Genomic DNA, 576,716 nt, shown 5'->3' with positions numbered 1-576,716 from the left:
GATGGGTGTGCAGGTCGCAGATTATATATACACTCCATCATTCCAATCTCTCTGAGCGTTTGGTTTCCTCCTTCTACATTATGCCAGGAAAAATCTGGCATTTTACCTTCACTGTGTATAGGCTATAGTTGAGTTCAAGTAGCCAAGAAAATCATTAGACACACTTCTAACTGTAAGAATCTTTAGTAACTGATATGATGACCCATATCAATACATTTGGTCTGATCCAGTGTCTTATATTCCATTTTCTTTATTCTAATAACCTTAAAATCCACTATTATTTCAGTTTCTACCAACTAAAATTCACAACATTTTGCTATTACTTTGCTATTATCTCCTTTCACATCAGACCTTGCACTTGTCCCCTTGGAGCAAACTGAGATCTGACTTGAGTTAGCTCAGAGATGATAAGAAGTAGTTGCAGTGGGTCTTAATGTTATTATAGGGTCTTTATACAAATCTCCTCAGACACAGAAAGGTAAGTTGCTCTGAAGAGTCTCAGCTCTTCCCAAATCAAACTAGATGGCTCCTATTCCAAGTCTCAGAGTCCTTCTTACCAACCAACGCTCTAACTTTCACATACAAGATTTTTAAGTCTATGAATTCAACTTAGGTTGACATTCTGCAACCCACAAAATTAAATTTTGGGTCAAGGTCAGCCTTGCAGCTGTAAGAAATAAATGATTCTTTAAGAGCCACTATAGAAGTGCTCCTATTCTCTGTGACTTGAGCTAAGAGTTAATGATCTGAGTTTGTCATTTTTTGTATAAGCATCATTGCTACCATAATGGTCATTTGGTTCCCTTAGGGCTTCAGAAGGCATTTCATCACAATCAGCTGTAGGTGATTAAACATACTGTCACAGCGTATAATGGAACTGCTTCCATTTCCCCTTGGTAAAGAGATCACTACTGTGTTCAAAGCTAAGGACATGTCAAACGAACCTCAGAATCCCATTTTGAGGGGCTGTTTCTTAGGACCACTTCTCATCCCAAGAATCATATTAGTAAAAACAGAATCATACTAGGTATTTCACCAGAGAGAATTTAATACACTGAATGCGTTAAACAGATGTTTAAGAACTGAAAAGCACACATGCAACACAGAAGTAACACAGAGATAACTGCCGAAAGCAGTTACAACCCCCTGGAGCTGGGGAGAGAAGGAGAAGAGTTTGGGATCACCCAAATTTAGACTTTTGGAGGAAGGAGTCTACAGAATTGGAACCCAGATCTTTGACAAGAGAACATCATCCAGGTGCTGCCAATACCTCTGAGGGGTCAGTTAGCTCTGCCAGTGTGTAAAAGTGAGGGAGGGACTAGAAGCAGCTGCCATTACCTGGGATGAACAGCTGGGATGAACAGCTGTTGTCGGGTAACATTGTCAGGAATAAGAAAACAAACGAAGGAGAGGTCCCTTCTCTCCTCCGGCCTTCCAATCTCCCTCTAGTGGTTCATACTGGTATAACTACCAGCTGGCAACGACCACGTGGTTTTGCAGAATACCAGCCCCAACACGACGGAGCAAAGCATGCTATTGAAACCGAGGCCAGAGCTGGATGGGCCAAAAAGTATGTATCGCTGAATATGTTGGCATATGCACACAACACACACACACACCTGCACACACATATCGTAAGGTTTGATGAGCACTATTTTAGCATTAAAAATAATCTTTTTCTCATTACAACAGCAACACATACTGCTTTCCTTTAACTAGAAAATACAAATAAGCTCAAAGAAGAAAAAAAGATCCATCCTACTGCTGAAAAGATAATCATTGTTAACACCTTCCTTTAGATCTTCCAGATCTTGTTCTCAATGTATGGATGTACATTTTTTTTTCATGGAATCACACTGTACATAGAGATTCTTAAACTGCTTTAAAAAACAATGTATGATAAAAAAAATTGCTCATATCAATACACATTTACTTATTTACAACACTGGAGTCCAAACTGTTCCTGGGAAGTGGTGTTGGGAGGTACTTCAGGAGCCTGGGCAGGGGGCCTTAATGGGAGGTTCCTGAGTCCTACCTTGCACCCTTAACCGCTGCAATTCTATTTTTGTTTTATATATTGGATTTCTATGTTAAGATTTTTATAAGGAAAAATAATTCCACTGCCAAAATATTAGAAAACGACTGACTCACTGTGGGACTATTATCTTTTTCTGCTTTCATGATTATAATAACAAAGGATAAATCTGTGTCTAAATTTTTGTCCAAGGCCCTAGTAACATGGCCATCATGTTTTTTACCCTATTTGACAATACCTCAACATTATTTTTATCTGTATTTCTTATATTGTCAATGAGATGGACAAGGTTCTATCTATTTCATGGTCACTTGTGTCTGTGGTAATCTTTCTTTGCAAATTCGAAATTATAAAAGCATGGCCCTAAATCCTTACTTTCTCCTTAAAAACAGTCCATGCCTCTTCCACACCCCTAAATTCAAGGAAGCTCTGATTTTAAATATCCACTACTCATCCAGAACCCATCTTCCTGCCCTCCATTCTTGGTAATGATTCAAATCCTTCTCCACTGACAACATAGGAGCTTTCATTCTGGGGCTCCCTCATCTTTCTGTTACCCTACCCCAAACATGTCTATATCTAAAGCTACCTTTATTGCTGCCTGGGCTCAGAAAATAAAGGCTTTTTGATCTTGAAAGCAACTTCTCTACCTAAGCACTTGGTCCCACCCCTGCTTGTCCTCTCTGCAACCTAGTATGGTGTCTGGCAAACAGCTGATGCTCAAAAAGTTTTCTGAATGAATAACAGATCTTCCTTCATCAATTCTCTCCCCTTGATCTCTTTAGTAGGTCCAGTTTCTTTCACTCTTTTGGCCCCATTTCCCTCAGCCTATTTGGGTGATCAAATCACTTCCTGTGTGTGACGGTCAGTTTTATGTGTCAACACAGCTAGGCTAGAGTACCCAGTTATTCAATCAAACACTAGCCCAGGGGTCGTTGTGATGGTATTCTATAGATGTGATTATCAGCTGCAGTCAGTCAACTTTATGTAAAGGAGATTATCCTGGGTAATCTGGGGAAGACTGATTCAACCCCTTTAAAAGGCCTTAAGAACAGAACTGTGGTTTCCCTGAGGACAAAAAGGAGAAGAAATTCCATCTGAAGACTGCAACTTCAGCTCCTGCCTGTTTCCAGACTACCTTTCCTGATAGGTTGCCCTACGAATTTCAGACTTGACTGTCTAACCCCCACAGTTGTGTAAGCCGATTTCTTTTCAAAAGTCCTTTACACACACACACACACACACACACACACACGCATAGATATACAATATATAATCTGCTACTGGTCCTATTTGACTGATGGAACCCTGATACACTACCCTTAAATTTGGAACAAAACAAAACAATACCCAGCTTGATCCTACATCTCTGTTATCACATAAATGCTATCTTCCTGTCTCATTTAAGCTTCTAAAGACATTATGTTCATCATCTCCACTTCCTCTCTTTGCAATTACTCTTGGAGCTACAGTCCCATTTATTCAGCTGGCAAATTGGACATATTCTGTGAACAGCCCATGGGCAATCTCAAACTCATTATACCAAAAGTTATCTTATTATCCCTGCTACCTACCTAAATTTGTTCTGGTTTTGGATGCCACATCTCAAACTCAAGGCAAAAGTCTGGAAGTCATATTAGACATTTAAATACCTAAATACTGGACATCTAAATAAGTCATAATGTCCACCTTCAGTGCCTGTGTCTGAATTCAGGCCTTTGTCATCTCTTGCCTCAGCTTTTGCAATAGAGCCCCTTACCTCCCTACCTCCAGTCTCATCTCCTTCAAATCTCTTCTCCAGAGTGCTCGTCCTCTGACGCAAGGTGACCAAAACTGCCTAGCCTAAGACTCAATGACTCCTTTGTCATCTGCAGCAAGGGAATTACAATCCAGACCACCATCACAAGGAGCGTTTACAAAACAAGGATTAGAGCTCTACTCAGGCCTGACTAATAAGAATTTTCAAAATGGAGCCTGAAAATTTTCTATTTTAAAAAACTATCCAGGTAATTATGACCAGCCAGGGTTGGGAGCCAGCAGTCTTTAGGGTAAAAGCCAATTCTGCCTTCAGTAAGCTCACATACCACTGGAGAAAGAGACATATATACAAACTAATACAATACAGCAAGATAAATTCTGTGAGTCTGTGGTAGGCTGAATAATGCTTCCCCCACCCCTCACCAATATCTACATCCTAATCCCCCAAATCTGTGAATTTAGCTTACACTGCAAAATAGATTTTGTAGATGTGACTAAGTTAAAGATTCTGAAATGAGGAGATTATCCTGGGTTATGTTGGTGGGCTCAGCGTAATCACTAGTGTCCTTTCGAGACAGAAGCAGGCAGAAGAGTAAGAGAGAAAGAGGGTGGAGACAGATTGGAAGATGCTATGCTACTGACTTTGAAAATGGAAGATGGAGACATGAGCAAGGAATGCAGGTGGCAGTTCTAGAAGCTGGAAAAAAGAAGAAAATGAATTCTCCACTACAGCCTCCAGAAGGATCCAGCCCTGCCAACTTTAGTCCATTGAAATCCATTTTGGACTTCTGACCTCCAGAAATGTAATATAATAACTGTCTTAAGTGACGATGTTTGTAGTAATCTGTTATAGCAGCAACAGGAAGCTGATACAGAGGCCAACAAAGGACACTTTATGGTAGTACTTAAAGGGGTCTCTCTATCAAGCTATGGAGTGGGGACAGGATGCTCAAGAAGAATTACCTAGGTGATAACACCAGAGCTGAGATTGTGTTTCAGAGAAATGGTCCAGGTAGAGAAATTAGTATGTACAGAGTGACACACAGCATGTAAAGTGTTTCAACACATTATAGTGGGGGTCTTAAGGTGGCATCAGGGTGGCTAAATATAAATGAACTATTAGAAAGATATTAATGAGGTGAAGATCAGCAAAGTTTGGAATAAATGTCGTCTTGTTCTGGACACTGATATAAGATAGGGTTGATGGAGAGTCAGACAGCCTCCAAGTTTCTGCGATGTGATCGAGGTTTTGCTGCTCCTCAAGGTAGAGCCTTCCCTAACTCAAACACTTCTGCGTTACAAATATACACTTTATATAGGTCTCTTTATTTTATTTCTTCCTTTTCCCCTAATGTCTGAGGTGGAGATGGGGCTATATGCACTAAGTTAACTGTGGGCCTCACTTTACACATCTGTAAAATGCCTTGCAGTAGTTTCAAAATTGGTTGTGCCTCCGAATCTCGTGGGGAAGCAATGCAGATTCCCCGCCTAATTCTGCGATTCTGATTTAGTACCGGGATGGGGCTTCCCTGCCCTCTCCCCTTCTCCCAAGTGATTCTGATACCCGGCCAGGCACTGGTAACAAGGGGCTGGATGACAACCGGGGTCCTTCAGGTCTACGGTATTCGGTCTACGATTCCGTGAAGGACCCACCCTGCCCCACCCCTTGCCCTCTTCCCGCCCCACCCCTTGCCCTCTTCCCGCCCCTTGCCTTCTTCCCGCCCCTGACGTCGTCTCCTCCGTGGGTTGCTCCACTTGCTCTCGCCTAGCTCCGCCTTCTCCAGCCCCTCCCCTGCCTTCCAAGATGGCTGCCCTGCTACCGGGCCCGGAGCCGTGGAACCGCGTGAGGATCCCCAAGGCAGGGAGCCGCAGCGAAGTGACAGTACAGGACCCCAGCGCGGCGCTGGGTGAGTGAGGCGCCTGGCGAGCAGGGGTAGGCCTTTCCGGGCCGGGGCCGGCGCACGTGCGCGGGGGCGGGACTTCCGGAGCCCGCAGGACGCTGGGAAGAGCCGCGGCCGAGCATGGCCTGGGCTCCGGTGTTTGCTAAGGAAGCTTTTAGGGCACCGGGCTTCACGGTCCTCTTCGCCCACCGTGCCGAACGCAGGGCCTGGCTGAGCGCCTAAGGCCCGAGACCCAGCCCCGAGCCCACAGGGCGTGAAGGAAAAGTGCTGCCTGGGAACCCTTCGTTAACTCAGGCCCCCCAGAGCCGTGGTTACTCCTCAGTCTTTTCCAGCTTCTGCCTCTGAGGGACTGCGGGCCGTCACTTTTACCGCATTCTGCACTTACGCCGCAGTCTTTCTGGGTTCCCCATTCCTTAAATGTAGAATGGGGTTAGTTTTCCCAACCCATCACCGGATTGTGGGGACGATCTGATGATGTCATGTAGGAGGGCGTGCTCTTAAACTAAAGTGTTCTATCAGTGTATGATGGCATTACCATTATTAGGCAGTTATTAGGCAGTAGGGCAGTACGAGCTTGGCCTGGATTTGCATCCTGGCTCTTATTCTGCTGCAGCTAGGGTGAGGGATAGAGGTGTCGTTATTGAAGCTTTCAGGTCCTCAGTTCATTTTCAAATGAAGATAAAAATAATACTTGCCTCGTAAAGCTATTTTGATGAAAGAGTTAATATTATAGGTAAAGCATTTGGAACAGTTCCTGATACGGTAAATAAACAAATAATAGCTATTATTTTTAATATTAAATACTTGTAAGCTATCTAATCATCGCATCTCCCTCCCCATACATCCATCCTGCACAGTTTACACATTAATCTTTCCCCTTCCTCTATTCAAAAATTCCTTAACAGGATTCCTATTAGGGGTGGAAATTCACCAACTCTCTCCCCACCCCTAAGGCAACCCTTTCTGGCCTTAAATAGTTGGGGCAATAAGAAAGTTCGCCACATTACACAAAAATCTGCCTTTGTATTAGTTCTCCTTAGGATGCTAGTGCTACCCTCAGAGCCACAGAGAACACATCAATTCCATCTTCTACTTCATAGCTTTTTAGACTAGGAAGCTGATACCTTGTTTTGCTAAGCACCCTGTGTTGAGTCTGATGTTCATTATATAATTTCCAGTTGTTACAGTGGTTTCTCTTTTTGAGTGTATTCTTAAAGTGGTACCCAAATACAGTACCTTTGTCTTTTAAGAGTATGAATTTATCTATTCTGTCATGCTTATGTGCAGAGCAAAATGGGATTTAGAGAAGTATACAACATGTGTCCCACCTTCAAGGTCCTTAAGGTGTTAAGTGTACACCAAATGGTTGGCTGCAAAGTATTCATATGAAAGATTATTAAAATCATGATAAATGGGAAGTAAAAATATACATTACATTGTAGTTTAACAGATGTAATCTTAGATGTTCTCTTAATGATTTCCTGGACTTGATATCATGTCATCATTTTCCAACTTTTTACATATGTAGAATCATTATGTTGTTATAGGTGAAGCTGATTATGTTAATTTATTCTTCATTTCTTTAAACAAGTGAGGAGATGCTGCTTTTTTTCAGTGTATTTTTTTCTATAATATACTTTATATAGAAATGCACGTTGTCTTATTAAACATCTCTGCTTTAGACCTTTGCATTGCAGCTGTAATTAAAGAATGCTGTCTCGTTACACTGTCACTGAAGAGCCAAATCTTAGATGCAGAAACAGATGTGTTATGTGCAGTCCTTTACAGCAATCACAACAGAATGGGCCGCCACAAGCCCCATTTGGCCCTCAAACAGGTAAGGAGGAAGTGCCCTGTGTTTAAGACTCAACTTGATGAAGATGGCAATTGCACTGCCACTTAATAATTTGTTATTTATGGAAATCATGGTAAATTGTCATTTGTAAGTCTTCAGCCCACAGTTAATGTGCACACTTTCATTTTTTTATTTTTCTGAAAGCATTTCAAGAACAGCTTATTATAGAAAGGAACTATGATTCTTTCCCAGTCTTGTTTCTAGTAGGTAGGTAATTTTTATGAAAAGTTTTCTTCATTATATGTAAGCTATAATAAATGACTGTACCTTTGCTTAGTTTAAAGATTGAGTGATTTGATCAAGACAAAGTGGTGGATTAAGAACCAGTTTTCCTAAGCATAATCAAAATCCCAAAACCATTAAAAAAACAGAGTTGTGATTTACTTATTCTGGAGTATGTATTCTAACTGGAAATATATTAGAGTAAATGAGTATTTAATAAGTTGTGGTGTAACGTGGTTTTGTTTAAGGGTTGGAGTTTAAGACAAAATTGGGCTCTCCAGCTCAGGGACTACGCCACAGAGTAGAGCCTCTTAAGCTGAGTTCCTTATATACTCATTCATGAATTTTATTAATTCTCCATATATTTTTGAAACTTCATGTGCCAGGCACTATGCTTCGTGCTGGGTAAACAGGGGTGAAAAAGACAGACATAACCTCTACCTCACAGATTCATGTTCTCTGGTTAATTTTCCACTCCCATTACTTAAGGCAAAAACAATGAAGATTTTTTCATCAAAGAAAGATTTGGGATCATTGTGTTTTCTTAAGTTTCTTCTCTGGGACAGCTTTTATCTCCTTCTGAGTCTTTTTACTCCAAAACCAAACTTGTCACCTCAGATTGAATTTACAGATTTCTCCTCCTGGCTTCCAAGTTGTGAATAATTATCCAGTCAGAACAATCTGGTGTTCTGTTTCTCTGCTTCTTCCCTTAGGTAGCTCTTCCATCTGGTCAACTATCAGTCAAAACTTTCTCTGCATCTAGTCCCTTCTTTTAGTTCCGGCTGCCATCTCTTTTTTCAGGCCTTGTCAACTTTTAGTTGTCTTGCAATCCTGACTGATCTTTCCTCCTCCAGTCTTTTCTCCATGCTGGCATATTCATGTGTACCAAAGCCAGGTTAATCATCCTGAAACACAGCTTTGGTTATTACTGGTCCTCCACTGCCTCCTGAATAAAGACTAAACCTCTGAGCTTAGCTAACAAGACCTTTTGTGATCCTGCTCTTCAGCTTTCCTTAGCTCAGGCTTCTCTCTGGTCTTTATCTTCATACACTTTCTATTCCAAGGAACCTGAACTCTTCATGAATCCTACTCACCACACTCGTTCCTTCCTGAGCCTTGCTCACCTGGTCCTGTATGTTCAGAAAGCCCAGTCCCTCCATTGCTTTCTTCCTGTCTGTGGCACTTACAGGCTGTTGAAATTTAGTACTTAACAATTTACTATCTTGTTTTAATAGTTTCACTATTAGAAATCATGTTGCTTCAGAAAAATTATCATCTTGAGAATAATCTTATTCTTACCTTGGTCCCCTTTATAGCATTAAGCACATCCTGACATATAGTAAATTCTTAGTCATAAACTGATTTGAGAAGTTTACTTGGCTGGATAAATTTCAAAATTTTAACCGGAAGCAATACGCTTTGGGCTGCAGGTTTCTTTACCCTTAAAAAAAAGGCATTCTGTGGTATTCAGTGTATTTCTGTACTTCGAAATTTTGCATCTCTTTGTTCTCCTGGTCACATCAGCGGCCTTGTCTGTATAATATACATATGAATTTGAGCTGCTCTTCCCTTTCAGGTTGAACAGTGTTTAAAACGTTTGAAGAACATGAATTTGGAAGGTTCAATTCAAGATCTCTCTGAGTCATTTTCTTCTAAGTAAGTGGTCCATCTGCTTTGCAGTGGGCTTTGTGGTGGGCTGGGAACTCAGTGACTTGCTGTGACCTTGCTTTAGACTTTCCTTTGATTATTACTGGAATATAAACAATTATACCTCAGCTGTACAAACTTTGTTTTAATAAAGGGCCCCTGGTATTTGTGGTAATCTTCTCTTGGCCTTTAGGAGAGAATAGCATGACACTGAAATCAGGGTCATGATAAGTTATATTGAAACATCAGTGTCAGTCAACTTCAGTGAGTCATTAAGCATCACTACCTCAAATTGAGCTTAAAGCAAGTCTGCACTTGAAAACTGCTATATAAGTACTTTATATTTAAGAATGAAAGTAATGTACTTTTCTGTTTTTGTCAAGTGAAAATCAGCCTGTAGCTACCAGAGCATGTGTCATCCCCAGCCAACCAGTGGTGGAATTCGTGTTGATGAAGATTTTAGGAGCCTGCAAGTTGCTGCTACGCCTTTTGGACTGTTGCTGCAAGACATTTCTGTATCCTTGAGTTAAGTGAAAGATCTTCTCAACTGGAATTTTCTGGATATATTTAATAGTATTTCTCTTTGAAAGCTGGAGAGTCTGTAAGAGTTATAAGTTAAGGGAATTTTTAAAATTTTGCTTTTTTGGCTTTTCTCAGTAATTGCCTGATACAGCCATTGCCTGAGACTTCTGTATCTACTAGTCTGTTTTATCCTAAGGGCACTGACAGAAATTCTTAACCTTAGAAGCTAAATTTATTATGAGACCTCAGCAGAGTGTATATTACTTTAAGTTTCCATGACTTAAATACAACATGTTTTAAGGTTGTATAATTCCCTCAAGAAAATTCTTTCTAGTTTCAGTCTGTTTCTTTCATAAATGTAGCTCAAAAAATCTAAATTCCTTTGGTTCTGTTTTCCAACTTTAACTTGATACTCCAGCTTGACTGTGAAACATCTAGGTTTGCAAGAATTCATTATTTTAAACCTTGTGATGGTTGGGCTGGTGAGCAGGTTATGGTACGTATGTACGTACCTTTGAAATGCTTCATTTCTTTTTCATCTCTTTAACTCAGCCTAGGTTTCTCATTACTAGTTTTCATGTTTGCTTTCCCATGGGGTGCTGAAGGTGCAGGAATTCTGTTTCTTCATTTCATCAGAGTTTATCTGTGGTGGATTGGGAAGCTAAGTGTTGATGGTTATGTCAAAAGACTAGGCTTTGAATCTGAAGCCATGAATTAACCTCATCACTAAACAATTAAGCAAGTGAATTGCTAGGATTAGCAACTGGAATTAACAAAAGAAAAAATGGTTACTGTAATCGTTCAGCAGGTGGGTCATTTAAAATGAAGCTGTTCCCAGGCAGTCTGTATCATTTGATTCTGCCACTCGGTTTCTAATTTTTTTTAAAAACCAATGTTGTGTTAATTTTTTTGTAAGTTTTTAAATTTTTTATTAATTTTCTTGGAGGGGAGGTAATTAGGTATGTTTGTTTCTTTAGAATGGAGGTACTGGGGATTGAACCCCACTACATGCTAAGCCTGCTGCGCTCTATTGGGAGCTATATCCTCCCCCCCCCCCCACCCCCCGGCAGTGACCTTCTTTATGTGGTCTAGATTCCTTTCTTCCACCTGAAAAACACCTGCTTTTTGAGACATAGTTGAAGTAAAGATCACTGGTAATACTAGTTGCAGACCTTCCCTTTCACCTCACAATATATTATGAAACTTATTTGATGGATAATTGGACTCAAAAATCTGCCTAAATTTATAAGGAGAACTATTTTTGTCCATTTTAAACAATGGGGGTGATTAGCTCTTATTTGAATGAAGAGAAAAAGAGAATCCTCTTGTTTTGATATCGTAACCTGGGTATCTCAAGTACTATTTCCAATCATCTTGTTTTTTATTCTGCTTATTTTTAGAACTAATAATGTTAGAATTACTAATCATATTATTTTAAAGTGTCAAGCATTCATTATTCTTTTCTATAATGAAAATAGCTTGAATTTTTGCTGATTACAATAATACATGCTTAAGAAAATTTTAAAAACAAAAAATGTGAAGAACCTGAAATTTGTCTAAAATCTCACCATCAAGATAAGACCACACTTAAGATTTTGATGTACATCCTGTGAGATGTATCTCCATGTAGTACTTCATTTGGCTTTATATACATAACATTTTATACTTGGATTTTTCTGTTCGGGCTGGACTAATCTTGGCTCTTTGAAAGTATGTACTAAAAACGGGCAGATTGACAGACATTATTTTCAGCCTTGAATCTGTTATGGTTATTATGTCATCTGTAAATTATAACTACTGGCTAATCGATGAGGTCCTGTTTCTTCTTTCTCTAGGGTTCTCTATAAAGATGTTTTAAAAAGACTGATTTCTTTATATGAGCCATTGTTTGGATTACTTCAGGAGGTCTCCAGGATTCAACCATTGCCTTACTTCAAAGGTTTCACCTTTCCTTCTGATATTGCTGAATTTTTAGGAGAGCCCTATTTTGAAGTCTTTAAGAAAAAAATGCCTATAGCTTTTGCAGCTAAAGGAGTAACTAAATTGCTAAATAAACTGTTTTTAACAAAAGAGCAATCACAAAGGTCCAGTGAGGAAACTTTACTTAGAATTTCCAAAAAATCTAAACAAATGAAGATCGATATACAGAATAATGTGGATCTTGGACAGCCAGTAAAGAAAAAGAAAATCTTAAAAGGTAATTTGCTTTGATATGGTACATACTCTAAAAAAAACAAACCAAAAAAACCTGCTGAAATTACAGTATAGTTACACATTGTATAGGAAGAAATTCAGCATCTCGCTAATTAATTTTAACTCACATTAATTATCTTTAGAGAGGCATGATAATACCTGCGTTTTTAAACTTAAGCATTTAGTTATTTGTTTCTGTTGCTTCATAGTTCTTGGCTTGCTTAATTCCCTTTATTTCTTTTGTAGTAGTTTGGCAATGTTTTCTTGCACGTAAGAATTTGTTGATTTGAAAAGAGTTGCCTAAGTTTTTATATCTGTGATCTTCCCATCTCCACAGAAGAATCATCAGAATTTGATGTGAGGGCTTTCTGCAAACAGCTGAAACATAAAACTATTCAGGTTTGTTTGACTTACTTTAATACAGCTTATGACTTCTGCTAATTTGTAGAGTAGATGCCACTTACCAAGGGCAGAGACTGAATCTTACTTCTACTTTTGACCCCAGCCCTAAGCATAGTGCCATCTTAGTTCTCAACCTAAGCTTCTGAATGAATAGAGGCACTCCCAAGGGGTTTGAGTGCCTCTAGTTAATTCAGTTAGTAGAATGCCTTCAGAAACATTTTACTAAGAGTTTTGCTTTATGCTAGAATTTTAAAATGATCCTAGGATCCATCATAGGAGTGGACTGTACTGCTTTAAAGTATGAGTTTTGCAGTCAGACAGAAATGGTTTGAGTCCTGGGTTTGGTTTCTCCTAGCTGTGTGACCTTATGTAAGTTTCTTGACCTTCCCTACCTCTATTTTCTAATAATAGTATGTACCTCATAGAGTTGTGCCAGTTTTAGTGCATGTATAGTGTTCAGCACAGAGTCTGGAGTATGGTAAGCACCTAACTGATGTTAGATGTTGTTAGCTATTTTCATCATTATCACTATCCTCATCCTTTGTCATGAGGCTTCTATTTCTTTCTTCCTGTCAGAGTTCAAGCTTTAACATGATTCCTCTTCTTGCCCAGTGTCTGTAAATTCTGTTTGTTTGGACCTAGCACAAATAACATCAGTGTCACCCTCTTTCATCACTAACTTCTTGACTTCTTTTATCCTCTCTTCTCAAAATTGTTTTCTTCCGGTTTCCTACATGGGTTATTTCTTCCATTCTATTCAAGAATCCTTAATCATTTATAGTAAGTCAGAGTACTTTCCTGAAGGTTTACCCGGATTCCAGCTTGCATTTACATTTTGTCCAGTTCATGAGTTCCAGAGGGAGACGACATCATCATCACCATCATCATCATCACCACCATCATCATCCCTATACTGCATTTACTCTTGCCAGGCATTGTTCAAAACAGTTTGTATGTATTAACTCATATAATCCTTGCAAAAGCCCTGTGAGTTACATACTGTTATTCTTGTTTCCATATTTCAGATGAAAAAATTGAGGCATAGAAAGGACAAGAAATTTGCTCAGGCCACACAGCAGATACAGGGCAGAGCTGGGATCTGAACACAGGCAGTTTGGTTTCACAGTCTTTGTTCTTTTTTGTTACACTAGTCCCCCAAATAGTTCTGTCAGCTCTCTCTTAAGAACTGTGGCTCTCTGTGACCCTTGAGATTTCTGCAGTCCATCCACCTGATCCTAGGTGAGCTGGTCCCAGCATCCCTCTTATTCATGACCAATCACTACCACATTTTTAGCGTTTAGCACCAGTATGCTAAAGTTTTAGTCAAACTTCTTTTATTGAGCTCCAACACAAAGTATTGATAGGTCTCCACCTTTCATATTTCCTACTACTTTTTAATATTTTTTGAGAGAGATATTTGGAAGAAGGTAAGTTTTGAATGGAGTATAGAAGAAGACCTAAAGGTGGCACATTTTAATAAACAGTAAAAGTTGATAAAATTCAAACTTGACTTTATACAGAAAGATGAGGTTGAAGAGACAAAGGTGCCACATCAAAAGATGACTGAATTGGAAATGTTGCTCAATTAAGCATTTTTAATATACATTCAGCAATCATCCCCATCTTCACACGTTTTCAGTAACATTTATGACCCATCATTGAGGACGGTGACTCAGGATATAGAAATAAATGAAAAACAAGCTGTGGTAGCCCAGTATAGAGGAAAAGGACTCTTCAGTTTTTGGGTTTTTTTCCCCTACCAGATAGGTTTTGACCAGTACTTAATCATGTGGACTTTTATTCTTATGTGTAGGTTAAATAAATAGACAGGTATGGAAATACTTATATTGCTACCTGTGTACAACTGAATTCAGCTACAGATGGGATCTACTGTAGCAGAGGGGGGAGGAAACCTTGTGTTAGGAGCAGAGAATAAAAAATTTAAGACAAAAGGAAAGCATAGTGAGCTGGAAAAAAACTTGTTTCCTTCTTTTAAAAAGACGTATTTTCAAATTTTGATAGTCTATGAGTCAGCTTTTCTCTGTTGTCATATATTTGTAAGTCTTTAACAAATCCAATATATTTTTATCACCTTTCCACATTTCAGACTAACTTTGAGTTTAAATGTTCTCAATCCAAATTAAAGGCAACCAAACATTCTTGGAAAGCAATAGGAACTCCCTGTGTGAAAAGTTTTGTGCAAAGATTCCAAGAAGCTGAGACCTTCATAGAACTTTCTAAAGAAATCCAAATGGCGATTCAGTGGTGTAGGAGCAAAAAACTCAAGGCTCAGACCACCTTTCTGGGTAGTAAACTTCTTAAAAGCAACCGGCTTAAACATGTGGAAGCTCAAGGCTATAGGTAAGTATATTACAAAAATTACATTCCTTTACTTTTTTTGTTACCATTTAGGGCACAAGTACATATATTCAAGTTAGCTGCCTTTAAAATGGGATGTCCAGTAAGCTGGGGGCTAAAATTAGGATCTGCTCAAACAAATTCTGTTTACTGCTTTTGTTGGGCAAATCTATATATATCATTGGGAGGAAGAAAGTAAACTTGGTTAATTGGATTATTCACTTATACCCTTCACCATTCCATCCTTTCATTCAGAAAGTGTTAGGAGTGTCTGTGGTATGCTAAGCCTGGGGATAAGCCAGATTTAATCCTCAGGGAGCTCTAGCTCCACCTCTAGCAGGAGAGACGGTCAGTCTGCCCACAGCTTCAGCGGGATGACGGTGTGGGAGCAGAAGTGCCTGCCTCCTACAAGGGTGCACCCCAGCCTCTGGGGTCAGGGTCAGGTAGGTTTTGTTCACAGGAGCTAGATTCTCCATGAATTGATTTCTTCCTTTTCCTGTGATTCTTACATTCTTAGAACTGCTGAAGGATGGTTATCTTTGGCTGTGAGGCAGTAATACTTGAAACAATACATGAAGTTAAATACTTTAGGGTTCTATGTTTTTATTGAAAAAATAATAGATGCTCATGTTTAACAATTTGAGACACAAATGGCTTCAAAAATCCTTATCCCCCTTCACAGAGGCAATCACTCTGAGCAGCTTTTTATGTATCTCTGGGCATCCACCATTATTTCTTATGTATAGTTACAGACATGTATCTGTTCAGGACTTTACAGTGGTTCCCATGGATGAATCACTTAGTCTAAAATTTGTTAAATTTTCTTTAAAAATTTATGGAAAAGGTATTTGTCTTAGTAAAAAAATATGATACATTGTGAGAGCTCTGTTTTGATTAAGAGCTGTGGGAGAAGTTAAGTATTCCTAAGGGATGAACTGCTGGAAGGGTTTATTTACACTGGGCTTCACCTAAAGGTCTGTAGCCATTTAAAAGGGATCTATTCTAGGGTGGAAACTCAGCCTGAGATTGAGCTGTTTGTTCAGGATTGCATTTAAAGTCAGGGTAGATGAAGCAGAGATAATTAAAAGTTAATGCAGAGGGTGACAAACTGGTAGTTATTTGATTAAAACATTATTCTATACTCCACAAAAACAGAGCTGCCCTGTTTTGCTGTTTCAGTAATATGTTATACGTGTAGTACATTTTATGTTGATTTAATATCCACAATAACTCTGTGAGGTAGGTAGTAGTATTCACATTGTATAGATGAGGAAATAGAGGATTTTGCTCAGGGTGATAGAATTGGAGATCTAGAACTCAATTCAGATCCTCTGATTCTTCTATTTTCATTACTTCTATTTCTGTTTCAGTTGAGAAGTACACCTACCCTCTCCTCACTTAAAAATCACCATTTATAGTAAGACTAAATGGTTTGGAAACAGAGATCATGCATTACTACATTAAAATGGGCTTCCTCAAACTTCTCTATTTGTTTAAAAAGGAAGAGGAGAGGTTAGGAAGTAGAGAGACTCATGCTAATCTTTTGAAATCTGACTATCCCAAAGAGTGAGGCAGTTAGGGAGGTACCTTGTGGCAGTACACCCTGTTCAGAAACAAAACACCTAAAATAATCAGCCATTTGAGCTCTGAATTCCCAGACTTGAAGATGAAATATGAATCACAATTAGGGTAGCTCAAGGCTGTCATTCTGTCTTTGCCAGAAGCTCTGTTTTCTCATTCCTCTTCACTTTTACTCCCTTTTTCTTGACTATTTCCTGCTATAATACGAAGCTGTTAATCCACAAATGGGTTGACGCATCCTTGTAAATTTCCCATTTGTGATACATCTTTCCCCCAGTTCTCCTATTAAAGTATGAACATATTAGCCATTATCAAGGCAAAGCTCTGGCACTGAAATATGGAGATCACCATTCAGCTACCTCGCTAGTTACAGGAGCTACTTTATTTTGGTAACATAATGGGGACACATTTGCCAACAATCTGAATCAGAGGGAAGTTGTGCTCTGAAAACACAGATCTGATTTGAAACTCCTATTCCCTTATTCCTTATGATTCTGGAGTTGTACACAGGCAAAAATATAAATTGTATATTTTTCAGTTGGAAGTTGGCAAAAAGGAGACAGAAGTTTTTGAGAATGTCTTTCTGCATCTTAATCTCCAATTTTCCCTCTCTGTCTTTAAGTTTGCCAAAGAAACTTGAGTGCCTAAAAACGTCTGTTTGCAACTGCCTTCTTCATGGCTCAGGTAGCAAAACTTCAAAGCATCATCTGAGACGAAGAAGATCACAGAATAAATTTTCAATGAGACGAAGGAAACCACAGAGAAAACTGCAGTCGACTCTTTTAAAGGAAGTCCAGCAGCCACCTCAAGGGACTCAGAGTGCTACACACACCAATAAAGGGAGACTCTCACACCCTGCAGTTCGCAGAACTGATCTCTTTCCTAACAATAAGCAACTCTTGCGTAGAAGAGTTTCAAATCCTGTCATACAAACTAAGGAGAAACAAATACATGAAAATGTTATAGGAAGCAATGAAAATGAAACTGATTCTTGGACAATGATGCAAATAAACAAACATAATACAACAGGAACCATTAAGGAGACACACGACATTGATGATATTTTTGCTTTGATGGGAGTTTAGATGCTCATATGTAAGACTTAAGTAATTAACTAACTGGTCCAGTGTTTTGCTGTTTTAAGTAGAACAGCTGAGATCTGGAAAGATCTGGAAGTACCACTTGGACTCAGAGCTGCTTTAGTGCAACATTGTACAGCAGTTCATTTCAGTTCAATAAACATTTATCATAGTTTTGTGTCATTTAATCGACAAATATTTGACTATTAAATAGTTTTTGACTCAATTAAGACCTGAATAATTTGGTTTGCAAAACCTATTCTATGCCTTAGGTAAATGGGGAGTAGCAATGAAGCACCTAAAAGGTCATTTTAGCCTTAATGGCTCCACTGGAGGTAAGTACACCTCTGAACACCCAAGGTTTGTAGATTTTAATGGTTGTAGTTTTCTGTATACTAGAATTGATCATCAAAGTTTTGCCACTAATTGTATTACTAGGGAGTGGTCACAGCCATTATTTCACTTCATTTGTTCGCCTTATCTCATTGGAGGGCATATTAAAATGCTTTTGGAGTTCTCCAAAAGTGTGGTGAGACCTCCCATGTGTCACTTCAAATCCTCTTGGCCTCTTACTTAAGCCACTACTATGGCAACCAGTTTCAAGTAGGATTGGACCTTGCCTTCTGGCCTTCTGTTCCAGAGACCTCTCCCTGCCTCCTGGCTTCTGACAAGCTACAGGAACCACGTGGGTACAGCCTGGAAGAGGTATGGGGCTGCCCTCTAACTCCCTTCAAAGACAATCCAGAGGCACATTTCAAAGGACTCCTCAGGTCCCTCAAGACCAAGCCCCATCACCCTATGTGGTATGTGACTCAGTGCATTTGACTGGCTTTCCATCTGTTTCATTTCTCTGTCACTCCTGTTCCCCAATAAACTACTGCATGCAAGCTTTTATTCTGAGCTCTCCTTTTAGAACCAGAAACAAGGCTAAGACAAGCAATAAAGGAACACTAACAGAAAGATGACTTCTAAGATAATTCTATTGTTACTATATATTTTACTTTGTGAATTCCTACATAGTCTTTTTTTTAAAGCTTAAAACATTGCTAGTTAGAATAGACCAGCATGTCAATTCTAAAACTGAAAATATATTCAGAACTGAATTTTCTAAAAAAAAAAGCTACAAAGCTGTTTTACAACCTTAATTTTTTCTCCAGTGCTATTGCTATGACCTTTTAACAGCAAAGCCACTTACAAGAATAGGTCAGTAGCATCTTCATAAAAATACTTTCCATTAACATTCATTCAGAGTAAGGCTTTTATCTTTCCATTCTGAATCTTAATGTATCAATTCTAAATTGCCCCATCAACTTTTTTTTCTCTTACCCTTTGCAAATCACTTTTCTCACCTAAAACTAGTTTTTTTTTTGTCTTTGACTACATAAGATATTATTTCCTCCACATGTTTTCTGTGATAAATCCACCTGTGCATCTTGCTGTATACCTGGGTTGGTTTTGCTTTACAGATATGTAGAATATACTGATGTCTTTTTCACATTTTAATTTTCATAGCTTCTAAGGTAAGAGTTAACAAAAGAAATCCAGAGAACTCAAGTAATCTGCCCAATTTCCAACATACAGTAAATATTAGAACTGGAACTTGAATTCTAGTCTTCTGATTCTGAATCCTGTGGTCACCTGAAGGTGAAATGACTGGCGTTTCCAGCATGGACTGACTGAAATTTATCAAGAATAATTTTTCCCATATTTAAATAAGGACTCTGAAAAAAGATAAATTATAGCCATACATAGGAGAATTTATCTTCAACCTACCTATCAGTGCTTAACAGAAAAGTAGCCCTCTTTTTACCTAGTCCATTGTAACATTAAAAAAATACACTTAATAGACATTCTCTTTAAAAGACAAAAACCCAATACATGGCAAACCCTTGTTTACGCAGTAGTAAATAGGTCTTCATTTTATGGACTTCCACGTGCTCTTGTCAGTTTGTTAAAATAGGAAAAACTGCTAGCATCCGTCCTAATGAACAACACAGTTCAATCATTTATAAACATTTTCCACCCAGGCAGAAGTTCATTCTTGGCTTTGGGAAGATGCAGGTTTTTAGGCTGAAGTGATCCTTCCGCAAGTTACACATACACAACATTTAAAACAATGTTGAAATTTTAGTTTAACTTCAGCTGGCATAGAGAATTCTGAATCTTCAGCTAACTTGGAAGCCATTAGTCTTAAGATTTCCTGTTATATTTGCTATAAAGCATCTCAACAGATGGATTCCAGAATAGGTCACAGCACTGTGAAAAGAAAAGAAAAACCATTTCCTTCCTTACTTCAGAGGTAGTAACAGATCTGAATTCATCTAATTTAAAATCTGCTTACCAAACTCTTGTGAGTTCCATGTATGAAACAGAATGTCTTAATTTGTTTTACTTTTCCTCTCTTCTCCCAGCTTCTTGTGGTATTCTAAATCTGGTGATCCACATTATATGATCTATTTCCTTCATGATTCTACAAATTTCACCATATCTACCATTTTGCTTTTTATTTTCCAGACTAAACTTTTTTTTTTAAATTGTGGTGTAACTGACATATGACATTAGTTTCAGGGCCACAACAGAATGATTCAGTATTTCTATATATCGTGAAATGATCATGACAGTGGGCCTAGCTGTATCCGTCACCGTACATAGTTAACAGATTTTTTTTTTCTTGTGATGAAGACATTTAAGACCTACTCTCTTAGCAACTTTCAAATATGCAATATAAGTTAAACTCAGATTTTTGACTGGGCCAAGGGTCAGAGTCCCTAACCTCTCATCGTTCAAGGGTCAGCTGTACAATACCACATCGTCTTTACCCATTCATCCACTGAGGAACACTTAGGTTGTTTCCGTATTTGGCTATTGAAAATAATGCTTTAATGAACATAGGGGTGCATGTATCTTTTCAAATTAATGTCTTTACTTTCTTTGAATATGTATGCAGGAGTAGAATTCCTAGATCATATGTAACAATTCTATTTTTAGTTTTTTGAGGAACCTCCATACAGTTTCCATAGTGGCTACATCAATTTACATTCCCACCAACAGAGCATGAGGATTCTTGCTAACATTTTGTCTTTTTGATGTCAGCCATTCTAACAGGTATGAGGTGATAAATAACTGTGGTTTTGCATCTGCATTTCCATGATGATTAGTGATGGTGAGGATCTTCTCATGTACCTGTTAGCCATCTGTATGTCTTCTTTGGAAAAATGTCTATTCAGATCCTCTGCCCATTTTTTAATCCAATTTTTTTTGCTATTGAGTTGTATGAGTTTATATATTTTGGATATTAACCCCTTATCAGATACATGACTTACAAATATTTTCTCCCATTCAGTAGGTTGACTTCATTTTATTGATGATTTCTTTTGCTGTGCAGAAGCTTTTAGTTTGATATCGTCTACTTACTTATTTTTGCTTTTGTTGCCTTTGCTTTTGGAGTCAGATTCAAAAACTCATCACCAAGACATGTCAAGGAGCTTACTATCTGTTTTCTTCTACGAGTTTTATAGTTTCGGGTCTTACACTCAAGTTTTAATCCATTTTGAGTTAATTTTTGTGTATAGTGTAAGATACTAGTCTAGTTTCATTCTTTGGCATGTGGCTGTCCAATCTTCCTAGCACCATTATTGAAGAGATTATCCTTTCCCCACTGATATTCTTGGAGACTTTGCTGTAAATTAATTGCTCACATATGCCTGGGTTTATTTCAGAGCTCTCTCTTCTGTTCCACTGGCTTATGTGTCTGTTTTTATGCCAATACCATACTGTTTTGTAATATAGTTTGAAATCAGTAAATGTGATGTTTCCAGCTTTGTTCTTTCTCAAGATTGCTTTTACTATTCAGGATCTTCTGTGGTTCCATACAAATTTTAGGGCTATTTGTTCCATTTCTGTGAAAAAGGCCATTGGGATATCTTCTATTTTGCTTTTTATTTCCCAGACTAAAATTCTGATCTCTTTAATTTGTTCTTTGTGTGACAAAGATTCAATCACCTTGATAATTTAGACCTTTTTTCCTGACTTTTTAAAAAAAATCATCACCATTATTGTGTCTGTTATTGATCTGTCTTACTGTATCCATCCATATACCCATTCACACATTTGTCAGCATGGACATGAACACATGTCTTGGGATACATGGGCTTTTGTGGATACACTATGACTTTTATGAATAAAGGTATATAAAACAGGTGAAATATTTTCTGCTGTACTGCTAATTCTTTTTGGAAAAGTACAGCATTTTAGACTTTTTGACCAAAGCTGCCTACTTGAGAACAGCCCATAATGATTCTGTTATAACTGAAGTTATACAAATACGGCTTAAAGGAGAGACACAAGTTGGACAGTCCACACACTATGGCACCTTTAACTCATCTGCAACATTTCGGTCAATTCATATGATTTTCTTTGTCTTCAGAGTCAGTTCTTAGTTGCTTGAAATTTCACTACATAGAAATATATAGAAGCAATTATATTGTGTCTAATTATATACTTCTTCCATACCATTTATAAAAATAGACTGATCCCAGTGTCAATCTTTAGGGGCCTTTCACCAATTACACTTCTCTACTCAGCTGAGGCAGAGTTTAGACACGAAGGATAACAGTTAACTTTTGCCAACAGACTTAAAGGCCAAATCTCGCTGGACTACAATGTCTACCCACATTTCCACCTTTCTCCTACCAAGATCATAAAGGAAGAGAAGGAAATAAAACCTAACTTATTTTACATTATTGTGTGAGTCGGCCAAACTCCCTTTGGAGGGATGGACTGGGACTTGATCAAGCAAATAAAAGCAAGGAGTATAAATAACTCTACTTTCTGAATTGGGTTTTGAAAGCTACAGAGTACAGTGTGAAAACTTCCTGTATGTGGTCACTGTGGTATAGTGAACGTTGGAGTTCATGAAAGCAAGCAGCCTCTTGTGTCTCAGTTCTTAAGACTTTGAGTGCTGTGTGGCTTCTGCAGTTACATAGTGAGTATGGTGGTGCCGTGATTCCAAGGTCATGCATCAGAAAATGCTGGTATATCTAAAGAAGGGAATGCCTGTAAGAAGTACCAAGAATCTGACAGTTTGGGCTGTTGGCCTGACTCTGCCATTTACCAATGGACTGACCTTTGGGAAGGAAGGAAACTAACATTCAGTATGTAGTTAACGTGTGTACATCAGTCACAATGTATTTAATTTAATCATTCTAACCATCACATTTTTACTAAGTAAGTGAGAAAATAGACTCAGAAAATGAAATAAGTTGCTTTAAAATCTCTAGCCAAGAACAAGAGGAACCATGCAAAATCATGGCTATCTGACCCTGTGGTCCATGCTCTTTCTATTTCAGCAAATACCTCTCTGCAACTCACTTCACTTTTCCAAATTGTAATTGTATCTGTGAAACAGCGATGTTTACTTGTGGATCAATTAAGTGTTTTGAATGATTCAGTGACATAACCTCCCCCAAGACCATCTGTTTTCAGATAGCTCTAGTTGTTCTTACTGTCAAGCCACAATCCAGCCTGAATGGTCTGATAGCATACTGTTCACAGCACTGTGGGACTACTATTTGATCATCCTCCTGTTTTGGACACTATAATTCTATTAATGTAGCTTAAGAAAACATTGTCAATTTTTCTCCAGTCTCCATTAAACTTAGCTTACAGTCAACTACAACTTTTTATTTTTAATAAATGCTGCTGTTAGGCCATAATTTGCCCATCTTACGTTTGTTTTGCCTTTTTAGCTGAATCAGTCTCACTTCCTTCTTATTAGACATTTAAAAAAGTTACTTTTCTATGACAATGCTCAGGGCTCTAAGAAGAACTAGGATTTCTGTTGTATATATGGGACACAAATAGGATAAACACTTGAATGTAAGTCAAAGGAGAAAAGCATTTTGTAGGAATGAATGAAGACAGATTTGGACAGGCATTTTCATAATTACAAACGATTTAACTAGGATCTGAATTGGTAGAACCTAGAATGACTGCTTAGAGGACAGTTTCATATACAATTGTTACTTGGTTTCATTATTTTCTCATAAAAACTACCACAGTGCCTTCCACAAAGAAGTTAGAGTAAGAAAATCACAGAGGAATGGCATTTCTGCTACAGTATAGGTTATTTACTGTACCCAAAGTATACACTGAAAGTAAACTCATGTTCCATTGCTAAACCACATCTAGTATCTCAAAAATTGCTGGTTCAGGAAATAACCATTCTGTCTGCTACCAATGCTTGATTCTAACTTACATGAAGAATTTCATCTTTACATACAGTCTTTTTAAAGGAAAATTCTTATTCCTCACAGCCTGAATGACCTTTCTACAATAAAGAAGAGTCGTTTTCCTTTGGAACTGAGAAAGGGATGGTAGTATTTTTATTGTGGCTGTTGTTTAGCTTATTTAAAATGTAAAAAGTTTTCACTTCCGCTGTGGTCTAGGGTTGAATTAGGCTGAGGGAGAAAGAGAATGAAGATACCACAAAGAAGACTCAGCAAGAATCTGCAGAAGGAAGAGAGAATAGAGGGAAGAAAAAAATAAAAGTGTTGATGGGTTGAACCAATAAATCATGCTAAATGCATAGTCTTCCAAACTCCTCTAATTCTAATACTCCTCAGTATTAGAAACAGATTTAATAATAAAGGTTGTTAGTACAAAAAGTTATCAAGACAATTCAAATCTTACCTTACAGGAAACAACTGAGGAAAACATCCTTGTGTTTTAGTGTCAACAAATTTCTGGATCTCAAGCACTTGTTTTAAAAGATGTCCCTTGGAAGATTTGTCAATTTTTGTTAATACCATCTGTAAGAAAAACATTTGAGCATTAGGAATATAGCTGACCCTTGAATAACATGGGTTCAAATTGCACAGGTCCACTTTTATGTGGATTTTTTTCTCAACAGTAAATACTTGAATATTACATGATCTATGGTTGATTAAATCCGTGGATGTGGAATTGTCAACATGGAGGAATTACTGATATGGAAGAAACCTGTATAGGGAGGGCTGACTACAAATTACACTTGGATTTTCAAATGCAAGGAGGGTTGGCACCCCAACCCTCACATTGTTCAAGGGTCAACTGTTATTTCATAATATTTAGCTTTACACATTTTAGTTACAAATTTTCAATTACTAGGTGACCCACACAAGTTTCTTAATCTCTTAGTACTTGTTTCCTCGTCTATAAAATAAAAGCAATACTTCCTAAAGGAGTTACTGTGAAGATTAAAGGAGTTAATGGATGCAATATATGAAGTATACACTGTGTGTCTGGTGTGTTTGCTGTTTCCAGTACTTTAACTGCACAGGGCCTTGGATTCAAGACCAGTGAAATGCACCCTGGAGCCATATTTGCGATTGCCATACACCAAATGTTTCATATAATCACTATATCTTGTAGTCTAAGATATGTGAGTATTATTAGGTTGATCCATATAAAACTGATAACTTATAATTATTTTAATTTACAAAATGATTGTTTTATATGTAAAATCTAAAGGAAAAATTAGAAGCCAGGCTATTTGTGGGCTGTACCCACTAGTTTTATTCCAAATTATGTATAGTTTTATTCCAAGTAAGTATAAATTCCAATATATGAGGCTTAATATTAAATATTTACCTTGAATAATTTACTTATTCAAAGACAATTACATACTAGAGGAAAAGTAAAATCTTGGTGTATCTATCAAAGGTTTTCTGTAGGAAATTTCTTTAAAATTAAATTTCCTGACTAATCAATTATGCTTTTTAGTTATAAAATATATTAAAGAAAGAAGGAGTGAGAAGCAGAATTCTTTCCTCATAAAGGCAAATATGCTGATTTTTAAAAGGAGACGTAATTCCTCTGTCACAACCTCTTTTCCAAAAACGAAAGTAATATTTCCTTAAAGTTAAAACGAAGGAAAATATATGATATCTATGATATTAAATTAGGAGTACTATTACTTAATCAAACCAGTCTGGCAATATCCGGGCATTTTTTACTATGCATTGTAGACAATGTATATCAATCCTCTGGCTCTTCACCCCATAAGTTATCTCTAATGTGTCACAGAGCTTTTGCCAAACTCAAGAATTCCATAACCCTAAGAATACAAAAAAGTTTCTGACTGGTAACATGGCTTAATTTGCATTAAAGTCCACTGTTACATTTTAGTGGTTTTCTGACGTTTTTCTGAAGCCAAATTTTAGTCAATGGGTTCTTTTCCTTAGAAAGAAACTTTAAGATATTTTATCTGGAAAACTCACAAAGCAAAATAAACATGGACACCAACCTATGAATCTATTCTATTCCAGGGCAAACAACAGAAAGAACACTGGTAACATATTCTCGTAAGAAATTTTGTTTTCTTTATGAATATAAACTTCCTACTTATGTGTACTAAAGCCTGCTACATTCTTGTGATGTTCTTAAATTCCAAATTAGCAAATTTTTCAGTTGCAGTTTTATTTAGATTCTGTTAAGTACTATCTGTGAAGCTGCTGTTACAGAGCTACTAATGAGTTCCAGCAAATACTCATATTGCCATTAAAACAACAACAAAGAAAAGCACTTAGGAATACTAAATGAACAATTTAGAAAAACTCTTACTTTGACTATAATATTGAACACTTAAAGCTAGAAGAAGGAAAAGAGCACCAAAGAACTTATTTTAATATTAATGGATGATAATTCAGAAGATTATTCGAAATGTACTCTTTTATCTCTTGAGGAGGCAAGACCTACTCACTCATTAAAAAGATACACACACAGAACTACTATTTCTAACCGCAACCATGATTCAAAAGAAATACTTACCACATATGGTAATGCAAATTCTTCACACATTTCTATGGCAATATTGTCCATTTTTTGAATTCCAACAACACTATCCACTAACAAAAATGTTCTCATCAAACTGTAAGAATGCAGAAATGAAGATTAACAGCAATACAAAATATATTCATTCATTTCTCCACCCCCAACCCTCACTATACTAACAAATTTCTATTGAATAATTATCAATTCAAAATTTTAAAAAATTTCTTTAGGCAGAAGTAACTCTCAATTCACCAGGAAGTCCATCCTACAGTCCAATGGGTCTCAATGCTGTTTATGTTCAATAACTAAATTCATTAAATATGAATTTATTTCCATAGCATATATTGAACACAAAATATTCTGACTAGAACTGGAAACAAAGATGAATGAGTTCCTTCCTCTTAAGAGCTTGAACTCTACTGGAAGGAAAAAACAGGAACCCAATTAACTATAATTTATCATAAAAATGTCTAAATTTTCAAATGTTACTTTAAAACTAACATAACAGAAACCAGACACATTGTATTTTGTATTTTCTTGTGTAAATATTTTATCTTAGTTTCTATGTAAAGTACAATAAGCAAGATACTTTAACTACTTTTTCACACTTCAGAAGTTTAACATTAATTTTCCTATATATTGTACAATGCTTGAAACATAGAACTGCTACTTGACCACCTATGGGGACAAAAAGGTAATATTTACAGAGGATGTGACGTCAGAAGCACTTTAAGGATGATTAGAATTTACTGGTTTATTTAAATCTGGCAAATACCAGATCGACCAACCATTTTCATTTTCAAAATTAGCAGCTAAGAGTTGGGTAAAAGAAAAATAAACTCTGCTCAAGTACTATTTATAGTCTCAATTTAGGAAAACACTTAAATTTAAGTTTAAGCTAATTTATAGGAAAAAACTAAGTAAGCAGTATATACTTTGTTCCTAAATATTGTATTGTAGAATATTATGAGAATAAAGTGGACTTTCTAAAAATGTCATTTGATAAACTGAAATGTTCACCATGTGCGGAAGCTCTATTAATGAAAACATGCTTTGGGGTTAAATGTAACTAACTAAAAAAAAAAAATTTCTTACTTCTTTCGTTCTTTTAGATAGGTTTCTACCATCTTGACAAAATCTTCAGGTGCTCTATAGCCATAACCTGGCATGTCCACCAATGTAAAATATTTTCCAACTTTGAAAAAATTCATTTTCTTTGTGTGCCCCTGATAAAATGAATAAAAAAATAAAAGCTTTTGTACAATATGTCCTTTATTTATTTCATGATTCAATCAACAATTATTTTCAAAAGCATAAAAGTATTCTGTATATAATCCTAATTATGCTGATGATGATACAGGAAAAGGAGTAGAAGGAATGTGACTGGAGGTAAGTTTAGATGATTCTAATTCTTCTCTCCAATCATTCTTTAAAGAGACTCTATATTACTTAAGAAGAACTTTAGATTCCATATTAGAAACATGAAGGCAAAGTATTTTCAAGACTTTCCTATTTGACTGGCTCCCTCTTAGTGAAAAAACTATCCCATTCTAAATGGTATGACTGCATTAGTCAATATTCTCTGATGAATACTGTATCTCCACTTTAAAGAGAAATTAATTATAGCACAGATAGGTTCAAGTAAATGCTTACTGTCAGTCATACTAGTTCTCAAAAAATCTAGATGCAAAGCCTGATAGTTTATTATATGACTAGACTACTGCTTCTCTAAAATCAAGATATTTTGCATGTTTTATTAGATGGGTTTAGTGCTTTCATTAAGCCATTTAAAAAGCACGTACAACACTAAAAAATATCTGGGCAACTAAAACTGATGTAAAGATGATAAATAGTGGTTTACTCATGTGGTTTTGTGTCCACAGACATTTATTAATCAGGAAAGAAAAGATTAAGACAAATAATTTTAAATGTCAATTGTTTAGAACTTAGAACAAATATTTTCAGAGAAAAGATTTTATAAATGGTGCTTAGATTTCCAGTGAGCTTATGTGTCTATTTATAGGAAAATGATTTTAGAGTTACAGATTAGGAATGTCAAGAACACATTTCCTTCACAGACTTCTCACAGAAGGGGACAATCCTACCTATAAGTGAGAGTTTAGCTGAATTATTTGGTGAGGCAGGGCAGGGGGGAGTAAAGACAGGAGGGTTAACAAATGACTGCAATCATCAGTGCTGGAGCCAGGGAATCAACCACATGAAGAAGTGGGGAGCAAGAGACTAGTGAAGCCTCAGGAAAGGGTTCTAAGAAAACGGGGGCAGTAAGCATTGGGTGAGGGGGAGCATTCTGCCAAGGACAGAAGGTAAGGGGAGCTGGGGTGACTTCTGAGGAGAGGGTATGTTAAACATTGGTAGAGTCTGCATTATTGAGAAGGAAGGAGAGGAAATGAGAAAATGACAGCTACTCTAGCAGACTGGCTGGGATAACAAGGCACATAATCTGGCCCTGGGTAAACTGGGAAGAGCCTGATTGTTGTGTAAGAGTTTGCAAGGTACAAAAGATTATAGGAGAAGAAAAATACACTTTAAAGCTGTTTCCTCTAAAATCAGCGTAGAACTAGATGACTATTCTCACAGAAGCAAATATAGAATGACGACAGAACAATTCTTTGGAAAAGATTTGGACCAAGGAAGATTTCCTTAAATACTGGCAAGACTACTAAAATAAATCCAGACACACTTCCTCTTCTTTGGAGAAATACATAGGCATTGACGAAATGTTTTACTTCAGTAGTTGTTAGAAAGAAATCACTTTTCTAGGAACCCAACAATTATGACTTCTTGTACCTCCCAATATTTATTACTCATCTTAATCAATTCAGAGACAATTTAGGCATTTCAAGCTTAAACATACCGGTTTTTTGGAGACTCTGACTTCAACCTCTGGGGCAAGTGAAAATAAAGCTTTTATGAGAGAGGATTTTCCAACATTGCTTCTGCCTATAAAACATACCTTATACAAGGAAAAAGAAGATAAATGAGTACTAGTTTACATATGTATGTGTGTGTATGTATAGATATATGTTGTATTAGCTGCAAAAATCTATTAACACTATTCAGTCTTGCCTAAGCATAAAACGTAGATTGTGGTTAGTCAAACCTCAAATTCTAACATACAGCTACTATCTAATAAATGATTTCAACGTGGCAGGCACTGTTTTAAGCACTTAACATATGTTTTCTTATTTGCTTTTTACAATATCTCTATGAGGAAGATAATATTGTCCTCATTTTACAGATGATAAAACTAGAGGCTAACTATAGAGGTTAAATAATTAAACTGTATTTGCTTACTGAGTTACAATAATGATATGCGTCCATACAAAGCTAGAAAATCTCTCTTGTTTGGTGACAAGAAATAGGTGATAGCAAAATCCCAGTCCAAGCCTGCACGACCAGCAGGCGGTTGTCTCACCTCAGGGCAGAGGAGGTCCGGGGCGTGGTCGAGACTCACGGCGGAGCTGAGGTACTCGATGCGGTTCCGGACGGTGGCCGTGAAGACGCCGTCGGACTTCGCGATATCCTCCAGGCTCGGGTCGAAGGTCTTAAGGTGAAAGTCCGGTCTCGAGCCCGGGACGAGATGCCGCTCGAGTTCTTGAAGCGGGAACACAAGCTTCGTCAGCTGCTTGCTTGGCAGCCGTAGAACCTCCGCGAAGGCCTGGGACGTGTTGTAAGCTCGTCTTCCGCGCCCCAGCGCAGTCCTTGTCGCAAAGAGCTGGCCCAGCCCAGACCGCAGGCGGCGAGCTGCCATGTTCCTTTCCCAGAAGCCCTGCAGAGGGACCTCATTCCCAGGGTCTGGGATGCACGTGCGTGAACCCGCTCCCGCTACGCCTGCTGGTAATTGTAGTCTCCGCTGGCCTCGCTGGTTCCCTCCCGCTCTTTGTGTAGCTGGTGCTGGAGGCAGGTGTTGGTTTGCAGGGGAAAAACCTCTCGGATGCCTTTCACACTCTGGGCCTGACAGCGGTGCCTTTGCCTTGTCTGTTGCTGTGGGGAAGCTGTTTAACGGCTTTCAGAGGTGAAAAGACATAGCTGGCTGTGTGGCCCTTGAGACTCAAGTGAAGGAGATAACGTGTGACGCTCTGGTGGATTTTAGGCCCATTTACCCTTCACAGATTCTGGTTGTCTCACGGATCCACTGATGGTGATGTACAAATCACTAGGAAAAACACTTTCGCGAAAATGAAAAGGGCTGGTGAGAAATGTAGTTGAAAAAGCATCTGGTTCTCAAGGGACAGACTGTTCATATTTCATTAGGCCATCTCTGTAGCTGCAGGAAATGCCTTTAAATTTTAGAGTTTTCTTACAGAGTAAAAGCAAAAACAGTTTGCACAGGTGTTCCAGAGTTATTTCACTAAAGTTACATGATAACATCTTATTTCAAAAGTTTCTTGTCAAAGCAATTCAAACCAATCTGTGCCAGAATGGGAGATACAGGGATCATGATAAAATGAATATTTGAAAGATATTCCCGTTTAAAAGATGGTAAGTCTTCTAAAACATCAGCAGCAAACAGCATAGCAATGTTAACTCATGGTCTCTGTGACTAATCAGGACAATTCTTGAATTAATGTCACACAAAAGTTAATAAACAGGACCCAAGGACTTTGAGAGTAGCCTGACCTACTGCTGGCCAGCTGATTTTTTCAAATTGATCTTCACATTAGGCTTTGAGACTTTCCTCCATGCCCTAGTCTCACTCCCCCACAAGAAAACACTATTGTAAACATCCAGACATTTTTAATACATATATTACCGTGTTTGTATTTTAACTCAAATTACTATTCTATAGCCTTTGAAAATTTAAAAACATATTTGGAAGTCTTTCTATATCAATACATACCAATCTACATGATTGTTTTTAATGGAGGCATATTATTCCATTTATTTCCCCAATGTCCTATTGAGCACTACTTAGGTTTTGTTATTACAAACAATGCTACGGTGAGCACTCATGTATCTTTGCACACTTGTGGAAGGATAACTTTCTGAAAGAGAACATGATAGGTGCATAAGGTATGTGCACTTCTATTTTTCATATGACTGTAGAAAAACTATCCTCTGAAGAAATTGCAACAAATTGCTCTCTAATAACAAAGTATTACAGCACCAAAACAGTCATTATAAAAGTAGGGAGTTATTATGTTGTATAATCTTGCCAATCTAATAGACAAAAAGTTTTATTTTGTTTTGTTTATATTTTCCTGATTATTAAGGAGGATAAACATATTTTAACATCTTGTTTGACCACTTGTATTTTTTTGGCAAACATCATGTTTTCTATTAGGTTATTCATCTTTAAAAATTGATTTATCATAACTGTTTATTAAGAACATTGACCTCTCATCTGTCATGTTTTAAAAATATTTTTCCCAACTTATTTACTCTTTGAATTTTTAGTTGTACTTTTAGCTGTATAGATTTTTAATTTGTAGGTGGCCAAACTGAACAATCTTTTATGTATTCTAAGCTTTGTGTTATGTTTAGAAAAAAATTTAAGATTATAAACATATTAACCTATCTTTTCTTTCAGTAGTTTATTTTTTACAGTTAAATATTTAATATATCTGGAATTTGTTTTAATGAAAAGAGTCTGCTGGGAATTCAGCTTAATTTTTTTCCAAATGGTTAGCAGTTATCTAACCATTGTCATAACAATAGTTATTCGATAATCCATCTTCTCCTCACTGGTTGATAATACTACTTACATCATAATAAATTTCTATATATATGCAGGCCCATTTGCAGACAACTCCAAACTTTGAAAGTGCTCTCATATGTGCCATTTCATTTGCAAACCTTGTGGTCCCAGGTATGGAAATAAACCAGAACATGAAGACCTTTGCCACTTCTTACAGAGGTTTTGAAGGTGTTCAGGGATTAACGGACATCACAGTACTCATTTTGTAATTCTGCATGAGACATTCATAGTTGTGAGGCCTATTAGTCAGAGGGAAAAAGCTGGAAATGGGAGGAATTAGCTTAGGGGAAGTAATTCCATTGTGGAGCTGTGATGGAAGTCATAGGGTATACAGGGAATGGTCAAAGTCCAGGAAAATCAGGCCAAATCAGTACTGAAGAGGATCTGGTCTGGTGGATCAGATGTTGCAATAGTACTTTCTGTGTTGTTCTGGCAATATCAGGATTCTGATCGTGGGCAGTATCTTGGTTCCAGGTGGTCTGTCTGGTGAAGTAGTACCCTAGCCAGTGGCTTTGGATTGGCAGTCAGGATCAAGCCTCCTGGCTAGGCAGGGTGTCAGGGATGAGAGTCAGAACAGGATTTAAATCCTAGTGGGGAAAGGGAATATGGATTAGGAAACCAAGCAGCTACTTTGTCGTGCAGATTGCACAGACGTGACAAGGATGTGAAAGACAGGGCTTGAATTCATCTCAGGGTATCTTAGCACTCCTCCCAGAGAAGTGTGGAAAACCTGCCATTGGTCTAGTTCCACAGCGCTGAGGTCAGGACATACTTACTAAACTGTGGTAGCCCAGGGAGGCTAAATGAGGACTGTATTCAAGTACTGCACTGTTCTGTACTCCTTCCTGTGTAATACCGTAGTGTACATTACCTGACACTGAGAGTGATAAGGTGACCCCTTCTTGATTCCATCTTTTGTTCATTCATCAGATATTTAATGACTGCCAATTATAGTCTAAGCACTGTACTGAGAACTGGAGATATAACAGTGAGTAAATGAAACAGAAAAAAGCGTCTGTTCTCGTGCTATTGTCTTGAGACAATGAATAAGATAAATAAAATACAGGCTATGTTAGATAATGACAAATGCTTAGGAAAAAGCTAAAGCTGGGTAGGGAGATGTGTCTGTGGAGAGAGGTGAATGGATATCCCCATTTTAGTGTAATCTTCACTGAGAAGGTGACATCTGACCATAGACATGAAGGAAGTAAGGGAATAACTATGCAATGACCTAGGGGAAGTATTCCAGATGAATTGCAAAGACTCAGAGGCAGGAGTGTTTATGGCTTGTTTGAAGAACAGCAAGGAGACCAGTGTGGCCAGGATGGAGTGAAAAGGATGGATGCTGGCAGTGACTCCAGCTTTTCCTATCAAACTTTGGCTTGGATATAGACATCTGAAGTGAATGTATGCATGTGTTGTTTTTAGCTGTTTGGCATCCTTGTGTAGAGAGGAACCATCGGCTTCCACCCTGTGTGGCTCTGGTGGGGCTATCAATAACAGAACTCCACTCTTCTGATCACAGCAGGTGGGATTTGGCCATACATTATGTGTATTATGAAACATGGTTATATAAATAATGTGCAAGTGATCCCAACCAAGCCAGTCACTGTATTAAAGTTGGGCAGGCAGCTGGCTCTGCCACTGAGCCTCGTGTCACGATGCTGGGAAGTGAGGCCAGCACTCATGGCTGTTTTTCACTACCGTGTGAAGGATGCCTACAATGCTTTAAAGAGAGAATGAAGCTAACATGAAAGAACAACAGTACTGAGAGATGGGGATGGGGATGGCATGACTCCTCATGACCTATGTTGAATATCATGTCCTCTGTCCCTCTGCTCTCCAATCACACAAGTCAATACACTTCTCTCCTTGTTTTTACTGAAACTGATTTGACTGAAGCTGATTAATACAGCATTTTAAGATGCCATGTAGTTCCTTCTGTGTGTCCAGAGACATCACACTACCATGCAGGATAGCTGGAATGTCCTGTGTAGATTTCAGCCCTACCATGGAGGAGTCAGAATAAAGCTGTAAGGCTGAGAGTGCCTGTGGTGCCGGTTAATCGGGTGATCTGTTACCCTCCCTTAATGTACCAGCTGGTCTTCAGGAGGTTCAAGAATGTCCCTTCCACTCAGGACATTTCCTCATCCAGTGGGTATTCGTGATCTTTGGTAAAGGTCAGTAATCTGCTTATGTTGTGGAAACTAGCAGAGATTAGGATGTATTCCTGGTCATCCTCCTGAGACAAAGTACTTTCTGTTTGACAGCTTAGGAGGTTGTTTACCGTAAAGTGAACACATTTCACTACTTAATGTGACTTAGGAAGGTATTACATACTTCACCCACATTCCTGAGAATCAGCTTTTAGTGCTAAAACAGATCTGACCTAAATCTGTAGTTGTACTCTGTCATGTTTATCTAGTGAGAATGGAAGGAACGTAGGTAGAACAGTTGGTGGAGTCTTACCATTAGGACAGGATCATCTCAGTTATTCCTTCAGTGATGTCTGTCTGTATAACGAAAGGCCATTGGACCAGACTGATCTCAGTCTATGTCCAAGTCCTCTGAGTGTTAAGTGTTAGGGAATCCATCTAAGACACGAAGAAGGCAAACACCGTAGGCAGAATTGGAGATATCAGAGTCAGCAAGCACAGCATACACATAGATTAACTCTTATCTTGGGCTAGAAATGGCAAAGCCCTGGCTGAAGGAAGGGCAGAGATTCTAGGAAAACTTCTAAGTGCAGAGAGAGGTAATGGAGTGGGTCTCAGTGTCCACTTTACAGAAGGCCTTTCCCCACCATACTTCTCCCCTTGTTTTAAACAATAGTAATTAACATTTATTGGGTGCCTGCTCTGCCAGGAGTTGATCTGGGAGCCAGGAGTCAGCTAGAAAAACCTGGCTGCAATCCAATTGGGATCTCAAACTCTTGTATTAGGAAGAGGCATTAGATGAATGAGAGTAATGTGGGAGAGCTCTCCACATGTAACTTACGTTGCTTGAATTGTAATAACTACTGTCTGAGTGAATGCTTTAAATTAAAAGTACATTTAATTATATTTCTGTCAATTTTTCTGTGCAGCAGCTGATTAAAAAATTAAATTTAAAAAAACAAATTTATGGCACACACATGTATGATTTGTCTACCTAGTTTTCTAATTAGATTATAAATGGTTATTCGTAAAATGTATTATTTGACCATCATTCAAGTAACAATAGAGACGTACTTCCTGTGATCCTCTTCTTTGGGAGCTCATCAGACCACTCAGTTTCACTTTATATTTCATTAATGTCACTTTAGAGGAGATCTCTAACTTCAGAGAGATGTTTTTCCTTCAGAGAAGATTTCTGAGCTTGCTTTTTAGGTTATGCTTGCTGTACTAACAGGTTTTTCTAAAGAGATCTGGAGATTAAATATAAGACAGTACTCATGTGTAGGAGGTGAGTTCTTAGAATGTTTTGGGTTGAAGGAGGAGGAGTGTAGAGCTTGACTTCCTTCAAGGTTATTTTTCTCAATAGAGAGAAAAACAGTTGTTTTATGGAATCAGTTTTTTTCACTTATAATTGCATATTTGATCTCTTTGCCATTCTAGTGCCATTGAAATATTTTAGAACACTCTTCAACTTGTGTTTTTATATTATTCAGCTTTAATTTTTGTTGTTGTTGGAAAAAAGCATTTTGCTGTTTTCACAAATAATTTACTAACCTTTTAATTCTTATTACCTATTAGGCAAGGTTATTTTGATGGGCAGGTTTACACCATAGTATGCCTCTCATTTATATCTGTGTTGCCTTATTGGAAGTGAATGATGTACTCTCTGGTACCCTGAATAGATGAGATGGCATTCCACAGGCAGAGATGTTGAGATAGATTCAGATTGTTTAATTCACTGACAGGTAAATTGTGTCTGGGGTCCCCAAGACTGCTCCCCAAATTTGGTGATTCACTAGGAGGACTCACAGGACTCAGCACATGGTTGTACTCGAAGCTATGACTTATCGCAGTGAAAGGATACAAAGCAAAACTGGTGAAGGGAAAGGCTCTCAAGGTCAAGTCTGGAGAAAACCAGTCACAAAGGTCTACAAGTCCTCTCCCAGGGGAGCTGCAGAGGGTGCACTTAATCCTGCCAGCAGTGAGCTATCACAACACGTGTGAAACGTCTAGTAAGAATGTTCACCTGAGTCTAAGACTCCAGTGTTTTCTCCAGGGCTGGTCGTGTAGACAGTGACTATGTGACTGACTGTGGTCACTGAAATCTCAGACTCTCAGAAAGAAAGCAGGTGTTCAGCATAAACTGCGCTGTTGGTCTGAACAGTTTCCATACAGCGAGCCACTGTTATCCTTTAGGGAGCATTTTCTAATCAAGTTCTCAGACGCCAGCCAAGGGCCAATCTTGTAAGCAAGCCTTTTTAATGGAGTCGTAGGCCTGCTATGTTAGCTCTTCTGTATGTAGATTAAAAGGTAAAAAGTTTTAAAATGAGGTGTTTCTCATCTGCAATTTTTGTGGGGTCGTATCCTTGCAGAAAAGATATATTCCAGGTTCTGATTTAAATACAAATGATTTTTCTGGAAATTTTTTAGAAAGGTGGGACAAATCTGCTCTAGTCATTGTATTGAAACGTGGCAAGACTAGAATTCTTTATGTTGAATGAAGTTACAATCAACATTGCTGTGTCATCTACCTGTCGTGAAGAATAGGGCCTCTAAAGAGCTGTGCAATGAACACCAGTGATTGAATTGGAATGAACAGCAGATCCTAGGGTGGTTAAGTGAATCCTGGGATATTTCACTGGAGGTGAGTGCAGTTAGGTTCTGGAATATTCCTTCCAATCTCCTTACTCATCCTCCTCCATGAGCTGGACAATCAATTACGAAAGGTTTTTTCTGCTTACCTTTAGAAAGGATGCTTGGGATAAGGTACAAGGCAGTTACCTGATAGGTAGGATCTCGTGGGTGAGGGCACAGAAGGAGTGGTTGAGCCCAGAACATAATGCAGGATGGTCTCCATGCTTGCGGGTCTCCCTCTACTGCCTAAACTACTACAAGCTAGGTCTTAGTTCACTCTTCTTCCCCTGTATCTTGTATTTGCCAGCGTAACTGATTTTACTGTGATAATATGAGCTGACAAACTTATATTATGAACCCACAAGCTAAAAAAAAAAAAAGAGAGATAAAAGTTTAAAAAAACATTCTAGAAGTAATCACAGTGAACAGATCCAGTGGATAAAGAATTTAGAATAAAAACAGTAAATACTCTTAGAGAGATAAGGGAGAGCATGGGAAACAAGAAAACAGGAAGCTTTAAAGAACTGATTGGAGATACTGGATATAAATTTATTATTATTGAAGTAAAAATCTCAGTGGATGGTGTTAATAATTGAATAGCAGAATGAAGAATGCAAAAAAAAATAGTGAGCTAGATGATCAAGTTATAGAATATTCTGGGAAAGCACTGGGAAAGAGTTCTAAGATGAACCATTAAAAAAAAGAAGAGCTGTTGGGTAAGGGTACAAGAGGAAATGTTAATATCAACATTATTGGTGTCACTGTAAAATAAGTGGAGGAAAGTTAGTATTTTAAAAAATAATTATTGAAAAATTTCTAGAATGTAAGATGTAAAACCTCAGTTTGAAAGGGCTCATGCAACAGAATAAATGAAAGAAACCCTACTACACCTAATTATACTAAATTAACATGTTAGAGCACCAAGTACAAAAAGCAAATATTGAAAGTTTCCAGAGGATAAATGCAGGTCAACTATCAAGTAGTAAGAGTCAGATTAAACGTTCTGAGTAGCAGCACTGAATGCTAGAGAAGAAAGGAGCACTGCTTTTGAAAGCGGTGACGGAGTCTGTGGAGCCGCCCTAGGAGCCGCAGCTGTCCTAGCCTCCGACCCCCTCCTCTTCCACTTTCCCTTGCAAACAGTAAAGGCCATTCTTACTTAGGAAAAAAGAATAATGGAATAAGGTAGCATTTTTAAAGCACTGAAGAATTGAGGAAAATGAACATCAAGCTCAGTATATTTTAGAGTTGACTAAATAAGTAATGACACCCAAAAGCACAGTCTAATAATCCAGAACTAAAACTCTAGTCCAGGCTAGTGCTGCTCAAGTGCCAGTCCAACAATAGTTTGTTATCACTTGGATGAGACAAGAAGCATATGCAGAAATGTAAAGGAATATACTCTTTTTTTTGAGAAAATTTTGCTAGGGGAAAAAAAGTCACCTGCACTGAACTGTGTGCTGAGTAAAACAGATGGTTTACATTCTGGCACCAAGTTCCCTTTTTTTTTTTTAATATCAAAACTGATATCAAACAGTTTGTAAACTAGTGCTGGTTCATGGACCACATTTGGAGCAGCCTGCTTGCAGTTGATACCATTATAGCGTGGGTGTGGGGGTCCTATGGCAAAAGGACCACAGAAATGTGAACAGGAGTTTGGGTATTTGTCTTGGCTTTGTGGTGGAGAGAAGATTTAGATATTGATAAACTTCATAACTTCACAGGAAAAAATAAGCATAAAGATGAATCTTATTTAGTTGGGCTCTTCACTATAAAAATAAAAATAAGATGTAGCTCTTTTAAAATAGAATAAGCAAATTGTATTCTTCTAAGGGGAATATTACAAAAGGATAAGTAAATAAAATTTAAAAGTATGGTAAATAGATAACCTGAAATAAGATGGCTGAAATAAGATCAAACTTCACAGCAATTATAATACATGTAAATAGTTTAAACCATAAAATGATAGAATTCTCATATTGGTAAAAAACAAAACAAAAACAAATACAATGAACATGCAAGGTTCAAATCCATTAGATAATTCCAAATGTTGTCTTTGAGACAAAGTTTAAAATAAAATATGTAGCTTTTTAACTTCTTTTAAACTTTTGGAAGCAGACAGATGGTGGGGAGCGGGTGCAAGCCAGGAGGCAGCTGAGGTGATTAATATCCTGAATATAAGGAATTGAAGTACATCAACAATAAATATAGTTAACCCACGTAGAAAGAGAAAAGGCTGGCAAAACATATGAGTGGTCAGTTTACTGAGGGGGGAAACTGAATTGTATAGAAAAAAGAAGAGGATGTGTGACAACTATATAAAGGCTTATGAATTATACATGTTTTATAACTCAAACATAGATGGACCATCAAGAGAAGACCCAGACTTACAATAAGAGGAATTGAATTTGGCCATCTTTGATATTTTGCCAACATTTGGTCTTTTACAAATCATGAGTTTACATTTAAAATTTTTTGGTTTTGAAGTTCTATTTGTTAAGGTAGGAGAATAAAACACATTTCATTTAATACTTTGTCACCTTGCTTTGCAACTTTAAAATATTTGGGCATGTGATACGTGGGCCCCTGTCTGTACTCTCACCTGGGCCCCACAAATAATAGGAGTGGGCCTGACCAAGGAGGAAGAATAATAAAACAAAATCATAGCAGGCCTTCGTACCTATTGTGGAAGACCACACAAGCATAGCAGTGGTTAAACAGTGTATTAATTAAGTACCACAAACCTAACTTTTGTCTTATAAATGTATTGTCTTATAGTTCTGGAGGTCAGAAACCTGAAATGGCTTTAACTGGGCTAAAATCAAGGTGTCAGTAAGGTTATGTTTCTTCTAGAAGCTCTAGGGGAAAGTCTGCTTCTTTGCCTTTTCCAGCTTCTAGGGGCAGCCCGCATTCCTCGGCTCTTGTCTCCTCTCTCCATCTCCAAAGCCAGCAGGGTAGCATCTTCCGTCTCTCTCTCTCTCACTCTGACTTGCCTCCCTCCCTTTTTCTCTTATAAGGATCCTTGTGATTGTATTGGACCCAACCAGATAATCCAAAATAATTTCCCCATTTTAAACTCCTTAACTTAATCACATTTGCAAAGTCCTTTTTGCCATATAAGGAAATTCATTCACAAATTCTCGGGGTTAGGATGTGAACTTGTTTGGGGGGAACATTGTTCTGTCTACCTCAAATGGTGCAGGGGAGTGGGAAGGCAGGTGGAAACCGAAGCACTTGGAGGAGTATTTTCACTTTTTATTTTATATAATTTTGTGCTACTGTTTAGTTTTTACCAAGAAGATATTTTATAATAATAACCATTAAAATATATTTTGATCCCTCTCTCATTTTTTGTTCCTTTATATAGAAAGTATATTTTAGATCATGCATCTCTTTGCCTTGTAGAAGCATTATTTCGAATGACCCCTTAAAGTCATTGTGTTGAATTCCATTTAATAGAGGTACAAATTGATATATATTGAGCATAACTGAATAACTTAATATTTGTACTTCCAATCTTGTGGAAGAAGAATAACAATGGATTAAGAAACTATAAATAAGATTTTTTAAAAGATGCTTTCCAGCATGTCCCTTGCCCTAAACTTGCATTCCCACTGCCTTTGGTTCTCGGGTTCTCACGTTGAAGAATTAGGGTTTTTAGATCAACTTGTGGTGCAAACTCATCCCTGGCTGACTCTCCCCAAGGTGGGTGCAGCACCAGCAGGAGCTCAGTCACAACTGCTTTAGGACTAACTTGTTAGAACCAGGGTTTATCACTTCTTATAGGTTTGACTGCTTTATCATGTTCATCCAAGTAAAATATAGAAACACTAAACCAAAAAGATCTTATCGACTTCCTTTTTTCAATACAGAGCATTCAACATCTGAACATTTTCAACAGTCTCAGACTCTTTTTTCCCCTAAAGGTGAGATGATCATAACAGTATTCTTTAGAAAAATCCCACTGTCAAATCACATTAAACCACTCCAAAATTATTGGTCGCATATGAAATAAGAAGAATTAAAACATACAAGAAAGAAAGATCACTAGTAGGAAAACAGTCACAGAAGCATAATTTAGACAGATGTTAATAACAGCATTTACAATGTCAAGGAAAAGTATCTTAATGTAGGACTTCTGACTTAGAATTCTTAAACTTGATGTATGGACTATCTGAGCTTTTATGTTTCACTCACATAATCAATGCTACAAATGACCAAAATAAACCAAAATTTTAATAGAGCAGACTTGCAGAAAGTTGTGATAAAATGGAGCAGCTACCAAATGTAAGGGTTCTTCAGCTTCTGGTATCTGTTTATCTTTCTACTGTTACTTACAGGTTAAATTAAAAAAAAAAACAAAACACCACACACACAGCATGCTTTTGAATTAAGAACTTTATTCACTTTTTTTTTTCGGTCTAATCCAATACAGTGGAGATTAGTGGAATGGTCAAATTTAGGAAATACTTTAAAGGAGGAACCCAAAAGACTTGCTGATTGATTGGGAGAGATAAGGAAAAGTGAAAAATCAAAGGATGGGATTTCTGTATCAGGTAATGACAGACAGAAATTCAGACCAATCTTCCCACTGAAGACAAGTAGGAAAACTAGGGATAATAATAATAATAAATCTGTTGGAAGATATCAGAGAACTGGAAAGGTGATGAAGAATTACCTGGTCAAGATCCAGGAAAAGAAAGAAAAATAAACTGGTGAGGCTGGCACTTGTACCTACTTGAGCCTTGGGGATATTTGTTGATCAAGAAGAGCTGGCTGAAAGGTAGAGTAGTGCTTTGACAGCTTCTTGGGGCAGAAGAGGTGGGGAGGCGGGGAGAAAATAAAAGCATTCCTCACATAGACTGCAACTCAGTTTTCAGGCACCTGGTGGCCTAGGAAATCTGTCCTTATCATTGGATTAGGATAATGCCAGATTGCTAACTCTCACAGATTCCTGCCAGGAATAAATGAAAATCTTCTCTGGAGAAAGATAAATCATACAGGGCCTCAAATTATTTCTACAGTTTGGAAAACAAAACACAGTGCTTGGCACATGAGGACACCCAATGTCACAGAAAGTACCAACAGAAACAACAGATAATGGAGATTTACTCACAGCCACTCTAAATACTGGAATTCTCAGACAGAGACTTTAAAATATCCTTTTTATGTTCAAGGAGACAAAAGGCAAAAACAAAAGTTTTGATGGAAAACTAGAAATTATAAAAATGACAGCAGATTTGAAAAAGAATCAAATTAACATTCTAGAACAGGAAAAAAAAAAATACAGTAACCAAAAACTAAGCTGCAGAACTGAAGTTTGAGCCCAGGAAGATCAACTTTAGCGGCCATAGTCTTAACAGCTGCTCTCAAAACTAGGAAGAAAACTGTTAACATTCTTAAACTTCCAAATTTAACTGGAGTTTAACCAACTTAAACTACTTTCCAGTTAATCATTGAAAACATGTCATCTTATAAAAGATAGGCAGTATGGTCAAATATATAGTTCGGGAACACAAAATTTAAGCCACTGATACAATAAAATCATGATCAACAGAACATTTGTCATTCTGAAAAAGTTCCATTGAAAACAATGAAATTGCAGACAGATATCAGCTTCTATGAATGATATCATTTTCATGTTTCATATTCTTTTACTAGAAAGTTACACAGAAATGATTTATTAATATTCTCTAAAACATTTAAGGTGATCCCATTTGACTCAGTCTGGAATATTTATTTTTAAAAGTTCCTGTCCCTTCTTGACTCTAGTCATTAGGGCATTTTGGAGATCAAATAATACCTGTATCTTTTCAGTACTTTGCCTGGATATTGGTTTTTAGCCAAGGTACATGACTTGACTTTTTATTCTTTTCAATTCAGTTCTGTATTCTTGTGGACTTCCCATTCCCAGTTGTCACTCATAGATGAAAATAACATAACTTCCTTTAAAGTTTTTGTTATTCTGTGAGAATTGCTGATTATACCCGAAGTTGCCAAAATCATCACCAAAGATTCACTGAAGGGTACGTAAGGGGAAATGAGGAGGCACAAACATTCATTGAAGGGCAAGTCAGGAGTTTGGAGGGAGGGGGAAATGGGTGGGGGGACTCCTAGCTGTCCCTCCCCTTTCTAATGCCACAGGGGATGGATCTTCCACTGGCTGGCACTCCCCCCCTCCCCCCATGTCCAGTTTCTCTTTGGGAAGTGGACTAAGGGGAGGTGGGAAGAAAGTGTAGTGTGGGTGGGCACCAGGAGGGGTATGGACACTGGGGTAGAGGTTGGGGGTCCCTCCTTTCACATGCATCTTAATGCAGACCTCCTTCAAGGTTAAGTTTTCAATAAGATTTCTATTAATTATCTCGGTTTCTTGGGAATAAAAGACAATTGGGATAGTACTGCACTTGATATCAGAATTAGTTTATTTTCCAAAGTAAATTCATGTGGCAGACACTGTGAGGTACTTATCTGATCCCCTTCAGTGAAGGACTTTGCTGCTATGGTGTTGACAATGTTGTTGGCAGGTCAGAAATCAGCCCCTCCATGTATTGCCTCCCCCAAAGTCATGCTCCTTCCCTGAGCTGAGGACTGATAGATGCAGGAGCATAAAGACAGACTATTTCAGCCCCAAAGAGAACAATTCCAAAGGGCAGTTCAAGCTCCATGGGGTTAGCTGAGCCTGTTGTGAGCCTACCTTAAAATCTGACTTCTCCCTCTGCCCACACCAGTTTCTGTCCCTTCATTTTCACGAGGGATGATCCAAGGTTACCCTAAATTCCATTTCAGGGTTTACTTCTCAGGGTACCCAACCTTTGAGAATTTATTTCAGACTTCCCTGGAATGAGGCTTCTATCTATCCATTCAAACATTCAATTATGTATTCTGTGTTCATTAAGCCATCCTGGCATCTCAGAAGATTCATTATTCTTTTTTTCAATAATATTTCTTAAGGTTATAATAGCTATACTATTAGGTAGTCGTTTGTCATACTTAACTGATTTATGATGTTAACTAGTATACATAAATACATGTGTAATGTTTAGCATTTTAACACATTTTGTGATCAAAATCTCAGTGTAGCTGTTAACTGATTTGCTTAAACTTACTGAATAAGTTTATAAAATATTAGCTTTGGTTTTACCAAACTATCTCCAGGGGGCAGCAGAGAGTGCGTTTACTGCAAATAGTGATGCGAGACAGAGCACTTTCTTTTTCTCTTTCTTCTTCTCTGTCTCTTTCTTCAAAACAAACTATGAAGTAGTAAGAATGCCCAAACAGAAGAAAGAATGGGTGAAAATGTGAATAGATTTAGGAGGGGTGAAGACTATGGGAAATATCAAGACAGAGAGTCAAAACAGAGAGTTAAAAAATAGGTAGTCAAGTAATTTGCCACATAACTGAGAGATAGACTTTGGAGTAAGATTTTTTGGGCTAGAATCCTGTCTGCATCACTTATTAGCTATGTGACCGGACAATTTACATAACCTCTCTGGCTTTAGTTTCCTCAACTGTAAAATGAGGATAATAATGATATTTACTTTATAGGGTGTTGAGAGGATTAAATGAGACCATATTTATAAAATGCTTAGAACAGGGCCCTGACTATTTATTAAGGACATGACCAGTGAGGTCTAGAGTGGATAAAAATATTAAATTACTAATTTCTCTGGTCTGGTTTTGTTTATTTGATACTGCATACATTGTATTTTCAAATATCTATTTTAAAATTTTCTTTTTGCACAATTTGTGAATTTATATTGAAAAATAATGATTAACTCTTATCTGATATGCGTTTTGTCTGACACTTGAAGGAGAATTATGGAGGCATAGCATCGACTGCAGAGTAGAAGTGAAAATTTTCAAGGTAAATTTCAATAATATAGTAGAATGTGAAAAAATAGAAATATACATTTTCTGAGGCTCTTTTGTGTTGCTCATCAGGGCATTTAATGATTGCGCATGGAAGAAGATCCAGGATTTTAGATGAGTCTTCAGAGCTCAGGTCAGTGAAGACTGCAGAGAGGTGAATTAGAGAATAGGGAAATGAGACATGGGCAGGAGAGCGGCCATATTATGCAATCATACGTTGAATCAGAGTGCGTTTGTGGTATTTCATTAGCCTCAGATCTCTAACGACTGTGCCATGAGGGCAGGGGGGGAAGTAAAAAATGGAGCGTTGTGGAGTTTGAGTTCTCTGAAACTCTTCACGCTGTGGGACATCGGTCTTTCACCTCTGTGAAACAGTTTCATCAGCACTTTGGTAGCAGTAGGGCAGGGTAAATTGAGGGACTTGGGACTAAATGTTTAGTAGTGTGTATGTGAGTTTGTGTGTGTGTGTGCACACATGCATAAGGAAGAGTAAGACAGGCCACATATTTAAGTCAGAGAGCTTACAGAGAATAAAAATGATAAGGCATGTAGGTATTGACCCATTTCTGTAAGTATACACATCCCAAAAATTCAGCTGAGGAAGGAAGGGTTCGCATTTCGGTTACAGACAGTCAAGACTCAAATCCAGGACGTGAAAGAACAGGTAATGGAGAACAAGGGGTCAAAAATAAAAGGCCATTAGACTCTGTGCAGTAAATACTCAAGATCCATGCAAAACCTTTATAAAATGGGGAGGGGTCCCAAGGGCAAGACGACAATGCCAACTTAATTGGTTTCAGTTGTGGCTGAGCAAGAAACTGACATTGGAGAGGAAGATACATACCTGACTGGAAGAAATTTACTTCAAAAGCATGTATAGGTAGATAAATCATTTTTTGAGTAAATGAACAGTGCAAATTTGGGGGCATTATGTCTTAAAGCAGCTCCATTTTACTAAAACTTACTAAGCCTTTTTCTTTTGGCTACCACAACATTAACCAGCATAACATTGTTCTGTTTGTCTCTTGTGTACACTTATTTGGTAGTACTGAAGAGGAGTTGGAAGACTGGTGGAGTAAAAGGTTTGAGTTTCTAGTTTGAACTGCGCCTTTCTCTTGATCTTGTTTTCCTCTTTTGCTCTGCTTTTTGGGTTCCTGGGCCCAAGGGACACACTCAACTCCTCTGGTTTGAAATTTCAGGCAACAGCTTTCATAGACACACTCCCATGCACTCATCTCGGGTCAGATCACAATCTACAATCAGCAGTTTAAGAGTCAAGTGAGTGGTGTCAAAGGAGAATCTGGGTCCTTCAGATTTTTCAGAGACATGCATATACTAGACAAGCACATTTTTCTTTTATTATATTGACTTTCATGACATATCTTTGGTGGATGGTTATACTAACAAGCTCTTGGTCTCTTTATTGTTCTTCCATATACTTGCTCTCCATAAAAGGTGAAGGTGGGAGTTGGGAGGTTGGGGAAGTGGGGTTTTGGATGGAGGGGAAAATGAAGTGAGAAGAGAAAGTCTCATTCTGCCAAATCTACTCTGAAGAGTCTATGGTTTTTGACACCACTCACTTAACTCTTAAACTGCTGACTGTAGATTGTGGTCTGACCCGAGATGAGTGCATGGGAGTGTGTCTATGAAAGCTGTTGCCTGAAATGTCAAACCAGAGGAGTTGAGTAGAAAGAACTCAGGGCTATCAAATATGAAACGTGAGTTTTACTCTCAGCTGTGTCACCAAGTCACTTTGGGACCTCAGGCAGATCATGTAAGCCTTCTCTGCTTTAGTTTTGGCTGTGTCATCAGTCATTAAAATAAATGATCATCAAGAATTTTTGATAACATGACAAAATGTTCATGTCAATATAATATTAAACGGAAAAAATAGGTTATAGACTCGATTAAGGAACTTGCCTAGTATCATCAGACTAGTAACTGCCTAATAGAGATTCAATCCAAGGTCTCTTCAAGTGGTCTGTGCCCTCAAGTACCTGACTTCACTGTCTTAATCAAACTGATTCACTGGAAGGAAAGCTTGAGAAGAGGAAGAGGGAAAATATATATAGTTTACTATTTGGCAAGAGGCAAGATGGAACTGCTAACTTAAAGAAAAAAAAATGCATGTTGTTTACTTTTTTTCCTGTTTGCAATGTTTTCTTCCCTTTCCTAGAGAATTTTGCTTTGGGGTAGGAAATTCTTAGCATGTAGAAGAGTTTTTTTCCCCCTCAAACATAATCTAAATGTATATGAACAGTCACATTAAGGCAGTTGGTTTTTTGTTTTTTTTGGTAAGTTTAAACTCCAGATGTGTGGCAACTAAAGATGAGTGTTTATTTGTAATTTGTTTTAAGTGACCATTCTAGATCTTCAAACATGAAGGTGAATGGAAATAAATACCGAATTGGGATAGACAGAATAATGCCCCTTCCCAGGATGTCCATGCCCTAACCTCTGAAACTTGTAAATATATAACTTACATGGGAAAAGGGACTTTGCAGATGTGATTAAGTTAAGGATTTTGAGATGGAGATATTATCCTGGATTATCTGGATTTTCCAGTGTAATCACAAAAGTCTCTACAGGAGGGAGGCAGCAAGGTTACCATCAGAGGAGATGTGAAAAAGGAACAGGGTGAAGATGATGCAGCCACGAGACACAGAATTCAAGTAGCCCCTAGAAGCTGGAAAAGGCAGTAACAGATTATCTCCACTTGTCCAGAAAGAACACAGCCCTGCAAATACCTTGATTTTAGGCCTGTGAGATCTTGTTTGGACTTCAGACCTCTCAAACCATAAGATAATAAATCTGTGTTGTTTTAAGCCCCTCAGTTTGTAGTAATTTATTACAATAGGAATAGGAAAGTAATGCACTTACGATGCTTCTAGATTTGTGTGCTGACTCCCATGATAGACAGTAATCACACAAGAATTTTCAGGGGAAAATCTTTCATTCCAAACTTGATTCCTAAGGCCCTATACTTCCTCAACCTGGAGAAAATTTCTAAAAGTTATCATGACTGAGAAATTTATGGGGATTGGCCAAATATAGATAAATATCCTGTTTTGCTTTTTAAACCAAGTTTAGACAAATCGGTTTATCTTACGCACGTTCTATGCCCTACTGTAAAGTTTATCTGTGTACAGCAGAAGTGAGAGGAGGACCAATGAACTGAAAGATAACTCAATCAATCTGCTTCCTCCGTCAGTGCTTCAGTGCTTCATACAGGAAATCTACTGCTGTGTCAAGTTCCAGAGAAGAGTTTCTTCTTTTCCAAGTTACTAATCGGGCTGAAACACATAGAGTTGAAGGAAGGGGCAGGAGGAAGGGAGTGTTATGCTGCCAATGGGTTAAGAGGATCCAGCACAGAGAAGTCGACCAGAGAGCTTCACCATGTCCACAGTCCCTTTTACACCTGTGTGGAGGAACAGTACTGAGTGAAGGGCAGAAAAGAAGAACACAGAAATGCCCTGCACTTGGATAGCTTCTGATCTACAGCTACTACTGCTTCTGACTCTCTTCTTAGTTGCTGGTAAGTTTGAATTCTCTTTGGGAGGGTGACAGGAGAATGACCGGTGAGAAACCTGGTCTCAGCTTGCCCTGAGCTGTCTTTGCCTTTCTCAGGGAGCGATGCACGAGAAACGCAGTCGGAGATGTGGGGGAGGGGATTTCCTCCTAGACTTATTTCACTTTATTATTCTTATTTCCTCCTTGGCTTGCTTATTTTTCTTTGTATCCTACTACACTATACCCATTTCTATAATTGGCCCCACTGCCCACTTCCTTATTCCCCTACCCCCTTTTTCAAGCGAGGCAGAATAAATTAATTTCTAGCAGCAATACAAGTTATCTGATGAAAACGGGGTTATCTTCATCTCCCCTTCTTAGAAAACTTGAATAATAATCCCAGCCCATTGATATCCATATTGTTAACAGTATAAATTAGGAAGGTTTATTGCTTTCTTATCACTTTTGATGACCAAACGCTTTTTAAAATTTAATTCATTCAGAAGTTGGCTGGTGCGTCTGTGATGGATGCCTGTATTTCTCTTTAACATGTGTGGGCTGTCAGACACGTTCTGAGTTAGAAGACCCAATCTTCAATATCTAGGTTCCTGCAGGAGTCTTGGCGAACTTGGGGCTATTGTGGGGGTGTCCTGATTTCACTGTAGAGGGCTGGTAGGAGTTGATGTGGGAGGGAGTTTTCAGGTTTCACTTTTAGTAGATGGGAGCAGCTGCAGGGAAACATTTGATTTCAAATTTTATAGATTGGTAATTGGAAGAAGAAAAGGTATCTTTTTCTCATACAAATGCTTTTAAAATATTGTCTGTCTTGCAGCAAAACATCTGTTTTTCCACATGTTAATCTTACTGGTGAGCACACATAAAGTAACTATACTGCGCTACTGTACTTTTCTACGGAGAATTTTCACATACTTTTCTCCTTTGATCTGCTCAGCAACCCAGTGAAGTAGGCATAGAAGACATTTCTCCATTTTACAAAGATAGAACCCGAAGCATAGAGAGGTGAAATGATTTGTCCAAAGTATACACTACTAGTATACGACAGAGTCACACCCAGTAATAATGTACATCTGTAAGTATCACTAAACAACTGAATAGGCAATTTCCCTCAATATTTAGCCATTATGCTTTTCACTAACAAGCACCACTAACCCAATACTCAATCATAAACTGAATGAAGTATTTACTCACTTAAAAAAGTGCAAATGGTCTTAATCTTTCAATAATTGAGATCTTGTAGAAAGTTCCTACAGAAACTTGTGCAGGACCCAACTTGGCAGGGAATGTCAGCTAGGCAGGGAGCCATTTGTGTCAAATTCCACTATGACTTTGGGGTAAAGGAAAAAATGATCAAGATTAAAACATAATCAGTAATTTTGAATTTAATGGTTTAAAGGTTTGAATTTTAAAACTATTTCTAATCACAACTATGCAGGAGATGCTACAAATATCAAATCTCTGAAGTTTATACTTAGGTAATGATAATGTTATTGCAATTTTAGGATAAAGATATAAAAATGTAAATTATTTCATGTGCAATGATTTGTCATGATAAATTCAGCATGATATAATTCAGAAAAATGAAACTGCTTGGGGCATGAGTTTATGCCTTTATTACTAATACTGCTTTGTTATTAATACTGCCAAAGAGAAATAACTCCCTTATACAAGATAAATTCACAAAGAAGAAAGAGAGCTAGTGACTTCAATGTAAAACATATTATTTTAAAAATCCATTTTTAATTTACTTATTTGTTTATAACTTCAATAAGTGTGGTAACTGGTAGACAAGATTTATTAAGAAAATACCTGAGAGGAAAAAATAAAAACAACCTTAATCATCCACTGGAGAGTAAAGCTCTCCAGCCCTGTGTCTGGTCCCTTTCGCTCATACTCCCTTCGCCTCAAGACACTTTTTTCTCCTTATTTTATTCTATTGTATTCTAGATTTTTCTCTTGTGTTCAAATTATATTTTGATATCCCTATCAAAATGATTCTATTTTTTATAAAAGTTACTGATACTGAGACTGTGAGTTACTGGAAAGGAATCCTCCACTTTTTTTTTTTTCCCTTCTTTAGGCTAATTTTCACCACTTATCATTGTCTTCCACTAGGGGGCAGGCAGTAATCAGAAGAGATAAAAATCAGGCAGGGCTGTTTGGTAGCTTCAGCAGGTTTGCAACAGATGGAAAAAGAGATTAAAAGCAATTGTGAAAAAGAAGGGTTTGTTCTTATTAATTTTAGTCCTTTCTTCCTTTCCTGATTTGTGATAGGTGTGAATTTACACATATAATTTTGGGGTGTGTTTTCCTCCAAGCATCCATGATTAAGCAATTAACAAATGAATTAAAAGTCTTTATTAAGAATTCTGAGTGCGTATGGTGTGTGTGTGTGTGTGTGCGCGTGTGAATAGTACTTAAAAATTATTAGCAATCTAAATTGGAGAGATCAAACTAAGATGAAACACATTGAAAACATTTTAAATCAGTTACTTTTGAAACTGTCTATGAATCTAGTAAAAATCCAAAGATGGGAGAAATTATGGTGGGTTGGAGTTGTTGAAGGCTTTATGGAGGAGATGGGTCTTGAGCTGGGCCTTGAATGATAGGTTTGGATAGATGGGGAAAGGCAGAGACATAAATTGGGAGGAGGGGATGTGCAGCATGATGAAGGGCAAGGTTATTTAGGGAGAGAAGGAACTCTAGCTTGATGGAACAGAGATGTGTGTCATATGAGCACAGAAAATAAGGCTGAATTTCAGGGGTTCTTGATTGTTAAACAGAGGAACTTGGATACTGTGCAGTAGGCAATGAGGAGTCATCTGTTGTTTTCTGAACAGGAAAATAATATAATAAAGCAATCTTGGTAAAGATTTATTTTGAAGTAGGGAGTCAAGAGCTCCTAGCCTTGGGTTTCCATTTTAGGAAGGCCTATGATAACATTAAAAGACACTGGCGCCTGAAAGGGGAAGTTTCTTTGCAGAGGAAGTTGTTAAAATCAGTAGAGAGGGCAAATAACTAGGAGGAAAATTCCTATGAGTACTTGGAAGTAGAGGACAATCCAGGATTTGTGAACTATTCATGGAGTGGTGGATCCCATAAACGGAGTACACAGAGATAAAAATAATAGAATAAGCTCTAAGGGTTTTTCAATTTGGATCCTAGGAGTGATAGTTATCTCTTCGTCTCTATAACAGAGAGCAAGATCTGAGAAGAGATGGGAAGGGAGACAATCTGGGGTATAAATGGAGTGTTTCACCTTAAATAAGAGAACAGAAACTCTTCCAAAATTGAGTAGGGTGAGAAGTTGGAGATAGGGATGCTAACAGGTTGAAGATAGAGTTAAGGAGATGGGAAAAAATGAGAGCGTTTCATAGTAGGTAAATTCCCTCCCCAAAAGATAGTGAGTATTTTGCTTAATGGTGCTAGTTAATAAAATAACTCAGTTGTCATTTGGTTTTCTGTTGTACCTGAAAAATCAATCTGTCAGTGAGTAAAATGCAGTAACAATTAATATACTCCTGCCTCTTTCCTCTTGTTGTCATCAACATTTATAATTACTGAGTGGGATTAGGGATCAGATCCGTGGTTATGAAATGACTTAGGACTGTGTGATGCTAATTGCTCCTAAGAATCAAGCCCATAACCATCACTTTTTTATAGTTATAAACTTTAAAATTAGAGTTTTGAGCAGAGAATGTTTATTAGGGAAGTCTCTGGGAAGAAATACCTGGAAAGAAGTCCACCTGCAATCTCAGCCACGACACCCTCATCTGACCCCATGGGGGACTCTGGGGTTAGAACGACCCCAGAGAGGCTCTGCATTGAAACCAAAGGGGTGGGCCTCTACACCTCGAAATCAGTCAGTGGATGTGGGCTGCCCTGGGGAAGGTCTGACTTTGGGTGAAAGAGACGAGGTGACCTCTGAAGACGTGGAGCACTGACGGCTGTCTGCTGAGAGTGCTCCCAGCAGCAGGAGCAAAACGTCGTTCCTCGAATAGGATGCTGGGTGCATATCCCACATCCACCATAACTACCATTTCCAATGCTCGTCATTCTTTTCTGAATTTCTGAATTTCTGTCTGGTATTATTTCCCTTCAACCTAAATAATTTCTGTTACCATCACTTCTAGTGTAGGTCTGCTGGGGAAGAGTTCTCTTAGTTTCCTTTTATCTGTATATGCTCCATTCTTGCATATTTATTCTTGCATACTTTTGCTGGATATAGAGTTCTGGGTTTTTCTTTCAGCACTTTAAAAATGTTGTTTCACCATTTCTGATGAGAAGCTCACAGATACTCAAATCATTGTTCCCCTGACTATAATGTGTCATTTTTCTCTAGCTGCTTAAAGGTTTTTTTCTCTTTATTGTTGGTTTTCACCACATATCATGTGTCTATGTATGGTTATTTTTATATTTATCCTGCTTGAGTATTACTGAGATTCTTAAATCTGTAAATGTATGCTTTTCGGCAAATTTGGGGAAAATTTTAATCACTATTTTCTTCAAATGTTTTTATCTGCCAACTTTCTATGTTAGAAGTTCTGCTACTTCATTGCAGGTCCCTATGGCTATTATGGGCTTTTTTTCCTGTCTTTTATGTTCTCTCTGCTCTTCAAATTGGATGATTTCTATTGATATATTTTAAGTTTGTTATTTCTATTCTTCTGTTACAGTCATCCAGGCCATATTTTATTTCAGGTATTGTATTTTCTAATTTTAGAATTTCCATTTATTTTGTAACTTTTTTTTCTGTTGAGATTTTCCTGTCTTTTCATTCATTGTGAGCTTATTTTCTTTTATATCACCAAGCATAGTTTAATATCTACTTTATGGTCCTTATCTGATAATTGCAATATCTAGGTCAATTTGAGGTTGGTCTCCCTGTAATATTTTCTTTTCTCCTATGAATGGGCCACATTTTCCTGATTCTCGATAGTTTGAGTAATTTTATTTATATTGTGAATATTACATCTTAGATACTTTGCATTTTGTTATATTTGTTGATTTTTTTTCCCCAGAAAACATTTAACTTTGTGGAACTCAAACTAAAAACTATCTCTTGGACAGTGTTTTAAATCTCAGTGCTTCTACCTTTAGCTGGTTGGCTTCAAGTGTGCCCAGCCATGAGGGGCTTGGGATCAGCCAGCGGTATGAGTACAGTTTATACACACAATTTAGAGCTCTAGCTCTCTGCCTCTCTCAATTTCAAGAGACCAAGGTTGCCCTGAAATCTATTTGTTCTTCAGAAAACCACTAGTTTTCTAACAGGGAGCTTCAGCTGTCCAGTGTCATGCCAGTTGCAGTCTTTCCTGAGACAAGAAGTGGTAAATATGGGAACCCACGCCTCCAAACCTGAGCCATTTCCTTCTTTCAAGGATTGATACCCCTCAAGAATCTTCTTGCTTTTTACACTGTTCAGTGGCTTCAGATAGGTTTGTTTTTTTTTAATTCTGTCTAGAATCTGTGGTTACATGTGGAACCTTACTTGTCCATCAATGAAGTGGAATTTTCTTCAAGTCTATGTCTTTTTAATATCATTGTGTTTTTACCAACTGATATTGACTTGATTAGTTGTATTTTCTCAGATATTGAAATTGAATATATTATATTATTAAATACTCTTTTTCTTTCTGAATTGCATCTATGCATTGAATGTTTTGGTGCTTTTCATTTTTCTCAATAAAATATCACTCTCCTTTCTCCAGTATTCTAGATTCCTATATATCCTTCTGTATTGGGTTTAAGGGTCTGTCATGAGACTTAGTTCTAACCACTAGCTATGTCATCTTTAAGAAACTACTTGCCCCATTTAAACACTAATTTCCTCATTTGTGAAATAAAGGCGTTGCATCACATTCTTGAGAAGTTTAGAGTTTTCAGACAAGAAGGATTTTACAAACCTTCAAATTAAATTCTTTTATTTTATACATGGGCAAATAAAGCCCAGAAATGTTTAAGGAATTACCAAAGATTCCACCTAACTTTTTAGTGGATGAGCTGAGCTTAGAAATCCTCCATAACACCAAAAATAGAGGAGAAAAGAGATGTGGCAAGTTATATGTGGGAAACTCTATGATTTCTAGATGAGATATACTTGAAATAACATCAAGAATTTGAGCAGAGAGAAACAGCAGCTTAAGGGTTGTGATTCTTGTTTAGGAAAAATAAGTCAAAGCTAACATGTGAGCTAGTTTTCTGTCCGTCAATAAGCAAGGGGGTGTCTGCCATGTGTTGGACACTCTGCTTCATGCTGCAGACACTTGAAAAAGACAGACATAGATCCTGCTGTCCTAGAGCTTAGAATCTGGTAGGAAAAATAGATATTAAATAAATCATTGCAAATAAATAATATAATAATTGTCAAGAGAAATGTAGGGTGACACAGAAATGTGCAATTGGGAAGGCTGATCTGATCTGAGGATCAGGGAAGGCTTCCCTGTGGAAGTGATGTTTAAGTTGAAAATCAGCAGAAAACAGCTAGGCAAAGAGAGTTGAGTAGACAAACATTCCAGGCAGTCAAACAGCCCGTGTGAAGGACAGAGGGAGCTAAACTGTGACTGAAGTGGTAAAACAAGGAGAAATCAACAGTACAGAGGTCCAGCTGAAGTTCTGAGGGTAGGGGAGAATGGTAAGGGAAGGTATAAATAAAAAGAGGGGCAGGCAAGACTTCAGGGCACACCTTCATTAAGGTGCCAGAGGAGACAGTTTGGCTTACAGAGAAGGCAGAGGAGGAGACAGGCGGGGAAGCAGAAGGTAGTAGCAGAGGTGAAGGAAGGGGTTTTAGAAGGAGAGGAAAGTGGTTAATAACATCAAGATATGCCAAGCAACCCAGGAACACAAGCACTGCAGAAAGGCCAGAAGTTTGACTGGAAAGGGGCTGGTGACCTTCAAATTTGTGGTTTGAACAGAAGGGTGTAATAACCACAAGATTGCTGACATCAAGGAGAGAATGAGCGGGGAGGAAACTGAGGCTGTTGGCTCAGACCACTCATTCTAGAAGTTTGGCAGCAAAGAAAGGAGAAAGGATCAGAGCTAGAAGGAAAAAGCAGCATCTATTTTTTTTTTTCTATCAACATAAGGGAAGCCCCAGTGTGTTCAAAGGGTGTCATTTGAGAATATTCAGTGATTTGGTTAAGATATTTTTCGCAATAGGGTGTGTGCATAAGTAGTTTAAAACTGCTTAGTGATTTCTTTTCTTTGTTCTTGCCATTTTGTTACTTTACCATGAAATACTATGCCATCTTTCCCCAAGGTTTCTCTACTGCATACTACGGAAATATCCAGTTATATGATTTATGTTGTGGTATTGACAAATTTTTGAAAAATGTTCAAGTAGTAGATAGTGATAGATTCAAAATCATTAAATCTAGTTGTTCTTATTCTCCAAAAAATCATTCTATCCGCCCTTCATTGGCTCCTTCCTAGACGTTCCCCCTAGGGGAAATGGGTTGGTCTAAGCCAGTAATGTTAAGCCAGTTGCTGGAGTCACCTGCAGAGCCTAAAATATTATAGATACAGTGGTGCTATCTCAAGCCTACTTTTTTTTAAAGAGGTACAGTCAGTTTACAATGTTGTGTCAATTTCTGGTATACAGCGCAATGCTTCAGTCATACATGAATATACATATATTTATTTTCATATTCTTTTTCACCATAAGCTATTACAAGATATTGAATATAGTTCCCTGTGCTATACAGTATAAACTTGTTTATCTATTTTATATATATTGGTCAGTATCTACAGATCTTGAATTCCCAGTTTATCCCTTCCCACCCACTTCCCCTCTGGTAACCATAAGTTTGTTTTCTATGTCTGTGAGTCTGTTTCTGTTTTGTAAATAAGTTCATTTGTCTTTTTTTTAAGATTCCACATACAAGTGATATCATATGGTATTTATCTTTCTCTTTCTGGCTTACTTCACTTAGAATGACATTCTCCAGGGACATTCATGTTGCTGCAAATGGCATTATTTTATCATTTTTATGGCTGAGTAGTATTCCATTCTATAAATATACCACATCTTCTTTATCCAGTCATCTGTCGATGGATATTTAGGCTGTCTCCATGTCTTGGCTATTGTAAATAGTGCTGCTATGAACATTGGGGTGCAGCTGTCTTTCTAAATTAAGGTTCCCTCTTGGATATGTGCCCAGGAGTGGGATTGTTGGATCATATGATAAGTCTATTTTTAGTCTTTTGAGGAGTTTCCATACTGTTTTCCACAATGGCTGCACCAAACTGCATTCCCACCAGCAGTGTAGTAGGGTTCCCTTTTCTCCACACCCTCTCCAGCATTAATCATTTGTGGACTTTTGAATGATGGCCATTCTGACTGGTGTGAGGTGACTGAAGCCTACTTAATCAGCCCTTTCAGGATCTAGAGTCTGGGCATGTGGACTTTCACAAATCTCTGCAGGTGCTTCTGATGGGAGCCAGGATTAAGAACACTGTCCTGGGTCTTTCTTCATCACCCAGACTATCCGTTAACCCAAATCTACAGGCTGTTGTAGATCTGCAGATGGCTGCTCACCTCTAGATTTACCCATCATCCAATGCGGACTTTAACTTCTCCAAAGGATAAGGTTTGAAGGCAGAGACCTTGCCTTATTCATCCTACCATCCCCAGAGCTCTGCACAGCTTCCTGATGCTGAGTGGTTATACTCAGAAAATGTTTGTCAACCTATCCTTCCTCAAAATGTCTCTTGTACCTGTAACCACTCTTGCCCTTCCTGCTTCTCTCTAGAGGCCAGCATCAGTCTTTTCAAAAGCAAACCTCCACTTTGCTTTTGTCTCATCTCCTCCCACCACCTCTAGGATCCTGCTTTACCAGTTAGTCTACTTCATTCTGGTTAACTTCAAACTATCCCTCTTTCTGTCTACAAATATGCTGTGTTCTCCTTTCTTCTTTTCTTTTTTAAATTTAAGTATAGTTGATTTACAATGTTATGTTAGTTTCTAATGTATAGCATAGTAATTCATCTGTACATATATATATATGGATGTTACAAGCTACTGAATATAGTTCTCTGTGCTATACAATAGGACCTTGTTGTTTCTCCTCTTCTTAAATACCCTGTCAGTCCTCATAGTTCTAGATACTGCCCCATCTCTCTCTTTCAGGATTGACATGAAAAGATAAAACCACTGTCTCATTCTCCCATACTTTCAAAGTGAAAATTCCTGAAAGAACAAGTCTATATTTGTTGACAATTGCTTCTGGTTGGCCCCTTGCAATCTGTTCTGCTCCTCCCCCTGTGCTAACACTACTCTCTTACAGCTCCTGAACGACTCTGATGACCTTCTTGTTAGCAAATCTTAAAGCTTCTTAGTTCTTACTCTAAAACTTTTCACACATGATTTGATCTTGGCTATGCTTGTCTTGAAATCTCCTCTTTCCCTGGCTTTAAGATGCTGCATTTACTTTTCTTCATTTTTGCTAACTCCACTTCCTCCAACAGAGCCCTAATTTAAAATGTTTTCAAGACTCTAGTTTTGGCTTCTCTAATTTCCACGTCAGAGACAGCAATTTGGCAGCCCATGGACTGGATCTGGCTTACAGATGCTTTTACTCAGCTCACACAATATTTTTTAAAGTTTGAATTAGTTGCCAATATTTTTAAATTGGGAGATTTTACTCAAAACCACTGACTTAGTGTCTAGGGTTGCTGTGAGGATTAAGTTTAATAATGTATATAAAGCACTTAACACTATATCTTAATTTTACAAGTATTTAAAACATGATACTTTATCATTTTGCAGTTTCCTTTCATAGATATTATTTCATAACTTATTTAACTAGTCCCTGCAGATCAACTTTTTTGTTGTCTCTAGTTTTTTTTTTTTCCCCCTTGGAATTAAAAACTATGCTGGGATTAATATCCTAGTACACAGGGCATACCTTGGAGGTATTGTGGGTTTGATTCCAGACCACCACAATAAAGTGAACATCTCAACACAATGAGTCACACAAACTTTTTGGTTTCCCACTGTATGCAAAAGTTGTATCTACACTATGCTGTAGTCTATTAGTGTGCAATAGCATTCTGTCTAAAAACCAATGTACATATCTTAATTAAACAATATTTTATTATTAAAACATGCTAACCATCATTTGACAATGCAGGGCTGCCACAAACCTTCAATTTGTAAAAATCACAATAAAGTGAAGTACAATAGGAGGGATGCCTGTATCTTTGCATATTTGATATGCATATATATTCATTATCTGTCTACTGAGCACAGTGACCCTTGTGATTACTGATACACATTTGTACAAGATCTACCATGAGCCAGGGAACAAATCTGTCTTCATTAAATAGTTTTGGATATGTGATGGTAATTGCCTCAAAAAAAATCTGCCCAACACTATGGCTTTTATTAGTACTGTGTCCTAACAAACTGATACAGAATTTGTGATTATCCTTAAAAAAAAAATTAGTCCAGCAATATGGTTTTTCTTAGCACTATGTCCTAACCAACTGATAGAGGCTTTGTGATTATATTGCTCTGGAAATTAGGATCAAGTTTATTATTTACCATAATTTTTGCTTTCTAAATTTTGTCCATCCACTGAATTCATTATTGAATTCCTGTGTTTTGGACCCTGTTACTTTTCTTAAACATTTCTTACTTTTCTTTTTTATAAACCATCTCTGTGTTGAATTTTTATCACTATGTTGTATCTGAAGAGTATAATTGTAATTACTAGCTAAGTCACCATTTAACATATTACTTAATGTAAACTTTTGTTGGCCTGTTTATAAGTTTTGCCTATTTTTTGCAATTGGATTGTCTGTCTCTTTTTTTCATATTGGTTTATATCTTTTCAGTATATCTGGGGGAGGAAGTTAGCCTTTTGTTTATCAGAATGTGAATATTTCACAGGTTTTTATTTGTTAACAGTTTATGGATTTTTTTTTTTTTGGCTAGTCTTTCTACAGCTAAATTTCCCAAATTTTCCTTTATGGTTTTGTATATTTGTATATTGTATCAGGGTTAGAAAGGTTTCTTCACTACAGGTGACAACTGTCCCAGTTTGCCTGGGGCTTTCCTGGTTTTAACCTTGAATGTCCTGTGTCCCAGGAACTCCCTCAGTTTCTGACAAACTGAGATGTTAGTTATCCCACCCATTTAAGAAAAAAAATTACAGAGGTCTTCTTTCAGTACTTTAGTTAATTAATGTTTAAATCTTTGATTCATTTCATTTTATTTTTGTGTGAGAAGTGAGATAGGAATCCACTTTTATTTATTTATTTATTTCCAAATGGCTAGCTAGTTCTCCTAATACCATTTATCAGTGATATAAATAATCATCCTTCCCTTTATGAATTTGAATGACCACTGTTATCAGATACTAAATTCCTATATGTGTAGATAAAGCAGCTGAGGTTCAGAGAATAATTGGTAGAAGATTACAGAGGCAATAAATGGAAGAGCCAAAATGTTAGTTGATTTCTTACTCTAACTTTGGTGTTTTTTTTCCATTTTTGTCTCTGCAAAAACTTTAGGTTCCACCCAATATTGTGTTTAATGAATATGTAATTAGGTGTTTGCTACTAAATTAATGTCTTTAAAAATATAAATTACTTTCAGAAATTAAAGTATAAGAACATGAAATATATGTCATGATACCAAGATCAATTGTTGACATTATTATGTTTTAACAAAGTACTAATTGTGTTTCTTTGTACTTATTTCAGTGTTTCTTTTATAGTGATGTTATATAATATATATTGCAGAGTGTATGATATACACACATTTCAAAGAACAATTATATAGTGAATATCTATGTAAATTAAGATGTAGACTATTGCCATTTCCTTCCCAATGATAGCCCATGAACTTTGAACTTTGTAAGGTAGCCATTACTTTGGGGGATAATCGTTCTCTTTAGGATATAATCATTCCTGCTTTTCTTTACATTTTACCACATAGAAATGTATCCCTAAAAATAAAATTTATTTTGCGTTTTTTGTATTGTGCATAAATGGAACATACTACATATATTACTATGCATATTATTTTATAATTACTTTCATTTACTCAATATTACGTTCGAGATTTATCCACATTTAAATTTGCAGTTGTAGTTCATTAATATAAATAATTTTTATACTAAAATTTCAGGTGTTTGCAAAATATTTTTTCCCTGCAAAAACTCTGGTCCAGAAATAACAAACATGATTTAAAATAAGAAATCTCTCATTTTTCATTTCAGTTTCTTACCTTTTTTGGAAGTAAGGATCACAATAATTGAAATATTAAGCTATGAGACATTTGAAAGAGAAAGTTTTAATTTTAAAAAAACATGTTGCATTTTATATTGCCAAAATGGCAAACATTTATTATTTTTTTTCTGTTCTCTTTCCATAGGAAAATACATTTGTCTCAGGAAAAAAAATCTTGAAATCATCATGGAAGACTACATTAACAGCAAAAGCTGAAACTCTTTTTTAGCCCTAGTCTTCCTTCAGATCCTAGTATGTTCCCTTTAGTGTCTCCAGACACATGTTCACATGTTCTCTGCACATAAAATACTTTTATTTGGAATGTTGTCTCTCTCACTCTCTTTCTTATTATTAGCTTCTTGTGCACTGGGTCTTGTGTTAATTACCTATTGCTGCATAATAAATTACACTCAAATATTTATTTTGTCACAGTGACTCAAGAATGAGAGAGAGCACACCAGTACAGAAGTCAGTCTTTTTATAACTTAATCTTGGCAGTGACATTTCATCACTTCTGCCATATTCTATTTGTTAGAAGTGCGTTAGTCCAGCCCAAACTTGAGACGAAGGGATTTTACATGGACAAGTAGGAGGAAGGGCGAACAGTAGGAACCGTCCTAGAGGCTCCCCACTACCTCAATACTAGGATAACTTAATCAGTGTACATTTTATATACTTTTCATTTATTGCTATTACAACTTCACATAGTTATTCGATTATCTGGTTAATGTGTATTGTACCCATGAGATGGAAAGCTCCACAATAAATAGGCATTTATAATAGCTATTATAGTTGAATAAATAAATACTAATGCAGCTTTCGACTTCCCTCCACTAGTCTAAAAGCTCTAATATATGTAATAGGTGGTCACTCATTGAAAACTACTAGTGGGAGACTAATTATCCTCTTAGAAGGCAGAAAAAATTCCATTTCCTTTACTTCCAAAGTTTATCATAAAATTACTCCATTAGTTTTCAGGCAGCTTTAGCAGAGAAAAAGATCACATGACTCTCTAATTCTAACCATTCCTGTTTGCTATTTAGAAAGTAACAAAATCTGGGGAAAAATCGGTGATGCTTTCAATTATTCCTACAGGGTGGTAGTAACTTTCAATTATATATCAGAAATAAAATTGTAAATTAGGCTCATTTCCCCCAAAGTTACAAAGTTCTGCATTAGAGGCAGAATTATAATTAGACTATTTGGATAACAATTCATCTTATCTTTAGGACCTCTAAAAAAGGAGAAAAATTAATGTTTGAATCCATTTATAACTCTAAAAACTGTCAGGAAATCCATTCATAACCATAAAACTGTTGGGAAATAATACTTTAATGTCTAGCTTGCATGCACAATTTGCAGTTTTATAAAACACAGTACAAACATAATAACTAAAATGTTAAGGTTGGTCTTTTACGCTTTCTGGAGCCAGAAAGTGATAGTAAACTTTTCTGTATTGTATTGACCTTACCATACTGGTGATTAGAAAAAGTTATGTGCTCAGTGTAGCTAGTTAAAGTTGTTCTGGCAATGTAATTTGAATTTCCAGGTCTTTGTGTTATTAAGATCTCAGTCTCAGAGCTGCATTTATTTTAAATGAAACCTTGAATCTTTAGGAGAGATTATTGCTTTACTCTTACTGAGTTTAAGACCTTAGATTGTAATGTTCTTTGGATACCCTTCATGAGTAATTTCTAACTTTTTAAGTAAAAATGATACTCTGTTTTGTAGAGGGGAGAACTAGAGTATATAAATCTATTTAATTATTTAAAATGATTCAGGAAAGAAGAATGTAGAATAAGGTCATCTTATTAGAGAACAGCCAAATAATTTAGGCTATGGTTTTTCCCCAATTATAGGATTCTTTTTTTTTTTTTTTTTAATAAAGGTGCTGGGGAATTGAACCCAGGACTTCATGCATGCTAAGCATGTGCTCTACCACTGAGCTATACCCACCCCCCCCAACTCCAAATTTTAAAATTCTTTTAGTTGAAAATTCATTTTGTCAGACTCCTTACTGCCTTGTTTCTATTCTCCCCAAACCCTGCAAATGAATAAAAGGGCAGAAAATCTTTAACTTTCTATTTCCCATCTCCGTACATTAGAAATAATAAATAAATCTAAGCACTATATTAGCTATTTAATTACAGCATAATCCATGTTCTTCTTTGGTTAACAACAGTTACTGAATCGGGGTTTTCTTGAGAATGGTGAAACATCAGAAATACCTATCTGTAACGTTTTTAGTCAGTGGAGCCCAGCAGAGAACAGGGTTTTACAATAGATGAAAGGTGTCTAACAGCACAAGAAAACCATGTGCTGTTTCTGAGAGCCTTTTTTCACTCACTGGAGGAAGCCTTTGGAGTATGGGTTTGCACAGTCATGCCTATATAGTGTCAACTGCGTGGGTGGTACATGCTTGCTCAGGCATATGACAATGACGATTTGGGAAAGGAAACTTAAAGCGAGTGTTCAAAGTGAGTAAGAAGTTTCATTAGTAGTCAGATCACAAAACAATCTTACTTCTACTGATGATTTTGACTTGGAAAAGTTTTTTTAAAAAAACATTTTCAGTGTCAAGGGCTTTTCATTTGTGTTTTGTGTTTATTTGTGTAGATGCGTGTTCTAAAGTTATGGGTGTTAAAACCTGATGTTTGCTTATCTTTAATTAAATCTGGGGATAATTTATGTATAACTAACGGCATCCATTTAACAGATACAATCTGATGAGTTTTGACAATTGTATATACCTGTGGTCATCACCACAAAAAAGAAACAAAACATTTTCACCATTCCTGAAGTACTCCTCCATGTGTTTGTAGTCCATCCTTGCCTTCATTCCCACCATCTGCAGGCAACCACGGATCTGCTGTTTGTCACCATAGATGAGTTAGCATTTTATATTAGTAGTACTCATGTGTAGTATGTAATATGTATTCTTTTGTGTCTATCTTATCTCACTCAAGGAAATGATTTTGAGATTCATCAGTGCTGTGTGTTCCTTTTCATTGCTGAATAGTATTCCACTGTATTAATTTATCTATGTATCTGTTAATTGGCATTTGGGTTGCTTCTAGTTTTTGGTTATTGTACATAAAGTTGCTAGGAACATTCATGCGCATATCTTTGTGGGGACATATGTTTTTATTTCTCTTGGTTAAATACCTAGGATTGGGAAAGGCCAGGTTATAAGCAGGCATATGTTTGAGTTTTGAAAAAAACTGCCAGAAATTTTCTAGTGTAGTTATATTCTTTTACATTCCCATTGGTAATGTATAAGAGTTCCAATTGCTTCACATTCTTGCCAGTATACATACTATCAATATTTTTCACTTTAGCCATGCTTATAGGTGTGTAATTATTATCTTACTGTAATTTAAATCTGTATTTCCTCTATGATTAGTAATATTGAACATCTTTTTGTGTATTTATTGGGTACTTGAATATCTTTTTTTTTTGGTGAAGTATATGTCCAAGTCATTTGCCTGTTTTTTTAAATAATGATTTTTAAAATTATTGAACTGTAGAAGTTCTTCACATATTCTATGTAGTAGTCTTATGTTATATAAGTGTTTTGTAAATATTGTCATCTAGTCTGTGGTTTACATTTTTATTTTCTTAATGATATTTTTCAAAGAGAAAAAGTTAAAATTTTGATAATGTCCAGTTCATCAAATTTTGTTTCACGGTTTGTTCCTTTTGTATTCTAAGAAATCTTTGTATATGCCAAAGTCACAGAGATTGTCATCTCCTACGGTTTCTTCTAGAAGAATTATAGTCATAGCTTTTTACATTTAAGTCAATAATCCAATTCAAGGTAATTTTTCTGTATGGTATTCAGTAATGGTTGACTTTTTTTCCTTCTGTTCTATATGGATATCCAGTTGTCCCATCATCAGTGGTTAAAACTGACTTTTCCCTTTAAATTGCTTTAACAGCTATGTTGATAGTCAGTAGACCGCAAATGTATGAGTCTATTTATAGACTCTCTGTTCTGCTCTATTGAAGTTTGTGTCTATCCTTGAGCCAATGCCAGACTGCCTTGATTACTGTAGCTTCAGAGTAAAGCTTGAAATTAGGTAGTATAAGTCTTTCAATCTAACTCATTTGTTAAACATTGCTTTGGCTATTTTAGGTTTGCATGCTCACATAAATTTCAGAATTAGCTTTCCAATTTTCATAGAAAAGACAACTAGATTTTAGTTAAGACTATATTGAATCTGGAGACCAATTTGAGGAGAACTGATCTCTTAACAATACTGAGTCCATCCAAGAACAAGGAATTTATCTCCATCTAAATAAGTATTCTTTAATTTATGTCAGTAATGTTTTGTAGTTTTCAGTTTAGGCACAAAGCCTTGTGCATCTTCTGTTAAATTTATCCCTAAGACTTTTTGTCCTTTTCATTATTATAAATAGAATTAATTTTTAAAATTTTATTTTCTAATTATGTGTTGCTAGTATATAAGAATATAGCTGCTTTAAAATACTATTACTATTTTTATACTATGACTTTGCTAAATTCAATTAATTATAGGAGTTGTTTTATAGATTTCTAACAATCATGTCATCTGCAAATAGAGACAGTTTTATGTTTTTGTTTCTGATCTATATGTCTTTTGTCCCCCATGCTTTATTGCAATGGTTAGAACCTGTAGTACAAAATTGAAAAGAAGTACTAAGAGCAAAAATTCTTGCTTTGTTCTTGATTTTAGAGGGGAAATATTTCATTATTAAGTATGATATTAGCTGTAGGATTTTCATAGATGCTATTTAACAATTTCATCAAGTTTACTAGAGTTTTAAAAATCATGAATGAGTGTTGAGTTTCTCAAACTCTTTTTCTTTATCTGCTAAAATGGTCGTATGTTTTTTTTCTCCTTTGTTCTGTTAATGTGGTCATTTCACTGATTTCTGAGTATTCAATCCACCTGCATTCTTGGGAGAAACCTTATATGATCATGTTGTATTAAAAGTACTAGATTTGATTTGCTAATATTTTGTAAACATTTTTTGTGTTCTATGTTTATAAGGGTTACTGGTCTGTTTGTTCTTATTTGTAATGTGTTTACCTAGTTTGGGTGTACAGTTAATTCTACTCTTATAAAATGAGTAGGCTCTCATTGCCTCTTTTCTGAAGGGTTTTGTGTGTAGAACTGATGCTACTGCTTTCTTAAATATTTGCTTAAATTTGTCATTGTAGCAGATTTATTGGGAAGATTTTTATCAACAAATTCAATTTCTTTAATAAATAAAGGCTCTTCAGATTATCTGTGTAATCCCAAACTCACTTTGAAAGCTGTCTTTCAATGAATTTGTCCATTTCAATCTGAGTTATTGAATTTGATTGGCATAAAGTGGATAATATTTGCTTACTATTCTTTTCATGAATGTAGTATTTATGTTAATGCCTCCTGCAGAGATTAGAGATTTTTGTTCTCTTTTTTTTTCTTGATAAATCTAGCTATTGGATTATAAATGTTGAAGAACTCTTCAAAGAACAAACTTTTGATTTTGCTAATTTTTGTCTTGCTTGTTTTCTGTTTTGTTGATTTCTGCTCTTACTTTTATTATTTCCTTCTTTCTCTTTTCTTGTTAGCTTCTTTAGGTGTATTTTAGATATTTCTTTTTTTGTGATTAGTATTTAAAGCTGTTAATTTTTCTGTAAGCATTGCTTTAGCTGCAATCACAAATTTTGGTATGTTGTATTTTTAATATCATTCAGCTCAAAATCTTTTCTAATTTTTTATGGTTTTCTTCTTTGACCAAAAGCTTTATTAGAAAGATGTTACTTGAAGTTTTCTTAATATTTTATTGTTATTGGTTTCCAATTTAATTCAGTTTTAGTTGAATGACATTTTTTGTATGATTTCAGTTTTTAGAAGTTTTTTTGAGATTTACTTTATGACCCATAATCTGACTAAACTTGGTGAATATACTAGATAAGCACTTGCAAAATGTGTATTCTACAGATGTTGGGTAGAGTATTCAGTGTAGTTGATAGCTATACGGGCAATTATTTATTTCTACATAATAGATTACTGCAAAACTTAGCAGCAGCTAGGGAATATGTATTTTAAAAGATAAAATGCATCATGAGTTGACACTGATACTTTTGATTCAAATTTAGGACTCAGGGTTATTACTTGAATTTATTGGTATCTTTTCTCTCACACTGAAAAGTTGAATGACACCAACGTAATGACTCCTTTGATTTATTCCCAAAACACATATACAATAGTTTGAGAATAACAATACCAAATACTACCATCAATAATATGGTCATTGAAAATAGTTTAAGATTTTTTTAATAATTATTTTTGTCATTTAGTTATATTTCACTAGAGACATAAAGTCAAATTCCTGTGTTTTGAAAGTCATTTAGCTTATTCTTAGAATAACTTCTCTGTGTGGGGTTATGCAACTACTTTACATGCAGTTAGATTTATTTGTTTCATTTGTTTTATAGTTTAGTGTTTACAAATAATTTGATTATGTTTTACAATTATGTACAATAGTTACATGCTTCCAAAGTCAAGTCTATAAAATGAGGTATATTCAGAGGCATCTTATTTCTATTTCTGTCTCCATTTTATCCTTTTAGTTTTGAAATAAAGAATACACACACACACACACACACACACACACACACACACGTACTCCTCTCATCATGTCTTAGATACATGGTATCATATTATGTAAAGATATCCCTTATTCTCTATTAGAGTTTCATTGTACTTCATTGTGTGGATGTACCATAGTTTAGACAACTAGTTCCCTGTAGGTAGCTATTTGGGTTATTTCTGAAAGTCTTGCTATTACAGTGCTGTAATGACTAGTCTTCTGTATATATATATTCTTTCATACTGTTGCATGCGTATCTTTGGGATAGATTCTCAGAAGTGACATTGCTGGGTCAAAAGGAAAATGCATATGTAACTTTGCTACTTATTGTCAAATTTTCCATTATGTAAGTTGTAACATTTTGCATTCCCACCAGCAGTATATTGGCATGCCTATCTCTCCACAGCTTTGAAAACAGAGTATGTTGTCGAACTTTAAATTTTGATAATCTTACAGGTGAGAAATGGTATTTCTGCATAATTTGAATTTTCATTTCTTTTACCGTGTATGATGTTGAGCTTCTTTCTAAATGAATTAGAGACATTTGTACTTCTTTTTCTATAAACTAACTGCCCGTATCTTTAGTCCAGTTCGCTGTAGGTTTGTGTTGACCTTTATTTTATTTTTAACCCAGCTTGAGCAGCCACATGCCAGAGAGCTGTGCAAACCACTCTATTATGCACTAAGAACGCAGAATGAACAACATAAATGAAAATCCCTGCCCTCCAGGAGCTTACAATTTAGTGAGGGAGTGATGGGTTTGGTCCATGAATCTTGGTCTCAAATCTTCCTCCTTAGCTTAACTATTCCGTTAAGATCTGGAATTCATAATGCTGTGTCCATATGCCATTATAATCCTGATTCTATGGACCTGCCTTCTGATGTACTCTTTCAGACTTTTGTCTCTCAGTGTTTCTACAGAAACATGGCTTGGATTTGCTTTTCCAACTCTCTCAATTGACGTTAATTTGGGTAGGGTATTAATCTTAGTGTATTTTTAAGGATCCAACTCTTGGTTTCTACTCACTGCAGTTAGACCTACTTGCACAAGAATAACTGTGCAATTGGAGCAGCTTATAAGCTGGGTGGACTTGCCGAATTGATTCATTACTTTGAGTCTATATTTCTTTATCTGTAAAATGAGGATGATAATACTTGTCAATATGGAGAGATTAAAATGAATAACATGTGCAAATTATCTAAAATTTGTTCCTAATGTAAGTGTTCAAAAATTATTTTAAAACAGTGTTTTATTAAAGAAAATCATAGCCAAGAGGGGTAGTATATTCAAAATTTCTCCAGAAAGACACTGTGCATTGAATTTTACCCTAAAATGTTTCTCTCTACTGGTCAGATATATCCACCATAGATGCGCTGGAAGTGTATCATTTCCTTTTGAACTCTTTTAGGAGTTTGGTGCCTTCCTCAGTTAGAGCCTGCCAATATCCAGTCTCAATTCAAATCACATATCCAGTTTTTCTCACATAATGGCAATACTGAATTATGTGTATTTCTTTGAAAATCCCATATGGCTTTATGCCTTCTTCTAAACACCATTCTTTTTGTGTGCAATTTTCTTTTAACTTTTATTTTTCTAAAACTCTTCATCTTCTAAGATCCAGCTCAAATATCATCTATTGTAGGAAGTCTTTCCTAATCTCTTATCCCGGCTCTCTTAGAATTAAACATCTCTTCTTTTAAACTTCTGGACATTATGTATGCATCTATCATCACATTAAAAACTTTATGTTATAATTATTTACACAGTTTCTCTCCTGGACCTTAGGCTCATAGAGAGAGGAAGATACTGTTTACTATGATGTTTCTATGCTAAGTGAGTACTTTGCCAGGAGTTGCTGCTCTAAAAATGCTTTTTAGAAATTCTCACTTAGAGCCTGCCTTAAAAAATTTGAACCCACTAGACAGTTGTCTATGTGATGTGATTTCAACAATGTTCAGGAAACTCCATTTTTGTTCTTCACCAGCATCCAATCAACACATCAGCACTGAACTTCTACTTCCTTACTGGTGCCTGAAATGTCTATAACAGATAGTAAAACACTTCTTCATAAGTGGAGATAGACTAAAGGCATATAAGCCTGGGAGAAGAAATTCTTTGACTTGAATATAAAGACAGGAGGGTGGTGAGGCCTAAAGTAGGGGTATGCCAAACAGGTGGGAAGATCAGATCAAAAGTTTATAGTGGAATGAATTTTTCTGAGACTTTTGCTTGCCAGTCAAAATTTATGCTTTTATTGGCAACTGCAACCCCAAAATGGCCCCCAAAAATGTGAAATAATATGATTTTGATTAGGAGTCAGAAATACTAATGTGTATTCCTCTCTTCCCGTATGTCTTTTCAGAATGCATAAGTGCAAGAATGGAAGGTTCTGTTACATCAAACAACACAATGCAGCAGATGGTCAAGGAAAATTGCAGTTTGGGTAATGCTCATCTTTTAATGATAATTCTAATATAAAAGTGCTTGATGACTGTATTGTTTTTATATTTTAGGATCTTGAATTGTCTTAAATGTATTTATAGACTGTATTATCTAAAATTGCCTAAATGAAATATTGCTTATGTTTTAAAATGTTGGTGAATTTTTCATTTTGATATTATTTCTGTGCTTATTTAATACCTATTTCAAGAATGTGATCATAAAGTAAACCAATGGCATATCCAAATTTTTTAAATTCAAATTTTTAAACATGGATTTTTACTCTAGAGAACTTTAAAAAAAAGGTCTTATCAGTTGTTAGTAGTTTATTCTGTATTCCCCACCCAGCCTTACTGTCTCCCAAATTTTTGTTTTCCATTATAGTTAACTTTGTCTTTATATTTTAAAATATTATTTTTGTTATATATTTTACATTGAGCACTTAATGGAAAAATAATTCCAATGATTTCAAAATGCATTCTTGGACTCATTAAACATACTTTCTAATTACACTCAATAATTCACTATCTAGAAAAATTATATTCCATATAAACTACAGACTAAAATAAATAAAATGACTATATAAATCTCAGGGGTAGGGACAATGCATGGGTGTAGTGGGTTGAATGGTGCCCCCCATCCCAAGATATGTTCATCTGCATACTATGAATGTGGCTGTATTTGGAAAAAGGGTCTTTGAATACGTAATCAAGCTAAGGCTTTCAGATGAGATCATCCTGGGTTAGAGTGGGCCCTAAATCTAATGACAAGTATTCTTAGAAAAGGAAAGGAGAAGACACAAGGGAAAAGGCCATGTGAAGATGGAGGCAGAGGTTGAAATGTGTATACCTCTACCAGCCAAGGAACACCAACGATTGCTGGCAGCCACCAAAGCCTGGAAGAAAAGAGGAAGGGGCTTTCTTTCCGAGGGGCTTTGGAAGGAATATAGCCCAGCTAACACTTTGATTTCAAACTTCTGGCTTCCAGAAATATAAGAAAATAAATGTATGTTGTTTTCAACTAACAAGGAACTAATTTTCAAAATATACAAACAGCTCATACAGCTTAATATCAAAAAACAAACAATCCAATAAAAAAAATGGGCAGAAGACCTAAACAGACATTTCTCCAAAGAAGACACACAGAAGTCAACAGGCACATGAAAAGATGCTCAACATCACAAATTATTAGAGAAATGCAGATAAAAACTACAGAGAGGTATCACCTCACACCAGTCAGAATGGCCATCATTAAAAAACCTACAAATAATAAGTGCTGGAGAAGGTGTGGAGAAAAGGGAACCCTCCTAACACTGTTGGTGGAAATGTATATTGGTGCAGTCACTATGGAAAACAGTATGGAGGTTCCTCAAAAAACTAAAAATAGATATACTATATGATCCAGTAATCCTACTCCTGTGGACGTATCCAGACAAAAGTATAATTCAAAAAGAAGGAAAGAGTTGCAACATGTTAAAAATAGAATAAAATTTTATTTAATTTGAGGAAGAACTTGGGGTTGTCACTGGAGATTCAGTTTGTTTTTAAAAGGGAAAGTAAGCAGAAGGAAATAGAATACTTAGTAGATGTTTATTGTTTTTATTTATAATTGTGGTAAATGCAAGAAATTATAACAAACAAAATACCATAAAATCAAGAGTTAGCAAACTGTGGCCTGTGGGCAAAATCCAGCCAGCTGCATATTTCTGTAAATAAAATTTTATTGGACAAAGCCAGGCACATTAGTTTATGTGTTATATATGGCTGCTTCCTTCCTGCTACAGCTGGAGTTGAATGCTTTCAACAGAGACTATATGGACCACAAAGCCTCAAATGTTCACTCTTTGGTCCTTTGGCGAAGCTGTATTGTATGCTATGATAGAGCTATGTCTAGAACATCTAAGACATAGCCTGATCTCAGTAATTCCTCTAAGATTAATTCTGACTTCTCTGTTTCTGGAATAGATCCTTGAGCCCATTATGAGTTAAATTTAATAGAATCTCATTGTTTGCTTTCCTTCCTGCCCAAAGCTGCCTAGAAAAGCTAAAATATTTCAGAGGCCTATTTACTGATCATTTCTAAGACCTTTATTGAGTCTTTTTGTTTATTTTATAATATGGTAGAATTGGAATTAGAATTGATGGAAAATTAGAATGGGGAGCAAGAAGTATATTTTTTACAAGCAAAGAGCTCACAAATGCTTATTGAATGATGGTCTTATAAACCCAGAGGAAGAACTTTTTTAGGCCCTTAAATCAAGAAGCATTTAAAAATTTTTTAATGTTTAAAAAATAACACTACAAACAGAAGTTTTTAAGAAACCAAATTTAAGTAGATTAGGACTATTTTGACTATCAGAATCTCCACTGAACTCAAGGAAAGGAATGCACGTAGGTCTCAGGAACTATGGAATTGGGAACTTGAGCTAGGTGAGGTCTGTCCTCTCTCTCTCTGCTTCTGCTTCATTCTTCCCAAGGTTCCTATTAGTCAGGGTTCCTCAGAGGAAGAGAACAGGATGTATGTGTTGAACATACATCCTGTAGAGAGAAATACAGAGACAGAGAGAGACAGGAAGAGAAACTGATTTACTTTAAGGAAGTGGCTCATGTGACTGTGGAGGCTTGGCAAGTCCAAAATCTGCAGGGTAGGCCAGCAGGCTGGAGATCCAGGGAAGAGTTGCAGTTTAAGTCTGAAGGAAGACTGCTGGCAGAATTCCCTTTCCTGAGAGGTCAGTCTTTCTCTATTAAAGCCTAAAATTGATTGGATGGGGCCCACCCACATTATGGGGGGTAATTTGCTCTACTCATAGACTACTGATTAAAAATACCTTCACAGATCTAGAATAATGTTTGATCAACTATTTGGGTATGATGGATTAGCCAAGTTGACACATAAAATTAACCATCACAGTAAGGTAAAATAGGGAAGAAAAGGAACAAACTATTCTTCTCAGTTCTGGTTTCAAAATTCTTGAGAAAGTACTCTGATTTGTCCAGCTGGGTGAGATGCCCACCACTGGTCCAAACAATTTTAATCAGGAGGTGGCATTTGGAGAGAAAGACTGTAATCAGCCCAGCTCATGTGAGGTGCCCATGATGGACCAACCCATTATGGCTAGGAAAAGGGTGGAGGCAGGCTTACCTTGTACAAAATAGTTTTAAGTATAAAAAGAGGTGTCTCAGAAATGGGGAATCATTGATTAATAGCCTATAAATGTAACTTTCAAATGTTAACATGCTTTTCCATATGATGGTGGAACAACTTCTAATTTGTTTTACAAGGATTTTTGCGTAATTTTAATTATGGTTAACTGATTTTCTGTTATGTTGTATACAAGTTTTGTGGAGAAATAATGGTTTTCACTACATTTAAATACCTAAAATTGTTTTCATCTACTTTTCTCTAAATATTTCCTAGCTTCAATAATTACTTCATCTACAGCAAGAAAGCAGAGCACTGTAACACCTCCTTCAGAAGGTAATGTGGCTTTTTGTTTTGTTTTGTTTTGTTTTGTTTATTGAGGCCAGTACTTAAGTACAGAATGTTGAGCTTCCTTAAAAACATAGTTGAAGGTCTGGACCAAGTGCCAGCCTTGTGTGAAGTTGAAGAATGTGGTGATCTGAGCGCTGTGGGATGAGGGAGCCTGAACCACCCACCTCTCCTCCCCTAAAGCAGTTTGATTCCATTGGAAGATTATGGAACTTTCTCTGCCAGGCACTGTGCTGGGCTTTGTGGGGGACATACAGATGAGCAAGATGAGCAAGACTATCAGGGAGCGCAGTGATGTGCGGAACCCAGACAGGAGCACGGCGATCACATAAGCAGAGGAGATCAGCACTCACATCAAGTGGACCAGGAGGGCAGCGAGGGAGCAGTTCAGCACCAAGGCTTAGAAAAGGCCTCACAGAGGATGCAGCCTGTGAACTGGGTCTTAAAGGAAGAGTGAATAGAAAAAGAGCATTGTGTAGGGTGCCCCAAAGAGTGAAAACAATGTGAGAAATGACATGGAAATGGAAGTGGAAATGTGCTTGATATTTTTTTTTTCCTGGAGTGTGAGGGCAATGTAGTAGGTGATAAGATTGCAAAGTGAGTCAATTTGAAAAAAGAAGGCTTTCAAAGCCAATAGGAAGACATTTAAACTTATTCTTCACCCAGTGAAAGATCTCTGAAGGGTTTTAGAGTTTAGAGAATCACAGCGTATTACAGAATGGTGTACTGGCTGCAACATAAGGTATGAACTGAAAGGACAAGAACTTTGAGACAGTGACAGAAGTTAGGAGGCTTTTGCAGTAATCCTGGTGCAGGGCGACAGGGACTTAAACTAGGGTTTGGTTGTGAGATAAGAAAGGAAATCCCTCAAAGCCAACTGGAATTTGTCTGTGTGCTTAAGGTTAGATGAGACTGGAAGATATTTTATAGACAAAGGATGGGGAAGAGATGGGATATGTCTGCCAGTGTGGGAGCAACGATGCCAATCTACCCGCTACCTTAGTGAAGTAAGAGGTGAAATCACCTGATCTGATCACAGGAGCGCATGGAGAATATATTTGTAGGCAGGTGTCAGACCCACTGAGTGTGAGGGCAGTACTGGCCATTGGTAAATTATCACAACAGCTATGAACAAAGAAAGAAGAGAATGAAGAAAGGGTGAAATAATATCAATAACATTAGAACTATCATTATAGGTGAAGGGTGATTGACTAAAGGTCATAGAGAGAAGGAAGGTGAAAGAACATAGAACATCTGCAGTGCTTGAAATCCTCACCATTGGAGTCACTTTTTTGGATACTGTGCTCCTGTTTAAATGCATGTTTATTCGATTAGCTTGTACTTTCCTTAAAAACAAACAAAAAAACAGAGTCAGATTTTGAGGACAAATATTAGGCAAAACATTAATGCCTTTGACTGCCTATAAGCTCAAGTTCAAAATCCCAAGAACTGCAGAAAAGCATTCAACACTGAATCCCTCACCAGTCTCTTATCTTTCTGGTTTTATCTTCAGCATCTTTCCCTGATGCACATTCAGCATGTTTCCCTGATGCACATATACTTCCTACACCCAACCTCTGGCAGTTCTCTAACAAGCCATGTGCCTGCCTGTGTCTAAGCCTTTGGCAAGTTGGAGGTTCCCTCTGTGAGGGGATGCCACTTGGAGTGGTGGAAAGAGCATGAATTTAACTGCCCTCTTAGATTTCCTTTGAAATCCTCCCTCTTTCTTTATCTAGTAATATGATCTTTATTGGGCTATAAAATGCAAATTGAATACATCACAGAGCAGGCAACAGAGCAGAGCAGAGATATTAAGTGAAAAGTTTAGAAAAAATAAGCTTCATCCATATAAAAATTTTGCCCCACCCCAGCTGGTTCTGTTCATGTTAATCTGATGAAATCACCGACACTCACCTTTGTACAGGTAAGTTGCAACAAATACACCTAATCACCTCTCAGCAAACGCCTATCAATCAGGGACACGTGTCAGTTTATGGAAAAGAGCGAGCTTTTAAGTGGAAGATGCTTTCTATTCTTAATTTTTACTTTAAAATATGGAAAAATAGGTCAATGCTGTATTTAATCCTGATAATGATATTGAATGTATGGAAACAAAATCTGTGAGCAAAGTTCACAGCAAACTATGTGGGAGTACATATGTGACTGAATAGGAAGGAAAGGAAACTCATTCAAAGGTTGATAATATCACATTTGCAATAAAATCCTTTGAACAGAAAATTTATAGAGGAAAACACTTATTTTCCCTTTGTTTTATATTTATATACTATGTTACTTTTTTAACAGAAAAAATACATCTAAGCATCTCTTACCATTAGGCATCATCATTTTTTATTTTTGTGGGATGGTCCAACTAATGAAATTACGGATTGTTTTAAAATCTGTTGATGTCACTGACTTTGTAATTCTTCAAATAAAAATTAAACAAAAAGCCTTCCAGCTTGTTCAACCTGAATGCCATCTTAGTTATTTTTAATCAAAGTACTGTATCTTTCCACATTTATATTTGTCTGAAAAGCCACCCTTATGGATAGGTATTTAGTTCTGATGTTACTGATTTTTTCACTTTCATCAAAACTTAGGAGGAGATAAACCACATCACTAATTATTCCGTTTTCCCCCGTGAGGAGTATGAATTATATGATAAATCTAATAGTCCCTGTGGCCAAAAGAGTAGATTCAGAACACTGTCTTTTAATTTAGATTCCGTTTTCTCATCTGTTTGTTTCATAGATATCAAGATTCCTGAATTAATTTCATAATGCCTTAAAAAATTTGTCACACATATAATAAATGTTGTTTCTCTAATGATACATAATACAAGAGAAAGATGGTTAATCTTTGGATGGGTTTAATACTTTATATATATATATTTCATGAATGTTAATTTCTTATATAATTCTAATATTTCTGGAATAAGATCATCAGGAAAGTAATGTTCTAGTACAACTTCATGGAATATGCTGTGAATAAGTTTTAACACATGAATTTCTTTATCAAGCTTTTCTCTTATAATTCTGTTTGTGTGTATGTGTGTGTCCAGTCAACACTACACGATCTGTACCAGTGGATACAAAGCCTGTGCTCTCTTGCCCTCCTGTGCTGTGTACAGCTGTGCTGTTAACAACGTGGGAAGTAGTCCTCAGAGACAAGCCCCCCTGCAACAGAGTCTACAGGGGTGATACAAATGAGACAAAGGGAAACTGCACCGATGAGAGAATAATAACCTGGGGCTCCAGACCTGACAAGATTCCTGCCCTTCAGATTAACCCAGTGGCCATCACTCACGATGGGTATTACAAGTGTGAAATGGTAACACTTAATGGGAATTTCTATCATGGATATCACCTCCAAGTCTTAGGTAAGAAACACTATATATTGTGGTGTTTCAGATAACCAGATTTGGGACTGAAGCAAATCTCTCTCTAAATTTCACGTCCCATGTGTTAAGACTGAAGCATTTTCCCTACATTTCTGCAGTGCCCCCTGAGGTGACCCTGGTTCAAAGCAAGGATGGAACTGCAGTGTGCAAGGCAGCTGCAGGGAAGCCAGCTGCACAGATCTCCTGGACCCCAGAGAGGGCTTGTACCACTGTTCAAGAACCCTGGGGCAATGGCACAGTGACTGTCCAGAGTACCTGCCACTGGGAGGGCCACCATGTACAGAATGTGTCCTGCTCTGTCTCCCACTTGACTGGCAACAAGAGTCTGACCATACAGTTGAATCAAGGTTAGTAATTGTTCTAGTTTTGTGTTTGATTTTTCCATTCTTTCAGAGGAGTTAACCTTAAGAAGGAAAAAGGAATGTGCAGAAAAATTTCATTCAAGAATGTCCTTTCCACCCTCTACTTTATCTCCCTCTCCTCTTCAAAATAAAGAGATTTGTCTAGAAGAATAATAGAGAAATTTGTTGTAAAAAGCCATACTAAAGAATGGCTTTCTGATTCTGCTTTTAATGTTCCCTTCTGTATTACTAAATTGGCATGTGTAATATACTTTAAAATAAATAATTATGGCTTTAACTGCAAGATAAAATGTACTCTTAAACAAATAATTATAATTTTATTAGGGTAATAAAATCACTCATAAGTTACCTTCATGAATTTTTAGTCTGGTAGAATTTTCTCCTCCAGGCTCTTCTGGTGAAATTTCTTAATGTCTTATAGTAGCATCTATGGTTCATTATTTAGCTTCTCTACTCTCTGCTCCCATCCTATTCTTATGCCTTATTATTAAAAATGTTATTTTAATCAACATAACTCACATACTTTGAATTCTATGTAGTTCTATAAGGTTATAATGAAAAATGTTAGCCTACTCTGCCTCCCCACCCCTACCTCTCCATTCATACAAAAATCTCCAGATGAAAGTACTTTTGAATATTCAAGTGTTTCTTCTAGTAATTGACTCAGTTTTTATAAACAACAAGGTTATGGTGCTATTTCTGAATATAGGGAATTTAGATATAATAGACCCACTTCCTCTTATGGTAGATGAGGATTTAACTTTACCTTCTTCCCTCCCCTCATCCTTCATATGCAGTAAAACAGCAATTTTTCATTAAATTAGATAGCTAGTGTTTACATTATTTTGAAAGGGTATGTTTTGTTAAGTGCTGAATCAAGAAGTAAACTCACTTTCATTTTTGAAAACTTTTTTGTTTTTCTTGGTCTTAATTGCTTTAATTTTTTGTTTTCTTATAATGCATGTACCTATTGTTAATTATCATTAACTCACTAAAAAAACTTAGAAAATGACTCTTAATACTGCTTTCCACATGGTCAGATTTTTTAGGAAATCTGTCAGTTCTCTTTTTTTCTTGATGACATTCTTCCTCCAGTTTTACACGCCCCTGCTCTTATCTGGCCTGGCTGGTCACAAGACCTGCTGCACAGCTATTGTCCTGGATGTCTTCTTTCCTCCCATCCTCTGCTTGATGCAAACCTATTTAATCTGAGTTCCTTCTGCCTTCCCGACATTTGTTTTAATCTTTCTTCCACATACAAGGCTTTCCTTAACTCTTTGGCTATCCATTCACTTCCAAGTGAGCACCAAGTAGCTGATTGGAAGCTATGTTATCTATGAGTGGACTTGTCAACTAGTAGGCTTCCATAGGGTGAAAATGAGGTGATTTTTTTTAAAATTGGGGATTCCTTATTTCCTTATGTATCTGAAGGTTCTTTTCACTGAGGTTGTTCAGGCTCTGCAAAAAAATAACCCTCCAGTCTTGCTTTGGAAGGATAATCCTGACTGTCAGTGTTCTGGGAGCAGGGAGGAGAGGGGTGTGTGTGTGTGTGAGTGTGTGGTCTGACGCTTTGTCTCCACCATTCATTATGTCTGGATCCTTGACTCTGGGAGTTTCTCCGGTTCACCTTTATTTGGGCCATACTTTCTGTTTTCTGCTGGCGGGGTGAGGTGTAGTGACCTGGCTGCACAATAAGGGAGGACACTTGGCAACTTATCAGTTCTTAATCAAGACTTTCAGGGAAGCTTCCAACTTTTAGCCCCACACTTCACTCCCCAGATTCCCTCTTCTCTATGTTTGGTCCTTCCTGCTCTAGAGTCTTCACTAAGGATTACACTTATTTCACTCTAAATTTTTTTTAAAATTTCTTTCTTTCTTTTTAAAAAATTTTTCTTTGTTTTATTTATTTTGTGTATGGGGAGGTAATTAGGTTTATTCATTTACTTTTATTTTTGGAGGAGGTATTGGGGATTGAACCCAGGATCTCATGCATGCTAAGCGAGCACTCTATCACTTGAGCTATCCTCTCCCCTCTATTTCAGTCTGAATTATTTGCCATTCTTCTGTCCATTTTCCACCTAAAAACAAGTTGAAATCTTTCATTTGCTCTTGTCTTTCTTCATGTTATCTTTGTCTTTGAAAACCTATACTTAAAAAAATTAATCTACTGATATTTTAGTGTTAAGAAAGGAGAAGAGAAAAACCCGTATGTTTAAGCCACCATTTTCTAATATCCATTCTTCAAGTTATATATACATATTTTAAAGAGTTTAGCAGCATTTACTGAGAAGAGTAATCGCGCCCTGGTTATGTATGAACTCCGACCACCCAGAATTACGATGTGACTTCGTATTTATAGAATCTCAGAATTGAAGGGACTCTCTCGTCCACTCCCACCCAGGGCAGGTATGTCTTCCTTGCAGGGTGCACCTTCACCTCTGCTAGTGCACTTTGAATGAAAGCCCATTAGTTTGAAAGAGAGAGTTTCAAAACTATGTTGTCATTTTTAACTGTAAAAACTTTCTTTTTAACTGTTTCTTTTTCAAATAAAAGTCAATATTTGAAAACAAAATACTGAAGGAAGGTGGAGGGACTGGATGCAGCTTCCACTCACCTCTGTCTGCTGCCCTGCCCACATTCGCAAAACACCAGGAGTACAGTCTTAAAACTTCTCAGAGTTGGCAGTTCCTTTGTTGACTTGTCCTCTTGTCAGATTGAGCTTTATATTGCTGCCAGCAGTTAATGAATCATTTAAAGTTGCTGCCGTGCCTTCATTCCAGTTTCGATGCCCTGGAAGAAAGGTGATTTCAGAATGAGGGTTATTTTTCCAACTACCTTCCTTACAACTCCCTATTTATTTCTGAATATTGGAGATGAGACACACTCTATTACTGTAACAGAAGAGATCTAAATTTCACCTCTCTCCTACAGGAATTCCCCATGTGAATCCTTAAAAAAATGAAATCCTGACATAAGATGATGTCTTGCTAAAAACTTGAGCCTGAAATCTTAAAGCAATTTTATTATAACAATTATTTGAACTATTAATCAGTCAAAAGTTTTAAAAATAAAATCGCAGAAATTAATTTCATGTACTGAGACATTCTTCAGCCATATAAATATACATACGTATACATATATATGTATATGTATAATTTTAAAATAGACTTTGTCTTTTAGGGTTGTTCTAGGATGACAGCAATATTGAGTGGAAGGTAACCCGTGCCCCTACGCATGCTCAGCCTCCCCATCTATCTTCACCCTTTACAGTGCAGTGGTACATTTGTTAAAGTCAATGAGCCTACCTTAATATACATCATTTTCACTCAAAGTCCATAGTTCACAGTAGGGTTCACTCTAGGTGCACATTCTATGAGTTCTGACAAACGTATAAATGACATGTATTCACCATGAGCAGTTTCGCTGCTTTAAAAATCCTCTGTGCTCCACCTATTCATCCCTCCTTCCGCCCTAACCTTTAATGATCCCTGAACTTTTTACTCCATGGTTTTCTTTTTTCCAGAATGTCATGTTTGGAATCACACAGTATTTAGCCTTTTCAAGATTGGCTTCTTTCACTTAGTCATCTGCTTTTATATTTCCTCCCTAATTTCATGGCTTGATACTCATTTCCTTCTAGTGCTGAATAATTTTTATTAAATCATGTATTTTTGTGTATATATTTACAGGTACCAGAATAGAACACCTAAGAATTTTATATATCACCTCCCCTGTGTTTATTGTCTTGGTCATCGTGGGATCCATTTGGCTTTTGAAAATCCATGGCTGCAGGTACTGACTGATGTTTTTTTTCTCTTCTCCTCTCTATTGGGTTAGAAAGGAATCAGAAATATGGAACTGACTGACTTGGCAAAACTAAGATGTTAACATCAATTCTCTCATAATCAAGAAGCATGTCCTCATAAAAACCAACAACATAATGCCATTTGCAGCAACATGGATGTTCCTAGAGAATGTCATTCTAAGTGAAGTAAGCCAGAAAGAGAAAGAAAAATACCATATAAGATCGCTCATATACAGAATCAAAAAAACAAAAACAAAAATAAAAGCATAAATACAGAACAGAAACAGACTCATAGACATAGAATACAAACTTGTGGTTGCCAAGGGGGCAGGGAGTGGGAAGGGACAGACTGGGATTTCAAAATGTAGAATAGATAAACAAGATTATACTGTATAGCACAGGGAAATATATACAAGATCTTATGGCAGCTCACAGAGAAAACAATGTGACAATGAATATATGTATGTCCACGTATAACTGAAAAATTGTGCTCTACACTGGAATTTGACACAACATTGTAAAATGATTATATATATAAAAAAAAAGAAGCATGTCCTGAAAATAATAGGCTTGGACTACTCTCAATGACAAGGGGGATTTTTCTAGGTTACTTAGACATGCAAGCATAGTGAGTTAGGCCATTTAGGACAGGATCTTGGGAGAGAGAGTGTATGCTTTTTTCTACTTGGGAAAAGAATTATAATAATTCACTTCATGTACCAAAGATGGTGTCATATATATTCTATTACATCCAGATTCTTTGCATAATTTCACTTCCCTTTCCAAAATCCAGAATGATCTTATTTGGATTTATTAACTACAAGCAGTATTCTTTACTCATTTCTGATAGTTCATTTCTGATTTATTATGGCTTCTATAAAAATGAACCACAATTGTCAATAGTATATTGGTTTGTCTTTCCATTCTCAATCTGATTAATAATGTTTTGACATTCACTCCAGCTTATTTTTATTTTTGCAGAAAATGTAAATTAAAAAAAACAGAACCTACTCCAGTTGTTGAAGAGGTAAGATAAGATTAAAAAGAATATTTGCAAACTTTTAAGCCATGTAGTCTGAAAACCTAGTCACATAATTTGTAACTTGCATCAATATTAGCATTTTAGTTGAAAAGTAAAAATTTCTAATTTTATAATGCAAATAGTCAGGTGTTCTTATTTTGTTAATTATCTACCAAGTACTATTTATGTACACTCCAAATCTATGTTTTTATTTCAAGAGCTGCATCCTACAAAAGATGTGTTTGCCTCATTTGGACTATAATCTTTGGAAAAACCATCTCTCATTCTTGACTTCCCTTTTTCCAATACTGTCATCATTTCCCTCTCAATTAAGCTTAAAACCTATCCAGCACTATAATCTCTTATAACCTGTAGCTAATTAAGTCTTTGACCCTCTCCTCTGAAATACTTCTCATATCATTTCATTCTTCTCCACTCCTACTTTCAGACAGCCTTTATGATCTCACACTGAGACTTAAAATAATTTTTGATAACATATTAGAAAAATCTCACTCTTACGTTCATGTAAGCCCAGAGACCACTATTTGTAGACACTAAAGCCACAGGCACTTGTTAGAAAAACACAGGTAGTTAAGGATTACTGGGTTTATTTAAATTGATTTTAACTTTGGATTCTTTCTTAGGATGAAATGCAGCCCTATGCCAGCTACACAGAGAAGAACAATCCCCTGTATGATACTACAAACAGGGTGAAGACGTCTCAGGTGTCACAAAGTTAAGTTGATGGGATGAGTCTCCATACTTTATATGCTCCGGGAATCCAGCACCAGGACAAATGAATCAAGATGCAGTACAGATACTGTTTTGATTTTCTTAGAGTTCTGGAATGGAAGGCCTATTTTGAAATTGGCTTTTCAAAGATTCTTAGAAGACAGAGACATTCTAGAGGATTTGCATTTGTATCCTTATACAATTGAAATTTTAGAATTTTAGCTGTCACAAGCTTGTTCTCTGAAGAACTGATAATATTACAAAGAAAGCATCTGCTCATGATAAAATATACAAATTGTTCAGTACAGTAGATGAGGAAAACTGAGTTTCCTCAAATAACTCTACAGAGGGAACAATTACCAAGAATTTTTATGTAATCTTATAGAAAATGTCTATGTGTGTGTGTCATATGTATATGTGCAAGTATATGTGTACATTTATATGTTTATTTACATATACATATCTTTGTCAAGACACAAATGGGAACATACTATAATTGTGTTCTGTACTTATAGAAAGCTAATAATGTAACATATCTTGTAGATCTTTTATATCAATCCAAGCAGAGCTACCTCATTCTTCTTAATGGTTACATAAAATTCCATTGTATGTCTGGTTAATTAAATTAACCCTGGTGATAGACATTTAGATGAAGTTTTGTTAATTCTGCTAGTATAAACAATACTACATAGAATGTTTCTTGTGCTTATATCTCTCTGTGTTTGTTTGAGTATATTTGTAAGATAATTTCCTTGAGTGAAATTGCCAGGTCAAAGGGTTTGTGCATTTTTATTATTTTTATTATTGACTGATACGTCAAATTGCATCAATTTACGTTCTCTGCCCAACCCTATTTGAATGCACCTTTCCTGTTATTTTAATATTTGTAAGATTCCAACCTCCTGTTAGCTAATATAAGATTATAATAAGAATTTCACTATTTAATAAAACTGAATTTATATTTTTCTGTCATGTTTTATGTGTGTGTGTGAGAGAGAGGACACACATATGAGGACATTAGCCTCTTCTGAGATTATTGTATCTCATTAGAAGTATTGATATCTAATGCCTAATAGTTTTGCAGATGTGATAAACAGGAAGTGTGTATTTTTATGGTGTACACTTTATTGTGATGTATTTATCAAGTAACAAATGTTTATTGGCTATATAACCAGCTAAATATGCATTATGGAGGACTTTGGATATCTATAAAATATGGTCTTTGTGCTAAGGGAATAGCCATGGGATGACATGACCCTTTCTTCCATTTTTCTATGGAATAAAATATTGGGAATGTGTATATTAATCATTTTTAATATTATGAAAAATATAATTTAATTATGAACAATTATGAAAAATAAGTCTATTTACTCCAAAGCAGGAAAAATGATACTGAAAATTAAAATGTTTCAACATGGTAGAAATTAAAACAAAAATTCATTCATTCTTTAATTGTGTCATTTGAAACATCTAAGACAGCTATTTTGTTTTCTTAATAGGTTGGTCTCCCTGAAGACATTTTGGTTACACTAGGCTTTATTCTTAAAAGGACTTTTAGTCTATTTTGCATGTAAAACTAATATAATAACACTTGGGACATGATATTTTGACCAAACCATTTTGATTGGCCAAAAAACCAGTCCATTAAGTTTCTGCATATAAATATTACCAAGTGGTGTGCCCAATAGACATCATAACCCTGTTTTTGCCATTTTCTTAATTCTTCATCCATCCTCTCATTGGGATGAGTTTCACTCTTAGTTAGGTTCAATAATATCTGTTTAAATATTTTACATCTTAACTTGATAATGTCAAAACAACCATGTCAAATGACACCATAGTGAAGATTTCAAGATAATTTATAAATGTCAAATTACACTGTAGAGGAACTAAATGTATTAAAATTTTCCATTACAGGGGTGTTAAACATAGTTGAATATCAGAATCATGTAGGGAAATAAAAAAAATTATATAAATTTCCCAAATCTACTTTAGACCTGCTGAATCAGAATATCTAAAGATTGGATCAGGTGTGTCAGGTAATCCAGGAAGCAGAGGGTGAGATGGGGTTAGTCGAGATAAAGGTTAATTGGACGAGAGAGGTTTCACCTTTGAAAGATTAAAAGGGTTGGAAGCAGGATAGAGGAGGGCAAGTCTTTAGACCATGATGCTGATCTGAATGAAACTTGTGAAAGCAAAGAGGCGAGGAAGTAGGATAGAAGAGGGGGAGCCTCAGATCACAATACAGAACCGTCAAAGTCATGGCCAAACCATTGAGAAGCCCTGGAGCAAAGATTGCTTGTAAAAAGAATCTCCTATGGGCAGATGGTCAAAAATCTGATACCCCTTCATGCTTAGTCACTGGTTGGGAAGAGAGTATGGCTTCAGCTCAAAAGCTGAAATGAAGCCTGAGGTGTTAACAACTGATGACCATCAGCTAATTGCACTCCTTGGAACTGAATGGTATGTTATCTTTTGATGGGAAATCTGAATAGCTCCCTCCTTGGCTGCCCAGTCTATCCTTTCACTGGTTAGTATTTGCCTGGCGTGTTGTCTATCTTTTTATTTTTAACTTTCCTGTGACATTTTATTTTAGGCACACCTTTTATAAAGAAACTATAGCTTTTTTAGAAAGAAGATACAGCTGTTTTTTTGTAACTCATTTGAGAATTTTAACTTTTTTTAAAACATTTTTTATTGAGTTATAGTCATTTTACAATGTTGTGTCAAATTCCAATGTAGAGCACAATTTTTCAATTATACATGAACATATGTATATTCATTGTCACATTTTTTTTTTGCTGTGAGCTACCACAAGATTTTGTATGTATTTCCCTGTGCTATACAGTATAATCTTGTTTATCTATTCTACATATGCCTGTCAGTATCTACAAATTTTGAAATCCCAGTCTGTCCCTTCCCACCCCCCACCCCCTTGGCAACCACAAGTTTGTATTCTATGTTTATGAGTCTGTTTCTGTTTTGTATTTATGTTCATTTTTTTTTTTAGATTCCACGTATGAGTGATCTCATATGGTATTTTTCTTTCTCTTCCTGGCTTACTTCACTTAGAATGACATTCTCCAGGAAAATTCATATTGCTGCAAATGGCGTTATGGGAAAATTGGACAGCAGCATGTAAATCAATGAAGCTAGAACACTCCCTTACACCATACACAAAAATCAACTCACAATGGATCAAAGACTTAAACATTAAGACAAGATACAATAAACCTCCTAGAAGAAAATATAGGCAAAACATTATCTCACATACCTCTCAAAAATGTTCTCCTAGGGCAGTCTACCCAAGCAATAGAAATAAAAGAAAGAATAAACAAATGGGACCTAATTAAACTTGCAAGATTCTGCACAGCAAAGGAAACCATAAGTAAAACAAAACAACAACCTACAGAACGGGAGAAAATTTTTGCAAATGATGAAACCGACAAAGGCTTGATCTCCAGAATATATAAGCAGCTCATATGACTTAATAAGAAAAAAACAAACCACTCAATCCAAAAATGGGCAGAAGACCTCAACAAGCAATTCTCCAAGGAAGAAATACAAATGATCAACAGGCACATGAAAAAATGCTCAATATCACTAATTATCAGAGAAATGTAAATCAAAACTAGGATGAGGTATCACCTCACACCAGCCAGAATGGCCATCATTCAAAGGTCCACAAATGATTAATGCTGGAGAGGGTGTGGAGAAAGGGGAACCCTCCTACACTGCTGGTGGGAATGCAGTCTGGTGCAGCCACTATGGAAAACAGTATGGAGATTCCTCAGAAGACTAGGAATAGACTTACCACATGACCCAGGAATCCCACTCCTGGGCTTATATCCAGAAGGAACCCTACTTCAGGATGACACCTGCACCCCAAAGTTCATAGCAGCACTATTTACAATAGCCAAGACATGGAAACAGCCTAAATGTCCATCAATGGATAACTGGATAAAGAAGATGTGGTATATTTATACAATGGAATAGTATTCAGCCATAAAAATGACAGCATAACGCCATTTGCAGCAACATGGATGGATGTTCCTGGAAAAAAAAATAAGAATTTTAAATTTAATGACCGTTTAAGCCATTCATATTTGTTGTGATTACTTATGTATTTGGTCATGTTTCTACAATCTTACATTACATGTCTCATTTACTATGTTTTCTCCCCCAACTGTTTTATTTTTTCTTTTACTCTGCTTTTCTATATTGGTGACTTACTGTAGCCAAGACATGGAAACAATCTAAGTGTCCATTGATGGATGCATGGATAAAGAAAATGTGGTAAATACATACAATGGAATATAATTCAGCCATAAAAAATGAAAAACTTCCATTTGTGACAACATGGATGGAATTTGAGGGCATTATGCTGAGTGAAATAATTCAGACAAAGAAAGACAAATAGCATATGAACTGAATTATGTAAAATCTCAAAAAAAAAAAAACAACAAAGAAAAACATTCCAAACCAAGCTCACAGATACAGAGACTATATTGGTGGTTGCCAGAGGTGGGGGTAGGGGGGCAGGTGAAAGGGGTGGAGTCCAAAGGTACAAACTTCTAGTTATAAAATAAATAAATCATGGGGATATAATGTATAGCATGGTGACTATAGTTAATAATACAGTATTGTACATTCAAAAGTTGCTAAGAGAATAAATCTTAAAAGTTCTCTTCATAAGAAAAACATTTTGTAACTGTGTGTGGTGGTGAGTGTTAACTAGACTTATTGTGATGATCATTTTACAATATATACAAATAAAAAATCATTATGTTGTACACCTGAGACTAATACAATGTTATATGAGTTATTTATACATCAACAAAAATGAAAAGGCAACCTATGAAATGGAAGAAAACATTTGCAAACCATATCAGTTAAGAAGTCAATATCCAAAATATATAAGGAACTCATGCAACTCAGTAACAAAAAACCAAACCAAACCAAACCAAACCAAACCAAAATACACCCAACACACACACACACACACACAAACTCTGAAAAACTTAAAACCAAAACCAAATACTCCAATTTAAAAATGGGCAAAGGACATGAGTAGACATTTTTCCAAAGAAGACATACAGATCGCCAATGAGTACATAAAAAGGTGCTCAACATCACTAATCATCAAGGAGATGCAAATCAAAATCATGATGAGATATCATTTCGTACCTACTAGGATGGCCATTATCAATAAAAAATGAGGTAACAAATGCTGGCAAGGATGTGGTGAAAAGAGAACCCCTGTACACTGCTGGCAGGGATGTAAACTAGTACAACCACTATGGAAAACAGTATGGCAAGTCCTCAAAAAATTAAAACTAGGACTATCACATGATTCAGTAATCTTACTTCTAAGTAAATATCCAAGGGATATGAAACCATTATCTTGCAGAGATAGCTGTACTTTCATTTTTTATTGAGGCATTATTCACAATAGCCAAGATACGGAAAAAATCCTGAGTGTGTTGATGGATGAATGGATCAAGAAAATGTGGTGGGTTATTACTGAGCCTTAAGAAAGAAAATCCTATCATTTGTGACAACATGGATGAACCTGGAAGGCATTATGCTCAGTGATATAAGCCAGAGAGAGAAAGACAAATGTTGCATGACATGTGGAATCTAAAGGGGAAAGGTTAAATTCATAGAGACAGAGTAGAATAGTGATTATCTGGGGTTCGGATGTGGGGAAAATTGGGAAATGCTGGTCAAAGGGTACATGCCTTCAGTTATAAGATGAAAAAGTTCTGGGGTCTAATGTACAGCATGGCTACTACAGTTAATAATACAGTATTTTATACTTGAAATTTTCCCATTTCAAAAAAAGATACTATGTGAGGTGATGGATTTGTTAAAAAACAAACTTTTCCAGTGGCTGGTGTCAGAAACAACAATCACCAACTTCCAAATACTATATTAAATCTCTATTAGAGGCACTAAAGAACATTTTTGAAAGGATGTGAATTTCCCTAAAACTTTGGTGTAGTGATGACATACAGAATATCCTAATTACTTGGAAGTATCCCTTATGGATGGATGATATATATAATAATATCTCAAATTATTTTATTCCATCCATGTGTTTTAGCTTCTGAAATTAGGCCAGCAAAGTCTGTAAGTTTGTAACCAACTTCCTTTTTATTACCCTAAATTAACTAACTTCAAGATTCAAGATACAGACTTGACTTTCAAATTTTTTTTTTTACTGAAATAAAGTCAGTTACAATATGTCAATTTCTGGTGCACAGCACAATGTTCCAGTCATGCATATACATATATTTGTTTTCATATTTTGTCTCATTAAAGGTTATTACAAGATATTGAATACAGTCCCCTGTGCTATACAGAATAAACTTTTTAAAATCTATTTTTATATATAGTGGCTAACATTTGCAAATCTCAAACTCCCAAATTTATCCCTTCCCATCCTTTCCCCGGTAACCATAAGACTGTTTACTTTGTCTGCAAGTCTGTTTCTGTTTTGTAGATGTGTTCATTAGTATCCTCCTTTTTTTCTGTTTTTTAGATTCCACATATAATTGATATCATAGGGTATCTGTCTTTCTCTTTCTGGCTTACTTCACTTAGAATGACATTCTCCAGGGACATTCATGTTGCTGCAAATGGAATTATTTTATTCTATTTTATGGCTGAGTAGTATTCCATTATATAAATATACCACAATTTCTTTTTCCAGTCATTTGTCGATGGACATTTAGGTTGTATCCATGTCTTGGCTATTGTAAATAGTGCTGCTATGAACAATGCATGTATCTTTTCCAATTAGAGTTAATTGAGAAAATTATAGATTCTCAAGCAAGTGTGAGAAATCACACAGAGATCCCTGTGCACCATTTCCAATTTACCTAATGATAACATTATGCTAAATTATACTATAATATCATAACCAGGGTATTGATGGTAACAAAATTCACCAAATTAAAAAAAAAACCCTTCTTTCATCTTCAAATGTGTAGAGGAATTATTTATCTGGTGACAAGAATCTGATCCTGATGTATTTTCTTAAGAAATTTTCATTAATCATCCCTTTGGGTAACCAAGCTGAAACCAGTGTTAGAACAAGCCCAAAGGGAAGGATTATTGTCTGTTTAAGAAAATGTAAGAATCTATAAGTGGAAACTTCTGCCTACCAGTCTACTCCCTCAGCCTTCACTGTCCCCTTCCACATAAAAAACCCTGTTAACATTGCACTGAATCTGTAGTTTTCTTCCCTTGTCCCCTGCCACCCTTTATTTTGTGGCAGAAGACAGCATATTCTTAAAATGTCTTAGCCAGAAACAAGTAGAAGAAAGAAGAAATAAAGTAGAAATTATGAGGTAGAAATGCTAACACTGTCAGCAGGATGTGGTAGCGTGAGGTGAGGGCACGGGCAGGTCAGGCAGAGGCAGGGAAGACCTGGAGTGGCCCACAAAAGGACTGAGCTTGTGCAGTGGGCAGTGGTGCCCCCTGTTAGTTTGCAGCAGGGATGACATTCCACTAGGGTCATGTTCAGAAAGAGCAAGGGGTCAGCTGTGCTGGAGCCAGGCTGGAGGTGCCAGAGAAATGCCAGGTGCCATTTAGATCAGGAAGAGCCAGCATCATCTTGGTACCTGGTCTTCTCCAGATCTGTGGAAGACAGAAGTCCGGGGCTTGTGCATAAGATGTCCTCAACAGATCAAAGTAAAATTTCCGCAACTGGGCTTTAATTCCTGGTTGCAGACTGAGCCCTCGCCCCAGCCCAAGCCTTTAACTCGGGTGCGGGTCATGTGGGTGGAGAATTATTTGTATTATGGTCTTTTTAAGTGTTTTACTTTTCACTACTCTCTGTCTCAGTGTTTTCTGTATTAAAGCACACACTTCTAGAGGAAGAGATCATGTTTGGCTTCTCTCATAAACCACATAAGTTACCAAACAAATACAGATAGACACACACACACAATACAATGCAAGGGAAGGAAAACTACCCATGAACAGATCTCGGTTTCTATCCTGACTTTATAGCTCTATTATTAACTGGGTGAGGGTAAGTAACTTAACCTCTCTGACTTTCTACTTCCTTATTTATAAAAAACGAATATAATGATACATGCCTTGTAAGAATCAGGTTCACATTATCTGTGATACAGCTCAGTTTATTACAATTTTATCGGAATAGTGGATCAAATGCACATGCTTCTCTGGAGAGAAATAAATGTATAAAAGCGCAAACCAGGAAGTCCAGTCATTATTACCTCAACTCTTCAAACAGGAAATGCTTCTTCTTAAATTGTTCATGAGCCAGAGATACAGTGGAGGAGAGAGTAGGGGATTTCTCACCTGTGCTTATGGAGGAGGGCAGGAGAAGTGAAAGACCACAGCTAGGTACATGGTATGGTGGAAGGAAAACAGAGAGGTAAGGACAGGAAAAGAAAATAGAAGGGAACTCCCTTCAGAAGATGTCTTCAGCTTTTGGCAGACTATTCACAGTTTTTCTCCCTTCCATAGCTGGTAAGTCTGTCGGGAAAGGTGGGAGAGAGGGTGAAGTGTGTTGGGATGAAGCAGAGGAAGCCATGATGAGAAAGATCCCTTAGGTTGTTTTCCACCAGAATTTTTCATGTCTTTTAAAATGCTCAGTTTTATTCTTCTCTTTCCAGTTTCCTTGGCTAACAATTTTAGAATAATCCTTGCCTGGGGGCCTAATTGTTCTGTATTTCTAACAAATTTCCAGATGTTGCTGTTGCTGCTGGTCTGTAGATCACACGTTGAGGAACAAGGCTTTAAAGAAATCTTGTGTTTTTGAAAAGAGACACTTGTCATAATTCTTAGACTGCATCTTTGTGCCATTTGCAAAAGAAAAAAAGGAGTCTAAGAACAAGTTTACACATAAATGTAAATCTCCTAATAAGTAGGTATATGCTATTTAAGCCACGTTAGGGGATATATTTTTTTAAGCATTCTGGAGGCAGCGTGATGTAGAAAAGTCATGGTTGTTCCCTGTGCTCCCTCTTGCTGACAGTGGAGGCTTTGGGTTTGAATGTCTGCTCTGTTCTTTGGGGTAGATTCCTCATCCGTATAGTGGGGATAGCCATTTCCCTTGACAGACAGTTTGTGAGTACTCAGTCTAGAAGTGCCTCCCACATGGTGGATGCTCAATAAAGATTCGTTTTCTAATCTCTTTCCTATCTTTTGAAGAATCTCTTCATTTATAAATAACTACCATTTTTACATTCAAGATAACTTAAATTTTTCAGCTGTTTATTAATTCTGAGTGTATTCTGACAATGCATTTTAATTATTAGGTTGTATTGCTGCACATAATTAAAACTAATAATACTTCACTTATCTTAAAAAGTGTTTAAGTGCTTTTGCACTAAACTAGAGTGATCTTTTCAGTTATTTTGGATTATCAAGGAAGTTTTCAAAGAAAAATAGTAGGCTTGAGATCAAAATATCTGACTTTGAGACTTAGAGCTGTCACTCACTAAGATTACCAGGGTTCTTGGAAGTGTGCTTTGTGTTTTACCCATCTTTGTGTAATTCATGGCACCTGTCACAATGCTGCAAATACACTACTGATATTTGTTGACCACTTATTACATGCCAGACACTTTTCTAAGTACTCTACATGCATTAATTCATTTAGTCATAATAATTCTAAGAGGAATATTATTCCTATTTAACAGAAATGAAACTGAAGAACAGAGGGGCTAACGGATATATTTTACTTATCTTAGGTGCTGATTTTTTTTTTCACATTTTAACATCTCCAAAATGTATCAGTCAGACGTCTATCAGTCAGAGCCCCAGCAGTAAACAAACAACACACTTTAAGTACCTGAGGAGAGTTTAATAAAAGGGTAAACACTTTACAAAAGTGTGGTTTCCCTAACCAATAAGAGATAATGCAGGACTCTGTGGCTTAGAACCTCTGAAAACCATTCTACTCCTTGGCCTGAAGTTGCAAGATGAAGGAACCTGAAGAAAGCAGTGTTTCTGAGAGTGCTGCCCAGAGGACTACGGCTATAGTGGTGAAATGCAGGCAAACCATGACACCCCACAGGCAAGAGATGATATTGAACTCCAGAATATCCTAATTACTTAGAGGTATCCCTTATGGACAGATCATATATACTACACACACACACACACACATATATATATCAATTATTTTATTTCATCCATTTATTTCAGCTTCTGAAATTAGGTCAGTAAGGTCTGTAAGTTTGCAAACAACTTCTTTTTATTATCCTAAATTAACTAACTTGAAAATTCAAGATACAGACAAGTGTTGATTATTTTTTTAAAGTATTACAAATCATATTAGGAAACATTCCTGAGGTTCTTTTGTATAACATCATAATGTCCATTTTTTAAAAGAAAAAAACTCTAAATAATTTTAAGCAGCACATTGGTCAAAAATTCTTTTGATCAGAATGCTAACATTTGATGTTTTATTTACAGACTCCTTTTCAAGATGCTTTTGTGAAACATTTAGGCAAAATTTTACTAGAAATTCTTAAATTCTTTAGAGAAAAGTAAAACACCTGAATTTTTCCAGATTCCTTTGCTACTTTGAGCAAAAAACATTATTAGCATCAATAATACACTATAGATTAACCTGACCTGTCAATAAGGAATGCAGCTATTAAGGAATTACTTGTCCTTGTGTTTAAAAGTCTTGAGTCTCCAGTGTATTCTCCCCTTGGAGTCTGTGCACGTCTCTCTTTCTTTCTGGACATACTGACTATTATGAGATCCATTGTTTCCTGGAAGTTTACTGGATGCAAGTTATCTATTAGTTAATTAAAATGGACTGTCCACTAAAAGTATATTTAATGAAATGGGAAATTCATAGGCAACAAAACTTACGATCCTGCTATGCTACCTATAGTATCCTAGTATTTAATACTTACGGCAGATTGGCAAAAATGACCACTACAAAACAGTAGCAACAGCAGCAACAAATAGCCGTCATTATTTGAATGTTTATTATTCTGCCAGAAGCTGTAACATATGCCTCACAGATCACTTGAACTATCATTTTCTTATTAACAATGATGTAACTAAATATTGGGAGTAATTGATCATTTATGTGAAAAGAATTTATGTTTTATATGCATATATTTTTTGATATGTCAAGGTACAGCAGTAATTTTTGTGGGGGGAAATGACATATCATAATAAAAAGCAGGTTTCTCTTTAAAAGTTTAAATAGCTTTTTATTCACAATTGCTTTGCTAACTGGAGTTGTTAAATGAAGAATAACAAGTACTAAGTTGGATTAATTACTTTTTTCTGTATTTTCCTGCTCCGTAACATTTTTGACAAACAAGAAGATAAAAGAAGAGTAATATTTAGAAATAGACTCGTAGACATAGAATACAAACTTGTGGTTGCCAAGGGGCGGAGGGTGGGAAGGGATAGTCTGGGATTTCAAAATTGTAGAACAGATAAACAAGATTATACCGTACAGCACAGGGAAATATATACAAGATTTTATGGTAGCTCATGGAGGAAAAAATGTGACAATGAATATACATATATTCATGTGTGACTGAAAAATTGTGCTTTACACTGGAATTTGATACAACATTGTAAAATGATTATAAATCAATAAAAAAAAAGTTAAAAAAAAGAAGAGTAATATTTGAGCTTTTAAGTTTGTTTTACCTTAGCTCTAGTTGAAATGTGGTCCAAAAAACCCTTGCAAGAAGTCCTCAAGGTTGTTTGTGTTTTCATAATAATACTAACATGTCATTTGCTTTTTGCATTTAAATTCTCTCAAGTGCATGTTAGTTTTCTAGATGCTACACAGCATATGTTGATATTATTGCTTTGATGGCTTATGGAGTAAGTACTTTTGTATTTGTATGTATGTGTTTCTACATTTTTCTAAGGCAAGTTCTCTAGGATCCTCAACAATTTTTAAGAGTATAAAGGGATCCTGAGACCAAAAAGTCTAAGAATTGCTGTTTTAGCTGATAAGAAACAGATATTAGGACACATTTAAGATTGAATTAGTTTTAAGTTTGGTAAATATCCCTTTAGAAAATTATATGAAGTTATAAAGTACTATCAAATATAAAAAGAACTAATAAATTATACCATTTAGTTTTATTGAATTGGTTATAAATTACTGAGCTCCTTGCCGTGGATTTTTTTTTTTTTTTTTGAGTTATAACAATCAATATTCATGCAATTCCTGGTGGTTAAGACTCAGACGTTCCTCTATCTTTCGCTGGTTTTGTCTTGTTTTATAAATAAATACGTATATTTTTATTGACCGCTGTTTAAAATCAACACAAGCAGAACCCTAGTTTTTGTTGATTATTAATATACACAGCCTTCAACCTTAAAAACCTGCCTTGTGGACAAACGCCGTGTGGTTAAGCCAACCAGCCTGTTGCGGTGTTTTGTGATAGCCGTCCTCACAGACAGTACACTGGGATAGTTGGTCTAACCTGCCTAAGTATGGGTCATGTTTGATGTAAATACTCTTCATTTTTAGCCACAATAAACATTTGAACTATTCCACTTACCCTACTTACGTTTTTATCTTCCCAAATTGAGATGTTTACTGTATCTTTCTCTGAGTTGCTTTTTTTTTTTTTCAAGTCTCTGGCTGTTTTTCAAGATACCTTTCTAAGACAATTCTGCTAAATATGTTATAAATTAGCATTAACATTTATTGTGGGAATATTTATGAGTGGTGGTCCCTTGGGTATATATTTTTCTCTTTCATTTTTAAAAAACTAATGACATTTTATTTGGGTGAAGATAAAACATGCTTATTATAAGACATTCGGGCAATACAGAAAAATTTAACTGCTTCAAATTCTACCACTCAAAACAACTACTGTTAATATTAGCTGAACACTTTTATATAAATATATGTAAAAAGAAGGAAAGACAAACTATTTCACAAAATTCTTTTATATAAACATGTTACTCTAAATAAAAATATTGCATTTATTGTTACTTTACTTTGAGCTGGTAAAAGAAACAGAAGTAATTATTGAATGTGTGATAAAAATGACTCTACCACATACAAAAGTGAACATTAATATGAACTACGGTCTGTGAGTGAAAACACTGCATCAACATTGGTGCATTGATTGCAACAAATGTACCACTCTGGTGGGGATGTTGATGGGGGAGGCTATGCATGTGTGGGGGTAGGGGGTATACAAGAACTCTTTGTACTTTGTCAATTTTTCTGTGAATCTCAAACTGCTCTTAAAAAATAAGTTTATATATTAAAAAATGAGCTTTTCAGAAGCATTATTTTCCGGTGTACCATAATGACATATAAGGCAATCAATAAACCAAAAAACCAAACCAAAAGCACAGCATGCCAAGTAGACAAAGCAAATCTGCTCAAGTGTCTATTCCAATGAGTTTGGACTATTGAAAACAAAATGCCTTTACCAGATGAGACACTAATTTCTAAAGGAGTTCTCTATGTTAAAAAAAGACTGTGAACAATATTGAGAGGATGATGTAACTGTACATTTAAAAAACTATTTTCACCATCACACAGTGTCTATTGACTCCATGCTATGAAAGATAAAGAACAACTTTATGCTTCTTCAAACTGCCTTTCCTCCCATTTTCTGACTTGTTGGTTATGTATTATTTTTATATTTTGAAGATTTAAAATATTTGTGTTTATACATAATTTTCTTAAGTATTTAGTCTTAACTATGTATTTAAATAGAATAATTGTTCATCACCAATCATGACTTTCAATTTTTATTTATATCTTGTTTGGTGGGACATCAATCTCTCGTGCTTTTTCTGTATGTTTTACAACTAGAGAAGTGTGAGAGGAAAGAAGAAGGATTAAAAGATGAGAGCTTGTATCTGCTTTTAAATCCTTTCGTGTCTTCTTTGGTTCTGATCTTCAGGTAAGGTGAAATGGAACCCACTGTAGCTCACCCTAGTCTAGAATATGTCTATCTTTCTGTCATGCCTTCATTGAATGAGTGGTAGGATCTATCATCTGACAGTGTAATCATGGGGTTATTAGCAGGGCTAGTTTTCATTCTGAGTGAGAAAAAAAAGAAGGAAGAAATCCTCTCAGGAACAAAGTAAAACAAAACAAAGTTTTATTCATTATCACAACCATTTAGAGACTAATGATTAAATAATATATTGCTAAAATGTTAGAGCAGATGTAAAAACTGTAGCATTTAACATAACCAACGGCCTTGCTTGTGGTTCAGATGAAAAATAAGCAAAGAACAGTTTATTCTAAGTCACAATGCTTATGATGACCACAATTGACCACACTGTGAAAACCTAATACTTGGCTGGTGTGTATATATTGTATGTGTTTTCATGTGTTTAATGCTATTACATAAAATGTTTGTGTTAGTGGTGGAAAGGTTTGCAATAAGAATCAACCTGAACAGGAAATTCATGTGAGTAACTATTTCAGTATGAAATATGCACTTTAGAGAGGTAGGTAAAGAGGATGATGAGAAAGGCTACCCAGAGAACTGGGGGAGAAGTGCAGTGAGGCAAGCTGTAGAGGGTGATGGAGAACCTGGAGCCCCATGCATGTCCAAGCAGAAGCAGCTTAAGTCATGCTTGATGAAAAACTGTAAAGTCTCAAAAGTGGCTTTGAAAGTGAGCAGATTTAGGCATATAAGAAATAGGTCTTTTCCAATGCAAATAAAAATGTCTAACTTTTGAAAACAAAGTCAATATGTAGGATATAACATATTGATATAACATATGCAGGATATAATTATTATAAACATACACAAATTGACAGAATTGAAAGGAGAAATAGGCAACTCTACAATGATAGCTGAAGACTTTAACAGACCTAGTAGACATATATGGAACACTTCACCCCCCAAACAGCAGAATACCCATTTTTCATGAGTGTACGTAGGACATTCCAGGATAGACTATGTGTTAGGCAACAAAACAAGTCCCAATAAATTTAAAAAAGATTGAAATCATATGAAGTACTTTCTCTGACCATCATGGAATGAAACTAGAAAATTCACAAATATATGGAAATTAAACATAATTTTTAAACACAATGAGACAGAAAAGAAATCACAAAATACTATAAAATACATTGAGATGAATAAAAATAAAAACATAACATACCAAACTTATGGAATATAGTTAAAGCAGTGCTCAGAAGGAAATTTACCACTGTAAACCCCTATATTTAAAAAGAAAAAAAATCTCAAATCAATAACCTAACTGTACACTTTAGGGAACAAGAGAAGAAGAGCAATGTAAACCCAAAGAAGGAAATTATAAAGATTAGAATGGAGATAAACAAAATAAAGAATAGGAAACAATAGACAATAAACCCAAAAGGAATTTTTTAAAAAAAATCAATAAAGTTGGACAGTTGACTAAAAATTGAGAAAGAAAAAACTCAAATTACTAAAATCAGAAATAAAAATAAGGATATTACTACCAACCTTACAGAAATAAAAAGTAGTATCATTTATAGAATACTATGGACAATCATATACCAATAAATTTGATAACCTATATGAAATTGATAAAACCTTAGAAACTCACATATTACCAAAACTGACTCAAAAAGAAACAGAAAATCTGAACAAACCTGTAACAAGTAAAGAGATTGAATCAGTAATATAAAGCCTATCAACAAAGACAAGCCCAGGACCAGATGGCTTCACTGTTAAATTCTATTAAACATTTAAAGAGGAATTAATGCCAATCCTTCTCAAATTTTTTCAATAAATAGAAAAAAAGGAAACACTTATCAATTCATTCTATGAGGTCAGCATTACCCTGACATCAAAGTCAGACAAAGACATCACAAATAAAGAAAATTACAGACCAATATCACTTATGAATATAGATGCAAAAATTCTCATCAAAATAGTAGCAAACTGAGGGGGAGGGTATAGCTCAGTGGTAAAATGTGTGCTTAGTATGGACAAGATCCTGGGTTCAATCCCTCGTGCCTCCATTATATATATATATATGTATGTATAAATAAATAAACTAATTACCTCATCCTCTAAATTTTTTTAAAAAATGGACAGGCAAAATACTAGCAAACTGAATCCAGTAGCATATTAAAAGAATTATATACCATGTTCAACTGGGATTTATCCTAGGAATGCAAGGTTGGTTCAACATATAAAAATTAATCAATGTAATTCATCACTTTAATAGATTGAAGGGAAAAAATTTACACGATCATCTGAATTTATGCAAAAAAAAGCATATGACAAAATGCAACACTCTTTCTTGATAAGAACATTCAACAACCTAGGAATGAAAGGAAAATTCTGTAACATAATGAGAATTTATAAAAGCTCCATAGCTAACATCATATTTGGTGATGAAAAACTGGAAGCTTTATTTTTAAGCTCAAGAAGAAGACAAGAATACCCCTTTTGCTACTTCTACTCAACATACCAGAAGTTCTAGCTAGGGTAATTAAATGATTTAAATTAAAAGAAATGAAAGGTGTCCAAATTGGAGAGGAAGACATAAAACTATCTGCTCACATATGACAAGATGTTATTATATGTAGAAAATCCTAAACATAACACCCCCAAATACAATTAAGGCTAATAAACAAATTCAGCAAAGTTGCAGGAAACAAAATCAACATGCAAACATAAGTTGTATCTCCATATGTGAGCAATGAACAATCTGAAAAGGAAACTAAGAAAACAATTTCATTGACAGTAGCATCAACAAGAATAAAATACTGAGTTATAAACTTAATCAAAGAGTTGCAAGAGTTACACTGAAAACTGTAAAGCTGCTGAAAGCAATTTAAAAATGATCTAACAAAATGAAAAGACATCCTTTATTCATGGATAAGAGACTTAATATTATTAAAATGGCAATACTCCTCAAAGAGATCTACATATTTAATGAAATCTGTACCAAAAGTCTCAATTACCTTTTTTTAAGAAATGGAAAACCCTCAAATTCATATGGAATTGCAACAGACCCCAAACAATATTGAGAGATAAGAATAAAGTTGGAGAAGTGACATTCTCAATTTTAAAACTTTCTACAAATCTACAGTAATTAAAACAGTTTGGAACTGGCAAAAGATAGACACATAGACCAATAGAAAGAACTGAGAGTCCAGAAATAAAATCATACTCCTATGGCCCGCTGGTTTTCAACTAATTGCAAAGACCATTCACTGGGTAGTAAGAAAGTCTCTTCAGCAAGTAGTTCTGGGACAACTGGATCACTGCATGCAAAAGAATAAAGTTGGATTCTTCCACGTCATATTCAAAAATTAACACAAAATAGATGAAAAACTTAAGAATGAGCATTAAAACTATGAAACTCTTAGAAGAAAACATCTTTAATACCTTTAGATTTGACAATAAGTTTTAGATATGACATCAAGAACACAAGCATCCAAAGAAAATATAGAGAAATCAGACTTCATCAAAATTGTATACAAAGTTTTATGCCAAAATACACTATCAAAAGAGTGAAAAACAACCCATAAAATGTGAAAAATATTTGCAAATCATACATCTGTTAAGGTTTGAGTATCCAGAATATATAAAATTTTTTTACTACTCAAAAACAAACAACCTAATTTAAAATTTGTAAAAGACTTGAACAGGCACTTTCCCAAGGAGGTTATACAAATAGCCAACATGCACATGGTAAGATGGCCAATGTCATCAGAAACTAGGGAAATGAAAATCAAAACCACAGTAAGATACCACTTTACATTAACTAGTGTACTGCTACTACTACTGAAATGGAAAACATGTGTAGGCAAGGTTGTGGAGGACTTGGAAATCTCATATATTGCTAGCAGAAATGTGTAGTGGTTCAGTCACTGTGAACAATAATTTGGGAGTCTTCAATAAGTGAAACATAGACAGGGAGATCAAGAGGTACAAGAGGAGGATGCTGAGTTCATGGTTCAGTGACCATAAACACATCAGAAACACAACTACATGTGGAACTCTTGCTGAAATCATCATGGAGACTGATAGAAAGGCTCTTCTACAACCAATACTGTAAAGAAAAATCCACATGGAGTTGGTTACGAAAGATCAGGTCAGGACCCAATCCCTATCAGGGGACACAGAAGAGGAGGGGGATATCATAGGCTCAGTGGTCCTCCCTAGGGAGCAAGGAGTTTGAGCTACATATTAGGCAGCCTAGCCTTGGGGTCAGACACCAGGAAGGTGAGTCCTCTTAGGTGGTTTGAAAATCAGTGGGATTTACTAGAGGACTGTAAGAAACCAAGACTACACTCTCGAAAAGCGTGAGTACATGCTTGTTTACTCCCAGCTTGCCAAAATAGCCCCAGGGGACACCCCAGCCCACACTGGGTACCTGCTCCAGCTCCCCTTTTCTGGCACTGCTCTCCACTAGGGTTAAGGCTGCCATTACCAAGAAGAGTGTGCACTCTTAGAGGGAATAGAACCAGATCAGACCCGATCCTGCCTCAGGCAAGTGCAGAGGCAGCCTTTGCCAGCAGGCATGTCCCTGCCCACATTTAGGAGGAGCTAAACTAGTTCCAGGGCAGATATTGATATTGCTGGCAAGTGCAAAATCATCTCAGGAGCAAGGCACCATACCTTTTGTCCTGACCCAACCTCTAACCAAGGTGCGCACAATAGGGGAAAAGTAAAACCAGCACAGACATGCATCCCCGACATGCATCTTGGACTAAGTATGATGGCCATAGTTGCCCATAAGCTTCAGATGTGAAAAACTGCCCCTTGCCGTTTGCTTACCCCATAATCTTGGTATACTCATTGCTCTCTGCCAAGATATACATCCCTCACTCTCATGTCTAAAGGTCAATCTGGTAGAAGTTACTATCTATGCCATTCTAAAAATAGAGATTATTGCTTTCCCCAGGAGGCAACTACCTCATACAGGTTCACCCCTAAAGCCCCTGGGGAGAGGACCTCCCACTCTCCAGTGCCTTCTCCTACTTTTCACTTCCAGTTTGCCACCACAGCCTCCAACCCCGCATCTCTGACCATGATCACCACAACTCCCCCTCCCCCTTGGTCACAAATACCACTAACCATTGCATATATCTCACTGAACTATCAGTTCATACCCTTCAACAATGTAATTGCTGGACTTGCCACCTTGAACCAAGGAATACACCAAGATATTATTGTCATAAAAAGTATAACTCATACTTTCAATACACTTTATAATTCAACCAGGATATTGTTGGAAATCTTGTAGACCTGTTTTCTTGGCTAATACCATATAATGGGAAATTTATTTACAGACTGGCCTACAAGGACTCATACTTCTACTTGTTCTCCATTTTACTCTCATAATAAAATATTTTTAAGCTGTTTAGGGCATCTTAGGCATGACTCACTAGAAGTCTTCTTTTATTTGGGCCAAATACACCATACAAAACTGATGTGAAGATCAATGGGTCAATTTTAATACATTTTAAAATTTTTCAAAAGTGCTGTCTAGACCCAATTTTGAAGCCCTAACTGGAGGATGGTGAGTCCCCTTCTTGAGCAGCTGATTAAGTCCACACCCCAACCACTTTCCTTATCTGGGCTGTCAGACTCCAGGCTACTGCATACACACCTTCGTCGCCACAAGGCCAAGTACTAGACCACTAGGAAGAAGTCCATAGACAATTATGTACAGGAGCTTGGAATATTATTCAAATTAGTCAATCCCAGACCTCTGGAAACCCAACCCCGTCTATCTTGTGATACATAAGTTTCTCTCTACTGTTTCAGCTTAGTGTTACTCTGTCTACAAGTGCAATCCCTGTGAGACCCTATATGGCAGCCTTCTCTTTTTTGGAGCTGTAAGAAACATAGAGTTCTGCCTATCATCCATTCAAGTGTCCTTGTGCTGTGTCCCAACATCAAAAGAATCTTTAAATCTCCTAAAACAGGAAGAAAGAATCTGTTCCTTGCTTCTCCCTTAGCTTCTACTGGTTTGTTGAAAATCTTTGGTGTTTGCTGGCTTGTAGAAGCACCACCTTGATCTTTGTCATCATCTTTACATGGTGTTCTCCCTGTATGCATATCTGTGCCCCATATTCCTCTTTTTACAGTGGCATCAGTCATTAGATTAGGACCCAACCTACTCTAGTTGGGTCCATCTTAATTACATCTGCAACAACCCTATTTCCAAATAAGGCCACATTCTGAGGTACTGGGGGTTAGAACATCAACATATGAATTTTGAGGAAACACAATTCAACCTATAACAGGAAGTATTTATTAAAGCCACACATATGTTTATCCTAGGATCCATCTATTTTATTACTTGGTATACACCCAAGAAAATGAATGCATAAGTAGACCAAAAGATACGTACAGAACAAAAGTGTTCATAGAAGCTTTACTTATGTTAGTCCCAAACTGGAATAATCTAAATCTATAGAGGAATGAAAGAAATAAGTTATGGCATATTCATTAAAAAAATTCTACATGGTATTAAAACATGAACCATGTAACAATTTTATTTATATGCAGTTCAAAAACAGGCAAAATGGTGACAGAAATCAGAGTAGCACTATCTTTGAGGAAGGGATATTGAAAGAGAAGGAGCATGAAGGAAATTTCTTGAATGATGAAAATGGTCTTATCTTGGTTATGGAGGTGATTATCTAAGTGTGTACATGTATAAAAAGTCATCAATCTGTAAACTTCAGATTTGTGCATTTTGCCATATATAACTCCTAATTCCTAAAATGGTAATTCTTAAAAGAATTGCTATATAATTTATCTCATCACCTCAGTACTGTGGGGAAAACCAATGAATAGTAAGCATTGGCTGTTTTGATTTATCACTCAGCAAAACTCACAGATGTTTCTTGTCAGTGGCTAATCGGCCAAAAGCATACAGAACAGAAATGAACCTAAAGCAAAATGGCAAAGAAAACTGACACACAACCCTCTTGAACCGAGTGTAAACAAGGTGACCAAAGGAGTCACTGATTTACAGTGGATTAGCATTAAAGTAGAAAACCAGCCACCCCAAATGCATACATTGTAGAGGACTTCAACTTAGAGGTTACTGATCTTGATTATTGTAATATCTGGTAAGTCTGATTCTTTGACATTTTTAGCAAAAAGTAAAGCTATCTTTCAACAGTGATGAAGATGCTCTCGATCCATTCATAAGATGTTTTGTGATTTGTTCTAGTAGCAATGTTAAATTTGTGCATTTTCCAGCACAAATTTACTTAATCCCAGTGGTGCACTGACTAGTTGACCAGCTGAGTCCATAGTAATAAGGGGGCCCTGGAATGGAGTGAAACTAAACTTCTGTGACTAGACAAACATGGTGTTCTCCTTCAGTTTTTTGGTTTGTACTTTTAGTGTGTCTCTTGAATTCTTAGTTTTGGGTGTTAATATTTAGAGATGTGTAATTTTCTCTCCTTTGATATTTCTAATATTTCCAGCCCTAAGGTTAAGAAGGAAACCCTACATTTCTATTTAAGGTTATAAAATTTTTAAAATAGAGGCATGAAATTTATGGATACAATTTGTTTCAGAAAATAAAGATCAGGGAGCATAAGAATATATAAAATACAAATAATTAATCTAAGTCAATGATTTCAATCTCCCACCAGAACTCTTTATACGAACGGAATCTTATCCAAAAGTACAAGCAGGTAGAACAAATGAGTGAAGCGACTCTAATTAGAGCGTACTTGGGTAGCAATAAACAAACCTTTGAATACTTTCTGTCTTTTCTTGCAATGATCCAAATGGTATTTCACAATATTCTGAGGAACAGTGGATTCCATACTTCCATACTCTAGTTAAAGGAGAAAAGAACCAGCTCTTAGGAGAAAGAAAGTGGGAATCTAGGGCCAGGAAAAGCTGAAAGGAATTGGAAGGGAGGAAGGAACATGTAGGACGAACTCAAGAGAAAGTGAGCAGCAGATTTTGACTCATGTAAAGTAATAGAGAAATATTTCAATGTGGCAGGAAATAGATGGCAGGGAATGGATGGCAAAAAAAAAAAGTGCAGTTGAGGAGAGTTTAGTTAAATTTTCAGCATGTTTTTCCATGTAATGATGGAACAACTTCTAATTTCTGTTTTACAAGGATTTTGGGGGTAATTTTAACTATGGTTAACTGATTTTCTGTCATGTTGTGTGTGGGGAAATAATGCCTTCCACTCCATTTAAGTGCCTAAAATTGATTTCATTTACTTTTCATTATTTTCTATAGCTTCAATAATTAGTTCCTGTATGGACAGAAACCAGAGCACTCTAACATATCCAGAAGGTAACATGCTTGCTTTTCTTTTCTTTTTTTTGAGGCCAGTACTTAAGTATGGAAGGTTGAGCTTCCTTAAAAACATAGTTGAAGGTCTGGACCAAGTGCCAGCCTTGTGTGAAGTTGAAGAATGTGGTGATCTGAACGCTGTGGGATGAGGGAGCCTGAACCACCCACCTCTCCTCCCCTAAAGCAGTTTGATTCCATTGGAAGATTATGGAACTTTCTCTGCCAGGCACTGTGCTGGGCTTTGTGGGGGACATACAGATGAGCAAGATGAGCAAGACTATCAGGGAGCGCAGTGATGTGCGGAACCCAGACAGGAGCACGGCGATCACATAAGCAGAGGAGATCAGCACTCACATCAAGTGGACCAGGAGGGCAGCAAGGGAGCAGTTCAGCACCAAGGCTTAGAAAAGGCCTCACAGAGGATGCAGCCTGTGAACTGGGTCTTAAAGGAAGAGTGAATAGAAAAAGAGCATTGTGTAGGGTGCCCCAAAGAGTGAAAACAATGTGAGAAATGACATGGAAATGGAAGTGGAAATGTGCTTGATATTTTTTTTTTCCTGGAGTGTGAGGGCAATGTAGTAGGTGATAAGATTGCAAAGTGAGTCAATTTGAAAAAAGAAGGCTTTCAAAGCCAATAGGAAGACATTTAAACTTATTCTTCACCCAGTGAAAGATCTCTGAAGGGTTTTAGAGTTTAGAGAATCACAGCGTATTACAGAATGGTGTACTGGCTGCAACATAAGGTATGAACTGAAAGGACAAGAACTTTGAGACAGTGACAGAAGTTAGGAGGCTTTTGCAGTAATCCTGGTGCAGGGCGACAGGGACTTAAACTAGGGTTTGGTTGTGAGATAAGAAAGGAAATCCCTCAAAGCCAACTGGAATTTGTCTGTGTGCTTAAGGTTAGATGAGACTGGAAGATATTTTATAGACAAAGGATGGGGAAGAGATGGGATATGTCTGCCAGTGTGGGAGCAACGATGCCAATCTACCCGCTACCTTAGTGAAGTAAGAGGTGAAATCACCTGATCTGATCACAGGAGCACATGGAGAATATATTTGTAGGCAGGTGTCAGACCCACTGAGTGTGAGGGCAGTACTGGCCATTGGTAAATTATCACAACAGCTATGAACAAAGAAAGAAGAGAATAAAGAAAGGGTGAAATAATATCAATAACATTAGAACTATCATTATAGGTGAAGGGTGATTGACTAAAGGTCATAGAGAGAAGGAAGGTGAAAGAACATAGAACATCTGCAGTGCTTGAAATCCTCACCATTGGAGTCACTTTTTTGGATACTGTGCTCCTGTTTAAATGCATGTTTATTCGATTAGCTTGTACTTTCCTTAAAAACAAACAAAAAAACAGAGTCAGATCTTGAGGACAAATATTAGGCAAAACATTAATGCCTTTGACTGCCTATAAGCTCAAGTTCAAAATCCCAAGAACTGCAGAAAAGCATTCAACACTGAATCCCTCACCAGTCTCTTATCTTTCTGGTTTTATCTTCAGCATCTTTCCCTGATGCACATTCAGCATGTTTCACTGATGCACATATACTTCCTACACCCAACCTCTGGCAGTTCTCTAACAAGCCACGTGCCTGCCTGTGTCTAAGCCTTTGGCAAGTTGGAGGTTCCCTCTGTGAGGGGATGCCACTTGGAGTGGTGGAAAGAGCATGAATTTAACTGCCCTCTTAGATTTCCTTTGAAATCCTCCTTCTTTCTTTATCTAGTAATATGATCTTTATTGGGCTATAAAATGCAAATTGAATACATCACAGAGCAGGCAACAGAGCAGAGCAGAGATATTAAGTGAAAAGTTTAGAAAAAATAAGCTTCATCCATATAAAAATTTTGCCCCACCCCAGCTGGTTCTGTTCATGTTAATCTGATGAAATCACCGACACTCACCTTTGTACAGGTAAGTTGCAACAAATACACCTAATCACCTCTCAGCAAACGCCTATCAATCAGGGACACGTGTCAGTTTATGGAAAAGAGCGAGCTTTTAAGTGGAAGATGCTTTCTATTCTTAATTTTTACTTTAAAATATGGAAAAATAGGTCAATGCTGTATTTAATCCTGATAATGATATTGAATGTATGGAAACAAAATCTGTGAGCAAAGTTCACAGCAAACTATGTGGGAGTACATATGTGACTGAATAGGAAGGAAAGGAAACTCATTCAAAGGTTGATAATATCACATTTGCAATAAAATCCTTTGAACAGAAAATTTATAGAGGAAAACATTTGTTTTCCCTTTGTTTTATATTTATATACTATGTTACTTTTTTAACAGAAAAAATACATCTAAGCATCTCTTACCATTAGGCATCATCATTTTTTATTTCTGTGGGATGGTCCAACTAATGAAATTACGGATTGTTTTAAAATCTGTTGATGTCACAGACTTTGTAATTCTTCAAATAAAAATTAAACAAAAAGCCTTCCAGCTTGTTCAACCTGAATGCCATCTTAGTTATTTTTAATCAAAGTACTGTATCTTTCCACATTTATATTTGTCTGAAAAGCCACCCTTATGGATAGGTATTTAGTTCTGATGTTACTGATTTTTTCACTTTCATCAAAACTTAGGAGGAGATAAACCACATCACTAATTATTCCATTTTCCCCCGTGAGGAGTATGAATTATATGATAAATCTAATAGTCCCTGTGGCCAAAAGAGTAGATTCAGAACACTGTCTTTTAATTTAGATTCCGTTTTCTCATCTGTTTGTTTCATAGATATCAAGATTCCTGAATTAATTTCATAATGTCTTAAAAATTTGTCACACATATAATAAATGTTGTTTCTCTAATGATACATAATACAAGAGAAAGATGTTAATCTTTGGATGGGTTTAATACTTTATATGTATTTCATGAATGTTAATTTCTTATATAATTCTAATATTTCTGGAATAAGATCATCAGGAAAGTAATGTTCTAGTACAACTTCATGGAATATGCTGTGAATAAGTTTTAACACATGAATTTCTTTATCAAGCTTTTCTCTTATAATTCTCTGTTTGTGTGTATGTGTGTGTCCAGTCAACACTACACGATCTGTACCAGTGGATACAAAGCCTGTGCTCTCTTGCCCTCCTGTGCTGTGTACAGCTGTGCTGTTAACAACGTGGGAAGTAGTCCTCAGAGACAAGCCCCCCTGCAACAGAGTCTACAGGGGTGATACAAATGAGACAAAGGGAAACTGCACCGATGAGAGAATAACAACCTGGGGCTCCAGACCTGACAAGATTCCTGCCCTTCAGATTGACCCAGTGGCCATCACTCACGATGGGTATTACAAGTGTGAAATGGTAACACCTAATGGGAATTTCTATCATGGATATCACCTCCAAGTCTTAGGTAAGAAACACTATATATTGTGGTATTTCAGATAACCAGATTTGGGACTGAAGCAAATCTCTCTCTAAATTTCACGTCCCATGTGTTAAGACTGAAGCATTTTCCCTACATTTCTGCAGTGCCCCCTGAGGTGACCCTGGTTCAAAGCAAGGATGGAACTGCAGTGTGCAAGGCAGCTGCAGGGAAGCCAGCTGCACAGATCTCCTGGACCCCAGAGAGGGCTTGTACCACTGTTCAAGAACCCTGGGGCAATGGCACAGTGACTGTCCAGAGTACCTGCCACTGGGAGGGCCACCATGTACAGAATGTGTCCTGCTCTGTCTCCCACTTGACTGGCAACAAGAGTCTGACCATACAGTTGAATCAAGGTAAGCACCTGTTTCTTTAGAGTAGGAACTTGATGCTCAGCCTTTCCTTCCCAGAATATTATGAATAACCAGCAGAAAGTAAGAAAACTTGTTCTCCTAATTTAAAGATAGTCTCTAAAACTTACCTTGGTTAATCATTAGTATGCTAGAGAAATTATTTGTACTTCTCTATTAAATAAAAGGAATTAATAACTTCTTACTATATTCTCTAAATGCCTTTATTCTCTCAGCTGTAAAAATATTATTTCCTAACTAGTGATTCAGACTTTTACTTATTATTGGTATAAAATATTGATACATTATATAATTTAAAAATACTTCTTCAGTAATTAGCCAATAATAATAATTATTCCCATTGATTTTTTGTTTCTTGTAGTAGTCACCAGTTTATTTGCTACTCTGAGTAAGAGGCAAGTTTTCCTTCCTCCTCTACTTTGTCATCTGAAACTAATTCATCAATTCATTGCTTGGACATTTACTGAGTATTATTATGTGTTTAAGGCTACAAAGTCCATGTCTTCATATTGTTCCAGGGAGTATTATTTGTTGTTGATTAGGAGCAAAGCCTTTGGCAATACATGGCTTCTCATTAATCAGCTGTGTGACTTGGAACAATATTTAATTTCTCTGTCTCATGGTTTCTTTTTCAACTGAGATATAATTGATATGTAACATTATGTTAGTTTCAGGTATAGAACATAATGATTTGATATTTGTACATATTGTGAACTGATTACCAAAATAGGTCTGGTTAATGTATCATGATTTCTTCATCTGTTAAATGGGATGATAGTACTCACTTCACAGAATTATTGTGTTAATTAAACAAGTCATATATATACTTAATATCTCTCACCAGGGTTTTTACAGTGTTCTTGTAACAGGTCTTCTGGTCTCTAGCTTACCTCCTTCCAGTTCCCTGTGGCCAGTGACTTCCAAAATGAACAACATGCTGCTCCCCTGCTTAAATGTCCCTCATGGCATCTCTTTGCCTCATGGAAAGCTAAACCCCTTTGACCTGCTGCTCTCCTTGTCTCATGTCTTGCTATTCTCCAGCCTGTACCCCATGCACGTGGGCCTCTTCGGGCTCCTCAAAAGGGTTATCCTCTTTTATTCCTCTCCTCTCTTTTACATGCAATTTCACCTCTTCATCGTCTATTTCTTTCCCCATACACTCTCCTTCCATTCCACTTGATCAATTCCTATTGCAGTTTTAAGCCTTAGTTTGATATAATTACCCTGGGATAATTTTCTCTCGCCATGTAGTTTGGTTAGCTGTTCCTTCTCTGTGCTCAAATAATGTCGCATGCATTCCTCTGACTGAGTACTTCCATAGCCCTACAGTTGACTGCCCACTTCTCTGACTCCCAGTACAGGGCAGGTTCCTTGAGAACAGGAACCACATCATTCATTTCTACATTCCCAGAGTCTGACACAATGCCTGACACACACAAACAACTGCAGAACTAAGTTCAGATCATCACAGACTTCATCTCTATATATCCCACTCTATGCTCCAAATATAATTAAAGTTGACTCATCTTTAAATCTTTGCTCAAATTGTTTCTTTCTCTTAAGAAGTCTTATTTTTCATCTCTTTACCTATTTAATCCTGTTACTGGCAGGGCTCAGTTCAAATCCCACTTTACTCTGACCTCCCAGTTAGAGTTGATTAAGCTTGCTTATTCCTTAGATGATTTACAATCTGCAATGTTCCCTTAGTTCTGTTTACTCTCTTGTAAGTTATCTTTTCATTTGTCTTGGTCTGCTTCTCCAACTGGATTGTGACTTTTTTGAGGGCTGTGACGTGTCTTCTTTGTCTTTTTGACAGTGCCTAGGAGACTGTATGACATTCTTCTAGTTTAGTATCTAAGTAGGCTGTTTAGCAGGATGATAGGACCTTTTGAGCCAAGAGTCAGACTAGTGCTTAGAGTTCACCCAGTCTTTTGGCTGCTATTTTCATAGGAGAAAAGACTTCAGAATGATGTTCCTAATTAGTCCCATTATATCTTTGCAACAATTCTTGGGGCCATTTCACAGATGAATAAATGAAAGTAGGGAGACATAAAATACCCTACTAAAGGGGTTATAGCAGATCAGTGACAGAACCACTTCAGTGTGGAAAGTATTATCAAATGGTGCGTAAAATATTAAGAATAACGCCCCCAAAGACTATCATTTACACAGGAAATTAGAAAGTACATTTCCTTTTTTTCTTATAAAATTGGGAAGTTTCAGCAACGCTTACTGTGCATTTATTCATTCAGAAAATATTTATTAAAAATCTACCATATACAAAAACACAGACCATTCTTAAACTCTGTCATGAAAGAATGATACATTAGCAGCATTTGAATCTAGAAGGTGTTTTGATTATGACAGTCTGTGAACTTTTAGGATTATTTTAAAAGGCTCTTTTAAACTATTGACTCTAATTTGTTCATTAGAAGAATTTCTGAAATGATTCTTCAACCCTGTCTGTGTTATCTATGTTTAAAGGTGCCAGAACCCTGGGATTTCCAGTGTCATACTTTCTGATCATTCTCTGTGTGAAATTCTCTTTTTTCCTGGTTATCCTGGTCATCCTGGGATTCATCTACTTCCAGAGAACCAATGATTGCAGGTAGGAAATAAAGACTGAAAAATATAGACTCACTAGAAAGAAAACAGCATTATAAGACCTTGAGCTTACAATGTCCTGGGAAAAGCTTGACCCACCTTTTGGCACGTTTGTCTGTTCCTCAGTTCCTTCTTTGACATGAAAGCTTTGTTAACAACTGAGAGCCTGGGCAGAGGTGCCTGCAGCACTGGGGAAGAGTGTCTGCTTCACCTGTCCTAGACTACCCTCTGCGAATTCTGTGGGGAAACCAAGTTTAACTGGGATTCCTTAAGGTTTGCTCCCCCGTTTCTATGCTTCTGAAGGCTTGTATTAATTCCTGCTTAAATATATATATATATATATATTTTTTTTTTTTTTTTCCTAGAGCATGAAAATCAGAAAATCTGGAAGTCAATTTAGACTTAATGAGATATCACAAAAAAGCAGCCAGTTGAGATCAGCCTTCTGGTTCAACATCTAGCTCAACTGCTCCTGCTCCTGCTCCTGCTCCTGCTATTTGAGATCTTTGTATTTAGAATCCATGTGATAGGTGTCATGCCTGTTTCAAACTCTCAGCATACAGACGTATATACATACACACACACACACACACGTGCAAAAGCTTGCCACCTGCCATCATAAATGCCTATGATGACTCATCCACTTTCCCCTTTGCCCTAGTGAGTCCTTATTTACAAAGGAGAAACAACCCTGCTTCTCAGCCTAAAGAGGAAGATGGATCAGCAAAAGGCAAATAACAATGCTGTGCAGTTCTTCTACACCCCTTGAGTTCTTTGGATGGTGCTTTCATCCTACCTACTGTTTCCTCTACCCACTGGAGATGCTAATTAGTGTTGCATTGGCAGGAGTCACTATGCACTGCCTCCAAGTTAGCCCATAGCTGACCTCCCACCCCTTTCTCGATTGCTAGCAATCACTGAGGTAGTTGTATTGCATGTTTGGCCTGATCATTAAATAAATGGTCAGGAGTCATTTTTAGCAGTACCTACATTTTTGAAGAAATTATAAGTTGATCCCAAATAAGGAGATATTAGAGTCACTGGAGAGAGTGCTGAACGCTAGCTCACTTTTTAGAGCTCCAGTGTCTCAATTCTATTTCTTGTCTGCATTATACAGTGGATTAATGGTGGTAAGAGTAAGAGTGATTGGTGAAACCCTGACTCTTCTAGGGTCACTGTAAACTGGAATGCTATCTTCATGGATACTTATGGTAATCCTATAGTAAAAAGTGTCCTTTTATTTAAAGGAAAAATGTATTGTGTAAAGTGGCAGGTGATTTGGGCTATTACTTTTATTTTAAGCAAAACTTTATGAGAGAAAATGAATGCATATAATCTGGAGAATACTAATATAAACAGGATAGTCTAATTGTTGAAACAAACAATCCCCAAATCTCAGTGTATTTATACCACAAAAGCTTAATTCTTGCTCACTTTACATTCCAATGCAGGTTGGTGGGGCTAAGGCAGGGGGCAAGAGGAGTTCTACTCTAAGCTAGTATTTTATCCTACGGCTCTGCCCTTCTCAGAGTATTCTCCACTCAGCTGGTATATGGGAAAGAAATAGGAAAAGAGAAAGAAGGAGAGAGAAGGAGGATTTTATGTGGGACTGTTTTACGAACCACGCCTGGAGTAGTAATCACTTCTGCTCACATTCCATTGGCTAGTACTTGTCACATGGCCACACTAACTTCTATGGAAGTTGAAAAATGTAGTGTAGCTGCCCTGGAAGAAATAGTCAGGTTTTGGATACATATATATCCATCTTTCTACAGTAAATAATAGGACAAATGCTAAGATTAATACCTATTCATTAGTAAGTGACATGAGTCAAGAAATAAATTAGTAAATAATGTCACATATAACTTACATAAACTCCTTTCTCTCTTTCTTTTTTTTAATCATAATTTCCTCATGTTTAAGACAGGGCATAAAATGGAAAAAAGTCTAGTACCACAATTCTATCATGGACTCAAAAATACTATGGCACAGTTGCTAGTTACCTAGTTCAATGCTCATTTTCCCCTTTCTCCTTGTAGTAAATGACTGTATTCATGATTCTAAATTTTCACCTCTCCCTCTATCCATGTAATTTGTCAATGACTTTAGAGTTCTTTCCATAAGGAGAGTGCATATTTCTCCCCCTCTCACCATGTAATTTGTGTTAGCCAATCAAATGAGGCAGAAGTGGCAGTATACCCGTTTTGAGCCTGGGTCTCAAGAGGTCTCATATGTTTCTATTGCTACTCCATAAGAACATGCCTGAGCTAGTCTGCTGAAGGATGAGGGACATATAGGAAGTAGCTGAGTCACCCCAGTCTCCTCCCCCACTTCCCTGTTGAGGCCAGTCTAGACAGTCCAATCCAATGATCATCAGCCATCTCCCAGACATGTGAGAAAGCTCAGTTAAGATCAGAAGAGCTGCCTACCTGACCTCTGTCACAGAGGTTTTTGTGGTTGTTTGTTACACAACATTACCGTGGCATTAGGTTTCTGATACACTGTTTAATAATATAATTCCAACTTTATTTAGTGTGGGAACATACTTAGCTAAAAGACATTTCTCAGTTTCCCTTGCAACACAGTATGGCCACCCACAAAATTTTCAGAAATTAAGTGTAAGCACACATCTTGTGTGTTTTTAGGAAGGCTCTTTATGGATAAAGAAGAGCTCCTCTTCTGCTTTTCCTTCTTATCTCCTGGACTACAATATTGGTGTGATAACTAGAAGTCTAGCAGCCACCTTAGGTCACAGGTAACACTGAGGACTGAAGCCACTCACTAAGGTGGTGGAAAAGAAAGATTGAAGGATCCTGGGCCCCAATGACCATGAAGTTACCATTCCAAACTTAGACTACCTAGCTATAAACTTCTTTTGTGTGAAAGAGAATAAACTATTCTGTTTGTGGCACTGTTCTTTTGGGTTTTACTCTATATGCAGTTGAACTTAATCTGACTGATACAAATACCTAGTTTGCCAATCACAAGGTTTGCTGCCAAGCCTGTAACATGAGTTATGCTCTATTCATGTGCATTTTCATGGTCTATTTTGTTCTTCCCCTAGAGATTATGAAGCAAGTTATGTTCTACTGATGTGCATCATCATGGTCTACTTTCATTCTTCCCTTAGAGTAATGAAACAGATGTAACCTCAGAAGATAGTAATCACAGGTATTCCAGCCATCACTATGACAGTTCCAGAAGAATTGCTGGTTATGTAAACTTACAAGATGCTACGGCCTTGTGATAGGGAAGGGCATAGGAATCTGGGGATGTTCAAAGATGATCTAATAGTCAGCCAATCCCTATATATGTGAGGACATGTCTGCATTACAGGATTGGGAAGATACAGATATAGTTGTGGACTCTTACAGAGGAAGTGAGCAGGAGAAACAGAGGAACTGATATCCGTGGGATTTTATTGTGTTAATTCTTTTTCTACAGAAAAGACTCCATCATTCTCTGAATAGATTTATCCAAGTTCATGCTTCTTGTCTGTTCCATTCTTAATGCCATGATTTTCTGCTGATATGAGCCTGGAAAACCAAAAAGCTATAGCTACTCCCTCTCAACCTCCTACCCCTGCATAAATTTTTTTTTCTTTTCTGAACACATATGTGTGTGTATGTATATGTGTGTGTGTGTATGTGTGTGTGTACATGCACAACAAATTAATTGTGGTCCTAAATTGAGGGAAGTTGGGAACAACTTTTATCAAAACACAATTGAGAGCCACTAGATGGTGCTTCAACTTAATTCTTTTAACATTTCCAAGCAGGCTAAAATCTAACCTCAGACGGTAATCCTACATTTTTTTCCTTTAGTTTTCCCATACAACTGTCCTTCCACTTACTAATTCTTTAGGTCTTCTTGGGTAGTTTTGAAACAATTACAGAAGAAAGGGAAAATAGTTTCAGTTAAAATTAAGGAGAAAAAAATGTTTTTCAAACTTGAATTGCATTATTCCTGTCACTTAATTTTAGTTGAAACATTTTGCTTATGAAACAAGATAGGGGTAGGTATTAATAGTCTTATTTCAGGGAAAGGGGAAATGTGAGGATCTCTTAGCGGTAAGCCAAGATTACTACTCACTTATTTCTTAAACTGGAGACCTGAGATCACTTGATCACTAACAAATATATAGCTGCTTGTTAGTGTTAATGGAAGCAGATGGTCAGAGCTACAAATAAAATTAGTTGGCCTTTTCTACTTCCTGGGTCCAACCCCGTATCTCCTCCCCTATCATCTTTAAGAGGCAAACATGGTATTCAAAAGCTAGAAGGAAGCTACATCCAAAGTAGGCCAACTTCCTCATTTTTACAAAAGAGGAAACTAAGACTCTCAGAGTAAAGTGACCATTGAGTGTTACTTAGAAGCCAGCAGGAGTTGTGGACTTGCTTTGCCTTCTGATGAAAGCACTCACAAAGTGGACTTTACAGTTTGTTTTGTTTGGATCGAAAGGGTTCAAGAGAGAATTTATGGGAGTTTTCCAAAGGATCACAAGATGAATAAGTGAAACAACACATAAAACATTCATGAGATTAACTACTATCTTCAGGGAAAGACTGAGTATTACTGTTGTTAAATAACTGAGTGTCACCACATGCCAAGGACCTCACAAGCCAAGTACATCACATCTAAACTGAGAAACAAGTGCAATGGAGAGATTTTTTAAATTGCTTGTTTAAATCTTACTTTAGTGTTTCCTACACTCTGGATACAAGAAAAGAGGCATGAGAAGAAAATTTGTCTTTTTAGGGAAATGCATCAACAGTTTAGACAGGGAACGTAGGGCTCAGGTTGTAGAATGCCTTGGGAATTAAAATAATCAGCATAATTTTAAAAAGTGTTCTTTCTGAGCTCCAGTGACAGGAATTTTGGAAGTTCTTGAGGAATCAGGTAAAAGAAGAAATAGAATAAGCCTTAGCTACAACAAGAGAATTGATTGGTCATAAATTCTTTATGATGGGATAACTAAAGAATTTTAGAATTCAAGATGCCTCTCTGTTAATATTTAGTTAAAATCTATTACATACAATAGCCTTCATGTGATTAACGGTGCTTTAGAAATGAAGAAAGAGGGAACTCTGCACACAAAAGAACAGAACTGGGAGAAACAGGACAAAGAGGGCAGAAGTTGGCAGGACTGGTGCTGAGATGCCAAGGATGACCAAGAATTTGGTTGGGATTTGAAGTTTAAGGGGACAGATGATAGGAAGCCAGCAGAGGAGGGCAAGCACTCCATGAGGAATTTTCAAAATGCTGAGGAGGGTAGTGCATGTAAAAAATAAAATTATTTTATTTGAACATTAAAGGAGAAGACTTTTTTCAGAAGTTTGGGACTCCTATGGACCATTGGGAATTGCACAGATGATTAGGAGAAGAAGCTCACAGTCCACCTATAGAGTTTTTACTTGAACTCTGAACACTTAAGTATATTATATCCCGATAGTTAAGGAGAAGAACTCCATAATCTCTGAAGGTCCTGGCTAGATCTAGAATCTAACATTCTCCTGCCTTCTTCCCTGTGACTAGCAGCTTGTAATTTTCCAGACTAGAAGAAACAGGGAATCAAACAGGAATACTCAGAAATTCTCAAATTATCCTTTTCTTAGGAAACAGCAGACTCTCTCCATTACTAAACAGCCACAACAGGCCAGAAAGATGGTTCAGCATATGTGCCCAATGACTCTGTGTAACCAGGCTCAGTGAGAGTCAGGGCCCACAGTGCTCAGATGGGAAACAGCACTCTCTGGTATTTGTCTCTGTTGAATATGTGTTCACCTGTACTTCATGGGCAGAAAACTAAACGTTTCCTTGTCAGTGCTGGCCTATATATCTGCATTGAGAGCTGTATTTCTGTCCATTGCCAGCTTCCTACATATTCCCAGACAGAGTTTAAACCTGAAGTGGTATCAAAGGGCCAGAGGGCCCCCCAGTTTACATTGTAGGGGGCAGAATGGAATGCATGCCAGCAGAGGACAGTGTATCTCTCTGAATTCCTAGAGGTTGGCATGGTGCCTGGCATTTCTGTGGGTTAGATGGGTGGATGGACAGATGATGGAAAAAGCACAGTCCTGGAAGCACTAGGGCTAGGATCTCAAGGGGTTATTTAAATTGCTCATGGCAAGGCTGTGTATGGCACTCATTTTGACATATTCTGATAAGTTCATTCCTTTACTCATCAAATATTCACTAATTACTCAGCATGTGTCAGCCATAACACCAAACTCTACAAATAAATCAGTAAAATGTGAATCAAATAGTAATAAAATAAGATCCTTGAAGAGTTCACAGCAAGGAAGATAGACATACAAGCAGATCATTAAAATCTAGTATTGATGTATATATACACAGGCACAGATATACAGGTAGAGGTATATACCCAGTGCTATAGCAATCAAAGAAAGGAATACTCAAAACTGAAGGTGTGGCTTGTAGTTAAGGAAAAGCATTAACTAAATTAGGAGGCTTTCAGCATCAAGAAACAGAAAGTCAGGCTCTGACAGTTAATAAGGACATTTACTGTCTTACATAAGAAGGCATCTAGAAGTAGGGCCAACATCAAGTCTGGTTGTTTCAATGGCTCTACAAAGCCTTGAAGGACTAGGATTTTATCCTTTCTCTGCTCTGCCATCATCAGTGCGTGATTCATCCTCAAGCTGGTAGTGAGTAGATGGCAGCCACCCCAAGGCCACAGCCAGACACAGCATGTCCAGAGGAAGAGGGCTGACCATTTCTTCCCCCAACCCCATCTTACTAGTGAAGACCAAAAGCCTCCATATACTTCCTCTCTCATCTGATTGGTCAAAGCCACAGATCCAGTCTCTGGCAGAGGGGTTCAGACTACGCTTACACTGATTGGGACTTCCTGCAGCAAGGCTAAAGCCTGTGCCTTTCACCAGGCACTTGTCCTGGTGGGAGAGGAATGAGTGAAGACCTGGACAAAACCGGGGTCTTTGTTAGGAAAGTAGAACCTGAGAATGCATGTGAAGTGTTGATGAAGGAGATGATAACGGTCAAACTGAGTTCTAAAAGATGCATGGGATTGCTGCAGGTGGACAAAGGCAGGGAAGAACGGGCAGCACGGGTAAAGGCAGGGAGCTGTGACAGGGTGTGCCTCTTTCAGGGCAGTGGGGATATGGCCTGTATCATCTCCTCACACACGTCCCACATTTCATGAAGTCATCTGGGGACAGAAGATTGCTATTCTATTGAGAATGCCAGGAGAGTTTTGCAGATCCAGCAAATCTTGATGAATTTATAATGTTTTCTGAACAGAGTGTCCAAATCTTCTGACTGATTCACCCAACACTGATTTTAAGATCAAACCAGGAGCCAAGAACATTGGTTATACATAGTGGAGAACCAGAGAGAGGCAGGGGACCTCAGGTTGGAGCACAGAGGGTCTGCTGGATGATGTCACTCTGTTTCTGAGCTGGTAAAACTGGCAAAGTTGAGACACTTCTTATTCTGGTGTCCCCTCATGAAATATGAAGATAATTCTTGCTTTTAACACAGTTGAAGAGAGGATTTTGAGGATAATCTGTCTATATTTATAAATATCCTTGGGTAAGGTGCTTTAGAAACACAAAATCATGTTATTCATTCTACCTGCTTTTAAATGACCCTCATGCACACATTGTTATGTAGAAAAAATTTAGCAATGTGTCCTTCCCTAAAACTTCTCTTCTACCTAAGACACAGAGACCCCACACATGGACACCTCAGACACAGATTCCCATTTCCAGTTATATCCTCTCTATTCTAAATCTCCCACACATTGAGGAGAGAGCTCCTCAGAGGTATGGTAATCACAAGAAGAAGGAAATGATCATCTCTCCACAGGCAGCCATGGGACTAATCAAGAGAAACTGCAAATTTAACAGGAGGAAGAGAAAAAAATACATATGCTCAAAATCAGAAAAAAAAATTTAAAGAAGATAACACTATAAAAAGAAGAAATGTGAAGTTCCATCAAATGTTAAGATTCTTATGGGAGGAGAAATGGACCATGTTCCAAATTGCTATTATGACTGCCTGTTATTAAGAATGTGACTCTCCTGGGAAAACAGTTGTATATGATTATGAGATTAATTCTTTATCTTGCTCCTTAACATGATGAAAATGCACATTTTCCTCAGCTTCTCTTCTATGTTATCTTTATGAAAACAGAGAGCAAGAGACCTATTGAGCAGGATGATTTATGGTTAACACATGGTTTTACTCTGCTTTGAAGGGCACTGTGTCTACTGTGCAGCTTCCTGGGGTTCCATGGGGGCCACAGAAACTGGAGAGGAAGCAGCTCTTTGCCCTTGTGGGTGCTGTGTGGATGGATCATGACTGGAAAGACAAAGTTTGTATGTTGCTGCTGACTCTTGGAATGGATGTGAGCATCTCTATAGATTTGAATGATGCTCTGTGGGAGATGGCAGACAACCAGATTGTGTAGTTTGTGTCTGAATACAAGAATTTACAGTTTGTTTACAGTTCATGCACTTCTAATTTAAGGCTTCTGACCAGAGGACAACATCTGCTACATAATATCTTTAAAAAAAAAAAAAAACAAACAAAACAAAAAACCTCTCCCACAGACTTTCCCATATTCCATGTAGTGGAAAATCACAATGTAACACGTTTACAAGATATTGAAAACCAAGGAGCAGCCCAAGATGTCAGCTCCAAGAAACTACAGTAAATGCCTTGGGACTAGAAAGAATGATTAAACAACCAGCATTCCAGCAAGAAGCATCTGTCTTTTGTCATTCTCCCCAGATCAACATAAAATGTGCAGAGGAAGGCAGCCATTTCAGTGGGGGCGAAGGAGGTCAGCTGTTTGTAACATTTTCCACCATTCCCTTACAACTAAAACCCAAATCCTATTACTTTCCAACTGCCTATCAAAGGAGGGTGTTTGCTGATGCAGCCCAAGGAGGCCTAATCGCTATCCATCGTTCCCCGTGGCAGCCCCTGCATCCTGGAAGATGATTAAATGGCAGAGCCTGCAGAGGAGCTGGATGTGAAACCTTATCCCTATGCCAAACTCCTCTTGGATATTTAATTTTTTTCTTTTTAGTTTTTTTTTTTTTTTTTTTTCAGATTTCTACCCAAAACATGCTTTCTTTGGCAGCCTCCCCAGAGGACTGTGAAGTCCTTATACATAAACTATCCATGCCCTTACCTCTGCAGGATGGTAAAACAGACTTAAGACTTGCAAATTGTAACTGTTGTCCGGCAAGGGCTGCTGGCCAGCGGGAACCAGCAGATACCCTGGCAGAGCACACACAGACCTGGAGGGTTTCGGAACAGTTACCTGCAGGCTGTCATCAAGCCTGAGGGTGAGGCTATCTATGCTCATCCAATGACTCTAAGTCTTCACTTAACTTCTCGTAGTTGGTAGTCTTCTTTTAGTTAATGGCTACTTTTCAAGGAAATTAGGAAGTGTCGAATTTATCACTATATTTTTTATTTATGGGTAAAAGATTAGGATAGTTCCACCCTACCTTTTCAATCTGGTCTTCCACTACGTTTACTTCCCTTATTCCAATCCGCATACCCACTATACAGCTTTCCCAGAAATTTCTCCCCAGCCATTCCTGGCTGCATTTCTGCCTGGCTTATGCTCGTTCTCCTTTACTCCCATCCCTGACTTTCAAAAGGCTGCCCTCTTTCCAATGCTACTGCATCCGTGAAATCTTTCCAGGTGCCTTGTTCTGAGCTAGGCATTGCTCCACCAAAGTACTTCTTTTTACAGGACTTTGTAGACTGGCTTTTATGGCATTTGTGCATATATGTCTCCAACACTAAACTGTGAGGCCCATGAGGGCAGATGTCAGGTCTTAATTATTTTTATATCTTCTCAACTGCCTAGCACAGTGTCTTAAACATACTGAGTACTCAATAAATGCGTGCTGAATTTGAATTTAAAAACTCAAAGTAGTAAAGTCTGATAAAGGTATGATATTAAAGGGATACATTTGACTAAATGAATAAAAGAAGCTTTATATGACAAAGATAAAGACATAGAATGGAGAAAATATTTGCAGTGTATATAAGACAAAATATTATTACCCTGAATACACTGGCTCCAAAAAATCAAAAGAAAAAGACAAAAAGTCCTAAAGAAATATGGACAGAGGATATGAATAGCTATTTTACGAGACAGGAAATATAAATATCTAATAAACATGTGAATTGATATTCAAGCTAAGTAAGAATCAGGGAAGTGCCAATTACTAAAAAATCCAAGATACTATTTTTCTTTCACATATTAGACTAGTGAAGTTAATAATTTTGATAGAATCAACTATGAGAGTTATAGGGAACAAGCAGTTTCTGATGGGAGTGTAAGTCAGCACAGTCATTTCAGAGAGCAGTTTGCAAGTATAACCCAATAATTCTAGTTTTCAGTATCTAGTCAAAGAATACTGCTCATGTGCACAAGTGTTGCCAATGGATGTAACTAGTGTTCCTGGTTCTTGTCCCATCCCAGAAAGAATTCAGAGACAAGATGTAGTGGTTAAAAAAGTAAAGTGAGGATTTATTAAAGGACAGATAGTACGCTCTCAAGGGGAGAGTGGGCAGGCTGGTGAGCAGCTGCCCTGAGTTTCTTTGGCAAGTTGATTACATGGGGTATAAAAGTGAATGAACAGAATATTCACTGGGGAAGGAAGGGATTTTTGTCCTTATTTAGTCTGGATCGGAAGTGTCATGGCATCGGTGCATGATGGGTACTTCTAATCTGCAAGGCTAATTTTATTGAAATGAAGGCATAATGAGCAAAAGGTTACATTTGGACACTGGAAATTCCTGTCTTTTCTCACCTTTTTTTGTTGGTTTCCAGGCCACTCATCACCCCAAAAGTTGTGACCCCTTATCAGCCCAAAGGTTCCTGCTTTTCTTTCTCTGCCCAGGGACCCCTGGTGCTTACATGATGTATGGTTTCTTGCATTTGGCTTATGCCCCTCCTTTCTGCCCAATTCCTACCATTTAGTCTGCGTCCCCCTTTCTCTGCTCTTATTTAGCTATCTGCTTGCTCTAACACAAGGAGGTAAATATTACAACATGGTTGTAATAACAAAAATGGGAAACAAACCTCACTATCCCTCTTTAGGGGAACGTAATGCTGTGTAGCAGCTGAAAATAATGAAGCTGCCTCCACAGAAAGGTCCTCTCTATCTAAAAAGTCACCCCTGTCTCTATCCTTTTATCCCATTTTCTTTTTCTGCATTCCCATCACTTCATGTTATATCACGTTTGTTTGACTGTTATCTTTCTCCATCTCTAACATGTAAGACGAATGAGAATAAAGACTTAATCTGCTTTTCCAGCACCATATATGTGGCCCCTGGCACACAATAGGGGCTCAATAAATGGTTATTGAATTAATAGTGTGGAGATATATAGATCAATATGGGAATATCTTCAAGGCATACTGAATAAGAAGGAAAAAGGCAAGTTACAGAATAATACACACAGGATGATATAATTTATGTAGATTAAGTACAAAATGAATTTTTTTTTCCTTTTTGCAATGTCCTTCTAAAAATTCTTCTCTCTCCTCATCCCTTCCTATGACAAGCTTGGCCATCCCAGGCTCATTACTCAGAAGAAAGATATATTTGAACAGAAGATGGAAATGTCACACACATGTTTCTTCCTAAGGCTGGTTTTCCAAAGTGTAAATGCTCTTAGTGGAACACAGAGAATTCTGAGTCTTCTCCTCTCACCTTATCCCACAACCCGGAAAACAAGAAAAAACAATAACAACAACAAAATCCCACCTTGAGCTGAGGAGAAGGGCAAATGAGGCAAGTGATGAGAGAATAGATTTGTTTAGAGGAACTGTCTCTCCCAGGCAGAGCTAAGGAGGTGAAAGGCCAGAGGGAGTTTACACAGAAGAGACCTTGGATGCCACTGTAGGAATTCTCTTGCTTTAATAGGCACTATAGGTAAACTGACCCTTACAGTACCAATCTTGATGTGGCAAAGGCAGTCTCAATTCTAAAGAGCCAGGTGGATGGGAAAAAGGATTTTCTCCACAAATGCCTAGGGGACAGATGACTTGGAGGACCAGATCCTTCCCTTACTATACCAAATTTAAATGCAGCCATGATGGAAGAGAGGACGGAAGGGGCTGATGGACTGAAGTAATTTTTTTCATGCTATTAGAATGAGTATGAGTGAGTCCTCTAAACGTAAGTGATTTTTCTTCGCAACTCAAGGTAGAGTCTGAGCTTTACAGCTGTACCTACATATTCCAACAGATACATAGGAAAATGTCTGGAAGATTACAAGCATGCACAGAGGACTGTGAGTAGCAGTGAAGGGAGGCTTTAACTTCATCTGTAATGTTTGGATTTTGTACCCACAATGTATCCATGTATTCTGTGTAATTAAAAATAAGAATTTCTGAAAGATAAAAAGTAAGACAATCTAATGTATTTTCTTGCCAAAAGATAGGGCAAAATTTAGAGGATTTGCTAAGGCCATGCAGAGGGGCTGAGTTTGGAGTTGACAGGCTACTAAAGATGAGCCCAGGAAGGCTGAGGTGAAGCAGGTAAAATTCAACCTACAGGAAGTTGTGATTCTGCATTTTTATTTGTTCCTCATATGAGTGATTTCTCTGGCCTCCCCACATATCTGTGAACCAGCTTAAAAATACCAGAATTCATGAGAATTTGTAACTCAAGTTATTAATCAAAGGCATATGAAGAAAAAGATGAAACATACAATCCAAGTTCTGTCATGGATATGTCTTTTTAATTATTGGGGAAACAGTGTAAAAATCTGATATTTATGACTGTTTCATACTTTTATAGCTGTTTTCAACTCCAAGTACTTGAAGTTGGGTGTAAATAAAATTTCATTTTCTAAGAGTCCTCGCTTTAACCAGTATGGCTTTAAAATTAATTCTGTTTTTTACTTCTTGATGCCTCTGTTTTTTGAAGTACATGAAAGGTTTGAAATAATTTCTAGTAAGTTAATAACCCTGTAATTATAAAGCTACTGAACAAAAAGAACATTTCATTTATAAATCACCAGTGTTTGAGGATCCCAAACTTCTGGCTCACTGATGCATACCTATGATGGTTTATTTTAAGTAGATTGTGCCATTTAACATTTTTCTTTCCATATCATAACTCAGTTTCTCCCTGACAATTAAGTTGTGTCCTTGACAGATTCAATTGACCAGAATGAGGTAATCTCTCTTGGGCAGCTCCTATTGGCAGCAGCCTTTTGTTGTATCTGATGCCCTTGTGATTTCCATTGCTACCATGATGCAGTATGCATACAGCAGATGTTTTAAGCACGAAAGAGTTTATTAAGGAATACTGGGTAGCTCATGGAATCTCTGTAGCTGGAAAACCAGTAATGGGAAATGGCAGGAACAAATCAATCTAATGAGGAAGGGCACTTCTGCCACACCTGCTGGTTTATGGTGGATGTCGTACCACTGGGTATCAGACACTTCCTCGTCTCTCTCATTGTTTGCCTGTTTGCGTCACTAGCTCTTGATTCAAGGTCTTAGATGTACAAGTGTACCTGACAAATCATGAGTGGGGCATTTATCCAACAGTTGCCAGAGGAACTGGCAAAGTAGGTATCTTGCATTTTCTGAGTCCAAAGTAGAAGGAAATGTTTGCCTCTCACCAAGATCCAGAGGGTGGAGAATTTGCAACATAAGAGGGAATTTTAAAAGACAAGGAGTCTCAAAAACCTAATAAATGTTTACCACAGGGATTAAAGTGGAGCTTTTTTTGCATTTACTTACCTTGAGAAGTTTGTAAACATAGGTTCTCTGAATACTGGGTTTTAAACGCCTACTTGAGTGTATTAGTTTTCTACTGCTGCATAACGAATTACCCCCCAAACTTAGCAGTTTAAAATAGAAAGAAGCATTTATTATTTTAAACAGTTTCTATGGGTCAGGAATTCAAGGTCAGCTTAGCTGGTGGTTCTAGCTTGGGATCTCTCATGAGCTTACAGTCAAGATGTCAGCTGGGGCTGCAATCATTTGAAGGCTTGACTGGAGCTGGAGGATCCACTTCCAAGAGGGCTCACATTCATGCTGACAGTTGATGCCTGGGGTTGGCAGAAGGCCTCTGTCCCTCTCCATATAGATCTCTCTGTAGGGCTGTTTGAGAGTTCTCATGATATGGAAGTTGTTAATGATCCAAGAGAGAGCAAAGCAGAAGCTGCAATGTCTCCTATGACATTTATGCATAATATTCTACTGGTTACACAGGTCAATCCTATTTAGTGTAGGAAAGGATGGCATAAGGGCATGAACACCAGGAGAAAAGGATCATTGGTGACTGCAATCACACCAAGCATAATAGAAATTTGATAATTATCTGGTTAATTTCATAGTCAAAGTGGAAAGTCAAATAGATCCACTGTTCATGTGACTCTGAGATATGTAGACACAAATTTGGAATGAGGTTATAATTACATGATGTGAAGGCCAAAAACTTTGCTGAATCTACTAAATTATGATGATTAAACAAACTCCAGAAACTGAAAGTGTCTCACAAAATAGATTCAAGAATTTTTTTCATCTGAAGCCAGTTTGGAATTTCTTCATCAAAAGATACTTCCTGTTACTCTTCCAAAGCTGTCAGAATAAAATGATAAATTAGAAATGTAAGGGGATTTGTTCTTCTTGGTGCGTTATGTGGCTGGAGTTCTACCTGCTTAAAAAGATTTAAAATTATTTAGAAGTATTAGATTCTTGTTACTTAGTATTATGAGCAGTCATGCAGTTCTGGACACTAATGGTAAAACATAAAGACCATTATCTTTCATGCTAGCATAAGTCTTAGCCTTTTTCATGTTTTGCCTCTCCTGAATTTGACTCATTCTCTTTTCACCCTACTGCTCTCACAAGATCGCTTGAGAAATGGGGAGAATTTTAACAGGTTTTTTCCCCCTTTGGCCCTAAGTGAAATTATTTGTATATATATCTCAGGGTTTAAATAAGTATCACTGCATTTAACGTGATAAGAAAGAAAGAAAGAAAAAAAAAAAAACACTTCTCAATAACCAATTTCTCAAGGGTAGAAAGAATGGGTTGCCATCCTGATGAAGGAAGTGGATTTGTAATATAGTTGTGGAAGGGCTGGGGAATTTACTGAGCTTAAGGGTACCTCAAGCATTTCTGCACTGCAAATGGGCTATAAACTCCAAGTGTCCCTTGCTAGAAGAACACAGTAGAAGGTCCCATGAAGTCTGATGATGGCTGCAGAATACAAGGAGACCTCCTTGAATAAAAGAAGGAGCATTTGGCCGGAATCTGTGTCAGCTGTGTGCTGGAACCAGCTCTTACCAGCTTGTGTGATTGATATTTGTGAACTGGTTATTAAATGATTGGTTGCCTGAAGTAAGCCATGGTGGGAGTACTTGCACCATGCTGCAAATCAGGGCTCCCTCTCCATTCCCTTGCCAAAGAACCAGTTGTCATGGACTGAATTGTATCCCTCTAAAATTCACATGTTGAAGCCCTAAACCCCTGAACCTCAGAATGTGACTGTATTTGGAGATAGGACGTTTAAAAAGGTGATTAAGTTAAAGTGAGGCTATTATGATGGGCTCTACAATCTAATCTAAGCTAAGCTAATCTAAGGTGTCCTTAAAATAAGCGAGAACAGGACACACACAGAGATATCAGAGCGTACACACACAGAAGAAAGACCATCTCAGGACACAGTGGAAAGACGGACATTTGTAAGATAAGGAACCACGTCTCAGAATAAACCAAATCTGTCTTTAGAGCTGCAGAAAAATAAATTTCTGTTGCTGAAGCCATCCAGTCTATGGGATTTTGTTTTGGCATCCCTAACAAACTAATTCACCAGTTTACCAGGACCTGTAGGAGGTTCACAATGGAGAAGGCCTGGAAAGGTAGCACTGTGATTAAGAGTTTACAACAATGAGTGATGGTGGTGGTGGGAAAAGCTGAGCTTCACTTCGAGGTAAACTGGTTGAGTCAAGTGAAGGCAATACTCACAGGACAGAGAAAACTGGTCCAGGGAGATATTCAGGGGCTTGAGCCATGGAAATTTATCTAAAAAATAAGAAAGGTGACTACAGACCAGAATGGTATACTCTGCAGCCTAGAGGAGGAATTTAAGCTTAAATGAGGAAAAGGGGGCAGAAGCCAATACTTATAGAGGCACCTGCTTTACATACCTCAGTCATTTCAACAATCTGCCAAGGCAGGTAACTATTAATGACTTTATATATTTTACAATCAACAACATTGAAGCTCAAATTATTAAGTGGTGGAGAGCCAGAGTTCTAACTCAGGGTTTTCCTACAATACTGTTACTTCCTCAACCTTCCAGAAAATTGGGAAGGGAAGAGGAAGAAGTATAATTGTCTTAGTATCAGAAATCTTAAGAAGGAGCAGGAAATGGTCTGCCAAGTTAGTGAAGAAAGACATAAGGTTCAAGGGAGGAATATCTGAGCAGATGGAAACTTCCTCACCAAGAGAAGAAGGTATGCAGACCTGAGAAATGGGTTTCGTACCAAGTTTTTTCTCTAGAGCCAGGAAAGTATGTGCATGAATAGGAGAAATGCAGTCCTATAGGGGACAAAAGTGTCTTTGTAAATTAGACCTGAGTCATCCATATAGTTGACAAGTCTATGGCTCTTGTTAAAGGGCCCAAAAGTAACCGGTAAGGAATCTTCTTTGGCTTGAGAGTGGCTAAAGGGGGAAGTGCACTCCTTTTCAATTTGACTTCACTCCCATTACCTTTTTTTGAACCTCTAGTTCTTTAAACTGGTATTCTCTGTGCAGGGAGAAGGGGCATTTAGGATTGAGACATTTGCTTTCCAACAAGATTATATGCTCCTGGAGGACAGGAACTTGGTCTTTTTTTTTTTTTTTTTTTTGGTATGTTTCTTGACAGCATGACATATTGGATGAACAAACACTGCTTTTCAAATAAATGTGTTGAACAGACATCTAAAGTGTCTGCTAAAAATAAAACTGGCTTCAGGTTCTGTAGTTCTACCTCTGTGGTCTCACTGCACAAACATATGTTTTAGATCTCAGGCTATTCAAGACATGTGTTCTGATCTATTATTTAAAACAAACTGAAATGGAAAATGCAACCAAAAAGCTTAAAGAATTTGCCTAAGGACTAAAAATGGAACATATGAAGGCTGTAAAATGGCCCATTTAAGTACTCAGGAATAATCAGGAATTATTCATTCAGGCTCTGTGGCTCACGCCCCTGTAAGTGGCCTTTTTCCCTCCTGCTATGTAACTTACCCTGCAGAAGATCTGTATTACTGTCTATTTAAGGGAAGCCTTTTATATCTATTTTTCCAAGAGTAGCTACAACAATTTTGAAGTTTGTGACACAGGTTAATCCATTCCTATCTTTTGCCCAGGTAAAGAAAAGTATTATCAAGTGAAATAAGACGGCTGTTGAAATGCAACGTTCACGTGTCTCCTGGCAAGTCAAGATGTGAAAGGTCCAAATAAAAGGAAGACTTTGAATCAGCTTCTGTTCCAGAGAAGTCCTCAAGATAGTTGTGCCCGCTCATTCAAAACATGACGCAACACCATTCATGACAAACTTGAGATACCCTGTAGATGGACAGTTGAGAAACAGAATACATCATTTTAACCAAGGATGTTTCTATTTCCTTTGTCTTTTTCAGAGTGAGTATAAAGATATAAAAGACTCTTGGGCTTTAATTTTCATGTGTCTGGTCTCAATTTTAACAATTTTATTTCCCTTTTTTTTGTGAGTTAAGAGAATGGGGAAAAATTGAAGGTCTGATAATGAGTTTAGAATTCTCTTCCCCTTCCAGGTGATTGATCAGGACAAAACACTAGAATTTTCTATGAAATGCTGTTATTATAGAAACCTACATGAATTAGAGGAAAGAATCCCACCTGGAGCCTGAATACCTGTTTCCAGTATCAGCTCATAGGTGTTTCATCTTCTCATACCTTGACTTGCTCATCTGTGAAATGATGAGTTTAAATTAGATCATTCTTACCCAAATTACTTCCCCTTAAGTATTATGGGCTTCTGTGGCAACTGGGTATAATTGCAGAACTTCAGAAGGAAAGGCACTGGACCCAAAGACCTCCTTTTAGATCTCGCTTTATACATTTTGTAGTTTTATTTCCTCATCTCTAAGAGATGGAGAGTAGTAGCTGTCATCTGGTCACAGGGGTAATGCACAATTAGCTATTTCCTTGTGTAAGAAATTTACGAATAAAAAGATCGATATAGATGGAAGATGAGACCCTTCCCCCAAGATATTAAAATATTAAAATATCTACATAGGAAAATGCAAATAGATTGAAAGAATAGAATAAAGTACAGAAAGAGGTTATGAATGTATTAACAGGTAGCTTATTAAAGAGAAAATAATCAATACATTTATGAAAAGATGCCCAATGTTACTACTAACCAAAGAAATACAAATGAAGACAGCAATGAGATACCATTTTCCTGTCATTAAGTAAGAAATTGAAATATTTTATATCAAATGTTGGCAAAAGTACAGGGAAGTAAGTAGATACCATGATTCACTACTGGTCAGAGTATTAACTGGTGTAGACATCTTGAAAGGTAATTTGACAGTGTTATAATTTTAAATGTGTATATCCTATGATCAGTAATTACTTTTTTGTATTTACTCATATGCCTAAAAGGCTAGATCAAATATATTTATTGTGGCAGTAGCTGTAAGAACAAAATATTTGAAATGATTCACTTATAAGTCTATAGGTAAATGTTAAATGAATGATAGTGCATTTATACTGCAGAGTACCATGCAACAGTTAAAAAGAATGAGGTGGCTGTCTGCATGCTGACTAATACATACTGCAAAGTAAAAAGCTAGTAAGTTTGTATTATTTATGTACAAGTATATACTAAAAAAACTATTTGTTTCTGTAAATACATTATGTATTAAAACACAGGGAAAGGAGTTCTGAAAAGACATACAACGAACTAGTAACAGTAGTCACCTTTTAGAAGGAAAGTGGTGACAAAAGGGGCTTAAACTTCGTAAGATTTAAACTTTTTTCAAGTGAGGATGTCTTTATGTACTATTTAGAAACTAAGGAGGGTTTATTTTTTTTTTCCCAATGGAAGAAGATAAATTAACTTAAGCATTTTCTACTCAATTAAATTAAAATCTAACTCAAGTTATTGTCCTCCAGGCAATATTATATAAACTTTCACACATACCACATGTTCTAGAATACCACCCAAGTCACTGGGTCTGAGCCCTTAAAGAGCTCAGTATTTCATGAACCTTATCCTTTGATTTACCCAACAATGAAGCCAACTGGCTATAAAATTTGATTTGTAGAGTGTTCAGAAACTATTTCTCAGACTCTTAGTAAAAGTAGTTCTGGGATTCAAATTATTATGGAATCATTCCATCTTATTGAACTTGAAAGCATAAGGTCACAGAAGGTGATGGAATTTCTCCAGAGATAAATAATTATCTCAATCATCGCTGTTACTAGTGTTCTATGTGGAGAAACTAGTGTTCTGTTTGCCTTTTCATATAAAGTGTTCCCTCAGTGAGAACTACAGAATTCCAGAACCCAGCTGTAGTTCTTCCACTGGATTCTCTTGATGGCTATTCATTCTATTAGAAGGTAGTAATTTGAGAAAACACAAACACATGCTTAATAATAGTTGTCACTTTTAGAAACAGAAGGAAGACAGAATCTGAAATTTGGAGAAACAAAAACAAACTTGCCTCTGTCAGTAATCCTAGAAAGTAGAGACAGAAGATATCATTATGCCTTACTTTGCACATTAAGAAAATAAGACTCAGAAAAGTTGAGAAATTTGTCCAAAGTGACACAGCAAATAAGAAATACAGAATAGTTATTCTTTTTGACTCAAAGTCTAACACCTTTTCCACTCCACTATCATCCCTACCGTCTTGAAACTAGGGTCTGAAATTTGAGGATACGTGTGCAAGTTGATGTACTGAATCAAATAGTATTTCACCTGACATCTGTTAAATGCCTGCTATGCATCTGTCTCTGTTCCTAATTCTTTCATAGTATTCACTGAAATCTTATCAGAATTCCTTGAGATACATATTATTATCCATACTTTACAAATGTAGAAATGGAGGCTTGGAAATTAAACCATATACTCAGGCCACATCAACAGAAAGTGGTAGAGTAAAATTTCAAACCTACAATCTCTGGCTCAAGTAAGTAATTTTCCCATTAACATTAGGGTTTTAGTATTCCCAAGGAAGGGCTCTCATCAGCAAATGATGCAATCTTTAAATAAGCTCTACCCCTAACTAGACACATGCCCTTCAGTCTTGTTAACTACCTTGTTGTGGGACACTTGTCAAGCAAATCACTGTGGGTTAGAATGTTTTTATATATGGCTGGGACCATCCAATCATATTAGCAAAACAAGCTATCTCTAAATAATGTCATGTGTCAGCCAACAAGAGATCCATTGTTTCACTCCTTCTCAGGGGGCCTCCAGGCCTCCTCTGTCAGAATGAGTGTTAGGGCTCCCCTTACAGTGACCCAGCGTAATTTGTTTTAGTAATGTCAGAGCACTCTGAGGTAATGGTCTCCTGACCTCAAGTAGTACTTTAAAAATGAAAGAAACATGAATAAGTAGAGCATTTTAATTTTTTTTAAGTCCAGAAATAACTTGAAAATGGACTATCTAAACAATGAATTAGGATGCATGTTACCCTAAGTCTCAGGAAAGTGATTTGAATGAAAATATTTAGTTACAGGACACATTTGAAAATGTTAGACATCTGGGAGAAAGTAAGAACAAGAAAAAGGATCAGAACAGACTGTCCTGGACTGATGATTTATATAAATCACAGCAACATTATTTATGAGCATTTATTGCATGCCAGGCACTTTGCATGTGGTAACTAATTCCATTCTTCAAAAAACAAAAATCCAATAAGGAAGTCTGTCTTACTAGGTCCATTTTATGGATGAGGAAATTGAGGCTAGAAAGTGGCAAGGCTATAATTCAAACCCAAATCTATCTGTCTTTGAAAGTCACTGTCCCTTCCCCACCAGCTCCCCAGCTAAGGGACAGAGCATAGAATCCACACTAGTGAGTTTATGGGTGCTGTTGAAGAGGGGGCCAGGCTGCTGATTCGGGACAGCTTCATTTTCTTCCAGAGTGGGATTTTGTGAGTTGTCTTTGTTGTTTCATCTGAGATGTAAGTTCTCAGGAACTCAGACACAGAATGGTCAAGAGAAGGCAATGTACTCCAAAAATGATGAGTAGACCTATTCTTCACCCATTTGGAGGGGGATCTCAAGGGAAATTTTAAAATTCACAAAATATTTCAAAAAACCAGAAGATATAAACAGTAAAAGAGAAAAATCTCAGCCATCTCCCAGCTTAAGTAATGCAACTTGAGAAACACAGTTAAAGATCCTTGCGTGTCCCATCCAGATTTCATCTCCTTTTCTCCCCTCCAGAGATAACTACTGTCCTGAATTTGGGGCTGTATCATTGTCATGAAATTCTCAATAGCCTCTATATATGTTTGTTTCCTTATAAAATATATTATTTAATTTTGCATAAATTCTATATAAAAGGACTCATATTTATGTATCCTTCTGAAATTTCTGTTTCTTTCTTATTATGTCCACAACATTCATCCATATTACTGCCAAGCAGGCAAAGTAATCACAGTTTCACAATTTTTGGTGCTACCATTTTTACTTTGCAAGAACATTTTGATTTAAAGAACAAGACTATTTTGATTTAAAGCCATTGATGCCACTGGTAGCAAAGTTTCTATAGATACCTTCATTTTAGACACATCTGAATTTCAACATGATTTTTCTTTAGGACAGAATCATCTTTACCTGATTAACTCAGAAGAAGTTTTTGCATGTGAATAATTCTGATATAATGTTATGTGGCTGTTTTTTCCCTATGCTCCAAAAGATGAAAAAAGAGGTGTTTTCAGCAAAGCAATTAAATTTTAGTATCTTTTTTTCCCCAATATACCCAGCTGAAAACTGGAAAAATACAGGCTGCACTTACAAGAAAGAATTCCCTTCAAAGCAAAGATCAAAATTACAGTTGTCCTCTAATTTGGAGGGATGGCTGATTGCAGCTTGGTTCCTGGTCATCGAGCGCTGACTCCCAGCTCTCCCATGTGGATAATTTATCCTTTCCCTAGTGTCTAGATGAGAGGTAGTATAGCATATTGATTCAGGCTTTGGGGTCAGAAAGACGAGCTGAGGTCAGAGAGCTCCATCACTTTCCACAGGTCATTTTAAGTAAATTATCCCTGAACCCCCAATTCTGTCTCTAAACACATGACAAATGTTGCCTTTGTCCTGAGCCTTCCTTGGCGATTGAGATCATGTCTGTATGGTACTTGCGCATAGTAAGAATGCAATTAACAGTGGTTACTATTACCTAGTCCTAATAAAATCCTCTATCAACTGAAAAAAGTGCTTTAAAAATGCTACAATGTCTCAAAAGGAAACATATCTTATTCCCCTCTTTACTTGTTCAGGACTAAGAATTTTTCTGAAAAAGGCACACTTCTGTGAAAGGAATTGAAAATTAGCTCCTCCCTTCTCAGTTCCCCAAATGGAACTGTTAGTCTTGTTATTAAACACGGGTACACAAGAACAGAGTTTATTAGGCTGGGCCTTGAAGGCCAATAGAAACTGAAAATAACCTGCTCATAGTGAGATGACAGAACACTAACCCATGTTGCCCCTGGCAGAACATTTTGTTTGGCCACAATGTTTTTCAAAGCTAGAGAACACTCTAGTTGTTCTGCTGTGTACAATGTGCTTTTTATTTGGCTTTACCCAGCTCTATATTAAAGCTTATTTGTTTACCCCATGGACACCTCCCACACACACACCCACACCCAATATATATACTAATGCTTAAATTGAGCTAACAGCTCATAAACAGAAAGTGATTCTTTGTATAATAGTTAAGAGATTTGTTTAGACTTCCCTTGTCAACCGTGATCTATTTATGTCTGCCAAATAACAGATAATTTGTTTAGAATTTCATAAATACATGTCTGCTTTTCCTAACAGGGATTCAGCCTCTTTTAATATTAGGAAGTTTCAGTCTTCTTCAAGCATCATCTTAAAATAACAAATTAACCTAAAAATGTTTTACTGAAATATATATCCAAAAAGATCACAAATGGATAAAGCCAACCAGAAATCTCAGCTCACAGTCCTGAACTATGTAATTTATTAGCTGTGAGACCTGAACTGAGTCACTTAATCCCTCTGAGCCTCAGTTCACCTCACCTGTAAAGTGAGGCTGCTAAAAGAAATAAGAAGCCAGAGACTAAGCGCTTGGGTTGTTTGTTGTTTGATCAAAAAAAATTCAAGAAAAAGTGCCCTATGGAAACATAACCTGTGCGTTGCTAGAATACCTCTTTTCGTTTGGATATGAAAACCTATACCTTTTAGACTTCGAACTTTGCCATTCTTGGAAGGACAACAGGGGGTTTTGGCAGAACCCCTCTGAAGTCACATATCAGAGTTTAAGTCTCATGGGCACCAAGGCAGTGATCAAGGTATCTAGTTCTGAAGATCATGTGTCTGGGCACCTGGGCCCATAAAGAAGGCAACAACAGCGGCTCCTTGACCTCATTTTCCCTATTCCATGCTGACTATAAACCAGTGGCAAGAAGGAAGTTTGAGGTCTGCTCTTGCCAGGGGTCCGGTTGCTTCCTCCTAACACAGAAAGCTATTTTTGCAGTTTTCAAAGGCAGCTGCTTCTGGCAGGAGTCAGGTAGGGCAAGGCCTGCCTTTGGCCAACTAACCCAGAATTACTGCTGACGCTCTTGTGGAGACAGGGGCTGGGGCAGGAAAATGTCTTCCTGAGTGCTAACTGCTCCGAGATGATTCCGGCCTGTGTCCCTGCAGGCATGTCTCTTCTCTCAAGAGGAGACTCTAAGAATAACATCCCTAAATGCAGGATTTTCTCAAGTGCGTTGTGCTTCAAACTTGGGCAGAGCCTTTCTGGAGAGGGACCTTGGTCCATACCTTAGGAGTACTAGAGGACCCATTTTAAAATTCCCGTTCGTTTGGGTGAAAATATTACTACTTTTGTAGTATCTTGTTGAATACATGTTTGAATGTTTTGTTGAAACATTAATTTGTGTTTTCTTTTTGCAGTGTGTTTTTCTCTCCCTCTCCCAGGAAGGTGGCTTTGCCTTCTGAGTCTCTCCCTTGGCTCAGGGGAGGGTGGTGCTGTGGGTGCAGGAAGCAAAAATGACTATAGACAGTGGCTCTTTCTGGCTTTTATGTCCCCAAGGACTGATCTCCTTGAGAGGATTACAGTCATCCTTTGGTATCTTGGGAGATTGGTTCCAGGACCCCCACCAGATACCAAAATCTGTGGATGCTCATATCCCCCATATAAAATGGCATAGTATTTGCATATAACCTACTCCATTCTCCTGTATACTTTAAATCATCTCTAGATTACTTACAATACCTAATACAATGTAAATGCTATGTAAATATTTGTTAATACAATGTAAATACTATGTAAATAGCTGCTGATACAGCAAATTCAAATTTTGCTTTTTGGAATTTTCTGGATTTTTTTCCTCAAGTATTCTTCATCTGCAGTTGGCTGAGTCCACAGATGCGGAACACACAGATATGGAGGGCTGACTGTATACTACGGAAATGAGAGGGAAGTGAGTGTCCTCTAAGAAGGGAGACTCTTCAAGATTGGAGAGAATTGAATTCTGCATGGTGAATCCTGCACCATGAAAGAAACCCAGGTGGGAGGCAGGACTCAGAAAAGCTGCCCCTAAGGAGGCTGGACCCTAGCACAAGGTTACTGCCTTACCTACATTTTCTCTACCTGTATGAGGCAGAGAAAACTATGGAGCCACCAAACTTCAGAGCAAGGCAGTCTGCACAACGTATATCAGCAGGTCAGGATGGACAGAAGGCCTGTGACTTTTCCCTCTATTTTGAGGAACCACATCAGGCTCCTAGATTATAGATGGAGCCTAAGAAGGAGAAGATTCTCCGCATCAACCCCAATAATGATAGACGCTGAATTTTTCCTCCAGTTTCAGGAGGAAAGAGGCTCAAACTTGGACTTAATTAGAAGAAAGCAAAGAAATGGTATACTTCTCTCACATCCAAGATTGTGGGGTAAAGTTCATATAGGCTACAAAGGCAAATGACCAGGAGGTGAATACATAAAATACACTTATTACCAGCTATTAACAATGCAGTGCAGATTTGTTCATCAGAACAGAATCACATTGTAGCTTGTTCCCTAAAAGTGGGATAGATAAGAGGAAAATTTTGAAAGGGTTGAAAGAGATAACAAGAGACAAAATTCACATTTAGCATTTGCTAAAAGTACTAAGCCATTTTTATGGGACTATGTTGTATGACCCTTTCTGTGTATCCACAGCCCAACTTTCCCCACAAATTTCTTCTCCTTTAAAACTAAATAACCGTTAGCACCAGGGGAGGAATATACTGATCAGTTCTTCGCACTTCTGAGTGTGCCTGTCCGCTCTCTCAATCTTTAGGGGACAGTATTTGTAAAACTCTTCCTTTAAAATGGGCCTTCCATGACTGGGTGATAGCTTAGGGTAAAATTTTTTTTTGCAGTTTTCTTTCCTTTTTCAAAAAAAATGTTTTGTTCCTGCTACATCTTTACCAATATGTGGGTAACCTAGATATTGCCTGGTCCCTATATAGTCTTTTTTCATCCACTTGTTAACCTCAATATCTCTACATTTCTGTAAACCACTTGCAATAAGAGAATGACTGTGCAATGTAATACTTACTGAAATTCTGGTAGGGATAACGGGGTAAAATTTTCCTTACACACTCAACACCAACTTTCAAAGCATTGCAGAATATCTCTGTTCCCCAAAGTTTTCATTTTGGCTACTCAGCAAACATGGTGTTCTCCTTTTCACTTTTTCCAAATATGGTCCAGTTTCCTCTATTTTGCTGAGTTATTCAGTTCTTTTCCTAAACTTGCAATCCCTGATCAACTAGGTGCTTAACAAAGCAAGTGTCTGCTATGAATAGGACCCCCCTTCCTTAGAAGGAAGTTTAGCAACTACTTATTGCTCTCTGAACATGGACAGAATGTCTCATTCAGCCTACTGTCATCTCATTTCTACCATGTAGTTGATTAAAATGGATTTTTCCAAATACATAGAGAAGTCTCTCTTGGAAAGTTCTGGTGAAGATAATTTTCTCTGTCTGATTGCTTGTCAGGTCCATTAGGTGTTAGCAAATTCTAGGAACACCAGGGTGTTGGAAAGGTCAAGGTCAAGTGTCTCAGAAAAGACACTCCTTTCCTGAAGGTGACCAGAAACTTCTGATTTTCTTAGATTCTGAAGCAGTCTGAATAATAGGAAGTATGGGTAACTCTGAAATAATTCTGTTTGGGCTACTATTGTTGCATAACAAATTACCCCCAAACTTAGTGCCTTAAAACAGCCATTTTATTTTGCTCGTTATTTTTTGGATTGGAAATTTGGAAAGAGCGTGGCTAGCTGATTCTGGATTGGGGTTTTTCAAGCAGTTGAAATCAGATGTCACTGGGGCTGCTGTCATCTGAAGGCTAGACTAGGCTGGATGTTCAAGATGATGCACTCACAGGTTTGACAGTTGGTATTGACTCTTTGCTGGGGATGCCACTGGAGCTGCTGAATGCAGCACCTTCTTGTGACGCTTCCATGTGGTTTGGCTTCCTGACAGCACAGTGACCTCATGGTTGTTGAACTTCTTACTTGGCAATTCCAGGCTCCAAGAGGAGGTATTCTAGTGAACCAGAAAATGCTACATTGCTTTCACCCAGTCTTAGAAGTCATACAGTACCACTTCTGCCATACTTTCCTAGTAGAAGCAGCCATAAGCCTGCCCAGATTCAAAGAAAAAGGAACTGGGCTCCCCTCTTACATGGGAGGAGTGGCAAGATCACATAGCAGAAGAGCAGGAAGGATGGGAGATATTTTTGCAGCCAGTTTGGAAAATGCAATCTCTCCAGTTATGTGGCAGTCATAGCCAGAGGCTGCTTCCATAGCCATAATGTGAGCAAACAAAAATGCAATGTGGAATGGAGTTTTCAGTGTCCTTTCAGAAGATTAAATTCCACAGCCCTCTTCCATTGCTACCATCTCCTTCTGAATCACTCATCATTGCACTGTTAGAAATGCACCTGAGGAGATATGGCTTGAATTCCTATCTGTCAGCAGAAAGATAATGTGCAGGCTTCTGAGATATACAATAGATTTCTTCCTTGGCATTTAAGTTCATAATTTTTTGTAGAAATGGGAATTATTTTGTTTTGATTAAAGTGGTTGATTGGATCTAGCTGTATCTGGACATGGATATTCCATTCTACTAGTTTGGCCTACCACGATCAAGTATTAGATCTTTAGTCTGTGGAAACCTACATAGTAGAGATGTCCAGCCCTATCTGTACTATCTTTCTCAAGCTATCCTGTTACCAAGCTTATAAAATACCGTGTGCCCAGATTAGGCTGAACTAATTGCGTATCAGAACAATGGTTCAGACTTGACTCTACAAAGCTTTCTACCATGTTTGCCCCATGCATGAACAGGTATACATTTGCCTCAATGTTTTATCCACTGAGAAACTCTTTGGGTATCATGGGTTATCAAGTGTGTGTGTGTGTGTGTGTGTATGTTTTGAGTATGTAATGCCTTTTTTCCACTGGAGAAATTTTAGAATTTCTTCTTCTATTACATCCAGATTTCTGGGTTATGGGAGGCCAACACTGTTTAGTATTTGAACATTATCTTTTCCTAAATGAAAATATAACTTGAAATCACACTGAAAAGTCTGTTTATATTTCTGCATAACTGAAGAGTTCAACTTTATTTAATGGGATCTTTGAGCTAAGCGTAGTGGGAAAAACAGGATACTGGCAGAGCTATGTGGCCGTCTTGCAAAATAAACTCCTGATAAGGCTGTAATCCCTTTGTTGGCTCAACCACGATTAGATTTGAAAAAGTCACAAAGGACTGGAAAAGTCCACAAAGGACTTTCATGTAATCTTGGCAATAAATTTATTACTCACATATTCCTAAGGGCACTAGAGGGAGAGATGTTAGGCCTTTTGCTAAATGCATGATGTTAGCAAATCTTTAAAGTTGACTTGGCTGTACCTCTAATTCTGAGAAATCTGAAGTCCTTGTTCTATTCCAGTTCCTCTGAGAGTCAGGTGCATGTGGTTGGCACAAAATAAGGGAAGAGGTAGTATATTTTCCACGTCAACCTGAAATATGGGGCAAAAGCTGTACTCTCATGATTGGGTTATGAGTTTAAGTTCAGTTTAACTGAAAATCACATCCAGGAAGCAAAGACCAGATCAAGAGGGTTTCTTCCTTGGCCCACTAATTCTACCTATTGGTTGGTAGGAGAATGGAGAGATTTGATTAGTCTTCATAGTTTTGACACAAATCTGTGAGGTTTTGTGTTGCTGGAAAGTGCAACTTGTGGGTATGCTAGGCTGGACTTCTATCTTCAAGCTCCTGTCATCATTTAAAGAAGTAGATTTGCAAAACCACAGAAGGCTCCACATGGCCAAGACTATATTCACTGGCACCTTGTTTAATTCTGCCCAACAGAATTCTCTGATCTCCAGACAGAGGGGCTGGACCTCAGATGTGGCATTCTACAGCAGGGGGGAGCTCAGTCTTGTCTAAAACTAGAAAAACCTGGGAGAAGTTTTAAAATTCTTATCTAACTCAACTAAAGTGGAAATACTATGGGGACAGGGGCTCAGGCATCAGTAGTTTTTAAAGCTCTCAAGGGATTCCTATATGCAACTCAAGTTGAGAACCATTGTTCTAAAGTTCCACATTAATGTTTGTGAACCAATATTGTTGATTTAACCTGTGGTGTGTGGCACTTTATTGGAGGCCCCAATAAGGTTTGGGAAAATGTACCATAGGTAAGAGTTTGGGAATTTAGAATAAGATTGATCTTCTCTATTGTAGATTCAACACAGCTGGAATCAGCTGAACTCAAAATTCCATTAATAGCTATTAGTTCACAAGCATTAGAAATTAAGGAAAGAGCCATGTCCCTGAGAGTTGAGTGTGGCTATCCTCTCTCTCCTCCCTTTCTTTAGTGGTGTTCTACCTCCTTCTGCTCCCCACCCTGCCCCAGACTGCTGTCTGGCTATGTTCTGATTTTTAACTAAGAAAATAAACTTGTGGGTTGTGCTGCCTAATTCTTGCCCCTTCTGATAAGGCAGTCAGCAGCAGTGTTTACAAAGATGTGGAAAATGGATCTGTTCCAATAATTGATCAAGGACAATTATGCTTCTGAACTGCAAATTCTCCCTGTGATGGCACCACTGAGTAAGGGTGGTAAAAAGTCTGTTGTGTTTCCTTTTGGAAACTGGATGAAGGGATGCGAAAAAAGAGAGCAAGGATTCTGTAGGAAGTGATAGACATAGTTTTGTTGCTACTTACCTCCTAATTCAAAGATAAAGAACTTGGAAAACAAGGGTCCTTAGAGTTGAAAGCACATCAGCATTCTCTCAGACTTGTTCCATGAGGCTGGCCACTGATCAGCTCTGACTAATGAGCAGAACATGTGTGGGGCTGCCTTCAACTGCCTTTGCATTAGGTCCTGGAACACTTGTAGCTTCCTTCAAGATTATTAAAGCAAGCCAAGGTCAAGAATGTTCTTATTCCTTTGTTACTGTGACATTCTCTAGTCTATCTGATGCACTGCAAAATAGTGAAATAAATACCCAGCTTCCAAGATGTGCAAGTTCCAATCCTGGCTTTGTCACTGAATGGCCAGGTAATTTTGAATGGGTTACTACTCAGGTTTTCCAAGTCCTAATCTCCACATCTATCAATATGATTTCAAATTCTATCTACCTCATAAGATGGATGTGAAGATTAAACCAAACCACAAAAGTAAAGTTAGTATTGTCAGAATATTTCAAGGATCCCACTTCAGTTTAATAGAGACACTACTTTTTGCTTTTAGATGGAAATTTAATCTTGATTATAGATAGAGACAAGTTCCTAGTGGTGGTAACTGAACTCAGATCTTTCTTGAGAAGTATAAGACACTGAAATTCACAACTGCTTTTGAAAATTAGAATGCATTTTTTGTTTCTTTATGAGCACTAATAAAAATACAGTGCATCTTCCTTAAGAAATGTTGAGACTTGGTGGGGAGGATATAGCTCAGTGGCAGAGTATGTACTTAGCAATGCAGAAGTCCTGGGTTCTATCTCCAGTACCTCTATTAAAATTAATAAATAAACCCAATTATCTCCCTCTCTCAAAAATAAAATAAAAAAAATAAAAATTAAAAAAAGAAATGTTGAGACTTATCAAATACAATATAATTCAGTTAATGAATTTAAGTTTTTTTCCATCTTGCTTTAGATCTTAGAATTAGAGTGTTAGTGCTAAATGAAAACTTAAAGAGCATATTTTCAGTTGTAGCTGCTGAAAGTCTGACATACTCAAGCATTCAAAAGAAGGAATCCCTTGAAGACACTCTTTTGCTACTGCTACCACCTATCTCTGTCTTTGTCTGTCTGTGTCTCTGTGTCTCTCTCCTTTGACGATTCTACTTCCCCTAGATAAGAAAGAGATTTTTGTCACCCTCCTCTTCACCACTCAAACCCTTACAGTGTCCAGGACTCTCTAGGTGCCTCAGTCCTGGACTGGGTGCTCTTCAACTCAGGTTTTGCTGACTATAGAGGGGGAGGGTTTGGATTCTACTCAATGAGAGAAAGCAAAAGTGGAGGCTCCATTTCATTTGTGTCTACTTATCACCTGAGTGATAAGGTTTATTTTCTTGCTGATTTGCCCTAGAAGCTTTGCCAAAATGAGTATTCATTTTGGGAGGAGACAACAGAGTCTAGTTGCATAAGATGAATAAATATTCCTATTGATATCAAGATTTTGACCCTGCCTCTTGTGAAAACATTATCTTAATAACCTTAATAATGTGATCTGGTGACTGTAGACTCTTTCTGTCATTCTGAAAGGTTAGAAGCAGCTCTAGGAGGACAGAGAACACGGTTTTTCCTACTTTGTTAACTGCCATATCCCTCGTGTATAGGACAGGGCTAAGTACAAAGTATAGCTCAATATGTATTGGTTGAAACAATGAATTTGTTTATCTTTCAAAATTTCCATCCTTCTCTCTGCCCATTAGAAGGAACTTTAAAATTCATCCTGCAATATATATGCTTGCACATGCATGCATACACACACACACACACACACACACACACACGCACACACGCACACACATGCAGAGTTTGGATCTTTCTTTGCCAGGTCTCTTTCCAGAGGTTCTTAGGCCCAGGCTGCTTTTGGTTCCTAGGGACCACTGGCTGGATGCAGAGAAGTACATAATTTACTTTACAGCTGAAGATAAGCATATCCAACTAAGCAAATGGGGAGGTAAATCTTGTGAAGACATGATAGACAATCTAAGTATGTTATCTATCTTAAGAGACTTTGTAGAGAGGGTGAATTAGGGTATACAGCCATTGGGATGGAGCAAGTTGGACATCAAATAAAAAAAGAATGTTCCAAGTATAGTATGGGAGAGTCAAATTTTGGAGTAATCTTCAGATCCCAAGAAGCAGCCATGGCTTTTACAGGTGACTGTGGCCTCAGTGTGGGCAAGAAGAGTAAAGACAACCTGGTGTAGTTATAAATATTAAAAAGGAGAGCCAACTTCACTAAAATCTACCAGTCCACAGGGGGTAAAGAAGCTTTAATTATTTCTTAAGGTTTCGATCAATTCAGAAAGTGACTTGTCAAGTAAAGAAAAATCCAACTAAACTGCTATATCAGCCAGGAAAGCCCAGCCCATGGCAGGCAGTCCAGTATTACTAATTTAATACAGGGAACTAGTTACATAGGGGATGGGAAAGCTGAGAAACCAAATAAGGTCTTAAAGAGTGGCAACTCAAAGATGAGTCACAGCTGGAAGATACTACCAGTCACAGGGCTGCAGGGACAAAAGAAGGAGATGATGTTTACCATAGAATAAGAGTCACTGCCACCTGGAGATGGATCTACAAGATGACTACTTGGTGGAAAATAGTACCATGGAAGAGAGATTATCGGCAGGAACTGAGATTATGGAGGAGACACAGCCAATGCTGAAGATACTGCCTGAAGCAGATGAAAAGGAGGAGAAATTCCCCACCTCCTCCTTTCCTTTCATTCTCCAATCTCCTGCAGTGCTGCCAGTGGACTATACCTAGTTGGACATCAGCTGGCAAGAGAGTTTAGCAATATCACTTACAGGGAAGGATGTGAAATAAATTTAAGGTAATGACAAGTACAATGGATTTTTAAAAAAGGTTTATTATTCCTATTTTATAGAAGGATCCTGAGGTAGACATTTGATAGTGTTGGTTCAGTGTCTATGAGGTAAAGGCTGATGGACCTGAATTCTCTTCACTGTCCCTCAGACACCTGAGATGGCCCATGCAGCTTCATTTCTCATACCCTATGTACCAGACAGGAGGAAGAGGGAAGAACCATGACAATCATTATGTATTTTTTATCAGAAAAAAACTAATATTTATTTTTCAGAATAGGCTTAGTCTGGCCTTGATGGAAAGGCTGAGAAACTGGAAAAGAATGGTCATAATTGGCTTAGACCCAATTAATGGTTCCCCATATAAAGTTGTGTACAATATAATCACAAACAAAACAGGGTTTCAGATGGCAATTAAGAGTGGGAAATGGAACCAGGTGACTAGTTGGCAATATCTGCCAGGGTCACAGGTCATAAGGACACCCACTCATGCTGACTTGCTTCTGGCTTCAAAGCTTTAGAGAAGTTCTTAACCCTGGGGCTCACTGAATTTCAACCCTTGGTCCATCTCTGTTAGATATTTCACTATTTGCACATAACTTGGTTTGGATCACTAATACTTACCCTTAACATACTGACCTCCCCTACTTGGTATTCTGTATTCCGGTTCTGTTTACATAGGATTCACTGAATAAACATTCAACACATATTTATTCAGCATCTACTCTGTACTAGGCACTGTTCTAGGAAGCTGAGCTACACTGATGTACAAAATTAGCAAAAAATCCTTACCCATTACAGAGCTTACATTTTGATAAGGAGAGACAAACAATAAACAGTAAACATAGCCTGTTAGAAGGAGGTCAGTGCTATAGGAAAAAACAAACAGAGCAAAGTGAAGAGGATTGGAAGTTCCAAGGCAGGAGTATTTGCAATTTTAAGTAGGATGTTCAGGGGAACACTCTTTAATACTGTAGCCTAATTTGACTTTTACTAGCATGGTTCTCTTTTTTCTTGAAAAAGTCAGACTGGTCTTTCTCATTGTTAGGAACCCTCACACTTCCCTTGGATCTAGATAAATGTGAGAGTTTTTGTTTTGTTTTGTTTTTTGATTCAGAGTTTCTCTATCTTTCAAAGAGTGGTAATTCTCAGTTCTTTGAAGCTAGAATTTATGTGTCACTTTGTTCTAGATTGTTGAAGAAACCATGTTAAGCAGCTAAATCAGTCAGGATTTTAAAAAATAAATTTGCTTTCACTAGCAGTTGTAGAGCTTTATTAGTTTCTATCAACAAATCTTTATCTAAACATTTCTGAATTCAACAGTTCTTAAAAATAGATATGATACTGTGAAACAGAGATATACCTTAATAATTCTCAGCCACTGACTTCATGCTAATTTTATGCTTAACCACATAAATCCTCTGTTCTAAACTTCTGATCTTCTGAGTATAATTTTTTCCCAGGAAGGTGGTGCTGTGTGAAGATGATTACTTGGTTGCAAGGCTCAGTGTTGCTGGCTTTTTGCATGGATATCATCCCTCACCTGTTATATTCCACCTCCTTTCATCAGCTCCAACTGGGCCAGCCCTCATCTTTCATCCCATTCCTATCCTTCCCAGTAGTCACAACAATTCTAGAGTTAGGTCCCTAGACCTGCCTTACCTGCACTTTACTGAGTAAGTAACCAGCTGCCCCTGCTGAATCCTAAGCAGGGTAGCCCAGACTCGTAGGTAATCCATTCTTCTCTGAGAAGATTAAGAGCAATTCTCACATAAATCCAAAGCCATAGTGTTACCCCAATTCACTTTGTCCTCTATTAACTGAACACCATTTCAATTCTAAATACACTGTTTCTCTTTCCTGGAACTTCTTGTTAGAAATATTCTTCCTTCTGTAACCCTTGTAGTGTGTTAGGAATACTTTTATGTTTTGAAGTAACCTGGAATTCATATTTAGAGATGAAAACCAAAGTAATTCGAGTTCTGTTCTATTATTCTGGTGCTGGATAATTCTTTAAAAATTGGACTGCTCTCTGAGTCTTCAATCATGTATGTGCTAATGATAGAAAAAGCCATTGCTATTTCAATAGGTCATAGAGAAGACAGTTGAGGAATTCATTGGTAAGCTCTGGGTGTTGCTTTTTACAGTATTTAATTGTGAAATGTAGGTGACTCATTGCCAAATTATTGCTACAAGGCTGCAATACTCCCAAAGAATTTTTACGTAAGATTTCAAATAGGGTTCAAAAAAAGGACTTCTAAAGAGAGAGACACACATAGATCAACAGAATGTCCAAATGTGGTGCCATGTAGGGAAATCCTGGTATAGTATTAATCCCTCTTGGAATGTACTGAATTTAAGGAATGTGGAACATTTTTGTTGGAGCCTTAGTATTCATTTATAATATACCACCACCACCACCCAACTGAGACCAGAGTTTGCTCCAATATTTACTATGGGACTATAATGCTATCAATGCAATGATCCATCATATGGAATTATAGCAGAGAAAAGCTATTAGCCAAACAATGAAAAGGTTGAACACTTGAACAAAGGTTTACTGACAGAACTAACATGTGTCAAATACTTTGCCAGGTATTAGGGATATGGAGATAAATAAGCATAGTCCCTCTTTTGAAGAAATTTACAGTCCAGGCCAAGAACTGCAAATTTATGGCATATGATCCACTACTCCTTCCTGTAGCATCCAGGGCAGACATAAGTCTTTCTTAGGTGTTCAGTTGACACATTCTTCCACGCAGCCCTCTAGGAAGCCATTATCAAATAATTGAAGTTGACATGCAAGATTATACTAGTACTGTATTACTAGTAATCAGGGCTAATGATGATGGAGGCTGACTCTGTAGCGAGGGTCCTATGCCACTTCCATGTATTAACTCATGTAATTTCCACAACAGTTCCTTTAGGTAGGTACTATTATTTTCATTTTACAGATAAGAAAACTGAGTCTTAGACTAACTTTCCACATTAACATGGCTGGTAAACATCAAAACCAGGGTCTGAGCCCAGGCAATCTGAATCAAATTGTTTATACTATTTAACACTGCCCTTATATTTGCTCTCTAATTAAGTCCTTCAACTGTTTTAATGTTAAATTTCTCTCAAACTTTTCTTTTCTTGAAATAGAAGAAAATAAATTCTATGTTATATTTTGTGCTTCTGATTTTCTTTTTCAAATCTATAAGTCTTCCAGATATTCTTTTTATTCATGCATGCAAGTATTACTGAACAAATACTAAGTTCCAAGCGCTGAACTAGACATTGGGAAATGGCAGTGATTAAGAAAGAACTTTCCCACCTCAGGGACCTGCTATTCTACCTATCTGAATGAGCATCCTGGTCTTTAAATCTAGAACTCTGTCCTGGGGGCTTTATTCTGTGGATTTTAGGAGAAAGTCTGGCACAAGGGATGCTGTTCTCAGACTTGCTGAAGTGGGATCCAGCTCTGTGCCTACACACTACTATATCATTGTGCAGGGTCTGTGTCCCACAACCTAAAAGAGTTGTAGCTTTGATTATCCTGACTGTGGCTTCAGGCTGAGAGGATCAGGGAAGAACAGTGAATCAATTTCCTTTCCAGGATGCAGCAAAGGCTGGGTTTTGGAAGTTGGAAGTTCAAGACAAGACCAAGCCATTAGAAAGATCACACCTACAGATTCTTGAGTCTGAATGTAAATTCAGGCTGCAAATATTGTCGTAGATCCAAACTGATTTTAAGATCCACAGAGTCACTGTACGCCTCAATGAGACAGGAGGGAAGTTTCCTAGGCAGGTAGGCAGATACAGAGTGGGGCATTGAATACAATGGATTTAACTTGTGACAACTCAGGCCTCTTTTTTTTTTTTTTAACATTTTTTATTGATTTATAATCATTTTACAATGTGTCAAATTCCAGTGTTCAGCACAAACCAGGCCTCTTAAGGAAAGAGTTACAGATTTTTTTTTTTTTTTTCTGGAGAACAAGGTAAAACTTCAATTATCTTTTGTGGTTCAGCTCTATGGAAAAAATACATTATAAAATTTGAAAAAGATCAACTAAAAGCATTATATATAATGAATATATACTTAAGTTTATGTGTTTCTAGATTCATACATGTGAAAATACAAGGTACTAAAGATGGAATATGCACAGGCTTTTCACCTACGTGAAACCTCTAATTTAATTCTAATCTTATTTCTCAGGAAATGTACCTTATTTACTTCCATGTTATTTTCTGTGAAAATCAAGACAAGATGAGTTAATGTAAAGGACTGGTGTGCATTTCTTGTGAGGAAAGTGTCCTGGGGTCACTGCTACTGCTTTTATTCAGTGCAGTGAATTTGGCCCCTGGGACAGGCAGGCAAGAGAAAGAATACTGGAGGGCATAGAATGCCTTGGATGGATATAAGTGATTTTTTGGCACCATTCAAAATTTATACCCTCTTGTCAGTTCAGCTCCTTTTTTAATAGTTCTCCTTCAAAATCATTCTTTTTAATTTAATCCTAGGGACTTAATCTGAAGGTAAGAAGAGGACTATCAGAATGACAGATCAGATATGTAGTTAGGATTAATTATAAACAATACTTCTCACCACCACCATGGATTCCTTTGGCCCCAAAGTGTGGAGCAGCATCAAAGGCTATCAGGCCCCAGAGGAGAGGAAGCAAGGTCTTGTAACATGGATTGCTTCCTGTTGTGAGGTATATTAGAGAGTTCTATGGAAATGAAAGTTCCCTCTAGCATATATAGCACTTCTAAACTAATAATGAAGGCATTGATAATCAGCCATAATGTGGTGGTGTTATGGCAAAGACAATCCAAAGCAAGGGGGAATCTAGGTTATGACCCGGGGCTCTGCACTTAGGGGCTAGATTTTCTGAGGGGACATGTAGAGCCCAGTGGCTCAGGACAACATGATGGTGTTTTGGGGGTGGCTGGGGGAAGAACTGAAGGTATCTGTGTCAGTGCAATAGATATGAAGAGGATCAGGTTATCATCAATATTCTTTTGACCTCTGTGTACCTGCTACTCCCCAGGGCAGCCTCCACACAAGGCAGAGCCTGGCAACCAGCTGGCCTGGGGGCCAGATACATCTACCAGAGAACCCACTGTAGTCAGCCTACCACAACAGAAGGACCCACAGAGTCCATATAAGGACTACCCCCTGGACTAGATCACATAGCTCTGGTTGACCATAGGTGAGTGCGTTGCTGGGATGCATGTTATACCTCCTACATAAGGCCAGTTCTCTGAGATTGGGAGATGTAACCAACTCACCAAATGCATAGAAATAAAAACACCAGATTAGGAAAAATGGGGTGACAGAGGAACATGTTCCAAGTAAAGAACCAAGATAAAACCCCAGAAGAAAAACTAAGTAAACTGGAGATTAGTATACCACCCAATAAAGAGTTCAAATTAAAGATCATAAACATGTTCAAAGAACTCATCTGAAGAATGGATGAAGACAATGAGAAGTTAAAAGAGTTAGAAAATATAAAGAAGAAGCAAACAGACTAGACTATAATAAATAAAGTAAAAAAGAAACTAGAAGGAAGCAACAGTACATAATACAGAGGAGTGGATCAGTGAACTGGAAGACAGAGTAGTGAAAACCACTCAAGCCAAACAGAGGAAAAAAGAATTTTTTAAAATGAAGACAGTTTAAGTAAGAGACCCCTGAAACAATATCAAGCATAGTAACATCTGCATTATAGGGGTCCTGAAGGAAAGGGAAGAGAGAGAGAGAGAGAGACATAGGCAGAGAATATATTTGAAGATAAAATAGCTGAAAATTTCACTAACTTCGGATAGGAAATGGAAATCCAGGACCAGGAAGCACAGAAAGTCCCAAACAGGATCAACCCAAAGAGGACTACACCAAGACACAATACAATGAAAGTAGCAAAAATTAAAGATAAAAGGAGAATATTAAAAGCAGCAAAGGAAAAGCAACAAGTTACATACAAGGGAACTCCCATAAAGCTATCAGCTGAATTTTCAGCAGAAACTCTGAAGGCCAGAAGGCAGTGGCACAATATATATAAAGTGATGAAAGGAAAAAATCTACAACCAAGCAAGGCTATCACTCAGATGTGACGGAGAAATCAAAAGTTTTACAGACAAGCAAAAGCTGAAAGAGTTCAGCACCATGAAACCAACTGTATAAGCAACATCAAAAGAGTTTCTCTAAGTGGAAATAAAAAGGCCACAACTAGAAATACAAAAATTACAAAAGGGAAATTTTCATTGATTAAGGCAAATACACAGCAAAGGTAGTAAATTAGTCATAAAGCTAGTAGGAAGGGTAAAAGACAAAAGTAGTAAGGTCATCTATATCCACAGTAAGTAGTTAAGGGATACACAAAACAAAAAGATATAAAATATCAAAATGTCAAAAACAGTAAATGGAAGAGGGAGTAAAAAGGCAGTATTGTTAAAATGAATTCAAACTTAAGAGATCAGCAACTTAAAATAATCATATATATGTACATATATATATATATGAATGAACATAAATATATCTCATGGCAACCACAAACCAAAAATCTGTAACAGATACAAACACAAAACAGAAAAAGCAATCCAAACATACCACTAAAGATAGTCATCAAAACACAAGGGAAGAGAGCAAAAGAAGACAGGAATAGGAAAGAACTATAAGAACAACCCCTAAACAATTATTAAAATGGCAATAAGTACATATATATCAATAATTACTTTAAAAGTAAATGGACTAAATATTCTAATCAAAAGACATAGATTGGTTAAATGGATATAAAAACAAGACCCATATAAATAAGCTGCCTACAAGAGAGATGCACTTCAGATATAAAAACACACACCAACTGAAAGTGAGGGGAAGGAAGAAAATATTCCATATAAATGGAATTTTAAAAAGCTATGGTAGGAATATTTATATCAGAAAAAATAGACTTTAAAACAAAGACTATAAAAAGATGCAAAGAAGGACATTACATAATGATAAAGAAAACAATCCAAGAAGAATTTATAACAATTGTAAATATGCATGTACTCAACATAGGAACACCTAAATACATAAAGCAAATATTAACAGACAGAAAGGGGGAAATTGACAGTAACACAATAATAGTAGGGGATTTTAACACCCTTCTTACATGAATTGACAGATCATTCAGACAGAAAATCAATTAAAAAAAAAAAACACTGGCCTTAAATGACACATTAGACTGCATGTACTTAATAGATATCTATCTATATATCCATAAATAGATATATTGAACTTTCCATCCAAAAGGAGCAGAATATAGTCTTTTCAAGTGTGTACGGAACATTCTCCAGGACAGATCACACATCAAGCCACAAAAGAAGTGTCAGAAAATTTAAGAAGATTGAAATCATATCAAGCATTTTTTCTGACCACAATGCTATAAGATTAGAATCAACTACAAGAAAAAAACTGCAAAAAACACAAACACGTGGAGGTTAAACAATATGCTACCAAATAAACAATGAACGATTGAAGAAATCAAAGGAGAAATCAAAAACTACATGGAGACAAATTAAAATGAAAATACAATGATTCAAAATCTTTGAGATGCAGCAAAAGCAATTCTAAGAGGGAAGTTTATAGCAATACAAGCCTACCTCAGGAAACAAGAAAAATCTCAAGTAAACAATCTAACCATACACCTAAAGGAACTAGAAAAAGAAAAACAAACAAATATGAAATTAGTAGAGGAAAGGAATCATAAAGATCAGAGCAAAAATAAATTAAATTGAGGCTAAAAAAATAATAGAAAAGATCAATGAAACCAAGAGCTGGTTATATGAAAAGATAGGCAAATTTGGTAAATCTTTAGCTAGATTCGTCAAGAAAAAAAGAGAATAAGCTCACTCAATAAAACTAAAAATGTAAAAGAAGTTACAACTGACACCACAGAAATACCAAGGATCATACAAAATTACTATGAACAATTATTTACCAATAAAATGAACAACCTAGAAGAAATGGACAAATTCTAGAAATGCACAATCACCCAAGACAGAATCAAGAGGAAACAGAAAATGAACAGACCAATTAGCAGTAATGAAATTGAATCAATTATTGAAAAATAAATAAATAAATAAAACCTCACAAACAAACAAAAGTCCAGGGCCAGATGACTTCACAGGTGAATATCAAACATTTAGAGAAGAGTTAGAACCTATCCTTCTCAAACTATTTCAAAAAATTACAGAGGAAGGAATGCTTCTGAATTCATTCTACAAAGTCAGCATTACCCTGACACTAAAACTAGACAAAAATATCACAAAAAAAGAAAATTGCAGACCAAAATCCCTGATTAACATAAAAGCAAAAATCCTCAATAAAATATTAGCAAACTGAATTCAACAATACATTAAAAGGATCATACACCATGATTAAGTGGGATTTATCCTAGAGATGCATGGATGTTTCACTATCCACAAATCAATCAATGGTGATACACCACATTAACCAACTGAAGAATAAAAACTATATGGTTATCTCAACAGGTGCAGAAAAAACTTTTGATAAATTCAACATCCATTTATGATTAAAAAACAACTCTCAACAAAGTGGGTTGAGGGAATATACCTCAATATAAAAACAGCTATATATGACAATCCCAAAGCTAACATTATACTCAACAGTGAAAAGCTGAAAGTAATTCCTTTAAGATCAAGAACAAGACAATGATGTTCCCTCTTGCCACTTTTATTCAACAAAGCACTGGAAGTTCTAGTCATAGCGATCAGATAAGAAAAAGACATAAAAGGAATCCAAATTGAAAGAAGTAAAACTGTCCCTGTTTTCAGATGAAAACACAGAAAATCCTAAAGATGCATAAAAAGCTTCTAGAACTCATCAATGAATTTGATAAAGTTTTGGAATACAAAATTAATACACAGAAATCTGTTGCATTTCTATACACTAGCAACAATCAGAAACAGAAATTAAGAAAATCCCAGTTACAATCACATAAAAAGGAAGGAAATACCTAGGAATAAATTTAACTAAGGATGAAAAATAGCAGTACTTGGAAAACTATAAGTTACTGATGAAAGAAACTGAAGATGACACAAACAGATGAAATATATACCATGTTCATGAGTTGGAAAAATCAATATTGTTAAAATGACCACACTACCCAAGGCAATCTACGGATTCAATACAACTTCTGTCAAAATAGCAATGGCATTTTTCACAGAACTAGAACAAATAATTCACAATTTGTATGGAAACACAAGACCCTGAATAGCCACAACAATCTCAAAAAAGAAGAACAAAACTGGAGGTATGACATGACCTGATTTGAAACTATACTACAAAGCTACAGTAGTCAAAACAGTATGGTACCAGCACAAAACAGACACAGAAGTCAATGGAACAGAATAGAAAGCCCAGAAATGAACCTACACTTATATGGGCAATTAATCTATTTCAAAAGAGGCAAGAGTATATAATGGGGAGAAAGTCATCTTTTTCAATAAATGATGTGAGGATAACTGGATAGTTACATGCAAAAGAATCAAACTGGACTACTTTCTCACACCATATAGAAAAATAAATTCAAAATGGATTAAAGAGTTAGAAGAACAGAAATCATAACTTTTAGAAGAAAACATAGGAAGTATGCTCCTTGATGTCAATGTCAGTAATTTTTTTTTTGGATATGTCTCCTCAGGCAAGGGAATCAAAACCAAAAATATACAAATGGGACTACATCAAACTAAAAAACTTTTGCACAGTTATGGAAACTATCAACAAAATGAAAAGGCTGCCTTCTGAATATTAGATGATATTTGCAAATAACATATCCAATAAGGGTTAATTTCCAAAGTATAGAAAGAATTCATACAACTCAGTATCAAAAAAAAAACCAAACAACCAGGAAGCAGGTATAGCTTAGTGGTAGAGTGCATGCTTAGCATGCAGGAGTTCCTGGGTTAAATCCCCAGTACCTCCATTAATCAATCAATCAATCAATCAATCAATCTAATTACTCGCCCCCAATTTTTTTTTAAACTTGAAATAATTAAAAAAAAAACAACCCAACTAAATGGGCAGAGACCTGAACAGACATTTTTCCAAAGATGACATACAGATGGCCAAAAGCACGTGACAAGATGCTTAATATCAATAATCATTAGGGAAATGCAAATCAAAACTACAATGAGATATCACCTCACAGAATGGCTATCATCAAAAAGATAACAAATAACAAGTACTGGCAAGGACATAGGGAAAAGGGAACCCTCATGTGCTGTTAGGGGGAATGTAAATTGGTCCAGCCAATATGGAAAACAGTATGAAGTTTCTTTAAAATTTTTAAATAGAACTACTATAGGATTCAGCTATTCTACTCCTGAATATTTATTTGAAGAAAAATAAAACACCAATTCAAAAAGAAATATGCACCCCTATGTTCACTGCAGCATTATTGACAATAACCAAGGTTTGAAAGCAACCTAAGTGCCCATCAATAGATGAATGGTTAAAGAAGATAGACATATATATATGACATATATAGACATATACACACACACACACACACACACACACACACACACACACACACACACACACACATATACACATTGGAATATTACTCATCCATAAAAAAGAATGATGAAAACTTTCCCATTTGCGATAACATGGATGGACCTAGAGGATATTATGCTAAGTGAAATAAGTCAAACAGAGAAAGACAAATGCTTTATGGTTTCACTTATACGTGTAATCTATAAAATGAAACAAATGAGTAAGCATAACAAAACAGAAACAGAGTCATAAATACAGAAAACAAACAGGTAGTTGCCAGAGGAGAAGGCGTGAGGGGAGGAGAGAAATAGGTGAGGGAAATTAAGAGGTATAAACTTCCATTTGCAAAACAGATGAGTCATGAGTATGAAATATACAGTGTAGGGAATAATTATGTAATCTTTGTATGGTTGACAGAAGGTAACTAGACATATTGTGATGATCATTTTGAAACGTATAGAAATACTGAATTACTATGTCATATAACAGGAAATAACATAGTGGTGTAGGTCAATCATACTTCAAAAACAAACAGACAAACATAGAAAAATATATCAGATCTATGGTTACTGAAAGCAGGGGTAGGGGGATTAGCAGCTGCTAAATTTAGGTTCTTTAAAAAGAAAGAAAGCTATATGAAGCCTTTGCCACAAATCAGACACTAAGCTATTTTCTATCAACTATGCTCTTTCCTGACAATGGTGTGAAACTGGTACTATTTTCTTTATTTTGTAAATGGGAGAATGTGTCTCAAAGAAGTCAAGTAGCTTGTCTAAATTCATAGAACTGTCAGGTGGATAGTGAGGATGTGATAGTGAGGATGTGAACTCTAGCCTTCTGATGCTGACTCAGTGCATATTTAGGTGCTGGTAAAAAATGAAACAATCTTGGTGTGAAAAATAGGTTTGTTTTATTAGGAGATAGATGACACAAATAAGTAGCTTTTTGGATACTGTAGATGTCATCTCTTCTGGAAGTTCCTGGTTAACTGCCCTGGGATAAGATCAACTGGAGAAACAGAATATGCAATTACTTTTACACACATGCATAGAGCACATATGGGAGTATAGTCTTGGCTTCTGGCAAGGAGGCCAACTGGTTTAGCAGAAGGAGGATCAGATGCTTCTGACTATGGGACTGGGCATATTTATAGCTTACCCAGAAATGAGGGCAATATGTGAATCCAAATACATGGAAAGACAAGTCTTCTAGGAGAAGTTCAGCAAGAGCAAGTCAGGCCTCTGTACAGGAGGGACATATGTTTTAAGCTGCTGGGTGAGGTTCAGTATAGGAAGACATAGAGCCAGATTTGGTTAGAGCCAAATATAAAACTCAATTTATAAATAAAGTGATGATATGGATTGGTTTGCCAGAACAGTCCCAGTTTATAATTGTTGGGTTCTCAATTTGGACAATAAATGTATATGCTCTCTCTACTTGTAAGGCCAGTGGTCATCTGGTTCCTAGTTACTCCATGAGTCACATATCTTGCTCTTCCTCCATGATCCTCTGTGGCTTCAGATTTACAGAATTATGTTTAAAACCTTGAACCTGTCCTGCTTTCTTTAATCTCTTGGCCATAGAACTTGCTGTTCCTTCCTCCAACATCTCTGCTGCACCCCCACATGCACTCTTCTTTGCTGGGTTGACTTCTACTTGTCTTTCGCATCAGGGCTTAGCTATCACTTCATCAGGAAGTCCTTCCTGCCTTTTGGGTTAGCTGCCCTCCTACATGCTTCCATTTCCCCATCTTAGTGTTCATCACAGTTTACTGCAAACTTTCTACTTACTGGATCCTATCCTGTAATCTCCATGAGGCAAGGGCCAGTACCTTAGTCACAATTATATCTCCAGTAAGGATCACAGTGCCTGGTTCATGGCAGGGGTTCCATAAATATTTCTGAGCTAAGGCTGAGGCCCAGTTTTCAGAATTGGAGAGTCAAAATTAGGGACAGACTAGAGGCCACAGTAATTGGGGCCAGGACTCAAATAACTGGGAAAAACTGGCTTGAATTTCTCCTTTTTGGGCCTGTCTCTTCTGGGGCAGGGCAAACTTTTGGATGGGGACTGAGGAACCTACTTTGTAGGGCTATGGAGGCTGGATCCATCAGGACCTGGTTCCAGAAGGAAGAGATAGAGACACTCATCAATACCAATTCGGCTTCAAACTGGGGAGAAAAAACCTGAGAAGATGCATTCTGGATGCAATAGCCCTGCTTTCCCTATGTGGGAGTGGGAGTGGGATGAGGACGGAACATACTGTAAGGGAGAAATCACGGATAAGGGGAAACTGGCACAGAACCTCTTTCTCTGGCATCTGGACCCAGTTCTCAAGCCTTAACATCTTGTATTACTTGCCATTTTACTTACCCCAACCTCTCCTACCCTTGCACACCTAGTCCCTGCCCTTGTCCCTTTGCCCAAACCCTAGCCCCCAATATCAGCTTTCAATCTGACAGTTATTAAGTGTAGTGTTTAGCATCTTTATGAAGATATGGGTATCAGGCTGGATTTAAATGACACTTCCCAGTGGGCCTCAGAATCTCCTCTAGAGCTGTACTCACTATTGCGAAGCCTGAGACACACATCTTTCAAGTCTATCAAACACTGATCATACTTTGCCTACCAAACATCCAAGTCCCTCAAGGACTGCTGCTTAGATACTCACACCTTCTGGTACTAACAGTTATTGGGCTGTAGGCAATAAAGCCCAAATAACATAGAGCCCAGGTAACTTGTTGACAGAGCATGGTCTTCAAGAGAAAATATGAGCTTAATTCAAAAGACTGGATTGAGTAGTGACATTTCTGGTATTATCCAGACTATAGAGAGATGTCTGACAGTAGGAGAATCTTCTGCAGAAGGGGACCTTCCTGCTCCAACAGGTTGCTTTGGTGGCCTCTAGCAACTCCAGGCCCCTGACCCTGCAGGCCTATCCTTCCCCTGGTGGTTCTCCACCTTTTGTCCTGTGCTGACAACATCCATCTATCAGTGACAGTGGCTCTCAGAGGCAGGGACTCTTACTTGGGGTTAAAGAGTGGGAGGTGCATGCTCTCCTATGGTGTGGGATCAGAATCCTCTGGAGAAGCACTTTGAACCTCCCCTCTTCGGGGTTGTTCTGATGCCTCCCCAAGATTGTGAGCCTACTATTTAATAATTACTGCAGAGTTTAGGGCTCTGCAGAGCAGAACAGCACAGACTTCTAAATCAGCCACGTGTCTGAGAGCTGTTTCTCCACCCAACTTGGACAGAAGTCTCCCAGACAGATGATGTCAGTGCAACTCGAGAGGAGACTTGTTAAAATCTGTACTCTCACTGGCTGAGAAAACTTTTCCCGGAACCTTCAGGGACCGGTGGTGGGAATGTAGACTGGGGCAGTCATTCTGGAGACCAATTTGGCAGTACTTGGTGAAATTAAGTGAGCCTACGCCCTATGACCCAGCCATCCCTCTCTGGAGTCTTCAGCCCAGAGAAACTCAGGCACAGGTCCATTAAGGGATGTGTATGAGGGGGCTTGATGCAGCACTGGGTGTGGGAAGTATAATGATGATGATGATAATAATGATGGCTAACACTGGCTGAATGCTTACGTGTGCTTAGTACTTCACATTCTCAGTACTCTACATGAGGTAGACACTATTACCATCTCTGTTTTGGAAATGAGAACACTGAGGTATGGGGAGGTGAAGTATATGGGCCAAGTTCACACAGCTAGCGAATGTGAACGATGCCAGGCAGTCTGGCTCCTGGGTGTGCACTCCTAACCATTGTGCTTTATGGTCTGTCTACCTATGTCCATCACTGGGGAATAAATAGGTGAATGTGGACGATAGTTCCTCAAGCACATGGGCAAGTCTTAAAAGCATAGACCTGAGTGAAAAAAGAAGCAAAAGAATGTGTTCCATAGTCTACAGCTATCTATCTATCTATCTATCTATCTACATTTGCATATCTATTTATATGTTTACATACATATATATTTAGAATATATACAAAGATGATATAACATCATGAAATTTCAAATGTATTAATATACACACACATCCAGGTACATATTAGTATGTGGGGTGGGTGCCAGGGATGCAGAGGAAACTTATTAAAAAAAAAAGACAAAGCCTAACAAAATGAGAGAAATCCTTGCCCAGAATAGTGATGATTGGGTGCCATGGATTGAGGAGGGGCTTAACTCTGCTTTCTTCTCCTGAGGCTCATATTTCTTCCCCATAATTCCCTTCATGAAACTAGATGCAAAGCTCCATCCACTTCTGGGAGAATCAGAGCAGGCAAGTTCATTCTCATTCTTTTCCTTAGGGTACTCTGTACCCCCTGACCCTGCTACCCTGCTGGGTGCAGCAGAGCCCTGAAATAGACATGCATTCTGCCTGGTGTTTGACTCCACCTGAAGATGTGAGTTTACTTCCACCCATTTTACAGATGAAAAGAGAACCAGTTCAGAGAGGTAAAGACTTGCACTTGCTCTTGTGTGCTCAGTACTTTACATGTTTAGCAAAATTGGCACTTTACCCAGGTCCTGGCATAGAGTTTCCACCTGTGGTTTAAAACATACCAACTGACATGGTCCTGATAACCACCAGTTTCCTGAAATAGCCATTGTTTCCAAGAATCAGAGAAATTTCCATGGTTTGATGATGACCTCAAAGTAAGAACTACAGATTGAGGGATGATAATGCAATTATTTTAATTAAATTTTCCCTAGGGTTACACAGGAATAGGGCATGATTGCAAACCTTTTGAGAAAATTATTTATTTGCATTTCACGTATCTCTGTCCATGCTGACCCTAACACTTAGTATTGTTACGACCTGCTCACGCCTCCAAGGCAGGATTGTTTGCAAACGAGCATCTCTCAGTCCGTTATTGCTAGAGCATCTCAAAATGTGAATTCCAGCATTTCTAAATGAGGTAAATATGGGCATAGCTCACATTACTGTGTATAATTACTTCCTATACAGATGGAGAATTAATTCATAGTTAATGTTGTAATCAGAAAGACTTCAGAGAATGATTCAACCAGCCATTATTTGGCAAACTCACAATGACTATAAAATGCAGTTACCTCATTCATCCTGTTTTCAGAGTCAGGCTGGCATGAGAATGCAGCTTCTTTCAACCGTTGACAGTTTTATTCTCACAATACTTATTTATAAGTTGCACACCGTCTATCTGACACTGATAGAAGATACATGTATGATCAGGGAACAAACTGGCTGTGAAACTGACCAGACAAAGGTGAGTGGGGTTACACAGACAGGACTGTGCAGCCCAGGCTGTGGTTGCTCGTTAGAGTGAGGCTCTTCATAAACTATGTGAAGAGGCTGTACCAGGGTCTTGAGCAAAGGGTACAGGAGGTTTGGAGAGGCAGAGGGGTGGAGGCAAGAAGGCTGAGTAGCAGCCCCCAAGTTGTGAAGTCAGTAAGGAGGAGGAGGGTAAAGTGGGTGCAGAGAAGAGGATGAAGAAAGAGCCTGAGAGGGGCGTGCCTGAAGGGGAGTGGAGGCATAGCATAGCATAGGAGGTGAGGGCTTGGCCTCAGACTCTGAGACTTACAGGGGCATGGCTGACAGTGGGTCTCATCTTAATGCCTATTGACTATGGGTCTGAAAGCCTGAGCCCATGGGATTCTGGGGACAGGCCATTTTGGATGTGCGCTCTCAGCTCTCTTTAATCTCTAGAGGAAGAAAGGGGTCTGTTTGCCGTGTGGCAGAGCAAATTTCCCTAGGAGCAGCTGTTGGGATGCTCAGATTCTGGCAGTTCACAGAAAGATGCCCCAAATGCTCAGAGCACTCCTCCCCCTGAGCCTTCTCACAAGCCATTCCTCTCACCTGGGTAGTCCTCCCGTTCCTTCTGCAGCTCTCCAGACCCAGGCTGTCCAACATGCTGATCACCAGCCACACGTGCACTTGAAATGGAGACAAACTGTAAGTGTAACATACACACAGGATTACAAAATCAAGTATTAAAAAAAGTGAACTCTCTCATCAATAATTATTTTTATATTTATTACAAGCATAAATGATAATATTTTGGATATATCAGTTTAAATAAAGTATAACTTTAAAATGAATTCACCTCTTTATTCTTACATATTCATATGTGGTTATCAGAAATTTTAAATCACCTATGTGGCTTGCATTGAATGTCTACTGGACAGAACTGTCCTAGAGTTCATGCGTCCTGTGAGAGGTTGCACAGCATAGTGGACAAGTTTCCAAGCTGTGGAGCCAGGCTGCTGAAGTTCAGATCCTGGATTCAGATCCTGACACTTCACAGCAGGTGACTAGAGGAGGTAACGTAATCTCTCCATGCCTCAGTTTTCTTCTAACAACAGTCCCTGACTCACCAGGAAGTGCAAGGCCCAGATGCAGTCTGCTGCCTCCTCAAGACTTTCCTTGTACCTTGCTGTCTGAGTCCTCCTTCTAGTAGGACATATGGCCCTGACTCTCTTTTAAGGTGTGTAAGTTGCTTCATAAATTCACTGAGTTTCTCAGAGTTGCGTCTCATTAACTCTTCATTGCCTGCCTGATCTTTCCGCCAACTCCTAGGCACCATTGAGGGGATTATGTGGGCCCTCCCAGAAAGGACTGCAGAATATCCAAGTCATCTGGCAAAGTCACCTGCACACACGGGGCCACATCTCACAAATCACAGTGATGCATTTCTCTTTCAGGGGTTACATGGGAGTGGGAGCAGGTTCTACTTGGTTTGTAAGTACACTTATTTTTTATTGACCTATAACACATTTGGAAAAATACAAAATTCATAAATAGTCAAATCGATGAAGTTTTTAAAACTGAAATTTTTGTAACTTTCATAAAATCTAGAAATAGAAAAAGAAAAATCATTCCAGTGTCTCTCCACCCTGTGTCCTTCTCAGTTACCTTCCCTTCCCTAAAGAAAACCACCACCTTGCCATGGATCATCACAGATTGCTTTGCCATTTCAAGTTTATGTAAATGAAATTGTATGCCTGTGTTGGACTTCTTTCACTCAACATTACATTTGTGAGATTCACCCATGTTTTTATGTTAGCAGTTGTCTGCTCATCATCATTGCTGAGTAATATTCCATTTCTATAAATGTATCACAATTTGCTTATTCATTGTTAATGGACATTTGAACTGTTTTTGGTTTGGGGCTGTTGTGAACAATGCTGCTATGACCATTCTTGTGCAGTAAGGAGTAGAACTGGGGGGATATAGGATATGCATATCCATAGCTATAGTAACTACTTCTAAACCCATTTCCAAAGTGTCTGTACCAATTTCCACTCCCAACAGCAACATATGAGAATACTAGATGTTCTGTATCTTTGCCAACACCTCCCCAATCCCTAGTTTGGAGGGCAAAGAGTGGTTTTCATTTGCATTTCCCTGATGAGTAAGCTCCTTTTCATGTGCTTATTGGCCATTTGGATATCTTCTTTATGATGTTCAAGTCTATTGCCATTTTTTCTACGCTTTAAACTTTTATTTATTTGGGTTGACTGTCTTTTTTTTTTATTGACATATGTGATTTCTTTAACTACTTTAAATCCTTTGTTGGATATATGGGTTGCAAATATCTTTTCCTAGTCTGGCTTGTCTGTTCATGCTCTTAATGGTGTATTTTAGTGAACAGTTCTTAAATTTAATGAAGTCTAATCAATCTTTCCCTGTAAGAGTTATTTATTTTTATAATATTTTTAAGACATCTTTGCTACCTTATATAACCAGTTTAATGTTAGCAAATTTCCTCAACCCGTACCACAGTGCTGGAGATGAAAAACTATTAAGAACTTGCCATATTAACAAACTAAAAAACACTAAATCATTTGTGTTATCCTTCTAAATGTTGTAAGGTCTGTCCCTTAAGTCACATTCTCTGCTCTCCACTCCCCCAAACCTCACACTTAAACAGCTTGCCCTGTGATTGTTCCTTATTTGTATTTCCCATCCTTTTGGTACCCATATACACACCAGGGTTACCTTTATGTTCTATTTCAAACTTATGAGGCTCTCCTTTGCATTTAATAGGAACAAGAATTACTAATATTTACTGAGAGCTAACCATGTACCAGGCACAATGCTAAGGGCTTTTCATACATTCTTTCATTTAATCTCATGAAAAACTCATCAGGTATCTACCAGCATAGTTTCAGACGAATAAAGTGAGATTTAGCAAGGTCAAAGTCTCTCTCTAGAAAGACACAGAGCCAAGATTCAAACTGAGGTCTACCAGACCCCAAAGTTGGTATCCTGAGCCTTCACATCATACTGTCCCTCCTAGCCCTTAGATTAGCTTTGTAGCTCTAGTAGGGGTCTTCGTCCAGCACAGAAGGCCATATAGAATTGCCTTTTGATTGACCATAAACTTCTGAGCAAGAAGTTCAACATCTCCTGTCCAAGGGGAGTCCCTCCTTTTCACTTCTGCCCATGGTGGAGGTGATCAGGCCCTTCTATTTGCAGCATCTTCATACTTCTAACATCCCATTTTCCTTCCTCCTGCTCCACTGCCTTCTACCTGTGAGGTCCACTGCAGCTGCTTCCTGCCAGGCTACAACTTTCTGCGTGCCACAGGATGAGCAAGTCTTAACATGTGGCCCCAAGGGAAAGGCAGGAGTCTTCATGAGTCAAACCATGTGGGAAACTGCAAACAGGGGCTCAGAGAAGGCATGGGGAAGGTTCTCTGAGGTGACTTGTGAAGCCAGGCTGGGGAATGAGGAGACATTCTTTTAAATGATGCTTCATAGCATAAAAGTATTTCTATTGCTACTGCACAAAAAGGTGCAAAAGCCTCATCCCTGGCTGCCTGCCACCCAGTCCAGACCAGGAGACACGGATGCAAGCAGGAGGCTCCTGAGAAAATCAACCTCACGTCTGTCTGGCTCTTTCCACTTTTATATGCTTTTATGCCATAACCTCATCTAATCTCTAGAAGGATCCTTGTGAGGTCAAGAAGGCAGAAACAGAGGATCTATATTATAGTTGTATGAGCTGACATTTGGAGAGGCCAAATAACTTACCTAAATCAGTTCAGATCAATGACAACAGGCCTAAGACTGGAATTCAAGTCTCCATGTTTCTGGACCAGTGTTTTTCTACGGGACAGGGAATAGTCCAGTGGACAAGGAATATTTAAACTCTTTTATTGAAATGTAACATATGTACAGGACATACACAAATCACAAGTGTTCAGCTCAATGAACTATCACAAAGTGAACACACCTGTGAAATCATCACTTAGAGAAATAGAAAACTGTGGGCACCCCAGCAGCCCTCTTCATGTCCCTGGGATTGGAGCACTAACAGTTACATATGCTACAAGGAAGACCAAAATTAAGGTAACTAGTTGTAGAAATTAAACTTTCAGAGGGTAACAGAAAAAGCAAAGGTCACTGAAGGAGGTTTCCCAGGTGAGGTGCCCTGAACAGCAGCCTAGTGCTTACAGGAAGGTGTCCTGGGGTAGGGGATGGGGGAAGCAATGGCAGGAGAGGAGCTCAAAGAACTCAAACCTCAAAGAACTCAAAACAATGGCAGGAAAGAAGAAACCAGTAAGAAGCTCGAAGAAGTTCTTTGAGAGATGCTCAAAGAACTCAAAGCAATGGCACGAGAGGAGCTCAAAGGAGGCTGCCTCTTTAGCCCCAAAGGAAGAAGGGGGCTGGGGAGGGGCTGGGCAGCCCCAGCAGCTGAGGGGACCCAGAGAGTCGCTGCAGCCTCCCACCCACGCTGCTCCGGCAAGGCGGCAGCATCCCCATGGCTGAGTGCCTTTCAGTTTCTCTCTCCCTAACTCTCTCAACCTCATTCTCACACTCTCTATGTGGGGTTTGCACATTGGCAAGAAGGGTGAGAAAATGGTTAAGCGTACCCAAATGAGGAGAGTTAGAAGAGATGCTTGTGGCTTTAGCTCAGCCGCCTGGACTGCAGCCTTTCTAAGGTACTGTCTGAGATCAAACACTGGGTGAAGAAGCTGCACACGCACACTCCACAGTTTAGAGAGAACTGAGCAATGGACCTGGTTTAACTGGACACTAGTTTCTAAGAAAGACTGTTGCAGCATTTGTAGAACAAGTGATATAAGTGACAAAGAACACAAAACCTCAGGTATTCTCATGTTTGAATTATAACTGCTTATCATCTAACCTAATGGGTTAGATGGGGGCTCTGTGTATGATGTCATTCATCCAAATATTCCAAAGCAGAGACTCTAAAATAGGAAGTGTTGTAAAGAACAGGGGGGTGGATCACTCCTTTATTAACTGTTCACACCCAGCCCAGGAAAGAAGCAGAAGTCTCTGGGTGTTTTTGATCTTCTTGAGGACATCCACCTGGGTAGACATTTTCCAAGAAGATTCCTTCAGATCAAGGCTGGAGTCTATGGCATTTATACCAGAATCAGCAACTGGGGAGTTTTTAGGTGTTCAGGAGAGTGATGTTAGGGACAGAAGTAGGGTCTGGTATGGTGTGGCGTGTGTGTGTAAGTTTGGCAGAATTGTGAAGGACCAGTCTGATTTTTGGTACCTAATTTGATTATTGGAAAGCACCCTCCTTTCTCCTACCCTACTTTCCCTACCCTACTCTTCCCAACCTGCCCTCTTCGGGTCTCTAGTATCAGCCTACTCTCATCTGAGCCAGGTTCCTATTTCAAGGGTTTCTAATTGTGACCGTGGAAAAACTGATTTGCCTTACAAAGGCACACACATAGACACAGATGCACCTTTTTTATCTACCGGTATCATCTACTTTATATTTTGGTATTTCCTATTTTATTCTATTTTTTCATTTTAAAAAATGTTGAACTCCACCCACCAAACTAATTTTCACAATCCATGGCTTTTCATGAAGTATTACTCCATCTCATTCCAGGAAAGTTATTTATAAGTAAGGTACATTTTTGTTTTGCTTTGCTTTGGGTTTTGAGATGCATTAAGGTTTCAATGCTGCTTGAGATTTCTGAATTTTACCCCTGAGCTTCATAAGCCTCTCTCAGCAGCCCGGGTAAAGGAGAAAGGTTCCATGCAGACCCTCAGCCTTCTCCCACCTAGGACTCCTGGGGGCTGCCCTGCACACCGCATGAGAGGGACTTGGAGGAGTGGCCGGACTTTCATGTAGTTTGGTGCTCTTCCAAATTACATAGCAGTCAGGCAGGGTACAATGGACATGAGAGGCAATAGCCTTTCCAACAACTGTATTCTGAATTACTTTAGCATGTGGACATACTACTACAGTAGTTCATTGAAACACAGCATCAATATGATTTATCGTAGCCACTTTAAATTTAGCTTTATGAAGAAGGGCTTGCTGTCTCAAATTCATAGTTGCCCACCCTCTTTCTAGATGGAGAATGAGACATCACTGGCATGGCTGAGGTTGGTAGGTAAAGACTGAAGGTGTCTTGGAAAGGGTTAAAGAAGGGCTTCTGGAGAAGGAAGGCAAGAGCTACAAGGAGAAGAGTCATGGCAACAGCCAAAAATAAGGCTTTAATGGAAGTGTGAAATGAGAAAGCCAGGGATGTGGAGTTTAGCTCCTCACAATGAAAAATAAACAAGCCAAAGCAAGAACATTATAGGTAGTTAAACACTGATCCTAAACCATATATGAAAGAGAAAGGGGAGTACTCCTCTCTAGTGACTCTGATACATAAAATGATGAGTTTTTATTGTTGTTCAATTTCCATTTAGTAAGCATCTGCTCAAATTGAAGAGATTTGTCCGATGACACACAGTTTAGAACCGGAATTAAATACAGATCTTTTGGATCCTGAAAGCCATATCCTTTTCACAAAATCCCACTGACTCCCAAAATTATTTCCAGTCTAGTAGGACTACAGACAGGTGGCTTTTGTGGGGTTTTTCTCTCCTTCCTTTTCTGTATTTTTAAATTTTTTTCTGATGATCATGAATTGCTTTTATAAAGAAAAGTAAACTCAATATACTCTATTTTTTAAAAACAGTACCCACCAGGGAACTATTTCCAGTCGCAGAAGGAAACAGCATTCCAACTATCTCAAACTATTTTGCCAGTGATGGTTTATTCCATCTCTAAATATTTTTTTTAGATTGGAATGCATTTTGTATTTGAGAAGTTCTTTACTCTAACCGCCACCTTCATTTGGTTATATTGGAACCATCTTTTTAGGTTCAATTCTATTTTCCTTCTTCTCTCCACTAGGCAAAACACAGCTGAACTTTCTAGCTCTTTTTTTTTTTTTTTTTTTGATTGAAATAAATTCTCCAATGAATGAAACTGACCAGAATGAAAGGCTCTTATTACTGAGAGTGAAGAGTGATCAATATAGAAATGACTGAAAGGTTCTGGTCTTTGAAAGCCTATGTCCATAGGGCAGCTTTTCTTTTATAGTAAAAGGGTGCTATAATGAAGTGGATCTAAGTAAGTTCAGGAAGAGTTACCTTCTTCACAATTTTATTTTTAATTGGCCTCAGTTCTGGGCCATTCTTCTCATTGCTGTCATCTTTACATGTGAATTGAGCAATCATGTCTTCATGCTACTTAGATCCAAAGTCATCCAAGAAGACACTCACCTGGGCTCTAATACTTGTCTTTGAGACAAATTCACTAATGTGAAGACACAAGAGGAAAAGGAAGCAGATGTGCTTTAACCAAACTGGTACCTATAAGCATAATTTTGTCAAATGAACCCCTCACCTTCTACCCCTCTCTACTTCTCCTCCAACGTAATTTGTATTTTATAGCTTGCTTTTTAAAAGTTTTATTCTGTATGGCCTTCAAGACACAATAGGGAGAGAGTGATAGCCTTGTTACAATCTTTTGCTGGATAACTTTTGGCGTCATGAAGGGATGAGCATTCCTTGTGACCAAGACAAAAGAGACTGAAAGCAAAGGCCTCAGGCAGATCTAAGAGCAGATTTTTGTGGACTGAATGACCAAACCTTTGGGCACAAAGCATCTGGAAAGTATCGCAAGAAGCCTAAGCATTTGAAAACATGTACGGCCAAATGTTACTCAGCAAATATCAAAGCTGCAGTGCCACATGCATAAGAAATGTTGCTGTAGCTTCAAGTATAATGAGCATGTCTCAAATATGCCCTAGAAGGGAAGAGTGGTCAGCGTTTGAAGTCTCCCATATTCTTGTGATCTTCTTTGAGGATAAACAATCCCAAGTACAGAAATCTTCAGGTGAAATAAATTCTCCAGTTCTTCAGGTGAAATAAATTCTCATACTTGGAAGCCTTCTGCATGTATGAGAGAAGGCCAAAGAAGAATTATAAGGGACACTGGGAAGGACATAAGGAGACTTTGGCAGGGAGAAATACATTGCTGTAGAAGGAGTAAAAACTGCAAGACAGCTTCTCATCTGGTGTAATGCCAGATTGGAGTTTCCACAGACAACATTTTAAGGGTATAATCATCTAGTGAATTCGTGTCCTTAGACCAAATGCAATGAACCAATTAAGTATGCATGAGGGCCTGAAGAATTCTGGTCATGACAATAGCAGGGACAATCAACCAGGAGGGCATCCTCCTCTTATGTCTGGAAAAACAATTTTAAGTTGGAACCTGAATCAGTATCTCTCTGATGGGCATATTCATCCTGATTCCTCTCTCTGAAATACCTGGTCCTAGCTGGCTGCTTTGGCAAGTTGGACCTTGAATCAGGCCAGGTATTTACTTAATTCAAAAGTTTCTCTCACTCATATTTACTTGCTCTCTCTCTTTCTCTCCAGTTAGGAAGCTCAAACTAAGAAGTTGGGCTCTGATTTCAGTTGTGGCCCATGCCAGTGGAATGGTAGAACACAATGCTTTGCTCAAGCCTTGTTTTTAAGCTTTATTCTTCCAGAATTATAGGAGGTGAAACCTTTTCTAATGTTTCTAGAAAAATTAAGTATGCATCCATAAAACTATAAACTGCTATTTCTTCTTTTCTGTTCACACAAACGTTGTCTTTCAGAAGTTGTTACATTAAGAAAATATTGAACAGCATCTGCTTATAAAACTGCACGGTCTTGCTGAGCTGAGGGTTCAGAATAATAGGAAAAAAATACACTGAATGCCATATCTGAGGTAACAGAATGAAATAGAGAGGAATTAAAAGCATTTAGCACTCCCTTATTTTTAGACACAATTTTTTCAGTGACCTTGATTCTTGTAAATTCTGGTGGTTTAGGGTGTTAGCTTAGTGGATTAGTCATGAAATCCATATTGGCCAAAAATGTTGGCAAGATGGGGCAGTCTCTTAATTAGGAGAGAACGTAGAGCTCTTTGGGAACTGGTCCTTGTTTTCAGGGGCTCCTTAGTTAGCTTCATAAGAAAAATGATTGGAAGTAGTACTTTTTCTTTAGGGCTCATTTATTTAATGCCATCTTTGGATTCTTTAAAATTCTTCAAAAATAATGCGTTTTGGGAATTATTTAGGATGTTGATTACTTGATATAGTGAAAGTTTTTTTTTCAGCTCTACATTCCCTTAAGAGTGGCCACAGGAATCAAAGGGAGATGAAACTGGTCAAAGTTCTGATATCTACTACCTAATATCTTTTTGAAGGGTCAAGTTTGATGAGTCTTAATTCTGTTAACTTCCTGTAATGTAATCTCTCTGTGGCACTACTGTTGAGTCCACATCAAAGGCAAAGGAAATGATGGCATTTCCTTTGACTGTGAGTGGGATTTTAGGAGAGATATTTCTGTTGTTCTGAAACCTACTTATATATGCTGAGTATATCTCCAAGAGGATGATGGCATAACGTCTGTTGCCATCAGTGTCCTGGATCAGTTACTTGTATTCCTGTTAGTAGGGATGTTACTTGTTTTTATGTCACCAGCTCCTAGCTCAGTTCTTTTCACACAGTAGACACTCCATAAGCATTTTACTTAAAGCTGGTATTCTTCTCAACTCCAGCCTGTAGTAAGCCCAAACTGACTCAGATCCAAAGGAACAGGACACAGGGGATCTGTAGTAGGGTGAAGGTACCTCCCCCCAAAAAAAGACATGTCCATGTCTTAATCCCTGGAACATGTGAATTAGACTTTACTTGGAAAAAAGGTCTTTGCAGATGTAATTAAGTTAAGGGTTTTGAGATTATATCATCCTAGATTATCTAAATAGACTCCAAATCCAGTAACAAGTGTCCTGTGAGAAACACAGAGGACAGACTTGCACAGTGAGGGAAGAGAAGATGACATGAAGACAGAGGCAGAGGTTGGAGTGATGCATCTACAAGTCAAGAACATCAGTAATTGCTGGCAGCCACCAGAAGCTAGAAGAGAGACCTGGAACTGACTCTTCCCTCAGAGCCTCCAGAAGGAACCAATACTGTTAACACTTTGATTTCGGACTTCTAGCCTCCAGAACTGTGAGAATGAATGTCTGTTATTTAAGCCACCAAGTTTGTGATAATGTTTTGTGGCAGCCACAGGAAATGAACACAGGATCTACAGAAAGTCCAGAGAAAGCAGAGTATTTATTTTTCAAACGTTGAACTTCTCTGTGGAATTGACTGTTCCATAGCATAGATAAGGAGACAGGCCAAATGTGAGCAGGCCAGAGTCTCATCCCTGGTGCCATACTCCACCATAAAGTTCACTCAGCGAGGACTTCCTGCTTCTGAGTTCCAGTCTGCCTTCACCTTGGGCAAGTTACTCTTTGTGTCCGGACTTCAATTTCTTTGTTGCAAAATGGAGGTGCTCTTGTTGCACCCTGTGTTCCTCACAGACGTGTGTGAGGCAGAGTGGAGGGGCTTGAGTTGGTAGAAGAGGTGTACATGAGAGAGAATAACTTGAGTGACACAATTTGAAGTCTGGCTGGTAAAGCACTGAACAGAAGACATCTAGGTTTAGTAATGGCCTCCTACCAGTGGGTTTATGGCTTCTATGTAATTTTGAAGAGGGGGCACTTGCTCACTTATTTTCCATACAGACCCAGACCACAGCTTATATATCATTACACGTATATGAAGAACTAACAGTCTTCAGCTGGCGACACAGCTGTGTCAGCTAGACTGCCTGCAGCTGAGTCAATACAAATTGTAACCAAGATTACAGAGAGCCAGAAAAATGGTCTACTCTGAAAGAACATCACTCCCAAGAGAGGCCACCTGGGGCCTTGAACTTTCGCAGGGATGGTTAGAGCTTTCTCTTGGGCCTCATGAAGTAAGCCATCCTCGTTGTTCCACAGCCAGCCTGTGCCCAAGCAGCTGCTGTGTGACGTGACAGGGGTGCTGTAGAGCCCACCCTTACTCATCCTAGCAGGTGAGGAGTAGGAGCACCCAGGACTGGTGCAGACGCCTGCCCTCCAGGGCCCACAACAGGAGGTGATTCTGAGTCCTCGTAAGAACACTGTTCTGGCCCTTGTCTGGGTTCCAGAAAGTTGTGAAAGTGGACTGAACAGCACTTCCTTGATCACCCAGTTTATGGATAGCCTGTAAACAGAATTTAGGTTTCTGAAGGATACGCTCCACAGAGCATTCATGGCAAACATACAGAGGTATGTGAAGCAGGCAAAGCTCATCCCGCACATTCCCTCCCAGCACAGGATCCAATGTCTGGCAGCCTGGGTTAGAATCCTGGCTCTGCCTTTATTCACTTTGGGACATTACTTTCTCTGTTTCAGTTTCCTCATTTATAAAATAATACCACCCAAAGCATGGTATTGTTGTAAATATTAAATCCAATAATACAAATGAGTGTCAGCACTGGAAATGAAGGCAGAAGGCATGGTAAATACCCAAAAAAGTTAGCTTTAAAAAAAGGCTTGATTTCTGTGTCCTTTTTTTTCTTTCCCTTTTTAGTGTCTTCCTACAGGGCTCACTGTCCTCAACTTCAACACACACATTTCTGATATCCCCAGACTTATTTCTGCTAACAATACTGCAAACCTCAGACAAAGAAATAAAATACCCTTCCCTTTTTTCCTTCACTTCCTTGGAAGGGGACATTGTTAAGGCATTCCCTTTATCTCTTTGATACGCATCCTTCCTCTGCATGCTGACATCTTCTTACTGTAAGACCATGCTCTGTCTGTCAGGAGGGGCAGACCAAGAGTATCAGGTAGTAATAACCCTGGAAACAGCTCTAGGCTGCCAATGGGAGACAGTGGAAAACATCAATGGTCTAAATGTTCCAGTTAAAAGGTGGAGATGGACAGAATAGATTTAAAAAGGCAAGAGCATACTACATGTTTCCTACAAGAGATGCATTTAAAGTATTAAAAACAGAGATCAGTTGGAAGCAAATCACTGGAAAAAGGTAAACAATGCAAACAGTAAGCATAAGAAAGCTGAACTGGTTATATTAGTGTCAGACAATAAGGCAGACTTCAAACCAAGAAGTATTACCAGTAATAAAGAGGAAACTTTCATAATAATCAAAAGGACAATTCATCAGAAAGATGTAACAATTGTAAACTTGCATGCACTTAATAACATCCTTAAAATGTGTGAAGCAAATATTGAGAGAATAAAAGAGAAAAGTAGAAAACTCAATGCCCAGTGGAAAATTTCAACTCTCCTTTACCAACAACTACTAAGGACCCTAGACCAAAAATAAGAAAAAAGACATGGAAGATTGTAGAAACAATAAAAACCAACTAGACCTAATTGACATTTATAAAGTACTACACACAACTGCAATACACGTTATTTTCAAGTATTCATGGTACATTACTTAGAGAAATTTGAGAATACCTAAATAAATGGTGAGGTATACCATGATTATGGGTTAGAAGACTCAGTATCATTAAGATTTCATATATTCCCAAATTTGTCAATGAAATACCAATAAAACTTCTAGTAAACTTTTTTTTTTGTAGAAACTGGAGACCTAATTAAAAATTATACATGGAAGTGTAAAAGAACTAAAATAACATAAGCAATTTATAAAAAGAGAGCACAAAGTTGGGAGACACCCTACTTGATTCCAAGACTTACTATAAAGCTGCAATAATTAAGATGCTTTGGCACTGACAAGAAGATTTTATATATATATATATATATATATATATATATATATATATATATATATATATACACACACATACACATACACAGAGAGAGGGAGAGAGAGAGAACAGAGTCTAGAAATAGACATACATATATATGGTCAATTGCTTATTACAAAGGTACCAAGGTGATTTAATGAGGAAAATTTTCAAAAAGTTCGTGCTGGATAGCAACATGAGAAAAATTAATAAACATCAATCTTTACCTTACAACATACACAAAAATGAACCTGAAATGGATCAAAATCTAAATTTATAAAACATCAAGAAAATTATAAATACATGAAAAATATAAAATCTAAATTATAAAACATCAAGAAAAAAGACAGGAGAAATTTCTTACTATCTTGGGGTATGCAAAGATTTCTCAGACAGACTGCAAAGAGCACAAACCATAAAATAAAAAAAAATTTTAATTGGAATTTGTCAAAATTAAAAATATCTGTTCCTCAAAACAAAGCAAAAAGGCAAGCAGCACAAATTGGATAAAATGTTTGCAACACATACATCTAATGAAAGGGAGCAGCCTTTGCCACTCCAAAATCTGCCTTTTGGCATACTGACTATTTTAAGCTGGTTATTTTTTAAGGTAGAGCAAACACAAGTGAAGCTCTGAAACTGAGTAGAAAATACCATTTCTTAAGAAATACTTACATTTATAAGGGAAACCTTTATTTGTCAGGATGTTTCCCTCTCACACTACCAGGAAAAGGAAGAAATTTAAATCTCTAAAAAACGGTTATCAATGGAGAAAGCTTGAATTGAAATCTGCATAACAACTTTACTCTTGTTTACTGTGCTTTCCCTGATAACCTCCCAAAACTGATAAACTCCCCATCCCCAGTATCTTCTGCTTTAGCTGAAGATGATACTCACAGTGATGGCTTCAACCATCTTGGAGAGTTACTCAGTTTTCCTGGGTCTCTCCCATGTATATAGGAGGCATACATGTTATTAAATTTTTGTTTGTTTTCACCTATTAATCGGTCTTATGTTTATTTAATTATTAGATCAACCAAAGAACCTGGAAAAGAAGGGGCCACTTATTCACCCCTACACTAACAAAAGACTTGTTTCCAAAATATATAACCTGAGCTATTTTTATTCACAATACTTCTGACACAAAATGTGTGGGTTTCCTCCGACATCAACAACCAGGTCTCCAACTCTTCAAGATACAACTATGTGTCCTACAATCCAATTCTGACACTAACTACCCAGAGTTAGTGTCAGATTCCTCAAGTTTAAGGGCTCAGTCCTGCATGACTGCCCTAACTTCAGACATTAGTCACTGCAAGTCCCAGGTTGCTACCTGTATTTCTGACCAACTGGTTATAACTTGGGAGTTCCCACCATTTTGTTTCGAGGCAAATTATGCTCAGAGACTTAAACTGTTTTTGCCAATATTTTTTTTTAACACAGGTCCACTGTGGGAGTTATAATAATTTAACAAGCTAATAGCATACAGGACTAAGTTTCTTTATCAGTCAATAAAGAAATAACATACTCCAAAACAACAACAGATTAACCACATTATTTTTCCAGGCAAGGGGGAGCTGAAAGGAACAAAGTCCTAATTTTGTTGAGGTGCACCTTTCTATGAGTTGGTTCTCTGGAGAGATGGCTTAGCTGACCAAGAGCTGAAGTCCAGCTGCCCATGCAAAAGCCAAAGTGTCTGGTTGTGTTGTTACGGAAACGACAGGCCAACCAAGAAACAAGCACCACTTGGAGGGTTGGAGTACTCAGATGTATTACGCCGGCGGGCTCAGAGGGGCTTCTGTTCCGAAGCTCTGAGCACCTCCAAGACGTGCGCATGAGGTTTTACAGGGTAAAGTACAAGCTTGGGGTATTCGGCCAATAGGCATGGAACAGCTTTAGCAGCATCAGTATCACAAAAGTGGAGGCAGGGAGGCAGCAAACCAACATTCAAAAGCCAGATATATCTCTTTGAAAATCCAGCTGGCTAGCAAAAAGAACATGAACAGCAAACCAACACTAATTAACTTAGATTTACGAGTTAGTCCAGCAGAACTCAGATCAGTATTCTGATTCTTAGATTTGTGAGTTATCTTGTTAGCCCACATTCTTAGACTTGTGAGTTATCTTGTTAGACAGCATTCTTAGACTTGTGAGTTATCTTGTTATCCCAGCCAGGTTTTCCTTCACAGTGTCAACTAAAGAAAAATGAACAACCTAAAAGTTATGAGTTAAGTTTTTAATTGAAATACAGTCGATTTATAATATTGTGTTAATTTCAGGTATATAGCAAAGTGGTTCAATTATGTATTTTTTCAGATTATATTCAAATGTAGGCTATTACAAAATATTGAATATAGTTCCCTGTGCTATACAGTAAGTCCTTGTTACTTATCCATTTTATGGATAGTAGTTTGTATCTGTTAATACCATATTCCTAATTTGTTCCTCCCTGCATCTCTCACCCCTTTGGTAATCAGTTTGTTTTCTATGTCTGTGAGTCTGTTTCTGTTTTGTGTATAGATTCATTTGTAGTATTTTTTAGATCACACATGTAAGTGATACATATACTATTTGTCTTTAACTTACTTCACTAAGTATATTATTCTATAGGTCCATCCATGTTGCTGCAAATGGCAATATTTCATTAATTTTATGGCTGAGTAATATTTCATCCAAGTATACACTATATCTTCTCAAGCTAGTCATCTGTTTATAGGCATCTGGGTTGCTTTCATGTCTTGGTTATTGTAAACAATGCTGCAATGAACATTAGGGTACAGGTATCTTTTTTCATAGAAATTTTCCATTTTTCTGGATATATATACCCAGGAGTAGGATTTTGTCAATTGTGTTTATCTTTTCAAAAAGCCAGCTCTTGGTTTTATTGATCTGTTCTATTATTTTTATCTCATTTATTTAATGTCTTCCCTGATCTTTATTATTTCCTTCCTTCTGCTGATATGGGGTTTTACTTATTCTTTTTTTTTTTTGCTAATTCTTTTTACATATGTAGGTTACACTATTTAGGTGCTCCTATATTGGGTGCAGGAACAGGTGTAACATTGTCTTCTTTTATCAATGATTTTATCATTATATGCTGCCTTTGTCTTTATTTATGGCAATTGCTTTAAAGTGTATTTTGTCTGATACGTGTTACTACTCCTGCTTTCTTGTCATTTCCATTTGCATGAAATATCTTTTCCATCCCTTCATTTTCAGTCAGTGTGTATTTTTCACACTGAAGTGAGTCTCTCATAGGCAGCATATTGTAGGCTCTTATTTTCTTATCCAATCTGCCACTCTTTTTTTTAAATTGGAGCATTTAGTCCATTGACATTTAAAGTAATTATTGATGGAGGGAATGATTTAGCTCTAGTGGTCAAGTGCTAGCTTGCAAGAGGTCCTGGGTTCAATTCCCGGTATCTCCACAATAAATAAAGTAAATAAATAAATAAACCTAATTACCTCCTACCACCACCCAAAAAACAAACAAACAAATAAAAATTATTGATAGGCATTTACTTATTGCCACTTTAATCATTTTCCAGCTGTTTTTGTAGTTCTTTGTTAATTTCTTTTTTGTTTTCCCTATTAGTAGTTTATTTTCTTTTGTAGTATGCTTGAGTTTCTTTTTGTTTTTTGTGAATCTATTGTATGTTTTTAATTTATGGTTACCATGGAGTGCATTATGTTGACCTATTACTATATCTACTTGCTTTAAACTGACATTCATTCAAGTTCAAACACATTCTAAAGGATCCACATTTTCATACTCCTCTCCCCCAGCTTGTGATTTTGATGTCTTAGTTTACATCTTCATTCCGTCGTTTACTGTTATTGCAGGTATAATCACTTTTACAATTTTTGATTGTTTTTAAATCTATGTATTGGCTTATATAAATGATCTTCAATCCTTTTGTATACTTGTCTTTTTTATTGTGATTTTACCTTTCCTATAGATTCACGCTTCTTTTCTACTTAGAGAAGACCCCTCAATACTTCTTTTAGGCTAGGTTTAGTGTGGCTGAATTCTTTTCATTTTCACTTATCTGAAGAAATCTTTCTCTTTTTTTCTATTTTAAATGATAATCTTGCTGGGCAGAGTATCCTCTAGGTTGCAGATTTTTTCCTTTCAGGACTTTGAATACATTTTGCCACTCCCTTCTAGCCTACAAAGTTTCTGCAAAGAAACCAACTGATAGCCTTATGGGGGTTGCCTTGTAAGTGACTCTGTTTTTCTCTTGCTGTCTTTAGAATCCTCTCTTTATATTTAACTTTTACTATTTTAATTATGATATATCTTGACGTGGGTCCATTTGGATTTATCTTATTTGAAATCCTCTGTGCTTCTTGTGCCTGAATGAATATGTTTTCTTCTTTAGAATTGAGAAGTTTTCAGCCATAATTTTTCAAATATATTTTTGATCCTCTTTTCTCTCTTCTGCTTCTGAAACCCCTATTATGTGTAGGTTGGCATGCTTTGTATTATGCCAAAGATGTCATATGTTGCCTTTTTTTTTTTTTAATTTGTCTGTCTGCTGTTCTGATTGGGTGATTCCCATTGATCTACCTGGAATTCCAGATCACTTATTTGTTCTTCTGTGTCATTTAGTTTGCTATTCATTGCTTCTAGATTGGTGTTTAGCTCAGCAAGTGAATTGTCTATTTTGACTGGTTCATCTTTACAGTTTTTAGTTCCTCATTATGTGACTGTAATTCTGTTGGTAATCTTTCTTAATTCTTTCAGCATTTTTATTACCTCTTTTTTGAACCTGGGGTCTAGTAAACTGATGAGGTCTGTTTCATTAATTGTTCTTTCAGGGGATTTCTCTTGTTCTTTTAATTGAGTGTAGTTGCTGTGCCCTTTCATCTTACTTTAATTTCTCTGACTATGAATTTAGGAGAAACAGATATATACTGTGGTTTTGAAGGACTATTTTTATGGGGGAGCATCCTTTTATAGATTGTGTGTGTGACGTGTTTTTGATGCAAGGGCTGGTTTTGGTTTAGACACTGAGTACAGCATGCTGGTAGCTATCCTCTTGATAACAGATGTGGTTGGTGTTGGGGTATTTAAAGCCTGTGTTGAATATGAAGTACTGCTTACTCTTTGCTCTGTAGCTGTCACTGCATTGTCAGGGGTGAGTTCTGCTCTACAGCTGTTGAAGTAGAATCCCTAAGGGTCAGGTTAGATCAGGCTCTGTTGTCCTTGAATGTGAGCCCAACCCCAAAGGAGACGATTGCTGAAGCAAGTGAGGCCCATGGTGTCACAGAGGGCCTATGTGCCACATGTGTATGCATCTGTGGTTCTCCTCAGAATCAGCCCAAGGTCACGCCCCTTTCTGTGTTGTCCCAGATTTAGTGCAAGGCAGTGGTGTGCTGTAGGCTTGGGTTGGGGGGTTGGGTCATTGTGGCTACACAAACTGAGTTGGCTGTGCTGCTGCCTGAAATCTGGGCTGCCTCTGTGACAGACATATCCCAAGACTGTCTAGTCCAGATTCAGTGCTTAGCTGCTGCACCCTCTTGTGGTGCCACCCAGGTGTGCTCTCTGACAATGGGCTCCAGGGCTCCATCTGGATCACACCCTAGGCCTACTGGGCTGTCTCTTTGTAGCTATATTGAGCCATCTCCTGGGGCCTGTCTGCCTGAGATTCAGCCAGCACTAAGCAGCTGTGCATTCTTTAGACCTACTGTGCCCTGCATGCACTGACAATGGCCTCTTCAGCTCTGTCCAGATCACATCCCAGGACCCTGGTCTGACTTTGCATAGTTAGATCAAATATTTGCCATATCCTGTGCTTGGCTGTGGTGTGGAGTGAGTAAGGCCAGAGTGACTGCTTCTTCAGGCTAGGAAATGTAGTGAAGCAGAAGCTGCCAGTGCAAGGCTCTCTCTGCCCTGACTGTTAGCAAGGTGACATGTGCACACTCCTCATGAGCAGAGTCTAGGCTATTTTCCACCCATTCTATCTGTCTCAGTAGATTTTCCAGCAAGAGAGTCTGTCTCCCTTACTCAGGACCCCAGGTCTGGGTCACCCAGTTTGTGGATTGACCTGCTCACCTCCCAGAGTAAGGGTCCCCCCATGTGGACCTTCTTTTCCTTACAGATTCCTCCCAGGGGTGCAGGTCCCAACCCAATGCCTTTTTTCCCATCCTACCTGGTTACATGGAGATCTTTCTATGGCTTTGGTTGTATAGGAGTTTTTCTGCCAGTTTCTAGTTAGTTTTCCATGAGAATTGTTCCACATGTAGATGTATTTTTTGATGAGTCTGTAGGGGAAGATGAGCTCCACGTACTCCTACCCACCATCCTGATCCCTCTCTGTGAGTTAAGTTTTATTCAGGGATCTTACTGAGGACTAGAGCCCAGGAGACAGCCTCTCGGAGAGCTCTGAGAAACTGTTCTAAAGGGATAAATGAGGAGCCAGGATATATAGGAGTTTTTTGCCGGGGGGGTGGGGAGTGGGGAGGGGAACACATGTAATAGAACATTAAAAGATTACTGCTTATCACAAAGAATAAACATTTCAAGTTAACGATTTTAGAGCTTTTTTTTTTACAAAGAATAAACATTTCAAGTTAATGATTTTAGTGCTTTTTTTTTTACAAAGAAAAAACATTTCAAGTTAATGATTTTAGTGCTTTTTTATGTATGGGAAGATGCAAGATTCTGGGGCTTACTGAAATTATTCCTTAGATATACATCTTAACTATGGAGGGCCTGTATCTAAAGCACAGAATCCTTCTTGTTTTTCTCTATCCTGAATTATCCTCTGCAATGTCAATGAGCAACTGCAGTGACTAATGACTTGATCATTGTAGAACTGGAATGGAAGGCAACATTCCCTGTCCACAGTTGCTAGAGCATGTTATTAGGGAACTCTGATGCCAGTGTTGACTAGCAAGATGATCTCCTTGGCAGGGCCAATTTATATTCCCACCAAAAGTGCACGAGGGTTTCCTTTTCTCCACAACCTCATCAACACTTGTTATTTGTTGTGTTTTTGATAATAGCCATTTTAACAAGTGTGAGGGCATATCTCATTGTGGTTTTGATTTGCATTTCTCTGATGCCTGGTGATGTTGAGCATCTTTCCATGTATCTGTTGGCCATCTGTCTGTCTTCTTTGGAAAAATGTCTATTCAGGTTCTCTGTCCATTAAGCTAAAGAATTTTAAAAGTATTTATTTATTAATTTATTTAAACATAACAATCACAAACCCATTACATATTAAAGTAAATAGCATTTTAATGAATAACAAATACTTCTCAAACAGAAAAAATTAATGGGAGAATGGTGTCATTTTATATCTTTGCAAATCTCTGGTTTAATAGAAGACAGGTGGATTCTCAATCTGCTTCAGCATTCAGTCTGTTGTGAGATGATCTTTCGGTTGAAGTAAATTAAGAAAATCTGGTCTCTTACAGATATGTACTTGGAAAAAGTCAACTTCAGGAATCCTCTGAAATAGTCTTGGAAATTCCCAGGGCTCTTCAGTCCTCTGTTTGAGATTCCCTAACCTAAAGTTATGACTTCCACCTAGTCATTTTGGACTTCTTGTGCTAACAGGCAAGGAGAAGTTCTATAGTGGCAGGGGTAATTTGGCTCTGATTACCATCAGGAGATAGGACTGCTACTATATAATGCTAGCAGGGAAGAAAATATCCGAAACCTAGAAAGTTCACTGGTGCATTTTTTATTGATTTTGTGTATGATTCACAGACAATTCAAGCAGTCTTAGTCTGACAAAAGAATAGTAATCAAGGGCTCAGACCCCTCAAAGATGAAGGTCTAACTTCTCACACCAAGCAACCAAGACAAGCCAAACTGCTTAACAAGTGGTGGACGATGGAGATGATGATTATCAACATGACTTTGGGACCAGCTGTACCAGTAAAGACTTTATCAACTTTACTATTCTTTTTTCTTTTCTCTCTTGAAGTTCTAACGAATCACATCCTTAAGGAATCAATGGTAGTACTGAGTCCATTTAACATAGTGCCCAAGGGGACCTGAGTGATGTATAGTGTGGACTGCAGCAGACACTGTTAGAACCTAACTCATGTCCCCTCAGCATTCATCAGTTTCTTCCATATTAATGGCTTTCTTCTTCAAGCCCCTGAGACTCAAGTCACTTAGCACCACCCAAGTGGAATGCGGGAAGTGCCTGGAAAAGATAATGCTCTAGAACACTCCTCAACCAGGAGGGATGAATAGGAGTTGGTGAATAAATACTCCAGCTCCTTACACCTTTGTTACAGTAGTAAATTGCTCATTATCACACTCTCTATTGCTTTTCTCTTTTTCCCTGTTTCACTTCTCCATCCCCCTACCTGTGATTCCTTTCATCTGATCTCAAATAAATAGAATCCAACTTAAGACAACCTCCTGCCCACTGAATCTGGGTATCATTACATCAGCTATCCTCTCTAAATAACTGTTACACACATCCTAGTAAAAGTATTAACAATTGGTTTATATGCTGCTACTTCTACACAATGGTTTAAAGTTACAGCAACCCTAATAAATTTCTTTAATAATAATAAATTAAAGAAATGTGATGTGGAAATGGAAGGCAGTGGGTGGCTGAATGGATGATTAAATGGGTGGAGAAGATATCTTGGAACAGGAGGGACTTTCTTATACTATTTTGGGTAGGAGTAACCTTGGCATGTGGATAGGTTACTTCTTGAAATACTTCTTTTTTATTTTTAGTCATCTTTGAGTTTCAGTGTCTTAGCATCCTGATTCTGAATGTGTTTAGCAATTTTTAGGCTTTATTGAAAAATATAACTATTTTCACTAACAGTCTATGTTCGGCCTCAGAAATATGTTTCCATTTGCTTCTTCTTATGACATTCTCTTTTTATAAGGAAATGTATATTTGGACTTCAACCAGAATTCTTTGAAGGCAAGAATAAAACAAATATTCTGTACTACTATACCTATTCTTTTGGGTAAAAGAAAAATGTATGTTGGGAATGGTTAAGAAAAAAAGATATGGAAAATGACTTGTAGAACTGTAGTTAAAAGCCAGATTTGAAAGTCCAAAATAGCCACTATATATGCATTTGTGAGGAACTGTATTTATATGATGTTTGCTTCATGATGGTATACTTGATAGGCTATCATTAGTGTTAGCTTTGGAAAAGTTAAAGGTATTCCTAGAACAGTGTTTTCCATTTTTATCTTGATTACAATTACTTAGGAAATTGGTTTAAACACAGATTCCTGGATGCCACATCAGATTTACTGAATCATAATCTCTTTCAGTGAGGACCAAGGATCTGTTTTCCACAGTCGTCCTTGGTGATTCTAATGTGGAAGGTTCTTATGTCAAATTTTGAGAAACACAACCAGAAATCGGCTCTCCTGAACAGAACTCGAATAGAACTCCTAAGCTGAAGTTTACTGAAAGCCTAAGAAAGAACTTGGTTGGGGGGTTTGGGCAGAGATTACAAGGGTGCTATCCATGTTGAGGCCAACTGGGAGGAAGCTAGAAACCTGAGCAGGATTACATGTGAAGCTGGATCAGCTTTTGGTAAACAGCTCAGATAGTAGGACAAGAAACAGGATAAGGTCTGCACACTCAGGCACCAGCTAGCTATGGCACAATTATATACTCTGAAAGTCAAATGAATTTTATTTATTGCTATATTCTTTGCTCCTGTCCCTACTGTTCTCCCTTGGCATATTACAAAGCCTTCTTTAAAGCTGCAGCTTGCGTTTGTCTACATCTTGCCTTAAGACGGAATTTACATATTTCTACGGCCAAGTATGGTGGTGACTACAGTGACTTAATTCACAGAACTCCATGCAGAAGGGTGAGATCCTTGGGAAAGTGTTAATTAGCTACCCATCTCTCTTACACTAAATGGTTTTTCTTTCTGGCTAATAATTTAACGTTCTGGATTTTCTTTTAATAAAGGAGTAGGTTTCCTTATCAGCTTCCTGAGTGCTTCTAATAAGGATTTAAAGCTAATTTTCAGCTGCAAATAATGGACAACTCTGCATAAACTGATTTAAACAAGGAAATGAATAAATCCGTAGGTAGGAATGGCTGTTCAACAATGTCTTTAAACAGAAAATATTTTCCTTCTCTTTCTGTATCACAGCTTTTACATCAATTTAAGACTGATTTCTCTTGTGTTTATAAGATGACTCTTGTTAGGAATAAAGGGGATATGCTTCTTTATTCACGTCCAGTAGGAGAGAGTGACAGTATTTCTTCCAATCATGAAATAAAAGTCCTTTCCTTCTGTCTGATTGAGTCAAGGCAGGAGACTTACTCCAGCCCTGGACCACAGTTGTCACAAGGAGGAATACCATGAATTAATTGGCTTAAGCCTGGGTTCTGGACTAATCCCTGACAATGGGGATGGAATTACCACATGTCAATCAATAAAAACTAACCCCTGAACTGGAGGTAGGGTCAGCTTCCCCTAAGTAACATGGATTGAAAAGAAGAGGGATAGTAGATATCTAATAAACATTTGGAGTCTTTTTGGAGAAGATGGGAGAGGGGATGGATACTAGAGAGGCAATCAATGATCCACTATCTTACCTTACAGAGCTTTCCACTTAAAGGTTAATGTTTAGCTTGGGATTTAAGTTTGTACAATTCAGCCCTCTCAAGTAAAGTTAGAAAAGTTCCTCCTTATAGAAGGATCCAAGGAGTTCCTTGGGCTTAAGGTGTCCTGGGATATATATGGTGGCAAGAGTCCATACAGTGTCACTTCAAATAACAAAGCAAAGTTCTGTGGCAAAGATGGTTGTTGTTTCCACCGGGAAGCCAACTTAGTGAGGTACAAATGGAGAAAAATTCCCCGAGATCCAAGATACAGATTTTGGGATGATTCTCATTTATGTGAGCACTGGATCTATAGAGGACTATGATTCTTCTCATTTTCAGTACTTTTTTCCAATTACTCATCCTGTATTTGCAGGTCAGTGCCCCTTTCCCCACCCTTTCCATCCTTTTCCCAGACAATTCTCCCCATCCAGTGATTCCCCTTTTCTCTTGCCTTCTGCACCCAAATTTTAGAACTTTCCAGAGCTCCAGTCCTAGACCCTCCATCAAGCCCAAAGTCCTATACTATTTACTTTTTATCATGCAATAGTCTTCAGTAGGTATGAAATCCAGAGCCCAAATCATTAGCAAGTAAACACTAGTTTCTCTTTCCAGGGTAGGAAGGCTTAGTCATTAGACACTTCCTGGTGGGAAGGAGAAATGTTTGCTTTCCCTCCTGGGGGTGGAGAGTGATGGGAATGGGAGGAGGACAGAGAAAATTCCCTCCCTCCTAGAATAGATTGAATCACTCCTTCCAATGCAGAGAAGGAAGGAAAAACAGAAAATAAGTGGTGATATTTCGATATTAAAACAGGATAAAATTCATATCTGGCTACCTTTGTAATACTATATATTGTGTCTTGTATCTCTAGAGTAATTCCTTGTAGTTAATGGAGAAAATTATGGTGCCTTGAGAGCTTCATGAGTCTTGGCTTCTGTATGACTTCACTTGATGGCACCTATGTGGGTCATTGGAAACTAGTGTCAGTGATTCCATTATAAACTTCTCTTTTTTATTAAATTATCTAGACTCTGGTTACCAAATCTCCTGGGTAACCTCAGCTCAGGAGCACAGCTAATGGTGGAACACTGTCACACTGAGCAGCTTGGATATTTTATAGTGTGGAAGCACAAAATAAGTAAGAAAAAAACGTTCTCACTAGAAAAATCTGTAGATACTACAACGTGCAAGTCAGAGGATTATAAGAATTAGTGATAGAAAAAGAACAATTTGCCACCTGTTGAGCAGACACCTTAATCTTTAAGGTCTGAAATCTTTACTTGGTGTGCACGGGGCAAAGAGTTATGGTTTCAAGTTCACTTGTCCCTTAAGAGGAAAAAGGAGTAAATTCTCTCCCTCCCACATTCAACCAGTTCGTTTAAGGCCACAGAGTTTATTAATATTCAGTAGTATGTCTAGGTTTGAATAGATAAAAACAGCCAAGCGGTTTCATTTAGAAATGATTTCTGTAAGTACAAGCTTATTTTCCCCGCTGGCACAAGTATAACTGTCTCTGCAGAGAGAAGATCTTTTTCCTACCAGTGATCAGCATGTGGGATGGCCATCATCATCTTTTATTTACTTATTTTGTTTTGTGAAAGGCTGCATTCTTTTGGGCTCTGCCTGTAAGCATCTTATCTGTCTGTTTCTCTTTCTACTGCACTTTTATCTCTACTCCACAAAACATTAAAGCAGGTTAGGTATCTTTTCTGTTAACAGAAATATTCTCCTCCAGTAGAAGATGTAAAATTCCCTTGTTATCCCCAGTGTTACCATGGTCTCCACACTGTAGAGCCTCAGGTAGCTATTTAAATTTAAATTCATTAATATAAAATAAATTAAATTAAAATAAATAATTCAGTTCCTCAAGGGCTCAGTAGTCGCCTGTGGCTAGTGATACCGAATTGAACAGCACAAAATACTTTCATCTTTTCAGAAAGTTCTATTAGATAGCACTGCTAGAGGCTCAAATGAGTTAAGATGCCATATAGAAAATTTCAGTTGGCAGTAACTTTTACTTTTATGCTAGTTTAAGAATTCTAATTGACTGTAACTAAAAGAATTTTTGTTGTTGTCATTTTGTTTTGTTTTTGTGTTCCAAATGGCTTACTTTTTTCAATCTGAAAATCTCTTAGAAAACTAGAAAGTAATGATCCAAAAGTTAGATAGTCCTGGGTCTAATTCAGATTTCATCATTATCAGCTATATGACCTCCCTTAATCTCTGTAGATTCTTTTCTATAAAATGGAGACAATTACGTTGCCTGCTCTGCTGGTTTCATTGTCAGTAGGCAGGAACTGTGTTGTATTTATCTTTGTACCCACAAAGCTTACGGGTATATAGCAGGTGTTCAATAAATGTTCACTGAGTTAAACAGTGAGATGTACATGGATTCTCTTTGTAACTTTAACCTGTTCTTCAATCTATCAGTATGTAACAAGATGGAGAATTTTATTCATCAAAATTTGAGGTACCTTTGGTGATATGAAACTTGGGGAGAAAAAAAATGCCTAGAGATGATTTTTAGAAAGTTTTAAGGAAATTATGACAAAAATCTAGTAAATTCTTGAAAGCTTTCAGAGTCAAAGTGATGTGGTTTAAATGTCTTGGGTGCACCTGGTTTCAAAGCAAGAATAACCAGGCCTCATTTTATATGGGTAACAGTCAAATGAGAGATTATATATAGACCATGTAAATTAGTTTCTTAGGAACCTTTAAATCATAATCTTCTCTTACTCTTTGTTCCCCACAACCCTCACCACCTCAAAGTCTGTATTACAGCCATAGTTTTAGGAGAGCTTAGAGAGAGTACAATAACCCCCTACCCTGTAGATGCTGGCTTGCCTTATAGATATCACATATGTAGCCACACTTTTTAAGAACACTCATAGAGCAAAGTGCTGCAGACCACTCACCAATATACATATCATGGGTCAGATTTTTGTTAAGCAGCTTCTAATTTAGTGGAGAAACAAACAAACCAGCCAGCCAGACATATGTGCAGTAGAATTCCCACTGAAGGAACACAAAGGCAGGCTGTGTTGGTGGTCTGGAGAAAGGCTGGGTTACTCTTACTCTGGGAAGACTTTCTGGAAAGAAGGATTGAATGTTCAAAATAGATTAGCACCCTGACAGACTGAAAATGGGTTTGAGGATCTTTGTGGCCAGAAGACTATGAGGGTTATATTATTCCTTGCTTTTCTCTGTAAAGCAAGTGCCCAGATGTGCTGAGCTCCAGGGGGGACCTGGCCAGGCATGTGGCTCAGTCTCAACTCTACTTTTACTTCACAAAAAGATGAAGTCTGCTCTCTACATCCCTCAGCACAGAAGAACCTGGTCCAGTGCATTGGTATTCATTATAGGTTACCTTTATTTAGGTGGTTTCAAATGTCTTCATCTTCATTAGGTTGTATGTGGTGAGCCTGTATTCATTTGCATGTTTTACAAGAGTTCCATCTGTGACTCAGCACCCTACAAGACATCAATGGAGTGGTAAAACGACCCAACTGTTTCTTTTCAAAGTGTGGCTTCTGTATCTTCTTTTTTTAATTTAATGGGAGTGGTGCATGTGTGGAGAGGTCTAGGGAAATCTTCCTTTTTTGTCTAACATTATTTTTATCTGTTACTGCTGATATTCTCAAAGTACTCTCTAAAGCAGGTAAAAAGTACACTCTCTAAATGTTGATTTGATGCAGATCCAATTCTGTAAATTCAACTTAAATAATGAGTTATATCATTTCAAATTCCTTTCCTGTAACTTTCTTGTTTCTTTTAGGATAGTGATTCCAGATCTGAGGCCCATCAAGCTGTAAGAAGCTCTTTTGCAGGTAGCTGGCAGCACTGCAAGTATGCTTATTTCTGTGTTAGAATATTATATTTCTTTTGGCTCTTTAAAATGCATGAAAGTCTGGGTCCCTTTGGCCTAATGGTGGCCATGATCATATAAGTGATTAGTCAAGTCTTGAATCCTGGACACTGCCTCATCATCATTTCCCAAAACACGTACAAACCACAGCTTATCCTGGGAGACTGTATGATCCGGGCATAGGATGCTGGAGGGATAGGGAGTCCAGAGGCCTGGGTTCTAGTTGCCAGCAACTAGCATGTGTGCTTAGCAAGTCTCATCACCCCTCTGTTTTCTTCAACTGCAAAATGATGAAGCTGGACTAGGTAATGGCTAGGGCTCTGCTGGCTCTGACACTGCTTGAATCCATAAAGCGTGGAGAATGTTAAGGCAAATAACAGTACGGAGGGCAGAACTCATAAAGCAACCACATCTCCTCACTGCAAATGTAAGAAAATTCTAAGAGCTGACTTTAGATTTCTCAATTGATACATCTCATCTGGTTTGGAAAGAAGCTAGAAAGCAAAAGATATCATAAGAGAACACTTAAAACTGTTCCTTTTAATGAATTCCTTTATAAATATGTCCCAAGTATTTCTCCAGAAATAAGAGATTTATTCTTTCCCACAAATCCTGATTCCAGGAAGTTTCTAGGTAATTTATGTTGCTGGATATTTGGTAAAGTGACTTAATTATAAGAGATTATGACTATTAAGAGTTATTTTCAGATACTCTTGTATTTGAAAATCTCTATGCATTATTAAATACAATTTTAAATGCTAATTTTAGGAGCATGTATGTGTGTGTGTGTATCCGTGTCTTAGAATTTATAGAGTATATCAACAGAAAAATGAATCAATTTCCAAAAAAAAAAGAAATTTCAGGAATTAATCTACTGTATAAATTAAGTTCACTGGCATATTTTTTAGTCTCTTCCCCAAGGTTCCACATAGAGTTTCTGGGTCACATGGCTCCTCATCCTTCCATGCCCTTCCCTCACCCCTCTGCCCCATCCATGTATGCACCCAAATATAGAGCAGTAGCTCCTAGGCCACTTTCATAGCCTCTGGTGCTGACAGAATTCCTATAGAAATTTGGTCTTTATACCATAACTTTTCATTCATTCAGTTAATCCTAAGAATGCTTTGTACACCTGAGACTTTGCTAGGTAGTAAAGATGTAATAGTAAGTAAGGGAAAAGTGGACCTTAGATGAATAGAAGCTGATTATTTTGTTACAATTATAATAGTACCACATAGAAGAAGTTAGGGTGCCCCAAGAGCAGAGGAAGGAAAACCTAACTAGTGGGTGAATGTGTAGGAGGAGTGTCAGGGAAAAGCTCCCAGAAGAACTATATTCTTACACTTAGAGGAAGGTGAGCAATTGTTCAGCTGAGGATGAAGTGGGATGAGCATGAGAGTGGGGAGGAGGATGAGTCTCACAAAGTCTCATATAAACACCAAAGTTAGCATTAAGTCTTCAGTTTTTAATCCTCTCCAGCAACCCTGCCAGAAAATATATCTCCTCAACACACACTATGATTTTTCAAGCACAGAACAGTCTTAATTCACATGCAGAAAAGATTCCTCAAGTTAATAATAATGATTATCCCTAGAGATTGCCATTATAGATGATAGTAATTTTCTTCTTTGCACCTTTCTATATTTTCCATATTCTTTATAATGATCTATACTGCTTTTATAACTTTCAAAATAATGAATTTTATTTTTAAAGAAAAAAAGTCAATGGGACAATGACATGTGCATTGTGTGGTTCATTTAGAATTGAAAAGACCTCTTACATGTAAATTGGTTGGCACAATGCCTGGGACAGCCACAATGTTTGTTTGTTTGTTTAAAAAGATTTATCTCCTAATCCCCAGTATTGGGCATGGTGCCGAGCATATTGCTCAATAATATTTGCTGACTGCATAACCTCCAGCTAGAAGTATGGGTATTGATTATGGGACTGTTGATCTATAAGAAAGAGGCAAAAACTATACATATTTCAGGGCCAAGCAGCTCTTACTCATCCTGGCAATGACATGGAATTGAGAAAGACCTTCTGAGATCAAACTTCTAACCCTGCCCTAATTAATCTGGGACCCTAAAACACTGAAGTAACTAGACACAGACAATGGTGATGTCTGAATACTTTTCAACGTGATTCAGTAGGAAGAATATTGTCTTTTCTGAAAAGGCTTCTGATCAAAATGTTCATACTACAAACTGAAATCTGCTAGATAATCTGCTGAAATCTGCATAAACCCTGGTTAGTTGGCCTATGTGGTATAACTACCATATTTTTAATACTGGCTGTGGAAAGCCACTAGAAAGCCATAATTTGGGGGTTTCATACCCATACCCATTATCATTTAAGGTGAGTTAGTTTTTGGCAAAATGAGTATAAAGGTGGATAGGAATCTCAGAGCTTTCACTTCCCTTTGATCCCAAGCCCATCCTCTGCTTTCATCAAAAGTATATAAATCTTTTTATATGATGGTAAGAATTTGTAACATAATTTGTAACATGAGTTGCTTCATTCTAGGGGAGGAAACTTCTGTTTGTTTCTTCCCTTCCTGGCTCCTTTCCCTTGGCCTGGGAGAGTAGAAATAAATCTCACGGCATCTTTATGAATTCTTCTCTGCTCCACTTGGGTATACTTCTTCTCAGGTTACCAACTGCCTAACAGACACTTTGCTTCCATGAAAGATATTCCATCAAGCAATTCACCACTTCCTCCCAGTGTTCTGGCTCTCCATAAGGAAATGAACATTTTATCATGATCCTATGACCTATACACCTCTCTATCTTACCCCATGACATCTTTCCCAGGGAGGTAATGAAAATCAAATGATTCTAAGATTCTAACACACCCAGTTATAGGGCTAGCAGCATTTGGAGTCTTCCTTAAGTCCACATGTAGTTTCTAGGTATTCTAGTTGAAAGAAGAATAATCCAAAACGACAGCTAATAATTAAAAAGCTCTTCTCTTCAAAACTTAACACTGTGGATAGCAGAAAATTAGTGAACCATATAGATCTGGTTTGGAAATCCTCAAGTACTGAAAGTTGGTTCAATTTTCTTAGTCCTAGAACATGTCCAATTTTACTTGCTTTTTGATTCTGTATGTGGGCACACAAAACTGAGTGCTATGAAAGACTACGAAAAATCTTACTTCTGCAAAGAATCCCACAAGAATAAAGGCCTGGCTTAATGGCTAGGTCAAAAGTCAGTGATGTGGAAATTAGGGCTCTAGTCATAGAATTTACAAAAGCCATTAACATTTCTGGGCCAAAATTTTGCTTAAATATAAAATGGGAAAAAAAAAAAAGTTCCCAGCCCATATCAGAGTCTTAATGAAATATCCTATGGCTTCAAATTAAGGACAAATTTGCCAAGTTTATTTACCAACATCAGAGTTGATGTTCAAACATATGATTTTAAAGTTCTTATGTGAAATGTTGAGGTTATCTCTCTTTAAATTGCTATTGCAAAAGTATTATTGTTTAATTTATAACCCATGGGTAGAAAGTGATACAGATCTTGCAAATTGCACTGAGATCATTCTAGATGAAAATCATGTGGCAATCATGAACTCTTGTATTATCTATCTCTATCTCATAAGTCACTTCGTACAGCTTTGCTCTAAGATGTACAAGTCCACATGAATTGAAGGAAAAAGATCATTTGGAGCACAGGAAAAATGAAATCAAATGTAACTGCTACCTCAGACACTGAAGAGATGTCCTCTCAGATTCTTTACGGTATTTTGTGTCCTTCTACCCTCCTCCTCCATTCTCTCCAGGATCCCCCCAAAAGTGTCTAGAGTGAGATTAAAATCTTCCAATTCATATATTAACTCTTTCTCAATTAAAAAAAAAGAAAGGCAGGAGGATATACGGAGGAGGACAAGTGAAATGACAGTACCTTGGTGTAGCGGTTCAAACCATACTAGTTACCAGCACATAAGCGGCATCTGGTTGCCACGTAGACAAGAGAACTGGACCAGGAAGGTCAGAACAAAAAGCTGCGATTCTTTCAACCTTTTGGCACTTTGCTGAACAAATTACATGCTCCATCTTCTCTATGAACTCAGCAAGGCTAAAGCTAAAACTCCTCATCTTGACAGTTGACCCATGGGGAATAGGAACCCACTCTGAATTGTCGATGGGCTCTTGAGCCTCTGCCTTTTCAGTCTTCATTTGCCCTGGCTCCTGAAGCAGTACCAACCACTGTAGCCACGGAAAATTTCCTGGGGGGCTCCAATGTCTTGCCCTGTACCTTGAAAGGTCCGAAGATTATCAAGATGTTTGTAACTTCTTCATTGGTTTCTTGTGTTTTCCTGTTTTTGAACATGAGGAAAGCTAGCCCTGGATGATCACAAAATCAACCAAACAACTAAAACCACAGTACCCAACAGGAAATTTTGCATTTCTCTCAAAGCATGTAAAAAAATGTAACTGAGTGGAACAATGGAAGGTTATGGGTAACTCACTACAGGTTGAACTTTCAAAGGTAAATGTAATAATTGATTTTTGGTCATCACTTCTTGAAGATTTTTCAGGAGAGGTAGTTATGCTCCTAAAAGTCTATATGCACACTTGCCTTTTATTTTTTCTAACTCACTAAATTCTTGTCAGTTCTGTTCACTTTGGTTAAACTTGTTTCTACTGCCAAGTGTTCACAGTATCCACTATTAGAAAGAAAGTGGTTCTCAGACTGTGTCCTAGGGATCTAAGAAGGTGTTTCAGAGGCTACTGTGAGGCCCAGGAGAGGCTGAGTGAGTCAGGGACTGACCACCTTGTTTCCATCACCCAGATATATTTTGTTTTGTTTGTCCTTTTTTTAAACAATGGAACTATGTGTAAAACTTTGTTTGAAGAAAGGAATTCTTTAATTAAAATGAGTCTGAAGATCTCTAATCTGAGTATCTGAAAATCTATGTATAGTTGGACACAATCCAAGAGATCCTTAGTGATACAGTAACAGGGAACAGAATCAGTGAGATTATGTTCCTCTTGGGTAAATTCTATGTGCGTTAGAAAGCATTCAGCATAGAAGGAAAAATTTGTGCTCATTCATTGTCATTCATCCAACTAATATTTGTTGAAAATTTATTATGTGCCAGGCCCTGGAAAAACTCCTACTTTTGTGAAATACCATTGTTTTATCTGTAGTTCTAGTGAACAGACCTTTAACAAGGACAAATAATACAATTTTTAAAGTGATTACTGTATTTTCTCATTTCTTTTTTTTCATCAAGCCTTCAACTTGCAAGGTCAGTATTACTACCTGCTTGCTTCAGATAAGGAAAGTAAACCTCAGAGAGATTAAGCAATTTCTTCATGGTCACTAACACAGTAAATAGCCTTTCTGCTCTCTCCTGGCCTTGTCCAGCTTGTTATCTCAGACAGGACACACTATCTCTGAGTTCAGTAGAATTACATATAAAATGTAGATAATATTTTCTTTCCCATCTCATATGATTGTAAAAATTAAAATGATCTAATAAGTAATAGCACAGTAAAAACTGTTATACTGATATTAGGTAACAGATTATTTTTATTGGACATTGTACCTGATTTTGTACTCTAGGCATTGCTAATTGGAAGGTCAGAGTTAATCATAACATAATTATGGATTAAGATCATGGCATAGGCTATTGGAAGACAAGTCAGGATAGTGCTTCTTAAACTATCTGGGGCTAAAAACCAGTCAGTTCTTTTAAATTCTCACTTCTTAATTGATGAATACTCAAAATATAAACCCCTCCCCTTTTTATGATTAGCTTCAAGAGATTTAAAAATATTGTGACAAACTGCTGGAAAAAATTCTAAATGCTATGCTCAATTGCTGTGTAATACTATCACAAACTGATAAGGAAAAGTCAGCAACAGTGTGTGAACACACTTTCAATAGTGCTGGGTTAACGGATCTGGAATTGATAGCAGTTAGAATTTTAAAATTTCTGTACAGAACTGTCCTTGAACCTAATAATGTGAGCCAAAAATGAGCACCTGAAGGAAAGAGGATGGCAGAGGAGAAAATGTTTTCATACTATCTACTCCATTCTCTCTAGTCTAGAAAAATATAAATGGGATATTTTTTCCAATGGCATATATCCCATGTTTTATGCATTGGAAATGTCCCAATCAAGGAGACCATAAAACCAATTTTTATAAAGTAGGTTTTATGCAGATTCATTGGAAAACTCCTCTAATGGATTTAACTGAAACTGAGATGAAGTCGCAAGATTTTGTGCTCTCTGTGGAGTAGGAAGTTATATTAATGTTTGTTCTAATGTTAATATTTTGTGCTTCTGACTTGGAAGCCAACCCCATGCCTGAATACTGTAATGAACCAGATAACTCTTTCTGGTAGGAAATTCTGGGCGCATCTTCCTGGCCAAGGAGCCTCTCTCCCAGTTCTGTTCTCTTGCTATTACTCACTATTCTTTGCCACATCTCCCATGTCTTAGTTCTTTTTCCTGCTATTTAGGTTGTCTCATAGAGCCACAGTGGAGTGTCATACTTTCTCAAAAGGTGCCACAGACTGATATGCATAGAAACTACCCCCAAGTTAGACACTATAGGTCCTGTACAAAGGACAGCTTGGTAGTTAACAATGCAGAAAGTTCAAAGCTGTTTAAATGAAATGTGTATTTGTGGCTTCTGGTAGTCTTTGCTGCTGAGCAGATTAAGGCACTGGCAAAGCCCATTAACAATTCCCAGGGAATAAAAATAAAATCTGGATAAAATGAAGTCTAAACTCTTTTTTCCCTTTGTGCTTAGTCTAGTTCCACCTACTCATAGGGTACCACGTGCAGAAGCCTTGCACTTGCCACTTCAGAACAGAGTTCCTTGAGCAAAATGGCTGTACACGACACATCAGTTCAAGATTGCAAGTGTACCATGTGCAAAAATGCTGCACCCAGCACTTCTATCTGGAGTGCCGTGAGCAGCAACTGGCTGTCACCTTCCAGTCAGCACAGGAATCTGGACTAACCACCCACAGAGACTCTCAACTCCAGTGAGTGACCTCCAACCCCCACCAAGGAATAGCAAGCCAAGGAAACGAGGAGCCAATCTGTGAGCCATATGTAAATAAGAGGGACACTGGAAGACAGAATGCCCTCGCCACCTGCAAAGGGGGATGGAAACGGCAGATCCCATTCACTACCCTTGAAGACAGATGGTCCAAACAGATGAAGAATGATGAGGCCAGGGGCCCTCCTAAGCCGACACTCTAATTGACCCCTGAGGAGCCCCCACTGACACTGGACACAGGAGAAAAGTCTGTCAAATTCTTAGTTAACAATGGTGCCACTTACTCGGTTCTGGACACCAGATCAGGCAAACTAGGTCACAAGAGTTGTAAAATTATGGGGGTATCAGGGAAGGCCCAAGAATGGGCATTCAAAGAGTCATTAGAATGCAAACTGGATGAACATAATCTTACCCATTCCTTCCTATACATTCCTGTATGCCCTATACCCTGCTGGGAAGAGATATCTTACATAAACTGGGGGCTACTATCCACCTAATACGAGACAAATTGAAGATTGCAATCACCTTAGAAAAAGGATACAAGATCATAATGTTAATAGCTGAGGACAAACCTCCCTGGACAGAGCAAGTTGACCTCCCTGGATCTAGGGATGGGTCGAATGAGGTGTAGGAGCCAGTCCTGTGATAGTCCATCTAAAATCTGGACATACATAGACCAGCAGAAAATAGTACCTTCCCTGTCCCCTGTTATACATGCCTAACTGACCAGGGTCTTATTAAACCATATAAACCAGCCTATAATATCCCCATTCTTTCCATAAAGAAACCCAATAGGGAATACTGGATGGTACAGGACCTCAGGGTAGTCAGTGAAGTCACCTGGGATATACATCAAGTAGTTCCTAATCCCTGCACCCTGCTTGGCACTCTACTGTCTACTAGGACCGGGTAATCTGTATTAGATTTAAAAGATGTCTTCTTCTGTATTCCATTAGCCCCGGAGTTACAAGAAATTTTTGAGTGACAGGACCCAAACACACAATAAAAACAATACTGCTGGACAGTCCTGTCCCAAGGGTTCAAATTTCCCTGGAGGAGGGAACCTTCCTCCAGTAGGTAGACAATATTCTGATCACCATCCTTACTAAGGAGGTCTCTGTCAAAAATACTGTAACCACCCTGAACCACCTAGCCCATAAAGGATGCAAGGTGCCCAAGGAAGAAGCTAAAATATCACAAACTAGGGTGACCTACCTAGGCTTTATTCTCACAGAAGGTCAGAGAAGCCTTCACCGGGAAAGGAAACAATATATTTGCATTTGCAGCCTCGCCCTTTCTAAAACTAGAAGACAGCTAAGAGGTTTCCTGGGGGTGGCTGGGTTGCCACATCTGGATCCCTAACTACGGTCTAATAGCTAACTATGGTCCCTCTATATGAAAAGTTGTGAGGAAAGGATGATGATCCTTTTGAATGGAATTCAGAATGTGAAGGAGCCTTCCAAAAATTGAAAAAGCAGTTATTTCAGGACCCTGCCTCGGCCCTCCCAGATTTAGCTAAACCCCTTGATCTTTTCATTCATGAGAGAAGGGAACTTGCCCTTAAGAGTACTAGTTAAAAAGTGGGATCCCTTACTCTGGTGATTGCTTATTTCTCTAAACAATTAAATCAAACTGCTAAGGGATGGTCTCCTTGCCTACGGGCAGTAGCAACTACTACAGCTCTGCTGAAAGAGGCTGAAAAGTTAACTTTTGGTCAGATAACCTCTATATGGACTCCACACCAGGTTCTGGCTTTAGTCAGATCTAACAGAAGAGAATGGCTATCCCTGGAAGGTCGACTCAAGTCCAGGCAATGCTTTTAGACAACCCAGTGGTTATCATAAAAATCTGTCACTTGCTAAATCCTGCCACCCTGCTACCCACAGAAACAGGGCCCCTAGAGCACGACTGTACAGAAACCATAGACATGATTTATTCCAGTTGCCCTGACCAAGGAAGTGAGCTTCTCCCAAACACCGAAGAGGAATGCTTCACAGATGGATCAGTTTTGTGACAGGGAAAAACGCTGGTAGGCTTTACAGTAACTTCCCAGACCCAAGTCATAGAAACACAAAACCCACCCCCAGGGACTCCTTCCCAGAAGGCTGAGCTGATAGCTCTAACCTGAGCCTTAAAGCTCAGGATAGGGAGGATCTCAAATGTTTACACAGAGTCCCAGTATGTATATGCCATCTTAATGCACAGGAGGCTATTTGGAAAGAAAGGGATATGCTTACTACAGAGAATAAGCAGGTGAAACATGGCTTAAACATAGAAACTCCTAGAAGCAGTGCAGCTTCCAAAAAAAAAAAGAAAAAGTGGTAGTGATTCAATGTAGGGGCCAAAAAAGGAGGCCCTAGAATGAGTAACTTGGCAATTACCCCTCATACCTAAGTAGGGCAGATCCATCCCATTACTCCCCAGTCTACACAAAGGAAAAATTAGACAAAGCCCAGAAATAGGGCTTCAGTAGAGATCTAGGAGGACACGGGAGACTAGCTGATGAACGTGGGCAATACTTCTTTCCCCAAACTGCAGCTTGTCAAGCCATCAGAGAGGCACATCAAAGAACTCACTACAGGGGGAAAGCCCTATGTAACTGGTTAGTTGAGGTCATGGTAACTCCTGGAATGAAAAGTATAATCAGTGGGATAGTTGAGACATGCCCCATCTGCACGGTGAACAACCCCAACACACCAGACCCCACAGAGGCTCCCAGATAAGGCCCATTCAGACCAAAAGACATACCCTGGGCAAGGCTGGCAGATTGGTTTCACCATCATACTGAGAGCACTGGGCAATTTCAGGTGTCTCTTGATGCTACTAGACACATTTTCAGGGTGAGTAAAAGCATTCTCTGCTAGAACTGAAAATAGCAGCTGAAGGGGCTAAAGTATTATTAAAAGAAATAATACCCAGGTTTGAGCTCCCAGGATCCCTACAAAATGATAATGGCCCAGCATTTGTGTCTCAAGTGACAAAAGGGATAACAAAGTGTCCTGGGCATAAAGTAGACTTTGCACTCAGCCTAGAGACCCCAGTCATCAGGGAAAGTAAAGAGATCCAATCAGACCTTAAAATAAACCTTAGCCAAACTATGCCAGGAGACTCAAGAATATTGGATTGTTACTCCCAATTGCCCTGCTCTGAATGTGGTTAGCTCCAACAGATAAATTAAAGTACATTTGAAGTCATGGATGGTAGACCCATTCCCCAAGCCCGAGAGAAGGGGCATCTTAACCCCCTTGAAATGAAACAACTTAAGTATGCCCTCCAGGTAGGAGAAACAATGAAAGCCCTCACAGAATATGGTAACCAGGTGCTGCTTGCACTGACCTGGCCCTGCACCCCTTCTGGGCAGGAAACTGGGTGAACCTAAAAACTTGGAAAACTGGCAGCCCACAGAACCAACTAAGTGAAATGACACCGTTTGGTGATCCTAACTACCTATTCTGGCCTCCAGTTTCATGGGATCACTCCGTGGGCACATCACACTTGAGTGAATAGGACCCCCAAGCCCCCATCTCCAAGAGACAACCTGGGGCAATGGACCCCCTTGACTACCTGTGTGAACCTCTCTCTGACCTGAAACTTCTCTTCCAAAAAACTACAGAAGTGTGCCAAGGGATATTCAGGAAGGATGGAACTTCACTGACTGTTGGATTTATCACACTCAACCTGAAACAGGAAAGGACTAATAACTGCAGGATCCTTGCACTCGCGGGTGCTAGTGACCTTGGATGGGGAACCATATGTAATACTGTCATCATAGAAAAGTAACAGCCAATGTAGCAATGGTGGCCAGCGACACTGTCCTCAACTTGAAGCTATTCAGCTTAATTCGGCTGCACAAATTTGGAGCAGGTAAAACTGGACTTTCCAGAATCACTTTGTTTTTACCTTTCCTGGGCTCCGTAATAACTATTATTCTCTTGCCCCTATGCATATCTATAAGACTCCAGATGACAGTCACTCACGGATAAGAACAGTCAGGGCTGAGGCCTGGTGACAATCCAACACATCTAAAGGCAGCTGGGAGAAGTTCTGCTCCTCCACCCGGGGTTATGACGAAGCCCAGACTCGGCACAAATCAGTTATGGGAGACAGACCTCCCAGTACCCCTCAAGAATGAGGAGCAGGACAAAAGACAGAGGAGGGGTTTGACATGGGCAAAGCCCATTACAATTCGTGAGGAGTAAAAACAGAATCTAGGTAATGAAATAAAGTCTAACCTTTTTGTTCCTTATCCTTGGCTTGTCTAGCTTCACTTGTTCATAGGGTATCCCGTGCAGAAGCCTCGCACCCCACGCTTCAGACCAGAGCTCCTTATGCAAAACCTGCTGCACCGACACTGCCTCTCAGCGACCAGGCACACAGCGTTGTGGACCACGCTCAGCCCAAGATGGCTGCTGCGGGTGGTGGGCGGAGACGCTGTCCGCAGCGGTGCGGCGACCTGGAGCGTGAGCAGCACGCCTGCGCCCGCCCCCGAAGAGCTCCACCCACCCCGCCCCCCCACCCCTCCCACCAGATCCCGGTAAAGCAGCCCCGCCCACAGCCTACGGGGAGAGCCTCGACTCTAGAACCGGAGTTCAGGGCTCTCCATTCTCCGTCTAAAAAATGGAGGTTTTCTTTGCTTCTAAACCAAACTCAGTCTCATCCTATTGATGAGAAGGACACAGGGCTTCTTCTGCATCCCTTGTTGGGGGACCAACTTGGGAGGGCCGGTAACGGTGATAGGAAATAAGTTTAGGAAGTATACTTTTGGAGCTTTGTAGAGTGAATAATTTACAAGGTGAAAGCAGCAATTCGTTGTGAGCTGAAGGCTTGATGCAGTCTCTTGGGAGCTGTCCTTCTAGAAGTAAAAGCGGATTCTTAGAGGCCACATACTGCCTTTCAGATAAAGGTGTCAGCTTCCAGTAGAATAGAGATGTTTTCTTAGGATACGTGAGTGGGCGGGAAGGATAATTAGCACTATCATTCGTTTGTTGTTTGTTTCTTCCCGCTGCAGCGTGTATTAGAATGGTTTTACTGCCTTAGAAATTTTCTGAGTGCCCTTCGATGAAGGCTGTTACGTGAAGACATAGTTTACAAGTGAACCAAATAGAGGGTAGGAACTAAACTCATAGGCTGGTTTCTTAGACATGGGCCAGCCAGGCTGAGGCTCAGCCAGAGTGGATCAGCTCAGCACTTACTGTGGTTTGTAGTTGTCTATTCTGATTGGCTGGTGCCTATGCCATTCTAGTTGTTCAGGGTTTTGAATATCAGGTCTGGGTGCACAGTCACCCTTTGAGAGCTAAACTGGTGAAATATAACACTTAAATGGATGCAATGAGCTATCTTCAGAAATAATCCCAAAAATTCCTATAAATGTGAGCCTGAGACAATATAAAAGCACCCAAACTCAAGGTGTAAACAGAAGGGAGCAGGCCTGGAATATGACTGAAACTAAGAAAGCCCACATCTAGACAAATATATTCAGAAATTGTGTTTAAATGAGAAGGGGATAGAGTTTGTCCAGGGACCTAGCTGACCAGTCTCACTATGGTCACCTCCCTCTAAAGTTCATATGGGAAATAAGCATTAAGGATAAGACCAGAACACATACGCTTGTTTCTGTGAACTTCTGTCTCAAATTCCAGTGTGGTAAGCTGGTTTAGTGAAGGCCGGTTTTACCCATTTTCTCCTAGGCTCCTCTGTCTTCTCAAGTATACCACACTGACGGCAAGGAAAGGCAGTACAAGAGCCTGCCAAGAAAAAGCGAGGGCGGGTCTGCATCTCCTTAAGGGCTATGGGACACTGATCTATTTAAACACCACATTCCACCCTCTCCCAGGCAGGCACACAGGCAGGAGCCACTCCTGGTCATCTATTGTACCGAGTGTGCAGAGACAAGACAGAATCCCAAGAAAGAAAATACTGGGAAAAAGAGACCACAGCCTTAGTATCGTGGCTCAATAAAAGTCCTTTTTGATGTGCCTTGATGTGTTTGCAGTGGGGTGTGGGGAAGTGGTGAGGAGTAGGGGAATGAAACCAGAGGCCTGGAGCGCCCCTTCCAGGCGAACTGCATTTTGCCATGACTGAAAAAGGAACCTGGTTTTAGAAGCCTGGTGGCTCGCAAAATCTAAAATAAAAGGGTAAGAATCAGCAGTATTCTGCCAGCACTATCCAGGAAAGTGAGAGATACCAAATTTAGTGAACAGAGCTGGGCACTTGAAGGGAAGTCAGGTCCAGAATCCTGCAGGAACCGTTCCAAAATCCAAACATCTCTGGAAACAGAAGATGTTTTGCCACTCCTTTGGCAACAAAACGTGGCCTGAACAATTTATAGCCTCCTTTTATCTCAGTGTGAATATTTTTATGTTGTGTTATAGATACATTCACGTGTTTGATCATGAGATACTCCTCAACCCCGCTAGGGCTGTTGTCACATACAGTAAATGAACTGTTTACTTCTCTAAAATCTTAAAAATTGTGAAATCCAAACTACATCTGGCCCCAATCAGCTAAGGGATTAGAGATCTGTGTGTCATGATGCCTGATCTGTGTGGGCCTCAGTCCCAGCTCAGCCACTCACATGTCACATGACTTTGAACAAGTGATTCACTGGTGCCACGATCTGGGTTTTTTTTTAGTAAGATAAAGATAGTACTAGTTTAGATAATAAATGAGGTTATGCACGATGTTCAGCACATAGCCTAGCAAATGGTAATCATCCAATAACGTTTATTATTTTACTTGATCTGAAAGACAGCATACCTCATCTTCCTCTGATTTGTAGTCACCAAGGAGTTATCTGCCTACTAGCTACAGGCCCTCTGTTACCGGTATGGTGGAAGTTTGGATAACAAACAAGAGTTTTTGCGTCACAGGTGATCTCTTGTAAATCAATGGTTTGGCACTCTAAGTCCAACCTCCATCTCTTGCATCTCTAAAAAAAAAAAAAGAAAATCAGATCAAGTGAAAATCAGAGATGGCCCCACTTCTGAGATACACATACATACCTACAGCCTTCCTGACTGCAAGCAGGTTTTACTTAAACACATTCAAGAGCATTTTGAATTTGGGTAAATTGAGGCAAAGGAATGGAGAACATGAGTTTTTGTTTTGACATGAACATTATAATTTTATGAGAGTCTTGGCTCCTGGTTAGTTTACAATGTGACAAAATCCAATAATCTGGAATAGAATTTTCTAAAATGTTTTACATGAAATACTATCCCTGTGAGAGGGCCTGTGAATAAAAAACTTCCTTGAAATTATTTTAAAATGAAACCATTTTTTTCAGGGAACATTTATTAACACTCGCAGAACTTATGTTAGGTTGAGGACACTTTGAGAAATACTGTCTAAAGAGTATCAGCTTCTGGTACATTTTCTAGGCAGCTAGTTCTCAGCTATTAGGTGATTTCACAGCTGTTGCAATTTAATTTTTGAAAGATAAAATCATCACTCTCATGCAGATATAAAATGAACACATGTCAAAGATTTAATTTAATTAAATTAATGAAGAAATCAGCAAGATGTTAAAACTGATTCAAAGGAAACTCTGGAGAACAGACACACATCTAGGTAATCAGCAATACCAATGGATGTATTTATATTTATATAAATATACATAATACAGCAATTGATGTGTTATATGTAAAACTATACAACTATTTAATATCTATATGGCAATAAAATATAGTTTGAAATTATCTTTCCTATAGAGAAGAAATAAATTATATCTATTATATATAATTCATTTGTGTATCTATAGAGAAGAATTATCTGCATTGCTCTTAGTTTCTCCAGTTTACAGAGTTGTGAAATAGCCTTGTCAAGGACAAGAGAATATTCACATAAAATCAGATAATCCCAGAGTGTCCAGTAGATGGATAACAGTGAGCATTCCATTGAAAGGCAGAATAATGCCCCTTGCCTGTTCTGATTCCTAGAACCTGTGAATATGTTATGTGGAAAGAGGGAATTAAGTTTGCAGTTGGAATTATGTTTGCTAATCAGATGACTTTATATAAGAAAACTGTCCCGGGCTATCAGAATGGGCCCAATGTAACTATAGGGTCCTTTAAAGTGGAAAAGGGAGGCAGAAGAGGAGGTCACAGTCAGAGATTTGAAGATACTATACTGCTGGCTTTGAAGATGCAAGAAGAGGCCACAAGCCAAGAAATGCTGCTGGCCCTGAGAAAAGGCAAGGAAACAGATTCTCCCCTAGGTACCCCAGATGCAATGCAGCCCTGCTGACACCCTGATTTAGGCCCAGTATACTAGACAGCTGATCTCCAGAAGTATAAACTGATGAATTTGTGTTGTTTTAATCCACTAACTATGTGGTAATTTATTACAATAGTAAGAGAAAACCAGCAGAAAAATCTAGTAATCTCTGTCAAATTCAAAGTCTTTTACAAATTTCCCTAATGAGGGGAAGTGCCAGACTTCATAACAAATGAACTTTTAAAGTTCCATAAATGCTTCCTTTATCGCTTACACTTTATTATGCATACTAATGCATGATAATATAGATAAAGATGTTTAAAATCTGTTTCAAATAGGAAAATGACAGCCTCAGTTAAAAAAAAAAGGTAACTCAAACTATTTCAATTAAATTGTGAAAAATCTGGACGTCTCTTCAGACTTTTAACAGAGATGAAGTTTTAGTGCTTTTGTCTGGAATCAGTGAACACTGATCATACTGTAAACACCTGCTGAACTGCACTCAGCTGGGGGCTAAGGCCCTGTGTTTCAGGCTTTTTGCCTAGATCAGCTCCCCACATGGTCCTGCTCTGAATTCAGTATTCTCTGAGAACAACCTGGCGGGGCTTTTGCTGTAGTGCAAGTCACCATATTTCATTTAAGCATTTAAGTTTTTCACCAAAGGGAATTTGTGCCATGTATGAACCTTCAAGGCTTACTGGGCAAATAACTGAAAAGTTGTCCCATCTGTTGCTTGCAGAAGGTCTTTCTACCGGCTGGATTTATAAAGAGGAAGGCTTTTACACTTGAGATTGCAGCCGGGTGGTATGTAAAGTAGTAATGGAATGTGTCCCTGTTTCATTCTCCAATATTGTGAGGTTTATCTGGAAATTATTGCTGTGGATATAAGCTACCGTAAGATAAATGGCCCAGAATCCAAATTACTAAATTAAAAGGAAGTCTTTGCAGAGCCCGTTCCTCCTCCATCCCCTGACCTTGGAGGAGACACTGACATAGTCAATGTCAGGTTCTGATCCTGGACCAGACTGTGTGAGACTTGAGAAACTGCAGAGAGTGAGCACAGGACAGATATGACAAGGTGAGGCATTCTCCTTTGTTTTCTCCAGGGCAGCTGATTGCAAACTGGCTTGGAGAAGAAGAGAAAGAAGCATTTGTGTGAACTGGACTGTTGGTGAGATAATAATTTTAAATTTGACTGGATGAAAAGTATCTGAAAGTGACTGAATTAATTTTTCTGCCATCATCACAAATGGGGACTTGGAATCACAAGATTCATGTGAAGTTACGAAACAAACGATGTTTTTAAACTCCTGAGTTATGTGGACAGATGTAGTGGAGAAATATCATACCATTTTCTACAGGATGAAGAAAGTCATCCAACAGAGAAGTCAGGAGGAAAAGATTATCCCAGGAGTTTGAATAGAATTGAAGCCAGTATCAAGAAGTTAATGTGTAGAGAAAATGACTCAGAAAGGGGTGATTTAATATTCTGAAAAAGTAGCAGCAATTGACTCTTTCCTTAAACCCACCAACAATTTGGCTGTTTTGCTGATCTCATTGGGAATGAATAATACAGGAGCCAAGAAATCTGGAATGTATTGCTGGTGACTTTGAAGTCCAGGCTACAAACTGAAGGCATTTGAAGCATTTGGAAGAGAAAAAGGCTTTGGGGAAGTAAACCATTGGCCATAGGAGTGGTTTTAAAGTGTTTTAGACCATGCCTTTTCAGGCCAGAATGTCTGAGTGTTGGCAAGAGATAAAGTGCAGCCCATGAGAAGAGGAAAACTGTGTTTGACAGAAGAATTCCTAACCTGTTCAAAGAGTTTAATCTGAAATATGAATGAGAGTGAGGGAAAAAAGCATAGATAAAGCTCTAAAAGTTTGGCGATTAACTGATAGGACGTTGGGGAAAAAAATAACAAAATGCTCCAGTTATTCTAACGAGAAAATATCAGGAAAGAAAATCAATAAGCAAATTGATGTCCCTGCCTTACTATGTATCCTAATGCATAGAGAATGGGTACAAACTAATAGAACTTGACATTTAACACAAGGTGGTAATGTGATTGCATGAATATCACTGTGGTGACATAGAGGGATGGGGCTTATGACCGTGAGGTGTACTGTGGAATGTGATAACCGTGACTGCTCCAGCTGGTGCAGCCATGCTGGAGAGCAAAGCGACAGCTCTTAGGTTTACTCTATGTTTGTTGAGCACCAAGAAATTTGGATTTTGAGTATACATCTCAGAGAGTCTTACACAGGTCCAGAAAGATTTATTGCAGCCATTTCAGTGGTGATAGGGAACTGGAGGTAATCAAGGTAGGGAACTGGAGGTAATCAAGGTGTCCATGGAATTGGAGATAATCAGAATGTGGTGGATGAGTACCACGAAGCATCATGCAGCTGTTAGAAACAGCAGAGTGGAAGTAGATATGGATATCTTGTATAAAACTAAAAAAGATGGTATTAAGTGAAAAAAGAGAAATAGGATGGGATACATGACACAATATCAATTATGTATTCAAAGAATACATGCACAAGAAAAAAATCATACACATATCAAAAGTACATGTACCAGCACACACACACAAATCCATTAAACATGTGAGAGTAAATGCCTATGTGGGGAGCTTGGGGTATGGTGATTAAAAAAACTTGGACAGACTAATATGATAATATGTCATGAACTAATGAGCTCAAATTCTAGGGAAGAGGAAGAAGAGAGAGGGAGAGAGGGCAGGCACCGTAATAGAAGGGAAGTGCCAGCATCTCTGCAGACCATGAAGGACTGAATGACACTTACAGAGAAACCCACGTGTGAGTCTTTGTCTGTGACTGAATCTTGTCTGATACTTTATCAACAACCTGAATAAGGATGTAAAGGGAAGAATACTCATCACCTTTCTATGACACAAATCTGGGATAAGTTGTCACTCTTCTGGATAATGAAAATCAGAGATAACATCTTGGGAGTAGCCAGAGAAATAGTAGCATCCAAGTTTAGGGCCTCTGTCTTCCTCTGGTGGTGATGTGTAAGATTCTTCTGTTGGAGAAAACGAATCTGGGGTCAGGATGCCAGCCTTCTGGAGAAAACAGGACTGCATCTCTGGGTCTACGAGCTGTTATTGACTCAGTATTTGTCCACTGTGATGGAAGATGCTGGGAAGATTCCTCCATGGGATCTGAGATGCTTTGACACCTATAATTTTTTCTTCTTATGGAAAACATAAGGAATTAACATTATATTATTATTGGCTATTGTTATTGATAGCAGCATTTATTGAACTCTTATTATGGGCCTGGTATCATTATAAGTTATTTGCTATCTATTTACTTCTTTTAATCCTCATCATGACCCTATGAAATAGGTACTACTATTAACTCACTTTATAGGTGAGGAAAGTAGAGGGAGGTTAATAAACTCATCCAACACCACGCAGTGATAGGAGGTAAAACCAAAACTTATACTCAAACTATCTAACTCTTAAATCCCTTCTTTAAACCGTTACACTATAGGTGTCTGAGAGTGGGGCTGCATATTACACCAAGGAGAGGGAACACATAACATTGGGAAGTTCCCTATTAAAAGGTCACTTTTTAATGAAGGTACTGGGGATTAAAACCAGGACCCTGTGCATGTTAAGCATGTGCTCTACCACTGGGCTATACCCACTACCCCCACCAAAGGTCTTTTTGACTTATAAACTCAGCTTGCTTGTTTTTTGTATCTCTGAAAGAGGAAAGAGACACCTGCTCATGGTATTCCAAATTAGACAGGAGAGCAGTGATTGGATGGCATCGTGCTAAACAAGGTGCACCCTCTTTTGCTGTCCACCTCAGGCCACTGAGGATTAAGGCCAGACCAGGAACTCAGAGCCTTTGGAGAAATGAAGAAGCCTGTTTTCAGGCAGAGGGCAAGAAGCCATGTGAGTAATTGCTAGAGATGGCTTGGCAGTGCATTTGATGGGTAATAAAAACCACGTAAAATCTTACAGTTTTCCTCTCTTAGTACCTGGAATTTCCATTTCATCATAATCCGGAGTATGATCTTGCCCAGAGAAGTAAGATATTCTTAATTTTGCCTTAAAACCCTGCTTCTTCATATCTCAGCTATACCACGTCTTCACTCAGTCAGGAAATATCCATCCTTTAATATCTTTTTCCCCACCTGTTTTCTCTTTCCTTCCCTCCCCTCCCCTCCCTATTTCTCCTTCCCCCTCCTCTTCTTGCCTCTTTTACATGTGTTCAGTTGTACACTTATCTGACGTCCCCACTACATTTCAAGTTTGTCGAGGAAACGTATTATGGTTTTCTCGCCTTTCTCATCTGTCACTCGAAAATCTCGCCCAGTGTTTTGCATATAACATTTCATGATAAATCTTTGGTGACTTAATGTATGTCTGCATGTGTGTATTTATTAGCTGTGGTTGAGAATGAATTTTCTTTCTTACTCAAAACATCTACGGGAAAAGCATTGTCTCTGGCTATCAGCTGGTGTTATTTTATAACTCAGTCTGACCTTATTTTCCATTCCCTCCCTGGGAAATGTAACTGAAGAGGTCTGTTGTGTCAGACTAGAACGGAGTCCTCCTGTCACTGCTCAAAGTATCTTATTTTCCCCTTTCCTTCTCATTTCCCATCCCTTTTCTCTTTCTTTATTTAGTATACTCTTCCAATAGTTTTTTTTCCCCAAAGAAATAAAAACTTTTGATAAAAGGAATAAAATATAATCATTAATTTTAGGAAGATACAGGCTATCAATAACTTTAATAAGAGCTAGGACTTTATATGAATTCATTAGATAGATTATTTTTCTTCAGCCCAGTGACTGGATTTGATTGATTTTTATTGGCATAAAGATGTAATGTGACCATCTTTTACTTAGGGCAGGGGGTGGGTAGGGTGGAGCTAAGTTTGGTTAGGGAGTTAGACTTGGCTTCTGAGTTTGGTTTGGTGCCAGTTGGTAGAAACTTAAGAGTTTTTAGTTCTTTTTTAATATGATTACATCGTAAGGAGAAAAATGTCCAAACTAGGCAGCTGAGAAATAATTTCCCTCCAACCATGTAATAAAAAACCCAAGAAGCATTTTGACTTCATTTGAGTGTCATAAATTAAGGGAAAATTAAGGCATATTTAAAGGTTTTTCATGCACCAATAGGAGCAGTTTAGATGATCCTTACAAGAGGTATGCATTCTTTCCCTGTAGAGCGTGTATGAACTAACTTGCTTTGCAGTACAAAAATACTAGTGCTTCAGGTGAGATTCTAGACAATGCTGTTTGTTAACCAACTTTGCAACATGTCTTCACACTAAGCCAAGATATTATTTGAAACTGTTAGTAGTAAATGAATGACAGCCTTCCCCTACCACCTCTCCTTGTGTCTGAAGCTCCAAAATTTGTGACATTTATCCAAAGATTCTCCATTTTCCAAAAATGCATTTCCGTTTTCTTTGAACTCCTGGCCATAAATATTGCAGATGTTCATCTTTCTGGAATATAATTAGGGCTGGATGGCTTCATGGAACATTCCTATCATCTCAGCCTCATTCCCGCCTTGCATGTGCTCAACTTTCTCATGGGTCGCTGCAAAATGTTGATTGCTTTTTTGGTGTTACCTGATGAATCCACCTAGGAAATATGGCATCTATTACCTTATTGAATAAGCTTTTTATTCTGGAAGGCCTATATAGGGTGACAAGATTTGCCATGAAAATAAATTGTGGTAAGTGTGTGTTTGTGTCTCCAATATGGTCTAGAATGTTTTACAAATCTATTCAAGTTTCTCTGAAGCTTTTGGTGTGTTTTCTGGACTCTAGACTCTAAGGCCTCAGGCAGACTCCACATTGCTCATCTGGTCTTCCCAGACCTCCTCTTCTTCCTGGGCACAACCTTAGCATTGACATTTTAGGTCAGATAATTCTGTATCTTGTAGGATTTTAGAAGTATCTCTGGCTTCTGCCCACTAAATGCCAATAGGATGGATCTCTCCTGGTTGACAACTAAAAGTGTCTCTAGACATTGTCAGATGTTGCTCGGGGAACAAAATTAGTCCCCTGGTTGACAACCACTGCTTTTTTCCAAGAGAAGGACCATGACATTTAGGAGAGAGAATCCCTAAGAGAAAGGCCAGGAGTTCATTTCACCAGGAGAACTTGTGTTGGATGAGCCTACCAACCAAAATCTTGAAGAGGCTGGCTTTGTTTTAAGCAGTGTTCCCAAGTTATATAGTTGTAACATAGACATGAATACTCTTTCTAATAATAATAACAAGAATGAACATTTAGTGGCTGTCAAGAAGCAGCAGGAAAGAGAAGGTGTAAGTAACGCTTATTTAAAAAGCTGAAGAATAGTTACAGAATTAGAGAGCAGCAAAACAGAAGCAGCAAAACCACCAATGCAGTAACAACAAAAGTTGAACAATAGGGTGTGAAAAAAAGCCAAGGGTCTGTTTTCCTTTGGCACCTATGTTGTTGTCTATTCTTACTGCTGATGTCTTAGTGAGACCTCCATAGGTCAGAGAACTGGCACGGAGTGAGGAAAGGGCACCGAAGAAATCCTTTGAAGCATGTTGAGTTGCTGCTGCTAAAGGGTAAATTGCTTGCCTACTGTGGGCAGGAGCACACAAAGCCTGTGTGTGCAAAGCAAATGCTGACTTTTTGTGGGTCTGAAAGCTGCCAGGAACAAATTCTTTCATCCTTTTGTACTAGGCCACTTGCCAATGCCAACAAGAAATTTTAGTTCTTAAAAAAAAAAAAATACACCTATTTCAGGTTGGCCTTTTAATCTTCAACCACCATCTGCAGGACTTAAAAACATACTTCCACATTGAGACTTCTCCTCTTCAAAGCTGAAGGCTTTGAAACTCAAAGCTAGTAATGTCCCCTTTAATGGAAAATCCCTGGTAAGAACAGTTTAGGACAACCAAGTGATAAGTTGGCCATCAACGCACTGCCTGACCCCACATATCTAGGTGCATTGGTTTTATTTACTTGGGACCATTTGTTTCATTTACCTGAAACACAAACCTAATCCGTTTAATTTACAATGTGTTTTGACAGAAACAAGTGGAGAACGCTGGATTTTACTGATGCTTAGAAGGCAGATTACACCCTTAAGTCCAACTATGTCAGGAAACATAGCATACCAGCTCTGTTCCCACCAAGCCTGTGAAGGAAGAAGACCCTGGAGGTAGAGGGAGAAGGCGATCAGGGGAAAAGAGGGTGGAGGACAGTAAGTACATAAACATGAGTGACTGCTTATTGAGCGTGATCTTTGCATCCTACCTGGAATGAGTCACAAGTCCTGGCAAAACCTGAGAGAAGCTTTTATGTTTCAACTTGGTGGGTTCAGCTTGCTAGAATTACTGGCTTGTCCAGTCCTCAGAGAAAGAGGCACGCAGAATTCACATGCCCTGGACTTGGCCCTCACCGCAGTCTCATGCCCATCCTGGCTCCTAGTTGTGACCTTCTGGGACATCAGGCTACTCCTGGCTCCTGTTTTCCAGCTGGGCTCTTGCTTTAAGCATTAGTCTTGACCAGCCCTATTACCACCACCAACTTCACCTACATAACACTCTTTCCTCTGTCTCAAGAACTTCTGTGATGGAAGAGGCAGGGTTGAGAGTAGATGATGCAGCGAGAAACTCATAACTTTATTCATTCCACAAATATTTATTATCTACCCTGTGCCAGGAGCTAGGACTTCAGTGGTTCATGAGGTAGTCACCAGCTGAGCTTAATACTACATGTAGCTAATATCTCTGAGCCTTCACTTCACGCCAGGCACTGTGTAAAAATCTTCATCCTATGAAGTACCCACTGCAGCCCTGTAAGGATTAAATGTGTCAGTTGTATTTTGTAAGTTGAAACTCAAGAAATTGAGAAACTGTTCATAGTGCCAGTAATGGGTGAAACTAGGATTTTACCCAAGCTCTAACTCCTGTCCCAGTGTTCTTAATTTCTGTGCTGCATTCTGCTAGATCCTTGTACATTGCCACACTTAAATGTTTGCAGAAGTGGACTGTTTGTTCAGGGAAGTGCTGCAGGGTTAGCCTTGTGAGCGAAGAGAAGGTGGTGACATAGGTGATGATAATATGATGAATTACACAAGGCCTGAAATTTTGCTTTGAGATTTACTATGGGAGGTGACTGACTAGTCTCTTTTCAGTTCTTTTTCAAAGAGTACATAACTCTGGAGTATGGAAGGAGGTTCACATTCAGGCCTGAACATCTTTTTTGGGGGTGTGGGGTGAGGTGGTAATTAGGTTTATTTATTTATTTTTAGAGGTACTGGGAATTGAACCCAGGACCTCTTGCATGCTAAGCATGTGCTCTCCATTTGAGCTATACCCTCCCCCCTTTAACATCTTAATAAGAATTAGTTTCATCTAGTCTTTTCTTCCTCCCTGGAGATAATGAACATCCTAAGAGAAGGGGCTTTTGATGAGTGTTTAGAATGCTTTGAGGGCCATTGCCATTGAATGCATTGCCATTTGAACCCAGGGGCTGGTTCTACGACTGTTAGATGGGTGTTTTACTTGAAACCAGCTAAATTCTTGTGGGATCTCACGTTTGGCAAGGTATTTATCTCAGATCATAGCATATCCCCTGGGTGTTACTCAGCATTTCTGGGAAACCCTCCACCCATCTGAGTTTGCAGTAATCTCCTTGTTTGGCTGAATTGCAAATCAAAACAACGTCACTCTCCCTGGTCCAATAAGTTTTTCTTAGCGTGGTGGAATCAGTCCCTACGGATGTCACACAGGGGATTTGAAGCACCTCAGTTATAGTCATCCAGGCTACACTAGGGACTGTGAAATGGAGCCTGCTTTCTCCCCATGTTGGGAATTCTCTGCTGTCAAGGGAAAGGCACATCCCAGTAAAGCCAAGACATGGACTATTGGCTGCAAAGACATGGCCATTTTATTGCCCAGGTCTGCAAAAATAGGCACGGTCTCTTCTGGGACAGTGCCCTTGTAATTCATCTATTGTCTAAACTCCAAAGCCCTAGGAGTTCTGTTTGGTTTGTGGCTCAGCACTGACACAGTTGCTGTCAATCTCCTGGCAGACATAACTCCGTCTGGTTGGCAGGACATAGCCCATCTTCACTGGGAAACAGGATAATTTCATTTCTTGAGCCACTGAAGCTCCATTAAGAGAAGGAAAATGTTAATTTCAGACCTATACGTTGCTTTCTTTCCCGAGCAGACCAAGCATAGAAAAGGAGAGGCACCTTAGTGAGAGAAACCATTTGCTGCGAGACTGAGAACCATCTGCTTCTTTTCATCCATAAAGAAGCAGGTGGCAGAAAGAATTAAATGAAGTCCAGGTGCTAAAAGGATTAAGAATTCTTCAAAGAAACAAATTCTAAGTCTGACAATCTTGTAGTCTATTCAAAAAGTGTTATACTTATCAATGAATTAGCCTTTTTGAAGGTCAGTATAGTAATAACTGAATTTACAGTGTTTACTCTATGCCAGGCACTAGTCTAAGTGCTCTTTTAAAAACATATATTAAGTTTTTAAATTCTTACAGCAGCCCTATAAAGTGGGTACTCTTTTCATTCCCATTTAAAAAATGAGGTCACTAAGGCACAGAGAGGGTCAGTAACTTGCCCAAGTTTTCACAGTGAGCAAGGGCAAAGTAAGGAGTTAAATTCAGGCAGTCTAGCTCCAGAGGCTAAAGATACTCCAAACACTTTCACTGGGGGAAAAAAAAAAAGAATTTAAAGGCAGGTAAAGTAGCATGAGTCATTTGTTTCCTTTGACCTCAATGGCCACGCTTTGTATTTGAGTGACAAGAACTAAGCCACAGTGTTCCAAACAGGATTAATACTCTGTGGCACTGGAATCCAGTTCTCTTTCCCTTCATCCTTACTCCTCTCTCCCTGACCTGGCAGGCTACTCCATGTGCCAAATGGTATCTGTGGGCTGATTATGTTTGAAATGATGCTGGGGAATGTGGCATATGTCCACTTGTAAGAGAAGTCATCACAGAGTGGAGCCCTCATTCAGGGTTTCTGGGTGGGTTGGATCAAGTCACTTTCCTTTCAAATCTGTTACAGGAACCCACACATGGACTCTGGTTAGACAGTATGTCATTTTCCAGAACTCAGCACGTGATTGCCAAATTTCTATTCAAAGGTAACATTTTACGAAACACCAGATGTTCTTCGGTGTCTGTCTGACTAAAGTTAAATATAAAAACAGCCATGGATCCATAAAAATAGAACAATAATCTCCCCAGGAAAGTTTTCTGTCTCTGAGATCACTGACTAATAACTAAGTTGACCAGTTCAACAGGATGATAGTGTTGCAGAGTGAAGATAATCAGCTGTAATGGAAAGAGATGCTAGCTAGCTGAGCTCATCCAGGTTACAAAATAAATCTTTGTTATTAATGTGTTTTATTTTGTGTTTCACTCTGTGACTCTGTTTTTCCTACTGACTCGTTAATAGTTCCTGTTTTATATTCATGACTTAATACTTTACATCATACCTTCAAGGTGCTTACTTCCAGTTCTTGGATCTCCAAGTCTGAGAGCTTGGACAGATGTTAGGACCACCTGGGCAATCATTTTGTTTTGTGAATGAAAAGGCTGAGACCCAATCAGATTAAGGAATGTCTCAAGAGTGTGTAGTGAGTGAGATGATGGGAAATAAGGCCTCACAGTTCTCATGGTGGCTAGCGTTCAGCTTCCTCCAACCAAACTGGTGATAGGGCAGGGACAGAGGAGGGCAGGAGCTATTATCCCTTCTCCAGCCTTGCTGGTAGATTATCCTTCTGTTACAAACACTAGGAGCCATAATGATGACTTTGGAAGTAGAAGGGTGAGGCAGAGGTGGTGTGTGGGTCTACTCATTATAAAGTAACTACCTCCAGATGCTGTCTGCCTCCTCATGGTTTTCAGTCCTTAACTTCAGTTCATTTTTCACCTGATGCTTTTAGCCATTGGAATATCTGCCCTGTGTCCTCCTCAAGGACAGGAGATAGTTTAAGGGCTTCAAGGACAAGTCCTTTACATTCTTGGGCACAGGCAAAATTTTTATTTTTCTTCACCATTTTTGTTATGAACAGCTTATTTTTACTTAGAAGCAGTTAAGGGGTCTAAATGGCATCTATAATTGCTTATATTCTGTAATTATTGTGTCCTGTGTAGGATATAATCACAATGTGTATGTGTATATTTATTCATATTTATGTATACGTTGCTGAATCTAGGAGATGAGTTTCTGAACCTAGGAAGGAAGAAAGGTGCATTTTATTTTTACGTCTCTGATTTTGAACTAGAGTTGGTGAATCAAATGTTGATTGTAAAAGTTGAATTTAAAAATATACCACAGTCCATATGTGGAGATTTGTGTTTCTTTGAAATCCTGTTTTCTTTTTACAATTCATTCTTATACATATCTTTTAACTAGATACTAATTTCCCTAACTTGATATTTAATATGAAGCTAAACGTTTAAGGAAAGAATCTATGTTCTTTGTTCACTGAATCAGGGAGACACCATGGGTCAAACATGTTCACCACTAAGTCATCCCCCTTTGCTCAGTGGCAACTGATAAAGGAACACAACAAAATAAAAATGACATCTTTTTATTTGTGGCAAATATCACAAGATCCTTATTAGCTGGGTTTAATTTTCACGTTTCTAGTGATGAAAACAAAACCTGTAATGGTTTCTTCAATCTGATCAAGATTGTGCAGCACGATGCCAAAGGAGGAACCTGCAGGCTATTTATTCGAGGTACTAATGTGTTCTGTTTCCCTGGTTCACTTCCTTTCTATTTGCAGAACTCAGTTTGACCTCTTCACTGGCTTAGGTATTTCCTCAGATAAATAACCCCGAAGTGGACTCTGAATCAGACTCACCTCAGAGTATTTGAGTAGACTGTTGTGTGAACTCCTGTAGCTATTCCTAGGGCTGTGAAGGAGAAGGAAAAATACCCTGAAACATCCTAATGGGTTGACAGAGGCCAGGAAATATGGTCCTGTTATGAAGGGGAATTTTACTGAGACTTCTGAGGGAAGGGAATGTTTTATTGTTCTAATTTCAACACAGTCAGTGAGGGGGATGTTGGTTGAAGGCCAGATAAGGAAATGAAACCTGTAATGAAAAAAACTCATCATCGGAAACCCAGCCACATCTATCCTAACGCTCATTTGAATGTTGCAAAACAGCTCTTACAAAGTAACCTGATAAGTTTAACATCACATTCACCTACTCCACCAATGTGCCTAGGACTGGAATGCCTTTCAGCTCCACCAACCAGAGAAATAGGGGCATTCCTAACTTTATTCTAACCAAGGGATTTGTGATCAGAGCCAGAAAGAAACCCAGGTGGGAAAGCTGAGCTCAGCCCTCACCGGCTGCACACTGCTTGCAGAAGCCAACTTAGCTTCTAAAGAAACTCCCACCCGTCAAGAGCAAAACTTGACAAAGGCCAGAAGGTTATCTCAGCAGCCTTCACTTGACTTGCCTTGGAGAGTGTACCTAGGTCAATACCGGAAATATGTTCTCTGACCACGATGGAATAAAATTAGAACTCAGTAAGAGTAAGAAATTTGGGAAATTCATAAATATGTGGAAGTTAAACAACACATTAGTAAATAACCAATGGGTCAAAAACTACCAAAACTGACTCAAGAAAAACAGAAAATATGAACAGCTCTATAACAAGAGACTGAGTCAGTAATTTAAAACCTCTTAACAAAGAAAAACTCAAGATGAGATGGGTTCATGGTGAATTCTACCAAATATTAAAAGAAAAATAAATACAAATCCTTCTCAAACTCTTCTAAAAAACAGAAGAGAAGGGAATACTTCTGAACTCATTCTATGAGACAAACATTACCCTGATACCAAAATCAAAGACTGTATTAAAAAAAAACAACTATAGAACAATATCCCTCATACTATATATATGCAAATATAGATGCAAAATTCTAAATAAAATTTTAGCAATATGAATCCAAAATACATAAAAGGTATAATATAATACAACAAAGTTGTGTTTATCCCAGCCAGCAGTGCTGGCTTAACATTCTAACATAATTAACTATATTAACAAACTAAAAAAGAAAAATAAACCATGCTGTAACAATTGGATATCTTTATGCAAAATAAAACGAGAGAAGTTTGACCTGTATCTCACATCAGACAAAATTTAACTTAAGATGGGTCATAGACCTAAGTGTAAAACCAAAACTATAAAACTTCCATATAATAAAACTTATAATAAAATCTCTAGTATCTTGGTTTAGGCAAAAATTTCTTCTATCCAACACCAAAACAACTATCCATAAAAGAAAAAAAAGATAAATTTGAGGTAATGAAAAATTTTAAATTTCTGCTCTTTGAAAAACACTGTTAAGAGAATGAAAGTTCAAGTCAAAGACAGGGTGAAATAATTGCAAAACATATATTTTAAAAAGGACTTATATCCAGAATTTATAAATAATTCTCAAAAATCAATAATATGGAAGTTAACTACCCCATTTTTGGAAATGGGCAAAATATTTGAACAGATACTTCATCAAAAAAGATAGATGACAGAAAATAAATGACAAGTTATGTGCAGTCGAACTGTAATAATTCTACCTAATAAAACTGAAAAAGGGGGGGGGGAGAATAAACCAAAATTGAGAGTTGAAAAAAAAGAAGGTAAATGACAAGATGCCAACATTGTTACTCATAAGGGAAACACAAAATCACAATGAGATAACACTACACACTTACCAGAATGACTCAAAGGAAAAAGACTGACCATATACAGCTCTGATGAGGATGTGAAGGAACTTCTGGGGGGAATGTAAAAATGATGCAACTACTTTGGAAAACAGTTTGGCAATTTCTTAAGAAGTTAACAATATATTTAACTATGATCTAGCCAATTTTTCTGTTAGGTATTTACATAAGAGAAACAAAACAAAAACCACATCCACACAAAGACTTGCATACACATACTCATAGCAGCTATTTTTGTAGTAGCCCAAACCTAGAAACAACCCAAATATCTATCCACAGGTGAACAGATAAAAGTACGGTACACGATGGAATACTGCTTACTCAGCAATAGAAAGGAACGAACTATTGATACATGCAGCAACATGGAAGATGTTAAAATATCCACTCTGAGTGAAAGAAAAGAGCACATACTGTATGATTCTATTTATATAAAATTCTAGAAAATGCAAACTAATCTACAGTAACAGGAAGCAAATCAATTGCTGGTAACAGGAAGTGGAGGGGAGTGTGGAGGACTAGAAGGAGGGACTACCAAGGACCACAAGGAAGCTTTTTTGGGTGATGTATATATTCACTTTCTTGATTTAGTGGTATATGTAACCTCAAATATATACATACATATGTAACCTCAAATATATACATACATATACTCAAAATTTATCAAATTGTATACTTTAAATATGTACAGTTTATTTTATGTCAATTACACTTTAAATTTTTTTAAATGGCAGAATTATGAATATAGATTGAAATTTAAAAAAAATAAGGGGGAAGGGTATAGCTCAGTGGCAGAGTGCATGCTCAGCATGTACGAGATCCTGCGTTCAACCCCTAGTACCTCCACTAAAATAAATAAATAAATAAATAAATAAGCAATAAATAACCCTAGTTACCTCCCCCTCAAAAACAAAACAAAACAAACAAACAAACAAATCAAAACAAAACAAAACAAATTCAGTGATCAAAAAAAAAATGTTTTGCTATTGTGGCTAAATTTCCAATTCCTCCCAGCAGTGAGTAATAACAAGCAGGCATACTCAGTGAAAGCTTACCATGAACCAGGCCTAATTTTAAGTACTTCACATGTATTAGCTTGTTTAATACTCACAACATCCACGTGAGATAGAGAACCCCATTATAACACTTTATGGCTGGGGAACCTGAGGCACAGATAGACTCCACCAAGGACTCACTGCAAAAACTAGCCAAGCCAGGATTTAAATCCAGACTATTCAGCTCTGCTAGGTTCACTGGTGACCATCACACTGCACTAATTCTCAGACAAAACTCTCAGATGGTTGGGAACTGAGCTTCCTGGCTTGAAATAGAAGTATCAGGACTAGGAAGGAGATCTTCAGGGAGCCAGGGAGGAGGCCTGAATGAGGTGCAGAAAGAGTCCAGGTCTGACTGGACACCTGTCCTGCAAGGGGACACCTGTCCTGCAAGGGCCCACCTGGCTCTGTGCGTGATACGTCACTGCTTGTGTCACACAGTTTAGCCTAGACCTCAACTCTTTCCCTGGGTTGTGCAGGTTGACTGTTTCTGTCCCAGGCCAATACTGATGCTCAAGGCCCTTCACCAGCCTTCACAAGAAATTCAATCACTCTAAGCATAGCCAGGATTTTGTTTTTAGTTTTCATGAAGATCTGGGGATCCATGGGAAAGGGCCACACCTCCCAGTGTGCAGCATTTGCTCTATGCCTCCACCTTATGCAACACTAACTTCTGTAAGACCCTTTCCCCAGCCCCAGCCAGTCTCCCATCACACCTCATGTTTGTCCTGCAAGGCTTGGTCCCAGTCTTACTTTTATTTTCCTTCTCCCCTTAAAACCTAGACCATGGCTTTTCACCTCCTCACAAGCCTGTGAAAGCCATATCTGCCTTAGGAAATTCCCATGCCAGCGGCTGAGAAGACAAAATTGTCCCTGTACTCTAACTGCAGCTTGTGGCAGACTTCCTAAGCTGGACTTATGTGTTGCTGTTGTGGCCATATCTGAAAGAAATGCGTGAAAAATGGGCAAGGACCTTCCTCTCAGGTAGAACCAGAGACCTGGGTATTGAAACAAGGGTCAAAGTTCAAAGCACCCCTCAGAAATCCCACTGAGGTTTTCTCAGACAGATCCCAGGTATCCCCAGTGGCCAGTGGCTCACTTGCATTGGTTTGTATCGTTCTGTTTGGGGAGATGAAGGCTTGCACATAATCCTCTCCCCACAAGCTTTGCCTCACTTGGGCCTCCAAAACACAGTTCCAAATGTGAAGGCAGCATCAGCAGAGAGGGTGTTTGTAACTCAAGATCTCAGGTCTCCAAGGGCAGGAACAAGTGAACTGGGATGATCTCAAACATTGATCTGAATTGCCCCAGCCGCCCCCTCTCCGCGTTTGCGTGAGGAGGGCAAGGGGTGGGACAGGAGGAAGAGAAAGCACATGAGGCCTCTCTCCAACAGCTCAGGCAGCGTGAGGTGTGGGAGCAGAATCAACACCACAAAGGAAGTGAACCCCCCCACGGCAGTCTGCTGTGTCTCCCCCTCACTCCAGTGATGACTGAACTGATTAATTTGTGGCACATCCATTTCAAATGGAGAGAAACGGAGCTTGAGAGAGAAGGAGGCCGGTACAGACCACAGCGCCCTCTTCCACAGGAGCAGAGATGTGTGTACGGGGCAGAGGGATCAGTGTCCTTTGTTTTTTCTGTCTGCTTGTTTGTTTGTTTTTTATTGAAGTATAGCTGTTTTACAATGTTGTGTCAGTTTCAGGTGTACAGCTTAGTGATTCAGTTATACATGTATATTCTCTTTCAGATTCTTTTCCATTATGCGTTATTACAAGATACTGAATATAGTTCCCTGTGCTGTACAGTGGATCTTTGTTGTTTATCTATTTCATCTATAGTAGTATCTGTTAATCCCATACTCTTAATTTTTCCCTCTTCCCCTTTCCCTTTTGTTTTCTGAGTAGACATGTCCTTTGTTAGCAGTCACATTGTTACAGAAAGGCCTGAATTAGCTGCCAACATGTTTTTTCAAAAAAGGATTATTTTACATTAAAAAACCCAGAATTCATGACTATTAACTGATCTGGCAACCTTACCAGTATTATTTTAATAGCTTCTTAGCAGGCACTACCACTTACTGTCTGTTTTCAACCCAGCAGCCAGAGAGATCCTTTTACAATGTAAATCAGATCATGTTACTTCATTGATCAAAGTCTTCCCATGATGTCCCATCTTGCTCAGAGTAAAAACCAGAGTCCCAGACATGCTCTGCAAGACCCTACATGATGGGACCCCCCGTTACCTTTGGTCTCCACCTTTTCTCTTCCTTCTCCTCTTTCCATAGATTACACAGATTCAAATCCTGGCACTATTTTCTGCGTGTCTTGGGGTGAGTAACTTAACAGATCTGTGTCTCACTTCCTTGTCTGTAAAATGAGGCTAATAATCGTATCTTGCTCATCATGTTGTTATGAGGACAAAACCAGTTAATATTTTTAAAGTCCTTAAAATAGCCTGCCACGTAATAAGGGCAATTCTATCGCTCCGCCTGCTCCAACCATGCTGGCCTCAGTGACTTCCCTCAAACAAGGCAGGTCTGTACTTGCCTGAGTGCCTTTGCAAATATGCTTTCTCTGCATGGCCCCGGCTTCACAGACACCCACACGATTTCCACCCACCTCCTTCAAGCCTTTCTTACCGATGTTTGGGCTGAATCAAAAATTTAAAAATTCAAAGCAAAAGTGGATCCAAAAAAAAAAAAAAAAAGCCGTCAGGAAGAAATGAAATGAGTATTGACTGAATCCAGGAAAGAATTGGAAGAAAACGACAAAATTATCTCAAAATGAAGGCTCGGTTACAAGATGGCTAAAGGTGAAGAAATTTAAATAAAAATTTAACAAGAAGCATGGAAGAAAGACTGGAAAATAACTAAGAAAACACTGTCTGGTTTAGGATTTACCAAATTATTATTCTAGATATTTCTGTCTGAGCATCCCAGAACACTTGTCACCAGCCCTAGGTATCAGAAAACCTTTTTGCCAACACTTGCATCCTGCTTCTTCCACTAGTCCCAGCTGAACTGTCTTGTCTCACCCTGTGGCCACCCGGGAAGCAGAAGGCTGTCACTCTTTGAGGCCAGGCTGAGACGCACCCATCACCAGGGTCCCCAGACTTTTCAAGCATAAAATCATCCATGTGCACATGTCCCCAACCCCTCCTCCATCCTTCTCCTTCCCCTTCCATCTCCAGGTCTCCCTTTGACCTTTTGCTTCTCCCAAGAGTCACACCTCTTCTATTTCTATTCAGCGTGCCACTGGTTATTACTTTCATTCATTCATCAGCAAGATTTATTGTGAGCAGTAAGTACCTAGTTCAGTTCTTTTTTTCAGAGAATTCTGAACAGTTTTATGTATTTTTTCTTATTTCTAGAGAGCTGTAAACAATGATAAATGAAGACTTTAGCATGAGTACTGCTGGGGCCCAGGGCAGGCTGTGACAAAATATGCCTCAATGCCATATTGATAATTTTGAATTTTTTTTCAGTGAAGGTACTGAGGATTGGACCCAGGGCCTCCTGCATGCTAAGCATGCACTCTACCACTGAGCTTTATCCCCCTACCCCCAATTATTCTGAATTTAAGTTATCTGAGAAAGAGCCATTGGGGGAAACTGATATTTTAAAAACCTTATTCTGACCCTCTTTTTCCCTGAAAGTGGGAAATGAATCTCCATGTGAAGGTACCCTCCCTGTATCAGGAGGAGAGAAAGCATCCTTATCATCAGAGGGAGGGAGTTCAAGGTTAAGAAAGCTGTGTAAACAGACTTCATTACTTCATCGTTGGTGTGCTACCCCAAGCACAAGCCCTCTGTTTTGTTAACTCTTCACAAATAAAAATGGTATCTAAACAGCCTGCTTTAGTCATTTCAGAGGTCATTTTTCTGAGACCTCCATGCACTAATTCAATGAGGTTTTTTCCCTGCTGTTAGTCTGTCTTGTGTCAATTTAATTATTAGACCAGCCAAAAATACTCAAAGGGGTGGGAGGGAATTTCCCCTCCCCAACAGTACATTTGACTCTTAAACAAAGTGGGTTTGAATTACTTGGATCCACTTACATGTAGATTTTTTTTCAATAGTAAATACTACAGTACTATAAGTTGGTCGAATCCAGATGTAGAGCACTGACTATAAGTTGTACATGGATTTTTGACTGTGTGGAGTGTCTGGCACCCCTAATTACCCCAAACCCAACCATTGTTCAAGGGTTGACTGTATTTTAAATAAATACCGCCTATTCACAGACAAAGAGAGGAGGAAGGGGGTACTCCACACTCCCGCTTTGCTCCTACGGGAGGTGGGACTACTGAAAAGGGTCTTTTCCAGGCAGTTTGGAAGATTGTAACTCCTGACCCATCCTGACCTTGGCCATGCCTGTTCTGCATTCCAGGATGCTTTGGGGCTGTGTAGGGAGGCCCTGGTCCAAACCATAAAAGAAACAGAGACATTTTCTCTCACTCCTGGCATGAACCCCCTCCCCACTTTATCATGGAGAAGTGAGACTTCAGTCCAGAAGACCCAAACTCACTAAAATGTACGCAAATAAATAAGCTGTCAAAGAAGTACAAATGACTGTTACATGATTGAAAAGTTTTCAAAATATTAAATTCCTCAGGATGAGGACAGAGAACTAAAATATAAGAGGAAAACAAAATCTCAAAACGTACCTGAAGATTTTGTTTGATGTCCTTGGAATTAGAACTGGAGGAAGAGAGGAGGGGATAGAGTTACCGGCCTCTCCCCCAGGAGACGTGAGACGTATTGGGGAGGGAGGAAGACTTATGGACCTCAAATCTTGACTAATTTTTTTTTTCTTTTCAGGAAATTTGTCTGCTGGGGTCTTCATCTAACTGCTCTTTTCCCCTTTGAATGAGATCATTGTTTTGCTAACAAGTTTTGGGTGGAAAAGAGTTCTGTGAATTTGTTCCAGAATAGTGTCCATTTCACTGAGGCTTACTTTTTGATTACAGAGTTTTCCCTCAACCTGCAACAAAACCAACTTCCCCATTTCGCCACATCCCTCTCCTTTCCTCACCTTTAACCAGAAGCATGGTGGGTACTGTGACCAGAGTGCAGAAGTGAGCTGCTCAGTGTTCCCACCTAAATGGCCCCACAGAGCATGCACCAGCCTGCTAAGGACGGTCCTCAACACTGCCCACTGGCTCTGACCTGCGCCAGGAGGAAGAAGGAGCAAGGAGCACTGTGCAGGGGAAGGGGGTAAATTAAGAGACCAAACATAAAGAACATTCATGAATGTCTTCTCATTAAAGTTGGAGAATGTCTTTTAATTAAAGTCGATTCTATAAATACAAATTCTAGAAGAATTCTAAATTTGTTCGTTTGCACAGTTGGTTATCATTTTTGTAGTTATGCAATATACCACTTCCCCCATTTTCCCGTTCAACCGCAAACTACTGCTGCCTGAAGTTACTTAAGACTTTTGTGACTTGAGTTTTGGCCTTCTCCTTTAGGTATGTTTGTAAATATTAAATAAAAGGCCTTTGACAATCTAGAAGTGAATGGCTTCTAGTCTGACACCCACACTGAGAATATCAGGGTTTCTGGGGTATTTCTGTAAATGCCCCCAACTCCTTTCAATTTTCACCCACCACCCCATGGACCTACTTGCCCACCTCTACTGCTGCCCCTGGGTGTAACCAGGCTGCTGTCCACACTTTCTGAGGGATGTAGTGGAAGAGTAGTTAAGACCACACTCTGAAGGCTAACTGCTTGAGATCACAATCTGACTTTGCCACTTCTTGGCTGTGTGACTTTGGGCCAGTCACTTAATCTCTCTATGCTGTATTTGCCTCCCATTTAATAAAGGAGATAACAGTGCTCCTCTCATAAGGCTATTGTAAGGAATAAAATACATTTGTGTGTATAAAGTGCCTGGAACAGAGCCTGGCAATGTTCCATGAATGTTAGATATTGTTACTCTCCAATCCTGGAGTTCATGTTGTTCCTCCACAACCCCTTCCTGGGTTGCTTCTCTCTCTGAGAATTCAAACCCTTCCTATTGCTTTTAATCTCTGATAAATCCTCTCTTCCCTTGAGGCCATTGTCTGGATGATGTACTTAATGCATAGCATATTTTACCTTATTGTGTTACTTATTTTTCTTTATGTACCTTTTATCCGTTTCAATTAGCCTGAAGTCTTCAAAGACAGCGATGCTTTATTATGCATGTTAGTATCTCCTGTGTCTCGTACAGTGCTTTGTACATGTGGGTCCTCAAGTAATTTTTTGTTGCTGGAGCTAGTGAAAACAGTGACCATGCAGAACTTGGAAAGATGAGAATGACAGAAAATAGAGAAACTGTATTTGAGGGATGTTGGCTCCTAGTTTAACAGTGAAGAATCCAAACAATCTAGAAGGCAGAATTTTCATATTTGTGAATTGGAGAGCCGGGATGATCACGGTTTTCTTTGTTGTTGTTGACAACATGTGTGTTTGACCTGAAATGTCTCTACAAACCACATGGGGATTTTCATTAACCTCACATTTGTCTGATAAGGTGAAGATGCTGACATGCTTTAGCCAATGCAGTTCTGATTTCAACTTAGCATTTCCCCCACAATGGTCTGCAGGACCCTCTGCGGAAAGCTCTGCAGGGCTCTGGCACGTGAGGTGCTCAGCACTTTGTCGCCACACATGATTATCTAGAAGGCAGGGACTCTACCTCTACGTGGACCAGTGTGACTGCTGTTCCCACTGGGGTCCTGGTAGTGAGATGGATTTGCAAAGGAAAATGCAGAGGAAAGGCGGAGAGAGGGGCACTAAGGTGGCCTCACTCTGTCCTGCTCAGGGGAAGAGTCTGTCTCTTCTGCTTTAGCTTAAAGGATATAGGTTTGTCCTGGGCTCAACTTGATGGGAAGAGTTTGCTCTAGTTCTGAGCTTAGTTCTTGGAAAGTCATACCAAATTAATGTCTGTTGAATGAAAAATGAGTCAGTAAGTGAGTGAGTAGCCTTAAGAAATCCAGGTTTCTCAATAACCTATTTTTTAAAAAAAGAAAAGAAAAAAAAAAAAGAAATCCAGGTTTGGTTCTAGGTCCTAAATTCGAAAATGTGACGAGGACTACATTGGTCGATGTGTTTATCCTAGTGGCTCAGGTAACTCCTGAATTTTAGAATAAAATGGCATCATGACTTTCTGGAACCCTTCCACTCAGGGCCCTAAGCCTTATGCAATCCTCTAATCCATTTTTAGAGTTACATACGACACAAACATGATCATGATACGCTCACTTCTTGAATGGCTCTCTGCCCCACTCAGAAGAAGTCCAACACCCTTAGCATATCATGCCAACGCTCTGTCTTCTTCCCTCTGCCTTTTCTTCCCATCTTGTCTCTTATTGCTCCTCCACTCAATACTCAAAATTCCATTTCTTTTGCTCCATCTATGAAAAGCTGCCCTCCAATGTGCCAGACTCTGTCAAGCCCCACACCTTTGCAGAAATTGTTCCTCTGCCAGCCATGCCCACTAGCCTTTTCTCCTTGGCTGACATCCACTCATCCTTCAAGGATTAGCTCAAGAGTTTCCTCCTGGGTGAGGCTTTCTCTGATCTGCTTCTAAGCAGAGTTAGGTGCTCTCTTTCCCATATTCTCTAAGAAACCTTTGCCAGTTTCTATTGTAACACGTTTTCTCTCTCTCCAAACACACTGTGACCTAATCAAGAAAAAAACATTTCGTCAATATTACCACTGAGCATAATTCTGGTAGAAAGCTACTGTTGTCCACAAATGTATTACTGGTTATTTTATGGAGGTTGAAGTGAGTCTTGCCTGAGTTTGTCCAATAGAACCTCCATTTCCTGAATTGTCCCAGTTTTGTAATCTCTCTAAGCCTCAATTTCTCCAACCATAAAATGGAAATAATAATCATGACTGTCCCTTAGTCTTGTGTGAGCATTAAATGTTGACTGTGAATGTCTTAGCACAGTGCCTTGAACACATTGTGCATTCAATATTGTAGTGCAGGCGTAGCTGGGCATAGAATTTGTTTTTTCTTTCTCTGCTTCCAAGAGAAGGCACTAGAAAAGCACTTTGACCTCACTGAGGTTCATTTCTTAGAAGGAGGTTGAGATAAGAAATGTTCTTTAGAATCACTGTAGGTGCCTACCTTTAGAAGGTGACTGCCTCATTACCTGGGGGAAAAAGATGGAAAAACTCCTTATTTTGAAGTCCAAATCCTTGACTAGGGAGGAGAAGACGAAAATGAGGCTCTGGGTCCTTGCATTGGCAAACTGTTGAGCCAAACCTAACTCCTGTGCTCTAGGTCTGACTTATAGCTAGCATGGGCTGTGCTTTAAAAAAGGGAGACACACTGATGTACAGATGCTGAAATGGAGAACTGGCCTTACAACTGAGTGCTGGGTTCACTTCTCCTTAGCTCTCGATGCCTCACCACCCAGAGGTAGTGCAGCTAAATGGAAGGGTGCTGGCCTCACATCTGCTTCAAAGCCCAAGATTCTCTTACATTGGAACAAAATAGGGAGTGTCCAGGTCTTAGATTGGCTCTCATTACCGGCAGGTAAAGGATGGACTTGCTCGTCAATTCTCTGAGTTGAACTGGGTCATATGAGTCATAGAAGATACTGTAGATATGATTAGGGCACTCCTATATTATGATATTGCCATCAGTGGCTGAATGAATGGTTGCTGTAAGGTGGGGTTGATTTCGAGCTTCCCAGTGCTGTCCAAAGTGGGCTAAATAAACCACAGAAGTATGCAGAGCAGTCCACTGAAGTGTGGGAAGAAAATATTAGAACTTCTGTTTGTACTTGTTTTTTAAAAAGAAAATATATATATATACACAAGAGAAATAGCTCTTTCTTACTAGTGTACAGATTGATATGGGTTACCTCACTGAGCGTGAATGTCAGATGGTCATATGTCATAGACACATGTGAGCTGTCCCAGGGGAAGGGGGGACCCTCATGCCATGGGGGAATTGACAGAGGCATCTTCACTGATTTGCTTGTTTTGCGAGAATTGTAATGTATTGTGATTTATGTATTTCTGGCTAAGTGTAGTTCCAATATAGTATTTGATTTAACTTAGACAAACTTCACAAAATGAAAAAATAGCATAAAAAAGATTTCTGCAAAAAAACTCCAAAACCAAGTATTCTTCACCTTGAAGATAATGCTAATAGTCCAAGCACAAGGAAACAATAAAACATGTCAAAAATGATACTTTTATTTTTAGTGTAAACTCTGTCAACCATGAAAATGATGTAAAAACCATGACAACTTAAGCTGATCTGACAATATGCTACATTGCAGGTATTTTTTGTAAAAGTAAATTCTTCCTTCAAGGAAAAAGTAAATTCTTCCTTCAAGGTAAAGTATTTTAACAGTGAATGAGAAAATAATTACTTTTCAAAAGAAACCCCTACTCTGAAAAAATCTTTATGAAAAAGCTTTTATTAATATGTAATTTTTTCACTGAAAATGATTTAATGTTATCACACATTATTCTTTCTATGTACACCTACAAAATTTGAAAGTAGAACTTTCTGAACTATTTTCAAAACCTCCCAAAAAGATTCAGCGTAGTTCTGACCCATTTGCTTAAACTATATAAAAGTGCAACCCCTTGCAATTTACTTACAAGAATAATTGATATAAGGGCAGGTGTTATTTTACCGGCTAATTTCATTAAAAGCTTTTGTATAGTTTGTGATGATTTGATTATATATATGTATATAAATGTGCTCAAATTCTAGCAGCAAAGAAGAGTAAATGTAATTGTCTTCCCATCTCACTGTCTTTACATTAATGGATGTCTTTCAACAAGGCAAAACACATTTCATCTCTCAATTGAAAGATAATTTAGCTTCTACATCTAATGATTTTTTCTTTCCTTTTCTCACAAACCATACACTTTTCTTTACTGTTCTTTGACACCAGACAGATAGAAGTCATGTAGGAAGTAGGACCACAGCTGGTCATACTGTTTGTTCCCAAACAGGAAGTTCTGGCCACAGCTGTGTGAGAACTTTTGTTTCTGGGAATCGAAGTTATGGGGGAATTTGCCTCTAGAAATAAAAAACTGGCCAGCATTCAGTTAAAATTGAACATAGACCAAGGGACTCAGATTTTAGGATTTCCTGTGGTTTAATCACTTAAGTGAAAAGTATTAAAAAGTATTTAATTAAAATTAAAATTTCACTTAATCTTCATGAGAAAATCAGAATTGTAACATACACATACTCTTTGACTTAAGAAAGGAAAAATTACATTTATATATTTGACTATGTCTTTTATTTAATAACATGGTGGACAACTCAGCAGATAATCCAGAAACTGTTTCAGTTTCTCAGTAAATTACTTCTTGTTCACATTTTCTCTGGAGAATCATGCCTAAGGTTGCAGCTGCAATGAATGTCAAATCTTCTGACTTATGTCTCATTTACCTCTAACTTTCTTCCAAGTCCAACACCACATCCCAGCAGAGTTCTGGGGAGGGGAGAATAAAATATATTAATTAGGATTAGGTTCATCTGAGAATAATATGGACCACTTTTTCCCCCTCCTTCTGCCACACATAAAATTGCCTTAAAAAAGATAGAAGTGTCATTCTCTCTCATGTAAAATAATTTCAGAGATATTAAATCCAGAATGATAGCAACCTCAAAGTCATCAGGGAACCAGTCTTTCTCTGAGGTTCTTCTCCAGTATGCTTAAGGGGTAGTCCTTGTGCTCATGCTTCAAGACAGCTGCTGGAGCTCCAACCATCACATCAGCAGGATAGAGGAAGGATAAAGGAGGGTTTTTTGATCTTTAAGAAAAACTCCTAAAATGTCACACAGTACTTCCATTTATATTATATGGGATAAAATTAGCCATATAGTTAGCTCTAACTTAAAGGGAGATTGAGTGTGTGTGTGTGTGTGTAGCCACTTCCAAGCTAAAATATGGGTTTCTTATTACTAAAGAAGGAGAAACTGAATGTTAAAAGACAGGTACCAGTTTCTGTCATACCTCTCATTCCTCCCTTTAATTATTTCATATTTTATAAAAACAGAAAAGCTCATCTCAATTATGTAATTAGGATCCTTTTGTACTATGGAATCTAATTCCTTTTGTTCCATTTCCCAGAGAATTTTGAGTTTTTTGTCCAGAAACCAAATTCCAGAAGGCTAGACTTCCATGAAAGTGGGTTGTTTCCAATGCAATTCAAACCTTTGCTCCAATCCAAAGGCCAATGATTCTTCCAAACATTTTGTGTATTAATGATTCTGCTCCTTCATTGTGTTATTAACAGCCATAGAAACTGGTTAAACTCAAATACATTCAGATTTACAACACATACTCAGATGGCTCGAATTCTAAGCAGTGCTACTCAAAGTGTGAATTAATATTTTTTTAAAAAGAAATGAAATTATCAAGCCCATACCACCAACTACCCCAATATTTCCAAATTTCTAGATATTAAGGCACTGTGAAATTCCAGCTACTTGATAATTGACCAGTTATCTCTTTATATGGATGTTCTGACCTCATTTTAAAAAATAGTACTTCTTTTAGTCAAATTCCAAATTTTGGAAAAGTCATCTTGGTATATCAAATTCTTCTATAAGGATTTTGTGAGCTATTTATAATGTCTGCCATCTTTAATTTGACACATATTAAGTCCACTTCTTTATTGTGGCTAACTTCTTAATTTCTCTTCTTAGTATTTTTAGGATTATCTTAACACCATGGGCCTTCTTAATGATTCTCAAAATTTCTAGAATTCCTGATAATGGAGGCCACATACACTTGAATCAATGTGTATTTCCTGTTTCAATCCCCTCGTAAAAATCTTTGTGCCAGGAAGAGATGTAGAGAACATGGAGAGTTCTAGGAAATCCAAATCCTGGGCTGTTTTCAAGTGTTTCTCTCATTTGTAGTTTTTACACAACGTTTTCCATGTGGCCAACTGATCAAAGAAAGGGACAGATCTTCGTGCATGGTCTTTGCAAGATGTTTCTTAAAACCCACAAATTTAGTTTTAAATAGTTAGAGGAGTTAAAATTAATTTACATAAATTAATGTTTGTATGAAATTTGTTTATACCTTTCAACTGATCCTCATGGATTTTCTGGCTTATTCCTTATCAATTGAAGGGGTCAGAATTGTTCCCTTGGTGTTGTTCTTGTGGTTGTTTTATCTCTTCTCTTTCACTTATTCTAATTCATACTCCCATGTCAGAAGAGTAAAGCAAAAAAGAGCTGGAGGCATACAGAGAATAAGAGAGAATGACAGGAAAGGTGGGCATAGTGGTAGAGCATATGTTTAGCATGCACGAGGTCCTGGGTTCAGTCCCCAGTACTTTCACTAAGGGAAAAAATAAAGAGAGAGAGGATGAGAGAGTTTATAGGCACTATAGGCTGTCTTATGACATCAGTTAGGCACCTATGCCCTCAAAAATCATTATCTCCGTTCATTATACTGTGCACTCACTGGGTAATCTTACTAAAACCTGAAGGGTGAAAGTCATCTGCATCAACCAGTTGGGGTTATATCTGCTTAGAGCAGGAAAGAGCTTTAAGTAGTTATTATAGTGGGAAATTCCAGGGGGGAGGAGGGGACTAGGGGAGTTTACAGATGGGCAGTAAGGACAAGAAGTAGGCCAGAGCTCCACCAAGACCAGAACCAGAAAACTAAAAAGGAATGAGGTGGAACCTGATGACCAACAAATGACAGTTAAAACCAGTGTGGATGACAGCTCTAAATCCTGAGAGGTCAGGACTAAGGACTATGGGAAGGAAAGGAAACAGTGCTCATCACACACAGGCAGAGGTGGCAGAGGTGATGGACAGAGCTCTAGAGACATTTGCAAGAACCCCTTCTCTTGCCTTTGGTTCTTGAAGGATGCTGATCTCTCTGGACCTGGGGACTCTGCAGAACTGATCTGGAGTCCTGGAGTGTATGTGTGCACATAGTGGCCCATCAAAGAAAAAACTACTTTCCTATCTTCAGAAAAGGAACTTCTGTTTCTATTTAAATTGATGCAATTATTTAGAAAACTATTTAGAAGGTATATTTCTGTTTTTTTTACATTTGACATTTCAAGGGGGCCCTTGCTGTAAAAGGGCAACAAATTTGAAGTGAGACCATGAAGACAGTAGTAAGAAGCCATGAGATGATATCGTTTCAATAGTCACTTGAAAAATATGGGTTCACATAAATATTTTGCACTGCAGGAGTAGCCACAGGAACAGAAATTTCTACAAAAGAATCTGTGTGATGTCAGTTTTGGACTGCATTTTGAGAGTAATGGTTCCATCCAGGAATGATTAGATGTTGCTATTCTACCATGTTTTTAAAAGCTTTCTTTAAATCCACATCACAATGATAAGAACATGCTGTAGAAACCAAGCAAGCTCATGGGAATGGTATTAGAGAATGAAGCTTTGGCCTTAAAGATTCTTGTTTTGATCCAAAACACTCTGTGACGACTAACTGCTTACCAGTAGTTTCATAATTGCAGTCTGCACAAAAATAGAGCAAAACACATTGTGACTAAAGACACATTACATATTAAATATTAGATATTTATTAAATGTTAAATATTAAAGATGCAAATTAGATGATGGGTAGTAAAAGCAGATTAGCATAGATTTGTAAAATATGAATAAACTGAACTCCCTGTTAGAAATCATACTGAAACATACTACTCTTCCAAGCAAGTAGTTTCAGACTTGGCTGTCCAAATGTATGTTGAGAAGGAGAAGTTAAAGAAATATGTAGATTTACGATAAAAAGAAAACACATATATTAAATCATCATCATTATCATCAGACATTACTTAACTCCATTTTTGTATACTTGTGTTAACCAAACACAAAATTTCAAGCCCAGTGATTTAACCTCAGTTTTAAAACACTATGAAAGAGGACCCCAAAATACAAATTTAAAGTTTCCCCTTTTGACTTTAGAAATGAAAAAATGTTGTTAAATCAGAAGAAAATCTTACCCAAATTTCACATGAAGAGAAAGCAGAAAATTTGGATAATTCAATGATAAATTCAAGTTTTCATTTAAATTTTAATAGGTATCAAAATAAACCGTGCTTAGAAATAAAAGCAATACTGTCTTCCCTTGTAAAATACAGGAGATAATATTTACTTCATCAGATGTTCACTTAAATAAAGTCCTGGCATGAGGAGATTGCCCAGTATATGTTTATTTCCTCTCTTCAAGGCAATGATCAAAATGAAAGTATGAATATTCCTCTGCATCACTTAGGACAAAATAAATTGTGATGGGAATTTAACTATTTCTCATTCTTAGATCAAAAGCAGGGAATTATAGAGGTAAAGAAATCTCTAGAAAATTATTTCCTCCCTTCCAACAGGAGACCCCCATCTGCCCTCAGTGATACCGTTGAATTTGGCAGTTATGAGTAATACTCTACCCCATATTTTCTAACTCTGATGATTACAGTTAAAATAACTCTTGAAATTTCTTTCTAAAATAGAATTATAGAGCAATTAAGGGTGAAAAAACAAACGAAAGACAGCTTACAGGCACTGATGCTTTGACGGAAAACACATACTATGATCATGAGATCTGAGTTTCAATTCCAGCTACACACACTAGCACCGAATGCCCTTGAGGACTTCATTTCCCTGCCTGTGCGATAGAGATGATACCCGCTGTGAGATTAAAATAGCTCACACAGAACATTTGGCCCACTGCTGGTCTCATAATATTGACTCATTCATTCAGCAATGTTTAATGAGGTTTTACATTATGTCTGGCAATGTGCTAGGCACTGGAAATACAGCAGAGAAAAAGCAGACATGGTTCTATCCTCATGGAGCTTAAAACACGGCAGAAGAGGCATGCATTAAGAAAGGCACAAATAATAATTTGATTAATAAGAAAAAGTTAATCCTGACCAAAAATGAATATTCCCCTTCCTCTGTCCTCATTTGTAATAAAGAGAACACCTGTGCCTTCTACTTTAACTTCTGAGAATTAAGTGAATCCATGAATGTGAATCCACTTTGGAAATTATAAAGCTTTCAACAAATGTCTAGTGCCATATTTGTAACAAAATTTATGAACATATACTAATTGCAATGTCCTAGGGAAAGTACAAAGATAAACTGGATGCAAGTTCTGCTCCTGCGAGGAGAGGCAGAGAAGCTGGGCACTGTGGGCCATGATTCCAGGCATAAAGCATTAACAGGTGCTTTGAGAGAGGGAAGGGAAAGAGAGTGGGTGTTTGAGGAGGCAGAGATGGGCTCATTTGGGAAGACTTTATGCAGCAGGTGCATTTGGACTTGAAGGGATCAGATAATAGACCAAGCAAAAGTACAGAAGAGGGAGATCGTCAAGGGGCAACAAAGAAACAGTGTATGTGCATTTTGGCTAGACTGCAGAAGGCACTAATGGCAGTAGTTGGCCATGAGAATTTGGACAAGCAGTTTGAGATTAGCTCGTAGAGGACTTTGAATGTCGAGCTAAAGAGTGTGATCTGTATTTCTGACAGCTGCAAGGCATGAAAGGAGTTTGAGCAAGACAGCAACATGACCGGAGCTGTGAGTCAGGACTGGGAGCTGTGAGGAGTAATCATTCTACAACTGCATGTCAAATGGGTGGTTACAACTATTGGTATGATTTTGCTGAAGGGTTTGGGGAAAGAGCTTTTGAGGTCTTATTTTTTGGTCCTCTTGAAATCTAGTCCTGAAGCCATCAAAGTTGGAGTGGTCTAGGGAACTTGAAGCGTTTTTGTATTTGATGGTACAGAGGCATATAGACACGAAACTTCCTTTTCTGAATAACGTGAAACTCATAATATAGATCCAATGAGTATGTTTCTGTTTTGAAAATTTTCTTTATTTTCACCAAAGAAAAGCACTCTTTGCAACTTTATCTCTCATTTGCCTCAGCACAGGTCACATTATCTATAATCTCATATCATAGAAATAAGGAAGAGAGACACCAGGAGGAAAAAACAGTGGCTCCAAAAACCAAGCTATGACTCACCATTTCAAAAGGTACAGACCAGACAGGCCATCTGCCTGTCACACACACAGCATCCAGGAACCGCTGATCAGAGCAGTTTAATGAAATATCCCTGCTCTTGGAAGTCCCATGGGCTACGTGCACAGAACAAGCTGACCCTGACCCCCTCCCTCCCCACCCAGGAGACTCTCAGGGCCAGAACAGCTGTGGGACATGAGTGGTGGCTGGTCAGCCAATCAGCAAGCAGCTGACAGATGACAGGCTCCATTTGTGACTCTGCAGAGGTGGTGGAGGAAGCCAAGTTGCCCTGCCCAGCTGGGTTTAGAGCCTTTTGACTGAAAGAGAATAACAGATGTTCATTTAAAAAAAAAAGCCAACTACAAACCCCAAACATAATTTTATTACACAAATTCACGCCAGTGAATATTTGGAGAATAAGAACATTTTTGCCAGCCCTCACAGAGTGTTTGGAAGACAGACACAGAGAAGGGTCTACATATTTCTAATCTCCGTCACATTTCCACAATGAACTCCAGAGAGTGTGAGACACTGTCTTGGTATGTCCCACAGAGGAGCTTTCAGCCCTCGCTCTGGGTTTTTTTGGAGCCAGGGGACAATGTGGGACTGGGTTTCCTATTCCCAAGGCAAGGGGGAACTAATTAAGTAGGAGCAAAACAGGTAGCTGAAGACTTTGTCCTATTACATCATGTAAAAGTCATCACATTAAACAAACACATTTGGCATGAATTTACCAACACAGAGGAGAGTGACACTAAGCCACTCAGATAAGCTTTTAAAGAATTTGAAGTCCAGGACTGAAAATTCTCTTTATATCAAATAAGCAACCAACAACTAGGGTTGGACCCTCAGTGAAGAATGGATTATGTAATAAAGGGAGGGAGCCAGAGGTTAAGCCTTTTCTCCCAATGTGAAGCAAGTAAGTGAAAAACTCCTGTAGAGGAGAATTCTACCTCAGGACCATTCTTCAAAAGTTTCACCTCGCTGCCATGGCCCAAAAGCCAGTGTGTTTATGGGCAGCATGTGAGGTTGTGTGTTCTACAAAGGGCAACGGAGGTGCCAGAAAGGTCTTGAAAGGCTGTTTGGGCTGGTCTTTGGGTTCTAGTCTACATTTGGGGTTCTGTCTTACCTGATATGTGCTCCAAAGCCTTCCCAGCTCAATTACGAGAAGACCTAAGTGTCCACCTTGTACCAGGATTTCCTGGTTACCCAACCCTGTCCTGGGGCATTACTCTGTAACTGGGAAGAACCAAACTGGCTTCTAGTAAAGTAGAAGTTGTGCCTGTCCAAAGCAGTCTTTCTTGATAATTAATTATTAAGGTGTAATCTTGGGGTAGAGATAAACTTACGGTAAGAACCCCCAGTGATACCTATGGAAGAGTTTAATGCAACAGAGCTGGAGGACATAAAGACAATCTGATGCACATGCCCTCTGGAAGATGAGACGCAAGGACTAAGAGACGAATTTCCTGTAAACGCCTGATTTACAGAAAACTGGTAGTGTCAGAATTTACTCAGATGATGGGGATTGATCAGAAGTTTTTTTCATATCAACTCCGGGAAGTTTTGCCAAAGGCACGAACAAGAGATGACCCAAGTCAGGTTGGTCTCACAAAGTGGGATGAATTGAGCTTTGTTTGTGTGACTAGATTGATTTTTGTCTGCTCAGGAAGTTTTCAAGGTTGGGCTCCATTTGCTTTTTATTTTAACTGACACTAACTGAACTCTCCCCTCTACGCTTCCTGTCCATAAATACAACCTATTCCAAACCCTCAACAGACTCATTTGCTTGTCCCAATTGCAATTCCTCTGCTATTCCCAAATAAACCATTTTTTTTGAGTTGCCTCAGTCTACCTCTTTATTTAGGTGAACAATTCATACATAACAATTATAGTAACCTAGTAGACTCCTAGAATAGCATAGTAGACTCCTAGACTCTTTTAAGGGTGAACATTTATTTGAGTTGGCCAATGCTTAAATTCTCTGCTAAGGAACCTCTAACACCTTCTCCAACAGGAAGCTTACAGCCTCCCCATGCATCTCTCTTCATCTTTGAACAGCTCTGATATTGACATTTTCCTTCTGGTAAGCTGAAATGTTATCTAATATCTAGTATTTGAGCACATGAAAGTACAGCTGTCAGGCTGCTAAAAAAACATAGTGGAGAAAAGAGAAGAACAAAAATCAACCAGGTTATTTTTTCATTGAGATAAATTGAGTTTGAATAGCTGGGTGAACATTCAACTGGCTCTACTGCAGTTGAAAACACAGGAAGAAATTGATTCTTTCAAGCATCAGATTGTCACACTCTGAATATCTATGAAACAATAGTTTTAAATCTCTCACTAAGTCCTTATAACATTTCAATAAACTGGTTGAATATTACTCATTTACACATAATAAAATATTTGTTTTTTTAAAAAAACTCTTAAAGTAACTCAAAGATTTAAAACATTGTTTGATGCTCTATTTCTATCTATAATCACTTATACAGAAATCTTGATAATTTAGACATACTAGCTGACCATGAATAGGTGTACATGTGCCATGTTATAATGTCCATCTATTTTGAGACATTAAATTAAAAATAAAATTAGTCATAACTTTTAAAAATAACGAATTATTTTATTTCTAAAAAAGAAATTAAAACCACAATCTTCTTCCTGCTTTTTTTCTTTTTCTAAGTTTTAAGTATAACTAGGTTAATTTAGGTCCATTGTGGTGAAAACAAATTCCTTCCATCTTATTCCAAGTTTACACTCAGGCAAATGTTCTATAACTAAGTTGTCAAGACCTGTAATTAATGAAATCACTGCTCCTAGATTTCCAAATCATGCAATTTCACTGTGCTTTAATTGGAAACAGAGGCTCTAGGGCTCTGCTTTTGCTTAGTACATGGTGATATTCTCTATTCGATGTGCCCTGTGTCTTTAGGAGTTTTATAGTTCCAGTAAATTCTGCACAGCTCACACTGAAACAATCAAATGGTTTTCTCCTGAAGATCATGACCTTAAGGACGTGTGTTTCTTGCTCCTCAGTGTCTTCTGCATCATACTCATCTGCTGGCTAGAGCTCAAAACCTCCTTTGCAGAAGGAAGTCTTGGGGTGCCAGGCTCCACTCAGATACTACACTGCAGGCAAACAGTCTCACTCTTCCTTTCAATCTGGTTCAACTTCGCCAGATTTCCATCGTTACCACTAGGGTCAGTGCCTAACTTTCCGATCTCACTTTTAGGCCAGGGGAGCCTTGAGCTTTCTTTCTCAAGTTCTCTGCTCACTGTTGAGGGATTCACAGCAGGAATGAAACATTGATGTTTAAAGAAAATTATAGTGACGATGATTTGGAGGATGGATTGGAAAGGATGAGTCTGGTGGCCAGGAGACAGACTGGAAGACAATTTACAGCCTTTGAGGTGAGAGCCAACAAGAGGCATGAAGTGCAAACACTGCTCTGGCTTTGGATTTCATGACAGATTGGCACAAAATATGTAATAGATGAATCTGCTTCCAATGCTTAATCATTCCTCTCTGTGTTTGGTGCTTAGCACCTCTGCCTGACTTTTAGCTCCGTCCCATCTTGTTTTACCAGCCTTTTGCCTTAGGCTGGAAGTCAAAGCTTGTGACTGCTCTTGTGCAGACACCACTTCTCCCACCATTAGCTGAGTATTAGGCACATTTCATACATTAAAAATAATGATTATCGGAGGGAGGGTATAGTTCAGGTGGTAGAGTGCATGCTTAGCGTGCACAGGGTCCTGGGTTCAGTCCCCAGTATCTCCATTAAATACATACATACATACATATATACATACATAAACAAACAAACCTAATTACCCCTCCCTGCCAAAAAATAACCATTCTCAAGTCATAGACACAGATTCATAGAGACAGAAAGTAAAATAGTGGTTACCTGGGACTGAAGAAGGGGAGAAACAAAGAGTTATTGTCCAAATAGGTACAGATTTTCAATTTGGGAAGATAAAAAAGTTGGGGAGATGGGCAGTGGTGATGCGGCAAAACCCCACACTTAAAATCACTGTAGTGGTGAGTGTTATGTACATTTTCCCTCAAGAAACAGACAAACCAAAAAGACTGAGAAATTTTGAAGCAAATCAACCCAAAAGTTTACCACACTTCAGGACATTTTATTTCTCTGAGCTGACAGACTTCCTGATGTTTACGGTAGTTAGCTGTAAATTTGCTGTTATTTAAACTGTGAAACACTTTAATAAAATCATTTTTAGAAAAAAATTTAATCCGGTTTGTATATGTATATATATGTATGTATGTATGTATATGTGTGTGTGTGTGTGTGTGTGTGTGTGTGTATGAAACCATTCATATTTTTATAGATGAAGAAACTGAAGTTCAGGGAGGTTGACAAGTCACACAACTAATGAGCAGTAAAACTGGGATTCCAGTCTAAGTTCTGGTTGCAAATTTTGTGTGGCTTTCTCAGAGGCAAAACAAATTTTATCCAATGAACAAGTGAAAATTTCAAACATGCAAACTGTTCTCTAATAAGGAATTTTTTTTCAATCTGAGTTGTTCCTCTCATTTTGATCCAGTTACTCACTAATATTTATTTGTACTGACTCTGGATTTTCCCAATATTTAATGCTAAAGCTTCTGCCAAAATCCACCATCACAAATTACCTGTAAAAAGACCACATGCTTTTACTTTCCACACTTAACTTTTAAGTAAAAATAGTATTTAAAACTTTGGGGTGTTACCTGTTAACATATTCAGAACGAATTCTACTTTGAACTTTTTAACTCACTTTGAAGACCACATTATATTTGATCTTCATTCTGAAATTTTTCCAATAGTCTTTGGTTACAAACATTTAAGTTACAACAATATAGTTTTTAAACAGATTTTTGAGATGTGATCACAAATGAATGTGCTTGTTTTCTTAAAAAGAAACAGCAGAGTTCAAAATAATATCATTGACTTCAAAGCAGTCATCTTGAGAGAATATATATAGTAATATTTCAATTATTCATTCATTGAAGCATATAATTATTCTATACCAGACACTCAGAGCACTTGTAAAATTCCTTTTCCATGTTTCCTCCAAAGCCAGTTAATGAACCATGCAGGAAATGTATTACTTTATAGTGATTTATTATTTTGACCTTAAACAAACTTACACAATTTGATCATCTACATCATTCAATAGACTTAGCTCCCAGAGACTTTAAACTAAAACTAAAATTCAACTCCAACTTCAAAGGTTGAAGAACTGACAAAGTTGAAGATATGCCAAGGATTCCTTGACATGCAGCATATACCTACTTCCACGTGCTAGCCCCTGTTCATGTCTGATCACCCCATCTTCAATGAACCTTTCTTCCTTCATTCACTATCACTTTTCCTGTATCGCTTTTCTTCAGAGTACTTATCTCTCACTGACAGAGTGTGAGTTCTATGAGAGTAGAGACTTTTGTCTGCTGCTGTATTTCCAACACTGGAATAATGTCCAACACTTACAAGGTGCTCCATAAATAGTTTTTGAATGAATGAATGAATAAATAAAATGAAAATTTGTATTACTTTACATAAAATGTTTCACCTCAATTTCACAATTCCATAATTCAATGCAAGTATAGGTTGAATTTTGATGGCTTATAGTGCCATGTCTTCTGTTTCTACTATTATTATTTAATAAATAGAGATAGAGACTCTCTGGTTCATTAACTGTGCAATTTTTTTTCTTTTCTTTCCTCTTTAAAGTGGTATGTTATAGCTGGGTTGTGTTCTGGGGCTTTGCCACTGCTCTTCTTAACTGCATTTGATTGGTACAGAGTTACAATTTTTGTTCCTTAACTGTATGTAAGGTGCTAGGAAGGACGTAAAATAAATGTAAGGCTATTCCATGTTCCAGAAGATTAAAGATCTGCTTGAAAGGACAGACCCCCTATCTGAATTATAAAAAGATCAGAAGAGTGATGCTCTACACAACACCTTCTCAGAGAAAGGAGAGTGGTTTCTCAGAGAAAGGAGTTTCTGGGAAAATCCTGTGGAAGACATAGTATAGGGCCTGGACATTGAAGAATGAACTGAATGTGGACACATGGACTAAGGACCTCTGGAGAAAGGGCCAGAGGTGACATGGTTTAAGCTGTAGGTGAGAAAAAACCATCACCTGCTCCTGCCTTTCTCTCACCACCAGCTGCCGCTCCTCCCTGTCCGTTATCTCCTTCTCGTCTTCTAAATATTTTGTGCCAGGCCAGAGAACTCTTCATCTCCACCTATACTCACTCCTTAAGTGATTTCTCCCAGCCTTGTGCTTTAAATAGCCTTCCAAGTTTATAATCCCTGCCCAGCCCTCCTTGAAGGTCAGACTCGTGTACCAGCAGCCTGCTCAACCTCTGTGCCAGAATATCAAATGGAAATTTCAAACAAAACATTTGATTCTCTCTGCCCCGAAACTATCGGCTCTATCTTCAAAATATATACCAAAGAGGATGACTTCTCTTCACTAACACGGCCCCTGGCACCCCAATTCAATCTAGCACACCTTTTGCTCATACTAGAACAATAGCTTCCTAACTGGTCTTCCTGCTGCCAGGCTGGCCCCTGCACTCTGTCCTCCATGGATCACCCACTTGAAACCATGTATCAGGTGTTGACACATCCTTGCTTAGTCTTTCACAGTCTCTGCTTCAATGCCTATGTACTTGCGGCTCCCTCTTATTTAGAATGTTCTTTCCCTCCCCCAGTCCTTGAGTGACTTGCTCCCCTGGCTTCACTTAGATTCATTACCCTTGGCTCTTATCTAAAATGGCCTCCTCGCCTTCATCACCTTTCACTCTCTTCCCTTTTAAAAACTCTCTCCCAAGCGCATGTCTGGGCCTCGGGATATTTATTTGTTCATATTCTTATTGCATGTTTCCTATTTTTTGCTTACAAATCTTTTTTTTTAACACTTTATTTTGGGGGGTGGTAATTAGATTTGTTTATTTATTTACTTATCTATTTATTTATTTATTTTAACAGAGGTGCTGGGGATTGAACCCAGGGCCTTGTGCATGCTAAGTACATGCTCTACCACTGAGCTATTCCCTCCTCTCTGCATGTTTCCTGTTACTGGCACAGAAGCTCCATGAGGTCAGGGAGGGCTCATTTCTATATCCCTTGTGACTAGAATAATGTCTGTCATTGAATAAATATTTGCTGAATTAATGAACTGCCATCCTGTTGGCTAATCCCTCCTCATATAAGGTGATGTCCTGAGTGACGTGATTAAAACCGGGAGTGCAGGGTCAAATACAGAGAAACAAGTAAAAGACAGGGCAATCCTAGCAGGGCAGGTGCCGGAGACAGAGCCAAGATGGGGACTGGGAAAATGAGGATGAAAGGCCTGGCAGACAACCCAGCACATCCTGCCAGGCAGAGTGTCTCAGACTCCTGTAGACTGTAGCGGACTTTAGAGCCAATGGAATGTACCAAGCAAGTTTTCCAGGTGCCACGCAGTGGCTGCTATGGGCGGCGTCTTTCACAGAAAAGCCTTCTCAAGGAGTCAGAGGTAAAGTCTCCAAGAGGAATGGGGCCATCGTCATGCACTGAACTTTTACATGTGAAGAAAGCTGGCAGGACTGCTGCAGGGAGAATCACTGACTAACATTTTGTTTAGCCTCTCCAATGAGCTGTGAGCTTCTTAGGGAGAGAGCCTGCCTGGTTCTCTGTCATTCCTAGTACAAAGTCTGCACTCTTGGCAGACATTTGAGAGAATGGCTAGAAGAAGAGAGAAAGAAGTTGGATCTCTGGCTCTCTTCTTGGCTATACCTAAGGGCACGGAGAGCTGCATATTCAGAACTTTCCCATTGAAACCTGATTGATACAAATCTTTTGTATGCATTAAATGCAAAGGTTAAGATTTTGAACCCAGCACCATCTACGCCTTCCCAATTCACAACTAACCCCTCAAGCAAAGAAATTGAGCAGTTAAAGATTTAAAATTTGAATGTTAAAGATTTTAAATGAGCCATTAAGTCGTTCACATAGTCCCTTAATCTCTGATATGGCAAGATACTTCCATTTACTCTAATTAGGAGTTCGATATTTTCTTACTTAAACAAATTTCCACTTGGAAAAAAGTGCTTTCAAAGTCCAACACCCCCCAAAAAACTCTGAAGTAATCAAACCTATATGAATAAAAAGAACTTTAAAACTGTTCTTCCCAATAGTTTTGGCCACTATCTATCCAGCAACTTTTATTTTTATTTATTTTTTAACGAAGTATACAGATCCCTCAACTTTGGATCAAATCTGTGACCTTGTTGACAGTTCAGGGACAATTTCAGAGTGTTTCATTTTGGGGATTACCCTTTCTCAGCGCCTCTCTGGGCTGCAGCAGCATCCGGATTTCACAGTCAACCGTGGGCTTTCCCCTTGACTGTGCTGTTCATTTCTTTAGTTTGTCCTACACCGTGAATACAGAGAGAGGAGTTCGCTTTCATTCTGAATGACATACGTGTGGGGGGAGCCTGAACAGTGATTACAGTCTGGAAATGGAAAGGAAAACACACAGCATTATCCTCGATGTGAATATTACTTGTGTCTCTGCCGCCAAGCTGTGACCAAATGGCCCTGCTCTTTCTCCTGCTAGGGGTACAGGTTATCACAGAGTGGGAGAGGTGGTTTCCCTTCAAGACCACAAGGCAGAGCTTGCACTTTTCCCCCCTCTTTTCTTTTCTTTCTAGTTTCCTCTTAAGCGAATGATTTTTTTCAGGCAATAGAACAATATTTTGAATCCAATCAATAAGATCCACCGAGTGTTACTCTGTGGAGGGGAACCAATTACATGAGACAGAAACCACGGTTTCTCTAGGGTGCCTGGGACAGAATATTGTCCTGAGTCTCGGTCCCAGGTTACTGAAGCCTCACATCAGCATGGTTCCTATCAGCCAGCACACCCACTTCTGGATGCCTCCTTACACTGACTCTGATTTTCATCAAATAATTACCCCCTATCCCAGAGTCTCTAAGGCAATTCTGTTTTGCACATTTCTTTCCTTTCCTCCCTCCAAATTACTGCACACCCAGTTAGGCAACATCTTGCCGGTGAATTCCTAAATCAGCATTTCTAAAATCTAGTTTTGAATTTTATTCTTTTCACCTTTCTTTGACTCAACATCAACCACCCTCTCTCTTTCAAATGCTCTCCTCTCTTTCTCTATTCTACCAATTAGTTGATGTTTCTTTCTTAAGTTACAGGGAAAAAAATGGAAGGATCTAGGGAGGAAATTTTAAAAACACGGCCCTTAAATCATGGACTAGAAATCTAGAATCATTACAAATCATATAGCACCATGGGCTTCTCCAGAAAGGAGTCATGCTAACTTGCTTCCTAATTGCTTTTATCAGACATGAGCTCCCTGGACTTTCCTGGGAGGCTTTTCTGAGGTTCCAGGGAAGGCTGTAAGTGTTGAGGTTGAAAAATCCTGGGCAGGCATCAGAAGCCGCACTCCGCCACTGTGTCCCTGTTGGGGTGGGGAGCCCCGGGGAGACACAAAGGTGGCGGAGTTAGGTCCTCTCCCGCGTATGTGTTTAGCGCGCCATCTAGTGGCTGAAACTCGCAGAAAGGAAGAAAGCCTGAGTGCCCCAGGAAGACACAGCTCAGGGATGGGCTGGCTTCCCATCTGGCTCAAATCCAGATCGTTAAAGTGGCTTGATTTCAACTTAACCGGTGCAGAGATGACAAATGTTATGCACTTCGTTGGGAGGTGGGTGGAAGCCATGGGATATCCTTTTTCAAGAAAAAAGATAACAGATTTTAAGGGCCTATTAAGAAAGGCAAAAAGGACTGATGCATAATTATTCCAGAAAGTAGGACCCTAAAAGTATAATTGCTCTGGTTGAGCAAATAAATGAGACTCTTTTATGAACATGGGAAACACAAAAAGGCAACTGAAGGGAGAGAAAAAAGAGAAGGTACGGGAAGTAAACAGAAGGGGAGGGGCAGGATAACACAATGCTTTGTGGACAGTTCTACACCTGGCTTCAACTTTCAGAGCTACTACTGAGCATTTGTGGGACAGTAAGCAATTAATTAAACTCTCTGAGCCTCAGGTTGTCCATCTGTAAAATGGGGACTGTCCCTCCTGCCTCTCAGGAATGCTGTGAGCATTAGATAAAAGAATATATGAAAGTGCCAAGCCCAGAGTGTCATGTGAAAATGTTCAATAAATGGTAGTTGTTACTAGCAGGGAGAAGCCAAAAGGAGGGGGGAACACATTATGATGTGAGAAAGGAAATCACATCTGGGACTGTCCAACTTAGCACAAGGCATTTGATCAACTTAAGAGGTGAATCCCAGGAAAGTGGAAAGCTTCTCTGACTCTGGTGGACCGAGGATCTCTGCCTGCAGCCCACCTTTGTTTTGTACTCACAAGTGTCTGAGAGGGCTCCACAGGAGGGCCTTCCTTCTTGGCACCCCTTGGTCTTCAAGCTATGGACTAAGAGCCTGACATTCAACCCCCTGCAGGTGTTCAACTCAGTGCTGGGAGCTGATGTGAAGGAAAAGGAAATGACCAGTCAGAGATGGGGCTGATCACAAGGAGCAAACTGGGGACCATGGGGACCAGGTTTTATCTAGCGAGGGTAGCTGTTAACATGGCCGAGCTTGCTAAGAGCCTTCTGAGAACCCTGGCTTATCACTATCTGTGGCAGTTAATACTGATTAAATGTCTTGGAGAGGCTGGAAGATATATCTGCATAACCCAAGGCACTTTCCATCCCCAGTAAAAGCTGAATCCTCGTGGCAGATCCAGGAGGTGAAGGCAAAGAGCTGCCTCAGTCGTTCCTTTGAAAACTGACAGGCTACTTCTAAGGATTTCCTAAAGCCTTCTGGACACCTGAAGCCTCTGGAGAGCAAGATGTTGCAACGCATGCAGGCACGCACACACACACACACTCATGCACATGCACTCATGCCCTCTGAGGAAGCCCTTAGCCTACCACTTACAGCCAGAGCCCAGAACTGGAGATCATAACGGCCTTTCCCTGTATAATGGCGACCACAGTCTCAGGGGAGAAGCAGCATTGCCTGCATTGCTAACCTTTTACCAGCTTCCTTTCATGCCAAGGAGAAACCAGGAACAAGAAGACAGTAATACGATCCCCAATTAGCATAAAATAAAAACAACCCAGTCATGTTTTCCATGGGCTATTCCAACCTCAAACTAAACGCATGAAGCCAGGAGAAAGAGATAAAAATATACACACGGAACTATAAATATATATACTATCTGTGTATGTACAGCCAAGCACCCTAACCCAAATGAGTATCTGTCTCTAGGAAAACCAAGCAGTCAGATATAAAAACCCGAGAATTTTCCTTTTCCAAAGTGCAGTGTGAATACAGACTGGAAGAGGCAGTCTCCTGATGACTCAGTAGGGAAGGGGTTAAGTCCTCAGCCATCCTGTTCTAAATTGATTTATGATGATGTGCAGTGTTTCAAAACTCTTCCCCCACCCCCAAGGAACAGCCCCTCTTCCCCACCCCACCCCCATTCTGGGCTCACCGCTCACCGTGCTGAAATGGGAAGGAGGTGGTGTTTTGCTGATCTGTTAAATTCTTAGTGAAGTTTCGTTGATTTCCAGTGGCTGCTGTTGTTTGAGTTTGGTTTGGATCAAAACTGAGGTTGTCCTGGCATTTCTGGGACTGAATCCAGGCAAGAGGAAGAAGAAAAAGGAGAAGGAAAAGAGGAGAGAAAAAGGTGGGGAGAAATAAAGGGAGGAGAGAAGCGCAGGAAAAGAAAAAAAAAGTCCTTTTTTAACATCACATTCCTGTGTTTTCCCTCAGCCTGGAAAACAGATTAATCCCAGTGCTTTTGCTTGGAAACAAAGGGACTAAGCCAGACTGTGGGGGAAAGCGTGATAAGAAGGATCCTGGAACTGGAAAGAAAGAGCGAGATACAGAAACAGCTGGGGCTCCACTTTAAGGGGCGTCCAGTGCTGTCGGCCGGGGGGATTGGCACACACAGACACACCAGCCTGAGTAGAAGCTGCAGACAAATGGAGATGCAAAGACTTAAAAGGACAGCTCCTTTCACCTCATCCTACTTGTCAAGAAGGTAAAAAGGCACAGCTAGAAAGAAAAGAAGGCTCAGCCCACGGGTCCGGACAGGCGGTGGTCTGTGTGTGGCTTTGGGAGCCGGAGCTGCAGCACACCCCTTTGTATCGCCCAGCCTGGAAAAGGAGAAAGAGAGTTGGGAGGAAAAGTACTTCATCTAGGAACTGTCCTGGGAGCACACTTCAGATTGATTTTTAAACCCTCTGCATTCCATCTCCATGAGCCACAATGTAAGTGTGTAACCTTGCCTGTCTTTGCTGTGTTTGTTTCTTTGTTGCTTATGTAAAGAAACGAAATCAGAATGTTGTCATAATTAATTGCTCAGTGTGCATTTTCTCTGGAGCATCAGTCAGTTGAAACAGTGCAAGCACGCTGAATGGGGAACTGAGTTGGGTTTTCTGCTTAAAAACTGAGTTGGGTTTTCCGTCTCTGCTAAGCACTGACAAATTACAGGGACTCAAAAGCAACAGGATATCATCCTATTTTCCATTCCCTGACCTCCCTCCTTCTTCTCTAACCACCCCTTCCCCCTCCCCTTGGCCAAGATAGAGAAAAAGATAATGCCCAGCTCTGTTTGCAATTAAGTGATTTTCTTTCTTTCTTTCTTTCTTCTTCTTTTTCCCCCCTGTCCTCCCCTTTCTATCTTTTGACCTTGCTGCCTCCCCAAAGTGGACTGCACAATGACATGGAGAATGGGACCCAGTTTTACCATGCTGTTGGCATTGTGGCTGGTGTGCGGATCAGAACCCCCATCTCAGGCCATGAATAGAGGGAGCCACGGGGGGCGGAAAGTGCCTCTGGTTTCCCCCGTCAACAGAAGGCCAGCTCGGCTTCTGAGGCACACGGGGAGGTCTCAGGGAATTCAGAGAACCACTCTGGAAGAACCAAACCTTCAGCCTCTCCCAAGAAGGAGGAGCATACCGGTGTTGAGAGTAGGTCAGTCAACGGCTCCGCCAGCCTCGCGGGGCATCCATGGGGCCCGGGTAAGAACTGAGCAGAGGCCAGCAGCTCGGAGCTCTCCCCGCGACATGGTCCGAGACGAGGGGTCCTCAGCTCGATCAAGGATGCTGCGCTTCCCGTCTGGGTCCAGCTCGCCCAACATCCTTGCCAGCTTTGCGGGGAAGAACAGGGTGTGGGTCATCTCGGCCCCTCATGCCTCCGAAGGCTACTACCGCCTCATGATGAGCTTGCTGAAGGACGATGTGTACTGTGAGCTGGCGGAAAGGCACATCCAGCAGATCGTGCTGTTCCACCAGGCCGGCGAGGAAGGAGGCAAGGTGCGGAGGATCACCAGTGAGGGCCGGGTCCTGGAGCAGCCCCTGGACCCCAGCCTCATCCCCAAGCTGATGAGCTTCTTGAAGCTGGAGAAGGGCAAGTTTGGCATGGTGCTGCTGAAGAAGACGCTGCAGGTGGAGGAGCGCTACCCTTATCCCGTCAGGCTGGAGGCCATGTACGAGATCATCGACCAGGGCCCCATCCGCCGGATAGAGAAGATCCGGCAGAAGGGTTTTGTGCAAAAATGTAAGGCCTCGGGGGTAGAGGGCCAGGTGGTGGAGGAGGGGAACAATGGTGGAGGAGCAGGAAAGCCAGGCCTGAGCAGCGAGAAGAGGAAAGAAGAGCAGAGGAGAGCGCACGTGCCACCCACCAGAGATAGTCGGGTGAAGGTGATGAGAAAACCGGCCGCCACGATGGGGGCCCCTCCCCCACAGCCTCCAACCGCACGGGCCACCACCATGCCTCCTACTCCCGTCACAACAGTGACTCGGGCCACCTCTCGGGTGGTGACTGGAGCTGCAAGACCTACCACCACCACACCCTTTCCAACCACTCAGAGGCCCTGGACCCCCCGGGTGCATCCTTCCTCAGACTCCCACAGGCCCCCCGCAACGGCCGAGGTGACCACTGGCAGGGGGCCCGCGTCCTCCGAGAATCTCTACCCTCCACCCAGGAAGGAGCAGCCCAGGGAGAGGCCGCCGACCACCAGGAGGCCCAGCAAGGCCACCAGCTTGGAGAGCTTCACGGCTGCCCCTCCCACCACCATCTCGGAGCCCAGCACCCGGGCTGGCGCGGGCCGTTTCCGGGACAACCGCACCGACAGGCGCGAGACGGGCCCCCGGGACCCAAATGTGGTGCCAGGGCCGCACAAGCCAGGGAAAGGGAAATCTCCCAAAAAGAAAGCCCAGGACAAAATTCTCAGCAATGAGTATGAGGATAAGTATGACCTCGGCCGGCCAACCGCCTCTCAGCTGGAGGAGGAGTTGCAAGTGGGACACATTCCCCCGAAAAAGGCCAAGGAGTCGAAAAAGCACGAAAAGCTGGAGAAAGCCGAGAAGGAGAAGAAAAAAAAGGTGAAGAGTGAGAAAGCAGACAAGTTACTTAAGAGTGAAAAGCAAGTGAAGAAGGACAAGGCTGAGAAAAAGAGCCGTCAGGAGAAAGAGAAGAACAAGAAGAAAAAAGTGGGGAAACACGAGCAGGACGGGCACCTGAAACCCACCAAACACTTCACACAGAGTCCGAGGAAGTCGGTGAGCGACCTGCTGGGGCCCTTTGAGGGCAAACGAAGGCTGCTTGTAAGTAATCTTCCTCTTGGTGTTTTCCTGTGGGCTAAGGCAGTGTTAGGGTTTGGTGTGTGATTTTTCTAAAATCATATTGCTGGATGGCAGACTGTGGCTGAAGCTGCACTCTGTCAAGATCCCGAGGTTTGTCAGGGAAGGGCAGCCAGGCCAGCTCATTCTGGTTTAGATGGTCTGTGAACATCTATCCACACAGATGCGCAGCCCTAAGTTCAGAGTCAGTGGCTGGTGGATCTTAGACATGAGCCCAGGGAGGCACCTGTGCTGAGCTTCCTCCAAACCCGTCAGACCCATCCCCATCCTTACTGCTCTCTTCCATGGGGCAGTTCTAGATACAGCTCCCTTTTGCCAAGTTCAAAGAATAAAAGGAGAATGAAGGAGTTCCTAAAATGGAATGCATTGACTGTGGTCATAGTTTAGGAAAAGGGTTTCTCTCTGGATGAACTTAAGAACTAGAAGCATGTGTCTGGGGGACATGGCAGGTTTCCTCCCTTCCCCCCTAACTAGGTCTCTGCCAACAATTGGACAATTGGAAGACTCAAAGGGGAAGTAGAGCAGCCTGGGTGGGGAGTGGATGTGACCGGGAGTGGGGAAGGGTCCTTGTTGATCTGCCCTCATGAATACCTTTAAAACCAGCTAGCTAAAATCGTCTCCCCTAAAGGGTGCCTCCCCTACCACTGCCCAACTACCAGTAGGAAGAGAAAAGAATGGAGTGTGGGGAACTGGGTTAATTGCTCCAGTCTCCAATGCCCTAGAGTTACATCTGAATTTAGAGTCAAGATGTCATGACAGTTTCTCCTGAGCCTCTAGAAAATGAGCTTGTGTGTGCGTGCATGCTAGTATGTATGTGTGCATGTGTGTGTGTATGTGTGTTTAAAAGGGGACACAAAGTCCTTACTTCTACTTTGCCTGTGGTTCTGAGTGCCCCAAGTTACAGGTCCATCTCAGTAACTCTTTTGGCCATTCCTTGCCACCATCCAAAGGATGATACTAGAATCTAGTCAAAGTCCAAGAGGGCTTCGGACAAGAATAAGCACAATCCTAAATGTAAGGGCAGTTCTCATGAGTGATGAAGATTCGCTCTTCTCTTAATGTCTCCTTGTCCCTCTTTTAGTGCCCGTCTAAGATTTTACCCCTAGCTTCTTAATGCCATCATTTTACTCCAGGCTGTCTAGGACGAAAAGCGCACGATGCAGTTACTTCAGAGAAAAAAAAAATCAATAAATTAATGTTGGATAATGTGAGCCAGGAATGATTCTGTCAGATACCTGAGTGGGAGGGGGCTGTTTCATGCCACTGAGGACAGCACCTATCCTGCTGAAGGCACACGGTGACTCCACACCCTGCATGCCCACCATTAAAAGAGACAGACACTCACCTCTGAAGGCATCTTTCAGAGGGTCTTTTAGTTTTTCCAACTAAATTTAGATTAATTATCTGAGCAAAGTGACTCTGGTGTCCATTTATCTTCAGTGGTTTCAAAAAGTTAAATGTGCATGTGAAATATTATTCAGGGCAGAGTGCCTTGTGATGTTTATCATGGGTGGGGCTTATCCCCAGACTCTCTGTTTCTTGTTTTTAACCAGAGCCTTAAAGTAAATGTGTAAACTTAGGCTAGCAGAAGATAGGTTGACTATTAGAGTAGTTTAACAGCTGTTTGGTTATTCCCAGAGTATGTAAGTTTAAATGGGAATGTTCCAATCAGGACCAAAAAGAATCACTGATTTTAGAGTAGAACTCCACCTGCGACAGACCCTGTGGGGGCAAACTGCTCTCTCTGGGGGTATGGGAGAGCATCAGTGGTGTGCTCTGCTGCTCTCTTCCTGAGTACCTGGGACTCTGTCCAGCTTGCTAAAGCACATCACCCAACCCTGGCCATTTGGCCAACAGAGCAGGCATAGTGTTCCTCATGGTCAGGTTTTAACCGGGGGGAAAATAATCATGGGTAAAATGTCAGGATTGTAATTGTGCACCCATCTGGCAAATACTTCCACTGCCTCTAGTTTGTGAGTCCAAAGAAAGGGGTTTTCATACTATATCCCTGATATTAGTCATGCCTTTCATTTCTCTCTCTTTCTCCCCACTCCCTTAGTCAGGGATTTGAAAGCCCAGCTGGGTCTTTTCTGCTTTTAACAGTATCCCTGATCATAAATTTCTAGCAAATGAAACTCAAACGACAGCTTCTGCTGATGTCATGTGAGGCAAAACAGAAACCAGCTGGGATTGCTCAGGGCAGGGTTGCTCTTTGGGGTTGGAGAGAGAACCAGGATTGTTATTAGAAAGGAAGTACCAACAGGAGGCATTTCAGTCTTGCAATTCCGTGTGTGCCCAGCTGATGATCATGTAAAAAAAAAAATGTTCTCTGAAGAGCTAAGGACATCTAATATACGAATGGACTTAAAAAGATACGATGAAATAAACATAATGTAAAATCAAAAGATGGAGAGAAAAGAGTCTTTTCTGCCAGTCAGAGAGGAGACCAGTGTTTCTGGGTAAAAGACTTTGCTGGTGCCATTTATCTTTTTCCCATTCATTTTTTTCCACCAAACATGGCAGATGTTGCTTAGGAAGTTTCAGTGATTCAATTAATGTGTATTAAGGCTTAGCAGCCTCCAAACTGTTAAAGTACAGCTGACATCTTATCCCTCCAACTGGCCTCAACCTAACCAATGTGCTCAAACTGAAATGAAGTTTGCATTCCAAGAAATTGTGCAAGCCTCTTAGCTCATCTTTTCTGATTTTCAGTAACCTGGTGCTCAACTCAATTAATCATAAAACTGAAGTGTTTTGCATGTATTTATATCATTCTTAGATGTGAAAATATCACCTAACTGTACTTACCTACTTACTTAGAAACACTGGCAGTGATGGTATAGGTTATGGTTGGGTGAACAGCATCCTAGTGGTTTTCAAAGGAGCAGCAGGTAGAGCCAGGTGTCCTATTCTTAGGCCAGAGGTCAAGCCTCCAAACTCCCTGCTTCTTAGCCAGTCAGTTGAAAGAGGTACATCCTGCAGGATGCTTTGCTGAGACTGTGTGGTTTAATTTTTACAACAATCCCATGAGGAAGGACTTCATTTACAGAGGAGGAAACAGAAGTTTAGAGAAGCTGAGAAGTTTCCCAAGATGTACAGTTAATATGTGACAAAGCCAGAAACCGAACTCAGATCTGCTTGATTTTTAAAGCACAGGCTTAAGCCATAGTCCCAATCTGCCTGTCCATGGGTGTGAGCTTCCTGTGGGCGTACGCCACAAAGTGGAGGGGAAACTGAGAAATTACCCTGTTAATCAATACAGACACCTTAAAACTCATTTTCAACCTCAGATAAATGATAAGCTATACCAACTGCCCACATTTTGTGCTGAGCAGCACCAATGCAGCGTTTCTACCTTTAATACGCAGCTAGTTCTCTGCACCAGCTTTCCCAGCAGTGAGTGGAGAGCAGCAGATTGAATCGCAGTGGACCTAGTCCCTCGGACTGGTTGGTGTCTGTTTGGGCTGGACAACTGTGAGAATATAGATAAGCTGTTATCACTGAAACCTTGGACTATGTGGAGAATGGCTGAAAAGCCATCACATGGTGCCCTGAGATCTACCTACTTGTCAACGAACAAGAAGCCTCAGAATGCTGAATTACACAGATTCAAGTTCAAGTATAAGTATTCTTTGGAGTAATTCAAACTCTCCAGTAATTCAAGTGCGTTAATACTTTTAACCTTACCTCAGAGATTTGGATATTGGGACAACAATCTACTTATCTGGTTTAATTTTACAGTATTATTTCTTTTTAATTTTGGGGGAGGGTGGCAGGGAAGTAATTGGGGTTATTTATTTATTTGTTTAAATGGAGGTACTGGGCATGGAACCCCGGACCTCTTGCATGCTAAGCACGCACTCTACCACTGAGCTATACCCTCCCCCTTATTTGGTTTAATTTTAGAAAAGGATATAAAGCTCCAGTTTACTAAGGCAGACTACCAGCTGGAGTGCAATTTTTCTGAATCCTGTAAAAATCTAGTGTTTTGAGCCCAACACAATATTTAGGATGAGCTGAGACTTAAAATATCTTCTCCCTGGCATCTTCCCGTTCCTGTTTGTGCCCTTTACTTATGCAAACTGGCTTCATTATACTCCGAGGCTCCTTGTGCCAACACACCACAGGAGTGTTGGAACAGGAACATAAAAAAGAACAACACAATTCTAAATCCATGATACATGCACTGATTTGTCGCCACCAAACTGGAAAGAGACCAAGTGCCAGACAATAATGTTTACTGGAAGTTCTAGAATGCTCTTTTCAGGAAGAAGGGACTGGAAATGGTTACCGTTTTAAACACTGTTTGAGACACTGGCACACTAGAAAGTGAGTGGCGCGTAGATGTCAATACACAGGGAAAGGATCCCCGAGATATGTTCAGCTGATCAGCCTCCTCTGCTTTCCCTGATGCAAACTCGAGGAGCAGAGTAAATGTAAGGGAGAGTGTCTTTACCAACAGTGTGTGGGCTGCACCCAGGGGACCCCTCCTCTGTCTTTGTAACCTGAGGACCATAATAGGCCAGCGCTGTGCCCCTGCTTTCTGCACAGCAGTGATGGGGCTGGGGCTTCAGTGCCTTGAGGAATCTAGACTCTAGTGAGGAGACATGACATAACATAAAACAAAATGGTACAGCAAGGAAACGCGTAAATTCCAGGTGAGCCGTGCAGACAAGAATGAAAATTAAAAGGAGAAAGGGATCACTGTGGGCTAGAACAGGCTTCAGGGGGGATGCTGCGTTTGAAGAATGACTCAGATTCTGATAAGGTAGAGGCGAGGGGAGGGCCTTCTGGGTTAAAAGGGTGATGTGAGTCAAGGCAGAGGAAGGAATGTGAGTAAATTAATTATTCAGAGGCAACATATATCCATGGTGCTCTGGTACACACAGCCTGTACACACACACACACACACACACACACACACACAAATATTTTTTGCTTGATTCTACTTTATGAGCTGGTAGGGAAGCTGTTCCATTGTAAAGATGAAAAAGCTAAGGTTCAGAAGGGCAAGTGGCCTTGTTGAGGCTACAAAGTAGCCAGGGAGTGAGCTAGGGCTAAAATGCAGGCCCTCCAATTTTGACTGCAGTCACGCTTTCTCTATGCCCCTCTGCCCAGATCCGTCTCATTTCATAATTCAGACCCTCTGGTTACAGGGAGGGTGAAGAGGTCACACAAGGGAGGAGGAGGAGGAAAGGTTAGCAGGAGAGTCTGAGGTCAGGTTGTGGAGGGCCGGAAACTAGGAAATGAGTCATGCTAAATGAATGTCACCTCCCAGGTGGGTCAAGGCTTCCAGGGGCAAAGGGCCTGCGGTGAAAGTAAACATCAGAGCTCTTTATTTATTTAAGTGCCATTCCCACTGCTATCCACAGCCTAAGGCTACTGGGTTCAGGTACATGGGAGAAGCTGTTCGGCTAGGGAGGATGAGGTTCAGTATGATTATATATTCTCTGAAATTCCCAGTTATACACAAGGGGGAGAAAAAGACCATAGGGGGCTTTGAGGACTCTTAAAATCTTGTCATGTCATGATCTGTCCATGAGGTCCATGAAAGATGGCGTCTATATATGGATTTGAAGTTCCAGAGGCAGGGAATTATCAGTCATCTAGTATATATTCTAAATATGGGCTTACTCTTCATTTAGAACAGGGATTCCAAAATCATTTCCAGTAAATCTTACCTTTGTTTTTGACTATTTTGTGTTCTTGCTTAAGCATCCATTTTATTTATTTCAAAATAGTGTATCTGTGGGTGGTGGGTGTAGCCAGCCCAGTGGTAGAGTGCTTGCTTGGCATGCACAAGGTCCTGGGTTCAATCCCCAGTGCCTCTGTTAAAGGAAAAAAAGATTGTTTTTAAAATATAGTGAAGCAAAGAAAAGCCAGAAAGAAAAACCTAAAACATACCAACTGAAAATAAAACTCTCAGAAATGGGCTACCATCAAAACCTCAAGAAATATTTTCAAATGTCACATAGCTAATTAAAAGCTAACAAGGCAAAAATACCATCACCATATCTTTTTATAGCCACCTCAAATAGGAATTGGCATCTTTTTTAAGGCTAAGTATGAATCAATGAATAAATTGGAAATTTTATTGTTTTTCCTCTTGGAAAATTATATTTCTAAAACAAGCATTTCCTATGCATCCTGTCCACCTGAAAAGGCACATAAATGCAAAATCAAAAGTAGATGAAATCATGTTTACTTAAAATAAATAACAATCTGAGAAAAAAAAAACTTCATCCCAGAAAAACCTTTGTTAATGTTCCACTTAAAAGCTTATTGAATCATTTTCATTTCCATGAAGGATCATATTTTGTCAAGCACAGAGAATTCTTAAAAGGGAAGGCCTGCAGGCAGCAATAAACACATCTCTGACAGAGAAAAATAAACAGCAGGATGAGCTGAGACCAGATTTATTACCACTATGATGAAGTATTTGATAAAGAGGTTAACAACATGGTGACTTCCCCTCTGAAAAATGCCAAGCTAATAGCCACAAACTTCAGAAATATTTTATAAGGTTAGATGGGTCAGTAGAAAAGTGGCTGATAAATTTGAACGTAGTTGAATGCAAGAAAGCATAGAGAGACTGGCCTCTGAGCTCAGTGATGAGCCTGCAAAGGGTAGCTGGACAGTGTTTACTGCAGACATCAGCCTAGTGAGCTGTTTGGGGTCAAAGAGATCAACAAAGACATGGCCATTTCAGAATAAAATTTTATGTCCTTCCACCTCCAAGCTGAACAGCACCACACCCACACACTCGTGCAGTGTGGTACGCAGCTTTGGTTTCTGCTCAGGCAGAATCTGGTAAAATTGGAGAAGGCTAAGAAAAGGCAACAAAAATAATCCCAAGAGTAGAAAGGCTTTTCTATCAGGCGAGATTAAAACTGACTATACTTCAATTTTAAAAAATGGAGACATTCTTAGGGAGAGGACTCGAGGGGAGCCCTAAAAAGTGAGAGTATCCTCATTTTATCCAAAATAATGAAATACATGTTTTCCCAGATAGTTGGTGACCAAAGAATCTCTTTCAATTGCTTTGTCTTCTTTTTCCCCAGAAGTCAGGGTTCAAAGTGGGCGTGAAAGAAATGAGAGGGTGGGTGAGAAATACCAGATTTGAATTGAAGAGAAGGCTGGACTAAAAGAGTAAAATCTGTCCTGTTGGAGGACTCCAACTTCAAAGATGTCCACCATGAGCTCTGTACAGGCCCAGTGTGACGATGAATATATTCTGTGTGACAAAACTAAGCTGAAAGGCCATCCTAAAAATTCTCTGCAAGGCTGCCTAATAAAATTCTCAGCCGTTGAATGTTTCATAGTGCCCAAGTCCTGGCTATGAAACTCAACTCTGTGAGACATGAAATAATAGTAGCAACCACTGAATTCACAAATGTCTGAGCAGCCAATTAAGATAATGAAGACAAAATAAAGGAAGGGAGAGAGCATTTATTGAACATTTATTACTTGCCAAGTATTCATGTAAAGCTCACAACAGCCTTGCAAATAAAGTGTTCCTGTGTACAGTTCACAAATGAGAACACCAAGACACATAGAGCCTGGTAAGGAAGGTAAATAATAGTGGAAGGGAGTAGAAAACTCGAAGCTGCCTGGAACCATTAAAAAAAAAAAAAAAAAAAAAAAAAAAGCCTTTCCAAATGATCTTGTTTGGCCCTAATTATTGCTAACTATCCAACCAAACAGTCTAGTTTCTTTATAGTGTAGGTGTCAGCCACTACCAGCCCTCCCCCCATTGGATTTTGCCTCAGTGTGAAATACTCGCTGTGAGTTAACATCTGCTTGCTTTCGCCCACCTGCAGCTGATCACCGCTCCTAAGGCTGAGAACAACATGTACGTTCAGCAGCGGGATGAATATCTGGAAAACTTCTGCAAGATGGCCACCAGGAAGGTCTCCGTGATCACCATCTTCGGCCCCGTCAGCAATAGTACCATGAAAATCGACCACTTCCAGCTAGGTTCTCTAAAACATTTAAATTATATTATTGTTTTTCTCATCGCTAAGGTGGGGCACACCTTATGGGTGGGGTCGGTGGGGAATCAAGAGGAAAATCCAGATATGGGGAGGAGGGTGCTTTTCCTGTGGTAACAAATGTCAGTCCGCCTAACTACTTATATAATCATTCCAGATGGGTCTGGTTTAAGTTTCTGGCACTTTAAAATGAAAAACATGCAAGCACTCTGTAGTTTGAAAGTCAGTAAGGTGGAGGAAAACGGGAGAGGTAATACGGGGTGGGAGGGGCAGTTTGGAGAACCGGAGAGGTATTCCAGCAATTTCTTCTGAACCCCGAGTCTCCTTGCCTGGGATCAGCACCGTCTGATCCTTCCGCAGCCTTCACGCTGCAGGCAACTCCCTCGCAGACAGGAACCTTGCAGACCCCTGGGAGTCCTTGACTCTGGCAAGGCTGGGGAGGGAATTAACCAGGGCTGAGAGAAGCTGTGAAGCTAAATGAAAAGTCACTGGAAATGTGGACTGAACTGCACCCACGTCCTTTGGAGAGCAGAAGAATTTGGCTGAGTGTAGAGTTTTCACAATTTTTCATATTAATGATGCATGTGAGGCACACAGCTCAGCGCTGGGCGGCTGGGGTCTGACTCACTGCAGTTCCCATGGGAACATTGCAGGACTTACTGTGAGCAGTTAGGCCTCATAGTCAGCAGCCCCAGATCTGACCCACCCAGTTTCTTTTATAACTATTACATCTCTAGAGTTTAATTTTCTTTAAAAATTTTTTTTTCTTACATGGATTCTCTGCTTTTTAAAATTGCTGTTTCAACTATAATGAAAATCCTTCTTATTGTACTGTTTGCATATTCTGCATATTTTTCATAAAATATATTTCATCTGAAAACATCTGCAAGAATATAAAACATACTTTCCCCATTAGTTAACATTTAAATTCAATACATATAGCATTTTTTCACAGATTTTTAGATATATATCACAGATTTTTCTGTTATGTGATCTTGGTATAATTGAATATGTCAGTCATAATTATGTAATGTCAATTTGATTTTAATATAGTCTAGTTTCTAAATCACATTTTTCATTGTGGTAAAAACACTTAGCATGAGATCTACCCTCTTAACTAATTTTCAGGTTCACGATACAGTATTGTTTACTGTAGGTACAATGTTGGACAGCAGGCCTGTCAAATTTATTTGGGTGTGAAGTTTCAGTTATGCATTCTCTGTTGTTACTAGCTCACCTTACCCTGAGATAGCTCCAGAGGTAAATAAATAGCATCCTTTCCAATGTAAGTCATTGTGGATCAGTGATTGGTTTGTGGACATTTATCCCTATGCTGTGTGTATGTTTGGAAGGGATTAAAAAAAGAGAGAGAGAGCATTATTACCAGCAACAATAGTAATCATACAAATGGAAGACAGACACAAAAGATATTCTGGAGTCAAAGAAATGGGTTCAGATTCACAGGCCCAAGGTGTTTGTTGTGTGATCTTGGGCAAGTTACTTCCTAAGTGTCAGCTTAGAATGTATTTATGTCTATTTCACAGGCGATGATGAGGATTTAATAAGATAATGTATGTAAATACTTGTCACGTAATAAATGCTATTATTGTGGTCATCATCACCATGATTTGATCTGGCAGCCACCTGGAGATCAATGAGCTGTCACAGGGACTAGAACACCTGTAACTGAAAAATACTTGTAATCTCTTTCTGCTGATTACCCCATGTTAACAGTGAACCCTCACAACTGCTCTTGAAGGTCAGGCTGCTTTACTATTCTTGGTGACAAAACTGAAGCCCAAGAGACTAATACCACAAAGCCACAGAGTCAGTGGTTAACTGGGATTCAACCCTTGGCTTCCTGGATTTTCAAATAATAGCAAGAGCCAGTGAGCTTGGTTGTGATCCAGATGTCCAGAGAGGAAGCAGATGCTCAGTCCAGTGCAGAAACCGGTGCCGGCTGGTGGTGAAAGCCTTCCTCCTCCAGGTGTTACCCACCAACTCACACCAAGCATTCTCATGCCTGACTTCAGAGAAGTGTGGAAAAATCATTGTATCTTCTACCTCAACCTCTATATGGTCCTGTTACAGGCATCTGGTACTGCCTTGGCAAAATTTTAACTTTAATCCTGCTGTGTTTTTTAGACATCTGGATTGAATCTGAGCTGTAGAGGACTGGGGTTTTCTTTTCTGCCTTATTGGAATCGGGTATTGTGATTTGGGTGTTTGCCACTCACTGAGTGGCAGCTTGGACATGATTTGGGGAGCCTTTTATTTTGCTCCTCATCTAATTCCTGGAAGGCCTTTCTCTCCTTGTGTCATGTCCCAGGTTACCCTTATGGGAAAGGCGGTGGCACTTCCAGCCAAGTCTGGGAGTTGGCCATGAGAAAATAGGAATTGGCATGAGACGTGGTCTCAGTGAACCAATCTCCAGCCTTGACCGATTTTCAGCTGGAAATCTATCAGATGGCCTTAACTTTTCTTAAAAATAAATCAAGCACTCTCTACTCTTCCAGACTTTTACTGGGCCTTAAAAGCAGAGGCCCACATCCAACTACAGTGTGGGCTGTACTCACCAGCGTGTCCGTCTTGCTAAATGTATTTGAACTATAGATGATGGATGTACAAACACTGGGAAACTTACTTTAAGATTTTAGTCATTAGCCTAAGGGAAGTTATTCATGCTTGAGCAAATTCTAGTGCAGAATAAGCCCATCTGGTTTTACCAGCCCAGAGTATATTACACATGCGGCTTTAGAATGACCTAACATTTAAAGCCATTCTTAGTTGTTAGAGATATTTAAAATATTATCTGTACACCAGAAACTGACACATTGTAAACTGACTGTACTTCAATAAATATATTTATATTACTGTAAGATAGGACTATTGGTGTCTATGTTAAGAGGATGGATTATAGACAGTGTCAGATTACAGGAAGTTGCTGGCTAAAGACACTTTATTGCAGAGTGAAAAGAGAAGTGGGAGGGAAACACAGCAGGCATATGAATATACATGTTTACATTTATATGTTTAGCAAAATTAAGAGATGAAAAGTATTTTAACACTGGTATTGATCACCAAATTTTAAGGGCTAGAACACAGGATATTTTTATGGGGCAAAGGCAGTTCTTTGATAGCTTCTTTTGAAGGAAGAAGAATTGGAGGGGAATCGAAAAAAAGGGAGGTGGAAAAGTTGATGGAAGTGGAATGTGGCAACAGGAAAAGTGTTGCTTCCTTCTTCATATAAGTAGGGAATTTATAGGTGAATCTCTAAAATAACCTATGAGTGAGAAAATGATAGAATACATTTTAGCCTAAAATACTCTGTCTTTGATCCTGTTGAAGAGAATTGTTCTTTATGGACAACTTCACAACTGTCAGGATCCATAACAATGCAAAAAATGCTGCTTTCCCTCAGGAGCACCTGAAAAATTGACCCTTTGCCCCAATTCCTCCTTTCTTCAGTGGTGACAAGGCCTGGCAGCTGCCTTCTCTAGACCCTGCCACCCTGAGCTGGGAGACAAGGTTGGGTGAGTGATCAGATTTCCAGACACTGCCCGCAGTGTCTCTCTCTGTTTATTCAGTCTTTGATTGTCAGTCACTCTGTGCCCTAGAGGCTAAAGAGGCCATCCCCTAGCCTGTCCAGTCATCCCATTCCACTGCCTCCAACATCAAGTGTATCAGTGTCAAGATTAACCCCTGACAATCAAGGGGCGAAAAGCACCTGATCAGTCAAATGTACAAAACAAGTGCTTGAAGAATGTGGTGGGGAGATGAGCTCTTCCAATCACAGGCATTACAGAAGGTATCGTATGTGTCAGAGAATTTTGAAAAAGGGGTGGATTTAAAGGAGGGGACTTGAAACTGAATAGACTTTTTTTTTTTATAGTGATGACTTTACTTTTCATTTTTATTTAATTAAAAAAATAGTTTTTGGTTTCTAAAGTCTAAGTTCCATGAAAGGCATACACAGACAAGTCTTACACCCATTCCTGACCTTTATGTTATTAGTCTCTGCCCCCATAGGAGTATTTATAATTCCTTGTTTATCCACTGAATGCTTCTGCAAACACAAATAAATGTAAATACCTGTGGTCTCCTTTTTAAATACAAACTATAGTATGTTACATATACTGTTTTGCATTTTGCTTTTTCATTTAAATATATTTCCTGGAGATCTTTTCTTATGAGTGTATAGAGATCTTTCTCATTCTTTATTAAACCATTGTGAGATTCGACCATAATTTATTTAACCACTTCCCTTGTTGGTGGACACTTGGATTGCTTTCAGTATATTGTTATTATAAACAATGTCACAACTGACCTTGTATATATGTCACTCTGTGCATGTGGGTACATCTTTACAATAGATTTTGAGAAGGAGGATTGTTGGGCTAAATGGAAAACATATCTAGTTTTGGTAGATATCATCAGATTTCTGTCCATGCAAGTTGGATTATATTGTAATTGCAACAGAAATGTGTAAGAATATCTATCTCCCCAAACCTCTTCAGTAGAGTGTGTGATCAAACCTGTGAATGTTTTTAGCCAATGTGGTGTTAAAAATGGTATCTCAGTGTGGTGCAGTGTTGAGTTGCATTTCTTTTTTTTTTATGATTGAACATCTTTTCCTATGTTTCAGGAACGCTTATGCTTTGTTTTTAGTGTTTTAATCTCAATTTATGGGTATTCTTAATAAATTAGAATGAAAATTCAGATTCCCAGGTCCCCTCCCTACTCCAAGGTACTGACCTAGTTTGAGGTTGGGGTCCAGGAATCTGTTTTTAAAATATTGCTCAAGTGATTCTGATTTGCAGCTCGATTTGGTCTAGAGCAGAAGATTGGGTATAGGATAGAAAAGAAGAGAGGGCTAGAAATGCAGATTGGCACCAAATTTTAGAGGATTTCAAATACTAGGGCAAAGAATTCAAACTTTATATGATAAAACACATGAAGTCACTGAAGATTTCTAAATAATATTTTTCAAATAAATTTTAAATAACTTTTAAGTTTTAGTAGAGTCAGTCTGTAGGACAGAGAAGCAACTGGCAGGGCACATTCTTCATAGATAAGACAAATAGCTCCTTCTAAGGCTGGAAGAGAGCAGCAGCATTGTGATCGGGAATGGCCAGGCCGGTCCCACCCAGCCCTGTGATCCAGTCACTCCTCCCACAACGGGGCGCTAGGCAGGTGAATGACCCATTCACAGGGTAAAATAGGAGCAAGTGGATCAAAGACAAAATCACTTAAATTTACCTGTTTATAATCAAAAGGAAGTCGCTGGAGGTGGCTAATATTATCCGAACTAAAATAACGTACTAAGGACCGCTCAGCAATCTTGGGAGTATTCTTGAGATAAAAGAAGTCCGGCCTCTGCGGGAGTCTTCGCCTCCAGATTTATCCAAAGCACAACCATGAGATTTTTGGCTGGTACTGACTTCTTGGATAGGATAGTTGTATTTTTAATACCTTATAAATATGTTCTATTTATGTTTTACATTACTCCAGGACAGAGCTTATTAAGGTATGGTGGTGCAGCACGGTGAATGACACTGGAGAGACCAGAATGCCAAAGGAAAATAGCATGTGAACCGTCCCCCCACCTTCCCCTGCCATATCTTAGTAGAACGAAGTTTGGCTTAACTCATAGTCCTGGGTCCTCTCTGCCTTTGAGTGTGATGTGTTTTGTGAAAGTAGAGAGAGCACTGGATGAGAGTGAGGTCACAGTATCTGAGTCCAACCCTCACTCTTTTATTAACTAGCAACGTGAACTTGAGTGAGTTGCTCCCTTCGTGGCGCCGCGATAAGTTGGTTCTCTGGGAAACAGACTCTGAGACCCTGAGATTTGCATGCGAGAGGTTAGTGAAGCGTATTCTGGGGAATAATGCCTATGAGGGGTGATGGACACAGGACGGCAGAGGGAGAATTTGAATTGTAATGCCACTGACTCTTCAGAGTTGCTCTCTTTGAGGCAAGGGGGATCCCTTTTATACCTACACCTTCCCTCACCGCAGCAACCACTGAATCTGGGCTGTGTCCTTGTGAGGGTGAGTTAGGGGAGAGGCAGCTCTTTTCTAAGAATAATTTTCAGAGAGGAATTCAGCTGCTGACATTCATAGCAGCCTTAGTTGTGAAAGTGGGATCTGGGCAACACACCAGAGTGCCCACTGCAGTCTTAGTTTCATCCTCAATTATGTGACTGGGTTGGGACAGATGGTGTCTGTGTCAGTTATCTATTGCCACTAGAAGGCTATGTAATAAAGACCCACACACCTCAGTGGCATATGACATTAAACATTCACTTAGTCACAAGTCTGAAAAGTTCAGCCGATCCGGGCTTGGCTTGGCTAGGCTTGGCTTGGCTAGGCTTGCTCGCGTGTTTGCAGTCAGCTGTCTGTGGGCTAGGTACTTCTGCTGATCTTGGCTGGGCCTGCACATATGTTAGGGGTCAACTGGCTGTTGGTTAACCTGGGGTAGCCCCGGCTGGGAGGACACCAGAGTCACTTGGCTTGACTTATCCTTCAGAAGGCTGGTATGGACGTAGTCTCACGGCCATGGCAGAGGCAAGAGTAATCGTACATGTACCGGCCCATTTCTGGCTTCTGTTTGTGTCACTTTTTCAAACATTGGCGAACCCTGGCCAAGGAAAGCAGTATAGATGGGCTCAGAATCAAAAGGCAGGACAGTTCAACCCATCTGCCATAACAGGGAGGTGCAGTTACTGGGCAGAGTGTAAACACAGGCAAGGGTGGAGAATCGGGACCATTTCTGAAATCTACTACAATCTCCAATTTCCTCTTATCTCAGCCGTTCAATGGTTTTTGTGTCTTTACCTGTTAGGTAGATGTTAATGTCTAATTCCGACTGTAATTAGGAACTTGAACTCTGTCCACGTTACTTATCTCTAAATCCAGCACCCAGCACAGAATCAGCTTAGGACAATATTCAGCAAATATTTTGTTGAATGAACAAAAGCAAAAATGAATGTATGTTAAGAATTGAAAATAGCAATTCTAAGTTTGAGATAAAATCTGATTTGTAAAGTCAGAATCAGAATATTAGTTGTTAAGGATATTTACAAATCAGTTTTTTAATGATTTCCTGTATTATTATTAACTACAAAGTAAAATATACTCCTTGTTAAGATTTAAATAATGTAGACTTACATGGAGTAAACAGTGAAAGTTTCCACCTCACCTCTTCCCACTCCCCAGAGGCAGCCATTGTTATCAGCTGTATGTCCTGGACTTTTTTCTATGCATTTTCCCGTATGGACGTATTTTCTTTTGCTTTATTTTCTTTTAACCAAGACTAGAGTCATAAAATGCATTTTATTCTGCAAATTGCTGTTTTTATTCAATGAGATATACTGAACAAAACCAACAGCATGAATCTAGTAATTCTTTTAAATTAATTTATATTTCATTAATGACAGCAAAAAATGTACATTTAAAATAGTTTATGTGTATATGGCATATCAATATTTATTTTGCAGATAATACTTGGTCGTCACATATATGCTCTTCATGCCTTTGGCCACGTCCATGAAGAACTGTTATGATTCGGGAGAAGAAAACAGATTCTTCCCCCTCATTCTGATCTGTTTGAGAGAATCAAGCTCCTTGTTCATATTCTTTCAACAATCCTAATCAAATTATCCAGAGTAATAGTTAAGTTGTAACTGCCCCCTTTTTATCAATAAAAAAGTCATATTCTGTGGTACTCAAGCTGTGTAACCTCTGTATCTGCAGGTTGTGGATGTTTCTACTGCAGTGCTATTCGCTGAGCAGCAATGTTGATGATGACTGGTGGATTTCCTTCTGTAATAGATCTATTATCACATATTTTCTAATTTTAACTTTTGCACATTTTTGAAACATACAGGGGATTACTTTGCAGTCAAAAATTGTAGTAGGGTTGAAGGAAACACTGTGACCTGTATTGGAGGGAAGAAGTAAATAAAGCTGTCCTATCATTTCCAAAAAAGCTTTCCAGATATGGTAGTTACCATGTTCATGCTTTGCATTAATCCAGTGATATCTTCAGGGACCATTCAGAATTATAATACTTTATTTTCAGGCCTTGATATTTGAAAGAATACATAACATTAAAAACTTCCATAAATTCAGTAACTCTTTGCTTGAAATTGTATTCACTTACAACATTTGTATTTTGAGTAGCTTGACTTTTTTTTGGTGCCACATTGACCAGATTTGAACATGGACCTTTTTATTTCTCTCTATAGCAACGGCATACATACTTCACTGAGTCCCAAAGTGATTCTATAAGAAAAAGGAGGAACAGGCACAGATTTTAGACTTAACCAAATAAATAATTCATGCTAAAATAAATTTTAAAATGAAATAAAACTTAACCAAAGTATCTGGGTCTGGTTCCCTGGTGGGTTAGGGTGGTGGCTCATTCCCAGGATGAGCTGGCTGTTTTCTTCCAGGGATGACTCAGCAGCCTAACTCCCACGTTGCTTCTTCTGATTCACAAGACCAGGGTGGGCAGAACTAGGGTTGATTGTCTTTGGAAGAGTGACTTTCAAAATGAGTTCATTTATTCATTTGTTTCTATACTTATTGATTCATTTGTAAACTTTTGTTCAAACAAAATGTTAGTCAATATGTGCAACTAACGAAAACTGTTCTAATTAACTGGGATGAAAGCTCAGAGCCTCCACTCCTTCATTTCCCACTGATTTCTATTTTTTCACACCCATATTTATTCACATTTCATTTGCCTTAAGATAATGAAAAACCTATGCGTGTGGTGGATGATGAGGACTTGGTAGACCAGCATCTCATCAGCGAGCTGAGGAAGGAGTATGGAATGACCTATAATGACTTCTTCATGGTGCTCACGGATGTGGACCTGAGAGTCAAGGTATGGGTTCCTGTTTCGGATGATGCGGTCTCACTCCTTAGAAGAGCAACTCATCTTTTTGTCAATGACTCTATTAGACATATGAGTAAGCACAAATTATTTTCCAAATAGTCTACACTGTTCTGTAGCATTTGTGTGTAGACATGTGGTCTATGGAAAATATTGGGTTGGATTACTCCCTACGGTCCAGCAACTTGGCTGAAACTAAATTCTTCTGTAACATCAATGTCATGCATTCATCAGACACTTATTGAATAGCTGTGATGTACCAGGCCCTGGGAATAAAAGGTGAAGAGTGTTTGGCTTCTGTTTTCAGGAAAGCCAGATAGGCCTCCTTTGGAAGGGTCTTGAAGATAATCTCCAGATCCAACATGGACAATATAGCAGGGTTTTACACCTACTTTCTTCCTATGATAGGGACAAAGATTCTGAACCATGAAAAACTGTGCCATGTAGTTGTAACAATAATAACTAACTTTATTGAGTGCTTTCCTTAGACCAGGCACTCACCTCAAATATTTACAATCCTTATCTCAAACCTCTAAGATAAATAACAATTATTATCTTTGTTTCACAGAGGACAAACAGAGACTCAGAGTAGTTAAGCAACTTTCCCAGTTAATGCTGGACTTCATACCCATGCAGCTTGGCTCCAAAGCCCACTGTTTTAACCATTGTAATACACCACGAATACTACATACCAAGCATGATAGTATGCTGTGCTTACATGAAAATCCATAGGAAAAAGGCTGCCTGGCCTGTTGGACTAGCTGATTCAACCTGCAGTATTTTTCTGAACCTGAAGAGATTTCCCTTCACCAACTGATTCCACGGTTGTGTTGTGGCACCTTTAATGTGAGAGGTTGGACTAGATGATCCCTAAGGTCTCTGCCAGCTTTCACATTTGATGACTTAACTAAATTCCCATTGAGGGCATAGCTCTAAGCCATGTCCAGGCTTCTCTCTCTAGATTATGCTGATTATGCTCAGCCAGCCCCCAAATCCATCTCAGGTTACTGTTGTTAAGTCCAGACAGCTTTGATCCAGGAAACTGGATTTCATTATCCTTAAGTCTGATCCCAGATTTTTACTGAGAATACATAAGCAAATAGGATCTAATTTTAAGTGATGCTTATTCAATAAAATAGTCTCTGGGAATCACAGAGTGTTTACGTAGATTCCTGATCACCACAGAACAAGCCCCTGTTGTTCAGGTCGGATACTCTAATGTGTTATTTCATTAGTCTCTTGTGCTAGGTACACTGCTGCTCACTTTCTCTCTGGTTGTGTAGTGATCAGGAACCGGCTTAGTCTCAGAGGTAGGAAAGTGAGCCGAGGACATGTGTGGTGAGGAAGGCATAAACCTTTTCCAATAAAAAGAGTGAAGTTAAGAAGAAATCCTCATGGAAGGGAAAGGCAGTTGTTTAATGGATTCAGAACTCAAAACATCAGCGGAGGTACTGTTGCAGGAGAGAGTTTGTAAATCAGTGAGCCCTCTAGGCTCTGGCTTCCCTGGAGCTCACCTGAATTCCCCCAAGCTCCCTATCCTCTGGGCCGAGGGAAGAAACACCTTTATATATTATACTTTCTATTTATTCCTCAACAGCAATATTATGAGGTGCCTATAGCAATGAAGTCTGTGTTCGATTTGATCGATACTTTCCAGTCCCGAATCAAAGACATGGAAAAGCAGAAGAAGGAAGGCATTGTTTGCAAAGAAGACAAGAAGCAGTCACTGGAGAACTTCCTGTCCAGGTACATCACTTTGGAGACCTCCAGGAGGCAGGCAGGAGTGTGTTTTGAGTGAGCTAATGAGAACCCCCAGAAACTCAGAGCAGACAAATGTGTGCCGAGTCAGCTTCCCTGATGAGAGGTCTGTCTGCTTCCGGGCACTCTGGCCACTTGGCTTAGTCTGGTCCTGTTGGAAGTGGCTCTAGTTGCATGGCTGGCTGGGGTCAGCTCCAGGCTGGATTGTTGATTTGGTAGCTTTGGATAGGTCTTCTCTCCCTTTTCTGTTCCTTTTTTGGCACAGACACAGAATTCTGACCTCTTGTGAGGGTTAATTTTTTCAGCCAGTCAATTTGGAAGGCTTTATATACAGTATTTTTTTTTCATATATTTATTAGGTCCCTTCTAGTTCCAAACAGAATTTGGAACACTGTGCTTGATTTTCTGCTTCCTTCCAACTGCAGAGACCAACAAAAGCTCCACTAAGTCCTTAAGAGGAGAAATTCTCTTGACTCAGGTCCCTGATTCCTTGGGGAGTGTGGTTTGTTGAAAACCACTGTAGGGAAACTTTGGTACATACACACAAGGAAAAGAAAAAAAAAAATCACCCTACTTCTTCCCTTCTCCGTCCTATCCCCCATGTTGGATGAAAATTCTACAAATCTTTGGGACCTTAGGAAGTACAAAGCTGCAGAAATTTCACCCCCAATGTCAAGAATTCCATGATTTTAGTAAACGGATAATCTGAATTCCTCTAGATTCGGGAGGCTTGGGTCTCTTAGGAGATAACATCATAATGTGTAAAGAGCATAGTGATATCGGAAAAATGAGCATGGGGCGAGAGGAGGGCCATGTCCTAGGTCCCAAGTGAGTCCATGGGATGTGCCTCGCCAAGTATGGGTCTTTGGCTTTGCGCAGGAAAGAATTTAAGAGCCAGCTACAACAGAGTAAAGATAGATTTATTTAGAGAGATACATACTACATAGAGTGTAGGCTGTTTCAGAAGGCAAGAGAAAGGCCACGCGGTGTTGGGGTTGGATGCTCAGGTTAAAGTAAAAGTAGGCACACACTCCATAGACAGAGTGCAGGCCGTCTCCAAAGACAAGGGAGCGAGAGAGGCTGCCAGGCACAATGTTGCCAGTTTTTATAGTAGCTTCACATGCCAACAAGTGGGAGGACCATTCCAACTACCCTGGGGAAGGGACTGGGATTCCCAGGAACTGGGCCACCGCCCACTCTTTGACCTTTTATGGTCAACCTCGAAGCTGTCATGGCGCCTGTGGGAGTGTCATTTACCACGTTGATGTATTACAATGAGCATATAATGAAACTCAAGATATACTAGAAGTCAAGTCTCCCATCTGGAGCCTCAAGCCCTACTGGGAGTTGAATCTTCCATCATTTTTTGGTGTTAATTGCTGTCATTCTTTGAATGGCTGTGCCCTGTCCCCTTTCTTCCTGTTTCATTAGGACTTACCATTCACCCAGGTTTTCAGTTTGCAATTTCCTAGGTATGTTCCCTCTGTGCTTCTCAACTAACTTGCTTTAAAAATCTCTCACCCCTGAGAATAGGGGTAGAGAGTAGCCTTACCTCCATCCCAAGGCTGCTGTAATCATCTTTTGTGAGTTCACCTCTGTGCCAACCACTTCATCTTCCCTCCTGAGTTTAATCTTCACAACAATCCCGTGATCTAAATACTGCAGCTCCTGTTGTGTTGCAGACAAGATAGGTGAGGCTAATGGAGATTAAATAACTTTCTGTCGTCACTGAGCTGGTGTCAGTTCTGGAACTTAGTGGTCCTGGGATAATCTGGGTCCCAAAGTCTACATTCTTATCTAACACTCTTTTTGAAAATATAACGTGAATTATTTTTAGTGGGAACCCAGAGGCCCAGAGTTTGAAGTGAAGAGAGATACCCCCAAATCACAGGATTTCAGAGCGGAAAGGAACTGAAGTTCTTCCTTCACCCAAATTTTCAGTGCAGTGCAGGATCTGGAGTGGAGATGAAAGGTACATGCCTCCTTGAAGACTGAAGGCCATGCTCTTGACTGAGAAAGGGCTCTAGGGTGCTTCTGGGCAGATTGCACCTTCTCCAGTCCTGGGGCACGAAAAACCGACTTCTAATGCAAGGCCGTCCCTCTGACAACAGTGATGTAGACTATCGATGATAAGAGCCTGTTGCCCTTGGGGTTCCTTCTTCCCCTCCTTTCCCTCCCCACCCCTTTCCTCCTCTTCACTTCTTTTACTTTTCTCTCCTTTTTTTTCCAAGCAGAAAAGATTCTTTAGATGTTTACTTTTGATTTTAATAATTAGTGTTAAATACATCCAAGTTATAAATTCAAGACCTTAGTTTTCTCTTAAACCTTTAAGTTAGGCTTTAAAATTTTATTATTCTATATGTAACCTAGAAAATTTTAGCTCTCACTTTTAAGGGGCTTTGAATAATGTTTGATCTCACTTACAGACTCAGTAATTAAATATCATTATGCCAAATAGCCATTTTTCATTTAATACGTTTCTTTCGGTTGCTTGAAATAAACAAGCAAAACTTTTCTGGGTACTTAAATGATCCGTAAGTTTAATAAATTAATCTTGTAAATACAGTGAATCTAAAGTTTTCTCAGATATTTCAATAACTGCATATACTTAGTAAGATTTCAACTCAAAACCATACATCTAAACCAGTTAATTATACATTCTAATTTGGAGTCTCAAGGCTGTCATTTTATTAAAGCAAGTTTTAAGTTTCACAAGAACATAAATTATATAAAGAAAACCAGTATCCTTCTTCAAAATGTGTGTTATTACTATGATTTCGATTCTTTGCAAACTTCTCCTTAATTCTCAACCTTCCCGGACTAAAAAGATGCATACCTACTGAACCAACCCGTTAAACTCAGATTACCCTGTCTCTAAAGCAGACCGTTACCATCCAGTTCATTGATATTATTTATAACCAAGGATTGGGGCCAGCCATGAGACCTGCAAGTACAGACATTCTGAGGGATTATTCTCACTATTTCCAGGCAGAGTGTCTTTTTATTACCACAGTGTCATGGGCTTCAGAACTTGAAAGGGAAAGCTGACATGATCTCACTTCTGTTCACTCACAGAGCTTGCAGTGCTTATTCAGGTTGCTCACTGATTTGAATTTGTATTTTCTTTGATCCTTCAGACATGATACATATTTTGCATCTAAAGTCTTTTGAACTGGATAGGGCCCTTTGATATATAAATATATTTTTCCATCTAATGTAAGAGCCTTATGGGCTCTTATATTCATTGCTATTTCAGGAGCATACATTCTTAATGACTATCCAGAGTGGCATGTAACTGTAATTTAGATGTCCTATGGCTGTTCTGACTTGTGGTCACAACTCATGAAATCATTGCGCTGGTAATGATCTCTGATCTTAAAAATTAAACTGAAACAACATATTACTTACAGGCACGAGCAAGGCAGCCCTGAACTGGATTCCTGGTTTCTCCACGTATTAGCTGTGTGACCTTGGGCTAATTGCTTGATCTCTTTGCGCTTTAGTTTTTTCATTTGCAAAATGGGGCTAGTAAGTTTATTCAGTCTTAAGATTGTTATAAAAGGTAAATTCAGTACTAAAGGTAATGATGGCCCAGAATTTAGCACAAAGAAGTAATCAATAAATACTGGCTATTAGTACAAAGGCCAGTTATTCAGGTCTTAGAGAACTTTTGTCATCAAAAGAGAGACAGGAGGAGATGTCATCAAAAGAGACAGGAGGAGATTAACACCTTCAGAATCGAAACCCAGGATAAGAGAACTGAAAAGAATTTTTTTTTAAAATAACAGTTCTATAAATAAACTAGTAGCCAAATGGGAATTTTCCTTGAAATTTGCTGAATGTACAGCCTGGTTTCAGCTGACCAGACTCTGAAGCCGGTCTGGTCTTTAGCGACACTGATCTGGTTCAGGCTATAATTACCTTTCTCTGAGACAGAAGCCCCAAAGACTGGGCAAATGCACAGTAATTTGGGAATGCCAGTTAAGAGAAGCAAACACATGCCTAGCTTGTGGAATTTTTATTTACTGACAAGCTAAAGTAACAGAAAAACAATTTGTCCAAAATAAGGATCTGGGGCCACAGTCACACCTCTTGTTACTTCCCACAGAGGTTAGCTCCTTTCATGCTGACTTGTATCTTAATGTGAAGGTCTGTGGGACACAGAACATTACTTAGGGGAAATGACCTTCTCTTGGCTGTGTCTGTGACAGGGAGCCTCAGTTTCCATCCCTCTCCAACCTGACAGTATTCAGTGGTGCGTAGATAAACAGGCCAAAATATACCTCACCCAAAATAGCTCCCTCCAAGATCCCCTGCAGCTCTGCGTGGGGCCAGAAAGGCTGGCCTGGCTTGGGTGCGGGCTGCGGGGCCAGCGCTGGTCTGGCATGCCTCCTAAGGAAGCAGGGAAAGTGCGGGAGACTGTTTTTTGTGATCCGACAGCAGTCACTGTTCCCTTTCCCACGAAGCCTCGGACAGTCTCAGACCCTCCTCTTCCCTCCTTTGTGCCAAACACATTCATCTTCCTATCCTCAGTGGGGATTTTCGTTTTTCTTTCCCTTTGAAGAAAAACAAGCAGAGGAAGTGAACGTAATGTCACAGCAAGCAATTCTTGGCGAGCCTTGCTACAGGCGTCCATTCAGAGGTTGGATTTCATCAGACTATCATTTTCTCTCATTCACCCAAACCACTATTCCCCCAAGAGGCCATTTTCTTTGGGACTGAAAACTCTTCATGTTCACTCTGAGGCTAGAAGGGGCACAGGGAGGGAAGCCGTGAATAAAATCGACTGGCTTCCAGCTCAGTGAGCGCACTAACATCCCGCAGTCACCAGCACGGAAGGCAGAAAGCAAAACCCCTTCTTCAGCGAGGGTGGAACTTGAAACAGCTATACTCACTTGCCTCTTGGATGCAACCCCTCTCTCCTTCCTACCCTCTTAGGGACCCTGACAGCACCAGCCAAGAATCAGCACCTCTGCAAGTAGTGGATGAAGGAAAGCACTGGCCCAGGAGTCAGAGAAATCTGTACTTTGGTCCCATCTATTAGATTTACTCAACTTAGTCAAGTTGCCTCCCTTATCTGAGCCTCATTTTGTTATCTGTAAAATGGGGAAATTAAGTCAAGCCTTCCTTGAACTCTAGTGAGCAGGAATGCATATTGTATAGATGAATGTGAGCTATAAAATGATACACAAACATAAGGATTAAATTGGTTACCGCATGGCATCATGATAGATAATGTCCAAGGTCTGTTAGTAGACAAATGTTAATGGACTTTATCCATTTGTAGGACAGAGTTCTCAATCTAGAAGCCTGCAGGTTTAAACATGATCTATATCCATGCCATCACATGGATAAATTACAGTGATGGGTTTTAGAGTTTAATTCTTATAACACCTCCTTGAAGTAGATGTGCTTTTTGGCTCTAGAGCTAAGGGAAAACTTAGATAAATTGAGTGACATGCTCAAGGAACCCCAAAAGAAGCAGTGACAAAACATGGACCAACTTTCCCTGCTATAAGGCAAAAGCTCTTTCTACTGCCCTGCTGTGCGGGAGCTGTGAGAGCAGAAACAAGGTTACTATACATTCTAAGATCCTATGGCTCAAGTTTTAGCCCCATTCTACTTCATAGGGGTGCTCTGTGAATGGTGGTTCTTGCTGTGAGGTGAGCGTATATTTTAGATCGAGCATTTGCTCCTGGGAGAACCACTGGCTATTGAGGAAGTTACGTAGGGCCTTGTTTTTCCAGGAACCCTCCTTAACCCTTTGAGACACTTTCCCATTTTCCTTCTTCTTGTCACTGTCACCTACTTAAAATTTATCAGGTTTTTTTTTTTTTCCTGTGCTGTTTCCTATCCATATATTCATTTCTTAAGTACCCCTCCCCCAAACCCTAGGGACTCCACCAGAACTTGAGTTTTTTCCGGTTGTCTTCTAATTCCCTTATTTTTGTGGCTACCATTTAACATCCAATATTGGCCATTTTTCACTGTATCTGAGAACTTCGTCTCCCCCTCGGTGACCTCATCAGGGATGGTGAGCAGACTCATGCCTGACGCATCATGCAAATGCCACAGTGGGCAGATGGTGAAGTTACAAGAGAAAAAATGCAAGAAAGGTGGTGATACAGTTTAATATTGGGCTTTGAGGAACTATGGAATATTTCTAAGGGTCACAGTTTTTTATTCTGGGTGCAAGAAAGAAAATGACAGCCAAAGTTACTCTGCTTTTCCACACTGGCCTCTATTATTTGAAGCAGTAATTGCAGCTTCTGCTTCTCTTCCAGGTTCCGATGGAGGAGGCGGTTGCTGGTGATCTCTGCTCCTAATGATGAAGACTGGGCCTATTCACAGCAGCTCTCTGCCCTCAGTGGTCAGGCATGCAATTTTGGTGAGCTGGCAGCCTCGTCATCACTGCCCTCCCACACCAGTCTCTTCCTGGTCAATTCTAAAATGGAACAGAGCAGCTTAGGTCATCCAAATACTCCCCAGCCCAGACTGGAGATTCCCAGACACTTACTCAATTATACTGGGTATAAAGTTGCTTTCAGACTGGAGCCCTAGTCAACTGGGGTCTGGTTTTTTTTTTTTTTTCTCCCTCAATATTCTGCCCCCTCAGATTCTTTACTGAAGTGTTTGAAAATACCTGCTGCTTCACTTGCAGTGATCTGTATCATGTGTCTTCTTGTTTATCTTTTAAAAATTTGCCTCAAGATCATAAAACTCAGGTATCATTCTTTACTTAGGTCATACTTAGGTGTCAACACTGAGTCCTTCTCCATAGATTAAACATCTTTTGTAAAACAGGAATGGCTTTGGAAGTTAATGTAGGAACTGAAGCACATACTGCCATTCTCCTAGAAAGGATTTTGATCTCTAATTGGGCACCAAAAAGACAGTAGGACCTGGTAAACAGAACCTTATGTTTTAAGACAAGCAGGTCAAAGAGAACTGCAGTTTATTATTATTATCGCTACTTGTAGTGAACTGCTCAATGTTTTGAAAACTAATGTATGCTTTCTTTACCAAACATTGTAATCCCACTGGCCTGAAAGAGCTAACATCATTTTGAATATGGACATATAAAAAGGAAATGCATAATATTGGGAACTTACTACTAAGTTCAATGGTGGACCAAAGAGATAATGGCAGTTTCAAAAGTGGAAATCACCACTGAATCTCATTTAAGATACACCTCCGCAGAGGAAGAATTTTGAAAGAGCCATGGGGCAGGGAGAGTGAAGTAGCTAGGGGCCACAGATTAACAAATTCATATTTGGAACATAGGTGAATGTATTATTTTGATACTTCTATCAGGAAGAAGAATCATTTATTAGTTATAAAACTGTGCTTGATTTATAAAAGGTGGGGTGGTGGTATAAGTTTTAAAAAGCATTAACAGAGCCTGGGCCCTTGCTATGACCCAGTACTGTAAATTATAAATACATTTCAGTTTTAAGATGTGAAATAATAACTCAAAAGAAGGCAGAAAACAAGCTCATAACAGTAAGAACAATTAGAAAATTTGTGAATTTTTATTTACACCCCTATTGTCAAGGTTAATGCTTTATGGCTTTATATCAACATATGTAAGATTTGGTTGTGCCAGTATTCTTAAGCATAATTTAAATTATTCATAGCTACCAACAGTTCTGTATAAGACAGAAGTTCTTAAAGAATTTAATGACTCTCCACTATAAGAATATAAATAAAATTATGGTTTGTTAATCATTTTCTAAAGACATCTTTGCAGCAGCTATTAGGTGGGGTTTCATTCTATGTATCTGCAACACAGAACCTCAGTCAAACTCTTTTGTGATAGACAGGAAATGTGAGCAAGTCATGTTTTCCAGGAAAAATTAAATGTAGAACAGAAATGCTTCCCTTCTCTGGGAGAAGAGTAAAGGCCATAACAATTTTTTGGAATAGCATTTTGCCTGGATTTCAGCTTTTCCTTAAAAGAGCCTCCCATGGCTGCTTTCAGTTTTCTGCCCTGGACAATCAGCACCATCAACATTCATATTTATTGGTTCCAAGCTATTAGTGTGACTAGGCTGGGATTTTGTCTAAACCATGCAACCTTGACAGGATGAATCGACAGCCCCCTTGTCCTCCTGTGTTCTTTCTTCTGAATCCCCTCACGTGCGCTGCGTCTTCAAAAGAATTCCAACAAGCTACCAAGGCATGACTTTCTCTCCTTTCCTGAAACTTTAGCTGAGGGTGGGAAGCAAGCCGTGCCTGCCTGAGTGCTACCCCTTTGAGTCTTTTAAATAAGTGATAAGAACCTGTCCTTTAAACCCAGAGCCTTTTGTTTGAAAAAGCCTGAACGATTTCTTAAACAATCACGATGGCCGGGGTCTATGGTCTTTCTTCTGAGAGAAAGTTAAAAATTCTCCCCATGTTAACTGTTACAACTTCAGGCATGACTTTTTTTTTGGAGGGGGACACTAATGAGCTTAGATCATCTCAGATATTTTAAAGCTCCAATTGCTTTATTTTTGTTTTGTCATTTGACAGAGTGAGAATCCCAGTTTAAAGAGCGAATTCTTCTATTTTAACCTACAAAAACAAAACAAAACCACAGCTGACCCTGCTGTTAATCCTAAAATCTGCACTTGGTCTTTTTCAAGGTTTTATAAGTATTTAAATACTTTTTTAATAGAAAAACTTAAAAATGAATTATTTTACCTGATCAGGTTATGGTCTATGTTCTTTTTAAACTTAGAAAATTTTAACTTTCAGACGTCCAGTCTTTGGAAGGAGGACTTAACGAATTCTACGACTTTCCTTTTTTCTTTCAGGTCTGCGCCACATAACCATTTTGAAGCTTTTAGGTGTCGGAGAGGAAATAGGGGGCGTTTTAGAACTGTTTCCGATTAATGGTAAAGTATTGTTGCCTTAAAACAGTATGAACTATGATAAATTCAGTTAAATTGTATTAGGCTGTATGTAAGCAGCGGGTGTACCCCTCAGGTGAAGAAAGGTCACTAAATCCTCCGTTCTCACATGTGCGTGTGCATGTGTGTGTGTGTGTGTGTGCACAGGATGCGTGTAGCAGGAGGGGAAGTGGGGCACAAGCACTAATATTGTTTTTAACATAAACTCATTGCTAAGTGACAGCAAAAGTATCCATTTTCTTGATTGAAATCTGTAATTCTTTTTTGTCTGCATAGAGCTTTATCTGTTTGCAAAGCACTTTCATCTATATTATCTCATTTAATTCTCACAATAGTTTTATGAGGCACAAAGGTCATATCTCACTGATTCCCTTTCAACAGATGAGGACATAGACTGAGAGGCTCAGAGAAGCTAAAAGAAAATGACCTGTGACTAAAGGTTTCAGAAAGGAAGTCCAGTCCTTCCGTCCAAGACCAAGCTCTTTGCCTGAGATAATGTGTGTAAAGTCCCTGGCACAATGCTGGAGACAGCGGGCACCCAGGAAGTCTCAGCACCCTTTCCCCTCCCCTTTCTTCTTTTTACTAATCATAATAGTTTAAAAACATTCATCCAGCTCTTAGGTAATTGGTATTTCTCACCTTTGACAATGAAATAAGGTTTTTGTTATAAAGACAACAGCATCAAAAGGAAAACGGTAATTGCAAAGAAGAAACTAAGCTAATTGGAAATAAACTTAAAAATATTAACAATGTAATCTTTATTAGTGACAAATTTTAAAGAAATTAATCTTGCCAGGATTAAATGAAGGGACTGTTCTTACATTTTGTAATATTCCCATAAAGAGACATCATGTGCCCCAAAGTTTGACACTAACAATGTTGCATAATGGCAGGAACATTTAATTTCTAGTAGAAAAACCATCAAACTTTAATTGGATTTTTGAGCTAAAAAGAACAGATTCCTGGGCCCTCTCTCTATTCTCGTGAATACAGATTTCTGTTTCTTCTCACTTTGATGCTTTGCTGAGTGCTGCCTCTTTAATTCACTAACAACATTTCTAATCCTATTCTAGGGAGCTCTGTTGTGGAACGAGAAGACGTACCAGCCCATTTGGTGAAAGACATACGTAACTATTTTCAAGTGAGCCCAGAGTACTTCTCCATGCTTCTAGTCGGAAAAGATGGAAATGTGAAATCCTGGTATCCTTCCCCAATGTGGTCCATGGTGATTGTGTATGATTTAATTGATTCAATGCAACTCCGGAGACAGGAAATGGCCATTCAGCAGTCCCTGGGGATGCGCTGCCCAGAAGATGAGTATGCAGGCTATGGTTACCATAGTTACCACCAAGGATACCAGGATGGTTACCAGGATGACTACCGTCACCATGAGAGTTACCACCATGGATACCCTTACTGAACAGAAATATGTAACCTTAGCCCCAGCCAGTTTTCTCTGCAGCTCTTAAAGGCACATGTGGCCAGCTACGTAAAGGAGAGTTTTTCCACACTGCCTACATTCCCTGCCTTTTTCTTTCAGTGTTCTTCCAAGATTAAATAAATAGCAAACTTTTGCCTACTCATGAGTTGTTATTGAAGCTTTACATCATAAAGACATTTAAAAGAATAGTTTCTCTAACTGGTGGGGATCTGCTGCTGAATAATGGCATTGAAAATGGATATTTTCCTTTTCTTAACATGGTGGACATGATTTGGAATACAAAATTCTGTAGAATAAGTATTTATACCTCTCTTTTACTCTTTTTTAGTATTAATTGGTAAGTGAAAACTATGATTGTTAAAGGAAATTAAAGATCACAGCACAGAGGTTTTCAGATGAACAGCTGAGCAGATGAAACAGACACAGCAGCTGGTTTCTTTACCCTTTCTGACCTGTCAGTCTAAAAATGATTAAGATGACTCTACTTTATCCTGTGAGTTTCCTCGCTGAGGCTTGATACCACAGGAGTCCAGTGATTTTGGCTGCCAAAGCCAGGGGAAAGCCAGAGCTCAGCTTTGTTATCATAGCCACTTCCTGCTCTGCTTCTGTTATCTTTAGTGTCTGTTCAGAGAGAGAGCAGGGGGAAGGAACCTCTGAATCGCCACCAGAATCTGGCCCTGCAGCTAGAGGTGATCCCTTCAGCGTTCTGTTAGTTACCACGGAGTTCCCGGCAAGGGAAACCTGGGCTCCACACGCCGGGCTCCCGTCCTCACTGCTGGTGGGCTTTTCCCGTACTGGCACCTTGTAAAATAAAATGACCAAGAAAGGGATTACATTCAGGGGTTCGTTCTGTTTTCAAAGGAAAATGTTCCTAAATTAGAGTGGATAAAATTGTAGCTGGAGTGCAAAATGTAATCCTTGTCTGTGAAATAGAGCACTTATGTTTTACATATGGCATATAAACTAAATAGCCTCCTTTCCTCCCTCCCTCTTTCTCTTCATTCCTTCTTTCCTACCTTTCTTTTTTTCAGCAAACTGTAACCAAGTAACATTATTTTTATTATTTCATCTTCCAAAAATACTAATTAGATAGGAATAATAGAAAATTTACTTAGAGAATAATATTAATACATTTCTAGCTCCTGTACACAAAGGAAGACAATGCTTTTTCATAACCTGAGATAAGTTTTTCAAGCATATATGCTGATATTCTCATCAGCAATGCATCTGAACTCTCCTTCCTCTAATGAGTGGGCGAAGTTGTGGATAATCATTTGGAATTCTTTGGATAAGTCATAGCTCAGCAAAGGGGCTGAAACACACTCAGAGGAAGATGTTATTGGTGATGTGCTCAAATCCTATAATCTGGAAAAATACAGAGTAAATGTCGGCAAATGGGAGGACTGGAGATTTAGGTAACCTGAATCTGTCTTGGAGTGATATAGATCAGGTGGTTCGAAATCTGAGTATTGCTTTTCTACAAAAGCATTTCCTTCTAAAAACCAGCAACAACAACAACAAAAGGTAAGAAACAAATAAAATATGGTTTCTGAGAAAGATTATGGATTCATGGAATTTAGAAAGTGAAGCACCAGTTGAGTTAGGGAAATCTGGAAGACTCTGAAATGGACACAGCCTCACCGAAGTGACTGTTTTTCATGATTCCCTTCCATGAATTTCCAATAGTTGCTTTTCACCAGAGAAATCCCAGGGCTCTGAGGGGAGTACTAATTCAGCAGATAGGTCCTTCCCCTGCTACAGAGGCTGGCAGCCCAGGGGAGTCGGTGGAGCCCGGCTGGTCTCATTTTCTGGAATAGAGTTAACAATGAAGCTCACACCTTCTCAGCTCTGAGAGCCTTGAGGATAAAAGTAGCCTAGGATTAGGGTGAATGGTGGCCCCAGCTGACCCTGGCTGATGATCTCAGTACTCAGCACTGTATGGAGATTCCAGAAAAAGAGAAGCCTCTTAAAAAGAACCTCTGTCCTTTCTCTGCCACCACTAACTCCCGTTTCCCTGCCCATTGCTTTTCTTTCCCCCTTTCTCCTCCACGGCAGCTCTGTACTTAATGGTTTGGGGTGTGCAGATAGAGGGTGTGGTTGGTGAGTACTCTCAATGTCAAATGAAGCTCAGTGAAAATGCTGACTCCTTCTCTTTAGTCCTCTCAGAGTGGGTGCCAAGCTCCCAATGCCAGACTTTCCCCTTAGTTCTGAACATGTTATTAAGAATGTAAGAAATCAAGGTTGGGGTGGTGTTTCCTGGTGGTCTCAGCCTGTCCACGGTGGTGCTGTCAGCTAGGAACGCCTGGGGCCCTCACCTGGGTCTGTGCTACGTGGGGCAGCCCCTACAGGTGTTTCCCCTGTGGAGCCAGTGTTGTGGTCGGACCGGCCCTTGTGGTTCTTATGATCACCAGACACACTTCAGCAACAACCATGTTGACAAAAAAATTAATCAAGAGTTGATCTAAGAAAGAAATGGGAGCTTTTAGTTGAGCCAACCTGAGGAGTATAACCTGGGAGACAGTCTTTCAGAAAGCTCCAAGGGCTGTCCCATCCGTTAGAGATCAAAGCATGGTTATACAAGCCTTGGAGACAAAGGGTTATATGTCAAGTGATGATGCATTATTGACAGTTTACAGACCTACATATACAAAGCGAGCAGTGAGTCTTGGGTCATAGTGGTCCCTTACAAGATTAAGAAGGAAGATTATTTCCTAAGAAGTTGTGACCCTGGATGAGATTAAGAAGGAAGGTTATCTCCTAAGGAGGCTTGGTTAATACAGAAGCACAATACACACTAATGGGGAGGGACGCAGCCCAAATGGGAGAAGAAAATTTTACTTTAAAGGTTTTCTCATTTTGCCATAAAATACGAATTTTATTTCACCAACCATCAAGAATCTTTGTAAAAAAACAAGGTTCATTCCTCACAGGTCCTGGAGGATACACACAGCGAGGTTGCAGGTAGAGAGAGGAGAGAGCACAGACGGGGGAGAGAGCCTGCATTGGGGTTCAAGGTGGGGTGCCTAGGGTTTTGCGGGTTTGCTCTTTGTTGGTGAATTTAAAACATGAAAGTGGGATTAGAGCACCGGAAGGGGAAGTGGGGCCCCTCAAGCGGTCTGGTACCCCGGTCGCCCAGGGCTTTCCAATAGGGAACTCGTGGGGCTGCTGGATCTGTGACCATTGTGTAGCTGCCAATATGTTTATTCGATGTGAGTGTCTTTAAAATGGAGGCCTTGACAATCAAAAGCTTAATGTCAAGGCTGTAGTAACTGTCCTGTACGCTACAGTTAAAAAAGTAATTGTCAGGCACTTTACAGTGCATTTGGTGAGGGGCAAAGGGCCAGTTGTAACAGAGCTTGACGGTTGTTTTAAAAAGGCCGTGGAACCGGGGGAAACCATTCCTCCTTGCCCTGACCTGAGAGTCACCTGCCCTGTCTTAACTTCTGGGACTCCGTTCTCATCTCCAAGTGAGAGAGTAGGACTAGATATTTAAGTTTTCTCTAACTCTGTGACATTTATGAATCTTTCCTGGCCTTTAGGGAGTTGAATGTTAAGCTTAGAGACTTTCTATGATCCAATCAAGGTTAAATTCTCAGAGAACCCAGACTTCACCAGTTCCAAATTTTTATGGTAATAGGGAAAGAGATTAAGCAACTTGGCTGAATTCTTCCCAGCGCAGTGCACTGCTGCGGCTGAGATCCGAACGGGTCATCACCTCTAAAACACAGAAACCCTCATCATCGCCTTAACAGCCCAGCTAGAGCATCCAAGGAATTCAGGCTGGCCAGGACTGTGAGCTTCCTGAACATTTAGAGAGTTTCTTCAACAAGGCATATGCTTGTTCTTCAACACAAATTCCCTGATTTAGGGACCACACTCATCACCTGAAGTTTGGAAACGTGGGCAGTCCCCGCACAGACTTCAGAGACCTTAAATGTTAGTACTTCCTTCTAGAAAGCAAGAGTGGTCCTCCACCTTACAACCTGTGGGTTGATACATGTGCCAAGGGGGCTGGGTAAAGGGGTGGGATGATTTTAAACAACTAAAACTGATCCTGGGCAATATCTTCTTTGGCTTTCCTCCTCTCCCTTAAGCATCCCTTTCCTCCCTCCTGACCCTTTTCTCCTTTCCCAGGCCCCTCTCTCCTAACCAGCTGTAGCCCTCTTCTGACACACAGAGGGCTACAGCTGGTTAGGTGTAACCCCCAGGCTGAAGGTGCCACCCTTTCCAAGGACATCTACAGCACAGAAGGAGATCCTTGAAGGAGAGCAGTAGGGAGCAGCTTGGCAAATCATTTCTAAAAGATTGCTAATCCCTGGAAGCAAGACTCCCTTTCCTTCCCAAAAAAGTTAGAGGAAGAATAAACTCCTGGGGACTCCACCATCATTCTGTTCATCTTCTCTAGCCCTCTTTTCTACTTTTGGCTTGCTCCCTTTTCATGAACACTCTTTAGAGAGCCAAATTAGAACAGGGTAGGCAGAGGCAGGAATACGCCCAAATTGGGCAAGGCCTGATCAGGAATAGCTGAAAGTCTTCATGTGTGTAGAGAATCATCTAGTCATTCCAGTTCCTAAACCGAGATTCTAGTTTTCAAGTTATGCTCAAGCTATATGATGATTCAAACATTCATTGCCTTTATACTATTGTGTATGTACTCTGCTAGAACCCAGGAATATGAAACTGAAAAAGACATTTCCCAGTACAGATTAGTAGGGAACTGTCATGTATACAGTTAATTATAGGATAGTATATATAATCAGTGATGGGTCGTTTGGGGAGAAGGAGAGAGGGAGGGATGAATAGATGGAGCACAAGGGATTTTTAGGGCAATGAAATTATTCTGTATAAAATTATAGTGGTGGCACATGTCATTATGCATTTGTCAAAGCCCATAGAATGTACAACATCAAGAATGAACCCTAATGTAACCTATGGACATTGGTTGATAACAATGTGTCCATGTAGGTTAATCAGTTGTACCAAATATGCCACACTGATGAGGGATGTTGAGGATAGGGGAGTATATATGTGTGGGTGGGGAGGGCTATGTGGGAACTCTGTATTTTCTGCTCAATTCTGCTGTAAATCTGAAACGGCTCTAAAAAATTGTCTATTATTAAAAAAAATCAATGATGGGTCCTTACTGGGGGGAGGAGGTATAGGAGGAAGGGACCAGGGAGAGATGAGTGATGACAGCTCTTCAATCTTTTGGAGGCTACAGTGATTATGTTGCTCTTCCTGTCAGGCTCCACATGATTTGAGCAAGTACCTCGTGTTGAATCCATGCCCACCATGGTCAGTGGCTTTTGGATACTCACAGTGCAGGCACTGCTTCTCCTGGGAGCTTCTTACCTCTCCCAGATTTAGGAGTTGTCCATGGAAAGATGGTGGCACTCATGTTATTTCATTCATAAACACTACCCCTTTCCCTGAAATCAACCAAAATGAACAATAAATAGTGGATTTATGGATGAAATCTTGAAGATTGAACTAAGGAATAGCCTTAATCTCAAAGCATGGACTTTGAGTAATGTGCGTCTGTTTACCACCACCGTCTTGGGGAAATGGCACTAGGAAGGATCAGTAACACACTTGCAGCCTACTGCCCATGCAAGGACCAGCTGTGGCTGAGAGGCCAAAGATAAGTAACATGGCTATGCCCTTTTTTCCGCTGTCTGACCCATCTAACTTCCTAACTGAAGGAAGGAGGTTTGGAGATAAGGGTATACATATGGAAGACAGAGTTGGTTTGCAGCTAGACTGGAAAAGCTCTCTTGATGTTTGGGGGCATAATGGCATCTGGTTTTTAACTCTTGGCCACGTTAAGGGCAGTGGGATTTATGATGTGCTGTTTAAAGTTTGAAACTCCCCTAGGGATCCTCAGGGTTAATTTCTTTAATGATGGTTTCCAACTGGCCTAATAGATTACGTAAACACGGCTGATTACATGGCCAGAGAGGCATAAAAATCCTGGGAAATTCTACTCTGAGCTCTCCCAAAGTCAAGATTCCTCCCACAGGTCTTGGTGGTTCAAGCTGGAGACAGTGTGGTCTCTGAGTATAAATAAAGACCCCTGGGAGCTTAGGCAAGGGATCGCTCTTGGATCTGCAGTGTCTGCACTCTCCTTTTCTTGCTGCACCATATCCTTCTCCTTAAATAAAAGTCTTATGTGAGTGGGCTCTGTGGAGCCTGTGAGTCCTCCCTAATAAATCAACATGGGAAATCTTTGCAGTAGGGCAGTGTGTGTAAATCTTACATATAAAACCTTACAAAATAAGCAATATTAAAATATTTCATATAGTAAGTTACATGTATGTAACATGAAATATAAGAATGTATAGCATATAAGTACACAATATAAAAATTCTAGTAGCAAATTGCACTGTAGCTGTAGAGTGGAGTGTGCCTACTGCGCTGTAGAGAAGTGTGTGCTGCTTTCAAGGCACTTTGCTGAACCTGACTTCCTAGCAGGTTAGGAGGGGCTCAGCCTCAAACAGAGGAACAAACTCAGGTGATACCCCCTCCCCACAACAGGAGACAGTACCACCACTACCTTCATGGAACGTGTTCTCGAAGCAGGACTTTCAACCAAGAGAGGAAAAGTACACACCCGGGAAGTTCCCTCCTGGTAGTTTCCTATGGTCCTGCCTCCCTCCCACCTCCTCTAAGCAGCTTCTAACCTTTAGCAGAACTTCAAAGACAGCATTCAGGGTCCAGGAAAAGACCAACTGGGAAGGGGAGATTTTACCTACACCCTTTAGTGGCAAATATTGGGCCTGGCAACACTAAATGATAAAAAAGAGATCTCTGATGAAAAAAGGGTGACAAGAATTATTTTTCAGACGAGCTGCCATTTATATTAAACAGCTATAGAAAGTAATAAAAAGTGCAAAACTTCTTTGATCAATAATATGATTAGAAAAAGTTTGCAATTAGTAAATAGTTATTAGATGCTAAAAAAGTAAAAAATAAACAAAAACCTCAGGAAGTGTATCAGCCAAAAACACTTTCAGAAGAGAAAAGTCTATTTTTAAGACAGCTCCCAGCTCAGAGATGAACTGACATTAAAAAGTTATGAATGAGGAAGTTATGTCATGAACAAATAAAGTTTAATTAGCTGGGATAATTGGGATTACAAACTAAAAGGCAAACTATTAATTCCTGAAAGAAAAGGTGCATAATAAAACATTTTTAAAAGAACTTCCACATTTCATCATATCCGTGACAGCATCAAATCTCAGAGGCACCACTATTTTGTGTCCTTCTAAGAAACATAATTAAACATATTTTTTTTTCTAGTTTAGAATTTTTATTTCAAATTTGTTTAAAGAGCTTGTAAAGACCTTGTAGTTATCAGGTGGCATTCTCTGATTACATAAAAAGGGAAACTAGAAGTTAAAAAAATTAAGCTACTTCTAAAACATCTTCCCATTTCGGGCTAGAATCTCTTGAATCATTTTTTAATGCAGAATCCTAGGTGTCTGAGGTTCTCCAGACAGATTAGTCCTCTGCGCCATTGAGAGAACTGATGACGAGGAGGCAATTCCTTAAAAAATTCTCTGCTATCTCCATCATCTTCCGAGTTATTGGCACTCATTCTTTAAAATTTGATGCTGGCATGTTCTGTTCCTGATCTTACTTGGGGGTATCGATGAAAGATTTTCAGACAACAACCTCTTATCCTCTCCTCAAATGGCCCTTAAGTGGTTTGTTGATTGAAACTCCAAGAAGTTGTTGTGACCCAGACACGCCAAACACCTGCGTGTGCAAGCAGAGACAACGTCGTCATTACCGCCAGAAGGCAGCAGATATTGCAACATACCGTTGTTTAAAACATCCCAGTTTCAGAGATGGTCAGGTGGAAACACCTGCCTTAACATAGCTGCAATACAGTAGAGCAGACCTGGATGAAATTCTCAGAGCTTATTAAGAAAAACTGGGAGTTGGGAGGAAACGCAAAAACCTAAGTTCCTCATCTCTCAATGAAAAGAGTTGATGACCATATTTTAATTTTTGAGGTTGGAAGATTTATAAATAAGCTTCCAAATTTGCTTTTAAAAATGTAAAAGTAACTTAGCAATGAAACAGACTAGAAATGCAAGTTAAATAAATCTCAAACATGATAAGAAACTTTCAAACTGGTTCAAAATATCAAAGCAATACCAACTTTCTCAGAAAAGTTGTTGCATAAAGGATGAGTCAAACTACAATAATAAGTTCAGTAAAAATATGCAAATAACAAAAGGGGACAGATCTAATCTTTTAACCAAGTGTATAAAAACTAAAAGTTAACAGATGTATGAGTAAAATCCTCACTCATACTACCTTTGACTCAAAACAGAATTAGAAAATAATAATAATGATAATGCTGTATTTTATAGTCTTTAGGAATTGGCCTAAAATCTACTCACTCCCAGAAATTTTTCTACTAGTTATAATCATGTTCATTAACAAACAAGAAAGAAAATAAATGCATCTGAAGTAGGTAAGATGGAAAAAGAACAAAACAAACTTTAGAAAAATAAAACATGATAAACTTTAATAAAGTAAAAATTAATTAGAAACTGCTCATTAACTTATTTTTTAAAAACTAATAGAGATACCATTCATACACAAAATTAAAGATGAGAAAGAAAATAGAACTATAAAGAGGAAATTAAAAAGAATGATGAGAATATTCGTAAGTTCATAAATTTATTTCCTGTGCAAATAAATTTGGGTGCTAAAATTTTTAGCAAAATATAAATGATCAAGAGTGAACCAAAAAGAGGATGAGGAAGAGAGAATGTTGTGGGAAAAAACCATACTCCTCACAAAAGTGCCAAGCCTAGGCGATTTTATTGGTGAGTTCTTTCAAAGCTTCAGGGAACACATAAAGCTGACGTTTTAAAAATCTTTCCAGGGCATCAAGGCCTGTGGGAGTTGGCAGCCTGACTCACACCACATCCGTATGGGATTGTTAGGGACATGGGTTGATAAATCCCAGCAGGATTAAATGCATCACCAGCAGTGTCAGCAGGTTTCCGTTATCTTGGCAGACAGGATGGTGCTTGAAGCAAGGGAAATAGCAAGTGAGGACAGTTCTGCAGGTCTGTTAGGGAGTTTATCGTGATTCCATTTGAGCGAAATACCACTTTCTCACTAAATCCCTATTTGAATTGAAAATTTACTGGTTTTATAGCTTTATATTTGAATTGTGAATTTGTTTTGGTTTCTGTATAAAAACTACAAGCAAGAAGTTTGTGCTTCATAGTATGTCTGTATGCACTGAAATAATAGTCAAGTAGAAAAAGGGCCAACACTGAGATCAATGCAATTTTTTTTTCCTTTAAAAGAGGGATATATATATATACATAACTCAATTTCAGAAAGTTTGCTCTAGGCTTTAGAGAAGGAAAACAACTCTATTTCCTTTGGGTTTGACTTTCTCTGCCTCTTCTCCACACTAGGATAGTAGAGGAGTTCACAGGGAAAATCAGACAGGTTAAAGCAGGAGCTGCCAAGGAGGACCTGGGCGGTGTTAGGTGAAGGTCGGGCCTGTACAGGAGTGAAGGGATTCCCGGCAGCTCCACACGGTCTAACCCAGCTCATAAGCAACGGGGCTTCCATGTGGGGATTCAGATGCAAAAAGCCTTAGAGGTATAAACAAAGTAACTCTCCCCTAGGGACTTCTCTGCACACGGACCCTGAAAACCTGCGGCAGCAGGACGCAGCTGGCCAAGGATTTGGGATCCTGAATCAAAGCCATCTTTCCCTCTATAACCAACAGCCACATCCGGCTTCCCCTCAGGATTAGGTAGTGCTGGATGGAAGTCTGGTCCTTGGACCAGTGACAGAGCTGGAATCAGGTCACTGCAGGCCATGCTTGTGGTCCAACCAAAGGTTATTCAAAAACTCTGGAGGGAGCAGATTCAGTGCATTGGTTATAGGTCATAACCACTTAGAAGAGAATCTGGAAACAGGAAGGGACTTCAGAAATCACTCAGTCCAACTTCTGTATCAATGATGGGCTCTCTTCTAAAACGTCCCGCTGATACAGTCTCTCCTCAGCACTTCAGTGACAGGGAGTTTACTACCCCTCTCTACTACTCTTCAGGACGGCCATCTCCACTGTTGAAAAGCATTATTTGTTTGGAGAGCCTTCCTTATAAGGAAAGAACAACCATCACCCTTTAATTTTTTTTTTTTTAATGGAGGTACTGGGGATTGAACCCAAGACCTTGTGCATGCTAGGCAGGCCCTCTACCACTGAGCTACACTTGCCCCTCTCATCACCCTTTAATTTGTACTGTAGCTCAGTTCTTTAGAATAGGAAAGAAGTCCACTTCTTTTCCCACTTGGCAGTCACTCTTTTCCCCAGGTTATACCCTTGATCCAAGAGCACCTAAGAAGATAGGATACGGCTTCTAGACCTCTCACATTCCAGTTATTCTATTAAAACAGGAGTGCTCACAAAGTACAGTCGTCCCTTGGTATCTACAGGGGAACAGGTTCCAGGACCCTCCATGGATACTGACATCTGCATTTCCACGTCGGAGGATTCAGCTAACAGCTGATCCTGTAACACTGTATGTACTTACTGAAAAAATCTGCATGTAAGTGGACCTGCACCATTCAAACCTGTGTTGGGGGGTCAACTGTCTCCAGTGCATTCACGCCAGAACCTCACATTTTAGTTCCAGCTCCTTCTTTCTAATTAATTTGTAACACGAGTAAACCTTACTCTGGACAATAAATGCTTTTCTGAAAAGTAGGGTGAAAAAAGTAACCATAAATAGGAAAACCAATCTCCATGAACTAGTGGAATCTGCTGTATTCTGTAGGCAATACCTTTACAAATAATATTGTTGCAATTTTATGTTCCATAAGATAAGTATGTTTTGTATGCTGTATTTCTTAAAAGTGAGGTCTTCCTATAGCTGATTTTCTTTACCTTTAATGTGAATTGCCATAATAAAGTAATGTTATTCCTTATAACGCTGATGGGATGCCTATAATAAGGTGAAGAGTTTTGCTATTCTCAGCAGTCAAGGTCTACTGAAAGAGAACGTTTTGAAAGTTGTTTTGAGATTACATGTTTTGAAATTAAAAATACTCTGTACCCCACCTCACATGACAGAGTGGCAACACAAGATATGGGTTTAATAATTCTTTTATTTATAAATTTCCACCAACTCTTGCTGTTTTATTCTAGATATCACAGATGGATTATGTAATAGTATTATCTTATGTTTACCTGTATGAAAATTAGGGGAAAGGAGAGATGTACATACAGTCTGCAGGAAAATGACACCTTAAAGCTCACATTTACAGTGCGGTGCTCTGTAAACACCCAGGCCTGTTTAGCTGAGGCCACTCTCATCCTATTGCAATCCAGCTGTATGGCCCTGGGCAAGTCACTTGTTTCCTTGTTTTTAAATTACCGATCACTTGAATTCTCTACCTCACAGACTCAATCGGATGCATGCAAAAATACCTCAAAAAATACCATGCAGTTTAAGTGTGAAATATGGTTACTATAAAGTGCTTTATTTATTACTGACCTTCTTTTTTTAGAGTAATATTATTCATACTTCAGTAAAAGCCATTTGTTAGCATAGTGACTCTTTTAAAAGGAACTCTTCAGCATTAGTCTTACTGACAACCTGGCATGATTCTGAAGCCAATGTCTCAACCCTTAGGAACAGAACATGATACGAAGATATGTAATAATCGTAAGTTCTATTTAATGACTAATAAAATAAAATGGCTTCCTATTAGTTCTCCAAAACAGAGTAATCCAAGATTAACGAGGTCAAACTGAGGAGAAAAAACCCACCATGGCTGGTTTAAGTGATAATTGTGTGACTGGGAAGCAACTTTGACCTAAACTGAAGCTTATTTGTGTAGAAAAACATCAAAAGATAATCACAAAAATCAAATTCCCTACAAATTCCTAAAAATAAAAATTCTGAGATTTTGTTGAAAAATTGCTTCTTTGGCAAAACCTTTAGCAAAGACTAAATTACTCTTAAATAAATGTTGTGGCTGGTTATTAAGGTCCTTCAGCTACATTTTTTAGAAAGAGTCACATTGCTTTTTAGTTATAAAATGACTATCTCCATGGCCTCAAAATTCAAGGGATAGTCGTGGTAAAAAATGGAAGACAATGGCATGCACAGTAGAACTACATAATTATGAATATCTGGCAAACTGATCTCTACCTGCATATTTATAGGGTACAGCTAACATGATTATTACAAGTTTTTGGAACCTTAGAGGAATGAGGAAAATAATCCGCAAATATATCTTGGTGACCTACCAAGTACCAGGCCATCAGTGCAGTCTCCAGCTATTACTCTTATGTCAGTTCCTTAGAACTTTTTGGCCTTTGGGTACTCTAAGCTTTGGTTGGAATTATTTCTGGAGTGGTTAGATATACACAAAGAGTTTTATGCTTCAGAAATGTTCTTGGTTTATAAAAGTGAAAAGGTTTCTAAGAGTTGCCAACTATTTGGGTACCAATTAGAAAGTGTCTTCATCTGACTCAATATCACTCTTGGGTTTGGTAAGTCTTTCCAGTTCTTCTCCATCCTAAAAGGAAACATGAAATCAGTAATTAATTAAAACAAAACTAGAAATGCAGCATTTTTAACGATTACTGAGGAGAAACCTTACTAATAAATCATGGATAAACCTTACTAATAAATTTTATTTCATTAAACTATAACCTGGTTAAATGAAATGAAATAAATACTTAAGTTCTTGGAAAATTAATTTTAGACATATAATGAGATCATGAAAAGAACTGGAATGCAACTCAGTACTTGAATTTCAGTTAACAAGAGCAAAGTTAGGAGCGCCCTCTGCTGGTATTCAAGGGAAATGACTAAAGGTTGGAGAAACAGGTTATGAAGGAGGCCTTGTGACCTAAATTGATTTTCTTTCACCTAAAAAGCAGGACACGCAGTGTTATTAGACTTGTGGAAAAGAATTACAGGCATTCTGAATTTATATTCTGGCTGAGATCAGGGCATTTGGGACCCCGGCTTCTAATTTTTTCATCTTAAGAATCTGTTGTATCATCACTTCAGAGGCATTACTGAGGGAAGCCCTGTCATGAACTCTAACAAGCAACAGATTTAATACTCCCAGAGTAAAATGTTCATTGTGTGAAATATTTCATATTTTGTGTGTGCATGAAATCTGTAAATTAAAAGCTAGACAGAGGACTCTATTTCATGTTTTATTTAAATACCTAACTCCTAACTTGAACCTCCATAAGATGATTATTTATTTGCTAATAATATCACTGGCAGACATTCCTAAAACAATTATAAGTAACTGGTAGAATAACATGTATTAAGCATAACTGCACAGGTATTTTTCTAGAAAACAGTTTTCTTCTCCATGCATAGATCCTTTTGGAAACCACCTTCTCAGTGAGATAAACAAGGCCTGCCCTTCTGGCACATTCTGGTTTATGAATAACTACAGAGAAAATGAAGGGGCCGGGCTTTCCACTTATATTTAATCAGACATTCTAATGTTGAAGATCAAGTTTGCTTGTGAATGAGGCTTATCTCCCCAGCTATGGTGTAAAGAGTGAAGGACTGGGAGTCAGACCTCATTGATTTAGTACCAGTTCTTTCATTCACTATCTGCAAACCTGTTAGTCTCTCTGAGTCTGTTTCTTCACTTGTAAAACTAGGGAGACTGGACAGGATAACCGGTGAGGCATCTTCCAGCTCTGTGGCTCTATAATATTCTCTGATACAGCTAATGCATAAAGTCCTTGAGACTGTGACTTATACTTTTTCTTACCCTGATAGCATTAGATCCCTTACACAAGTCCAATGAATGTTTGCTGAATGATTTTTAAAAATCCCAGAGATACAATACATCCTGTGTTAAATCAGCACCAATCTATTTCTTTTCTTGTATAACCATGCTTTACATTTGGGAAAAACAGGCAAAAAGCAGCACCCGCACAAACTTACCCCACTGGAGCGCTCCCAAAGACTGCCGCTTAGATCTCGGATCCTTTCTTGTCTGGGAGCATATTCCAGACCTTGAAGCTTGCTGGCATTATAAATAAATATGGCGAGAAGAACTGATGGGGCTTCTAAGAAAAACTCCAGAGAGGGCCTGAAGTCAAAGACCAGGACAGACACAGTTGTGATGATGACTGTGGTGACCTGGGCCATCAGGACATGAAACATATTATCCAGGAACTTCAGAATAAAAGCCACCGAGAGGCCTTGGAATGCAGTTACAAAAATAAGGGCTACTGAAAATGCATTGTGTCCATAAAAAAACCCACAGTTCTTAATCTGATCTCGGTTACTGCTCTGAAGGCCCAGGGTCAGCCCATTAAAAAGAATGCCAAAGAAATAAAGTTTGCTGTTCTGTATGAAGATGCTTTCAGTGATCTGGTTCCCCTCTTTCAGTATCTTTTCATTATAGATATTGGCCATTGAAGAAATGAAACACTGGACTATAATAAGAATATGGCCCAAGCCAAGTCGGATGTGACTGAAAACCCTGGCTGTAGTGTTCCACTGAGCTGTAGAAAAAGTCCACTCCTTTGCTGTGCAATTCTCTTTTCCGGGACACTCACTTCTGAAAAGAAGGCAGGAATTGGATGGGCTGAAGAAGGCATCGTGATGAAATCCATGTCCTGCCAGGTTATGCTGTGACGTCCCAGTTCCAGAAGTGAGGGCCACAATAGACAAAAATAGAATCAGGAGGGAAGCCCACTGTATCCAGTTTAGATGCCTCCTGTTCGAAGATGAAAAAAAGAGATTTTAATACTATTTCCCCCCTTCTCCTATCAACTGTTTCTACTGAAAATCACTTGAGTCCTTGGTTGCATGAACTATACCGTTTTTGCTAGCATTCCCCACAATTCAAGTTCAAAGGAGACCTGTTGGTGTGTCTTCTTCTTGAACTTGTTAATTTTATTCACTTTTATAGTAACTGTCCCTTAAGGCCATTCAGTCATTTCTCCTCATTGTGAGTTTCTTTTCAACCTGTAGATTTAACTAAGCCTCCTTTCTACCTTAAGAGCTGATCTTGGTCTCTTGGTACAGGAACTTTTTATTTCGCTATAAAGTTACAGCAGGGATTCGCAACCTGGGTTCCAGGAAGCAGTAAGAACGGGATGAGCTTCTGAAATCTGTGAGCCCCTGCAGTGTGTGCCAAGTCTCCTACCCAGGTGAATTCCTTGCTCTCCCCCACCCCCGGGAGACCCTTCAAAGCTCTGTCAAATTTTCAAAGGTATTCATGAGCCAGAAAACGATTTAAGGAGAAAGCTAGCTCCCAGATCATGCTTGATAAGACAAGAAAAAAATATTTTTAGTGTTTCAGTTAACAAAGCCCTAGTAACGCTTTATTTTTTAATTTGCCTAACACCAAGATATAGAGGGCGTGAGGACTGTTAACTCCATTTTCCGAATTCATTCAGTTCAACAGTCATTTACGAAGCAGCAACTATGTGCCAGGCACTCTGGGAAGATAAAGACTTGGTCTCCATCCTCAAGGAATTTACACTTTTTAAAAAAATTTTTAATTTTTTAAAAAAATATATTTTTATTTAAGTACAGTCAGTTTACAATGTTGTGTCAATTTCTGGTGTACAGCACAACGCTTCAGTCACATAGGAACATACATACATTCCTTCCCATATTCTTCACCATAGGTTACAAGATACTGAATATGGTTCCCTGTGCTATACAGTATAAACTTGTTTATCTATTTTATATATATTAGTTAGTATCTGCAAATCTTGAACTCCCAATTTAACCCTTCCCAACCCCCTCCCCTCCTGGTAACCACAAGTTTGTTTTCTATGTCTGTGAGTCTGTTTCTGTTTTGTAAATAAATTTGTCTTTTTTTTTAGATTCCACATGTAAGTGATATCATGTGGTATTTTTCTTTCTCTTAGCTTACTTCACTTAGAATGACATTCTCCAGATTCATCCATGTTGCTGCAATTTGCACTTTAATAGGGAGAGAGTCATGACACCTAATGATGACAATACGATGTGTGACATGTAATACACGGAACAACTGGGGTACACGGCGGAAGGAACACTTGAGTCTGTACATGGAGTCAGGTATTGTTTTGAAGAGGAAATTGACACTTGAGCTGAAAGATGAGAAATAACTTGAAGTCTTCCGTGTGAAAAGGGAGTTGGTGATACATTCAGGCAGAAGCAAGAATCTATGAAAAGCCTACAAGAATGGACGTTGACTAAGGAAAGGAGTATTGGACTCAGGTGGGGACACCAGGAAGAGAGAAAAACAGGAGCAAAGGCAGAAGTGTAAAGCAACAGGTGAGAATGAGAAGTTACAAGAATTCAGGAGCATTTATTGAACACCTGCTATGGGTCAGGCAATTCCTGGTCTAGGGGAGGAAACGGTTCTCAGAGGTTACCTGACTTCCCTAACGTCATGGATTTATGACAGAACAAGGAAGGATTCTGAGCCATGGTTTTGTAAGTCCTCCTTCTGCACCAATGCACCTCTTAAGTATAATTCTGAGTTCCCAGGATGCATGTATAGGAATACATATCTGATTTCACCAATGCTTCCATAGAGCTTCATGCTGTGAAAATGCTAAATGCACAGACAGCAGCATCCCTGTGCACACTACTGTGTCTCCTTGTGTGTATACTTTCAAATAAGTAGATCTAGCACTTGGTGACGGGACTAGCACAGCCCCTTGCCATGAGGTCAGAACCTGTCAACTAGTCACATACATTTCTGACGGTGCAGGTGATACACATGAAGTGGGAGAAAGCAAATCAAACGGAAACCAAAAGAGAGGAAAAATGGGTGCCCAATTTATAAAAATTATTATATAACCAATAATTGCACATCAAGGTGCAAATGAGGCAATGATATACCCTACAGTCCTTTTATAAGTTTTCAATTCTGACAGCTATAGGTTTTCCACTAATATTGACATTGAGAAGAAAGAATCTAAGGAAATAAAGTCTGGAAAGCCTAAACAGTACCTACTACAAATAATTACTCATTCAAGATAATGTTCTAGGGAGGGTAAAAATTAAGGATTGGGCTGAAAATAGCAAAAAAACCAAAAAACCAAAAAAACCCCCAATAAATTATCTTGTAAAGTCAGCTGATGATCTGCATTCTTAAATGATGACTGTGCACACAACAGTTTGCTCCTCACAGTTTAGTGGATTCAACAGTAGAAACTCACTTAACTGACCTCTCCACTGCCCCTGTAAAACATTCCAACTGCTGCTCACAGCTGCACGCTTGTGGCTGGAAGGCTGCTGAACCTGACGGCCTCTGCTCCCAAGTGAACTGTTTGCTCACAAAGAGTCTCTGTTCCAAAATGTGTTTTTGCCAGGTGACCTCATTACTGTAATTATATATTTTAATGATTACATAAATCATAAATTATGAGTGAAAGAAAAGGGTTGCTGTTTTTATGAAAACTAAGTTGAAGGCTTTGGAAAGATTAAAGGCAAATCACAAGATAAGAAACTGCTTTCGAATTAGGTACAGGTTGGTTAATTTTCAGATTAGGGAATGAATAAAAAAATCTAGAAGAATCTAAAAATATTTTTAAGGCTTGCTTCACTGTAAAGAAACTGAAACCAGAAACCATGGATAATGTGTAATGACTGTAGGTTCAAGCAAGAAAGAAGCTAAAGAACTCTAATCAGCAAACCCCACACACCCTCAAAGCAAAGGCCTTCGCTTTTCATCAAAACGGTGACTGGACACTTACCTATCTACAGTTAAACTGTCTGAAGTACATTTTTAATAAATGATTCTCCCACTTTGAGTTTTCCTAGAAACCCAACAATTATGTCCAAACTTTGTCACGTAAGAGCATCTCTACCGTGTCTGGTGGTGAAACCACGGCAGAGCGAGAAGATGGTTAAGTGGAAAGACGTGACTTTTTTCAAGAAACCATACATAATACCTTAGTAGCATGAAGAGAGTGACCAGGCGCAGATTTATCATGGGAAACCGAAACAAAGACGATCAAGTGAATGAGTGATTTTGGAGAAATGTTTGTATTACTGAGTGGTACTTTTACTTTTCTTATGGTTCAGAGTAACTAAACTGTACCATAACTTCTAAGACATCCACCATTTTGTTTCAAAATACATTTAATAAATTTTTCCCCACAGCTTCTCTTTGAAGAAATCAGAGAAACTTATATACGTTCTTTAGGTAAAAATAAGTGCTCGTCTTGGTTATCTTTTGCTCCCAAATCTCAACGTTCAGGTTGACATTATTATTTCCCAAAGCCTAGAAAACAAGGTTATACAACTTTGCCAAGCTTTAAGAGCAAACCAACAGGGCTTTGAGGCATGCCTGCCACATTTCTACTTTGAACCAGTGGCTATACTTCAAAGAAATCTATACATTCACAAGGGGTTTTGAATAAGCCGTTTGGATGGTGACATCTTTCTTTTTCCCACTTTCTAATTCTCAAAGTAATTCTTGCATTACCAGCCTTATTTTTTCTACTCGTGTAGCCTTATATTATTTGTATGGGAAAGGAATTTGATGGCTTGTTAGCGTCAAGAGTAAGACGAACTTTAATATTCTAAATGAGATACTTATGGCAGACAATTTAAGAACTTGTGATAGAACTCAAGCTACCGTACTTAGGTCAAAATTTTATTGCCAAGGGCAAAAGACCATCAGATGATTCACAAAGAATATGAAATAGGGAAAAACAAACAAACAAAATACACACCATCACCAACAAACAGATCAAAATAGAACAAAGTTGACTTTAAAATGTAACAGTAGGTAATACTTAAAAAGCATTCCCATAAAAGACAGTACTATATTTATTATCATATTTTAGCTCTACTATTTAGAGTAGCTTCAGGGCTGGTATGTGAATCAGTCAAATTAAGACCTACTCTAGGAACTAAGTTAGTGCCTGTGGAAATTATAAAAATGGAGTGATTTTGTTGTTTCTTTAATCCAAATGACTTCCAAGGATTCAAAACAGGGAGATATAAATAACAAAGTAAACACATGTCTAAGAATCAATATGACTGCTCTGACTGTTAAGAGGTAAAACATATGGGGAAAAAAAAAGTTTGAACTGTAGTTCATAAATCGTTGGTCCCTCTGCCCCTAGCCTGCCCATCTCAGAAACTCCCTCTTCTACAGCCAAAGGAGCTGCCCAAGTGCTGCGAAGTGCATAGTGGCTCTGGGCTCCAGGCACAGACCCGGCTTAAGTTAATGGCACCCATCTCATGGGGTCACTTGGGGTTAAGTCAAGATGGCGGGGGTGTGTGGGGGGGAAGGCCCTGAGGAGTCCTCAGTGGCTGAGAGCCTCCCACAGCACCCTGACCTTGGCCTCACAGCTCGCTCATGCTCTGGAGTGACAGAAACAACAACCAACCAACTACAGGCATAGCTGGAGCTGCTGGCTGATTTCAAGCCAAGCAATACATTCCTTTTATTTTCTCTTTGGTAAATGAATGTAATTTTGACATAATATTTATGTGCTATAAAATAACTTCAGTATAATAGCATGTGTACTCGTTAACTGTCATCTCACAGGAAAAATTTAACTTTAAAAGTACATGTTTTGAGATTTGCAGACACTACTATACATAAAATAAACAGGTTTATACAGTGCAGCACAGGGAACTATATTCAGTATCTTGTAGTAACCTATAATGGAAAAGAATATATGTATGTATATGTACGATTGAATTATTATGCTGTACACTAGAAACTGAGATAATATTGTAAACTGATAATACTTCAAAAAAAGGTACATGTTTTTGAGACCACTGCTCCCTTATTAAATGGTAATCCTTCACTGTGTGTCAGAGCCAATATTTTTTCCTTTATGGAAGTGCATCTCTAATTTTATCACAGGAATCAATATAAAAATATTACCGCTTACATATATTTTCTCAGAAGCCAACTTTTATCCTACAAAGTGACTTTCACGTTGATTTTAAAGACTTTAAAACATTTCTGGATTAGCTAACATTCTTTAACTTGCAAGCTGAACTGAATTATTTTCACAATTCATACATAAAGTGAAAAATATAATGCAATGGCAAATTTCAGTGACTCTAATATTTAAACTGGATGAAACACTATGTTCATTTTTTTCCCATTTCCTACCTCAACCATTAAATGGAATGTTTCCACAGGGTAGAAGAAAATCTTTCAAGAATTTCATATAGTTTATGTACTGAATGCATCATGGATTCAACAAATAATTACCGAATACCTATGTACCAAGCCATTCATCCTCTGTACACATCAATTATGAAAAAACATGTATGACACTGAGAAATAAGAAACTGAAAAGAGAAAGTGAACATAAAATTAAAAGAAAAACAATCACAACAAATACAACAAAAAGTTAATTTTATTTTTGACATCATCATCATTGTCATCATTATCATCATTATGAAGTAACAAATTAAACCTGGAGTTAAGTACCAAGATTCTGTATCAACCTAGAACATTCTGGCTTTTGCCTTGCAGCAGAGACTATTTAAACTTAAAAAATGTTTACTTTATTCAAATGTCTTCCTGGAGATAAGATGAGTGAAAGCACTTGAAAAGTTTAAAAACCTATCATCCTTATTAATTGTAATCTTGACTAGATTCCTCATGCAAATCTTTACCTAGAGCTTCAATCAGTATGTATCTCAAATAGTTTAATAAAGAATTTGCTACTTTTTAATCATCTCTAAACTCCAAATAGCAAATGTATCAATAGATTTCTGCAAAAAAATAAAAAAAGCTCATGAATTCTTTGTTGAAAATCTGGAACTAAATATTAATATAATTATAACCCAGTCAATCATCTTTTTGAGATACTAGGGAAAAATATTTCCAACACAGAACTGCAGAGGATTCAGATAGGCAAACTGCAACTGCTTTCCCGATGGGTTAAACAACTTGCTCAAAACACAAAGCCAATTAGGAATAAAATCCCGGCCTTGGGATTCAGAGGGTTCAGAGATCTGGGTATATCATCTGAAGCAAGGCTGTGCTGTTTTAAAGTATGATATATGCTTTCACAACAAGTTACTTACTTCAGCACTATCCTGAATAGAAGAGCTGTTGTTATAATGCTAAAATTTGAGAAGATAACAGCCATGGCCTAGAAAGAAAGAGAAGATAGAGTTACAATTGAAACAAAGCCCTGACCTCAGAAACCTCCCAGCTTGGTGGTTCACCTGACGAAAAAAGCTTTTTGGTCAAAAACCAGAGGGGTTATTAGGGCAGCTACTTCACTAGAGGATTAAATTCTATTTTTACGGCTTGTTAAACTTATGCAGATATGACCAAATTATTGTACAGACGTTGAATGTGTTGAAATTCAGCAAATGTCTGTGTAAATAATCTGTATGTGCATAACTGGAAATACTTACAAACTCTCAAAGTTTAGGTCTAGAAATAATGTTTACCATGCTTAACATAGTTTTTCAAGTTCTCAAAGAGCTCCATCAATTTTTAATACTGATTCTGGAGAGAGAAGGCAGGTACTGTTAGGCCCATTTATATATTAAGAAAACTGAGGTTTTTTAAGCAGCTTTACCATTCTAGGAATTAAATCAATTTTCCTGGTTGAACAGTTGTATCTATATTAGTGATTCACTACCAAACTAGAGTTGACAGTCCTTTGGATTTATTCACATTGTTAGAAGTGTGTTAGCCAGATTTTATAAAGGTTTGCTTTTGTGAATTCAGTCATATTTCATATGAGAGTATTAATCTGAAGGTGGATACATTTTGGCCCAGAAAGTATGAAATTCATCACTGCTCCCCATAATTGGATCTGACAATATTAATAATTTTTAAAAACAAACCCTACTGCTTTTAGTTCATGCTGCCTTCCTCTTTGCTGTCACTTTAAGTTGATTAAACCCTAAAAAGTATCCACAATCTTATATAAATAGCAAACATGACTAATATGCAGCTGAATTACAGAAATAAGAGTAAATCCAATAAAAACTAGCAAAAATTCCAAGAATATAATATTGCTGTTTTTCTACTGAATTTTTAAGGGAACCACTATTTTCAGCTTTTCTCTGTAGATGAATGCTTGTGAACCCTTGGTTAGGAGATGAATAGGAGGATATGAGAAAAGTATGTGGCTGGCAAGAGTGGGGACGTGGTGGCTCCGATCAATCGCAATAATGGGGTGCAAATGTACCTAACGAAATGGCCTAGCTGGCCTGTGAACTGCATCAGCTCTTTTCATGCAACAGTACAGAACAAACAAAACAGCAGAGCTCTTGGTCCCCAAACTTCCATGCATCGCTGTGTAATTCTCTCCAACTAGACTTGAGCACAGCAATACCCAGAATATACCATGTAATTTATTTTGTAATATCTGTGGTTGTATGCAATCAGGAAGGGAGTGCAAGGCAATAAGCTGAAAGAAGAACAGGAAGTTGCAAGCTTGCTTCCGTACTGGGGATTAGGAGACGAACATAAATTTAGAGCTAGCTGTTGGATACAAATAAAATACAACAAATATATACTTATGGAATGTGAACAATTATGTCGTTGGGTACAGGAATTCTCAGATCTGAAAAACAAAGTGGAAGCAAGAATTTAGGAGAGGGCATAATTTAGGTGGAATGAACACTTTCTAATACCATGGATAACAGAGCTGAAAGAACTTCAGGTGATCGTCTGGCCCAGGTCCTTGCCTTTGGGCTGCTGTGGTAACACTATTCCATTTTACAGAAGGGCAACTGACACTCAGAGCAGTTGGGCCTTGCCTGGTTACACAGCTTCTAAACTGTGCAAAAGAATCAAACTCCTTTTTCCTACCCCAGTGCCCTATTGATCCCTCCTTTTCATCCCACTCTCAGATGGGTTTGGCTATGCTTCAGAGGCCTCCCATAGAGGTCTAGTGTCAACAGAAAATCCACTTATGATCAAACTGCCTGAATTTACTTTTTAAAGAAACTTAAAAGCCATTTTCTTAACAACAACGATAGAAATCTTCGTTTTATAAAATATTAGGGGAAAATATACATGTGATCCAAACTAAATAATAGGTAGAAGTAGAAGACCAAACTTTAATTCTGAAGACTTATGGTTCCCTAAACTGGCATGGAGGATGCCAAGAGAGATGAAAAATACTCCTAGTATTATCAGTTATTACTAGCACTTAAATTGGGAGAAGACAATCTCTACTCTTAAAGAACTTGTTGCTTAATGACAGGACTAACAGAAGAAGAAAATCATACCCACAGAATACATATAAACTGCATTAAAGGAGGTATGTGAAAGAGCAGTAGAGTATATAATTTTCTGAGTTAATCATGGGAGTCTGGAGGCTCTGCATGTTGAGATTAGCATTAGAGATGGGTGACAGAAAATGGGCAGACTGGTGAGGGTCACACAGAGAGATGGCTCCAGACTCAGTGGTCAGGAAGCAGCTCCCACAGAACGGTCAGCATAGCTTAACACACTTATCTTTAACAGCGAGAGAGTCTGGCAAGCAGACTGGTAAGTCAGGACTCAGATGATTCTGGTCAAACCTCAGGAAGGCCAGTGAGGGCAGTGAGAAACTAACAACGCCAAAGAAAATGATTGGGAAAAAAAAAAAGTTAGTTCTGGAATTCATTTCTCTGTTTTCCCAATGCTATTTTCTTTGTCATATTTACTTACAGGCTGAAGATAGGAAAGAACGTAGAACACAATCAAATTATCCAGGAAATAAAGAAAGGCAGGAATGGACCACTTCATGAAATTAGAGAATTCCTTCCAGGAAGTACATCTCAAGTTTCTATTCTGATGATCTTCTAAAGAGAGAAATGCAGCAATAAACATATGGTCTTGATGAGAATGCCCGATTTTTAGAGAAAGTAAATTGTATTTGACTTCTGACACAATTCTTTAAAAGAGGCTTAGTGAACCTGCTTTCCTATTGTCTATCTGCCTTGAGAAATCAAAGAAAATACAGGATTTCTTTATTGTCTTTCTTCAACCCACCACCGTGCCCATTCAGTGACATCAGCAACACCTTAGGAGTGCTGATTTTCTTAACTCCTTTTAACATGAGATAGACATATCACTTAAGAAGGCAACTCAGGATGCATCTGTGGTTCCTCTTACAACTCTGAGCATAAAGCCAAGAGAGAAAACAAGAAGTTAAAATAAGCAGTAAAGAAAAAGTTTATGCTGGGATTTCAGGGGTGTGTTAGGGATCAGGAAAGGGAGACACTAGGTGAAAATTTACATATAGGGCAGGAGAGAAAATTAACTTTTACTCATCCTAGTGTGAGTTATTATCCTATCTCTAGATTTCCAAAAACTTAGCAACTTATGTAACAGATAGAATATAAAAGAAAAAGATAGAAAACAATTTATGTTTAAGCCCTGTAAACAATGCATAAATTTCATGAGATTAACAAACATATTCCAGTAACTAGAAACTCTGCACAGATTGAAACCTTTTGAGTCTGAAAAGACATCTTCTTGGGCAAGCCCTGTAGTTCTCTAAATTCTATGTTTACCTCATATGGGAAGGTAGATCAAAGCAGTATAGAGAGCTAAGGTTCAATAATTGGGGAGTTAATACATATTAAGAGCCATAAAAGGCTACATACTTTAGAATTTGAGGAACGTTAGTATCCTTATCCAATAGTTAACGATATCAGAGCTCAGAAAGTAAAATAATCTGCCCCAGAATAGTTTTTCTGACTCCAATGCTCCAAGTCAGACAGCAGTGATTTAGAAAATCCTGAATTTGAATAAAAACTATTCAACAGGAACAAGTCAAGAGGTAGAGCAATGGACAGGATGCTAGGACATGAGGGTTGGAGTCCAGGCTCTGGCCCCTCCTACCCAGCACCGCGTAACACTTTCTCATTGAGCCTGTTCCTCTACCTGCAAAACATGCGGACCCACACTTACATTCGTATCTTAGTATCCTCACATAGAAAAAATTAATGCGCCAGACTAAAAAATACAAAAAAATGTTCCTTTCAGTTCTAAAATTTTTTCATTATGGGATTTTTAACAAGTATATAGTACCATTTCAGGACTCACCTTTCTTTATAACCCAGAATGACACAAGCACACAGAAAACCAGCTTCACCAGTTCCGAGCACACATTCACAGTAGTTGGAAGATAATCATATTTATTCTCTGAAATGTAACAGAAATGTTTTTAACTGTAAATTTTGTCCTATATAATGCTAACATACAGTAAACAATTTAGAGTTGTTTCTAAACTTAAAAGCTGAATTTTGACACTGGTTATGTGACACTTCATCCAGTTGGCTTTGTTCGTTTGGATTTTTGAATCAATTTGCCTAATGTGCTCCTAATGTGTTAGCATCATATTATCCTTGCAATTGAGGAATCTCATGTTTTCATTCAAGCTGCTGGGAAGTGTGTTGAGGAGGCCAGAATTGTACGCAAAGAAAGCCTGGCACTAGACTGTCTTCTAAACTTAACACTCAGGGCCTGACCCAATAAACAGCTATCAATTTGCCAGGCTGAATTATTACCCAGCCCATGGTTCCTCTTATGTAACCTATTTGCCTTGCTAAAATCAAGGTACGCTCTGTGATACTCCCTTAACTTGGGAGTTTTCCGATCTGTTTCATATCATGGCACAGGTAGAAAACACTTGTTCGGCGCTCTGGGACAAATGGTATGTTGGGGTAAAAGAAGGAAGCTGCTTGAGGCAAGAGGCAACTGGCCCAGGGCTCCAGGAAGGACACATACACTGACACATCCAAACCCACTGATGAGTCACAAAGTGAAGTCCCAACTTACAAGTCAATCTAATTAGGAAATGAAATTGGGTTAGTACATCTTGATCTTAGCTAGCTGTTACTTCTGTCTTTTCTAAACGCTTATAAACAACTTGCTCTATCATTTGGCAAGGACAATCATAAACTGTATTAGGTACTTTTGGGAGGAATGCATTTTTTACCCTTTCAAAAATATTTGCTTGTTTTCCTTGGTCATCAAGTGAAAAACCAAAACTGGCCAAGTACAGAGGAAAATGCCAATTGGACATTCTTCCTCTCCAGAACTCCCTTTCTTTCTCTTTTCTGTGGTTTTCCCTGACCTTCTCAACCTATGTATAACCAATTCCTTATTCATCTCTGATTCTGCAGGGATCTCTGGGGGTCCCCAGAGAAAGAGAACCAGGCATGGTTTTCTTGGCACAAGAAAAGTCAGTTTTGGCCTAAGTCTTTTTGTGATCTCAGCCTGGCCACAATGCTCAGTAATTAATGATCTTAAGGGAACAAAAGACTGCAGGAAAAAATGACTTCTCAGGCAAGACAATGACAGTAAAGATAATATATCCGTTGTAAAGACTCCCAGGGCTATTTCAGTGGAAAAGATGAGTCTTAAGTGCTCAACCACCAGATCAACTGGAACCTAAGGGATGATGATATTGACCTTTTGACCCCCAAGACTTCAACTAAAGCCTGGACTCTGTAGACCTTTGTCCAATTCTATGTTGAATTCTCTTCTGCTCAAGCCCCTTCATAAATATGTATGTACCTGTAGCTTACAATTTCCCCAATTTTGCTGTTAAGGGAGACACTACTTGGGGGAAGATTCTCAGTGTTTCCCTTACTTGCTCCAAATAATAAATCCTTCTCCCAATCTTAGGCTTGGTTGTATCTTTTGGCTTGACACCCACCAAGGGGCGAACTCAGTTTTCAGGTAACACTAGTACAAACCTCTAAAACAGTACCTGTAACATTGTATTACAGTCATTTTTTATGTTGTCTTACCCTTAAAATGTAAGGAATATGAGAAGGACCATGTTAGTCATCTTCCTATACTTCCTATACTTTATCACTCGAAGCCTAGTTCTGAGCGCCAAGTTAGACTGAAATCACACTCCTTACTTTCTAGCATGATACACACGTGTGAACATGCACACACAAAAATGAGGGGCTTCAGATCACAACTTTCAAACTCTTGCCCTTGCTCTTTAACTTATTCTTGCTTTTCATTGTTTTTGTTTTTTCCCCTGCATTTCTCTCATGGTTGATTCCAAACTGTGTCATGGCATCTTGTGTGACCTCCCACCACTCACCTTCTGCTCACACTCACGACCTTATCTATATCACACCCATCCTTAGTGGTTTCCCTTCAGTCCCAGACAGAGGAGTCCTGGCCCCAATATTCAGTCATTCTCCCCTTTAAAACCGTCCCTTCTCTTTGGGGACTTTCCTCCAGTATTTCCTCTGGCTTCAGTATATCTCCTTTATCTTTCTATTAACTGGCTTTCTCCCCTTCGCCTTTGAGCATATGCTCAAAGCTCTCCCAACCAAAAACAAAACATAAGCTCCTACCTCTCCAGCTGCCATACTTCCTCCTTATCTCCATAAAACAGTGTCAACATTCCTTATCTCCATTTTACCCACTTTCTACTCAGGTCTTGTTCCCCAAGCAATCTGGTTTCTGGTCCCACCACTGTACTCAAACCTGAGATTAGCAAGTATCTCCTAATCACTAATTCCAAAGGGCATGTTTTAATTCTCATGTTGCAATTCCCTCCCAGTCTTCAAACTCATTCCTTCCCTTCTACAAGTCAAGTACAATTAATTCTCCTTTTTAAAATAAATTTATTGTGGTTTAATTTCTGTACAGTAAACTACACATACTTCAGATGCACAATTTGATAGATGTATATAGCTATGAAACCACACACCCCAAGAGGTGCATATTCCAAACTCCCACTTTATCCCTTCCCACCTCCTTTAGTTCTCTTATCTTATCTCTTCTTAATGTCCTTCTGAATATCAGGAGGCCTGTTAAATATTGGCATTCCTTGGAGTTCTGTCCTTGGCTCTTTCTTGTTTTCTCATTCTTAGTGCTTACCCTGAATGATTCCTCCGCTCTCCGGGTTTTAAATGTCAATTTAATATTAATGTTTCCAAATCTGTATTCTGGAACATTTAATGCTAGCTAAATATATTCATATGAATAACTACCTCCTACTTATTCATTTAACTGGCATTTGATTCACATGTGTGATATGAAGGACATAGCTGCCAGCCTCAAGGAAGATACAGAGTTAAAACTACTTAACCTCTCTGAACTCTGTCCTACCTTCTCTTCCTCCTCAGTCTCCATCTCAGCTAAGAACATCATCAATCCACTAAGTATTCAGACCAGAAACCTTCTGAGCTATCCAACGCTTAATCTCCCCATTCGATATATTCTCCAAGTCCTATCTTTTCTATGTTTAGAATACTTCTTGAATCTATCCTCTCTTCTTTATTCATACCTCAAAAGCCTTGACTAGTTTTCATCATCTGTGGCTTGAACTAGCAATGACCCTCTAACTGGCTATCCTGCTTCCAGTCTCTTCCCCTTTAGTCCACTCTCCATCCAGTGACCATAATAGTCTTTCTCATTTTACCCTCCTGTTCATAGTTCTTTAAGTATTCCTTGTCCCCCAAATTCTAGGGCCTCAAGAATAAAGTCCCAGCTCCTTAGCATGGCACATGAGGTCCTCAACAATCTGACAACTTTCCTCCCTGGCCAAGCATGTCTCCCTCTCTCCTCTTAAGTCCTTAAACTTTTTGTTCACTAATTCTGAACTACATGTTTTCACAATCCATCCTGCTTTTTAATGAAGCTGTTCATTTTTATAGGCTGCTGCTTCTGTTTTGAATATACCTACCCACCTTGTCTTCTTGTGGATTAACTGTCACCCTATCAGGGAACTGTTCCCCAATCTCTTAGCACTCCATACCATGTTCTCCCAGATACAATATATATCACTTTCTACTTTAAACTATCTCTGCATCTTTGGTACAGAACTGCATTTCTCATACTGTGTTTTCATGATGTATTTACATGTATTTCTCTCCTAATAAACTGAATTCTTGAGAACAAGCTCTATGTCTTATGCACTTTGAGCCCTGCTCTAATATTTAGCCTAATGTCTGGCAGAGAAACATTTACTGAAAAAAAGACTTATATACACATCTGATTCCCCAAGTGGACCATTAATGGTTACGATGTCATGATTTTATGTGTTCCCAAAAACTAGTGATAAGTTCTCAATACAGTTTTGTGGAATTAAACTATTTAAATACAAATTCTTACATTAAGAATAAGAAAATATTTCTTGAGTATGTATTTATCAAAGCGAATAATCAGTACTGCTCCATTGATACCATAATTAAAATAGTAGGTCACAAATACCAGGTGACCAAACAAATACATCTCCTGCCTATTTCAAAATAAGTTATAATACATACTGCTATAGGCCCAGAAACACCTGCTGAGTGAAGTAATAGTCAGATGTTAGGATTTGCTCTGCAAAGGGTTCTATCCTGAACCTGACTGACCCAAATTTCACTCAGCATCAAAAATATTTCTGGTTAAGGGCTGAAAGTTTAAAGAACCAAATTAAAAAATGCTTTATCATTCATATGAAGCAGAGTACTTTTAAAAGTATTATCCCCATTTCTACACACAAGGAAACCAATGACAGGAGAGATAATGTGTGATTAGATGAAAGTGCTCCATACATATTCCAAGTCTTAACTTACCTTCATTGGCTGAGTATTTTACTAGTAGGATGCGACTTGAACTCAAAGCAATGAATATGGTCCCTAGCAGGAATGTATACATCGTTGACAAGGAGCATAACACAGGATGCCCACAGTACTTGCCTTCCATTCTACCGTTTTTTAATTGCCTTAAAGAGAAGAAAACATTCATGAACAACTCGGTCTGCTGGCAGATTAAGCATATACCATACATCGATTTGTGAAGAATAGAAAAAGAATGATGTCTGGCTATGACCATATTAAAACCAAGAAAGTTGAGGGACAAGACTAACTATGGGGAAAGGAAATGAAAGAGTCAAAATTTGATAGGAGGCGTACCCTAGAGACAGAAAAAGCAAGAGCCAGGTTAGAAGTGCTGCCAAAGGTTTTGGGATTGCAGAATTCTGTACAAAAGCGATTCTTTAACTTCCATTCTTATGAGCAACTTTGCTCTAGAAGAGAATCTCCGATTTCTATTTCTCTCCTCAGTAGCAGCTCTTCCACAGGAGGAAGAAAGAGCTTGCTGGGCAAGATTTCGTGACAAATATCTGAAACACTGTTGTTAGTTTACAATGAACTAGGGTTGGATGTACAAAAGAACTTAGAAATCAATGGCTCTCCGGCCCTCCTTCGGTTTGTTGAGGACACTAAACTCTAGACCGGATAAGTTACTTGCCCAAAGCATCCCTGTGTAAGGATAGCGCACAGAGTCCGAGCGGTTGGTGAGAGAGCGGCTTGAAATGTCAATACCGAGGCCAAAGCGCCACCTCCCCTCACACCAGCAAGGCAGGTTTACCTCCGCATCTAGGAACACCCTCTTGTCACACATGCGCAGGCGGGATGTCGACCGGGGCGCCCTCCCCTCACACGCACGCGCACTTCTTTACCCCCGGCCGCGGTTACCTCGATCCCTTCGAAGAGCTTCTAGTGGAAGAGCGCACATCCTAGAGCTGAGACAGTAACTGTCTGGCTCCGCAGCAGCAGCGGTAGCTTTTAGAGTCCATAGGCGGGGAGGCTATGAGAGGAAAGGAAAGGCCAATGAGCCTCTGCACCCGACCCTCCTATTCCGGAACAAAGAGCACAGTAACGACCGGACGGCGAAAAAGCGGACCTGGCGCCCATTGCGCAAGCGCGCTCAGTGTTACGCTTCCGGAAGGAAAGGAGAAGCGACCGGATCCCACCCCAGCTCGGCCTGTCTCGCGTCACGTGTCGGGGGAGTCTCGTGTCACGTGAGGCCCAGGTGGCGGCAGAGCTACGGCGAGAGAGTGAGAGGAGGAATGGGGAGACGGAAGGGGCGCGAGTGAAGCCAGGCGGAGAAGACAGCTCCCGAGAGGGCGAGGGGTGCGCGTGCGCCCGCTTCTCCCCCCAGCTCGGCCCCGCCGCCCTCCCTCGCGCCAGGCGACAGCTGGGCCCGGCCCGCCGCGCGCTGCCTGCGGGGCGAGGAGCGCGCGCCCTGCCCTCGCGCGCGGCGCCGGCCGCCCCTCCCCCTCGTCCCGTCCGTCCCGTCGCGCCCCGTCCCCTCGGGTGCCGCCGGCCGGGTGCCGAGGCGAGTCAGCCGCAGCGGGGACGTTTTCTGACTCCCAGCTCCCCTCCCGGCTGCCCTTTCCACTCGGTCGTGGGGCCGGCCGCTCCTCCGGCCCCAGGATGCAGAATGTGATCAACACGGTGAAGGGAAAGGCACTGGAAGTGGCTGAGTACCTGACCCCGGTCCTCAAGGTAAGCCGGGCTTGTGGGGGCTGTCAGGCACACGCTCGGCTGTGCAGGACCGATGACCGGGGGTCTGTGGGTGTCACCGTGTTCTTTGGTGGGGAAGGTGTAGGGAGGTGGTGAGGGTGGTACACAGGGAAGGGTGCAGCCCCCATCCGAGGTGTTATCTAGCTGTTCTATAGGGCTTTCCAGCTCTTCGGTAAACTTGGAGGGACGCTCTGTGCGTACTCCTGTCTCCACCCGTTGCAACTCAGCTAGTCTGGGTTCATCGGGTTGGAAGGTGGTCCGCAGCTAAGTTAAATCCTAACATTGAAAGTCTTTGGAACTTTTAAAATAAGGATTTTGTTTACCTTAAAAAACGAAATCAGTATTTGGCACTAAAAGACATGCCACTTTAAAATTTAATAGTAAGTCTCTTGTAATTAGGAGTTTGAAATAGAAAGTTGTGACTGAGGTCTCAATTTTGAGTTCAGAGGAACAAGGTGAAATTTGCAACATTGCTTCTCTCGGTACCGTTGAACCCAGCGAATAGGCAAAACATCCATTTCCCAAGGTTTTAGAATAGCTGAAGCTAGTTGTTCATCTTGGACATCAATGATAATAAGGAGCAGCTTAACTTTCCTAGATAATTTTATTTTTACATTGGCAATAACAGCATTTTTAAAGTAAAAATTGCGACACATTAGCTAATATAGCAGTGACTGATTTTTTTTTCAAAGATAAATTTCTAGAAGTGCATTTCAAGTTTTTCATTTATAAGTCTTTTAGGGTAAGTTTTTTTTTTTAATTGAATTACTGTCAGTTACAATGTGTCAATTTCTGGTGTACAGCCCAGTCATGCATATACATACATATATTTGTGGGTTTTTTGATAACTTTATTTTTCATTTTTCCTTTCTGAAAAGTGAGCAGTGATAATAAATGAATAGAAAGTTCTTGCTTACTGGGTTTTTTTTTTTTAGCTTTCAATTAAAATTTTAGGAATCTTAGTGTGAGGATGAAATATACTTAGAAATGGTTGTTCCAGTCAACATTCAAGAAATTATTCTGGAATGCTAAGGAGAATAGTGGACAGTTTTACTCTGCACTCTTTGCATGACAAAGGAAAATATTAGTACTGTACTTTTAAAATATTTATTTCTAAGACTGATTGTAAAATGATACCTTGTTGTACCAAGTTTAACAAAAAAGTTTATAAATAAGAATTCCAACTCTTGCTATGTTTATATTTGTTTACTATGAAACCCAATTTACTATGAAACCCATCCTGATTATTCAGTGAACTTTGAAATTGAAAATAATTTTGACACTTGATTCAAATGATTCTTTTGCATATATGTCATCCTTTCAGAAATATGTCTACCTAAGCATACAGCATTTAAATAATACACGATTGTTAGAACTTTTTAGTTTCAGGAGAGAGGAACAAGAGAAAAGACCTCCTAAATTAAATATAAAACTGCTGTTTTATTGGCCAGTTGCATTTTATTGAACGTATAACATAGAATTATGTTGTGAGAAATCACTCTACTTGCTCACCAAACTGTGTTAGCTTGTTAGTATGTATTTTTAGTAGTAAGGAGAACAGAATTAAGAACTCTCTTCTTACTCTTCCCTGTGTAAACTATTGGTTTACAGAGAGAATTCTTGTTGTTTCCTACTAGACATGGGAAGGCAAGGAGAAAAAAACTAAATCCCTGAGAAAGAAATAATGATTTCTCTCAAGAAGTAAAAATTAAGAGAAATCATGGTCTGGAAGGCATGTGTACAGTAAAAGCCATAGCCCTTACAATGATCTTCAAGCCTCTACTTGTTTGGTAGAGGGTCCTATCTCATCTACTATTGGCTTTTAAGCAAAAGACCTTGCTCACTTGGGTGTTGTATTTGCTCTTCCCTCTGCCTGAAGTGCTCTTCTCCCAACGCAGCCTGTGGCTGGTTCCTTTCCTTAAGGTCTCTACTCTGTAGTCACTTATCAGTAAGGCTTTGTTCTCTTACCATCTTATTTTAAATAGCCATCTCTCTTCCTCCAGTTTCCTCTCTGCCTCATTTTTCTTTGTAATATTCATTACCTTGGCTTTTCTCCCTGCACTAGAGTTTAAACTTCTTTTGAGGACAAGGATGAATTTGGTCTATTCTATTCACTCTGTTGTTCCTATTACCAAATAGTGCTTGGCACATACGAGTTATTTGGTAAATATTTGTTGAATAAATAAAGTTCATAAATGAATCTTCATTTTTGTAGATTCTACCACAAAACCTTACAAATAACTTAAACTTTAGAAAAATTTGGTAAATAACTTGCTTTAGAGGAGAGAATATTGTATAATATCTTGGTGGAAATAAGAATAATGGTAAAGTATTAAATGATTTATGACTTCTAGGTTTGGTTTTCTAGTACTACTCAATTTAAATGAGATATTGGCTGAATTGTAAGATGTATAAACATCTTTAAGACATTTTTACTTTTCTGTGACTTCATGATATTTGGTCATTTCACAAAATTATTTTAAGGTTTAATGTTTGTATAAACTTTTGAATGTTTTTCCAATGAGCTTTGCTTTAATGTAACACTGTTCAAATTATATTGCAGTTACTTTCATGTCAATTTCCTTTGTTAGACTTGTATATTCCTTGAGGTTGAGGACCAGTGATGTAAATATTTTTGTGCTCTGTTGCCTAGATGGGTGCCTGGCAAATGGCCCAAGCCCAACAAACATTTTTCAATTGAAAATGAGAAATGTGTGATACTGTTATTTTTACTCTCTATAGGAATCCAAATTTAAGGAAACAGGTGTTATCACCCCAGAAGAGGTGAGTATTGAAGACACTATAAAGCTCTTATATTGTACAATTACATAAAACTGGGTGGCTTTCTTGCTTTATAAGAAAACATCTTGAACTTTAATCTTGATTTGAGTAAAATTAGATTGTTGACTATATCATCAAGTTTGTAAGGATTTCTACTTCCTGTAGAAGAAAAGGCAACTTCCCTCTCAATTTTCCATTTTTCATATTTTTCTGTAGTTTCTCTGTTTAGAAATGAGGATGGGAGAGGGAATGGAAGAGATTCCTGTAGTGACTTATTCTTCACTCACATATGTATTATATTAAGCTATGCACTGGGCTCTGGTGTTTGCCATGTCTTGCCTTTGTCTACCCAAACATGGGTTTTCATGGCTTTCCATTTAGAAAATTAGGCTCACTGCTTGGATATTAAGTTTTCTATCAGTATTCAGCTTAAATATTTTATTGCTACCTACTTAACACTGTTTTTTTTTCCCCCCACTATTCTTTTACTTTTTCTACTAATCAAATAATGATGGATCTGCTTAATGCAGAAACTAATGGCTGTTTTTTAGGCCAGTTCTGTTTTATTGAACTTCTAACACAGAATTATGTTTTGAGGAATCATTTTACATGTTCATCTAATCTATATAATAAAAGTGGTCTTTTTCCTTTAGGTAGTTTATTTTGTTGTCTTTAGAGAAATAAATACTGGTCTGAAAATCCTTTTATACTCCAGTTTTACGTATAGTTATGGTTACATCAGACTCAAAATTATTCTTAATGAACAGAAAATAATTCATTTAAGCCTCACTCTTAATTTTTAGTAGAAGTACCACTCATTGGCAATAGAACTTTACTCATTATTTTGAAAGAAACATTTTGGAATGAGCCATGTTGTATGATCTGGCTGTTGCTGTAAATTCCAAGCCCTCAAGCCAGAGAATTAACTGTATTAAATTAATACAGTTTTCAGTTGTAATGAAATGTTTTTAGTCCCAAATCTTTATAAGTTCAAAGAACGGTGTGCTGAACTGGTGTTTTATCTAAAATTGTCTTTATTTTTAGTGCAGACACTCAGTGGTATGGACAAAACCTGAAAGACCTGACTTCTAGACCCGTTTCTCTAATTTCTCCTGTTCTGACTCAGGCAAATCAGTTAAGCTATCTAGGCACAGGCCTCATGTTTCCTGATCTGTAAAATGAGGGATTTGACCTGACATTCTCTGACGGACCCATTTTGCCTCAGGCATCATGAGCTTAATACCTTGAATGTCAAATAAAACTAAGTTTTAATCTTAAGCATATCATTAATGTTCTTGCCAGCTATAATTTAGACATGACTCTAGAAACTAAGTACCTAAAATAAAGAGCAGAGCTGAAAGTATGCTGTTTTTCTTGTACTCTTTAGCTTTATCTCCTCTATGTGAAGATGACTAATTGGTAGTTGGCGGTAGAGATACATGTCTGTGATCGTTGGCTGGAATTAAGCTAACTGTTTTAAAACAACTACTAATCCTATAATGAATAACTTAATTGAATCGTGAAGCGATTTATGAATTTTCTCCTTTTTAAACAAATGCAAGGCAAAACTAGCTCAGCTGGTTGCCAGTCACGTAAAGCTGGATTGAGATAGAGCGCAATTACAGGATTTTGTTAGGTTAGAATGAGTCTAGAGGAAGAAAATCAGAAGACATAATTTGCTTTGGAAAAACACTGAGTTGATATGTTCATTTGTTTTAGTTTCTGGGCTTCTGGCTGTCAGCCTCTAGCTGTCTTTTTATTTTCATTGAGAGGTGTGGAAGTATTGTGTTTAAAAAGAGGAACAGGCATTATCTAGTATGAAGTTGCTCATCAAAATGTTACTATTGATTCTGTCTTGTTGGAGTTACTCAGTATTATCCAATATTTAATCACTGAGAGAAGCTATTGCAAGCAGTTTGGAGAATTTAGAAATTTGAGTCTTTCATTTGAGCATAGGAAGCACATAATCATAAGGGCCATTGCTAATGAGAGCAGGTATACACATATACTAAATATCAGTTCAATTCTATGTTCTTTCATAGTTTTTCTTATCTTAAAGTTTCTGTTATTTTTTTATAGATGCCACCAGAGGTGCTATGGAATAAAATGTTACGAGTCTTGTGACTTCAAGGCAGTATCATTAAAGAAATTGTTTCAGCATTATAGAGTATTGTTTTTATTTGGGTTTTTGTTTTTATCTAACCAGATTAAATAGTAAAGAAGTTCTTTAAAAAACAGAACATTTTGTAAAGTTGCTGTTGGAAGTATGCTGCTGAGTGTTATCTTGTTAATCTATGTTCTTAAAAAAAGTTATTCTCAGAGTTCTTATTTTATAGTTTTACTCTCTCAAATTAAAAATAGAATAAGATATATAAACATGTTGATATACAAACAAACGATATGTAAACATTCTCAGAAAGACTAAAATAATGTTTAAAATATTTTTTTGCATTGTGTAATAACCAGTGAACAATACATGATTTTAAGTTAGAGCTGTTGTGAAATAGAAATTGGGAAAGTATGTTCACATATTGCTTGAGTAACAGACTTTCATTTTCTGTTCTCAGGAATAAGTAGGATCTCTGTCTTGTAATAAGATCAGTGCATGTTCATGTATAATGGAAATTCTCAAAAGGTTAAACTATTTCTTCCTGAATCTATTTTTCATTTCTGAAGAAAAACAAAAACTTGTGTAATGTTCAACCTGCCCAGAAAGTCCAAGATTTGAGGATTCAGTTTCTTAATTGTCTTGGTGTTTTCCGACTTAATCCAGAAGCTTCTAACTTTCCCCCCATTGTTTGGCACTACAGTTATCACTTTTGTTAGTGATTCCTTTAATAATATGAAAAAGCTTTCAACATTAGGTGTTACTTAAATTTTTTTTTAAAAAGAGGAAGAAAAACTACGCACTGTGATGTAAGAAGCTATTCTTACATCATAGACCTGTACTTGTTTAGTAATTGTTTTCAGAGATCTTCATTGAGTTTTCAACTAAAGTAGTAAGAATCTTTCTACATTTTAATCATCTATAAAATGGTTTTTAGCATTTTAAATCCTGTTATATTACCTTTACTCATTTCGTGATACTTTATGCTTCTGGCATTATTTAATCCAGTGATTAAAATTGAATAAAAAAATTAATAGCACTCAATATTTTTCTTTCTAAAATTAATTTGAATTTTACAGATGTTAAAAATTTTGTAGTTTTAATATTCGTAAATAAATCTCTAGGCTGATAGAGCAAGTTGGTATTGTTTACATTTTAATTGATTATTGGGTATCAGAGTTACATAGACCTTTGATATTTTGCCACCTCACATTCAGTGATGTTCAATTTTCTTTTTTCCTTTTGTCGTATTCCTTTTAAATCTTGAATAGTTTGTGGCAGCTGGAGATCACTTAGTCCACCACTGTCCAACATGGCAATGGTAAGTAATCTTGAGTGAGGAACAGAAAACTCATAAAAGGTATGACTTCATAATTATGGTAGCTTGCAAAATAGATTAGTGCATGAAAATTAGAATGACTAGTTTAACCCTCTTCTAGTAGAGTTTCTGTTAAACGGTGCCCTAGTGATACTCCAAGTAAAATAAATGAAGAAAAATTGGGCATTATACCTGTTCTGTTTTGCTCTGTTAGCACAAAAGATGGACATTTTGGAGATAAATGCCTTATTTCCTTTGCCAGTATTCCCTTTCTTCCCTAGTTCTAGGTCTGATCTTGTGGTAGATCTTTGAAAAATAATTTTCAAAAGTTAAATCAATTTGATCAGCTTATTTTTTAAATTAAAAAGTATTGAATATTTCTGTGACAATAATGTGGAATTTTGCATAATCTTACAGATTTTAACCATAAGGCCTTCTTTAAGGTTCAAAAGTATGTCCCCATTTTAGGAATTAGCTCAAAAGTTGAGATTTGTGATACTGAATAAAGTTTAAATTGGAAATCTACTCATAATAGACTTTTCCACTTTTATTTTCTATGTAACTTTTCCTTTAAGTATAAGGTATTTTAAGCTACTTAAAATGTGTCTTTTAAATGTGTGAGTAAAAACAATGTTTTAAAACAAATTCAGTTTCATTACTCTATGTTCTTATGATAAAACTGTAAGTAGCTGAAACATTGATCCCAATACTGGCATACTATTTTAATTAGACTAAAAGTGTTTGGAATTATCATCTTATTTGGATATGAGTGAGTCAACTGGTAGCATCCTTTTTTTTCCCCCCTCAGTGATGCTTTTTCAATTGTAATTGAAAGGTATAGTTTTGAACTGGGAGTAGGGGTTCTAGAATTAACAAGAGTCTAATTGATAATGTTTTCCTTAATATCTAAAGAGCTTAAATTATTAAACTATTTAAAATTAGAGTTGGAACTCTTTTTCATCTGTTGTCTTTTCTTGTACCCTTAATTTTTATGTTCAACACATATCCAAAATTGTTCTTACTGCTTTTTATCAGTTGCTCTTTATCTTGTAGAACATTTGTTTTTATGTACCAAGAAAGGCCAAAATGTCAGGTTCATTTATTTTTATGTCTTTGTCTTGCCGGTGTGTATTTCTGTTCCATATTTTAAATTGTGTTCCTATCATAGAAGCTCTCTGATTTATTCTTTTCTCCCCCTAAATTGTTAAAACTATTTAGCTAAGTTCTGGTCTATAGTTTATATATATTTCAAGTCAACTATATATATAAAATTTAAAATAATACTCATTATGCAAAAGAAAAAGGTACTGATTTAGGATTTTCTTCAATACACATGTGATAGATACACATTTCCTTTATTCAGATTTCTTTGTTGTAGCCCTTAATTGTGTAATTAGTTAAGTATATGATTTATGGTATTGTCATATGGGTTGGTAAATATGGACAGGATCTTCTTTTAGTGGACGGTAGTTCATAATTCTACTTTATGAATTGTGATGATTGAAATCATTTTATTTGAACTTAGAACTCAGTTACACCACATTCCAGTGTCCACACTTCTGGCTGAACTGCTGGGGCCAAAGGAACAATTCATTTTAAATCAGTGCTAGAAACAGATAATTTCTTGTGCTGTGCATTCATATCTGCCAGTGCCGTCATGACCGTATTGTATCTTCTTTCCTCAGAACTTCAGGCATTACTATGACATTGTTGAATTTCACACTTGGGAGTGGTCTAAAAGAAGCCTAGAAAGCTACCAAATGATATTAGGGCATTTCCTGGCTTTATCTTATGCTCAAATCTATGGTTTGAATTTTAGACTGAAGCTTAAGGAGGCAGCAGACCTCCAGAGTTATGCTCATTTATATTTGTGATGGATGCCACATGTCACCCCAGCTCTAACCACTTCCAGTAGGTAACCAAAGAAGAATCTTTGAACAAATAGTGAGATATCCCAGAGTAGCTCCAAAAAGTCAGAAATGTTATAGCTGGCTCTGACCCACAGAGGGAGTAGTGTTTAAGAACAGGAGTCCTGGAGTCAGTCTCTTGGCTTCATCCAGGCTCTTCTACCTTCTGGTTTTATGACTGTGGGCAACCTACCTTCTTTAAACTTTTGTTTACTTATAAAATGGGGATATTAGTATTGCTCATTTTTTAGGTTTCTGAGGATTATTTGAAAATAATGCATGTTATAGTTCTAGGTCCTGTATTTATTAGCACACAATAAAAGATTCTTTCTTTGTTTTCCATCATTATTCTCAACATTACCATCTTGGGATCCAAAGCATATTTTATCTCTTACTTCCAATTTTAATACAGTGGTAGGAACATGGTTCTTGTCAACCACCTGCTTTGTTATGTAATGTCATGTAGCTATTTTTCTGCTTCCTGGTCTTCAGAAGAACAGAACTTTTATATTAAAAATCTGAATGAAATTCTTTTTGTTTAGAGGCAAACATAATAATTGCTTAATAGTTCTATATTCTACTTTTTTTGTCTAATATTTAATCCAGATTCTCTTGGTCTGTCTGTATCTCTTAGTACATTTCATTTAAAATTTTGCTGTGTTCTTCATTGCCCTGACATATTTCACTTACGGCATCCTTCCCAAACCAATCCTAAAATTGTTTTCTCAGGGGTGTGGATTGTACATTTTGAGATTAACTTGTGATATCTTCTGTCTTTGCCTTTAAAAATATTTGTGCATTTTGGTGCTTTTCACTCTTTTAAAGGGCTACAGGGGAAGAATTGAAAGTGAAGGCATACCTACCAGCAGGCAAACAATTTTTGGTCACCAAAAATGGTAAGAATTATGTTGCATATATTTGTAAATTTTGCATGAAGAGTTATATTTTTTAAAAACCTTTAGCACTTACTGATCTTAATTTGTGCTTAAAGCTGTATTTACATCTTCTCTCAAATAGAAATTTGGAAATTTAATGAAACTCTGGGTTCTCTATTGTGAGAATATTTTTTTCCATACTTGATTTTTAATCTCCTTTTATTTCTTTTTGCAAAAAAAGTTTAGTTTTAAGACATGAAGGAAAAGGGCCTTAAGCAAAGTTAGACTTCTTCTAATTGGATTTTTTAAGTTGACTTCGTAATTATAATCTTTTTAGCTTTTTAATTTTAATCTTCTTTAGACTTACTTTTCATGGAAAGTATTATTGATACTACCTTTGAAATACAAAATCTTAAAGCTGGAGGTTTTGTTATCCATTGTGTCACTGAAAGATTGCCTATAGGCACACAAATGTTTCTGAAATGGATAGGTATTTATGAAGTTAATGAAGTTATTTATGAAGTTAATTTGAAAACATCCTCAAAAGGTTGTTATAGTCCCTATCTAATCACACTATATGTTTTAAGAGGATTGATCATTTATATATCGCTTGTTTTAAAAAAATCAGTAGCATTTTTTTTGGTTCCACATCATAATGTTTTTATATTATAATTGTTCAATTTTAGACTTATATGAATAATACCTGTTAATTGATGTGTTTGCTATATGGAAAACTTGGTGCCAATATTGTGTAAGATAGGAAAGTTTAACATGTTAGTGAATTTTATACTAGTTTATCCATTATGAGTAGCTGGAGCTTAAGTATGAATTATAAAATTCATATTGAAAGTTACTTTAGCATTTCAAACCCAGAGGTCACCTCTGCCACCTCCGAGTATGACAGGTGGTGCCTCCATGTTCTGAGAGTAAAGCCATTAAAATAATGTATTATTAGTCATTAGCCTGAGGTTGAACAATGTCATCTCTGGCTTCAGCCTTGCTGTTGTTCTTCACAGACCGCCAGGGTAAGGGATACTTGAATACTTAGAATACTCCCAGTAGACCCTTTCTAATTATTTTCCAACAAAGCTATTTAGGGAAAGATAAGTATGGTCACATAATTATGTGTCTGTAGGCTGAATGTAACTTTTAAATTAAGCACTTTTATTAGAAGTAAAATATAGTATTTATCTAGTATTTTGGTAGAAATTTATTTTATGGGGTAAACTTTCTCTTTTATAGGAAGCAGATTATGTGCTAGTAACTGTAACTGTACTTGCTTTTTTTTTTTTTTTTTACAGTGCCATGCTACAAACGGTGCAAACAGATGGAATATTCGGATGAGTTGGAAGCTATCATTGAAGAAGATGATGGTGATGGGGGATGGGTAGATACTTATCATAACACAGGTAAGAGGAGATAGAACAGAATATATTTAAATTACTTATATAATAGCCTTGATTAAAGAAAAAAAAGAGGGGGGTACATAAGCCATAGTTCTGTCCCAGTAGACTTACCTGAAAAAAAGTGGGAGGACAAATTGGAAAAAAAGAAAAAAATGCTCCTTGGGTATACTAGATTTCTGTAGCACTGCTACTTTAGTAGCGATTTGAAAATATCCATATTATTTCTAAAGAAAGAAGGCAAGCCAGTTAGAAATACTGAGTATGCATACTACTTTGCTTTAGAATCCCTTATTTACATGTCATTCCATTGCTGGATGACAAGCTTTTAGGACAGGGACCACACTATACTCATATTTATTTTACTCAGAGACCTGGCATTTAAAAATATTAATAGTTATTTGTTGAATGATTACTAAAAAGTATTGTAAGGACTGTAGGCTTTTGAGGGTAGAGATTCATTGTTGCATCTTCAGTATCTGTCATAATATCTGATATAAAAGTTGTTCAGTAAAATATTGTTAAAGGAATTGATTAAATTTAAGCTTTTCATTAAATCATGTTTGTGTAAGTTGTTTGGAACTCTGAATATGATTTTTCATTCCAAGTTATAAAAACATACTTTTGTTTATGTAACTATGTAAATGAATAATATTATATATACTGCTATAGCTAACTACCATTTGTGACTTAGAACGTATTTTCTTTATTAAAACTAAGTTTAAATCTAGGTTAATAAAAACAAGTTTTCTCCCTCTTAAGTCCTAGACAGTAGGAGGTATATCAAAGGTAGTAGGAGAGCAGGGATTCTCAGCCTTAACACTGTTAACATTTTGGCCTGGATAGTTCTTTGTCATAGCATTTCCCATGCATTGCAGAATGTTTAGCAGCATCTCTGGGCTCTGCGCACTAGATACCAGTAGCATTCGCCCAGTTGTGACAACCAGAAATGCCTCTAGACATTGTCAGATATTCTACAAGGGGCAAAACTGGTGCCCTCAGTTGAGACTCATGGCAATAGACTGAGCGCTAAGTAATCTGCACAGGAAAAAGCACCTCATTAAGGTAGTTTGTCCTCTACTCTGAATAAAGGACACTGCCATCTGTTTCCTTATGATGATATAGAAACAGATTCAGGACTTGAGTTCCTTGATCTGAAACTCTTGTTCCTTCCTGAGCTGAATATTGTTATGTCATGGCCTAGAGGAAATAGCAGATGAACAACTCAAAATAATTTCAAAAATCGTCCTCTTTTCCCCAATGAGCAGTGCTGTTAGACTTTTTCCCCTGGTTTTTCCATAATCTTTCAGCTGCTCTGCTTTAGTTTTCACACAACTAGATGTGGGTAGCACATCTGTAGGAAATTGTTACCGACTAGAGCCATTGGTTATAGCACTATTTTTCTGATGTCAAGTTAATGAGTTACTCTGTTGTCTAGTTGCATTGTATTCCATAATTCCTAGCCCCAAATCCAGCTGGATGTTTACAAAGACATTCATCAGAGAGATGAGTAGGTACCAGTAAGATTGGATTGACAAAAATCTATTATAGAAATTCTACAACTAAAAAAATGTTTGCCCTATTGACAGGAGACAAATAACATCATTTTCAATACTTCAGTTAGTTGGTATACAAAATAAATTCTAAGTAATGGTTATGTTTATAAATACCCTTAGAATTTTAGGTTTAAACTGTATTCTGATTGGATTAAAGCAGTGCTTTCAACTGACTCACAAGGCCAGGTGAGGTATTCACCTCAGTTCCCTTTGCTTTATTCCTACTTTTCTTCTCTGAGGCTGCTTTTATTTCTGCTAGCCCTTGAATTAGTCATGGTTCTCCAGGGAAACTAAGAATATAGATGCAGATGGATTTGTTTTGAGGAATTGGCTTACATGATTGTGGGAGCTTACAGTTCTGAAATGTCTAGGGCAGGCTGGCTAGCAGCCTGAAGACTCAGGGGAGAGTTGATTACTGCAGCTGGAGTCTGAGGACAGTCTAGAAGCAGAATTAATTCTAGAGCACCTCAGTCTTTTTCTCTTAAGGCCTACAACGGATTAAATGAAGCTTACCCACGTTATGGAGGGTAATCTGCTTTACTCAAAGTCTACTGATTTAAATGTTAAGCACATCTAAAAAAATACCTTCATAGCAACATCTAGTTTGACCAAACATCTGGATACAATAACCTACCCAAGTTGACATATGAAATTAACTGTCAGAGCTCTTGAGAGTATTAACCTTCATTAGAGTCATTTGAGCTTTCTTTTTCTTTGCCAGTCATGGCCTACTTTTAGGAGAGTCTGGTTTAATGGGATACTACTACGTTATTATATTTAGAACAGATTGAAGAGGTTTATTTTCTTTGTTTCTATATACTGGATTCAGTGAATTGTTTTATAATACCAATTCATTATGTTAATACTTGGACTTTACTGTTATAAGCATACCTATTATAAAATAATTTCTAGAAAAACTACTCTGAAGTAAAAGCTTGATGCTAGAGCTGTGGATTTTGACATTTTCCATTTGTGAAAGTGAGTCATTTTTTGATTTGGATATATTGAACAGAGATATCAAAGCTTTAGAAGATTGACAAGGAGCAAAGCGTATTTTATATTTAGGGTTTTTTTTCTTTGATATTTCCCATCCCTGTTGAACTATCTAGTTGAGAACACTGACAGGTATTTTGAATTAGATATATTATTTAGCTGACTTATGATGCTGTCATCTGCTCAATGCCATCTTCCTTGGGACAAGTAGGTTCCAAGGTAGTTGCTTAGTGAGGTGCAGTAGACAGCATGGAACCAAAAGTCGGCCCGTGTAGATCTGAATCCCAGTTTCTTCATGTAACTCTCCTTGAGACTCAGGCAAGTCACTTTCTCTCTCTGGAGACTTATCTTTATAGGGAAAAATTATTACCCTAACTGCCTCACAGAATAGTGTTTGTAAGAATTACATAAAATGTGGAAACAGTAAAATAGAAAGTCCCATATAAATGTGATATGATACTACTCTCTGGATGTCTTAGATTTCTGAAGAATAGCTATTTAATATAACCAATGTCTTGTTGAGAAAATGTCAGTGCATATTTAAATGTAAATATGACTCCTGTAGTCTCTTAATCTCTTCACTTTCTGAGCATATATGTTTTTATAGACTCACAAAAGGAAAGTAAATAAAGTAAATGAGAAAGTAAATGAGGAGTAGTAAATGAGGAATGATATGGTAAGATAATTCATGGTAAAATATTAAATTGGTGTTTTAAAATTTTTATTTTTAGCTTGAAAAGTGCCTTTGAGATTATTTACTCCTATTAGAGTTCATTTATAAAAATACTGCTAAAGTTGACTCCACATTTTAGAGATCTTGAGAGAATTTAGATAATATTAAGTGTTTTTATATTGCTCAAATCATAAATGGAGGATGTTTACAACTTAATTTTAGTTATTATTTTCTAAATTTTAAATAGGTATTGCAGGAATAACTGAAGCAGTTAAAGAGATTACACTGGAAAGCAAGGTACTGGTTAATTAGTTATGTATCTAAATTCAGTGACCTAGTTATTTGCATGTGTGTCTATATCTGTGTTTTAAGGTTACTTATATAATTCTTATGTAAACTGATTATTTATTATCAGACTCTTTAAAATTTTTTTTCCCTCTCATTTTTCTATATCAACATCCAAAACACTGCCGTTTCCCAGTGCTTCTCTTCTTTTCCTTAATCTGTCAAAGGGTTAAAAACATTTTTTGTGATGTAACTGGTTAAAACTTCCCAGTTTTTACTAATTGGGAAGACTTCTAGGCCAGTTTAAAAGAAATGGGTGTTTATTTTTAAGCATAAGTACCAAATGTTCTGGAAGTGGAGGTTTTCAAGGAGATTTTATTTGCTGATTAGTAGATGCTGACAATATATTGTTTAAATTTGTAGTTTAAACATTGTCTTAAGCAATTTACTCATCTCTTCTGTAGTTTTTTAATTTACTGCTAATTTGAGGATTTTCTTGTTTTGCTTTTGCAAATTTAAAGATAAACTTCAGTTTATATCATCTAAAATGACGTCTTGAATGTGGAAGCTAAATCAGTTAGGTTTTATTGTACAATTTATTTTGGGAATTGGATAAAAATTTATAATTGGAGTTTTTCTGCTTGAAAGTTTTCAGTTACTTCAGACTGCATTATATTAGCTTTTCATTTCTAAAGAGATAATGAGTACAGTTGTCTTCATATTTTTATATAGTTTGAAATGATATGAAAAATAATACAAAATACCTTCACATTTATCTTCTCTTAATTGTTTTGTTAACACTCAAGTCTTTTAGAAGATAGAATATTTGGACAGGATGATTGTATTCCTTTTGTCCTTATGACTCATTCAACTGCAACAGTTTCTAGTTTGAAATTCCTCTTTTTGTGTTTTTGTCATTTGGATCTTTTGGGTTTGTTACTAGGGCTCAACAGAGGTGTTAGAAACTAAAACAAGTTTTTTTTTTAATTTTGTTTTTTAGTGTTCAATTTTAGACTTGATAGGGATTAAGATTTAGTTCATTATTCTGAGAATTCATCCTTTTGAAGTTCTACTTTTTGGAGTGTTTGAATGACTAAGGAAAAATTACAGAAATGGCTTTGCTGCTTCAGAAGCTCTTGTTTACTCCAGCCATTAGTGTGTATGCTTCAGACTTTGAGAATGATAAATGGAGAGAAGTGTGGATATAGCATTGTTTTGATAGGTTTATGGTAGTTCTTTCAAGAATTTCTAATAAATGCAATAATGATTAATATGGTACTTGGTACCCCACTTAACATTCTTATGTCCTCCTAAAGGATGTATACTTAGAATAATTTACAACTAGAAAATATCTTGTCATTTCCTATTTAATGTAGAGTTTATGTGATTTTTTATAATTTATACTTAGAATACTTATTATCCAGACGCAAGTATTAATCTTGGTTGATGATTTCTACTGTATTCTAGTATATCAATTATGAACCTCTCCAACATCATTAAAACTTCCCTTGATTAATTTGTCACCTATTGGTGCATCTAAAATTTACCCAGATACTGATGGTCTTTTTTCTATGGTTTCACATTTTTGGTGTAATAATGGTACATGTTATTTACATTTCTAGTAGTAAATAAAATCATCCCTAAGTAAACTTGTAAATTAGGTAAAACTAGATTTCCAACTTTTTTACTTACTATATTGACTTCAGATTTTTAGAATATTAATTTTGTGAAAATGATAATTTATATTAGGCTTATCTTTGGTTAACATTCTTACATTCTAGTGCTAACATAGTTAATAAACGAACTGAAATCTCATGTGTTGTAATAACTGTTATTGTTTAATTCAGCCAAGGTATTGTTAACAGAATATAATTGTTTGATATATAATAATAAATATAACTTATAAATATATTGTGATTTATAAATATATGTATTTTCTCCTTTAAGTGTGCAAGTTAACTTTGAACTGATTTTTCTAGCACTGATGAATTGGTTAACTAAAAATATTGTTTTATTGGAAGTGCAACTGGCAGCTATTTTTAAATGGTTTGCTTAGATAACTCTTGGTGCTTTTTGTATTTTTCGATCACAGCACGTAGGACATCGCTTTTAATGATTGGTTCATGGGTTTGTTATCTGAAGTAGGAGTTTCCTGAGGATAACAACTGTCTTATAGCTCTTACTTTCATAGTGGTTAGCACTGTGCTCGTATGTGGATGCTCAGTATTTGAACTAATGAACATACTTAAGTGACTGTAAATATAATTAATTTCAAAGGACAGTATAAAACTCCAAGATTTCTCAGTACTATGTGAGGAGGAGGAGGAAGACGAAGATGAAGGAGAAGCTGCAGATATGGAAGGTATTTGTGTTCCAAATTTGCTTTAATCACAGTGGAATATTGATTTTGGAATATATGTAATTCGAGTTAAGAGTTCTATTCCACTGAGTTCTAAATTTTAACATTTAACAGCACAGAGAGGCCTTGTTTGGTTTAAATTTAATCAGTACAGAACTTATCTTGATCTTAAACAGTGCAGAACTCTTCTGCTTTACCTAGACCGTAGCCTTGATAGCATTATTTCTGCTGAGATCAGTGTTAATCATAAATCTTTAATTCTGGGTACAACTGTAAGATACAGATTCTTGAGCTAATTCTTAAACTAAGAACAGAATGAAATCTGTTCTGGCATTTTGTATTTTCTTTTTCCTTTTTGATAATATCTTACTACTAAAACCTTATGATAATGATTCTTAATGGGGTCTTTTGAACTACACAGAACCCCTCACTGCTCTGTGAGAATCTGAAGTGCTTTTCTAGGAATACCGGCTGAGAATCACTCTTTCAGCGAATCGTTTCAAGAGACTGAAACTTACTGTACTAACAACAGGGTAATATAAGTCTAAATGTATATGGCTATTCAAAGGTGCATATTTTATAAGCATTATAGTATTTATGCAGGTGAAACCTTAGATTAAAATTAGTTGAAGAAGTTGCTGTCACCAGGGCAACCTCTCTGTTAAATGCAGTCTGTCTTTATTGTACTTATCTTCTCTGCATTATTTATTTGATTCTGTTAACCATTTCCTCCTCTTTTTTTTCCCTACCTTGTTTTTTATGACATGGGGTTTTCCTCCTCCTTCCTTGACTGTTTCTTCTAAATCTTCTTCTGGGGTTCTTTTACTTTTGCCCAGCTGCTAAATGTTACTGTTTCATAAGGTTTCACTTTTTTTTTTTCTGCTCACTCCTTACACTCCCAGGTAGATTTTTGTCTACTTTTACGGTTTCTGTAATTGCATACTGTGGTCCAGTATGGAATTATGTACAACAGGAAAAATGATGATCTAAATTACATTAGATTCTCTATGAGGATTTAAATATGACTATGTATGTATGCATTTAGAGAGAGTTAGCAGTTGGGAAAAAGGAAGAGTATGAAAAACCAGTGGCAGGCATTTTGGAAGCTGTGAAGTGCTGAATCACCCAAACACATAGAATTTATGGTGAGATAGACACGTTTTGTTGCACGCAGAAGTAGGTCGCGTCAGTAGAGTTGAAGCACCATAATGGCAAGTGGTGTTTGCCGATGAGGAGGTGACAGCACAGCCTAGCCTAATCACCAGAGTAGCCTTGACTTAAAAGTATCTTTCAGTTTGTTTCCTAACTTATTTTTGAGTTACCATGAAACCTAGCTGTATATCTGTTCCTGAAATCGAGCGAGAGCCTTGTCCTTATTTCCATTGTAAAATCTCATTCTTTGAAGAAATCCAAGTAAATTACTTGTAACCAGAATTGCTCACAGCAACCTCATATACCCTGTCTTTGCTCAAGACTTCCATGTCTAAACCCCCAACCCAGATCTCCTGAACTTCAGATCTACTTGTTTAGTTTCATTTCCACCTGGATGTCTCATAATTGTCAGAACAACCTTCTTGTACAAATAATCTTTCTGGATTCCATCTGTCTCTGAATGGCACACAGTTGTCCAAGTTGTAGTGGGGAATTGTATGAATAAAGCACTGATTTGGAAGTATAGAGTTAGCTCACCCACATTTATTCAATATCTTCAGGCAGAAACAAAAGACAAAACTAGTCTTTTAGTATGTTTGTTACATTTCCCATGGATAGTTAAAGAGTTGCTATATGTCGAATTTTGCTTAAAAAACAGTGTCGATTGTATCTAACGTAACAGTCAATTTTCATTCGTTATTCCACAAGTATACGTTGGGCAATGCAGTGTATATGTATCAGATACTGCTTTGGTGCTGGAGATAATGCAGTAGACATGATCTCATGGAGCTAACATTTGATTTAGGGGGCACAAACAGAACAGTAGATAAGCAAAACATAGTACTGTCTTAGATGGCTGTAAGTGTTAGGGAGAAAAATAAAGGACAGAGTGGGTAGGGAGTCCTGTGGTAGGATGAGTGTTGTAATTTTTAAATCGGTAGTGAAGAAAAACCTCATCGAGAATATGCCTTTGAGTGAAGCCCGGCAGGAAGTGAGTGAACAAGCTATTTGGAGGTCTGAGGAAGCATGCAAAGGCCCTGAAGGGGGAGTATGTGTGGTTTGTATAAAATACTGCAAGGAGGCTCCACAAGAGTGAGGAGACGGTAATAAGACATGGGGTCAGAGAGGTAACTTGAGAACCAGATGGTGTAGGGCCCTGGCTTTAAGTCAAAGTGAGATGAGAAGCCTTTAGAGGGCTTTTCTAAACAGAAGAACAACTAAAGTGGAATTTAACATCTTAACAGAATCTCTATGACTTCAGTGTTGGGGGAAGAGATAGGGACAGTTAGGCGGTTATTTTGATAATATAGACAAGAGATGACTGTGGCTTGGGCTTGAGTAGTAACATTGGAATTGATTAGAAACCACAAAATTCTGGACATACTTTGAGGCTAGGGCCCAAAAGGATTTGCTGCTGGATTGAATGTGATATGAGAGAAACCAAGAGGTCAAGATTTTTGACCTGAGTTTCTTTTGGAAAAGTGTCATTAATTGAGAATGGGAAAATCTAGACTGAACAGCTCTGGAGGGGGAGTCAGGAGCTCAGGTTTTTTGTTTTTCCCCACCCTTAACAGAGGCACTGGGGATTGAACCCATGACCACGTGCACGCCAGGCACCCACTTTACCACTGAGTTACATCCCCAACCCCAGCAACTCAGTTTTTAATGTGATATTTCTGCTGCCCTTTAGTCATTCATTGGAGCAAACAATCAAGTATCCAGGATTTGTAGTCAGGGAATACATTTGAGAGTCATCAGCATTTAAAGCCATTGGGACTAGGTGAAATCATCAAGGGAGTATGTGTAGATAGAGAAGAGACAAGGTCCAAAAACTGAGCTCTTGGTTACTGCAGAGTTTAGGGGTAAAAAAGGGTCGAGATGGTGAGATGATAAAGAGGAACCAGTCTAAGAGATAGTGAAGGAGAAGCTAATGAGGTGGAAGGAAGGCCAGGAAAATGTAGTATCTTAAAGGCTGAGAAAAGAAAAACCTTCCAAGGAGGGAATAAATCATACTAGATGTTCCTGTGCAGTCAATTAAGATGAAAACTGGGAATTTACCGCTGGATTCAGCAAAGTGGAAATCACTGATGACTTTAACAAGCACGTTTTATGCAATTATATAAATAGCCTTGTGCATACTATGGAGTCACTGACCACCCCAGAGTACTGTTGTGCCAGCTGGTATTATTAATAGTCTGTAGCACAGACCAGGCCTTAACCATGCTAACTTTCTCTGACTCTGTCAGGTAAAGTGTCTGCTGCTTTGGAAGTATAAAATTACCTCCCTCACATTTATTCAGTATCTTCAGTCAGAAACAAAGCAAAAACCTAGTTTTTGAATGATGGCTCTGAAGTAATACGTAATTTGGTTTAGGAAATTATTTTGAACTTGATTAATCTTTTGTTGCTTTTTATAACAGAATATGAAGAGAGTGGATTGTTGGAAACAGATGAGGTCTGTAAATTGCTTTCTTAAATTTTTAATGAATAAACTTGAGGATTGGTGTTCTTAATATATCAAACAAGTCTTTATATATGTACATCATTTATAGCATATAACATTTTAACTTTGAGTTTTGTTATATCTGCTTTTAAAAAAATATATAGAGTGGGAAAACAGATTTTCTAAAATATCACACTCATAGTGATTTTAATGATTGTAAATTTTTTACCACGATTGCCAGGCTACCCTGGATACAAGGAAAATAGTAGAAGCTTGTAAAGCTAAAACTGATGCTGGAGGTGAAGATGCTATTTTGCAAACCAGAACTTATGACCTTTACATCACTTACGATAAATATTACCAGACGCCACGACTATGGTTGTTCGGCTATGATGAGGTAAACTTATTTTCATGTAAATGTTTTAAATCATTAGGTTTCATCCCTTTGTCATTATGTCCATAGTATGTATTTTGGCCATTTAAATTTTAGAAATCATTTGTTTTGTAATTTTATGATTAATGTTGACTTTGATTCTTATTTTGAAGAAACTATCAATTATTCAGTGTGACAACAACACTACCAAGAATTAAACAATCTGTTACATGTTTATTTCTTGGTCACTAAGCTTATACCTTCAAAATTTGAGGGAAGCTGAAGTTGGCTTGTTTTATTAAATTGTGTTTGGGATTATATCTATTGGATGTTTGGATATATATAGGCATTTACAGAATGATCATGTTGCATGTAATTTTTTTCCCCCTTAATACAGAAACCTTTTTTTACCCATTCACATAATTGAATTAAAGGATAACTAAAATAAAACTAACTTGTTTAACCTGTCAGCATTACAATGACTATAAATGGGAAATAGGAAAATAAAACGATATAAACCTTAAAGATGTTATAAAGTTATAAAGTGTTTTGATAGCCATGAACCTGTCTTTTTTGTGGGATCTTTACTGCATTAGATGGTGGCTGATGTCACATGGCCTTGCTGAACAGACTGTCTCCTCCCTCCCTACTGGGTATATAATTTCCCCCCAATAATCTGGTAATTCCGAGTAGTCTAGAATTCTAAATTGCAAGTGATATGGGAGGTTTGGATAAATACAAACACTGAAGTTTAGGCCTAAAACAGTAATTTCAAAGCATTTTTTTATGGTTTCAGCAACGGCAGCCTTTAACGGTTGAGCACATGTATGAAGACATCAGTCAAGATCATGTGAAGAAAACAGTGACCATTGAAAATCACCCTCATCTTCCACCACCTCCTATGTGTTCAGTTCACCCATGCAGGTATGTGTGTGTATTATTCTTCATGGATTTATTACTTGGGAGTGTGTGCAAGCATAGTGCCCTAACAAAAAATTTACTTAATGAACAAAATTCTCTTTTGTCTTCTTTAGAAATGTTTTTATGCTTAAATATATAAGAAAAAAAACTTAACAATTTGTTTAGATTCATTAAGAATGTTTTTTTTTTTGCTCTTTGTGTGTGTTTAGTTATAATATATATTTGTGATTTTACTGCTGTTGTTATAAGCTCCAAAATAGTTTGGAAGATCCTTTTTAGGTTAAAAAATACTAATCATTTAGATATAGTTTGCTCTATTATAATGCTTCTTTCTGTGAATGTGGAATATAAAGTTAACTCTGTGCTTTTTCTAGGTGACCCATTTATCTCCTTTTATTGGTTTTATAATTTAGGATTTCTTTGAATCAATGTTTTAACAGGGCCAAATAAGTGAAGCTGAGTCTATATACATGATTTGTTTAGGATTTTCCTTAAAAGAAACAAAATACAACGTTAACATGCAAATTTCTTTCAGTTAGTTATTTCTAGTGGGTAACTTCTACAAATCATTGAGAAATTCTGGGAGCAATATTTTTCAAATGAAAACTCTGATACTCCATTGACTAATTAGATGCAACATTCTAGTTTTTAAAAATCCTTTGACACTAAAAAAATTTTTTCTTTTTACAACCCCTTTATTCCTAAACTTTATCCCATAGAAAGCCTAGTTCATTTTTCCAATTTATGTCAAGGCTGTTAATATTGCTAAATGTCAAATGTAATTCAAGTAATTGTTTAAGTTTAGAATAACCTAAAAGGTTTTCGTATTGAGAATTATTTTGTTGGTCCCTCTATGGTTTGAGATTTTAGAATGGCATTTATCAAACTGAGCCAGCTCTTTTTCTGAGGTATAAACTTTACTTAGTGGGGAAAAGAGATAACTAATTTAACTGGTAATGTTAATGTTAAATATTTTAATAAATAACTGTTCTGGAATATAATGTAAATGTGGCACACACAGAGAGAGCTGGGGGCTTGTTAAATGAGACTGCAAGGACATTTTAGGCCTTTCCATCAACTACCTCAAATTATGTCTTTATATTCTCAGGGCTAATACATTTACTCTCATCTTCTAAGGTGACTGCCTCTGTCAGTGAAGGTTATATTCATAAAAATTAAAGTGGCTTTATTTAAGCCAGGATACGTATAAAAGTTCATTTCTTTTCTGTGATGCCGTTATGTGCCCAAGCAGTTACTTTGCTATCACTTTTCTCTGGCACAGGAGAGACACCAGTTGGCCACGAAAAAGCTTGTGGAAAACTTCAGATAAATATCTTTCTTTATATGAAGCCAAAAAATTTTTTGAATAGAATCAGATAATTTTTACAATACACATTAGAACAAGGGAAAAAAAATATTAACTGCTTGATTCTGACCAATTAGCTTCTCTTTAACTCACTTTTGGCTTGTTCTCAGCTAAATGTTTGAACAGTCAAAATTACAGCATTAGAAATAGCTCTGTTTTTCTTTTAACCGACTGTTACCATGTCGCTTATTTAAATTTGCTTGGTCTGATTCTTTTTTTGTTTCTCAGAGCAGACAGCCCTTGCTCTGCAATTATGCTCTGGCATGATTTTCCTTTCTCTGATTTTCTGCCCTCCCCACCCCTCTTCCGTCTGCATTATAGGAAAGCTAAGTAGTCCCATTGTGTTCATTTGTGACTACTGTAGCTTTTTAAAATTATTCTCTACCCTAGTAAAGCTGTCTACATGACTCAACAGTCTGTCTTCTTGGGGAGTAGGGAGGAGACTATTTTACAGTATTGCTGTTATGTATTAAAATTAATTCACTGACAATAGTAAAGTAGACTTCTTCACAAACAAAAAACTTGTTTTTCCTATTTTGATCTAATAGATCTATACTAAGATGATTTGTTCTTTTGCTTTTAGGCATGCTGAGGTGATGAAGAAAATTATTGAGACTGTTGCAGAAGGAGGAGGAGAGCTTGGTGTTCATATGTATCCTTACCTGTGTATGTGATTAGTGGCAATTTGGCTTCTGAGATTTTTTCTTTCCTTTTTGGGAAATTTAGTGTAAACTTAATGGCACAATACCTATAACTTGTTTTAGTCCCTGGTAGGAACTAGAAGTCTTAGTGGGAAGCTTTTATTTAGAAAATGTTACATTGTGGTAGTTCTGGCCTTGTTTAGTTAATTAGCACATGTCCCTGTGTGCACCAATTAGCTCTGCCTTGTTGCAGAGCCTCAGAGCAGTATGTGCTTCTAGGTAGCAGCTTGCCAAATGCTTTTGTTTGTTGAAGAGGCAATGGCTAAGAGGCAATGGCTAAGAGTATGTCTTTACAAAACTGTTAACGCTTGATGGAAAAGAAACTCAATGGGCTTAATCTATTGATGAAAGATGGGTAACCTATGAATTTAGAGGCTAACACATGAGCGTCTTTTTCTTAAGTTTATTTCTGATTTACCATATTATCAGAAATGCACTTTCCCATGATGTAAAAGTGAAGTTGGGTTCTGTCAGTCTGAGGTCTCTCTGAAGCAGAGGATTCAGATTAAACAAGTAGGGTAATTAAAAAGTAAAGCACATGAAGCCTATTTCAGGTAGTCTTAAAATACAGTGTTTTCATTTTTCTCCAGCTAAAAGCACCCCTTCAATTATCTGGGGTTGCAAGAGGAATTAAGTAAACTACTGGATCCTGAAATACATGTACCCATAGCATGGATTCATCAAAAGCAGCCAAAGCCAATGATTTGAATTCCAAAAAGCTTGAATTAGTTTGGTGCTAGATTGCTATTAGACTTGGTGGTTAGTTGTTAGTTGTTAGTTGCCACTCGGTGTTAGTTGTAGACCGAGGAGTCACCACTGTGTCAGAACTACAGATAACCTAAGTGTTGCTAATAGAGCATGTCCCTCAGAGAAGCACTGGGCTGGTTTGATACTGAAACAAACCAAGAACTTCTGGTCCAAACCTGAAATCCTGTTACGCATAATTTGAACATTCATCTCTGTTGGATGCTAGATAGAAACTTGGAAGACTATGTAATTCATAGTTGAGTCATCAATTCCTCCAATAAAAAATAAGCTCTTAGTGTTTCCAAGTGCAGTGGAGCATAGAAAAAAATTCAGGATTTTATTAAAGACAGTGCAGTGTAGCAGATTCTATGGCAGGTACGTATACAAACCTAGACTCAGTCCTTATGTGGTTTTCACTTAATTAGTTTTTGCTCTTTTGCTTCAGTGCTTTTATATTCTTTGCCTTGTCTTATTATCTGACACGCTGTAGCAAACTTAAAGGCAGTAAAAAGAACATTTTCGACTCAAATATATATAGCCTTCCCCTTATTTTTATATCAAAATACTTGAGCTCATACTCACTAAGAAGTTTCACATGCAAATATTAAATAGAATGGGTTAGACATTCTTAAAGATATGGAGAACCTTGTGTTGAATAGACACAAACTTGCATGAGTGAATTTTTTTTTAATATACTTGATTTAAGATTTTGTCTTCTGTATTTTTACCTGAGAAGTTATTGCTTGATAAAATGGATAATTACAATGTTAGCTTAAATCATAGAACTATTTACCAATTTATTTTCCTTATCTAAACACATTTAGGTATCTTCTAATTTTCTTGAAATTTGTACAAGCTGTCATTCCAACAATAGAATATGACTACACAAGACACTTCACAATGTAACGAAGAGAGCATAGAATCTATCCTAATTCTGTTCCTATTTTTAAAGAATTAACCCATAGATGTGACCATTGACCATATTCACCAATATGTACAATTTATCTAATAAAGGGACTTACATGTTTATGCATTAAATAAAAAAGTTCCACTACCAGCCTTACTAGATTAATAAAAATGAGTGTAAAGAGACCATTTTTTTGCTTTTTATCAAAAGGTGATGTTAGTATTTTCCTTAAATAATAATTCTTTACATACAGAAGTATCTCATACAGAATGATGATAAGAGTATTTTTGGTTCACTTTTAGGTATTTAAATGTGTGATAGTGTGAGAACTGGGACTAGGAATACTGCATGCTAGACTCACCTTCCCTTCTTTCTCTTCCTCTGTTCCTTTTTTTTCCCCGTCTCTGTCTCTCTAAGTCTCCTATCTGCTAATCATTAATACTGATGAAGTGCTTACTGTGTGCCAGGAGATCTGTAAAGTGCTGTTACTTATTTTGTTTCTGGATTGTTTTGTTAGGTTGATACCATCGAAGTTATTTTTAATTAAGGATTCAGGAATATATCTCCTGTGGTGATTGCCTGGTAGAATATTAGAATTTGAAGGTGTCCCTTTGTTGTGTCACATCACTTTACAGATCTGGGTCTGGGAGTTCAGAACGGTTGTGTGTGTTCTTAGGGACATGCACTGAGAGCGAAGGGGTAGAGCTCAGGCCCTCTGATGACTTCTTTTACATTTTCTTTGTGCCTCCACAGTGCCCTTGTCCCTGTTCTTTCCATTCTGCGTATAACGGGAGTGGCTAACCCTACCTGTGAGGAACCTTTGTTTGTTTATTCTTCATCATTCAATATTCTCCTTACTTCTAGTGCCTCTTTATTTCCTCTCTTTCCATTTGTAGCCCAATTTTTGTGTTTTAAGAAAATCTCTGTAATGAAAATAACAGGTTGGTACAGTGGTGTGGTGTTTGATACGGTATAATGTGGAATTATAAACAGGGGTGTCATCTTCTCATATACTTCAGATTTCCTGCTTGTCTTGTAGCCAGGAAGCTACTCTCCTTTCTAAATTTAATCTTCCAAACTGATTTTACTGAAATATCCTACTTCTGAATACATTTTGTTTAAATGATACTAATACTAGATATTATCACATCGTCAACATTTTCCTCCCAGTTAAGCTTCTTAAATCAGCAGTCATATTTATCTCAGTCACCACTAGGTGGCATAAATGATTTTGTTGGTCAAACGTTTTTATTCTCAGATCTTTTCCAATTGAAAATTTTATATGGATCACCAACACCTAAAACAAATGTGGATATATTAATGGTATAAATATGTTTTTATGAGTTTACATTTCTAGCACTCACTGAGAAAATTGGACTGGTTTGGTGAACAGTGAAGTTTTGATGAGCTTAGAATTGGAATTCCATTTGCAGCAACGTCGATGGACCTGGAGATTGTCATTCTAGGTGAAGTAAGCCAGAAAGAGAAAGAAAAATGCTATATGGTATCACTCATATATGGAATCTAAGGAAAAAAAAGACACAAGTGAACTTATTTACAAAATGGAAATAAACTCAGATATATAAAATAAACTTATCGTTACTGGAAGAAAGGGGGTGGAAAAGGATAAATTGGGAGTTTGAGATTTGCAGATACTAACTATATATAAAATAGGTAAACAACAAGCTCCTACTGTGTAGCACTGGGAACTATTCAATACCTTGCTGTAAACTATAATGAAGAAGCATATGAAAATGAATACATGTATGCTCATGTATAACTAAAGCATTATGCTGTACACCAAAATTGACACAACATTGTAAACTGACTATATTTCAATTAAAAAAAGAAAGAATTGGAATTCAGATTATAGATGACAATTTTAAAAGCCTTGTATCCAGTTTATTTTTATATTTGTTTCATGGCATTTTTAAATGTCTTATTTGCGTAAGTAGTAGAAAGTGGTAATACATTTTTTTCTAACTTTTTATTTTGAAATAACTTTAGATATACAGAAGAATTGTTAAGTACTGTACATCTTTCACTTGGCTTCCTCTAATGTTAATATCCTATGTAAACATGATACATTTATCAAAACGAAGAAACAATTAACATTGATAAAATACCATTAACTATAGTTTTTTTTTTTTTTTTGCTGTTTGTGCATTTTATTTTTTTCTTGCCTCTTTATTTTTTATTTTTATTATTTTTTATTTATTTGTCTTTATTGAGTTATAGTCAGTTTACAATGTGTCAATTTCTGGTGTATAGCATGATTTTTCAGTCATACATGAATATACATATATTCATTTTCATACTCTTCTTCACCGTGAGCTACAAGATCTTGTATATATTTCCCTGTGCTATACAGTATAATCTTGTTTATCTATTATATATATACCTGTCAGTAACTACAAATCTCGAACTCCCAGTCTGTCCCTTCCCACCCCTCTCCACCCCCCAGCAACCACAAGCTTGTGTTCTATGTCTATGAATCTTTTTCTGTTTTATATTTAAGTTCATTTGTCTTTTTTATTTTTTGAGATTCCACATATGAGTGATCTTATATGGTATTTTTCTTTTCTTTCAGGCTTACTTCACTTAGAATGACTTTCTCCAGGGATAGCCATGTTGCTGCAAATGGCATTATGTTGTTATTTTTGTGGCTGAATAGTATTCCGTTGTATTAATATACTACAACTTCTTTATCCAGTCACCTGTTGATGGACATTTAGGTTGTTTCCATGTCTTGGCTATTGTAAATAGTGCTGCTATGATCATTCGGGTGCTGGTGTTTTTTCAATATATCCTTCTGGATATTATGCCCAGGAGTGGGATTGCTGGGTCATACGGTAAGTCTGTTTTTAGTATTTTGAGGAATCTCCATACTGTTTTCCACAATCTTGCCTCTTTTTTTAAAATTGAAATATAGTTGATTTACGATATTGTATTAGTTTCAGGTGTTTAGCATAGTGAATCACAGTTTCTAAAGATTATATTCCATTTATAGTTATTTAAAATATAGTCTATATTCTCTGTGCTGTACAATATACCTTGTAGCTTATTTATTTTGCATATAGTAGTTTGTACCTCTTAATCCTATACCTCTGTCTTGTCCCTCCCCACTTCTCTCACCTCACTGGTAACCACAGATTATTTTCTGTATCTCTGAATCTGTTTCTATTTTGTTATATTGTTTTATTTTTTAGATTCCATGTGTAAGTGATAACATAGAGTATTTGTCTTTCTCTATCTGACTTACTTCACTAAGCATAGTATCCTTCAGGTCCATCTATGGCAAAATTACATTCTTTTTAATGGCTGAGTATTATTCCATTGTACACATATACTACATCTTCTTTATCCATTCATCTGTTGATGGACACTTGGGTTGCTTCCATATCTTGGCTATTGTAAATAATGCTGCTGTGAACATTGAGGTGTGTGTGTCTTTTTGAATTAGTGTTTTTATTTTCTTCAGATATATACCCAGGAGTGGAATTCCTTGATCATATGGTAGTTCTGTTTTTATGTTTTTTGAGGAACCTCTATACTGTTTTCCACAGTGGCTGCACCAATGTACATTCTCACCAACAGTGTACAAGGGTTCCCTTTTCTCCACATCCTTGCTAACATTTGTTATTTGTGTTCTTTTTGATGAAGGTCGTTCGGAGAGGTGTGGGTTGATATTCATTGTGCATTTGATTTGCATTTCTCTGATGACTAGCAATGTTGAGCATCTTTTCATGTGCCTGTTGGCCATCTGTATGTCTGTAAATGTGTCTATGCAGGTCTTATGCCCATTTTTTAATCAGGTCTGTTTTTTGGTATTGAGTTATATGAGTTGTTAATATATTTTGGATATTAACCCCTTATTGGTCTTATCATTTGTGAATATTTTCTCCTATTCAGTAGTTTTTTTTTTTTTTTTCACTTTGTAGATAGTTTCCTTTGCTGTGCAAAAGCTTTCAAGTTTAATTAGGTTCCGTTTGTTTCTTTTTGTTTCCTTTACTTGAGGAGACAGATCCAAAAAATATTACTACAATTTATATCAAAGAGTGTTCTGCCTATTTTTTTTTTTTCCTAGGAGTTATGGTTTCTGGTTTCTGGTCTTATATTTAGGTCTTCATATACTGATCTTATGATTCCACAATGTTGCTAAATTCATTTTTAATCTGGTAGTTTATTGTAGATCCTTTTAGATTTTCTCTATAGATAATCATATCATCTGCAAATATAGACAATTTTTCTTTCTTTCCAATCTATGTGTCTTACAGTTTTCTTGTATCATTAAACTGGATAGGACTTCAAGTACAGTGTTGAGTAGGAGTGATGAGAGCGGACCTCCTTGCCTGTTCCTGATCTTTGGATCAGTTTCTCACCATTAAGTAGGCTGTTAGCTGTAGCTTTTTGTACATGTTCTTTATCAGGTCGAGAAAGCTCCGTTATATTCCTAGTTTGCTAAGAGTCTATCATAAATGTTGGATTTTGTCAAATTTGTTATATCTGTTTAAACAATCATGGTTTTTAAAAATTCTGTTAATATGAATTACATTGGTTATTGAGACAGCCTTGCATTCCACAGGTGAGACACATATTATTTTCATGTATTGCTAGAATCGCTTTGCTAAAATTTTATTGATGAGTTTTATATCTGTGTCTATGAGGGATATTGGCAGTGATTTTCTTCTGTTGTCTTTGTCTGATTTTGATTTTACAATAGTGATAGCCTCAGTATGAGTTGGGATGTGTTTGCTTCTCTTATGTTTTCTTGACAATATTATGTAGAATTAGAATTTGCCAGTGACACTATCTGGGCCTTGAGGTTTTGGGGAAAGTTTTAAATAGATTCAATTTCTGTATTATATATAGGACTGTTTTTTCTAGGGTTGGACAATTTGTGTATTTTTGAAGGAATTTTGTCCTGTAGTAGAAATAGAGAGGAAAGATCCTGATGGCGTCCTGCCTCCTGTCTGGCTGCTGTTCCCCCGCCCCAGGTCTGCACCACAGCGGTCACTTCTTAGGGCTCTTTCTGTGAGTGCCAGGTAGAGTTCATGGGGCAGCAGCATGTGAGAGGATGCCAGCCAGTGTCTTCAGCCCCACCGATTTCACACTGTTCTTCCATTCTGCAGTCTGTCTTCACCTGTTTGCCAGCTGTTCCAGCTGCACTAGCTGCGGTGGGCTTGTGTCTTCTCTCCTCTTCCAAGGAGAAAATTTTGGACCATTTGTTTCCCTTGCAACCTTAGGTCTCATATGAGTTCACATAAAGTCTTAAATTTGAAGCTAGTGTTGCTCTTTTTTGTTGCAAGGGTGAAAATACCACTTTTTCCAGCTCTCCACATCCTGAAGAAGTTTGTTTTTTAAAACACCAATTCAGTTTCAAGATATATTCTTCAGTTAAGTCAAATGGTGGAAGAATGCTTATTCTGACCTCTTCACATAAATGATTTAACCTGGAAGTACACTGTGATGATAGTGTACTAAGCATTCGCTTGTAAAATGTTGGTGTTTACACTCTTAACAACTGAAAAAAATAGTGTATTTTTAAAATAATTCAAGTAAATCTGAGAGCTGCCAAACCACTCTGCAAAACTCACTTGTTTGAAGAATGTATAGTTAATTGTGTAGGGTTTGGACTTCTGTTTCGGGGAAAAGGAGAGACAACCAAGCAAGATAGGTGTAGATTCTTCTAAAAATATTAGGTCAATAAGGATAGTAGGCTTGTAGAAGGACTCCTGTTTTAAGTGCATGAACTCTAGTCAGTCGATTAATGGATAAAGCTTAATGTTACTTATTAAGCTACAGAATGCTTTGTATTTATAATTTATACTCTTCCTTCTTCCAAACAAAAATTTAAAGGAATATGGTAGATCTTAAGAGTGAAAAATTATATATGCCTGCATTGAGGTAAATCTGCCCTAATTAGAGTATAGAAGTAAACCAGAAACACTTGAGAAGGGTAAAATTAAAAACTTTCTAGAAGAAAATGTAGGAAAATATCTTGTGATACAGAAGGGCTTCTTAAATAGCAGTCTCCCCCCAACATGGGCTATGTGGCAGGAAAAAAAAGATGAATTTTATTATACCAAAATTATGAATTTATTTTCAGAAAAAAACTATAGGCATATTTAATAGAAAAATAGTAGTTTGGGAGAGGATGTTAATAAAAATCTAAAACTGACAGGGGACTCTTATCTTTTTGGACTATATAGGAAAGTCCTAGAAATCAAAACAAAAAAACTCCAGGGTGTTAGTATATTGCTTATATAACAAATTACCCACAAATGTAGTGGGTTAAAACAGTAAGCACTTAACTCTCACAGCCTCTATGGGTCAGAAATTTGGGAGTGGCTTAGCCATGTATTTCTGTGTCAGGGGTTTCATGATGTTGCAGTCAGCGTGTTGGCGACAGCTGCGTATCTGAAGGCTTACCTGGAGCTGGAAGGTCCAGTTTAAGATGTCTCATTCACCTGCCGAATGTCTGGCAAGTTGGTGCCGGCTGGTGGCTCTTTTTCCCCTTGTGGATCTCTTCATAAAACTTCTTGAGTTTCCCCAGGACGTGACGGCAGCCTCTCCTAGAATAAGTCATCTAAGAGAATAAGGCAGAAGCCACAGTACCTATTATGACCTAGTCTCAGAATTCACGTGCTGTAATTTTTCAGTATCCTTACTAATTACACAGGTGAGCCCTGTATAGTGTAGGAAGGACACATTCACAAAAAGGTGTGAATGAAGGAAGGATCATTAATGGATTATCTTGTAGGCTCAATACCATAGCCAGGAATCCCAATTTAAAAAAAAAAAAAAAGATGAAATATGAACAGGCAATTTGTAGAAGAAATGTAAAAAGCTAACAAGTGTGTTAAGAAACTCAAACTTACCAGAGAGGTGTTAATTAAAACAATGATGCTGCTTTATACCTGTTCATTTGGGAAACGTGGTTAGATAATGGTAAGCATTCAAAAAGGTGAAGGTAGAGGAACCATCATGCACTGTTGGTGGAATGTAGACTGGCACAGCATTTTAGAGAGGAGTCTGTTGGTACCTGGTAAATTAAGTATGTCACCTCAGATTCAATTAGTTTGCTAGAGTGGCTCACAGAACTCAGAGAAACACTTAACATTTACCAGTTTATTAAAGGAAATGATGAAGAATACAGATGAACAGCTAGATGAAGGGTGAGGTCTGGGGAAGTTTCCTGGGTGCAGGAGCTGCTTTTGCTGTGAATTTGAGGTGCATCAGCTTCCCAGAGTGATGTGTTTGCCAACCTGAAAGCTCTGCAAACATCATGTTATTGGGATTTTGTGGGGGCTTCCTCACTTGGGCATGATTGATTATTGTTTCTAGCGCCTGTCCCCTATCTGGATAATGGGGAGGTAGGGCTGAAAATTCTAAGCTTCTAATCATGGCTTGGTCTTTCTCATTAAAAGCCCTGATCTAAGAGCCCACCCAGAGTCACCTTGACAGAGAAAAAGATGTTCTTAGTACTCTTATCACGTAAGAACTTACAAGGGTTTTAGGAGCCCTGTGTCAGGAACCGAGGACAGAGACCAATATATATATTTATTACTCTATTACAGGGAATATATAGGAGGATGCTCATTGCTGTTTTGTTTGTGATGACAGGAGTTGGAAGCAGTCTGGGTGTTTTATCGTTGGTCTGGGTGTTTATCATTGGTCCGGATATCAGGTACTGTATGGCAATTCGATACATAATAAATACACATAAGACAACATGGATAGATCTTAAACATTGTTCTAAATTTTTAAAATTTCAGTTATTTCCAGGGAGGGAAATAGCTCAGTGGTAGTGTGCATTATTAACATGCATGAGGTCCCAGGTTCAATCCCCCATACCTCCATTCAAAACAAAACAAAACAAAAAAGTAAAAAGGTGGGGGAGGGCATAGCTCAGGGTATAGCACGAGGTCCTGGGTTTAGTCTCCAGTACTGCCATTAAATAGTTAAAACTAATTACCCCCCACCCCGCGCGCGCAAAAAGTTATATAGATTAGATAACATTTTTTAAAAGTCTCAGTTATTTCCTTTGTGCCTCCATTTTCCATTTTTATTATGTTATCCTGACATCTCAAATATAACATGTCTAAACCGAAACTCTTTTTTTTTTTATTCACTGCCAAACAGCAACTATCAGAACTGAACTGCCTAGAATAAAAACCCATTTACTTCTTCCAGTCCTACTCATCTCAGTTGGCGTCACTACCACCCACCCAGTTGCTGAGACAAAACCTGCCCCACTGATACATATCCCATCTCTCAGCAACACATCCTGTTATCTCTGCTTCCGTGACACATCCTGGTGCCTGGGATTCTGTGTATTAAACTAGCAACTCACATAATTTTAATGTAGGAGATTGATGATTATATGATTACAATTGCTACCACTCTAGAACTTCTAGTTTTGAGTTCATAGTGATCACGCCAGCAGAGGGCAGTGGACTAGCACAAGAGTAAGAATTTAAGCATTCTAGAGATGACGAGTTATCAAAAATTACTTCTGCTTTCTCTTGATATTTTTTATTTTAATGGGGGAAGGAGGTGGTGACATTGGTGAACGTTCTTTAATTTTGAGATTGTACCCTCTTCATTTCTTGAAGGACAATGAGGCATCTAGTTTACCCAGTGTTTGCTTGCTGTTAGTGGCAGTTTCAGTCTCCTAACATCTTACCTGACCTTCATATCTACCTTTCTAAAATGAGGGGATTGGATTAATTTTTTGTTTTATTGAGGTATAACTGATCAAATAATAATGTATTTAAAGTATACAGTGTGATTATTTGATACATGAATAATTTGTAAAGAATTCTCACGATTGAAATAACATTCATCACATCACATATTTACATTTTTTTTTTGATAAGAATGCTTAAGATTTATTTTCTTACCTAAATTTCAAATGTACAATACACTGTGATCAACTATAGTCACCATGCTATACTTAGGTCCTCATACCCTACTCATTTTATAACTGAAAGTTTATATGCCCTTTCAACAGCCTCTCCCCTTTCTCCCAGCCCATGGCAACCACCATGCTACTTTTTATTTCTATGAGTTTGACTTCTTAAGATTCCACATGTAAATGCTAATGAGGTATTTGTTCTATCTATCTGGCTTATTTTGCTTGGTGAAATGCCCTCCTGATTAATCCATGTTGTCAAAAATGAGAGCATTTCTTTTTTTAAAAAAGGCTGAATAATATTCTACTATATAATATACACCACATTTCCTTTACTCATTCATCCTGCAGAGTACACTTAGGTTGTTTCAAAATCTTGGCTATTGTGAGTAATGCTGCAGCAAACATGGGAGTACAGATATCTCCTTGAGAGAATGATTTTATTTCCTTTGAATACATACCCAAAAATGGGATTTTTGAATCTTACGGTAGTTCTATTTAATTTCTTGAGGAACCTCCATACCATTTTCTGTAGTGGCTGTACCAGTTTACATACCCTAACAGTGTACAAGGGTTTCCTTTTCTCCATATCCTCACCATCAATTGCTATCTCTGGTCTTTTTGATAACAGCCATCCTGCAGGTGAGGTAATATCTCATTGTGGCTCTGATTTGCATTTCCTTGATTATTAGTAATGTTGACCATCTATTCATGTACCTGTTAGCCATTTGGATGTCTTTGGAAAAATGTCCATTTGAGTCTTTGCCTATTGTTTAATTGGGTTATGTTTTTGGTTTTGGTGTTTGCTGTTGAATTGTTTGAGTGATGAGAATGAGCATCCTTTCTTTTTCCTGATCTTAGAGGAAAAACTTTCAGCTTTTTGCCATTGAGTATGATCTTAGCTGTGTGCTTATAATATATGGCCTTTACTATGTTCCATCTGTACCTAATTTGTTGAGAGTTTTTATCATGAAAGGATGTTGAATTTCACCAAATGCTTTGATGAAATATATTGGGATGAGGCATATATTAGGATGATCATGATTTTTTATCCTTCATTTTGTTAACATATTTATTGATTTGCGTATGTTGAACCATCTTTGCATCCCAAAGATAAATCCCACTTGATCATGGTATATGATCCTTTTAATGTATTGTTGAAACTGGTTTGCTAATACTTTGTTGAGGATTTTTGCATCTGTGTTCATCAGTTTTGATACTAGGATATTGTTGAGTTGAGAAGCATTCCTTCCTCTTCAATTTTTGGAAGACTTTGAGAAGGATTGATATTAATTCTTTAAATGTCTGGTGAAATTAACTAGTGAAGCCAGACAGTCCTGGATTTTTCTTTGTTGGGAAATTTTGACTATTGATTTAGTCTCTTTTTTCATTATTGATCTGTTCAGATTTTCTGTTTCTTTTTGGTTCAATCTTGGTAGGTTGTGTATTTCTAGTAATTCATTCATTTCTTCTAGTTTGTCTAATTTGTTGGCACATAATCATTCATAGTAGTTTCTTGTGATCCTTAGCATTCCTTTATTATCAGTTGTAGTGTCCCTTTTATTTCTGATTTTATGTTTTCTCTCTTTTAGTCTTAGTCTAGCTAAAGTGTCTTTGATCTTTGCTATTGTCTTTCTAGTCTCTATATCGTTTTTTTTTTTCCTATTCTCATCTTTGTTATTTCCTTCCTTTTGCTAAATTTGGGCTTAGTTCTTCTTTTTTCTAGTTCCTTGAGATATAAAGTTAGATTCTTTGTTTGGGCTCTTTCTTCTTTTTACTGTAGCTATTTATCACTATGAAATTCCTTCTTATTACTGCTTTTCCTGTATCCCATAGTTTGGGGCATGTTGATCGTCTGGAGGTATTTAAAATTTTTTCTTCTGATTTTCTCTTTGACCCAGTAGAGCGTGTTGTTTAATTTCCATGTATTTGTGAATTTTCCAGTTTTCTTGCTGTTATTGATCTAGTTTCATTCCATGTGGTTATAAAAGATACTTGGAGTAGTTGAAGTCTTCTTAAATTTGTTGACTTGTCTTGTGACCTAACGTGACCTCTCCTGGGGAATGTGTTCCATGTGCACTTGAGAAGGATGTGTATTCTTCTGCTGATATGTGGAAAGTTATGTAAATGAACTTTCATTTGATCTATAGTGTTCAAGTCAATTGTTTCTTGATTGATTTTCTGGGTGGATGTTCTGTCCATTATTGTAAGCAGGGTATTGAAGTTCCCCACTATTATTTTACTGCTGTCACTTTCTGCCTTTCAGGTCTGTCAGTATTTGCTTTATATCTTGAGATGCTCTGATGTTGAGTTGTGTTATGTATATAATTGTTATATCTTCCAGTTGAATTTATCCTTTTATTATTATATAATGTCTCTAGAGACAGTTTTAGACTTAAAGTATATTTTATCTGATATGAGTATAGCTATCCCTGTGCTCTTTTAAGTTATGATTTGTGTGAAATATCTTTTTCTCTTGCTTCACTTTCAGTCTATGTTTATCTTTAATTCAAAAGCAAGTCTCTTGTAGACAGTATGTTGATGGATCTTGGTTTACATGTGGCCACTTTGTGCCTTTTTATTGGTGACTTTAAATATTTTAAGTTAAATTATTGATAAATGATGACTTAACATTGACATTTTGCTAAATGTTTTCTGTTTTTCACTTGTTTTGTCCCTTCCTTCCTCTCTTGCTCTCTTCCTTTCTCATCTCATGATTTTTTATAGTGATTTTGTTTGTTTTTTTCTACTTCATCTTTTGTGTATCTGTTATAAGTTTTTTTGTTGGTTAGCTTGAGGCTTGCACAAAATATCTTGTAATTAAAACCTTCTATTTTAAATTGATAACACAATTTCAGTTTTGTACAAAATACTGTCCTTTTATTGTTCCCATCTCAACACTTCATGTTCTTGTAGACAGTTGGTGTTCTTTTATATTGTGTAGCCATGAACAAATTTATATCTATTAAATTTTATATCAGGATTAAAAATAACTTACACATCACCTTTACTGTGTTAATCTGCATGTGTCTGTATATGTGTCTTTATCTGTGATACTTATGCTTTCACATAAATGGTTATGTTGCTGTTTACCATGTTTTCATTTCATTTGAGCAAGTCACAGCTAAGAGGCTACCTCTTGGTGTGGATCCAGAGTGGATGTGCACTTGCTGCAGCAGTGGTGCAGCAGAAGTCTAAGGCGCAGGCTCATGTGGGGCAGTTACAGAGACAGGGCCCAGGGTGTGTACGTGGTTGTGGGAGAGGGCTGTCAACTCTGGAACTGGGGGCTGGGGATCCAGCAGTGTACACAGGTGGCTCTGCTCTGCAGAGGGAGCAGCATTGCACAGAGGCAGCTCTGGCCCTTGGTGTGAGGATGCAGCTGCTGCTCTGAGCCTAGCAGGGGGTAGGAGACAGCAGTGGTGACTCCGGGCAATTCTGTCGGCTGGTTTCAGCATAAGTGTAGACTGTAGGGGTTCTTGGTGGCAAAAGCCATGGTGCCCTCAGCACTGATGAAGGCTGCTGAGATCCTTTGGTTCTCTTTTTTCCTCGTAGGAGGCAATCACATTTATCCCTCGTGGCCATAAGCTGTGCCAGACTGGGGGACGAGATGACATATGTATGCTTTCTATACCTTTCTATGCACCACCTTTGGTTTTTGTACTCCTCGGGATTTCTGCAGTGACTTTAGGGTACACTGGAGTTCTCCCAGAGCTGTTTCCATCAGTATGTAGTTGTTTATTCTTTGTTTTTTGTTTGGGGGACAAGCATTGGATCCTCCTAGTCTACCATTTTACTGACATTACCGGTTTTTATTTTTTGGGTAAATTCATAGGGGTAGAATTGTTGGATCATAAGGTAGGTTTATGTGTAGTTTTATTCAAAAACAATCAAACAAAAACTCGTCAGATCTTTTTCTAACATAGTATATACTATTTTACATTCCACCAAGAATGCATGAGAGTTCTAGTTGCTCCAAACCCCACCAATATTTGATGTTGTCAATCTTTCATTTTAGCCATTCTAGTGCCTTTAGTGTTGATGACTAATAATGATGAACACTTTTTTTCTCTACATGCTTACTGGCCATTTAATATGTATTCTTTTACGAAGTGTCTAGATATTTTGCCCATATTTATTGGGCTATTTGTCTTTAAACCTTTTTTTAGTTTGCCGTTCTTTGTATATTCTGCATACTGGACCTTTGGAATATGTTTTGCAGATATTTGCTTCTAGTGGTTTGCCTATTTATTTTCTTAATTTTGTCTTTTGAGGAATAGGCTTTTTAGGTTTGATGAGGTCTAATTTTTCAGTTTCTTCTTTTCTGTTACTTTCTGTATCCTGTTTAAAAAACCTTTCTACCTTTAAATCATGAATCTATATTCTATTTTACTTCTAAAGACTGTATGATTTTAGCTATTGTATTTATACTTTGGTCTGTGTAAATGAGAAACTGGTCCATATTCAGCTTCCATCCCCATTTGTTGAAAAGACTTTACTTTCTCCATTAGATTGCTTTGACATCTTTGTTGAATATCAGATTATCTTAAAAGTATAAATCTGTTTGTGGATTTTCTCTTCTGTTCTTTAATCTACTTGTCAATCTTTATGCCAATACACCTGGTCTTGATTGATACAGATATATAGAAGACTTGAAATCAGGTAGTGTATGTCCTCCAATGTTTTTCTTCTTTTTCCTCAATAACTTGGTTATTCTAGGTCCTTTGAATTTTCATATGAATTTATAAATAAGCTTGTCAGTTTCTACAATAAAAATCCTGTTGGAATTTTTATTGGGAGCGTTGAATCTATAGATAAATTTGGAGGGAATTGACATCTTAACAATATTGAGTCTTCTACTCCATGAATATGGTATAGCTCTTCATTTTTTTAGGTTTTCTTTTATTTAACTCAGCAGTACTTTGTAGTATCTAATGTAGATGTTTCAAACAGCTCAAATTTATTACAACATTTGGTTTTTACACAATTACAAATGACATTTTTCTATTTTGTTGTTTGGAAAAGAGGGAAAAAAACACCGATATTTTAGAACTCTGACTTTATTATAATTTTGTATTAAAGCTTTCTCTATATAGTTACTAATGATTAGAGGTAATGGTTGGGATAATTATGACTAATTACCCATGTCTGCCAGTAGAAACAACAAAAGCTCCATCTTAAAAATTACATAAAGGTGAGGAGTTGTTGGAGGAAAAATAATTAAAAGCAGGGAATTAGATCAGATTTATGGTAGTCTGAGACATGGTTTAACCTTCTGTTCCATGAGTCTGTTGTGTTGCGGCAAGTTTGCTGCACAATCCCCTTTCTAGTGAAGAAAAAGAATCCAGCATCACTGAGTCCCCATTATTGTGCAGTGAACTTTACACATGTGCATTCATTTTTATTCTTTTAGAAACCCTATTATGTAGATTTAATTATCTCCCCTTTCTGAATGAGATAACTAAGAAAGGTTACTTAAATTGTCAGGTTTATGAAGTTAGTGTAGCAGAGACCATGCTTTGTGTTCATCAACATTTATTTTAATGTTTTCCCTTCCTGGATATGAAAATCTGCTTCCCATCTCCCTTACAATTAAGTGGGCTTGAGATAAGAGGAAAGGGGGCAGGGCATAAGCATTTGAAGGAATCACACAGCAATTGAGGATACAACACAAACTGGTTAGAACCAAGATGGTGGAAGATCAGACTTCCAGTAGACCTTGAGCCTTGTGGCACACCCATAGGTGTCATGACAGTTCCTAGGCTGACCATAAAAGGTCAAAAAGTGGTCAGGGGTGTGCTGATTCCTGGAAATCCCTGCCCCTTCCCCAAAGTAGTTGGAATAATCCTCCTACTCATTAGCATATGAAATTACTGAGCCCATAAAAACTAACTCCTCACCTCATGGTCTTGCTTTCTTGCCTTCTGAGAAGGACTGCACTTTGTCTGTGGAGGGTGTATCTACCTTTACTTTTGTTGTTATTGTTGTTGTTTTATTGAGTTATAGTCAGTTAATAATGTGTCAATTTCCAGTGTAGAGCACAATTTTTCAGTTATACATGAACATACATGTATTCATTGTCACATTATTTTTCACTGTGAGCTACCACAAGATCTTGTATATATTTCCCTGTGCTATACAGTATAATCTTAGTTTATCTATTCTACATATGCCTGTCAGTATCTACAAATTTCGAATTCCCAGTCTGTCCTCCCTTCCTACCCCCCTCCCCACTGGTAACCACAAGTTTGTATTCTATGTCTATGAGTCTGTTTCTGTTTTATATTTATGTTCTTTTTTTTTTTTTTTTTTTTTTAGATTTCACATATGAGTGATCTCATATGGTATTTTTCTTTCTCTTTCTGGCTTACTTCACTTAGAATGACACTCTCCAGAGACATCCATGTTGCTGCAAATGGCATTATGTTGTCATTTTTATGGCTGAATAGTATTCCATTGTGTAAATATACCACATCTTCTTTATCTAGTCATCTGTTGATGGACATTTAGGTTGTTTCCATGTCTTGGCTACTGTAAATAGTGCTGGTATGAACATTGGGGTGCAGGTTGTCTTTTTGAAGTAGGGCTCCTTCTGGATATATGCCCAGGAGCGGGATTCCTGGGTCATACGGTAAGTCTATTCCTAGTCTTTTGAGGATTCTCCATACTGTTTTCCATAGTGGCTGCACCAAACTGCATTCCCACCAGCAGTGTTGGAGGGTTCCCTTTTCTCCACAGCCTCTCCAGCATTTGTCATTTGTGGACTTTTGAATGATGGCCATTCTGGCTGGTGTGAGGTGATACCTCATTGTAGTTTTGATTTGCATTTCTCTAATAATTAGTGATATTGAGCATTTTTTCATGTGCCTATTGATCATTTGTATTTCTTCCTTGGAAAATTGCTTGTTTAGGTCTTCTGCCCATTTTTGGATTGAGTGGTTTGTTTCTTTCTTATTAAGTCGTATGAGCTGCTTGTATACTCTGGAGAGCATTTGTCAGTTTCATCTTTTACAAAAATTTTCTCCCATTCTGTAGGTTGTCGTTTTGTTTTGCTTATGGTTTCCTTTGCTGTGCAAAAGCTTGTAAGTTTAAGTAGGTCCCATTTGTTTATTCTTGCTTTTATTTCTATTGCTTGAGTAGACTGCCCTAGGAGAACATTTTTGAGATGTATATTAGATAATGTTTTGCCTATGTTTTCTTCTAGGAGGTTTATTGTATCTTGCCTTATGTTGAAGTCTTTGATCAATTTTGAGTTTATTTTTGTATATGGTATAAGGGAGTGTTCTAGCTTCATTGATTTACATGCTGCTGTCCAGTTTTCCCAACACCATTTGCTGAAGAGACTGTCTTTAGTCCATTGTATATTCTTGCCTCCTTTGTCGAAGATTATTTGACCAAAAGTTTGTGGGTTCATTTAAATTCTGGGCTCTCTATTCTGTTCCATTGGTCCATATGTCTGTTTTTGTAGCAGTGCCTTTACTTTAAATTAAATACCCGACACGTCTCGGTCTCCCTCTCACCTTTCTGGGATGGCCTGCATTCTGCTATCCAACGTGCATCTCCTAGGCTGTTTTCCCTTCTGAGTGAGACAGACTGGACTCTGTCTATGGAGTGTGTATCTTTCTAAATAAACTTGCTTTCACTTTACTATGTCTTGCTCTTGAATTCTTTTCTGTGTGAGGCAAGAACCTATTCTCCGACAGTAGGCTGAGTAATAGTTCTTATCAATGGGATATGAGATGTAGCCATGCAAAGTCCCTGCACAAGTCTTCAGTCTCTTTCTTCCCCTCATACTCAGATGATAGACCTATAAATAGAAAAAGCCTGCATTGTTGAGTTACCCCTGGGGATTGTTGCCCTATAGTTGCCTGGACTTTGAGCAGACACTTCAAAAGTGAGAAACTTTTTTAAACCACTGAGATTTGGAAATTGTTTATTATATAAAAGCCTAAATCTATTCTGATTAAAATAGAGGAAACTGGAATTTGAACCTAGGTCCATTAAACTCTGAAAGCCATGGTTTTTGTACTACCTCTGTTTCCCCAAAGGCCCATGAATGAGGGTGGCTTTAGAAGGAATACATGAGCATCCTTTCATTAGCCAGAGTGGTTGGGCTGGGTATGTATATTAAGATCCTAGTGAGCATTAGATGCCTGTTTTTGAGACTATACAGATTGGGCTTTCTATCTGCTCTTTGTACTTCTAATCACTAACCACACATCAACTCTACACTGAAAAAAAACTCATTCTTGCATAGGTCTTTGTTTTTAATACAGGTCACCTAACCTGAGTAGATACTGCTGTTAATTGCTATACTGGTTTGCAAAACTTTGAGTGTAAGTATATATGTGCATCTTTAGAAACCTAGAAACTAAAGAGCTGAAGTGTACAGTATGGTAGCTGCTAGCCACATGTGACTGTTTAAATGAATTAAAATCAAACAGATTAGAAATTCAGTTCCTTAGTTGCACTAGCTGCATTTCAAAAGCTTAATAGTCCATTTCTGGCTAAGTAGGTGCCATACTAGACAATGCAGACTCTGGGACATTTTCATCATCTCAGAAAGTTCAGGTGGACAGTGCTGCTATAGAACTTCCGTCAGTTTTTAAAGGACTCTATGACTGCAAAATGGTTAAAAGCCATTGAATTAGTATATTGTTGTTGCCTTACAGTATATAAAAAGAGCTTTGTCCCTAAGAAGTGGGCTATGCCTGTGTTGATGATTGTGGGATATGAAATATAAAGACCCAAAGAATAATCCCCTGATCCCTCAGGTTGTGGTAAAGAGAAATTAGAGGCTTTCTGTGTGGGGGAATCAGTCATGTTTTTCTGATGTTTGTGTGGGTGAAATTAGGGAAGGGCATTACATTAGTGTGCTCGGGCTGCCATAACAAAATATCACAGCTTCGTGGCTTAAAGAACAGAAATATAGTTTCTCACAGTCCATGATCAAGATGCTGGCAAATTTTGTTTCTGGTTAGGACTCTCTTCTTGACTAGCAGGTGGCTGCCTTCTCACTGTGTCCTCACAAGCCCTTCCCTCTGTGGTGTGCAGAGACAGTGCGAGAGAGAGAAATCTCTTCTTGTAAGGACACCAGCCCTTTCAGACTAAGGCCTCATCCTTATGACTTCACTTCATCTTTATTACCTGTCTACAGGGCCTATCTCCAAACGTAGTCACACTGGGGGTTAGGGCTGTAATATGTATTTGGAAGATGGTGGGTTGCGGGGGTGGGGGCACAGTTCAGTCCAAACAGACATTTTCTAGAGATGTGAATCACAATTCCTATAGCAAATAACAGGAAACATGTAATTTCTTCACAGAATAAATGCTAGGGGGACACTGAATGAAGAGAAACTTAGTAGTGTTGGCCTGAGGTATGGAAGGCTTTTGAAGGAAATGAGCCATTCTCATTCATTTATTTATTTGAGAGAGAGTTATTGGCTATCTACTGTAGGCCTAGCATGGTGTTTGGCATTTGGAGCATATAAAATGAGCAGGATGAGATAAACAGCACTGACCATCTCACGTCAGCTGGAGGATGTGGAAATGCACACACTTAGATCCACGCAAGGTGCTGGCAGCCTGGACTTCAGAGCTAGTGAGTCATGGATCCTATTGTGTTTTAAGCTGGGGTCTGTGGTTCAGGGTTCATGTTTTTGTTTTAGATTTCCTGTGTTTTTTATATGCCATAATTAGAGATAATTAAAGATTAGCTCAGAATAGTTTTGCAGAAAATCTGGCTCCCAGGGGGGCATTTTTCTGTGACTGGTCTTCCAGCCTCAACACACAGTAGTTCATCTCAAAATATTAGAAAGGAGAAGAAAAGGCTCCCAGGAGAAGCAGACCCTTCTCATTTGGGCAAGGAAGTGAGCTTGTAGAATGATAATTTAGTCAGGCCTTTTTCAGTGTCAACTAATATTCCAGCATCATACAATCTAGACTTTAGGGCAAGTTTAATTCCCTTACTTTACAAACAAGGGAATGCAACCCAGTGAAATTAAAAGGCTTGCCTACACAGAGAGCTAATAACAGAGCCAGGAATAGTATCTTGTCTCGGTGTCAGTTCCTCTTAGTGTGACTCAAGCGTGTTGATGTTAATTTTATATTGACCACAGTGAAAATACAGAAATTGAAAGTAAACATGCAGAAAGTTTTAGAGCAATTTGACACTGCCACACCATCTAAGCACTTGATCGTTCTTCTGGTGATTAACATCTATTGATTTTACAAAAGTGTCAATCACAACAAATAGAAAAAAAGAAAACTGGTGTTTCACCACAGTTAGGTTGTGAAGCACTGCTCTGAAGTGAACCATCTCAAATAGTACCCGGCAGAGTGGTTAGGTTGATTCAGTCTACGTCTGCAGGGCAGCCTGAGCCTGGGAGACTCCGGCACATGCAGGAGACAGTGCTGGGTCTCTGCCCTCCTCTCCGGCTGCTCTGCATCCATTCCTCCTTCCCACACCGGATATCAGCCTCTCCCAAGGGCCCATCACTGATTCCCTTCTCTTCCTCTACACTCCCTTGAATTCCCATTTATAGACCTGTCCCACAAACTCTATTTCCTGCCTCATCTCCACTCTCTGATTCCAGTCTCTCGTTTCAGTTGTCCTGCTCCTCCGAGTCAACATTGCCTCAAGTTTATAAAGCACAGAATTATCTCCTCCCCAACCCAGTCACAGCTTCTACCAATTGCTCAGGCGCAGACCCTCAGATTTCCTTCCCCCTTTCCAGCTTCTCAACACCCTCACTAATCATTCATCATCATCACTCATCAAAAGTCCATCTTGATTTTTCCTTCAAAATTTGTCTGACACCTCTCCCTTTTCACCTCCTCTGCACCACGGCAGTTCAGTTCTTTAATGATCACCGTGGCCTCCCTATTGGTCTCTCTGCTTCCACGTTCTCTTCCTTTCAGCCTAGCCTTCTTGCATCCTAAAATGCTATTTTAATTGGTAAAACTTTCTCCCACTCAGAAACCTTCAGTATCTATAAGATAAATTCCAAACCTTCAATGATAAAAGCCCTGCCCAATTTTCTGGTCCCAATCCATCTTGCCAGCCTTGCCTCTCACACCTCCATCACATAATGTTCTGCTTCTAGACAAGTGGGATTTCCTAGTGCATTTTCAGATCACCCCTACATTTTCTATGTTGTGTTTCTCTTAAAGCCATTTCTTCAGGCTGGCATATTCTCCCTCCCATCTCTACCCACTAGATGCCACTCATCTGTTAAAGACCAGCTCAGAGCCTACTCTTCTCTCTAGTTATTTCTGCCTACTGAAATACAGAATTTTGATTGGGCCTCCATTGCAGCATTTATTTCATACTATTTTGTATTATTGTTATTTGTATGCATGCAAAATCTTTCCTAGATTATCTGCTTCATGAGGACAGAGTTTATCATATTTATGCATGTAACTTGGTTTGTTGAATAAACATGACACATGGGTTAAAATCAAAACATAACTTTATTTTTATCTTTCACCAGTCCTTCAGACTTTATTCAATAGCAGCCATCTTCCTTTAGTCCTGGTAAAGGTTCCAGCAGGCCCATGGCTGTTCTGATCTTTCTTGAGTAAAAGATTGTCCTAGAATCATGTTTGCATACAAAGTCATAATTCAATAGTTCCTACGCTCATCTAACATGGAAGACAAAACCCTAGAATTGACATCAAGTTTTCTCTCTTAGCCTTGTTAGGATGGGCACCCTGTGGTCTCTTCTCTTACTGCTCACTTCTTCCCTCACATTTGATCGATTTTTAATAAAGTGCAGTTATCCATTGATAGGCTTATTTGTCCTCTCTTTGGCCAATAGGAGCCTCTTCAAACTGACTCTGAATCCTTTTGATACAACCCTAGTAATTTTTCATAGCTTCCTTTCTCTTTTTTTGGACAAGATGTTCCAGGTTTATTTTATACATTTCCTGCCCTAGGTCTTGAATCAACTGTTTCTCCAAGAGGCCCTGGTTTTTGGTTGCTGGTTTTGTTTTGTTTCTACGTGGAAAATGTTATTTCAAAACCACAGTTCAGATATGGAGATTCTCATTGGTATGGAATCAGTCACTCTCTCTAGGCCTCTTCAGTGGGTAGAGCCTGGAAAAATCTTCCTCCCTCCCTCTCTCTTTCTTCCCTCTTCCATCCTTTTTCAACCCTTTCTCCATCCTTCCCTCCATTCTTTCTTCTATCCATCTATCTCCTAGCTCTGTGCTTATGTATATACATATTTTAGAATCAAATACTATATGCCTCCAATTAAAATTTGGGAACATTTCTTTGACCTCTATATTATGTCTGTATTCCTCCTGTGTTCTCAGAGACATAGGAATTGGTAGAATTAGATGATCCTATACTTACCTATTCACTTTATCTCATATTACACACTTAATAGTCTTAGAATCACAATGTTTTTTATTTCAGGAAAATTTTTTAATATATTTTTTAGTATTTTTTCTCTTGCATTGATTTTCTTCACCAGGGATTTCTGTTAACTGTATATTAGATCTTTTTTTTGCCTGCATTCAATATTGTTACTTTCTCTCAAATCCTTTTTACCTATTCATTTCTTTTGAATTTAGAAACCAGTCTAATTTTTACCTTCTGTGTTACTAAGGTGTTATCTGTCATGCTCATTCACCCTTGTGTTCCTTCTTGTTTAGTGTTTGTTCCTGAAATGTTTATTTCTAATTCTTTTCTGAAGTCTCACCTTATTTTGAGTTTTTCTGATCTAAATTATGTTATTCTTTCATGTCTTGTGTTAAATTTCTTTTAGCTCTCTTTAAATCTGTTTTGTGAGTGTCTTTCTGACATGCTTTCATTGTTTGCAGGGAAGTTATTCTGTTCTTTAATTTCTTATAATCACTTGGTCTGGGATTTGCCCTTAATATGTTCCTGTTTCTTAATTAGCTCTTCCAGATTTTTAGAATGAGCAATGAAATGGTTCAGGGTAGCTTTGCTAACTGCAGAGAGCTCTATTTTCTGGTCTTGGGTTTTGTTTTTTCTTTCCTTTTATAGAGTTCAGAAATGTTGTGGCTTGCTTTCTGAACTCTGTTTTCCTCCCCCACCTTCCTATGACCCTTTTCTTCTCTTCATCTTTATCATCCCTGTCATATCCTCTGATGCCACTCCTAGTAGTTACCGCTTAGTGTGGGCCCTATCCCGGGAGGGAGCCATGGTGGCCAAGTTTTGAAAGTTCACAGAGACTAGACCTCTCCAGCCACCCTCTTCCTGCGGGCTCCTATGATTACCAGCTAACGGAGTGGGCACACCCCTCCCAGTTCAGTTGCTATTTCCACTTGGCCCGCATATGCTCCAGTGAGTTCCTTGGCTACTTTGGGGTCCTGCTACTCTCAGATCTGTCAAATGCCCTTTTGCATCTTTCTGCTTCTGTCTGCACAGAGCTGATACCATGCCTGTTGGTAATTTGTCCTCATCTGCGTTCTCTGGGGTAATTTGTTACCTGGGATTTTTTTGTTGGTGTTGGGTTTTTTTGGTAAATGTTAGTTATGAGTTTTTGGTTTTCTGTGTAGTTGCTCTGTTTGTTTTGGCGTGGGGATTTGGAAAGACTCAAAACCTATGCTGCTGCCACCCCCATCTTCCCAAAATGAACAATGAACTCTTGAATTATGTTGAAAACATTAAATTTTCTAAAATTTATTCTGTTTCTCTTAATAAATCTCTTTCAAAGGGAGGCAGTCCCTTTGATTCTTCAGAATTGTCTTTCTTTTTTTAAGTGTTGAAAAATACGGTGGCTTGCTTTTTGAGCTCTGTGTCCCTCCTCTACCTTTATATGAACCTTTTCTAACATATAAATAATATTTTTGCATAGATATCCTATGCTTTTTATCCTCTCTCACTCCCTCCCTCCCTCCCTTCCTTCATCTCTTAAATCAAAACAAAATCTAATAAGAGGGCTGCCTGTGCTTTCCATTTATTGACTTAGAATCATGAGGAACTGCAGCAGACAGTGTCCGAGCCCCACCTGTATCTTTCTTTCATCTTCATCATTTTGGTGCATCTGCCCAACTTCCAATTGCTGGCACCTGCACTTCGTTGCTTATGGGCTCTCCCTGGTCACCAGAGGCTGCTTGGTTTACCTGAGCAGTGGGCTGGAAGTGCTAATGCCCCTCCTGAGAGCAGCCTTCAAGTCATGAGTGATGAGAATCGATGTATATGGCATCCAAAAAAAATGGCCCGCTCACAGAGACCACATTCTAATCTCCTAAACCTATGAATATGTTACCTTATATGCCAAAATTATTCTGCAGATGAAACTAAATTAATTATCTTAAGATGGAAGTTTATTTTGGATTATTTAGGTGAGCCCAGTCCTGTCATAGAGTCCTTAAAAATGGAAGAAGGAAGTCACAATCACAGGGAAATTTGAAGATGCTGTGCTGTTGGCTCTGAAGATGGGTAAGAGGACAGCCAAGGAATGCAAGTGGCCTCTGGAAGCTAAAAAGACAAAGAAATAGATTCTCCCAGATGCAGAGACTAGAACTTCCAGATGCAGCCCTGCCGTCACCTTGGTTTTAGCCTAGTGTGACACATTTTGACCTCTGGAACTGTAAGAGAGTAAATTGTGTTATTGTAAGCTGCCCTGTTTGTGGCAGTTGGTTACAGGAGCAATAGGAAACGAGTAAAATGGTTACATGCACCAGCTGCCCTGTCCTTGAGTGGGAGGGCTCTGAGGCCTATGCTTCATGCTGGCTCGCAGAGTTCCTGGAACTGGGGGCTAAGTTCCTTCTCTCCGGTGGTAACTCTCTAAAGAAAAAACCACTTACTAGCTTCCTTCACATTCCTGCCTAACTTTTTCACTCCCATACTGTGTTGGAAACACCTCCAAATAAATAGCTTGCCCTCAAGTCCTTGAATTGAAATTTGCTTCTGGAAAAACCCAACCTGAAACAGAACTTGAGATGGCTTTGGTGATAGACTGATGTAGGGTCTTGTTTAAATTCTTCAAGTTTGGATTGAAGAAGAGAGTTTGATATTTATCATACACTGTTACTGTTTCTAAGGTGCAGTGATGAGGGGCCTTGGGAAGTGGGTAGAAGCCTGAAACTCAGGTGGTGACAAAACATAGTCTCTGCCTTGTTTTTCCCCCTTCTTTGGATGTGTTCCTTGTGTGGTTCTTTAGGACTTAGGATAAGACTCTGTGTTGTGAGTCTCCAGAAGTGATTCCCAGGGCTACTAGGGATGGTGAATCTGAGGTGGAAGTTTAAGGCAGATACTGTAGATTGGCTCACTCTGCATTAGGGTTTCATAACTTTGGCACCATTGACATTTTGGGCTGGATAATCCTTTGAGGGCTGTCCTGTGCTTTGTAGGATGTTTAGCAACATCCTTGGCCTCTATCCTCTAAATGTTATTCTCACCCCCACCTCAGTTGTGACAACCCAAAATGTCTCCAGGCATTGTCCTGGAGGGACAAAATCACCCGTCGGCAGTAACCATTCCTCTGTGTAACCTCAACTCTTTTTTTCTCCTGCCTTCCGGTACTCTGGAGGAAGGCAAATGAAGATCGCATTCCCCAGACTCCCTTGTAGTCAGGATTCTGTGTGTGAGACTTGGAACATGGCAGTGAACATCATGGGACAGCAGCCAAGTGACTTTTCTGACAAGCACTGTCATTGAGGCTTTGTTTTGTTCTGCTTCTAGAACAGTAGCAGTGATGGACTAGTCTCTGGCTTCACAGGCATTGAGTGCAGTGGCAGAAGTGTGGGTTTTTTTTTTCAGCCCTACTGGATAACTGGATATTTCTCTTTACTGTATTTCTTCTCTTCATATAACATCTAAGTTGGTTTCCTGGCACTTCAAAAAATTTGAAATGAATCCTTTTCTGATTAAACTAGCTATAGATGATTTTATTATTTGAAACACAGTCATTCTTACTGGGACTGTGTACAAGGAGCTTCACAGCCTTAACTGTGGCTTTGGCTTCATGAAGGAAGTGGAGAGAAAGATACTAAGGATTCAGATGTTGTAGACTAGAAAACTTGTAAACCTGGTTATATGATGTCAAATCATCCTTGGATGGCAGAACCCATGCTGGCTAAGCTTGTAACATTAACCAAAAAGATAGGAAACATTCAAAACGTTAGTGTGTGTGTGCTGATTCTTGCTGCTTTCAGCAAAGTCCTGCAAGATACAGATTAACTCAAACCAAAGGTAGAAGGAAATAGCACTTGGCTAGGAGAGGCCATGGACCCGTTGCCTGCAATCTAAGGAGACTGCGTCTTTAGTAATTTGGAATCTTGCAGAGTTAAAAAATTCAACTGTGGTGTTTACTCAAATGAATTGAAAAATTAGGTCCATACAAAAACCTGCACACAGATGATCATAGCAGCCTTATTCGTAATTGCCAAAACTTGGAAGTAGCCAAGATGACCTTCAGTTGAATGAATAAACTGGGATACATCCAGACAATGGAATATTATTTAGCATTAAAAATAAATGAGCTATCAAGCTATGGAAAAACATAGATGAAGCTTAAATACATATTATACTAAGTGAAATAAGTCAATCTGAAAAGTCTGCATCCTGCATGATTCTAACTATATGACATTCTGGAAAAAGCAAAACTATGGCCACAGTGTTTACCAGGGTTAGAGGGGAGGAAGAGGGAGGTGCATAGGCAGAGCAGTGATTTTTAGGGCAGTGAAGCTACTCTGTATGATACTATAATGGTGGATAAATGTCAATGGATACTTTTGTCAAAACCCATAGAAGGTACAACACCTGGAGTGAACTGTAGTATCAACTATGGACTTTGGGTGATAATGATCTGTCCATGTTTGTTCATCTAGTGTAACAAACGTTCTACTCTGGTGCAGGATATTGATGGTGGGAAAGGCTGTGCTTTTGTTGGGGAAGGAAGTATAGGGGAACTCTGTACTTTCCACTCAGTGTTGCTGTGAACCCTAAAACTGCTCTAAAGAATGAAGTCTATTTTAAAAAATCAACTTTTCTTACCTCAGTAGTAAAGGCTACGGTAAAACTGCAGCCTTAGAAGGAGATAAATTTCTGATCTCAAGTTTTTTCAGGCAAGTCTCTTAAGAGTTCTTTGCCTGATAATGGCAGCTAGCTCACTGATAAAGATCAGATTAAGAATTAGGGGGGAGGGTATAGCTCAGTGGTAGAGGATGTGCCTAGCATGTAGGAGATGCTGGGTTCCATCCCCAGTACCTCTGTTAAAAATCAATCAATCAATCAATAAACCTAATTACACCCCCCCACACAAAAAAAGATAAAAAAAGAAAAGAAGAATTACCTTCCCGCATAATCCTCTTTCAAATAGTCTCAGGATAGCTCTCATTGACTGAGAGCTAGAGGATGGACAAAGTGGCCAGTAAATAAGTGAATCTTCTGGCTTAAAAATCCACAACTATACAGGCTCCTTTACTGTGGTTATTTGTGTATGAAACTTATTGAAAAATAATAGAAAGAAATCCAACTAGATTTTTGAGGGAACCCCAAGACTAGCTTGTGACTATTAAACACCAACACTCTACCTGGACTCTGACTTGCACAAACAGGAAGCAGAAGGGTGAAGCTGTGCATTTCCCAAAGTCATCCTTTCCAATGCCCCCCTCAGCTGTGGTCATAAAGGAAAAAGGACCAGTGTAGTAGGAGCCATGATGCACTATCCAGATCCCCTTTAGGATGAAAGGACTTAATTCTTTAGCTGCTGGAAGCATTCTTAGCTGAGATTCCTCAGCTGTCAGTCTTGTCTGGGTAATTGATGGCGAGAAGTACTTCACCAAAGGACACACTGCCTTTCCTGGAGACAACCTACATGCAAGACTTGTCAGTGCAGGTGCGTAAAGTCCCAGCTTTCTTAGCCAAACTTGAAACCACTCTAAGGGGCCAATCCAGTTTTCGATCTCCCCATGGTTGACTGAAGCCTTTGCTGAGACTATCACAGCCTGGTGTCTCCCTCAGCTTACTCCTGCTCTCTTCTCTGCCCCTGCACACAGCGATCCCTAGTGCGTGCTAATAAATTTCCTGCATTGCCATCTCAGCCTCAGAGTCTGCTTCCTGAGGAGCTTAATCTTCAAACACTAGGAAGGGGCTTCAGAGGGCAAAGCCTGGGGCAACTGGAAGCACAAACTTAGGAACCACTGTTGCAGCAGGACATCCTCACTCTTGACAGTAGCTACTCATATTTCCTTTATACCCTTTTCCTTATAGAAATGTGTGTGTATCTTTTCCCTAAAAGCTGCAAAGAAATTGTATCAACATTTTTGCCTTCGGCTTGAAGTAGCCTTCTATATAATTTGGAGCATTGATGCACCACAGTCTAGAAAAGATATGCAGAAACATGTTATTCTTTATCAAAAGGGACCAAATATTATCCAATTAGAATTGATTATTGTTATATAATAATAACAAATTATAATAATTGAAACTATATTCTTTCTTCATTTAGGGAGACCCATTGTTCTAAAAGTGGGACTCCTTTATGTTACATTTTATTATTGCAAATAAGTTTATTCAACAATCAAAAATTGCTTATGAAATTTTTAAAAAACACTATCATGGAAATGTTGGGAGCTTATAACTTGCCTTTTAGTTCATAGTTCATGGAACCATGGGAAGCTACATAGAAATCTGATGGGAGGAATATTTGTCCTCCAAATATCTTGACTTTGGACGAGCTGGTAAGGTAAGATACTAGTATTGTCCCTTTTGGAGAAGGGTGTGTGCTTTTCTTGGATATTTAAGTGGTCAGAGTGGTCGATGTGGTAGAGACAGCTTTGGCCCTTCTTTCTTAGTAAAGGAATCTAGAAATTTAGTTGTGTATTTTTCCTGTCTGGATAGAGGATTTTATTTTCAAGTCTTCCTTGCAAGAAATTGTGATCATATGATTAAGTCATGTTCAGTGTGTTATAAGTGAAAGCTTGGTAGTAGATTTCCAGAAAATCTCCTTCAAGGGTCTTGGTCATCCCCAAGGGATGCCCCCTTTACCCTTCTGCCTCTCACACTTCGAGCTTATAACTCAAGACATGATAACTGGAGCTGAGACCATTCTTCTTGGATCATGGACCCAGAGGATGGATGTCAGAATTAAGACAGTGAAGCAAAAAAGACAGAATACAGAGTTGCTGTTTAATGAGGAGCCACATCCTGCCTGCCTCTAAACTTCTTTTGCAAGTGAAAGAAACAATGTTCTGCTGTATTAAAGCCATCACTATTTCAGATTTTTCCACTATATACAGCAGAACTCAGTCTAAACTGATATAAAACTCGTGATGTAACCCTAAAGTAGCCCTTTGACCTGTCATCACTCTTCCTAGGAAAGGTTAGAAATGTGCTGCCTGGCGGCCTCTATAGTTGTCGAGTATACTAAACTTCACAGGAGATGAATTAGGCTCGAGAACTTCTAGCTTCTCGATTTCTAAAAGAAGTTCCACGGAAGTTTTATAGAGAGGCAGTTTCCTTTCGTATTAATATAGAATACTTCCTGGACATTAACATTTTGGCATTTACTGGGAATTTGCAGGATGGAAAGCAAAATAACATTATTTTTCTATTGCCTTTATAACAAATTAGCACAAACTCAGTAGCTTAAAACAGCATAAATCTATTCTGTTACAGTTCTAAAGAATCAGAACTCCAAAGTGTCTTACAAAACTGAAATCAAGATGTCAGCAGAGCAGGTTCCTTCTGGTGACTCCAGGGGGAGAATCCATCCCTTGGCTATTCCAGCTTCTAGAGGTCACTGAATTTCCTTGGCTTGTGGCTGCATCACTTCAATCTCTGCTTCTGTTGTCACATTGCCTTCTTCAATGCTGACACCTTCTGTGTCCCTCTTATAAGCATCATTGTAATTACATTGGGTCCACCCTGGATAAGCCAGGATAATCTCTTTATCCCAAGACCCTTAATTTAATCAAATCTACAAATTCGCTTTTGCCATAAGGTAGCAGGGGTTCCAGGGGTCCTGGGTTCGGGATATGGACACATTTGGGAAGCTGGTATTCAGCCTACCACACTCATCTAGACATCTTGATTAGAGGTCACCCAGGAAAGCTTTTTTCTAATTTAAAAGCAACATAAATGGTTAGATATGGTTACTGTTAGATACAGTTGCCTTTTTAAAAAGCAACTTCTATAAATCAAAAACTACTATTCAAATGTTAAAAGGCAAAAACTATTTGCTGAAAATATAACAGGCAAGGTGACGAGAGTTTAATATATTCAATATATGCACGATAAAATTTTAAAATATTAAGAAAACCACTGACTCCAATATCTTGATCAACAGTTAATTACTCAAGAACAGCAATTCACAAATTATAAAACACCCCCAAATTTGTTCATCCTCATTAAACATAAAAATCCAAAATAAGTGGAAAGTTTTACTTTTAAAATTTTCATGATCATAACAAGATATTACTAATGGTAAAGATGCAGTTAAACCAAATCTGGATGCTCTCATAACTTGGCACTAGAAATGTACGTTGGTGGTTCTTGGAAGTTATGTAGACCTAAGTATCAGGAAAGCTAAAAATGTTCACATACTCATTCCAATAATTTCACTTGTGGGAGATCATCCAAAATGCAGCAGAGCAAAAATGTTTATTTTTATGTGAAAAGTTGGAAAAACCTAAATACCTTATTGTAGGGAAAGGGCTAAATAAATAGTCCTATAAGATGGAACATTATTCAGCTATTTAAATATATGCCACTGGAGAGTAGTTTTTCCTAAATCACTTGGAGAAGTGCTGATGATAAGGGAGGGCAGAGAGAGCAATCCCACAAGGCTGCTGAGCTGCAGCCAAAACCTTGCTCAAAGGTCAGAAGAAAATGCCTCCCACAGATCTGGTGTTTCTGAGTTTCTTTTCAAACCATTATGTGGGAAGACTTAGATATGTAGTTATTTGAATTTATTAACACTGACTCCAATCAGTATTAAAAGGATTAAAACGACCAAACTTCAGTTAGTTACCATTGGCCTGGCCCTACTGGATGTTGAAATATGAAATGCTGTACGTCTGAACTGGTTGGTGAATGGTGACTAGTTGCTGTGCTGAGCCCTCGAATTGTCCCTGCTTCCCTGGCCTCCTGGGACCATCCTTGGGACCTCTCATTCTGGGATCCCTTTATTTTTGAGCAACTGAAATGACTGGCACTGATGGGCCTCCAGGAAGCTGCTGGATGGGTAAGCAAATACATATTTCATTTCGGGATAAACTCCTCCCAAATTCTTTGTTTGACCTTACTCCAAGATAAAGCTTGTTTTGCTTTGAATTACTATTTACTCATTTACATCTTCTTCTCGTGAAGTCGTGTAAATAAGGAGAGAATGCTACTGGGAAGACAGATGTAGGTGGAGCTGTGCAGTTCAGCTCTGAAACAGCCTTTGATTTTACGGGTCCGATTCCCACTGTGCGCTTAGCCACTTTCACTTCTATAGTTAAAAGAATGTGAATTTTCCATGTTTCTGCCTGTTTCCTATGCCTGTTTTTTTTCACTATTTTCCCCGTTGACTTGGCTAGTCATCACAGTTTCTCCCAAATTGACTAATTTAATACTGCGATTTCTACTAAGCTAGCTTTCATGCCTTCCCACCATCTACAGAATTCTCCCTATGAAGGATATTACCCATTGAACAAGGGGCACAGGAAAGCAAAATAAAAAGTTGTATATTCAACACTGTCATAACTATGTCAAATTAATGTGTTAGACTGGGTTCTCCAAAAAGCACACTCCAAACAGGATGAAATATGCAGGGATTAGATTAGGGGAAATGCCTGTGAGAAAAAAAAAAAAAAATGCCAGAGAGAACTGTTTGACCTCAGAGCAAGTGTGATTGTGAGTGACAGCAGGAAGCAGTTTGGGTGGAAACATCCTAGACTGCTATGTCCTGCGAAGACAATTTGGCGGGGCTCTCCAGGAGTTCTTAAGTCACAGTAGGTCCTTAGAGGGGTCCTGGGTCTCTCAGAAAAGGGCCTGCCTTGGTGCTTATGTTGTGCTTAGTTGCTGGCTGGGAAGCGCAGCCTCATGGCACGAATCGGGGGATAAGTTTCAGAGTGCAGAACCTGTTCACAGCTTCAGACCCTAACGTTCTGCTGAGATCTGAAGCTGCAGGCACGTCAGAATGTGTACAAATCCACAAAAGTAAAAGATGAAACAATTTGCAAAGCAATGATGCTTCCATAAATCGGCTTCACGAGGAAAGCAATAGGATAAACATACATCCACAATGGCATAAAAATATAAGCATATACAAATATAGTACACACAGGTGCATGGGGTATAGGAGAAGTCAACCCTCTCCCTGTCCATGCCTCAAATGTACAAATAAACAAGACACAGTCACTCTATACTTTTCTGTCTGAATGAGAAGAAAGAAAGGAAAATACATTTATCAGGATCCTAATTTTGCGCCAGGCAGTGTCATAAGTGGCTTCATGTTCCTAAGTTAAAATATACATTACTGTTTATGTCTCTTATTGAATACTAACAACAAGCTTCCAGGTAGGTGTGATTTTCCCTGCTTTACACACGAAGTTATGTGATTCAAAGAGGTAATAGATTCAAAATTAAGTAGCCTGTCTAAGGACACACATCTAGTAAAGGACAGAACCAGAATACATTTCAAATCCGCCAATAAGGAGGTAAGGGGACAAGGGTGTTCTTCGGTATTGCTTGTATATACATTTTTTATTGCAAGAAGAAGTTTTCCCAAGACATCTTCAGTCTTCTAACTTTTGCAGCTGGGGGTTTTTATACCCTCTTTTTAGATCAGCCCTGCCCATCTGACAGTGTGGGTCTGATCCTCTCACCAAAGGAACACTTTAAAGAGCCAAGGGGAGGAGCTCAACATTAAGTCAGCATCCTCCCGCGTCTCAGGTGTGGTGCCAATGACTGCTACCCTTTACTGTATCCCAGTTTCAGTAAGTGGTCCCTCACTTGTTACCTGTCCAGCTCTCTAGTCTTGCTGTGACTCTGTGATTACTTTGACCCCTTGCAATCTTTTGGAGGGTGAGAGCTCTTTCCCTGAGAGACAGACCTAATGACGGGGCCCTTTCTTAGCCCTTCTGTTCTCAGGCCTCTAATTCTTTCCGCTCTTTACTTTTCTGGTCTCTCTGTGAAGCTGATCTATCCTTGTGAATTTTTTGGAATTCAGACCTTCTTTAATCTGTTATATTTCTCTGCTAATCAAAGCTTTGTTTTGACACTTCAGAGTCTCACTCTCTGTGCAACAATGACTGCCATTAGCAAATAAACATTTTCAACTTGTTCTCCCATCATTATTTTTTGGCTTATTAATATAGGGCTTCCTGGTATCCATCTTGTCCAAATGAAACCCAATCTTTGGTTCAGAAACAATTATAGATGCAATTTATTGATCACTTTGCATATATTACCTCAGTTAACCAATGCAATAGATATTATTACTGTCTGTGTTCTACAGAAGAGGAAATTGAGATGTTGAGCAGATTTGGTTCTCTGGAAGCAGACACTGAAATTAATTAGGGATCAACACCTGTGAAAAGGGAGGGGTTGGCAGGGAGATTGGGCAGAGAAAGAAGTCAATCTGTGCTATAAGCCGACATAACCTTGGCTGACTCAGCTGGGAGCTCTGGGTCAAGTATTGCCCACAGCATCCTATGTGAAGTCAAAATGGCCAACCCTTAATCACTTTCTTTGCTCCATACTGGATTAGGCTGTCATGGGAAAGCATGACCTTGAACAAGGTGAGTTTCAGCTGAGTAGACCCTGAAGTAGATACCTGGATACTGTCTGCTGAGTGCATTCCCCACAGCTAAGAGCAAATCTGTCCTGGAAGGGCAATCTGAGTGGTACATCTGTGTCTACCACAGACTCTAAGAATCTAGGAAGTATATGAAAGATTCTACCACTAGCAAGTGACAAAGATTTGACACCAAGTCTTTTGTGGTTCAAAAGTCCATGCCTCCCACCAATTCATAATTGGTTTCCAAATATTCATCCAAACCAGCTATATCAGAATCACCTTTAAAATATCAGTTTCTTTAAATTATGAATATTTGGCCTCCATCCTTTGAGATTCTCATTCAATAGATGTAAATGGGATCCAATAGTTCCACTCAGTTTATAAAAAGTCCCCATGCTGGTTCTAAAGTACAGTCATATATAAAAACCTTTGCTATCATTGATGAGAAGATGCCAAGGAGAAGAATGGAAATGATTTCAAGTGCTGGACTACATTTCTGGTAGAAGCTATGCAATGAGTTTTGGAGTATTAAAACATTTCAGAATCAAGAGTCACCCCTCTAGGCTGATGTTTACTAAAGTCAGGAACCTGCATCTTGTTTTGTGATTGCTGTTACTCTGATCACCCAGGAGTAAAAGTTTGGAGAAAGTACAGCTGCTTCATGGTTCATAAAAGCAACTGTGTCTATAAATGAACTGAAGAATTTGTCCTCTGAGTAGTTCCAAAGATGTCTCAAAATAAATTTGAAGATTGCAAATTCTATTTTTCTTTTTGTCTTTCACCATAAAATTGGAACTAGGTTCATGTTTTTTAAATTGTTTCTCAAATACAATGTAATTACTTTTTTAAATGTAGTAAATTCTTCAAATTTGCACATTTGAATAAAAGGTATAATTTTCTGATCAAACAGGACATGATTATAACGGGACAAGGGTCATGATAAAAGCTTAATTACTAGATGAGGCATAAATTTAAAGCAAAATGGACTTGTTCCTGAGCTAGCAAACTTCTGAGACAGGCTTCTTTCAATTCTTTATGAGAATGAAGATATGAGTCAGATTCTGATGGAGGGTTCTGTCGACAGTGGGGCTCTAAGGACTCCAGGTATGGAGGGACATGCTGATAAAAGTCACAAAATACGTATCATTTAAAAAATACATTAGATGTTACATAAGGTTTCCCCCCCAAATTTTGTCTAATTAGCATGGGTTTTTTCACATAAAAAAATCTCTAAAATAGTGAATCATGAATAAAATTCTGTGCTGAGATAAACAAAATTTATATGACTTCTCTCTGGTTTGGGACAATATCCTGAGATCCTTGGCCTATGGTTTATGACTTTTGACCTCTGAGACAATTTTAAAGGGACAATAAGCCTTGTCTCAGCTGCCACAGGACATTTGCATTCCACCTTGAGAGTGGGAAAGTTGTGTACCTATGACTCTAATATTTCCCAGAATGTCAATGCCAGTAATAGAAGTACTAAGAAGCTATGAGTAGTTACTCAGTGTTACTCCATGATGGTTGAAATGCATGAATACTTACATTCTAACACAAGGGTTGATAGGAGGAAGCTGCAGTGCTGGTTGACTGAGCTCTTTAAAATCAAGGACAGTGACTTTTCATCTTTGTGCCTCCAACCATTGCACAGTGTGTATCTGAATCAACGAATGTATGATAACTGATTTTTAACCTTATATACTTAAAACCATTTATATTTAACCTTGGAAAAAAAATCATCATCCTCTGAAAGAAAGAGTTCTAAAGTCAACTTCTGTCAATGACCACCTATGTCACAAGTCTAGAGTTTTCATTTTCATTTAGAATCTCAAATGGGTGATTTTAATTAGCTTCTCTGGTTAGAAGTTAGCTACTTATTATTACAAGTGGCCTTGGAGAAAACAACTCCACATTGATCTTGAACTTTTCCATTTCTTCTTTTATTGTTTGTATTCTGTTTAATCCAGACAATAACCACGTGAAGAAATGTTGAAAATGGAAGTTTCCTTTCACTGATTTTCAAGATGTTATTCAGCTTGGAACTTTATTATTTAGAGAGGACGTGTAGCCAATACTAACATTGATCTGGTTCCAGTGATATTTATCTACAGACTAAAAGATCCTTCCCTCAACCGCTGAGGAAGGGGACCTGTCACTCATGTTCTCCATAATCTCAGATAAATCTCCACTGGCTTAATGACAGTAAGCATTCTCATCTTATTATGACCTGATGTTTGGGAAGAAAAATCTAAAATCTCTTACATAAAAGAAGTTTCATAATCACAAGCTATGAAAAGGGGGAAAATGTATACTTACCATAGGTACTTTTTACCATGAATTTCCTGACCTTAATTTGATTAAAATCTCTACCTAAATATTGCAACAATTAAGATTTCTTTAGAGTTTGTTCATTTCACTGAACTTTGAATGAGAAAAACCCCAATATGGGGCAAAAAGAGAAGTTAAAGACTGAGCTGCTCTGCAGATCAGGGCATTTCAAAGTGAACAGCCAATTTGACAAGAAGCAAAAGCCTCAGAACAGAGTTCCATGTAGTCTTTCTATTTATTTTGTTTCGCAAACTGTTCAGGCTCTTCTTACTGTCCTCTCCCACCTACTCTCTCTTCCCTATTTACTTTATAGATGTCATTGAAGTAGGTAACCTGATCCAACCCTGAAGGATTTAGGGGAGGAAGGGAAACCTACTTGAGTATCCCTGATAGAAACAGGAAATGAAGACATCGCTTGCCATGCTTGGTATTGGGAAGTTGTCTTGGGTCCTCTTTCTAATCCTACATCTAGGCATTTGGAATATCAGTGGTAAGGCACTTTTTCTTATATTTCTCAGAGGGTTTTGGAGGCAATGTTTTCCTTTTCTGATCTTAGTAAGATGTGTTGTTTATGTCAAGTAGATAATGGTAGATGAAACCAAGTAGTTAGATTTGCTCACTTAAAGACATTATAGGACATAAACCAAATGAAAACACAGTTATTAAGTCGTAGCTTGGCTGGTTTTCTTAAAAACATGTTCTAATGGTAGGAAAAGAGAATTGAGCAGACCCTATAAATAGATCAGTACAAATTTTTCACTACTACTAGAAAAATACTCCAGATGCTCTACTGATGGTGAATAAATAGCTTGATCTTTCCAAACTGAGGCTAGAGGAGTGTTGAGGTGCTCAGCTGGGTAGGATAGGTGTTGGATAACTCAAGTTATACCTGACGCCATGGTTACTCTTAAATGATGTGACTAAATAGAATGTCGCTACTTGCTTCGGTGGGGTAGGTGCCTTGAGACTCCTGAATGAGACAGTGCTGAGAAATATGGGACGGAAGCATTTCATCTCTGCTTCTATTACGTTGAAAGAGAACGGGTCCCCTTTGGGCGTAATTGGACATAGGAAACAGCTTGAATTCTTCATAGATGATGTTTGGCCACTTCTGCAAAGATTTTATGCAGGCAAAAAAGTGATTTCCCTTGCTCCTTCACGTTGTCACAGGTGCCTGCATATTGCAAAGAGGGAAGGGCTACAAAATGCTAGTGGAAGTTTCTGATTTCCTGGTTTCAAATATCCTGCCTTATTATCCCCACAAGCAAACATACTTTTATCAGTTTTTTTTTCTGATTTTTTTTTATTGTGTTGGTTTCAGCTGTATAGCAAAGTGATTTGGTTTTATATATATATATATTTATTTATTTATTTATTTATTTATCTGTATACCTATATTCTTCTTTGATTCTTTTCCATTATAGTTTATTACAAGATATTTAATACAGTTCCCTGTGCTATACAGTAAATCCTTGTTGTTCCTTGTCAGTTTTAAATCAGAAAATACAGTCCCTGAAATCCTACATGATGTCATCTTCGGTTCTGGAACTGTGAAGTTTGGAATTTGTCTTTGTGATGCCGGGATGACACACAACCAAGTGCAAAATGAAAGTCCCCTTCAGTCATCTAAGCATTTTCATGTTTGTAAGTATGTGCTATTATGTTGACGGAGTGCTTAGATGGCTGGCTGGATTTTTCACTTTCTATCAGATGCCTACAATCACATAGCTACAACGGAAGTCAAATATTATTAAACAGAAATCATATTGGCTGGGAGAATATGTAAACTATTCTTTGTGAAATGAAGTAAATGAATGTTCAGTGATATATCACGCTGGGAGTATGGTACAATATCTGCTCCTCCTCTCGATGTGCTTACTAAAACGGACTTGGCTGTTAGAATTGGGTTCATTTACGGGCTCTGCCATTTACTGTGTGACCTTGGTTAAGTTTCTTATCCTCTCTTATTCATTTGTAAAATAGAGATAATAATAATTGTACCTCAATTATGGGCCCACTGTGAAGACCTGGCACAGTAAGTGCACGTAAGAAAAGTCTGATAAACATTAATGGTATTTTTACTAATATCCTTTACATCAAGCCACCCCCACAAAATTCAGTTAAATGAGAAACAAGTTTTAACATCATCATTTAAAATAATTGAGTTTTTGAAGCTAAAATAAAATGAATACATGAAATATATTGTACAATATATTTAGCCAAAAATATAGTGACTTCGAATTATCTGAAAAATGAAACAGAAAGCCTTGGACAAAGTACAGGCCAGGTATCTTATACAGCGGTTGATGCATTGCAGTGGTACTTGAATTAAATTAAGGATACAGGTTGAGATAAGGAATGTTTGGTGAGCTTTGTTCTCCTGGACAGAGCTAATGGGTCTGTTCCTTAAGACCTCATTAATTTTTAACCTTTATATCTTGGGGATTTCCTATAGTTCACTTAATTACTGAATTCTTTACACTGGCACAGTTTCAAAGTGTTTAAAAATAATAAAAAAAAAATTTTCCCTCCACTTCAAAGCAATTTGAGGTCTGTGTGCCTCTTCCCGAGAATGAGGCTACATCAATAGTAACGTCATAGAAAAGGTAATGTTATCTACAAACAGCCTGTCTAAGGTCTTTCTTTATAATGAAATAACACAATATAATGCTCGCTTGCTTTTGTGTTTCTCAAAAAATATTAGGGGGAACTCTGCTCCTTTGTGTCCAGCATATTATTTCTGTCTAGATGAAAGTATTAAAAGTGTCAGCACATACACATGGACAGATGGCAGGTGATGCTGATGAGAACTAGGCTGCAGGTGGAGATGCCCCTTTCAGTCACCTGCTCATCCCCAATGAGCAGCTTCCGCTGTGAGGCCCCAGACCACTTGTTCAATTGAGCATCAATTGAGGATTCCACCTTCAAGCAGCCAGGAGCGCAGCAGTTTATGTCTGGCTACTGCTTGGCACTGTATATGATCCTGAATGAAGCCAGGAGGAAGTCTCTGATTGATCACTGTTTATTCTAATAAATCATCCTAATCTGGACTAGAACCAGAGAACACATATAGTTTGGCTCTTTTGAGAACAGAGAGGTTGAGGCCAAGTCTCTGTTTGGGTCTTGCCTGTGTTCTCTTTCTCCTTTATTGTGCTGATTCAGTGTGTTCCATGGATCCATACTTCACATCCCTCCCAGATTGTGTTTCTCCACCATGAACAGACGTTATCCTTTGTTCAAAGCAGAAACACCAGGGCAGAAGGTGCTCAGTATCTGTCTCTTGCTTTCAAGTCTGATTTTGTAACACAGCATCTTTATCAGGCTTATTTCTCTGAATCTACCTACTTGTTCCTACTGGAAAATGCAAATCGTCTGCCAGAGACAGAGCCCTGCCTTCTGCCAGTGCCCATGTATTGTTATCACAAAAATGCCTGCCATAAAATATGACTACCTCCTACATAAATGTCTAGGAATACATCCTGCAGCTGCAGGGTTTCCTGGATTAAGGTATGAAAAGACTAACCCCTGTGTTGATCACAGCCTTGAATAGACTTTTCTAACACTGAGCTCTTTAATTAATTACCGCTTCCTCTGTCCCACTATCAAAATTTCCTCTTATTATAACATTGAAGTCAGATAGTTTATCTTGCTTCACTGGGACTTTCCTTCTTAATTTCCATTATTTGTGAGTTTCAGAGTTGTTGAAAGAAGAATGTTCACAAACACTTGTAATCACGTGCAAACACAAAATCCCCCTTTTGCATTGTTCCTTAGAGAGGCAGTGGTGGAGCGGGTAAGGTCAGGGACTCTGGAGTATTAGATCACCCTCCCATCGCTGCCATTTGCTGGTTGTATGACTGTAACCTCTCTGGTTCTCTTTCCTTATCTAAACAACGGGGACAATAATGATATTGACCTTACAGGGTTGCTGTAATTATTAAGTGAATTAATTCTCTAAGGCTCTTAGGACAGTGCCTGATGCATTTTAACTGCTATGTAAGTTTGGCTAATAATGTTTTAGTTTTTTGTTTGTTTGTGTTTCAGTCCAAAATTTAATTAGCTTGATAGTTCCCTTAAAGTAGCATTGGGTGATCGTCTCTCATTTGGGATTGACAAAAATAGTCTATGAAAGACTCTTGACATCATTATCTGCTATCATCCCCAATCACCAAGAAATGAGAAAAGAGTTTGGGAGTCCTGAGACTTGAGTTACATCGTGTCGATGAATTATTGTATCATAAGCAATTTGCTTCACTTTTCTAATTTTCTTCACTCCCTTACATCAAAATAAACTTAGTATTTTCCACCTTTCTGGCATCCTTTCATGGTTACAGACTCTAATTTCCATGCTTATCTCTATGGAAGAAAGTACTGTGTGCCTGTGTCTGTGGATACACATGCAGGTATTGTGTTCATATGCTCAGAATCTAAACATGTACAAGTTGAGGTTCTCTTTGAACACAGTCCGGGAGAATGTTAGAGGGGCCATCTGGGCTGGTCACAGGGAAGTGTTAGGTTTAGCTGGTAGAACCCTTAACTTTTCTTAGCTTTTCTCCTTCCTGATAGCCACATTTATCTTATGAACATAACCTGGAACTTGCATATCTCACAAACAGCCCATTGTCCAGAAGTAGCCATAAGGAAGGCTGCAACATTTCGGTTCTAGCTGGGTGGTGATGGCTCCATTTCTTTTTCTCCTGTGATATTAGGAGAAGAGAATTAATATTGGGGGACAACTGGCACTTCTGCCCACATAGATAATGTTAAATATCTTCTAGAATTTGAGAAATGCCAGTGAATCTCAGTGTGATCCCTGCGGTAGAATGGATTAGGAAGGTGAGGGAATATTTGGGAGAGAAGCAGAGATGGACTTTCCCTGTGTCCTTCCAACAACACATAACCCACGATTACTCTGAACAACACATGTAACCCCTCTATCACTGAAGGCAATACTTAGAAATACATTGGTTTCTTACAAAATGCCAATGGCTCTCTTGGATGCTACTGTCCACAGCTTCTAAGGTATGTTCCAGGCGTTTCCTGCCCTGCTTTTCCTGCCTTGAAGTCACTGTGACCAAGGTGGAGGGCCTACCATCTCCGAAGGACGAGCCCACCTGTGCCAGACAGGCTTCCTTGCCCAGAACTATTCTCCAGATTGTCAACATGAATCATTTTACTTTCAGGCCTATTGAACTGGCTAAATATGTTTGCTGTTCCAGAGACCTAATTACATACTGGCCAACGAATTCTCCACCAGATACTTATCTCTGTCATATAGGGCAGGCAGAATGCTGAAGGACTGGAATGGGTCCTCTGGTCTGGGGAGACAAAGTCAGTGACCAATAGGGTAAAACCATAGGGGGACATTTGTCATTTGGTAGAAATGTAATGAAGAAGTACTGAGAGACGTCTTAAGAAAATACCCAAAGATGAAGGTTTTTTTACTTCCTAGTTTTAACCAAGGCTGGTCTTCCTGATTAGTAAAATTCTGAAGAATTTTATGCCTCACATAAAGGACAGTTTTCTACGGGATGTACCGCCTTTTCTATCTGTTATATTTGGCCGGTGACTAGACCAGTCATTATGTATCACTGCCGATCCCCGAAAGCAGCTGGAAATAACTATTCAGAGAGAGGCACCAGGGGCAGACCTTCTGGGTTTCCACCTTGTCTCTGCCACCCGCAGGCCTGTGGCCTTGGATGTGTCAACTGCTGTGGCACGTCCCTAAATCCATCCTATCCAAAAAATAGTAACACCTGGCATTTATTATTATGCATTATGAGCCAAGCATAGAGCTAACAACCCTCCGAAGGTGTTCTCATTCACATACCATCTTAAGGAGATTTTAAAGAGGAAATAGTAATAGAAGATGAGCGCAAAAATTCTATTTTCTCAATTCATGGTCTTTGTTTTTCAGATGAAGGGAATAAATATGGATTCATGCCATATAGATTCTTGGTGTGAAGTTAGTTCTTTTCAGTTTCATTTTTGCTAAAGGGGCTTCACATTATGTAAGTCTCTCTCCTTTTGTATGTGTGTGCGTGGGTACATGTGTGTGTATACGTGTGTGTGTGAGATATGTGTGAGTGTGTGGTATATATGTGTTCAGGCAAGGAGGAGTTGCCTATCCTTGTCTGGAGATCAGTGTCAGACAATATCCAGAGAGAAGAAGATAAACTATTATTTCACTTTTATGCCAGGGAGCGCTATTACATTATGTGCTGTTTGTCAGGTGGCTCTCCCTGTAAGGACTGAGGCTCTTTCATCTCACCGTAGGAGCTGAGGCCCAGTCAGTGTTCACTGTGTCCCTGAGGGATCAAGCCACGGGGTTTTTCTTTAACAATGGTCATCCTTTAAAATAGAAGCTCCGCTTTTAACAATGTGATGTGTGCGTCATTCTTATTCAAATTTCCCCAGATATTCCTACCACTTCTGGGAATATCTGATTTACGGAGCGGGTTTGCTTACCACAGAGTTAAACTAATGAGTTTAATCAACAGAATACAACATTAAATTAGTGGTTTCTGTATGCGATGGAATTCCCCCACCCTCGTCTCCTGTCACATTTCTGATTTGAGGAGTCTGTGCCAGCTGACTTGTGATGGGAAGTATGCCCCGTGGGCTTTCTGCTGTTGTGCATGAGATTCCCTGAGGCTTTCCCGGTGGATGTCCTTCCAGGATCTTTGATGTGTGATTACATGGCTGCTGTCACTGTGTGTGGACTTTTCACAGGACCCCTAAGCCACACCAGTTTGCTAGGGAAGAGGATCCTGTTTTCCTTACCTTACTAGTAATCATCTCTCCCCTGACCTCTACCCCTCCAGCACTCTGCAGCAAGGCAGACCATCCCGTCAGCATCCCCTGAAAGCATGTTTCCTCCTGAGTCTACAGTCTTCTCTCCTTCTGAGGTCTCCCCATCATGTATCTGTAATTTGTTTGTTGTTTCTCTATTACAGTATCTTCTGATAGAAGCTAAAATCCTGGTTCATGTCACAGAAAATTATTGCTGTTTTACACCTTTCATAATTATTTTAGTTTTTCAAGAATTATTTGTTTACACATTTATGGTCAACTGTAACTCTGTCTTCGGTCAAATTAAGGCAATCTACATTTATGGCAGCATTCATTTCCTTCAGTGATTGTAACTATTTTGATCTTTTCATAAATCTGAAAGAATGTTTCAATGGGGAGATAGTCAAAGTCAACTGGGATTTCCTCATGGTAATAGTTATAATCAAGACATATGGTCTTTAAAAGTAAGAAACGATTGTATTTCGTGCAACATTCATAACCATGAGCATCTTTATTTTAGTAGCTAATCAGTTTCACAAATTCCTTAGTGTTTTCAGCACGTGTGGTATTTATACCAGCAGCCATACTTGCTCAGCCGGAAAGTACTGGACCAGGGAGTATTTTGTGGCTGGTGTGCCTTTCTGATTGGCTGATCTAGGTATCTGGTGACCATGGGGTGTCACTTCTTAAATATACTGAATATCACCTCTCAATGAACATAAATCAGGCCTTTCTACACTGCATACTGGTATGGTCTAGTTTTTTTTTTTAATCACCAAAGGGTATGTTGAGTTGCATATAATCTTCACCTCAATGTCTTTAGTCCACCTCTCTAAGGGCTCAGTGGCCTTAGTGTACAGAGAGCATTAGAGCTGTGATATCAGATTTTCCTCTTCATGAAGCTCTCTCTGTTCAGTCTCAGTGTACATCATACCTCTTCATACCTTTTCTGAGGCCATCTCATCCCATCAAGAAGGGATCGTAGACCAGATCGGAAGACAGATGCATAAACACGTATTTAACTATAATAGAATGGTACATGTCACACAAAACAGCGTGGAACATTTACTGGGGGTAACATCAAGTGGACTTGGGTTGCTGGAATATGTGTGTGGCAGGTTAGTTTGCATAAAGAAGCAGGGGCTAAATGCCATTTGATGAAGTCTGGACATTATCTTGCAGGCATTGAAGAATCTTTGAAAGGTTTTAGGGAAAATCTTGCAATTAGATTTTCATTTTAAAAATGTAAACTGCGACAGTGATGTCGAGAATGAATTGGAGTAGGGGAGGGGGAAAAGGCCAAGTTTGGAATGTAGAAATCTAGGTGGTCATCTGTGACAGTAACCTTCGTGAAATAGAATGAGACCCAAATTACGACAGTGGCATAAAAACAAAGTTGAAAGATATTAAGATTTCAAAATTTGTAGATAATGACAGGCATATGCAGAACAGATAAACAAGATTATACTGTATAGCACAGGGAAATATATGCAAGATCTTGTGGTAGCTCACAGTGAAAAAAAAAATGTGACAATGAATATATGTATGTTCATGTATAACAGAAAAAGTGTGCTGTACATTGGAATTTGACACAACATTGTAAAATGACTATAACTCAATAAAAAATGTTAAAAAAATAAACAAAAGCAAACAACAACAAAAAAAACCAAACAAACAAACAAAAAGAAAGATATTTTGGATGCTGAGTTAACTTAACCTGGTAACTGATGAAATGGAGTGAGACCAAGATGGGACCCAGGTTCTGGCCCACGTGATTAGGTAGATGACAGTATTATACTGTGGTAATGGGAGGAGGACCCGATTAGTGCTGGGGTGGGATTTGAAACAGAAGAAAATTCAAGCTCCTCCTTGAAGCCTTTCTTGATTACCCAGCCAGAAGGGCTCTCTCTCTCTCTCAGAGATCTGAAAACTCTAAGAGATTGTATCTTGTTCAAGATAATTATATTTAAAAAAAATCTGATGAGAAAGCTGAAGAGACAAGTGAGCTCTTTCTGCATCCCCTTTGCACTAGAAACTGTCCTATTACTAAATAGTCATGAACAGTGGGATGTCCACACCCCTGGGTGTGGGCAGTAAGTGGGTGCCTTCTCTGTATAGAGTTTTAAAGCAAAAAAATTTGGTCTACTTTTAATGACCACAATATGCCAGTAATTCTGAACAATATCAGTGATAAAATATCCCCTCCCCCCCAAAAAATTTTTGGTCTAAGTTCTAAATAATTACTCTGGTTACTCCTGAGTTTGAATAATATGTGTGTAAGTTTCAAATTAGCACATTTTCAGTACTTCCCCTTTCGTAAACATCACATCTACGTAAAAGTTATCTCAGAGAACATCCCTGTTAGAGAGCTGCCCCTGAACACATACAAGTTCAGCTACATGTATTTACTTCAAAAGTAAATTCATAATGTTCAGAATCATTTGAACTTGCTTCAAGTAATTTGTGTCTCCAACCCCTGTGGTACTACTTATTGCTGCATTTACACAGTAGATTTTAAATGAACAGTAATACCACAGTGATTATAGAGATACAGAAACAGAATATGAGTGGTTTCATTTCTTTCATTCTATGCAATCATTTTGAATATTTATTTGTTTAAAATTTTAAAAAGTAAAGCAAAGTACAAACTGGGAGGCACAACTTTTTTTCATTCATGAACTAAAATTTATATATGAAATGTTTTATTAATATCTTTACAATTGAGATGTATTTTTCTCTATAAAGCAATGTTTTAAATTTAAAGAATGAATTAAGAAAATTAAACTTTACCTTAGTGGTACAATTTGGTAGTTGTCTAAATTGTATCTTTTAGAGAATTTCCATTTTAGTAACATTCACTTATTAATTACTGGAAAATTATATAAACTTAAGTATTAGGCTATAACTAAAGAATTGAAGTTTATGCTATTTAGGTGGATATAAAATTATTAAATATCTGCACATTTTTCCTTTTTGTATTCTATTATTATTTTTCAAATATTTTTTTAACTTGCATCATTTTATGCATGAAGTTTAATGAGAGAAAATATTCACTGTCTATGTTTCTTTTTAGACCATTTTATTATTTGTTTCATTTAATGATTACTTCCGAATATTTTTCCATATAGAAAAAGGGATTGTTAAAAATGATGCACTCTGGGCATCAACTATGCTAAGTACACCCTAGTCATGGAATGTACATACTCTCATAATTCAGTAGTGGTGTTCATAAGAATTTTTAAAAACCTACAGTGACTTAAAAAGGGATACTTCATATGAGAGCCTGAGGATGGTAGAGAGTGCATCATTCACTGCATGCATTTATTTTAATTATTTTTAGCATTGAAAATTCCCTACCATTAGATATGAATGTTTGAGAAAAATAGCAGTAATAACAATAATTAACATTGACTGATAAATCCCAGCCAAAAGCGGCTGAGATCTTCGTTCCTCTTCAGAAAATGTTTGTTTTATGAGACAAACCCTTGGGGACAGCTTTGGATATCCTGAGTGTCACAGATGATTTTACATACTTCAGGACAAGCAGCAAAAAAGTGTCAACATGCTTCTCAAATGGAAAGTTAGAATTATGTCATTTAGCTTAGTGTATCAGTCCTGCTCTACAAACATCAGTTTCAGTATCAGGGAGATACGCAGTATTAATTATTTCTTTGTACAAAGAATGAGTACTGTCAATGACATTTAATGCCAGTTGGCAAGCCTCCATCTGTTCTTCCCTCCATTCAAGAAAAAATCCTATGCTGGTCAGTCAGTGTGACTGCCAATGATCTTCATTCTGCTGATAAGAATATGCAAGAACCGCAGTGATGTTTCCATTATCCTACTGCAAGTCATTGACGGGGTCAGGACTAACAGCTAGCTCTTCTCCACTCCTGATCCACTTTGTGCACTCCTATTACCGAGCCCAAGCTCATACTTCTTTTCACACAACAGGCCAATAAATCAAGAGAGGAATTGTTGAGACAACGAATAGCAACTTTATTCAGAAAGCCAGAAGACGGAGAAGATGATGGACTAGTGTTCCAGAGAACCATTTTGCCTGGGGTTTGGATGCTAGTTTCTTTTTCAGAACAATGAAGGGGAGGTGAGGAGGTAAAGTCAAAAAAGGAAATACGTCTTTAAAAATATTTCCTGGCTCTGACTAGACTCTGAAAGGGATGTATTAATGTCTTCTTTCCTGCAGCCATTCACGGGTAGGTCTGGTCAAGATGTTTCCTGTGAGTTTAAACAAAGGTATTTTAGCTTAACACTCAGGCATGGGAGGCAGGGGTTCCAGGAGATGGGCCATTATGTACACCTTAAGCTATAAGCAACATCACTTTAATGGTTAACTTGTAGCAGAAGCAATAGATACAAAGGTTAAAGTAAAAGAAGTAGATCCAATATGGAGTCAGATTTGTTCCCTATTACACTCCCCAGCATATAGTCATGGAATGAGGGAACTAGAAGGGATCTTCAATAGTGCTACTAGCATTGGATGACAGCCCAATGGCTAAATAGAAAGGTAACATACTGTAATAGAACGAGAGACTTAGAAGTGTCAGACATACGCTGAGGGAGATGGAGTTGCGTATGTGTTTGTATGTAAGAGAGGATAGTGGCTAAGACTTTTCCTATTTTTGTAGTCAATCCTTGCATCTTATTTTAAAGAAACTGAGGGCCAGTGAGACTGGGTGGCTGTCTCAACATCACACAGTCTTTTAGCATTTGAAGAACCATGTTCAAATGCATATTCTCATTTTCAGTTATTTACATACCCTTTATAAATATACCAAAAGACTCAGACTCTGTATTTTCTCATGGTGGATAACAAAGTTTACACTTCTTCTACCCAATGCTTATTCCATTTATTCTGAAACAACTAGTGTCATTATTTTCAGAAAACCATGATCCAAGTGTGTATCAATTCCCTAAATCTTCCTGGAGATTCCTGGCCAGTCTGCCTTTGCCCTTCTGTTTCCCCAGTCTTAGAATACCTTCTCTGTTCTATTCACTGCTCTGGTTATCAAAGAGCTTCTCATTCACTAAGGTTTAGCTCATATATGACCTTTGCATTCAGCCTTGCCCCTATAGTCCCTGTTGAAGTTATGCTGTTACCGAGTCCAAACTCATTTTGCTTGCTGTATTACAGGCCAATAAAATGGGAGATGAGGTGTTGGGGCAAGTAATAACGATTTGATTCAGAAAGCCGACAGACTGAGAAAATGGCACACTAATGCCCTGGAGAACCATTTCCCCAAGTCAGAATTTAGGCTCCTTTTAAACTGAAAAGGGGGAGGGGGTGTGGTTAGTGTTGCAAACTTCTTAGTGTCAGGATCCTTTGTTCTTGCAGCTGTCCACGTAGGTCAGGTCATGATGTTCCTGTAAACCTCCAACAAGACAAATGTTATTTTATATTCTGCAACTTTTTTTTAATCTTTATATGAAAGGGAAAGTGTTATACCTTTAAAGGTCAGAGCCTTGAAAATAGGCTACCTTGTATATTTCAGGCTATATGCAACATTCTTTTACAAAAAATGCAGAACCAGCATGACTAAGTACTGGAATAGGGTTAGAGCTAAAGGAACAGAGCTAATGTGGAATCACATTTGTTCTTCACTATTACAATTCCTCTGCACACCAAGCAAAGTCTGCCCCTTATTCTAGTGTTATTTCATTCTCCTACTTGTTAAGCCTCTCTATTTCCATTAGAAGGCAAGCCCTTTCAAGAAAGGTACCTTGTCTTATCTATTCCTATACCACCTTACATCCAGCATACAAGGTCCCTCTGAACCTTCCTTTTCAACTCATATATACTTGAAGGTAAAAAAAGGAGTGGTAGATAGTAAGTTTATTTCAGAAAAGTGACCTTGTTCATTAATCTTGTCTCACCAATTAAATGATAAGCTCCTTGAGATCAAAAAGTTCTTTGCCTATAACGCTCTTGTTTGTCACAATGCTGGCACAGAGTTGTAGGCTCCATAAGTTATGATTGATTTTATCCAAGAAAATGAATAGGGAAGTTAGGAGGCTGAGGTATTTATTAACTTTAAGGAGAAGAACAGACTTCTGGAAACAAGGGTTTCACTTGGTCTTTCTCCTCTGGCCTCCTTGCTTTTTTTTGTTGTAAGTCTAAACACACCCAGATGTTACATTGTTAGAGATTTCCTTTCAGTAAATTATCTTACCCTTTCACTTCAAGTTTTTAAAAACCTCATCCTCATAACTTGACTTCGAGTTTGCTTTGATTTTTGCTGAATTTTTGGAAACAACTGAATTAGGGTATATTAAAGTGAACTTGTTGAGGTCTTCGAGCAGTTATAAGTATCTAAATATTCAGAGGTTTCTACAAGTTCTCTGCAGGTTCCTTGTCTCGATCTGATTCTTGAAAGCTGAATCAGTTTTCAATTATTCTGAGCAGCGATTGATGAGATATGAGCATAAATCATAGGAAGAGGTTTATTTGATATTAGGAAATAGCTAAAAAAGAATTATTGTGCTGGCCAAGGTGTAGAAATGAAGTAGAACATTATGCTTGGTAAAGCAGTATGTGGAACGCAGGACCAAAAGTTGTTCCCCAGTTCCACGTCTGACTAGTCCTTAACCCTTTGTCTTTAAAAAAGAATTTTGGCTATAATCTCAGTTATGCTTATGTCATTATAACCTATGATACTATTAATCTATTAAAAATCTAATAATTTACAATTATTGAAAGAAATTAGACGGATTGGATATATCACTGAGAAAGTGTTCAAAACAGGCAGAGACAGAGCCAAGAAAGACCTGTAAGGTTGTAGGAAAAGGTCAGAGAGAAAACATCCTGTAGACCATGTGTTTAGCTAAAGCTAATTCTGCTGGAAAAAATAAGAAGATACAAATCACTACACAGTGCTTAACTAAAAGGAATCATTGCCTATTTTAGTTAGATCTAATTTTAGTTGGCCTATTTTAGTTTCACCATCATAGGGAGTCAGTCCCATAGTAGAATAATCATGATTTATATACACTCGTGATGTAACTGATGCAAAAAGGCTAAGTAGTGGTTATGAATTGGTGCCATTTCTCATGCTCCTTATATAGCATGAGTCTCGAAAGAGACAATAGAGTCCAGCAATTATCACAGAATGAATACTTCCATATAAATGTACATTCTAAATAATTGAAGTGTGCCCCTTTGTAGGCTACATATTTTTTGAGTAACCATTTATGATGAAATTCTTAGTAAAACAGATTGAACACTTCTTTACATCTAAAAATAGACGGTATTTAAACATCATTTAGAATTGTATTGTTGATTCAATCTTATCATTATAAACATAGTTATTAGTCTTTATTACATAACATACTTATGCCCTGGGTAATTAGGAAATGATAATGGAATTGTAAGAATTGTGTACAAAAATGAGATACATTTTGGATCTTGCCATAGCTATTTTGTTTGCTCAGAGAAAATTTCTTTTTCATATATCTTGGATGCTGAGGTTATACTTCAGGTGCTGAGGTTACCAGGTACAAAATTTCATAATAAATTAAGAGTAACAAAATTTATTCAATAATACAGATAATTTAAAATTTTTTCTTGGCTGCAGATTTTTTTTTTCTGCAGATTTTATATACAAATAATGATTACTAACAGAAGGTTCAGAGGAGATAATAGAAAAATCCATTTCCAGGAAAAAGCTCTCCCCACCAAAACAAAGGAAAGCATGCTTCCTGTATGTTGGGCCAGAAGGCATAACTTCCAAAAGAGGTGGATAACTGCTGTCCCTCACACTTGGGAAAATATTAAAAAATCAGGTTATCTCAGAACATCCTATCTTCAGAAAGTTATCTTAAGTTGCATGTCTCCTACATAGAAAAAGCCATGGAAAAAATTGCAAGGCATCTTAAAAGTCATTGAAAAACAAGTAAAAAAAGATCCTAATGTCATTTATTGGAATATACCAGAGCTAGTAATAGAAAATGTGATTACTGCTCAAGAAACAACAACAGAGTAATGGTTAATGAATTATAGAGTAATGAACTCATACAAATTTGAATCTTGATTTTCCTAATTATTAGCATATACATTTTAGACAAATTCTTGCTACCTCAGTTCCCTTATCTCTAAAACAAGGTTCATAATAATATATATTATTTTTGTTGTGAAGATTAAATAACTTGAAATATTTAATGTGTTTTGAACAGCCCCTACAATACAATAAGAAATTGACAAGAAATTGTTATTATTTGCTATTATTGGAGTAGCTAGAAGATAATAAAATAAAATAAAATCTAATTTTATAATAATGAAAATCGTAATATTTTGAAAATTGAGGAAATTTTGATTTTTTTCAACAAATATTTGTTATATGCCTACTATGTGTCACTAGCAGACACTCTGCTAATAAGGGTTAATATACTGGAAAATGTTATTGGGAAAATTATAGAATCATACTTGAGAAATCTTTGTCAGAAACTGTTGAAATGGCAAATATTTAGTCCTTCCAGAACAGATTTGATTTTAATTTTGTTTTTATCTCTCAGGGGAAGAGTCATGTGACATACGACTTTACATTAAGAGATATTCTGTATGTGCTGTGTCAGCAGGGGATCCATTTGAACTGGAATGCCTGTGAAATACTGTGCTAACAGACTTGCTGGGGCCTGGTGCAAGCTCGAAGGAAACAGCTGTTTACATCTTGGGGACAGACTTCAGGGATACATGGGTTGAGAAGAAAGGAAGAATATTTCTATTTTTATTTTGCATTTTAATCAGGTGCTTGCTAGTGAAAATGGGTCATACCGCCGTTCAGTGAACTCTTTGTCTGGATTCATTGAAAGCCACTCAGTTACCATTAATGTGACAAGTGAGTTTTAGATACCAAGACTACCTAATGGTTTTCATATCATATTTCAAGAAAAGGGCTCAGATTATCAAGTGATTATGTTAGACATTGAACTCACATAAAACATCAGAAGGCTACCATGACTCACAGATTGTAATTTGTGGTCACATATGTGTGTATGCACACATATGTGTGTGTGTGTGTGTGTGCACTTTGGACTGAGGCAGGAAAGAGTAGACCCACAATAGACAAAAAAGTCTTGAAAAAGAAACAGAGTTGGAGGACTCATGTTTCTCTATTTCAAAGCTCACTACAAAACTATAGTTATTAAAACAGTGTGGTACTGGTGTAAGAATAGTTATATACATCAGTGGAAAAAAACAGAGTCCAGAATAAATCCATACATCTTTGGTCAATTGATTTTTAACAAGAGTGTCAAGACCATTCAAAGGGAAAAGTATACTTTCTTCAGTAAATTGTGCTGGGACAATTAGATATCCACATGCAAAGGATAAATTTGGAACTCTCCCTCATGCATGATACACAAAATAATTTTAAAAAGATCAGATATCTAAATATAAAAACTAAAACAATAAAATCTATGTTTATATTAAACTATTATAGTATGTTTCCTTAGAAGAAAACATAGTAGTAAATCTTCATGATCTTGGATTTATCAGTAGTTTTTTGGTACAATATCAAAAGCACAAGCAACAAAAGAATAAATAGGTGAATTGTACTTCATGAAAATTAAGAACGTTTGTGCTTTAAAGGACACTATCAAGAGAGTGAAGAGACAGCTCCCAGAATGTGAAAAATATTTGTAAATCATTTATCTGGTAAGGGACTAGTACCCAAAATATATGAAGAATTCTTGCAGCTCAAAAACAGACAAGAACCCAATTAAAAATGTGCAAAGGAGTTAAATAGACATTTCTTCAAAAATATGTATATAAATGGTTAATAAACACAGGAAAAAATGTTAAAAACATAATTAGTTATTAAGGGAATGCAAATTAAGCTACAATGAAGTACAACTTCACCCACTAGGGAAACTAGAATTTCCTTTTTAATGGAAGATGATAGGTATTGGCAAGAATATGGACAATTGAAATCCTTATATATTGCTGATGGGAATGCAAAATGATGCAGATGCTTTGGAAAACAGTCTGGCAGGTCTTCAAAAGGTTAAGGAATTACTGCCACAGGCCCCAGTAATTCCATTGCTAGGAAAATACCCAAGTGAAATGAAAATATATATCCACACAAAAACCTGTACACAAATGTTTACAGAAACACTGTTCACAACAGCCTTAAAGTGGAAACAACCCAAATGCCTATTAACTGATAAATAAAGGAAATGTGGTACATCCATACAGTGCAATATTATTCACCCATAAAAAAGAATGAAGTACTGGTACAGGATACAACATAGATGAACTTCAAAAACACTATACTAGGCAAAAGAAGCTGGACACAGAAGATCACATATTGTGTGATTCTGTTTATACAGAAATACCCAGAAGAGAAACACCACAGAGACAGAAAGTGATAAATGGTTGCCAGGGGCTGAGAGAAAGGTAAAATGGGGGGAGATTAATGAGCATGGAGTTTCCTTTTGAGGTGATGAAAATATTTCAAAACTAGATAGTGGTGATGGTTGCACTTTTAAAAATTGAGGCATAGTTCATTTACAATATTATATTTGTCTCAGTTGAACAACAGAGTGATTCAAAATTATAATATACAACATTTACAGTTATGATAAAATATTGGCTATATTCTCTGTGCTGTAAAATATACCCTTGCAGCTTATTTATTTTATATGTAGTAGTTTGTACCTCTTAATCCTCTACCCTATTTTGCCCCTTTCTCCTTCCCACTTCCCACTGGTAACCACCAGTTTGTTCTCTAATATCCATGAGTCTGTTTCTGCTTTGTTATATATACACTACATCTTCTTTATGCATTCATCTGTTGATGGACACTTAGGTTGCATCCATATCTTGGCTATTATAAATAATGCTGCTATGAACATTTAGATGCATATATCTTTTCAAATTAGTGTTTTCATTTTCTTTGGATATATACCTAGGGCTGGAATTTCTGGATCATATGGTAGTTCTGTTTTTAACTTTTTGAGGAACTTTCATACTGGTTTCCATAATGACTGCACAAATTTACATTCCCCCAACAGAGTAGAGGGGTTCTCTTTTCTCCATATCCTCGCCAACATTTATTTTTAGTCTCTCTGACAGGTGTGGGGTGATAATTCAACATTTATTTGTAGCCATTCTGACAGGTGTGGGGTGATAATTCACTGTGGTTTTGGTTTGCATTTCCCTGATGATTAGCAATGATGAGCATCTTTTCATATGCCTGTTGGCTATCTGTATGTCTTCTTTGGAAAAATATCTATTCAGGTCTTCTGTTCATTTTTTAATTAGGTTGTTTGTTTTTTGTTGTTGTTGAATTGTATGAGCTGTTTACATATTTTGGATATTAAGTCCTTTTCAGTCATATCATTTGCAAATATTTTCTCCCTTTTAGTAGGTTGTCTTTGTGTTTTGTTAATGGTTCCTTTGCTATGCAAAAGTTTTTAAGTTTTATTAGGTCTTATTTGTTTGTTTTTGCTTTTGTTTCCTTTGCCTTAGAAGACAGGTCCAAAAAACATTGCTGTAATTTATGTCAAACAGTGTTCTGCAAATGTTTTATTCTAGGAGTTTTATGGTTTCTGGTCTCACATGTAGGTCTTTAATACATTTTGAGTTTATTTTTGTATATGTGTTAGAGGATATTCTAATTTCATTCTTTCACATGTAGCTGTCCAGTTTTCCCAGCATCACTATTGAAAAGAATATCTTTTCCCTGCTGTATAGTTTTGCCTCCTTTGTCATAGATTAATTGACCATAAGTGTGTGAGTTTATTTCTGTCTCTTTATTCTGTTCCATTGGTCTATGTGTTTGTTTTTGTGACAGTACCATACTGTTTTGCTTACTTTAGCTTCGTGGTATAGTCTGAAGTCAGAGAGTGTGTTTCCTCCAGCTCCATTCTTCCTTCTCAAGATTGTTTCAGTTACTCAGGGTCTTTTGTGTTTCCATAGAAAATTTTAAATTATTTGTTCTATTTCTGTGGAAAATGCCGTTGGTGTTTTGATAAGGAATGTATTGAATCTGTAGATTGCCTTGGGTAGAATGGTCATTTTAACAATATTAATTCCTCCAATTCAAGAACACAGTGTATCTTTCTATCTGCTAGTGTCACCTTCAGTTTCTTTCATCAGTGTTTTATAATTCTAAGCACAGGTCTTTTATTGCCTAGGTATTTTATTCTCTTTAATACCATTGTAAATGGGATTATTTTCTTAATTTCTCTTTCTGAGTTTGTTGTTAGTGTATAGAACTACAATAGATTTCAGTATACTAAGTTTTTGTCTTGCAACTTTACAGAATTCATTAATGAGCTTCAGTAGTTTTTTGTGGCATCTTTATGATATTGTATGAGTAGTGTCATGTTATTTGCAAATAGTGACAGCTTTACTTCTTCCTTTCCAATTTGGATCCCTTTTATTTACTTTTCTTGTCTGATTACTGTGGCTAGGACTTAATGTTTCCTCACTTTTGGTTCATTTCAGCCCAAAATCTTCCTAGTATACTTAATTTGCCTAATAAACTTCTTCCATAATGCCACTTTTTCACTGAGTCCTCTGCAGAGCATCCCCAGTGCCTACACTATTGGGCTCACATTTGTTGACCAGAATTCAAGGCTTTTCACAGTCCATCCACATCTACCTTTCTGAATTGTTTCTGGATTCCACATAGAACCTCTCAATTCCAGCCTAACCGTCCAACTAGCCGTTTCATGTCTTCACCATGGTTCTTCTAGCATCCATTTATCTGTGTCCACCTATCAAAATACTACCTGTCCTGTCAAGCCCAGCTCATTTCCTAGTTCTCAGTGAAGCCTTCTGTGTTTACCCTAGTGGAAGTGGTTTGTCTTTTCTGTTCATTTTTATGCCATTTGAGGTCTTTGCCTCTCATTTATCACAGATTTCCTTGTACTGTAGAAATGCGGGAACTGCCTTTTATACTATGAAGGCTTATGATATCCTGGCAAGCAGGAACTGTCATATTTCTCTAGATCATCCCTGCTGGCTTTCCAACAGTCAAATGAATTACTTAGAAATTGTCTTTGAACTGGGTGTGGATTTTCCTTTCATGAAGTAATGAAAAACATAACAGGGAAAGTGTCAAAGAAAAATTTTCTTTCTGTACCACGGAGTACTTAATAAATTGAGCGTGAGTTGAGGAGAAAAATGTACTCTGAAACGGTATTTAAGGGCCATGGTTTTGGTAAATAAATTTTGGAGGTATGATAGAAAGTCTTTCATTGTCTCCTCTTGAAATATCCTTCTAAGGTGGTATTGGGAATTTTCCTGCTTTGGTTCATGACTCTCTTTTGCTTTTTATGTTCAAGTTTTAATTAGAATGTAAACTGTGAAATTATACTGTACTTCCTAAGTATGTATAATTTTCATGAAGTGTTTTGTAAAAACCCTTAGAATAAATTATTATATGATTTTTTTTTAAAGTGGGGGTTGCTGTTGGGAAAGCAGTTATCTCTCAGAAGGAAGAAAAACACTTTGCAGAACCTAGTCCCAAGGGGACAGTTGACTGAGCAATCACTGACACATACACTGGTCCTTTCCAACCTGCCTTTGGTCAGTCCCTGATTAGGAGCTTCACAAAGGCAGGTGGTGATCATGTTAGCAGGAAAGTGGGGGTGGATGAGTAAGCAGGAAGTGAGAGACACAATCTTTGTTTTAGAATTAGTTCCCACCACGTCATCAAAAGCACTCTTTCCTCATAACTTCCTACATTTGCTTGGAGCACCTGTTGAATATGCACCTTGTTATTTCAAAAGGTGTCATACAGGCTGAATTGTGTTCTTATGCTTAAGGAGTGCAGAAAAGGGAATCAAAGCAGACAGAGGAAGGTTGTGTTTTATTTATACAGTTTTTCTTTGAGACTCAAAATAAACCCAGGGATTTACTTTGTGTCCATGGTCTTGTGATGGTCTACAAATTTCTCAAATTGCCTTTGAGCTGGATTGCTGGACTCTGTTAGTACATAAATGCAGGAGTCCTTTCAGGGACTAGCTCTGATTTCAGACAAACTTGAGTATAACCCTCATTGTTTTCACAACCAATTTTGATTCTTTATCTTGTTTTTCTATTTCAGAATGGACTCAAAATAATTCAGAACACCTTATAAGTAAGTATCAAACTTGCCAAGTAAAATTAAGGAAACTAGCTTGTTGGGCGGTCAGAGAAATCATACAAGTTGTATCTTCTTAACTGAGTGGATTTGTCTGCATTAGGTTATCTTTTGTGGAACCCTTAGTCCCTATTGCTATCCGTTCCCCTCCCCCAGACAGCTGAGTCTGTCAATCTTGGCAATGACTTGGCTGCTCGCCCAGCATAAACAGCAGCTGTGGCGTGAACAATACAGCATTTGTTAAAACTACATTATCAAACCACTTTATGCCCAGATCCAGTAGCTCCTGACCACTTTTACCCCAAAACCAAGTATATGGGGAGGGGTTTATAACTATGTTAGTATATTTAGAAATAAAGCTTTCCTGATAAAAAAAAATTTAACACAAGTACAAAATTTAAAGATGTGTGATGAATCCTGATATTTTCTACTCTATTATGTTTCAATTTTTAAAAATATTATGGGTTATCCATTAAATTGTTTCATGACCCACTACTAAGTTGCAACCTACCATGGATAAGCAGGGCCTTAATGCACATGAAGATTGACCAGTAGTGATGCATACCAGCTGCACGCCCAGCAAAGCATATCTGGAAATATCATAGATATCTGGAGATACCAAAAGTATTTGGCGTTCGGAGATATCAGAGTTATGAGACAATGAAAGGGCACTGTGTTAAAGATCTTGGATTTAGTTTCAGAAACATGGTAGCTTGAGTCCCCACTGCCGCTCAATAGCTGTCTGACTTCGGGCAAGTCTTAGGACAATTACTCTTCCCAAGGCATGTAGCTGGATGAAACTATTCCCTTTTCTGAAGTGGTGAATGTGAAAGTTAAATAAGACAATGTAAATGAAAAAGCTCAGTGAAGTGCTATCTGAGAGCTGTTTTGGATAATGTTTTACAGGGGATTAACCTTTGAAGAATAAAAAACCTTTTATTTATCTTCTTTTTAAATCTATTTTTTAATCTTTTTTATCTAATAGATAAACTTTTAAATCTATTTTCAAAATATAAATTATAACTCAGAGTCACCCACATATGCTCAGGAATAAAGCAAGAGGTGGGTGAGAGTACGGAGACCAGGGGTTCTTGGGGAAAGCCTCCTGAACGGGACACAGAGGCATCAGCTGGAACTCCGTTCAGGTTCTGACAATTCAAAGCGTGTTGCCTAACACATCCCATCTTTCCTAGCTGTCTTAATATTGACTACCATTTCAGACACAAGGAATGCCTCAGGACCACCCTCCCAGGAGGAGATGGCAGACAGACAACGGGTCCTTTATAGTTTGCTTCCTTTGAGAAGTTTGCCTCTACTCATTACCTGTTTCTTCCCATTCTGCTGCCTTAGAAGCACCGAGGTGGGTTCCATCTTCTCTCTGCTGCTCTGTGCCACACTTTTAGGGTTCAGTAACAAGGGAAGATAGATTTTTTTGGTTGGTTTCTGTTGTTTTTATTTCCCACAATATTCTGCTGTAAACTATGGACAATGATTTCCTAAGGGACAACTCATCTTTCCACCAAAAAGTGAATTAGATTAATTCAGGTCTCCTCTAGTCATGATAAGGTATGCTCACCACAGCACAGTGTTCCAGCCAAGAGCTGTGCTGAGGAGAGCATATTGTTGGGACTTACTCATGCTACTGTGTCAATCTTAGGAAGAGCTCTTCTAAACTTTAAGAGTGTGGAAATAATCTCTCAGATCAATATGTGTAATTTGAGTTAGTTTGTCTCGCCCTGTTTTTCACAGCAGCATCATAGCATCCCAGTCATCCACACCCCCATCTAAATGAAAATCTAGTGTTCCCAGAGGAAACTCATCATGTCTGTACTTACTGCTGCCATAAAGACATGCTTGAACTGAAACCTCATTCGACAATAATGCATTTGAAAAACGTGGGTTTGGCTATGATGGGAACGGTATGATATTTGGAAAACAATTCTTTTCTGCTTTTGTAAGAATTCACTGGATGTCACTAGTGAACACTTAAACACGGTAAGAGAGAGATGTATGGCGAATCTCGGTCTGTCTCTGGTCTGAACCACCTCTGTGCTCTCGCTTTCCTTTTTCCCCTCTGCCATCTCATCGAATCCCTTTTCCCACAAAAGCAGCCACTGTGTAGCTATAGAAACTAAGCTGGACAGAGCAACCCTTATTTCTGCCATAAGAGAAAGCCTTGTCTGAGCAAAAGTGCTTCTGGTGTTCTGTGGTGAGGACTTCCGGAGCCGAGAACCCTTCTCGGGATCCCAAGGGAATCCTCTGTAATTCCAGCTCCACCTCTGCCACTCCAAGCCTCTTTCGAAAGTGAACTAGGCAGTAGGAGATCCTGATGATGTAGGTGAGAGGACAGCCGTGTGTGTGGCATCGAGTGCAGAATGTCCCCAGAACAAGGATTTCCAGGCTCTTAAAAATGATGTGCTAGACCCTGCCCCTTCCTCTTGGATACACTGGAGTGAGAAGTGAAGAACCAAGGAACAAAATGGGCAGCATGGATTCTCACAAGCTAAGGTGTGAGTGCCACACTAGTCACAGCAAATAAACAAGCCCAAACTAGCAATAATGCTATCAGTGGCGTGCGAGTGGGTGAGCATGGGTGGGGAGGGCGTCCCACCTCTGCCTAGGGACCGAATTTCAACCTAGTGATCTGATTCCATAGCCCATATTCTTCCCATGACCATAACTTGCAGGGAATTGAGGATGAATTTTATTTTGTGCTGTTCGTTTACCTCTTTTGGTTTCTTATTTTTCTTTTTGAATTCCAGGGGAACAAGAAAAGCCTTCTGACACAACAGGAAGGGAAATTAACCTGGTATGTTCGGTTTAGCTGTTAAAACAAATGCAATCTCTGTTATACTATGCTAATATTTGTATACCTTCAAAAAATTTAATGAGTCTGCGTAACACTTACCACGTGTGTGGCACTGTTCTAAGTGCTATATATACTGATATACTTTTAAAATGTGCTTATTTTACATTTACCTTTGTCTGCAGCAAAAGCTCTTCAGGATTAACAAGTCTCATAATAAATGGTCTTTTGGAAGGACTTGAATGGTAGTGTAGAACCTAAGCAGAAAAGTCAGAGACTGAGTGGTGTAACCTTGCCTCTATTCTTGGCCTGTTACATGGCTTCAGGGTATTCATTTATTCTCATAAAAATGCCTTAAAGTCTTTCTGGAAGAGAGTCAGGAATTAATTAAAGAATGAATCATAAATAACCTCATAAAATGAAGTGTGATTTCTTTATAAATCACACTATCAGATAAAGAACCATGATCGTAAGTCTAGTTACTTCTCGAAAGTCCTGCGTGACGTGTATGGGCTCAGCAAGGAAGAGACATCCCGGACAAAGGAAAGGGAGTTTTGGAGGCAGTGAAAAGTTTTCCCACAAGTTCTTGGAATATAAATGTAGGCCTTCCTTTTGAGTTCAATGCTCTGTAAATATTAGAACTCAAAATAGAATGCAAAAGGAGGCAATGCATTTTTGAAAAAGAATTTTACGAAGCTCTTTGGTTAAAAATAGATTGTCATATAAATGAGGCACTGCAAAGGAACTTTTGTGTGTGTGTGTATTTCTGTTAAGAAGAGTAGAGATAAAAATGTAGCAGACTTCTTGGAATTTCCAGAAATGCCAGAAGCAGATATAGCCAATACTTCTATATAATATTAAATTTCACTTCGCATTCCCCACCAGTTTACCTAATTTTAAATCAAACTAAATAAATTCAACTTGATAAGCTTGTGTTAGATTTTTTGTAAGCATCAGTAGGCAACACTGTGTTGGGTGCTAAGGTTTTGTTTCTTCAAGTAGGGCAATTTTCATAAATATGATTTCCTTTCTTCCTATAGTGAACAACAACAATAAATTACATTTGGTTACAATCAGGCCTAAGAGCTATGACACCACTTAAAACAATAATCTAAATAATTTACTGGGCTGGTAAAACCCAGGTTGGTTAAAATAAAGTCCATATTTTTCCTGTGTAAGCTGGATGAATTGTTAATAATTTGAAGTTGAATTCAAGAGGGGTTTTTCTGTGTGTGCAATGATTTGGAAATTTTAAGTTGTTCATGTCTTTCACAGAAATGCCCAGTTTTGTCCCATTTGAATTGTCAAACATTTCAGAAAATAATCAAAGAGATGCCATATTAGATCTTTGAGACTAAAGATTTGTTAAGGAAGTTGTATGGGAATCAGTGGAATAGAAATCCAAAGTAGAGAAAGGAACTGGTAAAAATATGGCAGGTACATATAAAAGCCAAAGTTCTAATCCTATTCCACAGTGTCTTTTGAGGGTATAAAAGTGTTTGTGTAACTATAAATTGGTGAATTGTATATTTTTTAAAAATGTGCTTTATAAACTGTAAAGTGCCATACAAATATATACAGAGTAAGATAACTGCTTCACCAGCACCAGCCTCGTGGCATCCACCCACTTTGATTAAGGTGCCACAAGATAGGTTCAGCATGGGGCACCATGTTTTCTTTTACCCATCTACTCTACAAAGTTTTCCATGGAAGCCAGCCATCTTTTGGGAAAGGATCCAGGTAACTGAGTTGACAGACTATATAGACCGAAAAGTACCTCAGGGACCTCGCTGATCCATTAAAGAGTTACGGCTGTTTATTAGATCACATGACAGTCGTCTTCGCCAGTGCTCCAGGCTCCTTTGAGGCTCTTTCCATCTGAGCCAAGAGACGGAAGGTTAAGGCAATCCTTGCCTCCTTTCAGTCATTCAGCCTTGGTGTTACCTCCTGGGCAGCCCCTCCCCTCAGAGGGAGGCAATGTGCTCAGCGGTTAACACCGAGTTTGCCGGGATGGTGAGCCAGACAGGCTTGTGTGGTAGAACTCTGAACACATGCAGGGAGGATGACAAGGACCCGGGAAGGCATGTGGGCTATCAAAGGCCGTGCACCCGATAGCTTACAGCAGTTAGGCCAGACTTGAAGAACATAAATTGACTGGCAAAACCTGACTTAAAAAATGGAAATAACAATCCTTAGCATCAATGTGATACCTTCATTTTTACCGGCTGGGTCCCTTGAATAGCTAGGAATGGCTAACAAACAGTTGAAAAGAGTAAAAAAAAATTAGGACCCATTATTTTTAGTTTCCCTAAGTTTACCTCTTTCTCAGAAGCTTTAAGATATTTGCCTCCATTTGAAAGTGTAAGAATTGTCTTGTGATAGAAATCATTATCAGAATATTTTAGAACTTTTTCTAAGCTTTGCCTACCCATACCAAACTGACAGCAATTTTCAGTTCCAGATTTCAAATCATAATACTATACCTTGGCTAATTCATAATATTTATTCTTTCTGCCTCCTAAGAGGGTATCTGTTCTGCTTTAATTACTTCATCCTGGACTTTGTTAATGCTACCCATTATACTACAAGTTGCCTGAAGTTCTTATGGGATATATTCTTTTCTCATTAATTTGGGCTGTGCTTTTCATCTTGAAGAGGGATTGAAAAGTGTTGTGTGACCTCAAAAGTGACCAATAATGAAGCACAAAATAAATATTTGGGAAAACTAGGGTTCCTTAAGCCTTTGACCCTTTAATATGTGAGAATCTGCTAAAAAAAAAAAAAAAAAAAAAAAAAGATGTCAACAGCATTTGTGAGGAAGAGTAGATTATTTCTCTCGATGTATACCGACTCAGCTTGGCCTATACTAATAGTCTGCTGACGATTGTGCGCTCTCACATCCTTTGGTAGTAGTTAAAGCAACCTTTTCTCTGTTAGGTTGAGGTTCCCCAGCCCTTTAGGAGTGAGCAAACTGAAGTTGGCACCAGGCAAAATTCCCAAACACTGTTATCAGAAACTGAAATTTATGATAATAACCCTGGGATCAGGGTCCAGAAAGAGTCTGGGGTATATCTTAACCCTTGTCTGAAAGAAAACAAAGAGGACATTGGTTAAGGGAATGAACCCAAGACAGGCAGGAAGTCTACACGAAACACCTACAAAAAATGCAGCCGTATGCATGAGGAGATAAGTCTGGCCCTGATCTCCCACTGGTGATTATTAAACGATCTGCCAGTTAACAGCATTATCTGAAACAAACAGGAGGTCAAATACTATTTCCTGACCTGAGAAGTTTCATTTTAAGGAGGTTCATGTTGATGCTTGAGTCTTACGGGACCATTGGCCAAATGACTAAAATTTCTCCCAGAAACTTCTTTGGGAGCTTTTTATACTATAGCCTTGGACAACAAAAATCCTCTGTCCTAAACTGAATGATATGAATAGCAGGGCAGCAGAATATTTAAAATCAGCCACATTTTATCTGGTACACAAACTCAGTATTTTCTTTGGGGCTATCAGAGACACATGTAGGGGAGAGAGGTTTGTATTGTCTGGATCAGTTTATTATACATTCTTGAAAAAGAATGTCCCAGTTTGACTAACTATCCACACATTCAGGAATGATAGTGTTTATTCCCAGTCAATCTCCCGTAATAAGAAATTTTCCTTTATCAATCTAATATTGGAGTTTTTTAAATGTAAAGGAGAAATCATTTTAGACTTGATGATATAAGAAAAGAATGGAAAGAATGAACCATACAAAAAAGATATGGAATATATCTATAGAGTAGATGTTCCCCACGCCTGACAAATGAATGCTTGTATCTACCCTGTTAGATTGCTAAGCAAATAGAAATAGTAGTAGAGCAATTAATATATGGTGCATTTTTAAACACAGTGGTGACTCAGTGTTTGGGTAACATAGACTAATATGTATGAATGTGACATAATGCTGCTGAATTAATATATTTGTGGATGTCTAACAGTGTAAAAAATCAGTGATAACAGGTATAGGCAAGCAAGTGCACAGTAATGGTTTAAGCTGCCGCATTATTGACCTGATAGCAAAATAAAAGTGCAATTAATGGAACGGAGATGAGCCAGGGTATTTAGTTGGCCAGTATGAGTCAACACATTTTCATTCACCACGACTGTATCTTGTTGTTCCTCTTACTAAAGAATAGGGAAAAATCATGCAATAGTGAAGTAGTGCAGTTTGATAACCATTTATTTTTAAATGATAAGGTTATAGCCACTTAAGAGCAAGAAGAGATAGTTTCAGATTATCTGCATTTCCAGAGTGCCTGAGTCTAATTACTTCAAAAATAGCCCATAGCATTGTTCAACAGCTTGAGGATATTAGGATTCTCAGGTTCTCCTACTAAACAGTGTAATAGACCTCTTACAAAGTGAATAGCAAATGCTGGGATCCATTTGAGCGAATACGTCAGCTGCTGCACAAATGAATGTGGGGTATGTGTGTGTGAGAGAGAGGGTGGGGGGTATTGAGTTAGTATACAGAAAGAAGGGTAGTGACTTACAGAAATGGTAAAAAGAGAAACGGAAAAACCCTGACATTCCATTTCAGTTTGCTTGAAGAATCTCAAAATTCTAGAGGAAATGAATCATTAAAGAAAATGTATGAAAATAATGTATTAAGTTATGGGGCTGGGAGTATGACACCCCATAAAAGTTTTTGTCCTCAAAAGACAAAGCTGAGCTTTGGTGGCAGAATTTTTCTTATGTAACACTGGCATTTAAGACTTTCGCCCCGTTGGATTGGGGTTGCGGGGGGAGCTGTTTTGGAGTCACCGTCACCTAGCCAGTATGGTATCATTACACCTAGAATTTTGAGCAGTCAATTCTAGGAAGACTCTTGCAGCCAAGATGCATTTTGGGCAACTAACATACAAAAGATGTATTAAAACAGCTGCTGTAGTATTCTTAAAAATAGAAACAGGAAGTAAGGGAAGGACACATTTAGCTGTTCTTATCAGAACACACAAAGCTAAACAGTACCTTCATGATTCTTTTGAATTTGAACAACACAACATTTCTGTCTATTGTTGAGAATATTCATAGCATGTCCTACTGTAAAGGTAATGTTGATAATGATTTCACCTCTGTAAATAATTTATATTTGTACCATGCTGCCAAAACCGTAAATTATGTTTTTATTCCTTCTTAATAAAAGGCATCAGAGTTCTATATGTACATCCCAAATCTATTTTAGTGTTATCTACATGACTTATTTCATTAATAAAATAATAAGAAAAAAATATGTAGATAATTTAATGACTTTCCATGATTCTGAAGCCTGTTGTCATCTACTCCCTTGCTATTCAAAAGATAGTCCCCAAATTAGTAAGATAGACAACCCCTGGGAGTCATCAGAAACGCAGAACCTCAGGCTTAAGAATCTGTATTTTCACAATATCACTCAGGTGATTCGTGAAGCTTGTGATCCACTTAGCCATTATGAACTCACATCTCCCCACCAGGAGTCAGGTGTGGCAGGAAGCCAGTTCACATTGACAGACTCATTTGGAAGGTTCTACATTTATCAGTTATCAGTTCTGGCTCATTAGCAGAAGGAAGGGATTAGGACTAGGTAAGGTTCTGAAACTACATTGGAGAAGATCGTATACATGCTGATGTCAATGACAAATCATAAAATGGCCATTTAAGGTAAGTATGTATAATAGGAGGGTCCCAAAGTGGGCAGGTTAAAATCGGGAGGTCAGTAATCCAAATAACAGTGACCAGAGATGAGGCATGAGTATAGGACACAAAGGGCGTGCAGGTAGAATAATTATGATAAGTGACTTTTATTAGCATTTTAATTATATATCCCTGGAGAGATACATTATAAGAACAAATCTGTATTTGGTATTTTTCATAAATATATTAATATTGTTATTTTAAAAATAATATGTATATGGTATAAGATAAACATGTAACTATGTTAATATACTTAGAAATAAAGCTTTCCCGCACAGCAAAATTTAACACAGGTACAAAATTAAAGATGTTAAGAATTCTGAAATTCAAGCTGCAAATTGAAAGTATTGCTTTTTCTATTAAAAACTATTTCTAAATCTGACCACTGAAGCAAAACAAATTAAAAGAATCAAAATTATCAGACTTCATAGACTATGTAACTGTAAGCCTGATAACACCTAGAAATCAACTGGAAATGTGTTTTTAAAGTAAAGGCGAAGTGTTATAAAATATGTAAAAAAAATCTTTATGTATACATTGCAGGAATCATGGAGATTAAATACTAGTTTCTAAAATTCTAAAGGGATCAAGTAGATTACACAAGTGAGTGGAACATACCAGATGGATAACTGTAACAAACTGATTAACACTCGCTTTGTCTCAATTAGACGTCTGGTAGCTCTAGGAGATTACTGACATTGCTTTCCACCATTTTGCATAGGGACAATTCCTATTCATTTAATAATTTAATTCTCACTTTCTTTTTAAGTTCTTCCATGGATTTTCCTACATGAGATTTATACCTCATTCTGTGCTTCCTCAGCATTTTGGATTATAATTCTTTGTGTCTTGAGAGCAGCCTGACTCCTTCATCCACCCACATCTTGAAGGCAGGGGTTGTAGACTTCATCTATATGTATGTATTTGTTTTAAATGGTGAACATTTGTTTTAAATAAATGTTACACATAGGAATTTATTTAATCAATTATTTTAATTAAATTGATATTACTGTTTTTAAAATTCAGTTATAATCTGGTTAAACTAATTTCTCAATACAATCTCCCCTTATTTCCTAGTACCAAGGATATGGAATTTCTACTCTTATTCAATGGCCTTCCATGCCTGTGTTCCTATTGCTACTTTATATATCTACCATCTCAATGTTCAAAGCTTGCTTATAGAATTACTTCTGATTACTTATTCAAAGTCTGACCAAACAGACATTTTTAGACTAGATTTTGCATTAATCTTCTCTAAAGGTCCTTTTGTCCTAAGTTTGGTCTCCCCTTAATGTTCTAGTCCTGTTTCAGTCTCCAGACTTATATTCCCTTAAACCTATCCCCAGGTTAAACCATCCATCTGTGTATGTGTTGGGAAGAAGCTGATTCAAGATGTTAGGTGTAGCTATGCCTCTGGTTGGCAGAGAAATGAGATGCTTGGAATGGCCTCTGGAAAAAAAAATTAAGAGCATAAATGAAATCTTCATTTCCGAAAATAATTAAAGACTAACATATTATTGTATCTCCTCTGTTCCTAGCACTATGAAAGCAATTGTGGGTCTTAATTACCAGGCTATCAGATTTGGAGTATTTTTAATAGACATTAGGGAAACCGTTGAATGGTTTGTGTATGAGGCATTTACCTTAACCTCTCTGGGTACCAACTTTTCAAATGAAAAATGAAGATCAAAATAAAAAAATTGTCAGTAGAGCTATCCTTCTTATTGTGCCCATGACAGTATTTACAGAGAGTTCTCCATGACATTCTAAGAAACCAGTTCTGTTGATTAGAATTTGTCTTCAAGACAAAACCTATATGCCATACCAGGGCTGGATGGTCATTTGCTTCTCTTATGATGCTTGCATTCCAAGTCTCTGATTCTATAACAAGCCTGAGGAAGGACAAAAAAGATATGTAGTTCACGATTTCTGCTTGGTAGGAACATGCAATTTGGGTGGGAGGAAAGAAAAAATAAATTAAGAGGAACTGTGTACATATTTATCAAGTGTAAGATTTAGCTACTAGTAGTCAAAAAAATTTTAGTTAATATTACAAAATTCCAAGAGATGAGGATTTATATGGTCTGAATATTTTTGTCCTCCAAATTCATATGTTGAAACCTTCACCCACAAAGGTGATAATAGTAGATTGGGGCCATTGGAAGGTAATTAGGTCGTGAAGGTGGAGCCGTTATGAATGGGATTAGTGCCTTGTAAAAGAAACCTCCAAGAGATCTGTAGCCACTCCCACCATGTAAAGACCCAATAGGCAGTTTCTGCAATCTGAAGACGGCCCTCACCGGAAACATACTGGCACCCTGATCTTGGACATCTAGCCTGCAGAACTGTGAGAAATAAATTTTTATTGTTTATGAGTCACCTATTTTATGATATTTTGTTATAACGTACCAATTGGACCAAGACAAGGATGTTTCATACACGATAAAACTCTTATCCCCATTAAAGTGTATATATTCAACAACAGGAAGTGACAGCTATCTCTGTATCTTTTTAAAAACCATTTAAAAAGAGAATGAAAAAAGGTCATTTTAAAAAAAATGTTTTTTAAGCCTGAATAGGAAGTGAAATCAATCTGATTGATATATCATATTTAGGCTACTGTAGGAGCCTGGCCAGAGTTCTCTACTGGGCTTCTTCATGTTAACATCCATCAGAATGTTCAGCCAGAGATGGTAAAAGAAGGTGGTTCCATGGGTATAAACTGCCATTCATCTTTACCTTTAATGTTCCTTCTGGGGCTTATATGGGGGGAATAGATTTAGCCTAAATATGTCAGAGGGATGTAGTTAAAGGACTGGACCTCAGACAAACCTAAGACCTGAACTTAAAGAAGGATAATCCTCAGAAATTGATCTTGAACTCACCTGATGGAAATGTCTTGGGATTTCTTTATACCAGTTATTTGTACATGGTGAGTGGGTAGGCAGATAAGCTAGAAACTGCAGAGAAGTCAGGCAGGAGAGGGTACCAGGAGGGTCTGAAGTTTACTCCTGGCTTACAACTCCAACAATAACAAAGATTCATTTTTACTCTGGTAGATTTCTCACTCAAAATGGGTAGAATCATTTATAGCTTATGCAACTACTGAGGTATTTAGAGGCTTAGGATGAAAAATTCTGCCAGGGGAAATGCTATATTGCAACTCTGAGTGATTTGTAACTGTACTAAAAGTACTCAGTGTTCTTTAAATGGTTTGTTATTTTCTCTTCTGAGCTATGTCTCCCTGTTCTTGGAAACTGATTTAGATTTATTTCTCAGGCAGCTGGAATATTTTCTTCCAGTAAGGTAAATGGGTGGTATGCTTTTTTTTTTAATCCGTCTATGTCTGAGAGTGTGTTTATCTTGCCCTCACATGTAATTTGGCTGGATACAAAATTCTTGATAACATTTTTCTTTCAGAATGATGTAGCTACTATTTTAATTGGTTCTGACTTTGAGCATTATAGAAACAAAGTCTATCAAAAATATGATTTTTTTTCCATTTTAGGTAACTTGTATGTTTGTTTCTTTTTCCTGATACATAATTGCAGAAATGTTTTTTTATCCTTGAAATTCTGAATTTCAAGTAGCATTTTTCCAAGTGTGTCTTTCTTAATTCTTCTCTACTTCTGGAATCTCAGCTAAAAGCATATTTTTCCTCTTGGTGCTCTCCTCTAGTTCCCTTATCTTTTGGCTAATCATATTCCTTGCTTTTCAGTTTTCTTTGAGTTATGGATAATTAGTTCCTCATGTTTTTTAAGTCATTGATTTGGCAATCTGTGGTATCCTGATCACTACCTCTCCTGGCTTTTTAAAAAAATTTTAAGTAGAAATTTTATAGACATAAAACATTCATAAAGAAAAAAAAAAGCACAAATAATAAGTGCAAAGGTCATTGAATTTCAATTGTATGTCTTCAAGTAATTGAAACTGAGTCCCCCCAAAACCAAGTTCCTCTGATAAGTTTATGATTAACCTCTCTAGCCAAAATTTTATTCCCTTTCTTGTCCAGAACCTATTCCCCTCAAGACTGAAGAATATCAGACAAAAGGGGGAATTGAAACCACATACGAACCCCTTTGTCTCTATCCTTTGAAGTAAAAGGCTTTTAGGTTAGTCTCCCAGGCCTCCCCGGAGTCTCGAAAGGCTGGCTCAGGAGTTAATGGTTAGGAAATGAGAAGATGTACCAAGGAGAAGTAGCTGTTGGGCCGAGAAACTGGTAACAATTTTAGACTATAAATCCACCACATAGCAGAATCACTGAACTCCCATTTCCCTGAAGTTATGGATAAAGTCCCGACACACATTCCTAAGTTGTGCCTGGGTCTTTTACACACTGCCTGTCTGGACTCCTTGCTTGGTGCTCTGTAATAAATGCTGCACTTTCCTCCACCGCAACCCGGTGTCAGTAGATTGACTTTGCTTCATGCTGGCGCAGAGACCCAAGTTTGGTTGGGTAACAATTTTGGTACCTCAGATGTGGTAGCACATCAGCCCTGGCCGGTGACAGCTCTTGGATCCTGTCCAGCAGCTGCTTAAGCACCTTTGTCTCAGGGACAGTCCAGAGTGCTGGCCAAAGACCAGGTGCTGCTGGCCCATGGTGCTTTCAATTCTGTGATGAAGGAAACAAAGCTCTGGTTTTGGTCTGTGTCTGCTAATTGACAGAGATGGACATTCGGGAGTCAACAGGCTTGATGTAGGAGGGTAAGTCGCTTTGATGTGTACAGCAAATAACTCCATTTCTCTCTACCCTGGGCTTTTTCTCCCCAGAATAAGCCTGTTTGTCTTGTATTGGGGTGGGGTACCCTGCTGGAGAAAGGAATAATTGTTGGACTTCATTTGTGAACCAATTCTTTGTTTCTTTGGATGCTAGCATTCAGTTTTGGGGGACACCATTTGTATTTTGTCCTTTTTGTTTTTAACGGATGGAGAATGTGCCTCTGGGGCACATTTTGGAAAAATGGTCTGATTATAGCTATGAACCTATGATTAAGGAAAAACTAATTTTTTAACACTGCATGGCCACAATATTCTTTAGACTGAAGAAAATTAGATAAGATGAAACACTTTTGAAATTCTATAAATGGTTCTTTTTGCATATGCAGTTAGAAAAATCTGGCTTGATAGAGTTTTGTTCTGTTTTTGTTTTTGTTTTTGTTTTTCAGAATTCTGACCCTGAGAGGACAAAAATATTCCTAGGAGAAACCTTGAAGTTACAACTCTCTATCATGGCCGTGAAATGCAAACACAGCCCACATTGCCTAAGACACCTGACCTTGAGTTAATTACCAAAACTTCAAACCAAAAGAAAAAAAAAAAAAAAGGAGGGGAAAGAGGCTTCTTTAAACTCAAATAAAATAAGCAATTTTAACTTATTCCAACTGTTATTTTTGGTTTTGTGTTTGTCAGATGAATCACTATGATGTGTAAGGTCATTACTCCCTGTCTTTCCATTTGCATGTTGTTTGTTGTTAAAAAGAAAGACTTTTGTTTGAGAAAGTTGAACTTGTTGGACTTCACCTATTTATTTTTGGCCCGCAGGAATTAGATTTTGTTCTTTGTGTGTGTGTTTGCATTTGGCTTGTGGTTAAGTGTGCCCACTATGGGAGATTCAAATTCATTTCCTGAATGCAGCCCCTTCAGTTGCGTTCCCCAGAACTGAACTGCTTTCAGTTACAAACCAATGAAATGTAAAAAGATGATTTTCCTTTGCAATATGGCCTGGCCATAATGCTCCCTAGATTTAGGGGAAAAAGTGGCTTATTAACGGATCCCTAAACTATGCTACTATTATACAATTAGAATTGTTTTCAATAGAGAGAGAAAAAGGAGATAAAATTTATAAACTAAGAAGTTTTACATTGTAATATCTGATTCATAAATAAGTTTTAAAATGAAACTATGAGATCTCTGTCTGTCCGAAAGTACAGATGTCTATGTGTGATACTATGATAAATTATAAGAGATAAAGGGGATAAAAGCTTTTTTAGTGAACCCTTGGGGAGTAATTGTGTTTTAGAAATGTCTACTTAAAAATAATTTTCCCAGATGTTTGGTAATTTGAAACTTTGGAGTTTTGCAAAGTTAAATTAAATGATAAGAACTCATTGAATGTCTAAATCATTTTTAAGATAAAATAGTAAAACATTGATTGCTAGACAAGTCTAAGTTTGTCTTCTTTTGCCTTGTTATGAGAAAAATTAACATGTTTTGGTTTATTAGATACACATCTTGTACCACATTAAAAAGAGAAATTATACTTTGAGAAAATGTATGCTTTTAGAGGTTATAGACTATGTTAAGTTTGCTGATCAGGAAATACTGGTATAACAGACAGAGTCAATTACTTGCTTCTTGGTTTTTGCTAGAGGTTAAGGTTTTTAAGGGTTAAAAATTATAATATATGTAATTAAACTACTAAAATAATAAAAATACATTTCAGTGTATAAAAAAAGTAGGATATATGTTGTCAGTGATAGAAGGTATATAGAATGAAAATAATCTGTTTAAGGCAAAAAAAAAAAAAAAAAAAAAAGGAGAATAATTTTGTCCTAAAGCTGGTTGTTTCTGGATGGGAAAAAAAAAAATAAATGGGATAAACTAATATGGATACAGAAAGTGATGGAAGGTTTGTAGAAAGGAATCTTGAGAAAAGGATTTTGTACTTGGTAAGGATTGACTAAGGTTAGATTAAATTTAATTAAATAAATGAATTTTGTTACTAACAGTAAGCTGGTACGAAACTGAGTTTGGTTTTCTCTGTTAAGAGAACAAAGTTTTCTTGCTATACTGCTTCTGGTAACACATGGGGTGAGTTTCTTTTGAAGCATTTTGTCAGTTTGGTGATGTGGAAAAGTATTGTTTCACAGTGATCTATAATTCTATTTGACCAAGTGTTTTGAAACTTTTTAATAGTTTTTGGCAGACTTCCCAAATATCAAATTCTAATTAAAGTTCTTTGACCTCCAGCTAACTTTGGGATGCTTCAGAAGGCCCCTGAGTCATCTCAGAAAAAAATATTAAATGGACTAGGATTATTTAATAGGTTAAATTACATAGAAAACATTGTCAAATAATAAACATTCTTAGGTCTTACTGTGTGGGTAAATGTCATTAATATAAATGCTCTAAAAATTATATAAAATTTCTAAAATTTGAATATGTCCTGGTATTATGTTCTCACTTATACTTCTGGTTATTATTTTAATATGTTGTATGGCACAGCAACTTGGTTAAGTTTCTTTATCAATTAAATTGTGCTCAGATCTTTGTGCCTTTTTAAGTTTTTCATCATTCATAGACAGTTATTGTTTCACTCTGATGCTTTTGCAAAAGTAATTTATCTTCAAGAAGAGTCATCAAAAGGACTTTTCAACAGGTACCGATAACTTTCAGATCGTACTGCTGAACTAGGTAAGAAATTTTAAAATTTTGATGGAAACCCTAAAGGTTTCTTAAGACTGTTAATAAAAAGGGTTAGTTACACAAGACTGTGTGAACTGATAAATATGGCTATATTTTTATGTCTTTTGTCTACATTTCAATTACTGTCTTTCAGTCTGCATTTTCCAGATAAAAGGAAACCTCTCCCCTTAAGCTGAATATGATGTATAACAACTTGATAAATTATACTTTATAAGTAGAATTGAAACATTTATCTTTTTCTCTTTACCTAATCCCTCCAGAAATGGAAAACTCTTAGGTTCCCAGCTGCCTAATCAGGTGAACAAGGAAGGTCACCTCCTGACAGATGCAAGAATCTGAAGATATTTTGAGGACCTTGAGAAGAGAGGAATTCACAGGCAGAATCTGTGACAAGCCCTCGGCATGGCTTTTTAGGCCTTGAGTAATCTTTTAAAAGTTCAGTCTAAGATTAGTTATGAAGAATTCCAGCACAACCAATTTATTATTATTTTTTTTTTTACTAATTTCATCTGTTTCTTTTTACTTTTTGTTTGTTTGTTTTGTCTTTTTGAGGCGGGGATGGGAGGTAATTAGGTTTTGTTTATTTATTTATTTTTCAGTGGAGGTACTGGGGATTGGACCCAGGACCTTGTGAATGCTAACCACATACTCTACCACTGGGTTATACCCTCCCCACCCTTGGCACAGCCAATTTAAAAGAGCCTATATGATCAACTAATCAGACTTATTTGGCAAACAAAGTAGTCTTAACTTGGCTATATCTGATAAAAATGAAGGTAATTTTAGAGAAAAAAGATTATGTTTCAATGGATATTAAATTCTATTTTTGTTAAATAAGGTCAGTAGTTGCTGCCTGAGACTCCCTTTCCAAATAGACCTTTGTTGCTATGTTATGTTATTGTAAAGTTTAATTAAGTTCTTAAGAAGATATTCTAAGCTTGTTTCTGAAGCTGATCAAGGTAATCTATCTTTGGATGAAGATCAGATGGCCCATGAGCTACAACAAGGGGATTATGCATACTGGAAAAAGCATTATTTAAAGGACTGTCTCCAACCTAGATAAAAGGACTCTTGTCAAATATACTTAAGTACCTCATACACAGTGAAACTGAAAGAAATTAACTCTTGAATTCATACTTCCCACTTAAGAAGTTCCTCTATATTGGACTGGTCAATAGAAAGGACTGCTGACCTCAAATAACACCCACAACAAGACAAGAAGATGAGAGCAATGTTAGACAGCTAATGCAAGAATCCACACCAGGCCAGTAAGACCTATCATACTAATTTAATTGAACTATTTACTAAATGTTTGTTTCCCTATCAACATTGAAAGTTATTGTTTTACTTCTAGCTATACTATTGCCCCTAGTGTTTAGGATGAAAAAAAAAATGTCTAATAAAGTTATCACAGAGTGTCACTACTCATGGCATATATCACTGCTTGAAGTCGACTGCTTGAAGCACCTCTACAATGTTTGTGTGATGGTTTGGTATAAATGTATAAAATGTTTCCCTGTCAGCATACCTCTGCACTTGATTGTTATGTGTGGTTAGTTTTCCCCCAACATGGATAACTAGGCAAATATGTAAACAAAAACAAAAAAGGAGGCCAAGCGCCTAGGGAGATAATGGACACAGGGCAAGCAGCAGCCACCCTGGCAACAAGAGACAAAGATATTGGTTGTGCTTTACGCTTTCTATCCAACGATTTGCAATCAAAGGGAGAAAATGATGGAGGAAATTGTCACATATTTAAGTATGGGGCAGTCATTCTGGCTTATATTTTACTTAAACCAAAACAGCCCATTTGTGGTCTGTTAAACATGCATTGTTATAGCTGCTCTAACTATTAAAAGAAAAAAATACATTTAGAAATCAGAATGGAGTATTTATGGTTCAGACATCTAAAATGGAGCTACATGCCATTGTGAACATGATTTTAGACACTTTTTTTGCATTACCGAGAAATTGAGTTTTCCAAATAGTATAATACTTAAGGACACCATCAAATCCTCAAAATAATATCTGCCAGCAGCTGCCAACTGCAACCTTATGACCATCATGGTCTCCTCTTGTAACAACGAAAGCTTTCTCTTACTTTAGGAATAGTAGTGGCAAATAAGACAGCTCAAACTATAGCCTCCCAGCAGAAGGCATAAAATTCTTCAGCTAGAATACTGGACAATAAAATTGCTTTAAATCATATTTTGACACACACACAAAAACAACATATGTGTAGTGGCCAATAGTTCCAGTTATGTATAATTAATACCCCTGGAAAAATTAAAACCAAAACAAAGAATAATTTAAAAAGATTTACTGGATATATGTAAAGAGGAAACACTCCAAAACTTATTTTCCTGTTTCCATCTAAAATAGGACTATTTTGGGAAGTACCACAAGGGTGCATTTTGATCATTATCCTCATTGTAATATGTCCACTAATTTTCAAATGTGTGCTCAGATGCTGTGACAAATCAATCAGAGAGGTAATAATCCATTAAGTCTACTTCTGGTTTTATATTTGAAGGAAACAACTTCAGTGTCTTCAAGAGATATCTGCACTTCCATAGTCATTGCAGTGTTATTCATAATAACCAAGATGCAGAAACAATTTAAGTATTCATCAATAGGGGAACAGATAAAGAAAATGAAATATATATAAAATATAACAAACAACATGAATGAACCTAGAAGGCATCATGCTAAGTGAAAGAAGGCAGACCAAGAAAGGCAAATATTGTATGATATCACTTTTATGTGGAATCTGAAAAAACAGAACTCATAGAAACAAAGAGTAGCATCATGGCTGCCAGGGACTAAGGGGGGCGAGGGTGGTGGTGGTGGGAAATGAAGAACTGTTGGACAAAGGGTACAAAATTTTACTTATAAGATGAATAACTTCTTGGAATCTGATGTACAGCATGCTGACTCGAGTTAATAATATTGTGTCGTATACTTGAAATTTGCTAAGAGAATAGATCCTAAGTGTTCTGGCCCCTAAGGTGATGGTTGTTTTAATTAACTTGATTGGGGTAATTCTTTCAGAAATTATACACATACCAAATCAACACATTGCTTCTCTTAGATACACACAATTTTATTTGTCAGTTATACCTCAGTAAAGCTGGTGGGAAAAATATTATCATCAGTAACCCCTATTTTACTTCCCCGGATATTAAAAACAGCTGACTGATCACACTCAGAAGAATCATTGTATTTTGCCTGTTTGTCCTTGTTTGATTGTTGGATAAAGTTTTATATTTTGAATCATGCATACATGCAGGAACTTAAAAAACAGGAATAATCTTACTAGTCACAATAATAAAAACAGCATTTAAAAGAGCTTACTTACTCCATAGAGCAAAATATCTTCCTGAGAAGCTACTCTAACTGCAAACATATGTTTGGTTATTCCCTTTTGTCTGCACTGAGAACTGCAGAACTCTGGGCTTGGAACAACACCGTCCAAACTTCTGATCTAAGAGATTTGATCAAATTCTAGCACGGCTTCTGCATATTAAGGCTGTGTCCCTAGAATGACCTCAACGCCTCTTAAAATGCCAGTCTGAGAGAGCTCAGTGCTGCCAGGGGAATTCACTGTCTGTTCCAGGAAAAACTTGATAATAAGCAGATATCCCTGAACCTCCCTGAACAAAGAGCTGAGAATCACCTCTTTGAAATGCAAACATTCAAGGACACAACTCTAGCTTTCATTCCCAGTCCCTGTGAAAAATAAGGGCCTAACTTTCATGGTGACCTTGCTCCTCTGCCTCTTGTTACAAAAATAGAAGTGTTTTTCTTCTCTAGATAAGCACCAATTAACAAACCTAGTCACATGGACCAACCTCCCTTAATATCTTTCAGAGCCTTTCCTTTAGCATATCCTAGCCTTTAAAAAGTCTCCAGCCTTTTGTTTCAGTGAAGTTGCATTTGGTTTCACACAGAATCCATTTCCCTATTGAAATAGTTATTGAATAAAATCTATCTTTACCACTTTAACTACTGTCTGGCTTTATTTATCTTTGACAGCATCATCTTAACAGAATAAATTTAATGTGGATTTGTTACCAAACCAAACTTGGGTCTGCTTGCCCACATGTATCAAAACCTATCTGAGACACGAGGGAAGGGGACAGGGCATAGCCACTCAAGGAATGACAGCAATTTAACACCAAAATGATGGAAGATTCTACTCTCAGTAGGCCTTGAGGATTAAGAGGTTTGACTTCTAGTAGACCTTGAGCTTCATTATATGCTCATTGTAACAGCATGATAAATAACATGCTGGCAGGTGCCATGACAGCCCCAAGGCTAACTGCAAAAGGCCAAAGAATGGGAGGTGGCCCAGTTCCTGGGAATCCCAGCCCCTTCGCCAGGGTAGTTGGAATGGTCCCACCTGTAGGTGTGTGAAGCTACTGAGCCCACAAAAACTGGCAACACCACGCCTAGCCGCCGTTTTTCATTCCCTCCTCTTTGGAGACGGCCCACACTCTGTCTATGGAGTATGTACCTACTTTTACTTTAACCTGAGCACCCAATTCCCACACCTCTTTCTCTGCCTTACACTCTATGCAGTATGTATCTCTTTAAATAAATCTACCTTTACTCAACTGTGGCTTACACTTTAATTCTTCCCTGTGTGAAGCGAAGGACCCACACCTGGCGGGGCACATCCCAGGGGCTCAACTGAGACCGGGGACACGGCCATCCTCACACCCCACATCCATTTTCCTGCATCGTATCTCCTGACACTGGACTGTGATGAAGGGAAGTGAAGCCTTTATTGCAAATCCAAGCAAGGAGTATGGGAAGTTAATGTTCAAAAAACTTGACCTCCTAGATGACTTTCAGGGAAAGATTTTTAAAGACAGGGTGAGGGAGAAGGTTGTGGGGTCCCTGACCAGCTAGCTCATGACAATTATTCTGATTGGCAAACTTCCAAAAATAAATCACTTTTGCATTTTAATAAAGTTCCTACTCCACTCGAGGAAAAACATGGTTTACTGGTTAAAAAAAAAAAAAATAGAACCCTCAGTATTTCTACTTAATTTCTGAAGCTGAAAGAATAAAATCCTTGATTTTTTAGGTTCTACTCAACTATACTACAGTGTCAATAATCCTAAAAGCTATTCTGTATAATTATATAAATAGACTTACTTTCACTTCTCATTTTTTTCAGTCAAAGAAGAAATTAAATATTGTTTATAGTTCCAAAGAATTTATTTTTGCTTGGGTTGAATCTCACTGACTTCTCTTTTCCCTTTGATTTTGAGACTCAAGCCATAGTTAGAATTCAACTTTGCCCTAATAATCTTGACTGAGTGAAAATGGGAACAAATTTAAAAACAAATTTAAAAACTGAAATTGCTTCTGTGAATTATGATGGATAGTTAGTGGGAGGGGAGCCATTACTCCCTGAGAAATTTAAAACTATCCTAGCGTCCTACACACATTCCCAATAGTAATGATGTTTCTTTTGTCAATGGAACTGAGGATCCTTAGAACATTTCCTCAGCACTCCACTCATCTCTTCATTTATGCAACAAAAGTACATACTGATTTCAAGTGAGAACTGGGAATAAAGTAGAAGGATGTGTAAGACATGCCCTCTATGTTAAAGGAAGTTTGAGTCCAAGAGAGAAGAGATATGGAGACGAATCTGTGCGAGCATGAGAGGTATAGTGATGGAAGTACTTATATAACAAGTGTGTATATTGGAGATCAATTTTCTTATCCTTATATAGAGACAAAGAAATGCTGGATTCAGATTTTATTCCAAGATTATCTCTGGGCAAAGGTAATGATTTTTCAGAAGGAGTGGCTGCTAATATGTTCAAATTATACGTTTCTTGTGACTTTTTATTTGCCACCAGGACTTTAAAAGTTCTGCTCTAATGAGCACTCATCCTTATCAGTATACTACTCTCACTAGATCTGTGTGCATCCACTTGTCTGAAAGGACGCAGAACATAGTCTATCTCATTGTACAAAATACACCATCAACTTCTGTCATATTATACACCGATCACTTCATTAATGACATTTTATAAACTATTTTCAGTTTTCCTCTTTAATACAGTTTTAGAGTTCTCAAGCCTATTATGTGTTTGAGAACTAGATGGAGTAGAGAGGGTGTTGCCACCCCTCCCAAATGGCCTTTACCAGCAGTTACATCCCCAGGCTGTTTTAAGTGCAGACTGCTAACGGCTCACAGCTGCCTATCTGCTCACTTCCTTGGAGAATTGCCCTCAGGTGACGGCTGTCACCTGCTGGGGGAACTACAACCCCCCCCCCCCACCACAGCCTATGGCCAATGACGGACTGGCTAGTTGATGCTAGGTATGAGAGACCAACCCCTCACCTCAAAGGGGAACGACTCTGTGGTGCAGTTTATGCTCCTGTGCACCTCCCACTCCCAGAGATTCAACCACATGAGGTCCTGTTTACTGCATTTCACTTCCCTCTTCTGCTTCATGCTCCTCTTAGGGATTCAGTCTGAGGAGTCCTCCCTCAAGAACTCTTGTGTGTAGGAATCCCTCTCCTAGGCCCCACTCCTAGGAAGTCTGACCCAACCCGGTTAATCTCATTACTGGTGGTTATGGGTTTTGTTTGTCTCAGAGAAGCAGGCTGAGGGGGAAGAATAGCTCATGCTTGTTTTCAGTTTAGGAAGAAAATGATTAAGCAGTAGACCTACAATCCATATTCTCTTCCTACTGGTGGATCCCTAAGAAAGAAAGACAGTAGGCAGGATAAAACCCCTGACAGTCACGGCAGACAGAGAAGGTGCACTAAAAGGCCTGAAGGGAAACTGGGAGGGTGTGAAGGCACCACAGATGGAGGGAACCAGGGCAGGGGTGAAGCTGCACATTGGAAAGTGTGACTGGAGAGATTATTTGGTGGTATCACCTTAACCTGAGCATTTCACTGGGATGATACTATATATGAATCAAGCATAGTGCCCTTTGCCCAGTTTTAGTTGGCCATGCTGCATGGAAACTGTTGGATTTATCTTAGCCCTCCTTCCTGGTAAACATTAAGCAACATAGAATTCCAGGAAGCATTAAGAGATAATGCCTCTGATAAAGAAAATAATTGAGGTGGGAATTTTGATTTCTATTAGCTCCCTTAACAGCCCTGTCTAACTCTAGTGCATAAGGCAGATGGTTCCTGCAGGTTAATAGTAGACAGTGAAGTATTTTAAAAACTAGATTGTCTGATAGCTTTAGCAATGTCTGATATAGTAAAGACTACTAGAAAGGCTAAAGCAGACTGGTGTGTCACTTTGGGACTTAATGATTTCTTTTCAAACTCAATTTCTTTTTTTTTTTAATTCTTATTTTTTATTGAAGTGTAGTTGATTTACAATGTTAGTTTCAGGTATAGCAAAGCAATTCAGTTACACATATACACACACATGCATATATATATTTTTCAGTTTCTTTTACATTACAGCTCATTAACAAGAAATTGAATATAGTTCCCTGTGGTCTATAGTAGGTCCTTGCTGCTCATCCACATCACATATAGTAATGTGTATCCATCAATCCCAAACTCCCAATCTATCCCTCCCTGCCTTTCCTCCGTGGTAACCACAGTTTGTTTTCTATGTCCATAAGTCTATTTCTCAACCTCAATTTCTGATTCCAGCCAAGCAGTGTGGAATTCTCATGGAATGAAACCCAGTAGTCATTCAGCGTTTTGGCACAGAGATATTTAAATTTGCTTACATATTGTCATAATCTAATAAAATGAGATTAGACTTGGTAACCATTAAAAGCAAGTTAGAGTACCACACTCGATATCATGAGAACTGCCTCCTTAGAGGATGCTCGGGAGGCCCTGCTGGCTGTGGTCACCATTATGGTAAGTAAATGGCGGCTGATAACTGCAGCCAAAATGTAAGGCCCAGCCCGATCTGGGAACTATGTGGGCTGGAGCAACTTAGAAACATTCCTCCAACTCTGAGAAATAGATTGTCACTCGGTGATTCCGTCAATAAACAAGAATATCAGAGGCAAGCAGGAATGGCTACTCAGGTTTGGACAAAAATCATATTCCTCTTCTAGAAATTTTGTTGGACCTAATTCATAAATCACCAAAAGAAATCTGAATTTCAATGAGTTTCTGAGCAGAAATAAGTGTTTAAAATTTTACAAAGGGCTGTATCACAGGTAGTCTCATTCAACTCTTGGAACCAACTGCTCAGATGATATTAGAAGTATCTACAACCACAACATATGCATGATTGGTGCTTTTGACAAAAATCAAGTACATTACTCAGTGGGTACCTCTCAAGTTTTAGACTCAGAAACTGCCCATTTGAAAAATAATAGATAGCTTGTTACTTGACCTTGTTCAAACTGCTCTCAGCATAGAAAGGCATCAACTAATTTGAGACCAGTAATAAGGATCATGTCATAGGTGATACCAGAGAGACTGTCCAGAAGGAAAAAACAAGTCCAGCAGACTCTTTCATAAAGTTGAAGTGGTGTATTCTAGAGCATGCAGAAGGGGGTGTCTGGAGGTGTTCAATACATGTAGGGGTGAGTTGATTTATTGTCTGTAAGAACATTAATAGAGGCCTCTGAGGACCTCCCCAGCCCCATTGCTGTCTGAACCTTAGGATTTTCTCTCAGGTGAAGCAAGGCCTGATTAATTGGCAATGTTCACTTTTAACTGATTGGCATTCCTGGCTTGAGAGTCATGTTGCTGTGTGGAAATCAAGGCAGAACCCTGAAGAGAATAAGCCTTAAGGAAAGAATGCAACACAAATCTGCACAATGAACAGAGCTGGGGATTGTCTATTTAACATCAGAAGTGTAGTTAAACTCCAGCCATAGACAGTTGTTTGGATACTTACAAACTCTGTGCCTGCAGCTAGTAGCCTTGCTACATGGTCAAGGCAAATGAGACCTAGACGACTGAACATAAGGAAAATCCTGTATGAGAAACTCAGTTTTCAAATTCCCTGTAGAAATTTGGAGGAAAAGTTAAAAGTGAAGTTGCTTGCTCAGAAGGGAATTGGAAGACAAAGGTGGTTGCCTTAATCACATCACTAGTTAGAAGCTACTTTGAAATGAATGGGCACGAAGGAACGCAGGTCATGCATTGATGCACTTACAGATGCCCTTTGTGTCTGCTCACTGAGGTGGTAAGAAACTTTACCTTGTCTACAAGAAAGAAATTCTTTGAAATGGCCCAGGTAAGACTGCCCGAGGGCAAGGGCCTGTGCACAGCTGGCAAATGGACTGCATTCTACCATTGCTGGTAGCCCCAGGGAGCTGTGCGTGGGTTTTAAATGGGATTGAGTCTGCACTATAGTGGGTCTGCTTATCCTGTAACAGAAGCAACTTTGGAGAATATAATTAAAGGTCTCGAAGAGCAAATTATCTATCAATTTGGCTCAGTTGGATGTAGTTCTTCTGATTAAGGTATGTGTTTGCCTTCTACCAATGTACAGAAATGAACAAAGAAAAATAATATTTTATGGCTATTCCTGTTCATTCTTAGAACAGTAGTTTTATTGAAAAATTAGAATGGAATTTGAAACCCTTGTTTCTCAAAAGCTGTTGGAAATAAATTTTAAGGGTTGGATTAGTTATTCAAATGATTGACTATGAGGGGGAGTAGAATGAGGACTCTACTGAAACTATTTCTAAGATCTGAAGATGGGAATAATGGGTAGGGGGAGAATATAAATTTCGCATCTCACAAAATTCTTCTATTTTGCTTATCTGGGTTCAAAGGTACGTGTGTCCAGGAAAGGTGATATAAATGAACAACATTATGCTATTAATTTTGACAGTATGTATTCCCAAAGGTATACTTTTGGGTAGGTCATAACTTCACCCTATATAACAAAATTTGGGCTAACTGTAAATGTGATTCCATTTCTGAGCAGCGAGGCTAATTTTATATTTCTTTATCTTTTACATACTATGACGTTGGGAACGTAAGTTAAGAGGCTGGTGGCATAGGTTGTTCTTGACTCCAATCCCCCTCACAAGAAGACCAGCTAGCAACTATCCATAGACAAGATACTAAGAGAAAATTCCACAACATAGGGGTGAGGCTGAAGCACCCCCTGAATCACAGAGACCTTGGAGGACCACGTTAGATGGATAAGAGGAGTGGCTACACTCTGACCACGTCTTCCCTCCCTCAGGCTGTCATCGAGGTACATGGAGAGGGGCCCCCTGGGCCTATGGTTTCTCCAGTAGGAAAAAGAGAGCCCAGGTTGTATAGCTCCCCCTGTCTTATGGGACACTTCCTGGGACACCCACTCAGATTTCACCCCACAGAGATCAGTAGAGGAATCAATGGGGCTTACTCACCGGGGATCAGATAGAGATAGAAAAGAAGGATGAGGTTTATAGCAACCAGTGCTCGGATTTGGGGAAATCACATCCTTACTTGCAGTGGTGCTCAAGCAGAGATCCTGGCCAGTGGCTCTGCCCATCTGCAGAGCTGAGCCAGCAATACTGTCTAGCCAGGGAGCTTGGTAGGCAGTTCTGTCTAATCCAGGTCCCCACCAATAAGCCATATGGGCAATGGAGCTCATTCTATGGCCCTGCCCAGGCAGGGAAGCCAATTTTCAGCCCTGCCCAACTGCTGACTATAGCCTCTAGTCCCACGTGACCAGGAAGCCTGACTAAAGAATCTGGGCAGCTGCAGAGCCCATCCTACAGCTGTTCTCAGGCAGGGATCCCGGCCAACACTACTGCCCCGCTGTTAAGGGCAGCCACTGGCTCTGCACAGCCAGGGAGCCTGAACAGTGACCCATGTATCTAAACTATAAAAGAAACTCATATAACTTAGTAGCAAAAAACAATCAGGGTTTTAAAATGGGCGAAGGACCTGAATAGACATTTTTTTCCAAAGAAGATAAACAAATGGCCAACTAGTACACAAAAAAGGTGCCCAGTATTACTGATCATCAGAGAAATGCAAATCAAAACCACAAGCAGAATGTCTATTATTAGAGAGACAAGAGTAACAGGTGTTGACATGGGAGTGGAGAAAAGGAAACTCTTGTGCACTGTTGGTGGGGACATAAACTGGTACAGCCCTTGTGGAAAACAGTGTGGGATTTCCTTCAAAAATTAAAAAAATAGAACTAGCATATGATACAGCAATTTTACTTTTGGATATATATCTGAAGGAAATCCAGTCAGTATCTCAAAGCTCAAATTGCACCATTATTTATAATAGCCAGGACACAAAACAACTTAAGTTTCCACCAATGGATAAATGGTTAAAGATGATATGGTATACATATACAATGGAATATTATTCAGCCATAAAAGAAGGAAATCTTGCCATTTGCAGCAATATGGGTGAAACTCGAGGGCATTATGCTAAGTGAAATAAATCAGACAAAGAAAGACAAATGCTGTATGATCTCACTTGTGTGTGGCACCTAAAAAACAAACAAACAGAACAAACTCATAGAAACTGAGAGCAGATTGGTAGCTGCCAGGGCCAAGGGTGTGGGGTTGGGGAATGGTTGAAGGTAGTCAAAGGGTTTAAATACCAGGAATGAGTGCTATCATGCTATTTCCATTGGAGTATTTCAGAGTAATAAAATAATACTCTTAGCTATGTCTCTCAGAGTACTGGCTGGTGTTGGGAGGAGTCAATGCATAGATTCCTTTTACTAAAAAAGTAAAGTTTTCCCAGAAGCCACTCAGAATTCTTCATAGCTGGTGCCACAAATAAGCACTGTGTCTGTTCCTAGGTGCAAGAGAGTTGTGGGAACTCAATTGCCTGCTTAGTTGGGAGTGTTGAGGAAAAAGGGAGTTGAAAACGGCTGTAGGATTACCTCATTAACAGCATCTTCCATGGCGGGTGAGGAGGGTGGTGATTAGATTTATATTTTTGAATGTCATTGTATCTGTAGAGTAGAATTTGGTCAAAAAAGGTTAGGAAGAGGGAGAAATGACTTCCAGGTTCTGACCAGGGTGAGTGTTGATGCTAATGGGAGAGGAGGATGTCAAGGATGGAGATGATTCATTTGGTTATTTGTGTCTATCTGATTTCACTTATTTTTCATCATCTATTTTTTGTGCCTCTTTTTATTTTTGGACCATATTGTCCTAAACGAAAGTAAAAATGGGTCTGAAATGTTATGATCACTGTGACATTTATTTAATCTTAAATCTTTTGACAGTTGGGTCATCATGGAAATCTATGTGCAGATCTTAGAGTTACAAGACTCATGGTTACTTATACAGTTCCTGTTTTGAGCCTCCAACTTGCTACATTCCAGAAGAACCTCGTAAGGGCCACATGAGATAATTATGAAAAAAATCCTTTGTAAACTGTAAAATGTCATGCATATGCACAGTATTATAAGAACTCGTTTTGGACAGATTCATATCTAATGGGAATACAATCTCTGATTCTCATATTTATGAAAATAGAAATGAATTTTTACTCCATTCAACAGACAGCATTATATACAAACACTTGTAATTCTTGACCTCTTTTCCTCACTCATACCTTCCTACGAGAAGAAGGGTGGTGTATCTACCTGGTGAATTTGTGAGAAGGAATTGGATTTCTGGGTTGGCTCTCACTTTGGATCTGCCTGGCTGCAAACAGGCTCGTTCTAATCTGCTTTCATACTCCTGGTGGTGGGGCAGGCCTGGACTCTATGAGGGAGGTTGACAATGTTTATGTCTGCAATAGATTTTTTCATCTCTCTTAAGGATACTAATTATGCTTCCAAAGAAAGAAAGAAAGAAAGAAAGAAAGAAAGAGAGAAAGAAAGAAAGAAAGAAAGAAAGAAAGAAAGAAAGAAAGAAAGAAAGAAAGAAAGAAAGAAAGAAAGAAAGAAAGAAAGAAAGAAAGAAAGAAAGAAAGAAAGAAAGAAAAAGCTCTATTTAGCTTGCTCTATTATCTCTGTTTCTCCATCGTAAGTTCTTCCATTCATTGAGGTCTTCCATTCATTCATCTCTCTCTCTCTCTTATGTTTCGGCTTCCTCAAATATCTTATTATTCCAGATTGTTTACTCTTCTTTATAGTGGAATTTTATTTTTGGTTATCTGACTGTCAGTGTTCGTGCAGCCTGCCAGGACACCATTTCACTGGAAGTGATGAGGAAAGCATGGCATGACAGGACGGCCCCTGGGCGCCTGTTCTTCCTGAGTGTGGGTGCTCACCCTTCCTCCCAGGTATCACAGTCCCATGCACATTTCCCTTGTCCATGCTCTCTATTGAATCGTTCTCCTACCTCCCTGTTGCAAGCAACCACTCCCATCATGTGACAAGTCAGCAGGGCAGGGTGGGTCAGCTCGGCTGCTCCTCCCAGCCACCATGTTTATTGCCTCTGACACCCATCATTCTCCAGGTATGGAGTTTCTTGGTACCAAATTCCATCTGTTCAATTGTTTAATTAAGCATAGTTAATTGTGGCTTCTAATCAGTTCAATCTATATACCTTTTGTCTTTTAGAGATTCCTCTCAGTTCTGGTTCCCATACAGATGGTGCCTTTTTCTTCTTTTCAAGTGCAATGATGGTTTTGCTCACACATTTATACACATACTCTATGGGGCTTGTGTGTGTGTGTGTGTATTTGTATGTTTCCCATTGCTGCTGTAACAAATGACCACAAATCTGGTGGCTTAAAACAATAGAAATTTATACTTTCACAGTTCTGGAGTTCAAAGGTCTGAAATTGACTTTAGTGGGTTAATATCAAGGTGACAGAAAAGCTGTGCTCCCCCCTCCACCGAAGCCCTGGGGGCCACTTGGGTCTTGCCTCTTCTGGATTCTTTTGGCTCCCTGCAACCCTTGGCTTGGGGCTGTATCACTTCAGTCTCTGCCTCCATGGTCCACATTGCCTCTTCCCCTTCCATCTGTGTCAAATCTACTTTTGCCTCCCTCTTATACAGACATATGGGATTGCATTTAGGGTCTACCTGGATAACACAGACTAATATCCCTATCTCAAGATCCTTAATCACATGGACAAAGATTATTTTTCCAAATAAATAAAGTAATATTTACAGGTTCTAGGAATTAGTACCTGATATCTTTGGGGGCCATTTTTAGACTACCACTATACACATGTGCCCCCACCCCCATAGAGAGATATATACATACACACACACACACACACACACACACACACACACCCCCAGAAGGATAAAGTGTATATATGTGTGTAGGTATATATTCTATGGCTTATGTAGATATAGACATATGCTTCCATTTGTCTGAACATTAAGAAAACATTTTTCCAGAGTCTATAGTTTTTGTCCTAGAAGTATCCAACTTATCCATATTAAATAACAAGGCTTTGAAAATGCTCACATCAACTGACACTACTTGAAAAGTGTAATAATATTGATATATCCAGGCCATGTTTCTTTTCAATTACATTAGAAATAATGCACGTTGTGAACGTTCAGAATTCTAAGAATCCCCAACAGCAGCTTAATACACAATAAACCATGACAAGGAGTGGAAAGAGTAGCGCATTCTTTTGGCAAGGGGAAAAGAACGAAGGGGAAAAACAATTTATCTTAAAAAGAGCAGGGACTCAAAGCACACATGAAAGCTTTGCTGCTTAGCATGGATCTTTGGCAAAACCCTGAAATAATTTTTTTAACAGATGGTTTGTTTTGCATTTAGAAACAAAGTGGTGATCAACCAGTCTGCACATAGTATATACATGCATGTGTACATATGTACACATATACACACACATATGTGCATTAAAAAAATAGTCTTTTAAAATAAGTGGTTGGTCTGCACACCCAATTGAGAGCAACTGAAGAACAAGTGGCTGGTGAAGTTTAGGCCTTCATTGTAGAGGAAGAGGCTGAGAAAGTGTTTTGTTTTGCTATACACCACAAGATTGCCAAGAATGAAGCGTGCCCTGTTCTTTGTTTTTGTCACGGTACTTAGCACAGGTTCTGTCAACTGAACAAATTCAACAAACATTTCTTGGAGAAATAAAGCTAGTGAATACACAGATCTCCAAGGATATTTATGGCTCACGTCCTTTGGGGCAGGAACCACATATCTTTTATCTCAGTATTTCTAGTGTCTTTCACAGTGGCCTTTCAAAAGGTGGTTGTAGATTTGGATTAAATGTAATTGAGTGGGTCAGTTATTCTTCATCATGGGACATCAGGCCATTTACAAGACAGACGGTCTCATGGCTGCTTCCAGGTTGAACCCAAGTAATTTTCTCCATACTGTCTGTGTGTCTATCTTTTGTTCTCCCCACGCAAAGGCCACACTAAAAATGCATGGAAACCAATAATCTGTAGTGTGTAGTGGTTCTCCTTGGATCGTTGCAACAACCATGTAAACAAGAATCCTGATCTCCATCTTGCAGTTGAGAAAACTGAGCCTTAGAGGGGACTGGTGTAAGAGTATATTCTGGAAAGCAACAGGTGGGCACTAGTCTTTGGTGACAAAATCAAATGTACCATCTTCTCTAAGAAGCTATAGACATTCTTAGTCCTTAAAACACCAATCTAGAGCAGATAATCAGCAGAAGTTTATTAAAAAGTTAAAAGCCAAACTTCCTCAATTTTAAAATGAAAGTCAGAGAAAAAAAGAGAAATAAGAAAATGAAAGTGAACAAAATAAAGTATGATACACAGAGGCAATTTTAAATTTATTTTATTTTATTTTTTATGTACATATCTGATTATTTGTACTTCCTGGTCAAATCTCTTCAAAATGTTCCTTTGTTGTTGAACGGAAATTTTTTTTTTTTAGTTTGAAATTTCCTGTGGAAAATAGTTTGGTTATTTGTATATTAACTCAATTATGTCCTTGACTACTAGTCACAGATGTCAAGGGAAAATATTACTAAAGATACTTTTCAGTTCAATTGAGTTTCCGTGGCCGTTCTGTTGTATCAGCCAGTATTTTCACTCTTTTAGAAATGGGATACTAGGTATGTTGGAGCCACTCCTACTCTTAGCATTTTATCAGGAGTTGAGGGGCTCTTAAAGAGTTCGAACCAAACATCAGAGTAATTCCTATCACCTATGTTTAAATATTCAAAAATGTGTGTGATCGTCCTATGACCAAGTCCACTCTAAACGTACTCTGGCTTTACCTGAGTTGAATGGCTTATTTTCACCTACTAAATTACAAATAACATTTACTAATACTGTCTGTCTTTAGTTTGTAGTTTTATTAACTAATTCAGCAAAAATCAAGTGTTCATTGTGTAGAGATCCTATGCTTGAAACGGGGACACAGAAGCAAACAAGATGGAAGCAATTCCCTTAAGGATTTTGTCATCTACATGGGACAAGATTAGGGCTGTCTAGTTAGCGAATGAGCATGCAGAACACCCAGTTAAATTTGAATTTCAGATAAATAAATACATTTTTAGTATAAGTATGTTCTTGTAGTATTTAGTACATACTAAAACCATTTCTGTTGTTGATCTGAAATTCAAATTTAACTGATAGTCCTGTATTTTATTTGGCAATCATAGAAGAGAGATCAGGAAAAAGGTAGTTATGATACACAACAGTATGTGCTAGAACAGTGCTAAGTCTGGAGATTGGTAGAAATGTGTAGCTTCCTATTAATTAGGGATCATATTTTTAGGTTTTCCATAGATGCTGAGAGAAAAAGTGACCCTTTTTCAAGTTTGACCAGGTCAGTAAATGAATGTCCCAGCAGAAGAGTAGACTCTTAGGCAAAAATGATGCATTTATAACACAAATATGTGGGGAAAATTATTCAGTCATACTGAAATTACAGTGAAAAACCATGCAAACCTGCAAACCAGATTTACAACCATATGAGAAGTGATTCTTGAGCCAGTTACAAGTGTCCCCTTAATGTGCTTTTACGTGGCAATTATGGAAGACAAGCACACTGTTTTCCAGAGGGAACAAACTGCTGCAGCAGAAATACTGGCCCTTGACCTTTAAGGGCTTGTATCCAGAGAAAGAATGTTAAAGTTGGAAGACCAACTGGATTTATCTCGTCCATGCATCTCACACTACAGGCAAGAGAGTCAAGGCCAGCTGGAGTTAAGAGGCACGGTGGCCGTCGCAGAAATAGGTACTTCTGTGTCATTTACTATGGTACTTTTTCCCCTGCAGCAAATAGTTCATTAATGTGAGTAAGGATCACAAAGAGACTCTGAATGACTTTTGCAGAGTTGTGGAAGGAAAGAAATGAGAAAATGCAGAGAAAGCGAAGGATGAAAAGCTGACTCTAGGAAAATAAATTCATTCTTTTTTTCAAATTAATGAACATTTTAAAAGATTATAATTGTGTAGTAGCTCCCCTTACACTATTACTTGTCTTTTTTTTTTAAAGAAGCTTAAAATTATGAGGTTTAGTGAAAAAAATAAACTTAACTTTTTCTATACAGAATTGGTCCTAAGACCAACTTAAGAGCATCTGAAAATATTTTTTTAAAAAGAGTTAAAATGTTATTGATATTTTAGTCGAATATAAAAAATTATGAATTACTGTCATTGACCCCATGGAAATCTTGTATGGCTTACTTCTGTATTTAATTTTATTTATTTGTTTCCTTCAGCTGTAGCTGCATTATATTCTGAACTCCAGCACTACCTTGACTTAGAAGTGCTTCAAGAATCCTAGGGAGACATGAGAAATCTGCTGCTCTCTGATTCTTATTCATTGATAGGTAGTTTGGTTTCATTTTTCTCCCTTCTCTCGCTAACGTTCTGAACTTCTTTGAGAATACGTGTGGGGTTTTTAATCCATTTATTTTCCTTAGCGTTCAGTGGTTCCTTTCAATGTCGCTCTTCATGTGAGGGAAATTATCTTCTACATTTCTTTTTGATGATTTCCTCTTTTGATAATTTCTTTCTGTTAAGTCATCATTTTTAAAACTCCTTTAGTCTGTTGTTGGACTTCCTGAATTGATTCATAATTTTTTTTTATGTTTCCCTCAGATTTTCCATTTTATTTTTCTTCTTTTCAGCAATTCTAGGTTTTGTTTTTCTACCTTTTCATTGATTCTTTGTTTTGTTGGCCGATCACACTTTTAATTTCCCAGAGGTCTTTCAGGATAACTGGCTTTTCTTTTTTCATGGTCTTCACGCTCGTTTTAGGTAAATAATAATCTCTCAGAATTTGCTAACTAGAATTTTGTCTGTTTTTGTTTCTTTTGTTTCCTAAATCACTCCTCTTTCTTCTAAGTTAAATGGTTAGAGTTTTACTTTTGTTTTTAACTTGATCTATCTTTCTTGTTCCAAACTTCCTGAAATAGCTGGAGGTGGTTCATGACTCTTGGCCGCCCTGGGAATGTAGGCGGAGCTTAGTAACTCACAGTCTTGTTGTGGAAACGAGAGCGGACTGATGATGTTTCCAGACCCCCTTTGCCCACACGGAGAGGTCTTTCTCTGGAGGAAATGATGTCCAAATACTCTGCCTTAAGTAATCTCAGATAATTTTTAAAATTTCCTTGTGGAAAGATTCTGTGTTTTGTTTTTGGTTTTGTTTTTTCTTTCACCTGGGGTGCAAATAACTGGCTGCCCACGTGTCTGCATGGGGTTTGGAAAATTAGAGAACATAGTCAGGTACTTAGCCTGAACTTATGAGTATCAGTTAGACGACTTGTGGGTCTAAATCACAAAGTTGCCCAGAGTTCTGCCTCAGGATTTATTGCCTTCCTGACTTCTGGAGCCATATCTGTTCTAGGACACCCTTTCTCCATCCTGCTTCATCATTTGCTCCTATGTTCACTGGCCATCTTTCATAATTTTGTTAAAACTCCCTGGTTTTTAACATGTGCTCACCTTTTCTCCTTTTTTATTGCTTACTTGCATTTTGAGCTATTTTATTATCATTTCAGTGGGATTCTCAGGGGGTGGGAGAGATAAGCACGTGTGATAAGTCTTTCGTCTTGATGTCCAAGTCCATAATTAAATTTCCCTGAGTCCATAATATTTGGAAAATGTCAATACAACAGTATTTGATACTACAGAAATCTATTGGTGATTTTAAAAGATGGGCAAAGTGTCATGTTTGGAGACACCTGCTTAATATAAAATATTTTTAAAGCATGACTTTATTACCAATATATAAATAGTTCACTAAATATGTGATATATCAATTTAAAGAAAGATTTTTCTATAGTGTTTGACATTGTGAATTTGTAAGTTGGTTCCCCTCCCCAGCTGTCATCAGAGAATCACCTTTTTTCATCTATCTTTGCTGTGCTTAGCTATTATGTAGGAAGTTACTTTCCTGTGATGGTACCCTCTAAATCCACTTCCAGGGAAGATATCCCAGGCCAGGAAGTCTTACAGACCAGATTGAAATGCTGGAATTACATGGTTTATAAAATCAAATTTGAAACAGAGCAAGGAGTAAGAGGTGGGTCAAGTTAATGTACTTATTCTAGAAAAGCCCAAAAGAGTAGCTACAAAAAGAAAAGTAGGTTCCTTTCAGACCATTTAAGGTAACAGAAAATAATCCTATGTAGCATAGTAAAGCATCAGTTAACACCATATTACAGTTTAAGCCAATCACTAATACTCCTAATGGTGATCATAAATTAATTAAAATGTATAATTGTGTTCTGTAGGCTGAGAAGAGGGCAAAATAAGTTTGTGATTCATTTTAGAAAGATTTCTGTGTAGAATAGATGAACAAGATTATACTGTATAGCACAGGGAAATATATACAAGATCACAGACTTGAATGTATTTTTTAACTTTGACACTCACTGTGTAACCATGCATAATTTAAAACGTATCTATGAAATCTCATGTCATAAAGTATCAGACAGTAAGGATAATTACATAGATCTGATATAGTTATCATGACAATTTGATTAAATAATTCATGCAAGATGTTAGCACAATATGAGTTGCTATTAATATTGTAACAATTTTTCTTGAATTTTTGTGAATTTTTTCTATCTGTAATTTTAATAATTACAAAATATTTTGTCATGTATCCTAATTTAAACTATCAAATCAATCTCAGTCAAGTACTGGCAGAGTTAATTGTTTGATTTTTGCAGAAATTGACAAGCTGAATCTAAAATACATACGAAAATTTAAAGGCTCAGGAACAGCGGAGGCAATCTTGAAGAACAAAAAAGCTAGAACCAAACAGCTCTTGGGATCTGTTAAAAACCATAGTTAATTAATTATATCTTAGCTTATATAATTAATTATATACTTTCTATATAATATGATACAATTATATCATGTAATTAATTATAGTAATTAAGACATTGTGGTCTTGGCCCAAATGTAAATGACTGATGGCACACAATAAAGTCCACCTGAAACAGACTCACTTGATTTATGAATTAATTTTTTTCATTTATTTATTATGAATTTATTACTTATAGTGTTTTTATTGAGGTATAATTTACACACTGTGTGAGTTTGAAGTATACAACGTATCAATTTGATACAATTACCACCTTAGCTCTGTTAACACTGCTATCATGTCACATGATTATTTCTTTTTTGTGGTGAAAATATTTAAGATCTAGTCTCTTAGCAATTTAGGTATGTAATACAGTATTGTTGACTATAATCATTATGCTGTATATTAGATCTCCAGAACTTACTCATCTTCTAGTTGCAAATTTGTACCCTTTAACAACATCTCCCCAGTTCCCGTACCTCTCACCCCGGATAACTACCATTCTACTCTGTTTCTGTGAGTTCAGCTTTTAAAATTCCACATATGGGTAATATAATATAGTATTTGTCTTCAAATACTTCATCTGGCTCATCTCACTAAGCATAATGCCTTCACAGTCCATCTACATTGTTGTAAATGGCAGGATTTCCTTCTTTCTCGTGGCTGCATAATATTCCAATAAATATATGTTGGAATATAGGATAATGGAATATTATATTATGTGAATTATATATAATACATCATCTTTATCCATTTTACCTGTTGCTGGACACTTAGGTTACTCTTTTTTTAGCCTTTAGACTGTAATTAAGTGGTTAACACACCACCCTAAGAATTAGAGTTTTCTAAATCTGACTGTATATTTACCTTTACTTGTGTGTTGTATAATTTTGTATGTTTTCGTGTGACTAATTAGCACGTTTTCATTTCACCTTGAACTCCTTTCAGCATTCTTACAAGGCAGGTCTAGTGGTGGGGAGCTTCCTCAGTTTGTCTGTGAAAGTCTTTATCTCTCATGTAATATCATAATGATAACTTTGTTGCATAGAATGTTCTTGACTGTCATTTTTTTTTCTTTCTATACTTTTAATATGTCATTTTATTTTCTTTTGGCCTGTAGGGTTTCTGCTAAGAAATCTGCTGATAGCCTAATAAGGATTCCTTTGTAGATTTCAATCCTTTTTCCTCTGGCTGCTTTTAAGATTCTCTTTTTGTCTTTGATTTTTGATAGTTTCATTGTAATGTGTCTTTTAGAAGGTCTTTGGCATTGAGATAAAATGGTGATCTACTTCATGAATTTGGATGCCCTAGTCTCTCCACAGGTTTGGAAAGTTCTCAGCTATTATTTCTTTAAATAAGTTTTCTGCCCCTTTCTTCTCCTCTCCTCCTTTTGGAATCCCAATTATTCTAATATTTGTATGTTTGATGGAATCCTGTAGATCACATAGACTTTCTTTGTTCTTTTTAATTTTTTAAAATTTGTTCTCCTCTGATTGGGTTATTTCAAAGTTGCTATCCTCTGGAACATGGTTTCTATCTTCCATTTGGTGTACTCTGGTATAGATGCTCTCTGTTGCATTTGTCATTTTATTCATTGAATATTTCAGCTCTGGAATTTCTGCTTGGTATATTTTTATGACTGTTATCTCTTCATTAAACTTGTCATTTTGTTCATGTATTGTTTTCATGATTTTGTTGAATTGTCTTTTGGTATTTTCTTGTAGCTTGTTGAGTTACCTCAAAATAGGTATTTTGAATTTTTTATTAGCTAGATTGCAAAATTCCGTATCTTTGAGTTTAGTTATTGGAGGATTATTTTTATCTTTTGATGATGACGTGATTTCCTAGATTTCTCACGCTCCTTGGATTTTTCCTTTGCTGCTTTCATATTTGAAATAACAGACACCTCCTCCAATATTTACTAGTTACTTTTGGGTGGGATGTACTGGTGGTCCTGGTGTAGCTGGAGTTTTCTCCAACCTTGTATGCATATACCTGCTCCACACTTCTTTTTCTTTTTTGAGGCAGAATTCTTAAGTATTTGTGTTTCCTGTGATTCTTACATCGCACCAGGATGGCTGCTGAAAACCTCTCTTTTGTTTTCCGGAAGGTAGCGCTACAGTTCAAGTTTGCGGTTTCTCCCTTGTCACAGATCCTGATCTGGTTTCCTGAAAGCATTCTGTTTATTGGCGTTCACTCTTGCTGCCACACTCAATAGCATGCAGAACTGACTGCAGAGTTGAAGGAGTATGACTTTGGCACTTGGGTCATTTGGGCGTGCCCATAGATCTGTGGTGGGAGATTCTTGGGTGAGGTTTTTCCAGAGGCTTATAGGTGAATTTCCTGCTGAAGTCCTGAGAAGAGTCAGCAGAAACTAAATCTCTTTAATGCCCTTTGATATTCTTATCTGCCTCTTTCCTGATCTATCCCCCCACCCCCAGATCATGGATGTCCCACCTCAGTACTTTGGGTACTACTGGAGAGAACTGGGTTTCTCCAGCAGTGTCCCACACAGCTGGGGTAGCCAGGCACTCACTCACCACTTTCTCTTTCACTCTCAGGGGAGTCACCAGCAGCTAGTTTATCCCTGTGCTGTGTAGCCTTGGGGAAGGGATGGTGCTGGCAGTGTTTGTCTTGTCCTTTCCTGTGCATCCAAACTTATCATTTTCTTTTGCTCCAATGGCATGCTGTAATTTTCTGTTGGAAGCCTGGTCTTCTACAAACTCTCTTTTGTTCATGGCCTTCTGCCAAGTCATCACTCTCCAGATTTTCCCTGACTTGTGGCCAAGAGGGTTGGGGCAGATTTGCTGGCTCCTGCTAGTTTCACAGACTGTACTGAAGTCTGTCTGCCTATTACCAAGTGCAGAGGTGAAGGAAACTCCTGCTGGCACCCTTGGTATATAATGTTGGAGCCACACCTTCTATAGAGGTACTTTTGTTTGTGGATGGATGCCTAATTGGTTGTTAAAACGGAAGTCATAGAGGAAGACATCTTATGGCACCATGATGCTGACATCATTGACATTTATAGTTTTATATGCAGAATTAAACATGTCTGGAGGCTGAGGAAAAGAAGCCAGTAGAGAGACTGATGTAAAACCTAGGAGAAGAAATAATGAGTGGCATGAAGTCCTGGGTAATGGAAACTGGGTGCGAGCCACAAAAAGAGAAGCGGCATTCTTTGAGTCATGACAGAAAGAGAAAATAGATAGAAAAAAAACAAGAGAAAAAATGAGAGACTGGACCTATGCTTGAATGTTCCTTTTGTGATTTTCTGTATCACAAACATAAATGCCCTATTCTGTATTCCTCCGTGAGAATGATAGTGTCAGAGAAAAATGTCACTGTGCTGCAAGACATGTAGAAGTCTCTATAGTTAGATCCAGAACCATGAAATTATTACACCTTTGGAAGTTCCAGTCCGAAATGTTTGGAATATATACCTATTTCTGCAAGTAACCCTGGGTAGCTCAGGCATTGTGGAGAAACTGAAGGGTGCAGGAGTTGATTTAACACCCTAAAGCTTTGCAGCTTTGGGAGCAACAGGAGACAGGACCCAAGACTGGGAGGCACTGTTCTCACCACTTGCAAAAGTGGTCATGGAGACGTACCCCCCATAAATGAATCAAATATCAGTCTCAAAGGACATGTGCTCCTGAGCACATCTGATAACTTTCTAGAGATGCTTCAAGAAGTAACTGGAAGATACTTTGACTGGAGGGACAAGGAGGCAGAAACTGACCAAAGTCCTGAGTCAGGTACTAGGAGACAAGTTGGCAAAATTTGGATTACCAATATTAATGTCACCTTATTTGTACCCATAGACTCATGAGATTAGAAGACATCTAGACAGCACGAATTTCAGCAAGTCATTTTTACTTATTTCTTAAATACTGTAAAAAGTTAATGAACAGAAACCTCAATTAAATAAAGTTGGAATACCAGAAGGGGGCGCTCTCACACCCTGAGACCTCCTCTTTTTTTCTGGCAATAATTCAACCAATGAAAACCCATGGACTCTTCGTTCACTATAGTCTTCCCAACTTCCTTTTCCCCTTTATAAGAGTTCTTCTCTTTCTGTGCAGGGACTTGCACGTGGCTCGCCATGAATGCAGATCTCAAATTGAAATTCTTTGCTGATCGCCAATAAACCCATTTTTGCTGGAAAAATAACTAGCAGTCAACTCATTTTAGGTCAACTAGAGAATTCACCCTTAGTAGCTGCAGCATTTCGTTTTAGAGGTTTAAATCCTAAATTAGAAACTGGGGCAGAGATAGCACAGTTCATGTGATAGCCACGTGTAAGATTTGAAGAATTTTTTTTCCCATGAAGAGATACTATCTCAGCTGGGGAGCTGGGGACATGTGTAGACTCTGAGCTAGGGACAGATATGCATCACTGACTGTATAAGATCGTGCCATCCACATCTTATATGTGTTTACTGCCGTCAAGATTATCAATGTACTCTTGTCTTTAATTTCATCCTCAATTGCAGTGCTCAAGTGCTCCTTGTGGTGTCCTTATATTGTCAAAAAAATGCCCTGAATGGCAAGTTTAGAGAGATAAAAATTCTAACTTCTTTTAAAGAAACAATGCCTAAAATATATTTTCATTTGTATTGCTTCACAAGAAATAACTTCAAGTGTGGAATGTGTACATTATTCCTACATTTTAAGAATTAGGTTTATAGTTTATGAGTTGTCTTCTAAAGGCACACCCTTCATATCTTTCAGTTTATATCTCTGGCCCTCATCTAAGCTCCAGCGTCACAGATCTAACTCTTTAACTGAAAACTTTACTTAAATGCCTGATATAAATCTCAAACTTAACATGTCAAGCACAAAACTCTTAATCTCCTTCCTCTTTCAAGCCTGCCTCTGCTTTCTTTTTGGTTTAAGTAAATGACATCCTATCTGTTTAGTTATGTCCAAAACCTAGGAAACATCTATGATTTTCCTTTTATTCTTCCTGTTACTTCAGCCCATCAGCTAATTCATCCTCAAAAATGTATCCTTATCTTCTCCATTCATCACCATATCCTTTACTATCACCCTATTCACAACCACTGTAATTTCTTCCTGTGATGGTAAGAACTTCCCCAACTTTCCCACCTCCTACCTTGACTGCCTAAGACACATTCTTCACTCAGCAGCCAGAATTATCTTTTCAAAAACATAGCCTATCTTATGTCATTTTCATATTTAAAATCCTCCTATTGAGATTTTAGGGGGATAATAAACAACTTCCTGTTTCAGCTCCCAAGTCTGGATTCAAATGAGAGAGAGATGTATTTGGACAGATAACACAAAATACTAGTTTTGTCATTGATAATGCTTGGACTGTTGTGTAGAAGTGACTATGGCCATAAAGACTCAATAATATTTAACTTAACTACCTATTTATTTTCCCTCATTTTAAAGTGCAGTTAGTATTTGGGGAAAGCAACATCATGAAGATAAGAACAGAACTGTCCTTATGAATTTCTGATCTTCTTCCCCAAGAGATATTTCACGCCACTGGTGGTCCATAGGCTAAAGTATTGAGCTCAAAGTTTAAAGAGAACAAAAAAAAATAATAACCTTTGCCTTAAGTTTTCTAACCTCTGCCCTTCCTCAAAGAGATGTGTTTGACTTGATTTGTAAGTTTGAAAAAGGGACAAGACTTGGTTGGGTCTACCCCTTCTGGAACATCTTGTTGTCTTTCATTCCCCAGAGAGATTTGGTCTGTTTTCTGCTTAGTTAGAAGCCATCTGCCCTGCATGGGGCCCTGAAGCTGTGGACCTGTGCTGTGAATGGACTGGTACATTCTCTGCCTCAGAAACTCCTACTCGATGGTTAACATCCAGCTGGAAGGTCACCTCCCCTGTGAAGTCCTTTCTAGGCAGGATTCATTTCTCATGCTTCTTTGTTATTGTAACATCTGGTACATACTTTTGCATTTTACTAACCTAACCTACTATATATAAATATTTTTTGTCTTATTGTTTTTATGTTTGTATTCTGTACCACACTCAGCTTCTCAAGGATAGAAACAGTAGCTTTTTTTTTATTTTGTTTTTTTGACTTCATGTTCCCAGATCCCTGGTACAGAATAAGTACTCAGAAAAAATTTGTTGAGTAAATTAAATTTTGTTTTCTTCCATTCTTTTTTCTTTCTTTCCTACATTCCTTTTTTCCTTCCCACCTTCTTTCTTCCTCTTTCTCTCTTTCTTTACCTATCTCTAAATCTAGCTCTCTATTTCTCTCTCTTTTCTGTTTTCTACTTTTTGAATCACCTAAACAGTATTTTTTATGTAGTGGGTATTTTCTTGGCAAACACATACCCATGATGCTATAGGCTTAATGTTTTTGTCCCCTCAAAACTCATGTTGAAACCTAATTCCCAATGTGATGGTATTAAGGAGGTGGGGCCTTTGGAAGGTGGTTAGGTCATGAAGGTGGAGCCCTCATGAAGTGGGATTAGTACCCTTATAAAAGACACTCCAGAGGGCTCCCTTACCTCTTCCATCACATGAAGACATGTGGAGATACAGCAAGAAGACAGTCATGTATGAACCAGGAAGCCAGACACCGAATCTGCAGGTACCTTGAACTTGGACTTCCAGCCTTCGAAACTGTGAGAAATAAATGTTGTTTAAACCACCCAGTTTATGACATTTTTGTTATAGCATTGCAAAAGAACTAAGACATGTGTATTATTCAATAGTGTTGTCTATTAATCAGTCTTAAAACCCTTAACTAGATCATAAGAGGTATTTAGGTCAAATAAATGTGTCCGTAATTACTCTGTTGTGTTGTAATATCCATGTGCAATCTATTATATTTGCCTGTCTGCAGACATTAGGGGCAGCCTATATTTTGATATCTTTACCATCTCTCAAATGTTACAAAACCTATTTTAAGTAAATAAATCACTGATATAAGCATATCCTACCTCAGTACCTGATCACTATTTAATTGTCCCAATCTATGTGAGCAAAATTTATTTTCTGTCTCTCATCTGTTCGTGCTCATCAATTTACACCTGAAAACAGCTGGACAGGTTTTCACCAAGATTGAAAGGTATGCTTAACATGGTAAATTGGTTACTTAATAACTGAATTTATGAGCTCACATAACTGAAAAGTCTAGACTCTCACCTTTGGAGCACCTTGATGAGAAGCTTACAATAAAACTGTCAGAATCTGGATTATTTTTGTCTGTCTTCTGGTTCTTCTCACCTCTATTTTGGATCAGTCCTCAGCCAGGCTCTGTCTGTAGCAGCTCCAGAACATATATCTTTGAAACTCTAAATTCCAGTCCTTGTCTCAGGAAGATCAAAGTGAAGCCTCAGAACTACAAGTCAGAGATGGATTGTGCAGACTTGGATCCTATGTCCACTTGAATCTTGACTCCAGTTATGACCAGACTAAACTGTAACGCAGAACTGTATTGTCTGAATTTTGGTCACAAGGGCATCCCCAGAGCCAGGGGTGAAGTCAGCTTCACCCTACACGTGTTGACAGAAGCATGAGGAAGGATGACTGCCTCAAACCAAATCAGGGTCCTGTGACCACGAGATTAGGGTCTTGACTGTGGGGAGAAAAACCAACAACTGTCCATTATAGACGTCCTGATACACAGTCTGGTCTCTTGCGTGCATGTGAAACTCCCTTTGGGGGCTTCACAAAAAGAGGCAGTTATTCTTCAGGAAACATCAAATTGATGTTTGGAAAGATGCCCATAAACTGCTGATCAGGAAAGACCATTCATATTAAAAGGCTGTGAATAGATAAAGAAAACACTGGATTCCAGTATGAGCCAAAAATGAAAATCATAAAAACAGATCCTTCAAGACTCTGGTATTGAGCCATCACTGCACTGTCTCTTAAGAGAGCTTTCTCCTGACTGAGAGGTCACAGGATTTATTTGATTTGACGACTGTTAACATGCTGAATAGCAATACTCAGGGGTCAGCTGATGATCAAATATAATTGTGCATCTTCAACTTGCTCACTCTGAACTCTCTTTTCCCTGGTCCACGTACTCTGGCTGGGTTCTACTCCACCAACAACCTGACGGGAAAGAAGGCTCCTCTTCAGTCATTAGACCAAGGAGGTTGATAGAATATAAATGCTTTTCTGAAGCACTTTTCTGTTGTGGTACAAGGGAATGCTGTCCAAATGTAGGAGGAAATAGGCTTCCTTTGCTATAAGTTAATGAAGTTTTTATTGAACACTTATAATGCTTTTAGCCCTACCAGAGTGAACTTAGCAAAGGAGTGACATCTGCCTAAATTCATCCTCTCTGTTTATCTCATTCATAGCTACTATGGGATTTTTGGTTTCTTAATTAACAAAATTCACATACGTACATAACATACTTTCAAAAAATCAGTATTCTGAAAGCCTGCTGTGTTGTACCAGGCACCGTGTTAGATGCTATGAGTACAAGAAAGACATTTTCCCTTTCTTCATTGACCTTCCAGGATAGTAATGAAGATATTAAGCAAATAACCATACAATCATTAATTATGGCTGCAAGTGTCACAAACAAACCAAAAAAAGTACAATATGCAATGAGAGCTAATTAAGATGGGGATCTGACTTAATCTGGAGGTTAGGGAAAGTTTGCTGGAGGAAATGAGACCAGGAATCTGAGCAGCCATAGGAAAGGAGGTGTGCTGTCTGAGTCCCATCAGGAGACGGTAATTTAAACAGGGTAAGTTTAATATAAAAGTGATCAAGCTAAGATAGAAGACTAACAATGTGGATGGAAAGAGAGCTCTAAACAATATCTTAGGGCTGGGGAGCATACCCAAGGAAAGACACACTTCCAAGGAAGGTTCAGCTCTCATTGAAAGAGGGGGTTGAAGGAGATGTCGTTACAGCACCCTGGAGGGTGGAGAAGTTTTCTGGATTGGCTGGGTCAGAGCTGGTCCACAGTCTCTGAGCAGGGGATGGGCAGGCAGACTGGTAGACAGCCAAGCAGAAAGTGTGGGGTGCACAGTGGGGGTTGGAGGTACCACAGTATGGAGAGGATGCCCTCTACAGGAACCCAGTACACTCCCATGTGCAGCTCAGGGTAGGGCAGCTCTGGGCCAGCATGGGTACCCATGTGGTTGAGGGAAGGTATAGAGAACAGTGACCTGAGCTAGGACATAGGCCCGCACTATCTGAGCTACTGCTGTAGTCAAGAATTGAAGAAAACATGCAGCCAAATGCTGGAGAAAGCTGCGGCAAGCAGGCACCTAGCACTGCTGAAAAACATGGGCCAAGCCCCGAAGCAACAACCATGCTCTCCAAGAGCCTGGCAAATGAAGCGCTGGAACGGGGAAAGAACCCCTTGTTCCTCCAGTCTCTCTCCAGCACCCACAAATGGTAAGATTTAATGTCATGTCAGCTGCTGAAAGGAAAGTTTTGAAAGGACTCAGATCCATTTTCATAGATCAGGCGACAAGGTAATACGTTGATAATGGCACAAGGGTAAAGAATGTTTCAAGCAGAAGGAACAATACATAGGAAGCTCTTTGAAAAACCCTAGATGGGGTCAAGTTGCTGAAAGAAGGCCATGTGGCCCTGAGAGTCCCATTTAGAGGGGTAGGGTGAGACTAAAGAGGACAGGAGAGGCCAGGAAGCAATTCAAATGGGCTTAAGTCATAAAAAAAAAAAAAAAAATTACTGGCTCTCATAATAGAAAATTCTAGTAGTAATGTGAGCTTCAGGCAAGAGTTTATCCAGCAACCCAAATACGGACCAAATGAACTAATTCATTACCTGCCCCCCTCTCTGCTTTCTGCAGATGTCTTACAGTGCTGTCAACATAACTGTGGTTCCATTTTTTGCATATGATAGCTACCAGTTCTCCTGGAGGTTCTGTGCTTCCTGGCTCACATCAGGAAGAGACTTTTTTAAAAAAGAAATCTCACCCACTTCTCTCTTGGAAGAGTAGAATGCTGCTTTTCCCTGACAATCCAGTTAATTTCTCCTCCACGCTCTTTTTCTCCAATTTTCTGCCCCAGACAAATGCTGCATACTGATTGGCTGAAACCAATAAGGGCCTACCAGTTAGGACTATTTAGATTATGGGTGGGATCACCTTCCTCAAAAGCACATAATAATTGGGGTTATGCTTCAGGGAGGGGTAGGGAATAGAGTCTGACTGACCAGCAAACTAACAAAAATGTACATCCTATGTGAGGACTCCAGTCTAACAATAATATAAAGAAAATCGCTAGCTGATGTTTGGATAGTTAATTGGAGGGAAAAAAGAGGGTGATGGGAGACAAATCTAAAGTCTCTGGAAGTCATTCAAGTGAGAGAGGATGAGACAGCAGAAAATGGAGAGGAGGTGGAGGTGTATTCAAGAAATATTTAACAGGTAGAACTTTTGAGACTTGGTAGCAAGTTGGATATGGAGACTGAGTGAGATGGTGGCATTAGTGGTAACACCCAGGGTTTGAATGCCTAGGAAGAAACGGAAATTCCTTTTACTGCAGGTTCTGATGGAGAGAAAGTATTTGGAGGTTAAATACCACTTTAGTTTTAGACATGTTGATTAAGTGAGCACAATAATGGAGAAAAATTACAATGCCAGTTTTTATGGAGTTGTTTCACTATTTTCAAATTCCCGCATTTTATTTAAAAATGTGATTGGAATTCATACAATTATTAAAAAACCCACATAACTAAATATATAACACATTTTAAATGTAAAAATTTATATATGTATTATAAAATATCAAATAAAATGTAAACTTATAAGTATTTAATATACCTTATTATTCTAATGTAAATTACTAGTCTTGCTAGCTTTGCTGCTTCCTTCAGCATCAATTCCTTTAGCCTCAGAGCCTCTTCTGACCTTTGCCTCTGTTGGAGCTGGTCCCTTTGAGCATCAGTATTACCATCCTGTGTTTAGCTCCCAGAGCTCTTCTCTGCCCTGGCCCTGCAGGATTCTGTACTTGTCTTCCATTCAGACTCGTCCTGCCCATGTTCTAAAACCTCCCTTATGTCCTCTTAGGGAAGAGAGCCTCCCACTTCAGATGGCTTCTTACCCAGTCCTTATTGAGTCATTTATCCTTAGTAGGGCTGCGGTACAGAGAGCAAAGGGAAGATGGAAGAGGGGGTCAGGAGGCTGCATAGTTGAGAGGGCCTGGCAGGGCTTAAAATAGGGGTGTTAAGGGTGGGAGCAGGAGGAAGAGATAGAGTATTTGTCTGAACAGAATCCACCCTCTTCTCTTCAGCCCTCTATTACTCTTCATTATGTGAGACTTCTGGGATTCATTCTGTGTCTCTGAATCACAGTTTCTAAATTAAAGTTGTTTTTCCTATTTCAATGGAAATCTGAATCCAATGTTAATGGACTTCTTTCAGTAAATGAACAAAAAGATGTTTTGAGAAATTTCTCTTAAGAATTCTGGGTCAATATGAGAATTAAATATTAACTGGAAGAAATTACCTTTTATTTACTTCAATAGCACCATTACTCATTGGATTTTTCCACAGTCTTTTGGATTATTTTCCTCACAGAAAAAGGAACTCAGTGAATTAAGTGAATGAAATACACAATCATAATGAAGTCACAAAGATTACATAATACTTTTTGGATACAAAAAATAAACTTTTAAGGTAAGATCCAAAGGAAGATTTTTAAAAATACTGTCTAAATCGGGGGAAGTGCAGTTCGGTGAGAGAGAGAGACAGACAGTGAGAAAGAGAGAAATACAGAGAAAAAGAGAGGAAGACAGAGAGAGAGAGAGAGAGGATGTGATCTTACACCAATTACATGTGTTTCCTAAGCAACCTACTTGATATCTCGAGGTAACCCCTGTTATAAGACTGGACTGTGTTTCAAGTGTCCGTTTGTGTTCTTTTGTGTAGGTCTTGGAACTGTGTTAGGACAATAATGTCCTCAAGAATCAGTAATAATCTATTTAACTTTCAATATGCCTGAACTTCTGCAATAGCAGTAATTTACTAGCCAATGGAATTATGGCATTGAATAAAAATGCACTCAAATCCATAATGTCAGATTCTGGGAACATATCTCTTCATTCAGGAAAGGCTCACATTCCTCATCTCCTACACACTAGTAATAGGGATAGTCCCCTGGTGATGACTTCATGGCTTGGACAGTCTTTGGAGTGAGAATGGGAAAGGAACTGGGAGGAAGATGAGTATACTGTAAGAACGGAGCATGGCTAAAGAAGAGACCAAGGGATATGGCTAAACCTTCCACAAGGCACAGGACAACCCCCCACAACAAAGAACCATCCATCCCAGGGTTCAGCGGTGTTGAGGCCAAGAACGTGTGGCATAGAACATCACTTTGGAATTAGTCAGAAATGCAAATTACCATGTGCCACCCGGATTTAATGAAGCAGTAACTGAAGGCAGGGCCCAGCATTTGTGGTTTAAGAATTCTTCCAGGTGATTTTGATTCTCAAGTCTGAGAACTACTGGAAGAAAGATAACCTTGATTGACTATAATTTTTAAATAATATAAAATGTGATTAGCCTATAATTGGAGTATAACTTTTAAATAATGTCAATCTTTTGCCAGTTTCACTACTTTATGATATTCAATTTCACTGTAAAAATTGTTTTTGAAACTCTACACCACCTAAAGAGACCATGATTGAAAATGGTTGTTGGTTGCTTAGCCTTAGATTTCAGAGAGGTGTGGCCCAGTTCACAACCTGAGGTAACAGCAAAAAACTGAAAAAAAAAAAAATTTCTTTAAAGGGAATTTTTCTGATGGCTAGATGACCTGTTAACAAAGCCATGTTTATTTCAGGATGATCAGTCATATTCAGGTAGGATGTCAGTGATTTCCTAACGTGGTTAATTTAATTTCTCAATGATGAAAAATGTCATAATATTAAGATTGACTAATCAGAATATCTCACATAGTCTGATGTGGTGACCTAAATATAACTGATGATCCAGGAAGAATGAAGGACCAATCCAGAGTTTTACCTAAGGGACATGGCAGAACCTCATGTCTGATGTTGAGTATATATTAATACTGAAATGGTAAGATTTTGGTGAAGATGAAGGAAAATGTTGAAATTCCTCCCAAAGTAAACAAAACACATACTACTTGTAGAGTGACTGATGCAACAGCAGTGTTGGCGACATGTGGGAGCTGTTGTAATTCGGAATCTCAGTCCCACTGCAGACTCATTGAATCAAATCTATGGGCACTTTGTTTCCATAAGTTCTCCAGGTGGTTCACATGCACATAAGAATTTGAGAAGCACTTGAATAACTCAAGAACCATGTTGTATAAGAAGTAGATAATTCCTTTTTGTTTTTGCTTCTGATATACGATAGAAATGTCCTTAAGAGATCCATTATTCATGATACTTGAATGTACAAGGACACCAAATTCAGTCAACTTTGTTCTCTGATTTCTTTGGAAAAGAAGTATCATATTTTTGAAATAGAAAATTTCCCAATTGGGTGTCTGTTGCCAAAGTTGGGTAATTTTTTGTTGCCATCATCCAGGCAGATACAAGAAGGAAGGCCATGTCTGCAATATACAATTCTTTCCTCTTTTCTTTCATGACTCCTTCTCAGCCTCCTATCACCACTGCACAGTTTATACTTTCATTAATTCAACAAATAGTTGCCAAGCATCCAGTGTGCGCCAGGCTCTGTTCTAAGTGTTGGCAATTTACAGAAAAAAACATAGCTCATGTCTGTATTTGAGGGCATATTTTCCAATAAACTGTATACAAGTGAGATAAATGGCTGATGTTCAGTTATCTTTTTCAAGTGTCAAGTAAATTTGGCACAAGTTTAAAACATTAAATAGATAAAGTAAGTGACAGATTCATGGTCTAATGTTATTTGCTCATTTTTGAGGCATGTTTTTTAAATAGGTCCCTTTATGAACTTTCTGTTGTAATAGGTTTTTTTCTTTTCTTTATCTTTAGAACAGATGACAAATAAATGAGCAAGGATAAAGCAATAGAATAAAGTCTACGATGAGTCAGGATGTCTCCCCCTAACTAAAGTGAAAAAAATGTAATTTACTTTTTTCATGTATCTGACATTCTTTCAGACAATATATACTGAAAAAGGGAAAGTACTGGGCATTGCAAGAAAGGGATTTGAGTCCTGCCTTTGCCACTAACTAGCTATGAGACGTTGAGTCAGTCCCATCACATTTCTGAACCTCAGTCTCCTAATATGTAAAGTGACAATAAATGGAATACAGTTTATGAAAGTGCTTTGATATACAGATATCCTTAATCATATAAGAAAGAATTACTGTCTTTGGGATCTTGCGTTATTTCAGAAACAATGCTCACTCAGGGTTGTTATCATGAAATGAGGAAGTAAGTTACAGTGGATGGAATTCTGAATAACAGTGTTTGTTTGTTTCCTGAAGACCCAGACTTACTTTTGCCTATATCCTGTCTAGAATTTCCAGCAACTAAGCTCTTGAAAATATTTATTCATCTAATTTTACCATCAGATGACTCTAACAGGTATCTGTCACATAAGTCCAGGTTGAGGTTTTGCTAGAGAGGAGAGGTTATTTATATTCAGTCCTTGCTGCATTCACTTGCAATAATTTTCTATTAACATACCAGGTGAGTATGAGTGACTGGTCAGAACAAAGGAGCAAAATTTCAGGCAGATATGCTCTGCTGGGTAAAGAAAGTAAGACTTCTTTATTTACTGATAATTATTTATTGGAACCGTTTCATTGTGCATATAAAATTAAGTAAAACAAATTATTATGATACAGATGATAAAAGGCGGAAAATACACATAAGATGAGATATTCTTCCACCTTTATCATCAAAACTCACATTTTTGTTTGTTTTTCCTCTTGTGTGTGTCTTCTCAATCTTATGCAAAGATTTGATTGATTTGCCCTTTAGGAGAGATTTTTCTGAGCCTTTACATCCAGTCTTTGCCCAATTTTATTCTTTTTTGATGATAAAAATATTGTATCTGACACAGCAGTTTCTGCCTGGTTAATCAAAAGTTGTTGGTTATTGCTTCTCATTTATGAAAAAAAAAAAAAAGAAAGTAAAAGAAAATTAACATTATGCTCTGCTATGCTTTCTTATTTAGTACTGAAAACTGCCAAGAATTAGTCACAGATGAAGACATGTGGACATGAAAAGGGACAATTTATGATCATGTAGTTATGACATTGCAGATTTTGGATTTGTACTGAGGTCTGACTCCAAAACCCATTATACTATTATATTACCTGTTTCTATCTGGCTGGAGGTCTCCTTTAAGACTCACAACTTTTTGGACTGAAACTCCAAAGTGTCTTTCTAACTTGCATCCTTTAAATCACAAACACTTTGTACAAACACCATTAAGTGCCAAAACATTGTTATAATGCAACTTCAAATTGATAAGATACTTTAGTATTTGAAAGTTCTTTTGCATACCCTCTTGTATTTTGCTCAGCAATACTATAAGATGAATATTCTTATATCCTCCATTTCTGTAAATGGGGAAGTCAAGGTTTAGAGGCGTAACTCACTTGTGGGAGGTGGCACATTGGCAGTTACAACCGAAAGCGTACCTGGGCTTCTGGCTCCCAGTCTAGAATAGCTGCGTTACTCTGCTATCTCCAGAGTGCTTCATTGAGGAAACATCTGTAGCTTTTCTTCCCAGCAGGCAGACCTCAGAGGAAGGACAACAAAGCGTGTACATGCTTTCTCAGTGATCTTTGATAAAAGTTTCCTTCCACTAACTTAAGAGTTGTCCCTTCCCCATTTCCTTTCTATTTTCCAGTGAGGGTCTAGAGTGCTTTATGTTCGCTGTGGCAGGTATTTGAGCTTTCCCATCCTGGAGCTATGCTTCTCCTCTCCACTTACTTCCTTATGGCTGCATTCAATGACAAGTTCAAGCATAATTTGCCATGCAGGTGCAGGAACCTTTCTGCTAACTGGAGAGCTGCCTAACTGTTGTAAAAACCAGTCCTGTTGGCTGCCATCATTGCCAACGTGCAGAAGGCTCTTTGTCCACCCATCCACTCTTACAAGAGCTCTTGCTCTTCTTGGGTAGCCTTTTCTCCCAGTTTCCTTAGTTTTCTTGCAACATTATCCTTGCCTAAATTCCTTTCATCAGCACGTGGTGACTTGAGGGCTTTGCTCTTGGCTGGGTTTCTGAAAGCTGGCACTGAATCAGAGAAGAACATGACGCCTCACAAAGGAAAAGATTGTAGGGCAAATGGGAAACAAAACAGACTCTTGGGGAAAGTGAAGTTGTGAGTTAAGTAGTCCCAACGAAGAATTCATTCAAGAGGGTGGGAGTGTGTGTCATGGGAGAAAACCAGATCCAAGACCAAGAGGCCAGGACCATAGCTTAGAAGTGCATAAAAAGACAGAGCATGAGGAGTTTCACTGAAGCACCCAAGGCAGAGATAAGACCTTTTAAAATAGTCCAGAGGCACAACTTATGTTCTAATTCCTTTACTCTTTACTTGAGAATCTCAATTCCAAGTGAGATGGAAGGGATAGAAGTCTCAAGAGCTTCAAGTCAAGTTGGTAACTCCATTGACAAACTTGGGAAAAATTACCCTGGGCTTGGTCAAAGGACATTTTTAGGCATTTGAGCAGTATCTCCAAGACTTACACTTAAAAACATTAATTTTCACTAACCACAAACTATTATCCCAGTGCTACAGAGGCAGTTCCATATCTTCCTAGCTATTCTATTTTCTACTACCTAGTGCTTGAGTTCAACTTTGACACAGATCCTACAACCCCTTACTCTTGTTAAACTCTTTGTTTTAATTAACCTCCCTTGACTCCTATAGGAATCTGAGGTTACACTCCCAGTCTAGAGGCATAAAAAACTTTGCTCCCATTCTTTTCCTTTTCACTTAAGAATCTCAGTTTTAGTGCCCCAATACTTCAAAAACTCCAAAATAATTTCTATCCTTTTTCCAAGATTCCTGGGGAAACTTCTTGGTTCTTGGAAACCTTATCATGTTTCTAAACCTATAAACTATTAAACAGCCCTACAGATATTAAATAACATGATGTAAATCATCTCATGAGAGAATACATGTTTAATTTCCAAATGTGCATCAAAAACTGTAAGTTAGGAAAATAAGGTTAAAAATGATTAACTTTTTTAAATGGAAAAATATATGGAACATTTTTCTTTTCCTTCTATAAATTTGGCAAATCTAAAATCACATTGTCCCTCTCAGACTTCAGATAATACTACAGAGCTACAGTAATCAAAACAGCATGATATTGGCACAAAAAACAGATATATGGATCAATAGAACAGAATAGAGAGCCCAGAAATAAACCCACTAATGGTCCCCAATAAACCCCAGTAATTGTCAATTAATCTTCAACAAAGGAGGCAAGAATATACAATAGAGAAAAGACAGTCTCTTCAGCAAGTGGTGTTGGGAAAACTGGACAGCCACATGTAAATCAATGCAGTTAGAACACTCCCTCACACCATACATAAAAATAAACTCAAAATGACTTAAAGACTTAAATATAAGACAAGACATAACAAACCTCCTAAAAGAAAATATAGGCAAAACATTCTCTGACATAAATCCTAGCAATGTTCTCCTAGGGCAGTCTACTCAGGCAATAGAAATAAAAGCAGAAATAAACAAATGAGACCTAATTAAACTTACAAGCTTCTGCACAGCAAAGGAAACCATAAGTAAAACAAAAAGACAACCTATGGAATGGGAGAAAATTTTTGCAAATGAAACCAACAAAGGCTTGATCTCCCAATCCAAACATGGGCAGAAGACCTAAACAAGCAATTCTCCCATGAAGACATACAAATGTCCAATAGACACATGGAAAAATGCACAATATTGCTAACTGTCAGAGAAATGCAAATTAAAACTACAATGCGGTATCACCTCACACCAGTCAGAATGGCCATCATTCAAAAGTCCACAAATGATAAATGCTAGATGTGAATGTGGAGAAAAGGGAACTTTCCTTCATTGTTGGTGGGAATGTAGTTTGGTTTGGCCATTATGGAAAACAGTATGGAGATTTCTTAAAAAATTAAAAATAGACTTACCATATGATCCAGCAATCCCATTCTTGGGCATACATCCAGAATAAGCTCTAATTCAAAAAGATGCATGCATCCTAATGTTCACAGCAGCACTATTTACAATAGCCAAGACATGGAAACAACCTAAATGCCCATCAACAGATGACTGGATAAAGAAGTTGTGGTATATTTATACAGTGGAATACTACTCAGCCTTAAAAAATAAAATGCCATTTGCAGCAACATGGCTGGACCTAGAGATGATTGTATTCAGTTAAGTAAACCAGAAAGAGAAAGAAAAATAGCATGTGATATTACTTACATGTGGAATCTAAAAAAAAAAGGGCACAAATGAACTTATTTACAAAACAGAAACATACTCACATAGAAAATAAACTTATGGTTACCAGAAGGGGAAGGGGTGGAAAGGGATAAATTGGTAGCCTGATATTTGCAGGTACTATTATATATGAAATAGATAAACAAGATTCTACTGTGTAGCACAGGGAACTATATTCAATATCTGTAGTAACCTATATAAAAAGAATATGAAAAGGAATAATTTTGTACATATATGACTGAAACATCATGTTGTACATCAGAAATTGATGAAACATTGTAAACTGATTATACTTCAATTTTAACAAAAGATAAAATCACATTGTTTGGGGGCATGAAAGTCTATTATGCAACACTTGGCTTGCTCTTTTAAACAATTCAGTTTGTTAAATTCAGCATAAAATGTATACTTGTCTTATTGGAAAAATATGGAGGAAAGGAGTCCCCTTGCCCTCATTCCCTCACTTTTCTTTGGAAGAAGTTGGGAAACAATAGGAACCAAAAGCCGAGAGGAAATAATCTGATTTTTCCTTTTTATCCCCAAGTTTTTACATATCTAGTCAAGGGAAGCATAGAGTGGTCCTGGGGCAATTTCTGGGGGGAACTGTCTTTGAGGATGGAAAAATTTACGTAAGTGGAGTAAAAGTGGAGGTTTGCCTTGGTCAGAAAAGTGTGCATATCAGCATAAACACAGTTACGTGAAAGGTTACAACAGAGATTGCTGAGTCGTAGATGGGCAGCAGTGCAAGCTTGAGGTGGTAAGGATCCTATTTTCCCTTTAACGATACACCAATGTAGCTGAAAAGTAAGTGCAGTGTATTTTTTTCTTTTGATAAATTATGTCTCCAGTTAAAACATATTTATCAATTTACTCAACAATTATTTATAAAATACCTTCTCTCTTGTGACAAATATACAGGATATGTTCTCAATGAAGACTAGGGCAAAGAAGCTGTTTACACATCACTGTAACTGACATACTTCAGGAGACAAAAATTAAGACAAATGTTTGAACACAGAACTGCCCTTGAAAATCCAGGCAGGCAGTTAGTTAAGTATAACAGGTATGCAAGTTTAGGCAAAACCAAAGAGGACTCATTTACTTCAGAGGAGAACAGAGTTGCACCAAGCTTCCCCCAGAGATAGGTTTGAAAGAACCATAAAACTGACAATATAGCACAAGGAATAAGCTACAGGAATCATCTCACTTAATATTAAGAATACGATGCGAAGTAAAACACAAGCACCTGTCATACAATAGAAGCTCAATAAATATTTATTGAATGGATGAATAAATGAATCAAATTCGTTATGACACATATTACAGGAGTCCTAGTTTGGCAGTAAAGATACTGTTTGATGGCATGGAAAACGGGCATCTGGTTCATCGCAATCAATTTTATTATTTCCAAAAGGTATCAAGAAAAAAGAAAACTCTAACAATCTAGACAAAGACATAAGTACTAAGATTTCCCACCTAAGAATTTAGATAATGTTGGTGGTTGGCAATGATCTATTTCTTAAACTTGTGGGGGTGCATGACATGTTTATTATATTACTTTTTATTCCTTATAAAACCTTTAAAAATAAACTAACTTAAAACAAATAAAAACAAATTTTTAAAAATTGAAGAAAACCCCAAACCCTCATTATTCTGTCCCCTGCTAATCTGTAGAGTCAGGAGAGGAAGTCAAGCAGAAGCCAAAGCTGACAAGGAGTGAGCAGACAACCTCCAGGAACCCTCCTGTGCAGAGGGTCTAGGACTGTGATGGAGTCTACTCCTCTGGCGTTTAGGAGGACTTCATCAACCAGCTCTTTGCTCTACTTTTCTATCCATAATGAAGTTTTGCAAAAAAAAAAAAAAAAAAAAAAAAAAAGTCTGAACATACAATAAAATACTTTTGTTTTTTGAAATGCCTTTTAGGACTCAAGACATTAATATGACTCTTTGGACGTTGTTAGGGAGCCACTTTAACCTGACTTGTATCTGCCATTGAATTCAGTACTGAGAAGGACAGAGTCCACACTGAAGAAATATCCTTTCTCAATATTGAATCCAGCTATCAGTGAAAGGGTCTGAATTCCACGTCAAAATTTCCAACCAGCGTTTGATCAGTTTGACTGTATCAGCTACAGTCCATTAATCTGCTGGTACCTTCTCTAGAAGGATTGGTGAGAAAGCTCAGCAATGTCTTCCAAATAAGAAAAAACTACTCCAGACCTAAAATATTCCCAATCAATGACAAATTTAAAAGAATTTCAGGGATGCAGAAGTGGGTTTCATTCTAAGACTGCCCAGAAGTCACCATGAAAGAAAAGATATAGTGCCTTACTTGTTTGTAGTTACTTAAAATTAGGCATGCAAACATCCTTGAATGTTATTTTCTATTTAAATTTATAGCAGCCTAAATATATTCTTGAAAAACAGAATTCAGCTAACGTGTTACTAAATAGAGAGAAACTAGAAGCTTTCCTGCTAAAATCAGGAACAAAACAAGAATATCTTCTCTCACCACTCCTTTTCAAGATTTTACTGGAAGTCCTGGCTAATGAAATAAGACAAAAAAATAGGGGGAGATATAGACTGTGAGGGAAAAAATAATACTCTTAGCAGATGATATATGTGGACAATCTGATAGAATTGGCAAAAGTACTCCTGGAACTAAGAAGTGATTATAGCAAGGTTATAGGATTCAAGATTAATAATACAAAAGTTCATTGCTTTCCTGTATACCAGCAATGAACAAGTGGAATCTGAAATTAACAACACAATCCCATTTTCATTATTATCCCCCAACATGGAACACTTAGGTATAAATCTAACAAAATATGTACTAGATCTATATGAAGAAAACTACAAAACTCTGATGAAAGAAATCAAAGAACTAAATAAATGGAGAGGTATTCCATGTGCATGGAGAGACTAATTATTGTCAAGATGTTAGTGCTTTTCAATTTGATCTATAGATTCAACACAAATTCAGTAAAATTTCCAGCAAATTATTTTATGAATAGCAACAAATTGATTCTTAAGTTTATATATGCATTGGCAAAAGACCCCAAATAATTAATGCAATATTGAAGGAGAAGAACAAAGTCAGAAGACCAACACCACCCAACTTCAAGACTTATTATAAAGCTACAGTAATCAATACAGTGTGGTATTCTTGAAAGAATAGACTAAGGAATCAACGGAACAGAATACAGATCCCCAAAATAGAACCCCCAAAATATTGCCAACTGATCTTCGACAAAGGAGCAAAGGCAACACAATCAAGCAAAGAATGCAAAGACCTTACACCCTTCACAGAAATGAACTCAAATGGATCTTGAACCTAAATATAAAATGCAAAACTATGAAAGCCCAAGAAGATAACATAGGAAAAAAATTTAGGTGGCCTTGAGCATAGTGATGACTTTTTAGATATAATACCAAAGGCACGATACACTAAAGAAATAATTAATAAGCCAGTCTTCTTAAAATAAAAATCTTCTACTCTTCATAGGTCATAGTCAAGAGAATGAGAAAACAAGCCACAGACTGAAAGAAAGTACTTGCAAAATGCATACATGATAAAGGACTGTTTTCCAAAATATGCAAAGAACTCTTATCACTCAGCCACCAGGACATAAACAACCCAGTTTTAAAGGCCAAAGACTTGAACAGGCAACTTACCAAACAATATGCACAAGTGGCAAACAAGCACCTGTATAAACAATGAGAAGTAACTATACACTTACTAGAGTGGCCAGAATCCAAACACTAACAATACCAAAGCTGGGGAGGATACAGTGCAATAGGAACTCTCATTTACTTCTGGTGGGAATATAAACTGCTACAGTCATTTTGAAAACAGTTTGGTGGTTCCTTACAAAACCAAGCATACTGTCTTCACCATGTGATCCAGCAGCCACACTCCTTCATATTTGCCCAAAAGAACTGAAAACTTATGTCCACACAAAAACTTGCACACAGATGTTTACAGCAGCTTTATTTATAATTGACAAAACTTGGAAGCAACCATGTCCTTGGTGAATGGAAAACAGACTGTGGTCCACCCAGACAACGGAAGATCATTCAGAAATGAACTATCAAGTCATGAAAAGACATAGAAGAAACTTAAATGTATGTTACCAAGTAAAAGAAGCCAATATGATGTATGATTCCAAATATATGCCATTCTGGAAAAGGATAATCTAAGGAGAGAATAAAGAACCAGTGATTACCAAGGTTTGGGAGGAAAAAGGGATGAACTGGCAGAGTACATAGGATTTTTAGAGTGTGAAACATTCTATATGACACTATAATAGTGGATACATGCCATTATGCATTTGTTGAAATCCATAGACTGTACAACCCCAAGAGTGGCCCCTAATGTATAGTATGGACTTTGGGTGATAGTGATGTTTCAATGTAGTTCTTTGACTGTGACAAATGTACCACTCTGGCACAGGATGTTGACAGTGGGGGAGGCTGTATCTGGGGAGCAGGCAAGATGTTTATGGGAAACTTCATACCTTCTGCTCAATTTTACAGTGAACCTAAAATTAAAGTCTATTAAAAAAAACACTACAAAGTAAAATCTATTAAAAAATGGAATTAAACATTTGCAGATCCTGAAGCACCTCTAAGAAACTTTCAGTCTGAAACACAGTTTGAAATCCCCCAAGTGAGGCTTTCTCCTTTGATAACTAAAACCACAGTATAGTTAACGTAAATTGAACACACACCTCTAGAGGAAGTTGACTAAATCTTTGCAAACTTTATCTTTGTTCCTCATTGCAAACTTCTGAGCCACGTGATATCTTTAACTCCACTTACTTCTGAAGAAAGAGGTGTACAGAGAAGATCAGGGTGTTGCTCAAGGTCACAGAGCTAGTAAATAGAAGAGAAGGCTCCAGTCCAAGGCTCTCGCGTTCCAATCTGGCACTCCCTTATTCTGGTTTCTTATTCTGTGGGTTAGGGCAGGACCAGGACCCTAGTATGAGAAAAAAGGACTGAGTACAGAGCCCATCTGTGCCCTTGAAAGACTTTGCTTTATGAGTTTTCCAGAAAGTGGCCTTTTCCTCTTTTTTGTTCCTAAGGACAATGGTGAGGCATTTTCTGGTACAGAAGGCAGAGAGCAAATCTAGCGCTACCCTGAAGGACCTTCTCTGACCTTGGGGTGAACTAAAATGGAAAACTCTGAGAAGGCCGTTGAAAGAGTATTCCCGCATTTCCTGTCCTCCATTCAGGCATCCACATGTGTTTTCTGAGTGACTCTTATGTGAGGATGCTGTTCTGGACACTGGAAGTGGAGTATTGGACAAGACAGAGCAGGTTCATATTTGAGGCAGAAGAAACAGCAAACGCAGACAAAAACCCTGACTGAACTGAGAACCAGTGACTCTCTGCCAGCAGCCAAGCTCCGTGTGGTTCAGCCCTGGTGCATCTTCAAGAAGGCGCTGCAGGAGAGTAGTCAGGCGGGAGCGGAGTCCAGGGTTGCCTGGGAGGGCCAGCTGGCGAGGCAGAGGTCTACCTGGGTTACAGTTTATTCCATCCAAGCATGTTTCTTCCTGATCTGCCTTCTGCTTCCTTCCACTCACACCGGTGTGCTGACCTCAATGCAAATGGCTGCAAAGCAGGAGGTCTGACTTGATTACACTGCCTGCCAGGAAAGTTTAGTACATCAGGGAAGAGCGGAAACAAGAGGGAGAGACAATTGAGGTCTATTCCCTGAGCCAAAGAGCTGACACCAGGTCTGCTGAAGGAAGCACAAATTGAAGCCTTTTTTCTAACTGGCACTGCCCACGCAAAGCCTCTTCAGGGAAAAGAGTTCTAGACGAAGCCAGTCAGACTCATTTTTACCATATCAAGTGTGTGTGCGTGCTTTGGAAGTGGGAGGCATTTTGAAGAGGCTGTTTTTTGGTTTTGTTTTGTTTTTTTTAAGCTGCCTATTGCATAGTTTTCCAATTAAGGAGTTTTGGCTTCTACCTTCCTAGGGATTCCTGAGTCATTCTCTATGCCCCACTAAGAATGAAGTCTGTGGTCGTCCCTCTCTGCTGCTCAGGCTGTTTTGGCTGTCTTTCAGGTTCCTTACTTGTAACCTCAGAGTCACTTTCATCAAAAAAAATTGTTTTGGATCCACCCTAGGTTGACATCAGTTGGGCTTTTTTTGTTTAATCTCTTAGGGGCTTTGTTTATAGGAAGCAGTACTTACGGTAGCCTGTGTTATCATTGATGTTCAATCTGCTATAGTTGTAAATTTTGAAAACCTTGCTTTTTCAAAGTGTTAAATACAATCGCAAAAAAGTAATAAATTAAGAATTTTTTAGATTGAAATTAAGGGCAGCATATACATTTCATGAACAAAATGTGCAGAATCCCTCAGAAATTACATATAAACTTATTACTTTAAATATCTAATTCAATAAATTTGAAACAGGGAGGGGGCAGGGCACAGCCATTCAAGGAATGCCACAGCAATTAACATCAAAATGGTAGAAGATTCAACCCCCAGGAGGCCTTGAGGCTCAAGATGGTGGGAGATTTGACTTCTAGCAGAGCTTGAGCTTCATTATACGCCCATTGTAATATATTAACACGGTGAATAACATGCCCGCAGGCCCATGACAGTCCCAAGGCTGGGGTTTGTTAGCAATCTTGGGCATTCCATGACTTACAGATGCCTCATTCCAATCCTTCATCGTCTCCGGAAGTTCTCCTGGTGTCTCTGGTTCTTCACATGATATTCTTTTCATAAGGACACTAGCTCTTAATTTATTCTCTCAGTTGGAGAGACCAACGACAGCCAGGAACTAAAATCTTCAAGGAATGACATGAGGAAGCTAATGACTATAAGAAAGAGAAGGGGTTTATAAGTTATCTGATGATTTGAGTCTCAGTGAAGGGGCTTTTCATGGAATCAGAAAGCAAAATGGTCTAGAAGTGACAATAAGGAGCCAAAAAGGCACCTCCCCACACCATAGCCCAGTCCAGTGGTATAAGAAAAGCAAGACCAAGGCAGAAGGCCACAGGCACACCCTGTTCCACTCAGACCCTAACATCCCCAAACCCTCAGCCTTCCATGTTCCACGTTTATCTGTCCGTAGTCTATGTCACATAACCTTCAGACAGTTGTCCTTAACTTTTTAGAGGATCATAAACCCATTTGAGATTCTAATGAAAGCTATGGATCTTTTCCTCAAATGTCAGCATTCAATCATAGATTTGACAAATATTTACAGAGCACTCAATCTGTATAAGGCACTCTGCTCAGTGCTGGAGACACAATATTAAACATTACAGATATCCTTCTTATTCTCAAGGGGCTTATGTTCTAGAAGGATGGCCAGACATTAAATAGCAAATTATACAGTGAATTATTCCCTTTGGTTGAAATACTGGTTCAAGGAGAGGACATATGGGGCCCAGGGAACTAGTCCGGAGGGGGTGGTTCTGGCAGTTTTCCTTTTAGGAAATTTTATCAGCTGGTAGCTGAACATTCAGTAGAATCTAACCAGTCATTTGGAGTGGTGAGGTTAAGGTGGGAGAAACTCTTCAGGCAGGTTGAAGGACACGTATCAAGGCCTTGAGATAAAAAGGGAAAAAGCATATTCAAGAAAGATAAGATGAAAGATTGTGATATTGGTCCCAAGTCTTCATTCCACTCTTTATCTTCTCCTTTGCTTTCCAGGTTTGAAGTTCCTTTTAAGAAAATTATATCATCTATTTTCACACTCCTTGAATCTCCTTTGACTGATAGAATGTGGTGGAAATGACGTGCCAGTTCCAAGCCTTGGCCTGTGTGCTTCCATGTGCTCTCTTTCCTGTCTCTAATTGCTACAGGAACATGCCCAGGAGAGCCAGCTGGACAATAAGAGGTGTGTAGTAGAACCAAATTTTCCTAGGTGACTTCCAACTGACCTTCAGACATGTGAGCAAGCCTAGCCAAGATCTGTAGAGCTGCCTAGTCAATCACAACGGGTAATACATGATGATGGTCATATGCCTGTGATATTTGATGGTGATCTGCAACATAGTCATGGCATTAGATATCTGGTACAGTCAACTTGGCTGAATTGCACAGAGAGTCAGAGGAAATGGTACAATATGAAGCTAGTAAAGTACATAGGGGCCAGACTGCTGATCCTATGAAGGACTTTAGATTCTCTTCTAAGAGTGATAGAAAGTCATTGGAACATGTGAATCAGGGGATGTCATAATCAGTATCTAGAGAGATTGCTCAGGTAACTTTGTAGGGAATGGATTCACAATATTTCAGACAAGTGATGATAATGTGTAAAATAAATGTAGTAGTGGTGGAGATGCAGAGGTGTATATTTTATTTTTAGGATTAAAACTAGTAGGACTTTGATTAATTGGATATAGGGACAGATGGAGAGAGAAGTGTCAGGCATGCCTGCCAGGTTCTGGATTATATACCTGGATGAATGATACTACATACTGTGAGAGGGAAAACTGGAGGAGGATGAGTCCTAGGACTGAGAAAGACCAGAGTTCCGCTTTGGACCTGTTCAATTTGAGTTTTCTCTAAGGGGAGATGTTTGGTAGGCAGTTGCATATGCATATCTGAAACTCAGAGGAGAGCTCTGGATTAAAAGTAATTTTGGAGTTGTGAGTCTATGGCTCATAATTGCAGCCATGGATATGGATGAGATCATACAGGGGAGAGCACAGAGTGAGAAAATGAGAAGGTCTATATCCAAGCTTTCAAGAACTGCAGAATTTATGTTAGGCACAGGAGGATGGGATGTAAAGATAAGAGGAAAAATCAAGAACACATAGTATCTCAGATGATAGTGGAAGGGAGAGTTTAAAGAAAGGCAGTCTACTGTGAGATGCTGTGAGAAGAGATAAAAAACAAATTTGCTTGTAATTTTAAGAGATTTGTAGAGTTATCCCATCATATAGCCCTGAAACCCAGGTTAAAAACTCCTACCTGTGGTTTCCTAAAAGCCAATGAATCAGATAACCTAACTGGATTCAAAATATTAATTCTTCACCATCTCAGAGACAGGGAAAATTATTTAGTTGACCTTAAAGTCAACTGCAATTATGTGAGTTTTTAATCCCTAAGTAGGCTAGTGGCCCAAAGAAAGAGAGTATAATAATACAAAGAAGGTAGCTTCTTTATTTTCCTGTAAGAAAATCTGCTCCTCTACAAACGTAGAGAGCATCAGATAAATCAGCTTCAGGGAGATGGCTGCACAGTTATGAAGCTCTGCCAGGTATCCCTGATCTTGTTTCCAGTCATGGTCAACACTGGCTTCCTCCTGCCCTGGAAACTAATCTTCCTGTTTGGACTTAACTGTATTATTCTTAACTCAAACAGAGATAATGGACAATGAAATGAATAAAAGCTGGGGATTCTGAGATGTGATTTCAGAAAACTATAGTCAGAAATATGTAAATTTGATAAAATAAAACCGTAAGACTCTCAATTCCGTGCAATGAGCGCTCTTCCTCCTGACCACTCAACAACCGAACCACTACTCTGATTGCCAGAAGCCAGCAATTTTATAACTCTGCCCCTCAGACTCTTCTTTTTAAATTGAAATGAAGTTGATTTGCAATATTGTGTTAGTTTCTGGTGTACAGCATAGTGATTCAGCCATACATATATGTATTCTTTTCAATATTCTTTCTCATTATAGGTTATTACAAACTATTGAATATAGCTCCCTGTGCTAAACAGTAGGACCTTGTTTATCTATTTTATATATAGTAGTTTGTATCTGCTAATCTGAAACTCCTAGTTTATCCCTCCTCCCTTTCCCCTTTGGTAACCATAAGATTGTTTTCTATGTCTGTGAGTCTGTTTCTGTTTTGTAAATAAGTTCATTTGTGTCATTTTTTTAGATTCCATATATAAGTGATATCATATGATATTTGTCTTTCAATCTGTCTGACTTACTTCACTTAGTATGATAATCTCTAGATCCATCCATGTTGCTGCAAATGGCATTATTCCATTCTTTGTCATGGCTGAGTAGTATTCCATTGTGTGTGTGTGTGCGTGTGCGTGCGTGTGTGTGTGTATAGAGAGAGAACATCTTTTTTATCCAATCATCTGTTGATGGACATTCAGGTTGCTTTCATGCCTTAGCTATTGCAAATAGTCTGCCTCTTACACTATTGAGCAATTCCAACAATTAGAAAGTTCATCCTTTTACTTTCTCCCAATTGGTTCTAGTTCTGTTCTCTTGATCTTTGTGTTATTTTCCTAGGGCTGTCATAACATATCCACAAATTTGGTGGCTTAAAACAACAGAAATTTATTCCCTCACAGTTCTGGAGGCTAGACATCCAAAATCAAGGTTGTCCACAAGGCTACCCTCCCTCCAAAGTCTCTGTGGGAAATCTGTTCTTTGCCTCTTTGGTGGCACCAGGCATTCTTTGGCTTGCTGCCACATCACTCTGATCTCTGCCTTCATGGTCACATTGCCTTCACCTCTTCTCCATATGTCTCTTGTAAAGATTGTATTCATTAGGTTTAGGATGTGCCAAGATAATCCATTATGATCTCATCTCAAGGTCCTTATCTTAAATTACACCTGTCCAGACCTATTTTCTAAATAAGATCACACTCAGGTTCCAGGGACTCAGTTGTGGACCTCATTATCTTACAGAAGTGTGAAGTGGGCTGTTTGATGCGCCAAAGACTGAGTTTTAAGTATTACTTACTGGAAATATTCTCCAAAACGTTTTGATCAAAACCACTTCAAAAATTTGTATCACACCAAAATCCTTTTCACCTACTTATATTTAGTTCTGCCCATTTATAACTGGAAAGATGCCTCAGTCCTCCCAAGCCTCCAGGGTTTTTCTTGTACCTGTTGTCATTGTTGTTGTTGTCGTCAAATAGTAAAGTGATGCTCTTTCATAGGTTTATTGTGAATATTAAATGACAACATGCCGGCAAATCACTCTGTCTGGCAAAATATCAAAGTGCTCAATAAATGTTAGCTGTTGTTATTATTATCACTATTCTTCTTCTGTTATAGTACTTTGAAGTTTTTAATGTGTAACCACTGACTCATCTGATTTAATAGTTATAATCCCACAGTCGGGTTGGTATTATGTCAGGAGACCTAGACTTGGCAAGATACTACCATAACATTAGTTTAAGAATTAAATTTTATTTGCCTATTCTCTTCCCACATATGACTTGAAGCAATTAAAACACTACATATGGGAGGGAGGGTATAGCTCAAGTGGTAGAGCACATGCCTAGCATGCATGAGGTCCTGGGTTCAATCCCCAGTGCCTCCTCTAAGAATAAATAAATAAATCTAATTACCTCCTCCCATCAAAAAAAAAAAAAAGCAAATTAAAAAAAATACATATATAAAGTAGTAAATTGGGAAAATCAACATGTAAAGATCAAAGTATAAATTGAATTTTAATAAATACATTTCTAAATTTATTTCCCATTCATGACATTACTTCACGAAATTTCACAAGTTGTTTTTAAATACATGCAAGTAGGTTTATTCTGTCTGCCATTAAGTGTTACATTTCTCTAAGAGATGGATTTTTTCAGTGCCTCCCTCTGCTGCAATCTCTCTAGACCCAGAACAGTTGGGTGACTACCCACAGTGCTTGATAAAATGTTACCCACTGCAAGACACAGGCTGCTGTTCTGATTGCCATGGACACAACTAGTATAAATACATGTATAAAACAGTAAAGAGAAATGCAGTGTTGTTCTCTAACCACTGTATGGTCAGAAAATTCATAGATACTTAATCGGTATAAAAACCAGTTATCACGACTTCATCGAGTAACGTCATCACCTCTATTCCATCTCAGCCCCCAAACTTGTGAAATCACTTGTTTTCTTTCTCTTCATCTTTTCACCACGTTTGAATTGTTCTCTCTGATATGCTTAGTTTTCTGAAACTTGATGAGAGTGAGTGGAAATTCATTCAGGTCTACCCTTATAAGTGTTAGCTTCTTAAGTGGTTTGGGGGTATTCTTGTTTTTGTTTTTAACCTGATATATCTGGAAACTTTCCCTTCCCTACCCAAGAATGTGCTCACTTGCTCCCTCGCCCTCATTCTCTCTTTCCCGTCAAGATTCTCCCCTCAAGAAATACCTTTGCTGAAAACAATCAAAACTATTCTATCCAAGGGAAAGAGTTTTCCAAAATTTAAGCATCAGGTTAAAACCACATATTATCTATCAAACCAGTTGTTTACCTGTTCACTGCCAAGGAAGCTGGAGGTACATCAAAAACCAGTGATAGGAACAGCATTGAGCCTCACACAGGAAAGTCTGGGGTTTCAGTAAAGCCCCATTGTCTTGAAGCTATGTTTAAATTCAGAAAAGTTTTTCTTGGCTGAGCCAGCACCCTCAAGCAGATTCCATCATGCTGCATTAGAGTCTTTGGTCTGTAGCTATGTTGGGAATTCCTGCTGCCTGGTTCTCTCCTGTGTCCTGGTAAAGGATTGAGGTTTGTGTGATTTCAGTGAGCCATCTGACATGTTGAGCCCTGTTTTCTTATTTCTGAAATCTCTTCTGACTCTGACTTCTGATTCGTACTCAGTCTCTTACGGCGCTCCTCGGCACGCATGAGGAGACGCAGCCTTCCCAGGGGCACAGGTGCCAGTCAGTTCCGGACACGCTAGACCACATACTGTTGCTGACCTTTGTTTATACAAGATGGTGGCTTCCGATGACACTTTGGGGATAGGGCACGGTCAAATCAAATACAACTTGGTAAGCATAGGCTTCCCTTGAGGAATAGATTCTCTCTTTTCAAGGGATTTGTAAATTGAGGTTAGTCCTAAGACACAGTAGAGAAAAGTGTTTCCTTTCCCCAAGTGGTTCCAACCATGCATGGGCAGCCCCAGAACTGGCTTGGTCTCATAGAACGCACTGGGACAAGTAAGGGGGAATCAAATTCTAGGCTGTCTTTAGGCTATATTTCACAAACACTGGTCCAGGCCAGTGCTACTCACCCATGAAGGTATCCATGTGCTTCCCTCCAACTTCTTCCCCATCAATGAGATTTTAATGCTTCTTACCTGAGAGCCATCTGGTTTATTAGTCAACACATTACTTAAAAGCATTTAATTTAAGCCATCATCTGACTTAATTTTATGTGAGCTATTTACAGTATTGTCGTTGATTTATAAGAAGGGAAACCAATACAAGTTAAGGGAATTACTAAATACAAAGCTAAACACCACCACCAGATCCAGAATCCTGGATTTGAAGTGTATCAGCCGAGCAGCTGCGTTTCAGTGCCTTTCTGCTGCTGGACTGTATTCAGAACGCTGATGCTAAATAGAAAAGACTTTAACTTTTGTGTGTTTTTTTTCCTTTGGGCTTGTCCTCAGCATAAGGAGGTGCCAGATCATCCTGGATGGTGCAGTAGGGCCCCTGCTTGTGTTGAAGCAAAGCGCAGCAGTTTTTCTCTCTACTCAGCCCCTTATCTCCACCTCCACCTCAAGTCCACTTCTGACAAGAGTGCAGTTGCCTGTGGGAATGAGAAGGAACTGGGAAGCAACTGAGGACAGAGGCCTGTGCTGTTTCAGCGGGGGTTTGGAGGTCTCAGGGCAGGCACGCCTCAGCACGTAAACTTGCACATACTGGGAGATAGACCCTTTCTCACCCGAGCCTTTACAGCCACTCAGAAAGACAGACTTAATGCACATTTGATTTATAATTGAGGACATGTAAATTCGGAGAGATTAAGTGACTGGCCCAAGATCGCACGTTACTAAATATCAGGGGTGGAACTTAAATCCCATTCTTTGGGCTCCAAATCCATAATGCTTTTCTCTATGCCTCATGACTGACAATTTCGAAAAAGTCCTTTTCTACTCTCGAGTTCCATCATGCCCTCTCAGAGGGCAGGAGGGATGTTCCAGGGCAAAGTTGTTTGAACTACTCCTCTCTTCCATGATGTATTAGCATAAAACTTACTTGTTCAAGACATATTTATTGATGGTTTGTACTAGGTGCTAGGGAAAAGCAAGCAAGCAGGCAGATAAAAACCACTGCCTTTGTGAAGCTTACAACCCATTGGAAGGAGACAGATAATAAACTAGGCAAATAAAGCACAGCGCCTGCTAGATGCTGATAGGGAGGAAAAATGAAGCAGGAGAGGGAGCTAGAGAGGGTTTTTTTGGGGGGGGGGGAGGAAAGAGCTTCTGTGGTCCTCCACTGAAAGAACATTCCAGGCAGAGGGAAGAGTAAGTGCCAAGGTCCTGTGGTGGAAACATGTCTGAATGTAGGTGCAATAGCAAGGAGGCTGGTGTGGCTGGCAGAGCATAAGCAGGAGAAAGAGCAGTAGGAGGTGATTTCAGAGAGTACCAGGGAGCTCAACCATGTGGAGACTCATAGTCCATGTAAAGTCTTTGGCTTCTACCCCAAATAAGATGGGATGCCTGAGAAAGTCTGTGCAGAAGGACATGGTTTGTTTTGACCCATATTTTAGAACAGATATGAGAATAGACTAAAGGGGGAGAAAGCAGAAGCAGGGAGACTAATTAGACAGCTATGGCAACAGTCTAGGAGAAAGATGATGGTTTGGGCCAGGTGGTAAGATTGGGGGTAAGAGCTAGATTCTCAACATATTGATAAAGCAAGTAAGATATACTAACAAGTAGGACAAGAGATGAATTACAGCACGAGTGGAGGGAACAGAGAGCACTGGGCAGGAAGTCTGGAATTCTGAGCTGGAGTTGCAGTCCCATCTAACCTTTTCAGTGTTACCCAAGGAAGGTCACGGAAAAGCTTGGAGCCTCATTTTTCACACCTATAAAACTGGGCTTAAATATCTTCCTGACCTCACAAGGCTCAAATGAATATGATGTCTATGCAAAAGTTCGCTTGCTTACAATTGAATCAGAGCTCTGTTGTGACCCTGAGCAAGTTCATTAGCCTAAGTGACTAAGGTGGGGAGACTGTAGTCCAATCTGGAATGTCTTCAGAACAAGATAGAAAACAAAAAACAAAAATGTGACAGTTGTGAGAAATTACTTTAGGAAGCTTTGTTTTTAAAAAGTTGAATCTCCTTCTTGATGAGCTAAGAATAACCATAAAAGAAAGTCCCCGAAAACTATTTTAACCAGAGCCTCATAATCTCTAGTCATAATATAGATTTTGTACTCTTTCAACTTGTATTTATGAAATATTACCTAGTTGGTGGTTTATAAATTCCCACCCCTCCCCCAAGTTCTCATATTCAGTTTTAGTTCTATTTAAGCACAAAATGCTTCTTTTGCTTTCCCCTGTCTCTGGAATTTTTCTAAATTTTTACTAACAAAAAAACTATGATTGAGTTTTTCTAAGTGACTCAAATGTTTACAACTTTCCCGGCCTTGCTTAAGCATGTAAAGCCCAAGCTGTCTCTTTCCAATTCACAAATTCAGAAAAAGCACTGGTAGGTAAAAGGCTCAGGATGAGTGTAGGGGAACTGGTGAGCCCCTCCCAGGGGTGGGGGAGCAGGAGTCACAAGGCAGAGTGGTACTCCACAGGGAGCTGCCTTCTCAGACAGAGCCATGTGCTCTGAGCTACAGCTTCCTCCTCCTCTCTTCATTCTCTATGACCCTCCCAATCTTTCCCATCAAAACCTACCTACGCAAGGTAACTGATAAGCCATTTAATAAGCCAAGGTAACTGATAAGCCATTTAATAAGCCAATTTATATTGAATTATTAGTGCGGAAGAAGGATTAGTCCCCAGGCTCTCTGCGCTTTAAGGGGAACTCCCAGAAAAGTAATGGCCTAACTCACATTATGGTGGGACGGTGGGATGTTTAGGCGTTGTGAAGACAGCTGTCTCGTAAGGAGTGCCTTTGGGAAAGACTCATGAAATCTCATAAGGTGGGCTCCTTCTCTGCCTATACTTAAAGTGAGCAGTCCTCAATATTGCCCCTGAGACCATTTCAGGGGATCCACAAAGTCAGAACTATTATCGTAATCACATCATTTCCTTGTTTCTCTTTTTCACTCTCATAATCTCACAAGTGTGCGGTGGAGTTAGTCACACAATGTGTGACGTTGTCATCACTCTGATGTCTAATGAAATGCATGCTTGTATGCTTTCTAAAAAAAAATTATCAGTTTTAATCTCAAGGATGGTAACTATCAACAGACATAATTCACTTTACAAGAAAGCTCTTTGGGGTCCTCAATGATGTTTTAAGGGTGTAAAGGGGTCTTGAGACCCTTCAATGTTTGAGAGCTGCTTCTTAAGTTTCCCTGTCTGATCTGGCAGCTGAGATACCAGAAATACAGCAAAACCAGAAGCAGGGTGGTAACACTTACTAAATTTAAAACTGTAAGCCAACCCATTTGCAAAGGTTGGTATCTAGAAGCAAAATCAAAACAGCACATGTAAGGAAGTGCTCCAAAATTGACCAGGTCACATCAAAAGGACAGGCACCAACATGAAGGAGCTCTCACTGGTCAGATCAAGGACATCTGATATGTGACCTTGTCACACAAATGTCAACAGCATCTTTTGGGAGTAAGAGCTAGAGGGGAGAGGAAGGCTTCACACACAGAAGGAAAAGACATAGATTATCATTAATTTACACATTTTCCACATTTCCCAAGAGAACATCATGCACCAAATATTTAGACACTTTTAATTACTCAGTATATTAATACAAATATACAAAATAATATAGAATTAAATAACATATGAAAACACTTACTAAATATATAAATATGCCATTCAAAAGTGAAAACAATTTAAGTTTTAGTTCCTACATCACTGGATAGAGACAAGAAAGCAAAAGATACTGAACAGGTCACTAACTTCATCTTATGACTATTGAAGAGTTCATAACTGTTCTACTAGTTCGAACAATATGTTTACAACAAAGATTTGTACACCCATACATGCTTCCACTGCTTTTATGAGAAGTTAACTCGTGAAAAAAGAAGCTAGGAGACACAAAGCATTGGAACTGGCTGACTGCTATTCAGGAAACTCCCTAAATGCCTATGTTCATGATATGTTTTCATACTACTAGGCTGAATTTAAAATGACTAAAACAGGTCTGGGTCTTACCGTGAGACAAATGGGACAAGATATGCATGCTTTTTCAAAATATGAGCCGCTGTCTAATACTAACAATAATTAGTCGGCTATAAAAATAGATAAGTAAAGTTAAGGTTGCCAATGTTATTTCACGACAAATCAGTTCCAGTTTCATTGTGGTAAACATCACAGAAGTACATGAAGAATAGCAGTGACACTGAAGCTTCTAGAAAGACCAGTTATTAGCAAAACAGTAAGCAGGCAGTAGACTACATCCCAAGTGATGAGGAAACAGACTTATGGACCCAAGAAGAGGAAGGGAAGAAGAGACAGAGCATCAGCAGAAAGGCAAAAGGTAGTCTCAGAAAAGTTCTTTGGTCCTCAACCTTCCTGTATTCTTCTCTTTCTTTTTTGTTCATTTTTTTTTCCTGGAATTTCATCAGTTTTTGGAACTAAATGGCAAATCATCTGGTCCCACCTCTTAATTTTCTGGATGCAAACATGGAAGTTCACTGTGTTAGTGATGAACACAGAGTTGCCACCAGTTGGAGTCAAAGTCGGCCTCTGAGCAGTGGCTCCTGATTCTAAGTCCAGAATCCTTTCAACAGCACAGCACTGCATCGTTTCACAAAGTCAAGTCCTATAACAGACCTGAGAGGTAAAATGACTTCCTCTTGGAACTCACATAAGCTCTGGGTAGCCTAGATGGCGGCAGAAATTCTCAAAATCCTTAGGCTTTGACTCCCACTTCTTTTGCTCTGTTAGGTTCCTTGGAGAATGACCCCCTTTCTCCTGCTATCCTACTGAGTCAGATTCAAGTAGACCAGGGAATAACTTTCAGGGTTCTGTTGACTCCTCTAGGGCTCTGGGTAAAAGAAAGATCAAAATATTAACTTTAAACATTTATAATTTCTACCCTAATGGATTTTAAGAAGATAACAGGAGAATCAATAAACACAGAACTCTCCTGCACATCGGCAAAGATGAAGTAGACATTCCTGACCCAAGGTGATATGAGGGTCAGGGTCTCTTTAAAAAAATATAGGTAATTCTAGGAAATAATGGTTTGCACAATCATTTAAGTCTTGAAGAAAAAGAACATGTTCAAGAATTCCAATGTTCTACATGTATTTTATTTATAAGATCTTGAGTTCTGTTTGCTGTGGATACTCACTCGCTGGACGTTGGGCTGGGAATGGTCACAAAGTAAACAGATGGTGGTCCTTTCAAGGGCTATTAGCTTTCTAGCACTTAGAGTGGGAGGATGTGGGCCTCCCTACAAAGCACGTAGACAGTTAAGTAAAAGACCAGGGATTTAATCTTGGTGCCATGCCTCACTCTCTTTGTAACCTTAGGTCATTCTTTACCAGAACTTGCAAAGCCCTACATGTTTTAACGTTGCTAACGTTTCCAGTATCAGTGATCTGTGGTGAAAGACAGAATAGCTCAGGCAAGAATGCCCAGGCTTGTGGGCCTGTTAGCCATCTACTTCATGACTGGATTTTGCTATGACATTTTGATGTGATGTGTAGCATTTGCACCCATTCAAGGGCAAAATTTTGTAGAAAAGTAGAAGCCTTAGAATGCAAGATTTTTCCCAGCAATTCTAACCTGGGCAGTTCTGTAAAGATTGCTTAACACTTTTCTTATATATTACATTTCTGCTGCTTGGACCTATAAGGAAACTGGGGAAGGAATGAGGGTTACCAATCATCTAGCCTTAACCTGGGAAGCATAAGTACAATTATCTAGCAAAGCCAAGATTTTTTATTTTTTTGAAAACAAATATTCTTTGTACCATCCTTCCAACTAATCAACAAATTCACCACCACAAATTGTTTATTGAGGAGCCCTCTTATGTGACATAGGACTAAGCTTAGAATAGGAGAAAGCAACACGATTCCACCCAGGATACAGTGTTTGACTAACATTGCCATTGGTACCATTGCGAAGAGTCCACTTAGAGGTTAGGTTATTATGAGGTGAAGTGAAAAAAATAGTTTAAAAAAAAAACACTTCTATCTGAAATAGTTAGATACTTGAGGAAAAGTGAAATTTGGAATATATGTTTCACATGATTGTCTAAATCTTCTATTGCTTTCCAATTCAGCCCTGACCCAATCAAACAAAAGAAAACTGCTACTCAAAGATTTCTACAAATTAGGTAATTGTCTGCAAATATCTGCCCCAAAGTGAAGGTTTTGTTTCTGAGAAGCTTATAATCACTGGTGGGTTGACTCATGAGAAATAAAAGATTATTCTCAACCTCAAATTTAACTTCATTGGAGTATGTATGGAAGGGGCAAAGGTACGCTATCAACTGGGTTTTAACAGAAAGAACTATCATGAAATGGTGGGAAATCTCCCTAGGAAATTTTAGTTTCTTCCCACTTTCTATTTCAGTAATAAAGGACTGATTCATGAAAGAAAAAAAAATGTTCTTTGAAAACCTATCTAATGTTGTATTATTATAGTCTCATGGGAAGTAACTGTGATGATCCCCCCAGGAATGGTGCAAAGAGAAATCGGCCCTGTCTCATCACACCTTCCTCCAGGGTGCAGCTTTACAGTTGAAAAACCCAACGTCATACTCTCTGATATTACACAGCATCACAAGCAAGGTGCAGGGAGTCTGACTTCTCCACGAGGATAACATCCATCGTTAGAGATTATCCTTCTGTCCACAAACTATGAATCTGCTTATGTTTTAGTGAGCAATGAATAGGTGATTTTAAGCTAAAACAAACTTTGTTATGGTCATTTATTTTTTAAAAAGGTGAACCTTACTTAACAGACTTCTTTTACTTACCAGATGCGTCTTACCACTGGGCAGCTCCATGGAGATGACTTTTTGTCTACTCATACTCAGTAAGCTCAAGAACTAATTCTTTTCTCCTCTACTCTTTCTCTCCCCACGAACTCTGAAAACATACACACACACACACACACACACACACACACACACACACACACTCAGGTCCCCCTCTCCACTTCTGTTTCTGTTCACATCACCATTTTTCAGGTCACCAGGTCCAAAATCTTAGAGTCATTTTTGACTAATCATGTTTCCCTGCCCATCCAAAAGTTTTCTGTTTCAGAAGATAATAGAAAGAAAAAGAGAGAGAGAAATAAAGTAAGAGTAAGTAGAGATGAAAGGTAAATGTGGTAGGACTATTCGCTTTCATCACAAATTGACAATCAGAATGCGATACTTGAAGAAATAAAAAAAAAATGACAGCATCTTTGATGATTTTCTTCCTTTTTTCCCAACTTTTCATATAACTTAAGTTTTTGTCTTAACAAACCAGTATTTCCCCAACCTTGAGGTTTTAAGTCTCCAGCATAATTGACACAGGATTTTACTAGTTTTTAAGTAAGTGGGACCAAATAATCTGGTTGTTAAAACTTGTGAAACCAGACCAAAAAAAATCTAGTCACTCAAAATTTGTTACTGCACGTCCAGTGTAATTAACTGAATTGGCCGTATGTCATGAAAACACTGTCAGTAAATGGCGATCTCAGCACTTACAAGATTCATACAGATTTGGATGTTTACTTCATAAATGAGAAAAAGCCTGGGAACAGAGAGACGCTGAATCGTCACTTCAGGAACTGAATAAGGCGGTGAACAATTAGATTTCCCAGAAAATACAAGACTTAATGAACAAAGGACAGTCATTTTGCAAACGCCCCTTTCTAGTGAAATTTAGCTTGTGCTTGAATAGATTGTATTATAAGACTCTTATCCAAAAGGGACTTTTTAAAATGAACACTTTATATTTTTCTGCCTGCACTTTACAAAAGAATACAGAAAAGTCAGCAAGCACTAACAATAGCGCCTTTCAAGTCAGGAAACCATAACTGAAAGAATATTCCAGCAGAAATCAGGAGACCAGGATTCTAGTACCAGGCCTGCTGCTAACTGTGACCTCAGGGAAGAAGGTCAACTTCAGTTCCTAACTGGAAAAGTGAAATGTTTGGAAAAAGTAGAATCCAATGGGCCCTGCCTTTGTCATTTTGCAGAGAGCTCATGGGTTCCATGGGTTTATGTTTAGGTGCAATAAGATGATCTGATGTGCAGTCTCCTGTCCCAGACAGAGCAAATCCCTGTGTCTACTTTTGCAAAAGAGTCATTGACACCAGTGATGTGTTGCTTTTCTGATAAAATCACAAGAATTAATCTGGTGTTTATGTAAGGTTTATGCAAAATTAAGTGTTCTAAAAACCTAGAGCATGAAAGATATTCATCTATGAGACAAAATGAAAACGCAAAAAAGGTAGCGTTTGAGTGAGATTTTTTTTTTAATAGAAATGTAAAATAACACTCAAAGCCGGCAGTTTTTCTTCCCCCTCTTTCAGGCATCTGAGATGCAGAAAACTCCCCCATCACCACTTCGTCCTAGGGAAGTCCCATTACCTACAACAGAAACTGCAGCTCTGCATTAGCTTTAATAAATTATGTGCCATCTTCAGAAGCCAAGGAAATTTAATTCTCTCCCTCTAGCTGACCTTTCTGGGTTTATAGTGTCTCTTGTTTTAGGATGTCTCACAATGTTTTAGACTCAGCACCTATGAGGTTACTGAATTTACAATACAAAAAGGAAATTGAAAAAAATCACTTTGCAAATGTATCCTTTCATTCATTCACTCACTTTTTAAATGAACATCTACTGAGGACCTGGTACACATAAGACACCATGCTGGATGTTGTAGGGCACAGAGAGAAATGAACGGTGCAGAAGTGGAGAATGATATGTCACAGTCATCATGAGTATGAATCACCTGTGTGTTGTCTATAGCGTCTGAGACATAGTGAGTGTGTGACACAGAAAGCACTACATAATTAGTGGTCACATTGGACGTATTCAGGGGAGCTGACCTGTGGGATGCTGTAAAAAGAGAAGAGATTGTCCAGGGCAGGAAGAACACAGCGTGGGCACCAAGACTTCTCTGGCTTTGCCATCAGACGATTCCGTAGTGATAGAATAAATATTTTCCACATTTCCTCTCCTCAACCCTGACTCTCAATTTACAAAATAATTAGCCTTTAAACAATCTTCGCAAATGAAAAGCAGAAATGTTTCATGTCCAATTGCAAGAAAATGGTCCCAAAGTGTTTCAAAATAACATCAACATGTACGTATTTTGGAAACGTCAAGCCAAATCCCCTTATTTACATCTTTGTGTGACCCCCCCCCCCAATTGTCGTGAACAATCATTTCTTTTCGCCTTTGTACTTCCCTTAGGGACTCACCTCGGTCTTGGTTCCGACGGCGTTTCCAGTACAGTAGGATTGAGATTAAGACCAGAAGAATTACCAGGGAAACAATACTTAACAACAGTGGAACTGAAAACCAAAAGCCTGTGGATATTGAAGGGAGAAAAGGAAAAACAAGGTCATCAGTGGAAGCCGTTGAGGTAAGAAGTGATAAAGCCATACTTGTGATGAGTTTTTATTGGAGTTGAGATTCTGATGAAGATTATTCTTAGATATATACAAATTGAGGTCTTAATTCATGAGCTCATATTATGTTCATAACATTTAGATGCTAATAATTGCTAACATGTTTAATGTGGTTACTATGTAATAAGAGCTTTGAATATGTTATCTCATTTAATCCTCAAAATAGCCCATGAGTTAGGTATTACTACCATCATTAAACAGATTAAAAATTAAAAAACAAAAAACCCCCAAGGCTCAGAGAAATTAAGTTAGCCCAAAATCAATGCCATAAGTGGTAGAACAAGGCTTGGTCAGAGGTCTGTTTGCCTCCAAAGCACATATTCCTTGCCATACTGTCCATTAAAGGACTGTGTTTATTGAGGAAGTTTTAGAAAATACAGAGAAATATAAAGGGAAAAAAATCATGAATCTCGTGATTCCAATGCCCCAGGAATAACTCATCTCAATGTTTTTATTCTATTCCTTCTCGTCTATGTCCTTGTTATCATATCTCTTCCCAATAGCCCATAAACGCAACTTAGCCTGGATCTCAGCTCCTCGGTGTCACTGTGTAATACAAAGGCAGGTGCTCACTCCCTGACTCGGGCGCCTCCCGCACCTTCTCCATACCTTTCTAATGAGATTTATCACATCATAATTTAACTGAGCATCTTCAGATTTGTGTAACTTCAGTAGTTCTAGTGCTTGATATAATGCTTTAAGCATGGAAGATTTTTTAGTAAATTGTGGTCACAGGATGAACAAACATTACATGAGTGATGTATAAGCATTACAAATAAGTCAATTTGGGCATTCTTGGAAGAGGAAGACATGTTCCTTTTCAGGTTCTTGTTTTTCAGGGAAATTTACCCTTCACTTTGGCTGAATCTGAGGATCTTTTCACAAATGTCCAAATCGAATGCCTCTTGACCCATTTTGACAAAATGTTGACTTTCTGACTAGTTAGTTTTCAAGGACCCCAGAAATGACTACAGGAGATGTTCCTTGGAGGCCACCGTGCCAACAAGGCACAGGCTTTTCCAGATTTTTATTGTTCACAATGCCTCTCCGAAAAAGCAGCAGTATCTTTTTAGGAGGCTTATTCCTGAGTGCCTCATCGGAAGTTAGTGCTTAAAACTACCCAGAGAAAGAAAACTGGGATTGTTATCGCTAAAGGGTCTCGTTTCTAAAACCACTGCTCCCTTTATTCTCTCTCCCATAGTCTTCACCTCCTGAATCGATGAGACCCAGAGATAGCAGTTTAGATAGAAACACAGGCGAGCAAAAGGGGTCTTGAACAGGAGGCAGTTTACTTTTAAATGGGGTGAGGAAAACACCTCTGATCAGCCTTCTTCCCAAAAGCTCTGTTGCCCCCTTCCCACAGTGTAGACTATGCAGGGGTTTCATCACAGATGTCGCTTCCTCCAGGAAGACACCCTGATCCCTCCAGACTAAGCTGATGCCCCTGCTTCCCACCCTAGGTCCTCCCAAGGTGTAGCACAGCTTTCTTACTGAAGCATGTGACATGCAGTTTTTCAACTGCCCAGCCCCTCCTCTGCATTCCCTAGTGGACTAGAAGCTCTCTCTGTCACATTTCTGGCATAACAAATGCTCAGTAGGTGGCACAGAGGACACAATCAGCAGCTGGATCTCAGCAAAAACATTTGGTAAGTGGGCAGCATCCCACACTCGCCAAAGTAAAACCAGCATCATTGGCTTCCTCGACTCAGTTTTTCTTTGCCTACTTACCCCATTCTGTCTCTTATCAGCTCCTTTGCTAAGAGGCTGAGAGGCTCTGCAGAGCATTCAGCGCCTTCCACGCGTGTGTCTGCAGATGTGACCACCGCCATCTCGGCCCACTCTCTCTTACCTTTGTTCACCGTTTCCCTGTAGTTGGTCACAGTCCCCAGGTACAGCACCTGGCAGATCACCTCCTTCCCCACCTGACTCTTGGGGTCTTTGACCTGGAGGATGCTGGTGACAGATGTTGTCCCATTGGGGTGTGAGAGAATCTCAGTACTGTTCTCAATCCCCGACCCAGAGACCTTCCAGGAGATCACAGGGGCTGGGCGAGCATTGGCAGAGCAAGTGATATTTAGGTGGTCTTCAGAGAATTTGTAGTGAAGGAAAACTGTGGGCTGTACTGGGACAAAAAAAAAAAAAAAATGACCTGCCATCAGTTAAACATCTAGTCAGAGGCCCACACTCTCCCCAGAGATGAAAGAAAGATCTTTACAGAAAGACAGTGGGGGCTAGAAACATAAGGTGGCACCTCCGATCCAAACTGGGGCCTTCTCAGTTCCTTCTGTATCTAATTCTCTGACCTGCAGGATAGAGACTGACCTAGTACAACCCTGTGACAAGAAAGATCCTCTGTGTAGTTTGTCTCTAGGAGATTAAGCTGCACGGACAGAGGGTACCCTCCCCCTCCCCGAGCCTCAGTATGCTTTTCTCTTTTCCTTGAGCAACGCAACATCTCCGCCTTCTTCTAGGTATCCCCTTCAAAGAGTTTGACAATGACCACCAGTCAGCACCTCTATCCATGTAGCCTGCACTTCTCAGAAGCACCAGGGCAGTTTCAGAACAGAGAGCCTATAGAGGGGCTGCCACTTAGAGATGGCCTTCTTCTGCTTGGAACTGGGCTAGTGAATGACATGTATGGAGCAGACTTGGAAAGCCCCAGTTTGAAATATCTATACAAAATGTAACTTAGGAATTCACAGCCAATAGTCAGAAAAAAAATCACAGAATGACAGTTGTAAGGACCTTGGAGATCACCTTCTGGAGTTAAGAGAAAATTAACTAGCTTATGAAAAAAGAAGATTATTTTTAGGTCAGCTGTACCCCATTCCCTTTCAAAAGTCCCTTGACTAATGAGTTCATTTTCCTTGTAATATACAGCTTATCTCTGCTGGGGAAATGCAAACTTGCCTTTCTGTGGTTGGCTTTGGAGCCCACAAGATGATTAAAGGATAGTGCTAAATAAAAATCTGTCTGACTTAGAGGGTCAAGGAGTGGGTGGGTGGCAGTAGGCTGGAGGAAATGGGCCCTATAGGAATGTGGCTCTGTCCAGAATGTCCACATTACTAACATCAGTGAGCCCTGGAGGAAGTGAGATAAAATGAAGGAAGACGAGTATGGTGGCATGGCCAGATTGGCTGGCAGGGCTCTCTAGTATATCAAAGAATGACTTAGATGAAAGCTATAAGGTGTGGCTGGAAAGGGTCAGTGTGGAAAAGAACTACAGGATTACCAGCTAGAAGACTCAGAGGCATCTGCTTTTCAAGCAAAAAAATATAATGAAAAGTAAGAGTAAAGAAGGGGGAATGGAAGAAAGAGAAAGATGAGCAAAGAAGAGAAAGAAAAGAAAAAGAAACAGAAATGATAAAATTACGACACAAGAAGGAAAGGAAGAAAAAGGAGACAGGAAGAAGAAAGGAAGGAAAGGAAGATGGAAGGAAAGGAGAGAGAGGAAGGGAGGGAGAGAAGAAAAAAGGGGGCAAAGGAATAAAAGGAAAGGGAAGAGGGAGGGGGGATTGGAGGTGGGGAGAGAGACAGAAGGGGACAGAGAGGATGAAAGAAGTGGAAATCAACAAGAAAGCCTGATGCAAGATCCTGCAGAGAGGACTCACTATAAGCAAAATATTCGGTGTCGTCCTTCTGTTTGCATTCCTATTTACTGAGTTTCCTCCTATCCTCTGTTCAGTATTCTTACTGTGCTCAAACTCTCACTTTAACATTCCTGATAACCCTGCCTGTTTCTCTTCCCTTCGAAGACCATCAACAAGTGTGCCATGCTCCAATGTTACCCCTTATTTCTACCTCTCAATTCTTGATCTCAGCTAAGCATCAGTTAAGAGGAAAGGAACCTTGTCAAGCTAAGCCTTTTGGATTTTAAAAGAATGCTTATTATTCAGTTAAATCCCCAGTAGGCATCAGGTATGAAAAGCCTCATATCCCCTTATCAGTCCTGAGAAAGTGAGCCTGAAACAAAATGAGAGGGACGCCCATAACCAGCTCCAGGTGAGCCCAATCTAGCTTTGTCCTTAGATCTAAAAATATTAAAGCTGTTAGAGACCCAAGAGATGATCTATTTCACACTTACAGTGCAGATAAATAAACTGTGGTACAGAGAGTAGACAGGACCCTTGTAGGGGCACGTGATTGCTAATGGCAAAGCCAGGTCTGAACCATGTAACTGCTTACGAAGAACTTGTCCTCATTATGGTCCTTAATTTACTCTTGTTGACAACAGGATTCTTTAGGGCAAAGATAACTCTAGCCAGAGATTCAATATATCATGTAACCGTGAACTCTCCAAATAACCATAACCACAATTACAGTAGACGTGGAAGCCAAGTGTTCTCCCATGAGCCTCTGGGATTAGGATCCTGAAAAACTAGGCACTACCACTATGTTCCAGACATTCTTGAGAGTAACATTTCTAGCTAAAGACAATGTATTCAGAGATTCTCACCAGAGAGGGTGAGGCAGGCTACTCCTGAGATCTTCCCAGAACCAAAGGTATTGAAGAGGCACTTGTAACACCCCTCATCCTCCAAGGTGGTATTCCAGAAGGTAATGGTTGAGTTCATGAGTCCCAGTTGGGTGATGTTTATCTTGTCCTTATAGGCAGGCTGGACTACAACCCCATGGTTCTCGCTGAAGGTGATCATGTTTTCCGGGCTTACAGCCTTGATTTTTTGCCATGTCACAATCAAGACTTCCTGGGGATTTTGCAGAGAGCAGCTTAAAGAGGCAGGTGTGTTCAGCGGCTCTCTTACATCCTGGGTCACCACTTTCACCATGGAATCATAAAAGAACATTATACTTTAAATTTTAATACATACACAAATATACATTTTCTGATTTAAAAAAAACACATACTTAAAGTCAAATTTAGGAAAGTTAAAAAAATGCAAAGAAAGAGAAAACATTTACCTACATTCCTGATGCTGCTAAAGAAATATAAGTTCAAATATATTTGTTCAGTCTTTAAGAGTAGAAAAACAGGAAAGCGAATTCCCGGTGACCAGAAATTGCATGAAGAATCCTTATAAGCCGAAAAGTAGGTGAAGTGAGGTTGAAGATGGCAACTGCCAGATAGGACAGAAACATCACCAAGTGTGTTTACTTGAGAGGTATAAGCTAGGAATGAGAAAGGGTCAATGGGCAATAGGCAGAGTGATTAGTTTACGTGAAGAAGGTATATAGGCCTTAACCATTCCCTGCACACACTCTGCAAAGGAACGGGCAGCAATAGTGATGGCTGCCTTCAGGAAGCAGTGGTGAAGGCAGGAACATAAGACAGAGAGATATACAGGACAATGCTCCAGGAGGCTGACTGTACCAGAGAGCTTTGACAACCGAATGACAATCTACACATTCTCCCATTTTTACTGAATGCAGTGCAGAATATAAGGTATGGCAGTAATTCCTTCTCTCTCCAATACTGGCTATTCATGTTGATATGATAGATGACTCAATGGGAAATCTCAATATAATAACAAAAAGCCAAACATTCGAGAAAGCTAACAGAATGATAGAAGAGTAATAAACTTTACAAACCCAAGAACTCATACCAGATGAATAAAGATACCATATATCAAAAAACACTTTGACATGAATAAATGTGGTATCTTAAGTGCGAAAAGGAAGCAGCATTGTAAATAGTAGAAACTGGAGATGTAGAAATGAGAAATATAAAATCTTAACAGATTGGCTGACTTAGCAGAGTGGTTATCACTGAAGAGTAAATTAGTAAGTAGGAAGATTAGGTCATGGAATTCTCTCAGAAAGTAGCACAAAGGGATAAAGATATAAAAGGTATTAGAGAGAAATTGAAAGACTGCACTATTTCAGTATCAGTCCAGTAGGACTTTTAAAAGGGAAAAAAAAAGGGAGACCAGAAGTCAAAAACACTGTAAGGGACAAAAATGTAGTTTTCAAAATGATAAAAGGAGGAATATAAAATAAGATATATTAATCATGAACCTTCATGCACCTACAAACACAACTGAAATATATAAAAACTAATAGAACTACAAAGAAAAATATATAAATCTACAATCATAATGGGAGAGTTTTTCATAGTTCTCTCAGATTTTCACTTCTATATATTAAAAAAGAAAAGCAGTAAGATCAAATATAAGGATATAGAAGATTTGAAAAACAAACATATATATACAAATTGTTATATATGTATGTGTATAATAGCATGTATTTATAAATTTTACCCAAAAGAAAACAGTCTTTTCAAGCAACACGTGGAACATATCCCAAAACTGAATTTAGTGCACAAAAAATGACCTTGAACACTGTCCATAGTGCAATAACATTATAAATTTACATAATTCTTTTCACTCTTTAATTATACCAGAAATCATAGCAAGAACTATGAGTTACTATGATTGACAATGAGAATATCCTATATTAAAATCTGTAGAAACTGATAAAGCAGTTCTCAGAGGGAAATATTTAATCCTAACTTAATTTATTAAGAAACAAGAAAGATTGAAAAATGAGTACACACACATATCCAAAATTCCCACCCACCAAAAAATAATAAAAGGAGTTAGTTAATAAAGTTAAAAGTGTAAATTAATAAAATGGTACACAAAATGTAGACTTAATCAAAAACACCAAAATCTGTTTTTTCTAACACTAATGATACAGATAAAATGGCTAGAGTAATCAGGGAAAAAGGAGGCAGCCCAACAACATCCTCTCAACAACCCTGAACATCAGGAATGAACAGATGGGCACAGCGACACGTACAAATCAGGACCCCCGGGTGTCGTGTAAGTCTGGTTTTAGTGAGGGGTACTCTCAGTGGATGTGCAAAGTTCCAGGGCAACATCCGTTGTTAGGACCGGCGTTTCCTAAACATTGGTTGAGATGTTGCAGAGCAGAGATGTGAAGAAATTGCTGCTTTTAGAATGGAGAGGAGAAAAGGGTATCAAAGCTAGAGTTTTAACACCTTGGGCGATTTTCCTCTTTGACTATGGAAGAAATAATTTAGTGGAAAGTTTACAATTCTTTGCTGCTTGTATGAAATTCCATTTAGAGTCCCCCAGTCGTAAATCCTGTGCTGCAGATGGTGTGACGCTACCCCTTCCCACCCCGTGAAGGCTGATGGAGAGCAACAGCACACAGGAGGAGATAAAAGCCCAGCAGCACTTCCTTCTGTGTAGCACAGGGAACTACAGTCAACATCCTGTGACAACCTTTAATGAAAAGGAATATACGTATGTATATGCATGCCTGGGGCATTATGGGGTACACCAGAAATCGACACATTGTAACTGACTATATTTCAATAAAAAAAAAACCAAACGGGCCAGCAGCAAGGTGAGGGGTGGTGTCTTATGGAATCACGGAGAAAGGTCTAACACAAGTAGGAAACTCAGCAGGTAAGTGGGCAGTGCAGGTGTATGGTTTAGGCAATAGACTATGTGAACCTATGTAACCTCCCTATTTCATTATTTTTAATATTTTTCTGTAAAAGAGGGACACGCCCAATTTTAAGGCTTATTGCTAAATTACCTTCCAAAAAGGCCCTATTCACTCATACTCCCCCAAGTATTCCCAATTCTTTACAAACATAGAGCATTACTATTTTAATCATTATTCAACTTGATAGATGAAAAATTAATCTTAATTTAGAAAGAATTTTTACATCTGTTTTGTCTATGAAAACAGTTTCTAAATATCAAAGTCTTTGATAACAAAAACGGGGAAAGTAGAAAGAACCACTCCCACTCTTCCAAACGAATCACACGTTGAAATAATCCACGCAGACAGACGAAACAGCACAGCACAAACAATAGTGGCCAAATGGCTCCACTCTAGAAATTGTGTTTCCTGGATTCCAAGCAGGGCAATGGAGTATCTTTACCTTGTGCCTCGCATAGTATCAGAGCTGACAAGAACCAGATCAGTTTGCAGGAGAACAGATGACAGAAGAGCCTCCTGAACACCTGAAGACAGAAAGCAAAGGACAGAAATGGGCATTTGGATGAGGACAAGGCTAAGGAAGCTTTGATCTGATCGCTATGTCAGGGAATGTTGCAGCTACAGTTTAACCACTTGGAAACCTTTGGTTTTGTGGCAGAAAAGCAGCAGCGTGTCTCTCATCATGGTGGTCCCTAGCAATGGGAGGCCTTGGCATCACGGCAAGGGAACAGTGAAACAGAAAACACAGGAAAGCAAGGCACAGATGCTTTCTGCCCTTGAATTTCAACCAAGTTCTATTACCATCCTCCTGAATTCCCCATTCCTGGGGACCAGGCACAAAGCATCCTTTTCAGGACACAAACTGGTGTCTTAGCATAGACACTAGTCAGTCCCTCTTTGCTCCCCCAGCCTAGGGTCAGAAAAGCTGCCACCTCCATCACCTTGTATTCTTCCCATCAACTCCTTCTTGGATGAACGTTTATCCTTGGTCTTTCAGCATTTAGGCTTTTAAAACTCAAATATTTAGGCTCTCGCTATTTAACAACTTTGGCTTCTGAAACTAAAACATTTTCTCTGGCATTCTAATCCCATATCAATTTTTTTTAAACCATCATGCCACATTGAAATCCAGGCTTTAGCAAAGGCTGTGATGAGGAATGCAGAATAGTTTGTCTCTCAGCGTGAAAAATCTGAGGTTTAAGATAGGCGAGAAAGCCAAAACACAAGATATGTGAACTGGGAGCCAGCAGTGGTCAAGAAACAGAAGCACAGTGACTGAGGCAAAGGGAATTAGAAGGAAAGGCCTGCTATTAAATATATACATATTTCCTCTGGCTGACTTGAGTTCAGGCAAGCACAAAGACTAGATGTGTAAGCTGGGACAGATCATTTTACATTTCTGAGATGCAGAAAAAATATTCCCAACCTTCTTTCTGTTAAAAAGACTAAATGAGGTCATATATGTAAAGCTCTTGGAACAGTGACTGATAGAAATAAGTACTAGATCAATGTTGCTGTTATCTCATTGGGTTACACTGAGAATTTAATACAGTGCCTAAGATATGGTAAATGCCAACATGTGTTACGTGGTTAATCAAATTATACAGAAATGGAAATGGATAAGTTCATTTAATAACCCTTCACAAGAGGGCCAGGGTTTACAGAGCCCTGGCTCTTACCTGATAGCTGCCTGCCTGGCAGCTCCATTGTCCCTATACGTACCTCGTTCCCTGAAAGCTTCTAGGTCCAAATCCTGACCCTGACATATATTACACAGTCACATGGACTTGGAGACATTTTCTACCTGTTTCTTTGTGAAACAGGGTAATAATTCCTCCTCTGAAGGATAGTTATGAAGGTTAAGAGCATCTAGCACATGGTAAACATCACTTGAAGGCCTTTGTTAAGAAAGACATTGAAATAACCGGCTGTGGGGTCTTGCCAATAAACTATATATGAAAAAAAATATACCCTGAGGCATTACCTGTATTTGGATTTTAATTTTTATTGTTTTCTAAAATTATACCAGTGTAAATGAAAACCCTCTCCTTCATTTTGTCATGTATACAGATCCTGAATAAACAAAATGTCTGTCTCTCATAGCCTGGGTTTTAACCCTGATGTAGCCGATCGTTTATGGCTTCCCAAGGCAAAGGCGCAGAGGATGGAGAAAGAGGCTGGAGCGTCATGGAGGGAGCGAGCTCTCCCAGGGACAGTAATCCCGAAATTCACAACCCCACCCCAGCTTTCAGGGCCTAAACGGAGCCAATACAGCACCCTCTATCCCTGCCACCAGCGCGCGACCCCCAGGCCCAGTTCCCCTCCAGGGATGTCAATGGTCTTCGGAGAAGCGCCTGCGGAGCCACCGCCCGGCGGCATCCTTTCTCTAGCACGTTGAGACAGAGAACCGGATGGCCAGAACGGCCTGTAAACCATCAGCTAGAAGGCAAAATCAGCTTCTCTGCAAGGATAAGCGCTGAGAGGAAAGCGCTAGCAAAAATCCCAGCTCCGGACCAGCCTGAGGAGGGCCGCAGCCTGGCGCTCTCAGCCCGCCACCGCCCCAGGGCCGCCGGCGCGACACCGCCCACCCCGAGCCCTCTTTCCCTCGCCTGGCCCGGCTCACCAGCCTCTCCATCCTCGCTCCCGGCCGCGCGCGCTGGCGGGCTTCAGCTGGAGGTCCGGAGGGATCTCACGCCAGACCCGGGGTGCTGGAGGAAGGTCCTCGCCACTAGGAAGCCCCCCGCAATCGCAGTGATTCCCCGCCCCTCACTCCTCCCCCTGCCCCGCCCCCTTACTTTCCCCTGCACACACACATACACACACTTACACACATCACACACACAAAGGAGCCGAGGCCAGGTAGGTTAGTGCTAGGCAATTAAATGCCTTTTAAAAACATGCTCATCTTTTTTCTATCTTCAAGCAGTTCGAATTTTTCAGAGATGGCAACTGGGGAAACGGAGAAAGTGTTTGAAAAAAATATACACTTTTCCCATTTTCATCTTACAGAGAGAAAGGATACAGGGCGAGATCGGAGGACGTGAAGCGTTTCACGGCATTCGCGCTGGGAGGAATGGCAGTCTGCGCTGTGGAGCAGGCATGTAGGAAATGATTTTTGAGCAGTGTTACAGTTTCCCCAGTTACCACCTCTGAAAAATGCAAATATTTTGAAGCCGAATCTAACCAAGAAGCACTTTACAAAAAACAAATGTATATTTATTTTTATCCAGAACCAAATTGTATCTTTAAGCCGTCAACGTCGCTCTTTCACCAGTGTGACTGGATTTCTTTTCTGTGAGGCATTTTCTAACACTTGCGTTGATGCTGAGGATTCTTCTTATTTTAACAAGTTCCAGAGTTCTTGGCTCTTAAAAAATAAACAAAGACAAACAGATCAATGAAGTGCTCAATTCCTAAAGCCTTTCCTGTTTGCCCACCAGCACCCCTCTGACAAGGTGCTGGAACAGAGCCTTTACTTAAGGATTCATGGGGCTGTAAATCCCAGGGCTGTAAATAAAAAATGACTGATTTTTTTTTTTCAGAAAAACATTAACATAAAGTACACATTGAAAGGACCAAAAGATTCACAGAGTGGCAAACAGGCATTTATAAGAGAAAGCCAACTTAAGGACATATTATAATGAAATGAAGAAGATCAAAGTAAGGAAATCGAAGAGAAAATTCTTAAAGCTTCAAAAATGAAAAGTAGAGACACTGAAGAAAAGAAACAAAGTGACTTTGTCACAAGGCAGTGCTGGATGCAATGAGCTAATTTTCAAAATATTAAAGAAAATCAGCTTTGACTTCCACTTTGCCTTTTATAAATATTGCTACAAAGGTATATTTTAAAAAATACTTTTCACTTTTGATTGTGTTATTCATAGAGGAAAGTGCATACCTCATGAGTACACAGTTTGAATTGCCATAGAGTAAACATGCTCGCATAGCTGTGAGCAGATAAAACCCTGACGGTTCCCAGCCCCACAGAGCCGGTTCCACCCTCTTTGCTCACTCTTCCTGCACTACTGCCTCTGCCACCACCCACTGCTCTCTTACTCTTAGCATCATGAAATAGGCCTGCCTGTTAGTGAACTTGATATAAATGACGTCATGGAGTATGTCCTCACTTGTATCTGGGTTCTTTCACTCAACAGTAGATTTGAAAAATTCATCCATGATTTTGCATGTCGCTGTGAGTCATTCATTCTCACTGCTGTATACTATCCCATTCTGTAAACACCACATTTATTTACTACTTTACTGTTACTAGACATTTGTGTGTTTTCCATTTGGGGATTATTTTTAATAGTGGTGCTATAAACATTTTTATACATGGCTTTTCCTAAACATGTGTACATCATTCTGTTAGATTATTTTTTGTTTTATCTCTTCCTCTTCATTTTTAATCTTTCTCTATTCTTTTCTTTCCCAATTGTGTAGATGATATTTTGTGGGACTTCAATTTTTTAAAACTACTGGAAGACTCTGTCCTAAATTTTAAGAGCAAAATATTACAAAATGACAGGATGAAAAAAGATTTTGTTAAGCATATAAACCTCAGAAAATGTATTATATCAGGACTCTCCTTGAAAACACTTTTGAAAAAAGCATTCTGGAAAAAAGAAAAATGAACCCAGGAGGATGCTACATAGAAAGATATGCAGAAAGGACATATAACTTATCAAAATTTGTAACTGCCTAAAAAAGCAAGATTCCCCCAAATCATGTATCTATAATAAAATAATACAAAAATTCAAACCTACATGGAAGGACATAAGGGTTTAGGTAATAAGATTATGAGAAGTAGGTGAGAATTATGCCAAGATGTATATGCTTAAGAAATAGACATTAAAAAATAAATATAAGTATTATTCTTAGTAAGTTAGGGCAAAGCATCAAAAGAATAGCATAATGTATGACTCAAACTAGAAAAAGAATATTTAACCTAATGAAAGACAGCACAGGAGAAAATAGAAAAATATTACCAAAATGACATATAAAGGTAAAAAATTAAATGGAAAAAAATGCCCTATTAGTAACTATGACACGTATGAATAAGATGAAAACACAAAAGATAGAGACTTGGGATACAGATGAGTGAACCAAAGAGGGGAAAAAATTTCCTGCCATCATGGAAAATAAATATTACTTTAAAAATTCTTTGGAAGAAGGGTGAAGGTACAGCTCAGTGGCAGAGTGCATGCCTAGCTGTGGACTTACCATATATGGCTTTTATTATGCTGAGGTTAGTTCCTTCTATACCTACTTTCTGAAGAGTTTTTATCATAAATGGATGTTGAATTTTATCAAAAGCTATTTCTTCATCTGTTGCGATCATAATATGGTTTTTATTCCTCAGTTTGTTATTGTGGTGTATCACACTGGTTGAATTGTAGGTATTGTACCATCTTTACATTCCTGGGATCAATCCTATTTGATCATGGTGCATGATTCTTTTTAAATATTGTTTAATTTAGTTTGCTAATATTTTGTTGAGGAAAGTTGCATTTATGCTCACCAGTGATATTGGCCTATAATTTTCCTTTTTGTGTGATATATTTATCTGGTTTAGGTATCCAGGTGATGCTGTCCTCATAAATGAGTTCAGAAACAAACCGTATTCTGCATTTTTTGAAAAAAATTTGGGGAGGATAAGAGTTAACTCTTCTCTAACTGTTTGATAGAATTCACCTGTGATTTATCTGGTCCTGGTCTTTTGTTTGTTGGGAGTTTTTAAGTTACTGATTTGATTTCCGTACTGGTAATTGGTCTATTCACATTTTCTATTTCTTCCTGGTTTAGTCTTAGGAAAGTGCACATTTCTGAAATTTCTCCATTTCTTCTAGGTTGTCCATTTTATTGGCATATAGTTGCTCATAGTAGTCTCTTATGATTCTTTGTATTTCTGTGGTGTCAGTCATAACTTCTCTTTCATTTCCAATTTTATTTATTTGGAACACTTCTCTTTTCTTGATGTGTCTGACTAAAGGTTTATCAATTTTGTTTATCTTTTCAAAGAACCAGCAATGAGTTTCATTGATCTTTTCTATTTTTTAAGTCTATTTCATGTATTTCTGCTCTGATCTTTATGACTTCTTTCCCTCTATTAACTTTAGGTCTTGTTTGTTCTTAATTTTCTAGTTCCATTAAGTGTAAGATCAGATTGTTATTTGAGATTTTTCTTGTTCCCTGAGGTACACTCATATCATTTGAACTCCCCTCTCAGAAAGCTTTGGCTGTGTCCCATATATTTTGTATTATTGTGTTTTCATTTGTCTCCAGATGTTTTTTAAAATTTCTTCTTTGTGATTTAATGATTCGTTGGCTATTTAGTAGCATATTGTTTAGCCTCCATGTGTTTGTGTTTTATGCAATTTTTTTCTTAGAGTTGGTTTTTAGTTTAATAGCCTCAGGGTTAGAAAAGATGCTTCATGTGATTTCAATCTTCTTACACTTACTGCTACTTGAATTCTTCTATGAATTAGCACGTGATCTATCCTGGAGAATGTTCCATATGCACTTGAAAAGAATATGTATTCTGCTGCTTCGGATGGAATGTTCTGTATAGATCTACTAAGTTCACTTGGTCTGAAATGTTTTTTAAGGCCACTATATCATTATTATTTTTCTGTCTGGACGATCTGTCCATTGATATAAGTGGGGTGTTAATGTCCCTTACTGTTACTGTATCAGTGTAAATTTCTCCCTTTATGTATGTTACTATTTCCTTTATATATTTAGGTGCTCCTAGGTTGAGTGTATATATGTTTGCAATTGTTACACGTTCCTGTTGGATTGATCCCTTTATCAATGTGTAATGTCCTTCTTTGTGTCTTGTTACATCTTTGTTTCAAAGCCTATTTTGTCTGATACAAGTATCACATCCCCAGCTTTCTTTTGATTTCCATTTGTGTGGAATACCTTTTCCATCCCCGTACCTTCCGGCTAGTGTATCTTTAGATCTGACATGAGTTTCTTGTAAGTAGCATATATATATGGGCTTTTCTTTTCATTCAGCCACTCTGTCTTATTTTATTTCTCTGTCTTATTTTATTTCTTATTTTTTATTGAAGTTTAATCGATTTACAATGTCAGTTTCAGGTATACAGCAAAGCAATTCAGTTATACATATACATACATATATATTTTTTCAGTTTCTTTTCATTACAGCTTATTACAACTAATTGTGCTATACAGTAGGTCCTTATTGTTTATCTATTTTATATATAATAATGTGTATCTGTTAATCCTAAACTCCTAATCTATCCCTCTCCCCTTTCCTTTTTTATAACCAGTGGTTTTTTTTTTTCTATATCCATGAATCTATTTCTGGTTTGTAAATAAAATTTGTATCATTTCTTTAAAAATTGCACATATAAGTGACATCATATGATAGTATTCTTTCTCTGCCTGGCTTCCTCCACTTAATATGATAGTCTCTGGGCCCATCCATGTTGCTGCAAATGGCATTACTTATTGTTTTGTATGACTCAGTAACATTCCATTATTTCATATATGGAGAGAGACAGAAATATATAGAGATATAGATAGATAGATAGATACCACATCTTTTTTCATTCATCTGGTGATGGACACTTAGGTTGTTTCCATGTCTTGGCTGTTGTAAATAGGGCTGCTGTGAACATTGAGGTGCATGTATCTTTTCCAACTATAGTTTCTCTGGATGTATGCCCAGGAGTGTGATTGCTGGATCATATGGTAAGTGCATTTTTAATTTTTAAAGGAACCTCCATACTGTCCTTCATAGTGGCTGCACCAATTAACATTCAAACCAACAGTGTAGGAGGGTTCCTTTTCTTCACACCCTCTTCAGCATTTATTACTTGAAGATTTTTAGTGATGGCCATTCTGACTGGTGTGAGGTGATACATTATTGTAGTTTTTATTTGCATTTCTCTAATAAATAGCAATATTGAGCATTCTTTCATGTGCCTGCTGGCCATCTGGATGTCTTTGGAGAAATGTCTATTTAGGTCTTCTACCCATTTTTTGATTGGGTTGTTTGGGGTTTTTTATGTTAAGCTACATGAGCTGTTTGTATATTTTGGAAATTAGTCCCTTGTCAGTTGCATCATTTGCAAATATTTTCTCCCATTCTGTAGGTTGTCTTTTTATTTTGTTAATGGTATCTTTAGCTGTGCAAAAGCTTTTAAGTTTAATTAGGTCTCATTTGTTTATTTTTACTTTTATTTCCATTACTCTAGAAGCTTGTTTGAAAAAAAATATTGCTGTGATTTATGTCAAACAGTGTTCTGCCTATGTTTTCCTCTAGTTTTATAGTATCCAGTCTTACATTTAGGACTTTAATCCATTTTGAGTTTGTTTTTGTATATGGTGTTAGAGAATGCTCTAATTTCATTCTTTTAGAAGTAGCTGTCTAGTTTTCCCAGCAACATTTATTGAAGAGACTGTCTTTTCTCCATTGTATATTTTTGCCTCCTTTATTATAGATTAATTGACCATAAGTGTGTACGTTTATTTCTGGACTTTCTATCCTGTTCCGTTGATCTGCGTCTCTGTTTTTGTGGCAGTACCATACTGTTTTGATTACTGTAGTTTTGTAGCATGGTCTAAAGTCATGGAGCATGATTCCCCAGCTCCATTCTTCTTTCTCAAGATTGTTTTGTCTATTCAGGGTCTTTTAACATTTTTTGCTCCAGTTCTCTGAAAATGTCATTGGTTATTTTATAGGCATTGCATTGAATCTGTATATTGCCTTGGGTAGTATGGCCATTTTAAAAATATTGATTCTTCCAATCCAAGAACATGGCATTTCATTCCATCTGCTTGTGTCATTTTCAGTGTCTTTCTTCAGTGTCTCGTGGTTTTTGGAGTCAGATCCTTTGCCTCTTAGTAGGTTTATTCCTAGGTATTTTATTCTTTTTGATGGGTGGTGAATGGAATCATTTCCTTAATTTCTTTTTTATGCTATTTTGTTCTTAGTGAATAGAAATGCAACTGACTTATGTGTATTGATTTTGTATCCCGCAACTTTACCAAATTCATTGATGAGCTATAGTACTTTTTTGGTAGCATCTTTAGGATTTTCTATGTATAGTATCATGTTATTTGTAAACAGGGACAGTTTTACTTCTTCTTTTCCAATTTGGATTCCTTTTTTTTTTTTTTCTTTTTCTTCTCATACTGCTATGGCTAGGACTTCCAAAAGTACGTTGAATGAAAGTGGTGAGAGTGGGCATTCCTGTCTTGTTCCAGATCTTAGAGGAAATGCTTTCAGCTTTTCCCCACTGAGTATGATGTTAGCTTATGGCCTTTATTTTAAGGTATGTTCCCTCTATGCCCACTTTATGAAGAGTCTTTATCATAAATGGATGCTGAATTTTATCAAAAGCTTCTTCTGCATCAATTGAGATGATCATATGGTTTTTATTCTTCAGTTTGTTAATATAATGTATCACATTGATTGATTTGTGGATACTGAATCATCCTTACCTGTCTGAGATAAATCTCACTTGATTTGGTGTATGATCCTTTTAATGCTTTATATATTTCTATTTCCTATTATATTCTTGAGGATTTTTGCATCTATATTCATAAGTGATATTGGCCTGTAATTTTCTTTATTTGTGTGTGATATCTTTGTCTGATTTTGGTCTCAGGATGATGGTGGCCTCATAGAATGAATTTGGAAGTGTTCATTCCTCTGCAATTTCTTGGAATAGTTTCAGAAGGATAGGTGTTAACCTTTCTCTAAATGTTTTGTATAATTCACCTGTGAAGTCATCTGGTCCTGCAGTTTATTGGGAGTTTTAAAATTACTGATTTGATTTCTGTACTGGTAATTGGTCTATTCATATTTTCTATTTCTTCTGGTTTAGTCTTGGCAAATTGTACCTTTCTAAGAAATTGTTACATTTCTCAACCTTGAAGAAATGGCCCTTTGTATGAGCTATCATATGCATCCCAGCAGTGCACTCCCATCTTGTCACTCAAGGACCAGGGTTCAGCTGGTCCCAGGGTAGAGTCTGGCCTGCATTTGTGGACACCTTCCACAGGCTGTGGGATTGTTGTTTTCTTACTTCTGGTATCTGCCCCTTGGTAGGTGAAGCTGGACTAGAGGCTTGTGCAGGCCTGACAGGAGGGGTTGGTGCTTGCCCACTGGTGAGTGGGCCCAGAGGTCCAACATCAAGAGAAGAAGTCTGCAGAGCATTTGTTTTTGAAGACCACCTGGGCTTAATTGCAGGAGCTCCATAGGATAGGGGGAAACAGAGACTTCACTCTCTTGGATCACACACAGAATCTCACATGCACTGGGACCAGGGGAAGAGACAGTGATTTCATAGGAACCTGGGCTAGACCTGCCTGCTGGTTTTTGGAAGGTCTCCTGAGAGGTGAGTGTGGCTGTGGCTCCCCCTTGGGAAATAAAAGCTGGTGGAGAACATTTGGGGAGTATTCATCTGTATAAGCTTTCCCTGGAGGCTGACATCTGGCTTGGATTATTAGCACCAAGAGCTGGCTCCACTCAACAGCCTGTAGGCTTAAGTACTGGGACACCTCAGGCCAAACAATATACCAGATGGGAACACAGCTCTACCCATCAGCAGACTTCCTGAGCCCACAAATGCCTCTAGATATGCCCCTGGACATAGCCCTGCCCACTAGAGGGTCAGGACCCAGCTCCACTTATTCAGCTTTTGCTTGTGTATAAATTTTTACTTTCTCCATCACATATGAATGAAAATCGTGATGGGTAGAGTATTATTGTTTGTAGGTTTTTCCTTTCGTCACTTTAAATACATCACGCCTGCATTCATTCTAGCCTGCAGAGTTTCTGCTGAAAAGTCAGCAGGAGTTCCTTTGTGTATAACATTTTGCTTTTCCTTGGCTGCTTTTAATATTCTGTCTTTAATTTTTGCCATTTTAAAAACAATGTGTCTCGGTGTAGTCTTCTTTTGGGTTTTTCCTCTTTGGGACTGTCTGTGCAACCTGTACCTGGATATTTGTTCTTTTCCCAGGAGAGGGAAGTTTTCAGCTATTATATCTTCAAATAAGTCTCTGCCACTTTCTCTTGTCCTCCTGGGTTTCTTATCATGAGAATGTTGGTACCCCTGATGTTGTTCCAGAAGTCTCTTAAACTGTCCTCACTTTTTAAAGTTATTTTTTCTTTTTCATGTTCAGCATCAGTGATTTCCACTATTCTGTCTCCTCGTATGCTGACCCATTCCTTTGTGTCATCTAATATGCTGTTGATTCCTTCTAGTGTGTATTTTTTATGTAAGTTATTATATTCTTCAACTTTGTTTAGCTCTTTTTTACATTTTCTAACTTTTTGTCAAACTTATTACTGTGTTCATCCATTCTTCTCTCAAATTCATTGAGCATCTTCATGATTATTACCTTGAACTCTTATTAGGTAGATTTCCTATCTCCACTTTGCTTAGCTTTTCTTCTAAGTTATTATCCCGTTCCTTCATTTTGAATATATTCCTTTGTCATTTCATTTTTCCTGATTTTCTGTTTTTATGTTTATGTATTAGGTATGTTTGTTACATTTACAGATCTTGGAAAAGTGGCCTAATGTAGAAGATGTTTTATGGTGCCCTGCAGCATACTCCCTTCTGTTAAACAGAAGTATATGCTCTAGGGATGCCTCTAGGTGAACTGCATAGGCCCTTTAATTGTGGCAGGACTGGCTACAGTGGGTCACTGGTAAGAATGGCTGGCCCCTTGCCTAGTTGATTGTCAGGCCCTGCCTAGTGTAGTGTCTGCCAGACAGACACTGGTGGGTGGAGCCACGTCCCGGAACTGGTGCCAGCCTATTGATTAGTGGGTTTGTGTCTTATTGCAGATGACTGTGGTATTCAGGAGGTCCTGGGGATAGTGCTGGCCCACTGATGGGCAGGACTGGAGCCTAGGAGGTCCTGTGGATGATGCCTGTCCACCACTGGGCAGGGCCAGTTCCCACTGCAGCTGTCTGCAGAGGTCTCTTAGTTAATGGGTTGATTTTTGCCTGCTGGTGGGTGGGACTGGGTTCTGGTATGTCTGACTGTGGTGGCCTGGGGTTCTCAGGGCTGGTGCCTACCCACTGTTGGGTGAGACCAAGTCCCAGGACTGGTGCTGACCCACTGGTGGGCAGGGCCAGGTCTCGCCAGCATCTGTGTCCTCAGGGTGAGTGCCAGTTGCCTCCTGCCTCTTCAGGAAGCTCTACAAGATCAGCAAATGAGTCTGACCCAGGCTCCTTTCAATTACTGCTTCTGCCTTGGGTCTCTGAGTGTGTGAGATTTTGTGTGTGCCCTTTAAGAGTGGAGTCTCTCTTTCCTACAGCTTTCTGGCTCTCCTGAATGCATGCCCCACTGGCCTTCAAAGCCAGATGTTCTGGGGACTCGTCTTCCCAGTGAAAAACCCCCAGGCAGGGGAGTTTGATGTGGGGTGGACCCCTGGTTCCTTGGGTGTAACCTCTGCAATTATGATTATCCTCCTGTTTGTGGGTCCACGTAACTGGAGGTGTAGTCTTGACTATACTGCGTCTCCCATCCTCTTACCACCTTATTGTGATTCCATCTGTATATCTTTAGCTGTAGAAGATCTTTTTTTGCTAGTTTTTAGTTGTCCTTATTTATAATTGCCCTGTAAATCATTGTAATTTTGGTGTGCCTATGGGCAGAGGTTTGCTCAGGGTCTCCCTACTCCACCATCTTGACAAAGTCCAAGCCTGTAAGAGGCTTTTAATGTGCTGTTGAATTCAATTTCCTGTTGAGGATTTTTACATATATATATGTATATGTAAAATATATATATATATATTTAGGATATTGGCCAGTAGTTTTTCTTTTCTTGTGATGTCTTTGTCTGGCTTTGCTATCAAGGTAAAGCTGACCTAGTAAAATGAGTTTGGAACTGATGCCTCCTTCTCAATTTCTTGAAAGAGCTTGAGAAGCCCTAGTATTAATTCTTGTTTAAATGCTTGGTGGGATTCTGTAGTGAAGCCATCTAGTCCTGGACTTCCCTTTGTTCAGAGGTTTTCGGTTACTGATTCAATCTCCATACTGGTTATATTTCTGTTCAGACTTTCTACTTCTTCATGATTTAGTTTTGATAGGTTGTATGTTACTAGGAATTTATCTATTTCTTCTAGGTTATCCAGTTTGTTGGCATATAATTTTTCATAGCAGTCTCTTACGATATTTTTTATTTCTGTGCATCAGTCATAATGTCTATTCTTTCATTTTTTATTTAATTTATTTGAGTCTTCTCTCTTTTTTTGTTAGTCTAGTTAATGGTTTATCAATTTTATCTTTTCAAAAACGAACTCTTAGTCTAGTTGATTTTTTCTATTTTCTATTTTATTTAATCTTTGTAACTTCCTTCCTTCACCTAACTCTTGACTCAGTTTTTTGCTTCTTTTTATAGCTCCTTAAGAAGTAGCATTAGGTTTTTTGTGCAATTCCTATCAAAATTCCCATAGCATTTTTTAAAATAGAAAAACAATTCTATAATCCATATGGAACACAGAAAGCCCACAAATAGCCAAATCAGCCTTGAGAAAGAAGAATGAAGCTGGAGGTATCACACTTCTTGATTTCAGAATATAGTACAAGGTTACAGTAATCAAAATAGCTTGGAACTAGCATGAAGAGAGACATACGGATCAATGGAATAGAATAGAGAACTCAGAATTAAATCTACACTATACAGTCAACCGATCTTTGACAAGGTGCCAAGACACATAATGGGGAAAGGACTGTCTCTTGAACAAATGATGTTGTGAAAACTGGATATCCACATGCAAAAGGATACAACTGGACCTTTATTTTACATCATACAGAAAAATAAACTCAAAATGAATTAAAAACTTAAATGTCAGAGTTTAAACTGTTAAACTCCTAGAAAACTCCTAGGGAAAAAACTTCATGACATTGGTCTTGGCAATGACTTCATGGAAATGACACCAAAAGTACAGGCCACAAAAACAAAAATAGACAAGCAGGACTATATTAAGCTAAAAAACTTCTGCACAATGAAGGAAAAAATCAGCAGCGTAAGGGCCAACCTACAGAACAAGAGAAATACTTCCAGAGGTCTTTAAGAGTCATAAAACCCATCACAAGCATGCAAATGTTGGTTTCTCGCTGTACTAATGACATTTAAAACCATAGCCTATTCATGTGTTTTCCAGTTATGGAACAGGAAATAATCGCTCAGGTACACAGGCAAGTAGTTCTAGGATGGCGACAGCATTTGGTCACTCTCAGGGTTTGTCCTCCTTCTGAATCTCAGAGGTCTTGTAGCAGCCCTGAAGTGCTTGCACATGGGACTGTTCTAAGCCTTATTTCTTCCGGTTACAGTCACATCATTTGGCCTAATAAGTTTCTAAAACTAGTTTCTATTTTATTTAGGGCAAGTTTCCAAGTGTGTTTTTAAATTAATCAGTGCTAGTAATAAAAGATAACATGATCCTGAGAAAAATTATTTCAGACCATGTATCTGATGAGGGTTATCACCAAAATATATTTAAAAATTACTAAAACTCAGTAGCAAAAAAAAACCCTATAACCCAACAAACAAATAGGCTAAGGATTTGAACAGATATTTCTTCAAAGAAGATATAAATGGCCAACAAGTATATGAAAACATACTCAATGACACTAATTATCAGGGAAATGAAGATCAATACCACAGTGAGATATCACCTGGCATCTGTCAGCATGGCTATTATCAAAAAACGAAACACAACAAGTGTTGATGAGAATGTGGAAAAGTTGGAACACTTGTTTGCTGCTGGTGGGAATGCAAAATGGTATGGCCACTATGGAAAACACCATGGAGGTTTCTCAAAAAATTTAAAATTGAACTATATATAATCCAATCCCACTTCTGGGTATTTATGCAAAAAAAATTGAAATCAGGATCTAAAAGAGATATTAGCACCCTTGTGTTCATTGCAGCACTATGCACATTAGCCAAGGTGTAGAAACAACCTAAATATTCATCCAGAAATGAATGGATAAAGGATATGTGGTATGTACAAACAATGGAATACTATGCAGCCTTAAAAAGAAGGAAATTCTGCAATATGTGACAACATAGCTGAACCTCAAGGGCACTATGCTAAGTAAAATAAGCCAGTCACAAAAGACAGGCGCCGCACGATTGCACTTGTGTGAAGTACCTAAAATAATCGAATTCATAGAATCAGAGAGTGAAATGGTAGTTGCCAGGGGCTGAGGAGACAGAGAAATGGGGAGTTACTAATCAATGGGCATAAGTTAAGCAACTTACAAACAAGTTCTAGAGATCTGCTCCACGTTGTACTGATAATCAACAATACTACATCATATGCTTAAAAAATTTTGTTAAGAGGATAGAGCTCATGTTAAATGTTCTTACCCCAACAAACTAAAAAATAGAAGTAAGAGGATAAAAAATTATGAGAAATTGAAAACTGAATAAGCCAACAATTTTGAAAGGAACTCAGTTGAAATGAAAGAATTCTACTACCAAAACATCCATAAATCCAGATGGTTGTTAAGGAAAAGAAATCGCTCTCGTACATATTTCTAAAAGAAGAAATACTAAATGACTAAACCCTTTCTTTGAGGCTAGTGTTAATTTCAAAGCCTAATTTGTAATCTTTATTTTAAAGCCAAAAAATAAAAGTATAGTCGTGTTTTACTTATAAAGCGGAAAAAAAAATCCCAGAATAGTTTAGCACTAGAAAATCTGTCAATGTAATTTATCATATTAGTGGACTGCTTTGGAAAATTTGTATCATTGTCTTAACAGGTACAAAAAATTATTTCTTAAGTTCAACAACCTATATATGATAAAACCACAGAAAATGGAAATAATGAAACATCTCCTAAACTTGATAATGTGCTTAACAGCCAAAAACTGTAGCAAATATCATACTTAGATAAATTTTAGACATGGTCTTTAAATTCAGAAATGTTTTAAAGCAAAAATGTCATTATGTGCAAGACAGATGGTTATTTACAGGGAAAATCATTAGATCAACAGAAAAGCTTTGAATAAATAGAGTTTAGCAAGGTTTCCAGCTACAGGTTAACTTCAAAATCCATAACTGTTCCTAAACCACTAATAATCAGCTAGAAAATTTCATTTAAAAATGATACCATTCATTATAGTGAACAGATTAAAAGTACCAGGGAATTAACTTAACAAAAATTACATAAACCCTGCAGAAAGAAAATTTTTAAATTTTCCTGAAAGGCGTCCATGAATAAATGGATGACATATTTATAGGTGGAGCAAATTACACTGTAAAGATATCGATACTTCCAAAATTAAATTAATCTAAAAATTCAATGTAGGACTAACCAAAATTCCAGCCACATTTTTTAAAGAACTTAGTAAACTTAGTTCATGACGTATGCGTGTGCTTGTGCATCTCTGAATTGAAATATCAAGTTAAGAAAGAAAAGAGGGAAATCTCTCCCTATCACATTTTAACACATAACAAAAAGTCGTCGAAATAAAAACAATATGCATTTAAAAAAAAACAAAAAATTAAACAATGGAACAAAAGTTCCACCTGAGAGAGATGGAAATGGAGTTCATAAGTAAGAGAAGGGAAGAACAGATTGTATAGAAGCTGATGGTGGGAAATCTGAATCATTATATAACAACATTTAATACTATATATCAAGTCTACATTATGTACAAAGGTTTAAATACCTATATATAAAATAGAAAAAATAGGAAGCTAATAAATATGATTATATTTTTGTGAATTTAGGTGAATGAGGACTTCTTAAATAAGATCCCAAACTCAAACTATTGGGTGAAAAAATGTGGATTTAACAACATCAAAACATTAAAGACTTCTTTTAATGATAAAACTGAGAAATTTAATGGAGTTATGCAAAATAGGGAGAAGTAATCGGTATCTAGTACATAAAGGATCTAGGATATAAAGAATTTCTGCAAATATAGACAGAGATCATATGAAGATGTAGACAACAACATTACAGAAACAGACTTGCAGACATAGTAAACAATCTTATGGTTACTGGGTGACAGGAGATGGGAAGGGATAAATTTGGGAGTTTGAGATTTGCAAATGTTAGGCACTATATATAAAAATAGATTCTAAAAATTCCTTCTGTATAGCACAGGGGACCATACTCAATATCTTGTAATAACCCTTAATAAGAAAGAATATGAAAAGGAATATATGTATGTATATGCATGACTGGGACAGTATGCTGTACACCAGAAACTGACACATTATAACTAATTGTACTTCAATTAAAAAAAAAAAAAGAATGTTACAGAAGAGGAAACCTGAATGGTTAACAATACATAAGACATGCTCATACTTAATAATCAGAAAAAAATCCCGTAAGTCAAAGCAGTCATTAAACTGGTAACAGTGGGAGAAGTGAATAGACAGTGAATCAGGGAATGAGTAGAAACATTCAAAGACATTAATATTAATATAACCTTATCTGAAAGCAGTAATTCATGAAACTGGATATGTAAACAATCTTTTTCTTCCATTTATTTTTAAAATAATGATTGCTGCTACCAAATGGAAGATTTAATATGGAAGGTTAGTTGTCTTAAATTTGAAGTATATACAATGACAACAAAAATTACGCATCTTCCAATTACCTGTGCTCATTCGGGTGTGTGGCTCATTCGGGTGTCCAGTTAGGTTATCTCAGGTGGAGCGTGTTTTGAAGCACATTCTCTGACCTACAGATATAATGACAGTAATGGATCCATTGTTGAATCAGCCCAAACCCTCCCCCAAATGGAGTCCATTGTAAGAGCATGCTCTGAATTAAAAATTGAGAGATTGAAGCTCTCCTGACAGACAAAATATCTTTTCAATAATATTTTTGATCACTGATTTTTAATAATGTTTTGATATGATTTATAAATTTCCTGGAGAAATTTCCTACTATACTCCCAAATTTATAACTCTGGCCCTTATCATCTCTGTAAATTTCAGGTACTTAAATCTGGTTCCTTGTACTCCTTGGTTTTAAGTACTTCGATGGATTGATATTGCAGATAGTTAAAAGCCCAAATGCCTGTCCAGGACTGTGGGCCTTATCTGTTCTGGCCCCATTCCTATTTTTTGAAGTATTATTCTATACTTCAAAAGGTTACACTGACCTTCTCATTTTTCTTGGGGCACACCAAGCTCATTCCCACTGAAGGACCTATACTAACTCCTTTTTTGCGTGGAATGCTCTGCCAAGAACTTTACTCATGACTTTTTTTCTGACCTAGTTCTCAGTTTAAATGTCATCTCCCCAAAGAGATCACTCCACATCAATTAGCCCCATGATCTTTTTCAATTATATCATTCTGCTTTGTTTTCTAAATAGTACTTATCACTACCCAGTATTTTCTTCTATCTTTTCTTGACTACCCCTCCCCACTGGGACTTTAGCTTCTGATGGCAAAGAACTTGTCTGTTTCAGTTGTGTCTCTGTCTCTCACACTGGGAACAATGCAATACATAGACCCTCAGGAAGTATTTGTTAAATCACTGAATGGATATTTCATTATACTAGTCCTGTAAAGTAGGACCACTGTCATCTTACTGTGGCTCTGTCAGGTAGATTTATCTCAAACTTCCAACCTCAGGCTTTTTTTACCACCCAGTAGTCCTCCTCCCACCAGTTGTCTGAAGTCTATATGCTCTCTCTTGTCAAAATCTGTCCTCAAGAAAGAACCTTAAACTCAATTTACCAAAAGCATGAATGATTACTAACACCCTACCTTTGTAACAATCCCAAGTAGAGTATCATCTTAATAAGGATAAATCCTTGACTGCAAAATCACCAAGGATATGGAAAAGAGTTTTCCATGATTCTTTTTATGATCCAGAGCCCTTGGGTTATTTTTTTCCAGATTTGAAACTAGCCTGATTTTACTCACCTTCTCTATCAGGACAGGTAGTAATAAAACTTACTTTTTCTTTCTCAGAACAATACAGATGATAAATGAAATACATAGAAAAATTATAAGCACACCAACTATATGCAGCCGAGTATAAGAAGAACGAGCAGAACCTGAAAAACACAAATCAGAAACACATTCTTTGGGACCATACCTCTTTTTATACACTGTACTGTCATTTTGGTACCTTTGAACTGCAATGCCCTTGATTTACCATTGCCTTGTTGACATTCAAATCGATACTATTAGATTACTTGCCATACTGAATTTTATAAAAGAATATACTAATCTGCATTCAAATCGAAGACAGATAACATTTATTATCATCCTACCATTCTCAAGAATTAACAAATAGTATAGCCATTTAAATATTCACTTAGATATAATCACATAAACATGATTAAGCAAAATGTAATACATTCACTTGATGAAATATTATTCAATTACTAAAATGAAATTTCCAAAGATTCCATAATACCCTCAGAAAATAAATTTATAATAATAATTAGTATTTAAGATTAATAGTCTAAGCAATGTGATAAGCATTTTATAAAGATTATGTAGGGGAGCAATATTTGCCACCCCAATATATGTCTCTTTGACATAAAGATTATTTTAGACTGATTGTAAGAAGCTGCAAACACAGGAGAAACACTGAAAATCAAGTAGAACTTACCCTTTTTGTAACAGACATGTTCATGTATATAAGAGAAATCTCCATTTGTTCCAGGAGGAGGTGGATGACCCTAAATCTCTAGAAACTTGTCAATTGAGGAGGCAACAATTTAAATCTACATAATAAACTTACCCTTGTTTATAGTGCTTTTCCTGGTAACCTCCCATAACTAACTCCCCACCCCACCATCTTCTTTTGTCTTTAGCTGAAGATGGTACTTTACATGATGTCTTCAGTCCTTTCAAAGACCTGCTCAGTTTTCTTGGGTATCTCCCATGTATACATGTTACTAAACTTTTGTTTGTTTTTGTCCTGTTAATCTGTCATACAATTTTAATTATTAGACTCACCAAAGAACCTAAAAGGGAAGAAAGGAATACTTTTTCAACCTCTTCATTTTTTTATTAAAGTATATTCAGTTTACAATGTTGTGTCAGTTTCTGGTGTACAGCATAATGTTTCAGTCATACATATATATGTATATATACTCCCTTTCATATTCTTTTTCATTATAGGTTACTACAAGATATTGAACATAGTTCCCTGTGCTATACAGAAGAAACTCGTTGTTTATCTATTTTATATGTAGTAATTAGTGTCTGCAAACCTCAAACTCCCAATTTATTCCTTCCCACTCCCTTTCCCCCTGGTAACTATAAGTTTGTTTTCTATGTGAGTCTGTTTCTGGCTTGTAAATAAGTTTATTTATGTCCTTTTTTCAGGTTCCACATGAGTGATATTACAGCATTTTTCTTTCTCTTTCTGGCTTACTTCACTGAGAATGAAGATGATCTCCAGGTTGATCCATGTTGCTGCAAATGGCATTATTTCATTCTTTTTTATAGCTGGGTAGTACTCCATTGTATATATATACCACAACTTCTCTATCCCATCACCTTTTGATGGACATTTAGGTTGCTTCCATGTCTTGTCTATCGTAAATAGTGCTGCTATGAACATTGGGGACACCCCTCCAATTGTTTACATCAACTAGGTGAGCACAGTTATTTGGTACAAATGGCAAAATGGAGGCATTGAAATGTAAGAAAATTGCCCAAAACTACAGTGATTAGGTGACAAAACTGGGGAGCAAGTGCTGTTCTGTCTGATTCTAGGGTCTGTACTCTTAAGTAAAACACAAATTGTAAAATTTTGAGTATCAACACTTTTACAGTAGCTATTTTGACCACAATGTTTTAAAATTGCATTATAAACTTCACTTCTTTCTATGTAGACTTCTGAACATAATGTTATCTTTTGTTGCAATTTAAACTTAACAAAGGCCATTTTTTATGATTATCAATGGTATTTCTTAAATGTAATATAAAAATGAACCTATACTTTGTGGATAGACTTTTAGGAAATTTGCACTTATATTAAATGGCATGAACTACTGTGCATTTTACATTCTTAGGTCTTCTCGTGATTGGCTGTTTTTGTCCTCTTTCTGATTGTCAGATTGATGTCATTTTTCTGCTCATTGTAAACTCTCATTCCTTTTTAATTTGCTGCTTTAATTTTCCAGTACCATTGAAGGAAAAGAGAAATCCTTGTTAGCAATTACTTCTTCCCTGAAATACTACTAGAAAGTCTATGTGTTTTAGTTGAGGAACGTTGTGCCGTTTATTTTTGACTGTTCAGCTATCACTTTGTCTCAGTTTCTAGTTTTAACTATGTTCTTTTTTCAATGAGACGCTACATAGCTCATTCAAATTTGGTGGAGGAAGCTAAATGGGAAGAATTTGGCATGAAAATATGAACACAGCTCTGAAGTCAATGGCAACAGAACACAGCGGAAAAAACTCTATACAAGGTTTCAGCAGAATCACTGATTTATACCACAAATACTTGTTACAAAACTAAGCAAGGAGAAGTCCTCTTCTGAATTGATGTTACTTTTTACAGACATTTATATCTCAGTGAGAAGTGAAATTAACCAGAATAATCTACCCAATAGTTTGATGGGTGATACATGTGCTATTCAATTGGCATAATTCATTCTCATAATTTGGGGAAATTTACTAGGAAACAAAAAAATGCTGATTAACTCCAGTTTCAAGAGATACATGTAACAAAAATAGTTATTTCTACTCTTTCCTGAGGCTCCATGAAAATAATAGTAACAAAAATAAAATGATTAAACCAAAAATAACAAGTAGAAGAGAGATCTTCATTAGCAAAAGGTTTAAACAAACTTATGAAAGATGTAAAAAGCATAGAGGAATGGCCTATAAAGGTGCAGGATGAAAGTCACTGCAGGCTCGGCTACGTACAAAGGAGACTGTATGAGCAGAGAGAGCCTGGAGAGCCTGGAAAGGCTCAGGATTCAGAAGATAAAGAGAGGAAGAGTGAATCACAGAATAAAAGTTGCAGTCAAAAGCATCCACTTCCATATCCCAAAGCACAACTTTGGACAGACAAATGTTTACCCCTCAGGCAAAAAACATGGAGGGAAAGAAATTTACTTAACATTTGGGAATAACTAGGCACCAGAGTAAAAGGCCTCCACATTCTGGCTTTTAGAGTCTCCTGGCTAATTGCTGCCTGTTCTCTTCAGCAGCCAACTACAGGATTGTTGGATCTTTTTCTTTAAGGAAAATTAATCTCTTCACAAGACACAATAAACCAAATAAAGAGTCTGTAAACTTTCAGTCAAGGCTCAGAGGACTTTGATTGTAGACTGTAATCAAAGTGAGAAATACTGAGTAAAAGAAACATAAAATTAAAATGATGGTAGTGGAGGTGAGGAGGGGATTGGTGGAGATAACAAACGGGATGATTTAAAATAACTTTAATTTGTGACATTAATTTTAAATTGTAAAGGCAGTTCAGAATTATAAACCTGATTGTCAAAAGAAGGAAAATTGAATTAAAGAGTTTGAAGACAAATTTTAGAAAATCTCCCAGATAGCTTAAAGAAAAGAAAAAGAGATATGAATATTAAATAATAAAATAATATAAAATCCAATCTACATGTTTTATTGCCCACTTAATCGAGGTTTATCAAAAGAGAATGTTAAATGAACAGGGGGGAAATTCTCAAGGAAATGAGGAAATATTCAGAGTTGAAGGATTGGAGTCTCCAGATTGAATGAACTCACCAAATACCCATCACATCAAAGATTAAAAAAAAAGACAACTAAAAATAGCACTAGGAAGTTTCAAAACTCGAACAATAAAGAGAAGATACTATGCTACCAAAGAGAAGATACAATAATATTTACTATTGCAATTTTCAGATTGACATTTGACTTCTCATCAATAACAATGGATGGTCAAGGCAGTGGAAAAATACTCTAGAAGTTATGAGGGAAGAAGGATGATTAAACTAAAGTCGTATAAAGAGCAAGCTGTCAATCACATGTAAAAGCATTATAAGACTGTAGGATATATCCTGTGGCCTGTTAGCATGACCACCAGACTCACTAAGAAAATCACTGGTTGTTCTAATTCTAAGCATTGAGTTGAACCACGTTGCATAGCCTGGAGAGGTTGAAAATAATGAAAGAGAGTGGTTTGTGTTGACCTGAGTGTATTATGCTTTACAATAGTCTCATTTTGTGTTAGTCATCATTTTGCGCTTTACTTAGATTAACCCAGAGATTGCTTAATTCAGAGATTGATGAGATGTCCTAGGCCTAAATAAGGTTATGTTTAGCCCATCTGGACTGCTTACTAAAGTGCTCATTCCAACCATCTTGTAGTTGGCTATTTGCAAACTGTTAGATTTCCAAAAACTGTGATGTCTCCTTCACTCATTTAAACTTTATGATTCAACATCATGGAAGGCTAGTGATGCTTTTTGGGTCTTGGTGAATGTGACAGATTATGGAGATATTTTAACCTTTTCATCATTATAAAAAACAAAAATATAAATTATGTAAAGTTATCTTAATAAAACAAGATATCTTCTTACAAAACTGACATTTAATATTGTCACCCACCCATAGCAATTTTATGAAAGCTATCAAGATATAAAACTCAAAATTAAACACCTTAAGTTCAATTGCAGGCTGTCCTATCAAATCAGATTCTGAAAAAGTCATTAGCTTGTGCTTTCTGCAGAAGATACGCTGAAGTACTATAGTCTAGTTTCTAAAATGATCTGTAATAAAGTAGTTGCCTTCTCAATGAGTATTCTGGAAAAAGAAAATATTTCACTCTCATTTTAACGTCTAGAAATTGAAGTGTTATTATCTGAATACTAAACACTTACAGTGTGATTAGTATTAGCTAGCTGGTCTACTCTGATATTATTAAGCTGATTTGCAGAAGAAGTTGATATCTCCCTTGAAGAATGTTGCTAATCCCTTTGCTGTATATTTTGATGTTCTTTAGATAAATAAATTTTGTTTGATTTGCCCAAGTGATGTCTGTCAATCCTTCAGTTCATATTTAATATTGAAATTTGTTGCAACTCTGTTCATGCATATTGGAGTCTGAAGTGGGAGAGACACAAAAACCCTAGACTCATTATACCTAAATCCTTCAGGGAAATCATTAAGGTAATTTGAAAAAGAGAGAGAGGAAATATATTGTTTAAGCCATTACATCTTCTGATAATATGTGATTTGAAAAAGCTAAGGCTTTAACAGAAGAGGGTATGTTTCAGCAAAATATGTACATGTGTTTGTTAACTTCCAGAAATCTGAGATGTAGCCCACTAGTTTGAAAAACCATCCAGAAATAAAGGTCAAGGGATGAGACTTAAAATGCCTTAGGCTATGATTTAAGACTTAAGTTAAAATATAAGTTATGAAAAGATGCTCAATATAGTTAACTATCAGAGAAATGCAAATCAAAACTGCTATGAGGTATCACTTCACACTGGTCGGAGTAGCCATTGTTAAAAAGTCCACAAACAATAAATGCTGGAGAGGGTGTGGGGAAAAGGGAACCCTCCTACACTGTTGGTGAAAATATTATTTGGTGCAGCCACCATGGACAAAAGTATGGAGATTTCTTAAAAAACTAAAAATAGAGTTACCATATGATCCAGCAATCCCATTCCTGGGCATATATCCTGAGAAAACGGCAATTGGAAAAGATACATGCACCCCAATTTTCATAGCAGCACTGTTTACAATAGCCAAGACATAGAAGCAATCTAAATGTCCATAGATAGATGAATGGATAAAGAAGTTGTGGTGTATATATATATATATATATATATATAGTGCTATAATATATCACATACATATATACAATGAAATACTACTCAGCCATTAAAAAGAATATATACACAATAATATATACAATGAAATACTACTTAACCATAAAAAAGAATGAAATAATGCCATTTGCAGCAACATGGATGGACTAGAGATTGTCATACTAAGTGAAGTAAGTCAGACAGTGAAAAACAAATAATCACATGATATCACTTATATGTGGAATCTAAAAAAATGAGACAAATGAATTTATTTACAAAACAGAAACACATTCAAAGGTAGAAAACAAACTTATGGTTACCAAAAGGGAAAGGAGGGAAGGGATAAATTAGGAGTTTAGGGTTAGCAAATACAAACTACTATACATAATATAAATAAATAACAAAGTCTTAAAGTATAGCACAGGGAACTATATTCAATATGATGTAATAACCTATAATAAAAAAGAATATGAAAAAGAATATGTATATATATGTACGACTGTATGCTGTATGCTGTATGCCAGAAACTAACACAAAGCTGTAAATCAACTTAACTTCATTTAAAAAGTATATAGTATTTTGAAGGTAAGGATGACACAACTATAGGCTTAACTGTCTGAAGCTCTGTGACAACCCAGAGAAATGTTATTTCTTTATCAGATGCATGGAATCATTTCTTTGCATCTCCTAGTAACTCATTAGGATATTTAAGTGGGATACTTCATGGCAAGATAGTCACCAAAACTCTAGGCTTCTATAAAGGAATGAGAGCACTTGCTCTAAAATGTAGAGAAGGCATGACTGCCTTGGGTCCCTTGTTTAAACAGAAAGGAGAGAGTACATTATTCTTTGACACTAGAAAATGGTAAAGATTGTTTGGTTTGTCATTGGACCTTCAGCCACAAGATCCAATGTATTCTTGTCCTAACTCAAAAGGAAAAGTTGGAAGGGAGGTGAAAAGAGAAAATCCAGCTCTTTGCAATTTGGAATAAAGTTGAGAATTTGGCATGTTTGCTCTGAAAGGAGGAACTGATCAAATTCCCAGGTATTAAAAAGTGGGAAAAGCCCTCAAAGTTAGTGGAAGTTTCATAATAGGAAGCTTTGTTAGCCTTGTCTTAATAATGGTCAAATGATATTCCCTAATTATATTAGATTTAACCTTATAAAATAACTAATTTTATAGATAAAAAGATTGAAATATTATCAATATCACATGGTTCAACCTAATATTATTACAGACACATCTATTAAAAGAACTCCTAATGAGTGACTTCAATGGTTATCCACTGAATTAAACAAATGATGACAGTCACATACAGTGACTGGTATGGTTAGTTGGCCCTCCAAAGAACAAAATTTGTGAGCCTTGAAACTAACAAAAATTGGATAAAAAGAACTGATAAACTTAAGAGAAAAATTATTATTTTATTGCCTATGGAAAACATAATATAAAAATAGACTAATTTATAGTTAATACCATAGAACAATGACTATCATTATCTGTGATATAGTGATGTGATATTATCATAGATTAAGAGGTAAGCAGGATTCACCCACCATAACTGACATCTAAACTTATTCTGTAGTATTTACTCAAACATAAAGGTATCCAGAAAGTGTGGGGAAATGCTAGAATGTGAGTAGAATGTCTACTTTTCTTCAGGAGGCGGATATCTTCTGGAGGAAGAGATGGAAACTCTAGCTGGCAGATAAGCCAGGAGCTCTTCTCTATTTCTATACAATATATTTAAGACTATGTAATGAGGGCAGGAAACTGGGCTTTCTCACATCTAGAAACTGGGGTCAAAGCACATTAATTTCTGAACATGATGACAAGAGCTCTGTTGACAATGAAGCTATGGAAATGCAGTTGTAAAAGATGAAAAGGTAATAGCTCGTATAAAATTAGATAATAAGATAGGATTTTAAGGATGCATAATTTCCAAGTCAACCACTTAAAGATGGATATAGAAATGTATAGTTAACCAACTATCAGAGGAGGGGAAATGAAATAAAAATAAATAATTAATCCACAGGAATTCAAGAAGAGAAAAAAAAGACATAAAACTGGTCAGATAATAAATAGTAAGGTGGCGAATTAAAACCCAAATACATCAGTATTTGTACTGAATATATAGAGATTAAAGGTTCTCATTTTAAAAGATTATTAGGTGGAATATTTAATTATTTAAATTCTACAGAAATGTATATATTTGAATTATTATTTAAATTCTTTAGGGAAGTTATCTGTTTTGAATTATGGCTTTGAAACAGAAGATACCATTGACAAAGCTTGAAAGGAAGATGGGCAAGCAGAAGTGGTAGCTAACAAAGGCTTTCTATGGTGAATGAAAAAGAAAAAAGGTTTAACCATACTGTTGAAAGTTGCAGAGTTTAAGCAGCAAAAGAACTATATTGAGAAGGAAAGGGACTTTATGAAAGGAACAAAAGTTGAAGGAGCCTAATCTTCATTGACTGTAGCAGAAATTTAGGGAAAAATATGTAATGGAGATCAATTAAAAATTTACCATGTAAGTGGGGTATAGCTCAGTAGTAGAGTGTGTGCTTAGCATGCACAAGGTCTTGGGTTCAATCCCTAGTACCTCCATTAAAAAAAATAAAACTAATTACCTCCCCAACAAAAAGAGAAAAAATAAATATTTTTTTTTAAATTTTGCAGTATAAGAACAGATACCCCTGAAGCAGGGCTGGGGTAGATCCTATCTTCATTATTTGATTCTCTTAACCATGTGGGTGTATTATCCTGATTTATAGTTTTACAAATAGATGGCCACACAAATACTTGTGTGAATTTTAAAGGTGAATATTCCCCACTGTTGGTTATTACTTCTACTTACATTCTTGTTTGACTGTCAGAGGAATGATCTTCTTTTCATTCTTCAGAGGATGATCCATGTGCACAGTCAGGTGTTGGAGTCTGAGGGACCTCACAGTCTCTAAGGAGACGTTATACACTTTAGTGACAGTGACTGTGCCATTGGGGTTCAGAGCAAGGGATTCCTCTGGTGGATTAATCAAGACTTGTAATGGGAAAAGAGATATTTGAGGAGCAGGTTTTCCCACAGCTGAGTAAGTAAATCTAAGAAAATCTTCACAGTCAAGATTGGACTGGAGTTCAGTTCTTAATTCAGATAGAGCTGAGGCAAAAAAGAAAGAGAGAGAGAAACAAAATTAATATAAAAATACGTCATCCTAGATTTCTATGGTGTTAGAGGTGGACTCGCCAATAAATTTTTCTATGAAAATAAAATGTTGAAAACATGTCCATCTCAAATACCTCTCCCCACATTTTTACAAAAGCTCCCAATTCTACCTCCTACACCCACTATCCTCCAGTTTGAGAGGGACAATTGGTATCTCTATTTCCATTCAGCCTTAAACTTAAATTATATAAACCCTTAATACTTTAAATTTATAGAAACATAATGAGGGAACAGTATGACACTATCACTATCCCTTCAATGGTCTGTTAATTTGAAGATTGGGAAATTCTTATTCTCTTAGCATCTTTTTTCCTCTTTCTCCTCTACTGTCTCTTTTTCTTCTCCTCTATTTTCCCAGCGAAAATCCTAATGCCATTCATGAGATTCATCCAGTGGACTAAAGGCAGTGCAGTGTAGTACCAAAAAGTCTGATAAGAAGTCTGAAAACCTAAAAGCTGTGTTAGGTCTTGCATTGTGTGGAAATAGGCAAAGCATGTGACCATCATTGGCTCCTGTTCTGTTCTTCTGTAAAATAAAGGACTTTGCCTGAATGAACTCTATTATTGTTGTTCCTTTTCTAAAATTCTTTCTCTGGATCTTAAACTTCAAAGACCACATCCCCATGATTTTGACTCCACATAAAAAGTTTATATACTTATAATGTTAAGGCAGATTTGTCCTCCATAGCGTCCATGTGGGAAAATATTAAATAAGCATTTGTAGCAGGCTTCATCTTCAAATGTCACTTCACGGATAGTTATGAATGAACAATTCAATTCAATGGCCTCACAGTGCAGCCGATCTATATATGGTGGAAGAATCTTTTCTCCATATTTACTGCTATATGTGCCAATATTTTGTGGCAAAGAATCTTGAATCTTCTGCCAGGTAATTTGAACAACATCTGCTGGAGTTGTTAAATTGCAGAAAATTGTCACATTTTCTCCCAATACAGCTGTCTCATTATTTTTGTGCTTTATCCTCTGTGGATAATCTGAAAATAAAATCCAGTACAAATTAAGAGAAATGTATTTTCATACTACCCTAGACTTACCACATGATAGCACTTATCTCTCTGTTTCATAGTTATCTTTTTATTTGCCTCTCTTCCTCCATTAGAAAATAAATTCTTCTATCTTCTTCACCACTGATATGTAGTCTTTGAAAATGTTTCTGGTATATACTATCTAATCAATAAATATTTATTAAATACAAAAGTTGAAACATAAATTAAACAACATAAGACGAATAATGATAATTTTGATGAATTTCTGAAGGCTAACTGTGACCTAGCTAGAGGGTGATGAACTCCTCAGGGACCTAGTCTTAGGGAGAACCCCAGGTTTTATAGGTTTCACCAGCTGGAACTCCACCAGTTCTCATGATACAATGCCAAAAAAATCACCTCATAACTTTAGCAAGAGGAAGGGAATGTCACCATTTTAAAATAAGCCCAGCGCATGTTCCATAAAAAGACTTACTACCCAGGAAATAAGACTTTACCAGAGCCTTATCTCATGTGGATGGAAGGACAATGACCCCGCTCCAGTTTTCTTTAGCTTCCCTGTCTCATTTAAGTTGGGGAAGGAGGAAAAAAATAGGTAAAAAATTTTGAAGGTCATAGCCGAAGGACACAGGCCTACTAAAAGAGTGAGGTTTAACCGTAAGATTTTTCTTTATTGCACAGATTTTATTTTGAAAACAACCCAGAGCTTATTTCCAAAGTGATGTACTTTATAGTCTTTGTTTTACGATTTTTTTAAACTTTTAAATTAAATTAAATTAATTTTTTAACACCTTTATTATGATATGGCTCCTGTACAATAGCCTACATGTATTTCAGATGTACGTTTTGATGAATTTTGATGGTCTCTCTAACTGTAAGATTTTTAAAAACTTCTCCTCCTTCACTCTTTACCACCACATCAACAGGGCTCCAATATGATAGTGGATTACAGCTGAAATGGTTGCAAGTCTCAGGCTTTAATAAATAAGGAGTTCTTAGAGAAGTTCAAATCAACAGGGGAAGCAAAAACAAGGAACTACAAGAATTTGAAGCCTTTGACACCTAGACCTACAGAAGAGTCAACACAACCCAACTCCTAGCCAGATTAACATAAAACCCATGCTAAAGCTCTATTTACCTTAGTTCCTATTACCTGAGGTATCACATCTGGATATTAACAAAAAATTATAAGGCATGCTATGAGCCAAGAATAAAAACAGTCTGAAGAGACAAAGTAAGAATCCAAACCAGACTCAAACACAGTATTGTAAAGAAAAAAAGTTGCCTGACATTCCAGTTCTTTAAGGATCAAGCCATTAACCACTGCAGTCACCCACCAACAGTGCATCTGAGGGGAATTCAAGATGGAGAAAACAGGAAGCACTCTGTGCTCTGGATATATCAGCCCTGGATAGTTAAGACACATATCTAAAGAAAAATTTCAGTGACCCCAGGTTCTTGCATCTTCCTATATACAGAAAAGCACTAAAATCATTAACTTGAGAATGAAATACTTAGACATAAATCTAACAAAATACATACATGATCTGTATGAGGAAAACAACAAAACTTTGATGAATGAAATCAAAGAAGAACTAAATTAATGAGAGATATTCCATATTCACAGATAGGACAACTCAATATTATCAGTTCTTCCCAAGTTGATCTGTCAATTAAATGCAACCCTAATCAAAATTCCAGCAAGTTATTTTATGGATATTGATAAACTGATTCTAAAGTTTATGTGAAGAAGCAAAAGACCCAGAATAACACAATACTGAAGGAGAAAAACAAAGTCAGGGGATTGGTGCTACCCAACTTCAAGAGTTAGTATAAAGCTGCAGTAATCAATACAGTGTGGTATTGTCCAAAGAACAGACAAATAGATCAATGGAACAGACGCGAAAGTCCAGATATGGACCCACACAAACACAGTCAGCTGTTTTTTTGGCAAAGATGCAAAAGCAATTCAATGGAGGAAAAATCATCTTTTGAACAAATGATGCTGCTGGGGGAGCTGGATGTCTGATTACCTTCCTAGGGATGCCATGACAAACTACTACACACTTGGTAGCTTAAAACAATAGAAATGTATTTTTTTCACGGATCTAGAGGTCAGAAGCCCTAGATCAAGTTGTTAGTAGTGTTGGTTCCTTCTCTCCAAGTTTCTTGTGGTTGCCAATAATCCTTGGAATTCCTTGATTTGTAGGTGCATCACTATAATACCTGCCTCCATCTTCACATGGTGTTCTATGCTGTGGCTCTATGTCCTTCCCTCTTTTTATAAGGATGCCATCATTGGATTCAGAGCCCACCCTAACGCAGGATGATTTCATTCTTAGATCCTTACCTTACTTTCATCTGCAACGACCTTATTTCTAAATTAGATCACATTCTGAAGTTCCAGATAGATACGAATTGGGAACAGGGTGTAGTGGACACTATTCAACCCCTGATAACATTCATATGCTAAAAACTTAATATAGACATCTAACTGAGTTTCACAAAAATTAACTCACAATGGATTTATAGACCAATAAAAATGCAAAACTATAAAACTTCTAGAAGAAAACATAGGAGGAAATCCAGCTAACCTTGGGTTTGATGATGAGTTATTAGATACATTACTAAAAGTATGACCCATGAAGGGAAAAAAATTCATGAGTTGGACTTCATTAAAGTTAAAATTTTTTGTCCTGTGAAAAACAATGTAAAGGGAATATAAAGATAAGCCATAGATTAGAAGAAAGTACTTGTAGAATACATATGTGACATAGGACTTTGTCTTAGTCCTTTCAGGCTGCTGTAACAAAATACCACAGACTGAGTGGCTAATGAACAACAGAGATGTACTTCTCACAGTTCTGGAGGCTGGAAGTCCAAGGTTAGGATGCCAGCATGACTGGGTGAGGGCTCTCTTACAGTCTGTACATTTCTCATTGTATCCTCACATGGACAGGCACTAAAAAGCTCTGTGGATCTGTTACAAGAGCAGTAATCCCATGTATCAGGGCTGTACCCTCATGCCCTAATCACCACCCAAAAGCCCCACCTACTAATACCATAACCTTTATGGGTTAGGATTTCAATATATGAATTGAGGGAGGAAGTGTAAACATTTAGACTATAGCAGACTTGTATTCAACATATACAAAAAATAGCAAAACAAACAACTTAATTTAAAAGTAGGCAAAAAATTCTGAACAGACACCTCATCAAAGAAAATATACAAATAGCGAATAAGCACATGAAAAAATACACAAAATCTCTTGTCATCTGGAAATTTCAAATTAAAACAATAATGAGATTTTACTACATACCTATTAAAATGGTTAAAAAAATTATAATACCAAATGTTGGTGAGGATATGGCCAAAAACAGAAATTCTCATTATTGCTGATAAAAATGTAAAATGGTATAGCTTTGCATGACAGTTTGGCAGTTTCTTACAAAATTAAACATACACTTAATGTATGATCCAGCAATTGTGTTCTTAGGTATTTATGCAACTTATTTTAAAACTTAGATCCACACAAAAATCTGCATAGATGTGTTTATAGCAGCCTTATTCATAATCACCAAAAATGAAGGCAGCCAAGGTACTTTCAATAGGTGAATGAGTAAATGATCTACATTTATATAATAGAATATTTCTCACCTATAAAAAGAAATGAGCTACCAAACCACAAAAAGACATGGATAAACTTTAAATGCATATTACTAAGTGAAAGTGGTCAGTCTAGAAAGGTTATATACTGAATGAGTCTATGTCATTCTGTAAAAGATAAAACCACAGAGACAGTAAAAATACCAGTGGTGGCCAGGGATTCAGAGGTTGGGGGAAGGTTGAATGGGTGAGGCACAGGGGAGTTTTAGGGCAATGAAACTATTCTGTGTGAAGCCAGAGTGGTTGATAAGTGACATTATGCATTTGTCAAGATGAATTGAGCATTACAGCAGGTAAAGTGATCTTTAATGTATACAACTAAAAAAAACCCAATCATTTAGGAGACTGAGGATGCCAAGTAATAAAGACTGTAACCTGAAAATCTAAGTTTATTGCACATGTAACCTATATAGACATCAGAGTTGATAGGGTATACCCTGACTCACAGGGTATTGTGAATATCAAAAAAGAACATGTAGATGTAATGTCAGTTATATGGGTTATATAGTCCCTACCCTCAAGGAAAGATCCAATAATACATAAGGAAGTAAAAAAATAGCAATATAGAAGAGTTAACAAGCTATCACTATCTCCATAACAATTTCTATAATTGTGCTTACCACACAGTTTCATCATTACTTTTTCACATGCTTGTCTCCCTTACTAGATTCTGAGTTACTTGATGACACTACCAATCTTTCCCATTTTTGCATTTTATTTTATTTTTTTAAACATTTTTTATTGACCCATTTTTGCATTTTAGATGCAGAAGTAAATTAAGGAGAAGTAACATAATGGTTTCCTCTACCTCTCACACTTTTTGTCCTCAGCATATATCATCCCACATTCAAATTTTGATTGAACCGTCTAACTAAACTCAGATGATACTTCCCCCAGGAAAAAAAATTCTTAACTAGAAGCTACTATGAGTTTTTTTTCTCTATTGAATTTCTATAGAACATTAGTTATTGCCTTGACCATGAACCAAACTGGTTTTAGATGGATCTGAGTTAAATATATTAGATGGATTTGAGTTAAATTATTTTAAATGACTAGAAAATAACAAGACTTGAAATATTTACTAAATTTTTAACGTGTTTCAGGTGTACCTCAGTTTGTCATGATAAGTAAGTAAAAAAAGTAAAAAAAGTAAAAAAATCCCAACAGATTTGACAGCATAAAAATGAAAAATTTTTTGACCAAGAAAAGCCTCAAAACAAATAAAACCTAAAAGGCAAATGGGCTGCAAAGAATACTGCAAAACAAACTAACTTGCAAAGAGCTCATTTGCCTCCAGCAGGTTTCTGGCTCTCTAGTTTATGAGACTTGGGCTCACTTCAGAAGCAGGACTCATTACATTTCTTTCATTCTCTGTTTACAAAGTCACTATTTCAAATATGCTCAACTTCAACTGTTTGCTAATTGCCAACAACTCAGATACGTACATGATTAACATGCAGACCCAAACATAATCCTCTATCTAACCTTATAGAAGTAAAAAGACTACAGTCTGGTATTTATTTGCCATTGATTTCCAGCCAATGCACTTGAGAGAAAAAATTAAAAGTTACCTGATCCTCTTACCCAGAGGGAAAGCATAAGGAGCTGGATAGCAGGATGGAGTGGGAAGCCCATGAAATTCGTTGATAAATTCTTCACTAGCATTGGGAGTTTCTCACTTTCTACCTGAAACTCTGGAACTCAGATGGAACTGTTGGGGTTTTCCTCCCAAACCTGTTACTCAATAACCATTACTCTGGTAATCTGTTAAAACTTGATTTTTATTTTTGGACTTCCTTGCTTGCCTAATCCCTGGTTATACCACACCCAAGGAACTATACTCAATTTCCTGTAATGAGCTGTAATAGAATAGAAACTGGAAAAAAAAATATATGCATGTATATGTATAACTGAATTGCTTTGCTGTACACCTGAAACTAACATTATAAATTGACTATACTTTAATAAAAAATAAGAATAAAAGAAAAAAGAATCTTAGGTTTATGCCTAAATCATAAACATATCTGCCCATTGTTCTGTAACTGTCCTGTGATTCATACACAGGGTTTGAAAACTTACCTGCTAACTTGTAAGAAAATTTAATTAGATCTCCTATTGAGAGTGTTACTAATGAGTCTTTGAAGTCCTGCTATTTATGTACATAATGTACATTAAACTAGTATATCCACAATGAGATCTAGTGAAGACTGCTCTCTGCAGAGGTATGCTAAGTTTCTAAAAATCATTCCCCTTGGCATCTACATCTCTACAACCCATCTCCTCAAACAGCAGGAATGGGAAAATCAAACACAGACACAGGTCCCTTTCATCTTCCTATAAACTCCCCTCTCCACATACAATTTTAAATACAGGGAAAGCACTCCTTTCCTGGTGCTCTTGGTTTCTATTTTTCTCCTTTAAACGCCAACCCAGCCACCTGCTTATTGGCACTTTATGCACATGAACTCATACCAGCTTCCCCAGAATGTCTTCCTCCTGCTGGAATCCTGGAAAAGAAGTGCTTTTACTACCAGATCATAGCATACTTTAACATGAACAATTCTTTTGAAAGTGAAGTTTTTTATTTCTTCTTGCATCCTGGTATTGCTGGTTTAATGATTAATGTCTTCTGGACTACATATCTTGCCTTACAACTTAGGGGTAGTGATCTTTATCTAGAATGTCCTAGAATTACACTTTATTAGCCAAACAGACCAGGGATGGGGAATGAAACCAGAGCTAGGGCTGGGGCTTGGGCTTGGGCAAATACCGTTCTCAGAGGAGTACTGTTGGGCTTAGCTTCTCTAAAGTGAGATCATTAACCAGCCTCCAGTTAGTACACATACAGCCACACTTCACCCCCAACACGAACAAACACACGCGCACTGTGTGTACACACAGAACACATTTTGGCAATAAGCCTTCTCTTTTCTTTTTGTCACTATAAAAATTACCTTTCCCTCTCATAACTTCTCCCTCAGCTCCTGTCTCAGGAAATCAAAAGCCTCTATTGGCACGGATTGTCACTACCCGCCACTCCCCCACCTCATATATCAATATTCATCTCTTTCCTATGACTCTAGGTGTTGGAGGCCTTTTTTCCTCTGACTTCCCTTAAGATAAACCTTTCCGGTATCTAAATTCTAGCTTCTAAACCCACTACCCACCTGAGAGCTGTTGCCTTGGTTAATGAAGCAAGAAAACTCAGTTTTTAAGGGAAAATGAAACTGACACTACAAATATATTACCTCTGGTTCGGGGTCATCTCTGAAAAAGACAGAAGACTCATCGTGAATAAAAGGTATTAGGATTAGATGCCCAGCAGTCTCTGAGTCAGTGAGAAACACTGCTGCTATGTTAGGGGACAGGAAGTTATATTGAGGGGAAAATCCATCCCCTGATCCTTTTCCTGTGAGTAATAAAGATGTGAACTCAAGCATTATAACTTTAAAGAATGACTGGGATCCCAGCAAAGTACTCTAAAGGAAACCATGTCTAAAGAATTAAAAGAAAGTATAAGAATGATGTATCACTAATATAAAATATCAGTTAAGAGATAACAATTATAAAAAAAAGAGTGGATAGAAATTCTGAATTATAGAAGTGTAATAACTAATGAAAAATTCACTAGAGGGGCTCAATAACTGGTTCAAGGAGGCAGAAAATAGAAACAATGAACTTGAAGATAGATCAGTTGAGGTTGGCTCTTCTGAGGAACAGAAAAAAGAAGACTGAAGAAGAATGAACAGAACCTCAGAGACCTGTGGAACACTATCAGAGCACCATCATATTCATAATGAACGTCCCAGAAGGAGAGGGGATACAGAGAGGGGATAGAAAGAATATTTCTTTAAAAATGACTGAAAACTTTCCAAATCTGATGAGAAACATTAGCCTCCATATCTAATAAGAAAATCAGCAAACTCTATGTAGAATAAACACAAAAAGATCCACACAAAGACACATAATAATCAAACATAATCAAAGACAAAGAGAATCTTAAAAGTAGCAAAAGACAGGAACTCTTATATACAAAAGATTTTCAATGACATTAACAACTAATTTTTATCACAAACCACAGAGGTGAGAGACAAACTAAAATTGCCAAGAGGAATGGCCATGATGGAAGGGTATGAAGACCCTGAGCTTGCATTCTCCCACAGGCACACCAAAATTACATCTACTCATAGAGAAACTATTGATGAGAAAAAAATCAGAAGACTAGTAGAAGCTAAAGGTATAAACAAAGAACCACCATGAGACAGGTAGAGGGGTGGAGAGGTGATATAATCAAGACCCATATCCACAGGTGGGCAACCCACAAATGGAAGGATAATTACAATTGCAGCACTCCCAAAGGAGCAAGGGGTTCAAGACCCAAACTGGGCTCCCCAGCCTGGGGGTTCTGCAGCAGGAAGACAATTTCATAAGAATATTTGGCTTTGAAGGACAGTGGAGCTTGCTTTCAGGAGAGGCAGAGGGCAATAGGAGCTAGAGATTCCACTCCTACAGGGCGCACACAGAACCAGAACAGAAGCAGTAATTTGAAAGGATCCTGGGTCATACCCAGCTGCTGATCTTGGAGAGCCTTTTGGAGAGGCAGAAGGCAGCTGGGACTTGCCCCAGGGACATAGACAGTGGTAGCAGCCACTTTGTGGAGCTCATTCTGCCACATGGATATTGATGCTGGCAAGCACCATTTTGGAATCCTGCCTCTAGCTTACTAGTGCCAGGACCTTGTGCCACACATCAGCCTATAGGCCCCAGTACTGGGACACCTTAGGCCAAGCAACTAGCTGGGCAGAAACAGAACCCCACCCACCAGTAGGCCTGCTGCACCCCTGAGCCCACAGCTGCCCCAGGACCAGTCCTGTCCACCAGAGGACCCTAGACCCAGGCCTGCACACCAGCACACTGGCACTAGCCCCAGGACTCTAGGACTCTGTAGCCAGAGACAATGGGACCCAGTTCCACTCATCAGTTAGCCAACAGTAGCCCCGGGACCAGCCTCACTCACCAATGGGTAGACACCAGCCCCAGGACTACTGCAGACCCTCAGCCAGACACCCAAGGATCTGGATTCACCCACCAGCAAGCCAACACCAGCTTGGAACACACAAAGACCCTTCAGCCAGCCATGTCAGCCTTCTCACCAGTGGACCTACTCCAGCTCTTAGCCCTTCAGGGCCCTACAGATTGAGGCTCAGAAACCTGATTCCACCCACCAGAGAGCCAGCTCTACTAGCCTTGGGACCCCCCCCCCCCAAGCCCCAGGCCCAAGTCCTGCCCAATGGAAGGTAAACATCAGATCCAAGACAACTTGGACACCTCAGCCAGCTGCCATAGGATATACCTCACTCACCAGCTGGTCAACACCAAATTCAGGACACCCTGAACACAACAGCCAGCCACACCAAGAACCAACCCTACCCACCAGCAATCCAACATTAGATCTGGGACTGCCAGCACCACATTCACCCACTCCAGAACCCAACTCTGCCCAGCAGTAGACCAGCACTACACTGGGACCTCCTGGGGCAATGCAGCCAGCGGCCTTGTGACCCAACCCTGCCCTCCAGTGGCCAGGAGCCTCCACAAAAGGCAAGGCATGGCAAGTAACCAAACCAGGGATCAGCTACACCTACCAGACCACCAGCAGTAGTCAGCCCACTACAGCAGAAGGCCCCACATAGCCCAAATAGGGAGCAGAAATGGCAGCCAGAAGGAAGTGGCATGATATATTTAAAGTGGTGAATGGGGAAAACCTACAACCAAGAATACTCTACCTGGCAAGTATTTCATTCAGATTTGATGAAGTGATTGAAAGTTCCATAGACAAGCAAAAGCTTGTTCAGCACCAGTAAACCACTAAACCAGTTTTATTAGAAATGTTAAATGGACTTTTCTAGGTAAACAAGAAAAAGCCACAACTAGAAATATAAAAACTTACAAGTCAACTACAAAATTAAAAGTCTTATTGGTAAAGGCAAATATAAAGTAAAGGCAGTAAATCAACAATGTATAAAGGTACAAGTAAGGTTAAAAGACAAAGGTAATAAAATCATCTATATCCACAACATGTAGTTAAAGGATACACAAAACATAAAGATATAAAATATGATGTCAAAGTCAGCAAGCATGGTGAGGGGGAATGCAGAGTTGTTAAAATGCATTTGAACTTAAGAAATAAGCAACTTAAAATAACCACTTATACATATATAGGTTGGTATATATAAACCTCACAGTAACCACAAAACAAAGATTATAATAGATACACACACAAAAGAAAGGAACCCTACTTCAGGATGACACCTACACCCCAATGTTTATAGCAGCATTGTTTACAATAGCTGAGAAATGGAAACAGCCTAAATGTCCATCAACAGGTGACTGGATAAAGAAGATGTGGTATATTTATACAATGGAATACTACTCAGCCATAAAAACCAACAACATAACGCCATTTGCAGCAACATGGATGTTTCTGGAGAATGTCATTCTGAGTGAAGTAAGCCAGAAGGAGAAAGAAAAATACCATATGAGATCGCTCATATGTGGAATCTAAAAACAAACAAACAAACAAAGCATAAATACAGAACAGAAATAGACTCATAGACATAGAATACAGACTTGTGGTTGCCAAGGGGGTGGGGAGTGGGAAGAGATAGACTGGGATTTCAAAACTGTAGAATAGATAAACAAGATTATACTGTATAGGACAGGGAAATATATACAAGATTTTATGGTAGCTCACAGAGAAAGGAATGTGACAATGAATATATATATGTTCATGTATAATTGAAAAATTTTGCTCTACACTGGAATTTGACACAACATTGTAAAATGATTATAAATCAATAAAAAAATGTAAAAAAAAAATAAAAAATAAAAGAAAGGAATCCAAACAAGATACTAAAGATGGTCATCAAAGCACAAGGAAAGAGCAAAACAAAAAGAAAGGAACAAAAGAGAACTACAAAACAACCCCAAAACAATGAACAAAATGGCAATAAGTACACACCTCTGTCTTTCCTAACCTGCATCCTCATATTTCAAAATTTCTACCATTCTATTTTATCTAGGGAATTCACTGCAACTGGAGTTCTGGAAAAACAGTGTCCGTTGGCTCTTTGCCAGAAATTCACTGTTCCTAAGGTTTAAATTAATATAGTAATACAATTGCTGGAATTAACTTTTTTAAATACACGGTCTTAAGACTTCAAAAGTTGCCATAGGGGTACAGGGGCAATGATGCTGTGTAGTGCCTTCTAGGACTGATTTCGTCGTCAGCCAGTCAAGTCAGGGGTTGTGAACCTGAAACCAATGGGTGCAGGCCGGGGGCGGGGCTTAGAGGAACTAACTGTCAGTGAGGCTGCAGTTGGTTGTGGCAGTTCCGGGTGAACGGATTAGCTAGCCTCCACTTGTCACTTACATACCATATGATGCTCCTCCTGAGGCGCTGATGGTGAGTCCTCCCCTGGCTTCCCCTTCAGGAAGTTGCCCTTCCCCTCTGGTACTTTCTCCCTCAGCCTCTCCTCAGAAAGAAGGAAATGCTCCTACAGTGTTCCAGCTACAGATTCAGCCAGACATTCCCTCTTGTAGTTTCCACCTTTCCTAAGGCAGCGGACTTTCGCGAAGATCAACCAGCCACTCAGTTTGAATTTCTGCCCCCAGCCCTCCGTCATTACACATCCGGTATCAACTTTCCAGACTGCTCACCTGCCTTGTGTTTGTTCCTTTTGCCTTAGGCAGTACTGGAAGCACACTGATGCCGTGGTGCATCTCCTCAGGTGTCTGGAGCGGAGCCCGAGGGAGGAAGGGCTCGTTCTGAGTGAAGGTCATTGGGAGGACAACAGACCGCCCATCTTCAGGGTCTGTGAGTCAGACGGACGCTGCGTCGTGTGCTGGGAAAGTTTTCTGAGCAGACAATCCAACTCCAGTTCTCTGTCATAAACCATTAATAGCTTTGCAGCTTGTGATAGTTACTGAGAGCCCACAGTACCCCTTCAGGATAATTTTGTCGCACAGTTCCTACAAAATGTAGTGATTAAAGGGAAGAAAGACTTCCCACTTTCAGGGACAAGGTGAATCCATTTCCCCTCCAAGAGAAAGAGAATTTCTCAGGGCTGACTGACATTGAGGACAAATCCACACGCCATTTTTGAGAGGACAATCATTAACTCCACATAGAAAGAGAATTGAGGCATTATCTAATTTACTTATAAATTAATGTCAGAAATCTATGTAGCAATTTTAAGACAAACCAGTATTTTTTTTTTCTTTAATGAGACATGGACTCAAAAAGTTATCCACAACTTTTAAAAGTCAATTTAAGCTGGAAAAGAGTTTTAATAACATTGAAATTCTGTTTATTCTAAACCACTACTTCTTTACCCAACTCTTTTAAAGTATCAAAATAGAGTAATATTAGCATTTATATGCTAGCTTAACATTTCTTGGGGGAAAAGGTTTGTTAGGAAACTCTGGAGTAGAGACTAAAGAAGCCAATCTGAGTATTTGTCACATATTCACAGTCAGGCAGTGAGATTCTGTTGAACTTGGTTGCTATAAAAATATATAAAAGTTGGAAAAAACCTGGCCCATCAAGGTCTCAAATGAGATAAAAGAAAGTTATGACTGAATATCATTATGGTCTATTAATTTCTGTCTGGATAGAACAACATAAGAGATCAGAATATTCTCCACCCCATCACCCAAACCCCCACCGCTTCTGACTTTGAAGTAGCTGCCAGAACATGCTTCCCGAGGCTCAGATAGGCTGAGGGCAAATCCCTCAGTTGTCTATCCCTAGAGCTAAGTAACCTGTTTCAGCTTGTGGTCCCGGTGACTGGTTACATGAAAAATCCTCTTTTCAGTTGGATAGATACAGAGTGAATAATAGCTGAGTAGTGCTTGGTATCATTAAGAACATGGGATGACGCTGACTAGCCTCTGTCCCTTGGGGTTGTACCTTTTCTATCTCATTTAAATCAAAAGCATCGTAGAAGAGGAAAGTATCCCTAATTTTCGCAGACTCTAAGAAATCACTAGAAATAATTAAGGAGAAATATGAGCTTTTTATTTGTCTTTCGAAGGAAAGCTTTAGAAGGCCATCAAGAAGGCAAATCCTACGTTCCTTTGGTCCTAGGTGAGTTTTGCCGAGAGTCCTAAGAGTTGGATTCAGAAAGCCTGTGACAAACAACAGGATGAATTCCAGCGGTTCTGATTTGGATTTTCTTGACAAAAGATTTACTAGTGGATGGCTGAAATTTTTCAGGACTGTATTCATGAAAAGTTCTGAGGATCTTCCTGAAATCATTCTAATATTGTCTTTGATCTGTACAGTTGGAGGTAAGTATAATCCTTTTTATTTTAGTTTATTCTATGGACATATTTTGTAAATGTCATTGTAAAGAATTAAGGAAAGTAGCAAGAGTAGGAAATTAGATTTTTGTTTTTAAATTCATACCTCTATCCTCAGATTTTTAATCAAATGAATCCAACAGTAATCTGCCCCGAGAAGAGACATGTAGGATCTAATCCATATTCTTCACTTCTATTGAGTTCAAAGTATTCATACCTTTTTACCAGCTAGGTCATGGTTAGATTTAAGTGATGTGGAGAACTGAAGCACATAGGCAGAAAATCAAGGGTTTAGGGATTTTATTGTTACCTGCATTATCATAAACTATTGTTTCATTCATATTTTAAAGTTAGCTGTCCCACAGCTTTCTTCCCCTGGACAAAGAATTTTCAAAGTGATAGATCTTCTGAATGATTCAGTTACTTTTTAACCACGTGATAGGATGTCCCTTAGGTTTTGTCCAAGTGCTAAATTATACTCAGCTTTTATGAGAAGAAAAGAACACTGTAGAAATCAAGAGAGAGCACCTTTTCTGCATTCTTTGACCTGATTAGGAAATGTATTACCAAGATAATCAGAAAACATTAAACTGAAGGAAACACTGTAATATTGCTATTGCACTTTGAAAACAAGTAATGAAAGAAGTTAAGCAAAGTTAAATATTCATTTTGGGCTTTAATAGGTAGTAGGTAACTAGTAATAGGTAGCCATTTTTTTTTCATTGTTAAATTATTTTACTAATTCCTCATTGTTATCTTGGGAATCAGCCAGAATATTTCATTTAAGTTATTTATTATTAACCCCTTATTGCAGGGTTGCTAAAGATTCGTTAACAAAGCAAATATCTGACTTATGACATGTACAAAAATTGATACAAATATTTTAGTACAACCCAACAGCCAGTGATTGCTAACAATATTTACTGAAGATTCTAAGGAAATGATATACCTCATAGAAGAGGTAAAGCATGAATTTAGCGGATTACCAATTACACTGATTCTGTATGCCGAAGTGTGAGGAAGGGTTTCAGTTACAGGAGTATAGCAAGAAAGTGGTGGAACAGCATGTCATTGTCCTTGAAATTAAGAAATCATATCAAATTAAAGTTCTGTAAATGTGGTATTTCATTGCCTTTCAGTAAAGACATAGTTTTTTTGCAGCATTTTTGAACCTACACTTGAAAGACTTTCCAGTTCCTCTCCCTGTGATATTATTTTTAATTGGATGCAGTTTTGAAATGTTAAGTTTTACATCTGACCAGGTGTGTACAGTGAATATGAGTATTTTATATATCTGAGTATATCTAAAATTCACGTAAATACAAAGATGGCTTAAGAAAATTTGTGAACCTATCTCTTCACTGCTCTGCCAGTTGAAAGATATTTGTGGTGTGGGTAGCATCAGATCAGCTGTGTAGAAAAAGGAACCAGGAGTGAAAGAGCTGAAATCCAGCTAAACATAGTCTAAACAGAGCCTAGGTCTGAGACTAGGTAAGCAATTCAGAACGAGTACACTTACAGCTACTGAGAGTGTGAGTAGCTGAGTATTTAAGCATAATTCGAACACTCAGACAAGAAACTGGTTAAAATGTTAGAAGCCCAGAGAGACTTTGAGTTACTGGTACAAGACTCTAGTAGTAAGAGAATTCTGACATTGAACCAATGCCTCAGGAATGTTTCATAGAAGCCTCATAGACTAGGGACCAGTCTCTAAGTGTACCTGACTCAAGCTACAGTATTATGAAATCATCAGAAACAGCTGGAGTCTGGTAGTGGAGAGAGAATACGCTTACTACAAGGGATACAGAATACATTTTTTTTTTAATTTTAATTTTTTATTGAAGTATAGTCAGTTTATGATGTGTCAGTTTCTGGTGTACAGCATAATAGTTCAGTCATACATATACATACATATGTTCATTTTCATACTCTTTTTCATTATAGGTTACTACAAGATATTGGATATAGTTGCCTGTACTGTACTGTATGAACTTGTTGTTTATCTATTTTATATATAGTAGTTAGTACCTGCAAATCCTGAACGCCCAATTTATTGACACATTAAATAGTTCCCTAGCCCGGGTATTGGCAGTAAATTTTTTCTGTAAAAGATCACATAGTAAACATTTTAGATTATGCAGGTCATATGATCTCTTTCACAACTACTCAACTCTGCCATTGTAGCTCAAAAGCAGCCATAGACAATATGTAAGTAATTGGGCATGGCTGTGTTCCAATAATACTTTATTTATAAAAACTGGCTTTGAGCCAGATTTGGCCCAGAGGGTGTAGTTTGCCAACACCTGCTCTAGTTAATCAGTGCGTAAATGAGAATGTGTGTGGAAATGATTGACTTTCCCAAACAAATTTAACCAGTGATGTTAAAAAAAAACATAGTGGAAATCATGTATCTATGCGAGAACCAGAAGCAGATTACTACTTCATTTGTCATGAACAGGTTTCATAACCATATGATTTTTGATGTAAGTGCAATTTTAAGTACTTCTATGAGCTTATGTGTCAAGATCTGTGAAGAGTCTAAGACTTTACTCTACTTTCAAGCTATTCAGTTGGCTTGCCACAATTTCATGGTCCTGGCAAAAGGCATGGGACTCCTGGGCTTGAGAGAGAGGATTTGTTACTCACAGCAATAGCAGAAGCCAGAGTATCAGCATTTTCTTGTCCCTGTTCCATGAGCCCCACAAGGAGAAGCAAAGAAGTGAAACCTGCACACTCAATGGGTTGCATTACAGGAGGAGAAATCTGAGATTAGAGAACTTGAATATTTTATGATGGGCAGTAAGCTTTTCTGCCCTCTTGCTCCGGAGAGAGATTATCATTATTACACTGGCGAGTATAGTAAACCTGCCCTTTCCTCTGGAGGGACACTTGCTCTCTCTTCCAAAGCTGTTAGATATTCTTGAAAGAAAATATTCCCGGAAGAAAGCAATCACTGCCTCCATCTGTAAATTATGGAGAAACACAAGAGACCCATGGAGAATCATCTCCCAAATTCAAAGATAATCAACCAACACAGTAGGTACTCAGTGTTTCCTTAATGAATGAATGTTGAATGGATGCCCATAATAGGATTTACAAATATCAACTAAAACACCATTAATTTGTTATTTCATGAACTGCATTACCTTCCTAGTCTCTATCCCTGCTATTCTCCCATACACAGCTTCTGTGTAAGCCATGACTAATTACACAGTTTTGGGAATTTGATATGATTGTTTACTCCTTTGCAGACTTTGTACATCATCATGAAATCTCTTTCATCTATCTGAAATCTCTTTATCTTGTACGCCTGAAAATCTCCTACATATTCTTTAGTACTTATGTCAATGTGCTTCCTATATCTGTTCTTTAAGAAGATAAAATAGGCATAGAGATTACACTAACCTTTTCTTGTAGTTGGTAATGATCTGATGAAAAATTGTGAATATCCAACAGTGTTAAGACTTTAGTGTTTATCATGTTGTGATGGATCTTTCTATCTTTTGCTAGAGATAGGAGTGCCTGGCATGTATTCTATGCCAAAAGACCAATGGATAAATGAGAAAATGACATGTTTTTATATTATTAGGTCCAACAATTTGCAGACGCCATACAATGGATAGATCCACATTTATTTTTTAGTTTATTTACACCAATAATTATCTTTAATGTTGCATTTGACATGGATGTTTACATGCTCCACAAGTTATTTTGGCAGGTAAGAAGTACTCTTTTTCAAAAATATTATTCACTCAAGAACTACCACATGTTATCAATGTTGAGTTTTTTTTTATATTTTAAAATTCAATTTTATTGAGGTACAATTTACATGCAGTAGTAAGCATACATTTTCAGTGCACAGTTTGATGAGTTTTGATAAATATGTATATCTGCATAGCCACACAATCAAGATATAAAAATTTCTACCACCCTAGAAAATCCCCTTAGACTTCTTTAAACTCAATCCTTCACCAGTGCCTCAGAGAAGCAACCCCTGATCCAATTTCTTTCCTTTTTTTTTTTTAATGATCCAATTTCATTTGATTTACTTTAGAAATTCAATCCAAATATTGATGTGATTTTTGGCACAGATAGTCATTTAAAAGGTCATAGGGTATGAGTGAAAACACTTTCTCATTAATTGTCATTTACATATAGTATATGTCCTTTTGAATATTAATCCTCAGAGAAAAGTTGGAGATCATTTCTATAGCCTTATTATTAAAGTCTCAAATAGATGTCAGGTGAAAAAATGTGCACAGTGATTATTACAGGCATTATTTTCAAAAGCCATTTGTAAGCAAGATAAATTTTATTCAATTACATTGATTTTAAAAAATCCACTACATGTTGTTTTTAGCAGGTTCTGTAATATTTACATAACAGTTTCATTGTCTTCCATGTATGACTTAGATTCACAATCAAAAACGGCAAGTCTCTGCTTTGGTACCACTGTAGATTTTTTCCTCCCCAAATTTTTACTTTTGATGAAATTCAACTCATCAATTTTTCTTTTAGAATTTGTGTTCTTATGTCCTATTAAAAATTATTTGCCTTACCCAAGGTCACTAGGATTTTCTCCTATATTTTCTTCTAGTAGTTTAATAGTTTTAGATTTGACATTTAGGTCTATGATTCATTTTGAATTAATTTTTTATATGATGTGAGGTGAGTGTTCAGATTCATGTTATCTTTCTAAATTAACATTCAATTTTTACAGAATCATTTTTCTTCTTCGAGTTTTATTGAGATGTAATTGACATAAAGCACGATGTAAGTTTAAGGTGTACAGCATAATGATTTGACTTATATACATCATGAAATGATTATCACAATAAGTTTAATGAACTCCATCAATTTATACAGATATAAAATTAAAGAAATAGAAAAAATATTTTTCCTTGTAATGAGAATTCATAGGATTTACTTCTTAACAACTTTAATATGTAGCATACAGCAATGTTGATTATATTGGTCATGTTGTTTTACATTATCTCCCTACTACTTCTTTATCTTATAACTGAAGTTAGTACCTTTGACTGCCTTCATCCAGTTCCCCTTTTTCGCACTCCCCCATGGCCTGCCTCTGGTAACCACAAATCTGATCTCATTTTCTATGAGTTTGTTTGCTTGTTTGTTTGTTTTTGAATTATAAATGACCTACATCACTATATGTTACTTCCTGTTATACAACATAGTGATTCAATATTCTATACATTTCAAAATGATCATCACGATAAGTGTAGTTACAGCATGTCACCATACAAAGATATTGACTATGTACTCCACACTGGACATTTCATATCCATTTATTTTGCAGCTGGAAGTTTGTAATCTCCCTCACCCATTTCTTTCCTCCTCTCAACCCCTTCTCCAGGTGGTTGCCTGTTTGTTATCTGTATCTGTAAATCTGTTTGTTTTTTCTTATGTTTGTTCACTTAGCATAATACCATCTAAGAGGTCCATCCATGTTAGTGCAAGTGGCAATATTTTATTCTTTTTTATGGTTGAGTAATATTCCTGTGTGTGTGTGTGTGTGTGTGTGTGTGTGTGTATGTCTCATATCTTCATTATCCATTCACCTATTGATGAACATTTAGGTTGCTTCCATGTTTTGGCTATTGTAAACTATGCTACAGCAAATATGGGCATAGTTCTGAATTCTCATAGGTACTTTGAGGCATAATCATCACATTTCCGCAAGTCCATTTGGTAATAAAACCTTGCTAAAGAGCCACCACAGGTAAAGTAAGAAAAAATAGAAGGCAATGGTGAGAAGGTAGAAAGCCAGTCCTAGAATAATAGAATTTCCCTTCCCATCTTTTCTTTGGTCTTTTGCCATTTCCATACATTCCTTCTATTATTTTGTTTTCTCTTTTTTTTCCTCTTTTATAACTTCATCCTAAACTTGTGTTCTATTTTCTATGTTAATAGGCTATGTCTCAGTTCTTATGCATAAATATGTGTATATATGTATGTATATATATGTATATATATGGGATGTATGTATATATCTTCACACATGCACATCTATATTCAATGGCCTTATCAAGAAAATTAAAAGTTCCTTTTAAATTATAATACGGTATTTCCTATAACTGGTATTTTTGGGGTCCTAGGAATCTCATTGCAACATTTGTTCCATATTTCCAGAGTTGCAAGTACATAATTGTTAAATAAGATAACTTCAGATTTCCCTTTGATGGATTGATTGAATGTGATTCTGTATCTCCAAAATCCTGATTATCTGCTTTTAATAATGAAATACAAATGCATTCTGATTTTTTTAATCCGTAAAATTTCTTTGCAGATACTTTTAATCACAATTCCTGGATTTTTTATTAATTATATCTTAATTCTTTGGTATCTGGCATCTGTGAATAAATTACTTTTGAAAACCACCCAATGGTTATTATTTTCAGCTATCCTTATGAGTTCAGATCCCATGCTGACTGCAGCTGCTGTAAGAGACCTTGGTAGGTATAATTTTATCTTTTATTCTATTTCAAATTTTGTCAATATTTAAATTGTCTAGCTTTAAGATCTTTTGTTCACAGCTTTTCTCTATGTGAAGTGGGGTGCTGTGGCATTAGGGATTGAGCATAGAGATTCAGGTGGTGATGTTTAGAACAGAATGAAATGCCAGTAATCGGCTTCCTAAAAAAAAACATGTGTGTGTGTGTGTGTGTGTATAAAGTCTTACATTCAATTGTGGAATAAGGAAGGGGATTATTTGGAATATTTGACTTTATACATGCTTCTACCTTGAGCCAACAGAACGGTTCTGGGGACATTACAATATTGCATGTACATTGTGGTTACGTTTCTATTGCCCAGCACCTCTTTTCTGTTGAAAACACTGTCCTTAGGATAATGCCATTTGATAAAAACAAACAAACAAACAAACAAACAAACAAAAAAAACCTTTGGAGTCATTGTCAACATTGAGACCAAAAGCCTAAAAAGTCAAAAACAAATCACTAGGGGCAGTGTTTTCAGTGTGTACTGTTTTAGGAGAAAGAAACCTGTATTTAAAAGTAAAATACCAAGTCAACATAACCCAGAACAAAAGCCAAGAGCTTCATTCAAAAAAATGAATAACCTGTGTTCCTTCAGTTTCTTTTTAATAATGAGGACTAGAACATTTGTTTTAAAGTAGAATTTTAATATGGCCCATACATGCGCGTGCGCACACACATGCACATAAAGAGAAAAGAGCTATTTTCATTTTGTTATAGTTCCATTTTCTAAAATGGAATAGTTATACAACAGTATCAGTTGGTTTGGGGGTGGTTTTTGAGTAAAAGTCACTCTAAAACAGTGGCTTAAAACCACAATTATTCATTATTTCGGATGAGTCTGGCAGTTCTGATGATATAGACTGGCCTCTGCTGATCTTGGCTAGGCTCACTAAGGAAACTGCAGTCAGCTGGAGGGTCATCTGGGGGCTAGGTGATCTAGGATGGCCTCAACTGGATGACCCACTGTTCTTCCACATATTTCTCACATTCCTCCATAAGGGTAACCCGGGACTGCTGCCATGATAGTGGCAGGGATCCAAGAGAGAGGAAGCAGAAATCTTTCTCAAGCCTCTGTTTGCATTAAGTCTCAGAACAAAACAGATCTCTTGGGTGAGAGAAACTGCAGAGTCTTACAGCAGAGGGCATGGATGCAGGGCAAGGTGAAGACCTGGACCATCAAGGCAAATGAACTTTCACAGAAACAGACTGCCTTGGCTTTTATTCTCTTCCAACTGCATACTTACTGTATTGGATTGTGACCACAGATTGTTGGTTCACAAAAAGGGCTTTTACCATTTCCTTAATTATATTTCCTTCCTGTGGACATTTTGAAAATCATTAAAGATGCTAAAAATTATAGTTTTGCCCTACAGACACACTGAATAGCAAAGAAAAATGATAACTGATGGATATCTAAACATAGAATATCATCATAAATGGAGGAGAATTAGGATGAAGGTAGGTAATATAAAGGTGCCGGCCATTCATGGAGCATGATTTCTAAAACCACCGAAAGGGATACATGGGAAAGCCAGACAATTTCAAACTATAGTGAGATTATCTGGACAATTGCCTTAATATTTGACTTAAGTATTGTGGTATAATGCCTTAGTTTATAATTGACTTTATCCCTTAATCACTGCTTTTTGTCTTGTCTTAAATTCACAATCTGTGTATTTACATAGGCTAAGTCTCAGAACAAAAGAAAATAATAAATTTTATGTTTTCATCTGTGCTTTGAAAGAAGGCATGAGAGCTCTGGTTGATTATCTCACTTAATCAACCACAGTTAATTTGGTACCTAATTATGATGGTCTGGACTTCACTTATAGTTGATCTATAAAGAAATTTTTCCTTGAAGGGAGTTTTCAAACATGACTAAAGTTTATTTAAATATGTAGGAAAAATATGCAATACAAATCTGTAGCTAACAACATCCTTCTACTTGCTGATAAAATTTTATTCTTTATTATTGATGTTTTTCCCACCTTAAAAAAAGATATTTTCCCCTCCATAGGTCTTTCTAGAAGCCTTGTCAACTTAATTAATGGAGAAAGTCTGATGACCTCTATAATGTCTTTAATTTTGTTTGATAGTATTGTGGATGTTAACTTCAGCATGCAAAGAAAGACAAACTATTCCTTAAGTAAGGACTGATTTTTTTCTTAACTTCTTAAAATTAGAATCCTATATTTTCTGGAAGCTGACATGGATTTCATAATACCTTACCCTAAGCTATGCTTGTACAAACATAATTGTGAGTATTAGTATAGTGATTTACCCTTTACATACCCCTTATTTAATATTGGCTGTTGTTTTGTTGTGAGGCTGAGCTGGGACTTTTCCTGAGGACACGTATAGAAGTAGCATTCCACAGGCCTAGGCTGAATCAGAATGCTTGGCAACAACAATGAGAGATAATGAGATTTTTATGTGTTGAAGGTGAACTCAGAAGATAAACCGGGTAGTGTATCCACTGGTGGTGAGAGGAGGTGGCTTCCCTTCCCTTCACCCTGGGACAATCTCCTTGCAGGCAACACAGAAAGCTGTCAACCCAGGGAGGAAGTGTGAGTTACAGGGCCACCTACAGGCCTGAGATCAGTGCTTGTAAGCAGAAAGATTGCAAGGTGCACATGAGCTCATTTGCCACATTCGGATAGCCCTGAACCATAGTATGTCTTTTCCTTTATCATATGTATATGTGTGTATAAAATAAATTACATATGCACACTATAATGAGTGATTATAAAGTACACAGATGGGTAATTTTCACTCAAGACAAGAAATACAGTGTTACCAGCTTCTCCAGGGGTATCTTTCATGCCCCTTCCTGATTAAAACCCCATACTTTCTGTGATTCTCAGAGTACAGTCTGTGAGTTGGTGTGGGAGAGGGTCTACAGGACCTTTTAAGGCTGTCCAAGAGGTCAGATATTTTTGTTAGAATACTAAGAAGTTATATGCCTTTTTTACTGTGTTGCCATCTATACTCATTTTGGGAAAGCAATGATTATAATCTTCCTGAGAAAATTGCTGATGTATACTATTCCACTCACTGGATGTCTTCTGTATTATCATTCCACCCTCCTACCCAACTGAAAAAAGAGTGTTTAGGAGGTGCTTATAGACTACATTCTAGTGTATCAAGAGGCTGTATGGTGCCAAATAATCCCATATACTGAAGTGGGATCCTTCTACTACCACCTGTCTGCAGCGATCAAGCACATCCCAAGTTACCTTCCCAACCACTCAGGAGAGGAAGTTTTAGCTACGACTGTTTTCCCCGTCCCTGGAGAGCACTTAGTTGTTGGGCAGCCAGGGACCCTGTTTACCTCTATTCTGACTCGCCCATGCCTTACATGATAACAATCAATGCCTAAAACTCAGAATTGAAGACTATTGTTTCCCAGAAAGAATCAAAGGAGCTGGTCCAGATGGTGGTGAGTTACCCTACTTGGGCATAAGAAGCACTTGCCCTCAGCCTTGTTCTGTATCCAACTAGTTGACCCAGACCATGGCAGCTTGGAACATCTGTGGTGATCCTAGAGCCCAAATTTAGTGCAGGAAGGTAGGTACATCCTCTTTAAATGCTTAGTTTATGCCATCAAAGTGGTGAGTGAGAAAACCAAACCAACTCCATTAATACAGCCTTTTCCAAAATCCAGGGTACAAAAGGAGGTGGCACAATACAGCACTCAGACAATTTTTTACTATAAAACTTGGTGTAGATAAGGCCTTCCTGAAGATGACTAAGGTGAGCAAAAAAAGAAATGTTTATATTCAGAAGTGTCTTTGAAGCTCAAGAACTATCCCTGGGGGAAATAAAAAATGCAAAGGAGTGCAGGCATTGTGCTGGTCAGAGGATCCATGCCCCACCTCTGTACCCACTCTAGTGTTCTACCAGGTCCCTTCTAAGTAAATACTGACCACAGACTTTCAGGGAACTTTATCAGAGATGACATCTATAATCTAATCAAGAGAATTTATTTGATATTCACTGGAAGAAAAAAAAGATATTGGTATGGGAGTTCATTCATTCATTAATCCAAAAACTATTTTTGAGATAGACTATGTGATAGCACATATTCTAGGCCCTGGTGATTCAGCCATGAACATAACAGTCCTTGCTTTTGTAGAGCTTGCCTCATAATTTTGACAGTAATCAAAAGAACAGAATTTTGGTTTTGTTTAGGTTTCGGAGGAGTAAAAACTGTTAAGTAAGCACTCTTAAAATAATCATAGTAACAGCTATAATAATAAAAGTTCTGCTGTAGGAGGACGAGAACAATGAACTTGTTACTGAATCAAATGGGTCTGCTCACCCGCCCGGAGTGAAGCCAATATACGGACACTGGGTTGTGTTGAAGAAAAATGCAGTATTTATTGTAAAGTTGCCAATACAAGAAGGTCGGATGGCTCATGCTCTAGGACCCCCAGATTCCTCGAAGGGTTTTAGCAAAGCATTTTTAAAGGCCACATGTGGTGGGGGAGGGTCACAGGGTATGTGATCAGCTAGTTCACAGTTCTCTGGTTGGTTAATAGTGAGGTAACAGGGCAGTTAACATTATCAGTCCTTAGACATCAGTAGGTCTGGGGCTCATGATCATCAAGTAGTTAATTTCTTCTATTTGGTAGTGGTTTTAGCATCTGTAAAACAACTCAAGAAGTGTGCATCAGACACTATTATCTAGGTACTTCAGAGAGGAGCTACAGCAGAAGATATGAGGGAGGGGCTTATCCTGGGCAGGCCCCATAGGGTCCTGCTCAGTTACAAACTTTTTTCCTTTGCCATTAGGACTTTCTCTGAATTTTTAATAGAAGAATTTCTCTTAAGAAATCTGCTTGATAAGTTTTACTGGTATTTCACTTATACCAAATGACACAATTACGAAATAATTTTCATACTAATTATTCTTCTTCTAACTTATGTAATTATTTAAAGTGTTGCTCTATCTTTGAAGTTAGCACATATTTCATAACAGGGAAAAACAGGAAGAGTTATTGCACTCAGAGTTCCTGCCTTTTCCTACTTGTATGTTAGAAGTTTAAGAACACTGGAAGAAATAATGGATTTGCTTTGAGGCTTTTCCCGGCCTAATAAATCCATTTGGCAAAACATTTTACTCATTGAGAGCTATTTTTCCTTCTTAAAAGAGAAAGCAGCTTTTAAACTGGGCCTTTTAACTGCAGTTTCCTTCATCATCCGACACCACAGTCAGCCTCCACCTTAAAGGAGGTGCTGGGCTTTCAAAATTGTTACCAAGGCCAACTCCATACCTAGAATGGATGTGACCTAGAGGGTCATTTATGAAACTCTCCTCCCAAGTTCACACTGATCCCTACAGAGAATAAATCTTTCTACTTGGCATATCTGGATACAATGGCTCTCCTTCAGCCATGGGAATGAGACTAGGTATGAAGGAATCTAAATCTTGTCAGCATTCTTAGCAGTGCCCTCCTCAGCAGTGGACATTTATGAATAAGGGTTCATAAAGGGATTCTTTCTCCTTCATATTACTACAGCTCTAGGATTTCCTTCCCCAAATTTAGCCTGATTTTTTTGATGTGGCTGCTGCTACTCTTTTTTGGTGGCCATTCTTTAGTTTGGTTTTGTTCTTGCCCTCCACATATTCTGTTGGAGTTGACCCTTCAGGCTTTCCTGACCCCAGGACCCACTCTCACCCATGATTCAAACTTTGCTCCACTGTTGCGCACCCTGTAAAGGTGGGAAGGCCTTTCTCACCCATGGCATGCCTGATTCCAGCCATCGAGGCTGTCAAGGCCTCAGGCTTCCTGGTTTTCTGGGAAGGGCATCATAATGACTGTAGAAAGCAATTTGGCAAAATATAGCCATATCAATAAAGGATCAACTATCCTTTAGTGTAGTGATTCCACTTCTGGGTCCTAAGGAAGTAATCAGAGAAATACAAAAATTTCTATACAGAATATACACTGCAGAATGGCTTCTCAGGAAAAACTGGGAACAGTGAACCGGCCAACATTAAGGAACCAGTCAGGTTGGTTTGGCAGGTCAAGGCGGTACAGGAGATTCACTCAGCTAGGACCCAGAGGCATTCCTTTTTCTGTATCCCTTGTGTGTATCATGTTAGACCTAGAATATGAATTCCACGAGTTTAGAGACTTTCTACTTCTTGTTCATTACTGTTTTTCTAAAATGCATTATACAGTTTGGCACTGAATAAATACATATGCCTTAGTGGGGACTGGAAAAAAGCTCTTAAACTAAACTGAGCAAATTTTACAAGCTTAAGTGTGGCTTCTAACATTTGAAAAGAAACTCTCTCAATTTAGGAATAAGAAAATACCCTACATCTATTCTGAAGGCTATGAGCTATTTTTAAAGATAATGAAAAAGAAAAGTTTGACCCAGATTATCACTTAAAATTAAGAACAAGTAAGTTCTATTAATTGTTTTCTATTTACTCTCTTTTCTTGCAGACTATAGCATCATGACTAAAATTTGGTCATATTTTCTAGCAAGTTTCTTGTTTGGAATTCTAAGCTCAAAACTGATTCAACTGTGGATGGCTACTGTTTTTGGTGATGACGTCAATCATATAAGTCTCAGCTTTTCAATTCTGTACTTCATCTTTTTTTTCTGTAAGTGAGGGGACTATGCCTAAAACTAGAAATGACATAGAAAATGTCAAAATAAAATGACATAGAAAAATTCAAAATAAAAATGTAGGAAATACATACCAAGCCAAAAAAAAAAAAAAAACGCAACTGATCTAGAAGGAATATTTTTGAAAATAATGTATCAAAGGAGATAAAAATATTAAGATCTATACAACAGAAAACAATACACCAAGATATATAAAGTAAATTCCAGTATAAAAAATGAGAGAAATTTGACAAAACCATAATTACAAGAGATACTTTAGCATGCTTTTCCTAGATAATTTCATAACCAATCAGAGAAAAAATGATTATGGCTTTAAAAAGATTTAAACAAAAACTTAGCTTGGTTTATAAGCTGTATAAAGAGTTTTATCTCCCAAAACAGGATGCTTATCCTTTACATAGACTTGTAGATGTTAATAGAAATAAATGAGCTAGACTAGGAGAACATTTCAATAAAATCCTAAACGTTGTTCAACCACAATGCAATTAAATGCTAACTACAAAAGGAGGGTCTTTAAAAATAAACATTCTAATTTCCTGAAATTAAATACTTTTCTTGGTAACTCATAGCTCATAAAGGAAATAAAAATAGAAGTTACAGATCAAGTAAGGCTAAATATTAGAAACTCTATCCTAAACATTACTAATCCATTTACCACAACTCCCTTCTCAAGAAGTACAGCAGACATTGATAATTAGCCACATGCCAGTTTCCTGATACAGCCTCAGAATCATGTTCAACCCAGCTTTTCAGACAGCTCTACAAATGATTTGAGTTTGGTATGTGTGATAGTACCTACTTCTCAACTTACACATGTCTTTCCATTATGTTTAAGAATAAGGCAGTGTTGCCTAGCCTCATATCCATGATTATAAATGGTTCTGGAAGTTCTAGCTAGTATGATAAGAAAAAAAGAGAGAAGTTTATATATATTTTGAAAGAGAAAATGGTTACATTAATCACAACATTTTAGATTACACAGAAAACCCAAGAGATTAATTAAAAAACTAAGACAGCAAGGCTGTTTAATAGTTTGATATAAGGTAAATACACAAAAAATCAGTAGTATTCTTATAAACCAGCAGTAACTAGTTAGAAAAAATTGATTGTCTTTGTATTGGCAAAAAGTTACGAAAAAAAAAAAAATCAAGGAATAAACTTAGCAAAAAATTTGAACCTAAACAGAGTACTACAAAAGTTTTTGGAGAAGTATAAAATTCAAATAAATTGAGGCATTTCTCTTTAGAAATGCTAGAGTAAAAAGATTCATTATTTTCATGTCTGAGGAAGGAAAGGCAGAACATAGATTCTCGAAGTTTCCTCACTAATCAGTGGGTTCAAGCCAATTAAAATCTAGTGAGGTTACAGAATCAGGTTAATGAATTAATAGAGAGTGAGAGAATGATTGGTCAGTACGAGTATATTCATTATGTCCTACTTTAACTATGTATACCTAAATCTACAAAATATGTATTCCAGCAAAAATAATTTCCTCTAACATCATTAAGTAAGTAAGCATAGTCTCAAGATTAAGCATTATGCTGAAGGAGAAAATTTTTTTATTTATTTAATTTTTTAAATTGAAGTATAGTTGATTTACAATATTAAATTAGTTTCAGGTGTACAACACAGTGATTCAATATTTTTATAGATTATAATCCATTTAAAGTTATTATAAAATAATAACTATATTTTCTTTTGCTGTACTTTATATTTTTGTTGCTTGTTTATTTTATATATACTAGTTTGTATCTCTTAATCCCTTACCCTTATCTCCAAGAAAGAAATTAAAAAATTTTAGAGTCAAGATGTCTCAATAAACATTTCAGGAAAAAAAAAAAAAAACCTGCCTAGGACAGAATTTCATGAAAACAAGATGAAAGGTAAATATAAATCTAATGTAAAAGAGCTGTAACTCTGACCTGGCTTAATGTTTATGTTATTAAGATCTTCAAGATAGTCATCATAAATATTTTCCAAATCTCACCATTACCTGACAAGTTACAATGACTAGTCCAGGATCTGATCTGCTCAAAGCACCCATGTTCACAGCTCCCTTTTCTTTCATGATTCAAAAATGACTGACTAAATTGTTCATTTTTAGCTTAGGTATCATTCTTAGCCAGGACTAAAATAAAGAATATAAAACTTGTAATTTTCCATATCAAGAAGAAAAGAGTCAGTAATGTGATAATGATATTAATTTCATCAAACTAAGATTATCACAATCTGACTCAATGATAGAAATTTGGGGGGATGAAATTTTACAAAATAATTTTAAAAATTCATCTGGAAATATAAACTGTGAGACTATGTGAGACAACTTTTTAAAAGTGAAGAATTTTCCTACTAGGTAGGTATGAACATTTAATAAGCCTACAGTAATTAAAATACAACTGATGTAACAAAGGAATACATAGTAAACCAAAGAAACAGACGGGGCACAGAACTGATCCATGTATGACAATTTGATAAACACGGCAATATGATAAAAATGGCATATCCATAATATTCGTTAGCAGTAAAACAAAAAATGTTGATTTATTAACTTGAACAATTTCTGGTAAACATTAAGAGAAAAAAAGAACACTGTTAGAGAACTGTGGTACTGTAAAATCCCTTTGAGTTTTTTTTATGAGTGACTTTGAGTATATGTATGTTGAATATGTGCTGCTGTGAGTGTTCACTGGGTATCCACTCCTCTCAAAGATCTTGATCCAGTTATCTTAAATTTCCAATTCTAAAGCCTATGAAAACCCAAAGATATCTCCTCATAACTTTCTGAAAATTTCTGGGGTATTCTTCCTTATAATCTCTGCTACCCACTCTTAAATATATAGAAGTTTCTGGTACCTAATAAACTTTACTGAAGATGCAGACAAGGGAAGCTCACAGGGAAAGTTACATTGTGTAGCTCACGGTTCTATGAGATCTATCAGCTCCTCACTTTTCCATGTTTCCTGCTTGATTTTTACCACTTGCCTCCAATATAGAAATTCAGCAAGCAACCTTTCATGCTTGAAGCTGCCTGTGGGTTGCATTCTCTATTCTCAAGTAACTTATCAAATTATTTTTTCTAGGTGAATGTAGTCCTCTCCTCAATAGAAATTTCAATCAAAATTGTCCTTAAGTCTTGGCAGTGGAATTATGGTGTTCCCTTTTCCCAAAAAACTATGTAATCTCTATACTATACCATGTTATTTGAATTTTTCACAGTGATAATATACTACTTTCATAAGCTACTGTCAGAATTATTTTCCCCCTCTAGCTCATGAATGCTAAGAGAATATTTGAGAATATTCCACAGTTTTTTTTTACACTTTTCAGTCCCCCACAGTGAATATACCAAGCCAAAATTAAACTGGAGAGGTCGATCCATACTGGGTTTCTGCTGGCTCCACTCCCTTAGTCCTGCCACGAAATCAAACCATTTCTATCTCCTGCTGTCTCCCAAGAAGAAAACGTGAAGCTCTCTAATCTGTAGAGAGCTCATCATCTCACTTCCATTTAATTCATCCGGATCCCGTCTTAAAAAAGATTAGACCTAACCTCACTAGGGAACATGAAGAATTTTGTGAGTTCCACACTATTGCCAATGATCAGAAACCAAAGCAGTGCAAGGATGTCCAGTGTAGACTTTTCTACATAGTTGGGTATGAATCTGAGAAGGACAAAGGACATTGGGTGGTGGTAATAATATGCAATATTATCCAGTTCAAACCAAGTGGGGGAGCCTCTCTATAAAGTCACTGTACTGTCAGGTATCTGATGTTTTCGTCTCTGGTAAAATTTGTGCTACTGCTGATATTGAATTAATACTTTATATTTACTTCTTCTAAAAAAATAGGTGAACTAGTTGGAATGTCTGGAATATTTACCCTCGCCATTATGGGCCTATTTTTAAATTCTACAAGTTTTAAACCAGGAGTTGAAGCACCCCTTCTCGAGTGAGTGGCTAGCATATTTTCACTTTGTTTCTCACATTAGAAGTTATACTGTTGTAATAGTAACTGTATCTACATCCGCATGGTCAAAGTAAGATACAGACTTGAAAACCAGACAACTAAAACACTCTCTAAAAACTCTATTGCCTGTGCCTTCTAAACCTCTAATGTTAGAGAAAATTTGTAACGTCACCTTGAGTTCATGTTGACTTTATTTCACCACTAATTCCCTAAGTCTTTGATCATATTACTCAGTAAAGTTCAATGTAATTCCTTAGACAGGGCCAGGATTAAGATAAGGCAAGTGAGGCCCTCATCTCAGGCACAAAATTTAAGAGGGTGCCAAAAACCTCAGCAGCCAAGATAAATAATATTTTAAAATTGAAATGAATGCAAAAAAATCCATAGTGAAAAGTACAAAATTTTAAAATAAAGAATGTTTTAAGGACACTGAAGAGAACATGCAAAGTCAATTAAAAGATTAAGCTCAGGCATTTTATAAGATTGTCAGTGTTATAACAGAAAATAGAAAAGTATGAACTGTGCCCCACTCAGCTGAGGGATGAGTGGAATCTGTGTCAGTCTTGAAGAAGGATGCATTCTGTAATGTTCCAATACATGCGATGGGAGTTTGGTCTCAATCACACAATGGTAACATATGTGTTAACAGAGGCCCTGAACATAATCAATGATTTTTTGGAGTTTGGGAGGACGTTATGGAAGATGAAGTGAGTTCAGAAGTCAGAAGCTTAAAAATACAGGATTTTATAGGATTTGAGAGCACTCCACACACACACATACACTAGTACATGTACACATCTATTAAATGGGTTTGGAGCTTAGTTGTTCGGCTCATACCCACTCTCAGTTTGATGGGCATTGCTTCCTTAGAGAATCTGGTTTCCTTTTGTTGGGTTTCTCCCATTACTTTCTACCATATAGGAAAGGTCTTGACAACTCCTCAATCATTGTTGCCTAATTGATTTGATTACATTTTGTGTTAATGAACAAGACTGGGATTTTTGGTATTTGGAGGCATTTTTCAGTGTGTTAAGGATAAAAATTTAATTATGTAATTGTTACATGAATAGTGAAGTATGCCAGTGGGTCATAGTCACCACTCAACTGACCAAATTATCCGGCTCAATATTTCCTAGTGATTTTATCAATTACATGGGTAGGTTGGCATACTGCTTTGAAGAATATTATTTTTGGTGCCTATGTAGGTGATGTAACAATTGGATCTGCTTTTGATAGTACGGTCAAAAGAAGGTTAAAAAATGCAGGAATCACACAATTGTCATAAAATATGTCTTAGTGTGTTTCCCTTCAAGTTAATGTTGTATACAATACTTAAATCCAGAAAATAACAGAATTAAAACTATGGCTATATAAATACAAGAAAGGGATGACAGTTCATGGCCTAGAGTAATTAGCCTAAGTTGAGTCATAGAAAAAAATATTTTTAAAAATTTGATTTAAGGTTTCCTAGGCTAGAATGTTTTATATTGAAATGTTCTTTGATAATGCCTTGGTATTTGTGTTTCAGGGACAGAATCTGGCAGCATATGGGTAAAACCAAGCTATTTGCCTCTCATAAAATGATATTCATGTGCCTTTTTAATCTTTTCAATTATTTTGCTGTAAATATAATGTTGACATTAAAGACATGAAATACATAGAAAGATAACAAGAAGTAAATTTTAAATAGCTATGGTCTCAACACCCCAAAATGACACATATTGGTGTCTGAATGTACTTTTTTAAACTGCTTTGCCTGCAGCTAGTGAGAACATGAGCTTTGGGAATAATGAAGTCTTCCTGGGCTCTGGAGTACTTGAGTAAGCGCAGGCTCAGAAATCACAAAAGGAGAATCTACAAAGGGCACATTCTTGTGAATAAAAGAGTCATTCACATCCTCTAAGTGCTAGCTAGATTTTAGGCAAAGGCTTAATTCTGTCACTATGTAAATCAGACTAGCAGTTCAGAATTCCCTTTCAAAATGTTTGATTGTAGCTCTTCCTAATGATACAAGGACTTCACAATCAGTATTTTTGAGCTACGTGAGCCATGGTACCCGAATGAGCTTAGTCAAATACCATGGCTACAACCTAACATGTCTTTCAAGGTCAATCCAAAAAGAAAGATACTAATTTACATTCGGTGTAAACTGGTTAAAATTGCTTTAGAATTATTTGTTTACTTGCCTTAGTGCTCCTTTCTCCCTAGTTAAATTATAAGCCCCTTGAGTGTTGATGAATGCCTTATTCACCTTTATTTTCTTCATAATGCCTAGCACAATGCCTCCCATAGATAAGCCTTGTGTTAAATGTTAGATTAATTAACTATATTTACTTTTTTTTCTGAAAACGCAGGTTCTGGAATTGTCTATCATTTGTTGCTTTTCTTATGGTGTTTACTTTCGTTGGACTTCTAATTCCTGCACATACATATTTATATGTATCATTTTCTGATGTGTATTATTCATTAAATGTCTACTTAACACTTATGGTTTTCAGGTAAGAATGTCATTTGAATTTTTCTATTTATAGAACATAAACTAAGCCTAAAGATATTGTTTAAATAACAGAAATGTTTCCTTCCTTAGAATGAAAAATTCACTCTTAAGCTTCAAGGAATCATCTGCAAATTAGTGCTTAGTTCCCCCCCCCCCAGTTTTTAACTACATTTCAAACAATGCAAACACTTTGAAAAGTTTTTGAAAATTAGAAAAAAGAGAAAAAAATCTTTCATTATATTATTTCCCAGAGGCACCCATTATTAACATTTTGGATATTTTAGCCAGTGTTTTTTTTTTTTTTTTTTTTTTTTTTATTCTATGAGGTTTCATGAAGTTAAATACCTATCACAAATAAAAATTTTATCTTGCTTTGTTTTCTTAATATTATATAGCAAATAATTTCCTATTAGTAAATTATAGTTGGAAATAGCTTTTTAGATATTGTAAGGAAGTCCTCCATATAAATACCTTTTTTGCCTAATAAATTTTGTAGTCCCTTTCTAGTATTAAGAGGCAGAAAGCAGTCTGCCCACGTAGCTGAAAAGGACATAACATAGAAGAGGAAAACCACCATAACAATCCTTTCATCTCCATCACCCAAAATGCTAACATTCTGCCTCTAGCGAGGAAAATTAGTTGGGAGTCGGCATCAAGTTAGCTAGTGCCAAGTACATGGAAATTAGTTCCAAATTATCAGAAACAATTACTGTGAAATATAAGAATGATATGTGACTGAAAAAAGAAATAGAAACGAATTAACCAATACCAGACAGATTCAGTAAGATTAAAATCTACAAAGAAAGAAAAAGAGAGGACATTATTTTGTGACTTCTTATTTATTAGATTTGTTTTTATTTGTTTGGGGGAATCTAAGATAGAGTATATTTACAAAACATCTCCAGTATGAAGAAGCATCATTCAAGGGCAGTGTGGAATCACCCTACTACTTACCTGACAGAAAGAAAGAAAGAAAGAAAGAGAATAATGCCATTCTCTTGGTGTGTCTGTCTCTGTGTGGAACGCCCTTCTGCCTTCCTCGGGTGCCATGCTGATGGTGTGTGAGAGATGGCTTATTTGTCTAAGAGCTGGCAGTTCCACGGGGGATAGATTGATCTAGTGTAGAATGGAATGGAAAGAAATTTCTATGACAAGAATAACTTTTTAAAATTTGTTTTGTCTTTTAGACTTCTGGTCTTTCTATTAATAAGCCCTCTTTTGTCTCGACTTGGTCATGGTTTCAGCTGGCGCTGGGCATTCATAATGGTCTGGAGTGAAATGAAAGGGACTCCCAACATAAACATGGCCCTTCTGATTGCCTACTCTGAATCTTCTCTTGGATCTGAGAGGGAAAAATCTCAAGTAAAGGAAGTTGTTTTTTTTTTTAATTTGAATATTTTATAAAAATTGTTTCTATGTACTAAAATATGCTTTTGTCATGAGATTTCTCAACCCCATTGGGGCTGTGGGAGTGGATTATCCACAATGAGAAAACTGGGATGAGAAGGAACAACCGACAACCTTCCTCTTCTCCATTCTAGTTCAGGGATCCCTGAATGCCTCCATGACACTCCAAAACATAGGTTTATTGTGAAAGTCAAGGCATTAAACCTTATAAATCATTTTATAATTTCCTCATTCCAAAACAGACTTAATAATACTACCAATGGCTTGCTAGTAAATATTTAACAAGTAACTTTCTTGGAGAGGGAGACCCTAATTTGTAGTGTTTGCCAGTTTCTGTTGTGTAATCACTTTCATCAACAGAACATCAGTCCACTCATACACTTCCTGAAAATTTAATGATCAGCCCTCAGAAACTGATAAGAGCCAGGTCTGTCTGGCTATCTCACTGTCTCCACTATCTCAAAGGGTCATTATGAGAAGCTGAAAATATACATAAAATGATGCACACATTGTTTAGCATATAGGAAATGTACAAAATATCTGAGCGATGATGATGATGATGATAATGATGCCATGCTGACCTGCTTTGAAATAAAACTTTAGTAAATAAAATCATTTAGAGAGATTACCTAGAATAGCAGTAACAATTTTGAAAAAGAAGAACAAAGTTGTAGGATTTATCTTATCTGAGATCAGGACTTATTATAAAAATATGGTAATTAAGTTGGTGTAATATTGGCATAAAATAGATAAATGGAATATAATAAAGAGTCCAGAAAAGACTCACAGTTATACAATCAGTTGATTTTTGATGATTGTCAAAGCAGTTCAGTAGGGGAAAGGATAATCATTTTGACAAATGGTTTTGAACAATCCTGAAAATGGTGGACATTCATTTAGAAAAAAAAGAAAAGAAAACTTCTGTTTTTACCTCACACTATATGTAAAACTGATTCCAGATGGATCATAGACTTAAATATAAAATCAAAACCTCTAAAACTTCTGGAAGAAAACCTAAGAGAACACCTTTGAGAACTTGGAATTGACAAAGGGTTTTTAGAGCAACAACCACCAAAAAAACCACAACAACAATTGGAGGTCAAAAACAAAACAAAACAAAACAATTGGAGGTCATTAACACTAAAAATATTTGCTTATCAAAAGATAGCTTACAGAAATTGATAAGGTAAGTCACAAACTGGGAGGAAATGTCTATAATATATATATATGACAATGTACTTTATCCAGAATATATTTTTCAAAATTCCTACAATTTTATAATAAAAGAAAAACAACCCAATTTTTTTAAGTAGGCAAAGAGCTGAATAGATGTTCCAAAAAAAAAAAAAAGAAAGAAAGATATATACCACTAGGCACTACATCATTAAAATGCTCAACATCATTACTCTAGGGAAATGCAAATTAAAACTACAATGAGAAACCTAATATTTAATTTATGTGAAAGTTTTAAAATTGGCAATTCTCATCTATAGAAATAAATATAAGAACAGTGGTTGCTTCTCATTGCATGAGAGATTGACTGGGAAGCAGCACTAGAGAAATTTGGAGGGATATGGGAATAGTCTACATCTTGATAGAACTGAGGGTTATGTGGGTGTATGCACTGTCAAAACATCAAGTGATACACAAGTACATTTCAATGTGTGTAGATTATAGCTCGATTTTTCTAATTACCACTGCTTGGGCTGCAGCCTTGAAGAGTTAAATCAGAGCATTCAGTGGGAGCGTCCTGGGCATCAACTTTTTAAAGTTTCTTGAATGATCCTAGTGTGCAACCTTGAGAGCCTCTGGTGTCGTTTCATGCTCTATTCGTAATCCCCATCTGTGGCCAGAGAACAGAGGACTGGCTAGGAGTCTAACATAAGTTCTGAAACTTAGAATTCCATAAGTTAATGGAAATATGTAGTATCAGATTGAAAAGTGGTTTTCAACCTGTCTGTGGAGGCCTGCTTGAGATTAAAGTGGAGAAAAAAAATCCAGGGGCACAAAAGACATCAGTTGCTCCTCCCTGCTGGCAATGAAGGATGCCAGAGAGAAAAAGTATGAGGTGGAGCAAATGTATCAAGGCCTCTGAGTTCTCTTTTCCTAGGTGGGGAGAATTACTTGATACAAATGTGCTGGTAACATTGAGCAGAGAACTGTGTGGCTACGTACATGGAGGTGTGTATGTCAGATAAGAATTGATAAAGTACAGGTATATTTCCAGGGCCCAAGAAGTGCAGTAATGGAATTTAAGAACAAGTTTTTTTTTTTTTTTTTCCCTAATGTCTCTATAAGTATATCAGTACTTGTCAAACCATGTGTCTTGACTTTTGGTTTGGTTTTAAAAACATGAGTGCAGTACACACAGGAAGAAAGTGAGTCCCCAGAGTACTTTTGTCATGTCTGATACCCAATTCTCTTCTGCCCTGAGCACCTACTGACATAGTACAACCTAGCTTAAGTTACATTGGTAAATACAGAGTGCATTATATGAAACTGTCATGAACACTTATTTGTATTTTTTTTCAATTCCAGATATTATTTCATGGAGTGTCAGTATGCTTAATTGGCATGATTATCAATAGATTTATTTTGCCAATGGCAGTTAGTGAACTAGGTAAGCCCTGCTAATTCCTACTCTGAGTGAAGAGGAAAATATTCCAAATATGCTAAAGAATTGCTAATAATGAAGAAAGAAGCCATATAAATACAAATCAATGGTGTCTGATTGAAGAGGAAACTGGAATGGAATGGAATGTCATTTGAATTGTTTGGGCCAATAAGCTTGTTTATTTTTAAAGATTACTTATTTATATTAGTCCAGTTTAAGTAAAATAATACAATAAGTTTATTTGATTATTTAACAAACTTTTATTAAGAGCCTCCTATAGTGCCAGGCATTATTCTAACAATGATGCATTATGCAGACAGACAAAATTTCTGAGTTGATGGAGCTTACATTGGAGAGAGGAGAAACAGACAGTAAGCAGGTCAAAATAAAGTAGTATCAGTGAATCATTTGTGCATCAAAGTAAACAAAGCACATAAAACTAAAATAGAAAACACAACAGGTAGTAGATTCCTGAGGAAGTCAGAAAGCAAGTGTGTTCAAGGACAGAGGGTGAGGTGTTGGAACCTTCGAGAACAATGCCGACAGAGGAGGATGGCTGGTGGGAGAGGTAGGGAAGGAGTTAGATAAGGAAAGCCCTTGAATTTTGAGATTTTATTCTAAGAACAAAAGGAATTACTTGGTTGGTTTTAAGCAAGTTAGTATAATTTTATGAATAAGGTCTTAAAAATGACAACTCTAGTTCTGTGGATAGCTGATTGGCTTTGAAGAGAGTAGAAGCAGAAATACCAGTTTATTGACTCTGAGGATGCAAAACAACGGATATGAAGAGCCAACTGTAAATTTCTATACAGATTTTCAACTTCGTGGAGGGTTGGCACCCTTGACTCCTGTGTTGTTCGAGAGTCAACTGTATATATCTGGAGATAAATAAATATATACCATAAATACTTGTCATATATATGATCTTACATATAGGTAGGAAATATATGTATATGTGTATACATACTTTGTGTACACATATATGTGTATCTATACCTCCTACATATGTATCTACTTCACATCTATGTGTATATATGTACATATATTCTGTTTATGTGTACAGAATATATATATACACACACAGGATATATGTACATATACATATAGATGTGTAGGAGATACTTTGTAGGAGGTATGGCTATACATGTATACATATATAAAAACCCTAATATATGTAAATGTACATATATTCTCCCTCTCTTATCTCTATACATATATATATGTATGTATTGAAAGAGATTTATTATGAGGAACTGGCTCACGTGATTATAGAAGCTAAGAAGTCCCAAGATCTTCAGTCCAAAGGCCTGAGAACCACGAAAGCCGACAGGGTGGGTTCCAGTCCCAGTCTGAAGGCAGAAGAGGACCAGTGTCCCAGCTCAAAGACCATCAGGCAGAGAGAGTGAATTTTCTTTTGCTCAGCCTTTTATTCTTCTGCTTAGGCCTCCAGTGGATTGGGTGAGGCTGCCCACATTGTGGAGGGCAGTCTCCTTTTCTCAGACCACCAATCTAAATCCAGAAATACTGTCACAGACACAGTCAGAATCATGTTTACCCAAATAGCTTTTACTATTATCATTATGTACCTCAGCTTTTGTGAGACAGAGTATGAAAGTATGAAATTGTTAGTATTCCCATTATCAAACAATATGAGTCTTTAACTTAAAAAAACACTAGTGACAATAAGAACTAAAGGCAGCTTATTAATTCGTATCAAAATGCTGGTGTTTTTACTATTTATAAAGTGTGCTCCTTGTATCAAAGGTCTTCGTGATGTCACATCAACAAGATGTAAGTCACTGTATTACACATTTCAACATTTTCAAGAGCTAACCAAATCTGCAGCCTCGGCACTCAAATTTGACAAAGACCTTGCCAATGCAGACTGGAACATAGTGGAGGAAGCAATTATACTTCAAAACCCATATGCGGTAAGCAAGTAATACCTTTTGTTTATTCCTTCAAGGTGGATATGATTGCTCTTAAATAAGTATAAATGTTATACTTATTAATTCACAACTCTTAGGGAATTTTGTGATCACTGTGGGATACAGTAGAGGGGACAGCCCCTTTTGAGTGTATAGCAAATATATATTGTAATTTCAAAAGAAGGAGCAGTGTATTGGAGCTGCCTTTAAAAGAAAAAGAAGAGACTGAGCCTTGGAAAATGGCTAGGTTTTTTTGTTTTTGTTTTTGTTTTTTTACTAGATTGAGGGTGGACAACATTTATTCAGCATTTATTTAGGCTATTATACAGTATATAATACACTTACATATGTAAGTACTTGCTAGCTTATAGTTAATATCATTTTTAATATAAAACAGGATCCAAACCAATATCATAAGATAGGATGTGGTGAAACATCACCTCCTGCTTCTGAGATATGCTGTAGAATCTCCGTGGTCAGATTTCTTATTCATTTCTGAGTACGTAACTCATCAGTGGTCATGATTGCCTAGGGGGAAATAATAAAAGTTGCTCTGGGATCTGCTCAATGCTTCTTCTGGTTTGCCATCTCCTATATCACATCCAGTTTTCACTGCAATGTTTCTGCATCACACAACATGAGGGGTCAACTTCTAGGAGTGTAGATATAATTGGCTGCTATGGAATAGGATTTCCAACAATCCATTTTATATCCTTTAAAAGGTACCTGAAGCTCCAGATGGGGGCCCAGAATGAAGCCCTTTACCTGACAGGAATACTGCCAAGATTTCTGGATAAGAACACCAAGTCAAGTCTATGGACTTTAGAGTAGCTCCCAGCATCTGATGGTGGCCTTTTGCTAACCTGGCTGCATCAGAATCACCTGCAAAGCTTATTAAAAATACAGATTGATTTCCCAACCTCTACCCAGGAGATTCTGATGCAAGATGGTCTGAGGAGGGTCCCAGGAATATGTATTTTTAATCCATTTACCCAGCTAATTCTAACGCAAAGCCTCAGGGTTAAGGCTACCACTTGGGTACTTGATCTGTTTCAGAAGGCAGATTATTTTAAAAAGCTGCATTCTCCTCTTTACAATGCAGACACGACGGATATTCTAGCATTCCAGATAGAACAATGGCTTTGGATTCAGAAAATCTGGGTTTGTGTCCTAGCTTTGACACTTAATAAGTAGCTTTGTGATCTGTTGTAAGCCTTTCTTTTATCTAAGCCTCAGCTTTTTTCATCTGTAAAATGGAGTTATCCATATATCCATCTCCTAAACGCCATGTTCACTTTGTATTCTATCTCAAGTGATTAGTTTAAAGCAGTGGTCGTCACACTTAAACTGTAGCAGAATCACGGAATAGGTTTGTAAAAACACAGTTTGCTGCTGAAACCCCCAGAGTTTCTGATTCAGCAGGTCTGTGGTGGGGCCTGAGAATGTACATTTCTAACAATGCCCAGGTGAGGCTATGCTGCTGGGGGACCTCACTTTCAGAACCACTTGTTTCAAGTGTGATCAGAAATGTAGTAGCTTTTACACACTACTAATGATGCCATTAAAGGTAAAGCTTAATTCCTTCCCCCCAAAACTGGCAATTATTTTACCTTCTAGATGACTGTGCAAAGATGAGGAAACTCATCTGAACATTTTTCTGTATCTAGAAGATTTTGTATAATTTTTCAAACCAAACAGATATGTGAATTGCTTAAAGTTTATGCTAAAAAATATGTTAACATTTATGGGTTTGTTTGTTTGTTTGTTTTTTGGTTTTGATTTGTGTTTTACTTAGTTGAGCCAAGGAGAAACAACAGAACATCAAAAAGTGAGATGTCTAGACTGTAACAAGGAAATAGATGAGACCCTTAACATTGAAGCAATGGAGCTGGCCAACAGGCGTCTCTTGTCGGCACAAATAGTTAGTACTTTATTATATGCTTTTTAAATTACTGGCTATCAGTCATATCATTTGCAAATATGTTTCTCCCGTTCAGTACGTTGTCTTTGCATTTTGTCAATAGTTTCCCTGCTGTGCAAAAGCTTTGAAGTTTTATTAGGTTCCATTTATTAATTTTTTGCTTTTGTTTCATTTACCTTAGGAGACAGATCCAAAAAAATATTGCTATGACTTACATCAAAGACTGTCCTACCTATGTTTTCTTCTAAGAGTTTTATGGTTTCTGGTCTTATGTTTAGGTCTTTAATTTATTTTGAGTCTACTTTTGTATATGGTGTAAGAAAATGTTCTAATCTCATTCTTTTACATGGAGCTGTCCAGCATTCCCAGCACCTCTTTTTAAAGAGGCTATCTTTTTCCATTGGATATTCTTGCCTCCTTTGTCGTAGATTAATTGACCATAAGTGCATGGGTTTACTTCTGGGCTCTCTAGTCTGTTCCATTGATTTATGTTTCTGCTTCTGTGTCAGTACTATACTAAAAAAATTAAAATTAAAAAATAAATAAAATGCTGGGCTAAAATTATACTGAAAATTTCCTCCTTGCTTCAAACATCTTGGTTATATTCACCCGCATATTTTAATGGATTGCTTAGAAAGGCAAAGGGAAGTTTGGCATTGTCTTGGGAATCTGCTTGACTGCAAAAAGGAAAAGAAAAGGGAAAAAGAGAAAAAAAATCCACTCACATTAGCTTAAGTAGGTGTTTATTTTGAGAAACTGGGAATTTCACAGATCCCAATGGCAGGAATTACAGCTGAGCTCTGCCTTCTGATGTGTTATGCAGTCAGTTCCATGACACTGCCCATATCTGGGTCCCAACCAATTTTTCATTGAAGAATACCACCAGGTCCACTAATAACTGTGGGTAGTACGTTTTCATATCAAATCTTAGGTAAAAATTCAAGAAATTCTGTAGCACAGCAGCATACAGGACTCTGTAAGAAATTGTTAATAGCCCAGTTAACATTTTCTGTCCAGGTCAGAGTCTTGACTAGTTGGCATGACTCATCCTCTTGAAATGTTCATGCCGGGCCTTCATTTCTCAGCTATTCCATGCATACAGGATTCTGCTTGCTCAGTGTAACATGGAAAATGGAAGTTCTTTAGGGTACGACAGTTCCCTCTTCAGCAGTAGTCCTGGCAGGCAAGCTGAGTCTAAAAGACAGCTTTCCAAGGTCCTCATAAAAAACTTCTTTGAGTAATTGAGGTAGTGCCATGAAGGATGAACTTATGCCTATGTGGTGCTTTGTTCCCCCAGCAGATTTTATGAGATCATGTTCTTGAGTCACTTCCAGATTTTTAATTTATTTCAGGAAATATGATATTCAGGAACCCTTAAAATCAATGCAGGAGACTCAATTTTGGTTTCATTATTAATATGATGTATGACTCAGGGCTTATTCTTTTTAGTCTTCTTTCTCCCCATCCATAAAAGGGGAAATTTATGCTAACTGAATGACTTCTTAGATTCCCGCCATGTGTGATAATCCTATGTTTTCTGCAATATATACTCCCAGATCCTTTTTGATTTATTGCCTTAAATGTTTGTTTTCTGTTTCTGCTGTTATATCTTTGTTGATTTTGTGCTATGTGTTAGGTCTTAATCTGGAAATCTTATTTTTCAAAGGAGGTTGGATCTCTCTGTTCTGTTCTCCAGATCTTCATCTCACTTCATGGCTTTTTAGTCCTTCTTTCTAGATATGTTTTCTTGTTTATCTTGGCTTGTTGATTTGATTTCTACAATCTTAACTCTAATGTTCACGGCTCCCAATAGTATTATTCATTGGTTATTACAGTTTTCAAAGCTTTGAGAGTTTTTATTTAAATCTCAGCCAGTTCTTACTAACTGGAGCAATATCTCTTCCACAACTGTACGTTAGAAGAGAAATAACATCATGGCAAGATAGTGGTACCGGAGAGACAGCATAACCTAACGGGGAATGGGGGACAGATTCTAAATTCAGAGAGAACTGAGTTTCTGATGTGATCTTGAGAAAACTACTTGGCTCCCTGAGCCTCAGCTTTCTCATCTGTAAAATGCCAATTAAAATACCTTACTCATAAAGTTGTTGCAAGAATTAAATAATTTTATGTAAAACATAAATTATGATGTTAGTTCAATATTATATTAGAGACCTCAATGAATGGCAGTTATTTTTAGGAATCAACCATTCTCTAAATTGTTCTTACATTTTGATGTGAACGATCATTTAAGAATTAACATTTTTCTAGGATTGAACTCCTTCGTTGTTTGTGTGACAAATGACATGAGTTCCATATTATTTTCACCTTCCTTATTTTTCCCATTTTTCCCACAAACTACAGTGTTTATCTTTGAGGATACTGAAAATATGTTAATTTCAGGTTATTTTACAAGTATTCTAATGATGTTTAAAAAGGAAAATGATACTCTACTGAATTTCTGTAATTATGAACAAATAGCCTTTTGATTTTTCATCTTTAAATTTAGTTCTATCCCTTTCTAGTATTCCCCTAAGAGCAAAACCATGTTTTAATGTCCATAAATGATTATGCAGACAGAATGTCTTCTGTAGAACCTGGGAATCCTTAATCATGTCATGCATTCCAATTTAGGAAGTTGACTCTCAATAATGTTCAACACACTGAAGCAAAGTGGTTCTCAGGACATGGACTGACTGAATGAATATCTGTGTTCTGCACCACAGGGGAAGTACATTTCATGCTTGAAATAAATTGGAGATGAGAGAGTGCTGTTGTCAAAATATTTGGGAAACTGGAATTAAGCAAAGGCATAAACCAGAATCCCTTACTGTAAGATTTCTCAGTGCCTCTACTGTTCTAGTATGCATTATAAACTTTTCAGATGGGGAAAGTTTGTAGCAGTTCCCACACTTACTTGGCCACAGAACTCCACTCATTTTTGAAAATCTAATTAACATCTAACAGGGGCCTAGTTTCCTGCAGAACCAGTTTCATTCCACCCAAAGCTCTGACCTACTTTCTGCACTGATCTCATAGTATGGTCTCCATAGAAAGAGTCTTTATGTAAAGGTACTAGATTACTTGGGGATTTTGACTTCCTTCTCACAGATTATTTTTCCATAAAGGGAATAATACATTGTCATTATCATCCATATTATATAATATTTGACACAATATTTCTTTTAGGCGAGCTACCAGAGACAATACAGGGATGAGATTCTGTCCCAGAGTGAAGTCCAGGTGCTGGTAGGTGCAGCAGGAAGCTTTGGTGAGAAGGGAGAGTAAGTATATTTCCAGGAGAAGGTTTCCATCCTAAGCCACTGCATTTAGGAAATTGTGCAAATGAGTTTCTCACTTTTGTCTGGTAACTTGAGGATATATGTGTGAGCCCCTGCCTACTCTGGCCACCACAACCAGACCAAATCACCTCCTTCCAGTTTCCCAAACTTGCTCTGCTCATTCCCACCCTTGTGCATTTGAACAAGCTGCTCCTTCTGACTGGGACGCTCTTCCCTTTCTCCCTTTGCCCCCCAAAGCTAAGCTATTGTAAACCACTCTTCCTTTCAGGCTACTCGAATACCTCACGAAGTCAAAGACTTCCAGGCGCACCTTCTCAATGCACATCTTCTTTTGCTACACTTGTAATGATTTCTTTAGATGGAAGCCTCCACAGTTAGCAGTGAGTTCCTCAAAGTCAGTGTGGTAGGGAGTACCCTCAGACCATCCCCTGTGGCTGGATGAAGGCTGTATGACTGGGCAGGGGGCAGAGTTAAACCATAGGGCAGTGCAATAACATCAACCCCAAACCTGAACGTACCTTCTTGTTCTAAACCTCACTCCTAGTACCAAGGACACCAAAAGTCCCTGCTCAAATGGTCCTAAATTTATTTCTAGGGTCTTCTTGGCCCTTTTCCCCTGTGCCATCATCTCACAAACAATCTGGGCCTTTGGTGTGCACCCCTCAAATCCTAAGAGATGTGCCAGCCTGGTGTCCACGTACGTGCACCAGCTTGAGGTTCAGTGAGGGATAAGTCATGTGTGGGAACAGAAGCAGCCAGACACTGGAGCAAGTTCTCATTGTAGTGCAAGAACAGATTTTCAAAGAGTCTGAGGGTTTTCATTTCAAACCCAGCCCCGTAAATCATTATGACATTGTATTTCCATATATGGTACAAGGGCTTCCACTGGCCCTCTTGCTCTAGGCCCTTCAGATCCTTAGGGGACCTGAGTGATGTTCACAGAGTAGAAGGAGGGGGCTGGGCATATGGGATCAACTTAGAACAATATGATTCGTACTTTAAAGAAGACAGATGTACAGTGTACAGTGGAAATTTTTAAATGTATAGATGATATGCTGAAAAGCATTATCACTGCATTGTCCAGGAGAGGTGAACACAGATATTTTATACATATATATATACACACACACACATACATACATACACACACACACACACACAAACACACAGCACCCGTATAGAGCAATTTAGCTCACCACTTTGATTTTTCCTTTTTAAATCCTCCTTGAAGGCAGAAGCAACATATGCCTCTGAGGATCCAGATTTAATGGATACAAAGAGGAGATAAACAGTGGGGAAAAGGGGTTAAGGGTTGAAAGGACTCATGGTGGACAGAAAAGGCAAGTTTTGCAATGTATTACACTTCATTTGTACATGCAAGAGATAAATATTCAACACTAGTGTGTGCAAAGCTATATGCCAGGCACTGTGGAGAACATCAAGATTATTGAAATGGTGTTCAAATCCCAGGAGGACTGTCTATGAATTACACTTGTATTCAGTAGTTGCTTCTTTGCTGGGCTGCCTTAAAGCTGATTTTGCCATTTGCTGATCATTCTTATCAGTAGCCCTATGGGCTGGGGTGTCCTGTGGCAAGAGAAGAAGTCTAAAAAGATAGAATGGTTGGTTTAAACAGAGGTCCCGAGACCTGTGCTAAGTGCCTAAGAAGAAATGCTTTGAATAGAGATTTTATTTATTGAGTCTTATGTCAGACACAGTTTTAAACATATTACTTGTATTACCTATTTAATGTCATAAAATTCCTATAAGTGCTTTTATTATTATCATTTTGTAGATGGGCATAGTGAGGTTAAATAATTCACCCAAGGTTACTTGACTAATGAATTACAGAGCCCGGATTCAAAGCTAAGCTGCCTCTCTATCCAGTTAAAGAGATCATACTGTTTTCCTAAATCAGGTGTAAACAGTGAACATGTTGATGTAACATAGGAATTCAGGACCTTAAAAGACACAGTAATTTGGTCTGTAAAACATCACACACATTGATATCACAGAATTTTAGGATTCATAGGAATTTGTGAAATGGTCAGATCTTAGCTTAGACATTAATTCCTTCAGGAAGTTTTCCTGATTCCCCAAGACTATATTAAACACCCCCCCTTCATGGGTCCAGAATGCCCTCTTATTTATTATTTCTGTAGAACACTTACTGCAACCTACTGTAAATATTTTAAAAATCAGAAATGAATAAAGTCATATACACATTCATGATTTTCCATATAACTACTACATGGAAAATTATGTTGACTCACAGATAATTGAATAACTTCCTTGTTTTAAATTATATCAGTATTCCTGTAGCAGAGAAACTGCCCAAATTTTAGAGTGAGAACGTTATAATCCATAGGGAGAACAAAGTCCAACTTTGACCTTAAGCCCCCAATGCCCTTCCATTAAGGTAGGGCCCCAGATCCAAGACTGGAGCCCTGTCCTCCATCCAAGAAAGATAATGAGCACATGTGGTCAGCAGCAGATAAATTCCTCATAAAACAAAGGAAGTTCGCTAAGCAAGCAAATCATAGCACATTGATTTGAGCTGTCTCAATGGAGAAGTCAACAGAACTTTATAGGCAACTTGAGACAAGTGCTACCAAAATGTTTTGGGAAGGTTATGAGCACTGACTTCTCCAAGTAACCATTTTGCTCTTTCATTTCACTACTTGTATTTTCCCCATAAATGCCCTGATCACTTGCCCAGAAGGTAAAAGAAAAGAGATGGGAAGATATGCGAGATGGGTGCCTCATACATACTTTCTCATTGAATCAGCCCAGGCTGGCATAAGTATTTTTATCTCCATTTCACAGAGCAAATAGGTGAGTGAAGTGATTCACTCATTGCCACACCAGATAATGGAGGATCCAGCATTAAAACCCACATATGTTTGGATCATGATATGCTTTCTCTCCCTGAACCTTGACTTCTCTACTATTTTGTACCATTTCTCTCCAATTTTTTATACTCCCTGTTTGATGTCCCACAACCTAACTTCATAATTATATATCCGCTTATATCTACATCTTCATGACTTGCACCCATGCCCATGAAAGTGTCTCATTTCCTCTCATCACTGGACAAAATAGTCTTTCTGCTTCCTGACAATACTGCATTAAACATATTTCAAAAATTTTAAAGTATTTTTTTAAAATTTGTCTTTTTTTTTAGATATATTAATGCTGATACCATAAAGAATTATTCTGAAAGCAAAAAAATTCTTGTCTTTACTAGAAAAGTATTGCTCAATTGGGTGTATAATACAAAAAAGGAAAAAGGGATACCATCAAGGTAAGTGCTTTGAACCTTACCAGAAATACTATTGTATTTGAAATTTCCTTTGTATTGTTCTTTAAAAATTTATATTCTGAATACTTTGCAAAATACCTGAGGTAGTTTACAACTCAATTATTTACATACATATAAAAAGTTACTTAAAGAAAAAAGATATGGTGTCATAACTTTTATTATTGAGGTAAATTTCACATAAGAGGATTAATCATTAACCATTTTTAAGCATACCATACAGTGTTACCTAGTACATTCACAGTGTTGAGCAGCCATCACCTCTATCAAATTCCACAACATTTTCATTGCCCCAAATATAAACCCAGTACCCATTAAGCAGTCATTCTCATTCCCACTCACCCTACTCCAGCTCCTGAATAGCACTAGTCTGCTTTCTGCCTCTATGAATTTACCTATTTCAGATATTTCATATAAATAGAATCATACAACTTATGAAAAATCATACGATCATACCAATAGATGCAGAAAAAGAATTTGAAAAAATTCAACATCCATTTATGATAAAAACTCAACAAACTGGGTAAAGTTGAAACATATCTCAATATAATAAAGGCCATATATGACAGTTTCACAGTGAACAATATAGTCAGTTATGAAAGACAGAAAGCTTTTCCTCTAAGACCAGAAACAAGACAAGGGTGCCTCTCCTTATCAATTTTATTTAACATAGTCCTGAAAGAGAAATTAGGCAAAGAAAACAAGAAAGAAAATTATCCACACAGAACGGAAGAAGTTAGTGTCTTTATTTGCAGATGACATGATATTTCATATATATATAAGGACCCTACCAAAACCTGTTAGAACTAATAAACCAATTCAGATTTTTAAAGAGTCAACTCATGGGAACAGTAAAAATCAGTTACAGGAGCTGAGGGGTTGAGGAAATAGAGAGAGGTTGGTAAAAGGTTACAAACTGTCATAAGGTGAATAAGGTCTGAAGAGCTAATGAAAGACATGGCAACTATAACTGAGAACAATTTTGTAATTGAAATTTGCTAGAGAGTAGAGCTTAAATGGTCGCACCTCAAAAAAAAAAAAAAAAGAATTCTGTGCAATCTTAATGAATGTGTTAATTAACTAGATGAGGGACTCCTTTCACAGTGTATATGTGTATCAAACCACTATGATGTACCCTTCAAATGTCTACAATTTTGTATGTCAATTATACCTCAATATGGCTGAAATTTTTTTTAAAAAAGAAAGAGAAAACTGTCTGGAGAGAGGGCTGAGAAGGGCAAAGGCAGTGTTACCATGAAGTTAACAAGGCTTACACTCTAGGGCTTCTCTCTCACTGGCACTGCCTGAGGCCTTGGAGGGTTTCTGCAATTTGATGACAGGATCTTAGATGTAGTCATAGTTTTTTTTTCTTTTTCTAAGAATAGCTAAGGAATCCAGCACTTACCCACTCTAATCAGTAATTGATTAATCATTTCATTTGAGTTTTAGCAATAATAATGCATTATTATACTGTGTGAATAATTTAAAAATAAAATTAAAAATACATTAAGTAAATCCTCTCATCCACAATTCCACTCTCTAGCATACTTAGTATAGAAGTAGTTTTTAAAGCATATACATTAATTTATATTTTTTGATAAAATGTGGATGCATCCTGTTCTACTACCAAACATCCTGGGATTTGTTCCAGATTATAGGCTTTGACAAGGAAAAATGCTCCTGATAACACTGCTAAAAGGAAAAAATAGGTTATAGAATAATACATATGATATAATTCCTTTTGCATTTTTAGATTATATAATGATTATATAAACAAAAAGACTGGAACAATATTCAAGCTAGTAATAGTAGTCATCTCTGAGAAGTGGAATTGCTAGAAGGTGGGAGGGATTTTTACTTTTTGTTCTTAATATTTCCAATTTGAAATATCCCTGTCTTACGACCTAAAATATTTGTATTAAAAGTATAAGTAAAAATGAGTAAGAGGTGAGGTGAGGAAAGTCAGAAGAAAAGAGGGAAAGCCAGCCTGGAGACATCTAGCAGAGGAGGAAATTAAAGGGACAGTACTGAAAGTAGGATGCCAGAAAGTGCCTGGAAGTGATGGCTACTTCTCAGAATTAAGCTGGACTCTGTAGCTATTGATGATTAAACAGAACTGAGCATACAATTAAAATAATTCAGTGTAATTTTTTATCAGATAAAACTATCTCTCTCTCTCTTTTTTTTTTTTACAGCCATTGCTTTCTTCGTGGATGCCATAGAATAGTTTTTGCTGATGAATTTGAGTATGTCGGATACCTTGTAACACTAATGAATATATTTCCTATTATAATTTCTTGGATACCTGGGTTAAATGTTATCTATGAGCATGAATTAAGACATGCTAACTACTTTTTTCTTGCATTTTATATTGTGGAGGCCTTACTTAAGGTAATCTAAAATGTGTGTGTGTGTGTGTGTGTGTGTATGTGTGTGTGTGTGTGTGTTATATGTCTAACAGGGAGATTTCTCAATTTCATTTTTCAACACTAACTGCAGTCAGTTTTCTACAAAATTCTCTCTCACTTCTCAATACAAATAAACTTTCATTTTTAAATGTGATTTTTTGGGTATTTTAGAAAATATTCATACTTTAAGGACTGATTTTTATTTGCAAAAAAAATTTTAAAATAGTGTGTCAAGGGGACACAGAGTGGGTTACAAAGGTATTGACAATGTTCTTCAACTTAGCAAGATGGTGAGCACATGGATGTTCATTTTATTATTTTTAATACTAGGTAGATAAACAGATGAAAAGGTAGATGACAGAGATTCATTTATACTTGAAAAACATTTTGTAATTTGATTTTTTTAAATCCCATATAAAGGTAGTTGTTAAATGATGGAAATGTATGCCCACAAATTGATAATAGTATTGTTTCATAGTAGATCAAGTTGTAATATAAAATGTTTTAAGCCAGAGATTTAAATAGAAGAATTATATTTATGTAGACAAAATAGATGAATCTTAAATCTTTAGTGGAAAATTAAAATGCTACTGCAGAGTTATGATTGGTAAGGGGAGGGGAATGAATTCCTATTCAATCACATTGTGTGTAATAAATTACAGGTTAGTTGTAAAGACCATGGGAGAGGCCACATAATTAAGAAGAAATAAAGCAGTTAGGGTTAGAGTTAGTACTTGGGTGCGGGTGAGAGTAAAGCGTTCCCTAAAATCATATAATATGTACTGTCATGGAAAGAGCACTGAGCTGGGGTGCAGCAGAATTGATTCTGGTTTCGATTTTCTCTGACAAACCTGTTAGCTGTTTACCACGTTACTCAACTTCTCCCAATCTCAATTTCTTCTATAAAACGTCAAAGTTGGCCTAAATGATAGATAAAGATCCTTCTAGCTCTGTTGTCTTTGTGCTTTGCCAGGTTTAAGCTGCTATCATAGCTGTGCACAGCCGTAGCTCCATTCAGTCAGGTCCACTTAAGACAGCAGAGCAGGACCGCAGAGACACCATTACTCCCTGTAGCTGAGAGGATACTCCCAGCGGTGCACTCCTGTTCCTGTCTCTCCCTTCTATTTAACTCAACATTCATCTTCGCTGCCCAATTTGCATGCTTGCCTTCACGTATCATATCCTTCAACATCTTTTCTTTTTAGTTGAGTTTTGCCCCTTTGTACTGTGCCTTTTTAAGTATCATGTTAATAACAGTAATAATAAATGATCACCCATAAGGTACCAGTCATTTTGATTACAACATTTCAAATCATTAAATTAAACCTTTAATGTAGACACTATGCCATGCATTTTACAGGAGAGGGACCCAAGTCTCTGATAAATTGTGTAACTTGTTTAAAGTCACATAGCTCATGAATAGTAGAGTTAGGATCCAATCCCTCAAACTTTGTCTTCTTTCTAATATACAATTATGCTTTAACTTTCCTTTTTGTATTTTCAAACTTTCCCTCAAACACTCCTCAACCTATTAGTGTGATGGGTCTTTGGAAACTTTCTCAGAAGAAGGTAATGACTCTTCTGCATCTGAATGCCACGGACTTCCATTACCAGAGCTTCCAACCAGCCTTTTACAGCCATATATTCAACAAACCCCTCTTCCTTTGAAGCCTACACTAGCCTTTTACACCAAGCTCTTCTTTTCCTGTGGCTGTGTTCTACTGACCTCCAAATAACTCCTTCATGTGTCTGAATACTTGGTATCTGGATAAGGTCATACTCATTATACCAGTTTTTTTACGTTCCTAAGAAAATGATATAGCCTATGCTCTGTTTCAATAAGAATGAAATGAAGCACCTGTAGGAGCTAAATTGTTCCTTGAGCAGGACCTAGTAAGACCAGGACCTGGTCTTCTGCTTTCTAAATTTAGACATTGAATTTCCTCCGCCCTGCCAAATATGAGCAGATTCAAGGGAACTGACCCTCTACCACTAAACACACAGGAGTTGGTTTATAAACAAGTTATGGCTGCAGGGGAGGGTATAGCTCAGTGGTAGAGTGTGCATGCACAAGGACCTGGGTTCAATCCCCAGTACCTTTATTAAATAAATAAATAAGTAAATAAACCTAATTATACCCCTCCTCAAGAAAAAACCCCACAAAGTATGGCAATCTCTTAACTTACAATGGCACATGTGCTTTTCTGGCCTAAATGTGTCTGTCTCCTATACTTTCTCTGAATCACAGTGAGTAGGGGAATCAGGCTGCTAAAAAAAACCCAAATTAATCAAAATTACAAGTTAGTATCTTAAGTATTATAATAGAGAAATACACAGGGTGCTATGGGGAAAAAAAAAGCAGTTCTTTACACAGAATAGTAGGGTCAGAGAAGGAAGGCGATCAAGGAAAGGAGATGCTTGAGTTGAATTTGAATAATGAATAGGAGTCAAAGTAGAGATCGAGGATGTGAGTATGCAGCACGGTGGACGAAAAGAGCAAGGGAAAAGTTAGAAGCAACGGTGTGACAAACAGCATTATTCCTAATGACAGGAGCCTGGGGATGGGTTGGTCAGGATGGAGACTGCAGAGATGTTAAATCAGAAGACTTTTCCATATCCTCCACACAGGAGACAGGAGATAAAGACGTGAATTAAACAGCAGGTCTCGTGGGCCATGCTGTCTCAGCCACTTCCCTGCCACCAACGACCATTCACAGCCTAATGACTCCTCAAACCATGGCTCCAGCTCAGATTTTATCTAAAGCCTCAGATCACACAGACCACTGATGACTGGATCTCTACAACAAAATACTGTGCAAACATCCCAAACAGCATATTCAGAACAAATTTGATGTCTCTAAATCTACTCTTGCTTTAAAATTCCACTGGAAACCCGGTTTCCCAGGCTAGAATCCACAGTCATCTTTGATAGCTACTATTCTCTTAGTTAAGTAGCTTTTCAATAAAACCTTTTTTTTTTAATAGAGAAAGAATGAGTGAGCTATCATAAAAGAATAGATATTTTGAATATTTTCTCCATTGGAGGAGATGCTTCAATATTTTAACAATTAAATTTCAAGTTGATATGACCACTTACTAGTATTTCAAAAAAGGAGTCTGAAGGTAGGTCAGAGAAAACGCTAACTCGCAATGTTTTAATTATTATGGAAAGTGGTGTTGTAAAAGCAAAAACAAATAAGGTAATGCAATTTCTTTTTAAATCAACAGGTAGCAGCAATGAGGAAGGAGTATTTTTTACATGCCTGGAACCTATTTGAGTTAACAGTTACATTAGTTGGCATCATAGATGTAATGCTTATTGAGACAAATGCTACTAACTCTAGTTATTATTTGATTCAAACTGTGGTTTTTATAAAAATTGTTCGATTTCTTCGCATTCTACGCATTTTGAAGGTAAAGAACTATGAAATTCATGCAGTTGCAAACTTCTCCTGACAGCTTCACATAATATGGACTAAAATCAATTTACCAGTTTTGTGGCTTCCACTTTCTGTTGGACTGATGCTTAAATTTTAAATTTTAGATCTCTTTGACAAATTAATATTCATAGCATTATGAATATTCAAATTACATTAGAAATTCATTTAGCACATGAAAGTACAGAAATATTCATCACAGCTTTTCCTTTGAGTAGAGAGCACATAAAAAAAAAATCTGTATTAGTGTAAGTACAAATTAACCCCAAAGTAATGTTTATTCATATGAATACCAAAAATAAAAGACAGAATCAACAAAACAAACTGTACACACCATTCATATTGATAAAGCAAATAGTATACATTCATATACATTAAGAAACCAAAAAAGTACACATTTTGTGTTATATGAATTCATAGTATTATAGAATCACAGCATCAAAAATGAGCTTGGATTGTCTAATATGTCTTTCTATAGCAAGAATAATGGGTAGTTATTTATTTTCTATATGAATGTGGAAACTGTGGAGCACAGAGAGGAAAACATAGGGACGAGCCAACTCTGCTGAAATTAGGGGACTGTACAGGGGTAACAGATAACCTGGAGACTTAAAACTTAGCAAAAAAACAACTAGAAATTAATGGTGGGGTCAAATAAGGAGTATAGCTGCGGTGGGCTCAAACCCAAATGAACCACCTAGTGAGAAGGTTAGGAGGAGGTTTAGCAGGTAAAAGTGGCAGTACTTCATAGACAGTCATTTTATGACCTAAGCCCAGAAGAGTAATCACATGTTTTTCAAGGATTTGAACCAGGTGCAAATAGCATGCAATTCTCTAAGAGAAATAAGTAAAGAATAAATCATAACTTACAAAGGAGTCTGATATTATCAGTTAGGAGGAAATTGCTCTAGCCACGAAGTTATAGAGATACTAGAAATAAAATAACTAAAAATCCTGACCAGTTACTATAGTTACCATTGACAGCGTATCATTTCCTATTATTACCTATCTTAGTTAAACTAACCAACATAAAATCAACTAAAATTTGTACAATCTGTGTTAAACGGCAGTCCTGTTTTTTCAGCTCGTGACACCAAAGTTGCTGCAAGTAATAGACAAAAATATGAGGCATCAGCTGTCCTTTAGGTATGCTATCCTAAAAGGGTATGTCCAAGGCGAAGCAGACATAATGACCATAATCGATAAGATTGCAAGTTCTAAACAGATTAAACAGGTGAGGAAAACTTTAAATACCAAGAACAGTGTATATTTACCCCATCCCTCAGTTGCCCTCACTCATCATGTCTTCTGCCTATATGTGTAGGTGTGATCTTTGACTCCTGGTTTGCTAAGAAATTTCTGTAAAAACTTAAAATAGTCTACATTTAGATTACTCAAATGGCTCCTCACTGCAGTGTCTGTACTGTATTAACAAGTTATGAGTGTTTTGGAACACACCTTTTGATCCTTGTGGAGCTGTCACAAAACCCACATGCAGTTGTCAGCTTTTCTCAATGCAAGTTCCAGGATCTGTCAGGCTACAGATGCATTAAATAGGAAACACTGGAGGATGAGAAGTGATGGCACGGTTGAGCAAACAGACCTAACTCATCATTTCCAAAGGCTCCTTCTATTTCTGTCTATCCCTGATTTTTCCATAGTGAATAAAAGAAGTAAAGGATGGGGATCTGGCAAGTGGAAAGAAGAACCAGTAACTTACTTAGAGGGAAACCTTGTCTAATTCTCTCACACAGATGAGAAAAATGAAGCCAAGAGAGGTTAAATGATTATGTCTAAAGTCACGTACATAGCTAGTAAACAGCAAAGAAGGTTCTAGGACCTTAAAGTTCTAGATCTTGTTTTTTATTTTCTCTGTTGAGGCAGATTAACACTGATATGTGCCCACAAGCTTGCCAGTTGTGTGGAACTAAATGATCACTTTTCAAGGTAATTTAGAACATTTAAATGCTATGTGTTATATGCCAAAATCTTTGTAGTTGAAAATATTGAGCATTCAGTATGTAGTAGAACACAAAGAGCAGTATTTTTTCTTTCTTCACTGCCTATAACTTTAAAACTATTTTCCGGAATTTTGTTACCTTTTCTAACCACTCATATTTAGCACTGTAACTTAAGGATACACCGTAGAAAATACAAAAGGGCTTGAATCTCTAAGATGTTGGCCGGTTTTAGTCCTCATTTCTGCTCTCACATGGTTTGGCTAAAACTACCTCATTTAAGGTTGAATGCCACCCCTATTTCCCAAATTTGAAGGCTGTCAGAAGTCAAATGGGAAAGTACCTAGCATGCCTGCATTTTTCAGAATCAATAGTATCTTAAAGGAAGCTACTTTAAGAAAAAAGATATGACTCATCTTTAGGCTTCTCAAAATTGGTCCGGGTAATGCCACTTCTTACCCTCTCCACCATGCTTGCTGGTGTAAAATAAAATTCACAGCACAAAATTCAATTCTAATTCCTGAAATGATCTCCATCATATTTCTCTATAAAGTTATTAATTTATGTTAAAAATTCATCAGTTGCAAATGTAAAGATATTTTTGTAACATTTACTTTCCAACGGGGATAACATTTCTTTTGTTTTGTAGATGTTATTAAGGAGGGTAACGAAGAACACGGGACGTGCTATGAAAGAACTGGGTAGGTACCTCTCACCCTAAAGATCCAGCATGACCATCTCTTAGCATTACTACTTCAGAGAGGCAATGGTTTTGACAACTAAACTAACTGATCTTTGAGGAAGCCTACCAACTATCAGTAATAAAGTGGATAAATTCAACAATCAACATGATCATATTTTTAGCTGGCTAGGAACAGTGAAATACTACCTCTTCACATTTGTTTTCTCTGTCCTATACCACAGTGAAGGACTGTTAATTTCTGCTTAAAGAAAACACATTAGCATGTCACAATTATGCATGGTAGTATCATCTTATAAATTCTAATTTCTTTCAAACCAGAGGTACACATACCTTCCGGAGCCACACAAGGAAAGAAGTTATTTTTTCCTCCTTTTGCCACAGAGTTGCCAACTGGGGATTTAGGCTTTAAAATGAGTTGAAATCAGAACAGTCTAACAGATCACTGGTATGACTGCTAGGAGGCTCGATGCCCAAACATGACGACAGCCTATTTTGTGAGTCATGCTGGGTAGACAATAGGTCATTACCAGAAAAAGCCAGACAAGAAGTCATGACCAAGAAGAAAACCAAACAAGAGGTCATGACCAAGAAAAAGGCCAAATGTGGAATTTAAGTGGATGAAACTCTGATGAGCATCCAGAGATCTACATCAGACAGGCCGAAGAAGATAGATGGATAAGTCATCTGGATGCCCAAGCAGGGTGGGTGGAAAGGACCCAGGCTGAGTGACAGAACTTGATCAGAAGCCATATCTAAGGACACAAACTGTAGTCAGAAATCCTGGTTCAAACAGAACAGAAAAGTGGGTCATGGTCTCCAGACCTAGAGCCCTGAAGAGCCTCTTGGTGTCCAGGGCAAGTGCATTAGTGTAATTGTTAATCCCAGGACCGCGGCTATCTGTGCTTCTTCATGGGCTTAGAAACAAGTATGGGCTGCTGACAAGAAAATGCAGGCAGAGCTCTGCAACTACTGGTAAACTTTGATTGACTATAGCAGTCTCTTCAGGGAGAGATACATTTCCCGGTGATGAAGGTTGTATTCTATGAATTTGAGCAGAAATATTAGCTTATTGTTCACATGAAATATTTAAACAATATCCTTATTTCAACTGAAAATATTTTGGGTTTTTTTAGGCTACTTAGAATACGATCACCCAGAAATCGCTGTCACTATGAAAACAAAGGAAGAGATTAACGTCATGCTCAATTTGGCCAGAGAAATTATTAAAGTCTTCAGGTTAAAAGGAATTCTTCATAAAATTGAAGGTTCTGAAATTAATAAGGTAAGGTAGAATATTTTCAAAGCAAATATACTTACTTGATATAGTCAAGTATGATCCTCAAACCTGCTTTTGGCTCTTCCCAATATAGGCCATCCTTCAGATATAAACATCTAACTTAAAATAACTGTCTAAAGAAATCACTCACCAAAGAGAGTTTCCTTCCTGCAGATCCAGTGGTCAACTTCCCTTTCCTTTCCTGCCACAGTAAGGGACCACCTCTTTCTATGCTCTGCACCCAGGTTAAAGATATAATGAAACTATTCCTCATCCTAGGCTACACTGGATATCAGTATGTTTGTGGGAATTGCCTGTGGCATAGAAACCATGATTTATAAGAACACTCAACTATAGGGTAAGAATCAGTTATATTTCCTTTCTCTAAGTTATTTAAATGTGAAAAAATAGAGAACAACCCAACTCACCCTGTAAGTACAAATTCGGAATAGCATAAGAAAAAACATTAAGCTATTGTACTTGTGAATACATATATAAAACTTCTTAACATAATAGTAGCTAATTGAATCTGGCAGAATATTGAGAGCATAATACACTATGACTAAGGAGGTTTTATCTCCCAAAATAGCTATATAACTCACTCATTAAGCAACTAAAGAAGAAAAATCACTTGATAAAATTCAATTCTCATTCATAATGTTCAGAGGATAATAAAAGAAGTGACAATCTTAACTGGATAAAGAATATCTAGTAAAAATCTGAAGCAAACTTTGTATTAGATGACAGAACATTTAGAAGTATTTTCATTAATGTTAGAAACAAAAGAAGAATAAACAGTGTCATTCCAAGTATTGAATGCTGTGCTGTAGGTCTTAGCCAGATCAAGAAGGGGAAGAAAAAGGAACTTGAGAGATGGAAATTTTGGAAAAGGGGGAAAACTATTATTACTTGTTGATTGTTTAATCTAAAATCCTAGGGAATAAACTTAAAATTAGTAATATAGGACCAATAAGATAATTCAATGGGATATCCAGCAATAAGATCAACATTCAAAATTCTTCCCTAATGGAAGAAAATGTGGAAAAATATTATATTCACCGTATCATTTAAAAACATTAAATCCTTAAGTATGAACCTAATATAAAGTATATATAGCACTGTGTGGCTAGAACTAAAAGGTATACTTGAGCAGGCAGAAGAAAGAATCAGTCACCTTTAAAACAAAACCATGGAAATTACAGTATCTGAGAAACAAAAAGAAAATAATTAAGGAAAAGTGAACAGAATCTAAGGGACCTATGGGATATCATCAAGAGGACCAACATATTCATTGTGGATGTCTCTGCAAGGAGAAGAGAAAGAGGAAGAAACAGGATATTTGAAGAAATATTTGCCTGAAAGCTTTCTAAATTTGATGAAAATTATGAATATCAATATTCAAGAAGCTCAATGAATTTCAAGTAGGGTGAACTGAAAGAGATCCACACAAAGACACATTCTAATCAAACTGCCAAAAGACAAAGAGAGAATTTTGAAATCAGCAAGAGAAGAGCAATGCATTACATGCAAGGGATCCTCAATAAGATTATCAGAAATTTCTCATCAGAAACTTTGGAGACCAGAAGGAAGTGGGTTGATGTATTCAAAGTGCTAAAAGAAATAAAAAAATCAACCAAATATCATATATTCAGGAAAGCTGTCCTGTAGAAGTGAGGGATAAATTAAGACATTCTCAGATTTTAAAAAAGCTGAGAGATTCATAACCACTAGACCTGCCCTGAAAGATGATAAAAAAGCATCCTGCAGATTGAAATGAAAGGACACTAGACATTAATAAAATCTATATGAAGAAATAAAAATTTCTGTAAAGGTAAACACATGGGCAATTATTAAAGCTAGTATTACTGTAATAATGATGTATGATTCCACTTTTTGTTTTCTACATAATTTGAGAGACAAATACATTTTTAAAGTAATTATTAGTCTAAAACCTAGAATTCTTATAGCTTTGGCTTATAACTCCATATTTTGTTTTCTACATAATTTAAGAGATGAATGGATTTTAAAATTTATTAGTTTATGTTTTAGACAGACAACATATAAAAATATAATTTTATGATATCAACTACAAGGGATGACGATGGAGCTGTTAAAGGAGCAGAGTTTTCTAAGTTACGGAAGTTAGATTGGTATAAATTCAAATTAAAGTGTTATATTCTAGGATGTCAAATGTAATCCTCATGGTAACCAAAAAGAAAATAACTAAAGAGTGTACATAAAAATAAATGAGGAAGGAAATTTAAATGTTTCACTACAAAAAATCAACAAAATACAAAAGATGACAGTAATGCAGAAAATGAGGGACAAAAAAGCTATAAGTCTTATAGAAAAAAATAGTAAGATGACAGAAGTAATTTTGTCTTATCAGTAATTAAATGTAAATAAATTAAACTCTCCAAACAAAACACAAAGAGTAGCAGAAGTGATAAAAATATTATTCAACTATATGCTGTTCATGGAAAAAATTGGATATCTACCTACAAAGGAATATAGTTGGATCCTTACCTAACACCATATACAAAAATTAATTTAAAATGAATACATCATCTAAATGTAACCCCTAAAATTTTAAAACTCATAGGAGTAAAAATAGGGCATATCTTCATGACATTGAATTTGGCAATGATTTCTCAGAAATGACACCAAAGGCACAGACAACAAGAGAAAATAATAGACAAATTGCATATCATGAAAATTTTTAAACATTTTAAATGCACATGATTCACTTCTTGTGCATCAGAAGACAGTATCAACAGAATAAAAGGCAACCTACACAATGAAAGAAAATAGTTGCAAATTACATATCTGATAAATAATTAATATCCAGAATTTATAGAGAACTCTTAAAACTCAATAACAAAAACCAAACAACTTAATTTAAAAGTGGGCAAAGAACATGAATAGATATTTCTCCAAAGAACACTTTGACAGATAAGCACATGAAAAGATACTTAACATCACTAGTCATGAAGGAAACATAAATCAAAACTACAATGAGATATCATCTTCATACCAATTAGGATGGCAATTCCCCCAAAACAAAAATAAAACTAAAAAAACCTTACGCTGGTGGGAATGAAAAGTGGTATAGCCACTGTGGAACACAGTGTGGTGCTTCCTCAAAAATTAAAAATAGAATTACCATAAGATCTGGTAATTCCACTTCTGAGAATATATATTAAAAAATTGAAAGAAGGCTCTCAAAGAGAAATTTGTACACCATATTCATAGCAGCATTGTTCACAATAGCTAAAACAAGAAAGCAATACAAGTGTCCATCGATGGATGAATGGATAAGCAAAATGTGGTATGGGCTTCCAATGGAATATTATTCAACCTTAAAAAGGCAGAAAAAAATCTGACATATACTTAAAACATGGATGAACCTTGAGAACATTCTGCTAAGTGAAATAAGACAGTTATGAAAAGGTAAATACTGTACGATCCCATTTATATGAGGTACTTAGAGCAGTCAAAATCTTAAAGATAGGAAGTAGATGGTGATTTCCAGAAGCTGGGGGTGGGGGGGTGCAGAGAATGGGGAATTATTGTTTAATGGGTGAGGAATTTCAGTTTTGCAAGATAAAAAGAGTTCTGAAAATGAATAGTGCTGATGGTTGTACAATATGAATGTACTTAATACCAGTGAACTGTACACTTAAATATGGTTAAGATAGTAAATTTTGTATTTTGTGTATTTTGTCAGAAGTGAAGAAATGGGAAAAAGAAACAGTGAGCAGTAGTTACCCTACTAGATAGTAAAATATGCTATAAATCCATAATAATCAAATAATGTGGAATTAAATAGAATTAGAAAATAATACGTAAATGGCACAGACAAGTTCAGTAGCAGACCTAAATATACATAGTGATCCAGTATACAGTAAGGTGGTATTGCAAATTAGGAAAAGCTATAGATAATTCAATAAGTGATGCTGAGACATTCAAGATTCATATGGAAAAAAACAACTTTGGGGTCGTATCTCACAACACATAGAGAAGGAAAATCTTCCAGATTTAAACATGAAAAATTATGCAAATATCATAATCAAATATAAAGAATATCTTTGCATTCCTGATGTGTGAAAAGTTTCGGTAAACCATTCACAAAACCCAGATACCAACAGAGGAAAGATTAATAGATACTACTGAATACAATTTAAAACCTTAAATGTTGAAATATATTACAAACAAGTTAAGAAGCAAGGCACAGCTTTGAAGGTATTTGCAACAAAAATTACACAGTAGTGATAGCAATAATACCTAAAAAGTTCTCACAAAACGATGAGAAAAGGACAAAGAATGCTATAGAAAATGAGAAAAGAATACAAAACAGGCATTTCACGATGTGAGAAGAAAATTTGCCAATGTGATTGAAAAGATATTTAATATCTCTAGTAACCAAAGATAAAGAAACTAAAGTATTAACAAATGCTATATTTTGTCCATGAAATTAGCAATAATAGAAAAAACTGACAATGTTCAATGGTAATGAGGTAATGAGAAAGTGTCAGACTTAAATATGGCAGAAAAAAATGCAAATGAATACAGTGATTCTGGAGGGCAATTTAACAAATGATAATTTTTAAAATACATACCTTTAAAACCAGCAATTACACATGTATAAATGTGTAAATATTCAAATGTAAACAAAGATATATGTTCAAACATATACTAGGAACGACCTAGTATGACCATAAATTGGAATGATTATGTAAATTGTGATAATCCACACAAATGAACATTATGTACAAAATAGTATTACATAAGAAAAATCTGTATGTACTGACACAAAAATATTCACCAAGATATATCGTTAGTAGGGAAGAAGTAATTTATAAAACAATATGTATAATATGATCAACTTTGATTTTTTTAAATTGAAGTATTGTTGATTTACAATCTGTTAGTTTCAGGTGTACAGCAAAGATTGATTCAGCACTATATATATATATATGTATATGTATTTCATATTCTTTTCCATTATACATTGCAAGATAGTGAATATAGTTCCTAGGCTATACAGGAACTATATAGCCTGGGAACTGGTTGTTTATCTTATTTTATATATAGTAGTGTGTATGTGTCAATCCCAAGATCCTAATTTATTCCTTCCCCACCCTCTTACTTTCCCTTTGGGTAACCATAAGGTTGTTTTCTATGTCTGTTAGTCTATTTCTGTTGTGTAAATAAGTCCATTTGTATCATTTTTTTCTTAGATTCCATATATAAGTGATATCATATGATGTTTATCTTTCTCTAACTTAATATGATAATCTCTAGGTCCATCCATGTTGTTGCAAATGGCATTATTTCATTCTTTTTTATGTCTGAGTAGTATTCCATTGTATATATACATCTTCTTTATCCATTCATTGTCGATGGACATTTAGGTTGCTTCCATATCTTGGCTATTGTAAATAGTGCTGCTATGAACATTGGGGTGCATGTATCTTTTCGAATTGGAGTTTTCTCTGGATATATGCCCCGGAGTGGGATTGCTGGATCATGTGGTAACTCTATTTTTAGTGTTTTAATGAATCTCCATACTATTCTCCATAGTGGCTGCAACAATCTACATTCTCATCAACAGTGTAGGAGGGTTCCTTTTTCTCCACACCCTCTCCATAAGGGAGAATAGAAAAGGCCATCCTACCCCCCTTACACCACAGTGGAGCCATTGTCATAAACTGACTGTGTATATGCTGATGAGTTTCTGGACTCTTTTTGTTTCATTCTTCTACTTATCTATCATTGAAACTTTTTCAATGTATATCATACTGTCTTATACTGAAATTTAATAATAAATCTTCATATCTCACTGTGTATATCTTCCAGCTTTGGTGTTTATTCTTTGTTCAAGATTATTTTGACTAGTTTTGGCATTTTGTATTTTCAAATAAATTTTAGAGTCATCTTGTCAGTTTCTACTCATAACCTCCTGAAATTTCTGATGGGATTCCAGTAAGCCTGTACATCTATCTAGAGAAAATTGACATCTTTGTGATATTGATCCAATCTATTAACATAGCTCTTCACTTTATTAGGTCTTAATTTTGTCTCAATAGTTTATTTTTTCCACGTTAAGAGTACTTACACCTATCTCATTTGTGAATCTGAACTCTTACACCACACACCAGATGGATAGTACAAAGGTAAAACAATAAGCTTCTAGAGGGGAGGATATAGCTCAAGTGGTAGAGCGCTTACTTAGCATTCATGAGGTCCTGGGTTCAATCCCTAGTATCTCCCCTAAAAATAAATAAACCTAGTTACCTCCCCCCACCAAAATAAAAAATAATTAAATAATACAATAATAAATAGAACATAAATAGACCTAATTAAAACAATAAGCTTCTAGAAGGTAAAATAAAAATTTTTATAATTGGCTTAAGCAAAGATTTCTTGAACAGAACAGAAAAGTGGATTTAAATAACATTAAAATTGATAATTTCTTTTTATTAGAAAATTAAGGTAATGAAAAGACAATCCACAAAAAGGTAGAGAATATTATCAAAATAAATATATCCAACAAAGTTCTCATGTCCAGAATATGTAAAAATCTCTTATAAATCAATAAGAACAAGACAGAAAATTCATTTTTTTTTTAAAAATCAGCAAAAGACTTGAGCAGGCACTTCACAACAGAGGATGTTCTAATAGCCAATAAACGTAAGAAAAGGTGCCAATATCATTGTCAAAAGCTTAATGCAAATTAAAACCAAAATGAAAATACCAATACACAACCACCATAATACCTAAGTTTAAAAAAAACAAACAACCAGACAATACCAAGTGTAGGCAATGATGTGGAACACATGGAACATTATTAGAATGGGAGTATAAATTGATGCAATTACTTTGGAAAAATTGTTTGGCAGACTCTACTAAACTTGAACACATACATATCTTAAGACCCAGAAATTAGATTATATAACCATATATACAACAGAAATGTGTACATATGTACAGCAAATACTTCCAGCAGCATTACAAAATTCCAAAACTAGAGCAATCCAATCTCAATCCACAACAGATAAATAAAACTGTAGAGTATTCATAAAACATAATACTAAACAACAGTGAAAATGAAATGAATGAATATTTGCTCCTTGCAACATCATAGATGAATCTCAGAAACATAATGTTGAGCAAATGAAACCAAACACAGATAAGTACATACTCTTTGATTTCATGCAGATAAAGCTCAAAACCACACAAAGCTAAAGTGTGGTAATAGAACAGTGATTAATTTGGGGAAGAAGTAATGATTAGAAGAGAACATAAGGGAGGATTCTAGGGTGCTATAAATTTTTATTTTTTAATCCGAGCACTGGTTACATCTGGGCGATGTTTTCATGTTGTAAATGTTCCTTCAGTGGACATTTATGATTTGTGCACTCTTTTGTATATTTCCTATACTTTGGTAAAAAGGTTTACTTTTAAAAGTTCAGAATAATGATAACAGGAAAATGCTGTAACAGAAGAGGTTAGAGGTTTCCATGAATAACAAAAATCTCAGAAGAACAAGGAGAAGAAATAGTACAAAGCCATAATTATTTTAAACATTCTGTGAACACCGGTTTTCTTCATCTCCTTTCTTAAATGTTGTGGTTTTAGTTAATAACAGCCAGAAAAAGAGAGATACTTGATCTTCAACCTATATACAAACCGATTACTGTTGATGAGGCACTCCATCATGTTCCGTGGCTAGATAAAGACCAAGACTACATAAGCTTTATTCAGGTAATATTTTTATTTCTTAGTAATACCATCTTTAATGTACCAACAAATGATCTTTTTAAAAATAAAGATTTAATCACAATATTCTTCACTTTTAAATTCTTTAAATACCCTTTATTGCCTATAGGATAAAATCAAAATCTCTTTGAATGGCATGCCAAGTTCTCCCACAATCTGCCTCCTCCTACCCCTCCATCTTTACCTTCTGTCGCCCATATGTCATATGCCCCATACTCTATTTACACTAAACCACTCATGGTGCCCCAGGCACTATATGCTGTTTTCTAAGTCCATTCCTCTGTGAGTGCTATTTACTTATCTTGAAGTGCCCTTTGCTTTCACTTCTTTTCCCCCAAAACTTTCTCTGCTATTCCTTCTCTGGAAATAGCCCCCCCAAAGCTACTCAGAAAAGCAGGCTTTGGAGTCAAACACCCCACCAGTAGAAGACCATCCTGTGGTCCATCCTGAGTTTGGAGGACCAAAGGTGTCACCATTGTCTCCATATATACCTTTATTATAGCATAATTACATTACATTACAATTATTATCTTTATATCTCTCTCCCCTACTCTATTTTTCACCTCTTTCAGCTTTTGAATACTCAGCCCCTACAATGTTGCATCTCACATAGTGGGTACTCAATAAACGTTTAGAGGGTGAACAAATAAATGAGTCTCACCTGTTATAATAACATCTTTTTCTATATCTAGCTAGTACCAAAAGAACGATTATATTTTTCCCCTACTTAAAATATTTTGAATGAATAAATTTTTTATTTACTTCATCAGTTCAGAGCATGGGTATGTATAAGACATATATGTACCATTAGCTTTCATCTGTCCTAATTATTTTTCATCCAAATGAAATATTTTCATCCTTCCATTACATTCTTATTCGTAGATTAGACTGTTTCCTAATCTATGCATAAATACCCCATCTGAAATTGTACATACCCATGAATATCCACCTTCTTCTCTTTATTAGCCACAATTCCTATCTTCTATTACAAATTTATTGCTAACACAGTATCTCAGATCTTTTTGAGCAGTATTTACTTTAAAAGTGTAAAACTTTTATTAAAATGTAAACTCCAATCATTGCTAAAATATTTGTAGCTTATGTATTTGGTGATATTTGTAGGAAAGAGCCAGAATTATAACATATGACTGTGGAAATAATATATTTGAAGAAGATGATGAGCCCCAAGGAATTTATATAATTATTTCAGGCATGGTGAAGGTAAGGCAGAGTTATTTATAAATGCACTTGTGAGCGTTAGTTAAAAACATCATATGATTGAGAAAAATATCTTTCAATGTTAAGAACTCCATTGTTCCTTTTTTAGGACAGCAGCTACCATCCAAACAACAGTTTTCTTCCTCAGACATAATGGATAACACCACCCACTACCTTTTAAGCCATACCTTCCTGTAGATAACAAGAAACCTCAAAAGGATCATCATTAAGATGGAAAATTATAATATAAATTGTTATTTATCTTATGTTTGAGTTGAGCATTTAGCCATTCTGAGTAGGTGGAACCAGAAAGCTCAGAGTATTTAAGAGTATTTAAGAGTGCTTTGTTTCTAAGTCATTGCTTATTTAATAAATATACCTTAAAAGGTATGAGTAATACCTGTTCTCAAAACAGTATGTCAATATTAAAATTGTTAAAACCAAAGGAGAAAATGCCATAAATCAGATAGTTTTGATAAATTAACTGGTATATGTATTATTTTTCTTTCTTTGTCCCTGAACAGCTTCAAAGATCAAAGCCAGGTTTGGGAATTGACCAAATAATCTGGGAGTCAGAGGAGAAAGATTATCAGATAACTTACACAGACTTTGTGATCAGTGGGGCAATAATAGGAGAGCTAAACTGCTTGACTAATGAACCTATGAAATATTCTGCCACCTGCAAAACTGTAGTGGAGGTCAGAAAACATCTCTTTACGACTTACTGTTGAATCTTGTTAAATATCTAGGACCAAATTTAAGGTTATTTCTGTGCTTGTATATGTTTACAGTCTAGTGATAAGTTACAAAAACTGTATGTACTTATTGTCATTTTGTTACCATAGTAACCAGGATAACACAGATATATGTACATATTTGTGTGTATGTGTGTATGTGGCATACTACTTGATCAAATTAAAAACCTATGATAGATACACAAAAACTAAAAATAAAGGAACACCAGTCCACTATTAAAGAAAATCATCAAACCACAAAGGAAGAAACAAAAAGAAAAAAGGAACAAAGAAGAATTACAAAAATAAGCAGAAAACAAGTAACAAAATGACAATAAGTACATAATTATCAATAGTCATTTTAAATTTCATGGTACTAAATGCTCCAATCAAAAGACATAGGGTTGGGTGAGGGTATAACTCAAATGGTAGAGCACATGCTTAGCATACACAAGGTCCTGGGTTCAATTCCCAGTACCTGCTCTGAAAATAAATAAATAAGTAAACCTAATTACCTCCTCCCCCTACACACAAAAAAGATTGGATGAAAGGCTGATTGGATAAAAAACAAACCCCATTTTTACGCTGCTTACAAAAGACACACTTCAGAGCTAAAGGCACACATAGACTGAAAGTGAGAATGGAGGTAAATATTTCATGTAAAAAGAAATGACAAGAAAGCTGTGGTAGCAACACTCATATCAGACAAAGTAGACTTTAAAACAGAGACTATAACAAAAGACAAAGAAATTATATAATTATAAAAGGATCGATACAAGAAGAGGATAGAACATTTTTAACATGCATGCACTTAATATAAGGAACACCTAAATATGTAAAGCAAATATTAACATATATAAAGGGAGAAACTGACAATACAATAATAATAGGAGACTTTTAACACCCCATTTACATCAAAGGATGTATCATCTAGACAGAAAATCAATAAGGATACAGTGGTCTTGAACGACACATTAGACCAGTTAGACTTAATAGATATCTGTAGAACATTCCATTCAGTAACAGTAGAAGACATTTCTTTTCAAGTGCACATGGAATGTTCTCCATGATAGATCACATACTAGGCCATAAAAGAAGTCTCAACAAATTTAAGGGGATAGAAATTATATCAAGCTTTTTTTTCTAAGCACAATGATAAAAAACTAGAAATCAATTACAGGAAGAAACCAGGAAAAACACAGATATATGTACGTGTGTGTGGGGAGCATATTACTTGGTCATAAAAAATAATGAAATTCAGCCATTTGCAGCAAAATGAATGGACCTGGAGGGTATTATGTTTAGTGAAATAATTCAGACAGAGAAAGACAAATGCTATATGTTATCACTTAAATGTGGAATCTAAAAAATTAAATAAAGGAATGTAACAAAACATAAACAGACTCAAAGCTTTAGAAAACAAAGTAGTTACCATTGGGGAGAAGGAATAGGGTGGGACATGATAGGAGTAGGGGATTAAGAGGTACAAACTACTATGTGTAAAATAAATACGCTACAAATTTATATTATATAGCACAGGGAAGAGTCCATATTTATAATAACTTTAAATGTAGTATAATCTATAAAAATTCTGGTTTACTATATTGTACACCTGAAACTAATATGATACTGTAAATCAACTGTGCTTCCATTTTAAAAATTAGGCAAAGGATTTGAGCAGATGCTTCACAAAAGAATATACACATGGCCAACAAGCACATGAAGAAGATTCTTAATATCTTTAGCTCTCAGAGAAATGCAAATTAAACTCATGATAAGGTGTCACTACCCACCTACTACATTGGCTAAAAACAAAAAGACTGAAAACCAGATATTAGTAAGGATGTGAAGCAACTGAAACTCATATATGACTAGTTAAAGTGTCAAATATTACAACCTCTTCTGAAAACAGATTGGCAGTTTCTTATAAAGTTACACACTCACTTCCCATATTACCAGAAATCCCTGTCAGATTCCTACCCAAGAGAAATAAAAGCCAACATACACCATGGCTTGTGAATGTATAGGAGCTTATTCCCAACAGCCAATAGTCTGTTCACTGTTAATATCAGTATTTTAGTATTGACCAAAATGTTTGCTCCCCTGATATGTTTTTAGAAATAATTATGTCTCTAGTTTGAAAGGTTAAATGATTTTGATACTTTGCTTCCTAATTTTTTCAGAACCGCCAAGAATGATAAAGAACGTCTCATTGGATCATGTGGCCTTTTAAATTTAGTGTATGACAAGATCACACGAGTATTTATTAAATATGCACATATTGTTAGGTTTCCAGGCAATAATATGAATCTATATCACTTAAATTCTTAGTTTTAATATTACAAATGTAAGTGAGAAATCTTGTTCCCTTAAATCACAGGTGCACAGAATGAAATATTAAATTGATATCTTCTCTCTTCCAGACATGTTTTATTGCCAGAAATCACTTGTATGAAGCTTTTGAACAACTCTGTCCTCACATTGAATATAAAATGTGGCTAAAAATTGGACTTTCTATTACTGCCAAAAAAATCAGAGAGCATTTATCTTATGAGGTAAGAGGTATTTACGTAAAATTGTCCTTCTCTCTGAATGAAACTGCCCTGAAGTATTGTCAGAAATTAACTATTTAGGAATTTATTTTAAATTTTATAATGAACAATAGATTATGAAATTGTTTTTCTTGTAGGATTGGAATTACAAGATGCAGTTAAAACTCCATAACATTTATGTAAGAGATATACCAAAGTGCACCAAAACTGATATCTATGATGAAACTGTAATTTATGTCATCCTCATCCATGGAGCTGTAGAAGATTGTCAGTTACGAAAAACTTATAAGGCTCCTTTCTTAATTCCTATAACATGCCATCAGGTAAAGAAACATTGGTTCATGTCTTCAGGTCAATGTGCCATTTTTCCAACAATGTGTTAATATTAGCAAAATCATCACTTTTCCACCTTCTCATTCTCTCCTTTTCTCCTACCACTCCATAAACACACACACACACCACACACACAGCATACGCACCTCAAGTCCACTGATTGCTTTGGCACTGGGTAGCCCAAACACCAAGCTATTCATGTTCAATGTCAATGAAGCAAGCTAAGTTATACATTTTGGCCACAGTTAGATTTGGATGCAGTTGTAAATAGTAAAAGAGGGCCTATTAAGTTCATGTACATATTGCAGAAGGATCACCGTCTCTCTGGACCATATGAACAGTACTCTAACAAGGTTCTGCCAGCTCCATGCTGAAGTGAGTCCCAGTAGTATTTCCCCAGCTACTTTGAAAGAGAATGTGAAAGTGAAGGACTTCTCGTATTTAAGCTGTTAAGTTGCACTTCCAATCAAAATGAGAAGCTGTGCCCTGGGAAGGAGGAAGACGGTATATATGCATGCTTGTGTGTGTGTGTTTGTGTCTGTTGGGGTAGAGTAAGAGAGGCACTTGTCAGGAGGAATCAGGGAACATATGAAATAGAGCTACAGAAAGTAAATTGGAAGAGGGACTTAGTCAATTAAATAAGGCACATATTCTTTTAAGCAACTGATACATGACAGAACAGTGCTAGATGCTAAAGTGGTCAAGACAAATGAGACTTGGGACTTGCCCTCAAAAATCTCTCAACTAAGTGAAAATATATATATACACACACATACATAGATTGATAAACATTTACAGCTTTGATAGAAGTACTTAAAAAGTAGATTTGAGGTGGGGATAAGAGGACTCCTGAGGTGAGAACAGTCACAAGAAAGTTTTCTAAGTGGACGCCACCGGCACCAATGTGACGTTCAGTGAGAAGAAGCGAAACATTATTCCTAATTATTCCTTACCTCTATTCTTGAAACCATAACAACAGACCTCAGTTAGGGGTGCTGGTTGGGAATTTAGTTGGTCAAGCAAGAGATTCCCAAGGCAACCCAAATCTGCCCAAACATGTCCCCTGCCCTGGGCATAAAGCCCTGCTCGCTGTGGATCTGGGTACCAATGTAATTCAAAGCATACCGAAAATGGCCATGAGGTCAGAGGATTTCTTGAAATCCATTGATTTTTAAACTTTCTTTTTGCCACAAAGAAAAACTCTCTGGGTGATATTTTAAAGGGTTTTTGTTGATTAACTCTTGAACACTTTTCCCAGTTGTCAGAAAAATGAGCAAGATATTTAAAAGTCAGTGAAAGCATATAGAATGTTGACTTTCACAAAACCAACATATCCAGGTATTTAAAGATATGTATCTAATATGCATTAATATTTTCTATTTATTAATATTTAGAAAGGGCCTGAGATAGTAGCTTACTAGAAAGACATTTTAAATTGTATGGGATTTACTCAGAAATTAGCTTGTAATCTGTCACCTTTCAGATACAAGGCACTGAAGATTTCACAAAGGTAATGATTGTTCAAACTTCAATTGATGTGAAAAGATTCAGATGGAAGACTAGAAAAGATATACCATCACAAAAACCATCTCGTTCAACAACCTCAGGTATGTGAGTAACACTTCTCTGAGTAACTGTGAACTTACTTTCCCTTCATAAAATAGTCATATTTGTATTTGGAAACTTACATGCACTCAGTCTAGAGTACTGAGGAATCCTTTTAACTGCCATATTTGACATTCAATGTGTGAATTAAGACTGATAACATCTCAGTTGTAGTTACAAATTATTCTGTATTTTCCATCTTGCATTTTTTTGTTTGTTTGTTTGTATGTTTGCTGGTCCGTCTGCTCCAAGAAAGCATGGATCATAACTCGTTTGCTTTCTCATGTATCCTCATTACTTACCAATGGGCCTGGCACTCTCAATGCATATTAATATAAAAGTATTTGGGGGATGTTGGGACAATACATGATATTGTCTCTCTACTTTCCAAACTTTCTGCATATTTGTTACCCAATCCTTAAAATAAAAGACTTTTAATCTCTTTCTAAAAAGTGACCCTACTTCTTACCAATTGAAATTTCCACCACTTCACATCACAGGCCCTGGGCCTAAGTGATCCGAACCTGTTTGAATTTGATGGTTGGACTAATTGATGCGGTCCTTTGTTTCATTGCTTGACCTAACACAGTCTTTTCTGAACCAGCTGCAGGCAGAACAGATGAAGAACGCTCTCAAGATGAAATAAGTACTCAGGTAAACTTAAAGCAGTCTTCTGAAAAGTTTTATTTTGGGTAAAAGGGTCTCTGGAATTTATGGAAACTACCAGTGCGTTTCTCTTGCTCTGAAGGAGTTCACTTGCTAATTATTTTATAGATTTTGATATGAACGCTTTCCTCCAGCACACGGTACAGTGGAAACTGTATTTATATTTTTAGGTTAATGTCAGAGAAATTACAAAGAAAAATAAAGTTCAGGAGATGCCAGAATATTCTTGAATTACATTAGCAACCAGGCCCCACCAGGGTGCGTACGGTCACAGTGTAGAGAGCCCTTCTCCACTTGTGCTCAAACTTTGATCTGAATACGTTACTGCCACCTCAGCTACGCATTTAGGATCTTCCGATTTGCAGGTGGTTTGCCCTGGTATTCACAATGCCTGTCACAAAGCAGGAGCTCAATAAAAAAATGCTCTAATCTAGCCTACCCCAGGCTAACTCAAGTTATGCAGAAAGCCCCACAAATATTGATTAATTCCATGGTCCATGGTGAACTTGGATAGGTCGTTTGGGGATATAGGAATCTTTAAAATCCTGGGCCAACTTTGTAGCAAGATCCCAAGTTATAAAACACTATCAGGCCATGGAATTGACACTGGGACAAAGAGAAATAGAGTGAAAGTACAATTGACTTTCCAAATTCTAGAACGTGGAACCCATTCCCATTTTACATAAGGGACTTGAGCATCTGAGGATATGGGTTTTCACAAGGGGTCCTGGGACCAATCCCCTGCGGATACCTAGGGACAACTGTACCTCATTACTTCTACCTGAGCCTGTCTGTAGACTGGATTTTAGGAAGCTTCAGGTAGGGTAGAGAATTTACTTTTGATTCTAGTCTTTGCCAAGCTGTTTGTATTCCTGCGGGAGATGCTGATTATAATACCCAGAATCTGAGAAATATCTGCTACCAATACACAAGCCAGAAAATTGTATAATTGATTGTTAAAAATGTCTACATTAACCACGTCCATTTGCTCTACTAACAGTAGGCACAAAACTCAAAACACATGGTCCCTCTCCCCCAAACCTCTCCTCACAAGTGTATGTTGAATAAAAGGTGATTATCGGTTCTGTGGCGGACGCTAAAGGTGTTTTTCTCATGTTTGTCTTTAAGTCAAATGTGTCCAGGTTCTCAGGCCTTCAAGAGGCCAACACTTGTCTTTAATACACAAGTTCCCATCCTGCATGAAAGCAGGAAGTGGACTTCCTCCCTAAGAACTTTGGAGTCTTCCTGGGGAAGCTTTCCCCAAATCTTCCCTGGTTGTTGCTTCTTGCCTGGAACTCCTGACCCAATAGCATAGGGGCTAAAAGCAAGGGCTCCAGCATGAGACTCTCTGGCTTGCCTCCTGGTTCCATCACGTATTAGCTGTGTGACCTTGGATGCATTTCTCATCCCGCCTAAGCATCAGTTTCCCTGTCTGTAAAACAGGGATGTAACAATCCCTGTCTCATATGGTGCTGCTGTGGGGATTAAAGATACATGCTGCATTTGGCATATAACAAGCAATACATGCATATAATGTCCATTACTCTCTGCTGACCCCTCCTTACCATTGTAAACTACTTCTCCAAACTTCTCTTACTCTCCCCATATTAATTTTCTAAAAAAAAATATATACAGTCACCACCTCTAATTCTAGCAGTGGCTGCTGAAGACTAGGAAATAACAAAGGAAATTACAATTAAAAAACAACCAGAAAAAAAATGATGAGAATGACATTTAAGATAACACATTAGATGGCTTCTAAAACTCACCAATTAGGCCACCGTCTCCTCAGCCCTGGCAGGCTGCCAGACCTGTAGGATTCATCTGAATAGCCTATTTGGGGGAATAGAGGGAGGAGCCAGGTAAGCTAATGCTCTTCCAGTACATATTCCCCTAAAATGCTGCTTTTTCTTAATTAAAAAAAAAAAAAGATTGCATGGTGATTGTTAATGTAGAGGAAGCAGTGTGGAAGTGAGAGACAGTCCATTAAATGGTAGAAACATCTGCTAGTGAGACAACCAATTGTGTTACTTAGTAGATGCTTTTCCTCCCTGATGTCAGGTCCTAGCTGTGTTGGTGGGCTGGCTCCCTTCCCACTCCCCTCAAACCATTCCCCCACCACCACTGCAGAATTGTGGCTTTACCTTTACACAGTGAAAAAGCCTTTCACAACATCGAGCAGCCCCTTACGAAGGTTCTGGTCCCCAGGATGGAGCACGCAGTGTCTCCACTGCCAGAAGTCCCAGTTCTTGGTCCCCTGCTCTACAGACCAGATTCAATACCAGCCCTGTTTTATAAATCTTATTAAGAGTCTCGCTCTTTGACTCCTGTCTCCTATCTCAAATTCTAGAATCAACATCTCAGAGAATCAACTGATATTACCAAGGAGGAGATGAACATCTATGAAAACCTCCAGAATAAACCTGAATGAAAGTCTGGTAAACTGCCTCAGTTTCCCCGACATGATCAGGAGCACGCCTGTCCCTGGAGATGCAGACTGAAGCCAGAAGTTTCTTTGTCCTTTGTGTGATAGCGTGCATTATCCCACTTTCCATGAGCCAGCTGATCCTTCTAATGACACTAGTTCTAAACTCTAATTTGGAGACTTAACTTTAGAATAAGATTCCTTTATCTAGATTTCTGAAAACTTTATACTCTCATGGTTTTTTCTCCATATTCTGTTACTTAATCTCGAATGCAACACTGATTGCTCGTAATTCGGCAAGTCATTTTTCAGGCTGCCATGTCTTGTGGAAGATAGAAACAGGCCATAAGCTATGACTTCATTTTCAAGAGCGTATGTTCTGCTTAAGGAGACAAAACATACCAGAAGACAATTAAATAACAATACAAGATACACTATGAATATTGCCAACTGAAGCTAAATGAATTTAAAAGAGAAACAGGTAGAGACCGAGCATAAACAAAGACTTTGTAGAGAAAGGAAGCAGATGTTCAGAACAGAAGACACAAGAGAGCGAGACTTTTGAGGAACAATGACTAGACCGGTCTGGCTATTGGCTATTCAAAATGTGGTGTCTATGGGGAAATATTTGTGTATATATGTGCTTTATATGGCTCTATATTACATTAAACATATCCCTGGGTTTAAAAATGACCTTCAGATAAATTGTTTTATTTCTTTTTTTTCCTTTTTCAGTTTTATTATGTAGAATTATTACAGTTCAACTGCACATACACATTATATTGCATGTAAATACATATATACAGTATACTTTGAAATTATTTTATCTCCATTTCAAAAATGTTAGCTCTTGCATGCCACTTCCTATGATAAAGATCATATTTAAAAATAGATTTAACGGCTAACAATACACCATGAAAAAAATTATTTACAAAAATTACTTGCAACACAATGAATATCTTTACATGGGAAAGATGTATACATAATGCCTAGGAAAACACTGTGATTCCAACAGGTAGACTTATGAACAGCCATTCAGAGACAAGGCAATAACCAGTACATGGAGAGAATTTTAAACAACAAAATTAGACAACATAAAGTATCAACATTTGCTTTCTTAAATGAGCAATTTTATTCAATGGTAAAGTTTATTTCCTTTGAAATAGATGAAAATAGAGTGAAACTTGTTTTCTCATATTTTGCTGGTAG

The 576,716-nt window shown here is 37.8% G+C and overlaps 10 protein-coding genes and 2 long non-coding RNA genes across 46 annotated transcripts; 6 read left to right on the top strand and 6 right to left on the bottom strand.

The window, feature by feature from the left end:
- The first annotated feature begins 5,499 nt into the window (after positions 1-5,499).
- On the top strand, positions 5,500-17,736 carry RMP64 (ribonuclease MRP subunit p64). Of its 5 annotated transcripts, none has more exons than XM_010970803.3 (9): positions 5,500-5,700; positions 7,377-7,531; positions 9,348-9,427; positions 9,802-9,933; positions 10,359-10,436; positions 11,776-11,879; positions 12,471-12,532; positions 14,682-14,896; positions 17,097-17,736. In XM_010970803.3, exons 1-9 carry the CDS (start codon positions 5,598-5,600, stop codon positions 17,557-17,559), a joined length of 1,392 nt encoding a protein of 463 aa, XP_010969105.1. In that variant the 5' UTR covers positions 5,500-5,597; the 3' UTR covers positions 17,560-17,736. The 5 variants fall into 5 exon arrangements, with proteins under 5 accessions (XP_010969105.1, XP_045363146.1, XP_010969104.1 ...); XM_045507190.2 differs by having other exon boundaries at positions 14,643-14,896; XM_010970802.3 differs by having other exon boundaries at positions 5,501-5,700; positions 11,776-12,137.
- A 1,553-nt stretch (positions 17,737-19,289) lies between these two features.
- Positions 19,290-30,136, bottom strand: GTPBP8 (GTP binding protein 8). Of its 4 annotated transcripts, none has more exons than XM_010970800.3 (6): positions 29,801-30,136; positions 29,240-29,338; positions 27,460-27,590; positions 26,362-26,461; positions 24,244-24,362; positions 19,290-19,809 (listed from the first exon to the last, which is right to left on the bottom strand). In XM_010970800.3, exons 1-6 carry the CDS (start codon positions 30,134-30,136, stop codon positions 19,719-19,721), a joined length of 876 nt encoding a protein of 291 aa, XP_010969102.1. In that variant the 3' UTR covers positions 19,290-19,718. The 4 variants fall into 4 exon arrangements, with proteins under 4 accessions (XP_010969102.1, XP_074219653.1, XP_045363148.1 ...); XM_045507192.2 differs by lacking the exon at positions 19,290-19,809 and adding an exon at positions 23,919-24,060; XM_074363552.1 differs by lacking the exon at positions 29,240-29,338.
- LOC105081658 (cell surface glycoprotein CD200 receptor 1) lies at positions 30,087-83,332 on the top strand. The gene is made up of 9 exons (XM_074363532.1): positions 30,087-30,222; positions 47,951-48,274; positions 69,486-69,566; positions 72,980-73,039; positions 76,113-76,430; positions 76,550-76,798; positions 80,503-80,605; positions 81,600-81,645; positions 82,284-83,332. Exons 2-9 carry the CDS (start codon positions 48,208-48,210, stop codon positions 82,377-82,379), a joined length of 1,020 nt encoding a protein of 339 aa, XP_074219633.1. The 5' UTR covers positions 30,087-30,222; positions 47,951-48,207; the 3' UTR covers positions 82,380-83,332.
- On the bottom strand, positions 79,012-197,660 carry LOC141577697 (uncharacterized). The gene is made up of 3 exons (XR_012506978.1): positions 197,517-197,660; positions 159,719-159,812; positions 79,012-79,603 (listed from the first exon to the last, which is right to left on the bottom strand). It is a non-coding gene; the product is annotated as an uncharacterized LOC141577697 (long non-coding RNA).
- LOC105082359 (cell surface glycoprotein CD200 receptor 1-like) lies at positions 90,676-114,393 on the top strand. Of its 2 annotated transcripts, XM_074363507.1 has the most exons (7): positions 90,676-90,876; positions 96,185-96,275; positions 104,565-104,621; positions 107,680-107,997; positions 108,117-108,365; positions 110,865-110,988; positions 111,350-114,393. In XM_074363507.1, exons 3-7 carry the CDS (start codon positions 104,585-104,587, stop codon positions 111,354-111,356), a joined length of 735 nt encoding a protein of 244 aa, XP_074219608.1. In that variant the 5' UTR covers positions 90,676-90,876; positions 96,185-96,275; positions 104,565-104,584; the 3' UTR covers positions 111,357-114,393. The 2 variants fall into 2 exon arrangements, with proteins under 2 accessions (XP_074219608.1, XP_074219605.1); XM_074363504.1 differs by lacking the exon at positions 96,185-96,275.
- A 2,344-nt stretch (positions 197,661-200,004) lies between the features above and the next one.
- On the bottom strand, positions 200,005-215,484 carry LOC123613069 (uncharacterized). The gene is made up of 3 exons (XR_006720399.2): positions 215,242-215,484; positions 204,402-204,715; positions 200,005-200,212 (listed from the first exon to the last, which is right to left on the bottom strand). It is a non-coding gene; the product is annotated as an uncharacterized LOC123613069 (long non-coding RNA).
- Positions 215,485-243,792: 28,308 nt separating this feature from the next.
- CCDC80 (coiled-coil domain containing 80) lies at positions 243,793-276,098 on the top strand. The gene is made up of 9 exons (XM_045507170.2): positions 243,793-244,013; positions 244,100-244,599; positions 245,039-246,939; positions 254,796-254,952; positions 263,722-263,858; positions 265,465-265,613; positions 271,910-272,013; positions 274,424-274,504; positions 275,593-276,098. Exons 3-9 carry the CDS (start codon positions 245,050-245,052, stop codon positions 275,937-275,939), a joined length of 2,865 nt encoding a protein of 954 aa, XP_045363126.1. The 5' UTR covers positions 243,793-244,013; positions 244,100-244,599; positions 245,039-245,049; the 3' UTR covers positions 275,940-276,098.
- Positions 276,099-287,096: 10,998 nt separating this feature from the next.
- On the bottom strand, positions 287,097-306,601 carry SLC35A5 (solute carrier family 35 member A5). 5 transcript variants are annotated; one of them, XM_045507346.2, is made up of 7 exons: positions 306,288-306,601; positions 305,492-305,640; positions 300,999-301,097; positions 299,616-299,746; positions 297,020-297,087; positions 289,940-290,720; positions 287,097-288,533 (listed from the first exon to the last, which is right to left on the bottom strand). In XM_045507346.2, exons 1-7 carry the CDS (start codon positions 306,293-306,295, stop codon positions 288,465-288,467), a joined length of 1,305 nt encoding a protein of 434 aa, XP_045363302.2. In that variant the 5' UTR covers positions 306,296-306,601; the 3' UTR covers positions 287,097-288,464. The 5 variants fall into 5 exon arrangements, with proteins under 5 accessions (XP_045363302.2, XP_010969098.2, XP_010969099.2 ...); XM_010970796.3 differs by having other exon boundaries at positions 299,616-299,749; positions 306,288-306,600; XM_010970797.3 differs by having other exon boundaries at positions 299,616-299,749; positions 306,395-306,599.
- Positions 306,602-306,620: 19 nt separating this feature from the next.
- ATG3 (autophagy related 3) lies at positions 306,621-401,841 on the top strand. The gene is made up of 15 exons (XM_010970792.3): positions 306,621-307,207; positions 309,968-310,009; positions 313,385-313,434; positions 316,164-316,234; positions 317,515-317,622; positions 321,086-321,135; positions 323,401-323,485; positions 327,055-327,089; positions 327,319-327,474; positions 328,247-328,374; positions 330,321-330,389; positions 332,010-339,782; positions 387,904-387,936; positions 390,702-390,748; positions 401,632-401,841. Exons 1-12 carry the CDS (start codon positions 307,136-307,138, stop codon positions 332,089-332,091), a joined length of 948 nt encoding a protein of 315 aa, XP_010969094.1. The 5' UTR covers positions 306,621-307,135; the 3' UTR covers positions 332,092-339,782; positions 387,904-387,936; positions 390,702-390,748; positions 401,632-401,841.
- Positions 377,810-475,064, bottom strand: LOC105081557 (OX-2 membrane glycoprotein). 12 transcript variants are annotated; one of them, XR_012506930.1, is made up of 9 exons: positions 474,909-475,064; positions 472,728-472,809; positions 469,772-469,978; positions 469,308-469,628; positions 466,580-466,973; positions 464,642-464,749; positions 431,172-431,793; positions 430,532-430,646; positions 378,055-378,070 (listed from the first exon to the last, which is right to left on the bottom strand). XR_012506930.1 is itself a non-coding variant. In XM_074363372.1 (8 exons), the coding sequence occupies exons 1-7, from the start codon at positions 474,918-474,920 to the stop codon at positions 430,577-430,579; spliced, it is 1,194 nt and encodes a 397-aa protein (XP_074219473.1). In that variant the 5' UTR covers positions 474,921-475,064; the 3' UTR covers positions 377,810-378,070; positions 430,532-430,576. The 12 variants fall into 12 exon arrangements, 11 of the variants coding, with proteins under 11 accessions (XP_074219473.1, XP_074219500.1, XP_074219534.1 ...); XM_074363372.1 differs by lacking the exon at positions 431,172-431,793 and having other exon boundaries at positions 377,810-378,070; XM_074363399.1 differs by lacking the exon at positions 431,172-431,793 and having other exon boundaries at positions 377,810-378,070; positions 466,701-466,973.
- Positions 475,065-475,479: 415 nt separating this feature from the next.
- On the bottom strand, positions 475,480-506,694 carry LOC105081556 (OX-2 membrane glycoprotein). Of its 3 annotated transcripts, none has more exons than XR_012506943.1 (6): positions 506,500-506,694; positions 500,911-501,249; positions 499,890-500,189; positions 491,183-491,316; positions 489,902-489,985; positions 475,480-475,652 (listed from the first exon to the last, which is right to left on the bottom strand). XR_012506943.1 is itself a non-coding variant. In XM_074363469.1 (6 exons), exons 1-5 carry the CDS (start codon positions 506,591-506,593, stop codon positions 489,951-489,953), a joined length of 807 nt encoding a protein of 268 aa, XP_074219570.1. In that variant the 5' UTR covers positions 506,594-506,694; the 3' UTR covers positions 475,480-475,652; positions 489,902-489,950. The 3 variants fall into 3 exon arrangements, 2 of the variants coding, with proteins under 2 accessions (XP_074219570.1, XP_074219559.1); XM_074363469.1 differs by having other exon boundaries at positions 491,278-491,316; XM_074363458.1 differs by having other exon boundaries at positions 491,217-491,316; positions 506,500-506,692.
- Positions 506,695-512,176: 5,482 nt separating this feature from the next.
- Positions 512,177-576,192, top strand: SLC9C1 (solute carrier family 9 member C1). Of its 10 annotated transcripts, XM_010970932.3 has the most exons (28): positions 512,261-512,800; positions 514,077-514,279; positions 515,453-515,553; positions 517,881-518,009; positions 520,602-520,767; positions 522,830-522,958; positions 527,271-527,432; positions 531,305-531,404; positions 533,777-533,920; positions 535,107-535,281; positions 537,865-537,946; positions 539,705-539,871; positions 541,664-541,789; positions 544,979-545,073; positions 548,276-548,395; positions 550,606-550,801; positions 554,047-554,232; positions 555,340-555,489; positions 556,863-556,914; positions 558,050-558,198; positions 565,834-565,959; positions 567,097-567,195; positions 567,717-567,890; positions 570,350-570,481; positions 570,616-570,801; positions 572,295-572,418; positions 573,021-573,070; positions 575,433-576,192. In XM_010970932.3, the coding sequence occupies exons 2-28, from the start codon at positions 514,135-514,137 to the stop codon at positions 575,511-575,513; spliced, it is 3,546 nt and encodes a 1,181-aa protein (XP_010969234.3). In that variant the 5' UTR covers positions 512,261-512,800; positions 514,077-514,134; the 3' UTR covers positions 575,514-576,192. The 10 variants fall into 10 exon arrangements, with proteins under 10 accessions (XP_074219341.1, XP_074219348.1, XP_074219381.1 ...); XM_074363240.1 differs by lacking the exons at positions 515,453-515,553; positions 517,881-518,009 and having other exon boundaries at positions 512,177-512,393; positions 512,677-512,800; positions 520,714-520,767; XM_074363247.1 differs by lacking the exons at positions 515,453-515,553; positions 517,881-518,009 and having other exon boundaries at positions 512,177-512,393; positions 512,677-512,804; positions 520,714-520,767.
- Positions 576,193-576,716: the final 524 nt, after the last annotated feature.

The sequence above is a fragment of the Camelus bactrianus genome, chromosome 1 (genome assembly GCF_048773025.1).
Source record: "Camelus bactrianus isolate YW-2024 breed Bactrian camel chromosome 1, ASM4877302v1, whole genome shotgun sequence".
NCBI lineage: Eukaryota > Metazoa > Chordata > Mammalia > Artiodactyla > Camelidae > Camelus > Camelus bactrianus.
Note: the sequence above shows the minus strand (reverse complement) of the source record. Positions and strands in the feature narration are given on the sequence as shown.

What these genes read in the sequence shown, in the direction of transcription:
- RMP64 (XM_010970801.3), top strand. Translation starts at nt 5,598, where the DNA reads ATGGCTGCCCTGCTACCGGGCCCGGAGCCGTGGAACCGCGTGAGGATC. An exon ending in GGACCCCAGCGCGGCGCTGG is followed by an intron (nt 5,701 to 7,376) that starts GTGAGTGAGGCG and finishes TCTCTGCTTTAG; the next exon opens with ACCTTTGCATTGCAGCTGTA. An exon ending in GTGGAAGCTCAAGGCTATAG is followed by an intron (nt 14,897 to 17,096) that starts GTAAGTATATTA and finishes TCTGTCTTTAAG; the next exon opens with TTTGCCAAAGAAACTTGAGT.
- GTPBP8 (XM_045507192.2), bottom strand. Translation starts at nt 30,136, where the DNA reads ATGGCAGCTCGCCGCCTGCGGTCTGGGCTGGGCCAGCTCTTTGCGACA. An exon ending in CGGACCTCCTCTGCCCTGAG is followed by an intron (nt 29,339 to 29,800) that starts GTGAGACAACCG and finishes TCCTTGTATAAG; the next exon opens with GTATGTTTTATAGGCAGAAG. An exon ending in TATCTAAAAGAACGAAAGAA is followed by an intron (nt 26,462 to 27,459) that starts GTAAGAAATTTT and finishes GCATTCTTACAG; the next exon opens with TTTGATGAGAACATTTTTGT.
- LOC105081658 (XM_074363532.1), top strand. Translation starts at nt 48,208, where the DNA reads ATGCCCTGCACTTGGATAGCTTCTGATCTACAGCTACTACTGCTTCTG. An exon ending in TGTAACACCTCCTTCAGAAG is followed by an intron (nt 73,040 to 76,112) that starts GTAATGTGGCTT and finishes GTGTGTGTCCAG; the next exon opens with TCAACACTACACGATCTGTA. An exon ending in GACCATACAGTTGAATCAAG is followed by an intron (nt 76,799 to 80,502) that starts GTTAGTAATTGT and finishes ATATATTTACAG; the next exon opens with GTACCAGAATAGAACACCTA.
- LOC105082359 (XM_074363504.1), top strand. Translation starts at nt 90,825, where the DNA reads ATGTCTTCAGCTTTTGGCAGACTATTCACAGTTTTTCTCCCTTCCATA. An exon ending in CACTCTAACATATCCAGAAG is followed by an intron (nt 104,622 to 107,679) that starts GTAACATGCTTG and finishes GTGTGTGTCCAG; the next exon opens with TCAACACTACACGATCTGTA. An exon ending in GACCATACAGTTGAATCAAG is followed by an intron (nt 108,366 to 110,864) that starts GTAAGCACCTGT and finishes CTATGTTTAAAG; the next exon opens with GTGCCAGAACCCTGGGATTT.
- CCDC80 (XM_045507170.2), top strand. Translation starts at nt 245,050, where the DNA reads ATGACATGGAGAATGGGACCCAGTTTTACCATGCTGTTGGCATTGTGG. An exon ending in AGGGCAAACGAAGGCTGCTT is followed by an intron (nt 246,940 to 254,795) that starts GTAAGTAATCTT and finishes GCCCACCTGCAG; the next exon opens with CTGATCACCGCTCCTAAGGC. An exon ending in AATCGACCACTTCCAGCTAG is followed by an intron (nt 254,953 to 263,721) that starts GTTCTCTAAAAC and finishes ATTTGCCTTAAG; the next exon opens with ATAATGAAAAACCTATGCGT.
- SLC35A5 (XM_010970796.3), bottom strand. An exon ending in CTATTCAGGATAGTGCTGAA is followed by an intron (nt 290,721 to 297,019) that starts GTAAGTAACTTG and finishes ATCTTCGAACAG; the next exon opens with GAGGCATCTAAACTGGATAC. An exon ending in TTTGGGAGCGCTCCAGTGGG is followed by an intron (nt 288,534 to 289,939) that starts GTAAGTTTGTGC and finishes GTTTCCTTTTAG; the next exon opens with GATGGAGAAGAACTGGAAAG.
- ATG3 (XM_010970792.3), top strand. Translation starts at nt 307,136, where the DNA reads ATGCAGAATGTGATCAACACGGTGAAGGGAAAGGCACTGGAAGTGGCT. An exon ending in AGATACTTATCATAACACAG is followed by an intron (nt 317,623 to 321,085) that starts GTAAGAGGAGAT and finishes AATTTTAAATAG; the next exon opens with GTATTGCAGGAATAACTGAA. An exon ending in GGAGAGCTTGGTGTTCATAT is followed by an intron (nt 330,390 to 332,009) that starts GTATCCTTACCT and finishes AAACACATTTAG; the next exon opens with GTATCTTCTAATTTTCTTGA.
- LOC105081557 (XM_074363372.1), bottom strand. An exon ending in TAGCAGCATCAGGAATGTAG is followed by an intron (nt 469,629 to 469,771) that starts GTAAATGTTTTC and finishes CCATGGTGAAAG; the next exon opens with TGGTGACCCAGGATGTAAGA. An exon ending in CTGATAAGAGACAGAATGGG is followed by an intron (nt 464,750 to 466,579) that starts GTAAGTAGGCAA and finishes CAATATCCACAG; the next exon opens with GCTTTTGGTTTTCAGTTCCA.
- LOC105081556 (XM_074363458.1), bottom strand. Translation starts at nt 506,593, where the DNA reads ATGCTAGTGAAGAATTTATCAACGAATTTCATGGGCTTCCCACTCCAT. An exon ending in TCTGACAGTCAAACAAGAAT is followed by an intron (nt 491,317 to 499,889) that starts GTAAGTAGAAGT and finishes TGTGTTTTTCAG; the next exon opens with GTTCTGCTCGTTCTTCTTAT. An exon ending in ATTGTTCTGAGAAAGAAAAA is followed by an intron (nt 489,986 to 491,216) that starts GTAAGTTTTATT and finishes TTATATCTGTAG; the next exon opens with GTCAGAGAATGTGCTTCAAA.
- SLC9C1 (XM_010970932.3), top strand. Translation starts at nt 514,135, where the DNA reads ATGAATTCCAGCGGTTCTGATTTGGATTTTCTTGACAAAAGATTTACT. An exon ending in TCCACAAGTTATTTTGGCAG is followed by an intron (nt 518,010 to 520,601) that starts GTAAGAAGTACT and finishes ATTTCTTTGCAG; the next exon opens with ATACTTTTAATCACAATTCC. An exon ending in AAGGTTCTGAAATTAATAAG is followed by an intron (nt 558,199 to 565,833) that starts GTAAGGTAGAAT and finishes TTGTGGTTTTAG; the next exon opens with TTAATAACAGCCAGAAAAAG.